We start from the raw sequence: 405,893 nt of genomic DNA on the forward strand, positions 1-405,893 counted from the left end.
TTACTGCGATGTTAATGCGCTTGTGTGCCCTCACTCGCTCGCACCGGGGAGGAGGTTGTGCTTCGCTGTGCTGCTGCAGCTGCTGCACGTGCGTTGCCTCTCCCACACGAGGCGCTGCAAACGTCTTGCGAGCCCGGGGTGAGCTGTCAATCAGCGGGGGCGGTGACGTCAGGGCGAGGGAGTCATAGCTGCACCCGGTCGTTATCAGCGGGGCACAATGAGCGGCGGCCGCCGGCTGAGCCGAGGCTTCTGTGGTTGAGTGCAAGAGGAATGAGGGCGTTGCTTTCGCTGAGCCGCGTCGCTCGCGCGGCGCTGAGGGGGCTGAAGAAGGAGCGAGCGCCGGTAGGCTGCAGACTCGTGGGAGGCACGGCGGAGCCTCAGGTAACGGTTACTGATGGATGGGGATGGGTGGTGGTGGTGGTGATGGAAGAAGAGAGCCAGGGTAAGCAATGCCCCTACAACCAGGCTGCCGTTCTCCATTCGCCGGTCATCCAACACCACTCATTGCCCCAGCTGCAGATTAAAGGTATCTTCGGAGACAGTCGTAGCCATCGAATGGAATGTGAAACGCTGCAGTTTACACGTATAAAGCAATGCAGCACTTAATATCATATTTAACCCAATAGATTTAAATATTTTTCTCTCTAATGTGATAACTTTAAATTAAAACATCACGTTTCGATTTTTTTAAAACTTAAAGTTCCAGCCAATAGTTAAATTCCAGTATTCCACGTACACAGTTAACCTTAAATAACATTGTGTGATCTGTAAAAACTTGCACGGTAAATTCTGAAATTAATATTTGAAGCTTTTTTAAAAAAAAACTCAATCACTGCTACTATTGAGCTCGTTTGTTAAAACGAACTGAGGATCTGTACGTTTTTTTACACAGCTTTCTGTGAATTCTTTGCAGGGTGCATAACACTTCTGCATTTACACTAATGGAATTCCCATCCCGAACCACTTCGCCGCTCTCTCCTTTAAGACGCTACTTAAAACCTACCTCATTGACCAAGCGTTTTATAAGACCTGTCTTATGGTTTGGTGTCAATTTTTGTCTGATTGAAATCCTGTGAAGTGCCTCGAACTGTGTAAATACAAATTGTTGTTATTTTGTTGGAACCACTTTGTTTATGTTGCATTTGATAGTAATCATAAATTTGCTTCAAGTGATTGGCTAAAATAGAAAGGGAAGGAAATTATGACCCTGCACTCTGACAGGAAAGCAAGCAAGGTGTCTCTTTCTAATCTCTGTAGATGCAAGTAATATATAGATGATAAAATCCTTAACACTCTATTTTCAATCCCAGTCAATACTGTGTTTTGATAGCTAGAATAACCCAAAATAGCTGAAATTGGTTATCAATGTCTGATATGACTACTGTGCTTTCTACATTGGCCAATTCCAGAACAAAATCCAGTTTACCTAGGATCTGGTTGCAGTATAACAGTGGTTTTGCTTCAAGATTGTGTGCAGTAGAATGAACTGAGTGGTGCATGTGATTTTGCACGATGTACCCCAAAGTGATCTTTAAGACCTGTCACATTACATTTTGTGGCACTTGTATAATTAGCCGATATATTGAAGAAATTTGCCTCTAGTAAAACAGCACCAGATTTGCTGTGCTCTGTTTTAAAATGAGCTGTTGTTTTTAATAATTAGCCAATCTCCTGTGGCATTCCTCATGGTGAGTTGGAGGATGTGCAGTTTTATAATCGCATGTAAAACACAATGTATTATAATATAGTTGATTTCCTACAGCATTGCTCAAGAACAAAAAAATTATGGGGCTAATTTTAATTTAACCTGCCTGGCGGAAAACTGACAAGATCCGATCAGCTGCCCGTTTTGCACCCCTCCCGATTTTACTTCCATTGAAGTCAGTGGAAAGTAAAATCTTGCAGTGTGTAAAATGGGCAGCTGATCTGATCCCCCATTAGTTTGCCGCTGTGTGGGTTAGATAAAATGACGCCCTATATCTTTTTCTGTAACTGCCTCTCTGTTTCTTTCCCATTAATTATTTTTGCCTCTTGTTTTCTCTTTCTCTTGCCCTCTTTCACTTTTTCATTGTGGTGTCTATCACTAACTCTTTTTCTCATTGTTTCTGTTTCACTCTTTCTGTAAATATTTCCTCACCTGTGTTTCCTTCCACTTTTATATATCTCCAGTGTTTCTATGTGGCTCTCACATTTGTTCTTTTACTGATATATTCTATATAATATGCCTTTTTAAAGCTTAGGGTAGGGTTCTAAAAGAGATGGCTGCAGAGATAGCGGATGCATTGGTTATGATCTTCCAAAATTTTCTAGATTCTGGAATGGTCCCAGTGGACTGGAAGGTAGCAAATGTTACGCTGCTATTCAAGAAGGGAGGGAGAGATAAAACAGGAAACTACAGGCTAGTTAGCCTGACATCGATTGTTGGGAAAATGCTGGAATCCATTATTAAGGAAGTGGTAACAGGGCATTTAGAAAATCATAATATGATTAGGCAGAGTCAACATGGTTTTATGAAAGGGAAATCATATTTGACAGATTTATTAGAGTTTTTTGAGGATGTAACTAGCAGGGTAGATAAAGGGGAACCATTGGATGTAATATATTTGGATTTTCAAAAGGCATTCGATAAGGTGCCACAAAAAGGTTGTTACAGAAGGTAAGGGCTCATGGGGTTGGGGGTAATATATTAGCATGGATAGAGGATTGGTTAAAGGACAGAACACAGAGTAGGGATAATCGGGTCATTCTCAGGTTGGCAGGCTGTAACTAGTGGGGTGCTGCAAAGATCGGTGCTTGGGCCTCAGCTATTTACAATCTACATTAATGACTTAGATGAAGGGACTGAGTGTAATGTATCCAAGTTTGCTGACGATACAAAGCTAGATGGGAAAGTAAGCTGTAAGGAAGACACAGAGTCTGCAGAGGGATATAGACAGATTAAGTGAGTGGGCAAGAAGGTGGCAGGTGGAGTATAATGTGGGAAAATATGAGGTTATTCACTTTGGTAGGAAGAATAGAAAAACAGAATATTGTTTAAATGGTGAGAAACTATTAAATGTTGATGTTTAGAGAGACTTGGGTGTCCTCATACAAGAAACACAAAAAGTTTAGTATGCAGGTACAGCAGGCAATTAGGAAAGCAAATGCCATTTTGGCCTTTGTTGCAAGAGGGTTGGAGTACAAGAGTAAGGAAGTCTTACTACAGTTGTACAGGGCTTTAGTGAGACCTCACCTGGAGTACTGCGTATAGTTTTGGTCTCCTTATCTAAGGAAGGATATACTTCCCTTGGAGGCGGTACAACGAAGGTTCACCAGATTAATTCCTGGGATGAGAGGTTTGTCCTATGAAGAGAGGTTGAGTAGATTGGGTCTATACTCTCTGGAGTTTAGAAGAATGAAAGGTGATCTCATTGAAACATACAAGATTGTGAGGGGGCTTGACAGGGTAGGTGCTGAGAGATTATTTCCCCTGGCTAGAGAGTCTAGAACTAAAGGGCATAGTCGCAGGATAAAGGGTTGGCCATTTAAAACTGAGATGAGGAATTTCTTCACACAGAGGGTTGTGAATCTTTGGAATTCTCTACCCCAGAGGGCTTCGGATGCTGAGTCATTAAATATATTCAAATTGAGATGGGTAGATTTTTGGACTTTAGGGGAATCAAGGGATATGGGGATCGGGTAGGAAAGTGGAGCTGAGATCGAAGATCAGCCATGATCTGATTGACTGGCAGAGCAGGCTCGAGGGGCCGTATGGCCTACTCCTGCTCCTACTTCTTATGTCTAACCTGGCGCCCCCAAGCCCTAGAAAACTAGCTCTCAAAGCTCAAGCAATTCAGGCCTATGTGCATTATATTTTTTTTTATGGAGGGCTGTTTTTAGCACTGTTGCTTCATTGGTGGATAAATCCTCACACAACACCAAGACCTTTTGGTAGCAACAGCTGCAGATTAATGGGAGCATAGAAATAAACTTCAAATGTAGTATCTAAGACACAAGAGTTTGCCACTATGCAGCCCATGAGCTTGGACACTCCTGGCCTAGGGTACATATGAAAATTGGAGGAACATATAACTGGCTGGGATAGGGAGAGGATGTCTGGGAGCTGCTGCAACATGGGTGTTTGAGGGAAGGTCGGGCAGAGGATCAGGCCAGCAAAGATGGGCAGATGTCTGAACAGAATGGGTGGAAAAGCTGCTGGTGTCTGGGAACATTTGGTAGGGAGTGGGAGCATTCAAGGAGGAGTCCGAAGATTAGGAAGATTAAAGTGGGTGGGGATCTGGGAAAATCGGGCGGGGGGATCTGGGAAAATCGGGCGGGGGGCTCTGTGGGTAGACTGGGAAATCATTGGTGCACTGGGGGTTTAGAGTGTTGAGGAACTGAGAGCACTGGGGAGGGAAGAGTGAGATGTCTAGGGTGTGAAAGTGCTGAGGTTACATGCATTGGAAGGGGGATGGCTTTTGGGGATATTGAGGGGGGGAAAGATGAGGACTGAGGGAATGCAGCTCTTCTGTTCCTCAAATGCATTTCTTTGATAATACATGACAGTGGTGCAGCTTTCTTATTTGGTGGCTGGAGTCAAGTGTGTTACACTCACATGATGCATTCAGAGAAGGAAATGTCATTTTAGTGGAGTAGCATTTTTCAGGAAAGTAGGACTGGCTCGGAGTGGATTGGCAGCGTTTTACAAGTGGAAGTGGAGCAGGATTGCAACTTTTCAAGCTGGATTAAAGTGGGACTGGCATCTTTCGAAGCTCAGGGAGTAGCAAGCAAGGGGGTGAATGATACTTGGTGACTTTGCTATGATCAAGGTTAAGAAGATTTTAGCTTAAAAATTATGTCTTGTTGCTGTTGGATTTTGCAGTTGCAGCCTTAATGCTACAATTCATGAAATGTTAATTACTATTTAATTGAATTCTATTTGGGAAGTTGGGAAGTGAAGTGAAACAAACACAATATTTTTCAAGATATGAACTGCTCTCATCCTGTTTCAATACATTTCATCCAAAAGTATGATTTTCTTGGAATAAGAGTTGAGGGAAGATGACGACAAATGGGGTGAAATTGTGCAGGGTTGCTAAATAGATATTTTAGTGGTGGCATCAAACTGAAGTCTCTTCTCGTAGTCTGCAACCCAAGGTGGCTAAGTGAGTGTTTTAAAAATGTTGGTGCTGAACTGTGCTGTCTTCTTTATGAAGTCTAAGTCCAGGGTATGTTACATAATTAAAAATATGTTTTAGATTTAATTGTTAATTTGCTTTGAAATTTTGATAATTGAGAGGAATGTTCATAATGTCTAATTTTTTAAAAGTTGGAAGGTAGAATAATCCTGCTACTCAGTCTGCCGGTTGGAATAGATGGTGCAACATGAGGCTTTTAGGTCTGTTGTGAAAAATGTTATAACCATACAACTGAGTGAACAAGATGGGGGAAGAAAACAACTATAGGAAGAAAACAAAGTATGAGGATAAACATTGCTCAATTTCGCCAGGGTTGGAGCTCACCTATTATTATGGGAAACATATGTGCCATATTTGTAATGACAATTTATTGCAGTTAAAATCTTCATATTTTCAACGTCATTTCTGCACTAACCATGAGCATTTTGATAAGGAGGTTGTAAAAGGTTTTGAATTTTATTCTTTAAAAGTTGAGATCTTGAAAAGCAGAAAGAAGCTTGCAGTAAATTTAGCCAAGTGGAGACTATAATTATAGCTTCATATCAAATTGTGTGAACATTGTCTGTCCTGAAAAACCTTACTCCGAAGGTGATTTCGTGAAAATATGCATCAGTGGTAATGCAGCTGTTCTATGCCCAGATAACAGCAACATTTCAGTTCCGGCACTGGCAAAGCATTTCACTGCAAAATTTTAAGATGCACAGTAGTGTTCAATTCAGCAACTACTGCAGAATTTCATTCCACAGTCCAGTTCATTCCGATTGGATCAGGCCATACAGCTGGTTAGCAAAATACAACAGAATAAAAAGGAATCTTCTATTAAAACACTTCTGCAATACAGTATTACAATTTTAAAATATATAGTGGTGAGATTTTGCTGTGAATGACACTTTTGTTTCATTCTTAAAGATCTATTACTGAATTTTCATATAACTAATTGTGGAAGCATAAATCAGCATTCCTGTACAGAAATCTTGAATTTTGTGATCTTTGTTACTATAAAGGGATACAAAATGCCCCAATAACAATCAACAGGTTTGGGTACTCCCTTGTAATAAGGCTATAAAAGCAATAGTGAAGGTGCAGTGTAGATTCACTGGCATGTTACCAGAGGTGAAAGGTTACAGTTATGAAGAGACTAGAGAGGTTGAGGTTTTTTTCAATGGCGCTGTGAAGATTGAGGGGTGACCAGATAGAGGTCTTGAAGATTATGCAGGGTTATGATATGATAAATAGTGTTAGATTATTTGCGTTGTTTGGTAAGACAGTAATATGAGGCCATAAATTTAAGAATACAAAGTATTAGAGAAGGCTAGAAAAATATTCTTACACAGAGGATGGTTAGATTCTTAGATTTTTCTGCCACAAACTGTTGTCAACGTAGAATCCACAAACACTTTTTTAAAAAGGGAATTATATAGTTGCTTGAAAAAGAGGAACGTTAAAAGGTGCAGGAATGTGAGTGGCTTATGCAAAGAAAAGCACTTGATGGGCTGAATTGCCTGTTTCTGTGTAACACTCCATGGTTTTATGATTCTATAACTATGAAAACCAATTTTGGATCTGCAACCATTGTTTCTAAGTAGTGACCATTAATCACAATTGCCTTCAGACATCCAGAGATGTGCATTGTTAAGTCTTGCATTGTATGCATCTTTTTATGCGTAGGACAAGGCTCAGCTCAAAGTTTGTGCATATTGTGTCTGACTGCACAATAAAGGAAGAGCTGCTTGACATTGTGTTACTAAAAGATGAACCTTGGGTGGGGATATTGAGGAAGTTCTTTCATTAATAGAGCTACGGTACCTTTATGGAAGGTTACTGCCATTACTACAAATAGGGCACCAGCATATTGGGGTTTGTAAGTGGGGTAGTGGGACTTCGTAAACAGTTTTCCCAAATTTATCTGGTGTCAAGCAACTGAGTTTGAAGCATATCATGAAGATTGTTTTAGAAATTGTGAACTAAATTGAAACATATGCATTGCATCACAACCAATTCGGAGGTCTGAAGAGCTCACTGAAGAAAATCTCCCCTCAGACATGGTGCTACACTGTGCACTATGCTAACTTTCTGGAGGAAAGTGATTTGCTTGTTTTTTGATTTACTCAATCCTGTGACAGTATTCCTTGAAGAAAATTCCCTGTATGGACAGGCAGTCAGTGGGTTTTGGATTTGGCCTTTTCAGCAGACACGTTGCTGAATTATAAATCTAGAATTGTGAGGAAGATTAAGTCAATATCTAAACTTAAACAAAGTATGTTTGCCTTTACAAATAAACTTGATGGCTGAGTTTTTCTGCTTTTGTGCTTGCCAGCATGCAATTTTCTGCCCATTTAAAATGAATGGATGGGAAATCTTTGGCTGACTGCATCTTCCGCAGTGCAGTTGTATTATTTTTGTAGTTACAGTTAGAATATTGAGCATACTAGCATCACTACTGTTTCATTATTTATCACAAATTATTCATTTTTGTTGCTGAAATTCTTGAAACTTATTTGGTTCCAAAAATTTAAATAAAAATTGATTAGATTTTTGCTTTTGCAACTTTACTGAATAAAAGTGTGCTGTAAATTACACTGAAAATAATGACATAGTATGTTTTAATTCAAGGCACTTTTATCCTAGGGGAGTGCCATGGACTGTGCTGGTAGTTGCTGTAGAGTTGATGGCAGCAGACACTTATTCCTGGGGAGATGGGAACTGGAAGTATTCAGAGGAAAAGTTGAGGATGGAGACTACTGAGTGGTAGTTGTTGGCTTGGAAGTGCTGAGTGTAGGGGGTTAAACAGTCTAAGGCACATCAGTGGGCTTCCAATATAGACCCACCTCTTAAGAGTAGCTAGATCTGGAAATGGAGCACTGGCACATGCCAGGAACACAATAGAGGTACCTCATCAGAGTGTGACACAGTTCACAGCACCTCTCTTGCAAACTTTATCCTCCCCCGCCCCACCTCGCGTTCATGCTCCCTCACTTTTTTTAACCCCTCTCTCTTCAGAATTGTCCTTCTTCTCCTCGAATTTTTGCTTTTCTCTCATGTCTATGGCAAAATGAATGAGTTAGAAGATGTGCAGAGAAGCATTCTGTGTGAGTGAGAGACCTCTGCAGCTAGTCTTCACCCTTGCCTACCTGTGGTCTTTCAGTCTAGCTGACCCTGAGTTACCCCTGCTTGAGTCCTTCTAGTTGTTGCTGGTATTGGCTCTTACTGTATTTGCTGACTGCAGTTGCAAGTAAGAGTACCAAAAGCAGCAATCACTGACCAAAAGACCTTAAGTGGAATTGACTCAGGTGTGGGCGGGACGGTGGATCGCTGAAGCGGGCCACTGAAGAGAATGGAGTGTGTTGCTGGAACTTCAGCAGAGATGGTGAGAGGAGCCAAAATTAAGGTGCTGAGAGGGGCTTGCAGCTGCAAAAAAAGAACCAGGGCATTTGTAGAAAAGAAGTGGCAACCAAGCCCAAGCTGCAGCCAAGTAATCCAAATGAAGCTCCAGGCTCCTGACAAAAGAGTAGACATCTGAGAAAACATTTTCCAGGGGCTTACAGCCTTGTAAGAATTAGTATTTTATTCTCAATTGTTTAATTTTTCATAGGCTTGTTGCATTATAATATTACCAGTAAATTTGGTCAGTTTCTGCTACATGCTAGTTACGACAATAACTTGAATTTTTCCCTCTATAAATTGTTTTGAGATGCTTTTCAATGTTTACGGTGTTATATAAATGCTAGTAGCTGTTGGTGGTTTACAAAAAAAATTGCAGTGCAGATATTTTGTTATTCTTTTCTCAATGTTCTTAATAAATGTAACTGTTTTGATTTGATTTGTTTGACTGATATTTGGTAATTTAACATTTAAATGCTCATTTCAGTTGATCACTAATTTTTGCCCTATGGACGTGTGATGTCCTGAGCCGCGATGCCTTTGAAAGGCGTGATGCTACAGATACGTGTTAGCTGTAAGACTTTTAAATTTATAGATAAATGGTTTCTGGTAAATACATTATGCTTGCTATGTTTTAATGTATTTAAAATGTTATTTCAAAAGCCTTAGAGTAGGTTTATGTGTGTTTAAAGCATTCTTATTGATATAAATATTTGCTAGGGCTAAAAGCTGAACCAGTTCCTCATGGATAGTCATGTAATGACTAATATGAGTGACTCATTCGTAAAGTCTATGTGGATAACGGCATCTGTGTTGTAATTATTTTTAGTTGCACAGTTGTTTTTGCTAAACTCCCAAATACATCTCTGATGGCTGAGTAACTTTTTTTTTTCTGTTAAATTTTTAGCCCAGCTTTGGCCTCCTAGTTGACATTGATGGAGTGTTGGTACGAGGAAAAACACCCATACCAGCTGCCAGAAATGCTTTCAAGAAGCTAGTAAATTTTGAGGGGGAATTTTTAGTGCCTGTGGTGTTCGTCACAAATTCAGGAAACTGTGTTCGACAAGCAAAAGCTGACCAGCTTACTCGAGTTTTGGGAGTATCAGTAAGTATCTAAATTTGTATATTTCAAAGATGTTATAACTGGTGGAATCTTGTGGATTTAATCATTTAATTCAGGACTTGCAGCCCTTTGTAGTGGTGATCAAATTGCCTATAACCAAAAAGTTGCACTGTACTAACGACATTACACAAATTTGTCCTGTTGGCACACTCAATTTTTGCTTGAAGGAGAAAGTAACTGCTACCTGTATATTGGTCCAATTGCTCCAGCCTTTCCTCTGACACCAGGGACCCTGTTCATAGCATTTCTGTATCCAGAACTTGAATGTCTTGGTTACAAGGACTGGACACAGTACTAAGGGTGTGGTCTGATACATGATCTGCATGGATATGTGATATCCATTGTTCATCTGTACAAATATGTACAATTCCAGTTTGAAAGTGCAGAAGTGATGTACATGCCAATTGGACAAAAAACAATTTTTTTTGGAGGAGGGAGAGGTTAGGGGCAAATGCCTTCATTTGATCAGTCTTGTTTATGTGTAGCAGCTGTGGGCAACCTATTTGCTGGTAAGTCCTGTGAATTGGCAGCATGATTTCATCACAAAGTCTATTCACCAATTTTGCTATTACATCTGAACGCCGAAGATGTGGAAGGGCTATGTTGCAGCAAACTGGTAACCATGGAAGGGAAGGAGGGCGTAATGCACCTGACACAAGACATCTAGTAGCGTGCAGTTGAGTATCCACCAGCTTAGGGTGTGGTGAGTGAGCCCAAACGGGACCACAATATTCCGCAACTGAGTAGCAAAGTGCGGGAGCAGATGAGCGAAAGTGGAAGCATTTGCTCCCCAGATAGAGACGGCAAGTTTGGCAATAGGGTTATTTCACGTTTTGACTTTCTCAGCAGTTTTCTGTAGGTTTTTTTTTAAGTTAGTGACCGTTCCAGGGTGACGTTCATTGAGTGCACTCCATAAAGCAGCAGTACAATAATTAAAATGTGTGCCTATGGATCTGCTATTAGGTTATGGCTGTTGGTTTAACTGAAATAGATATGGGTAGCTTCATTAACAGCAGAGCCCAGCAACACAACAGGGACTGGCTTCCCAACATGAATTGTAAAAACAAGAGAACAGCACATGGACGCTGGTCTCACAAAGCACTCAAACATCAAGCAAAATATAACGGCAGATTGAAATACTGTTTTTGATTTGCAACAGCAATGTCTGCACTTCTTCTGATTTCCACAGTCACAGAGCTATTTTCTAATAGGTTGTAACAGCTGATAGGATGGAGACTTGAAGGAGGTGAATTTCATAGCATGTAAGTAGTCAGGAAAAAAAGCACACAGAAAATCAAACCAGCTCTTGAGGATGGAGTCCTCTAATTTGGTTCAAATCTGACAGTGGTAGCAACTGTGCATGAACTGAATAAAGGCTTTTCTTTGACCAGCAAGAACTAGGGACTGCACCCTTAGTTCCACACTCTAATGTGAAGCCGAAGATACGGATAATTTTAGAATCTTTGCATAGGAATATCTCCCAACACTTCCTCGTCTCCCTCATCATCCATATCTCCTTGCCCAACTTCAACCTCACTACCTTCATCCTCCACCCCGGGAGGAAAAACTCTCTCTGCCCCCTCACTAATGTACTCCTACTCCAAACTCCTTTTCCGCTAATACTTCACCTTCATGATCCTGCATCTGTCATCCTACTAAGCAGTTCCTTGTTTTTGCATTGAAGGCCCTTATGCCCACCAACTCAATCAAATTCTTTCCTTCTCACCCACTTACGTTTCACCCTGCTGCAGTTCCTGGTGATATTTCTAGATGCCTAATATTCCACAGGTTGAAAGGGTCTGCAAAGAGAGGATTGTGGAGTGCAGTAACTAAGGAGTTAAAAATCATCAGAGCACATGGGAGAAAAATAGGTTATCTTGTCTAAAGTTTAGTTTCCAATTATGCTTGTGTTGTAAATAGAGCATATAATAATTGCCTAACCAGCATAAGCATAATGCATGCACAACCTCACTCATGTCATATTCTATTGAATCTACTCATTGGGTGAATAATGGATCTATTTTGTGCAGAACTGTAGTAGTAATAAAGGCATGAGAATAACTTAAAGTTCAGTTTCAGTACATTATTTAGACTGTTCAAAGATAAGTAGTAAAGGATGTAGCTGATTTAGTTGTCATGATTTTAAAGAATTTTAAGCAGAATTGCTGCTTTACATGTGGTTATTAAACAGTGGCATTATATAGTTCATTTTTATATGAACAGGAGGCCAGCACACAACTTGTTAGTTGCATGCGCCTCTTCTGCTCGAGGGCAGTTCTTTGACCTTTTACTATGTGGTGGTAGTGTTGCTCTCTGATTGGACAGCCACAGGAATCATACGTGCCACATCTGGAGTGGGACGTGTCGTTTTCTGTACAGCATTTTCAAGGGAGTGGGACTTAGTGGGAATAGAATTAATACATTACAAAAATGGGGCAGGAGTGGGAATGGAGCATTAACAAAAGCAAGATTAGTATTTTCTGAAAAATGGGGAACAGCATGAAGTGTGGTGAGTAGGCAGTATCGGGAGAGGAGCAGCAAGCAAACTGGTGTACTAGTGCCAAGCATTAAGTATGATTTCAGTCTGAAAAGTATGATTTGATGCTGATAATGGGGTTAATCAAATTCTGTTTTTTTTTATTCGTTCATGGGATGTGGGCGTCGCTAGCGAGGCCAGCATTTATTGCCCATCCCTAATTGCCCTTGAGAAGGTGGTGGTGAGCCGCCTTCTTGAACCGCTGCAGTCCATGTGGTGAAGGTTCTCCCACAGTGCTGTTAGGAAGGGAGTTCCAGGATTTTGACCCAGCGACGATGAAGGAACGACGATATATTTCCAAGTTGGGATGGTGTGTTATCTTGAAGGGGAACGTGCATGTGGTGTTGTTCCCATGTGCCTGCTGCCCTTGTCCTTCTAGGTGGTAGAGGTCGCGGGTTTGGGAGGTGCTGTCGAACAAGCCTTGGCGAGTTGCTGCAGTGCATCCTGTAGATGGTACACGCTGCAGCCACAGTGCACCAGTGGTGAAGGGAGTGAATGTTTAGGCAGGTGGATGGGGTGCTAATCAAGCAGGTTGCTTTGTCCTGGATGGTGTCGAGCTTCTTGAGTGTTGTTGGAGCTGTACTCATCCAGGCAAGTGGAGAGTATTCCATCACACTCCTGACTTGTGCCTTGTAGATGGTGGAAAGGCTTTGGGGAGTCAGGAGGTGAGTCACTCGCCGCAGAATACCCAGCCTCTGTCCTGCTCTTGTAGCCACAGTATTTATGTGGCTGGTCCCGTTAAGTTTCTGGTCAATGGTGACCCCCAGGATGTTGATTGTGGGGGATTCAGCGATGGTAATGCCGTTGAATGTCAAGGGGAGGTGGTTAGACACTCTCTTGTTGGAGATGGTCATTGCCTGGCACTTGTCTGGCGCGAATGTTACTTGCCACTTATCAGCCCAAGCCTGGATGTTGTCCAGGTCTTGCTGCATGTGGGCACGGACTGCTTCATTATCTGAGGGGTTGCAAATGGAACTGAACACTGCAATCATCAGCGAATATCCCCATTTCTGACCTTTATGATGGAGGGAAGGTCATTGATGAAGCAGCTGAAGATGGTTGGGCCAAGGACACTGCCCTGAGGAACTCCTGCAGCACTGTCCTGGGGCTGAGATGATTGGCCTCCAACAATCACTACCATCTTCCTTTGTGCTAGGTATGACTCGAGCCACTGGAGAGTTTTCCCCCTGATTCGCATTGACTTCAATTTTACTAGGGCTCCTTGGTGCCACACTGGGTCAAATGCTGCCTTGATTAATTCTGTTTGGAGAATGGATACGTTAAGTGAAACTTTCTATTTTTTTTAAATAAATAACATTTTTGAAGACATGAACTGCTGTCCTCCTATCCCAAGTATGATGCTCTTGGGGCAAAACTGCTCAGGGTGTGCCATAAAATTATTACAAAATGGTTGGTGCTGAGCAAGTGTCTCCTCAAGGTCCAGCATGTGCCTAGTGAGTTTTTTTGTACTGAGCTAAAGTCTCTCCTTGGTGTCTGAAAAAAATTTTAAAAATTAATGTTAGATTTAGTTGTCATTTTACAAGGCCATTAATTTTCTTTTATAATATGAGGGAGCAAAGGTAGGATAAGTGTTCAGAATGTATATTTTACTTTTTATAAAGGTAATAACCCAGCTTTGGATCTGAAGTAAATATTCATTTTGCTGGTGGGACGAGAAAGTGCAACAGGTGATTTAGCTCGACTGTGAACACAACTTTATGACCATACAACTGAGTGAACACAACATAATTCAAGATGATGGAAAAATATAAAGAAAAGAAAGTATATGAACATTTGCCTGTGCAATAAAGCCTAATTCTGAGAATTTTTTGAAAATCTGTGCCAGTGATGTTGCAACTGTTCCATGCCCAGTTAGCAACCAACTGCAAAAGCAATTTTCAGATCTACAAATATCACGTCTCACAGTAAGCAATTTGCATTCAGACATCCAGAGGTGTCCATTTTTAAGTCTCACATTGGATGAGTCTTGTAATGTTCAGGAGAAGTCTAGTCTATTGTCTAGCCAATTGTTTGCACATACGGGGGATAATTTTAACTTTTAGGACTTTGATTAAAAACAGGGGATAGCAAATTGCCTATTACACCTTGCCCGATTTTTCTTTTGTATTGACTTCAATGGAAAAGAAACGTGAATGAGGTGTCCCAAATGATCTATCGATTCGCTATTGCCCGTTTTTTGCCTGGCGATGAAAGTTAAAATTCCCCCCACTGTGTGGTGAATGTACTGTGAAGACCGAACTGCTTGACGTTGTACCACTAAGAAGTGAAACTTGGGCACAGATATCAAGGGAGCCCTAGCCCTCATTATTCAGATAGCTAAGGTACCATTTCAGAAACTTGCTGCCAGAGACACTTGAGCACCAGCAATGTTAGGATCAGTAAGCATGTTAGTGGGACTTTGTAAAGCAGCTGATGGCTTTCCAAAATTCTGGACATTTCATATATCAGTGCCGGGATAGATTGCTTGAAGTCCCCATTGAGTATCAATGAAGTGGCTTTTCAGTTGGAAATGAAGAAGTTGCATGAAAATGAGGGAACACTTGAATTTTTGGAGGGTTGCATTATAGGAGAAGTTTTCAAACATCAAGACTATAGACCACCACCTTGATTTCTATGTTCACTTCCAACTATGTGTGCAAATCTGTTTGTCTACTTATTTTAGCATTCAAAATGAAAATAGTTTATCCATTCTGACTGCTGTTCACATTTCTGAGCTATAAGTTTACGCATAATCAAGTAGAAGTCAGATTTCAAGAAATAGCGAAGCATTGAATTGTGTGCCTGGCTGTATTTTGTGTGATGCAGGTATATTTTCTTTTATGGTTACGGTGAGAATTTCATTGAACATATTAGTGTTCCATTACTTATCAAAAACTCTTGAATTTTGTTTCTTGCCATTAGTTGTTGTGATTATGGAAGCTAATAACTTTTAATTACAAAATTGATTGGGTTTTTGTCACATCTCAGTTCAACAAAAAAGCACCAGGTTGCACTAAAAATATGCATAGTAATATAAGTAACAGATTTCAATTTAAGGCACTTTTACTGTAATGGAGCACAATAAACTGTAGATGCATTCTTGCGCTGACCTTCATACCACTTTTGGCATTGCTGCCCCAGAACCCCACCTATAATGGAAAAGGACTCAATACAGGTCAGATACATTTTTCTTTTACCTGTTCTTCAACTTTGAAAAGTTGACCACCCATGATTTACAAACATACAAAATTGGGTAGGAAACGACCAACTGGTTCATCAAACCTGCCCCACACCATGATTGCTGAAGCATCATGATTAAACACTTCCCTCCACCCCGCAGCCGTGTATACTTCCGGGAGAGGCGAAAAACCCAGGGCCAACCCAGCGTTGTTCTGTGGTTATGGTGCATTGTTGGGACAGTAGAGTGAATAAGCAGTATAAGGAACTCATTTGCTATAATGAATAAATATGAGAGGTCCTTGGTGCCTTACACGTGTTTGAAACCAGGAAAGATTTTTATAAGTCATTCTTCTGTGTGAAAGGCTGTCCTGAAAGTTATCCACAAAATTAATGCTTCCTTTTTTAAAAATTACTGTTTGCTATAAATATGCTGCTTGTGCTCATGTATTTTTTTTAATGTCTAACAGATTTCTCAGGATCAAGTTATGATGTCTCACAGTCCACTGCAGATGTTTAAACGGTTCCATGACAAATGTGTGCTGGTGTCCGGGCAAGGGCCTGTCATGGACATTGCCAAAAGGTATCCTTTTGGGGCATTTATACACGATCATCGCTATAAGCAAAAAGTGTGCGTGCGCGTGCGTGCGTGGGGAACGGGTCCCCAACCCGCTGCGTACACGCCCATTTCTATTTTTATGGTGGCAGATAGTGTGCCGTGCGAGTGTCTCAACCTCGAGAGGCAGCACACTTCATTAACATATTTAAATCAGCTTCCACAGTGCAATTGAAAGCCTGATTTAAATTTAACATTGCCAGCCAGGCTTCCCAGGGCTTGGGAAACTTGGCAGTGAAATGGAGGCAGGACTTACTGGCTCCAGAAGGTAAGTGCTTTTTATAGCACTTCTTGTGGGCCAGGAGAAGCAGGAGTGCTTCCCCCCCCCCCCCCCCCCCCACCAAGGAAGCCTTCGGCCTCCCCCCACCGATCACGGTCTCCCTCTTTCTTCCCCCCACCAAGCCCTGATTTCTTGCTATCTCCCTCCTGATTGCCAGGGACCATCCACAAAAGTCCCCTTTTTTTTATATATACATGATTTGGACATAGGTACAAGAGAAGTAATATTGAAATTTGCTGATCTCAAAATAGGGGCACGGCAACCTTTTAAGCAAGAATGCAGCAGGCCATAGACTAGCAGAGTGGGCAAATATCTACAGATGCAGTTCGATGCAGAGAGATGTGAAGTAATAACATTTGGTTTAAAGAAAACAAGTGAACAGAACTATACCTTTTCATGGTAAGAGTCTTAAAAGTGGACGAACAGAGTAGTGCTGCAGATACATCAATCTTTAAAGGTGGGAGTGCTTGTAGAAAAGGCCATTTAAAAAAAAAGTAAATGGGATTCTGGTCTTTTTATATAAAAGGACATTGAACACAAAAGCAAGGGAGTGGTGAATTTGTACAAGACATTGATTAGGCCCAGTTGGTGTGTGTCACGTGTCATCTCAGATACCCCATTATAGAAAGGTGTTACAAATTCGGGTCTGCGCTAAGGATCTTCTCTGGTTCAGTGGTGTTGATTGCTCTCATAAGTGGTCTGAGTGTCAACCTTTAGTTAACTCACACTACACCAACACCTAAAAACAGATTATCTGATCATTATCTCATTGTGATAATGTATTTTGTGGGACCTTGTGTGCAAATTGGCTGCAATTCCTACATTACAATAGTGACTACACTTCAAAAGTAAGGATTTAAACCAAGATCGGGGGGAGGGATCTATAGCAATAACAAAGGCTTAAAGATAAAAGAAACAGGAGATGAGTGTAAAGGTCAGAACAGGGTGAGGAATAAAGATAACACAAACGATCAAGGAACGAATGCACTTATAAAACAGAAGTATAAAAGGCCTGTTAAAAAGCAAGTAAAAGGAACAACTATTAAAGTTGAATTAAATTGCCTGTACAGCAATGTACACAGCGTTCAAAATAAAACACGGGAACTGGAGGCAATAATCCGTAGTGTGCAACCAGGTGTAGTAGGAAAAACTGAAACATGGCTACATAAAGAACATGACTGGCAACTAAATATTGCAGGCTGTAACATAATTAGAAAGGAGAGGGAAGGAAGAAGGGGGTGGAGTAGCTGTATTAATTAGAGATAACAACGTAATGGCAGTAGGAAAAGGGACATAACTAACAATGATTGATAGAAACAGAATCCATATGGATTGAAATAAAAGATAAGTGATCAGTCACGCTAATTAGGGTATAAATACTACAGACCACCTAATAGTGGAAAGGAGGTGGAGGAAGAAATATGTGAGTAAATATGTGAAATGAGCAAAGGACATAGAATAATAATCATGGGAGATTTTAACTATCCCCAAATAAACCGGCAAGAAGAGGGTTTAGATAAAGTAAATAAAGAGAAACTGACGGAAGGGTCGAGAACCAGTGGACACAGATTTAAGGTGATTGGCAAAAGAACCGAAGGCGACATGAGCAAAAACTTCTTTACATTGTGAGTAGTTATGACCTGGAATGCGCTGCCTGAAAATGTGGTGGAAGCAGATTCAATTGTGGCTTTCAAAAAGGAATTGGATAAATACTTGAAGGTGAAGAAAAAAAAATTGCAGGGCTACGGGGAAAGAACGGGGAAATGGGACTAACTGGATTGCTCTTACAAAGAGCCGGCACGGGCTCGATAGGCCGAATGGCCTCCTTCTGTGCTGTACCCATTCTATGAAGAGGTAGATAAAGGGATACAGGGAATGGAGTTTTTATAATGTGTGCAGGACTCCTTTCTTACCCAGTATGTAAAAAGCCCAACACGAGAGGAAGCACTGCTATGCTGGATCTAGTAATGGGAAATGAACCAGAACGGATGAGAAGTAAGCATAGGGGAACATTTAAGCAATAGTGATCACAACATAAGGTCTAAGATAAAGATTAAGAAGGACAGAAGTAAGACAAAGACCAAAGTAACAAATTGGAAAAAAGCTGATTTTCAAGGGATGAGAATAGAACTAAGGAAAATAAACTGGAAAAATTTACTGATAAACAAAGAAATAGAACTGCAGTGGGAAACATTTAAAATGGTGACCAATAGAGTCCAGGAGAAAAATAGCCCACTAAAAAGCAAGAACAAACTAGCCAGTAATGATACACCATGGACGAATAAAGAAATATGGGCAAAATTGAAACTAAAGAAAAAGGCATTCACTAAGTACACAGACAACAAAGGAGAGGATGACAAAAGGGAATATGAAAAGGTTAGGGAAGAAGATTTAAAAAAGAAATTAGGAAGGCAAAGAGAAACTACAAAATTAAATTATCAAGGAATATAAAAAGAAATAGTAAAGTATTCTACAGATGCAAAAATAACAAGAAAAATCAGGATGGGGATTGGGCCACTAAGGGATACACACGATAAACTCAGGTAATGGCAGAAATATTAAGTAATTACTTTGCCTTAGTATTTACCAGGGAGACTTAACATGGTGGGCATGACATTAGAAGAAGAGATCAAAAAAGATATGAAGACATTTAAGTCAGAAAGGGGGGGGGGGGAAGATAATTGATAAACTAACCAAACTCAGAGGATAAAGCCCCTGGTCCGGATGGATTGCATTCGTGCATATTAAAAGAAGTCAGGGAAGAGATAGCAGAGGCATTATTATATTGTATTTTTTTATATATATATATATACACACATACACATATACTTATATTTATTTAAAAAAGGGAATAGTGCCAGAGGACTGGCGGACAGCTAAGGTGATTCCTATATTTAAAAAGGGAGATAGAACATGTCCAGGGAACTATAGACCAATTGGCTTAACATCAGTGGTAGGAAAGATAATGGAATCCTTATTCAAAGATGTAATAGAAAAACATCTAGAAACTAAAAATATAATAAATAGGTCATGCTTGACCAGCCAAGGATCAACAAGGTCATCTATGTGCAGAGCCACAAGAGATGGGTGAGATCCTGAATGAATATTTCACATCGGTATTTACGGTTGAGAAAGGCATGGATGTTAGGGAACTTGGGGAAATAAATAGTGATGTCTTGAGGAGTGTACATATTACAGAGAGGGAGGTGCTGGAAGTCTTAATGCGCATCAAGGTAGATAAATCTCCGGGACCTGATGAAATGTATCCCAGGACGTTATGGGAGGTTAGGGAGGAAATTGCGGGTCCCCTAGCAGAGATATTTGAATCATCGACAGCTACAGGTGAGGTGCCTGAAGATTGGAGGGTATCAAATGTTGTGCCTTTGTTTAAGAAGGGTGGCAGGGAAAAGCCTGGGAACTACAGACCGTTGAGCCTGACATCTGTAGTGGGTAAGTTGTTAGAGGGTATTCTGAGGGACAGGATCTACAGGCATTTGGAGAGGCAGGGACTAATTAGGAACAGTCAGCATGGTTTTGTGAGAGGAAAATCATGTCTCATGAATTTGATTGAGTTTTTTGAAGGGGTAACCAAGAAGATAGATGAGGGCTGTGCAGTAGACGTGGTCTACATGGACTTCAGCAAAGCCTTTGACAAGGTACCGCATGGTAGGTTGTTACATAAGGTTAAATCTCATGGGATCCAAGGTGAGGTAGCCAATTGGATACAAAATTGGCTTGACGACAGAAGACAGAGGGTTGTTTTTCAAACTGGATGCCTGTGTCCAGCGGTGTGCCTCAGGGATCGGTGCTGGGTCCGCTGTTATTTGTTATTTATATTAATGATTTGGATGAGAATTTAGGAGGCATGGTTAGTAAGTTTGCAGATGGCACCAAGATTGGTGGCATTGTGGACAGTGAAGAAGGTTATCTAGGATTGCAACGGGATCTTGATAAATTGGGCCAGTGGGCCGATGAATGGCAGATGGAGTTTAATTTAGATAAATGTGAGGTGATGCATTTTGGTAGATCAAATCGGGCCAGGACCTACTCCGTTAATGGTAGGGCGTTGGGGAGAGTTATAGAACAAAGAGATCTAGGAGTACAGGTTCATAGCTCCTTGAAAGTGGAGTCACAGGTGGATAGGGTGGTGAAGAAGGCATTCGGCATGCTTGGTTTCATTGGTCAGAACATTGAATGCAGGAGTTGGGATGTCTTGTTGAAGTTGTACAGGGCATTGGTGAGGCCACACTTGGAATACTGTGTACAGTTCTGGTCACCCTATTATAGAAAGGATATTATTAAACTAGAAAGAGTGCATAAAAGATTTACTAGGATGCTACCGGGACTTGATGGTTTGACTTATAGGGAGAGGTTAGACAGACTGGGACTTTTTTCCCTGGAGAGTAGGAGGTTAAGGGGTGATCTTATAGAAGTCTATAAAATAAAGAGGGGCATAGATAAGGTAGATAGTCAAAATCTTTTCCCAAAGGTAGGGGAGTCTATAACGAGGGGGCATAGATTTAAGGTGAGAGGGGAGAGATACAAAAGGGTCCAGAGGGGCAATTTTTTCACTCAAAGGGTGGTGAGTGTCTGGAACGAGCTGCCAGAGGCAGTAGTAGAGGCGGGTACAATTTTGTCTTTTAAAAAGCATTTGGACAGTTACATGGGTAAGATGGGTATAGAGGGATATGGGCCAAGTGCAGGAAATTGGGACTAGCTTAGTGGTATAAACTGGGCGACATGGACATGTTGGGCCGAAGGGCCTGTTTCCATGTTGTAACTTCTATGATTCTAACCTTATTGAAATCTTTGAAGAAGTAACAGAAAGGGTAGACAAGGTTAATGCAGTAGATGTAATATATTTGGATTTTTAAAAGGCCTTCGATAAGGTACCGCATAGTAGACTCATGACGGGACAAGTAGCAGAATGGATAGCAAGCTGGCTACAAAATAGAAAAGAGAGAGTAGGGGTTAAAGGTAGCTACTCAGACTGGCAAAAGATGGGAAGTTGTGTTCCACGAGGATCGGTGCTGGGACCACTGTTGTTCACCATTTACATAATTGATTTGGACTCGGGAATTGAAAGTACAATTTCCAAATTTGTGGACAACACCAAATTGGGGGGTATAGTCAATACCAAGGAGGACTACGACAAAATACAGGAAGACATTAATAAACTTGCAGAATGGCTGTGTAATTGGCAAATGAATTTCAATATAGATAGTGTGAGGTATGACATTTTGGTAAGATGAATAAGGGGGCCATGTACTTCTTGTATAATAGTCTAAATGGGGTAGAGGAGCAGAGGGATCTCTGGCTACAGATACACAAATCACTAAAAGTAGTGACGCAGGTTAATAATGACATTTTAAAAAAAGCAAACCAAGCTTCATTTCTAGAGGGATAGAATTGAAACGCAGAGAAGTCATGTTAAACTTGTATGGAACCTTGGTTAGACCACACTTGGTGTAGTATGAACAGTTCTGGTCTCCATATTATAAAAAGGATATAGAGGCACTAGAGAAGCTGCAAAAAAGATTTACTAGGATGATACCAGAACTGAGAGGTTATACCTAATCAGGAAAGTTTGAGCAGACTGGGGCTCTTTTCTCTAGAAAAGAGAAGAATGAGGAGTGACCTGATGGAGGTCTATAAGATTACAAAACTGTTTGATAGGATAGACGTGGAGATGATGTTTCCACTTGTGGGGGAGTCCAAAACTAGAAGTCATAAATATAAGATAGTTGCACATAAATCCAATATGGAATTCAGGAGAAACTTCTTTAGAGAGTGGTTAGAATGTAGAACTTGCTACCACAAAGAATAGTTGAGGTGACTAGCATAGATGTATTTAAGGGGAAGCTCGATAAACACATGAGGAAAAAGGAATAGAAGGATATGCTGATAGGGTTTGTTGAAGTAGGGAGGGAGGGGGCTCATGTGGAACATAAACATGGACCTGTTGGGCTGAATGGCCTGTTTCTGTGCTTTACATTCTATGTAATTCTACTACTGAATTGGCTGTAAAGCGCTTTGGGACATCCTGAGGTCATGACAGGTGCTATATACATGCAAGCTCTTTCTGTCTTTCTGTCTATCTATCTATCTATCTATCCTTGTGTGATGGCATAATCTGGATGTGTAACAATAGTACCCCCTTCTGATATGAATTGGTTATTCATGTGCTTACATATACTTCTTCAATCTCTCCGAAGATGTACTGAGCAAACGTTTGCTGGAATGTGGCTTGATACAAATTGTTAAGCTGCTTTATTTTACAACCAGTGAACATACAAAGCAACAGTTCAGGTCCACTTAATTCAATTGGTACAAAGTGCCTTTGCTTATAATACAATAATAATGAACATACTACACTTCCCCAAATTACTAGGTCATCTTGCTTGACTAAAACAAACTAATTTCTAACTCTCCCTGCATTATACCATCACAGTTTTTTTTTCCACTTGCTGCATCACAGCTTTCTGTTTCAAACAACTTCACTGCCTGCATTTGTTTCTGTGATTTATCACATGCAACTCATAGGCAGGAAACTATAGGCCAGTTATTGTAGGGAAAATGCTAAAATCTATTATTAAGGATGTAGTGACGGGGCACTTAGAAAATCATAATATGATTAGGCAGAGTCAATATGGGTTTATGAAAGGGAAATCGTTTTTTGACAAATCTATTAGTTATTTGAGGCTGTAACTAGCAGGGTAGTTAAGGGGGAACCAGTGGATGTAGTATATTTGGATTTTCAAAAGGCATTCGATAAGGTGCCACACAAGAGGTTGTTACACAAGATTAGGGCTCATGGGATTGGAGGTGATATATTAGCATGGATTTGAGGATTGGTTAATAGAGAGAAAACAAAGAGTAGGAACAAACGAGTCATTTTTGGGTTGGTAGGTTGTAACTAGTGGGGTGCCGCAAGGATCAGTGCTTGGGCCTCAGCTGTTTACAATTTATATCAATGACTTAGATGAAGGGATCGAGTGTAATGTATCCAAGTTTGCTGACGATACAAAGCTAGGTGGGAAAGTAAGCTGTGAGGAGGACGCAAAGAGGCTGTAAAGGGATATGGACAGGTTAAGCGAGTGAGCGGCAAGCTGGCAGTTGGAGTATAATGTGGGGAAATGTGAAATTATCTACTTGGTAGAAAGAATAGAAAAGCAGAATATTTTTTAAAAGGTGAGACCATGAAATGTTAGTAGTCAGAGGGGTTTGGGTGTCCTTGTACACGAATCGCAGAAAGTTAACATACAGGTACAGCAAGCAATTAGGAAGGCAAATGGTATGTTAGCCTTTATTGCAAGGGAGTTGGAGTATAAGAGCAAGGAGGTCTTGCTGCAATTATATAGGGCTTTGGTGAGACCACACCTGGAGTACTGTGTACAGTTTTGGTCTGCTTACCTAAGGAGACGGTACAACGAAGGTTCACTAGATTGATTCCTGGGATGAGAGGGTTGTCCTATGAGGAAAGATTGAGTAGAATGAGCCTATATTCTCTGGAGTTTAGAAGAATGAGAGGTGGTCTCTTTGAAACATATAAAATTCTTAGAGAGCTTGACAGGGTAGATGCTGAGAGGCTGTTTCCCCTGTCTGAAGAGTCTAGAACTAGGGGGCATAGTCTCAAGATAAGGGGTCGACCATTTAGGACTGAGATGAAGAAAAATGTCTTCACTCAGGGCTGTGAATCTTCGGAATGTCTACCCCAGAGGGCTGTGGATGCTCAGTTGTTGAGTATATTCAAGATGGAGATCGATGGATATTTGGACACTTAGGGAATCGAGGGATGTGGGGATAGGACGGGAAAGTGAAGTTGAGGTAGATCAGCCATGATATTGAATAGCGGAGCAGACCGGAGGGGCCATATGGCCTACTCCTGCTCCTATTTCTCATGTTCTTATGAAAGAATGGCCTGCAAAACTTCATGCCGAACACCAGGACCAGCAATTCCCCAACACAGTGGTTATGATTTACTGAGACAAGCTAACAGATTACTTGTTATTTACAGTCTGTGAGGAAACAACATCAAAGTTAGCTCGGTAACATCTTAACTACCTATCATCTCAGACTCCTTTGTTAACCATGATTTTGTTGGGATAATAAGTGAAAGGTTATTTCCGCTGGTTGGTGAATCGGTAACAGGGGGGCATAAACTCTAGATTATCACTATTATCAATGTAGGTGGAAGTTAGTAGAATTTTTTTCACATAGTGAGTTATTAGAACATGAAATGGTTTATTTGAAGTGGCCAATGAGGCAGAGACTATGACGTAATTTAAAAGGGAATTGGGTAAGTGTTTGAAAAGGAAGGATATTGAAGAATATGGAGAATGGATATAGAATTTGAATAGATAGCTACAGTTAAAGTGCTAACACAGGTGCTGTGGACACAATAACCGCATTGTATGCTGTAATTTCTATGTTTCTATAAAGTCAAATTACATTGCAAAATAAATGTGACCGTTGAGTTAGATAACTTTGTTTTGTTTATGGCTTTGATATTGTCTTTGTGTGCAGCCTTTGTAACTCTGGTACTGTACTTTAAAACCTGTTATCAATACCTGAAACTGTCATGGGCCCAATAGTGGAATTAAGTATAGTCTTTCAAAGATTATACATCAAAATCTAGTTATAAACTTTAATTAATGCCAACATCAAAAGAATTAAAATTATTGCAGTTTTCTGTAAGTTGACCTTGATGATCCCACAGTTCATGTCACACCTGTCTGGAAAATCAGATTTGTTCCCTAGCTGTTGCACATGTGACAATCACCCTATCCTTAAATTTATTTTACTTACTGAGTTTAAAAAATATATCTTTTTATATAGATGTGTTTCAGAAGTTATGCATGTGTGGTAGGACATACATTAATACCTGCAGTTTCCTCACATTGAGTTCCAGATTTTGCCGAGTCCAAGCTGGAAGTTTGGCAAGCAGATCACCATAGACTTTCCTTGCATGGGCTTGTAGTAGCATTCTTAAGAGCTGGGAGGGAGGGCAACAAAATACCATTACTCTGCATCCTTGTATGGAGGGGAGTAAAATGATATTTTCATGTGAATTTTCTACCCTCCACCCACCAACCCCCCCCCCCCCCCCAAAAAAAAAAAATTAGAGGGACAAAAGGATTTTTCTAATGGAAATTTTCTGTTTGTAAACCCATTTTTTTTTGATCAGTTATACTCCGTGAACTCAGTGACATGGATGGTTTTACAACTTTTATTGCTTTGGGTTAGGTTTTCTTTTAGAACTTATGTCCACATAACTACTTTCATCTCATCCACGTGTGCAGTTCTTGCTGATTCACCTTGATTAATGCAGGATTCTAGGGCCCCGTTATTAACGGCCCCGTTATTAACTGCCCCTGCCTGGCAGAAACCGGGAGTGGTGGGGGCAGGTAAAATAACGAGTCACTTATCCCCTCCGATCCCTCTTTCTTCCTGCCGTGTCCCCACATTAATCTGCTCTTTTGAGTAGGCAAACAGGACACAAGCAGGTTCCTACTTTAAATAGGTCTGATGTCATCAGGACCCGATATGCAATATCAACCTGAGGCATAGGTGGGGGGAGGGGGTGGGGGGCAGGCAGTGTCTGTTTCCCCTGCCAGGCAAACCTCCAGGCCTCTCAAGGAAGCCTTGGGCCTCCCTTGCGCTGGGCTACACCCCTCCCGATCATGATCACAGGCTTCTTCTCGCCCTCCCAATCCCTTCCACACATTAAGATCGAGGCCTAGCTGAATGCATGAGACAGGCTGACAGATGATGGCTTTTGATGATCCATTCTTAAAGCTTTTTTTTGTTTCTTCAATTTCCCCCACCGAAGGTGCTTACTCTTTTCTTGGGGTGTAATTCCAAGGACACGAACAGTCCTTCTATATGTCACTCAGATGGCCATTTTATGTGAGAACATTGTCTTGATAATGAGTTCTGACAGGCAATTTGACCATAGAGGACATCATCTGCAGTCCAATCCTGTTCGTGCCCAAAGTCCAGATGTGCTCTTGTCAAGCAACAGTTCCGCTTCCTGAACTGGTATTTAGAATATGCGCCTGGAATTTCCATGGGGACCTTCGGTGGAAACCACAGACAAATGGCATGAACAGCTCTTTTTATACCATTTCTCCAGGGTTTCCATTGATCCTTCACCAAAGTTGCAGCAGGAGCTCAAGGAACCCCTGTGGAAATGTACTGTGTTGTCGGCAACAAACTTATGTACACTAAGTTCTGCGCTGGTAACAATGCGTTATGGTAAACAAGGAAATATTTTTTTCTGTCCAAGCCTGTAAAACTGGTAACATTGCCCAAGTTATACTTACAAAATAAACAAATTCTGACTGATATTTAATAAGTTGCCTTGTATTTGTGTTCATGCTTCATTTAGGTAAAACATGCTTCCTCTCTTTCCTCTTCTTTTCCAGTTAAATTGGGGCATGTTAGAGTTCTGAATATATGACATCTTTGAGGGAAAGAACACTCTTAGCTATTTGTGTTATCGCTTGAGAAAACTAATGATTCTTAACTCCCGTATCAGTGTTGGTTTTACTTGTGTTATCACCATTGAAATGTTGCGTGAGGCATTTCCCTTACTGGACATGATGAATCACAGTAACAGGCCTGAATCGACGGTGAGTGTTGGCTTTACTTTAAATCTCTTAGTTTCAGCTTATTAACGGCTGCTACATTCAGGCACCTTAAGTCTCTTTGCTTTGAAGGTGGAAAAAGAGATTTTGTTGCTAGATCCTCTGAATTTCCTTTCTAGTCCTGTTTGGGGAATTTAGTGCACATTACTCTTCCTACTGAATGAATTTACTCAGATGTACCAATATTGGTAGTGAACCACTGTTTTAGAGCGCTGCTATAAATCTGTTGGTACTATTTCCTTTTGTGGCATGTTTTTGAGGCAGTAAAACTCCTTGCTGAGAGGTATCGGTCTGACTGTAAAAGTTTAGCATCCTTTAATGTATTACTGTAATATGTTGTGTAACGTTTTATTCATTTAATCCCCTATGTGTCTATCTTAAGTTTTTTTAAAAAAGGAAAAGGAGTTTAGTTAATTCTAGATAGTGCTGTAGTATAGTGACACTCCGTTCTGAAGTTACTATATAATTGCCTAGGTAGCTCATAATAAAGCTCTGATGACATTGTAATGTGCTGAACAATACTTTGTTGTAAAAGGTTCTTTCACAAAACAATTTAGAGCTCAAATACAGAGGTTGGTAAAGACAGTGAACCTCTAATGGAGTGAATTGCTAACAGTGAGGACTTTCAATCGGGAATTTGATGAGTGTGGGAATTAGGTGCAGACAGAGAGACTGTCCAGGATTGCCACATCTGCAGTAAATGTCTCTGGCCTGAGACACTCCAGCTCAGAGTCTTTGAGCTGGAGTGTGAGTTAGGGACACTCTGACACATAAAGGAGGGGGAGGTAGAGAAGGAGGTCCCACAGACACTGGTCCTATCCAACACATACAAGGTACTTGATACTTGTGAGGAAAAGGATGAAGGCTGCAGTGAGGATGCATTAGAATGCTAACCATGGCACCATGGAGCATGAGGCAGTCCAAGGCAGGATCAGAATAGGAATGTTGTAGTCATAGGGGATTCTGTAATCGGGGAGATAGATAACGTCCTCTGCATTTGCGACCGAGATTCCAGAAGGTTGTGTTGCTACCTGGTGCAAGGGTAAAGGACATCTCGAAGCAACTGAAGAGGAACTTGGAAAGGGAGGGGGAGGATCCAGTTGTCGTGGTCCATGTCAGCACCAATGGCATAAGGAAGAATAAGGAGGAAGTCCTGCTAAGGGAATATCAGAAACTAGGAACTAAATAAAAAAAATCAGGATCTCACGGGTGGTAATCTCAGGTTTACTACCTGAGCCACATGCTAATTGGCCTAGGGATAGGCAAAATGCATGCGGAAGGGAGAGGTTCCATTTCATGGGACACTGGCATATAAACGTCGGCATGGACCTGTTGGGCCGAATGGCCTGTTTCTGTGCTGCACATTCTATGTAGAGCCTTTTCAGAGGAATGTCTATATTTTAATTACAATAGTTTTGTAACACCTACAAATGATAATGGAACAACAAAGTGGTCAAAGAATTCAGTACTTGTATAAATTGGAATTTTAAACTGTGAACCCTAATGTAATAATTAGGTTTCTTCAAAAAAAGAGTTCAGCCAGTGGTTCAATCGCAGACTGAAACAAAACTCGTGCTACTTTCTATACGTGAAATATTGTAAGAACCAGTGTACATGAGCCAGTGAACATCTTGAACGGCTGGGGAGAAGATCGGGGGGGTGGGTGCTAGGGACCGGGGAGAAGATTGGAGGTCAGGTGAAGAGTTGGAGGTAGGTGGGGGTCCACCATCTGGGACGGGCGGCCGATCAGGGGGGTTCCTGTCTGTCAGATGAGCTGGTTGGGCCTGGATGAAGCAGTCCTGCTCCTCTGGCCCACAAGCAGTGCAATAAAGGCACTCCCCTCATGGATCCGGCCCTTCCCACCTGCTTTCACCTGACGTGAATGGGAAGCGATGAGAAACTCTCACAGGTAAGGTTAAATTTATTTTATTCCAATACACAAAATATTAAGTACCTCAAGTGTATCAATGAGGTACATTGACCTTGCAAGTATCGGCTCACCAGATTTAAATGGGGGCGGGACTTCCTGGTGTCTGCTCTCCACACGCAGACATACTTGCGTGGGTTAAACTCAGAAGCAGGTGTGTTGGAGTTGGGATGCTGTCGTAACCAAAGCCAGAGCTCCCTGGATGACGAAAGAGATAGAGTGAGATGAAGCAGAAAAAGGTGGCGTATGACAGATGTCAGCTTGATAACACAAGTGAGAACCGGGCAGGATGTAGAAAGTTCAGAGGGGAAGTGAAAAAGGAAATAAGAGGGGCAAAGATAGAATATGAGAGTAGACTGTCAACTAACATAAAAGGGAATTCACAAGTCTTCTATAGGCATATAAATAGTAAACGGGTAGTAAGAGGAGGGGTGGGGCCGATTAGGGACCAAAAAGGATACCTACGCATGGAGGCAAAGGGCATGGCTAAGGTACTAAATTAGTACTTTGCATCTGTCTTTATCAAGGATGAAGATGCTGCCAAAGTCACAGTAAAAGAGGAGGTAGTTGAGATACTGGATGAGCTAAAAATTGATAGAGGAGGTACTAGAAAGGCTAGCTGTACTTAAAGTAGATAAGTCACTTGGTCCGGATGGGATGCATCCTAGGTTGCTGAGGAAAGTAAGGGTGGAAATTGCGGAGGTACTAGCCATAATCTTCCAATCCTCCTTAGATTCAGGGGTGGTGCCAGAGGACTGGAGAATTGCAAATGTTACACGATTGTTCAAAAAAGAATGTAAGGATAAACCTGGCAACTACAGTTGGTGGGGAAACTTTTAGAAACGATAATCTGGGACAAAATTGCCAGTCACTTGGACAAATGTGGATTAAGAAAAGCCAGAACAGATTTGTTAAAGGCAAATCGTATTTAACTAATGTGATAGAGTTTTTTGATGAGGTAACAGAGAGGGTTAATAAGGGTGATATGGTGTATATGAACTTCCAAAAGGCGTTTGATAAAGTACCACATAATAGGCTTGTCAGCAAAATTGAAACCCATGGAATGAAAGGGGCTGTGGCAGCATGGATACAAAGTTGGTTAAGTGAGAGGAAACAGTAGTGGTGAACGGTCGTTTTTCGGACTGGAGGGATGTATACAGTGGTGTTCCCTAGGGGTCGCTACTAGGACCACTGCTTTTTTTGATATATATATTGATGACTTGGACTTTGGTATGCAAAGCACAATTTCAAAATTTGCGGATGACACAAAACTTGGAAGTGTAGCGTACAGTGAGGAGGATAGTGATGGACTTCAAGAGGACATAGACAGGCTGGTGGAATCAGTGGACACATGGCAGATGAAATTTATGAGAAGTGCGAAATGATACCCTTTGGTAGGAAGAACAAGGAGAGGCAATATAAATTAAAGGGTACAATTCTAAAGGGGGTGCAGGAACAGAGAGACCGGGCGTGTGTCTGCACAAATCGCTGAAGGTGGCAGGGCATGTTGAGAAAGCGGTTTAAAAAAGCATATTGGATCCTGGGCTTTATAAATAGAGGCATAGACTACAAAAGTAAGGAAGTTATGATGAACCTTTGTAAAACACTGGTTCGGCCACAACTGGAGTATTCTGTCCAATCCTGGGGACTGCACTTTAGGATGGATGTGAAGGCCTTAGAGAGGGTGCAGAAAAGATTTACTAGAATGGTTCCAGGGATGAGGGACTTCAGTTACGTGGATAGACTGGAGAAGCTGGGGTTGTTTTCCTTAGAGCAGAGAAGGTATAGAGGAGATTTGATAGGTGCTCAAAATCATGAGGGGTCTAGACAGAGTAGATAGAGAAAAGCTGTTCCCATTGGCAGAAGGACCAGAGGACACAGAATTAAGGTAATTGGCAAAAGAACCAAAAGTGACATGAGGAAAAACTTTTTTACGCAGCGAGTGGTTATGATCTGGAATGCACTGCTGAGGAGGTGGTGGAGGCAGATTCAGTCGTGGCTTTGAAATGGGAATTGGATAAGTACTTGAAGGAAAAAGTTTGCAGGGCTACGGGGAAAGGGCGGGGTAGTGGGACTACCTGGATTGCTCTTGCAGAGAGCCAGCACGGGCTTGACGGGCCAAATGGCGGCCTCCTGTGCTGTAGCCATTCTATAATCTGCACCTACCTTTTTTATAGGAGATATTCTGGCTCACCTCATTGATGTTCTTCCCTACTCACCTGCACCCGCCCCCTCCCCACCCCAGAAAAAAAAAGGTGGAACGGCTGAAATTTAGATTACTTAGATGGTACTGACTTTCTGGCTTTGGTGCCCCAGGTTGGCACCAATCCCAGATGTACACAAAAAACCTGCACCACCAGATACCTGAAAGAAAATCGATGTTGTAAACCAGCTTTCTGCCTACTAGGTAGGGGATTTTGACACTTTTTGTACTCAATAGATGGAGGGGGAGAGAAGCACTTCATACTGCAAGAGCCCCTCCAACTACTAGCCAGTGATATGAATTAAGTAATTTTAATAAAAGGATGCTTTTTTTTGCATCATTTCAATTTGAATTAACGTCACTTTGAATTAACAGTAGACTGTACCTGCTGTTTGAAGCTGCAATGCTTTGAGCATTGTGATTGACCGTTGAAAATGTATTTTCTTATGGTAAACTTGATGCAATGTTATCATTATCTTCAAGTAGCATGGAATTAACCTACTGACATTAGAATTCTTTATTTTCCAGTCATCTGCACTTGTGAAGTTTCCTAACATTGAAGGTAATGCAAAAGTGTGTGTTTTTTGTGCATGTAAATGGTTTGTGTTAAATGTCAGATGTCTTAGTCAATTCACGCTCTGACTGAAGCTTTGGTGTGAAGCAGTTTGGCTTTACACTGATACTGCAATTGGTAAGTGCAGTCTAAATCTGGCATCAGGACCCAATCTGCCACCAGAATGAGGTTGTGTTCAACTCCCTGGAGCAGGGAGTCCACACTCCTTTCACTCTTGCATCAATTCGGGCCTTGGCACCTAATTTACAATCCAAATTAGGAATCGGTGCAAAGTGGTTTCCACTTCGTGCACCCTTAAAGTAACATATCTGTTGTGTTTGTATTGAAGAAATGCTTTAAAAAGAGGTGGTTTTGTGATACCTTAGGTTCTTGGCTCTATTGAATTCACCCTGTTTATATTGTGGAGCAAATTCCACAGCACCATAGCAGCAGACAAACAACTGTTGCATGTCTACCTTAATTACCACTACATGTATTGGCATACTGTGTTTGAATGGCATTGTGTAAAAGCTGGTGGACAATACTGGTTTGTAATTTACAAAGCTGGGGTTTTCAATTTTCTTTGAGTGTTGGACAGAATGTCATTGGCCATCTGGAATTTTGTGCCAGAATTATGGAAGTGTTATGGGAGAAGGAACAAACACAAATCTTTCGTGTTAATTAAGTTTAGTATAAATGCCAGCTACTGATTTTGCTCCATCACCCTTGCTTTGCCTGTGCTCTGAAGCTGACTCGGGGCAGAATTAGTGGGAGTGATGACAATACAGTAAAATTCTTAGTTAATATTGAAGTCTTGGACTCTTTTCTAGCTCCCATGAGATCTCTGTAATTCTGTTACCAAATTCAAAAATTCCCTAGTTGGCCAGTTGCTCAGCTGACTGGCAAGTCTCTTTATTTTACTGTTGTCTGCTCCAGTTTCTGTTCTCAGTTCCTTTGCTGGTTGTTTCAGGTCTCTAACAGCTGGTTAATGTTACTGTTTAGCCAGGAAGCATACTTTTTAAAATACATTGTGTTGATTTGGCAGTGTTGTAAGGATGTTACAATGCCAAACAAAACTTGCCAAGAGTATGGAGACAAAGAACAAATTAAAAATTGTAATTGAACAGTGGGCGGCCTTTAAGGAGGAGATGGTTCAGGTACAGTCTAGGCACATTCCCTAGAGGCAGAAGGTAGAGCAACTAAAGCCAGAGCTCCCTGGATGACAAAAGAGATAGTGAGTAAGATGAAATGGCAAAAACGGGCGTATGACAGATAATCAGGTTGATAACACAAGTGAGAGCCAGGTAGAATATAGAAAGTTCAGAGGGGAAGTGAAAAAGGAAATAAGAGGGGCAAAGAGAGAGTATGAGAATAGACTGGCGGCCAACATAAAAGGGAATCCTTTTGGCATGTAAACGGATAGTAAGAGGAGGGGTGGGGCCGATTAGCGACCATAAAGGAGATCTACTCATGGAGGCAGAGGGAATGGCTGAGGTACTAAATGAGTACTTTGCATCTGTCTTTACCAAGGAAGATGATGCTGCCACAGTCTTAGTAAAGGAAGATATAGTTGAGATACTGGATGGGCTAAAAATTGATAGAGGTCCTTGAAAGGCTAGCTGTACTTAAAGTAGATAAGTCACCCGGTCCGGATGGGATGCATCCTGGGTTGCTGAGGGAAGTAAGGGTGGAAATTGCAGAGGTACTGGCCATAATCTTCCAAACATCCTTAGATAGGGGGGTGGTGACAGAGGGGTGGTGACAGAGGACTGGAGAATTGCAAATGTTACACCCTTGTTCAAAAAAGGGTGTAAGGATAAACCCAGCAACTACAGGCCAGTCAGTTTAACCTAAGTGGTGGGGAAACTTTTAGAAATGATAATCCGGGTCAGAATTAACCCTCACTTGCTTGAGGGTGGATTAATTAGGGAAAGGCAGTACGGATTTGTTAAAGGCAAATCATGTTTAGCTAACCTGATAGAGTTTTTTGATGAGGTAACAGAGAGGGTAGATGAGGGCAATGTAGTTGATGTGGTGTATATATGGACTTTCAAAAAGCAGTTGATAAAGGGCCGCACGGTAGGCTTATCAAGATTGCAGTCCATGCAGTAGCAACATGGATACAGAATTGTCTAAGGGTCAAGAAACAGAGAGTAGTGGTGAATGGTTGTTTGTCAGACTGGAGGGAGGTATACAGTGTATTCCCCAGGGGTCAGTGCTGGGCTCACTGCTTTTCTTAATATATATTAATGACTTGGGTAATCAGGGCACAATTAAAAAATTTGCAGATGACACAAAACTTGGAAGGGTAGTAAACAGTGAGGAGGATAATGATAGACTTCAAGAGGGTATAAACAGGCTGGTGGCATGGGCGGACACGTGACAGATGAAATTTAACGCAGAAAAATGCGAAGTGATACATTTCGGTGGAAGAACGAGGAGAGACAATATAAGTTAGAGGGCACAACTCTAAAAGCGGTACAAGAACAGAGATCTGGGGGTATATGTGCACAAATCATTGAAGGTGGCAGGGCATGTTGAGAAAGTGGTTAAAAAAGCATGGGATCCTGGGCTTTATAGATAGAGACATAGAGTACAAAAGTACGGAAGTCATGATGAACCTTTATAAAACACTGGTTTGGCCACAACTGGAGTATTGTGTCTGGTTCGGGGCACCGCACTTCAGGAAAAATATGAAGGCCTTAGAAGGGGTATAGAAGAGATTTACTAGAATGATTCCAGGGTGAGGGACTTTAGTTATGTGGATAGACTGGAGAAACTGGGGTTGTTCTCCTTGGAACAGAGACAGCTGCGAGGAGATTTGATAGATATATTCAAAATCATGAAGGGTCTAGACAGAGTAGATAAAGAGAAACTGTCGCCATTGGCGGAAGGGTCAAGAACCAGAGGACATAGATTTAAGGTGATTGGCAAAAGAACCAAAGGTAACATGAGGAAAAACTTTTTTACACAGCGAGTGGTTAGGATCTGGAATGCACTGCCTGAGGGGGTGGTGGAGGCAGATTAAATCATGAGCTTTAAAAGGGAATTGGATAAGTACTTGAAAAGAAAAAAATTGCAGGTCTACGGGGAAAGGGTGGAGGAGCGGGATAAGCTGGCTTGCTCTTGCGTAGAGCCAGTGTGGACTCTGGGCCGAATGGCTTCCTTCCGTGCTGTAACCTTTCTATAATTCTATGAAAAATGCTGTTCTCAGTCAACATTCCCCTTGTAGCATTTGTTTTGGAGTGTTCTTTGGGCATAATATGATTAGGCAGAGTCCACACTGTTTTATGAAAGGGAAATCATGTTTGACAAATCTTAGTTTTTTGAGACTGTAACTCACGGGGTAGATGAGGGAACCAGTGGATGTAGTATATTTGGATTTTTAAAAGGCATTCGATAAGGTGCCACACAAGAGGTTGTTACACAACATTAGGGCTCATGGGATTGGGGGTTATATATTAGCGTGGATTGAGGATTGGTTAATAGACAGAAAACAGTAGGAATAAACAGGTCATTTTCAGGTTGGCGGGTTGTAACTAGTGGGGTGCCGCAAGGATCAGTGCTTGGGCCTCAGCTGTTTACAATCTATATTAATGACTTACATGAGGGGAATGAGTGTGTAATGTATCCAAGTTTGATGACTATACAAAGCTAGGTGGGAAAGTAAGTTGTGACGAGGATGCAAAGGGATATAGACAGGTTAAGTGAGTGGATGAGAAGGTGGCAGATGTAGGAAAATGTGAAATTAACCACTTTGGTAGGAAGAATAGAAAAGTAGATTATTTTTAAAAGGTGAGAGACCATGAAATGTTGATATTCAGAGGGGATTTGGGTGTCCTTGTACACTAATCCCATAAAGTTAACATGCAGTTAGAGCAAGCAATTAGGAAGGCAAGTAGTATGTTAGCCTTTATTGCAAGGGGGTTGGAGTATAAAAGAAAGGATGTCTTCCTGCAATTATATAGGGCTCTGGTGATACCATACCTGGAGTATTGTGTACAGTTTTGGTCTCCTTATCCAAGGAAGGATATACTTGCCTTGGAGGGGGTGCAACGAAGGTTCACTAGATTGATTCCTGGGATGAGAGGGTTGTCCTATAAGGAGAGATTGAGTAGAATGGGCCCATATTCTCTGGAGTTTAGACGAATGAAAGGTGATCTCATTGAAACGTATGACATTCTTAGAGGTCTTGACAGGATAGATGCTGAGAGGCTGTTTCCCCTGGCTGGAAGTCTAGAACTAGAGCTCATAGTCTCAAGATAAGGGGTCGACCATTTAGGACTGAGATAAGGAAAAATTTCTTCACTCGGAGAGTTGTGAATCTTTGGAATTCTCTACCCCAGAGGGCTGTGGATGCTCAGTCATTGATTATATTCAAGACTGAAATCAATGGATATTTGGACACCAAGGGAATCAAGGGATATGGGGATAGGGTGGGAAAGTGGAGTTGCGGTAGATGATCAGCCATTATCTTATTGAATGGTGGAGCAGGCTCGAGGGGCTGTGTGGCCTACTCCTGCTCCTATTTCTTATGTTCCTTTTCTTCTTGCACTTTTTTTTCCCTCCGCTGTTTTGACTTACCTTGGCCATTATAGAGTTTAAAGGTATTAAAATTCCGAACTAAGAATTACAGTAACTAGCAACTACAGAAAAGCTGTGTAATAAAATATTAAACTCTAATTGTGCAACAGTATTGTTGAACCCAGAATGTAACCCCCAGAATTTCATGTAATAAAAATGGAATTTGATTTATTCAGTCAGTGTACACCATTAGGTTTTCAAATTGAGGTCTGTGAGGGCATTACAGGGAGTCCACAGATTCAGACTTTTGTCTGTCTAGGACTAGGTATATTGCACAGTATCTCAAATTTTGTATTCTATTTTTTTTCTGTATTTGTTGACTTACACATTATTCCTGTTGCTGTATGCTAATGTTTTCTTTTGGAAGTTTTAACATGGGGACCCTGGGAGCAGGTCATTCGGCTTATGCCATTATTTGCAGGGGTTCCCATAAACAAAGTATGAAAACCACTACCATAAAGCTGTGACTCTGATGGAGGTTCCAAATAACTCACTCAAAGTTGTGTTGGTCTCTTAAGATGGATAGTCACTGCTTCAAATTTTGGGGGTTGAGGTGGGAGAGAAGGTATCCATCTAACCTCACTGTGCATTTATTAACTCTGTTCTTATTTGTCTGTCTCCTGTCAATCTGAAATTTTATGAATGTCTTTGTCTTTGTGTTTGAATTGACATTTACTCTCTAACTACAAAGGCTATCAGTTTTTTCTTTGTAAAGGGAAATGTGGAGGAGAGCAAACCCATGATACTCTGGGGCTTCAGTTACGTGGAGAGACTGGAGAAGCTGGGGTTGTTCTCCTTAGAACAGAGAAGGTTAAGAGAAGATTTGATCGAGGCGTTCAAGATCATGAACAGTTTTGAAAGTGTAAACAAGGAGAAATTGTTTCCAGTAGCAGAAGGGCCACATTTCCCTTTACAAAGAAAAAGTTGATGGCCTTTGCAGTCAGAGTAAATGTCAATTCAAACATGGACATTTATAAAATTTCAGACTGACAGAAGACAGAAAAATAAGAACAGAGTTAATAAAAGCGCAGTGAGGTCAGATAGATGCCCCTAGTGGCTAATTAATAGAAGAGCATGGGCAAAAGTCATAATTGCATATCTGTGTATTCTTAATGATATCATAGTAGGTACAGCACTGGAGGAGGCCATTCGGCTCATTGTGCCTGAGTCGGCTCTTTGAAAGAGCTATCCAATTAGTTCCATTCCACTGCTCTTTCCTCATAGCCCTGTAATTTTTTTCCCTTCAAGTGTTTATCTAATTCCCTTTTGAAAGTTACTACTTAATCTGCTTCCATCACCCTCTCAGGCAGCACATTCCAGATCATTACAACTCGCTGCGTTTTGTATTAAAAAAAAGTTTCTTCATGTCGTCTCTGGCTCTTTAGCAGATCACCTTAAATCTGTATCCTCTGGGTACCGACCCTTCTGCCACTAGAAAAAGTTTCTCCATATCTACTCTATCAAAACCGTTTAAGATCTTGAACACTTCTATCAAATCTTCTCTTAACCTTCTCTGTTCTAAGGAGAACAACCCCAGCTTCTCCAGTCTCTCCACATACATGAAGTCCCTCATCCCTGGCACCATTCTAGTAAATCTTTTCTGCACCCTCTCCAAGGCCTTGACATCCTTCCTAAAGTGTGGTGCCTAGAATTGAACACACTACTCCATCTGAGGCCTAACCAGTGTTTTATGAAGATTTCGCATAACTTCCTATGCCTCTATTAATAAAGCCCAGGATCCCATGTGCTTTTTAACAACCTTCTCAACTTGCCCTGCTGCCTTCAAAGATTTGTGTATGTGCACCCCCAGGTGTCTCTGTTCCTGTACCATTTAGTTTATATTCCCTCTTCTCATTCTTCCTACCAAAATGCAGCACTTCACACTTCTGTGTTAAATTTCATCTGCCATGTGTCTGCCCATTTCACCAGTCTGCCTATGTCCTCCTGAAGTCTGTTACTATCCTCCATATTGTTTACTACATTTCCAAGTTTTGTGTCATCCGCAAACTTTGAAATTATACCTCTATACCTGAGTCCAGGTCATTAATATACATCAAAAAGAGCAGTGGTCCTAATACTGACTCTGGGGAACATCACTGTATACTTCCCTCTAGTCTGAAAAACAACTGTTCACCACTATTCTCTGCTTTCTGTCCTCTAGCCAATTTTGCATCCACGCTGCCACTGTCCCTTTAATTCCATGGGCTTTAATTTTGCTAACCATTCTATTATGTGGTACTTTATCAAATGCCTTTTGAAAGTCCATATACACCAACCACACGACCCTCATCAACCCTTCCTGTTACTTCATCAAAGAACTCAATCAAGTTAGTCAAGCACGATTTTCCTTCAACAAATCCGTGCTGACTTTCATTTATTAGCCCATACATTTCCAAGTGCCAATTAAATTTGTCTCAAAGTTTCCCTACCGCCGACGTTAGGCTTGTTATAAATTGGATAGCCAGATGGTGAAGCATAGAATACTAGAGCCTGGTCTTCATTTGCTTCCAAGCCTTTATTCAGAGATCAACATCACACACACCGCACCCTAGATAAGGTCTCATAAATGGATACAAGAGAGTCCCCAATTGATACGCACCACCTGAATAGAATTAACACTAATTGATACAAATCACATGGATACAATTAACAAGGCTGACTGACTTGTAATTGCCAGGTTTATACCTCGCCCCTTTTTTGAATAGGTGTGTAACATTTGCAACCCTCCAGTCGTCCGCCACAGTCCCCATATCTAAGGAGGATTGGAAGATTATGGTCAGAGCCTCCTCAATTTCCACCCGTACTTCCCTCAGTAACCTAGGATGCATCCCATCTGGACCGGGTGACTTTTCTACTTTGGTTACTGCCAATCTTTTAAGTACCTCCTCTTTATCTATTTTTATCCTATCCAATATCGCTTCTACCTCCTCCTTTACTGCTACAATGTCAGCATCCTCTTTAGTGAAGACGGATGCAAAGTATTCATTTAGTACCTCAGCCATGCACTCTGCCTCCACAAGAAGATCTCCTTATTTTGTTCCTAATCGGTCCCACACTTCCTTTGACTACCCTTTTATTGTTTATAATAGACTTTTGGGTTCCCTTTTATGTTAGCCGCTAATCTATTCTCATACTCTTTGTCCCTCTTATTCCCTTTTTTAAATCTCTCTGTACTTTCTGTATTTAGCCTCGTTCTCTACTGTATTATGAATCTTACATTCATCATAAGTCTCCTTTTTCTATTTCATTTTAATCTCTACATCTTTAGTCATCCAGGGAGCTCTAGCTTTGGAATCCCTTCCTTTCCCCTTCGTAGGGATGTGTCTACTCTGTACCTGAACTCACTTCTCCTTGAAGGCCTCCCATTGTTCAATTACTGTCATGCCTACCAATTTTTGATTGCAATCCACCTTTTAACTCACTGAAATTTGCCTTCCCCAGTTAAACATTTTCATATTTTCACTTTTTTTGACTTGCTACAGCCTTCATGTTCAACATGTGTCTTTTCTTTTTCTAGTGTGAGATTATAGCCCATGCAGAAACATTTACCCCTGGTTTTCGTTCTTTTCCATCTATATTACTAGCCTGTTTACATATGCGGACATTTATTTCAATAGACGACACTAGCTTATTTCAGATGAGGAAAGCCACTTGCCTCATTTTAGCTTATCCATTCAGAAAAAACATAGTTCCCCCCGACACACAAAAAACACAGCCTCCAACACTCCTGCAGACAAATAGGTTTGCTCCATATGGACAGTTACACATGCTGCCTCTAGAAAAATATGCTTGTTCTCTCTGGACAATGTGAATGTTACCACTAGACAAATAGACCTGTTCTCTGCGGACAGAAAGATATGTTCTTTACAGATAAACTGGTTTGCTCCTCATGTTTAACAATGCATAAAAAGGTTCTGTTCTTTATTGAGTGTTCTCGCATAACTGCAAAGAAATTACATTTTATTGTTCTCCATGAAGTAAATGTATCTTGTTCTTGTAAAATTACAATACTGGACCCCTCAAAGTATTAGTCTGAAGGAATGCTATATTGGCTTATAAATAAAGTAGATTCTCTTTTTGCTTTTAATCGGTTTGCATCTGGTCTGAGGTAGATTGTGAATCCAAGTTGCTGACATGTGATGGTGCACAGCAGTGTTATCAAAGAGTCGAATTGCATAGTACTGTCTCCATTTGAAAGCCTCTTTATAAGCAGGGCTCATGATGTTTTGTTGTACTTCCAATATGCCTTAATTAATTATACTTTTTCTTCCCTTCTACATTTTTTAGCTATTATCCTACTTTGTGAGCCTATCCAATGGGAAACACATCTTCAGCTGATTATTGATGTCCTCTTGACTGCTGGAAACCCAGACTGTACTCCCCGGCAGTTGCTTTACCCTCATATTCCTGTTGTAGCTTGTAATACCGACTTGCTGTGGATGGCAGAGGGCTTGTTACCAAGGTATGATAAAGCATCCACATAGTATTAAACAACTAGACTGAGAGCTAATTCAGGAAGTGATAACCAAAGCAGGACCCAATGCAGATGAATGCCAAAAATGAGGGTTAATTTTATGAGGTGAGATTCCAACCTGGAGCCTCGTTGTACGAGAGTGCAGATCACAGAATTGGTCCTAATAATATTATAGCCCTTTCTCTAACCCCTGCTCCCATTTGGCGAGGCTCCAAGCTAGGAGCCTCACCGTGAAAAGTATCCCTTTGATGTGACTTCCAACTCTGCAACTTGCAATCTTGACCGGAATATTGGTTGTGATAATTGATGTCAATACTTATTGCACAAATTTTGCTGACTGGTGTTTGAGTGTTACCTGTCACTGGGTTCAGTTTTTATATGGTAAGCTTTGACCGTTGTATGTGAACAAAAAGTTTAGGGAAGTCAATATGTTTAAAGTATTGTGCAGTGGATATCAAGGGGAAAAAAAATCTGAGGGGCAAATAGCATGACGAAGTACTTAATTACTTTGTGGCAGTTTTGACTATGGGCATTCTATCAATGTTTTTAAATAGAAGGATTGAAATAAACTGAAGGTCATTAGGAAAATAGGATTAAGTCATGGCTTTTTCTCCTCTTTCTGTTTCCCCCCCCCCCACCCCCCCCCCCCCCCCAAAATGGCAGGTGCAAGAATATTTTATGTAGAACCTGGAGAGTTACAAAGGGGGTGAGGAGGGATGGGGGTCACAAGCTAAATGCAACATCTCTATATTCTGGGGTAATTAACTTCTGGAATAGATTGCTATCTAGCACAGTGAATGCTGATACAGCTGAAGCATTTAATTAAAAAAAAATCTTTTCACGGAATATTGGGATAGCAACATGACACCTGGGGTATCCAGGCATGGAAAAAGAATTGGATGCAGGGTGGACCATTCACAAAGGAAATGGATGGGGGTTTCAGCAGCAGATGGGCTGAAGTGGGTGGTGTTATGGAGATGGAAAGCTCAGTCTTTGTGATGGAGACGAGATGGGCTCAGAAGTTTAGCTTGGGGTTGAATAGGTGGTAAACAGTCTGATTCAACCTGAGACAGTGGCAGGGGAGGGGGGGTGGAGTTTTTGGCAAGAGCACGGAGTTTGAGGTGGGGACAAAAGACGATGGTTTCGGTTTTCCCAATGTTTAACTGGACAAAATTGCGGCTCATCCAAGACTGGATGTTGGACAAGTCTGATAACGTAGAGGCAGGTGGTGGAGAGATAGAGAACACCAGCGTATGTACAGAAGGATGTCGTTGGATGATTTTAGCAAGGGGCAGCATGTAGATTAGGAAGGGGAGGGGTTCAGGAACAGATCCTTGAGGAACTCCAGAGGTAATGGTGCTGGGTCTGGAAGAGAAGCCATTGCTGGGGATGCTCTGGCTACAATTGGATAGGTAAGAGTGGAACCAGGCAAAGGCATTTCCACTGAGCCCCACTGGAGAAGAGGGGTTTGAGGAAGATGACATGGTTGACCTTGTCAAAATGCTGGAGAGGTTGAGGGGGAATAATTTACCATCGTCAGTGTCACGAAGGATGTAATTTATGACTTTGATTAGGGCTGTTTCAGTGCTGTGACAGGGGCAGAAACATGATTGGAGAGATTCAAATGTGGGGTTGTGGGAAAGATGGACATGGATTTGGGAGGTGACAACATCTTCAAGACTTTGGAGAGGAAAGGAAGGTTTGAGATGGGGCTGTAGTTTGCAAGTACAGAGGGGTCGATCGTGGATTTTTTAAGGAGGGGGACAATACCTGAGGAGAGGGAACCACTTACATTGTCAGAAAGCATGGGACCCAGGAAGGTCAGTAGGGTGGTTAGTGGTTTAGTGGGAATGGGGTCAAGAGAGTAGGCGGTAGATCTCGTGGACAAAATGAGCTTCGAGAGTTACAAGGAAAGGCTAGAACAACTAGGGCTATATTCTCTCAAACGGAAACGATTGAGGGAGGCAGATTTGATAGAGGCATTCAAAATGGTAAAAGCAATAGACAAAGTACACGTAGATAATTTCCATTGGTAGGTACTGAAAACAAGAGGCCATAATCTCAAGATAAGCACTAGCTATGTAAAGTGCGAGATGAGAAGAAACTCTTTTTTGTGCAGAGAATTATCGTAAAGCGATGATTGATGATAAATTGATTGCAACATTCCAAAAAGTACTGAATAATTGGGAGGAGAAAGCAATTTTCTATAGTGTGAATTTGACTTTGGTCCAACAGGTTTGGTCATGGAATATTTGTGCTGTGCCTTGAAGACGTTTACAAGAAAATCACAGGCAAAGATCTTAAATATGAGATCTTGCTAGGAAAACCAAGTGAAATAACCTATCATTATGCAGAGTGTCTCATAAGGGCACAAGCCACAAGAAGAGGATGGCAGAAGCCTATTCACACACTTTACGCCATTGGGTAAGTGGTTACTGTTCTGGGGAAAACGTGCATTTGACCCCCAAATTTATGGAGACCAAAAAGCCTTTTATTTTGTGCAATTTTCCGTTAAAATATCCTGTACTCTGGTAGCATCAGCTGTCTAGCATCTCAATGTATAAAGACCTATTATAAACTACAAAAATTGTCAGTGATTACTTCCTTATTTAAAATTTCTGATTTGACTGCCTAGTCCACCATCCGCCCGACGAAGGAGGAAGCCTCCGAAAGCTTGTGGAATTTAATTTAAAATAAATTTGTTGGACTATAACTTGGTGTTGTAAAATTGTTTACAATTGTCAACCCCAGTCCATCACCGGCATCTCCACATCTTGGCCTGTAGAGACTGTGAACCAAATCACAACTGCTGCAATCATTTTGGTTTTAAAATTTCCCATTTTCTGTCAGGTGGCACAACCCCGATCTGATTTCTGGCTTTTAGCTGTCTTTCTGCCCTCCTCACACTGTCCATTTCTACTCATGCCCGATGAGTATGATGTGCTTTGGAAGGCAGGGTAAATAACCATTTTTCAGTCATGACGAGCCTGCCGTCCAAGGTTATAGATTGGTTATTCCCAGGTTAAGGAACCCGCATGCACTCTCTGCTTCGACAACTCCTCATTTGGAAATAGGGAGAGAAGCAAGAAAATCTGAAATGGTGTTGAGATAGGCAAACATACTGGATTACACATTTTATAAAGACAGGTTAGAGATCAATAAGAACAGGCTTGACTTTGTTGGTGAAAAATATACATGCTTAGTTTTCTGCATTTGATCCTTTTTAGGAGAAATAGGAAGTAGCATTTGGACTAGTCTTGAGAAGAGAGCTAAATTTTCGCAAACAAATTGCAAAAGAGAAACGATTTCAGCATTCCAAGGAAAATGGTACACACTGGGGGTCAGAGTGAATTCAAAACTCTAGTTTACCCCAGTGGTCTCCAGCCTGTCTCCTGTTTATGGACTGCACTGATTGCTAAAAGTGAAATTCTTTTTTTAGGGATAATCTAATGACTGACATCTATGGTGCTAATCTATACAACCGCTACCTTGAAGAGGAATCTTCTAGAAAAGGCTCACGGGTGCAAACTAAAGTTGCTGCAGGAAAACAAACAGCTACAATTTCCCAGGATGAAAATCCTGATGTAATAACAAGTGAACTGACACCAGGTTCAGCCACTTGCTGTAAGTCTGTGCTGGTTTGCACAGGTGTGTACAGTCCTTGTAAAGATGATACAGTAGCCCATGAGGAATTGATCACAGGGACTGTATTTCATGGACACAGGGACTTTAGGTTTGATGCTGATTTAACTGATCCAGACTATATAGTACCAGATATTGATGCTGCTGTGGAACTGATCTATAAGCTGGAAAAATATTTGCCTAAGTAACAATATTTTTTTAAAAGCCTCTACGTGTATGCTGAACTTGCATCTGGACCTAGAAAAAAAGCAGATTTTTAAAAATTGTATGTAAACAAGTTCAGTTTAAACAAATATTTAATTGTCTTCTATACTGTGTGCTACTGTATTTATCAGTGACTCTCCAACAGAAGCCTTAGTTTGGAAGTATTGTAGCTAAAATGTTAATTTTGAAATGGTCATTTAGTGTGACCAGATTCTTGATCCTGCTACCTTTCTGAAAATGTAGGAAAGGAGTAACTTCACCTCTGTGGTGAATCTCCTCTACAAGAAATGTTACATATTTTTTTAAAAATACGTTCCAGCTAAATACAAACATCAGTTTGGTTTCTTTCCTCCTTGCTCTTGTCTTGTCCAAACTACAAATTTGTGCTTTTTGACTATTGCTAAAAGATCTGTGGACACAGATTCCTACATAGTATGAAATATGTAAGTGCTTTTAATTTATTTTGAGCTGCAAAATCATTAGTTGTGAGGTAGGGGTAAAAAATTTGCTGAAACTTTGATTAAACCAGAACTTACCCTTGGAGGTAGGATTAAGAAGAACATTAACTGAGTTTGCAAACTAATATATGAAAATGTTATTGTTTTGGCATTTTTTGCTTGGGTACTGTTGGAGTTTAATGTATAAACACTCCAATCATTAGTCATAATGTTTCCCCTCTCCTCCCCCAAATCCGAATCATAGACCAGGTACATGTGACTATTTTTAGAAATGTAGATTGACGTATATTCATGGTGACCAGCAAAACAAACCCAGTTTGGTATCTGTGCAGTTTTCTACTTTCTCTTCGTACGGTTAGGTAGTGCAATAATAGTATAGTTGCCACCTGCTTCAATGTTGCAGCAGCATAAAAGCCACTCTTATAAGTGTGGCCAACTTTGTGTTAATAACTTTTATATACAGTTGATCTTTTATAAAGTATTTTGTTATGAAGAAAGAAGTGGGAAGATAGACCTCTTTTAAGAAAGCGATTTAAGTTAAATGTCCTGTTAATTTATGTTATCCTCCTTACTCTTTCCCCTCCCCCTCCCCCCCCGCCCCACCCCAGTACAGTCTCCTAAACATGAGTAAACATTTTCAGCATTATCTTTTCCGGCTGCCTGTGAACATCCACTTATCACTTCAATAAGCTGAATTTGAAAATATGGTGATACGACATTTTAAGCAAACTTTTGCTATCAAACACTAGGGGCCCGATATTAGGAGGGAGGCGGTTAGCAGTGGGGGGTCGACTGGGCGCGTGGGTAACCTGCCCAGTGAAGTCGGTGGGTTTGGCACGCGATCGTAAAATAAATTGAAGCCACTTACCTTGGCTTCTGGGTTTCGCGCTGGAAAGCGCGCAGCGGGCAGACTGCGCACCCGCATCATAGGCCGTCAGCTGGAGGAGCCCTATTTAAAGGTGCAGTCCTCCACTGACTGATATGGCAGAAAATAGGAAAATTACAGCATGGAGCAGCCCAGGCGGCAGACTGCTCCCAGGTTTAATGATGCCTCACTCCAGGTCTTACTGGATGGGGTGAGGAGGAGGGAGATCTTCCACCCGGCGGACAGGAGGAAGTGGCCTGCCTCTGCCACCATGAAGGCCTGGCTCAAGGTGGTAGAGGAGGTCACCAGCACCACCAACATACCACACACCTGCATACAGTGTAGCGAGCAGTTAGGAAGGCGAATGGTATGTTGGCCTTTATTGCAAGAGGATTTGAGTACAGGAGCAGGGATGTCTTACTGCAGTTATACAGGGCCTTGGTGAGACCACATCTGGAGTGTTGTGTGCAGTTTTGGTCTCCTTATCTGAGGAAGGATGTCCTTGCCATCGAGGGAGTGCAACGAAGGTTTACCAGACTGATTCCTGGGATGACAGGACTGATGTATGAGGAGAGTTTGGGTCGACTAGGCCTAGAGTTTAGAAGAATGAGAGGTGATCTCATCGAAACATATAAAATTCTAACAGGACTGGACGAACTAGATGCAGGGAGGATGTTCCCGATGGCTGGGGAGTCCAGAACCAGGGGCCACAGTCTCAGGACGGGGTATGCCATTTAGAACCAAGATGAGGAGAAATTTCTTCACTCAGGGTGGTGAACCTGTGGAATTCTCTACCACAGAAGGCAATGGAGGCCAAGTCATTAGATGTATTCAAGAAGGAGATAGATATATTTCATAATGCTAAAGGGATCAAGGGATATGGGGAAAAAGTGGGAACAGGGTACCGAGTTAGACCATCAGCCATGATCATTTTGAATGGCGGAGCAGGCCCGAAGGGCCGAATGGCCTACTCTTGCTCCTATTTTCTATGTTTCTGTGAGGCGCTTCAAAGACCTAACCAGGTCAGCAGAAGTGAGTACTCTTACTCATTCCCCTACACTCCGTCTGCCACATCATCACTCCCACTCCACATCTCCTTCTGCACTGCCAACACTACTCCTATCACATCACTCCTCGCACCCACTGAACCCTCATCCTCATCTTACCTGCACTTCCTCACCTCCCCAGTACTCATCCTATTGCTACCACTCAACCCAATCCTCATACAATCTGATGGCTCTATCTCATACTCACCCTCTCATGCACCTCTTTCATGGTCAGCCTCTTCCCACCTGCCACTACCTGTGCTGCAGCCACAGGGCAAGCATCATGTATGTGTAGTGGGAAGCGTAAGGCAAACAAATCGCGAGCATGAAGGGGATGCACAAGGGTGTTTGAGGGTTTGTCGTGGTTTTTACTTATTTGATTTCTGATCAATTCACATTACATATTATATTGTCACCACTACTGCCGCGTCTTGGCCATTCTTGACTGGCTTGTGCAATAATGCCCTTTCATGAGGTTCTCCATGAACACCCTTGATGCCACTCATTGGGTCACCCTACAGTGGGTGTATGTGTAGTTGCACGACTACTTTGTGCAGGTTCCTGTTGTGCAGCACTGTGTTGTGTCGCTCCACGTGGCGGAGATCGACGGCGTGCCTGGCGAGGCTGGTGATGTTGCTCGTCCTCCAATGGAGTGATGAATGCAGCTATGGAAACCCCCCCCCCCCCCCCCTGATCCTGACGGTGTGAGTGTGAGGGGGTCCGCAAAGTAGGTAGATGTGTTTGGACAGCAGAGTTTAGGGTATGATGTAATAATTTTGAGTATGGAGACAACGGTGTGGCAGGCAAAACTTTGTCTGTGGTGACAGAGTGCCCTGCTGCAATGAATGAGGTATTCCCCCCCCCCCCGCAACTGTCAAGGAATCCTCTGCATCTCCCAATGGCTGCTGACTGAAACACGTCTGCAACAACACGGAGTGTTTCCCACAGCATGGGAAACACGCTGAGGAGAGTTCAAAATCACATCCCTGCTAAAATCTCTTCCCAATGAGGTCTGTCATCCCACCGGCTTTAATTGCCGGTGGGAGTCACGCATGCGGGGGCTGGGCGCGCACCAATTCGTGTCATTGGGGAACCTGGAAGTGGATGGGTTGGAGCCGGGATTCCCCAATTTTGGGACCCCCGCCACAAACGCACTCGCTCGGCCATCCTAAAATTGACCCCTAGATTTTCAAAAAAAGGTGCATATGGAGTAATTTGGTAATCCTGTCAGAAGGGGTCTGTCCCTTTCAATATGACTTAAGTGTTTTGTATTTTAAATGTCATAATTTTTTCAACTCATTTTAAACAGTTCCTTTGCAGAAATTCCACGGTTAACAACTTAAAAAAAGCCACTGAACTTTATTCTGTTTACAATAATGCTGCCTTTATTTCATCTTTTAAACTGCAAAGGGGTGGTTTAAATATTTTGAGTTGGAAAAATTCTCAAGAAAGTTTCCCCCTGCAAGTTCTTTTTAATGCAGCATTGCAGTTTAAACTCTTCTGCCTCTTTGTTTGCCATGGGAAAGAATTGATTCTGTGCACTTAGTTTATAAATGAAAGATGGGTTTTGTGACTGCTCAGAATTGTCTGCTGCCCCTTGTTGTCAAGTGCATAAAACAATGAAGGGGCTGAGACTCTTGCTACTTTTTCTTGTTTTATTTAGTGAAACCAGTTTGTCCTTTGAATAAACCATATAAACTGGATTTCTGTTCATGTCTAGCTTTTAAAGCACAATTGCCGTCTCTATCCCACTCCCCCAGCAGGCCGGTGATTGCTTGACATCCTAAACATACCATGAAGAAGTCTGCTTGACTGGCATGAAGTGCAAATCAAGCACGACACGCCCGGGGATTTTTCCAGCTCCGTTTCTTTCCTTTCCACTGGTTGAACAAGTATCTTGCTTCCATATATTCGCTTCTATCGGACAAATATTTTAGGCTGGGATTGGGTTAACATCATCAGAATCAAATGTTTATTTTTTTGACCATTTAAAATTTTGCAATTTGTAGGATCTGGGTGGTGGAGTGGGTTGGACATTTTTTTAACTCAGGGACATGAGTTCAAATCCAGCCTGACTGATGGGATGAAATTCTCCTTAGTAAGGCTGCTATGCAAAATGAGTTTGGGCAGTCACAATCCAATTCTTGGCGGACATGGACCTGCATCACATAACTGCCTTTTAATTTGGCACTGGTAAGGTCACTCAGCAGGCATGAGGCTGGTTGGTGTAGGAAATGGAAAATGTCACTGATGCAATAAAGAATGCTGTTCTGAGGTTGGGCCTGAGGCACATCGTTGAGGCAGAGTGCAAGGAGCTTGCACTGTGGCTGGCTGTACTATACTTGACACTGGGTGCCTGAAATGTAAAGTATTCCAATTCATCGGAAAACCCTCATTTTGAGCACACAAAATTGGGGGAAAAAAAGTTGCAATATTAATGCTTGCAGATGAATCCATTTTGAATATATTTACAACAAAAAATTCAATAAATACAAAACAAAAACAGCTGTGGAGCAAACTGCAGTGGAATATGTTCTTGATTTGCATAGTATGTTAAAACATGAGCAAAAATGTGCTGCTACTGTGCAGTTTGACTTTATATAATTTAAATATGAATGGATAGTTACTTATGTTTCCTACATGATTCTCTTGTGTTTTTTTTGAGTTGAAAGAACAGTTTTAGGTGGGGGGGGGGGGGGGGAGAGGATATCTTTCTCTTCTGGGTGGCCCCCATCTACTGGTTTGTCTTTTCCCTCCCACCCCCTGTAGGAACGAGACCACAGAACCATAGAATGATACAGCGCAGAAGGAGGCCATTTGGCCCATTGTGCCTGTGCCGTTTTTTTGAAAGAGCTATCCAATATGACACCATGATTTTAAATGACAACACTAATTCTGCTATAGTATTTGGATTTTGGTAATTTATTTGCTGATTATAACTATTAACCATGAGAAATTTCTGATAAGAGCACAGTTACGCAGGGAGAAAAATCATAACCAGGCTACATACCTGTTGCATTTTTTTTATTTGTTGATGGGATGTGGGTGTCACTGGCAAGGCCAGTGATGGGCAATAAATGCCCATATACTGATGTGGTGTAAAATGACAATCTGTGGCAGTCTCCTAGTTTTCTATTTTGAGGCAGATTTTTAGTGTAAATATTATGCAACTCTTGGATCCACAAAGTAGAGAAAGTAACAAAAAATGTATGTAACTAGGTAGTACAATATATTAGAATAATTTTGGGAACTGAACCATATCCATCCCAGATTAAATGGATGAAATTCTCTCTCTTTTCTCCCCCAATCTGTTGGCGGTAAGATTGTTAAGTGAAATTAATTTGAGAAGTCGAGGCCCATCTCCACAGAGCCAAAAGCAGACAGCATAAATCTTCCCATAGTTCTGCACTACAGTATTGAGGCTACAAGGAGAGCTGGTGTGGAAAATGGGCAAATTCGCACTGGTTCAATAGAGATTACTATTCGGAAATTGGGGTTGAGGGCTAATGAGCAGAGTAGATCTCTATGCTATTCCTGTCGGAATGCTTGATGAATGACCCATCTCCTAATTGACATCTGGATGAGCACAAAAAGTCACTGAGAAAGTGACTCTTTTATAAGGGGAGTAAGTGGGGAAAATTGTATGTTGCTTCACCTCCTTTTACTTCTGTGGCTAAGTTGTGACATGACACAAGTATCCATAAACAAACAACTTGACCACCTACAAGAATTTGCTGTATTAGCAGTCAAATGACCTTTTAAGTTTGCACACTGACTAATACATTTCGGTGGGTTGAATCAAGAAAGCAGTAACTTACCATTTCAGGGCATTGGATTTCATAGTTTGTCTTGACACCATGATTTTAAATAACAACACTAATTCTGCTATAGTATTCAGATTTTGGTAATTTAATTGCTGATTTATAACTACTAACCTCGAGAAATTTCTGATAAGAGCATGGTTTAAGAAATGTGTAGATACTTACAAAATCTTTTTATGTCAAATTCTTTTCCTGTTAACTTTTTTTTAAAAAGCCCTGGTTTGACATCTTGACTAATTTTCCAAACACTTCCTATAAAACCAAAATGTTTTTTTTAAATTCTGTAGTAGAAGATAATCTGTGTGAAACGAGACCAAGGATGCTTGTTAATGTATTTAAAATATCCTAGTATAATATGTTCAAGGCTGTAATACACAGCATTTTTGAGCTTATAAACAGATTGGCTTTTATTCTTATGATCTATTATATAAATAATGTAGAGAAACCAATGTTCCTAAATCATGCAGATGTATAAAGATGACCTTAAAAACTTTAACAATATAATAAAATTTGAATTTTTGCTGTCGGTTGATTCTTCGAGTATGGGGATAGAGGGTATCTATACCATGTAATAGTCTAGTTTCAAAGATTATGATGCCAGGTTAGTTTATTAAAGGACACAGTGGATTTTATTTTTTTAATATATATCCAGATTGCTCCTGGCATGGTCCTATGCAGGAAAAGAGAATGATATTATAGATGCGGCCTCATCATTTGGCTGAACTAAAAGCAAATTACCATTCTACGTACAACCAGTACTTTGTTTATCTATTAAAACCATACCAGTCGTTACAGGACATATGACTGCAATCTACCCCGCAATGGAGATTCAGTGGTTTTAGTTGCAGTGCATAATTTGAAGGTACAGTAGATGATTGATTTTCCAGCTGAATCTTCATCAATTTGCTATCTTAAGGGTCCTTTCACATGCAACACAGTAAAACCATATTTTCCAGCAGGATGGGTCCCTACAGCTGTGCCCAAAGACAGCAGGGTGTGAGGACAGTGGCTCAACTTAACAGTCATACATGCAAGAGTGAAGGCCAGAGGAGAGGTAAGAGTAACTGCCCTAGACATCAATGTAGCACCTGACAGAGTATGACCAAGGAGCCCTAGAAAAATAGAGGTCAGTAGGGGCAATGGGAAAACCCTCCAGTGGCTGGAGTTGCATTTGACATGCAGGTTGTGGTATCAAGAGGTAATGATCATCTCAAGAAGAAAAAGCCCAACCATCTCCATTGCTCTCTACTATCAACATCTTGGGGGGGTTACTACTCACCAGAAGCTTAACTGGACCAGTACAAAAGTATAAGAGGAGTGGAATACTCTGATCAATGTCTCACCTCCTGACCCCTCTAAGCCTCTCTACCATCATCAAGGCAAGAGTGTGATGGAATACTTGATACTCACCTGGATGTGTACAACTGCAACAACACTCAAGAAGTTTAATACCATCCAGGACAGAACAGTCCACTTGATTAGCACCCCGCAACTGCACTCAATATCCACTGCCTCAACCATTGGCAGACTGTGGCTGCATGATGTACAATCTTCAGCAACTCACCAAGCTCACCTCAACAGCTCTAGGACCAAGAAAGATGAGGGTAGTGACACTAAAGGAATGTCATCACCTGCCAGTTTCCCTCCAAGCCACAGCAGCCTGACTTGGACATGTATCACTGATCCTTCATTGCTGCTGGGGCGGAAGCCTAACACCATTGTGGGAGCACCATCATTATATGAATTGCAATGGTTCAAGAAAGGGATAAGCAATAAATGCAGCCTTGCCAATGTTCTGAGAAATTTTGAAAATTTGCTAGGTGCCAGGGTTGAAATGATGCAGCCTTTCCAGCATACCTGTGCCATACACTAGGTAGAAAGGCCAGAAATTAAGCCAGGACTCAAATTTGCTGGCTTCCGGCCTTCTGCAGGGCTGAGCTTGGGGTAGATGGAAGTTCGATCTCAGTTCGATCTCAAATCAGGTCACCCACATCAGAAGGAGTGTGGCTGAGTGAGAGGACTCCTAGGTCAGGAGTTTCCTTGGCCTGGAACTGAGAACAGTGGTAGCCAATACACCCAGTGAAAAGAGGTATACTGGCTGCTGCAAGGGGATTGGTGGGGTCTACCTGGGAGTCTAGGCCCAGCACTTGATCTGGACCTCTGAAAATGTGCAAGATTTTTTTTCAGCTCCTTGTCCCTGGCATTCCTACCTCCTGCCCTTCCCGCGCAGGTAACCTTCAGCACATTTAGCGGCCTCCCTGGACTGGTGGGTACCCAAGATGTGATGCTAGTGACCTGGGCACCTGCCAGTAATAGTTAAATAAAGGAACCTCCTCCACTCTCAGAAAATCTGGCAGGGTCAGTGCCAGAAGTACCTAAGTGGCTATTATTCATGTGTGAGCCATGACAGTGCTGGCAGGAGATTTGAACTTACTGTGGGGGTGGGGAACACACAGCCAAGTCTGAGCTTATTCTTGATCTACACACATATACACGAACAGCAGCAGGGTTACCAGCTGGCTATCGGGAACACAATCCTGGCTAAGATTTTTTCCCCCTCCCTACAGTGGTGCTGAGGCCAAAGGTCGTGCACCTACCATTGCCCCAGTTGAGACCAGCTAACTCAATACAGACTAGGATATCAAGCCCGGGCTCTTCCTAGTCTTTATGATACAAGTGCTCTATGGATAAGCTTAATAAGCCATCAGGGTAACCTTAGGGGCTGAATGGCCTACTCCTGTTCCTATGTTAACAAAATGTTGAGGTTTAATTGGCTAAGAATGGTACAGAAAATAGCACACAGATACTAAATGCCCAAGATTTATTTTTGCTTCCAAGGTATTTTACATGAACAGATCTCAATACGTAATCTCAACACTTTTTCAGAAATCACCCAAGTCATTCATTCTACTTCTTTTACATATATAAACAATACACAACAAGGAACAGTAAAATAAAGTGGATACTAAGTGGAGGGAAAGAAAAATATGGAAACTACTTCAACAAGTGATCTGACTTGGGCAGCAGTGTCTTGTACCTAATTGTTTGATCTCCCTCCAGTCATATACCACACTCCACCATAATGTGTTCAAGTTCAAGATTAAGAACATTTATATATTCCTACAGTTAGCTATGAGGCAGTGCAAGCTGTTTACAGCGAGCTCATTGTTAAAGCATTCAATTTCACATTTTTAAGCCTGTTATTTTGATTACCTCTAGTCCAGGACCAGTCAGCTGTTGATGTTTTTGCTATTCAGATATCTTGTGGCGAGTCCGTATACCCAAAATCAGCTAGTCACCATGTGAATTGGTGGCGGGAAGAGTGAACAGCTCAGTTTATTGTTAAAAATAAATTTTAGCTCTGTGCTAAAAGTAGATCAGTGATATGTAAAATGCAACATATCCCACTATGGTGATAAATCACAAAAACATTGATGAAATTCACCTTATAGCTGCTTTCCTGATTGTGTGTTTTGCAATGAATTTTTTTAAAAAACAAATAACATTAAATTTAACATTCAGAAATGCCCAATTAAGGCTGCTAGCTCCCTTTCTAACGCATTGTTTTGACATCAGAGAAATTAATTATGTTGTCCTGAAGAAAATATTATTTCACACTACACATACATAGAATTTTTTTTAAAAATCTTTGCTCACCAATTTTCTTTCCTCCCTCCTCTTCTGACGGCGTTGACTCCGTCTGGAGTACAGTTCCACTAGCACTGGTATCTTGCCCAGCTCGCTGTTATTTATGTGTTGGTGAATATTGGCAGACTTTGATTGTGAGCATATCACAACTAAGTGCAATCCTGCATACACATAAGCACTTCCAGTAAGGGTTGCAGGATGGCAATCAGCTGCTTTCCCACCCCTCTCTGATCCAGGGCTGGTGCAACCAATTGTAGCATTTCTACCCCCTACCCAGGCTGAGTTCAGCTAACACAGCACAAACTGCCTCTTGAACCTGGGCCTTCCGAGTCAGTATGCCTCAGCTACTTGCTGTGTGATCCAGCAGAGGAATCCCATGGAATGACTTAAGTTCAAGTACAGGTATGGTATAAATCTGTCTTTTCAAAATATCACACTGTATCAGTCACAAATTAAGCAGATTAAAATCTAATTCAATTTAAAACTTTTCACAAAACCTTTATCCTACTAAAAAATAAACTATAAAGAATTGTAAAATGTAAATACAGAAGATTAATTGACCTCTAAATTGATGCCCATCATTTGATTGACTATGTTGTGTTTAGACCTTGTGTACATGTTCTTGTTAATTGGTAATAAAGTGCAGTATTAGTTTTGGAATATTTGGTGTGTGAATTTTGAATGCAATAAGTCATATTGGAACCAGATTCTAGATCCAACTTTATTAAGTTATATGCTAGTAGAACAGACTGCTCTGATGTTTGCTTGGTGCCACATTCATATTTTATAAAGTGCACATTTCTCATACAGCTTGCAAAACTAAAACCTGTTTTAAGAAACATTGACACATTTGGGAATGTTATAACAGGATGGATTCTGAAAAAGCTACAAACTGAAGTTACTGAATGCTAACTTATATCTGATCCATGCCACTGAATTAAAAACAATGAATATGTATATTCAACAATGGATAAACCCCATTTTTGAAAAACAAACATTAATCTGTAGACAGTCAATACAGTAGAGTGAAACAGCCCAGGTTGAAGAGATTTATCAAGACTTCTGTAGATATAAACTAGATAGGCTATATATGCACTGCTGAAGATTACAGTGACATTAATATCATCTAGAATACATTCTGACAACTTGGTCACAAAAACATTACATAATTTAGTAACCTTTACTTTGCCCCAACTTAAAAAATTTGAAACCACACTTTCTGTTCACTGAGAAAACCACATTGTTTATGATGGTGACAGATGTGCAGAGCACTACTGTATGGGATGAGGGGAGTGATAGCTTAAAATAGTCAAACATCCAAAACACATTGTTTGAGATGGCACATTATTCTATTGTCCTGACTGACAATCAGCCCAATTTGGCAACTAAGCACATTTTTTACATGATAGATCAAAGGATCAGTGACCACTTTATGTATGTGTGCATCATGTTGCAACTGACTGAATAAATTATAGCTATTATTGTGTATTAACTTGCATTGAAAAATCTTATTGTAACTTACTCTGTGATTCCCTGCATTTAAATTTTTTAAAAGTAACAAAAATACATCCATCTAAAGGCAGTCACTACCAGTCTACAGCAAAATACATAAGTCACTCCTAATGACATGAATTAATGAAGCTTGAGTGCAACGTGACCGCATTCTTGGGTCTTATTTTCTTACTCTATCAGTCCTATTGAAATGGTATAGAAATTAAATATACATTAAATGTAGTACAAGCTTGTTCAGATAATTTAATTTTTATGGGTATATTTGGGCTCATTGAGCTGGAGGAAGTCAGTGTTGAGGAATTAAATGCTTCTTTCTACTTGCAATATTAAAGGGGGAATTTTAACTCTCTCCAATTGGCGGGGAAAGAGCGGGGCAGCAGTTAAAATGGAGCAGCTCCATGTCCCGCTCCATTCCCATTGAATGCCCATTTTAGCACCACTTATTTTGGCAGCGGATGAGGCTCCTGTTGGACTCTGGAGTACATGGGACCCTGATGGAATTGTAACCCTCTCTTGAATGGAGCACCTATCACGGCAGCTCTGTCAGATAAAACTACCAGGAAGCCAGCGCGGCAACTAAAGGTAAGTGGAAAAACTTTCCTTAATGAGGCCAGGGCAAACAGGAGTGCACCTCCGGGCCCTATAAGGAAAGTCTGGGCCTCTTATGCCCTGGCCTCCTCCGTGGGACCTTTGGAGCAGCCCCCTCTCCCCCCGACTTACCTTGCTGTCGGCAGCCTTTTCTTGGTGCTGGCGAACAACCTCTGGGCCACTCGCTCCTCCTCGTCCGCCTGCTGCCCGTCTGCCCAAAACGAGCGAGCAGCTGACCAGCAGCATTCAAATGGGTACAGTGGTTAAAATCTGCTGTTGCTTCCAACTCAAACTCCCAGGCGGGAATGCTGTCCGCTCCCGACAGGAGTTAAAATCGGCCCTTGAATGGTAGCAACATCAGGTCAGGCCAGATGTAGTAATACTCTGCCCAAGTATAGCTTAACCTCAACTTTAGAGGAGTAACCCCGATTGCATTAATTTTGCCATTTCCCACAGCAACCATTTTGTCTGTCGATTTCCCCCCTAACAAGGAGCTGGCTTGAAAATGGCCAGATTTATTTTGCAGAGGATCCTCCTTACAGGTGGCAGAGACATTATGCCATTGGTTTAGGCTGCAGTTGAAAGCAGATTTCTGAGATAAAAGGACATTGTTAACTCACTGCACTATCGCATTACCCTTTGATACTTGTATTTCAGTAAAATAGGAGCAACACCAGTGACCATTTACATCAATATATAATATCTATAAAAGGCAGTAATTAATAACTAGATTTTAGTAATGTGTGAAAAACTCTTCCATTTATAGTTAAATATTATAGGTACTTATCCCATTACCTGTTATTAAAATAATATATGTCCTCTGAATGTTCATTATTTCATCCTAAGCACAAAACTTTTCTTTCAACCCCTTCCAAAAAATATTATTGTACCAAGCCACATCCGACCCTCTTTCTAAATCAGAATGCACAAAGTTCTCTGGCTTATTCCATTTTTAAGTTTGGATATTGAATGTTAATGTTGATCTGAAATAAGCATCATTAGAAGTAGTGCTGTTGCTTTCAATATAATCAACGCTGGTTCTGGGAGAGAATTGGGTAATACAGTCTATTCAATGTGATTAGAGACCCATCTCCCCAAAATCACTATTGCTGAAAAACAATTTCATAACCAATTTTTGCTGTGATTTTGGAACCTGCTTTTTTTTTTAAAAAAGTGCATGATGCATTTTCTAGGAGAGATTATCCCTGCCAGCATTTTGCAAATGCAAGGCAAAGAACACATCAGTACTGTCTGCTGCTGGAACTTTGTTCTCACCAATACAGACCATGTACTTTGAATCAATAGTAAGGCTGGCATCGATCCCAGTTGCAAGTTACATGCAGGACAACACAATACAAAGCACAGCATCCAGGCAGGGAGTTGCAATTCTCCATTGCTGGGCTATCCAATGCCTTCTCTAAGCTGTTCTCTGATTTTGTCCACTCAGCAGTGAGAATTACATCATTGTCTTAGGAGCAACAAAACATTTGGGCTAATTGTGGGCCACAACACTCTGAGTAAAAATAGCAGAATCACCCTCAAAAATGTAATTACTATGTATATGCATTTGATTCAAGTTTCAAATTAAATAACCACCTATTAAAATAGGTCAGACAAGTATACAACAGCCCACAGTAAAGTATGAAATCAGATTTTAAAGAGCAATACGTAGGACTGCCAGGATTCCTCATACATACTGAACTGGGACAAAAAGTAGCTGGAATGCATGTATTTTTATTTGTAAGGCAACAATGAATATGCAAAAGAAAACTAGCTAATTGTACACACCTCCCCCCTCCCCCCCCCCGCCCACTCCTGACTGCGCTTACAAGCAGTTATTTTTTATCAAAAAAGAGCAGTCCTACGTACCATCTCCAATTTAATCTCAATTACACTTTCATATTTGAAATGTTCCATGTCTTCTCTGTAAAATGTTCTGTTCAGATTTATAAATTTAATTATAAAAAGGGCTGGTAGAGAAAATGAGTGCTTCAGTATCAGTAGTTAAGGCGATGGGACTACGGTTCTTATTGGAATGTCAAGGAACCTGGAATGTGAAAATTTCATGACCAGCGAGAACAGCTTCGACTGTCATCGGCTTCAAATGGGAGGAATAGATACATTTCACAATGGGTTGCACAGAAACTGTGCAAAAACACACCACTAAAACATAACTGGCTCCAAGCCAGGTGATTTAAACAGCATTTGTGATTGATCCGTATATCTTAAAACGAGATGATGCAAAACCCAATAAAATTAACCTGCAATGTTAGCAGCTACATCCCCATCCTTCAGTCACATCTTTGCTGTTTAATTTGATGCCCTCGGTTGCTTTTTCAGTGAACATAGGCCCAGCATGCCTTAGCATTAGCTCTGTGGCCATTTTTATAAAAGCTTCTTCCACGTTGCTAGAATCTTTGGCTGAAGTTTCTAATACAGACACCATATCATAGTGATTTGCAAGAGTTTGGGCTTCTTGGCACTGAACCTCTCGGAACTCATTCTTATCGGACTTGTTACCTGCAACAGTAAACAGAAACTTAACATTTTGCTAAATCAATGTACAATAGTTTGTCCTATTGATGCAGCATATTCAGCCTCAAACTTATCAAAAACATAGACGCTACACAAAAACAGACCAACCAGTCTGTGTGAGCAAAAAGTCCTAATCACATTTATCTGCCCAGTTCCATATCCTTTTATCCTTCATCCACCTAACCAATCTAATCTCAACATAGTTTCTGCCTTAACCACTAACCCTGGCAGTGAATTCCACAACCGCATAAATCTGTTAAGTAGTTTCTCCTGCTGTCCGTTCTAAATCTCTTACATTTAATCTTGTATTTGTGGCTCCTTCTTCTAAAGAAAGAACTTGCATTTATATAGCACCTTTCATGACCTCAGGATGTCCCAAAGCGCTTTACAACCAATTAAGTACTTTTGAAGTGTAGTCACTGTTGTAATGTAGGAAACACGGAAGCCAATTTACACACAGTAAGGTCCCACAAACAGAAATGTGATAATGACCAGATAATCTGTTTTAGCAATGTTGTTTGAGGGATAAATATTGGTCAGGACATCAGGGATAATGCCCCTGTTATTCTTCAAAATAGTGCCACGGGATCTTTTACGTCCACCTGAGAGGCTAGACGGGGCCTCAGTTTAATGTCTCATCCGAAGGATGGCACCTCCGACAGTGCAGCACTCCCTCACTACTGCACTGAAATGTCAGCCTAGGTCTTTGTGCTCAAGTCGCTGGAGTGCGACTTGAACCCACAGCCTTCTGACTCAGAGGCAACTATTGGAAACAGTCTGCTTCTATCTACCCTGTCCCATCTTTCATAATTTTAAACAGTTGCCCCATAATCTGAGTTGTTCTAATGAAAAAAAAGCCTATATTTTCAAAGTCTTTCTTCGTATTTGTATTTCCTCATAGTAAGCAGCAAACAAAAGCCGGTTAAAACAGTAGATATTTCAGAATACAAAATATTTAATTTATAAAAAATTATTTACATAAAAATACAAATGTAGAATGTCATTGAAACATTTGACTATTATCATCTAATCATGACTGACAATGTTTCAGAGAATGGAGCTTCTGGTGAATCCCTACAAGTGCCTTGAACACCACACTATCCTCAATATGGAGTTACAATTACTGGGTGCTTTATAGTCCTTTTACTTTAAACAGATAAGCTGGCATTGAAAGTTGGAAAATAGAAGGATAATCAAGTGAAGGAATCCCTGGGAAGAGATATTGAGTTTGGGGGGAGGCAAGGCCTTGGAGGAATTTTCATCTTGAGGGCCAATGTAGGTCAATGAGGACAGGAGTGATGGACAAGCAGGACATGTTGCAGATTAGGATACGACAAGAGTTTTGGATGAGCTGAAGTTTATGGAAGGTGGAGGATGAAACCAGCCAGGACTATAATCAAGCCTGAAAGTGACATGAGCATAATGAAGAATTCAGTGCAGCGGGGCTGCAGTAGAGGCAGAGGGTGGGTGATATTATGGAGGTAGAAGCTGGTAGTCTTTGTGATGGGGAGGATAAGGGATTGAAAACTCAACTCAGGGTTGAACAGGATAGAGGTTGCAAACAGTCTGGCTCAGCCTGAGGCACTGGCCAGAGAGAGAGATGGTAAGGATACGGAGCTTGTGGCAGGGACTGAAGACGATGGCTTTGTTCTTGCCAATGTTTAACTGGAGGAAATTACGGCTCATCCAAGACTGGAAGTTTGAAATGCAGGCTGATAGCAGAGGCAGTGGAGGGATTGAGGCAGGTGCAGCTAAGTGTTAACAGCCTACACGAGGAAGCTGACCTCATGTTTGCAGACAATGTCGCTACAGAGCAGCATGTAGATGAGGAAGAGGACAGGGCTGAGGATGGATCTTTGGGGGTCTCTAGAGGTGACAGTGTGGTGTGGAAAGATGAGCCTTGGCTAGTGATGCTCTGGTTATAATCAAATAGGTAACCACAAAGTTGCTTTAAAATTTTTAACCAAAGTGCTGTGTGATTGGTGAGCACTTTCCCTTTCTCATCCCAGATACAGGAAGTCAATTACTGGAATCAGAACAGAAATTTCCAAGCTTTCTGAGGGCACCATTGGCAAAAATACCAAAACAGTATTACAAATGTGCTGCTTGTAGTTTGGCAATTATCATCACTGCAACTGTAAAGGGCCACGTTCCCCTCTGAAAGTCACTCTTGATGCTAGTGCTGTGTATCACATCTCAATGTAATAATGTGGAAATAATCATTAGTGAAGATCAGTGTACTGTAATTATAATGGAGGCAATTTAAAATGTACTGAGTAAGCTACAGTAGAATGAGAACATGGAATTACATGGTGTACAAACATGCTGTCAATCTGACTATATTAATATAAAACATACATTGGCACAACACTGAGCAACAATTTCACGTGTGCCTACAAACCGTATAACTATGAACATTAAACATGTATTCCAAAGGCTTCATTCAGGAGTGGTTTTCATTTGGATTTATGTAGTCTGCATGCAGGTACAAGCAAGGAAAGATTTCTAATTTAGTACTGACTCTTTATACTTGTACACAGAAAATTTTCATTTAAAACACAACGCTCATCTGTTAAATAAAAAAAGTAAATTTCAAGTTTACCAAGGAAACAAAATCCTTCTCCAAATGGTTGGATGAGTGATGGGAGAAGTGGGGTATTAGAGGGGTGAGCTTTGATGGGTTAAGTGACCTTTTCTCATCCTTTACTTTTCTTATGCTCTTACTACTCTGCCCGAGAGACACTCAGCTGTGAACTATTTCACCACTAGGAGATGCTATTTCTTTTACTCATGCAATGCTTTCTGGAAAGTATGGCCATGGTAATTTTTGTGACATTCCTTTGGATGTTTTACTATGTTAAAGACACTATGTGAGTATAAATTGTTGTTGGCTCAAGATCAGTAACTATATTATAAAACCTTTCAAGGTAACTTTTTGGCTGATTGATATAATTTAAAAATCTATTTCAGTTAATGAGCCAAAGTTCTGCATAAAAGTTTACATTTATTCTGGTATATTTAGCTTGATGAATCTGGTTGGTCCTATTCCTGGAGGTTTCATCACATGACATCCCACCTCCAACCACCCTGCTCCCATGCTCCCGCTATTGGTCAATCGACACATCCATCCTTGCGGTGCACTACCTTCCCGCATCAATCGGAAAGTGAACAGACTCTTCATTACCCAACTGGATGATTCTTGACTGTCAAACAGACTTTCATCCCCCATCTCCAATATTTTTATAATTAAGAAACAAAAGAAGTGTTCAAAGAAATTTTTTAAAACATTTTTTTAATGCCCCCATGATTTTTCTCCCAGGTTGCTCGCAGCAGTGTCCAGAAGATCTAGCTGTAATTTTTGGATACTCCAGGACAATCCTATGGTGTATACAGTCTACTTACTCCTTTTAATTCAAAGTTGCTTATTTTGAATTTTTGAATAATTCACTTTCTTTTTCAGCACTAAATTCCCACATTGCTGTTATTTACATTGCTTAGTTTGAATTACTGGATAATTCCAGTTTTTAGTACAAAAAATGGCTTTGAATTATCAGGAATAGACTGTAATACTATATCAACTGTCTTAGGATGCATTCCACAAAGGAAAAGCCACAGCCTACTCAGGATGATGTAATCATAAAGCAATATTACAAGCTAGATTCCTCCACAACATAACAGCATAAGCTTACCTCAGAATCCTCTTATAATTAAGCAGAGGATTTTGTTTGTATGTAAACAATTGAAATTTGGCTGTAAAACTTTCACACCAATTAGACCGTGGCAGAGGTCTGAACATTCTGTTTCATTTACAAACTGAATAGCTCTTTTGAGCAGTTCTTAATGCGCACTCACATCTTAAAGACATTGGGTGAACTTCTAAAGAGAGTTAGAATAGTCTGAAGAGTACATTTTATTGGACTATAATAAATTGCACCTTTCTTCCTATGAACATAAATATGGTCATCTAGGTAGTGATTTTAAGCTCACACTCAATCTACTACACTGAGTTTTACATTGAGCACACCTGCATAGTGAATCTATTCAATGAATTCAAACTTTCATAATTTGTGTCGCAATATTTTATTGTTACAAATTTATGGCAGAATCATAGCAACTGGTGACTGAACTAAGGATTGGGAGTGAAATTTTCATGTCATCAATTTGACACTTATGTGTGTTTTTTTCATTAAACCAATATTAGGAGTCATGTGGAATGTTAAAAGACTGGACTCAAACCAAAGAAGTTAAATGCATTCATTCATTCTGTGCTACAACTATACTAAATTTCAGGATCAATATTTTTAAAGATGATTTTTAGCAAGTCTTTTTCAGTAGAGGCACTCCATACAAACGGAGTGGTGAGGAATAGATTAAAATGAATAGCAAATTAAGCTAGGTCATGGTCACACATTTCTTATCGGCTGACTCAAGTGTAGCACGGCACAGGGCTGAGAGCAGGTCGCCTGCCTGCCCTCTGTCTCATATTGGTAATATTGAATGGGGCCTAAAGAGGGAAGATATAAGTTAAACATGGGAATCAAAGTGAATTCTGAATCCAAAGTGACAGCAAGTTTGCCTAGTTCACGTGATATTGGGTGCAACTTTGCTTATCCCTTTTTAAAAAAAGGTACTATACATACTCAAAAGTGCAAAATATACCTGTGTACACAATCATTAACTGAAAGCAGGGCAAAGTACTGGCATGTAAGCCCACTTTGAGCCCAATAATTCTGTCAAGACAGCCTTTTCAGCAGCACCTTCTGTAGACACAAGCTACATGTGGTCTACATTACAAAGTGATTATTTTGCAATAAAAAACAGCATTAAACACATATGGAAGGCAGGAACATAAGCATACTCAGGGCCAGAAAATGACCATTTCAGTCCATCTGTCCAGCCCCTGATTTCTGTGATATTAGTGAATCCTATTTATTCAAATCTGAAAGTACATCTCAGACTAGGCCTAAAGTGTTTAAATTATCATTCTATTTACATTTTGAAATGTTTTCATAATTCTTGAATTATGCAAAAACAGTAATATTAGTGCCAAATAATTCAATCAATAAACAAAAGCCTGTTAGCTAATTTTGTTCCACCTGTATTTCCCTTTCTTAATTTGGAGGACCAAATGACTCTACTCTTCAGAGTGGTTCCTTGTTGGTCTAGTACTTTTAGATTGGAGAAGTGGTTTATCAGCACACTATCAGATTTAAACCTCATTTCAGTTACCACTCTCCAAAGTTCTGCTTAACAATTTATATTTAGTTGCAATTTATACAAACCATCCACCACTAGTCTGTACAACAGTTTTGTGTATCCAGTGCTGGTGTGAACTGACAAAGCCTTGCAATATATCAAACTGAATTTCCTCTTTAAGTGAATTGGAATTGGAATGATTAGAAAAATCCTATCTTTCAATAAAGGGATACAGGGAATGGGCTGGATATTGTATATATGGACTTTCGGTGCCACACAAAAGATTTGTTGAGAAAATTATGGTATAAAAGGGAATGCAGTCAGAGACAAAGGGATTGCTAAGCAGATAGTTTTCAAAATTTTAAAAAAAGGTTTTGAGAGGGTAAATAGTGAAACATTGGAGTTGATTTTATCTTCCGGGCGGGAATGCGGCCTAGCGAGTGGCTGTCCCGTCAGGGAGCAGCAGTAGGGAGGCTCGGCCAATTTTAACAGCCGGGCCTCATTAGCATGCCGCTTGCCAACTACCTGACCAAAAGTGCCGGGAAGTGGCTGTCCAGCCGTTAAATTCACAAGGCTCACAGGCTGCCACTAGGGTCCTGCAGGATCACAAGGTAAGTGGCTGCGAGGGCTCGGGGAGGGGAATCCCAAGGCAGGGGAGGCCCAAGGTTTCCTTATGAGGCTTGGAGAACACTCCTGTTCCACGAGGAACTTCACAAAAATCTTTTTTAAAACATTCCTTATTGGGCCTCTTCTGGCCCTGGGTCCTGTTCCCGGCAGGTTTGGTCTGGCAGGGAAACCATCACTGCTCCCCTACTCAGCCCTCAGGTTAAAATAGCAGTCGGGCCCCAAAGACGCCCAATCGGCATATTTATAAAAGGACCCTGACGGCTTCAAAGGAGGATTCTCAAATGTCTATGCAATAAAGCAATAAATTATATTGCATTTAGCTCAAGCCACTAACCTCTTGCAATATAGTAAAAGAATGAAAAGTCTTAAATGGCCCTGCAATGTCCACAATAATTCAGCTGTATTGCATGTTTGATGTCATGCAAAATGATTTCAGCTTCACTGTGATACGAAGGTGAAGTATAACTGAAGTTAAACTACCAACAGTTTGGGGTTTGGCAGCAGATACGAGATCACCTCAAGAAGACAGTCTCACCTTGCTGCAGCTTCATTTCTGCACTTGGTGCAAACCAGACAGTTTAATTTTAAGGTTAAAAAAAATCCCAGGCAATCTGCTGGAAAACCGTTTTATGTTTTTAATGTTAGTTCTTTTGGTTCTTCAATAACATTAAAAAAAAATTCACTGCCTTCTGGGTGCCAATGAACAGAGTTCTATGTAACTTCCACCTGAAGTCCCCCCCCCCCCCCAAACCCTTGGCAGATCAGAGCAAGAACAGGGTAGAGTGGGGGTTGCACCAAGTGTTAGTGTTCAAATTCTCAGTGTCATTGACCACCTCAAGTAGCTCACAGTACAATTAAAGTGTGGTAATGACTGAACACCTGCTTTAAAAACAATTTCCAGAAACTTGCCAAGATCACAGGTAGACATCACTATCTCAAAGTTCGGTTTTCTAGCCTTCCAATTGTTTTGGAGCTATGATTCTAAATTAAGCTAGATATTTACCAGCACCGGATGCTATGATAATGATTTAATAGCTGAACTCCACAAAGAGTCCCTGGGCAAGTCCATGCCATTGAATCCCCCGTAAAGTTGTTAGTTATATTCAAGGTATGTTTTGTTCAGATGTGTAGCGAAGCAGGTGGAAATATTTTTACCAGGAAGACTATGCATGTCCAATTACAATTCTTTGGTGATCACGAGGTTATGAAATGGTCCACGTGAGAGTCTGCTTTTGGACCACAATGTCAATCCAGCCTTTATATAGAGTCCCTTAAACACATTTTAAAGTCTAACAATCGGAATACATTTTAAGGCACATTTCAATATACTTACCGCAAGGTTGTGTAACTACAACTAGTAAGTGAATGCAAAGTTAAGTTCAAAAGTTCACATTAAAACTATTGAAAGTCCAGATTTAGAGGCAAGAGTGTATCTAAGAGCAGTGTATGAGAGACATGGCCTGGGGATCCTCCTGGAGAGCAGCAGCTAGAAGGCTCAGAGACCCAAAAATCATGCTGAGAGGTGAAAATAATTTTCTATCACTGCCACACCTTATTCCAATCGATCTTTAGGGTGCTGCTGGGATCCCTGGAGACTTTCCTGTCTGCAGAGGGGCCTGGTGCAAACGTCACTGCCAGCTTTCTTCGGATGCCCCTTTGTTTGGTTGCCCCATGATCACAGCAAGAGGAAAGTGAAGTGCGAGGTTAGAAATGCCCTTTTCCTGCCTCATATACAATGGGCGGAGCCTATTCTAGGTGCACACCCAGTTATGTCAATTTTAGGATGTCCCAAAAATTCTAGGGCAGCACTTTGGGTATGGAGACCTGACACAACAGGTGTCCTTCCTCATTACCTCTTTGCAGCACCTGGGAACCGAGCATTTCCCAGGCGCCACTAGGAGGAAAATCTACCCCAAGAACTTCTAGAAACAGGAGAGTTCATTATGCTGAACAAGCCTGTCCCTTTTACATAGATTAATCTCTATCTAACTATCTGCCTTCTCACTACAGGGCCGATTCCATACTGCTAGTGGAGTGCACGCTCGCAGGGAGCATATTGCGGGAAATCTCAGGTGCACATCACTCAACTTTCTGCCCATTAAAATTAACCTGGGGACGGGATTGCTTGCACAACCAGGGCAGGCCATTGGCACTTGTAAGTGCCCATGAGTAGCAAGCCCTAGACCCAAGGCGATCCAGCCTTGTAAGGCACAGTGGAGTCCTCCTGAGGCCTAACTGGGCTGAGGACTTTCGTTCCCAATGCAGCCAATCTGACTAGTAGAGGCAATTAATCTCCTCTGAGGTTAATAAAGATTTAGAGCTTTCAGAAAGCCTGAAAGGGACTCAACTGGTATGAGTTCTGCTAAGGCCTTTCAAGAGCATAAAGGGAGGAATTTCCTGGGGAATCCCAGGAACTCCCTCCGCCATGCCCCCTTGACATGGGGGTGCAAGCCGAAGATCTGACCATTGGCTCCCTTAACTGGAATTTAAAAGTTAAGATCTAAACGGGACAGAATCCCAGTATAGCTGGATTCTGATCCATTTTCCAGGCCCACCCAGGCGGTTTACATTTCTGATGCTTTTTCGCACCCCTTTGTCTCTCACACACACACACTTTATACTGTTGGTTATGTACACATGTAATGCTGCAGATACACTGCTAAAGTTTCTACACTTCTCCCTACGTATCTTTGAAGAAGGAGGTTTTTCAAAATTAATTTGAATCGTTAACAAGAGTGGAGATTAAAGGATACCTGGAAGTGATTACAAGACAACCATCTAATCAAGAAACAAAGGGATTGTGATGGTGCTAAAACCACAGGCTGAACAGCTCCATTTAACGAAGCAGCTTTCAAGATGCTGCTGCAGGAGATCCTGCAAAGAAGGTTCGTTCCTTTTGGAGCCAAGTGAGGCTCAGTGTCGGGGCTGCATGGTTGGAAACGACTGAAAGGGTGAATGCATACGTCAGGTGCTCACAGAACCTGGGCAGGTCAGGAAGAAATTTGCTGGTCTCAGGCAGGTCACTAAGGTAAGTGTTGCTGACATTTTGCTTCCTTTCAAAATGTTGCCTTATAATGTATCTTAATAGCACTTCATTGTAAACTTGTTACTGCGACTCAGAGGGACATTTAACAGCATTCTGCCAACTGCTTGTGCACTTTCCAACTACACAGGACAATGCGCATCTTTCTGGAGGGCACTCAGCATTGCTGGTAAGATAAGGTATTTGACCTGTGGCTCTTTAAATGAGGCAAACAAACACCACACATGCTGTCCACACCAGATACCTGCTTCATGTTCACACATTCACATAGTGGGGATTGGGTCATCTTCTTTCACATCTTTTATAACAATATCTTTATGTGTTTCAGAAGGTTGCACATAATCAGCGTTGGCTGCTTCTAATTACAGAAAGTCATGAGTTCACTGGAGTTGTGACCTTTGACTTCTTATGAGAAACATAGAAAATAGGAGCAAGAGTAAGCCATTCGGCCTTTCGGGCCTGCTCCGCCATTCAAAATGATCATGGCTGATAGTCTAACTCAGTACCCTGTTCCTGCTTTTTCCCCATATCCCTTGATCCCTTTAGCATTAAGAAATATATCTGTCTCCTTCTTGAATACATCTAATGACTTGGCTTCCACTGCCTTCTGTGGTAGAGAATTCCACAGGTTCACCACCCTCTGAGTGAAGAAATTTCTCCTCATGTCGGTTCTAAATGGCATACCCCGTATCCTGAGACTGTGACCCCTGGTTCTGGACTCCCCAGAGGAGCTCACCTTGAAGATTTTGGGCATGGAGGAAATAGAGGAAGTAGGGGAAGGAGAGCTTGATGGCCTCCCCAAGCTCATGGTTAGTACAATCCTTTGCTTTTAATTCCTTATGTCATTTGCTCATTCGTTTCCACCCAGAAATTGGCAAAGTAAGGATGGACTATCCCAACCCACATATACAAAATAGCGTATAGGCCTACACCGCCACTGCAGCAACACCCATAGTGCCTGCATTTGCAGAGCCATGTAAATGACCCAGCACAAAGAGGCACAGGACCACCTCTATCCCTAAACGCATTGACATCCAGCAGATAGCCTCCTCATTTACTCCTCTCACCAAGCAACACTTAGAAGGAGAAAACAGTTAGAAAGTAAAAGACACACACTCATGCACTTTCAGAAAAAGGCAACATCTGAACGTACCTGCTTCACACATTGTAAGGGCAAAGAAAATGTATCACTGCTGCTACTCTGATGGCCTGACACTTAATTTAAAATGGGGCATAACAAGTCGGTTGTGGAGAAATGCTGCTGTATTCATGGGTAAGGCTGTGGGTATTGATGGCAATGTTTTTTTTCTGGCCAACGTAGTGAGTATTCACATACATGATTCTGTACCTATGTACTTTCATTTTAAACTTTGTGAGAAAACCTACCAATTAATAATTGCACAATGTTTGAACCTGCATATTTCTTCACATCTTCTATCCACTTTGGCACAGATTCAAAAGATCCCCTTTTGCTAATGTCATAAGCAATAATCGCACCATTAGCACTTCGATAATAACTCTGTGTAATTGTCCTAAATCGTTCTTGTCCAGCCGTGTCCCATATCTGCAACTGGAAGGCAACAGGAAAACACATGAACAATAATGAAAAGCAAAAAACATCACTGATTAACATGGGCTCTGTGGTTAGCTTGGTCTCAGGGTGGCACTGAGTCCCCTTTAAATTCTTCACATCTTGACAAAGGATGATGAAACACAGTTGTAACTGTTGATTCTAGACTCTGAACTAATTGGTTTGCTGTTACTACAGCATTTGTTTGGGTTATTTCACTTTTAGTACCTGTTCTTCCCTCAAAACTGATGTTTCCAAATAATTATGGCTACTGATGTGTAGTATTGACATTTGTTATCAGAGCAAGTTTTTTTTAATTACATATATACACAATAACAGATACTTAAAAGTGTGTTACATGGGGGATTCAGATGATTTGAAACCATGAGCAAAACTCAAGTTTTTAATGAATATCATCCAAATTGTGAGACGCACCACAATTTGTTAACACGTGGTAATCTTTTTTTATTTGGTACAAATCTCACTGCATTGCATTCTTGTAAATGAAACCCTCATCCATGCTTTAATTACCCCCAGGCTTGACTATTCCAATGCTCTCTTGACCAACCTCCCATCTTCCACCTCCCATAAACTTGAGCTTATTCAAAACTCTGCTGCCCGTTTCCTTACCCGCACCAAGTCTAGCTTACCAATCACCCCTACGTTCGCCAACCCACATTGGCTCCCGGTCAACCAACACCTTGATTTTCAAATTCTCCTCCTTGTGTTTTTCTATGTTAAAAGGTGCTATATAAATGCACGTTTTGTATAACACAAATGCTGGTCATTAGGTGGGGAACTTGAAGACATCAATAATTGAAAGAGTATGGCCAAGTCAGAGGTGGCTCAAGTATCATAGCATGGGAGTCGACTGACTGTCATTGTATCATGGCACATTAACTGAAATGATTGAGGCAATGTGGTTCACACTAGAGTGTTACACTCTTGTTTTGAAGCTTGAGATGAACATTATACGGCATCTACATTTCAATTCACACTAGAAAAGCACAATTGAATAGATTTTAAAATCTGATTTTAAAAAAATATATATCAAAAGATAAAAGAAGAGGTCTGGCAACAGATTACCTGTCCCCCTCTCAGACAGTGTATTTTTGGGTGTAAAGAACTTACAAACACAAATATTCAGAACTGACAGGTGTAAAACAAAATGCAATAAAAATGTCAGAACAGCCAATCTGAAGATATTTTTGGAACATATAAGTCTATTTTGAAAACATCACAATGGACCGTTTACATTACCTAATCTGGATTATTCATTGAATAACCTGTGTGTATTAACTAGGAGTATGGAATTGACTGAATTTTACTTGTTTGTTTTCTTTCTGCCTCACACCATGTTGCCAAATTTCTGCAAGTCTTTGAGGGAGGACAGGTGAATCCTTGCCAAGGGTCATCTCAAAAAAATTAAAAATATATAGTTGATTGATTCCACACTAACTTTAATATAAACCTTATTTAATAAAAACAACTATATTATGTAATATGATAAATTGCCAAATGTTGAGATGAGGCTTTAAAAATGTATCTTTTCTTGAGGGCTGGCACTTTGGGTGTTTTACAGCATAATGTAAAACACATTTATTTCCTCTCTAGAGACAGTTTAAAGTGGCACAAAGAAGTGAGAGAAGTTTATTTTGGCAACACTTCCGTCAAAGTCCAAATGACTCATCCTTGACGGTCCGGTGTGCAACACATAGCGGCTTTTGTTACAATGATGCTGGATTTTTTTTTAATTTAAAAAAAAGAGCCCATTTAACAAGCCAAGTTGTGTGTTCGTGCAAAAAGAAAAGTGCAACTGGATTCCTCCTGCCAGCTCGGGGCAGCATTAAAAAAAAATTAGAAGAATACAAAAAACGGATCAACTTAGGACAGAAATAAGGTTCATGAATGACACTGTAATCCTGCAACTGTAAATAAACAGTCGGCTCTGGAAAACTATCATCCGGTGAAGCAAAAAAGAGGTTTCAGAATAAAATCCAAGTTGATGGGTTGGTGGGAGGGGGGGGGGGATGCTGCGCACTTACCTTCACCCGTTTGCCTTGAATCTCTAAGGTTTTCATTGTAAAGTCCACCCCGATCGTGCTGCCTTGTCTCTCCACGAAAATTCCCGATTTGAAACGCTGGACAACGCAAGTTTTCCCAACGCCGGCATCTCCAATCAGAACTATTTTAAACAGAAAATCGTAAGACTCGTCCGAGTCGACAGGCCCCGACATCTTGGACGCTCGGCGCTTTTTTCTAACTTGCGGACAATTTCAATCGAAGACTTTTCGATTCATGAAAGGCCGGCCGGCCGGCCTGCCGGCGCCAACTGATTCCGACCCAAAATAAAATACCACACAAAAAAAAAAGGGGCAAAGTTGTGGACATGACGTGGATGTGAAACTCCGGAACTGACAACTCGGAGACTGGAGAGCGGCTTAAAGACCCCGCTCGCCGCCTGCCGCAGCGCCTGAGCGGAATAACATGCAACCGATAGGGCGCTTTCATGTAGCTGGCCCCAGCGCGCCTTTAGGACCCACGCTGAGCGCCCACGCACGCCTGGCTGCCCATCTTACATTTTCAGCTTTCGGAATATGCGTACCGTTTCTTCTCTATAACAAATGCAAAAAAAAATAAGACTGATTTTAAAGATGGCTAGATTATAGTGCAAAAATGCACAGGGACCTTAAGATGGAATTGATTTTTTTTCCCCCGATTTTAGAAGTTGCCCTCAATAACTTTAGCAGGAGGCGCAAGACTGTTAGTGGTACAGGACGCATTGCTTACAGTGCTCATGCTGGGTGAGTCATACTAGTCCTTGTTAGATTGTCTGATCATCGACCTGAAACGTTAACTTGCCTGTTGTCTCCACAGATGCTGCCTGACTTGGCGAATGTTTCCAGCATTTTCTGTTTTTTTTTAGATATCCGGCATCCGCAGGATTTTGCTTTTATTTGTCAGACTGTATTTGTTGCAATTTCAGGCACAGATGCACAAAGGTGGAATTGCAGGATCGCAACTCATCCAGTTTTTAAACAGATCCCGTTTTGTGGGTGACCACCTGGTAATTTTGATGATCGAAATCCGGAAAAGGCAATGTATGTTTTTCAGTTGCGACATTTAATTTTTAAAAATGCTCTGCACAGCCCATTCAAAAACAATCGTCCAGTCCAAAACTATGGATGATAAACCACAGAGGGGAAGTTAATACTCTCGTGAGTTTCACGCTATTGAGTGTTGAGACACTTGGGGAAGGATTTTAACGGGTGGGTTGGGTGGGGGGGGGAACATTGAAAATTGCAACAATTTCAGACCCGCCTTCAACCCGCCCATTTCTGGTTTTCACTGGGGCAGGAGACCAACTCCCTCCTAGGAGGCGGGTTGGTCACTAAAACCTTTCAAGGAGGTTGTGGGCCTCCATTTTTTTCAGGTTTTGCAATTGCAACCTCTGGGGGCTGGGATTCCCGGGCCTTCTCCTTCACGCCGCGTGAGAGGTAAGTACCTTTATAGCACAGCTTGAGGGCCCGGAGGAGCAGGAGTGCTTCCACCAGGACCAAAAAGCCTATCTGCAGCAATCCCCTCAACGATCACGGACCACTGCAATGACCCCCAATCCTGACCCACCCCCTCGGTGACTGACCCTGGTCACTGACCCCCGATGGACCCCCACCACCCATGATTAACTGCCCTGGTGACTGACCTCCGATGACTGACTCCCCTCCCCCACCATGACCCTCATGCCCAAAGGTGCCCCCATGCCCATCAATGCCCCCAGGTGCCCCATGCCCACCGGTGCCCCTGCGCCCACCTAAGCCCCCCATAACCCCCTCCATCCATACAATCTAAGACTTACCTGAAGACTTAGCTTTTCACGTCCTCTTCCTTGCTCTGCTCCCGTCCGACTGAGGCCAGCCTGTCAATCAGGCCGGCCTGTCGGATGGCAAACTGACAAAAACAATAAAAGACGTTCTTGTGTCGAAATCATGAGGACGTGCGGGAAACCCATACTTCCGGGTTTCCCGTCCGTGATTCGACCCCGCCCCCCATTCCCGCTCCGAGTCAAAATCCTGGTCTTGGACTCTCCCAACAATGGTTGCAAAGAGTTGTAATTTTTGAGGTTTTTTTGCACAGGTGATGTTTATGATCTGCTCTGGTTTATGATGTCATCTGCATCCTATGATTAGATTACACCCTCTTAATTCACTCACAAATATCCACTATTCTGTCTACAATTTTGGCAGTTCTACAACCTCTTAAGCTGTAACAATATATAATGAATAGTTTAGATAAGAAGAAGAAACTGCAAATAATGGAACTAAAAACCACAAAGGATCAGATAATTAGATAATGAATGTTTGGCATATTAATAAATAAAACTGAAAACTATAGGCCAGGATACCGTGGTGTAATACTGCCACGGGGTCTTTTATTTCCATCTGGGAGGGCAGATAGGAACTCAGTTTAATGTCTTATCCTCCAAAAGTGCAGCACTCCCTCAGTACTGCACTGAAATGTCAGCCTAGATTTTGTGCTCAAGTCTCTGGAGTGGGATTTGAACCCACAACCATCTGACTCTGAGGCAAGAGTGCTACCACTGAGTCAAGGCGGACACTGTTGTTGTACAACAGTGGCTATAGTATGGACAGAGAATTTGGTCTTAAGATTAATTTTCAACGAAGTAGATGTCAATGTTTTGATAAGAATGGTACTTACAGAATGGACCATGAAATTCAAGAGGGTAAGGAAGAAAGTATTTTAATTTTTATAAAATGAGGGAAAGAGGTGTAAGTAGATTCTATTGGTGTGAAATAAAGTAAATATAAAATAATAAAAATAAACCAAAAGGAATGAGGAAGAGAATGGAAGAAAAGGGAAATGAGAGTAGAAGTATAGTGTTTAAGATAATTTAAGTGTTTATTTTAATAATGTAGGGCTCATATAAAGTAATAAAATGACTCATATTTAAACTTATATTTGTTTTGGTGTTGTAGTGTTACAGGATTGTCCTTTGTACAGAGCAGATTATTCGCTGATAGACTGTGGCTGACTGTGTATTTTCAGGATTTTCTGTTTGTAGGACCTCGCTGTGCACAAATTGGCTGCTGCGTTTCCCACAGTGACTATACTTCAAAAGTACTTAATTGACTGTAAAGCCCTTTGGGACGTCCTGAGGTAAAAAGAAACAGAACAAGGGGAAAGGGAAAGGAAAGGAAAACACACACACACAAAAAAGAAATAGAGTGATTTGTAAAGAAAACAGGAGATGGTTAAATGGTGGAAGGGATATCGCCATGAGACTATAGGTGGCATAAGAGAAATTAAAGAAATAATGTCATATACGAGACACAGAGAATGTGTGAATAGCTATTATTGACTCATGCTAATACCACTTCTGCCATTTAACTATCTCCTATTCTCAACATAAGTGTGTGTTTTCCCTCCCCTTCCCCTTGTTCTATTCCTTTATAAATGATGTTCATCAGTAATATCTTCCAGTTATGACAAAAAGTCTGCCCAATTGAAACGTTAACTTGTCTGATCTCTCCACAGATGCTGTCTTACCTGCTCAGTGTTTCCAACGTTTTCTGTTTTTGTTTCAAATTTCCAGCACCTGTAGTATTTTATTTTTGATTTAGAGAGATCCGGGTGATAGAGTAACTCCAGGTGTTAATTCCTTGCTCAGCGTGACACCCACAGTGTGGAACAATGCAGTGCACACTTGATCTTCTTCTATGGTTCTAATTAGTCTTAACATATTTCTGCCATGATACCCACCTTTGTCAGATCATTGAACCTTTCTGACATTGTATGGATGTCCTGTTAAAAATGTTCCACATACTCCAATGTCACTTTCTTCCAAATAGCTCTTGCAGAATAGTTTGTAATCATTTTGTCACTAACCCCTAAAAAGTGCATTCCTCTTCTGTCTTATCTCACTTAAGCAAAGCTCCAACTCATTTTGACTAGAATTAGCTGCTTTTCTTTTGTTCTCACTTGCTGCCACTAGCAACAATAACCTTTAATAGCACCTTTAATGTAGAAAAATGTCTCAAGGTGCTTCACAGAGATGTATTCAGACAAAAATGGTACCAAGTCAAATAAGGAGATATTAGGTAGGTTGGAAAAGAGATGGGTTTTAAGGAGGGTCTTAAAGGAGGAGAGGGAGGTGGGGAGGCGGGGAGGCGGAGAGGTTTAGGGAGGGAATCCCAGACTGTAGAGCCTAGATGGCTGAAGGCATGGCCACCAATAGTGGCATGATGTGAGGGGAGAATGTACAAGCCCTCTATTCCTTTCAAAGAATAGAATTGAAAATCAGAGAAGTTATGTTAAACTTATACAGAACCTTGGTTAGACCACACTTAAAATACTGTGCACAGTTCTAGTCTCCTTATTACAAAAAGGATGTAGAGGCACTGGAGAAGGTGCAAAAAAGATTTATAAGGATGAAACCAGAATGAGAGGTTATAACTATCAGGAAAGACTGAACAGTCTGGTGCTCTTTTCTCTAGAAAAGAAAAGGCTGATGGGTGACCTGATAGAGGTCTTTAAAATTATGAAGGGGTTTGATAGGGTAGATGTAGAGAAGATGTTTCTGCTTGTGGGGTAACAAATAAAGGATAGTCAATGATCTAAGAGTGGGAGCATACAGCAAGTCCTGCTCACAGGGTGACTGGATATCATTGGAAATCTAGCATTAGATACACCTTCGCAGAATTTAAAGCAGGAGTTCTTTTTTTGGGAGTGGGGGGAGTCTTTAAATTCAGGAGATTAAAACAAAAAAAAAGTATTTTTTTAAAGGAAAAGGAATTTGATGGAAGTTGGAAATAAATCCAATAAGGAAGTCAGGAGAAACTTCTTTACCCAGAGAGTGGTTAGAATGTGGAACTTGCTACCACATGGAGTAGTTGAGGCCAATAGAATAGTCGTGTTTAAGGGGAAGCTAGATATTAAATGAGGGAGACAGGAATAGAAAGATATGCTGATAGGATGAGATGAAGTAGAGTGGGAGGAAGCTTGTGTGGAGCATAAACACCGGCATAGACCAGTTGGGCTGCATAGCCTGTTTCTGTGCTGTAAATTCTATGGAAAAAGACGCCAGATTCGGAGGTATGCAGAGTTCTGGGAGGGGTTGTAGGTTTGGAAGAAATTACAGTGATAGAGAGGGACATGGTCATGAAGAGATTTAAACATGTGAATGAGAATTTTAAATTGGAGCCATTGTGGGACCAGGAGCCAATGTAGGTCACCAAGGACAGGGGTGATAGATGAGAGGGACGATGCAGGATAGGGTACTGACAGTTAGAATTTTGCTGCAGTTTACTGAGGGTGGAGAATGGGAGGCCAGCCAAGAGGGCATTAGAATAGTTGAGTCTGGAGGTGACAAAAGCATGGATGAGGGTTTCAGCAGAAGATGGGCTGAGGCACGGGCGGAGGCGGGTAATGTTACAAAGGTGGAAATAGGCGGTCTGTCAGGTGGAGAGGATATGGGGTCGGCCTGGAGTCGAATAGGATGTCGAGGTTGCAAACAGTGTGGTTGACCCTGAGACAGTGGCTGGGAGGTGAATGGAATTGATGGCAAGGGTCTTCCTGATATTTAACTGGAGAAATCCAAGACTGGATGTTGGACAAACAGTCTGAGAATACTTCTTGGTTACTGACATTTATCTTTAAGTGCAGGTTACCTGTAAATGATGACACACTCTACTTTTCTCTGCTCCACCCATGGTTTTCCAGGGCCTGCAAAGAGGTTTCAGGTCTATTGCTGGTGGGACTCATGTCTATATCCTGCCCAGCATTAGGCAAATCAGCTGACAGGATCAACATCTGTGCAAAAGGGTGAATGTAAGTCCCATCCTGCTGCACTTCTGGTGGCGGATTGTGGGAATCGGAATTTCAGGGCCTTAGATTCCTTGGTAATGGTTCCTTTTAGCAGAGGGACAATTTAAATGTTGTAGAATTCAGTCTTCTGGAGTGTTCCAGACCACTTGCTCTGCTCTATAGTACTTGACACCAGTATTTTTTTGGCACCCAGTATGATCAGCACTTAGGAGGGAAGAGCAGGGGGAAATGCAGTGGACGATGCCATCCCACTGGCTTTCCCTCCTTTTTGATCCAGTCTCCAAGGGCCAGATGGAAATTCTGCTCAAACCTGCCCCCAGGAAACTTGCAGTGTCAGACCTAAGGGATGGAGACATGTATCTGCCCCACCAGACCGAAGGGATGGAGACATGTACCTGCCTGGTACCTGCCCCATTTTCTGCCTCTCCTCCATGCTTGGAGCACCAGACCTCTGCCAAGGGAAATTTGGGACCAGTGAATTTATTACAAGTTGATCTTGAACACACATTCTATTGGTATCACTTTAAACAATATTTGTATCTTCCATGCTACAGTTTGAAGTTTTTTTTAAAAGGCGAACAGTATTGTGCAGCTGATATACTGTCTTCAGATCTTAATCCACAAGCACACCAGCGTGAGATATTGGTTTGCATATTACTAATCCGATGGATTTGACGCAGTCGTGACAAAAATGAAGCGTTTTTTCAATGATGTATCATGGTATTGGTATCATTCTTTCTGTCACTGTATGCAGGGAGTTAAAAACCAGGTTGATTCACAGAAATGTCTCCGCTTGTTTTGAAACAATAACCCCAAAATATAAATGATTTTTGTGTGATTACTGTTTTGTTGGTGGTTCAGGGTTGAGTTGCATATGGCAGTAACATTAAAGACCATAGTAAGAAGATTAATTCAATAGTTTTAAGGCTTTTTCTTTTTTTGTGTGTTTTTTTTTCTGTTGGCATTTAGGTTCTCATGAGCCTTTGTGCCATTTAGTGTTGTTTTTTTTGCCCACACCACCAGCTGGCACCAATTGGGGAACATCCCATCTGATATGATCTGAAAAAGAGGACTAATGGAGGGATGTCAGAGAAGGTCAGGCTGCACGAGAGGTGTTCCGTGCCCACCCACCAGTAGCCACACACCCGCATCTCACTTTGACAGGTGATTAGCACGAGCAGAAGTTCATAATCCCAAAAAAAGGCTGGGATAGAAGACTCAATGGCACCACTAAGGCATGTGAATGCTTGACCAACTGTAATGTTGGGTTTTCTTCAGAAGCACCCCAATCATAGTGTGCCATGTTTTCTGTGGTACTGTATGAAAGAAGATATGCCAGATGAATCAGTCCTCCTCCATGTTGAGCACCACTTGGAGGAAGCACTGAGGATAGCAAGGGCACAAAATGTACTCTGGGTGGGAGACTTCAATGTCCATCACCAAGAGTGGCTCGGTAGCACCACTACTGACCGAGCTGGTCACGTCCTGAAGGACATAGCTGCCAGACTGGGCCTGTGGCAGGTGGTGAGCGAACCAACACGAGGGAAAAACTTACTTGACCTCGTCCTCACCAATCTACCTGTCGCAAATGCATCTGTCCATGACAGTATTGGTAGGAGTGACCACCGCACAGTCCTCGTGGAGACGCGTCTTCGCACTGAGGGCACCATCCAACGTGTTGTGTGGCACTACCACCGTGCTAAATGGGATAGATTCAGAACAGATCTAGCAGCTCAAAACTGGGCATCCATGAGGCACTGTGGGCCATCAGCAGCAGCAGAATTGTATTCCAGCACAATCTGTAACCTCATGGCCCGGCATATTCCTCACTCTACCATTACCAATAAGCCAGGCGATCATCCCTGGTTCAATGAGGAGTGTAGAAGAGCATGCCAGGAGCAGCACCAGGCGTACCTAAAAATGAGGTGCCAAACTGGTGAAGCTACAACTCAGGACTACATGCATGCTAAACAGCGGAAGCTACATGCTATAGAGAGAGCTAAGCGATTCCACAACCAACGGATCAGATCAAAGCTCTGCAGTCCTGCCACATCCAGTCGTGAATGTTGGTGGACAATTGAACAACTAACGGGAGGAGGAGGCTCTGCAAACATCCCCATCCTCAATGATGGCGGAGTCCAACACGTGAGTGCAAAAGACAAGGCTGAAGAGTTTGCAACCATCTTCAGCCAGAAGTGCCGAGTGGATGATCCATCTCGGCCTCCTCCCGATATCCCCACCATCACAGAAGCCAGTCTTCAGCCAATTCAATTCACGTGATATCAAGAAACGGCTGAGTGTCCTAGGCCCAACCATCTTCAGCTGCTTCATCAATGACCTTCCCTCCATTATAAAGTCAGAAATGGGGATGTTCGCTGATGATTGCACAGTGTTCAGTTCCATTCGCAACTCCTCAAATAATGAAGCAGTCCGAGCCCGCATGCAGCAAGATCTGGACAACCTCCAGGCTTGGGCTCATAAGTGGCAAGTAACATTCGCGCCAGACAAGTGCCAGGCAATGACCATCTCCAACAAGAGAGAGTCTAACCACCTCCCCTTGACATTCAACGGCATTACCATCGCCGAATCCCCCACCATCAACATCCTGGGGGTCACCATTGACCAGAAACTTAACTGGACCAGCCATATAAATACTGTGGCTACGAGAGCAGGTCAGAGGCTGGGTATTCTGCGGCGAGTGACTCACCTCCTGACTCCCCAAAGCCTTTCCACCATCTACAAGGCACAAGTCAGGAGTGTGATGGAATACTCTCCACTTGCCTGGATGAGTGCAGCTCCAACAACACTCAAGAAGCTCGACACCATCCAGGACAAAGCAGCCCGCTTGATCGGCACCCCATCCACCACCCTAAACATTCACTCCCTTCACAGTGGAGTCACAGGTGGATAGGGTGGTGAAGAAGGCATTCAGCATGCTTGGTTTCATTGGTCAGAACATTGAATACAGGAGTTGGGATGTCTTGTTGAAGTTGTACAAGACATTAGTAAGGCCACACTTGGAATACTGTGTACAGTTCTGGTCACCCTATTATAGAAAGGATATTATTAAACTAGAAAGAGTGCAGAAAAGATTTACTAGGATGCTACCGGGAGTTGATGGTTTGACTTATAGGGAGAGGTTGGATAGACTGAGACTTTTTTCCCTGGAGAGTAGGAGGTTTAGGGGTGATCTTATAGAAGTCTATAAAATAATGAGGGGCATAGATAAGGTAGATAGTCAAAATCTTTTCCCAAAGGTAGGGGAGTCTATAACGAGGGGGCATAGATTTAAGGTGAGAGGGGAGAGATACAAAAGGGTCCAGAGGGGCAATTTTTTCACTCAAAGGGTGGTGAGTGTCTGGAACGAGCTGCCAGAGCAGTAGTAGAGGCGGGTACAATTTTGTCTTTTAAAAAGCATTTGGACAGTTACATGGGTAAGATGGGTATAGAGGGATATGGGCCAAGTGCAGGCAATTGGGACTAGCTTAGCGGTATAAACTGGGCGACATGGACATGTTGGGCCGAAGGGCCTGTTTCCATGTTGTAAACTTCTATGATTCTATGATTCACCACCGGCGCACAGTGGCTGCAGTGTGTACCATCCACAGGATGCACTGCAGCAACTCGCCAAGGCTTCTTCGACAGCACCTCCCAAACCCGCGACCTCTACCACCTAGAAGGACAAGAGCAGCAGGCACATGGGAACAACACCACCTGCACGTTCCCCTCCAAGTCACACACCATCCCGACTTGGAAATATATCGCCGTTCCTTCATTGTCGCTGGGTCAAAATCCTGGAACTCCCTTCCTAACAGCACTGTGGGAGAACCATCACCACACGGACTGCAGCGGTTCAAGAAGGGGGCTCGCCACCACCTTCTCAAGGGCAATTAGGGATGGGCAATAAATGCCGGCCTCGCCAGCGACGCCCACATCCAATGAACGAATAAAAAAAAAGATGATCTGTCAGCATACCCTGATGGAAGGGACCCATCGAACATATTTTAAGGGATTTTTCTATCTACCTGTAACGACTTTGGGAAACTGTCTTCATAGAGTCTGCGTCAGTAGACAGTCATATACAGAGCTGTGCCATCTGCTGCTGTGACACCTGTTGCTAATATGCAGCATAGGGCTGTAAGGCTAGTGACAGTAAGCAGTTAGCTGCATACTCAAGTTTGCCTCCACCTCCTTTCAGGCATTTTGTAATGCAGACTCATTGGGATGTGCAGTGGAGTGACATAGGAGGCAACCCTCCGCATAACTACCTCATGCAGCATCATCTCAATTTCAATAGTCATCACTTGCCTGCAGCCTTATGCCTGCAACTTGGGTTTCTTTATCTTTCATTTTTGTCAGTCACTCATTAATCCCCTTCCCGTTCAGCCTCAGCAAAGGCTGCTAAAGCATTGAGATGCCATTTGATCTTTTCCAAAGAATTTTTGTTCCCCAATTCTAACACTCCCCTTTACTTGTCCCTGTGCCTTTAAATTTCTCTTGCATGCAATTTTTGCTCCCACTATTAGTACCCACCAAAATTTGCACCTGAAGTTGTGAATAATTATACAACTAGGCTGTCACACTAAACGTGAGTGCTATTAGCACATGATAATTCTGGCAAAATTTACATCAGCTCTTAACCATTTAGAACTAACTTAAACCAGTACATGAAAATCTGCCTCATTGGGGGTAATTTTATCCCAAAGAACAGGTAGGTTGGGGGTGGATGGGAGGTTAAAATAACAGCTTTTTGGAGCAGGAGCACAACCAGGCTCCAACGCACCCAATTCCGGGATTGACCCAGGCAGTCTTGTATATGTGCGCACAACAGACACCAGGAAGTTCCGCCCCCAATTAAAGCCAGAGGGCCGATACTTAAAAGGGCACGCTACCTCATTGAAATAGATGAGGTACTTAACTCTTTGTGTATTGGATAACTTAAATGAATTTAACCTTACCTGTTCGGGTTTCCCATTGCTTCCGATTCATGTCAGGTGAAAGCAGGCGGGAAGGGCCGGATCCATGAGGTCAGTGCCTTTACTGCACTGCTTGTGGCCCGGAGGATTAGGAGTGCTTCATCCAGGCCCAACAAGCTCGCCTGGCCAACAGGCCGCCCCCCCAACCCCACCCCCACCGATGCTGGACCCCCCCCCCAATCCCCGATGCTGTCTAGAGCCCCCCCCGACACTGGCTGGCCCTCCCCCCCCACACCAATCCTGATGCTGGCTGGAACTCCCCCCCCCACCCCCACAATCCCGGATGCTGGCTGGACCCCTCCCTGATCCCAAAACTGGCTGACTCCCCCCCCCTCCCCGATCCCGATGCTGGCTGGACCCCCTCCAATCCTGATGCTGGCTGGACCCCCTCCAATCCTGATGCTGGACCCCCTCCTGATCCCCGTGCTGGCTGGATCCCCCATCCAGATCCCTATGCTGGCTGGATTCCCCCTCACCCCGATCCTCGATGCTGGCTGGACCCCCCCTCCAATCCCTATGCTGGCTGGATCCCCCACCCCGATCCCTTTGCTGGCTGGATCCCCCACCCTGATCCCTATGCTGGCTGGATCCCCCACCCCGATCCCTATGCTGGCTGGATTCCCCCTCACCCCGATCCTCAATGCTGGCTGGAGCCCCCCCTCCAATCCTTTTGCTGGCTGGAGTCCCCCCTCCAATCCCTGTGCTGGCTGGATCCCCCACCCCGATCCCTATGCTGGCTGGATTCCCCCTCACCCCGATCCTCAATGCTGGCTGGACCCCCCCCCTCCAATTCCTATGCTGGCTGGACCCCCCCCCTCCAATCCCTATGCTGGCTGGATCCCCCACCCTGATCCCTATGCTGGCTGGATTCCCCCTCACCCCGATCCTCAATGCTGGCTGGAACCCCCCTCCTCAATCCCGATGCTGGCTGGAGCCCCCCAGTGACGATGCTGGCTGGACTCCCGTCTTCCACATCCCCCCATGCTCCCCCGCACCCACCAATTTTTTCTCTCTCGCTCCCTCCCCCCTCTCTGATTCGTGACTCCTTTTTCTTCCGACAGGCAGTCAGTTTGTCAATCTGGCTGACTGGTGTGTGGGAAACCCGAAAGCTCAAATACTCACCTTCAATTGAGTTGCGATCGCAGATTAAGATGCACTCAATTGGCTTCTGGGTTCCCTACGTGAATATCTATGGTCGCGCTGGGTACCCGGCTCCGAATTAAAATCATGCCCATTGTGTCTGGCCATGTGTCTAAGGGAGGAACCAAGCCAGTCAATTGAACTACTAGCATCATATATGTTAAATTTGCATGAATGTTTGATTGGCAGTTCTTTTTGGGTTAAGAGACATATATCTAAATTTCACTTTTCTTGTTTTTTTTAAAAGAATTTCTTAACCTATTTTGTTCAAATTGAATAGTCTGAGAGAGAGTTAGATAATCTAGATGGACCTTGTGGATTATCAACAATGAGGTGTCATGTCAGGTTAATATCAGATACTTTATCTGTTCCAATTTACATTGCAGTTTAGTGCAGCAGACACAACTATTATTTTTCTTTCTTTGAGGTAGGATAGTTAAGCCTTTAACCACTATAAATCTACAGTGCGTCCTTGCTTCTGTTCATTTATCTATTAACTAGTTAGCAAATCTTTTTGGCAGCGTAAAGCCTGGCTATGGTCTAGTGAAATGTTTATTTTACCATTTCTGATGCTGAGGAAGATCACATAAGTCACGTGATAAGACCAGTCGCCAAAATACAGTAATAACAGTTTTCTGTTCAATACTTGGGCTCAATCACCTAGATATTGGGTAGGTAAAAGCACAATCCATGTTATTGGAGCAAGGACCTGCCTATGGGAATGGTCTGAGGTGCCGAGCTTGAAAAAAATATCTATAATAAAAACCCCAAAGCAAAGCAGTAGCTTGTAACGTTTCACCATATTATAATCAAGCTACCAGGGGAAGAAGGAAAGGGTGAGCCTTGTAGCACTCGCCTTTATTAAACTTGTCTTTGATTTGATTCATTGTTTCTGTTTTCTCTGAAAATACAATTTAAAGGCTCAGGCACAAAGTGACAGTGCTATGCATCAAGCATAATATCAGAGCTGGAGTAGGAAAATGCTGCCACTTAGTTTCAGAAGACCAATGGTATGCTACATGGTAAATGGTGTGACCTAATTACTCTGCTGGCATTCTAGTTAAAAACCCCTCCTCCAGATCTTAGTGTAGATCTCTACTGTTAAGTCAGGCTGGTACAAAACAGTCTGATGCAAATCTCTAATTGTATTCAATTAGTTCAATTAGTAAGTAGTTGCACTGGGCTGGCCGTCTGTACCCTTCAGTGCTTGAACTGATTTGCGTCTCATTCAGATTAGGTCACCTTGAACGAATCTGAATGTGAGCATCTGTAGCTAAAGTGTACAGAGTGTAAATTACATCACATACTGTGATAAGGAAGGGAGGGTTGCACTTTATTTGCAGTGGAATAAGGACCTGAATTGCCAGATATCTATTGGCACCTTTATTTCAAAAACTTTATGACATTTTTGGCTAAAGTATCTGGGTGCCCAGAGCTTGCAGGTATCTGTCAGTGTGAGCCGGCCCTTTGGTATCTCTGACATCACTGAAAAGAATAATATGAGACAAATAACCTGACTCTTCCATAATCTTTTAACTGAAACTCTCAGTAACAAAGTCATTTGCTCAAGTTATGTTGAGGAATTCCCCTCAGTGTCAGCACTTTAAAAGTTGTAACGAGCTCCTTGACTAACTCCAGAATAACTCATATTTGGCACTGTAACAGCCTAAGGGCTGATTTATATTCACAATTATCAACTGTGCCATCTCATTTTCCTCTCCATTACTATCTATGAACTGTGGTTATTTTTTGTGGATTTAAAGCAGAGTGATTTCAAAATAATCAGCTCCAGCTATTTTAATTATGGCAGATCAAAGTTTAAAGACCAGTGAGTTGGTTGGACTCTGATACCTCACTTAAGAATTTGACTGTGTACTCAGTGACCTGACAATCATTTGCCAATCATGGTGGGTCAGTGGCACAGGATACTTTATTCCCACTTTGTTTTCATATTAAAATGGGCCGGATCTTGCTACAGCAGGGCATCTTGTGGCCTATTCCGTTAGACTTTTTCCTGCATCCTTCAGCTCAAAAATATTTTGCACCGTAGCTTGCTGGAAGTGCGAGCTGATAACGACATCTGGGACCTTAGTTAACTGCGAGACAACCAGTGTATCTCCTTAACCAATGAGTTTTAAGGATTGAGAAAGAAACAGAGGAACGATGGAGAAGGAGGGTGAATTAGAGTGGGCAAATGAGAGTCAAATCAGGTGCAGAAAGAGAAATAAAGAGGGGAAAAAAGAAGATTGGATTAAGAGAGAGTAAAAAAGTGACAGAAAGGAAAAGTAAGAAAAAAATGTAAAAATGTAATATTTGACATTTTTAAAATCTCTAAGAACAATTGATTACATGTAGCAATGAGATTGAACACTTTAAATTGTTCTCTTTCTGGGCCAGAGAGGTTGATTGGCATTGCATTAGCATTATCTTGTCATTAAAAAGGTACTTACACCATTAAGTTCCAGCTCTAACTTTCTGCAGTGAGTTTAATGGACAAGTAATGTGCAAATCCAGCAAGTTCTTTAATATGACGGCGAGTCTAAGGGCGAGATGCATTTTTTTGCAAAGCAAATGGCGGACCGGTGTAAATCAACCAGCAGGTTCTGGAGATTCGCAACTCGTACCTCTTAAGCCCCTGAACTTGCTGGCCGATTTGCGCATTAATCACGTGTGTGCCGTTAACACGCTGTTAATTTTCCAGCAAGATCCGCCCATTGTCCAAGTGCTGGGTAACCAGCACAGGGAATGACCTGTGAGACACCGGGGGGTAAAAATTAGTCTGGACCCGTTTTCGGCGCTGTGTGACCAGCGCATGCCTGAAGCTAGAGGCCCAAGGATCGATAAAAATTGATCCAAGGGTCTCATCAACATACTCGGCACGAGCTGCTGCCGCTGGTTGTGCCCCCGCAGGCAGCTTGCCTGAGGAAAGACTTCAATTTCGGGCTGCCTGCCTCGCCAGAAGTGGGGTTGGAGTGGGTTACGGGGTCGGGGGTGGGGGGGCGGAGGTGGGGCGATTGCATCTCCTGTGGAGTCAGGGGAGCATTCCTGCTCCTCCAATTCCACAGGAATGTTTTTTTAAATAAAGAAATTTTAACAACCTATCTTTGGTTGGCAGCCGGGACTGCTGATGATTCCTGAGCAGGGCTGGCCCGACATCTGCCCTGCTCATTGGAGACAAATTACTAAAAGTGGTCCTCAACATGTGTTAGGCCTCTCATTTACATAATCAAAGGGCCTAATGCCCATTTTAGGCGTCCATCCAGAATGCCTAAAACACAGGCCCCACGAATTTAGCAGCAGGACCAACACCAATGCAGATCGGGCACAGGCCGTGGCACTACTAACTGGTATGCTTCGTGCCCGTTTTAAGCCCGAAAAACAGGCATAATGCATACCAATTTCTATACCTGGGTGTAGACATCTTCAAAATGCTAATTAATGCCCAGTCATGTTCAGAAAACAGAAACATATGTGGAAATTATCCTGCCAATGTTCAACTGGGGTCATCTGCTTTCTCAGGTAATCAACTAAATATATATGTAACAGGTAGGAAGTAAACCAATCTAGTAATCGTAGAAAGTCCGGAGTTCAATAGTTATTTGAATGCTGTCAGCTCAAATATAAATTCTTTACAGTAGGCAAGTACTGTACAGGATGCTGAGAATCAGTACATTTACTTTCATCCATTTGGTTTTTTGAATAAAGTAGATACTGCAAGAGTTATTGTGCAACACTAATTAAGAATGAAATTTGTCATACTCATGAGAGGAGTTTACACAAATCATTCATGTCTGTATTGCTCAAGAATTAGATTCTGACCCTATTGCTCATCAGAAGTGTCTCGTGTTCCTAGCTTGTGATTGAGCAATCACAATTAATCCTGTTGTTGTTGAAGACACACAAGTGCAGAATATTACAGAATACACAGAACAAAAAAATCCTCTAATCAGAGTACATTCAAAATACATCGAAAAACCTTGCTCTCTTATTGCTTCAAAACATGAGGGGAGATGAGGAGAAATTGTTTTACGCAGCAAGTTGTTATGATCTGGAATGTACTGCCTGAAAGGGTGGTGGAAGCAGATTCAATAGTAACTTTCAAAAGGGAATTGGATATGTACTTGAAAAGGAAAAATTTGCAGGGCTACAGGGAAAGAACAGGGGAGAGGGACAAACTGGACAGCTCTTTCAAAGAGTCGGCACAGGCACAATGGGCTAAATTGCCTCCTTCCGTGCTGTAAGATTCTATGATTCTATGTTGCAAAATGTTACTACAATCTTCAGAATTATGTGTAAAAAGAAATTTTTCTCATCATTTAAATACTTCTGATATTTATTTTACAAATATGTATGTTCTTCTGTATTTATGAAAGATATTATACACTAAAGGGCATTTTTCAGATTGTGTAAATATTTCAAAGCACAATTTAGATCTAAGAACCTATGACAGCAGATGCAAAATCAAACTATGGTGTAGAGTATCCCCTTGAGGATTGAGGTAGCAATGTGTACAATTAAAAAACATGTTAATAATTCTTAATTCCCATCTACTAAATACTATTGATAAAGTAGCGTTTGACTCTATTATGTAATATTCTTAATTCCACCGACTGAGCATTACCTTTGTAAACAAACTCCTAAATGCCCTAGCTCTAATTTTAAGATTATGCCCTTTTGTTCTGGATACCTCCACCAGAGGAAATAGTTTCTCTGTATCTACCTTATCGAATCCTGTAATCGTTTTAAATAATTCGATTAGATCACCACTTAACCTTCTAAGCTCAAGAGAATACAAACTAGGTTTATGCAACCTGTCCTCATAATTTAACCCATTAAGCCCAGGTGTCATTCTTGTGAATCTGCACTGTATCCCTTCCAAGGCTAATATATCTTTCCTGAGGTTCAGTGCCCAAAACTGAACGCAGTACTCCAGATGGGATTTGACCATTGCTCTGTACAATTGCAGCATTACTTGCTCACTTTTGAATTCCAAACCTCATATTTGTGTGCTGTAAAGGGCAAATAAAACTCAGTGTTTAAAGGGCGAGAGTCATTTTCACTTAATACATATTTGTGTTGGTTTCTTTATTTTCTTTAGTTGTATAAACACATCGCCACAACCTAGACTGCCGGTAAATTGGCTCAAGAGAAACACTTTAAGGAGGAATGACTCAGACAAGCCAATAAATTCTCTACCTGAAAAGCAGATGGGAGCCAAATGTTTATCCTACTGACTTATTTATGCAGCTTTATACATCACTTGTCATTATGGTATAGCTTGTTTTATGTGGAGTTTTAACTTCCACAATTGCTCTTCATGTTCATATCCTACAAAATGCACATTTTCACTAAAATAATTAATATAGAATCATTACTGATCTAGTAATTTGTTTATTACCTAATTTTTTGGTTCCAGCATTGAAATCATCTTTTACAATTGTATAGACCAGATTATGGGCGTGACAGATGAAATTTAACCTAGAAAAATGCGAAGTGATACATTTCGGTAGGAAGAACGAGGATAGGCAATATAAGATAGAGGGCACAACTCTAAAAGGGGTACAGGAACAGAGAGATCTGGGGATACATGTGCACAAATCGTTGAAGGTGACAGGGCAGATTGAGAAAGCGGTTAAAAAAGCATACGAGATCCTGGGCTTTATAAATAGAGGCATAGAGTACAAAAGTATGGAAGTCATGATGAACCTTTATAAAACACTGGTTCGGCCACAACTGGAGTATTGTGTCCAGTTCTGGGCTATGCACTTTAGGAAAGATGTGAAGGCCTTAGAGAGGGTGCAGAAGAGATTTACTAGAATGATTCCAGGGATGAGGGACTTAAATTACGTGAATAGACTGGAGAAGCTCGGGTTGTTCTCCTTGGAACAGAGACACTTGCGAGGAGATTTGATAGAGGTATTCAAAATCATGAAGGGTCCAGACAGAGTAGAGAGAAACTGTTCCCATTGCAGAAGGCTCAAGAACCAGAGGGCATAGATTTAAGGTGATTGGCAAAAGAACCAAAGGTGACATGAGGAAAAACATTTTTACACAGCGAGTGGTTAGGATCTGCCTGGGGTGGGGTGGGGGGTGGTGGAGGCAGATTCAATCATGACCTTCAAACGGGAACTGGATAAGTACTTGAAGGGAAAAAATTTGCAGGGCTACTGGGAAAGGGCGGGGGAGTGGGACTACCTGGATTGCTCTTGCATAGAGCCGGCGCAGACTCAATGGGCCGAATGGCCTCCTTCCATGCTGTAACCTTTCTATGATTCTATGATTCTACTCACTAATGTGGCACCAAATTTGAAAAATATGACATTGTGCTGAAGTTACTTAATGAATTGGGCTTCAAAATTCCTCAGAGGGATGTGTTTGGGTTAGATTGGAATATGCGGCTTTGTCTGTTGTTTAGCATTAATAAGCTCAGAAATCATTTGACTCTAAGTTGTATTGAAACAAATTCGGTGACAATATCCTTAGCTTCGTTTATGCACTCAATGTCAAAAAAATGTTTAAAAATGGCCTTTCTGAATCAAACTAGCTGACAAACAAGATGATTTGTAATCAGTTTAATTTTATGGATGAATAATATTAGATCACAAAATATTTTCAAGTCTATTAATTAGACAACACCAGTATTATCTAAATGGCACTTCAGCACTGCACTAAACTTAAGGCAATGGATGTACCATTGCCATTTAGAAAACATTCTGTTATCATGTTCTTAGTCCATCTTGGCCACTGCTGGCAGGCTAGGATTGATGCCAACAATAATATGATGTGGAGATGCCGGTGATGGACTGGGGTGGACAAATGTAAGGAATCTTACAACACCAGGTTATAGTCCAACAGTGAGTATATTTGATCAGCAAATGGGACACATTTCTTCAGAATATTGCACATCTTTGATTCTAGTGTTATTCTGGTTTTTCTTATCTTTTATATCTCCTTTTGTTGTCCCAGTCCTTCTAAAATAATTTTATTGATTCATCAGTGCAATGGATGAGTACATCAACATTCTGCCCCACTGGACCATTTATGTTGTTGTGTTCTTTAATAACAAACCTCTTTTTTGGATTTTTTTTAGCTTTTTTGTTGTATTCATGTTTTTCTTTAAATATTTAAATATTTTTACCTTTGTAAATATTTAAAGGAACATCATTGTGAATTAAAATCTGTACACAAAATGGCTGCAGCCTGGCAAATCAAATGGAGTGATGGAAATGCAAATCCACTGCACTGTTACAATAATGTAAAAATGTGACCAAATGTCCAAATGAACCAAAGTTTATATACAGCATTTATTGGCTTGTAACCTAATAACCAATGGTTATATTGCCCCTTTTATTCATTTGGATTAGATTCAGACACAATGAAAACCAAATACTCAACCTTCTTAACATCATTGTTGATTTATTGTTTCGTATTTTGCCACTTTCTTTATCTAATTTTTCACCTCCCAACCTTTCACCTGTGAAATAGAAGTGAAAAAGGAAGATGTGGAGCCCTCAAAGATCCTGTTGCTAATTCTGCTGTGTAGGTCAACAGCAGGACATACGCACGTCAGTGGGTGGGGGGAAATAAAATATTATGACTAGTGGATTTTCTGATTAAAGCAATATTCATATTTGTAGACGAGTCCACGTGCCATCTTGCCTATTTTTTTACCCGTAACCAAATACCTTCATCTCAATGTTATACAGCCGTTGTTATAGCTTTCCCTGACTAATTACAACTTGTTCTTTTATCTGTCAATCATTCAATTGGCCTACTTGACCCAGATTTTTAGTCACTCTAATTGGAGAGTGCAAGTCATAAATACGGATTTTAGATTGTCCTTAATATGTTAATCCATGTGTCATTTAAAAATGCACAGCTGGCTCAGTGTAACTTGATTTTAATATTATACTTTGCGTGCAATGTACTTAATATCTGTGGCAAAATCTCCATACTTTCACGTAGAAGGGGTTTCTCTATCAAGTTGTCACATTCATTACTTGACTCAAGTTCTGGCAGCACCAAAATCCTCTTATCTTGTATGAACCTGATTGTTCTTCTTTGTTTATTTAAAGGGTTGAGTTCAATTTCTTCAAAACCAATATTTGGGGTAAATATGTAAGCTACTGATTTGACACTGGTGAGAGAATACATGATCAGAATGAGGAGAAGCAGAAAAAGAAGACAGAGAGCAATGCTTCCAAAGTATAAGTCATGACATCGGTATTGGTTATGGGACCGACAACTCGAATATTCAATTCCTCTTAGTTCTGCCACAGGCTTCATTCTAATAGAAGTAGGAGTGAAACAGGTGACATTAGGATGAAGCATAGTCGGTAGGTTCTGCAGCCACTGTTTGAGGTATGCAATATGGCAATCACAGTTCCAGACATTGTTGTGGAGGCTAATAGTCCGCAGGTTCTGCAATTTGTCAAAAGTACCTGGAGCAACTGTAGTCAGTAAGTTGTTGTGCAGATAAAGCTCTGTTGTAGTCTCTGGAATAAACGGTATTTCCTGTAGGCCTCTGAAGCTGCAGTTAATTGCCATATCCTGAGAAATAGACTTACATTTGCAGGATTCTGGGCATAGTTCAGCATTGGAAGACCTCAAGAGAAAGAGCATGGCTAAACCTGGAGAAACCAGCATCCTGAAAATAAGTGAATAAAAGAGACAGAATATGACTAATAAATAATATATAATATGCATAAAACATTCTCTATGTGTTTGTGTATGTGTTTGTAGAACAACTTTGTTACATGAAAAATATGTGAACTCTTTGAACTCACTTTGTTCCAATCTTCCGCAGAACAGACTAAAGGTCAGTTTCTGTGCTTTGTAATCTGTTGTCTATTTGAAGATAAAGTTAATAGAAGTTAATGTTAATCTCATAGTAGAGCTCTATGGTAAGTAAGTATATATTTTTTTAATTGAATGATGTTCTTTCACTCAGAGATTTTCTAGTTTGGAGGTGACAATTATAGGCAGCTAGAATTAGTTCAGATATTCAGTGGACTACTGCATGCCAACCTTAGTCATCAGCTAGCTATCTCCTATGATATTTTGGGCATAAGACAGAAGGGCCAAGAAACTAGATCATGTAGCACCCATTCTTCAGGTGAGAAACAGGCACTGAAGGGTTGAATGTGGTGCGTGGTGTGCACACGTTCATCCCATACCAGGTACGCACTGCAAGCCATATAGGTTAGGGTGCCCTGTAGTCGCTCAGGGCACCTGCCTGAAACAGGAGCTAGATCTATTGCCTATTTCAGGCCCCTTCCTGATATTGGATCGCATGCATGCTGCAATCAATTTTTTCAGGCGAACAGTAGCCAAACGAGAGGTCTTTACTGGGAACGCAGGAGGCTGCCGCCAAACAGGTATGTAAAAGATTTTTCTTAATTTTGCTCTGCTGGTTTTCTTAAAGGATGACGGCAGCCACAATAGGAGAAAATGCCATTTTGCTAGCCTCTTACTGGTTTTGCAGAATTAGGCCGTCTGTTTTATGGTAGTTCTTATATCGGCTTGTGGTTCTAGGGGTATGATTCTTGCTTTGGGTGTGAGAGTTCCTGGGTTCAAATCCTTGATGAGCCTATTTTTCCGGTACAGACACAATGGGTCAAATGGCCTCCTTCTGTACCGTAAATTTCTCTGATTCTATCAGCTTATATGGATGTGCAGGTCACTTCAGTATTTGGAAAAGGTAGTGTGGCTGCAATTAATTTTAACCCTAACTATCTTGTAATCTTGTGGATCGTTCTGGGCGCATGAACTGAGATGGCATGAACAATCATCTTCATCTGTAACTATTTTGTGAAGTGGACCCGTCTAACCCTTAATTGTTGTTCATGCAATATTTTGGGGAAACCATTCTAGCTGTTCTAAACATACCGAACACTGGGAATCACTGTCCACACCAAACAATAATATGTGGCATTGGTTTGTCCAAATGGTAAGCTGCCAGAAAATTCTGATATCTGGAAGGTTGGAACTGCTCTTCTCAAACCATAAGCCAGTCTTTAACAATGTCCTTTGTTCCTTGGTACCCTGCCCTATTTCCCCCTTCTTAACTCAAGGGAGACTAATTGTTGTTCCATCACACCACCCCCACAGAGATCAACTAATTCAGTACAAACTGTGGATTAAATGTGGGACCTTCCAGCTCTGTATGGGCTAGCTTGCTTGATAAGTTTGCTGAGTCACTGAGAGAAGAGTCAGCATTTTCTGAATGCGCATGGGTAAAGATAGGCAAATATTCAATTCAGAGAGACTAGTAAAATATTAACTTTTCTAATATCTGATGTCTACAATTCTGAAAAAGAATACCGTCAATACTTGACAGAAGACCACTGCTTCCTTGCCTTCATCTGTCTCCAAACTATTTGGTGTCAACCATCAAAATTTGTTCCCAATTCATAGCAATGTTTTAAATTTCCTAGTGAATCTCCTATGGCATTGGAGGTTGTGCTGTTGCAAGGGGGTTGCTAGGATGAGAAATTAGCAGAGGGATGTACATCTCTACTGAAAGGATTTGGAAAGAGATTTGTAAATGCTCTGCTCAGAGACATAGCAGAGTCCACGCTTTTTGATTGGTTACCTGAAAATTTTGCTTCCTGCTCTAGTTAGATAAATAAAGACATTTGTTCTCCTCAAATACCACACTTACATAAACAAATAAAACAGAATGTCTCATAGGATGGGGAGCAGCTCTTTACCTAGCATATAAAATGGATACTCTGTTCCATCTGTTTGGAGTATGAGTTTTTATAGTGAGTCAAGAAACACACGAAACTTCAGAAAGTTTAAACTAATTTGCATCTTTCCTTCTCTGTAACAGTTTTTAGTATCTCTAAAAACTCCTGCTTAAATTAACATATTTAAATTCAGGATTTTTATTCATAACCTCCCTGCAAAGTTGAACTTGTTGCCTATATTAATTAATTTTTTTTCTGATTGTTTCGAGTTCTTCCTCAAACACACATAAATAAAAGCTGTGCAGTTACTAGAACCCTTTAGAATAAAAATTACACCATACCAAATTTCAAAACAGAAGGTTTGATTGGACACACATGTAACATGATGGCCCCAAAATTCCAGACCACTTTTGGCATTTCTGGAGCAGTTTATTTTTCTGGACAGCCAATTGGGGTGGAATCTGTGTCCGTGTTTCTTTTGTCCTAAGAATGATGCAATCAAATTTGCAATTACGATTTAACCCTTCCCACGATCCTCCTACTGAGTCCTCACGCTGCTGCTTTTGATATATGTAAACGAGGGTCAATGGCATTGGAGCCCTGAATTTCTGGAACTTATGCTCACAATACACTAGGGATAAATTAGAACAGGAAATATAAGGCAGGATAGCTGAGACTGGCAGAAGTAAGAAACTTTGGGGTCTATTTTAACTTGGCTGAGTCTGTGATAAACAAGTAGCCTTAAAATGTGGCCAGAAGACTTACCGCCCTGTTAAGGCTGAAGCTCCGGCTGCTGCCATTTTTACATGGCTTACTGCTTGGGATCTAAAGTGCCCGCCTGTTTCAGGCATTCGGCCCTTTTAATATGCAAATCAGGATCCTATCACACACATTGCCATTTTGTGAGACAACTGGACACAGTGTGCACCGTACACACTCTGATCAGTTTTACTGACCGTACAGCCGAAGAGAACCTAAAAAAGGTAAGTTTGAAATGATCTTTTGTGGGGCCAGGAGGAACAGGTGTACTCCTTTAGGTCTCACAAAATAATCTGGCACGCTGTCGGTCCAGGACTCCTGCCCCTCTGCAATCATGAAACACCCACCACCATCCCCCACCCCCCCCCCCCCCAACAATCCCAGGACGTACCTTGCTGCCAACAGGTCCCAATATTGCGCAGTCCTGAATCCGACGAGCTGCATCAAGACATGTTAGGGGTGGGCAGCTCTATTCTAAATTATTCTATTTAAATGAGGCCCAGGCCTTCAAATGGCTCCGCCCTCTTCACTCTACTCCCAATGTTCTGCACGGTCAGCCGCCCGCAAGTTAAAATCTACTGCTTTGATCCTAAAGACTCCTAAAAGTCTGGGTACTAATTATTACAGCTTGGAACGAGTTCTTCCACTAATTTTTTTTGCTTTGAGCCTGTGCAATGTGGGGGTAGGTTGAGGAGGGGGTGCTAAATAGCCTGACGGTTTCTCAATCCCACAGGCTTCTGACTGCCTGTCGGACTGTGAGACCACCAGGATATTTAGCCCCCATCCCCTCAGGAGCTGGTATAGGATTCCCAATACCTTTGTATGTCATATCAAATAAAGGACTAATCCTTCAATCCATTACCAATCCTAGAATATCACAGCACATTAGACTTCTCAACCCTACATGGCCATGCCAATAATAATCACCTGCTTGAATATGTCAGTATAGAATTAGTGCATCTTTTCCTGTGTGACTCCATGAATAACAAAGCACGACATGTGTACAACTGACTCCAAAGTGAACAGAAGCCAACTTCCTCCTTCCTCACACTAAGTTTCCCCTGGATGATTTAATATGCCCTTCTTCCTCCTATTCCCATGCTTCTCCCAGGGCATCATCACTGGAGGATTTTCCTTGACAGCTTGGTAATGCCTCCTATGTGCCACTGGCATGGAACTCAGGGAGAAGGCTAGATGCCTGGCACGTGCAGTAGTCCTGAGAAATGACACCTTTAAGCAGGTCTTTTCCAGCTGCTGCAATTCCACTGGGCATTGGATTTGTATTTCCAATGATGAGCAGGATGGCTGGACTAATGGCAGCTATTAGAATCTGAAAGCCCTGAGAAATAGAAGCAGCATTTCAGCCCACCTGGTCTGGGAACCAATATTCAGGGTGCTGTTTATTCTGCTCCTATTGCCACCAGAGGTACACTCTGTGCTTTGGTGGAGGAGGAGGTACTAATTGTTCCCTGGCCACTTCTTAGGTGGAGATCTGTTGCAGATTCCAATGAAGTTGTAACATGCTGCATTGATGTTTTTGGAAGAAAGAAATAGCTTTCCTGATGTGGGTTGTGGACACCAGAGACACACTTGTCAGTTGCTGCACATCCTTGCCAACTGACCTCAGAGCCTGTACATAGATGTGATGTTCCTCAAACATCCTTCTTTTCAAGTGAGTGCCCATGAGGCCTGGATCCCACAACTCCACAGTCATGGGCAGCCTTCTCCTCGGCCCCTGTTGGGAAGGTGGCATATCCTCATCCACTCTTGTGGGCCCCTCTTGCTCTGTAAATCACCTTGTGCCACATCCTCATTAACACTATCTAATTCCCCCAAGTGACAATATCTGAGGTAGTGAGTGGGAGTGACATAGCAAGTGACGCAGGGGATGAGATGGAGGAGATTGTGACAGAGGCCCATGCCAACAAGATGCTTGTTGCTCTTCACAGCTCTCCGGCACTGTGGAAATGAGGCCCAAGGCCCAAAATTGAGGCCGCCTCTAGCCGCACCATTCAGGCACAGTGATCAATCCTTGTGCCCCCCACCCTAACCCCACCAACGCGCGTACGCCCAGAAATGGGCGCTCCTGAATTTCTAGGCCACAATTTTCTATCAGTTCAATTTGCTCATTCTTATTTTTGCTCAGTAAATAAATACATTGTATCTCATAGCTTGGATGGACTATAATAACCATCTAATGTCAATTCAACATCAAATGAAAGATTCCCACTGGACAATACTAGTCCATAAATGACAATCCCAAAGGTGCCATTTATAGGTGAGATTTTCTTCATAGTACAAATGTTAGACAGATAATACACCTACCTTTATATCTTATACAATCTTGCAAAGTTGTCAAACGATTTTACTGCATGCTTCACAAAGATAGTTATATGTCTCCCCAGCAGTTGAGACCTGTTTCTCAGTAGTATGTTCAGATCAGCACAAAACAGTAGTTTTAATTAGTTGATGTCAGTCATACATCGACGTGACCAGCTTCAAGTGTGACAAACATTTTAATCACCAATATGATCTGGCAGTTGCATTAATCTGACATATGGTTAGGTTAAAGCTATACCATGTGATGGAGGGGAAGCCTAATGTTTTTGGAAGATAAGAGTTCTTGACGAATGATTTTTAACCAACGTCTATCTTTAAGAAATGTCTTGACTCCCTAATACGTTGTATTATTAGGGTTGAACTATTAAGACGGGTACAGTAGCATAGTGGTTATGTTACTGGGCTAGTAATCCAGAGGCCTGGACTAAAATCCGGAGTCATGAGTTCAAATCCCGCCACGGCAGCTGGCGAATTTAAATTCAATTAATTAATTAAAATTCAATTAATTAAATAAAAATCTGGAATTAAAATACTAGTATCAGTAATGATGGCCATGAAACTACCGGATTGTCGTAAAAACCCATCTGGTTCACTAATGTCCTTTAGGGAAGGAAACCTGCCGGTCTGGCCTATATGTGACTCCAGACCCACAGCAATGTGGTTAATTCTTAATTGCCCTCTGAAATGGCCTAGCAAGCCACTCAGTTGTAAAATCTTGCTACGAAAAGTCATAATAAGAATAAAACCGGATGGACCACTAGGCACCGGACACGACAACGGCAAAACACCAAGCCCAGTCGACCCTGCAAGGTCCTCCTTACTAACATCTGGGGACTTGTGCCAAAATTGGGAGAGCTGTCCCACAGACTAGTCAAGCGACAGCCTGACATAGCCATACGTACGGAATCATATCTTTCAGCCAACGTCCCAGACTCTTCCATCACCATCCCTGGGTATGTCCTGTCCCACCAGCAGGACAGACCCACCAGAGGTGGCGGTACAGTGATATACAGTCAGGAGGGAGTGGCCCTGGGAGTCCTCAACATTGACTCTGGAACACATGAGATCTCATGGCATCAGGTCAAACATGGGCAAGGAAACCTACCGTCCTCCCTCAGCTGATGAATCAGTCCTCCTCCATGTTGGGAAGCACTGATGGTAGCAAGGGCACAAAATGTACTCGGGGTGGGGGACTTCAATGTCCATCACCAAGAGTGGCTCGGCAGCACCACTACTGACCGAGCTGGCCGAGTTCTGAAGGACATAGCTGCTAGACTGGGCCTGCGGCAGTTGGTGAGGGAAAAACTTACTTGACCTCGTCCTCACCAATCTACCTGTCGCAAATGCATCTGTCCATGACAGTATTGGTAGGAGTGACCACTGCACAGTCCTCGTGGAGATGAAGTCCCGTCTTCGCACTGAGGACACCATCCAACGTGTTGTGTGGCACTACCACCGTGCTAAATGGGATAGATTCAGAATGGATCCAGCAGCTCAAAATTGGGCATCCATGAGGCGCTGTGGGCCATCAGCAGCAGCAGAATTGTATTCCAGCACAATCTGTAACCTCATGGCCTGGCATATTCCTCACTCTACCATTACCAACAAGCCAGGCGATCAACCCTGGTTCAATGAGGAGTGTAGAAGAGCATGCCAGGAGCAGCACCAGGCGTACCTAAAAATGAGGTGCCAACCTGGTGAAGCTACAACTCAGGACTACATGCATGCTAAACAGCGGAAGCAACATGCTATAGACAGAGCTAAGCGATTCCACAACCAACGGATCAGATCAAAGCTCTGCAGTCCTGCCACATCCAGTCGTGAATGGTGGTGGACAATTAAACAACTAACGGGAGGAGGAGGCTCTGCAAACATCCCCATTCTCAATGATGGCGGAGTCCAACACATGAGTGCAAAAGACAAGGCTGAAGCGTTTGCAACAATCTTCAGCCAGAAGTGCCGAGTGGATGATCCATCTCAGCCTCCTCCCGATATCCCCACCATCACGGAAGCCAGTCTTCAGCCAATTCGATTCACTCCACGTGATATCAAGAAACGGCTGAGTGCACTGGATACAGCAAAGGCTATGGGCCCCGACAACATCCCAGCTGTAGTGCTGAAGACTTGTGCTCCAGAACTAGCTGCGCCTCTAGCCAAGCTGTTCCAGTACAGCTACAATACTGGCATCTACCCGACAATGTGGAAAATTGCCCAGGTATGTCCTGTCCACAAAAAGCAGGACAAATCCAATCCGGCCAATTACCGCCCCATCAGTCTACTCTCAATCATCAGCAAAGTGATGGAAGGTGTCGTCGACAGTGCTATCAAGCGGCACTTACTCACCAATAACCTGCTCACCGATGCTCAGTTTGGGTTCCGCCAGGACCACTCGGCTCCAGACCTCATTACAGCCTTGGTCCAAACATGGACAAAAGAGCTGAATTCCAGAGGTGAGGTGAGAGTGACTGCCCTTGACATCAAGGCAGCATTTGACCGAGTGTGGCACCAAGGAGCCCTAGTAAAATTGAAGTCAATGGGAATCAGGGGGAAAACTCTCCAGTGGCTGGAGTCATACCTAGCACAAAGGAAGATGGTAGTGGTTGTTGGAGGCCAATCATCTCAGCCCCAGGGCATTGCTGCAGGAGTTCCTCAGGGCAGTGTCCTAGGCCCAACCATCTTCAGCTGCTTCATCAATGACCTTCCCTCCATCATAAGGTCAGAAATGGGGATGTTCGCTGATGACTGCACAGTGTTCAGTTCCATTCGCAACCCCTCAGATATTGAAGCGGTCCGAGCCTGCATGCAGCAAGACCTGGACAACATCCAGGCTTGGGCTGATAAGTGGCAAGTAACATTCGCGCCAGATAAGTGCCAGGCAATGACCATCTCCAACAAGAGAGAGTCTAACCACCTCCCCTTGACATTCAACGGCATTACCATCGCTGAATCCCCCACCATCAACATCCCGGGGGTCACCATTGACCAGAAACTTAACTGGACCAGCCATATAAATACTGTGGCTACGAGAGCAGGTCAGAGGCTGGGTATTCTGCGGCGAGTGACTCACCTCCTGACTCCCCAAAGCCTTTCCACCATCTACAAGGCACAAGTCAGGAGTGTGATGGAATACTCTCCACTTGCCTGGATGAGTGCAGCTCCAACAACACTCAAGAAGCTCGACACCATCCAAGATAAAGCAGCCCGCTTGATTTGCACCCCATCCATCACCCTAAACATTCACTCCCTTCACCACCGGCGCACTGTGGCTGCAGTGTGCACCATCCACAGGATGCACTGCAGCAACCCGCCAAGGCTTCTTCGACAGCACCTCCCAAACCCGCGACCTCTACCACCTAGAAGGACAAGCGCAGCAGGCGCATGGGAACAACACCACCTGCACGTTCCCCTCCAAGTCACACACCATCCCGACTTGGAAATATATCGCCGTTCCTTCATTGTCGCTGGGTCAAAATCCTGGAACTCCCTTCCTAACAGCACTGTGGGAGAACCGTCACCACACTGACTGCAGCGGTTCAAGAAGGCGGCTCACCACCACCTTCTCGAGGGCAATTAGGGATGGGCAATAAATGCTGGCCTTGCCAGCGACGCCCACATCCCGTGAACGAATAAAAAAAAAAAAATCGTTTCATATTTCTGATATTATTGTTGAAAGAAAACAAAAAAGAAGAGAAATTTTAGAAATATTTTGTGTGTACACTTCAAAGTAGAGGTGGCCAAGTGTACGGCTTATATGGTATCATTAAGTACCACACAAAATGTTGTTGCATGGAAATTTTTAAAAAATTACAGCAAGATGCAAAAAACTACGATGACTTTGATTCAGGAACAGATGGGCCAAGTATTCGTAGGAGAAAAGATGTACTGCAGCTAACTAATGAACCACTTCACAAAGAAACATGCTTCTAAATCAATGTATAGTTACTTATCCCAAACACTTTTTACAAATCTTTCTCTTTTTTTCTCCCTCTCAGGTTAATCCCCGCACATACATTATCCTGTGCAGTTAGAAGGGCTGCATTCGCAGTTAATCACATTTAGTTTTGAAGAAACTTGGCTGATTGTCAGTGGGAGTACTTAAACTTTGTGGTCGAGAATCCTTTCGCAGGACAGTTATAGCTCCTCCATTGAGGCCACTTCTGGCAAAAATCGCCCTCTACAGGAAGCACAAGTACAATGTGAGTCAAAATTTAGATTGCAGTTTTGCAATTCCATTCAAGAGTGTTTACATTTTTGGGATTGCCAGCCTACTCCAAATGTTTTTTTATATGGATATGATAACCAGATTATCCAGGATGATTCAGACAAAACTGGAACGCAATAATATACTGTCTGCAAAAAATCCAGATGCCATAAGAGGGGATTTTGACTTCCTCTGCCCGGCAGAGTTAAATTCGAGTTGGTAGGCTTACCGCTCCTTTGCCACTCCGACACCATTTTTCTGGGGGTCTTCCACAGGTGCCTGTCTGAGTCAGCTGGGTGTCTCATGAATCCATGCAAATTGGCGTGCTAGGATGCACGTAGGACCCTGATGCAATTTTAAAGGCCTACTGGGCTGATAGTGCGTCGTGGATGCTCCACTCAGTAAAACGTTGTGGGCAAGAGGAAGAGGCCCGAAAAGGTAACTGTTGAAATTATTTTGGTGGGGCCTGGAGGAGCAGGAGTGCTCCTCTGGGTTACAGAAGAATAACATGGGCTGCTGCCGCCCCCGGACCCCCACTTCTGCGATTGCACTCCCCTCCCCGGACCTACATTTCTGCCAGCTGGGTCGGACTCTAGGCCACCCAATATTGCACCATCCCAAAGCCAGTGAGCTGCAGCGGGATTCCCATTCGAGATGAGGAGCTCTCTGGTGCATGGTAATGAGACCCAGCCCTCAAAATGGATCAGGCCTCTTGCTGGCCAGTCTCACTGTATGCCAATCCCAAGTATGTCATTCACACAAGTGGCTAGGACGTGGTGAAGCTCACTGGAGACTTAATAAAACTGGAGAAAAGATTCCGCTGCATCGCTTCATGGTGTGCAGACACTCTCAGACAGCAATTTTACACCCATTAAAGTTATTGGAGAGAAAATCACGGACTGGGAGTGCACAATTTTGCGATATACGTTCCTAGCCCAAACCAAGGAAAATCAAAGTGAAATTTTTGCCCCTTACTTGGCCACATAAAGGACCAATGTTGGGCACAACGTCCTGCGCCAATCTGCGCCGGATGAACAGGTGCCACCATATAGGCATAGGCGGCTGCTGAGGCACCTGTGGTGCCCATCTGAAACAGGCGTTCAGCCCCTTGTATGTATAAATGAGCAGCCTTATGCCTGTTACAGGAATCCTGCAGGAAATTGGGCAGCTTCGCTCAGGTTTCCCCAGCGATTGCAGTGGCCTATACAGCAGCTGCCACCACAAAGGTAAGTTTTTTTTTAAACATTCCTGTGGAGCCGGGAAGTGCAGGGGTGCTCCTCCAGGCTTCACTGCACTCCTGAGGGCCGCTGCCAGCCCACGATTGCCCCCCTTCTGTTCGCCTTCCCCCTACCCGGGACCTACTGCTTTTGGCGAGGCAGACGGCCCAAATTGGATACTGCAGTTGGGCGAACTGCCTCTGTACACACGACAAGTGCCAGCAGCTCACCCCTTTTATCACAATGAAGCCTGAGGCCCAATTTTTGATGAGGCTTGGACCATTTGGTTCGGGCGCATGCTGGAAGCTAATCGCCTGTTATGCACGTGAAAACTGGCCATAACAAACTTCTATCTCTCCGACTGCAGTAAATTTAATGAAGACATTTACAGTATCGTTACAGGGCAATCCTTTCCCAAGTGACAGCATGAACCATCACTATTTTATTGTACAATTAAAAATGAGAATTAAGAGTTAACAGGGCAAGAAACATTTCTTTGCAGTTTTTGCTTCCTTTATTCACAAGTAACATCAGGAAATACTGGTGTTATAAAACTTATTTCTTCATACAGCGGTAATATTATTGCATTTTTGTATCAACATGAAAAGCACAGCAAGGTTATAGTTCAATATTAAAAAAAACTGCAGATGAAATGTATTACATATTTTTCAAATTCTGATATTTGACAGTAGAAAATTACAATCATTTTTGTAGATACTGTATAGGTAGATACTGGATAGGTGCACAGTTTTAAAGATGAAAAGGAATTAAAATAAAAAAGCTGAATATTTCTTTGACCCTCATTATTTTCCTTCTATGAAGCCCTCCTCTGCCACATACCATTCTCTGAATGAGAGGATGCAAAGGCAACCAATTCCAAGCTGTATGGAAGATCATGAGTATGAATGTATGTTGCACCACTGCAATTTGTACCACATTTTTATATAACATTTTGTGTGTTGATACAGAGGAAAAAAGAAGACTGAGAAAGAATATGATTTGGGTCTTTGAAATGATGAGAGGCTTGATTTTGTAGATATTAGCAAATTATTTAATGTAGACTGTGATCACAGAATTGGAGGATCTGAGTATGAGATCACAGAGTAATAGATATGTGGAATAGACTCCCAGCAAAAGCAATTAATATTGTGTTAATTGACTATTTGTTAGTCATGCTGTCAGGCAGAGGCCCAAAAAATGGGGAGAAGATCTAAAAATATATTGTACCCCCATTTTGACTTTGTGTGATAGTGTAAAATGGGCAATAGGGAACCAGCAGCCCGTTTTACATCTCTTCCAAATTTTATTTCCATTGACTTCAAAATTACCCCCCATTATTACAACCCAACCATTTCATTGTCAAAGGACCAGTACGGAGACTCTTTGATGTGGGGGAGCCTTTCTGTAGTAGTGCTGCTTTACAGAGAATATTAGGGTGAACACTGATGGGAATGCACTGTTCGTCAAATCTGTTCTCTCAAAAGGTATTCCTATTGGCTTTTTAATCTTCTTCTGGGGCTTTCCAGCAGAAAATAAGGTTCTGTCATAAAAACCCAGTAGCTCAAATGTTTTGCAATGTAAACTGTGCACACCAACAAAGTGAGAACAAGCGAAGAAGCAGCAAACAGCAAAATATCTCTCTGAATAAATGGTTTACATTGGATTGATTCATGGCTCTTACAGGCAGGATACTCATTCCCTGTTAAATTCAATATCTGTTTGCCATTAATTAAAACAGGAGTTGAACAAAGAACTGATGGATTAGAATTGAGTTGTTGGTCTTCTAGCCAATGTTTGAGATATCCAATATGACAATCGCAGTTCCATGGGTTGCTGGAGAGGTCTATCTTCTTCAGGTTCTGAAGTTTATCAAACATGCCTGGAGCAACTGTGGTTAAATGGTTGTTCTGTAGATAAAGTTCAGTTGTGTCTTCAGGGAGAACAGGAACTTCCTTTAGGTGCTTTGAGCTGCAGTCAACTTTGAAGCCCTGGTCACTGAGTTCTGTGCATTGGCAGGATACTGGGCACAACTTGACACTTGGCAGATTTAGCAAGAAAAGTAATGCTAACCCACCAGAGGCCAACATTTTGTGCTGTGGTAACATGAATGGTTGTAAAATAATATATTAAAATACAGCAAAAATACTAATTGACAATAATTTTTTCTCCAATTTTCTCCCCTCCACTCTTTTCCTGAAAATGTTGACTCCCTTACTGGGATATAATTCCATGAGGACCAGTGGCCATTACTCATATGTAAACCTTGATATTGAGTATCTGTAGGTTATTTGACTGCAGGAGGCAAATCAGTCTCCACATGCGCACAAACTTATGCAGCTGTATAGCGATCTGGAGCAAGAACCCTTTCTGACTTTTCCCTTCCATAAGTCAGATTGCTGAAGTCAGTCGTACCACCACCATTGCTGCTGCAGTTGAGGTCAGCTAGTCCGATATAGACCAAAGATCAAAGCTGGGATCATCTCAGTCTGCATAACTCAGAGATAGTGACATTATCACTGAGTCATGAGGGCAGCGTTCCCTCGTTTCAATAACAAGAACATTTTCTACAGACATCTCTTATACCATACATTGCAGCACTAAATACAGTAAATCAAAATCAAGAACATTACTCATTACTCTGAAACGGCTCAGCTTTTTAGATTTGCTGTATATTAATTCTTACTTACACAGATCAATGTAAAATACATTTTAAGCCTATTAAGCACTTACTGAACAACTTCTGAAATGAAACCCCAAGTATTAGTCAATGTTGAAATACTTACGATTTATCATGTTTATTCTCAGTAAAGGACAGGCTGCCCACATTAGCAGAGAGCAACAAACATTGGGCTACTGTTATTATTTAGGGATCTTGAAGTGATTACTTACCAACATGGAGCAGAAGTATTAGCCCGCAAGTTACTATATGAATGCTATTTGGGGATTAACTACGGGTTGTATCTCCTGCACAGCAAGCTGGGCAGTGCTCCAGAACTAGCCGTGCCTCTAGCCAAACTGTTCCAGTATAGCTACAACACTGGCATCTACCCGACAATGTGGAAAATTGCCCAGGTATGTCCTGTCCACAAAAAGCAGGACAAATCCAATTCGGCCAATTACCGCCCCATCAGTCTACTCTCAATCATCAGCAAAGTGATAGAAGGTGTCGTTGACAGTGCTATCAAGCGGCACTTACTCAACAATAACCTGCTCACCTTTGCTCAGTTTGGGTTCCGTCAGGACCACTCGGCTCCAGACCTCATTACAGCCTTGGTCCAAACATGGACAAAAGAGCTGAATTCCAGAGGTGAGGTGAGAGTGACTGCCCTTACATCAAGGCAGCATTTGACTGGATGTGGCACCAAGGAGCCCTAGTAAAATTGAAGTCAATGGGAATCAGGGGGAAATCTCTCCAGTGGCTGGAGTCATACCTAGCACAAAGGAAGATGGTAGTGGTTGTTGGAGGCCAATCATCTCAGCCCCAGGACGTTGCTGCAGGAATTCCTCAGGGCAGTGTCCTAGGCCCAACCATCTTCAGCTGCTTCATCAATGACCTTCCCTCCATCATAAGGTCAGAAATGGGGATGTTCACTGATGATTGACGATTCGCAACCCCTCAGATAATGAAGCAGTCCGTGCCCGCATGCAGCAAGACCTGGACAACATCCAGGCTTGGGCTGATAAGTGGCAAGTAACATATACGCCAGACAAGTGCCAGGCAATGACCATCTCCAACAAGAGAGAGTCTAACCACCTCCCCTTGACATTCAATGGCATTACCATCGCCGAATCCCCCACCATCAACATCCTGGAGGTCAACATTGACCAGAAACTTAACTGGACCAGCCATATAAATACTGTGGCTACAAGAGCAGGTCAGAGGCTGGGTATTCTGCAGCGAGTGACTCACCTCCTGACTCCCCAAAGCCTTTCCACCATCTACAAGGCACAAGCCAGGAATGTGATGGAATACTCTCCACTTGCTTGGATGAGTGCAGCTCCAACAACACTCAAGAAGCTCAACACTATCCAGGACAAAGCAGCCCGCTTGATTGGCACTCCGTCCACCACCCTAAACATTCACTCCCTTCACCACCTGCGCACTGTAGCTGCAGTGTGTACCATCCACAGGATGCACTGCAGCAACTCGCCAAACCCATGACCTCTACCACCTGGAAGGACAAGGGCAGCAGGCATATGGGAACAACACCACCTGCACGTTCCCCTCCAAGTCACACACCATCCCGACTTGGAAATATATCGTCGTTCCTTCATCGTCGCTGGGTCAAAATCCTGGAACTCCCTTCCTAACAGCACTGTGGGAGAACCTTCACCACACGGACTGCAGCGGTTCAAGAAGGCGGCTCACCATCACCTTCTCAAGGGCAATTAGGGATGGGCAATAAAAGCTGGCCTCGTCAGCGACGCCCACATCCCATGAACGAATAAAAAAAAAGGCAGAATCACTAATCCATTGATCAACTATGAACTTTAATTAAGAAGCAGCTAAGCACCTGAAATAATACTGGACTATTGATGTTTACTAAAAAGAATTGATGTAGAACTGGACACTCCAGATTCACCAAAAACAATCTTACAGAGCAGAGGCTGAAAGCCCTACTGCAAGAACTCAGAGTAAGGGAACATACAACTTAGGGGACTATTCCCCTCCCCACCCCATCAAGAAGCACCTGGTACAATTTGCATGTGAGGAATTGGCTGAAAGCAGGCAGCACCTGTTAGCCACCAAGATCTCAGATGTGCTTGACTCACAATCAGGAACGAAATGGCAACGTGGGTGCAGTTCCTCTGGACTCTGGGAAGGTCAGTAGTTTTGTGGAATTGGATTGTCCTCTCACATTGGTATTTTTGGTCAGTGGCAAAAATGAAGACGTTGTTTACCCTGCTGAATATTTCATCTACGATCTCCTTGATACATCTGTGGACAAACACTGCCAGTACAATACAGATGTTACCATGTTGTGTGGAGTTCTTCGTGAAGGAGATGACACAAATCTGTCAATTCCTGAACTTCAACCTCCTTACACACTTCTCTACTGACATTGACAAGTAACTGTGTCTAGAGTGGAATTCCTGCTGTCTAGTGAAATGCAGGATTGGATAAGAACACAAGAACATAAGAAATAGGAGCAGGAATAGGCCAATCGGCCCCTCGAGCCTGCTCCGCCATTCAATAAGATCATGGCTGATCTGAACAGAACCTCAAATCTAAAGAACACAAGAAGTAGGAGCAGGACCCGGCCGCTCAGCCCCTGGGCCCGCTCCGCCACCCACAGGGCCTTGACCGATCCGAACTCAGCTTCATGTCCAATTTCCTGCCTGCTCCCCGTAACCCCTAATTCCCTTTACTTCTAGGAAACTGTCTATTTCTGCTTTGAATTTATTTAATGATGTAGCTTCCACAGCTTCCTGGGGCAGCAAATTCCACAGACCTACTACCCTCTGAGTGAAGAAGTTTCTCCTCATCTCAGTTTTGAAAGAGCAGCCCCTTATTCTAAGATTATGCCCCCTAGTTCTAGTTTCACCCATCCTTGGGAACATCCTTACCGCATCCACCCGATCAAGCCCCTTCACAATCTTATATGTTTCAATCAGATCGCCTCTTATTCTTCTGAACTCCAATGAGTAGAGTCCCAATCTCTCCTCATATGTCCGCCCCCTCATCCCCGGGATTAACCGAGTGAACCTTCTTTGTACTGCCTCAAGAGCAAGTATGTCTTTTTTTAAGTATGGAGACCAAAGCTGTATGCAGTATTCCAGGTGCGATCTCACCAATACCTCCCTGTTTTTATATTCTATCCCCCTAGCAATAAATGCCAACATTCCGTTGGCCTTCTTGATCACCTGCTGCACCTGCATACTAACTTTTTGATTTTCTTGCACTAGGACCCCCAGATCCCTTTGTACTGCAGTACTTTCCAGTTTCTCGCCATTAAGATAATAACTTGCTCTCTGATTTACGCCACATGTGCTACATCACGGGCAGATCTTACCTGCTCTTGTTACTTCTCCTCTACCAAGTCCAGTGCTAGAGGAGCATTGAACACTGTTCCCATAGTGCACAAAATCCTAGAACATTGAAAGAAAATTTGAAACAACTTACCTTTAAATGAAGCCCCCAGCTTTCTCATTGCAGCCTCTAGTAACAAATAACAGCTATATCACACTCCCGATATTACTGGCAACTATCAAACAAATCTTTACACTGACAGCAATTTCCAGGCTCAGATTATTTGAATTGCTTGCTAGGAGATTGTAGAGGGGTAAAAGTCATTGTAACGGAAGGGGCAGAAATATAACAAGACTTGAAATTCCTCAGGCAGAGCAACTTGTGGTGGCTTCAATGTACCTTTAAAGAATGAGCATAATACTGGCACCACTTACCTTCCAGAGGTCCCATTTTCTACCGTAAGTTGGTGAAAGGGAAGAACTACTGTGTGTATTTACTTAAATTTTAAAGGATTTTGATCCAAGTTTTTAATGGAGAAAAAATATTAGAAGTAAAGATGACTTGGTGGTCCCCATAATTGGTTAGCCCAGTATCACTATCCGAGCTTACACATAGCTACATGAGCATGGTGCTGGTGGGCTCCTGCTTCCTATGGTGGTACACCCAGCAAGAGTAATCACTTTTAGGAGAGGAGGGGAGAGAAGATGAGTAATTTTAGGGGTAAAAACATCTTCCTGAAAGCATAAGAAGTTCTGATTCTCAATTCGCTCTGAAGAGTCAGTAAATAAAGCTAACTTTCTGATTACAAATCTCCTCTCCAAATGTTTTTTTAATTACACAAATCTCACTTTGCCAACATTCTATGCATAAACCATTTAAGGAATTTAAATAAGTTCACATACACCATCTGTGTTAAGTTTCATCTCTTACCTTGCTGCGCAGTTTCTTTCTTATTTGGCTTGATGGTCAAATAAAGTCTCAAGACAAGTAAAAAAACACAAAAGGACTGGATGTCAGAATGACAAAGCAGGACATTTATCATCCTTCTAGAAACTAGAACGGAAGTGAGTTTGTAAACTTTCACTTATCGTCTCAGGTCATATTTCCTGTTTCATGCCAAAATATATATTTATTTTATTTAAAGTTCTACTATATCTATTAAAAGATTGTTCTGAGCAGTTTTATTTGAATATACCCTAACTATGAATGGCTTACCATGCTGTCTGATAAAGGAGGTATTTGATATGCATTGTGATCTTGGGACCATTTTATATGAGCTAAGATAAATAAAATGCTTGACATATACTAAAGATTCTAGGGTGGGGCCAGTCTCCTACTAGTCATTGTCCTAGTCTCATATGTTATATGTGGCTGTGATAAAATGTATTTATTTGCCTGTGTAGAAGTTTTAATTCGTATTTTGTATTTTTTTTATTATTCATGCTCATGTGGGCGTCGCTGGCAAGGCCGGCATTTATTGTCTTTCCCTAGTTGCCCTTGAGAAGGTGGTGATGGGTGGGTCTTCTTCTTGTACCACTGCAGTTCGTGTGATGAAGGTGTTCCCACAAAGCTGTTAAATAGGGAGTTCCAGGATTTGAATCCAGCAACAATGAAGTAGAATGTAAGAAACAGTGGTAGAAACAGAATGTAAGAGGTTAATACCCTAGGTCATAAAAGGTATTTTTAACAGGAAAGCCATTAACTCAGACCAGACAAGTTATTTGGAAAGGACTCCACAAGGTGGAGGTTTCTGGGGGCAAGGCTGTCTAAAGTGTTAATTGTTTAACTCACCACGGGTCATCACATTCAGCACATACATCTTTGCCATTGTCAAAAGTTGGCTATCTATTCGATATCCTGCTGATTATCTTTCCATTTATTTTACTTCTCTTTTTCTGTTGTTTTGCTGCTTTGATGTTTAGCCAGTTTACTACAAGGATAAATTACAATCAGCTTTCTTAAAACTGGACTTCATCTGCTAGTTCTGCCTATTTCTCCAGGTACTCTGTTTCCCATATGAGTATCCCTCTGGGCTTCCCTGGTATTTGCAGGTTCTGCCGGATGCTCAGTTAGACATGCCCTTATGTGCCACTTTTGTGTGTTGGTCCAGACAATCATGCCTGGACATACCTGGAGTTGTGAGGCCATGGAATTCACTTCCAGCATCAGTCAACACTCAAGATTATAATGGATAGGTAGATGAAGGAAAAGGGGTGAAGGAAAAGGCGTTAAAGGAAAAGGGGTTGAAGGGATATAGGAACAGGGTGGGTAAATGTGATTAGAGCTAATTGTTCGCATGGAAGGTAAATGCTGAAATGGAATTTGGGCTGAACGCTCTGTTTCCATGCTGTAACTTCTATGTATTTCTATGTATTACATGTCCAGGACATGTGCAGACTGCAATCCCAAAGGACATCACAGAATAGTACATACCCATGTATCCAGACTTAAAAAAGCAATTCCCAGAAAGAATGGCTCTACCTTGACTGTCAAGGTAATAACTGCTTTGATCTTTTACACCACTGGGTCAACAGCAGGAGATATCTGATAAATTTTCCAAATCACAGTGCACAATTGCATCCTGGAGGTCAAAAATGCCTTGTTTGCCCAGACCACTCAATTTATCTATTTTCCTTTGAAAAACACCCAGAAACATGAAAGAGCCCTACATTTTAGTGGGTTCTGCATTTGCACCTGCACTTGCATCTCATTCAGGCTCGATTCTTCACCAAATGCTTCCTTCTGCAACTCATTAATTGACTCCCCCCCCAACCATGTATCCTCCCCCCTGGAAAGTTGGTGGCACTTGATGCACATCTAGCAGCCCTTTACTGGCTGCTGGTGCCTGACATTAAGAGTCCTGCCCTCAGGTACTCCCAGTGTTTCATGTGCTGGGAACACCATAAATTTATATAAATAAGCTGATCTTACATTATAGAGCGAGACCAGCACCACTTGAGCAGGAAGGGTGATTGAAGTGCAGCCAGTGATCATGACGTTGTATAGCCAGGAATGCATAATCATTCCCATATTCATCCATTCCGCCATTTCCATCCATGAAGCTCTGTCACTGACCTTCATTGGAGATCGCCCCACTGCTCCAAAACAGATATCCTCGTTGAAGCACCTCCTGCAGCAACTCATCTAAAGCTCCTTCTTTAAATGGAACTGTTTGTTCTGGTTGTCTCCTTGCAGCCATTTCTCCATCTTTTCAGTGGAAGAAAAGCTTTAAAGACCTTGAAGAGTTGCTACTCATGATATCACGCCCCCTTGGCCCCCTTCTGTACTCCTAATGTGTATTGCACTATGTGCCAAGGGTCCCTCATTAAAATATAAATGAGTTGGCCTCACATTCTAGCATAAGGTCAGTTCGTTCTGTGGAGCGCACAGGTATACACATGGCCTGAGGAGCACAGTCCTGACCCCATTGTGCCAGGACTATATTATCAACTCCTACAACTAGTGAGATAAGACAGCTCATGGAATTAGGGAAGGAAAGTTACTGATTGGGTACAAATTGAGAAATAGTAAGTAAATAGTTATGTATGGGTAATGTATTGCAGATCAATGACCTGGAATCAGTGCCCCTCTCAATCTTCATAAATGGCACTACTGAGGGAATAATGAACAATTTATCTAAATCTAAAGATTATAAAATATTGAAAGGGAAGGCAAATTGTATCACGAGAATTTAGGTAGACTTAATAATTGAGCAGATGAATGAAAAATGATATTCTTTATATATGTAAAATGATACATACTGAGCCTTAAAATATTAATCAGAACTAAAGAAAGAGGATCATAACCTTACAGTTAAGTTAGTTTAGGAGCATAAAGCAAGGTGACACAATCATAGACTATTAAACTCAGAATTACATTGGACATTTCATGAACCTCTGACCACGTATGCGGACTGATTTTAACTACCAGTGGAGAATGGCAGGATGGCGGGTGGAACGTGCCCATTCTTGCCGGCGGGAGTCCCAGATCTCATTTGTATCCCGCTGGCTAGCTGCAATCACCAGTTGCCTCACTGCAGCTCGCTGGTTTTGGGAAAGTGGGAAATTGACTATCTCCCACGCTGAGCTGGCCGACTGTTGGAGCCTGGGATAAGGCAGGGGGAGTGGCAATCCCCAAGGAGGCCTCGGACGGGCCAGCAGCGGTCGGCATTTTTATTTTGTGAGCACTCCTACTCCTCCTAGCCCCACCAAAAAAAAAATTAGACCTTTCTTGGACCATTTTGTGAGTGGCCTCCAGCCATCCCTTTAAGACCACTGGTTAGGTCGCTCACTGCCCTGTACAAATGCAATTAGGGTCCTATGTAGGTCATAGGACCCCGAATCGCATAATTCAATGAGACTCCCGCCTGTTTAAGGCAGGAGCCTGGGCTTCCCATGAAAATGCCCCTGAGCAAAATGGCAGCAGGTGGGATTAGGAGTGGAACTGTGGCAGTAAGAGCAGTATTCCGATATTAGGTCTTCTATTTCTCCATTCCCACCTGGCAAACCAAGTTAAAATCAGCCCTATGGGTTATACTGCTATTTAGTGCAGTAAAAGTCCAAACTGCAGACTAGTTGAAAAAAAAGAGTTTAATTCATTTCTGACTCTGAAGCTAGTAGAGTTAGCCTTTATTGCAAGGGAGTTGGAGTATAAGAGTAAGGAGGTCTTGCTGCAATTATATTGGGTTCTGGTGAGACCACACCTGGAGTACTGTATACAGTTTTGGTCTCCTTACCTAGACTTTCCTTAGAGGGGGTGCAACGAAGGTTCACTAGATTGATTCCTGGGATGAGAGGGATGTCCTTTGAGAAGAGATTGAATAGAATGGGCCTATATTCTCCAGAGTTTAGAAGAATGAGATGTGATCTCATTGAAACGTATAAAATTCTAAGAGGGCTTGACAGGTTAGATGCTGAGAGGCTGTTTCCCCTAGCTGGAGAGTCTAGAACTAGGGGTCATCGTCTCAAGATAAGGAGTCGGCCATTTAGGACCGAGATGAGGAAGAATTTCTTCACTCAGAGGTTGTGAATCTTTGGAATTCTCTACCCCAGAGGGCTGTGGATGTTCAGTCGTTGAATAAATTCAAGACTGAGATCGCTAGATTTTTGGACACTAAGGGAATCAAGGAATGTGGGGATAGGGCGGGGAAGTGGAGTTGAGGTAGAAGACCAGCCATGATCTTATTGAATGGCGGAACAGGCTCAAGGAGCCATATGGCCTACTCCTGCTCCTATTTCTTATGTTCTCATGTTTAGAGGGATATAAATATAGATCTCCAATCATAATAGGTTAGCTGGGTTTAGTTAGTCTCAACATTAGCTTGAATTAAGCAGTGAGAAATATTTAAATTTGATTGGAAGAATGGAATAGAAATGACAAAATCTATGGCCTATAAATTTGGCCGAACGGCACCCATTTTTCAGACGCTAAACGGCCTTCGAGGCCCCCAGTATTGCAGGCAACTTGCATGCACACATTTCTGGCTGGAAGTGCCCCGCCTGCCATATTGGTACAGGAAAAGAAATAGGCGTCCAGGGCCCAAGCCTGAAACAAACGTTAGGTCCTTTGCATATGCAAATAAGGGGCCTAATCCCTGTTTGAGGGCCCCACTTCAAAATCGGTTTACCCTGAGGCAGCCATCACCAGCGCCAGCTGCACTCAGTATAGCCAAACCATGGGACTACCTGCTACCTACAAGGTAAATTTTTGAAATTTACTTCAAATCTGCTTTTGTACATGGAGAAAGAGAGGCGCTGCATAATATGATACAGGAAAGTGTAATGTTGCATTGTGACCCTTAGGGGTCACTGTGGATTCGTCACTGCACTGTAATATTCTCTGCAAAGTAAAAGCTGTTTAATGTTATAGCCGATAAATGAAAGATTTTGGTCTCTGAAGCAAACATAAAAATTGCACCTTATACTAGCCAGTAATCTGATTCATAGGCATAAACATAAACTAAACTATTGAGCAAAATCAAACTTGTTTTGATATAAGAAACAAAAAGCACTTTTAATGGGACTCTGATTTAATGAAGAAGAGTATTGGGTAAATCCTTTTCAGTGTGGGGAGGAAAACTACTCAGCAAGACTGTGTATTATTTTTGTTATTGCAAGCACAGGTGACATGGTGAAGCATTTTGACATGATTTAGGTCACTGCTTAGGTCATGTGCTTGTAAACACAAATGTTAGCGAAATATTTTTCCATGAATACTAACAGACTCCAATGGTGTTGGTCGTGATGAGCCAGACATTTTATGCCTAGGGTGTTAAGCCAAATAATTAGCAGGGATATTGACATATGGGCTCAATTTTCCTGGAAAATTGTGGGTTCATTGGGAGCGGGGGCTCTGAAAATTGGGGAAATCCCGTTCGGGTTCGGAACCCGGCTCCAAACCGCATGCTTCCGGGTTCCCCACTGGCGTGTCTGGGTGTGCGTGCGCCTCTCGAATGCGGAAGTCCCACCGGCAATTAAAGCCAGCGGGATGATTCTTTACACAGTTGTTGAGATAGTTTAAGTAGTTGAACTACTTAATTTTCTCCACTTTGAGGCAGGGGTGCAATTTTGAAGCATCCTCAGCCTGTTTCCCATGCTGAGGGAAACACTCCCTGTTGCGACAGACGTGTTTCAGCCAGCAGCCAGTGAGACATTCAAATGCTTATTTGACAGATGGGGAGAAAAGGTCACTTATTGCAGCAGGGCACTCAGTTCTTTCAGACAAAGTTTTGGCTGCAAGATCTTTATGTTTTCACTGAAAATTCTTAATTTCCACTAAAAATTCTTCTGTTCAAACATATTTAACTACTTTGCGGACCCCCTCACACCGTCAGGATAGGGGGCGCCGTGGCTGCATTCACCGCTACATCCGAGGACGAGCAACATCACCAGCCTCGCCAGGCACGGCGTCCACCTCCGTCACATGGAGCTCCACAACACAGTGCTGCGCCACAGGCACCTGCTCAAGAGCACGGAGGGCGACATTGCAAGAGGCACAACCTCTCCACAGGATCTACAGACCGAGGCTCAGCTTCCTGGACCTCTCTGAGGAGCAGTGCATACGGAGGCTCAGAGTCAGTCGCCAGGTAGTTGCAGACATCTGCAGCCTCCTTCATGTCGAGCTGCTCCCGGCTGGGCCTAGCAGCATCTCCTTACCTGTCGCTGTCAAAGTCACCACTGCCCTCAACTTCTTCATCTCCGGATCATTCCAGGCTGTCACCGGGGACATCACCGGGGTCTCTCAGTCGTCTGCACACAACTGCATAAGACAGGTCACCGACGGCTTGTTCCGCAGGGCCTCGCAGAACGTCAACTTCCCCTTGGACGACCTCAGCCATACGGAGAGGGCAGTGGGATTCCGCTCTGTGGCTGCCTTCCCACGGGTGCGGGGTGCAATCGATTGCACCCATATAGCAATACAAGCACCTCCACACGAGCCAGGACAGTTCATCAACAGGAAGGGCTATCACTCCATCAACACTCAGCTCATTTGTGACCACCGCAAACGATTCCTTCACATGTGCGTCAGATACCCTGGCAGCTGCCACGATTCCTTCATCCTGAGGGAATCCAACATCCCGCCCCTCTTCCACACACCAAACAGCCTTAACGGCAGGCATCTCGGGGACAAGGGATACCCCCTTGCACACATGGCTCATGACACCTCTGAGGAACCCCATCACTGAGCAACAGTGTCGATATAACGACTGCCACATTGCCACCAGGTCTACAATTGAGCATGCTATAGGGCTGCTCAAGATGCAATTTAGGTGCTTTGATCACTCTGGGGGAGCGCTTCAATACACACCAGACAGAGTGGGAAGCATTATAGTAGTGTGTTGTGCCAACATGGCACAACAGAGAGGGGTGCTGCTTGAGGAGGCCCCATCCACATCTGCCACCCACATTGAGGAGGAGGAGGCAGAGGAGGAGGAGGAGCAGGAGCAGAGCAGCGGCTCACCTGACTGCTCGTGAGGCCAGGGAGTCACTGATATATGAACGGTTCTCCTAACATCAGAAAGCATGAAGAGTCCAGTCCTCAGACCACCTGGATGGAGCAGTGCCCATACCAGCACCCCCCCCCCCCATTCCTCCCTGCACAAAACAGTCCTGCAACTCCACATGCACCTACTGTAAAGTGACCCAATGGGCGGCATCAAGTGTCGCCGTTTATGGTGAACCTCATGAAAGGGCCCTATTACAGAAGCCAGTCGAGAATGGCCAAGACGTGGCAGTAGTGGTGACAATCATAATATTTAATGTGAGTTTAACAAAAAGCTCATATAAATAAATAACATGACCAACCGTCAAACACCCTTGTGCATTCCCTTCGTGCTTACAAAACCTTAGCCTTTCTCTTCCAACTACTTCTACGTGGTGCATCCCCTGTGGCTGCAGCAGAGGTAGTGTCAGGTTGCTCTTGTTCATGCCCTGACCGTTTAGATGCTTTGGGCCTACGTCCTCTGGGTTTTGGTGCCCATGAGGGCCTCTCCAAAGACTGCTCCACCTGTGCAGAGGCAGACTCGGCCACCTGGAGAGGACGCAACATTGCAGGTACTGGTTGAAAGGGGTGCAACGGGTGAGACGTGGGAGCGCTTTGAGTGATGTCCCCACTGCCATGTCCCCTTTCGCCATCATCCCTCCCCTGGGCCAGGCCCACATCACTCCCACCACTCTGCTGGACAACAGTTTGGAGGACATGTATGAAGCCTTGTAAGGCCTGTGCTAGTGTATCTACCTGTCTGTTTAAGGCGGCAGAATGTTGTTCACTGTGAGTCCGAACGGTCATTGTCAGGGCCTGAACAGACTCATTTGTGAGCCATGCTTGAAGCTCAATGGAGGCTAGCCTTCTCTCCTTCGCAGACTTTCCCCCACTTACCCGTGACAGTATTTCAGAGAGTTGCTCACGTCCCTGTGACACTATCTCAGAGATTCCCTCCCGTTCCTGTGCCACCATTTTACTCATGCAGGTGTTGGACTCCTCCACCCTCTGCGCTATTGTGGAGAGTGTGCGAGGCACCTGTTCCAGCACCTCGCAAATGTGCTGCTGTCCCTCGATCATTCTTCCTTTAAATGATGGCCCCCAGGGTTCAGCATCTGCGTCCAGCTGAACAGAGCCTGGAGAGGAGTGCTCCCACCGAGGCGGACTCTCTGCAGCTGCCCCTGCCACCAGTGTCTGCTCGTGCTCATGTGTGTGGCAACTCACCAGGTGCCAACCCAACTAACTGAGGACTAGGACTCACTGAGTTGTGAGTGTCTGCGCTGGTGGATGGCTCGCTAAGATGTGACGGTGCACCCTCAAAGACCGACAGGTCCTCTGAGGAATCGCCCTCTGCCATCACAGCGGTTGCTGAAGGCCCTGTAAGAGAACAGAAGACAATATTAAGCATCGTCACAGATGTGTCATGTTGCAATGAGCATACCAAGGTGCTGAAGATGGCGAGGCTTGTTAACATCAATTCATATTGTGTGTGCTGAATGTTAAAGTTATGTCACCAGACGTTTGTTGGGTGCCAGTCTCGACGTCCCCAACAGACAGGCACCAGGGGGTGCGGCTCAGCTCCAGCGCCTCCGCGTCTGTGAGGATGACGATTTGTTGCTGCCCCCCTCTGGTCCTCACCCCTCTCCCATGCATTCTAGGCCCTCTTCTCCTATAAGGGGAGAAAATACAATATTAAGCATCGTCACAGATGTGTGTGGCTGACCATGAAAGAGATGCATCAGAGGGTGAGTATGAGACAGAGCCATGACATTGTATGAGGATTGGGTTGAGTGGTAGTGGTGGGGTGAGTAATGGGGAGGTAAGGAAGTGTTGAGGAATTGCAGGTAAGTTGAGGATGAGCCTTAAGTGGGTCTGAGGAATGATGCGATAGAGTAGTGTTGGCAGTGCAGAATGAATTGGGAGGTGGAGGCGGTGATGTGGAAGATGGAATGTAGGGGAATGAGTAAGTGTACTCACTTTGGCTGACCTAGTTAGGTCATTGAAGCGCTTTCTGTACTGGATCCAGTACGGGATATGTTGCTGCTGCTGGTGACCTCCTCTGCCACCTCGAGCCAGGCCTTCTTGGTGGCAGAGGGAGGCCACTTCCTCCCGTCCACCGGGTAAAAAACATCCCTCCTCCTCCTCACCCCATCCAGTAGCACCTGGAGCGAGGCATCATTGAATCTTGCAGCAGCCTTGCCCCTGTGCTGCTCCATTGTTGTGTGTCGGTGTTTGCTCCAGGAGAAGCCATTGGAGGACTGCCCCTTTATATAGAGCTCCTCCACCTGACAGCCTGTGATGCGGGTGCGCAGTCCGCCCGCTGCGCAGCTTTCGGACGGCAAACCTGGAAGCCACATTAAGTGGCTCCAATTGACTCGCGATCGCATGCAAAATGGAAATTTTTTATTGGGCGGGTTACCCATGCACCCAATCACCCCCCCGCTGCCATCCCACCTCCACTCTAATATCAGCGTCATTGACATTGGGGACAGTCCTGGGATTTCGGAGCACTGGGAAGGAGGCCAGGGATCTGAATTACTGGGATGTAGTCAGAATCTAACAGTACTTTCAGGTCTGGGAGCACTGGAGAGAGTGGATCTGGGGACACTTTGCCCCTAGTGCTCCAAATCCCCTGCTCCTCCAGGGCTCCACATTCAAGTAAAAATATTTTACTCACCTTTTTACTAACAGCTTCCAGCCGTCTCTTTAAAGACCGCTGGTTTGGCTGCTATTTGCCTGAAAAAACTGACCGTATACTGTGGTCAGTTGGCAACCAATTTCACAAATGTGTCTGAAATAGGCATTAGTCCCCCAGTTTGCATAGGCAATGAGCTTATTGCCAGTTTCAGGTGGGCACCCTGGGTGACAAGGGGTGCAATAAACAATATGGTGTGCACTGTATACTCGGTGTGGCATGAGCGTGCCATATTGGATCCTTCAGCACCCTTTTTTTGTCTGAAAAAGGGGCACTGTGCAATCCAATTTCTAGGCCATACAGATTTTAATAAACATTAATTTTCATAAACAAACAAAAAAAATCACCTCATAAGGTGCTTAAAATCTTATCTTTTACACTGTTTACAAGTTTTTAGAATCATAGAATCTTACAGCACAGATGAAAGCCATTCGGCCCATCATGCCCGTGCCAGCTCTTCGCAAGAGCTATCCAATCAGTCCCACTCTTCCATTCTTTCCCCATAGCCCTGCAAATTTTATATAAAATCATTTCATTTGGCCTCAAAAATAGTTCAGAAGAGACAGATTTTTAACTGATTATACAACCAAAATAAAGAAGTGAAACTAGAAATTCATTCCATAACCAATATCTTGGTTTGGTTTTTGAATTACCAACAAAGAAACCACGATCACAGGTGCTGCTAATCACAGACGTTGTCTGTCTGAGCAGTTTTGAAATTGGAAACAACATTGGTTGAATCACTTAACCTGAATAAAGCTCTGAGAATTCAATGTCCAGTTTCTTTCAAAGTTGTTTGGAAAAAGCAATGACGTGCTCAAATCCTCATTGTATGCACATGCTCAGAATGCACAGATGCAGCTGAACCCACTTCTCCAACTGTTGTGAGAGAGAAATATCCAGTTGAAGCAAAGGCTTTTTGAGATGCCCTGAGGTCTTGAAGTAAAAGCTTTAATGTAGGTATTAAACACACAAAAGCCAATTCAATTGGTAAATTTAATAATGTTATTCTGAAATATGTATTTTTTCACTTTCTAATTTTATAAAAAATCTTCTATTAAACATTAAAAATTTCAGTTACTGAGAAAGAAATGGCAGCTTAATCTTTTTCAATAAGTAATTTGAATGGTTTGATTGGTCCATCAACAAACTGTAACAGTCAACTGTTTGCATACAGTTATCCTATTGTAACATATTTACATATGGTTTTCCCATTATAAATGTTCATATGAAAAGTGTCTATGGAAATGAAGAGTGTGGCTCATATAGGCTTTTTGATAATATATCAATAATACCTCTAATTTTTTAATAATTTAAAAACAGGTCAATAAAAGGACTAGAGCAATGGATTTTGTGATGTGACTGTTTTTGTTAAAATTGGCAGCCTCTAAGAAGGTAAAAAGAGAAACAAATGCAGTTTCAAACTGACAGATAGATGATGGAGTTTGTTAACATTTTGCTATCCTCTGCCAGGAAACTATGGAAATTGTTGCATTGTTTGGACATCAGTTAGGAAATGTCTGTTAAAGCTGAGCATTGCACATTCCAGTTTCAACAGAGAGCCACAATGAGCTGCTGCTTTTTGAAAGTTCTTGACTTTGCATCAATTGTAAATGGTAAAAGCAGTGCCTCACAATTCAGTTACAAAAATATTAATACTGGTATTGTAATTGATGACGTTTAAAAGTGAGGCAAGTGCTGAAAATTCAAAGAAATCCCTTGTTTGGCTCATTAACTTACTCATATTCACAGACTAGTTTATATTTGATTTTAAAGTCTAAATATGCAATATTAATACTTTCTGTACTAAATCTCTTTTTCCTGGAATGAGATTTCGATTTGAGGCAGAATGAACACTTGTTATTGCAGTTTAGAATATATTGAAGTAGGATCCCATGAGATAGCAGGCATCAGTTACTGTGTTGCCATGGATGCAGTAAGTGGGATGTGAATGAGGTTCCTATAAGGGTTCTGCTTCGCTCCTTTCTGTATACCAGAGAGTTTATCATTGATGGATTAACCCTTCAGGTACCAAATGCTCTTCAGCACTTTTAAAACATATATATATATATATATATATATATTTTGTAAAAATATTAAATGTTATAAAATAAATTAAGGAAATGCATAAACCATAGATCCCTTAATAAATAGTATATATTGAATGAAAGCAATATTTGTAATTTTATAATTTTAAACAAATGTATTTTAGTGTTGACACTGAAGCCCAAAGAATCAAGTTACTACTCTGGATAGAGGTTAGATAAATAGAGAGTAGATGTCATATCTGGTGTGATGATATTTACATCAGCAGAACAGAGAAAGTGATGAGAGAATGACATCTAGTAAAGTTCACTGGTTGAACAAATGTCACATCACAACTGTTCCGTTGTGGTGCACAAATTTTTTTCTTTTCCTTTCTATTTCTGCCAGTTTTTTTCCTCCACTCATTTCTTCCTTTGATCAACCCGTGATTTTTACTGCCTGGTCCTTTTCTACAGGCACCAGTCGCTCTCCAGCAACTTGCCTAAGTGACTGTACTTTATGTGTTAGCATTCATGTGGACTTCCTGGAGGGATCGCTGGATAGCGATCAGAGGAGGAACACTGGCTCAGTTTCCCCTCCTTAACCGAGGGGCACTGAGGTCAAATGTAGTGCCACTACTGTCACCTGGGTTAAGGTCAACTAGCTCAGCACAGACTGAAGATAAAACCTAGGCTACACTTGGTGCATGGCACAGCTACTCATTGCCTGATGCAGCTGAGTCATTGATGGAGCTACATGGTATGCTATTTATGCAATGGCTTATTTTCTTGTGAGGCTTATTTGTTAAAAATATTTTACAAAAATTTTATTTTTTCTGATTAGTGCTATTTGCAGTGGCAGGTGACAGGTGAATGTAATATGATCATTGTGAATGAAAAGATACAAAGAGGATTTAGGCTCAGGGAAAGAACATAAAAAAGATCAAGGTTGAGAAAAGGTCATTTGGCCCATCAAACTGACCCCTCTAATATTCAAACTCTGCCATTTTAGTTTCCAACTGTAGAAAGAAATAGAGAGCAGAGCAAGAAAGCAGGTCAGTAAATGGGATAATATGGAAGTAATCAAGCAGAGAGACAGGTTTGGAATAAAAGGAGGAAATGTGTGGAGTACAATAAATAACAAGTGAAAGAATGAATGACCTCAGAGATGGAAAAGCAGATTTGAAGTTGAAGGCAAAGAGAGTAAGTTGGGAAAAAGCAACATTGGACAGAAATATAAAATTGAAGATATTTTGGGATTTTACTTTGTTTGCCAGTGCCAGTATTTATTTTTGCATTCACAGCTTATTCTGTAATGTTTTGAGTGGTATGTGGTCCACGGGAACCCGTCGCTAGTCCCATACTGTCTCTGTTTTATGGCAATGCTCTGGAGATCACAACCATTGTTCAAGTGCTAATCCACAGCATTTGCTGATCATCAAGGCCAAATTGTCACTGTCAAATTTATGGGAAACCTCTTGGACAGCACCAACATCCCACACAAGCAGCTGTTCTCGATCAAGGGCTGGCTGTGTATTCAATTGAATGTGATGGTTGCAATAAATATATCAGAAATCAACACAAAAAAAGGCAAGCAGAATAGAAGTTTGCAATGTCTTCCAGATTCTGTGGGCTTTTGAAAGAGATCCCTGCAGAACATTTGTTGGTTTAATTGTTTAATTATTGATTGTTTGTAAAGTAGGTTTCTGCTAAGCAGTTGAGGTTTGGATCCCAGTTTATTTCTTATATGTTCTACAATAATCATGGATGTGTTGTAAGCATCTTATGGGGGAGAATTTCTTTGTTGTTTTCAGTTTAATTTCAGCACAGAATTGGGGCAAGTAACTTTAGTTGGCAGCAAAATGGGGCAGAAACCATCCGCCTCCTCCCCCAACCCCTGAATTCCCTTGCAATTTTGGCTATTCCCACAATCCACCTGCTGAATCTTGAATGAACTAATTTAAATATATGATAATGAGGGCCAGTGTCGCTGCAGCTCTGCGTTTGCTGCTTTTACACTCGCAAAGCACACGGGGTAACTTAGACTGAGAATGGGAAGATGTAGCTAATGCCAGGATCAGGTGAGAAGTTTGTGAGCTTGAAGACTGTGGAGAGTTTCACTCATAATTTCTGCAGCAATTTGTTGCCATTCTGCCTAACAGACCTGGACTTGCTTCTCAGTGCTTCTGATAGGGTCGGACAAACGGCAAATTTTCAGCCCCCAACTCCCACCCTAAATGAGGGCTTCTCAGGATAAAGTGTGCCATTCCCTATGGAAATACCCGTGTATGCCATTATCATGGCAGAGAGGGGCAACAGCACAATTTGGAGCAAAGCAGAGTCAAGCAGCATTTAAGGAGGATGAACCTCACCAGGTATTAACCCCTTCCTCATAGAATATACCAGCATCACAGGTCATATGAGGACCTTAGTGGGGATTTGTTAGTGGCACTTTACCAAAGAGGCAATAGGGCAGCTCTACAATTTATTGTATGAGGACCTCAGGCAAGCTCATCTGACCACACTGCTCTTTCTGTGGCTATGATGCTGACCACTGTACTTAACTTTTATGGCACTGGCTCATTTCAGGGAGCCACAGGGGATCTAAATAATATCAGCTAGGCTGCAATAGGAGCATACATTCATCAGGTAATTCCCTTTATAGTAAAGGGAATTAGGGGTTATGGGGAGCGGGCAGGAAATTGGACATGAAGCTGAGTTCGGATCGGTCAATGCCCTGTGGGTGGCGGAGAGGGCCCAGGGGCTATGTGGCCGGGTCCTGCTCCGACTTCTTGTGTTCTTTAGATTTGTGGTTGGGATCAGATCAGCCATGATCTTATTGAATGGCGGAGCAGGCTCGAGGGGCCGATTGGCCTACTCCTGCTCCAATTTCTTATGTTCTTATGTTCTTGGGTGAGTACATTACAGGAGAACTGGGGAATTCATCACATTTGGCATCACATCAAGGCACCAGAGAGATAGTTTAACGGGGTTCAGGGTCCAGGGTGAAATCGATGGCACCCATGTTGCTATGCGAGCTCCTTTGAAATTCTGCCCTTCCTCGTCTCTACAGGGAAGAAAATCATGTCAACTGTTAGCTTATGGGTGACAAAGCCTACTCCTTTAAAGGGACCGCTGGAGTATGCCACCCAAAAAGGTAAGAATTTTTTACTTACATGAATGTAGAACCAGGAGAAGCACGAATGCTCCTCCTGGCTGTTGCCAGCCTGCGCTCGCCCCCCTCCCGATTGCCTCCCCCCCACCCCCCATTCCTGGACTTACCTTCGGCCCTTCGCCTGCGTGAACGGCGAGCTGCCTCCAGAGCCGCGACTGTTGCCCGCAGCTCGCTGGTAACATGCAAACGAGGCAGGTGGCCAAATTTGCTGTGGTCCTGCCACCAACATCTTTAGGCACATGCAGATGTGCTACAGCCAGATTGTGCCCTACTTTGGGCACGACCAATTTCTAGGCCTTCCCTTCTCCTTAATATTTCTATAACACATGCTCATCCTACTCCTCAAGCTAAGATTATGTTGACGTGCTTCCCTTTATGAGGAGCAACAATGGTAGCAGGCTGTCGACGGGTGCTGCAGCATGCTGTTGGTATGTTTGCGGACTTTAACCTCTAAATGCAGGGTCATGCGATGTCCCTGCAATAGCTGGAGCCATGTCCAATGATGTAGTGATTGCCAGTCCCTGCCCACTCTCTTGCACTTTCTCAATCCTTTGTGAAGGTTGGGTGGAGTGAAATGATGTCCAGACAAGAAAGTGTGTGAAGGAGACTAATAAATGGAGGATGCTTGCTAGATGATGGTACCATGCCTCTAACCTCAACTTCTCCAATCCTTTCCACAAACTTTTGGCTGAAAAGGACAGCGGCAATCTCTTCTTGTTGTGTGAGCTGGTTCCTTGTCTGTCCTGGTCATTTTTCTTTGGTTGTGTGCTACCTTTGCCTGTAAATAGAATATATTTAGGAAGATGATAGTAGCTACCTGACACCCCACACAGACCTCTTGGTCTAGGGCTAGCATGGTGTTTCTGGTGGCAGTACTCTTTATGAACTGAACTTTGAACTGCTTTGTGCAAGGTTTTACTATGTCCCTTTGCTATTATGCCTTTCCATTCTGTTGTATGAAAGAATGTTGCACAAGGTGTAAATTGGTTCGGCAAGCTATCGTCTTGAGGGTCCACGGCAGAAACATTGCCATTGGAGCTTTGCATTCTATAAAGGAACACAATGCAGATCTACTAAGATGGGTACATTTACTTCGGCCTTTTCTTGTTACAGAAAAATTCTTACTCATTTGCTCCCCGGAGAAATAGCCCCGCGAAACTATATTGACTTGCAACATCCACCCAGACAGCCTGGGTCTCTCTTTAAGATGTGGATCACCTTCAGCTCCAAATAGGACCATCCTTCTTCACTTCACCCCCTGCAGCAGGACCTCAATGTAGCAGGGCTAAATGCTGGCGCCTGCCTTTCAGCCATCATTGTACACATTTCCAACACATAGCTTATACTCTACCCTGCTACTGTGCTCATGAACTCCCTGTTAACAGCAAACAAGAGCCCATTAATGGCTGCTGGCTTGTCTGATTTTTCCAAAAAACACAGCATGCGGGCTTTTGATGTACAGGGAGCTTATTCAGATTTATGTGTGGACAACCCTTCCCCCTTCTGGTGCAGGCACAACTTCTCCACAGGCGAGAGTAGCCTTGATTCTGCAAGACTTGAAAAATCAGGGCAATGATGTCTGATGGAGGGCACATTTCACTCTGAGGTTTATAGAAGTTGTTTGTATCCAATCTGTATATAACACCAAGCAATGCCAAGATCAAAAATATTACGGTACAATGAGGCATTGGTAAGCTAAACACGTTGAAAAATTTATTGCAAAAATTCACTCAAAATGCAGAGTTTTGTTAATATTGAATGATGCATTGCTTAATTTTGATATTACTTTAAGAAAACTCCCAGCCAACACTGACTAATATTTTCTGAAGAAGTATGTCCACATTCACTTTGCTCCTACAGTTGCATTTTGTTTTATTTGGTACATTACTTTGTATAACTGACATAGTAATAAAGAGTTCTTTATTTGCTTCCCAATGGTTCACTGGGTAGATGTTCCTTATGGTGTGCACTGAGCCATACAAATGTGAAAGGTTCCACTTCAATCCCTATAGTGATAGATACTGCACTGGCACAAAGAACATGCAGTGGGGGAATGATAAATTGTTGCTGAATTTGTTTTGTTTCCTTTTAAAACCTTTTTTTTGAGGAACTTAGGATAAGCAATGCACAAATTCTGATCAGTGATCTTTAAAGGTTAACATGATCTGATATACCTTGGTATGTTTTGGTGTCATCTTAAATACTTCCACTCAAATTTCACAGATTTGTAAGGGAGGTCAAACATATTATTTTAACTTTTTAAAGACAATTTTATAAAGAGACAATTTTAAAAAGCAAAATAGGAATTCTGATTTCATTTGTTTATTATTCACAGCAAAATCACAAGCATGTGTATAAAGAACATGTTTACAATTTTGTGCAAAAAGCAAATGGAGCAAATCTTCCCCTTTAACGATGTTAAAACCACCTTTCAATCAAAGATGTTTATTAGCTGTTCAAAGCTTCAGTGCTAGCTTCATGATAATGAGCAAGACCTCTGACAAAATTGGCACCCAGTCACCCACCCCATCATTTACCCTTTCCTTACACTCATTTTGAGGAGGTACAGATAGTGTAGATGAGGAATTGACATGTAATGAGATACAGAGTATGAAGAAGATGTAGGATATAGATGTGGAAATGGAATTTGATATATGAACAGAGGCTTAAGATCAGCCCCTAGCTACAGATGATGATCTCTGGGATCCTGCTGTGAAATGAAGGATGGTAGCAGAGCATCAAACAAGTACGGAGGTTCTGTGCAGCCTGTCCAAAGATGTGTGGCAGATGGCCGGGATAGTGGTGGAATTCACTGCCCTGCTGTGCGCTAATATCTTAGAGGGTTTCACCTCATTGCAGTACATCCTGGAGAAAGAGGCAGCTGCAGGAAGATCTTCAAACCTTCCCCCACTTCATGAGAGGTCAAGGCAAGTCAGTCAATTCAATGTGAAGGCACTGAATGAAGGACTGTAGATCTTGGAGAACCATTTGGAGAGATCCATGTCAATCAGATTGCGAAGTATACATGACAGTGCCTCAGAGGGACTAGAGGATAGATGGTGGGCTCTCTCAGTGATTTGAGGGTTTTTAATTCTTTGAGGTCTGTTCTCCTGCTAACTAATGGTAACCAGAGTCCTGTTCCCAGTACTAGTGGAAAACTCATGTGTATACTAAAGAGGCATGGTAGCAGTAAAGAGGAGGAGTCCTGTGAGAAGAGCCACCTCCATCCCAAGAGACGCATAATATTTGCAGCAGTCATCTGCATCTCAGACTCCAGGTCCTCAGGTGGCACGCAGGAGTGTTAGAATAGGGCAGAGAAATGCTTGTGTGGTCACAAGACGTGTGAATGGTGAGAAAACCAAGTAATGTTTTTGTAAACAATTGCAATAAATTACTGGACTGATTGGCGTTTGATTCTCTTGTAGGACAATGGGGAACAGGAAATGCACTAATCTTGAGGCTCAGTATTATGATGTGATGGCTAGCTGTGAGGGACGAGGATTTTACTTAGACCATAGAGTGGTTAGTGAGAGGAGGCTACTGTTTGATAGGCTGAGACCTCTAAACAAACATTGCTCTAGGCATCTGTGAAACTGTCCGGATGAGTGCTGTCGAGCAGCACTATCCACCCCACCTGTTTCCTGTTATCCATGGGCCTGGTTTGCAGCATCAGTCAATATCAGCCTCTCTGGCAACCTCTGTGATATCTACCAGCATTGTAACACTCCTCTGCAGCACTGGCGGTCTTATGAAGTGGCCTTGTCACCCAGCAACCATCACTGCCCCTTTGAAGCTGCTGCTGAAATAGAGCTGGGACACTGGACAGGTGAAGTATAAAAGCATCATGGCAGCTCCCAGCACATGCAAGAAACAATGCCTATTGTCGCCAATGACCTGCATATGTAGGGAATGGAAGCCTTTGCAGTTCATATAAAAATGAGGGTTTACATTTGGGGCATGCAATGCCGCATGGGTGAAATCAATAGTCCCCACAACCCTGGGGAATTAGTCAATTCTGAAAAAAAATTTATGGGCCGCTCAGACGTAAAGGGCCATAAATTTTTGTTTGAACTGAGCAGCCTGACAAAGAGGGCACTGGTGTACAGAAAGTACAGTAAATTGGCTGATATGGCAAAAGTTCCTTGTGGCTCTCTGGAATAAGCCTATAGCACAAAAGTTTAGAGCTGTGGTCATTTTCTCTGCCATAGTCGCAACTGTCCATGCTGTGAACCTTGGCTGCAGGTTTGGCTGCAGCTACAAATGGAGCTCCACCAAAGCTTTATGACTGATGTGCAGCCTACTGAAACACAGTTTGGGAACGGTCTCAGAAAGTGCACCTCGATCAATCTTCACTCAGAGGGTGGTGAACATGTGGAATTCTTTACCACAGAAGGCTGTGGAGGCCAAGTCACTGAATATATTTAAGAAGGAGCTAGATAGATTTCTAGACACAAAAGGCATCAAGAGGTATGGGGAGAGAGCAGGAATATGGTATTGAGATAAAGGATCAGCCATGATCATATTGAATGGCGGAGCAGGCTCGAAGGGCTGAATGGCCTACTCCTGCTCCTATTTTCTATGTTTCTATGTCTATGTTTCTATACATCCTGCTGGATGCATATTGCTGGGATGGTCTGGCTCTTTTCTGGTACTGCTTTATTGATTTGGCTTCCCATATAGCCTCCTTCTGCTCCTCTTCCTCCAACATGTATATAATGTACTTCTGAAAATGACAGACAAGAAAAGACCCACTGACCCATCCAGCCTGTTCCCATGCAGTTGTGATGCCTCATTCATCATAATACATACATTCCACATCCACCCAGAGCCAATTAGGGGAATAAATGGAAAAATCCTCTTTGACCCCCTTAAGTGATTAAAACTAGTCTGGGAGATCACATTGGCCCTGATTTACATCACAGGATACCTACCTCTTGTACGAGGGTGATCTCCGCCTCAGCCAGAAACAGGTCCAGTTCTCTCTTGAAGGAATGCAGTGAATCAGCGTTTACCGCAAGACCCAGCAACCTGTTCCACAGGTCCACTATGCTCTGGGAAAAGAAGAACCCTAACATCCAACTTAGTTCTGCCTTTAAATAACTTGTAAGCATGACCCCTGGTCCTCTCTAACCTAGCCAGTTGAAATAATTGGTCGACATAAACACATTCTAGCCCCTTCATTATTTCATAAACCTCTATCAAATCACCCCAAAGTTTACGCTTCTCGAAAGTATAGATACTCAGTTTGTTGAGCCTATCTGGGTAACTAAGGTGTTTTAAACTGGGTATTAATCTTGTGGCATCCTCTGCACCCTTTCCAAAACCTCAATATTTCCCACCATGTGAGGAGACCAAAACTGGACAAGTATTCCAACTAAGGTTTTGTACAAGGACAAAATTTTATGCTTTGTTTTATAGTGAATTGTCCTGTGAATACATCCTAGAACCCTGTTTGCTTTAGCTATAGCTTCATGGCATTGGTCATGAACCTTAAGCGACTGATGCATTAAAACACCCAGATCTCTGTCTTTCACCACTGGCTTTAATTCTTTTCCCTGTAGGCTGTATGTATGATAAGCATGTGAACTATCCACATGCATAACAGTACACTTTTCTAAGTTAAACATCATTTTCCAAACATTGGCCCAATCCCCCAGCACATCTAGAGTTGCTTGTAATTGTTGAGCATCCTCTACAGTCTCCTACGTATGTGGGATTGCCACTGGAAAGCCATTTTGCAGACTTCAAATACCAGTTCTCTAATTATCTTTAAATACAATGCTCTCCAAGGATAATGTGCAATCTAGGTGAAGATTTCCTGAGTACAACAGTGAAAAATTTTTCAATAGTTATATGACCGAAGGTCTCTGTGCAATCTCACTTGAGCAGTTTCCCTATAAACAAATACTTCCGAGAAGGTCCTGGCAAACTGCGCCTTTTAAATAATAGCACTCATTCACAAGGGTGCATGGAAAATCATGGAATTTAGGATGGGTGATGTCATCTCGTCCTAACTCCATGATTTAAATATGGCTCCCACTGAGAGGGTGGGCACTTCCTTGATGCAGCCTAAAACTTGCTGGAATTTATGCTAGGACATTGTTGAATTGAAAACCCAGCACATCCAGCCCAAACTCCTCCCTCCGCAAAGGCACAAATTGCATCTTATGTCCTCCCCCAACCCAGGAATTTTGGGGCCACAGTTTATAATTTTTCATTTTCAAAATGGCAGCATGGTTTGAGCTAATTGCAGGATGTATTACTTCCATGTTAATCATTTATTTTTTCACTATTTTTTCATTTTTCTTGTTACACACAGCTGACTGCCCATCCCCTATAAGGAAGGACTCAGTTTCTGTGTTCACAACACAGGAAGCAACAAAATAAATTGTTTTGAAATTGAAACCAATGTATTGCTTGGGCAGGTAGACTTCCTGATGTCTCCACTCTGTCAGTGGTGGGCACAGCAAATGGCCACTACACCATCAGAAGCCCACTAAATGGAAACCAAAATATTCAGACACCGTGGTTCTTGACATAAGAAGAAAGAAAGAAATTTAAACTTCAAAATCCAAGCCACACTCACATTAATGGGCGTCAATTAGGAGCGAAATGCTAGGGATATCATGATGAAACACTGGGGTGGACATTCCTTTGGCCTATTTGCGGGCCTGAAATGGACAATGCACACAGAGCACGCCCGCGTCCCAACCAGGAGGCCCTAGGCCAGCCTGAAATTGGGCCTCGGACTTGTTAACATTATTATTGGAAGCTGCTGGTGCCTGTTGCACCTCAGAGACAGCTCGCCCATTACCAATTTTGAGCCACTTGCCTTGCTGGCAGTCGCCCTCAGGTAAGTCATGGAGCGAGGGGATGGACAACGGGAAGGGGGCTGATTGTGGGCTTGCAGCAGCCCTCGGGAGTGATGTGGGGCTGGGAGGAGCGCTCCTCCTGGATCCACATTATACTTAAAAAAAAATTGTACTGCTGCCCTCAGGGCAGCTCACTTTCCCATCCCCTAAACCAGCATTAGGCCCTTCATTAGCATATGCAAGGAGCTTAATGCCTATTTTAGGCAGCCACCCCAGACACCTGAAAAATGGCCCAAACCAATATCGGGCCGGATGTCTCAGGTGTCTTTGGGGCACAGGATGTTGGTCTCCGAAATTGGTCCTCACTGCACCCATTTTACACCTGAAAAATGGGTGCCACAAGGTCCAATTTCTACCCTACTATATGAGCTGTAGCAATTTTCTACCTGCAGAGTGCAAAGAAAAGAAAAATACAGGGTGGATGTCAAAAAAAACATTTAAAGGAAGGAAAGCATAGGTGAGGGAGTTAGAAAACAAAAAACATGAAGATAAAACACAAAACATGAGAGACAAAAGAATAGTAACTACTCCCGTGTTTGGAAAAGTTGCTATTTATTTTAATGTTTTTTTATTTTTGTTCTATGTAATGCCATTGACAGCATGCTGAATTTTGACAGTCAATTTATTGGATGCAGTCACAATGACAGACTGTAGTGTCTTTCATGAAATTGCCTGAATTGAATCTATACAAAATAAATCCATTTATTCTGCCCTTGTGACAGTGACATCAGTGAGAACTGACATATCTAACATGTGTGCTGCTATCAATTCTATGCTTTCTGTGGAGGGTAGATATTGTCATTATCCTGCCATAGTAGCCAATAACCGCTATAAACAATAATCTAACATGACAGAAAAAAAGTTTTGCTTTTATTTGTAAAAAGTGAGTCACACATATACAAAATAATGAATATTATACGTTTGCCTCACTCTTGAAGTACAAGGCAGATTACACATCTGGCAATGTATTAGCCTCTGCCCTCTCCAATGTAAAAATATGTAACAGACTTCATTTTGGAAGTGTATCTTGAGGTTTGGTTGGTAATGCACACAAAACATCTGCCACTTTGCACATACAGACTACCCACTTCAACATTCTCAGGCCTTGTCTATGCTTTCAATCAGGAACCTTCTGTTTTAGAGAGAGCACTTCCATTTTGTTTGTACAATCTTTTATTATACGGCCTTCCACAACACTTCTGAAAGAATACAGTGAAACACACTGGCCCATGTTCAGGAGAAGCCAAATTATTGTTAGTTAATTTCCTATATAAATGGTGCAGTTTATGGATGTCTGAGCACATCTTCTTAAGCAGTCTAATGAAGCATTCACTGGTTAGTATGGGGATTTAAACCACAACTGGAGCCAAGCACCCACAAGCTTTAGCTTTAGATGGAACTGTGCAGCCACTCTGGAGCCAGTCACAGTCACTGTTTGTTGCCAAAATAATACTGTGTGGGCAGCCTGCTCATTAACTGCACTGTTTGGAACGAGAAGTTGTGACTGTGCCTTGATGCTGGGTTATTCACACCATCAGTCACAAAGCTCCCTTCATTTTTTTGATGAATTCCTAGGGAGCAGGAAAAGTGTCAGGAGCATCAGTACAAGCATGCTGAATGACTTCAGCTCCAGAGATTACGTTTTATTGATGTGATGCCAATTAATGTAACCTTTGTTTGCTCCCAGGCCAATGCTGAAATCAAAATTGGCTCCATGGTTCTGAGTTTGCTTAATTCAAGTTATAAACTGCAAATGAACTATTAACGAACCTCTGAATAAGTTGTAGTACTACTATATTAGAGCTGTGCCATCCTCTAAATTCATCAGATATGTTTCCTTGTATAATATAACATAGGAATAAATACATATATACAATGCTGTAATAATATCCATTGTAGTATCAGCATTTACACTGATATTTTTTTTAAAAATTCCTCCCGTCAGTTTTGACTGATACATGCCATAATGTGTCTGGATCATGGCTGCAGCATTTCATTTCATGAAGTATGAACTGCTCTGCTATCTATAGTTCTTTCGATGTTTCTTCTACACTTATTTATGTCACATGGCCTGACCCAATAAATATTTTAGTATCAAAAGCAAAATACTGCGGATGCTGGAAATCTGCAATAAAAACAGAAAATGCTGGAAATACTCAATAAGTCAGGCAGCATCTGTGGAGAAAGAAACAGAGTTAATGTTTCAGGTCGATGGCCTTTCGTTAGAAATATTTTAGTATACTTAGTAGTACTGAGCAGGAGGTAAATCTATCAATTTTTAGTCATTCTGGCCAATTTGATTGCGTCTCCATTCATGAATAAAATATATATTTCATTTCATATTTGTTGTTCTCAAACAATATACAGTTTGAGCCCATGTGGTATGTTTTCTTATTAAATCTTACACACATTTTGAGGACTTCCTAACATTAATACTTCTATTGTTCACTTAATACTATTGAAGGACACAACTATTTCTGTTCAGCAAACTGCATTTGTTAACCACCATTTACTGGATAAATCTCAATCTTTGCTATTTGAGGAAGCAAATACTAAACGATGAGGAACTAGAACTATATAGTTAAAGTCTCTGACCACTAAAGCAAATTGCTCTGGCTGACAGGTTTAACATTGTGTTAAGTAAGGTGCATATGACATTTTTACAAACTCCCTCAGAATACAGGAGTTGTAGATATACAGGAAATTTTTGAAGTGCTTGACGAACAAATAGGCAAAACCAGTCTGCAGGTCCTCAACACGAAATAAGTAGTGGATTCACCAGGGACTGGTGACTCTGAGCCTTTTCCAAAGGCTTGCCAGATAGAAGCTCACAGGCAGCAAGTTCGTGATACAAGGCATTCAATACTTCCAGGATGTGAGCCTTTCCTGTAAGAGAGAACGAATTATTAAAATCTTTTTTGTTAAAACAGTTTTTCCTTTTTGTTACCTCTTCTACTGAGCTTGAATAAAGGAGACTATGATGGTATGAGGGCGGAATTGATTAAAGTGGACTGGGAAAATAGATTAAAGGGTAAGACGGTACTTGAGCAGTGGTGTTCATTTAAGGAGTTATTTTACAACTTTCAAAAAAAATATATTCCACTGAGGAAAAAAGGGTGTAAAAGAAATGACAGCCATCCGTGGCTAAGTAAAGAAATTAAGGATAGTATCCGACTAAAAACAAGGACATATATGGTAGCCAAACTTAGTGGGAGGATAGAAGATTGGGAAGTCTTCAAAAGACAGCAAAATGTAACTAAATGATTGATTAAGAAAGGGAAGATAGATTATGAAAATAAATTAGCAAAAAATATAAAAACAGATAGCAAGAGTTTCTATCGTTACATAAAAAGAAAAAGTGTGGCTAAGGCAAACGTAGGTCCCTTAGAGGATGAGACCGGGAAATTAATGGTGGGAAACATGGAGATGGCAAAAATGCTGAACAAATATTTTGTTTCAGTCTTTACGGTAGAGGACACTAAGAATATCCCAACACTGGACAAACAGGGGGCTCGAGGGAGGGAGGAGCTAAATACGATTAAAATCACTAAGGAATTGGTACTCAGTAAATTAATGGGACTCAAGGCGGATAAATCCCCTGGACCTGATGGCTTACATCCTAGGGTCTTGAGGGAAGTGGCAGTAGGGATTGTGGATGCTTTGGTAATAATTTTCCAAAATTCTCTGGACTCGGCAAAGGTCCTGGCAGATTGGAAAACTGCTAATGTAACACCCTTATTTAAAAAGGGTAGTAGGCAGAAGGCTGGAAATTATAGACCAGTTAGCCTAACATCTGTGGTGGGTAAAATTTTGGAGTCTATTATTAAGGAGACAGTAGCGGAACATTTGGATAAACATAATTTAATAGGACAAAGTCAGCATGGCTTTACGAAGGGGAAGTCATGTCTGACAAATTTGCTTGAGTTCTTTGAGGACATAACGTACAGGGTGGATAAAGGGGAATCGTTGGACGTAGTATATTTAGACTTCCAGAAGGCATTCGACAAGGTGCCACATGAAAGATTATTGCTCAAGATAAAGAATCACTGGATTGGGGGTAATATTCTGGCATGGGTGGAGGATTGGTTATCTAACAGGAAGCAGAGAGTTGGGATAAATGGTTCATTCTCGGACTGGCAACCAGTAGCCAGTGGTGTTCCGCAGGGGTCGGTGCAGGGTCCCCAACTCTTTACAATCTATATTAACGATTTGGAGGAGGGGACCGAGTGTAACATATCAAAGTTTGCAGATGATACAAAGATGGGAGGGAAAGTAGAGAGTGAGGAGGACATAAAAAACCTGCAGGGGGATATAGACAGGCTGGGTGAGTGGGCGGAGATTTGGCAGATGCAATACAATATTGGAAAATGTGAGGTTATGCACTTTGGCAGGAAAAACCAGAGAGCAAGTTATTATCTTGATGGCAAGAGACTGGAAAGTACTGCAGTACAAAGGGATCTGGGGGTCCTAGTGCAAGAAAATCAAAAAGTTAGTATGCAGGTGCAGTAGGTGATCAAGAAGGCCAACGGAATGTTGGCGTTTATTGCTAGGGGGATAGAATATAAAAACAGGGAGGTATTGCTGCAGTTATATAAGGTATTGGTGAGACCGCACCTGGAATACTGCATACAGTTTTGGTCTCCATACTTAAGAAAAGACATACTTGCTCTCGAGGCAGTACAAAGAAGGTTCACTCGGTTAATCCCGGGGATGAGGGGGTGGACACATGAGGAGAGGTTGAGTAGATTGGGACTCTACTCATTGGAGTTCAGAAGAATGAGAGGCGATCTGATTGAAACATATAAGATTGTGAAGGGGCTTGATCGGGTGGATGCGGTGAGGACGTTCCCAAGGATGGGTGAAACTAGAACTAGGGGGCATAATCTTAGAATAAGGGGCTGCTCCTTCAAAACTGAGATGAGGGGAAACTTCTTCACTCAGAGGGTAGTAGGTCTGTGGAATTTGCTGCCCCAGGAAGCTGTGGAAGCTACATCATTGAATAAATTCAAAGCAGAAATAGACAGTTTCCTAGAAGTAAAGGGAATTAGGGGTTACGGGGAGCGGGCAGGAAATTGGACATGAATTTAGATTTGAGGTTAGGATCAGATCAGCCATGATCTTATTAAATGGCTCGAAGGGCCGATTGGCCTACTCCTGCTCCTATTTCTTATATTCTTATGTTCTTAGGTTTGCTCAACACTAGTTCTATTTTCTTTGGATGAGGAGGGTGAGAAGGTCATTCCTGTACACATCTTCATAGACACAATCAAAGTGCTAAGGTGATGTGTTTAAGTGGTGGAGAAAGATGCTGTCAGCTATGATGGCATAACCAAAACCAAAAAAAAATCCCTCACTGGGGAAGAAGCCCGAGAGCCAATTTTACTCAAAACTAGGATTAAATCTCAAAGTTCTGGAGTTGTTTTATGCTCTTCTATATGAATTTTGAATCCAATTACATGAATTACTTTGAGGTGTAGTGAGCAATTATGTAGGTAACTGCAGCAGCCATTTTGTGTACAGTAAGATCCTATAAATAACCAATAATTTGAATGACCAATTAATCATCGGTGATTTCAATCTCCATGTCTGCTCCCCTTGCTCCCTCTCCTCAGAATTCACTGCCCACCTGTGCTTCCTAAGGCCCCTCTCTACTCATATTCATGGCGATCCTCTTTATCTCTGTAACCTCCTTCAGTCCTACAGCACCCCCAAAACTCTGACTCTGACCTCTTGTGCATCCCCCCTCTCTTTGCCCCATCATTGGTGGCCATACCATTAGCTGCTTAATCTCCATGCTCTGGAATATCCTCCCCATCTCCTCCCCTTCTTCACCTCCCTCTACTCTTTTAAGACCCTCCTCAAAACTAATTTCTTTCACCAAGCTTTTTATTATCTCTCTTAATTACATAGAATGTACAGCACAGAAACAGGCCATTTGACCTGACTGATCAATGCCGGTGTTAATGCTCCACATGAGCCTCCTCCTATCCCTCTTCAACTCACCCTATCAACATATCCTTCTATGTCCTTCTTTGGCACGGCATTCAATTTTTGATTCTGTGAAGCACGTGGGATATTTTTCTACATTAAAGGTGCTACATAAATGCAAATTGTTCTTGTTGTAATCTTGTTTTTGTAATTTGTTTTTTGACCAGAACATTGGAGAAATTCCTTGTTCATCTTTAAAGAATGCTGTGGGATCTTTAAAGCCCAGCTGAACCATCAGGTCAGATAGGATCTTGGTTTAACATCTCATTCGAAATATGGCCCCCTCCAGTAATTTAGCATTCCTTCCGTACTGCTCAGGCATGTTAGTCTAGATTATAAACAAGATCTTTTCAGTGGGATTTAAAATTACAATCTTCTGACTCAGAGGCAAGAGTGCTACTGAGTGAAGTTGATACCATTGCAAGTATAGTCTGAAGCAATGGAGCTATTAGGGAAGGTCAATATTAGACTTCTGTCTATCAATGATGCTTTTACTTTGTTCATAAACAGACTTCATTTTGTAATCTGTTTCCTGCTTATTTAGTCACTGGCTCAGGGCTCTTCTTTGTTTTGGTCTTTCTAACAATTTCTCTTCCCCATACTCTGTTCCTTTGTTGCAAATTTTCTCTCTTTCCCCCTTCCATAGTTCAGGAGATAGTCTCTATTAGGTTTTAAATGCTGGCTACAGCATCTGGAACTGGTGATACTTCTTTACAATTAGCACAGATTGGCAGTAAATTATGTAAAAATACAAGACTCAGTAAGGAAAATAGAGGATGAGAGTAAAATGACCAAACAAAAGGAAAAAGTCATGAAAAGGAAACTAAAGATTAATGTGTTGAGTTTGTATCTGGAATTCCCCACATGATAAGTTTCCAAACTCAGCTGTCCTGCGATGTCAATCTTATGCACTTCTTAGTGGCTGTTTCAAAAACAATATTGGCAGCAGGCAAGAAGCAGACTCAAGGGTCGGGGATGGTGCATGGCCTGCAGTGATCTAAATAGGGTGCAGATGGGGAAAGTACAGTGCCAAAAAAAAAAACAAATAATGAAAAAAGACAGTGAAAGGAATCAGAAGGAAACTTAAAGAAGATAACAACATACCAGAGTTGATTTCAATACTTTACTGCTTTCCAAATAAATGCGATAAACCAGGAATGGTGGACAAGGAATTGAAATGCTGATGACATACTAGCCAAGATCAATGATAACAATATCAGCAAAATCTGTTTTATGTTAACCTGAATACTTTAAAAAAATGTCATTACATAACATCCTGTCTGGCTGGATAGTTCTATGGCTGTTTATAAACTTGAAATAATCCTGGAATGCAAGGCATAACATCCATTAATCTTCCATAGACGTTATACTGCAGAAAAGTACTCCCCTTTTACTGTTGTACTGGCATATTAACTACATCATATCCCATGAAAATGGCCTCTTTATGCACATTGGATCATATCACTCAACTTTGTTAGATAATATTCTTTCAAGGTATGGATCAAATAATAAGGTCAAGAATTTAGAGCAGGAGGTAAAGGGTTGGCATTACAAATTTTGGATCTACACTCCATATACTCTTAGATTCAGCATCACCAGTCTCTCCTGTAAGCAGACGTCACATCTCCTACAATCAGGAGTTTACCTTTACCCCCTATTATTCAGCCATACGCTAGGGAGTCGTAACAATGAAACCCCTCATTGTTCTCATATTTTAACTGTAATATATGAATGAACAGAATGCAGTTTTCAGTGAAATTCAACCTAATTCCTTTTGCTGCATGATAACAGCAAAAAATAATAAAGCATGCCCCTTCCACCCGTTAACAAATTAAATTCACTTTACAAATTAGCAAATCCCTGAAACTAGTCAGCCCTAACTTTAGGAAAAGAGTTCTTTCCCTCTGATTGTTTATGCTCCATACACCTGCAGACTCAGCTCAAGTTCCAGCTATACTTCTGATCCCCTCCAGCTCTTTGTGTGGCAGATTGGTCATTTGAGCTGGCAATCAAATTGGCTACTGCCCTCCTAGGTCTGTCTCTTTTGGTATCTACTCCCTCCTGCTGGGCTGAAGTGAATGTAGTCATTCAACATATTATACATGAATGTCACTAGAATGTATTGATGAACCCCATTGTCTCAAAGCAAGAAACACCTTTCTGACAGACACTTTGGACCCAAATATACTTTTCCAGACAGCTTGTATATCGTGTGGATTTAGCCCCTTATGTGCTGAAATTAACTTAATAGCAACATTTTAATAGAAATGTACTTAAAATTCTTCCTAGTTCCTGCTAAAGACCATGGACACATAATCACCACAGAACCATAACTTGCCAGCCAACTGTCGTGTCAATAGAGAATTTTTAGCAGAATACACAAAATGGCTCAGTACAGATGACATTTATTCCTCTGAATATATGCATGGCACCATCTTGTTTTGAAGGGATCATCATGTTGAAAAACTTATGTGGTCTGTATCCAACAAAATTAGTATATTTGTAAATAGACTTGAAATGGCCAATCATGACTTTGGATTTACAATTTATTCAGCAAGTACTTAAATGAAAACCTAAATATATTTATCTAAATTGTTTATACCATGGAAGTGTTAGACATTTTTCTGCATTTATATACTAGTAAATTTTGCATGTTATTGCTTAGTAGTCCAGGACCTGGACTGCAATTTCTAATGTTTACCATAGTCCTGCTGAAGCCCAAGCATGGCAACAGTTTTCCCATTGGTGTAGTGCAGGAAATTTACGGAAGCAATATATCACATGACTGACATAAATACTGTAAAATTATTACAAAGCTTACTAACTCTGAAAGATATAGAGCATCACAGATATAATATTTATAATACCTTTCACCTACCACTTTGGAAAATATGCTTAAAATGCAAATAACATTGTTTGTTCTTCCCTTCCCAGAATCTCCTACTGTCAATTATTTATGTTATAATTTTTTTCTCTACCGCCTATGGTGGATTTGCAGTAGTTTCATCAGATGCAAACATTTAATTTATTATTTCCACCTCCCTCCTTACAACCTTCCTTCATTTCTTGATTATTACTTAATTATAAAAGATATAGGGGTACATTTTCACAATTATCACCCAGGAGTTAAGTATCACCTGAGCAGAGCATAGAAAGGAAAATCTGGCAGAGAGGATCACAAATTGGTAACAGAACCCATCTAATTTTCCTTCCATTCATTTCTGGATTGCCTGTTCGTGATTGTTAGCTTTTCCCGCCTGTCTATATTTGAGCATATCAGCATGGCTAACAACATATAGTGGTCATATGAGCTTCTCAGATGAAACTTCGACAGGCACTTTGCATGTATGACATTTTAAAGTGTGGCAAAAATTTTTCCCTTGCATTATAGACGTGGCCTGATATAGGACTTTTAATTATATAGATTATTGTTAAGTTCTCTTGGGTCTGGCCTGACATTTTTTTCACCACCATTGAACTGTGTAGACAGGACACCCTTAGGACTTTGACAACCATGTGGTGTTCACTCATTCCATTATTTGCCAGAAATATTCTTGTCCTATCTGTCTTGACTAAGTCCTCTATTTAATCACATGCGCTATATGCCTCTTCTCTCCTCCTCCACCACATAGAAACATACACTAACTTTATGCCTTATTGTCTAATAAATCAATTGAGTATTCATGTACTTGCTGTATGTATGTGTTGTTCAGGGAAAAGGAGTACAGAACTGGATCTGAAAACATTCACACTTTCTAATTTGCTTACTCACCATGCTGAGGGTTATTGCAAGTCTCCAAAGTGCTGAGCAAGATTTTTCCTAGAGATCTCCTAGACACATTCTAGATAAAATAAACAAACTTCTTATTGATTACATTGTAAAATGAAAATGTGTTTACTTTAATTAACATTTTGGCATTCAAATACCTTGCAAGTCACTCTTAATAACCTTGTAGTGCATTTATTTCTACATAGGCTGAAACTCCTATCTCTTTTGTGGTGTAACAAATATTAAAAAGCATCAATCGCTGCTAATGTACAATTGGAATTGAGCTTTCCTTATCATGAGAGCCCATTGTATTAAATTACTGAAAGCTGTCAGAGCATCATTCTCTTACAAGGTCACGTAGTTGCTGCAGGAGCTGTAGTACATCCATCAGTTTTTCTTCAATCAGTGACAGTCGTACTCTCTCTGTCTCTAACATCTGCAGCTCCATCTGAAGCAGTTCTGTCTCATCCACTTTGCGCTGCAGTTCAGACAGTAAGGACCCCTTCAGCTGAAAAGCACAAATGGGAAAATACTGGCATTTCTAAATTAAAATAAAAATTACACTGTAGATCTCCCATGGCATTGCTCATGGCAACTTAGAGGATTCAGGATCACTGAGTTACAGGATAGAATAAGAGACATTCCATATTTATTAAATGGTATTCTGGGATTTTTACTTTGTGCTTTGGGGATTGAATTTTACAACTCTGTCTACTATTCCCTGTAAACTGTAAATGAGTGAATATATTTTTTTTATCGCTTAAAATTTTAAAGCTGAAATTACACAATAAAATGTTTTGCAAAATGCACCAGGGGTCGATATCTGTATTTAGCAGTACTGGGGAATGGGGTTTAGCTGACTGGGGATGGTCCTGTGCTTTGGTAGCAATGGGGGATGGTCCTGTTCTTTGCCAGCAATGGGGTAGAATCAAAGGGCTTGGCAGAACTGGGATGGAAGATCTGAATTTTGACAGTAATGCAGTGGGGATGTTGGAGCTTGGTAGCTTTGCTGTGGTGGAAGGGGGGGGGGGGTGATTTGATCTGGCGTCACTGTGAAGGGGAACTTGGGGTTTGGTAGAACTGGGAGTTTAATGTGAGGTTTGTCTTGGTGGATTCCTGGGGGTAAATTTCAATTTACAGCCCAGAAGGGGGTGGAGTGGGAAGATTTCCGGGTGCGAAACCCGGAAGGTAAGTGGCTGGGTGGTGATCTGTGATTGCAACTTTAATGAGGCCCATCAATTGCACTTCCGGGTTTCACGCCCATAGGCTGGCTGGCTGTCGGGCAGGAAGGCCTGTCGCAGCAGGCCACAGCCGGGGATCGGAGGGAGGGAGGGAGGAATCATAGGCCAGGGAGAAGACTGGGGGGGGGGGGTTGCTGAGAAGATTGGGAGAGCTGAGAAGAAGATTGGGAGGGCTGAGGAGATTGGAGATCGCTAGAGGTCGGGTGAAGAGTTAGAGGTAGGTGGGGGTCCACCATGGAGGGGGGGGGGGGGTCGGACGAACGCAGAGGTCCTGTTGGCCAGGGATTGTTGGGCCTGGATGAAGCACACCTGCTCCTCCGGGCTCACAAGCAGTGCTATAAAGGCACTCACCTCATGGATCTGGCCCTTCCCACCTGCTTTCACTTGACTTGAATCGGAAGCGATGGGAAACCTGAACAGGTAAGGTTACATTTATTTTATTATTCCAATACACACAATATTAAGTACCTCAAGTATCTCGATGAAGTGAGGTATCTCGATGAGGTACATTGCCCTTTTAAGTAACGGCTCGCCGGCTTTAAGTGGGGCGGGACTTCCTGGTGTCTGCTGTCCACACGCAGACAAACCTGCCTGGGTAAATCCCAAAAGCAGGCATGTTGGAGCCGGGATGCAGTCCCACTCTGAAAAGAGAGCATTTTTACTTCCCACACGCCCCAACCCACCCGTTCCTGGGGGTTAAAATTTAACCCTGGTGTCTGACATCAGTAAGAGATGCGGGAGGTGAAAGAAATTTCAGAAAGCATTTTGAATGATTTGTAGGAATAATCACAGAATAATATACTCTCATTATAGAATAGCAGTTATTATGTATTACACAGGCTATAAAAAGTGTTTATAAATGTATTAAGAGAAAAAGAGTGGAAAAGGGGAATGTGGGCTCATTAAAGACAGATGCAGGTTAGACAGTAATGGTCAATAAGGAAATGGCACAGTGGAGGAGTGGGACAAAATACCAGTGGTATGAGGGAACCTAAAAATAAGTCAAGGGGAGGAACTTAGTGGGTTTAATATAAGTTAAAACATTGTAATGTAGAAAATAATGGGACTTAAGATAGACAAATCTCCAGGATTTGATATTTCTTTTAATACTCTGGGGTAAAAACTAAGTGATGAAATCGCAGATGCATTAGTCATAATTTTCCAAAGTTTCTAGATTCAGGAATTTTGCCTTTGGATTGAAAAATTGCAAATGTCACTCCGTTTTTTAAGAAGGGAGAAATGAGATAACTACAGTCAGTTTTACATCAGTTTTAAGGAAGTTACTGAAATCTATCATCAGAGACAGGGTAGCTGAGTACTTGGACAAGTATGAGCAGATCAAAGAAAGCATGGGTTTGTGAATGATTAATTTGGTTGAATTTTTTGAGGCGGTCACTAGCATTGTGAACAGGGAAGTGTCTAGAGATGTTGTCTGTGTGGGCTTCCAGAAAACACTTGATAAGGTCCCGCACAAGAGATTACTGGCAAAAAAATGCGCACGGAGTTAGAGGTAACCTTGTGGTATGGGTTGGTAATTAGTTGGGAGGTAGGAGACAGAGAGTAGGGATAAAAGGAACGTTCTGTATTTGGTGGGCTGTGATAAGTAGTGTTCCCCAGGGATTTGTACTGGAGCCTCAGCTTTTCACCATATACATTAATTGTTTGGATAGAGAGATAGAGAGTTATATATCCAAGTTTGCAGATGACATTAAGTTAGGAGGCACAGTAACTTGTGTAGATGGGAGCAGGAAATGCTGCTAACTTCTCTCTCTCTCCCTCCAGTGCTGCTTGTTTCTCTCCCTCCCCTGCCAAGTGCTGCTGGCTTCTCTTTCCCTCCCAAGTGTTGCTTGGTTCTCTCTGGCTCCTCCCAAGTCCTGCTGTCTTCTCTCTTCCCAGCTCAAGTGCTGCTAGTTTCTCTGTTGCCCTCTCTCCCTTTCCTAGTGTTGTTGGTTTCTCTCTCTCCCTCCAGTGCTGCTAGTTTGTCTCTTCCCGTCTCCTCAAGTAATTTTCTCTCCTCCCCAAAAGCATTGCTCTTGCCTTCCTCCTTCCTCTGCTCCCCAAGTAACGCTGCTTCCCCATCCCTCAAATGCTGCTCCCCAGCTGCTACCTGCTTGCACTGCTGCTGTGATTGATGGTGCTATATACTATGAGCATAAATTCTCACACATGAGAACTCCCACCCCCAATTTATAGCACTATCAATCACATCAGGAATGCAAGTAGGTAGGAGTTTGGCTGTGGTACCTGGAGGAGAGCAGGGTCAAAATGGGACCGTCAGTGTCAAACTGATAATTGGCATGCATGAAAGCACACTTTGTAACATTAAATATGAACAAAACTTGAAATTACTATGTGGGCTTTTTAGCAAATGTGCTAATCCGTTTAAAATAATGGCCAAAGGAATTTCATACAAATATGCTAATGTGTTTGTTACACAGTTGCTGGTTCAAGGCATTTAAATTCAGACGTAGAGACAGCTTTTTAAAATAAATAAAATAATTATTACAGGTGGCTCTATCTTTCACCACAACCATGACCGTTGTTGGCAAGCTGTTTCAGTCTGCAGTCAGAACCACAGCAAATGAGGTATGTCTATTTTTAAACTGGTCAAGTGTTCAGTCAAAGGAGTCTAAGGTGGAGGGAGGTTCACTCTCTCATGGTGATGATAGATCTGTCTGATCTCTAGAAGTAGGCTTTGTGGTGGTGATAATATCCTAACATTACCTAATGCTGAATATGTCTTTTGGCATGAAATCTGATTTTGAAAAAAATTTAAGCTAACCAGAATGAGAATCTATTAAAATAACCGCTCGAAACAGTTACTGTTCCATGCCTTAGGGAAAGTTTGAGTTTTCTGTATTATTAATTTTTAACTAGAACAGGATGATGTGGTGTTCAGAGAGATTTCGTAGCTCAGTACATCTCAATCTTCTGAAGTGTTATGCAGAGAATCGTGTCCTGGACTCCCTAGAATTCAGTACACTGTTGTAGTAATCTCATGCAGAATTCTGCAGTTACTTTTATTAACTTAGCGGTTATCCATATTTCTAATCTCTTTCATAAGACTGTACAGAATTCCATTTTACTCATCAAAAGTGTACTAAAATCATTAAAATTGGTCCTGTTTATTAGAAGTATCAAGGAGCTTTAATCATGCTTCAAGTTATATTCTTTCTATGACAATGACAAACACGGATGCCTCCTCATCACATGCAAATGATGCATTTGACATGATTTACATCATTGCATCATGAGTTGGTACAAACACAGAAAGGTTTGCCAAAGACTTTTTAATGAAGACAGCACCCCTTTAAATTTTTGTCATTAATGTGATATTTGTGAACATTAAAGAAATGCATCATGCTGTTCAGACTTGTCACCTGATCCATGTCAGTCTCCATTTGCTGGGTTTCATATTCCTTTAGCTCCAGTTGCTCCTTTAATTTTGCCACTTTCTCCACCAGTTCCAGAATAGCGCTGTTGCTCTCATCACTCCTTATGTTCCCGAATTCTGACAGTAACTTTCTAACAGTTTTATCATCACAACTGTGAAAATATAACATGTGACAACAGACTATCATGAGGCAAAAAGTGCTGTGCATGTGCACAATTTTTTTTAAAAACTGTTCATTTAAGAATGAAGTTATACAATGTTGCATATGGGGAGTAAGTGACACAATCAGCTAGTCTAACTGAAGCACTACTCCAATCTCTAAGAGAAAGGTTCAAATTGTCTGAAAAGAGCAGATTAAAGTTTCCTCTCTCTCTCTCTCACTGAAAGATAAATAGTTGATCCTTTCCCAGCTGTGACCTGAGGGGGCACAGTAGTCTTGTGGTTATGATACCGGACTAGCAACCAAGAGGTTGTGGGGATGATTTTAAACCCCAAGAACGGGTGGGTTGGGGGCGGGCGGGAGTTGAAAAGAGTTGTTTTTTTGGGTCCCAACTGCAAAATTTTCGGACTTTGCATTCCCAGTGAGAAGCCTGTACTTTTACATGCCGATGTTAAAACCAGAAATAAAGCCAGATTGTGGTCGCGGCCCAAAAAACAACTATTTTCAACTCCTACCCGCCCCCAACCCACCCGTTCTTGGGGTTTAAAATCACCCCGTGAGTTTAAATCCCACCATTGGCAAGTTGTGAAATTGAAATTAGTACTTTGTGGGGTAGTATCAGAAAAGTAACCATAAAAATTGTCAGGTTGTTGTTAAAACCTAACTGGTTCATTAATGTTTTTCAGGGAAGAGAACATACCACCACTCCCTTGTCTTTCAAGTAAGTCTTAAAAGTGTGACTGCTTACAGGACTGAAAGATGGCATTGAAGCTGAGAAGGTATCAACAACAGGGGCAAATTTGTAAAACTTAAATTTTTTATTAGGTAAGTTATTTTGAAAGAAAGAATCTATTGTTTTTAATCATATTAATCTCCACCTTCAGGTTAAATGTTATACTCTTTACATTCTTCTGATGCATCCATTGTGAAAAATATTCCATTAGATCTCCCAGTGGTATTGGGATCACACAGTGTGGATTTTGCACTACTCAGACAGTTTTACTCGTTGCTTTGTGTATATTACCTCAAACAATGAAACTGTCCTCATCTTAAATAGCTAGGTATATTCCAATATAGGCGTGTGCACAATTTTTGATTCAACTTAGATTTTTTTTGACAGATATAGAAAATGCTTATTCTGCCTGTAGTCAGTAAGTAGGCAATGGGCTGTTTCAGAAACCCAAGCTATATTGTGTAGGTATGAGTGCCTTACCTGTAACGCATCTGAGAAAAGTAGGAAGATTTGGAATTCACTAATCTATGGGATTGGTGGTTATAAGAGATAGTTAATAACTCAGAAACTGAGAGGTTAGCCTCTTTAGTTAGATTTTGAATCTGGGTTAGCAATGTGGTTTCTAATGAGCCTAAGTTACTCAAAGTTCAACTATTTGAAATCTCTGCTCACCCATTCCCACAGCAACAAAGCCTGGTCAGTAGTTTCTTCACTTCTTTCACCTGACTCTTCTGATCCTCAGTCCATTTCTCATCCTCCTCATCTGAGGCCGCCTGTCCTTCTACTGAACGGAACAGTTGTTCTTCAACTAGTTGAAGCAGAGAAGCAAAAATATATGCCATTTAACCTTTAAAACAGCAGTGACATTTCAGTACTGTGGAGTGATTGTTTATTTTGCCCCAAAGTTTCAATTCTTCTCTTCTCCACTTGACATTTGAGGTTTGAAAACTCTCTGGTACTAATCAAACCAGTGGAGATAAGACCCCAAAATCAGGCATACCAAAGCTCCCACTTTTGGCTGGAGTATCACTCATGAGACCATAGTATCAGGTGCTCCTGTCTATTTTGTAAATGCAAGATACTGTCAGCAGGGAGTGCACATGCAGAGGAAATACACAAAGTGGTACTCAGGCTATTAGGTGCCAGGTATGGTATTATGGTATGATGTTCTAATGGTGAGAGCAGCAGCACATCAACAGCAACACAAATAACTGGCCAATAACCTATTGAATCTGCTGCAATGGGACTTTGTGGTGGGACTTCCTGGCCGGCTTCCCATCTTCCACCTGCCATAAACTTGAGCTCATCCAAAACTCTGCTGCCCTTATCCTAACTCACACCAAGTCCCGTTCACCCATCACCCCTGTGCTCGCTGATCTACGTTGGCTCCCAGTCTGGAAACGCCTCGATTTTAAAATTCTTATCCTTGTTTTCAAATCCCTCCATGGCCTTGCCTCTGTAACCTCCTCCAGCCCTACAACCCTCCATGATCTCTGCACCCTTCCAAATCTTGCCTCTTAAGCATCCTCGATTTTGATCGCTCCACCACTGGCGGCTGTGCCTTCAGCTGCCTAAACCCTAAGCTCTGGAATTCCCTCCATAAACCTCTCCGCCTCTCTACCTCTTTTTCCTCCTTTAAGATGCTCCTTAAAACCTACCACTTTGACCAAGCTTTTCGTCACCTGTCCTAATATCTCCTTATGTGGCTCGGTGTTAAATTTTGTTTGCAACGCTCCTGTGAAGCACCTCTAAAGAACCACTACTTTAAAGGTGCTATATAAATGCAAGTTTTTGTTTTGTTGATGCTGTTGCTATGGTAACTGGGGTTGTAGATTGTGCAGGTTAGACTTAGGTGCATGAGTGCAGCGAGAAAATGGACAGACAACGCAAATAACACCAGACTGTAGACTGCTGCACTGAGCCCAGCTCATTTTTAGCTCCTCACATATTGGACTGACAACCTGTTCTTGCATTTAAATGAGGAAGGCAGAACTTGGTGGGCCTATCAACAAAGCTTTGTCAAATGGCCAGGCAGCATCACTGCTCCGTTGCCATTCAGGGTTCCCTCTCAAAGTATGAATGCAGGCTATCACCCTAATTTGGGAAGGCCAACAATAGAACAAACCAGGAGAAAAACCATATCCTCGGAGGTATTCCACTTGGAGCAATATTTAAAAAAAACAACCGTGGACAAAGTACCTTCTGTACCAAATGACTCTTGAAACTTGCCCAACCTGTCTTGTACTTGCTTTACAATCCTTTTCAGGTGGTGCAATTGGTTAGACAATAATATTTCATCTCTCAGGCCTGGGTTTGATTTTAGTCCAAGCTGGTAAGATGAAAGTCTTCTCCATCCATATGTGAATGAGGAACATCTTTTTAAATGATCACAAAGAATAGAAAGTAAAAGAACTAAAATAAAACTGAAATAGTAAAATAAAAGGGAATCAGACATATAAATGTGTAAAACAGATTGGAAGAAATAAAGTGAAGCTGTAGAATATAATGTATATTAGAGTTTCCAATCTAAATATCACATTCACCAAATGTTCTTACTATTGTAAGCTGATGTTTCTGTATCTCCAGTTGGGGATCTACGTTCCTGGTGCACAGGTAAACAACCCTTCCACTCATACAATGCATGAGGAGGCCTCCGCTCTGGAGTGTTTGGCTGTAGGAATTGAAGTTTCATGACCTCTGACCTATAAGAAAAAGAGGTAAATGGAAATGGAAAAGAAGCAAACCCCTTTAAAATCACTTTGATCATTTTTTGAGCTTTTCTGACCATGTCTGCCATTTTATAGCTTTGAAAATATGCACATTTATCTAAACATCTAACACCAGTAACTTAAATTCTAAATATGTGAAAGAGAAATTGGAAAACAGCAATGAACCAAAAACATTGCTTAATCCACAATATTGTCATTTTTATTGTCATGCAATAAAGTGCAACCAAAAGATTAAACTGCCTTTTTTGATATTTTTATAGATTTTAACATTTGTTCAAACGTCCAATTTCTAGCATTGCTACCTGGCTGTTTTTGTCACTAGTTACGATCCCAGGTACCATAGCAATAGCAGCACACTGCAAAGTCCCACTTTAGCCGGTTCAACAGGTACAGCTTTAACTTCTCTTTGGAACTTGTTTGCCACAATGCTCCAAACAGCCTGAGTGCCACCTTGTGAATTGTAACCAGCAAAACACTGGCTGTGAAATTAAACAAATAAAAGCCAATGAGAATGCAATAATGGTGGTGAGAAACTCTTATTGGACAATATAAATATTTGAAATCGTTACTTCATAGCTGTCTGCACAACATTTCCGCTAAAATCCAAGTCGATAGATGCTGCTCTTATCACACCTACAGGCTTTACTAATTGTGGGTGCTGTAGTTTTTTGACAAATGTCATAAGTAAAAAGAACCATACACTTTCTGGTGCTCCCTGGTGATTGACCCAGAATTGTTTGCTTATTATTGATTGATTTAATTATAGGGCAATGAGTTCTTACCAATCTAAAGACATAATCATTGAAGCTTGGTGAGACAAGAACTTCACACCCATGATTTAGTAAAAAATAAATTGTCAGCTGAGCATCAGCATTCGTTGGTGAGACATTGCTTGTTAAAACTCTCACTGCATCATATGAAAAGGCAATCATTTTCACACCATGGTACAAAAAACAACTCTTTTATCTTGCCAAGTGCAACATATAAATGGACAAATTGACTTCTACTAAATCAACATAAGCAGCTGCTAGAGTTGTATAGAAGGTGCGTACTATATAATGGCCCAGATTTTGTTGTCAAAATAACAGTGAGGCTAATGGTACAGCAACTTCAGGCGAGGGGCAGATGCATGGTTAAATGTCAATACCCAATAGTTGCTATCCAAGTTGCACCACTCCGCCATTAACTTTGTGAAAATGACATTTCATTGTCTGCCTCACTATTGAAATGCATTGAATGGCGTGAAGTTGCTGTATTTGCGCGGTAGACCCGAACTAAACTTGCCACAGAAAGTTAAGTCATGTTATTACAAGCGCACGTACCTTTTCAAAGATGTGATAACTGTTAATTACTGCCATTCAACCTCTCTGGTACTGAAAATTAACTATTAAAAATGTGGAGTCTCATTCCTTCAGGAATTAATTGTTGTTGGAGATTTAAAAAAAGTAACATTTAAAATTAAAATTTTTTTTTTTTACTTTTCGCAATTTTTTTTCTCGCTCTCTTAATTCAATTTTTCTTTCCTTCTCTATTTCTCTTTCTGTACCTGTTCTGACATCGAATTCACCCACTCTAATTTACACTTCCTTCTCCGTGGTGCCTCTGTTTATCTCAATCCTTAAATCTCATTGGTTAAGGAGATACACAGTTCCTTGCCCTGTTCACTCAGGTCCCAGATGCCTGTTTCCCTCGCACTTTCAGCAATTTGCCACGCAAAAAATTTAAAAACCTAAACGTGCAAGGACAAGTCTAACTAACAGCAGATGATTTAGATGCCATCCCTGCTACTGCAAAATCTGGGCCAATGTTTTGGGGGATCTTAATTATTTACATCAATGCTGATATCCTTATAATATAACATGCAGCACCAAATAAACACATGAGCCGTTCAATAGGACACTGGGTGGTGTATTGGGTCAGCAATTAATCCTTTCATCTTTGTGACCTGGATTCCAAAACAGAGGGTAAATGTGTCCTCTTGTTGACAGTTGTTAAAACCAAAGTGTTGATAGGAATTTCTTCCTTGCTAATGGGCCACCATCTGTATTTCAAAACAAAGTGTTTGCAAACCCTTTTTATTTGTTTATGGACTCATGATGTGATGAATTAAATTGTCAAATGCTTCTCTGTGGCAAAATGACATGTTTTCTCCTCCATATACAAAAGGCTTGCTAAAGACTTTTTCATGAAGATAATGCCCCTTTGAAAGAAATTCTATTAACAAGTATTTAGTGTGTGATATTACAGCCAGCAAATTTTGATAATCTTAATTCAGAGCAACTGTCAAACTGATGTAATCCTTTAAATACCATCTATTCCAAACCCCCAATTCAACAAAACATTTATTATTTGTTTTGTATTATAACGATAATAACATAGAATTGAAAAAAGTACAATTGTTTTTAGTGGGGAGTATGCAGAGGACCGTTGCCACAAGGTCATGTCATTCTGCTGTATGACGTTGACATGTCAAGGCTAACAGTCTGCATGGGCACATGGTGAAAGTCCAGGTTATTTATCAAAGTCATTGGGTTGATCCCACCAATTGTACATGAACACTCAAACTGGTCACGTGTCTATACTATTTTGTTTGTTAATTAAACCCAATATTGACCATTTAATTTTTTGTTTGTTACTGCTTTATGTGGTAACATATCAGCATACATCAATAAAAAATAATGTCTCGTGCAATCTTTCCGTTGTTGGATTTTACACCAAACTGATTTTTAATATATAACATAGTATTTTGTAATACAAGTCAACCTTTCAATCCAATGTTCTAATGTGCAGAAAACAGGAAAAGCAGTTGCTAAATCCTTCCTGCAGTGAAAATCACTCTAGGGAATTATCTGAAGAGATAATCCTTTAGTGCTAAGACAAAGGTAGTGGAATGTGTGGTGTGAAACAAAACAAAAATTTAAAAAGAGTATCATGGAGTGCTTTCACTGATCATCCATTACTGCGGATGTCAGTCCATTAAAGATTGTCAGAGGGGATTCACCAGTACAGCCAAACAAGTGAGCTCCAAAAATAGTAGCATCAATCAACTAGTGTTAGAAACTATCCAGTGGAAAATTATGAAGATTTCACACTTATTTGGAACTAATTGGAAGTTGCAATGGTGTAGATTAGAAGCTTACATTTTAATGACTGCAGCAGCACTGTGATCTAAAATAAGTTTACAATGTTCCAGCTCCTTCAGATTGAACTTTAAATGGAAGACCATTCCATTTGTTTCATATTTGTCTTTTGAGGCTCAATGCTGAATTTTTCTTAAAGCACAAAATAAAACAAGAAAACGGTGCATCAATATGCAAAGATAAAGAATGGTGCAGGCATTTTAGTTCATGCAGAGAAACATGATAAATATTGAGGAGAAGTATTACTGCTTGTTAGTTAAAAGTAAAATGAGAGGAAAGTATAATGAAATCATACAAACTGATCATTAATATATAGAACGTTTATTTGCTGTTCCTCAGTGTGCCCTTTGTATCCCTGAGGGCCTGGGACTTGACATGCCCGGGCTTGTTGGGTGCAGTGTGGATTGTTGCCTGAAACCAGACGAGAGGAGACAGAATACGCATTTTTCCCTTTAAAACAATCAACCCAGAGAAAGACTTCATCTTACACAAAACTAAAGCCCATCAAAACCTCGCATAAATAATCACTACTAGCTACTAAGGCAGGAAGGCAACAGTGGAGCAATTATGCAAGCCCATCAAGACTTCACATATACAATGGCTTTCAGTTCAAGACTAGTTACGGGGGCAGGAAGGCAATGATAAACATTATGCAAGCCCATTAAAAACGAGGCAACCGCCCCAAAACCAGTTAAGGCGAAAAACTATAATCACCTGAAGAAGCCCACCTAAATCAGACAAAGAACGAATCTTGATATGGCGCTCAGATAAGAAATTCGAAAAACAGTATAACTGGGCCACCAGTTACGAAGGGGGCAGGTTTTAAGCAGAGTTTAAGCAGGGAGAGGTAGCTAAGCTAAGCAGAGGAAGGAGATCCGGAGGTTCGCAGGCCCGCAGGCAACATCACGGCAAGGGGCACAGCGTGGCAGGCTCAACCGAAGACAACAAGGCCGCAACCGCAGCCCTCCACGAAGATCGACCACCCACAACCGCGCCTTACCGCATCAGTGGACTCCACCCAACTGAAGAACCTTCGCAGATTCCACAAACCAGGACCATGTGGGGACGGCAGGCCCCAAAGGACACAAAGAGCGTACCCCAAAACTGCAACCAGCTTACCTGGCTGGATTTCGAACTGTTAAGGAACCCTTGTTGGTGAGCATGATCCCTGACCTCTCCTTGTTCAATTTAGTTAGGTTTGGGGGTGGGACAAGGGTAAGGCGATTAGTAGCGTGATTTTCCCTCGTTATGCCGTGTGTTCCCCATTCTTAACTCAGTGTATTTCTGTAGGTCTGTATAATCTCAGTGTAATCCTAATGTTATAATTTCATTTGTGACTACAAAAACCCAGTTTTTCTTGCACCAAAACCAGTTGTCTGCTGCATTTTTGTCACAACCCCCAAATAAGTCCAAGGTCTAGAACCAAGGGAGTGGGAGCGATTCAAACCGCTCAGAAGTCAGAGGTGAAGCTGACACACACCACCACCCCCTACAGAAAGTGATGGCAATTATAATGCTCCAATATCAATATTACTGCTTATATTTTACTGAGCTGGACATAAGAAGAACCTAAAAACTGCCAAATCAGAATTGATTTCAAAGTCAGTTATATGTCACTAAAAGTATAACACAAATATTTAGGATATTGGAACACACTCAATGGATTCAACTTCTTTACTGTTTAGCAAAAGGTCATAGCAATTTTATTGCACCCATACTTTCTTGATGTATTTTCACTTATTTGTGGATACTTGAGAACAGGGAAATGACCAAGGACTTTGATGGGGAGAAAAAAGGGAGAAAAAAAATGAGTATCATGATCTGAGAACATTGAAATCATACATGGCTCCAAAATTCACCTATGTTTCAAAGTAATTTTGCATTTTCATTAAGTCATTAAACATTTTAAGAATGTCAAACATTTAAATTGTCCAAGCTTCCCCATTTTGACAAATCCCATTGTTGAGTTCCTGGCAGAGCACAGCTAGTGTTAATTGCACATTTCTACTGTTTGCTTAGATGAGCCACAGAACAAACTTAAACTTGTCAAAAGCGGCAGATAATATTTTCTCGAAAGGCCTTTCACAAGCAATCCAGTTCAACTGTTAACGAACCCAGTGGCAGTACTAAGTATAAAATCCGTGTGGCAATATCCAGAGCTCATTTTGATGTCTTTCAGATCCATTAGAGATGCTGATAATGTATCAGTACTCAAGCAGAGTGGAGCGAGGTCGCCATAGTGAGAGACAAACATCTCTCTTGTTCTTTTGTGCAGTAGAAATAAGCTGCTTTGGGCCTTGAAAAAAATGTCATAGAGAGAGTGAAAGAGTGTAAAGTGATAGGTCCTGAAATATTACCCATAACTAATTGCATTTTAATTAATGCTCTTCTGACTGTATGAGGGTTTGAAGCAGCAAAGTAGCAGCCAAAAGGTGTTAAGAGTTAACCAATATTCTTCACTGTAGTTATAGTAATTCCTTCTGTTATAAGAAACTCTCTTTTTGGTTATTGAAAACTAGAAACTAGTTCCAGTAATTAATAAGATAAATTGCTCAGACAGAAGTTTTTAACAGTGATACTATTCTTTACTGAAAACTATAAAACTCTAGTGCACAAATGTGTTCTTGGTCTTAGGAAGCATGAAGATACAATTTTGGCATGGTGATAAAAAGTAAATCTATGGCAACTGGGTGGCATAATGAATTAGCATGCTGTCCTCTCACCTCTAGGGACCTTGGTTTGAATTCATGATAGTTTACCTTACACTGGATGAAATGGGTCTAAAACAAAGCTGCTCCTTGAATAAATTCAAAGATTCAAATGCTTCAAAAGTCAGCTGAGGTCTGTGTGAAGGGATATAGAAATTCATGTTGGTCAAGACTGCTTTCTAAAAAAAACGACTTTATCCATTTCATGGGCTCGCTTAGAATATTACAACTAAAGCAGTTATTATACATGCCCCATCACAAAGCTGGTACTGGTTTTCAAGGTTTGGAAATATCAATCCAATTTCTATTGGGTGTAGAACTCAAGTAAGTCACAAGGATAGCTTGTGTGGAAAACATAAGAATTCATCCAGTTATAGTAGTAAGTGTCCTCCCAATTTGGGACTAAGTTATATTGCCAAAACAGAGTAGAGGGACCTTGCTCTGCACCTGATATCAGAATGGCTAACTTGCGTTCTTGTTTTTTTAACCAACATTCTGCTCTGGAGCTTTAGGGTTTTTGACTTTTGCCCCTAAAACTGTAAACAATTCTTATCTCCACATTAGATCTAGACAGGGTGAATTTGGAAAAAATCTTTAAAAAATGTTACTAAATCAGAACCATTTGGATTCAGAGCTCCTCTCTTGAGATGCAGTACTCATTGAATGAGGTAGTTTGCCTCATTTTACGCGATTTACAAGGAGGTGATATTTTACATAGTTTGCTCTTTTTGCAATGAGATTGCAAGGTACACAAAAACTTGCAGGACTGAAGAAAGCAAGCAGGTCTTAATCATTCAAACATACAACAAAGGCAAAGAAAAAGCTTGGCTGATTGTCGATCACTCTCTCACCTCCAACGTACAGCCTCTTTTTCCTTGAAACCTATTGGGCCAAATTTTGGTGTCAAAATAATGGTGAGGCTAATGGCGCTCGCCGTTATTTATGCGTAAATGGTACAGCAACTTCAGGAGAAGGGCAGGTGCGCGGATAAATGCCAATATTGAAAAGTTGCTGTCCGAATTGTGCAGCTCCACTGGTAGCTTCGTGGAAACGGCATTTCGCTGTCTGCCTCTACATGCATTGAATGTAGTGAAGTTTCTGTATTTGTGTGGTAGATACGAACTAAACCCACTGCAGATATTTAGGGCTAGTAATCATGAGTGTAAGTAGCCTTTTAATGACATGATAAGTGTTAATTACTGCCAATCAACCTCTCTGACACCGAAAAGTAACTATTATAAGTGTGGAATCTCATTCCTTCAGATTGTGAATTGTTTTAGGAGATTATAAAATGTAAAATTTTTTTTTTTTCTTTCTTTTCCTTTCTGACTCTCTTTTCTCTCTCTCTTAATCGAATCTTTTTTTCCTTCTCTTTATTTCTCTTTCTATACCTGATTTGACATTGAATTCACCCCCTTTAATTCACCCTCTTAGTCCTGTGCTGGTTATTTCCCAGTCCTTAAATCTCATTGGTTAAGGAGGTACACTGTTGGTTGCCCTGTTCACTCAGGTCCCAGATGCCCTGTTTCCCCTCACTGCCATTATCAGCTCGCACTTTCAGCAACTTAATGGGCAAAACATTTTTGAGCTGAAGGATGGAGGGGCAAGTCTAACTAACGGCAGATGCCGTTAGATGCCCCGCTACAGCAAAATTTGGCCCAATGTCTTCCTATTTTAGCGATACTATTATAATTAAAATAATAGTATTTTATCAATACTATTATACACTCTGAATTTTCCTCTTTAGTTCCTTTAAAGCTGCAAGCATGCCATCCTACACACTCTTCTACCTTGTTACATACCCACTATATTGCAATCAACATTCATCTCACAGGCTTCTATTCCAACTCATTATTTCCTGATTGCATCAGTCAATGTAACTTCTATCTTGCAGGGGTACTTCATCTGGCACTTGCGTAGATTGGAAATTCATAATTTTCCAATATCCGCTAGCAATGGACAAGATATCTGGCTATAGGCCTTTCCTCCAGTCACCCTCTTCATCCAATACTGTCAAATACCTAAGTCCCATTCATTTCCTAACAATCTACCTGTGTTAAAAATAACGGAATCATGTTTACAAATTCTCTGTAACAAGGACATTGACTATTGAGGATTAATCCAGCCGCTGAGAGCAACCTCCAGCTTGAAAATTTATAGCTTTTGCCACAGGGGATAAAGGTAATCTTAACTAGATGGAAATAGTCAGACATTCCAGGAGAGACAGCTATTCCTTTTTCAGAAGATTTAATGTGGGAGAGAATTCTAATGTAGTGGCAGTAAATGCTGAAGCATCAGAGCAATTGCTTGGAGGTACATAAGTTAACAGATCCTGGCAGCATCATAAGGACAAGAACAGTCAATGAGGAAAGCAGATGGCAGAAATTGTTTCATCAGGTTTACTTTAAAAAAGATTTTTTTAAAACAACACTCAAAATAACTTCTATGTTTATTCAAAAAATTCTATTAAACTATTTAGTAATTGTTTGCTTTTAACCATAATGTAACAAAATTTAACATACATCAACAAAATAAAAATAATGGAATAAGATTTTCTAAAGTATGTATTATGTTGTACCTCTACCAGAAAAGAGCACAAATCACAGTAATACCTACATATGTGGCAAAGGCATCAGTTCTCCAGTGCAGCTTAAATAAATTAGGTCTGTTATAAATAAGCTCATATTAAAAAATTGTCTTTTTCCCATCATTTCTTTCCAACTGTAACATGGGAAACTGTAAAGTCGTCATTTTAAAAAATTAATTGGATGAATAAGATTTGAATTTATAGGTTGCATAATTTCTCTAGTAAGTAGATCATGGTATTTTTTTAACCACAAGTGACTATTGAGGTAGGAAAAAAAACATCATTCAAAAGGGAATTGGATGAGTATAAAAAGGAACATTATAAAAGGAGACAGGAAAAGGATAGAGAGATGAGATTAGAATAGGTAGCTCCATTGAAGAGCTAATTATGGCATAGCCACAATAGGCCAAATGCCCTTTTTCTGGGATGTAATTTCTATGATTCTATGAACTTGAGAGTTAACAGCGGCAGCTTCCATAACTTTAATAAGTACCAATAGTACCAATGGTCGTGGTTGTTGGAGGCCAATCATCTCAGCCCCAGGACATTGCTGCAGGAGTTCCTCAGGGCAGTGTCCTAGGCCCAACCATCTTCAGCTGCTTCATCAATGACCTTCCCGCCATCATAAGGTCAGAAATAGGGATGTTCGCTGATGATTGCACAGTGTTCAGTTCCATTCGCAACCCCTCAGATAATGAAGCAGTCCGAGCCCGCATGCAGCACGACCTGGACAACATCCAGGCTTGGGGTGTTATGTGGCAAGTAACATTCGCGCCAGACAAGTGCCAGGCAATGACCATCGCCAACAAGAGAGAGTCTAACTACCTCCCCTTGACATTCAACGGCATTACCATTACCGAATCCCCCACCATCAACATCCTGGAGGTCGCCATTGACCAGAAACTTAACTGGGCCAGCCATATAAATACTGTGGCTACAAGAGCAGGTCAGAGGCTGGGTATTCTGCGGCGAGTGACTCACCCCCTGACTCCCCAAAGCTTTTCCACCATCTACAAGGCACAAGTCAGGAGTGTGATGGAATACTCTCCACTTCCTGGATGAGTGCAGCTCCAACAACACTCAAGAAGCTCGACACCATTCAGGACAAAGCAGCCCACTTGATTGGCACCCCATCCACCACCCTAAACATTCACTCCCTTCACCACCGGCGCACTGTGGCTGCAGTGTGTACCATCCACAGGATGCACTGTAGCAACTCGCCAAGGCTTCTTCGACAGCACCTCCCAAACCCATGACCTCTACCACCTAGAAGGACAAGAGCAGCAGGCACATGGGAACAACACCACCTGCACGTTCCCCTCCAAGTCACACACCATCTCGACTTGGAAATATATCGCCGTTCCTTCATCGACGCTGGGTCAAAATCCTGGAACTCCCTTCCTAACATCACTGTGGGAGAACCTTCACCACACGGACTGCAGCAGTTCAAGAAGGCGGCTCACCACCACCTTCTCAAGGGCAATTAGGGATGGGCAATAAATGCCGGCCTCGCCAGCAACGCCCACATCCCATGAACGAATAAAAAAAAATATAAAGGCACTAGAGTGATCGCTAACACCGTTAGACAGATTACCTTTCTTCACGATAGGATGAACATAAGCAAATTTTCAAGCAGAAAGAATGGAAGACTGGGAGTAAGAGAGAGTGACAAGAAAAAAAATACTTTGGAACAGAAGAACCGATGCTATTGCTTGTTAACACAATGAACGAGCCATACAGATCAGGGAGGACCTAGATTAAATCCCTGGTCAGGTTTGGGCTCAGCTGTAATGCCCTGCTGTAAAGCCTCATTCTCTAGGTTCACACATTAATAATGGCTGCTAAACTGAAGAACCAGAGGCCCCTACAGCATCTGATGAACTGTACCCAGAAAGTGTCACTGCCTACCGGTGAGGAGGGGGAAGGATAAATTTGCTGAAAGCAAAACAAAAAACGCAAACAAAAAGTATTGAAATAAAAAACTTGAATGGTGAAATATGAACCACTCTGGACAAATATCAGGCTCCATCAATTTACTTTTTCAATCATGTAACAAACAAGATTTCTGAATAAGCTTCTTAAAAATTCTAAGGTTAACTGAATTGAGTGAGGAAAAACTGATGGACCACAAAGTATTTCTTAATGTGATATTTTCCTATTGCTAAACATGTTTTTTTTAAAAGTGACGTTTAGTTTTGTGTTATCCGCAGATCTCTTTTTGTCTTGGGAAAGTGCATGGGATTCCACTTGGGAACACTTTTCCAAGTGCACTGTTCTTGTGGAAAGAGATACAGGGCCGGGGGAGAGTGCAGGAACACTCTGACTCCAGTGCCAGAACTTAAATGGAAAGGTAAAACTGGAGAGAATTGTGTTTCTCCAACCATAATAACAGTGACTTCATGAAACTTGAGGTAGATCAACACAGTCCATGCTGCAAAAGCAATAATGGGCCACATTTTAATTGGATGAAGAAGTTGTTAAGTTTATAGGGAGAATGACACTACCATTAAATTCAGTAATGCAATGGCGTGTCTGCAGCACAACAAAAACATCTTGAGACCTGTGATTTACAAACTCAAACATTAAGCTTTTTACTCATAAAAAGCATTATTTTGATTTCCTATCTAATAAATGACAAGCTGCTAAATGCCAATGTGAGGTTTTAGTCGGGTTTTGAATTCAATAAAAGGCCATTGTTTTAAGTATTCACAAAAAGATTCATTTCTAAACTCTTAAATTAGTATAATTTTAAGTCAGGACTGGACAGGAAACTCAGTCTGTGCCGCGAAAATGTTATAATGTAAATCAAACTTTCATTTATAACTAAAATCATTTCCTTTGGTGGGACTAAGGTTTTTGAGAAAGTTTCATACAAAACACTATTAGTTAAACTCAAAACTGTGGGGATTCAGTGTAAAGCATGGGAATGGATAAGAAGTTGGCAGGAGGGTAGAAAACAAATACTCTTTAGAGGATTTATATCAGAGTAAGGGGAAAGTACTGAGTGGAGTGCCCCAGGGATCGGTATTAGGACCACTACTGTTTCTAATGTACATCGTTATACCTGGATTCAGAAACCCAATGCAAAGTGGTCACTTTGGAGTAGGGATGCCAATTAATCATGGTTAATTTCTGCGATTAACATGTTAATTTTTTTGGAGCTTAATTTTTTAATGTGTATTAATCAAAGCAGTTAACTGCAATTAATTGATAGCTCTAATTTATATAAATATATAATTAAATGTTAATGAACTGGAAGAGAACCTATATTTTAATTTACATTAGAGACAGTTCCACTGGCCCGGTCTAATGGTACAGAACAGCCTCATTCCTTGCTGCCAACAGACTGACGCTATTTTCTTTTGAGGCTTATTGCAAAAGTTGGAGGTGAAGAGGTCTCTGTAACATCGGTCACTGTACATCATAATGAGAAAGGGGCAAGGGTTTTGGAGCTTGCTTTGAGTATCCCAACATAAAATCTGTTATTTTCTTCTTGACGTATTTTTTTATTTTTCAGCCCCAACTGTTTAACTGTAAGACCTATCAAATATGCAATTAAAGAGGGACTGAGATTAAAATTTTTAATCGTGAGATTAATCGCAATTAATTTTTTTAATTGCTTGACAGCTCTAGTTTTTAGACAGAATTGTGTTCCTGTCATGTTCAAAAATAGCGATTTTTTTTTTGGTATAAGTTTACATGATATGGGGAGATATCTCATTGCAAATGTGAAAAATGACTAAAAACAATTAAAAAGCAACCTGGGTAAGATTTAGGAAAAGAAGAGCAGGCATCATAGATATCTATTTACTGACAGCAAAAATGAATAGTTTTTTTAAATACTGGAAGAGATTTAGAAATCAGCACAAACAACCACCACTCGACACTACACACATTTTGTAATCCAGTTTCTAAGTCGAGACTACACCAATGTAATTTCAATGAAAATGTTTCCAAGATTATAAAGGGAAGTTCAATGCACCCTTTAAGAAAAAATGTTGCCTTTCCCATCACTTCATGTATGTTCTCAATTTATCTTAATTTGTTTTCATTATATAATGTCCTACATAGACCAGCAGCAGATATAATTGGCTGCAGCCAAGGGCAGTAATCTATGAAAAATGTTCTGTAGGCACATTACAGGAACTGATTTTTTTTTTTAATTGCTGATTTATTGTTTGTCAAAGATGATGGGATATTTAGATCTTGGATCCTTATGAATCTATTCTATTAATACATTTAGATCGTGAGTCTGCCTTGTGGAATGACAAAAACATCAGCAGGGACTTTTTAATGGTGTTGCATTAGCTCCTGCTGTCTCACCCCCTTGGCTATAGGTGTGATAAGTATTCATATGCTTCACCAACTGCGTCACCAACACAGATTTCATTTCATCAGGTCAGGATACATTACTCCCTCTACCAGGCATTGTCTCCCACCATGGCTGTGGCTACAGGTTCTTTTGTAGATCCTTGACTACTTCATCAGACTTGATCCCTCCCCTCCACATCCACCGCCCCCCTCCACATCCCCCGCCGCCCTCGAGTTTAGTATCATCTGTCAAATTTGGCCATTTTGCATTGCATTTTGAATCAAGCCATTTATATAGATTAGAAACAGTATGGACTCCTTCATTGATCCCTGGGGTACTTCATCCAATTATTTTCTTGATTTTATTTCTATGGTGATAAACTATTGTTTAATTCCCAGCCAGTAAACTCTGCTTAATTGCATTTTCCCTTGAGGCTACCATCTCTTTTTCAGGCTAAAAATGTGGGTATTAAAAGTCACTGAACACAGTTTTATGTAAAGCTCAATCCTATCACAATTTCATGACTTAAATGGAAATCATGTTGCTGAGGCTAACATCTTTACTCCTCTCTCCATAATTTTTGCCAAGAAAAAGCACAAAAGAAGTCCTTGCAATCCATGTTGACCTAAATCAGTGAGCACTGAGTGTTCTGAATTGAGGAATAGCTCAAAGCCTGAGACAAATTCATAGCAATTAGATCCAAATCACAAGTTCTGTACTTAAAGGAATGATTCCACTATTGGTGCTTAATTCAGCTTTAAATTTTTACCCTGAGCTTAATTTCATGATGTCATTCTGCAGCTGACAGTAGTCAGGGGAATCAGTTTGTTCAGCTGTTTCCTGTGTTGACTGGAAACTGAAAACTGGGATAGTGCGTGAAACTATACAGAGCAAAAATCTCCAGCCACATCAGAGAGAAAAATATACATTTTATTTCAAAGTATTGTTTAACCCTGCAACCCTCCATGAACTGCAGCAGAAACAATAATACTTCTTTGGGGTCTGCAGTAGCATTTCTGCATCAAGAGCAAGATTGAAAATCAGATGACAATGATTCAGTTTATTTCAGCATGAACCTGAACACAAATCTGGGGTTGCCTTTACTTTGGGGGAAGAGTTTTGAATGAACCAAGCTAACGCCAGTTCTGCTTGGGGGGCTTTCACACCCAAGAAAACATGTAGCTAGGGACGTGTGAGCTCTTATGCATGCACCACCGCACTTGTGAAATTAACTCAAACTTGAAAAATAGTAGAGGTAGACACAGGCAAAGTTTGTTCTGAAAAGTGCAGTGGAGCATGTATAGGTAATTTTGGACTGTAGTTTGTTTTTAAAAAGCAGGATGTGGCTGGCTCAGTTCAAGTTCAACTGAATTGAGGAAGCTCAAATCGAGTAACAAGAGTCTAAGAGTAATGGTAATATTGTCTGAATTATTCTAATCTCCTTTTCATGTTCTACCTCTCAAACTGAGCCAGTCCTGTGAACCTCCACTGGCTCACTAATCCCTGTTTGGACACAACTGAGTATAACTCTCTAATTCCACTTTATAATATTTAGCATTCAAACTTTGTGCAACATTATTATTTTTTGCAGCTGGTTCGGCAGGTGTATTTTGGAATTGGGGAAAAAATTCAGTAACAAAACTGTTAAAATGTAAAAGTCTAACAAGTTTGTAATCTGTGACTTGTTCTTGCAATGTGCCATTTCAAATAGCAACATTACCCTTCCCACATGGAAACCTCTAATAGATAGACCCCCCCTATAAGCACTATTTCATCTCACTTCTAAATCAATTCAGACAAGCTGGTATCCTATTGTCGTTTAGTTCTAAATAAATAACATTGATCTGCTATTGAGAAGTAGAACATGAAAAGGGGATTAGTATAATTTCGGACACCATTATCATTACTCTTAGACTCTTGTTACTAGTTCAAACAAAATAAGGGCTGATTTTGAAGTTTTTGATGCTGTGATCCCTTTCCTTACGATTGTTAACTGTTTGACACAACAGTTTTTAAAGTGGTTAACACTCCTTTTGAGCAATAGTCATCTCGCGTTTAGTTACTGAATCTTGCACACCTCGGGTGAATAAGTGGACTTCAAATTAATTGAATTTTTAGTAGTTTTACTGGCTGAGTGGATTGACTGCAATGTAATGAATTGGAGGTTCTGTCTTTGGATTAATAGATGGACTAAATTAGTATTTGCCTATGGAGATAACAATACTGCACCTTTAATCAACAACAACAAAAATAACAACCTGTATAGTGCCTTTAATGTCCCAAGGCGCTACATAGGAGTATAATTAGACAAAAATCGACACAGAGCCAAAGAACATAAGAAATAGGAGCAAGAGTAGGCCATACGGCCCCTCAAGCTTGCTCTGCAATTCAGTAAGATCATGGCTGATCTTCGGCCTCAACTCTATTTTCCCGCTCGATCCCCATATCCCTTGATTCCCCTAGAGTCCAAAAATCTATCTATCTCAGCCTTGTATATACTCAACGACTCAACATCCACAGCTCACTGGGGTAGAGAATTCCAAAGATTCACAACCCTCTGAGTGAAGAAATTCCTCCTCATCTCAGTCCTAAATGGCCAACCCCTTATCCTGAAACTATGCCCCCTAGTTCCAGACTCTCCAGCCGTGGGAAACAACTTCAAAATGAAATCATTCATTGCAAAACAGCCATGTTAGTAAGAAGGAGATATTAGGATAGGTGACTAAAAGCTTGGTTAAAGAGGTAGGTTTAAAGGAGGGTCTTAAAGGAGAAGAGGTGGCGAGATTTAGAGAGGGAATTCTAGAGCTTCGGGCCTATGTGGCTGAAGGCATGACCGCCAATCATTTGTTTGTGATTCTGATATTTTGAATTTACCATATTTTATATATGTTAAACAATGACCTGGCAAAGTTCCCACCATGCCAAATATCATGATTTTATTTAGATTTATTTTAACTGCCAAGTTAAGCTTACCTGATGCTGCATGTACAAAAGGATTGTTGCAAACAGAAATCATTCATTGCAAAGTTTGGAGCCATGTTAGTAATCTAACATTAATGTTTCTCATTATAAAATCTTTTAGGCCAATCAATATCCTTTTGAGCATTTGCTTAACGTTTAATGGTTGTATAATCTTTAGATAACCTGGTTACAGCAGTATATTTTGTAATGGCTCTAATGCAAACCAGTGTAGGGACAGTTAATGAAGATTAACCAGAGGGCTGTCTGTTTATGTGTCCAGGAAAAGTCAGTTCTTCTGGTTTTTATGCAATTAAGAATGCCTGTCACATAATCAGCTTCAGTGCCGTTGCTATGTTTGCCCCCTAGTTCTTATCCACTATCCAAAAGCAATCAAATATGCCACTGGCACCCAACAATGGGCCTCCTGTCATAAGCACTCCCAATTTCCATAATTATTTACAATAATGAAGGTACTGATTTAATACAGTGGAAAGGCATTGTTACATTTAGTCCATAGCATGAGCAATGATGAAAAGCAATTGAATATTTGAGAGAATTTTGATAAGGTATGTTACATTATTAGATATTGACTGTTTAAATCTACGTATTTATATTCAAAACCTATGAAACCATAAACTAGTTAATTAGCCATCAAATTTATTAATATTAATTTTAAAATTCTGCAAAAGCACAGTTCAAGGATATTTAAGTGTGGTATTTATTATACTAATTAGAAATAAAATATTCTGATACAGGAACTAGGCTTAATGGCCTAGAAATTAGATAGCACCTGAAGCCGGATTTCAGAAAGATCGTGCTTGACAAATGTGATAGATTTCTTTGAGGAGATGACAGATATAGTGGATGGGGGAAATATAGTGGATGTGGTGTACATGGACTTTCAGAAAACCTTTGGTTTGGTGGAGTGGATCGCCCATCCTTTAAAGAACCGGCCTGATTTTCACTCCATTGATTTCAATGGAATGGAAATCAGGCAGGTTTTTCAATGGGTGTGAGATCTGATCCACCAGATCACCACCTAGGTGGTGAAGAATCTACCCCACGTGTTTGAATGTCACTTTTCAATGAAATTGGAATCAGTATTGTGTGCTCCAAGATTGTGTGCATGAAACTGTAACAAGCCTAATATTCTAAAATGTTACAGTATGTGGAGTGTTCAATTTAGCCTTTACCCTGCCAAATGTAAATTCAGCCTGCTAATCATAGATTCCAAATTGTGTACCCCTCAATATTTCTGCAACATCTGGAAAAGGTAGGGTTAAGTCTCAGGCAGACTAATCACTCATCTCTGAGACAGGCTAGCAAATATAATATCTGGAATATGTGTAGTTAAGAACAAAGGAAAGCTGCTTGGGCAAGAAGGAAGACAATGAAGTAGCATCTTATTGTTTTCTCAAGTGAAAGCCTAATTACATTTGACCAAGTTGCTTGGCTATTCCTTGAAATGGTTCCACTGCTGAAGTGGTAACCATAGTGAAGTACTTTGGAAATGCAAACAGTGGAGAAAGTGCAAAGCATCAGAATAGCTTCTCTGTAAATGTATGATTGTCAGACTAACCAAAAGGATGGTGCCCTCTATCTTCAGGCACAGCCTCTGGTAGAAAAGCCAATGAGAGTACAATTGCAATCTATAGACTAGATTTTCTGACCGTGTTCACTTGATAAACAAGTATAAATTGGGCCAATGTAATTGGAAAAGAGTGTGGCAATCCATAATGCTGGATGTCAGCGTATTTATCACATTACACACATTTCCACTTCCAAAGTACAGGGACTCACAAAGCTCCTGTCTGATACAAACAGGAACTTAATTTGAATATATTAATGAAGTGCTGATAATGTCATTTGGATGGGAACACAGTGTTCCTGCCCCTATAGTGTTGATTCATGCTCCTGCCCACTCAAATTGGGAGTCCAGGATAGCCAGACATTTCTCAATGCTTATTCTTGCTTTTTTTCCTTTCTTGCTTTTCTCATTTAGCTGGTCAGGATCCACTGTGGCAATTGTAACACAGCTATTTCTTCCAATGACAGCAATGACATTCTTCATGGGACTCTCCCTATATTTGTGTTTTCTGGAGGAAAATGAAGATGACCCACAGAGGGATGCCAGGTAGATGATGCTGTAACAGAGCACAGCACATCTACAGACAGAGGAGCACAACCTCGTTTTGCCAAAGGATTAGTGCATGTGCTGGCTCAGTTTCTCAAGGGAGGTTGACCTGGTGGCACGAATGTGATATGTAAGGGCCTGAGTAGACTTAATTCGGCATGGTTGTTTAGAGCACCCCACTCACATTCGTTAACTGATGCTGGATGAAAGGTGGCTTGCCAGGAAGATAACAGCCATGTTATGGCCGTACCTTCCATGATGTGACCAACCATATCTGCAGACCCTGAACACCCACCTAGCAATGACTATGGGGAACTTGCTTTAAAGCCTCTGGGTCAGCAGAGCACCAAAATGCAGAGTTGTGTCATGTGCTGCATGGATACCTGCAGTTAAAGTGCTGAATCGGCTGGCACTGACAGCGGCAGCAACAGTCAGCTGCACTGTCAATATTAGCTCCATAACTTCCACTTCCTAGGTTACTATTCTGGCTTATAATTGCAGTGGCAATTAGAACCACCCACCTCACAACCATGTCATGCAGTATCATCTCCACTTCACCAGCTATTAAACGAGGAAGGGGGGATGGCTTCCATCTGGCTATTCCATCATTTGCCCGCAGTCTCCATTTTATGCCTTCACATTGGATCCAATGTAAGTCCAGGGGAGGGTGTCATGATCGCGGAGAGGGATGGAGGGAACCGGGGGTGGCAGCAACCCAGGTAATTTTTGTGGCCTTCCCCAGGCCCCATAAAAATAATTTAAAACTTACCGCTCTAGGGCGATGAGCCAGTGAAACGCTCCAACCAATTCTATCCTAAAATGCCAATTGGGCTCCTATGTATGTAATAGGACCCCAATTTGCAGATTAAAAGGGGCCTACTGCCTGAAACAGGCAAGCACTTTGGCCGCCCGACGGTAGGCCTCTCTGAAAGTGGCAGCAAGCTGATCGTTGGTGTTAATGGGGCAGTGAAACTACCAACTCCAATTTGAGGCTGTTACCACCCTGTTAACGCCAATTTCGGCAAGTTAAAATCAGCCCCTATACTTAAAATCAACTTGTTCCTAGCCATTCTAGGCAGAATGCTACCACGATCAAAATATCTAAGATATTTATTCCCCTGCACGTGCAGAACAATTCGCTTTTGCTCCAACTTTTAGAAGTTCTGGGTCTCGTAGCATGGGTTGTGGACCCAAGAAAATGGGAGATTATAATCTCAGGCTTCTGTAATGTATATAAATGGGAACATATAGTATGGTGAAGGAATAGCAGTGTGGTGATCTACTGGTTTAGGATATAATCCTTTCTTAAAAAAATCCACTGGTAAACATAAAGAAAGGAGATGGTTAACTAAAGTGGCATGTTATAGTTCAATGCCGTTGCTCTGAGCTGTGATGCCATACATTTGTCCTGTGTAGCTGCAGCTAGAGTAGAGTGTATTTGAGGAGGGAAAATCAGTACATAATTGCACTGTCTCCTAAGATTCCAAAAAGGCCCAGACCTCAGAAAGCAGAATTATTGCAATTCTTTTTGCTTAAAGTATTATTAAGAGACTTTTTTTTCAAAAAGCTTTAGCAGTCCTGGAACTTGCACAAAGCTTGCAGAGATATATTTATTTATATAAGAAACATGTGTTTACATTCTCCTTCCAATGAGAATGAAATGTTTTAGAGAGATCTTAAACTTTTGAAGCATCTGAAATGGAGAACATTTTTATTGAAACTTTTGAATCACAGACTTCTTTAACTGCAGCCCTGTCAAACTTGACAAAACAAAGTACAATAAACAACATGTTATAATGTGGAACATGGCCATGAAAAAGCTCAGCAGGATGCTGAGCAAAGTGTCAGCTTTAATAATTGATACATGCAGTGCATTATTTAATTTACTACAATCTTTTATTCAACCAGGCCCAGTTTGTGTTTTACTTGTGTGGGTGGTTGAAATGTAACGTTGGCTTATTTAGCTTTCATGTACTTTGATTTAAATTCCACAAGCAGATGGATATGTTGGATAACAGAAGCATAGATCATGTGACTGGCAAATAAACTTTACAAATGTTTAAAATCCTCTTCCTGAACCCTCGGAAGGCATTCTTTAGAATAAATTCACGTCAAAGACAGCAGACAATAAACAGCTAGATATTGTAACCTTCATTTTGGGTGGCATCAAATCTTCAGACAGTGCAACAAAATTAAAAGAATCCCTGCTATCTACCATTTTTCACTCTAGCATGAGAAACTCATTATACTTTTGTAAGCCAAGAGAACAAAATTTAAAAGAAGTATTCAATCGATTACGTAGCGTCTTTCAGAGTCTGGCATGATTGCCAGGCCCTTTATTCACATTTACTTCTTTACCACAGGCTCAGGATCCCTGCTAGAGAGCAGTAGGAGCTTTGTATAAACTTTCCCCCATTATCAGGAATAGAAAGGCTCTGCCCTCCTCTGCGGCCCTTCAAACACGAGGCTCTGGCTAATAAAAACTAGAAACAAACGGCCAAGTGTTTTCAGCACCCTCCAGATGGCATTCCCCTTTTACCTCTCCAAACGGCCTCTATTGTTTTGGAAAGAGACCAAGTTTTTCATCAGTCACTTTGACTGTTTGATTTAAACACTGCTTCCCTAGGTCAAGAAAGGCTGCAGGAATGAAAGGATGAAAGAAGGTGACAGTTCGATGGCCTCTGTTCTTTCACGGTAATGAACCAAACAGTTTTTTCTTGCTAGCATCCCTCCCCCAACCTCCTCCACTTCAGCAGGACTAGTCCCTTAATCTTCTTATTTCTATAAGTATTAACTCACAAACTCTGGGAGAAAATCAGCTGTCAGTTGATGGGAGGATTTCCCAAATTCCAGAGGCTTTTTTGGTGAGCTCTTGCTCAAAGAGCTCAGCACATATCATCAAACTAATGAATTATTAGTACATCTCCTCTTCTCTTTGAACCTTAAAATACACTGTTGTTCCAGTAATTATAAAGCTATCAGAAAGTATAAGTTAACAAAGGCATGCTTTTTCTGGGTGACCCAGGGTATAGTCTATATTGTAAAATAAATGCTGTATTAACTTTTTTAGAGAACCACTTACCTGTACTATTCTGATAATTACCACTTTATCTTTCTCACACATGCACATTCCTTTGAGCTTAAAGGACAGGTGCTCCATATTTGTCCATGTCAATGCTATTTTTTTTATAACCAACAGGAGTTCCACCTTGCTATGGATTGAAGTGAATCAAGTCACCTTTCTCCAAAAAGTGCCCCACCCAGTAACCAAGATGAAGAAATTGATCATGTGCATTTGTTACATTTGAGTGTCTCTCAACCCTAGTACTCAAACCACAAGGCGATGTAAAGTGAGCATCTAAACTGATAGTTATAGACCTGGAAAGTGCTATAATTTAAATACCTTGCGGATTGGCCACCTATTTTACACCCTGCCCGACTTTACTCTCTATTGAAGACGTCTGAGCCCAACCCGCCCATTTCTCGCCTGGGGAGTTAGGTTAAAATTACCCCTTAGACATACAAAATCAATAGGTCTACCATCATCCCTTATTTTGGCCACTTCTTAAAAAAAAACTCAATCAGCTTAGTGAGGTATGACCTCCACTTTCTGAAGACATGCTAGAAATCCCTAATAACCACTGAACTCCATTAGTGATCTTAAATCACATGCTGTATAATGCCCTTCAGCAACATCCCAACAACTGATGTCAAACTAACAGACCTATAATTCCCAAGGTCTGATTTCCTTCCCTTCTTAAATAATGGGACCACATGAATCTTTCTGCAATCCATTGGAACCAACCCAGACCTCAATGAGGTATTGAATGTATGAGCCAATGGCGCCCCCACTTCCTTATTGTGGAGTAAATCGAATCACATTTAGCAGCATAATCAGCTTCAAGTGTCTTAATCCTAGGTAAGGCCATTTCTGCTGTTACTTGTAATTCTAGCTCCATACCTTTCTAGTATCACTAGACTGTAGCATCATCTTCAAAAGTGAAAACCAATGCAAAGTATCTATTTCGCTCATTCACCATATATTTATTTTCATTTCTCACTGCACTGATAAATCCCTTAAGGGATCAATGCAATCCTTAATTGTTTTTTGACTTCCAACATAACTGAAACAAAGTTTTGTGATTGCTGCTACATTTGTCAACTATTCTTTATTTCCAATGCTTTTTTAGCATCCTGAATACTAGCTTTAGTTATCCTAGGCTGTGTTTTTATGCTGATTCGTGGTGTGATTTCTTATTGTGTGATATCAAAGAAATTATTTTGATAACATGATTATTAGCCCCTACATATGTGAGCTTACATATGTTTTTTTTATAAGAGTACACAATTGTAAATTGGAATCGGAATGAAGTTAACGCAGTTACATTTGGTTTAGTGTCAGTATGAGGAGAGGATAATGTAAGGACTGTGAGGCCTCTGCCAAGTGTTTATTTATAAGAGTACCCTTGCCGTTCACCCTAAAAACTTAAATTAAGGGAGCGCAGTTCAAGCACTGAAATGCAATTCAAGCACTGAAACATACAGAATCATAAATTCTTTATTTCTCCAAAAATAAGGTCATTTAGGTATAATTAAAATTTGCTTTATATTTTTTGTTGAATTGAAATATTTGTTACTCTCTGGCTGTGCTTCCTCATTCTGAAGTTGAGGTTATTGGAAGGTGAGTGATCTTTCTGAAATTTTGAGGCTCACTGTAATATTTCCTTTCCCACCATCAACAGAGACTTCTTGATTAGCTAAAATGGCATCCTAATTTATGATGTTTAATTAATATATCTGGATGGATTTTCCTCCACAATCTTGCCCGAAAAAGAGGCACCATTAGATGGTAGCCTGAATTTCTCTCCCACTGTTCTTGCCAGGACCACAGGCTGTTTTTTCCTCACCCCGTGCATGCAAATGCCAGCGGAGTGAGGGGCAAGACCGAAGTTCTAAAATCCATTTCCCTCCAATCCACCACTGTTCCTGCCGCTCCTGGGACCGCCATGTGGCAGTAAGCTGCGGAAATGGTTCCAAAGGCACCAAATAGAGGGCGAGAGTCTTGTAACGACTTCCTATCTCTTTAACACTCCGCCACGCCTTATGTGCTAAAGGCCTTGGGTCAGGCTCAACCGAGGCCTTCAATGGATGATTCGAAACAGTCTTTGGGGCTCTTGGCCCCTTTAAGGTGTCTTCATCCCTTCTCTGTTACTGCAGCAGAGCACCCAGTGCAGCATCGCCTTCATTTTCCTGAGAGACATTGCCATAAATCCGTAATGACTCCCCAACCCAGGAAATTGTGCTGCGGTCACGGCAGTGGACGGAAGTCCCATCCCAACCCTGTAGGGGTGGGCTCAGGAAAATCCAGCTCAATAGTGTTTCTCTAGCCCAGTGAACTGCTCAGGACTCAATATAAAAATATAGGGGGAAAAATTGGATAAGGGTCGGTTCTGGGCGATGGTAGTGCCCGCACCCGACAGATTCTGGACAGGCAAGACGCAAGTTTGGACCCGAGGGAGCACTTACCTGCGATCGGCATTCCTTTCCAGGCCTTGCATGTGGAATCAATGCAATTCACACTTTCCACCACCAGGGGGAAATAAATCTCTTAAAGGGAGGATGTTTCGTAGAAATCTCTTAAAGGTAGCTGGTACCTGTTATTTGCTGAAAATAACAGTCTACTATCTGCATGGAGTCTGAACAGAGATCAGACATCGCACACATGAAACACAGATGCAGATCCCATCCCTATGTTTACACACTGATGAGTTATGTTAAAACATTGAATAACAATTGCGCACTATTAAATCCCACATCCTCCAATCTGCACGCCAGACCTCACCGATCTGCCAATACGAGTTGGTACCAGGCCTGCAAGAGTGCGTGCACCAAGGTTCTCTGCTGATGCACTAGAGACCTTGGGTGCAAGAGGTGGACAGAAGGAGGGACATCCTATATCTGCGGCGGGGGTGGGGGGGGTGCAAGAGGCCCTCCAGACATTTACTCAAAAGGCAGTGGGAGGCAGCGGGGGACGAAGTCAATGCCAGGCGCACAGCATCATGAACATGGATGCAGTGCAGGAAGAAGTTCAATGCTTTGACCTGAGTGGTCAAGGTGAGTGAGGTCAACTGTCAAGTGGCGTCTCCTACCAACTGCACCATGCACTACACTCCCCATCCCCCACATACCAATAAACTCTTTCCATCTGTATTTAACTCTTCCAATCAGATGCTTCCTCTCACCCTTACACATTACCACTGTTTCAAGCCACCCAACCACAACTCACAGGCCACACACACTGGCAGCTATTCAACCGTGACAGGCACATCACCCAGACGCACGTCCCTCTTTCTTGTAGGAGAAGGTGGAGCATATCAAGAGGCACCAAGTGACAGTGGCATTTAGCCCTTCGAGCCTGTTCCACCATTCAATGAGATCATGGTGGACCTGTGACCTAACTCCATAGTTAGCTCCTTATGTCTTAATACCCTTGGTTCTCAGAAATCTATCAATCTCAGATTTAACATTCACAATTGAATGAGCATCAACTGCCATCTGCAGAAGAGCATTCCAAACGTCTCCCACCCTTTGCATGTAGAAGCATTTCCTAACTTCACTCCTGCACGTTCTGGCTCTAAATGTTAGGCTTTGTCCCCGCGTCCTAGTATTGAAGTCTAGGAGACCTCCAAAAGCAGTTACAAATGTCTCGGCAGCCAGAAGCAATAATCCAGCCACTAACCTGTAAATCCTGCATGGTCCCTTTAAATAGCGCCGGTGGGGGGGTCCTCCAGGCACTCTAAGACACGTTCAGAAGGTCGGGGTTAAGACTGTGTGTTGAGTTGAGCGTTAAGTCCCAAAATGGTGTCTATCACTTTAAATCATCATTGCACACTGATTGAAGCCATTTTCTCCCTATTTTACATGATTCCAGCGTTCACTATCTGCGCCTGCGCAAACTCCTATACGCGTCAGGCGCACGTCACGCAGGAAATGAGCATGCACATCCAAGATGCCATCTTGGATGTCGGAGAGGCCGTGTAGCACCGAAACAACGGGCACTACATGGCCCAATTTAGCGCCCATAGAACCTAGATTCAAGTGTCTATTATTTTTAGATTTACATTCTGCCAATTTTGTCCTGTTACTTCCCTATTGCTACTGTATCTGAAAGCCTGATGCAAAACTAGCAAAAATCCCAGCCACTGAAAGAAGTCAAGCATTTGCAACCATCTTCAACCAGAAGTGCCGAGTGGATGATCCATCTCAGCCTCCTCCCGATATCCCCACCATCACGGAAGCCAGTCTTCGGCCAATTCGATTCACTCCACGTGATATCAAGAAACGGCTGAGTGCACTGGATACAGCAAAGGCTGTGGGCCCTGACAACATCCCAGCTGTAGTGCTGAAGACTTGTGCTCCAGAACTAGCTGCGCCTCTAGCCAAGCTGTTCCAGTACAGCTACAACACTGGCATCCACCCGACAATGTGGAAAATTGCCCAGGTATGTCCTGTCCACAAAAAGCAGGACAAATCCAATCCGGCCAATTACCGCCCCATCAGTCTACTCTCAATCATCAGCAAAGTGATGGAAGGTGTCGTCGACAGTGCTATCAAGCGGCACTTACTCACCAATAACCTGCTCACCGATGCTCAGTTTGGGTTCCGCCAGGACCACTCGGCTCCAGACCTCATTACAGCCTTGGTCCAAACATGGACAAAAGAGCTGAATTCCAGAGGTGAGGTGAGAGTGACTGCCCTTGACATCAAGGCAGCATTTGACCGAGTGTGGCACCAAGGAGCCCTAGTAAAATTGAAGTCAATGGGAATCAGGGGGAAAACTCTCCAGTGGCTGGAGTCATACCTAGCACAAAGGAAGATGGTAGTGGTTGTTGGAGGCCAATCATCTCAGCCCCAGGGCATTGCTGCAGGAGTTCCTCAGGGCAGTGTCCTAGGCCCAACCATCTTCAGCTGCTTCATCAATGACCTTCCCTCCATCATAAGGTCAGAAATGGGGATGTTCGCTGATGACTGCACAGTGTTCAGTTCCATTCGCAACCCCTCAGATAATGAAGCAGTCCGAGCCTGCATGCAGCAAGACCTGGACAACATCCAGGCTTGGGCAGATAAGTGGCAAGTAACATTCGCGCCAGATAAGTGCCAGGCAATGACCATCTCCAACAAGAGAGAGTCTAACCACCTCCCCTTGACATTCAACGGCATTACCATCGCCGAATCCCCCACCATCAACATCCTGGGGGTCACCATTGACCAGAAACTTAACTGGACCAGCCATATAAATACTGTGGCTACGAGAGCAGGTCAGAGGCTGGGTATTCTGCGGCGAGTGACTCACCTCCTGACTCCCCAAAGCCTTTCCACCATCTACAAGGCACAAGTCAGGAGTGTGATGGAATACTCTCCACTTGCCTGGATGAGTGCAGCTCCAACAACACTCAAGAAGCTCGACACCATCCAAGATAAAGCAGCCCGCTTGATTGGCACCCCATCCACCACCCTAAACATTCACTCCCTTCACCACCGGCGCACTGTGGCTGCAGTGTGCACCATCCACAGGATGCACTGCAGCAACTCGCCAAGGCTTCTTCGACAGCACCTCCCAAACCCGCGACCTCTACCACCTAGAAGGACAAGGGCAGCAGGCGCATGGGAACAACACCACCTGCACGTTCCCCTCCAAGTCACACACCATCCCGACTTGGAAATATATCGCCGTTCCTTCATTGTCGCTGGGTCAAAATCCTGGAACTCCCTTCCTAACAGCACTGTGGGAGAACCGTCACCACACGGACTGCAGCGGTTCAAGAAGGCGGCTCACCACCACCTTCTCGAGGGCAATTAGGGATGGGCAATAAATGCCGGCCTTGCCAGCGACGCCCACATCCCGTGAACGAATTAAAAAAACATTTTTTTTTAAATGAATCTCAATTAAGGTTAAGAGTTGCTGCAGAGGCCACTGAAAGTACATATGATGATCACTGAACATTTACAGCATTACAATCACAGAAAGTACCTCACTGTCATCTGAGCACACTTTCAAAGGTTGAAAAGGTTTATTTTAAAGATTCACCTTTAACAATGTGCCACATATTAATGTTTGGCAAGCTTTCAGTCCTGGGTTTCCTGCGAAAGTTTGTATTTCCATCTGTGCTCCAGACACATACTGAAATGGGCAAGTATTATATGCTCCCTGGTAGAAAGCAGAGCTTACAACACTGAGATCAAATACACTAAAGTGTTAAATAGGAGCCTTTAGATGCCCAGATCAGTCGTGTGGGGGGTTTATATATTGACTTCACATGTTTGTAGTCACAATTTTGAGTCCTATTCTGGCTAACAGTCAAATCCACTATCCCTTGTGTTTTGATAGTTCTCAGCCTGTCCTCTGGATGGGATGCTCTAGCACAAAGGTGCAAAAGCTCACAGCAGACAAAATCTTCATTCTGTGCCTCTGCACATCTCTCAAGTCTCACACGTTAGGCATAAGACTTGTGAATTTCAAGCCGCTGTCACATATTTTAAAATGTCAGGTTACTTATAAAGCCACTCAACAATGTAGGATGTGGATTCAAAACATCCATTTTCCCTCTTCTCCTAATCAGCAAGTTTTCCATGACTGAACCTCTCCCCTGGTCCACAGTTATTGGAATTGTCCTTTAATGTCTTTGTTTCTGTTACCTACGGGCAACAAAAGTTACAGAGGGGCTTGCAATCCTTTTGCCAATCTTCCCGGATGAAGTAACCATACAGAGAGCTACTGATGACCTTTGAAAGTTATTTTAACTTTATCATAGCAGTTTGTTCATATGCTGTATTCAGTACATGGAGTTACAGGTTAACTGATTATGAAAAAGCCCATATTTTCAAATTTTAACAGCTAAAACCCAACGGAGTGCTCTGTGAAGATGACTGAAAAACTTTGATAATATTGGAAACTCTTTTCCACAAATATCTTTTTAAAATGGATAAAGCTATACATTAATCAATTACAGCCCCAGTTACTTAATAGTTTTTTGTATTTGAGCACCAGAATCAAGATCCAGGACTGGGAAGAATGCCAATCCCCACTCAGCCTGATGGCAGCCCTCCAAAGACAGATTTTGCTAGATACAACATCATTTGCTTTTCCAGTTTAAAAAAAAATCTAATTCTAGCAGCTTTTACTTTATTTTCACATCTTTACAACCACCTTCCTTCCCTCATTCCTTAAACCCTTTAAAACATTATTTTTCATTTATGCCATTTAACTTGTTTTTTAAACAGTCTAAGGTTCGTTATTAACCTTCATCCATTTATCCATTCGTCTATCTTATTAAAAACATTTGAATTCAAGTCTTCTTCTGGCCATCTGAATGACCCATTCAGTCTGTGTTACTTTTTAATGATCTGATTGTTTTGTGGGAATCATGTGACCCATTCCCCTATTATCCTATCAACAATGTGATTGGGCCATGGAAACCACATGACTGTTAGTATTGTCAGTCATGTGATTACTACCACATGGACACTCTTCAGCTCCGTAGAAAGCTTCCATGCTCCCTAAAGGCCAAACACAGCCCAACCATGAACTTGCTTCTGCCTGAATCCAGGTCCTGTTCTTTAGCCCCTTCATGTGGTACCAGCCACTACATACACCTAGTCCTACATTCACCAGGCCTACCATTTTACAGCCTTATCATTGAGCCCCTGCTTTCCTTGCTCACTGTCTCCAAGTGGGTGTTTCTCATCTAGGAGTTGCTCTTAGCTTTGGGACTACCTTCAGTGTCAAAGCTGAGACTTAGGCTCCCACTCAAGTTCAGGCCTGCTGAAATGACTCACTCTCCACTTGAGTCGAATTGTACCAAAGTGTTCTACTTTCCAACCAATTCCAGGCTCACTCTCTTCCAGCTGAAGGCCCTATCATCCCAGTCCATCTCTTCCTTCCCCATCCCAGGCACATCTCTGGGTCCTTCCATCCCAGCTTCATCTGCCTAGCTCCCTTTGTCCCAGATCTGGTCTCCTGCTCATTCCCAGGCCTCTTCTCACAGGTGACCCTCTCATTCCTGGGACTCAGTGAAAATCAAATCTTACCACAATGTCAAGTTAAACAGTCTTAATCGGTGTGGTTACAGAAAACCACAACTTTTACAAACAGGTTTAAGATGATTGCATTCACAGACTTTGTGTTACTTAGAGGCTGAATTTCTCTTCCCCAAATCTTAAAAACAAATAATAAAAAAGTATTCTTCCTTTCTCCCAGGGTGGAGCTTTGGTAGGCAAGTTGATATGGGCTTCTCAGTTCTGTCCCTGACAGTTGGTTACAGAGCAGCACAGGGAACAACCTGAGAAAAATCACCTGCTCTCAGCCAGGGAGTTGTCTATGAAATGTGATGGTGGTGATGGTGGGGGGTAGGTGGAAAGGAACTAGAAAATAACTTTTAAAATGGGGGGCAGCTCTTTAAAAATTGTTGGCAAGTAATATGGGATGGTCTGGCAGCTGTTGCATTAATGTTTCCCAAACCAAAATGCTGTGAGTTCAGATCCCAGCCTTGAAGGCTTGTTCTCATCAGGCAAGTTTTCCCAATTCACAGTGGGGTTATTGATGGAGCCCTATGTGGTATTAGCTCTATACTAAGGAGGGAACTACGTCTTGAGATCACATTAATGCTGGCCATGAAGACATCTGTGTTCCAGATTGCCTCACTATCCAGCTGAAAATGGAATTGCAGGATGAAGCAGTGGGGAACCTAAAAAAGGAGGCAGGATAATTGAACAAGAACTGTAAGAAAAGCAGCTTCAAACATACATAGGAGGTATAGGAAACAATGATACTGTTCTCATGTAAGAGTAAATTCACCAATCCCTCATTCCTAGTAAGGAGTTGTGCTTGAAGGGAATGCAGGTTGGAGATAGGGCTACAACATGGTATTGCAGATTCTCTAATCCATGATCCAACGCAGCTCCCCACTGGAAGCGCAGGACTGATGCATTTACCCTATTGTGTTATTTAATTCTCCCCCACTCACTTTGTTTCGAGATTCATGTGTGACACGCTATTTCAGAGGATATGTTGAGTAGACAACCTGGTCCCAGACCTATGCCTATGTCAATGACACCACTGGTTTTCTGGTGTAAAAGCACTACCTAAGGTGACTTGTTCACCAATTCCCTGGTTCCTCCCCTCACCAGGAGAAATTCCTAGCCTCCACTTAATAAGAACATTGAAATTCCACATTATTTCTAATAAGCAACAGATCATTAATTCTGAAGCTTTAAACATTTGGATTAGTGCAAAAAGAAGCAGGGCCTTTTTCATGAAGTTTTGTTAGAGTCTGGCCTGAAAATCGACCACCAAGAAATTTGTATTATAATGAGGTTGTTTTCTTTGGCAGACCCACAAGATTAGCCCAGATACAAAGAATTTGACTGAGAGCCAGATACTGAGATGTGAAAGGTGATGCAAGGACAATTGCAAAATCTAGGTTTATTTGCTTGTTGATCCTTGTTTTGTTGTTCCTCAGTAATTTATTTTGCTTCCTCTGGATTGTCAGGCAAGAAATGAACAAAAGTGAGCCATTTCGTGCCCAATTCTATGGTCATTCTTTGGTTGCACAGGATTGATAAAATATTTTTTATTATATAAGATTTTTAACTCACTGTTTTTCTACATAGAAAATAAAGAGGCAATTTTCACCACTGCTGCTTGGTTGGTGATCTGACAGAGTGGATCTGCCACCCATTATAGAACCCCCCTGATTTTGATCCCATTGAAATCAATAAGATAAAATCGGGCAAGTTTGACAATGAATAAGTGTTCCGCACTGTCAGATTACCACCAGGAGGTGAAGGTGAAAATTGCCCCCACCAGTTCTAAAAGTTCAGATCTGATTTTCAAGAATTTGTCGATATTTTCTCCAAAATTTTATTAATGCTTTTAAATAAATGTTGCTGTCTCAGAAGGTTTTTACAGATAGCAGCAGATCTCCTGTGGCTTTGAATCAAACGTTATGCTGTTTGAAGCATGTCTATCTATCTTCGTATCACAAAAGTTAAAACAACTACTTTTCTTCAATCATAATTGTGGTTTAATGGAAGCCAATCCATCGCTGCCAGGTACCATAACAAATTGGCAACAAAAAAAATCACTGGTATGATCTAAAAATCTTCATTTATCTGACCTGTATTACATAAACCAAATGCATAAACCAAGTTCTGGCATCCTGTTTAACCAGCAGTCTTTCTAAACACAATTTGACACTCATATTTTGTCTTGCAATCCTTTCTATGTTTCTTTCATGGTTAGAATAAGGATGATTTTGGTTTCCTTACTGCCCTGTTAACATTTGAAAACAGGATGGTAGCAGTTGGGAAATAGAGTGGAATTTAGTCCCGCCCAATTTACGCTGCTTTCAGGGATCGTCCAATTTTCCGGGGGTTTTTTTGTGGTCCACAGAAACAAGTGGGAGCTTCTTTTGCATATTAAAAAGGGGTTGGTGAAGTGAACTGCACCATTTTCTAGCCTGTTGGCTTGCTGGTCGTCAGCACAACCAGTGAAACCTGGCAGGAAGGAAACAGGAGAGCCTTTAAAAGACCTGCAGATTTTTACGGTGCACATTTCAGGTCTTTTAATGGCCCTTCTAGTACTTTTATTTTTTTTCAGCTGGCACTTAAGCTTTCAAGAGCCTTTGTGCCAGTTGAGATTTTTTTTTGCCATGAGCTCCTTTTATTGGAACCAGAGGGTTTGCCAATAAGGATACTATGAGCTGATAAGCTCAAAGGAAGAGAAGCACCTGCAGAAGGATGTCAGGCTGCCCTCCTACTGCCACCCACACCCCTACACCCCGCAGAGAAAAGTAGCATACTTTGCTTTGGCAGCTGTCTGTGTAGAGGCCCCTCTTCCTCTGCTAGCAGATCTCAATGGCATCACAATAAGATATGAATACCTGACTAACCATTATGCTGGAGGTTGCTTCAGAAGCTCCCCAATCACAGCATGTCATGCTCTATGTGGTGCTGCATGAAAGAAGACATGGTAGGGCGAAAATCTCTAGTGTTGAAAATGAGTGAAACTACTCTGACCCATGGCTTGGTCACTGCTTATCTTATATCCCACAGACCCAGCAGCTTGCTCAGTGACATTCAAAGTACTCACTCACAAGTAGCAATGCAAGGTAACCTGCCCAAATCAATAGGGGAATGGTGGATGACACATAAGTTAACCTGGAGCGTGCGCTGGAAGAGCAGTGAGAAAAAATGTACCAATAATGGAAAAAAACTAGAAATGATCGAATCCATCTGTCACTAGCTTGAAAAACTGCTGCAGCCAAGGCATGATGTAATAAATAGAACGGGTTCTCAAATGTAAGCACTGAAAGACTGATAGGTTAAAGTTCCAGTTTTAGTTTACATTTTCTTCAAACAATTACTTCATGCTTAAATAGATACTTTTTTCTTGGTGCCCTGAGGATACATTGAGCACTACATTTATCACCAAACAGCTGTGAGATAATCTCTGTTAGGCTGAAGCTGCTGTAGCACTATCTCAACATTATTTCAGGCTATTTTGCTGCTCTTAGGACATTCTCATGATAATTCTTTCTCCAAAGTGCAATAAATCTCAGAAGTTATTAGGTTTGGTCATTTTCTAACAGACAATGCACATTAGCATTTCTTAGCGTTCGCAGATGGTATTCTGGCAAACTCTTGTGAGGTACCATGGGTTTACAATGACACACAGCATTGGTCTGTGAGAGAATTCCAAATTAGGAAAATGAGTGGAATTTGTTTGGAACTCTGATGCTTTCACATTCATTCCTGGCAACCCAGCTCATCAAGGTTTTTCACACAGTGGTTATTAAACCTTCCAAATACTAAAGGAGCATTTTTTTTCTGAGCTGGGTAGTATCAATGCTTTCATTAAAATCCAGCTGTCAGTCTGTTCATTTTTTTTAATTCACCGACAGCTACTTTTAAGATAATTGTACCATCAGCATTTTCTTTTGTTTTAATAGGTGGTATAAGAGTGCAGCCAGGATACAACTGTAACAAGGACTGATGTCTATCAAATTTGGTGATTATGGGGAGCACTGAAAAACTTGTACAAGAGAAATTATACAAGAATAGTAACTGGAAAATCACAGATATGCATGCAGACTTGCAAGCTGAATGCATGTTTCACCAATTCTGGTTCAGCAAGTGATAGCGAAGTCTGCACTCGAACCTCTGCATATAAGGGACTGAGGCTCTGAAATTCCATGGGGTTCTCCCAGTCACCTGCTGCAATGTTTTTCTGGAAGTTCCACCAGGTCTCACACTGAAATTACGATGGAAGCACTATTGATTAATGATATTGTAAAACAATATTACATTTTTTAATGCAATGATGAATTCCTTGCATTTAAAAATGTAACATTGGTTTATTTGCTGTTTATTTTGCAGTTGCCAGTATCTCTTGATGTGAAGATTATGAAGGCAGCGTGATACTTTGTTAACTTCACATCTCCACCAACAGCAACATCTGCATCAGAAGCTCATGTTCTAATCACCGGCTCAGAGACAATTTAATCTTCACACAAAAACTAACTGGATCTCCTGCACATGAGCCCACAGCCAACACACAGAAATTAGCATTACCAATTGAGGAAGGTGAATTTGAGACAGGTGGTGTCTGAGAGGGAGTATGGATACATGTGTCACTGTGTCATCTATTTGGTCATTGTCTGTGTTTCAAGTAGGAATTTAACCACTTTATGTTTGCTTATGTGACAACAATGATTACACTTCAAAAGTAATTTGTTGGATGTGAAGCATTTTAGGACACCTTGAGGACGTGATAAGGTCCTGTACAAGTGAACATTGTTTTTGGTCCCTGCTATTAACTCTATTCCATTGCCACTGATTCCAACCCTCTCCCCAGCCATTTGTTCAGCTGAACCAGCCCATGCAAAACTTTGGTGTCCTGTTCAACCCAGAGCTGAACTTCAAATCCCACGCCCTATCCATTCCAAAGATTACTTACTTCAACCTCCATAATATTGTTTTGCTCCTACTTTAGCCTCATTGCAACTATAACCCTTATCCATGCTTTCAGAACCTTTAGACTTGGTTACTTCAACTCTCTGGTTGCTGACCTCCCATCTTCCATAATCTCCAACTTTCCCAAAACGCAACCACAAGTGTCCTGTCACGCTTGCCCACCATCTCTGTCCTCGCTGACCTACATTGGCTTCCTAAACCCTAACATATTCCATTTAAAATCCTTATCCTCACCTTCAGATCCCTTCAGACTCATGCTATCCCTACTTCTTCAATCTCTTTCAGCCTTACATCTCCCCCTTTACACTTCAGGCCTCAGACTCTGATCATCACCACCTCTCTTTGGACTACCTTTGGTGTCAAAGTCTTCAGTCACCTGGGCCCTGCTCTCTGGAACTCTCTCCCAAGATTCCTCTGCCTTTCCATGTCTCTCTCCTCCCCTAAAACCTTTTTCAAAATTCATCTTTGTGACCAAACTTTCGATCACCCCTTCTAATTTCTCTTGGCATTGTGTTGGCTTCCTTTCTATTTCAATTTGTGAAGGGAATTAGAACTTTTTAAACGTAAAAGGCATTATATAAATGTAAGTTGTTGAAATATAAATGTAAGAAATGTGTGCCATCAGTAAAGAGAAAAATATCCCTTTGGATGACACGAGAAACACATAATGCAAGTAATTATATAGGTACAATAACATCTGTTACAAATTGGGTAATAGATATCTTGACAATTCTATGGGACAAAATATTCCCCATTACTGCAGTTGAGACTGTAGAGTTTATCTGCAATTAAATCATCTGCAATGGAATTTTAACCTCCCTTCGTCCTCTTGGACAGGCGGGTGAGGGGCAGGTTAAATTGTTAAAAATGGGAAACCCGACCCCAACCTGCCTACTTCCGGTTTAACCGGGGTGGGTTGGGGTAGGGAAAGTGCCTAACAGCCTGTCTCCTGAAGGTTTCACGTTGCCTGCTTGTGTCAAAGCCAATAAGAAACTGCTCAATCAGCTTTTCTGCTATTTTCTGTGAAGTGGTCTTTGCAGTGAGAGATTTCCAGCAAATATTAATACATAAGCGTAATCAGTGGTACAAAGCTATCATTGTCCTCTTTTAATGTTGCTGAGTAAGACAACAATGTTCCTTTATCCCAGGTTGAAAAAAAAATTGTCTAAATTAGTTACTCAAGTGTAAAGATGTTGAGGAAACTCTTAACAGCATTGCTGACAGGAAATGATCGAAGTCTCACACCAGTACATAAAGCAGCCCGTAGAGGGCCACAAGTAATCAAGCACCACAAAAACATGAAATAAACAAACAACCAAAATGATTGGTGAACAAAGTAAAACTTGGGTCTAAAAGGTTTCCCACTGGGTGTCATTGGATACCATCCAACTTGGAGAGAAAATTTACCAAAAGACTGGAAATAGTGTGGAGAAAAATAACTTCAAAAAGGAATCATTAGAGCAATTAAAATATGTGAAGCCACAGAATTTCCTAGTATTCAACTGTAAATTATTTCTGTAAGTAATAATGTTATTCACTGCTATATTTAGTGTAAAGGACATCATGCCTCAAAAGCATGGAGGGTGCTTGATTCATCATCTCCACTCGAGGCTCCTGTCAGCAAAAAACACACCTAAATGTGGCTAAAGCCCCCACATAAAATAAAATAGTATATTATAAAATATAATAGTAAGGGATAATCTTTAAATTTGTAATCTAACCTTGGGCTCAGATGATGATTATAGTTCTCATAGTTTATGAAGACACCCACACCCTATTATTCCCAGTACCAATTATTCTCCACATAAGTACAAAGGGACTTGTTGGAATCCAGAGTGCAGTTCCTTCAAATAAACTAACTGGATTGCTCTTGCAGCGGGCCGGCACAGGCTCGAAGGGCCGAATGGTCTCCTTCTGTGCTATAACCATTCTATGATTCTAAGTCACAGTTCTCAAACATCCCATTTGATAATTACATTATATTTATTTTATATCTATATTGATTTCTGGCATCTGGCCATAATGCATCTCCACATCAGGATCCCGGGTCAATGTCGAGCTGCCTGGATTTTGGACATCCCCCACCATAAGCACTGTTCTTTCTACTCTGCAATTGGTCTGCAGAAGTTGTGGTTGAAGAAGTCCAGTTTTTCTAGTTGTCCAATTCTTCTACTACTTAACTAGTTTGCTTTCTCTTTTGGCTGACTTAGGTTTGAAGGAACTGCACTCTGGATTCCAACAAGTCCCTTTGTACTGTTAACATTGCTTTGGATTTTACACAATAACACTTTGATTACTTTCTGTGAATCCAGCTGATATAAAGCAGATGTAACCTGAGACATGTTTTAGCAAAATTGTGAAGTGTTATCAGGAAGTAACAGTATTAAAAGCAATGTTCAAAGATAACTTTAATGCCAGTTAAAATCAGCATGGGAAATCTCATATTTGGAAGCACATTGAGCAATATATAAAATGTCTTTATTAATGTTAGGTTGAGAATTGTTCAACTAGCGTAGCTTTTAGTGATGTAAAGTAAATGGAAATATACAATGACTTTATTTTGGACGCAGGTTGCCATGAGACAGCAGAGGAGTTCTTATCTAGTGGACACACCATATAATTACAGATAAAGAAAGTGTCTGGTGATTGATGGTATTTCTCATTCTGTAAAGAACCTGGTCCTCTGCACTGAATGGAAAGATCCTGCAATGTGTCACAGCTATTGTGTTCCTGTGAATTACCCTGAACACAGTGAATGGATCCAGGCAGGAGAAAGACAGTCATTTAATAAGATATTATATTACGCCTTCCAAACACCACAAATACTGGACTTGAAGAAAAATTAGCCTGGATGTAAATATACTGTACAAAGAAGGAATGATTAAGCTTTGTCAGAATAATTCTTTTTCATCTGCTATGTATCCTCTGTTTTTGTAATATTGTACACAGGGCACAGTGGAATGCCAATTTACAACATGTATGAGGAATGAGTTATAAAGTTATTTGTCATAATGTGAATATACTGGGCATTTTTCTGTTCCTTGTTGGCATTTTCTATCTATAAAACGTAAGTTTTTTTTAAGTTAATGATATTACTTTATCCCTCTTTCCAAATGCACCATAATACTTCCTGTGGTGTTGAATGATGCTGTCCTTTCTCCCAACCCTCGGTGGCCAAACTGAGTCACTGAAGACCTCATGGTTTTCCTGACTACCATCATGGAAAGATGACATGGGATGGATACATGGGAGCAGCATAATTTTAATAGGTCAGTTAATACAATTGTACATAGAATTACATAGAATGTACTGCCCAGAAACAGGCCATCCGGCCTAACGGGTCCATGCCGGTATCTATGCTCCACACGAGCCTCCTCCCACCCATCTTCATCTAACCCCATCTAACCCCATCAACATATCCTTCTATTCCTTTCTCCCTCATGTGTTTATCTAGCTGCCCCTTAAATGAATCTATGCTAGTTGCCTCAACTACTCCTTGTGGTAGCGAGTTCCACATTCCACTCTCTGGGTAAAGAAATTTCTCCTGAATTCTCTATTGGATTTATTAGTGACTATCTTATATTTATGGCCCCTAGTTCTGGTCACCCCAGCAAATGGAAACATCTGTGTAAGTCTGCATAGGGATGTTTTTCCTCATATTTCACTAGTACTGATGATCTATTTTATTTATAACACTTATATTGTACGGGAAAAATATTTAAATGAGTAATGTTGTAATTTTTCTTGCACAGAAGAGGACATTGCTTAGTGATGTCACTTTGTTGTGATATTAACAGTGGAAATATGTTTGTTGTATCCACTGGTGTTTCTTCACAAGAGTGAAGCAGGTGAAAGAGTCAACTAAATTGAAACTTCATGTTTCAACTCTCAACTAAGACAACTTAGAAAAACAGATGCAAAGTATAGCTTGACACATCTGTTTGGGGTTATTAACACTGGATGTGCTCAGAAACAGTAGCAGTCGAAGTAGGAAGAGAAAGGAGCAAGAAACGAATGGACACTGGTTTAAAAATAAGCAGATTTCTCTTCGGCTTAAGGGATTCTCAAATCATTTTATGGTGGGTTTTATAGACCATTAGGGAAAGAAATTCATTAGTGCTGCTAGTTTGGCATGAATTGGGCACAGGGGGGACAATTTTAACTTTTATTGCTGGGCACAAAACGGATGATAGCGAATCGCCATCCCGACTCGACTGCTTTTCTTTTCTGTTGAACCATAACCCCTTATTAGCATATCCAAGGGGCTTAATACCTGTTTAAGTCGGACACCCTAGATACCCAAAAGGCCACCTTTAACAATATGGTGGCGCCTGTAACAGAGGTGCAGATTGGGCGCGGAATGTTGTGCCCTGAAATTAGTCCTTTTTTCCCTGTTTTCCACCTGGAAAATGGGTGCAAGAAGGACCAATTTCTACCCCTTGTTGTTTTTGTATATGCTAATTTCATTTATTTTTAATTTCAACAGCTAACATACAAAATTGATGACTTTAGTAGGTCACAAATGAATTTTCTTGACATGCATCTGCTATGTACAACTATGTGTGCTTTATAATGAAATACCAAGTATCTAGTGCATTGAGATTCCAGTTGTTATATTTGTTTAGTAGTGTGTTGTGCAGAAATAACTACATCAATTCTGAAATGCACAAACTAGATAATCAACTGCCTTTCTTAAGTAATGTGACTGTTACCCCTTTTTGTTCTTAATGTCTTTCCTGTAACTGATTTAGCTTTCCTGAATGTTGGCCAACTGGCAAGCCTTATTTGTCTGCATTTCACCTGATGGTGGTGTGGATACATCGATGGTAATTCTGGGGACTGCAGAATACTTGATACTGATGCTATGGAGTAACTCCCACATTTCATCTTCCTTACTATTCTGCTGCATTCTCACTCTTTGTAGTGCAAAGTTATGCAGAATGGAGAAGAATGTGATTATTTTGGACTTCTTTACTGGACTATAGAGAAGACTGAGTGGACCAAAACGGGATATTTTCTTTAGCATTCCAATGGTGTGCGCTACAGAAATTCTGGATGAGGCAATTGTGTTTATGCTGAGCTGCTGTTTGGGAGTTTCTCAGTGGCTTCATCAGCCTTGGATGCAGCGGACACCCTGGTTTCTCAGCAACTATTCATTCAGTCTATTTCAGCCTTCAAATCGTGCAGGCAGCAAAGATTATCTCACAATTAGGCATAATGGGTGCTTCTTGGAAAATGGGCAATTACTTGACCATTAATTGAATGGAAGCTGTTTCTGTTCATGTAGGCAATGGGGCTGATATGAGGAGCCCCAATGATGACATATGTGCATTCTACTATGCCCTGAACTCCTGGAAACCCTGCCACCCAGTGAATGTTCTGTCTCAGTTCAGCTGATACCTCCTTTCCACAAAGAAAGTGATTAAGGTGTTGCGCCTTGTAAATATCCCACCTATCAGCTGCTTGGTGCATCTATGGACTACGGAATGGCTAATTTGGTAGATGTCCCCTGCAGTGGCTTCCAGGGATCCAGTAGTATAAAAGGTTAATGCTTTAGTAACCTTCATACCTAGGGGAAGAATTATCATTGTGGTAGAAGTTGTCTGTAGGTCTGCTGGAGAGGATGACAGCCACTCCATACTGAAGACAGGTGTCCTCTAACATGCCAGGGTCTATAAATGACTGACAGATGTCGACATAATGCATTAGGGGTTGGTGCATTTGCATTTGATTTCCTCTCATGAACTTGCCTTCCATTTCTAAATCATGGCTTGCTACAGGAACCCCAAATCCTCAGTATTTTGTTTGCTGCAACTTCTATTGCATGAACAATTAACATACTGGGACAAAATGGTCATATGTAGAACTGGTACCCTCACAGAACAGAAACAAATGGAGGGAACAAAATCCAATAAAACATCAATGCTTGTTGACAAAACCCCACTGTATAGAATTTCTACAGATGTTCTCCTGATCTCGCACTGTAATTTTGGTGAAGGATTGGTGGAGATCACGGTGAAATAGTATAAACGGCTATTTACAGCATTTCTCCTAGGATTCCACTGGTCTTCAACTGAAGATAAAGCAGGAGATCAGAGGAATCCTCACAGAAATTCTATCTATAGCATATAGATGAGAAATAGGAGGGGGCCAAGGATAGATCATTGGGGGAATCCAGAAGTAACACTGTGGGGTGGGAAGAGAAGCCATCGCAGGAGATTATCTGGCTATGACTGGATAGGTAAAAGTGGAACAAGGCAAGGGCAGTCCCATTTAGATGTACAGTAGAAGAGAGGCATTGGAGGAGGATGGTGTGGTCAACTATGTCAAAGACTGTAGAGAGCTCAAGAAGGATGAGGAGGGATAGTGTATCACGATCGCAGTCATAGAGGATGTCATTTGTGACTTTCATTGCGGCCATTTCAGAGCTGCAAGAGGGGCAGAAACCTGATTGCAGAAGTTCAAACATGGAGTTGTGGGAAAGATGGGTATGGATTTGGGAGGCTCGGATTTGCAAAAACACGTTCAAAACTTTGAAGAGGAAAGGGAGGCTAGAGATGGGACTGTAGTTTGCAAGGACAGAAGGATCAAGGGTAGGTTTGTTTGAGGAGTGGTGGGGTGAAGACAGCAGGTTTGAAAGGGAGAGGAACAGTACCTGTAGAGAGGGGACCATTTATAATATCAGCTAGCTTGGGGGCCAGGAACAGAAGTTGGGTGATCAGCAGTTTAGTGGAAATAAGGTGGAGAGAGCAGGAGGTGTGTCATGAACAAGATGAGCTCAGGGGGCATGAGGAGAGATAGGAGAGAAACTAGAGAAAGATGCGACTTCAGGGCTAGGGCAGGGGGGATCCTTGGAGAAGTTTGGCTTGGTGGGCAAGAAGAAGGGAGGAATGTGGCAGAGGCAGCTTAATGGAGGGTCTCAATCTTAGTGACAAAGAAGTTAATAAGCTTGTTGTTGGAAGTGAGGATGGAGGGAGCAGGGGAGAGGGGTTTAAAGAGATGGCTGGTAGTGGAGAAAAGATGATAGGACTTACAGGATGTTTATGTTAAAGTTAAAAGCTTGCAAACAATACACCCTGTAATATTACTTTCATGCATACGATCTTTTAAAAAGTAGGAAGTGAATTTGCCTGAGGGAGATTGCATAATGGGTTCAATAGTTTTTTTTCCCTGTGTCTACAAAAGTTTCAACGTGTTTCAACTTAAAACACAAATCAGAACATTTCAGAACCAATTTTAATTATTTTTAAACTAAAACATTTAACATATGTATAATTCGTTGTCGGGAGCTTGCCCTTTAATTACAGATTGGATCAAATTGGGTGCTTACTTTGTGGAAACAAGCTTTACAGGATAAATTAAAATGGGCATTGTATGTTGTGTACTGGGTGTCCTACCTGTAATATTGTAGCTCTGATTCCAGTTGTACTACGTTCCTCTGTAAGAATGGAACTTGTTTAGCTCTAGTTTCCAGTTCTTTTACTTTTTCTAAGCTTCCCAACAATGCTTGGCGCGCATCTTCTACTCTTTTCCTCATCTCCAACTGCTCCTTCTTCAGGTTCCTGTTGCACTCTTCCAGCTTCAGCAGAGCATCCTGCGATCTGCTCAATTCCATCTCCATCTCCTGGTTGAACCTGATAGCCTCTTCGATCTGTCCATCCCTGGAGCTGCGGATCAGCTCAATTTCCTTCAACACACTCAGCAGGCCGTTGTTGTGATTGGCGGGGCTTTGGAGATTTCGATAAGTGGCCGATCTTGTCCAGGCGAGGAAGCAGTTCTGGGACTCATGGTTGGCGTGACTCTTCCACAACCCTACTTGGAGGGCTAGCGATCGGGCATCGCTGCTCTGCAAGGCGGCCCTCATGTCCTCTACCAGTTCTCTAAGGCTTTCGTTCTCCAGTTCCAGCTTTGCAATCTTGTCTTCCGCTTCTTCCAGGGCAACGATGTCCTCGTAGCATTCCTTGCTGCAGGAATCGTACTGTTTCCACGACAGCTCTTTTCGCTGCCTGTCAAGTGAAGATGCTCTGCTGCTTTTCTCATCCGAAGGAGATAACGATGAAGCGGACTGACTGAGGCAAATCGTTTTCTTCCTTCGTCTCAGCGGGCTCCTCAATCGGATTTGAGTCTCGATGTGCTCGCTCTCCTTCCCGACTAGTAATCGCCCTGTCTCGTACCGGCAACCGGCTTTGGTGCTGAAATGACCGCAGAGTTTGGCGTGGAACTGCCTGAAACTGAGCTCTTTCGGGACCTTCTCCAGGATTCCCGCGCACTCTTCCGCGTCTGGGTTGCGATCCAGCCCCAGGATCTCGCACAAAGTTTGGAAATCCTCTCCCGGGATCCTGCCTTCTCCTTCGCAATCCAAGTGGTGGAAGATTTCCTGCAGGTACTGATCCAGACCAGTGGCTAGGACGATGATCTCGTTTTCAACTCCACGGTCCAGCCCGTAGTGATAAGCCAAGGCGCTGACGATCCATTGGGTCCGGCGAGCAGGACACCTATAGGGATCGCAAGTATCTGATCTATCCATCTCTTTCAGCCCCCCAAAAAATCACAGCCCCTGATCATTTCTTGAAATTGGGACCGAGCTGTACTTTAAAGGCGCAGAGCTGGCTCTTCCATCGTGCATAGTGTTTGCAGTGAGTCTGGGGGCTGAGACCGTAACTCTCTCGAGTTTGTCACTTTGCTCGGCTTTGTACGCCTTGGCTGATTCTGGGAATTTCAACAGTCACTGCTGGAATTGGAAGCGATTATCAAAATAAAAGTACACGCGTGTGTGACGCCATCGGAGGAGGGAGGGGTGGGATGGCTCAGAACTTCACAAAACGGTTCAAGATGTCAGTTTCACGATCACAAAAAGAGGACTTTGCATTTATTTTTTTGCCAGAACCCCACATATCATTTGAAGTTGCGGCGTCATTCCCCTTAATCTTAATTGTATATAAATGTTCGAATCTCCGAGGCAATACCGTAGGGGCACAGAATCTATCTGGTTTACCTGCAGTCGTTTTATCCAAATTGCTTTTTAAATCTCAATGTAGTTGCATGGGTTGCAGAGGGGCTGCGCCCAACCCGTCTCTTATTTTCTGACTGACTTTAAGACATCCGCCTGATCATAGTTGAAGGAATATTACAGTTTGAATGAAGTATTATTGTTTTTTGGGGGAAAGATAGACGATCATTTACAGTTATCAGAAACAGACCCGCTACAAGATACAGCTTAGACTTAGTCTAACGCTTCAGTGTAACTACCTGCAAATTATGCTGTACTTTGGATACAAACGGCGGAAATTATCTTTTTACATAAAAAATGAACCCATCACAAGTTATAGCTTGCCACTTGTAGCGTTCATTTTGAATAAAACTACTCTGACGGATACGACGTGTCTAATCGATTTTTGACGAATTTCACTATTCATGGGCTGTTCTTGCAATCTAATAAAATATCGCAAATATCACACTTTATTAAATGTACACATTGTGCCATATGTAGGGTTCGGATCTGTAGCCTTATGTCCATGCTAATTATAAAGGGGTATGGAATTCTGCTACAATTATCCCATACAAAAATATGACCGATTTTAACTCCTAACATAGGAGCGAAGTTGCGGAGTATGGATGAGCCTGTCTGGTAATCTCACTCAAACTCAGTTCCAAAACTAAACAGCTTTGGAAAATGTAACAGTGGGTTTGTGTTACTTCCCAGCTTATTATTATTCCTCTATTGAATTATTCTAACAGTGAGGGTTAGAAGCATGAGAGTGTCTTTACTGTGGACTTGTTTGTGCAGGGGAAGGGGTTCCAGCACCTGTGTGGTGGAAAAAACTACTGTAGATGACAAAAGGCACATCAGCTAAAGTAACGTGTTTCATACATATGAATTATAATAACCAGGGCTGAGACTGTAATGTGATTTTTACGACGTTTACTTTAAATAATGTTAGTTTATTCTAGTTGTTAGATTTCGATCTTATTCTTCCATAAACGTCACAATTTGTAGCAACATTTTTTGTAATGTAGTCTTGTCCTTTTTTTCAACTTTATCACAGGTCTTCATTTTCATGTTTTTAAATTTATTCTCGGGATCCGGGCTTCGTTGGCATGGCCGGCATTTATTGCCCATGCCTAGTTGCCCTTGAGAAGGTGGTGGTGAGCAGCTTTCGTGAACAGCTGTAGCCATGTGGTGATGATACTCCCACAATGCTGTTAGGTAGGGAGTTCCAGGATTTTGACCCAGCAACAATGAAAGAATGGCCATATATTTCCAAGTCAGGATGGTGTGTGACTTGGAGGGGAACTTGGAGGTGATGGTGTTCCCATAGACTTGCTGCCCTTGTCCTTCTATGAGGTGGAGGACGTGGGTTTGGAAGATGCTGCCGAAAAAGCCTTGGCGGGTTGCTGCAGTGCATCCTGTAGATAGTACATGCTACAGCCACAGTACATAGTGGAGAGAGTGGATGTTTAAGCCAGTGGAAGGGCGGACTGCTTTGTCCTGGATAGTGCTGAGTTTCTTGAGTGTTGCTGGGAATTGCATCCAACCAGACAAGTGGACAGTATTCCAGCACACTCCTGATTTATGCCTTGTGGGTGGTGGAGAGGCTTTGGGGAGTGAGGAGGTGAGTCATTGGTGCAGAATACCCAGCGTCTGACCTGCTCTAGTAGAAACAAAGCATGGAAGATAATGTCATTTTTTAGAATTAAATTAATATGAAAAAACTAACAGTTTAATCTGATTAAAGTCCCTAACGTACCGCATGTGAATAGCAATAACACAAATAAATACAACATCTGTTCGTCCCTCAGTCACTGCAGATTTGTCAATTCTTCGATTAAAATGAAAATCATCTGAAAGAAAGTGCTGCACCTGCCGCTCCTCCACATTGTGAATAGCAGACTAGTCTCCCGCAGGTCGGTCGCTACGTTCAGCTTGATAGATTTATTTCTGTAATTAATTTGCGAATGCATTTTTTGAAGCCAGACAATATACAAAACAGTAAATAAATAAGGTCTAAAAGCCACAAGGAAAGATCAAACACGGGCAATTATTGCACGAGCAATATGAACTATAGCTTTCAAACTTTGTACTTCATGATTTTTCTAGCATTAATTGAAAGTTGTGCACTTGTGGATATGCCTCGTGACTAAACGTAGCCTGCAGTCTAAGCCCCTTTCACGGTTGGCAAACATTGCAGCTTTCATTCATAAGCTAGTTTTAAACTATTCCCATGAAACCTTTGGACCCACAGACAATGTTCGGCAGACCTAGCAGCGTTTGAACTTTTAAAAATATATATATATCTTACAATGTATAGAAATTTGTAAGAATACAATTTTTCAAAGGGATTCTAGTAGAGATTTCTTTTTTAAATTCATCCCATTCACCAAAGAGAATATTTTAACGCAGGTTTGTCAATTTGACGAAATTTTAAAAATCGTTAGCCGACAGAGCAGCTGGAACAATGAGCTCCAACATTGGGACAGCCTCCCCCCGCCCCCCAACGCCCCAAACAAAGTAGGATGAAGTAGGATGAGGCTCAGGACCGTCCTTACTCCGCCGTAAACACGTCAGCATAAATTTCTCAGTAGCACCTGCAATTTCCACTTTCAATAAAGCAGCAAGACATTTTAGAGAACATTTGGCCCTTTGTAGAGCTGCTTCACTAGCCATCTGTTTTTTTTAAAAAATTGTTAAGTTAAATAAATGGTGCAATATATCCATCAGCGGGAACTACAATAAGACCCAAAGCCAATTTTGTGCATGTACTTTGCTAAAGAGAGACTTGAGGGGAGAAATTGGTTGAGGCCTCAAGGGGTCGATTTTAACATGCCGAAATTGGCATTAACAGGGCAGCAAGGGCCTCAAATTGGGTTCAGTAGACTTACCATCCTGTTAACATGGACGCTTTGCCCGTTGCCACTTTTACAAGGGCCCTATTGCTGGGCGGTGGAAGCGCCTTCTTGTTTCAGGCAGTAGGCCCCTTTTACGATGCACATATGACTCCATTGCCATTTTAGTACAGAACTGGTCCAAGCGTGCGCCCTGCACTCCGAACAGTTTTACTAGCAATTGAGCCAAAGAGGCCCCCAAAAGTCCTGGCCCCACAAAAATAGTCTGGGCTAACGCCGCCTGGGCTCCCCCATTCCACTATCACAAACCCACTTTCAACTTACCTTGCTGCCAGTGGGCGACCTCTGGGCCACCTGATATCACACTGGCCTAAATGGAACAAGCTGTATCGGTACGTCCATTTGGCGCCCATTCAATTTAATTGAGTCTAGGGCCTCAAAATGGCCCTGGCCTTTTACCCCTGGAATGGGCGGGCTACCAGCTTGCTCCGCGGGTCAGGTGCCTAAAAGTTAAAATTGACTCCTTTAGTTTGTCAGGAAATGGTCAGAGCTATCGCTCTGCACCCAGATCATGTGGGCAAGGGGCACAAGCCAAAAAGACAAGCTGCCAGCACTACTTGTGCTGTTCATTGGCAGCTCACCTAATGGGGAAGCGGGAAATCGAGAATCCCTGACGCCATTTAAAGGCTTTGTCTGAATGCAACTTAAATCGATTTTCAATACTGAAAATGGCAGGAATAACTGGTGCTGGAAGGGCCCCCAGATTTTCAGACACTGCTATGGGGGTCCTTGTTGAAGAGATCATCAGGAAGAGGGAGGTGCTCTTCCCAATGGGGTAAGAGGGATCTCCAGACAAGTAGCCTGACACCAGTGGGAAGAGGTGACCAAACAGGTCAATGCCAGGAGCATTGCACCAAGGACCTGGCTGCAATGCAAAAACAAGTCTAATGATCTGACCAGGGCTGCTAAGGTGAGACTCTTAACTCTGACCTCTGTTACTCTCTGCTGAGCCCTGCACCATCTGTAAACCCAGTACTCACACGTCTTCCCTTCTCCCCTTTCCCTCGACTCTCCTCCTATCACAGCAGCACAGGTCACTGAATCTCCTGCGGCTTACTGGCACACTCCGCACATCCTACAGTCCTCACTTCAATCACAGCAGTGCCAGCTTTCACACAACATCCACGTTATTCAATCCTGACGTGGCGTGTCTTCAGTCCTAATTTTTTTTCAAATGTTGTCCAGCTACCACTCAGTTCACACCGAAAATCGGGGGAATGCAAGATGGAAAGCACCCCCATTGAAAATTTCAATAAATTTAAATACAAATGCCTCCGCATCGTAAGGCACTGGCATAAATGAGAGGACATTGATTTATATATTTGTAAAATAAGACTTTATACGTCCAGCTTGCATTTTAGAAATCTTCAGACAGCCAACCCAAAAGCCAAATACATGGAAGCTCATCGTCCAAATGGAAACATCGAAAAAGTAGTTCCCAGGCAATTTTAAAAACAGAAAATACTGGAAACACTTCGCTGGTCAGGCAGCATCTGTGGAGGAAGGAAGGTCGAGCTAACGTTTCAGGTCGACGACCTTTCCTTTGGTCAGAGCTGGGGTGTGTCACAGGTGAACCGTTTATAAGGAGGGAGAGAGGAGGAAAAGTGATGTGAAAAAAAATGGTCTGTGATTAGGCGGAGGACGCTACGTTGTAACGACGCAGTGTATCTTCCCATTCATCTGCACGGATGCATAAACACAAATCAGAGAAAGGTGTTTGATCAACACGAAAGTGTTCATTAAGTGAAACACATCACAAAGTGCGAGCTTGTTTTACTCCGGTGTGTTCTGTTACTTCCCTTTAGGTTTTAGAACCGTGTAAGGTTGCGGAGTGATACCCAGCTCGGCGGCGCGGCGTGCTGCAGTCTGTTGCTATGCGACGGAAAGTTGCAATAAAACTTTGGAAAGAACGAACCGAGAGGAATTGGCTGCAGAGCCGGAGCCCGGGACCGGCAGGGAACGACACACCGCCACCGGCAGCCGCCTACAAACGGCCAAAGCATGGGCTGCACGTCTCCACTGTCATTTGTGTTGTATTGATTTTTGTTGTTGTTATTGTTGCAGTGTTCATTTTATCCCCATTTGAACTGTTAACAACTCTCTGCGACATTAATTTCTAAAAAATAAAGGTCACGGTTCAAATTCTCATACATTCAGGATGGAAAGGCTGCGTCTGGCTGCGATGCATAACGTAAGCGCTGTAAAGAAAGCCTGTATGAACAGAGTTTACAGTGAAATATTTTGCCTTTGGTATTAGTAATATTATTCAATTATTATTCTACAGGATGATCCGGCACAATTCAATTTCGCCGATCTGAATAATTCTCTCGATCCGGTTTCTGCCGAAGGTGTTAAAAAAAATGCCCACATGGAGTATGACAATGGCACCTCAACGTATGATGGCGACAAAGATACAACGATCCCCAACACTGAGACAGAAGAAGGGATACCAGACCCTGATCAAACCGAGTCTGGTAGCGCAGAGCCGGGTCCGGTTTCCGAGCCTGGAAACTCAGAGCCGGGTACGGTCGTGCTGGAGAGGTCAGCTGGTTCCCAAGACGAGAACAACACTGCTCCCTCCTCTAACTTTGTTAAATTCACCGTGACTGTAACACTGGCCATTCCGCATGGTACGTGATTTAACACAGTAAATTACACAGTTACGGGAAAAAAAATCTTAAAATGTTACCAAATGTGAATGTCAGTCTCTGCTTAAAAAATGTACACACATATATTTTCGTTTTTTTTATGCATCAGCGTAAAATATCTTAAGCCGTGGATCACTTGTTAAATATAAATTATAAAATGTTTAATACACGATTTCAGCAGTTCAGAACAACTTCTGAAATTAATTGAAAAAGTTGAGTTTTCTGACCAGAAAGTCAAGTACTTCAATTTACAACAGCAGAGTGTGACTGCTTTTCATTTGTTTTCAGTTATCAAATTTTCTGCTTTATGTCTGAAAGCAAATTTAAAAAATATTTTACTGTTAAATTGTTTGGAAAGCCTTTTGATCCTATTAATAAACACATGACATAATCACTTAATTCACATATCATTTGTATTCTGAAAATGTCACTGCAAAAACATCGTGGCTTGAATGTGACTTTACTGTGATACACAACTTTCTCACAATGTCAAAATCGTCTTCAAAATGTCAGCCCCTCCCCCCCCCCCTTATCCAGTTGAATCTTTTTATCTTTAACAGGGGGCCTTATAGACAATGTTACAGAAAGAATTAACGGCCAGAAATTACCATTGTTGATATTAGCAGACAAATATTTAACTTATTTGTTTAATAATCCTCTTTCTGCTATTTTAATGTGGGCATTGACCCCCAAATGGTTTAATGCCTCATTACAATAGCAGGCAGAGGAATCTGCTAATATTGCCAACAATATTTTCTTCCCTTAAATGATTTGAAAAATGGAAGGGCCCAAGTGGGCATTCACTTGGGATGGCCACTAAACTAATATTTTATATTTTGAGTGTGTAGAATTGTAGGGGAAAGGGGAGAACATTAATCTTGGTATGGGGATGTTTCTCCATGCATCCTCCAATTCCATTACTGATGATATTGACATTATAGATTCTGTTCAGACACTGACATTTGTGCCCATTGAAAGTGTCTAGAACAAATCTTCCAACAGTGAACACTTATTAATGGATTTGTCCTATGTTCATGGCCAGTGCATCTAGAATTTCATTAATTAGCTGCTATATACATATCACAGCTGGTAGCAACCACACTGTTCATGTATCTAATGCTAAGCTGTATAGAGGTTTACGTTTTCTGATTTTAGGTATTTGCGGTGCTATGTGTTTTGTGGTAGTATTTGCTTTTGGTAGACTAAACACTTTATTTTACTAATTATGAAACATATATTTCCTAGTGAAAGAGGGTGACAGAAAGAAAGAGCGCAGATGGTCTAAATCAATGAAGACAATGGAAGCATCAAAACCCCATAAGTATTATCATATTGAATGGTCTCTTCTCCCAAATGCTGAACCAACCAAAATCGATTTAGTGACCTTTGGATTGGCAGCTAAGGTCTATGCGGAACATTACAGCCAGGTAGGAGGTTTTTAAGAAGTCGCACAACTATTATCAATTCAGGGTTAAAATAGGATACAAATGACTGAAAGATGGGATTCCTTGTTCATATTATCTTCCTTAAGAAGATTTAAATCCATAGCAATGAACAAAGGCTTTTCCGTTTGTAGTTGCCGGCTGCGTGCCCATTGTCACCACCCTCCGTTGTCTGCCTCCGACTGGTCAGCTCATTCTCAGCCGCTCTACTGACCAGTCAGCCCATTCTCCCCTGCTGGCTGCTCCCCTATTCTAGGCCTTGCCAATCTGCAACTCCAACTACTCAGCCCATTCTTTCCCACTTTGTTGCCCTTGCTGGCTGGTCAGCCCATTCCCAATCGCCAGCTGTCTTCTTATTGTCCACCCCTCTTATGTCTGACACCAGGCACTCAGCCCCTTATCAGGTTATATTTATAGCTTTATCACCCCTGGCTAACAGCAGCCCAATTCCCACCAGTGGAGGAAAGCTTCAAATTAGTCATTTGAATCCCAAGCTATCGATTCCATAATTAAAGATTTCCAGCTAGGCCCCCGCCCCTCATATCGAACATTACTATTATAAGCCCCCATAGAGTGGCATGTCCAGAATACCTATTCCACATAGAGCAGTTTGTCCAGGGCCTCCCAGCCACCGAGAAGCATGTCCACCCTCCCCACCTCACCAACTAAGCAGCCTGTCATCCTTCCCCCCCTCCCCCAACTCTGAGCATCATGTCCACCACAGAGCAGGTCTCAAAGAGCAGGTGCTTGTAATGGTTCTGCTGTTGCCATTTACAGCACCTCTAGGTTTATCTTTTGTTTCTTTACTTGTCCCATTACCACCTTTCTTGCCTTGCACCATGATCCCTTTTGTCATTTAATCACTCCTGCCCTGCATCCTATCAGAGACCTTCCCTTTTGTTCTTTCCTCCCCTCCCCTGCCCCCCTGCAACTCCCCCACCATGCCTGGCTCTGTACTTGCTTAAAAACTATTAAATCTTCAACTTCTTCCAGTTCTGACGAAAGATCATCGACCTGAAACGTTAACTCTGTTTCTTTCTCCACAGATGCTGCCTGACTTGCTGAGTATTTTCAGCAGTTTCTGTTTTTATTTCAGAGAGGAGGACATGGCAGCATGAGAACAAGGGGGGTGGGGGGGTGGGGAGATAGTGTTTAGTGCTTCGTTGTTCCAATCATGATCTTGCTTGCTACCAGCCCAGTTTCACCCTCTTCATGTTCCTGACACTCCTGCTGGTTTCTAATAAAGTAGCAGCTAATGTGCTTTGAGGAATAAACTGTAAATCCCTTAGAATATGCCACTCCTTACATTAATATAAGCAAAATATACATTTCAAATATGGGTCTTGCATTTAAAAAGTGTGCATTTATTTTCTAACCTATTGATGCCCTTTAAAGACTTCCATAATAAATTTGCTATCCTATAACTGAGACACACTGTGCATCAGTAGTATATCGGTTTAATTACAATGGAAGTTTCCAAACCGTATTAATAAGTTTATCACTAATTTTGTGCTGCTTTGTAGGGCAATCAGTTTTGCCGACTGAAGGAATGATGATGGAGATGAGAGATGGACATTGATTGTGAGCAGGTTCAAGACAATGTTTTACTATCACCTTCATGGGAGGATGGGACAATATGGCAGCTGGGCTATGCCATCTTTATCAGAAATATAACCTTCTGCTCCAGAAATTGTATATTCTGCTTCTACAAGGAATTCTTAGCAGCCCAGCTAAGAACCTGCAACCTCCCCCCAACCTCCCATAAAAAGCAGTAGAATCTGAATGTCAGTAAAGATTGGGATTAAAACACAAGGCCCCACAATGGGAGTCTATAGACCTAGCAGTGGAAATACCAGGCTGTCAACATTTAATACATTTCTAATATGATAAGAATAATGATAATGAGATACAGTGCAACTGTATTTGAAATTTCTAATACATTTACACTGTATTTCATTATCTGCAACCATCAGAACTGAAAGAGAAAATCTGGTGAACGGTTCACACTCATAACATCATAACCTATCTTCTCTTTACAGATGCTGACTTGATCTGCTGTGTATTTCCAGCATTTTCTGGTTTTATTTCAGACTTTCTCTTTAACACTTTAAAAGTTGGATTTTGGTTAGATTAATGGTTTTTTGAAGATAGTTGCTGGTAACCGTCGCTGGGTCAAAATCCTGGAACTCCCTTCCTAACAGCACTGTGGGAGAACCGTCACCACACGGACTGCAGCGGTTCAAGAAGGCGGCTCACCACCACCTTCTCGAGGGCAATTAGGGATGGGCAATAAATGCCGGCCTTGCCAGCGACGCCCACATCCCGTGAACGAATAAAAAAAAACTGTAATCTGACCTGCATGCCACATGATCTGACTCCCTAGGGTTAAGAAATCACATTGCTACAGTTTTTATCTCCTATATTATGTACACTAACAACAACAACATGCATTTATATAATACCTTTAATATAGAACTTGCATTTATATAATGGGACGGATTTTGCTGTGAGCGGCAAACGAACTACGCCAACCGTTAGTTAGACTTACACTTGCCCATAGACTTTCTATGAGTTTTTGCACAGCAAGTTTCTGGAAATTAGAAATCCAAAAAGCACAGTGCCCTCTCCCAGGCTTCTGTGAACAGGGCAAGCAGCTGTGTATCTGCTTACCCAATCAGATTGAAGTATTGTTACTAACAGCGCAGAGTCAGAATCAGGAAGTGTAAGTTAGAATAGTGAATTCAATGTCAAATCAGGCACAAAAAGAAATAAAGAGAGGGTAAGAAAGATTGAATTAAGAGACAGAGATAAAAGAGACAGAAACAAAAAGTAAACAAAAAATGTTATTTAAATTTTATTTTTATGTCCAACAATTATTAAAATCTGAAGCAATGAGACTCCACACTTGTAAAAGTTAATTTTCAGTGCCAGAGAGGTTGTTTGGCAGTAATTAAGACTTACTACGATGTTAAAAGGGTACATAGACTTACGAACATATGAACAATGAAAAGACCCTCTGGTCCATCCTGCCTGTCCCACACAATCGTGATACCTTGTGCACCACAATATATACACTCCCCACCCCACATCACGTGACCTCCTGGGAGAGGCAAAAACTAGACAAAAACCCCAGCCAATATGGGGGGACAAAATCTGGGGAATTACTTTCCGATCCCTTTGACAATCGAAACAAGTTCAGGGGATCACTCTGGTCCTGAATTCTATGCATTACACTACCTACCTTTTGTAAGAGGTGATCTCCGCCCTAGCCAGAAACAGGTCCAGCTCTTGCTTGATGGAATTTAGCAAATCGGCATCCACCGCACAAGCCGGCAGCCTGTTCCAGAAGTCCACTATTCTCTGGGAAAAGAACAACAACCTAGCATCTAACCTAGATCTGGCTTTGCACTACTTAAAATTATGACCCCTGGTCCTCCCTAACGTATTTAATTGGAACAAATTGTCAATTTGATCACAATCTATTTCTTTCATCATCTTATAAACCTCAATCAGATCATCCCTAAGTCTATACTTCTCTAAAGCGTGGAGTCCCAGCTCTTTCAAACTATTTTGATAACTAAGATGCTTTAAGCTGGGAATTAATCTAGTGGCCCTCCTCTGCACCCTTTCCAAAGCCTCAATATCACCCACCATATCAGGAGCCCAAAACTGGACACAGTATTCAAACTGAGGCCTGACCACGGTCTTGTACAAGGACAAAATAGTACGCTTTGTCTTACAGTCAATTGTCGCATAAATGCACCCCAACACCCTATTTGCTCCAGCTATCGCTTCATGGCATTGCTCATGAACCTTTAGAGACCTGTGCACTAAAACACCCAGATCTCTTTCTTTCTCCACCTGCTTTAATGCATTTCCATGAAGGGTGTATGTATGTTGAGCATTTATCCTGCCCACATGCATAACACTGCACTTCTCCAAATTAAACATCATTTGCCAGTCATGAGCCAAGTCCCCCAACACATCAACATAAGAACATAAGAAATAGGAGCAGGAGTAGGCCATACGGCTATTTGAGCCTGCTCCGCCATTCAATCAGATTGTGGCTGAACTTTGACCTCAACTCCACTTTCCCGCCCAATCCCCATATCCCTTGATTCCCCTAGGGTCCAAAAATCTATCCACCTCGCATTGAATATATTCAATGACTCAGCATCCACAGCCCTCTGGGGTAGAGAATTCCAAAGATTCACAACCCTCTGCGTGAAGAAACTCCTCCTCATCTCAGTCTTGCATGGCCGACCCCTTATCCTGCGACTATGCCCCCTAGTTCTAGACTGTCTAGCCAGGGGAAACAATCAAGATCCGCCTGAAGCAGTCGAGCATCGTCCACAGTCCTGACATTCGCACAGATCTTGGTATCATCTGCAAATTTGCAGATTATTCCTCCAATGCCTACATCTAGATCATTAGTAAAAATAGTAAAGAGCAACGGTCTCAACACCGATCCCTGCAGGACACCACTGGTGACCGGTCCCCGAACAGATCCAAATCCATCCATACCTACTTTCTGCCGACGTCCTTCCAGCCAGTTCTCAATCCAGCTCAACATATCACCACTAATACTGGAGGCTTCGATCTTGTAGAGAAGCCTTTTGTGCAGTACCTTGTTGAAAGCTTTTTGGAAGTCTAAGTAGACAGTGTCTACTGGGCTTCCCTCATCCACCACTTGATGACTTCTTCAAAAAATATAATCAAATTTAATGACATGACTTTTTTTGAAGCCATGTTGGATGTCCCCAGTGTGTCCCTCTCTATCCAAGTAATCATATATTACACCCCTAATGATTCCTTCAAGCATCTTTCCTATTACTGGTGTCAAAATAATGGGCCTACAGTTATTTTTTTTATTCGTTCATGGGATGTGGGCGTCGCTGGCGAGGCCAGCATTTATTGCCCATTCCTAATTGCCCTTGAGAAGGTGGTGGTGAGCCGCCTTCTTGAACCGCTGCAGTCCTGTGGTGAAGGTTCTCCCACAGTGCTGTTAGGTAGGGAGTTCCAGGATTTTGACCTAGCGACGATGAAGGAACGGCGATATATTTCCAAGTCGGGATGATGTGAGACTTGGAGAGTAACGTGCAGGTGGTGTTGTTCCCATGTGCCTGCTGCTCTTGTCCTTCTAGGTGATAGAGGTCGCGGGTTTGGGAGGTGCTGTCGAAGAAGCCTTGGCGAGTTGCTGCAGTGCATCCTGTGGATGGTGCACACGTCAGCCACAGTGTGCTAGTGGTGAAAGGAGTGAATGCTTAGGGTGGTGGATGGGGTGCCAATCAAGCGGGCTGCTTTGTCTTGGATGATGTCGAGCTTCTTGAGTGTTGTTGGAGCTGCACTCATCCAGGCAAGTGGAGAGTATTCCATCACACTTCTGAGTTGTGCCTTGTAGATGGTGGAAAGGCTTTGGGGAGTCAGGAGGTGAGTCACTCGCCGCAGAATACTCAGCCTCTGACCTACTCTTGTAGCCACAGTATTTATATGGCTGGTCCAGTTAAGCTTCTGGTCAGTGGTGACCCCCAAGATGTTGATGGTGGGGGATTCGGTGATGGTAATGCCGTTGAATGTCAAGGGGAGGTGTTAGACTCTCTCTTGTTGGAGATGGTGATTGGCACTTGTCAGGTGCGAATGTTACTTGCCACTTATCAGCCCAAGCCTGGATGTTGTCCAGGTCTTGCTGCATGTGGGCACGTACTGCTTCATTATCTGAGGGGTTGTGAATGGAACTGAACACTGTGCAATCATCAGCGAACATCCCCATTTCTGACCTTATGATGGAGGGAAGGTCATTGATGAAGCAGCTGAAGATGGTTGGGCCCAGGACTCTGCCCTGAGGAACTCCTGCAGCAATGTCCTGGGGCTGAGATGATTGGCCTCCAACAACCACTACCATCTTCCTTTGTGCTAGGTATGACTCCAGCCACTGGAGAGTTTTCCCCCTGATTCCCGTTGACTTCAACTTTACTAGGGCTCCTTGGTGCCACACTCGGTAAAATGCTGCCTTGATGTCAAGGGCAGTCACTCTCACCTCACCTCTGGAATTCAGCTCTTTTGTCCATGTTTGGATCAAGGCTGTAATGAGGTCTTGAGCCGAGTGATCCTGGCGGAACCCAAACTGAGCATCGGTGAGCAGGTTCTTGGTGAGTAAGTTCCGCTTGATAGCACTGTCGACGACACCTTCCATCAGTTTGCTGATGATTGAGAGTAGACTGACGGGGCGGTAATTGGCCGGATTGGATTTGTCCTGCTTTTTGTGGACAGGACATACCTGGGCAATTTTCCACATTGTCGGGTAGATGCCAGTGTTGTAGCTGTACTGGAACAGCTTGGCTAGAGGCGCAGCTAGTTCTGGAGCACAAGTCTTCTGCACTATAGCCGAGATGTTGTCGGGGCCCATAGCCTTTGCTGTATCCAGTGCACTCAGCCGTTTCTTGATATCACGTGGAGTGAATCGAACTGGCTGAAGGCTGGCTTCGGTGATGGTGGGGATATTGGGAGGAGGCCGAGATGGATCATCCACTCGGCACTTCTGGCTGAAGATGGTTGCAAACGCTTCAGCCTTGTCTTTTGCACTCGTGCTGGATTCCGCCATCATTGAGGATGGGGATGTTCACAGAGCCTCCTCCTTCCGTTAGTTGTTTAATTGTCTACTGCCATTCACGACTGGATGTGGCGAGACTGCAGAGCTTTGATCTGATCCGTTTATCTGGATCAGTCTTGACTCCTTTTTAACATTAGTCTCCTTTCAGTCTATGGGAACCATCCGAGAATGCAGTGAGCTATTAAAAATATAGGCAAGGGGCTCGCACAGCACATGTCCCATCTCCCTGAGGATCCTTGGGTGAATATCATCCGGCCTGGCTGCTCTATATATTTTCAGGTTCTTAATTCTATCTAAAGCAATATGTTCATCTATGTTAAAATTACTAGTTTTATTATTAACATTGTTGAATTGTGACAGTCGAGCATCGTCTTCAAGAGTGAAGACCAATGCAAAGTACTCATTTAATATTTCTGTCATACCCAGTGAGTTCTTTGTAACCTGTCCTTGAGCGTCCTTCAGTGGCCCAGTACAGTCTTTGACAGTCCTCTGACTTTTCACATAACTGAGAAAGCTTTTCCCATCACTTCCACAATTGTCTACAATCCTCTTTTTCATCATCCTTTTAGCTGATCTAATAGCAGACTTCCTTTTCTTTAGCTGTTCTTTGTACTTAACTCTGTTTAGTTGAGTATTAGATGCCTTAAGATTGTGAAAACATTTTTGTTTACATCTTATTTGTCTTTGTACATGATCGGTCAGCCACCTTGGCTTTTTCTTATCACATTCCCTTCTTTTGACTTTGGGTACATATTTGTCTTCCACATTTTTTATCTTGTTCTTAAAAACTTTCCATTTGTATTCTACATTGGCCTCATCACCACCCAGTAGGGTTAGCCAATTAACCCGTTCTAAATCATCTGCCATTTTAGCAAAGTTTGCCTTTCTGAAATCTGGTACGAGTTGTAGATTTTCTGTACCTTTGGTTCTAGCAGCCAATTGAAACCAAATAATGTTGTAGTCACTGTTGCCCAGCTGCTCCCCCACATGGAGGCCCAATACGATGTCAGGCTCATTACTAAATACTAGATCTAATATATTATCATCCCTGGTTACTTCATTGACACGTTGAGTCAGGAAACAGTCGTGCATATTTTCAACAAATTTTTCGGCTGCACCTCCCACCACAACAGAGGGTAAACTATCGTGCCACTGAATTCCAGGAAAATTAAAGTCACCCATCTAACAAAGATTCCGACTTTTGAGGCTTTAGAAATCTGTTTCTATAGTAACTCATCATGTTCAGGTGTCTGACCTGGGGGTCTATAACAATTACCAATAATTAGTCCCTGCCATAAGCTTGGTCCATTTGAACCAGATAGCCTCAGCTGTACCTAATGCGGCAAGATCAAGTCTCTCTCGAGCGGTTAGTTTCTCACTGATAAAAATAGCAACCCCACCTCCTCTTTGACCTACTCTATCCTTTCTGAGTCCCTTGTAGCCTTTTAGGTGAATTTCTGTTCCATCACTTTCACCTAACCATGCCTCAGAAATGCAGTTCTAACAATTTGTTTCTAATGCTCCTCGCGGTTACATAGAAACAATGTAAAGATCTCTCATCTGCCTTCTTAGAGTTATTTATTCCTATATGCCCCTACCTGGTTTAACAGTATGTTTAGAATCTATGCAGTGATCAAGGTCGATAAAAGTATCTTTAAACATATCTGCACTATCCCCATGCTGATCTAGTTTAAATGCTTGCTTAAAATAAGCTCAACACCCTCTGCGAGCCTTTGTGCTCCCTGGAAGTTTAGATGGAGGCTGTCCCTCCTAAACAACTTACCCTGTCCAGCGAATACGTCCCTGTTGTCAACATAGTGGAGCTTCTTTTTACAAAGATCCCGAAGCCAGATGTTGAATCCTATGATTCGGCTGTTCTCCTCCAATGATCTGGACATGACTGGTAATGGCCCCGAGACGACTACCTTAGCATTTTTACTCTGGAGGTCAGCAACGAGGTCCTTGTAGGAATTCTGCAAAACAAATGGATTTCTATCCATTATATCATTCGTACAGATATGTAGACTACCAAAGTACCTTGGTACTCACCTTTCGTAAGATCATCCACACGATCCCGGAGATCAGCCACCTTGGCCCCTGGAAGACAAAGGACTGCTCTTGATAGAGCCTTACCTGTACATAGGGTGCTGTCAGTGTGCCTGATGATGGAGTCCCCTATAAGGATTGCACGCTGCTTCTCTCTATTTCTTGGCTGTACCCCCGACGTTGTCCTCTTGATCTTTGTAATGTTTCCCTTACCTTTTCCAAATGGCTTATAGGAGCATTGAGGTTGATCGGCGTCATTGCCTGTTGTATCCCCCAAGTTAAGAAGCAGGGCAAACCTATCTGGAGCAACATAAGAATCCAGAGTAATAAAGGATTCAGTAATATCTATGTCAGACAGTGATGACTTACCTTTCATGCCCGGCAAAAATCATCGAAATCCACTAAGTAGGATCGCTGTTCATTCTCTTGTTTCAAGCAGACAAGCTCCTGGTACAGAGTCAAAACCTGAACACATTTTAAATAAGTGAAAGTTCCACAATGCTTAACCCCAACACTATACCTCTCCAAGATTACCTTAAAGGTGTACATGGAGCACACCTCACATTGTAGCTGCTCTCCCTTTCTTTGGGATCCAGGGTTTGCCATCCTTATGTAGCGTAAATCTGCTGGGGAAAAAAAAGGGACAAGCAGAACAAGTAACAGTACAATTATCTCTCACTGGTCCGAACTCCCTCAGTCAAAATTCCCAGATAGAGATCAAGTCTAGAGGTGAAAAAGGCATGAATGAGCATTTCAACAGTAGGTAGACTAAGGTAGGGCAGAGGTGGGCAACGTTACGGAACTGGAAGTAGGCGGCCTTTGTGATGGAGAGGATATGGGGGTCAGAAACTCAGTTTGGAATTGAATATGATGCTGAGGTTGCGAACAGTGTGGTTCAGCCTAAGAAAGTGGTTGGGGAGGGAGTATAGAGTCAGTCGTGAGAATACAGAATTTACGCCGAGGACTAAAGATGATGGCCACAATCTTCTAATGTTTGGATGGAAGAAATTACCAAAATTATCCAAGACAGGTTATGGGACAAGTAGTCTGATGGGAGGTGGTATAGAGTTGAATAGCATCAGTGTACATCTGGAAGCTGACCCCAGGTCTGCAGATGATGTTGTCAATGTGCAGATGAGGGGGCCATGGATGGATCCTTGGGGGATTCTTAAGGTGACAGAGCTGGAGTAGGAAGAGAAGCCATTGCTGGAGATGCTCTAGCCATGATTGGATAGGTAAGAGTGGAACTAAACGAGGGCAGTCCCACAAAGCTGGATAGTGGAGAAGAGCATTGGAGGAGGATAGCATGATCGACCACGTCAAAGGCTGCAGAAAGAACGAGGAGCGATATCGCACCACGGTCATAGTCACAGAGAATGTCGTTAGTGACTTTAGTTAGTATAATTTCAGTGTTGTGGGGGTTGAAGAATAAATGATGCCAATTCACCTATGGGTGCACATGTTTTGAGGATTAAATTGTAATACAAAGGGAAAGTAACTTTACACCAAAACTAAACAATAAAAGAAAGTAAACTAATATTTGCTAACTAATATCAGCAACAAAACTTTTGAAAGCTCCTCTTGTATTTTTAAACGTCTCAGAGGAGAAGACAAAGGCATTTCAAATAATTTGAAAACTTTCAGCAATAGCATTAGATTTCTCAACCTGAGTCCTTCTGGAGTTATAGAAACACTTATTTAAAACTGTCCACACGAGGTCTATTCCTGTTACAGACTTTTCCTGTAAATTACACATTTTTCTGTACGTTGCACATACATTATTCCCCTAATCAGTCCCCTGCATATTTTCTCATATCCTAATGAGCAAGAACTCACAAAGAACATTATGGATGTAATGAAACTGCAAAAGATATTTTAAGATAAGGTTATGTGGTACTAATTAGCTGAGCATGAGATAGAGACTGGTATTGATTTAAAAACAAAATTTTAAGTATGTCAAGTTTTGTATCATTCTACTCAGCTCGTCATTGTGCTATCTAAATCATTGATCACTTGGTTTTAATTAGGCTTGTAAGGAAATTCTTAATTTCCATATTTGAACAGGAGTGTGATGGAATACTCTCCACTTGCCTGGATGAGTGCAGCTCCAACAACACTCAAGAAGCTCGACACCATCCAAGACAAAGCAGCCCGCTTGATTGGCACCCCATCCACCACCCTAAACATTCACTCCCTTCACCACCGGCGCACAGTGGCTGCAGTGTGTACCATCTACAGGATGCATTGCAGAAACTTGCCAAGGCTTCTTCGACAGCACCTCCCAAACCCTCGACCTCTACCACCTAGAAGGACAAGAGCAGCAGGTATATGGGAACAACACCACCTGCACTTTCCCCTCCAAGTCACACACCATCCCGACTTGGAAATATATCGCCGTTCCTTCATCGTCGCTGGGTCAAAATCCTGGAACTCCCTTCCTAACAGCACTGTGAGAGAACCTTCACCACACGGACTGCAGCGGTTCAAGAAGGCGGCTCACCACCACCTTCTCAAGGGCAATTAGGGATGGGCAATAAATGCCGGCCTCGCCAGCGATGCCCACATCCCATGAACGAATAAAGAAAAAATTGTTCAAATAGCTAGTAATCAATTGTGGAGGAGATCAAGCTGAAGAGAAGAATACACTGCAGGCCATACTATTTTTTGATACCTCTGACATTTTTTCAGTTTATTTTTACTCTTTACATCGCTTTGTTTCTCTTCTCCCTTCTCTACCCCTCTGATTCTTCTGTAGTTTTGTTTCTCTCTATATTTGCTTTGTTTTCTCTTTGCTTATTCTTTCAGTGATTCTTTCTGTTTCTCCTTAGCTCACTATTTATAATTTTGATCATTAATTTTCTTATTCAGCTTGAAGAACCTGTAAAATTTAATAACCCCTGTAAGTCTGGGACCACTGCATGCATGGGCACACTGTCCTAAATAATTGTTTTGTTGCATTCACAGAATTACTTTTTATCAATGGCTACTGCATTTACATGTGAATGCTATGTCTATTTAAAGTAGGGTTAACATAATTTTATATCAGTTGAGTGTTTGCATACATCAGCTTTACGCAACCAAATAATTGACTAAGACACATTTTCTTCTGTTGTTTATGGTGGAGAAATAGATATGAGTTAAAAGCAGTGTTCCCCACTTTATACTACTCCTATATCTACTTTTTTGCTAAAGTTAACAAACAGAATACCCCAAAATTTGTCAGGATTTTTCTTTAAGTTAAATTAAGCCCCGATGACCCACAGAGAAATACACCACAAAGTTCCACATAAAAATACAAACCAGGAAGATCCCAGATTTGATCTCTTTTTTTGTTGGATTACATAGTGAGTTGTTATGACCTGAAATGCACTGCCTGAAAAGATGGCGGAAGTAGATTCAGTAGTAACTTTCAAAAGGGATTTGGATATCTACTTGAAAAGGAGAAATTTGCAGGGCTATGGGGAAAGAGCAGGGGTGTGGGACTAATCAGATTACTCTTCAAAGATCCGGCACAGACATGATGGACCAAATGGTTTCCTTCTATGCTGTAAGATTCTATGATGCTATGAACTGATCTGAGTCAGAACAGGATGAGGTAGTAAAGTTGATCTCAGTGTCCCAAGAGTATGTGAAAAAAAAAATCAGTCAAGGTCCAACTCCTGTTTGCTATCTAGAGAAACTTTAAGTATCAGTTTAACTCAGTGGTACCACATTGAGTCAAAAGATTGTGAAGTCAACCCCTGCTCCAGGACGTAAACACTTGGGGGGTAAATTTATGTGGGGGTTCTCCTGCTCATCTGCTTCAGTGGAAGAGCTGAACAATGTTTACGCTGCATTTCCGGAATTTCCATGGCTCTTCCGCTGAAGTTATGGCAGACGTGCGTGAAAACCTCTGTGGAAATTCACTTCTAATATATAGCCTGTCACTTCAGTGCAGTACTGAGGGAGTACTGCATTATCAGAAGTGCCATCTATCAGATGAGATGTTAAACCAAGGCCCCATCTTCCTGTTAAAGAGCAGGAAGGTTTTCCTGCTGTCCTGGCCAACATGCATCCCTCAAACAACACTACCAAAACAGATTATCTAGTCATTCATCTGATTGCTGTTTGTGGGAACTTGGTGTGTTTGCCTAGAAAATAACAGCACCACACTTGAAAAGTCTTTGGCGGTGAAGCACTTTGGGATGTTCAGATGATGTGAAAAGCACAATATCAATTCAAATTCTTTTTTCTAAAAGGTAAACATATATGGATGTTGGGTAAGGGTAGGATTGAGCTTGGCCAAATGCACCTCAATGCTGAACAGCCTGTGAAGAACTTGTGACGAATAGGCACTTGGCAAATTTAACCAATATGCATTGAATTTTAGAATCCGAGTCATTGATGTAAATTCTAAACTATAGTATACTGAGTCCTGGGGCACCTCACTCAGTACTCCCCCACCCCATCTCCCCTCCCACATCCCAATCCTGACATTCGCGCTCTAACCAGTACCCATTATTATTTATAGTTATTTCTCCTTTCTTTCAGGTGCTTCCACATCAACCTATGTCCTATCATATGTAATATAAGCTGGGCTATTTACTGGTGGTCACCTGCTGTAAAATATTATGCAAAATATCTTGCACTGTTTATAACAATTGTTACACTAGTGAAGACATCACTGTGCACCAACTGTGGAGAATGTCCTATGCATGTATATGCACTCCGAATCCAAATCCTACTGAAAATAGAAACAATTAGTAAATCTGCCGCATTATGTATATATATATCTTTGGGGGGGTGGAGGTTGACAGATTTCTGGGAATGCTTGAGAGGTTGGTTATAGGAACACTGGGGCAGATCCTGGGATCCAGCATAGTTGGGAGAAGGATTCTGGGGATTTTGGGAAGGGCGTCTTGTGGTCTGAAAGCATTGGAGTGCTTCTGAGATCAGGGAGCACTGTGATTTCAGTCTAGGGATTCATGAGCACTGACAGGGACCCTGGTGTCCCAAAGATTGAACAAGGAAATTCTGAGCATAGGGCATCTGGCAGTATTTGGGATTTCTGGCATCTGAAAGTATTGAGGAGAGCAGGGTTTAACAGCTTTGTGGTGTACAGGGTGGGGAGGGGGAATCAGGAGAATGGGACCAAAAGTGCCTTTGGTCTCTTTCAAATTAACAAGCTGTATCCCTTCCTATGTTTCTACAAACCAGTTCCCTCCCTTGATCCATCCTGAACTCATTTTACCCCCACTGCCATTTTTCCCAGTGACCATTAATTCCTCTCTTTGGGGGTGATTTTAAACCCTAAGAATGGGTGGGTTGGGAGTGGGTGGGAGTTGAAAATAGTTGTTTTTTTGGGTCACAACCCCAAAATTTTCAGACTTTGCATTCCCAGTGGGAAGCCTGTAGTTTCACACGCCGACATTAAACCCGGAAATAAAGCCGGGTTTCGGACGCGACCCAAAAAACAATTATTTTCAACTCCCTTCCGCCCCCAACCCACCTGTTCTTGGGGTTTAAAATCACCCCCTTTATGTTTCTCCCTTAAGGCATTTAGGCATAAATTTTCTGCTTCTTAAAATGAATGGTTGGAGAATCATGGGCTTGGGGTGCATAATTTCCTGATAGGCACTTCTGGCAGTTTGGTATATTATTAATGAGTTTGTCAACTTATGTGGTCTTTAATAAACATAAATTTTGATAAATAAACAAAAATTAAGCCATAAAATTACCTCATAAAATGCTCAAATGTTTATGCAGTTTCTAAGTTTTATATATAATAGTATTTCTTAAGCCTCAAAAATAGTTCACACATTTTTTAAAATTTGAATTTTCAACAGTAGTCCATTCTCTATAAATAATTTCTTTGTCTTCTTTTCTAATTTGTCAAAAGAAACCACAATCGCAGGTGCCTCTGTTCACAGGCGTTTGTATCTGTGAAGAGTTCATAACAGAAAAACACAATTGTTATGTCATTCACTTGTCTGAAATAAAAGCTTTGAGAATTCAAATTCCAGTTTCTTTAAAAAACTTTTGGAAAAACAAAGAAACTCTCAAATCCTCGCAGGGTTGTGTGGGGACACATCTTTCAACTCCTGTTAATGCACTGGGAATACCTGCAAACTGCACGTCCTCAGAATGCAGATTGTATGCTGAGAAATTCTGAAAATTCCACATGCTTGGAATGCATAGATGTGATTGAAAGCCCTTTCCTAACTGTTGCAAGGTAAAAATATCATAAAATATACTTCTTTAGATAAATGGAGATATTAAAACTAAACAAACTGGAAGGCAAATGATGAAATTAACAATACTAAAGATAATCATGACAAGTAAAGAAAGTGTAGTGAGGAGGTGAAAAGGAAGATTAGAAGAGCTATAAGTGAATAGGAAAAAGGCTAGCAGATAATATAACCAGATAATAAGTAAATGAATAGTCAAAGGCCCCCAGGAATGAAGAAGGAATCCTAATTTTAGAGGAGGAAGGTATGATGGAGATGTTAAATAACTATTTTGCATTTTTTTTACAAATGATGGTGAATGTGAAAACATACTGGGGGAAACACTCCCAGTTGAAATGGACGTGTTGCAGCTGTCAGCCTGTGGCAGCTGCAAAGGTCCATTTGATAGGTGGGTGGGAGGAGACCCTCACTCATTGCAGGAGGCCACTCTGTCACCTGGGACAAAGTTTGGCCTCCACCACCCTCCTCCTGACAAGAAAATTCACCAACTTGCACACTTATCCCAGGGTCCAGAGACATGTACCTACCTTGCGGACCCCCTCAGATGTACATCTTCCGGATGGGGGCCGCCGTAGCTGCAGTCATGACCTCCTCGGAGGGCGAACAGCACCACCAGCCTCACCAGCCTCGCCGGCCACGCCGTCCACCTCTGACTTGTGGAGCTCCACAACAGAGTGCTGTGACACATCCACCTGCACAGCAGGAGGGAGTGCAACCACAGAGAGAGATGCGTCGGAGAGGGCACTACCCTCGCCAAAGGGTCCACAGACCGAGGCTCAGCTTCCTGGAACTCTCTGAGCAGCAGTGCACACGGAGGCTCAGAGTCAGTCGACATGTAGTCGTGGACATCTGCAGCCTCCTTCATGCCGAGCTGCTCCCGGTTGGCCCGAGCACCATCTTCTTACCTGTCCCTGTCAAAGTCACCACTGCCCTCAACAACTTCTCCTCCGCATCCTTCCAGGGTGCCACCGGGGACATCGCCGACGTCTCTCAGTCGTCTGCACAAAAGAGCCCAGCAAATACACCTACACCCACTCTGCAGTGACACAATGGGTGTCATCAGTTGTGGGTCTTCATTGTGATCCTCAGGAAAGGGCATTATTGCACAAACCAGACAAGATTCGCAAAGACGTGGCAGTAGTGGTACCAATATAATATGTAATGTGAGTTGGTCAGAAATTCAATATAAGTAAAAACCATGACAAACCCTCAAACACCCTTGTGCATCCCCTTCATGCTCACAACACGTTTGCCTTACGCTTCCTACTGCACATATATGATGCATGCCCTGTGGCTGCAGCACAGGTAGTGGCAGGTTGAGTGAGGCTGACTGTGAAAGAGATGCATGAGAGGGTGAGTATGAGATAGAGCCATGAGATTGTATGAGGATTGGGTTGAGTGGTAGTGGCGGGATGAGTACTGGCGAGGTGAGTAAGTGCAGGTAGGATGAGGATGAGCTTTGAGTGGGTATGAGGGGTGATGTAACAGAGTGGTGTTGGCAGTGCAGAAGGAGATGTGGGGTGGGGGCGGTGATGTGCAGATGGAGTGTAGGGGAATGAGTAAGTGTACTCACTTTGGATGACCTACTTAGGTCATTGGAGCAACTCCTGCACTGTATGCAGGTGGGCGATATGTTGGTGGTGCAGGTGACCTCCTCTGTCACCTCGAGCCAGGCCTTCCTGGTGGCAGAGGCAGGCCGCTTCCTCCCGCCCGCCGGGGGGAAGATCTCTGTCCTCCCCCTCCTCCTCACCCCATCTAATGATACCTGGAGTGAGGCATCATTAACCTGGGAGCAGCCTTCCCCCTGGGCTGCTCCATGCTGTAATTTTTTCTATTTGTTGCAGCATCTGTCAGTGGAGGACTGCCCCTTTAAATAGAGCTCCTCCAGCTGACAGAGCTTACTGCGCATGCGCAGTCCGCCCGATGCGCAGATCAGCAGTGGGGAACCCGGAACAAGAGGTAAGTGGATCCAATTAGGCTGCGATCGCGCGGGGGGCACACTGTTTTCACCGGGCGCGTTACCCACACGCCCAATAGCCCCCCCGCCGCGAACCCACAGTTCTGGTAACATCGAGCCCTCAAATGTATGGTACAAGAGGAAATGTAACAATATGGAGAGAAAGCTGGGTGGAAAGGAAACAAAGGGCTCGATTTTGCGATCGCGTTTCCGGCGGGTTTCCAGCGGGTTGGCCCCGAAAATCCCGATATCCGGTCACGTGACCGGATCGCGACGAAATCCCGGCCACTTCCGGGTACCGCGCTGACGTGCGGGGCTGCGCGCGCAAGCCCCGCTGGTGGGAATCCCGCAGGCAATTAAAGCCAGCGGGGTTCCACTTGAGAGTACTTAACTTGCTCGTTGTGGTCAGTTAATGAGCTGAAGCAGCTGTCAAAAGAGGAAGTGTGGGATTTTAGGTTCAACGCAGTCAGTTTCCCACACTGGGGGAAACAGTACCTTTCAAACCAGGCGTGTTGCAGCCAGCAGCCTTTGGCAGGTGCCAAGGTGCACTCCACGGGGGAGAGCCCTCACCCACGCAGGAGGCCACCGCGTCACATAGGGCAACCCCTGCCCTCCACCACCCCCCGCCAAGCCAGAGGACAGACCGACACGAAACCGCAGCCCCAGTCCGAGGACCCACCCACCTACCCTGCACAACCCCTCAGACCAACACCTGCCAGATGAGTGGTGCGTTGACATCGTCGGAGGACGAACAGGATGACCAGCCCCAGCAGCCTCGCAGTCCACGCCGTCCGCCTCGGAGAGGTGGGGCCCCCCAACACGGTGCTGCGGCACACCCACCTGCACAGCAGGAGGGAGGGCAACCGCAGAGAGAGATGCGTCGCAGGAGGCACTACCCTCCGCACAGGGTGTACAGAGCGAGGCTCAGCTTCATGGACCTCTCCGAGGAGCAGTGCATACGTCGGCTCAGAGTCAATTGCCAGGTAGTCGCCGACATCTGCAGCCTCCTTAACGACGAGCTGCTCCCTGATGGACCAAGCAGAATCTTCTTACCTGTCGCCGTCAAAGTCACCACTGCCCTCAACTTCTTCGCATCCGGTTCCTTCCAGGGTGCCACCGGGGACATCACCGGGGTTTGTCAGTCCTCTGCACACAAGTGCATAAGGCAGGTCACCGATGGGTTGTTCCGCAGGGCCTCCCACTACATCAACTTCGCCATGGACGAGCGCAGCCAGATGGAGAGGGCGGTTGGATTCCATGCCATGGCCGGCTTCCCACGGGTGCAGGGTGTAATGGACTGCACCCACATCGCAATACGGGCACCTCCGCATGAGCCAGGGCTGTTCATCAACAGGAAGGGGTATCACTCCATGAACGCCCAGCTCATCTGTGACCACCGCCAGAGATTCCTACACGTGTGCGCCAGATACCCCGGCAGCTGCCACGATGCCTTCGTCCTCAGGGAGTCCGCCGTCCCGCCCATCCTGCAGGCACCCAACGCCGGCAACGGCTGGCTCCTCGGCGACAAGGGGTATCCCCTCCACACGTGGCTCATGACACCTCTGAGGAACCCCATCACCGAGCCGGAGCGTCGGTACAATGACAGCCACACTGCTACCAGGTCTACAATTGAGCAGACCATAGGGCTTCTCAAGATGCGCTTCAGGTGCCTTGATCGTTCTGGGGGAGCGCTGCAATACACACCATTCAGAGTGGGACGAATCATAGTTGTCTGCTGTGCCCTGCACAACATGGCCCAACAGAGAGGGGTGCCGCTGGAGGAGGCCCCATCCACACCCGCCACCCACATTGAGGAAGGCGAGGGCGAGGAGGAGGAGGTGGAGGAGGAGGACGCGCCAGAGGATGTTGGACGACCCATGCGCCGAGCCGCGACTCACCGGGATGGTCGCCAGGCCAGGGAGGCACTCATACGTCAACGGTTCTCCTAGAGTCAGACACTGCGAGGCGCTCGCATCTCCTCACCTGCACATGCGAGCGGCCATACCAGCCCCCTCCACTGAAGAGTGCTGCCAGTAATCCTGCACCCACAGCAGTGTGCCCAATGGGTGGCAGCAGGTGTTCGCCGTCATGATGGCCTCCACGGAACGCAACTATTGCACAAGCCGCGGAAGAATGGACGAGAGGTGGCAGGAGTGGTGAGAATAGACTATTTAATATCTCGAATGTGACATTATATAAGAAAAAAAGTACAAAATAATAAACACCCTGGTGTATTCCCTTTGTGATTATAAGGCCTTTGCAATTCTTTTCCGGGAACCCCTACGTGGTGCTACCCCTGTGGCTCCAGCAGAGGTAGTGGCAGGTTGCTCGTCTTCTTGCCTTGACCGGGTAGATGCTTTTGGCGGACGGCCCCTGGGTTTCGGTGCCCGTGACGGGACCTCCACAGACTGCTCCTCCTGCACCGGGGCAGGGGCAGACTCGGCCACCTGGAGAGGAGGCACCATTGCGGGTACTGGTTGAGAGGTGGGCGACGGGTGGGACGTGGGGACGCCTTGAGAGGCGTCCCCGCTTCCATGTCCCCGGTCACCATCATCCCTCTCTTGGCCTCGGCCCACATCACCCCTTCCACCCTGCTGGACGGCAGTTTGGATGGCATGTGTGAGGCCTTGCAAGGCCACCCCTAGTGTATCCCTCAGCCTGTTGGTGGCGTCGGAATGTTGCTCACCCTGAATCCGTACAGACGTTGTCAGGGCCTGCATGGACTCGATCTGGAGCTGTGCGTGACGCTCGAGGGAGGCCAGCCTGTCCTCCACCGCAGACAGTCCCGCACCTACCTGCGACACTGTGTCGCCGGTACCCTCCTGTGCCTGCGCCACCAATGCCCACATGCAGGAGGTGGACTCCTCCATCGCCTGCTCTATTGTGGACAATGCGCGCGGCACTTCTGCCAGTACCTCAGCAATTAGCTGGTGGCCCTCGACGACTCTCCTTTTCACTGGTGGCCCCCTGGGTTCAGCATCTGGGTCCGGCTGAGCAGAGCCTGGAGATGAGTGCTCCCTCCGTCGCGGACCCTCCGCGGCTGCCCCTGCCACCAGGGCCTGCTCATGCTCACTCATGCGCGGTGACTCACCAAGTGCTACCCCAACTAGTTGGCGAGGGGGACCCACCGAGGTGCGTGTCTCTGCGCTGGTGGATGGTTGGCTCTGATGTGACGATGCACCCTCAGAGACCGCCATGTCCTCTGAGGAATCGCCCTCCACGATCGCTTCACCCAAAGACGGACCTGCAAGAGAACAGAGGGCACTTTGAGGCATGTGGACCAACTTGACAGTGCGCCTGATGGCAGGTGATGAGACGGTAACTCGCGATCATGGGTGTTGAGTATCAGCTTTCCCTTACCGGCCGTTTCGGCAGCGACACACTCGCCATCGGCCACCGACAGGCAATGTCGCGTGCGGGCGAGGTCTAGCGCCTCCACCTCTGCGTCGGTGAGCTCCACCACTTGCGGCGGCCCACCTCCGGTGCGTGCCCTTTCCCTATTGTTCTTGCTTCTCTTCTCCTGTGAAGGCAAAACACAGATGTGTGAGTGGGTGCGTCTTGCATCGTGAGACGCATCGAGCATCGGTGTGGTTGGGTTGAGCGTGGCGCGGAACGGATGGGAGGAAGCGTCGGCCACGTGCCCATCCCATTGCATGGGGATTGGGGTGTGTGGTAGTGTTCGGGTGGGGTCAGGGACGGTGGGTACTTGCGTGCACGGCGAGGATGGTGAATGAGTGGCTGTGAGGATTGCTGATGGAGCGCAGTGGTGGCTGTGCAGGAGGGGGTTGTGATCTGCTTGGCGTGATGGTGGGGACGGGATGTGGGAGGGTGCGTTGGTGTACTCACCTTGCCAGACCTAGTCAGGTCATTGAAGCGCTTGCGGCACTGCTCCCAAGTCCTTGGGGTGTTGCCCCTGCTGCTCACCTCCGCCGCCACCTCTGCCCATGCCTTCCAGGTTGCGGCGGCAGGGAACTTGCGTCCATCTGCTGGGAAGAGTGTTTCCCTCCTCCTCCTCACGCCCTCCAACATCAGCTGCAGTGCCAGATCTGAAAAACAGGGCGCAGCCTTTCCCCTTTGCTGAGCCATCGTCTCAAACCGCTTGCTTGTAGCAGGAGGGGCTTTGGGAGACTGCCCCTTTAACTGGAGCTCCTACATCGCGTCGACGGTACTGCGCATGCGCAGCCGGCCGGCACGCAGCTGGGGAGCGCAGAACCCGGAAGCAGGGCTTAATCGGTCCAATTATCCCGCGATCGCGTGGGGGACGCACACGATTAGCCGTCCGCGTTTTCCACGCTCCCGGAGGACCACCCGCTGGGAACCCGCAGGCCTGCTAAATTCGAGCCCAAAGAGTTAGGAGAAGAGTTGGAAGTACTAGAGATCAGTGCTAGTTCACTTTTGTTTTCGGTATATAGAAAGATGATTTGGATTTGAGTGTTAGGAACACAATTTTGAAATTTGCTGATGACAATAGTAGGGGCTTGGCAATCAATGAGGAGGACTGTAAAATATTTCAGGAAGACATAAACATGTCAGTAGCTGTGAATGAGCAGAGACATCTCAAATACACAATTCCTTGAAAGTGTGAGTAAAGTCATAAAAAAAAGGCTAATAGCATTTTGGGTTTCATAAATAGGCAATAGAGTATAAGAGTAAAGAAATGATGATGAATTTGTACAAAACATTGGTTCGGCCACAGTTAGAGTACTGCATGCAATTTTGGGCACCGCATTATACAAAGAACATTAAGGCTATAGAAAGCATATAATGTAGATTCACAAGGATAATGCTATGCTGGCTGTCCTTGATTAACTATAGTAATGAGGAGAAACTTGAGATACCAGGACCAAGTTCACTGGAACAGAGAAGACGAAGAGAGGGTTTAATACCGTTTTTATTTTAAAAAATAATTTGCAAATAGAGAAATGAAGAGGTGTCAGTGATAAGTGGCCATTAAATAAAATTGTCACTAAGAGAATGAGAAGAGAGGTTAGGAGAAATGTCTTTATGCAGAGGATTGTTGGAGCATGGACTGCTTTGCCACAGGGAATGGTTGAGTCAGAGACCATTGTATCTTTAAGGTAAAATTGGATAAATATTTGAAGCAGAGCAAAATAAGGGGCTTGGGGAAAATGTGGGGTGGTGGGGTTAGTTTCGCATTGCTCTAACAAAGAGCTGGCATTGACATACAATGGGCCAAATGATGTCCTTCTGTGCTGTAAACATTTATGGTTCTATGTAGTTAAAACACAATTTTTTTTAGACAGGCTGAGACCTTGAAGGAAAAGCTTTAATTAAGGTATTAAAATATACAGAAGACAATTCAATGGGTAAATGTAATCACGCTATTGTGAAATGTGTAATTTTTTGAATTTTAAGATTTATTTCTTAAAACCTTATTATTGACGTCAGAAATTTCAGTTACTGAGAAAAAATGGCAGCCACATTTTTTTTTAAAATGGAGCTTGAGTGTTTTAACTGGTTCATCAACAAATCATGAAGTTTACATAGGCAAGTTAATGTGAAATGTGGACATTGGAATTTACAATGGGAAAAGCTGACACAAAAGTGTGACAACAGGAAGGAGGGTTTATAGACAGAGAATGTGCGCAGACCTAAGATTTTTCAATAAGACATATGTGGAAGACTATAGTCTCATGTTGTTGCTCAGATGCAAAGTATAAATCGTTTGAGCTTCACTCATGACAGCATTTGAGCCAATAATCAGTGGGATTATTTTCTGATATTATTCCCAGATATGCATTGTTCTCCATTATAATAAAAAATTATGAAAATGCACAGTTTCAATATGAAATATATTTCAGGTATGTTTGAAATTATGTATTTTATTACAATAAATTGCAGATTCTAAAGCCATGGCATGATGGTGAACAGATGTGGTTTGTCTTCAGTTACAACGTGGAGCTGCCAATCACTAAAGAATTACTGTTAACACTAGTCCCTCATCTAATGACACTTCAAATATGGGACAGTAAGGATAAAGTGTGCACAAAGGCCAAGTTTGATCGGCCCAAGGGTTTACGTATTCTCATGGAGAAGGAAGGATATGCAGGTGAGTAAGTAGATATGAAATGCTGTGCTGTCTCAATCAATCCAATAAATAATTAGGCAGTTTTTACGGAGGAGCACATTTGACAAAAAGAAATTCATATCATTAAACAAAAAAACCAAAGTCATTTATCATCATAAGATATAACTAATGTTATAATTACTATATGTAGGTACCATTTTGAAATCTAAATACCAGAAGCCAAATGATACTGATTAGATGGTTGGGTATAGAAAGAAGGAACAGACTGGATCTTAAAACTATCAAAGATAAAATATATTATTTATTAAGCATCCTTCTATTGCTATTAATAAAATGCTTTAAAAATGGCAGCATGGTGGGTCAGTAGATTGGTTCATCAACATTCTTTGCCTTAGCGTGAAATTCCTTTCTTAGCTGTGCCATCAAAGGAGACACAAAGTAGAGTGTAAAGAATTCACTGGGAAATATATTGGTTGGATTTTGTTTTACTAATTTATTTATCCTCCTATAAAAAAATATTCCTGCATTACCTATATTTTAATCGAAAAATCTTAAGAGCACCAATAGTCTCTTTAGCAACATTCTGTGAAACAAACAGGGCATATGTTATTGTCATATTCTGATGCATTGCATAAAGATTTCATCTGACTGACTGACCTTCGTTTTGGCAGGTGGAGTAAAAAATTTGGTTCAGGCGCAGTTGAAACTATTGGAAAACAGTCCCCTCTTGATAACCCATAAAGCAATTGATGATGAGTACTCTGCGGAGCAGATAAACATCCCTTGGCAAGGTAAGAGTCAGGGGACACAAAATCCAGTTGGCATGATAGGCACTGTGGATGGTGTACCCACATTTTTTAAAAATTAGTGAGTTATGAAGAACTTCCTGAAAAAATATGAAAGTAATAGGAAAGCCCAGCATCTAGCGTGATACTCGTTTATTCCATGAACATTGTAGGGCTTTTTAAAAATGTGATTAGAGGACATTTTGTACCCAATGAAATGTTTGGTAGCATTTTATTTAATATTTCTGCATAGATTTTCTCCTATGAAGAAGAAAGAAAGAAGTTCAATTTATATAGCATCTGTCATGACCTCAGGACATCCCAAAATGCTTCACAGCAAATGAAATACTTCTGAAGTGTAGTCACTGTTCTAATGTAGGCAAATGCAGCAGCCAAAACACACATAACAAGATCCCTCAAACAGCAATGAGATTGATGACCAGATAATCTTTTTTAATGATACTGGTTGAGTAGTAAATGTTGGCTAGGGCACCAGGAGAACTCCCCTGCTCATTGAATAGTGCCATGGGATCTTTTATATCCACCTGAGAGGGCAGACAGGGACGAGGTTTAACATCTCATCTGAAAGATGGCAACTCTGACAGTACAACACTCCCTTAGTACTGCACTGTATTATCCCAGATTAGGTGCTCATTGTTTGAATGGGCTTGAACCCACAACCTTCTGATTCAGAGATTAGAGTACTGCCACTCAGCCAAGGCTGACACCTTGAACACAAATGCTGCAAATAGCAAAGTTTCAACTGTGTTGAGCTCTAGTATTGTGCTTTAGGGACAGATTTGCCCTCACACAAGAATTACACAACACTGAAAATATGTCAGTTTAATCAAAACTCAAAGCTCAAGCATTCAAGAGGAGTAGTTTCAAGACTTCAAATTGGCCTCTGCTGGCTATACTCTAGAGCCTGCATTTAAAGCCTCTTGATGATTAATGAAAATCTAACTATTGATATTTGGAAGCTAACATTTTGCAAAAACAAATTATAGACAAGCTTTTTTCAGGGATTCCGGAAGGTAGATTTTGACAATGATGAGCTATAATGACATATACAAAATTTGGGAATAATTGAAAATGAACAACCAGGAGTTACTATCGAATTTAAAATATATGTATTTCATTGTCTATACATTTACAATTCCACAGTCATTATCTCTGGATAAGGTAATTCAATTTGTAGTATCTTATATTCAGTGACAGCTCCATGTGCTGTTGCTCACAAACAAACTTATTTTTAAAAAATTTCCTGTCCATTACACTAAAAAATGTTTGGAATGCACAGATGTATGGTCCCAGGAACAGAAAATACTGGAGTCAGAATACATGCAGCCTCTTAGTTGACTTTACCAATCATATTTTTAAAAAAATGAAAAACAAAACAAGGCTACTGACCTAGGGTTGCCAACCCTCCAGGATTGTCCTGGAGTCTCCAGGAATTTGAAGATTAGCCTCAGGGATGATACTGCAAGCAACTCCGGAGAAAAATCATGGGGGTATTAAAAAAAATTGTGTGTTTTTCATTTTCTTTGAATACTCTCGTTTGTCAGTTATAAAAATATTGTGGGAAAAACCTATTTGACTAGGCGGGGCCATTGGAAGCAGAAGGTCATGTGATGAAACCTCCAGGAATACGTCCAACCAAAGTTGGTGACCCTATTTGACCTGCAGCCTGAATAGCAATTAAAATCTGAACGAACTCACCCTGTGTTTACTTAACAGAAACTGGCCTTAGTGGGGTAGAATTTCTACAGGGTGTCTCCTGATCGCCTGCTGCAATTTCGGCAGATCTGCAGAATCTCTGGAGAAGTAGGGTTTCCGCAGATCTTCCACCAAAATTATGGCGGACAATTGGGTGAACTTCTGCGGAAATTAATGGCATGTGTCCTTAAGGGAATACAGCTCCACCTTAGCAGCAGAATAATACATTGTGCATTACATGGTATAATACTCCTGTTGCTAAAAAGTATCAACCGGTTGAGTGTGAGCAATGGGAGATCCGTTAGAGTAGACATCAAGGGCTAGAAATTCAAGCATGCCTACTTTTGGGCACGTAGGAGGAAACAGGGTTTATACCCTGCACCTGAATGGTGAGGCCCAAGGCGCCCTCGATATTGTGCCTGGGGCCTCATTAAAATGGAGCCCAGTGTAATGTGAACAGCCGGAAGGTGAATAGGAGATCAAAGTTGGGTTGCTGCTAGTGGAGGCCAGAGGGGAAGGATAGTAGGTCAGGATCGGAGGGCGAGGTGGGAGAGGATAAGAGAGGCTGGGAGTGGAGGGGGCGTGGAGGGAAGGATCGGAGGCTGGGGAAAGGATTGGAGGCTGACAGGCTGGTTCGAGGGTCGCAAGAGGAGGCTGGGGAAAGGATCGGGGGTTGGGAGACGATGCCAGCGGAAGGATCGGGGGTTGGGAGTGGTAGCGATCAGTGGGGTGGGGCGAGAGCGGCAGTGAGCTTTCATTAAATGTGGAGTCGGGAGGAGCACACCTGAAAGTAAATGTGAAAAACTTAACCTTGTAGGCCGCAGGGGGTCCCAAGATCTGGTTTTACTGACTATAGCCGGTGCTCAGGGCAAAACAGTCTTGAAGTGGGGACCTCCAACAGGCGTTAGGCTCTTTATTTGCATATACAAAGGGCCTAACACCTGTTTCAGCATTGGCCCTGGAAATATTTTTCTTTTCCCAATAAGGTAGGCAGCACACTTTCGGCCGGAATAGTGCACGTGCTTCCTGCCCACCATATTGGGGGCTTAGTCGGCCAGTTAGCGACTGTCAAGTTTCAATGTATCTATGTTTTATAGTTACTTCCCGTTGAATCCTCCCAGCTGTGACTCAAAGGTAGGTGATGCTAGATTTAGTTTTTAAAAGTGTTCAAATAGCTGAAAGAACTTAAAGCTGGTTCCCAATCACAGCATGTACCCTTGCCTTTTCTCACCGTGAGATTGCAATTCATATATGGCTTTCCCACACCAAGAATGAGAAGTGAATGAAATCTACCAATGAGAGAAAAGAAATGAACCAATAAAATCACTTAAAATATTTTATCTGGTTTGAGGTTCCATCTTGTATTTTCCTCCATCTGAAAAATTGCTGGGGAAAACATTTATAATATTAGAACCTATAAAAAATAATTCTCAATAAGAGACTTATTCTTACTTATAGATTTGCCTGCGTGGTGTTATAAATCCCTGGAAAAAGTTTTCTTGCCAATCGCTTTCCTGGTTCAGGAGCCTGAGGTTCAGTTTGGAGTACTTAGCTTGAGATGATATTCTGAATTTGGAGTTTGCTTTGGTGAAAATGGTTTCTCAAGGTGTTTGAATGACCTAGGTCTGATGGTGCACCTCATGTACCATATTGCTGCTGCTGTTATTTCCTCCATATTTGCTTTTATTGTCACTGTGCAGGCATTGTGCTCCGTGTGGCTAATTTTATCCCTGCCATTATTCTGCCAATATTATCTGCACTGCACTGCTGGTGTACAGACCATGGCTGCTTTTATTTCACTGTGTCTACAGTTAGTCTACTGTGCCCTTGCTGAACTTCTACCCTATCCAGTGCTGCCACACCCTGGGAACCCCCACCAACCCTAGTGCTGCCAAGCCCAAAAATGCTCACAATGCTGCTAAACCCTATGATCTGCCCTCACAGTGACACCAAACTGCAGGACTCCCTACGTTGCTTCCAATTTCCAGCCCTCCCCCTCCCAGCCATTGCTGCTAAATCTCAGGACTCCTCCAATTCTTTTGCATCCCCCTTGAATGTTCCCAGATCCTAGGCTACGCCACTGTGCTTCTAAATCTCAGTAATTCCCAGTACAGCAGACCTATGTCCCTCACTGAGTAGTGACAAACCCACATTCCAGCCTCCTCCAACCCCACTCATTAAGTGGTGCCAGAAATCTAAGATCCAGCCTGACTGAATGCTTCTCAACCCCAGACTTTCCCTTCCAGACTCCACCTCTAAGAGTATTCCCAGATGGCAACCCTCTCTGATAATTCCTTTGCAGACCCTGGTGTTCCGTGAATATTGCCTCCCTTTTGCCTACAACACCATTCCCTGACTCACCACTCAGTTTGAGTCCTCAGACGTACACTTTCTCCATCACTTCCTTGACAGCCAATACCTGGCTAGTACATCATGGTACCTGTTGCTTACCATCTTGTTTTGTGACCTGGCCTTTAAAAAAAAGTAAGAGTTAAATATTGAGTCCATAGATAAAGAATATATATTAACAATCAAGATCATGGCTTTCATAGGAAATTGAAAAAGATCATGCAATTTGATCCCTTAAACACCAGTAAAAATCCCAGAACATAATGTAATAAAAACTGAATTGACTAATTCAGTCACTGTAAATCAGTGTCTCTGATAATACAGTATGCATTACATGGCATAATACCCATGTTGTTATGACGCGAGAAAAACCATGGGAAATTGCTAGTGTATTTTGTAATAGCTATTACTGCTGGCCTCTCTTCACTACATTTCTGTACCCTTCCATCCTTTTTATATTTACAACATTTTAAGTGTTTTGAGTAGGGGTTACCACAGACAGTGATCAGTAAGGTTTTCAGGCACACTGTTCCCACAGACCAATCACAGCATTCAAACCAATGGGCAGCAGTTACATGGCTACCAGGGGCCAATGAACCATTACTGTATAAACAGAAACCTACAAAATCCCTGCCCCCATCTGTTGTGTTTTTATCAACATTAGTCCAGAGCCCTGTCAAATGCAGAACCATTAAATCAGTCTTGCAACCAATGAGATTGCTAGAAAGCGACATGAATATAATGGTCACATGGGATTGCTTAAAATAGTCATTCAATTGGAAAAATCATATGATCATTATTAGTTAGTGAGATTGCTGGGGAACAAAAACATACAAATGTTTTAATATTAAAATGGACATAGCTTTATTTCCCATGAATGCATCAAGACCACGTAGCCCTCATAACCCTGCTCATGAGGTGCTGGAAGATTGTGGCTGGTATTAAAATATGTATATTTATCATAAGGATTTGGTTCCAATTTCTTTTTTTTAAAGTTGCATTGTCTCTTTTCCTCAAATTCTTTCTATGATGCCGCACAGAAACCACTGACTCATCAGACTCATCAGTTATCGGAATATCAGGACCCATCGTTGATAGCATGGAACCAGAGAGGTAAAATAGTCATCCACTTGCTTCAAAGACCATTGTTGAATATGCATTGGACAATACAATAAAGACACCAATAATAGATTTCCTTTATCACTACAAAAAATTAATTAAATGTTGAAATCTACTTTATGATTGTCTTATGGTCAGTGTTGCATTACAAGGTTACACTGCTGTAATACATAGAGAGAACTAGCTTTAAGTGTGTTTACACCCATAGTTGATCAGTAATTTACACTCAAAATGATTAGCTGAAGACTTTAATTTGTGATCAAAGAGTTTTTACTATTGCTTGTGAATTGATGTTGGTGACCATTCTGTTCAGTGAGTAACATGAGGAAATATTAAAATAGAGACCATCGACCAATCACCTCACAAAACAAAACACTAACTACTCAAAGTGTGACGTGTGAGTCTGTTATGATATATGTGTCTCTGTCCTGTGTCTGGCACCTGAGCACAGCTAATGCTTGCAGAAAATAAATAGAAATGTTTCAAGATTGCCAGTGTATTGATTAGTATGGCTATAATGACCTAATGTGCCAAGTGTGCTGTTTGATAATACAATAAAAGAACTTTACATCATAGTTATTTATATGATGCTAAGATGCTTATGCAGACAAATATTTCTAAGCCTCAATGAATTAGAGAATGAGCTTTGAAAAGCCTATTAAACTGAATATCCCTCAGCACTCAAATGCAACCGATCCCAAGGATGCCTAGGAAGCAAACAACATTCACTTAAATGTTTGAGTGAAATATTTTGTTTAGCTAGGTGAGGATTGTTACTACTGATGAAAGGAATACTTCTTTGCTTGACATCCAAGGGCTAATTTTACAAATGTGCACTGATGGTGAGGAGCCTCACCTGCTGGTTGCACATATTAGAAAATCATGGGCTTGCTGCCAAGAGTTTGCAGCCGTTCCTCTGAACTCTTGCTGGAGTTATGACACGAGTTTTCTGGAATAGCCAAGCAATTTCAGGATCAATGTGTTTATGTATTTGTTAAAACTAACCCACAGAGTAAAATAGCAAGGTATATCTCACATTGTCTGCACGTTAAAATCCAGAACTCAACTTCCATACAACAATAACTTCAGGATTCTTTCCTAAGGTTTATATACAGAACTTAGTAGAATGTGATTAGTGAAGAAAGCAATCTGAAAAATGTGACCCTTTAATAAAATTTTTATTGGTGTTACATGATACAGGATGATATCACTCCACCACAGAAGACTCAACTGGTGGCTGATATTGTGTGTGCAGTTTGTCATTTTGACATGTTTTATTTTATAGTAGAACTCAGCACCATAGGTTACAGCTGTCTTTGAGAGAAGAGGGCATGGAGAGGTCAGGTGTTAGCTGTATTTTCCACAGATAATGTAAAACAGGTGTTTCCAATTCCTTCATACAGAATACTGGCATAGTCCTTGAAATTTGGATTGATTATCTGTCAGTGATAAGTTTAAGTAATTAAAAGTTAGAACATTGACATTTTAAATCTGTGAAAAATTAATAAATCCTTGCTAATGCTATGTTGGATCTTTAATAAGCTCATGGTGTTGCTGTATTTTTAACAGGTCTTTTTCATGTGATACTAAGATTCATTCTGTATTATTGTCCAGATATTTCACAAGGATAGGTTAGGTCAGTTTTCCAGGATAATATTTCACAACAGACATACAATTGGCTTTCATTATGTAGCAGTCACTTGAGTAAATGCACCATATGCTTATCGCAAATGCTAGGAATTGCAAAAGTGTTTCATTTTAAGGTGGTTTGCCATGGTTCCCTTTCAGCATTCATTCTGAGCAGGTATTCGTATCTTACTATAAGCAATAGTTTTGTAGCATAATTTAGTCCTGGTAAAGCACATTCCCTTTTAAGCATGAGTAGAACATTTCAGTGTGATTTCCCATTGAGTCCCATAGAGGAATCCTGATCTCAGTATAATCCTAATTCACAACTAATTTTTCTTTGGCAAACTAGTTACGTGCTTATCAGTATTATACTCTACTAATTGATCTCAAGTGGAGTTGCTCACAAAAAAAAGTCACTCTCTTCCAGTAACTGCTCATTTTCCACTCTCTACTGTCTTGAAGACTGTCTCCCTCTTTTTTTGGTTTCTCTTTCACACCCTATGCATCTCATACACTTGCTTTGTTGTCTTTGTATGTGACTCTTCTTTGACACTCAGTCTCTTCTTTTTATAAGTCTTTCTTCTGTCTAATTTCTTTTCCACTCACTTGTATGTCTCACATACTTTTTTTTATTTCTGTACATCTCTTTCATTTTGTTGGGGAGGGTGGGATGGGGAAGGAACAAATTACTTTGGTTGCTATGTGCAGCAATGTTGCTATAATATTGCAATCAACCAGAGCAGTTGTTCCCCCTGTTTCTGTGAGCAGCACAGGCCTGCTGCACTGTCTGCATTTATGTAGCACCTTTCATGACCTCAGGACATCTCAAAGCACTTCGCAGCCAATGAAGTACTTTTGAAATATATTCAAGTGTAGTGAATTCCTTAAACTTGGTGATTTGTGAGCTGGCACCATGAAAGTTGCCGTATTGTTGTAGAAACCTGCCGCCCCTACCTGATCTGGCCTACATGTGACTTCAATCCCACACTACATGGTTGACTGTTAATGCCCTCAGGACAACTAGGGGTAGGCAATAAATGTGGCCTTGTCAGTGTCGCTCACAAGAGAACAAATATTTTTAAAAAGCCAATCTGTGCATAGCAAGGTCCCATTAACAGCAATGAGATAAATGACCAGATAAGCTGGTCTTTGTGGTGTTGGCTGAGGGATAAATGTTGGCCAGGACTCCCAGAAAAGTCCTTGATCTTCTTTGAATCGTGCAATGTGACCTTTTACATCCACCCGAGAGGGCAGATGGGGTCTGGTATACAGTATGATCACAATTGAGCCCTGGGGAATCCCAATCAGTGCCTTGTCTCATCCTGACATTACCCCTATAACCGATACCAATTGTTTTCTCCCCTTCACAATTTCTTACCCTTATCCATACACAGCCTTTCAGCTCAATTAATAATCTTTTGTGTGGATTTTTATCAAATGCATTTTGAAAGTCTAAGTACACAATGTCAGACGGAGCCAAATTCGGGCCTCATTTAAACGTCATCAACGAGTTGAGGGCACCAGACGATCGCTTCACTGCAGCTCGCTAGTTGGGAAATGCAGGAAATCGGCTGGCTCTCACGCAAAGCCAGCTGGTGGGGGGGAGGGGGTGCTTTGAGTGAGCCAGCGTTTTTTGTGGGCCCACAAAGAGCACTCCTGCTTCTCCTGAGCCCACAACAATAAACCTCAAATTTTCCTTATCCATTTTTTGAGCGACCTCCATCATCCTCTTTAATTTGCATATTTAAGGAGCCTAACGCCTGTTTAAGGCAGGCGCCCAGCACGATTAAAAGCCACATGAACCAATATGGCATCTGGCGCACTTCTGGTAGATCACAACAAAAAATTCGGGGCTCTATAGCTGACTTTATGCCAGTAAAACGGCAGCCGTGAGTTAAATTCTCTCCCATAATTCTCAAGTTTACTCCTGATAATCAATTACACTATTTTACATGGAATTGAAGTGAGACTGATGGGTCTGTATTTACATGTGCCTGTTTTGTCACCTTATTTGCATAGGGGTACCCCATTAGCCTGTTTCCAATCTACTGGTACGTCCCTACTGTCCATTGACTCCCTCATAATAATCATGCCATCAGAAATCTCCTTGCTGGTCTCTATATTATATTGACGTTCCAAATTTTCCCTCGGTAATCTTATTTTGGGGGTGGGCATATTGTTCATGTCCTTGTGAATACTTGGAGGAAGTAATTGTTCAGAATATTTGCAGGAAATGTGCCGGGATTTTTATGTAGACACTTTGAGATGACTTTTGGTAAGCTTTTAGTTTAATTTATGTGGTGCTTGGAGCTATGATTTATGTGTTTGTGGTCTTCACATTAATTTAATGGTCCTTCCCCTGAGTTTGTACTGCTGTGTCATAGCTTGGATGGCAGCAGCAGCTCAAGCAGCAGTCCAGTTGCCCTGTAGTCCACCTTACACAAAACTGTTAAGAGGGCAGCATTGTTATGCCAAGCAGTAGGTGGAGGAACAGAGGAAACAAGTGTGGGTATGAAGAATGATGGTATGAGGATGGTTTGGCTGTGAGGCTTCTCCTTTTATTCGTAGTGGCATGGAACAGGTGTCCAGTTAGGGTAGGAGGGGATTCCTACTCTTTGGTAAGGAAACAGTTATTAATAGTTCAGGAGAGGTTTAGGCAAATGATTTCAGCAGCTGTCAAGGGGTTTTGTGGTTGTTTCCCCTCATCTGATTCTAAGTAAGCTATTTCACAAAAGGGGAGAAAGGGGGGAGTGGCACTGTACTGAACACCATCTCCAACACTAGATGTAAAATACTAACAGCATTCTGCAACTTAACATATTTCTTAATGCTAAAGGGATCAAGGGATATGGGAAAAAGAGGGAACAGGGTACTGAGTTAGACGATCAGCCATGATCATTTTGAATTGCGCAGCAGGCCCGAAGGGCCTAATGGCCTACTCTTGCTCCTATTTTCTATGTTTCTATGCAACAAGTCTTGAAGCAGCAAAACTACATTTTATTCAAAAAGTCAAAAACAAATACCTATTTTGACAATATCAGCTTGTCCCTTAAGACCAATGTAAACTAAACAGCAGCTCAGGATCCAGCACCGTTGGGTTTTTATGGGTACAGTTTTTCCTGAACTGCACCCAATACTAATAGAGGAAATCTATGTACAAAACATTCTGACATTCATTTGCACAAAATTTACATTGCTGCACCCTCTTTAGTTGCAATCAGGTACAGACACCAGAAAAGCCAAAGAAGTTCATGTGCAGTACTATTCAGGAGCAAAATGGGAGCAAAGGAATTAAGTCTATTTTTTCCCCTGCGTTGCATCCATTTTTCGGTTGCTGTGAGAGCAGGACAGAAGAAAGTCCATTCTATAACTGGCACTGTTCTTTGCATTAGAAGCAGCCTTTAAATGAAAGTATCAGCATTATTATAGTATGTGGACGTGGTGAGTTTTCATAGATTCCACAATTTTGGAGTACAGTGAAACCTGGTCTTACGGACACTATGGACACTTCATGACAGTCCCAAATACTTTACATTATAAAAGATACAAAAGGCACTCTGAAACAGTGGACGCTCGCAAATTACGGACATCCTTCAATGTACCAAGCCAATTTACCTAGTGTATTTTACACCCTAAAACACGGGGCAGTGTATCTGTCCTAAGATCATGAGCTCAAAACTGAACATAGTGCTCAAAATGAAGTCTGACCAGCGGTCAGTGTGACTACAGTAATACTTTGCTGCTTTTATATTTCAAACTACTTGTGGCAAAACGCAATATCCCGACAGCCTATTAATCACATTCTGAACAAGTAAACAAGATTTTATAAGCGGCAGCAAAGAGGCTGGATAAGAGTGCAAACTGCTCTCAGCCCCCCGAAGCCGATTCCAGAAATGGAGTGGTTGCTCAGATCTTCACTGGCGTCCTTTGGGGGAGGGGAGTGCTGGGCTTCTGCTTGGAGCATAGTTTCAGCAGCGGAGCTGAGATTGGGAAATCCACCTGTGCGGCGATCCAGGATGGAGTCTCGTTGCTCTATGACTTTACAAAGTTTCCCCCTTCCCCTCTGGCACACAGTGTGGTTTGACGACCTTCACGTTTCCAGTTTAGTGCCTGTCATGCGAACCCATTCTCAAAGCTTGTTAGCCAAATGTTGGAAACAAATGAACTGGGATTGTAAACCGTGTGGCTGTTTCCTTTGGAGCCGTCTTAATTATTAGCATGTCAACCTGCAAACTGGGTTCTGTTGATGGTTGTTAGATTAAAAGGAAGGCTAGGTTGATGCAGGGGCATTGGTGAATCAGTGGATAGATTGGCATTAGATAATTGCATGATGGCATCATGGACCTTCTTAAACTACGGACACTTGCAAAAAACAGACTGCAGTTACCAGTCCCCTAAGTGTCCGTAATTCACAGTTTCATTGTATATGCCCTTTTGCTTAGGTTTTTTGAATTGAGTTCAGTCCATAGCACAAGACTGCCAAACTGACCCTTTATTCCACCAACCCTATGCCATGATAGTTCTTGAAACCATTACTGGATTCAAAGAATAAAAAAAAAATCCATTCCACAGCACTACCATCCCTCACTGAGGGTTTGATTCTAATCAGTGTACTATTGATTTAAGTTAGTGTGAGCCTATTAGTATAGAGTGATAAATACCAATGGACAAAAGCTGCATGCTGAAAAATGAATAATCAACAATTGAGCTAAAATGTAAATAGCTTGTTCAGCACTAAGATTTAAGGGAGCAAAATATGCATGTCCAAGATGCAGTATCTATGACATCAGTACAGGAACTTCACGCCGTTCAATACATTTGAATGGAAAGCCAGAGGGGGAGATGCCGTTTTCATTCAGCTTATGGAGGAGCGGCGCATCTTAGACAGCAACTTCGGGATTTTCGAGTTTAACTACGCATCTCTGCTCATCTGAAGCTGCTGACCGATTTGCGCATAAATAACGGTGAGCGCTGTTAGTCTCACCAATATTTTGACAGTAAAACCTGGCCCTATATCTTTTAAAAATTGTGATGTTATTTTTGTAACTAGTATTCTTTCTAAATTCAAAGTTACATTAACATTCCAATAAAATTCAACACAAAACTGAATTGGAACTTTGTATGCAATTTAATTGTGCATAAGCATGTGGTTGTCATGTAGTCTTTCAATTTTTAGTGGATGTATTGACAAATCTAACATTTATAGATGAAAGTTTCAAATGTGTAACTAATAAACATTATCGTTGTTAGCGTGGATTTTGGACTGTTGAATTAAAGGCAACGATGAAGTGACTGATGGGTACATGACATTTAATTCAACAGTCCAAAATCCACGCTAACAATCGTGTACTGTTACAGATTTTTAATATATAACTATTAAGTCCATTCCAAGAGGTTTTTATGGTTAAATCTTGTAAATGTCTTCCAGCTGTTTACATATATTTGCAATTATTGTAGGAGGCAAGGTCTTTCACTAATTGGATTCTTATGATGTGGTATAATGTGTATGCCTTTTGGTGTGGTATAGTTAGTGGAAAAGTTGCTTAATTTTTATTTTTAGATATCTGTTAATATTCAAAGTTTTGTGTATACTGTGCACTTCCTGTAAGAGTCACATTTACTTCCAGTAACAGCTTCCCTATTATACTTTGTTGACAACAACCATATTGTTCTAAAAATGTATCCGCTGACTCACTGTGTGCAACATTATGGGAGATCTGCTATTGCATGTACATAAAAAGTATTTGCTGTAAGTGTAACCTTATTTTCTATAACTTTTCTGTCACATTTTTCAGTTACTTATAATCATAGTCAAATTTACTGTAGAGCCCCAATTTACTCTAATCTAACCAAATTTCTTCTACCTACACAAAAGCAAAATACTACTTTCTTCTACTTACATCTGATTTGCTGATTCAAACACCTGACCAGATGGTATTTCTAGTCCAGACTTCTGCTTTCATTTTCTGAAGAAGACCACCAGTCAGTACATTCTCAGTGATTTTTAGTACATCTTCAATAGCTACTATGCTGATAATAGTTTATTTTTCACCAACTATGCTATTACAGTCAAACTGAAAAATAAATTATTAAATGGTGTGCTCTAGGCAAGTAAATAAATAAAATGATCCCCTGCTGGAATTTGCTCTCCCATCATTACCAGCAATTTTTCATACTTCTTCAACAGCTCTATCCTGCATTTTATTAGTTCTATTGATCTCAAACTCTTGTTATTATTGTCCAAATGAAAAATAAATTATTAAATGGTGTAATCGTCCGAAAATAAATTAAATGCCCTCCCAACTGCTTGTGATCCACTACTGTTATTTGGCCTCCCATCACTTAGGTATTTTTAATTCTTCTTCAATAGATACATTGCTTTTTGATTTATTTACTAAATTCACTTACCACTTTTCCAGTCTGATTCTTCTCATTTTTAATGGCATCCAAAGCTCTGTCAAGCACCCAGTTATAGTTTCTCTACACGATCACATATATATTAAGCACATACGTTGCTATAATGGCAAAATTTTCAAATTATTTGCTTTGCCTTTTGCAGAATTTTTATGATTTCTAAATCCTATCAACAAATCCAAAATGAGTAAAATATTTCCATGTTTCAAAATTCTTTTTTCTTTAAGTTCTTATATACATAGTAGTTTCTTCATATTTTTCAAGTTAAATGTGAAATATAGTTATTTATTTTCATTTCACAAGCTTCCAATTTCTACTACATAATTATAGGCTGCCAATAATAGGTAAGTTAAATATTATCTTTTTCTTTTATAAAAAAAATGTTCCCGTGGAGCCAAGAGGAGCAGGAGAGATCTCTTCGGTCGGGCAAACTGCCTGTGGAGGTGTGACCAGTGGCAACAGCTCGCACCGAGTGTGCTGATGAGGCCTGAGTACCAATTTCCATCGTTCCTCAGGCCTCTGGGCGCCAAGTTTGGGCTCGAAAACGGGCCCACACCAAAACCTACCCCATAGCATTTTAAGATTGTTTTACATCTGTAACAAAATGTGATGTTTGCATATGCATTAGTACTTTTTAATAAATAAATATTAAATTATTAGCAGATGCTCACAGCATATTTTAGATCTAGAGTTTGTTTGAACTAACCTGACCTCTGTCTTTATGACCACTGCACTAAATAGGCAATCCAAAATAGGCAAAATTGGCTCCAGATCCAAAATGCCCATTCTCTATCCTTGTTTCCCGACCAGCACGATCCCAGAGCTCCAGTCAACTTCCCTTTCATTGGTCTCATTGCAAGTCCTCTACTTCCCTGTTTCCTTCCTTCCCCTACTGCCTTAGGACATTTGCCCATCTGGGCTTAGGCCTTGCACCCTTCCCCCCATTCCAAATGCCTGTCCATATTCCCCATTGTATTTCCTGTGATCCGCCAATAACAATGTTCTTGTTTGCCAGTTTGCAACTACTGGTAAACCAGCAATTAGCTTATTTAAAGCTCTTACATTGCTATAACTAGAGTATAATGTTATACTTGCAAACCAGAGGACAAGAAGGACGTTATTCAAGGGATTGTTGGGGGTACAACAGCGACCGGGGTCAGATGGCTTGGATGGGAGGGAGATAGGGTTGCCAACTCTGGTTGGCTGTATTGAACTTGATCACATGACATTCGATCACATGACATTTGCCCACTGTTTGCAAACGTTATTGAATTTACCTTATAAAGGTTGAGACCCCTGTAGTTGAGTGTCTTTGCTTACGGTTTCTTTCATCTGAAACCTGTATTTAAGTTGGCTGGCTTCTTGATGCCTTCAGTGACTCTGGAGACCTTTTGACCTATTCATAAAAGTCAGCACAAGACACAATGTAGTTCAGCTGCACCTGTAACTCTGCAACTCCCCGGTTGTGGAATGGCGGGAAATCAGCCGTTACCCCACTGGGGGTAGCGCATGGGCCAGTAGCAGACCACAGTTTTTTTGCGGAGCCTGGAGGAGCACTCCTGCTCCTTCTGGTCCCACAAAAAATCTCCCTAAACAATTACTGGGCCTTTTCTTGAGCTGCCACCAGCAGTATCTAAGGATAGTTGGTAAGGCCGCTCAATGCCTGGTGCAAATAAGCGGAGTGTGCATGCTTCATCCATCTATACCCAAAAATTGCAAATGTAGTCCTAAATTTGGCGTAAGACTCCTATTTTCATCTTTAAGCAGCCTCGCCTTCGGGAGCGGAGGGGAAAAAATTGGAGAAAAGAACAAATCAAAATGCTCTTGGGCAGGGAAATTATATTAGGGAAGAGGAATTTCCTTTTAAATTGTGGGCGAATTACATGTACACTGTCCTTTTAAGAGGCGCTGTGTTGCTGACCTTACTGACGCGTGGGCCAAGCATTCATATTGTTTGCCAGTTACTGAAACTCTCTGGTCCAGATCCTTTCTTTTGTCTTTGCGTGGATTGAGTAGGTCCATTTGAATTTTGGATGGAAGGCCTGCCCCAGGAATCCCCTCTCGTTCTTGAACCACAGGAAGGCCAGCACTGCTTTGGTAAGGTTCAGGAATGGACTGTTGATGAGTAAGCCGTTGGGCAAGTAGACCCAAATTAGCCCCACCTGCTCGGCAATGAAGTAGCAGTGCAGCATGTCCATTGGCGACTTCCTGCAGGCAAAGCTGGAGGCAGCCCTCAGAGTCCTTGAGCTCAAAAAGCGAAAGTGTGCAGGCATGAACACAAGGTAGTTTTCTCCCAGGTTCCTAGTAGTAGTGCCCAGGTGATCAGTTTTTATTCCAGTAAACTCCCGGACCATTTGGGAAGGTTGGCAACTCGAGAGGGAGGCCATAAGGCTTAAGGCTGGACAGGCCCTAACAGAATATTACTGGAGGAGCACCAAGATGGTACAGTGAGGACTGGGGTTGGTTGGCTGGGATGGGAGGAAGGGTGTAAGGCATGAGGGCAGGCAGGTCAGTTTAATAAAAATTGGCAAACAACAAGCAAGAATTACGATGTAAATGAACTGCAGGGGTGGAATGCAAATGTGGCAGGAAGGCCCACGCCTGATGAGCGAACAGCTTGAGAGCTTTGGAGTTACACGAAGGAAAGTGCAGAAAGTAAAATTAAAATAAAGTTTAATTAAACATCAAAATAAATAAAAAATTAATTTAAAATACAAAATTAACTTACCTGTAATATCAACCACAGATTTAGAGAAAAGTAGCAGCAGCACCAACTCATGCTGGGAGGCCTGAAAGGCAAGTATAATGGTAAATATGGACAGCTCCACTTACTTCTAGTTATGAGCTGGTGTTACTCAGACATGACAAATATGCATGACACAGAAAGTAAGGATAACAACAGGAAGTGTGTGCAGATGACAGACTTTTAATATATGATATATTGGGCCAAAATTTGCTGTCAAAATAATGGTGAGGCTAATGGCGCTCGCCATTATTTATGCGCAAATGTTACAGCAATTTCAGGCGAGGGGCAGATGCGCGGTTAAATGCAGATATCCAAAAGTTGCTGTCTGAGATGCACCACTACGCCATTAGCTTCGTGAAAACAGCATCATGTTGTCTGCCTCACCATTGAAATGCATTGAACGGTGTGAAGTTGCTGTATTTACACGGTAGATATGAACTAAACTCGCCACAGTTCATTTCAGTCTAAGTACCCTTTTAACGAAGGAATAATTGTTAGTTACTGCCAGTCAATCTCCGTGGAACTGAAAGTTAATCATTAAAAGTGTGGAGTCTCATTCCTTCAGGTTTTAATTGTTATTGGAGATTTTAAAAATGTAAAATTTAAATTTAAATTTCTTTTTCCTTTTCCTTTCTGTTGCTTTCTTCACTCTCAATCCAATCTTTCTTTCCCTCTCTATTTCTCTTTCTGTATCTGATTTGATATTGAACTCACTCACTAAAATTTACACTTCCTTCTCCAATCCATGCGCTGTTAATTTCACAATCCTTCAATCTGATTGATTAAGGACACAGTTCTGTTCACTCAGGTCCCAAATGCCCTGTTTCTCTTGCCGCGATGTTATCAGCTCCCATTTTCAGCAACTTGCAACGCAAAAAATTTAAAGACCTAAATGTGCAAGGGCAAGTCTAACTAACAGCAGATGCCATTAGATGCTCCACCACAGCAGATTATGGCCCAAAATTGGACAGTGCAGTGCTGAGGGAGTGCTGCACTATCGGAGGTGCCGTCTTTCGGATGAGACATTAAACCGAGGCTCGTCTGCCCTCTCAGGTGAATGTAAAAGAATCCATGGCACTATTTCAAAGAAGAACAGGGGAATTCTCCCCAGTGTCCTGACCAACGGTTATCCCTCAACCAACATCGCTAAAACAGATTACCTGGTCAATATCACATTGCTGTTTGTGGGACCTTGCTGTGCACAAATTGACTGCTGCATTTCCTACATTATAATAGTGACTACACTTCAAAAGTACTTCATTGGCTGTAAAGTGTTTTGGGATGTCCTGAGGTTGTGAAAGCACAATATAAATGCAAGTCTTTATTTGTCATAATGCTGTCACGAGTTGTATGTTATGGGGTGGAATATTACTGTAGTTGGCTGAAACACTAATAAGCTGTTCTGGTTAAAACAAGATTAGTTGATTCTTTTTAAATCAGTAAGTGTTCCATTTAATTCTAGCCCTAACTTCTGACAATCTGAGATCAAGGATGTTACTTTTTGTATTTAACATAAATGTTTGTTTCTAATGCCCATTACAGTAGGTAATAATTAATTGTAGCATTATGAAAACTGCTTAAAATATTCAACCAAAATAACACACCTACAAATAAACTTACATTACTGTAATGTGCAGGATTCTAGTAATTTTACCCAGTTGTCATGTGTTTGCTTGTTCAGTGAAAAAGATTTGTGTGCAGAACTAAAGCAAAGTAAAATAATGAAGACACAGAGTATAAAGAAAAAAATGGGTATGTCATTACGGAAGAAGACTGCATTGAGAGGTTCTCACAAAAAAACCAAGGAAGGTAAGTAAATATAATTTCTTGTTATTTTGGTTACTTAAATGAAAGACCATGGGGGTGATTTTCATCTCCCAGCAGGAAATGAGCAGGAGAGCAATTGCTGCTTGGAGGAGTCAGCAAGGGACCAATCTCAGTTTCCGGATCCCCCCACATTTTCATGGCTGAGGCGAGCTGCCGGTGTAAAACATGTTCCCCAATGTAGCTTACCAATTAAGAAGTGCGAAATTGGGCGCTGCTGCAGTTTCTTAAGGGCCTGCAGCTGCTTAAAGAGGAAGTGTTTTTTGGTGGCTAAAACAGGGAAGGAATACCATTGGAGCTGCAGAAAGATGTCTGTGGCCAACATAAGTTCCATGAGGGCCCCGAAGTATTCAGATACAGCTGTGAAGATGCTGGTGGAGCAAGTTCACAATAGAAAGGTAGTCCCCTTCCCAGCGGATGATTGGCAGGCAGCATGGCAAATTGGTGACTGGGCATGGAGACAGGTGGCACAACATATAAATATGATCAGCATTTTCTCCACGACCTGGCTGCAGTGCTGAAAAAAATTTAATGATCTTACCAGGAATGACAAGGTATGACTCCCTTTCACATCTCTTATACTTTCTGCACAGCCTTGCAGGACCCTACCTTTGCCTCAACACCATCAATTCTTCCCTTCCACACTTGCCTTGGCTCTCCATTAGTCAGCAAGGAAGACCTTACTGCACCTGCTTTCAGCTTGGACTCATACCCTCAAAAGCTACTACTGCCCTCACAACTACTTCTCTGTCTTGGCCACGCTTGCTGCTTCTTCCTGCTTTCATTCACACTACTGTAATCTGGCGTATATATATTAAAAACCCTTGCCCAGGGCACATATTAACCCACTTGCACTCTTCTTGCACAAGAAGCTGACACATAACAGGGGGAGACAAGCAGCATGGGAGGAGGTTTTGCCACATTGATACAGAAGAGGCCACCTCAACATCATTGGAAGACTCACAGCATTCAACATCAAAGATGTTGAGGCTGAAGGCCTGGCACAGCAGGGTGTGTTGGCATCTTCCCTTCCTATTTTCTTTCTACTTAACTCAGTCACACACTGACCATGACAACCTAGTGGTGCATTGATCTGCTGATCTGCTTTTCCTTGCAACTACATCCTAACCCTTATCCCTCTCCCTTTTTTCTAGGTCAATTAGATGACCCAGTCACTAGTGCCAGACAGACTGTCAATGAAAAACCTAGAGGTCACTGACCATGAGCATCTCATGGGCGCTTGAATGAGCCACAGCAACCTCCCTCCTCCCATGTTGCGCCACTGGGTGGGGGGGGGGCAAGAACCTCATAGAAGCACTAGAGTAGGTCAGAGAACACTTCAAACAGGCACTAGGGCCTCACATCGAAGTGAGGAATAGTTAGTAGGCCATTCTGTAAGTCAGTAGAAGCACAACAGTGTTTGAAATCTTTGTGTGCAAAGAGACTTCCTGTCGTAGTTGATGATCTTGCAATGTTAGGTGATGTGAGTATCAATATTGTTCTTTGGGTGGAAGCAGTTCAATTTGAAGGTGGAAGGACTGAGAGAGATGTTGGACACGACTGTTAAAGGGGAGCACGGATTGTTCTGCTGAACAGCTTTGGCTGCAGGCAGCTGTTGGAGCCTATCCGCTTCCTTGCTATCTTCTGTGTCATCAGTGTCTTCTCCCTCATCATGAAGGTCTTCCTCTAATATTGGCTCCATGTGTTGTCCCCATCACAGAGCAAAATTATGCAATATACAGCAAGCCACAATCACACTGAACACTCTTTCTGGGCAGTATTGTAGGAAGCCACCAGACTTGTTCCCGTCCAGGCATCTGAATCGTTATTTGAAGACTCAAAAAGTGTCTGCTCGATGAGGGCTCTACTTGACCCACAGATATAATTTTAACAGAATTCTGCAGATGAATGTGGTTTCCTTAGAAGAATCATAAACCGAGTGTGCAGGGGATAACCGTTGTTTCCAAGCAGCCAGTCTTTAATTTGTTGTTCGGGGCAAACAGTTGGGGGGGGGGGGGTGGACAATTGACGCAATATAAAAGCTTCATGGCAGCTGCCAGAAATGCAGTCACCTGCATGATGTGCTACTGGTCATCAGACACAAATTTCATATTAATAGAGTGGAAGCCCTTGAAGGTAGTTGCATTGTGTGAAGGACCCCACAGAGTGACACTGGTGCAGTCATTGACACTGTGGACTCGGAGGAATCCTGTAATCTGTACAAGCCCTATCCTGCTGCTTCTGGATATCCATGGGGAAAGTGATGAATGTGTTTAGTAAATAAGACATTAGTCAATTGTTTAATACTGATGTTGCTGATATCCCCTGTGGTAACCTGAAGGCAAAGAAGTTGATGGCAGCAGTGACCTTGACTGCAATAGGCATTGCTGTGCTAGCTGCAGCAGTTGGCTGCAGGATTTCATCCTGGATGTGACACAACTCTGTCAGTGCCTGCCTAGAGAATTGAAGCCTTCTTATGCATTGCTCCTCAAAACACTGTAGGTATGTTGTCTGGACCATAAACACTGTTGGAAGGGTAAGGATTCTGATGGGCATGCCTCCTTCTATTTGCTCTCCCTCCAGCCCTGTTTGCTCCTTCTTCCTGCTTCTCCTCCCAGAGTGGTATTCCTAGAAGGACTCCCCCATCAAGAAACAACTGCAATGCCAGAAAGGGTTCAAAATCTACAATAGCAACAAGCACTTTCAAATCCTTTAAGGTCAAAAAATACACAAGCAACTGCAAAATAAATGTTCCAAATGCTCTTTATAGCTTTACCTGAGAGCAACTGAAGATGCCTGTAAATAGCGCTTGAGATGGCACCTCAGGACTTGTATCACTCATGATTGATGGACGGGATCAGGCATTAAGTCAGGCGGTAAGTTTGGAAAATGGTGTAAGCATCATAATTATGTCATCTGACCCCAATTTGAATTTATTCACAAGACTCCTATCTATTTAATACAGGAACTCTAGCCACCAGGATTAATGTCCCCTGAAACAATCAGGCCATTTGTAAAAGCAGCAGTAAATGGGTGGGAGGAACCAATGTTTTATTATAAACCTGCAACCGCCCTGTTTTTGAGTGCAAACAGCGCGGTAAAACATGAAAATCACCTCCCACCCACCCCCCCCCCCCCAAATTCAATTCCAAATCATTCCATTATTGACCACATCTCAATAAAAAGGGGATACAAAAGAATTGGTATTAATGTATTTAACATATTTTCCATTTACATTTGAACATCTTTGGATTTCATTATTTTTCAAGAATTAATAATGTTTGGATTACATATAAGGGCAATAAATAAGAGATTAAAAAAAATCCCAATTTTTTGCCTTTTAATCAACATTTAATTATGTCTGCTCCATTTTCATAAAAGTAGCTGGAGAGCTTGCCATTGTGAAGGTATTATTTAAGATTTATGGCTTCTCTGTGATGAGGTTAGTAGTGACTGCACAGAGCCAAATTGCTGTGCCTTTGGAGTGAATGTGTGGGCAGCCATTGCAAGTCATTGGAAAGTCACACAATTACTTGAAGCTTGTTCTTAAAAAAAAGTGTAATATTTATTCATAAAATTAGGAAACGTAAATGTATGTGAAATACCAATACCAATTCATTCCATCTCAGAATTTAGATGGGCCAGGATTGCACGGTTTGTAAATGTGATTTAAAACCTAGCACTCAACGTGTATAATATCTTTACTTTGCCCAAGTTTTTCTATCTTTCTCCCTTGTTCTTTCTCCCCACCTTATTATTGTAAAATGGCATGAGAAAAATGTACGTTTATAAAACAAATTTTTATTTGATAAAAATGGCCTATTAGTTGGAATGAAATCCATCTTAAAACACTTTGAGGCCTGACATTCCTCAATTTGCACAAACATAAAAGCCTGTTTTTCTACTTTTTAATGGGTCCAGCAATGAAATTCCCATAGCACATGGCATTGCCTTGGTGCCTGTGAGAAATGCAGGTACAACCAAAAAGTTACAGTCAATCTCAATGCAACTGTAGTAATGATCTTTTCACACTTCCAGAACAACTATCAAGTCATTTGACCCATATAAATTTTAAAAGGTCCAAGAATATAGCTCTGGAGTACAGAATACTAGTGGAAAGTGGCTCAATGACAGCAGCACAAAGCTTTTTTCAGCAAAGAGGCTCTGCAAGCGCTGGTGTACATTGTTATGAAAAGACAATTTTGGTGGAGGGAGGACAGCCCCCTATCTTGCAAAGAAGGAATCAAAGGTATGTCACTGGCAATGCCTCCTCCATTCAGAGGACCTAGTAGGGGATGTGGAAGAAGGCACACAAATTAAAGAGAAGTATGTAGGTAAGGCACAAATATATTGCAAAAATTTGTTCATACATATTGATTGTGCACAAATGTATATTGGTGAATGTAATGGCAATGCAGTCCCCAAATGGATTAATATGCTTATGTGTTCTTATCGTATTATCTGTTCATTTCATAGATCAAGGAGAATCCAATCAACCATCAGCTACACCCAAACAGCACAATAGAGCTGACTACCAATCACCACCATCCCACCTTAACTAGGCACCAGCATAGAATACGCACACTGTGGGAAGTATTGATATTAATGAGGATGAGGATGCACAGGATGAGGTAGGGTAGCTGTGGTGGTGGTGGTTGATGAGGCAGTCAGTTCATGGTGGAGGCAGAGCATGCTGCAATCTTCTTCTGAGTTATAGGTAGATACAGACCTAAACAGGCCTGCTTTCAAATGGAAATGGTGACGGAGTCACTTCCTCCTTGTACATGAGATCAAAAGGTGGTCTGGAAAGTTTAAAAGAGTCAGATATACACTGTCAACTCTCACACAAATTGTGTCATGGAGCAATGGTTGTCTGCACTGCAGACTATCACTGAGCATGTGACAGCAATAGCATTTGCAGTGCAGACCTCAGTTACACAAGCCATAGGCATGGTAGAAGCATCTCTCATGAATATTTGCATTGCTGCAATGGTGACTCTGGGGATCAATGCTTCAATTTGTTTGAAGAATGGTTCCAGGCTATCATGATGGAGGGATTCACATAGATCAGTTGACATCATGAGGGAATGCTCTTCAACAGTGGCATTGCTGAGTAGCACAAGTAAACTGATTGTCACTCAGGTCAGTGGCAGTTCTGTGCCAGTTCTGTGCCATCACATAACCCTGGACAAGTGACAGTTGGTTCCATTTGAGAAAGCACTTAATGACTACAACAGAATACAGTGGCACAGATGGTGGTCCTTCATGGCTAATGGCAAGTAAAAGTAACAAGCCATCTGTATTCCCTGTAGCTGTGAAGTTGGCAATGCAGCCATACAGCAATGGTATTCCTTCAACTAGGGGAGCGCTAGTGAAACACATTCACATTCAGCAAGAAGAAGTTGATAACACACATGGGGCAAACATGGCAGCAAATGCGTACACCACTGGCATTGCACAATTGAATAAAATTAATTTACTGTTACTATATCTTACAGTTCTTCATTCTTTTAATTTTAAGAAAATAAAGCTACAGTTTACAAAAGTAAAACAAATAAACTTTTTCAAGATACATACAGGGATAGCAAATAGCTAAATAAATTTGTAAATACATTCAAATAAAATAATAGTGTCAAATTGCAGAACTCACTGGAAAAATTGATGAATGAAATCACAGTCACTAGTGCCTAGTAGGCTGCTAGTTCCTGCTGAGGTGTACCTAGTGGCATGAAACAAGAATTCAGTTATCTCCTTAATGGAGCATCACATGGAAAAGTAGCCCACCCGATTTTTCTCTGGCAGTCGCCCATTTTAAAAGCAAGAAACCAATGGCCGGCAGTTGAAAATCACCCCATAGTCATTCATGAAAGTCTTATAAAGTCACTACCACATGAAATGTATAAAAACTGTAATAATGATATAATGATTTCCAAAGAATGACAGTTTGGTAACTCTTGAGTTCAAGGAGATTTTAATTGGTCATCAATATGCATAGTAGAATGCAAGCTTCTTCTAAATGAATATATTAGACAAGATTAAAAAAAGTTGAGCACAAAGGGGAAAATATCTTTCATTACTTTGTTGAAGTTGGGATATGAAACGCTGTGCATTTTGAATTAGTTGGATAAAGAAATCCCCATGGAGTTTGGAAATTGGCCAGTAGTAATAAATGAACTGTGCTGTTTAACAGTGCACACATCCTCACTTTTATGTTAAACATGCCACGAGACAATTAAAACATCCTGTACAAAAGAGAAAAGCAGTTGTTGTTGAAGCTAGGCTAATCCCCACAAGGCAAGATTCCATTAGAAAGCAGCATGATCTCAACAAATGCAAAAACACTGACTGGAACCCAATGAGAGATGATGCTGATCACAGCTTTTCCGATTCTCAACAAGAAACCATTCCAAATTATTGTTACATTTGTGTGTGCAGTGGCTTTAGCTAAGACACTGGTTTCACTAAGTTCTTCAAAAAAAAGTAAACAACTTTGACTGACAAATTAAACTGCAATGTGACAAACTACAGTTTATCAAATACTGCATTTCAAATACTGCAGCGTTTAACTGAAATCGAACAGATGTTAGAATAATTACCTTTATGAGTTTAGGTAACAGAAATTTCATGGATTCTGCCTCCAGGCATTCATACCTGCTTCCAGTCTGTGCACCCTTATCAATCTCCAGCTATCATTCGCAACCTCCATCCAATAATATTCTCACAAGTTGGTGGAAGGCATTGAGTAGAATTGAAAAAAGGACAGATGGTGCTACAGAGCTAATGAGAATACCAGATGATTTTTTTTATTTCCAGCAGATAAACTGGAGAATATTGAATTTGCTCTGACTCTGTGAAGTGTGCTTAGAATCATAGAATCTTACAGCACTGAAGGAGGCCATTTGGCCCATCCTGCCTGTGCCGGCTCTCTGAAGGAAACATAGAAACTAGGAGCAGGAGTAGGCTATTCGGCCCTTCAAGCCTGCTTCGCCATTCAATATGATCATGGCTGATCCTCTATCTCAATACCATATTCCCGCTCTCTCCCCATACCCCTTGAGGCCTTTTGTGTCCAGAAATCTATCTAGCTCCTTCTTAAATATATTCAGTGACTTGGCCTCCACAGCCTTCTGTGGTAGAGAATTCCATAGGTTCACCACCCTCTCAGTGAAGAAATTTCTCCTCATCTCAGTCCTAAATGTCCTACCCCGTATCTTGAGACTGTGACCCCACGTTCTGGACCCTCCAGCCAGGGGAAACATCTTCCCTGCATCCAATCTGTCTAGCCCTGTCAGAATTTTATATATTTCAATGAGATCTCCTCTCATTCTTCTAAACTTGAGTGAATACAGGCCGAGTCGACCCAATCTCTCCTCATATGACAGTGCTGCTATCCCAGGGATCAGTCTGGTGAACATTTGCTGCACTCCCTCTATGGCAAGTATATCCTTTCTTGGGTAAGGAGACCAAAACTGCACACAATACTCCAGGTGTGGTCTCACCAAGGCCCTGTGTCACTGCAGTAAGATATCCTTGCTCCTATACTCAAATCCTCTTGCAATGAAGGCCAACATACCATTTGCCTTTCTAACTGCTTGCTGCACCTGCACGCTTACTTTCAGTGACTGGTGTACAAGGACACCCAGGTCCCTTTGTACATCAACATTTCCCAATCTATCACCATTTAAATAATACACTGCCTTTCTATTTTTCCTTCCGAAGTGGATAACTTCACATTTATCCTCGTTATACTGCATCTGCCATGTATTTGCCCACTCACTCAACTTGTCTAAATCACCTTGAAGCCTCTTTGCATCCTCCTCACGACTCACGATCCCACCTACTTTTGTGTCGCAGCAAACTTGGAAATATTACATTTGGTTCCCTCATCCAAATCGTTGATATATATTGTGAATAGCTGGGGCCCAAGCACTGATCCCTGCGGTACCCCACTAGTCACTGCTTGCCACCCTGATAAAGACCCATTTATTCCTACTCTCTGTTTCCTGTCTGTTAACCAATTTTCAAACCTTGCCAGTATATTACCACCAATCCCATGTGCTTTAATTTTGCACACTAACCTCTTAAGTGGGACTTTATCAAAGGCCTTCTGAAAATCCAAATATACCACATCCACTGGTTCTCCTTTATCTATTCTACCAGTTACATCCTCAAAAAACTCCAGTAGGTTTGTCAAACATGATTTCCCTTTCATAAATCCATGTTGACTTTGTCTAATCCTGTTGATATTTTCCAAGTGTACTGTTATCACATCCTTTATAATAGACTCTAGCATTTTCCCTCCTACTGATGTTAGGCTAACCGGTCTGTAGTTCCCTGTTTTCTCGCTCCCTCCTTTTTTAAATAGTGGGGTTACATTTGCCACCCTCTAATTTGCAGGAACTGTTCCATAATCTATAGAATTTTGGAAGATGACAACTAATGCATCCACTATTTCCTTTGCTTCCTCTTTTAGTACTCTGGGATGCAGATTATCAGGTCCTGGGGATTTATCGGCTTTCAGTCCCATTAATTTCTCCAGCACTGTTTTTTTTTTACTAATACTAATTTCCTTTAATTCCTCCTTCTCACTCGTCCCTTGGTTCCCTAGCATTTCTGGGAAGTTATTTGTGACCTCTTCCATGAAGACAGAACCAAAGTATTTGCTTAATTGCTCTGCCATTTCCTTGTTCCCCATTATAAATTCTCCCGTTTCTGACTGTAAGGGACCTACATTTGTCTTCACAAATCTTTTTCTTTTTACATACTTACAGAAAGTACTATCCAATTAGTCCCACTCCCCTGCTCTTTCCCCATAGCCCTGCAATTTTTTCCTTTTCATAGAATCATAGAACATTTACGACACAGAAGTAGGCCATTCGACCCATCGTTTCCACGCGATTGAAAATGAGCCAAGTATATGTCCAATTCCCTTTTGAAAGTTACTATTTAATCTGCATCCACCACCCTTTCAGGCAGTGTGTTCCAATTATAACAACTCGCTGCGTAAAAAAATTCTCCTCGTCTCCCCCTTGGTGCTTTGTGGAGTCAGTCTCCTCTTTTGCTTACATCAGTACCTGATAGTAAAGAAGGTCAGAGGTACACATTCAGTTTGGAATTTACACCCATGTGAAACCTAAACCTTAACCCTAAAATTAGGGAAAATACATATCTGTTTGATGTTCAAAGTTAGAATGTAGTATCTATTCAGAATGGTCCACAACTCATGACTAATTAAATGCAAAACCTTGTAATAAGTTCTCTCTTTAGTGGTTGTATGGATCAATAATAGATAACTAGACAGGTAAGAGAACTAGGGAACTGGAATAAAAGTACTGAAGGAGAGTAGAGGATTATAAAATAGGCTGTACCCTAAATCAGTATAACAAAGGAATATAGGGGTATTAATAATGACCATATAACACAACCAGTTTATACAACCATCAGAACACTAAGCTTATGTCACAGCCTGTACCATACTCTCAGCAATCTTTGATATTATAGAATCATAGAAGTTTACAACATGGAAACAGGCCCTTCGGCCCAACATGTCCATGTCGCCCAGTTTATACCACTAAGCTAGTCCCAATTGCCTGCACTTGGCCCATATCCCTCTATACCCATCTTACCCATGTAACTGTCCAAATGCTTTTTAAAAGACAAAATTGTACCCGCCTCTACTACTGCCTCTGGCAGCTCGTTCCAGACACTCACCAATGAAAAGAAATTGAATGTATTTTTAAAAAATACATTCAATTTCTTTTCATTGGACGAACATTGCCATCCAAGTCCATGTCTTTGGTTACCACCACATAGTTTGGCTGTGTTTCATTCTGTAGCCGCCACAATTTTTGTACCACTTGAATTTTGTACCTTCTATACCTTTCAAACATGTTTATCCTTTCAAATTTGTACTTTCTGCTCTTCCCAAGGTAAGTGAGGACTAGGAAATTTAGCACTTTGGTTTCACAACAATTGGCAGGAAGAGAGCGTTTTACAAAAAAAAAGGGCCCTTGTCAATGTGTAGGCACTCAACCTATTCCTTTGTCCACAAGCCTGATATAAATCTTTTCTTTTCTGCACTAGACCAACATAGGAATAATTATAAATGAAGCACAAATGTGTTTTATTATCTCAAGGTGATAGTAGATTTCAAATAGAAATGGATTTAAAACATTGGCCCTAATTTTAACCCAAGCCACCCGGCGAGAACGGGTGGGTGAGCAGTTAAAATCGTGACTATCAACTTACCGCCCCATTCTGGCGACTGCCATTTTTACTATGGAACTGATTCAGGTCGAAAATGCACGCACTAGAAAAAGATGGGTGCCTCATGAATAAATTCAAATAGGGGCCCGAAGACATCATTTGGACCCTGACGTGATTTTAACTGGGTGGGCCAAGTCTCAAAAGTTCACAAACTGACTGAAATGACTGGAAGCTGCATTTAAAGGGGCACTCACCTGCAGGCACATAGGTCATTAGGATCTGTGTGTCTTTGTGAGCAGTGCATTTCCAAGGCAGTTCTGAGCTTCCAGTTTGCTTCTTTCTGAGTTTTTCCTCCATACCTACTCTCACTAAGCACTCACTGCTTATCATGGATTCTATTTTTGCTTCACTCCTTTGGATGGATGAACAGTTGGAGGAAAAGGAGCAGCAGCAGCATGTTGGGATGTTTGTAAAAGGCTTACCCAGTCCATAGGGTACATAGGCCAAAAGCCACTTTCTTGGATATTTCTGAGGAGCAGTGCAGGAGGAGGCTGTGTTTCAGCAGGCAGGCTGTCACTGACCTATGCAGCCAGCGGGTCATGCTTTGCCAGTGGCTGTCAAAGTCATCACCGCCCATAACTTTTTCTCCTTTCAGGTACTATTGGAGACATCACCCGTATCACCCAGTCTGCTGTTTACAGTTGCATCAAATAGATCACCAATGCCCTCCTTGCGAGAGCAAACCATTACATTACCATTGCGATGGATGCCAACAGTCAGAATGAGCAAGCATTGCGATTTGCAGCAGTGGCTAGCTTCCCTTGTGTCCAGGACATAATGGACTGCACTCATGCAGTTATCAGGGCAACAGAAGATGATCCAGCAGCTTATGTGAACAGGAACCTCTTCCGTTCCATCATTGTTCAACTGGTGTGTGATCATCGTAGAAGGATAATGCAAGTCTGTACCAGTGTCACTGAAAATTGCCATGACACCTTCATTCTGCAACACTCATCCATCCACCCACTTTTCCACCCATCCAGGAATGTCAGAGGATGACAAGGGATACCCCCTCCAAATCTAGCTGATGACACCTCTCCTCCACTTTACCATGCATAAGCAACACAAGTACAATGAGAGGCACCAGGAACATAATGGAGCATACCATAGGCATTTTGAAGCAAAGATTCAGCTGTCATGATCATTCTGGGGGCTCCCCAATATGTGGTCCAGACCAAGTGGGCCGCATCATTGTAGTTTGCTGCATTCTGCACAACCTGGCAATTCAAACAGGATTGGAGTTTGAGGAGGCACAGCAACAATCAGAGGTATCATCAGATGAGGAAAAATTGTACGAAAGTGAGGGAGAAAATGAAGGAGGGCCAGCAGAACGCATTGCAGCTAGACAGGCCAGGAAGCAGTTGATAACGCAATGCTTTCAGTGACCGCTTCAATCCCCTTGCCTGAAAAGTCAGTAAAAGCTCCTCAGCATTAACTGTCCTTTGTTTCCCCTTCATCACTACATTGATTCTGCACTTAAGAACATTCAGCCAACCTCTATGTCAATGATTTTCTAACAGTGCAGACTAAGAAGCTAATGAGAAAAAACTATAAACCAAGTTGTAAATGTAATAAAGGTGTTGATTTTAATTCCGTACACAAAATTATAGTGAATTCTTTTGTCACCCAAGTGATCAACCCATTGCGCTTTTCTTAAAAGAAGCATAATTAACTCTCCTGCAAGGTACTCCCTCAGAGCCTTCAGCAGAGTTGCTGGGAGAGAGGCTGCTGTTGTTCATGTGGGGACCCTTGAGATGCTTGTGGCTGGTGACTTCTCGGAGCTCAAGCCTCTGAGGGCCCGGCTGCAGACTGCAGCACTTCGGCTGCTGCCAGGGCAGTCTGGCCCGCCTGGCTTCCTAGCACCATGGTTGATATTGGTTGAGGGGGTTGCGAGGAAGCAGACATGCTGACATCCTGAGAGAGGAAAACACGTGCTGCTCACACTGCATCACTGCCACTCCTATAGGGTTGGGGCTCAACACTTTCAGAGAATCATTCTCTCCCTCCACATGGGGAAATACTTGATAGCTTCCTCAAAGCTCAACTTCGGAACTTCTTATATTGGGAATGCTGGGAGTAACCTTACATTCCTACTACTTTGTGGTACTGCAACTTATTGCCACCACACCATTTTTTGTCAATAATGATTAAAGGGCTATGTACTATAGGTCATGCACTTTCAAGGTAAAATACTCCCCATTTAGTTAGGGGAAAAGTTGTTAAAAAAAAACCTTTCCTAGTGTTAAGGAGAGAGGTTCCTTTTCTGCCATTCCTTGCAATTTGCTGATGATCTGCCAGGTTGAGTCCAAAAGTCAAGCAGCCTATCAGCTGACATAAGGAAGAGGACTCTTATTGTGGTAACGAGTATGGTGTCCTCAACCGTTTTAGTATCAGACGAGTTCGGTGACAATTAAATTGTACATTGCTGACTGACATTGGGACCAAGAAGGATCCTGACATTCAGTACTCTAATGAAAGTTGCTCATTATTGGTCCTACCACATACCTCAGCTGAGCAGCTCTTTTCTATTTTTGAGAAGCACTGTGGTAGTTCACCAGCCAGCTGCTGGTGCGAAGATAAGACAGAAGCTTTCTGCTAAGGGGAAACAATTTTTCTCCCCTAACCTATAATGTATGGAGAATATTTGATATTGAAAGGACTGTTCCCTACAGTAATGTTCCCTTTAATACAATATGTGAGTAAGTTTTGAGTTTTGATTGTTCTGAAGTAGTCAGGTAAACCAAGGAAAAGGATACTGTGGGCCAGATTTTCCTGAAATGATGCATCCGGAAAATGAAATCTTCGATCAAATCACCTCTTAAACTTCTAAATTCCAGGGAATACAACCCTAGTTTGTGTAATCTTTCCTTGCAATTTAACCCTTGGAGTCCAGGTATCATTCTAGTAAATCTACGCTGCACTCCCTCCAAGGCCAATATATCGTTCCTAAGGTGCAGTGCCCAGAACTGAACACAGAACTCCAGGTGTGGTCTAACCAGGGCTTTGTATAGCTGTAGCAGAGCTTCTACCCCCCCTTGTATTCTAGTCCACTAGATATAAAGGCCAGCATTCCATTAGCCTTTTTGATTATTTTCTGTACTTGTCCATGATATTTTAATGATCTAATCACATGGACCCCTATGTCTCTTTGGACCTCCACTATTTTGAGCTATTCACCATTTAGAAAGTACTCTGATCTATTCTTTTTAGGTCCAAAGTGGATGACCTCACACTTGCCTACATTGAAATCAATTTGCCACAGTTTTGCCCATTTACTTAATCTATTAATATCTCTCTGTAATTTTATGCTTCCATCTACACTGCTTACAATGCTGCCTGTCTTTGTGTCATTGGCAAACTTGGATATGTGACTCTCTATCCCGTCAGAGTGGCAAAGAGAGAGTATAAGAATAGACTGGCGGCTAACATGAAAGGGAATCCTAAAGTCTTCTATAGGCATATAAATAGTAAATGGGTAGTAAGAGGAGGAGTGGGGCCGATTGGGGACCAAAAAGGAGATCTACTCATGGAGGCAGAGGACATGGCTGAGGTACTAAATGAGTACTTTGCATCTATCTTTACCAAGGAATAAGATGCTGCCAAAGTCACAGTAAAAGAGGAGATAGTTGAGGTACTGGATGGGCTAAAAATTGATAAAGAGGAGGTACTAGAAAGGCTGGCTGTACTTAAAGTAGAAAAGTCACCCGGTCTGGATGGGATGCATCCTAGGTTGCTGAGGGAAGTAAGAATGGAAATTGCAGAGGTGCTGGCCATAATCTCCCAATCCTCCTTAGATATGGGGGTGGTGCCAGAGGATTGGAGAATTACAAATGTTACACCCTTGTTCAAAAAAGGGAGTAAGGATAAACCCGACAATACAGGCTAATCAGTTTAACCTCAGTGGTGGGGAAGCTTTTAGAAATGATAATCTGGGACAAAATTAATAGTCACTTGGACAAGTGTGGATTAATAAAGGAAAGCCAGCATGGATTTGTTAAAGGCAAATCGTGTTTAACTAACTTGATTGAGTTTTTTGATGAGGTAACAGAGAGAGTTGATGAGGGCAATGCGGTTGATGTGTATACCGACTTTGAAAAGGCGTTTGCTAAAGTGCCACATAATAGGCTTGTCAGCTAAATTGAAGCCCATGGAATAAGAGGGACAGTGGCAGTATGGACATGAAATTGGCTAAGTGACAGGAAACAGAGAGTACTAGTGAAGGGTTGTTTTTCAGACTGGAGGAAGGTATACAGTGGTGTTCCCAGGGGTCAGTACTAGGACCACTACTTTTTTTGATAAATATTAATGACTTGGACTTGGGTGTACACGGCACAATTTCAAAATTTGCAGATGGCACAAAATTTGGAAGTGTAATAAATGGTGAGGAGGATTGTAATAGACTTCAAGAGGACATTAGTAAGGATTTTAGTAAGACATTTGATAAGGTCCCACATGGCAGACTGGTCAGAAAGGTAAAAGCCCATGGGATACAGGGAAATGTGGCGAATTGGATCCAAAATTGGCTCAGTAACAGGAAACAAAGGGTAAAAGTCGATGGATGTCTTTGCGAATGGAAATCCGTTTCCAGTGGTGTGCCACAGGGCTCAGTGTTGGGTCCCTTGCTGTTTGTGGTAATATATATTAATGATTTGGACTTGAATGTAGGGGGCATGATTGGCAAATTTGCAGACGACACAAAAATTGGCCGTGTAGTTGATAGTGAAGAGGATAGCTGTAGACTCCAAGAAGATATCAATGGTTTGGTGGAGTGGGCGGAAAAGTGGCAAATGGAGCTCAACCCGGAGAAGTATGAGGTAATGCACTTAGGGAGGGCAAACAGTAAAAGGGAATATGCAGTAAACGGGAATATATTGAGAGGGGTAGAGGAAGTGAGAGACCTTGGAGTGCATGTGCACAGGTCCCTGAAGGTGGCAGTGCAGGTAGATAAGGTTGCGAAGAAGGCATATGGAATGCTATCCGTTACTAGCCGAGGTATTAAATACAAAAGCAAGGATGTAATGATGGAACTGTATAAAATGCTGGTAAGGCCACAGCTAGAGTATTGTGCACAGTTCTGGTCACCATGTTACAGGAAGGACGTAATTGCTCTGGAGAGAGTGCAGAGAAGATTTACAAGAATGTTGCCAGGGCATGAAAATTGCAGCTACGAGGAGAGATTGGATAGGCTGGGGTTGTTTTCCTTGGAGCAGAGGAGGCTGAGGGGAGACTTGATTGAGGTGTACAAAATTATGAGGGGCCTAGATAGAGTAGACAGGAAGTATCTGTTTCTCCTAGTGGAGAGTTCAAGAACTAGAGGACATAGATTTAAGCTGATTGGCGGAAGGATTAGAGGGGACATGAGAAAAAACTTTTTTACCCAGAGAGTGGTGGATGTATGGAATTCGCTGCCCGAATTGGTGGTAGAGGCAAGGACCCTCAACTCTTTTAAAAAGTACCTGGACCTACACCTAAAGTGCTGTAAGCTGAAGGGCTACAGACCGGGTGCTGGAAAGTGGGATTAGAATGGGCACCTGGTTGTTCTTCGAGCCGGCGTGGACACGATGGGCCGAATGGCCCCCTTCTGTGCTGTATCTTTTCTATGGTTCTATGGTTCTATGACATAGATAGGCTGGTGGAATGGGCGGACACATGGCAGATAAAATTTAATGCAGAGAAGTGCGAAGTGATACATTTTGGCAGGAAGAATGAGGAGAGGCAATATAAACTAAATGGTACATTTCTAAAGGGGGTGCAGGGACAGGGAGGCCTGGGGGCATATGTACATAAGTCTTTGAAGATGGCAGGACAGGTTGAGAAAGCAGTTAAAAAAGCATACAGGATCCTGGGCTTTATAAATAGAGGCATAGAGTACAAAAGCAAGTAAGTTATGTTGAACCTTCATAAAACACTGGTTCGGCCACAACTGGAGTATCGTGTTTAATTCTGGGCACCACACTTTAGGAAGGATGTGAAGGCCTTAGAGAGGGTCCAGAAAAGATTTACTAGAATGGTTCCAAGGATGAGGGACTTCAGTTATGTGGATAGACTGGAGAAGCTGGGGTTGTTCTTCTTAGAGCAGAGAAGGTTGAGAGGAGATTTTTGATAGAAGTGTTCAAAATCATGAAGGGTTTAGATAAAGTAAATAAAGAGAAATGTTCCCATTGATGGAAGGTTCGAGAACCAGAGGACACAGATTTAAGGTGATTGGCAGAAGAACCAAAGGCGACATGAGGTAAAACTTTTTTATGCAGCAAGTAGTTATGATCTGGAATGCGTTGCCTGAAAGGGTGGTGGAAGCAAATTCAATCATGGCTTTCAAAAAGAAATTGGATAAATAGTTTAAGGGGAAAAATTTGCAGGGCTACGAGGAAAGAGCAGGGTAATGGGACTAAATGGATTGCTCTTAGAAGAGTCGGCATGGGCTTGATGGGCCAAATGGCCTCTTTCTGTGCTGTAACCATTCTATGATTCCAAGTAGTTCATAAATAAAATGAATAGTTGAGGCCCCAACACAGATCCCTGTGGGACACCACTAGTCACATGCTGCCAATTTGAGTGCCTGCCCATTATCCCACTTCTCTGTCTCCTGCCGCTCAGCCAATTTCCTAACCAGGTCAATAATTTGTCCCTAATTCCATGAGCTTCAACTTTAGCTAGAAGTCTCTTATGAGGTACTCTATCGAATTCCTTCTGGAAGTCCATATAAACAACATTCAAAGACATTCTCCTGGCCACTACTTTAGTCACCTATTCAAAAATTTCAATCAGGTTCGTCAGGCATGACCTACCCTTTGCAAATCCATGCCGGCTGTCTCTGATCAGCTGAAAATTTTCGAGGTGCTCAGTCACTCTATCCTTGATTATAGACTCTAGTAATTTCCCGACAACTGATGTTAGGCTCACTGTTCTATAATTCCCTAGTTTTCCCCTCTCACCTTTCTTAAATAGCAGATTGACATGTGCAATTTCCAATCATAGAATCATAGAAGTTTACAACATGGAAACAGGCCCTTCGGCCCAACATGTCCATGTCGCCCAGTTTATACCACTAAGCTAGTCCCAATTGCCTGCACTTGGCCCATATCCCTCTATACCCCTCTTACCCATGTAACTGTCCAAATGCTTTTTAAAAGACAAAATTGTACCCGCCTCTAATACTGCCTCTGGCAGCTCGTTCCAGACACTCACCACCCTTTGAGTGAAAAAATTGCCCCTCTGGACCCTTTTGTATCTCTCCCCTCTCACCTTAAATCTATGCCCCCTCGTTATAGACTCCCCTACCTTTGGGAAAAGATTTTGACTAATCTGAAGGAACAGTTCCTGAATCGAGAGAACTTTAAAGGATTATAGTTAGGGCATCTGCAATGTTCTCACCTACTTCCTTTAAAACCCTGGGTTGGATCAAGCCATCATTATGCACACTAGGCTCAACATGTTTCAGAAAATGTAATTGTGGAAGCTTATCAATTTTTAATGTAACAAATTGCAGAAAATACAGTGCGGGTCTCAGTGAGGAAGAATTTTTAAAAATGCCATAGAACACTAGAAATATGATTGGGTCCTGCTATGCCTAAACTTTTAGGCGTAAATTCACAGCCCATTCAAAACTGGCATAAATGCAGGAAATTTATGTGAGCTGCTCTTTTGCATAGCTTTATGGAGCTTTGTTAATGTATGGCAGAGGGCTTCAGTGGATGTTTTGCGGAATTGGCACAAAAGATTGAGGAAACTCACTTGGACCTTAGAAAAGGCATTAGCAACTTACTTAGGTCTGAATTTCCTCCTTTTGCACTGAAAATCGGCATTACGGCATAATTAAGCCATTGTTTCGGCGCAGGTTTCCAGGAAAATCCGGCCCTGCGTCTCTAACTGAACCCAACTAAGCACGTCCAGATTTCTTTGCAGCTGAATCAATGAAAAAGAAAGGAAACAAACCTACATTGTTGAAAACACAGCAGCTAAGTCGTAAAAAGAAAACGACAGAGAAAATTGTCTCAGCCGTGATAAACCTGGACATTAAGCTTCTTCTAGCTGGTGAGTGGACACAAATAATAGTACTGTAATCCTAAATAGTAAGGAATAAGGAAAATGTGCAACAGACATATTACAATTCTGGCATATCCTTTAGGTTTAAACTTTTATGCAGCTGACAATCTACTCCACATTCATCCTTCTCTGATTTCTGTAATTGCCCTCTATTTGAAGAAAAACATTTTCTTTTAACTAAAAGAAATTACTATCGTAACAATATTTTTTTGTGTGTTTATTTTTCTCTGTGGGATTTGTGCACTAACTTGAATGATTCTTGTGTTTCTTCGTGGAAGATATGCTAGTTATGTTTTTAAGCTGAATGAGAGACTATTCAACTTATTTATAAATTTTCCTTTTTTTTAGTTTTGCCATAATGCAATTCAGAACTGTGTGGCCTGTATTAAAATAACAGTAGGGTGTTGCCCCATATTTAATTAACCTTTTGACTGCTAGAATCTCCAAGCTCCCTGGGCTAGCCATTTTTTAAGACACATGCTGTGACGCCAGAAAAAAATCTTAATATTACAATAATATGCTACTCAATAATAGGAGTAACTTTATTACTGTAATAAACACCTAAAAAAAATTAAAACTTGACCTCTGCTCCTTTTTTTCAGTATTCTCTCTCTCTGGTCTCCTTTTTCTATTTTCACCATTTTATGATTTTTTTTAATTTACCCTAGCTATCTTAATATTTATTTTTTAACTCACTTCTTATTTGTTTTAGTTTAGTTTTAATACCTTAATTTAGCTTTACTTCAGTTCTTGAACTGGGACTCACATTTGCCTGAATACCCTCTGCAAAGGCTGTTTCATGTGCTAAAGTTCATCCTTAATGAAGCAACCGGTCATTCATCTCATGCATTTTTGAGTGCAGTTCTGCTGTTCCATCCAGCTGACAAATTAATGCAGCAGTGGTTCATGCAGCAGATGCCGCTGAAATGAGCTATTTTTTCATTGGATTAATCAGGATCTGCAATGCTTCCATTAGCTTGTTTCAAGTCTCCACAACTATTTTCATATTCAAAATAATGGTTTCTTTAGCTTACATTGTTTTAATGATTCACTTTTTATATGCTTCCAATATATAATGCAGATGGCACAATTGGATGTATTCCTTTTATTGTTTTACGATGGATTTAGCTAAAATCAAAATCATTACATTAAAATGAAGAAATGTGCAAATAGCTGTCATCTCATGATTCACATATTTCAGTACCTCATCTAACAGATGCTGAACTAATCTATAAACAGCAAATATTTGCAAACTAGCTTTCCTGTTAAAATGACCAAGCCACCAATTGCCGCCATCACTGCACTTTTTTCAGCAGTTCTGCATCCATCTAAAATTGAACAACTTTACAGTTAGATCACAATTATTCAACTAAGTTTTGATGCATTTTATTTATTTTTGTACTGGTTTAGAAATCCTAACACAAATTGGTAATGCTATTTTAAATTATGCACGTAGGAGGAAGGGACGCATTCTTTTTGTTCACCAGCACTAATTTCAGATGTATTGATGTCAAAATCCTGCCTTTATAATCTTCTGGAGTTCTTTTCATTGAACTGGAATAAAAATACATACAATATCAAAGAAAATGCACAAGCATTATCCCACATCCTGTGACAAATTAGCAACACATGCTGCACTTCCTAAATTCTTCAGCATTTCTTTAAAGATTTAATGATGCTTATTTTGAGGCTGTGTTTACTGCATGACTTTGAAGTCTTCTCCAGGAGGTAGGGCTGGAAAGTTTTAATAACTGCCTGCAGACTGGTACCAGACCTGGCCTGTCTGCTTGACAGCTTTCTTTTGATGTGAACATTTAGTTGTTGCTAAAGTGGATAACCTAAAAGGAACCAGACTAATCTAAATATGGTAACTATTTAACTGGCATACAATAACTAGAAAGTAGGTATAAGCAGGTTCATATACACACTGTGGGCTCGATTTTAACTCCTGGGTGGGAACGCAGCAAAGCAAGCGAAGTGTCTGTCCAGGAGCAGCAGCCAGGCCTCATTAGCATATCGCTTGCTGACTTTGCGGCCTAAACATAGGAACAGGGGTAAGTCATTCCGCCCCTCGAGCCTGATCCGCCATTCAATGAGATCATGGCTGATCTGTATCCTAACTCCATACACCCACCATGGCTCCATATCCCTTAATACCCTTGGCTAGCAAAAATCTATCTATCTAGCTCAGATTTAAAATTATTAAATGAGCTAGCATCTACTGCTTTTTGTGAGAGAGAGTTCCACACATCTACCACCCTTTGTGTGAAGAAGTCTTTCCTAAATTCTCTCCTGGCTCTGATTTTAAGGTTATGTCCCCTTATCCTAGACTCCCCCACCAGCGGAAAAAGTTTCTCTCTATCTACTCAATCAATTCCTTCCAAAATCCAAAAAACCTCAATCAAATCACTCCTTAACCTATATTCCAGGGAATACAGCCTAGTTTATGTACTCTCTCCTTATAATTTAACCCTTGGAGCCCTGGTAACATTCTGGTGAATCTGTGTTGCACTCCTTCCAAAGCCAATACATCCCTTCTAAGGTGCAATGCCCAGAACTGTACATAGTACTCCAGATGTGGTCCAACCAGGGCTATGTATAGCTGTAGCAAAACTTCCTCCTTTATATTCTAGCCCTCTAGTTATAAGGGCTGACATTCCATTAGCCTTTCTGATTATTTTTGTACCTGACTATATTTTAGTGATCTGTCTATATGGACCCCTAAATCTCTGGACCTCCACTGTTACTAGCTTTTAAAAAATACTCAGATCTATCCTTTCTTGGTCCAAAATGGATGACCTCACACTTACCTGCGTTGAAACCCATCTGCCACAGTTTTGCCCACTCACTTAATCTATCAATGTCTCTTTGTAATTTTATGCTCCTGTCCACACTACTTACTATGCCACCAATCTTTGTGTCATCGACAAACTTGGATATATGGCTCTCTGAATGGCTGCGATGTCAGAGGAGCCTAGATAGAGTGGATAGGAAGGACCTATTTCTCTTAGCAGAGGGGTCAGTGACCAGGGGGCATAGATTTAAGGTAATTGGTGGAAGGAGTAGAGGGGAGCTGAGGAGAAATTTTTTCACCCAGAGGCTTGTAGGGGTCTGGAACTCACTGCCTGAAAGGGTGGTAGAGGCAGAAACCCTCAACTCATTTAAAAAGTTCTTGGTTGTGTACTTGAAGTGCCGTAAACTACAGGGCTACGGACCAACTGCCGGAAAGTGGGATTAAGCTGGATAGCTCTTTTTCAGCTGGCACGGACACGATGGGCCGAATGGCCTCCTTCAGTGCCATAACTTTCAATGATTCTGTGACATGATCATGCAGCAGGAGGCTGACGTCGGGGACCCAGGGTACAAGATAAGTTCTCTGGGAGGCGAACCCCAGTCAGAGGAGGGAGGAGGAAGTTTGGAGCAGGGGAGCCCCAAGGTTTCCTAGTGGGGCCGAGAGGAGCACGCCTGCTCCTTCTGGCCCACAACAAAACTTACTTTGCTGGACCTGTTCTGGTCCTGACTGCTGTTCCCGTCAGGTTTTGCCACCACTGCTCCTCCACTTAAGCCTCAGGTTAAAACCGCAGATCTGGCTCTGATGAAGTCATCAGAGCTTGATCTGCATATTTAAAGAGGACCCCGACGGCTTGGGGTAGGTGCCCTTTTGACCTGCAATTTAAAATTGCACTCAGCCAGATCGGGGCAGGAAAGGAGTGGGTAAGTCCCCAGCTCCATTTTAACTGCCCCTCTGCCTGGGCACAATAATAAAGTTATAACTGCAAGAGGAACTGAAAAATCCATCCCTTTAAACTTATTACAATCTTCAGGCTAGCACCTATCAACCCCAGATGCCAGTTTTATACTAGTGTGATTAATACTCAGGGTAAAAGAGGTGGAGATGATAACCATATTATTACTGCCTCATTTACATACATCTGCCCAAAAATGGACACGTGTTTCTTATTCCTCTGCTGCTACCTCCACTTGCTCCTCCTCACTTGTGCTCAATGCTTCACTTGGTGGTACTTCCTCAATTTGACCAGATGAATTCCCCCAGAGTGGATGTGGCTGTTCTGGTTCTTATGACAGGTAAAATGACTGATGCATGGTTCTGTCCATTGAAGGCTTCTTTGTCTTCCCTCGTTCTGGTTCTTGCTTTGAAGGGATGCTTGGAGATATACTGAAAGAACATGTTAGAATAGTGACAGCAAGATACATTTTCTAACAGAGTTGACATGCCACTTTATAGTGTGCCACGGTGCTGTGATGCAGTGAATGCCTGTGTGTTACAGAATGAGTCAGTAGGGAGAGGAAGAAAAGTAAGAAAAGGATGATAGTAGTTTTGACTGTGGTAGCTTCCCCCAATCCGTGACCACTATTTCAGGGATTTATTGTTCTGTACATTTAAGGACCTGACATTGGGAGGGTCATCCTCTGGTATCACACCATTCTCTCCTGTCAGGTGCAGTCTTGTTCTGCAAGCAGATGCACATTGTTGAGATAGTGCAAGCTTGAAGAGCACAAACCTTACCATTCAAGTGCCCTGCATCCCAATCTGTATGTGAACCAATGACCAAGCAGCATGCAGCTAGCTTTCCTTGTTCCTCTGCTGCGACCTCCACTTGCTCTTCTTCCCTTGTGTTTAGTGCTTAACTTGGGCATAACTTCCAAAGTTTTCTGTGCTTTAGTACCAGCTAGAAAGTGTGTGCTGCATCAGTATGGATGTACATGTCAATATTTGAAAGAGGTGAAAGATTGCCTGTGCTTAATATGCTGCCTCAGTCAAGGTGCAGCATGTTAACATTAAACACTTTGTGGAATGCATACTATGCCCATATACTTAATGTAGGGAAATGCTGGCTTTTCTCACCTTAGCAATTATCCCTATACTTAAAAATTTCTGTGTTTCCGCAATCGTCCTGTGCACATACAAGATGGCATTTACTCTTTCTGCCACAGCCTTCCAGGCAGTGCAGAAAACGACATGTAGAGTAGGATAACTCTGCCACAAAGAGGGCAGCCCTCTCTTGCTGCACCTCTTGTAGCAGCAACTCCATGGCAGATTCAGAACATTCCTTTTTCCATTCGCATTTTAACTTTCCTCAGCCATCTTACTAAGCCTGAACAAATGCTTTCTGCAAAAATGTTAGTATGTGGAAAATTCAGGCAGTTCACCTTAAAAGCCTAGCAGCAGGTCTTTACAAACTACTGTTGCCCCTGAAATTCTACCCCCGCCGTCACCAAGCGACCTAAATATGACATAATTTGTCCAGCAATTTTGAATAATTATTCAAATGGGCTGACATTGGAAAATAGTATCATAGTATGGTACAGCACAGAAGGAGGCCATTTGGCCTACCGTGCCTGTGCCAGCTCTTTGAAAGAGCTATCCAATTAGTCCCACTCCTTATCTCTTTCCCCATAGCCCTGTAAATGTTTTCCCTTCAAATATTTAGCCAATTCCCTTTTGAAAGTTACTACTGAATCTGCTTCCACCACCCTTTCAGGCAGTACATTCTAGATCATAACAACGCGCTGCGTAAAAAAATGTTTCCTCGTGTCGCCTCTGGTTCTTTTGCCAATCACCTTAAATCTGTGTCCTCTGGTCACTGACCCTTCTGCCACTGGAAAGTTTCTCCTTATTTACTCTATCACAACCCTTCATGATTTCGGACACCTCCATCAAATCTCCCCTTAACCTTCTCGGCTCTAAGGAGAAAAACCCCAGATTCTCTAGTCCCTTCACGCAACTGAAGTCTTTCATCCCTGGTACCATTCTGGTAAATCTCTTCTGAACCGTCTCTAAAGCCTTGACATCCTTCCTAAAATATGGTGCCCAGAATTGAGCACAATACTCCAGCTGAGGCCTAACTAGTGTTTTATAAATGTTTAGCATAACTTCCTTGCTTTTGTACTCTATGCCTTTATTAATAAAGCCAGGAATCCCATATGCTTTTTAACAGCCTTCTCAACTTCTCCAGCCACCTTCAAAGATTTGTGTACATACACCCCCAAGTTCCTGCACTCCCATTAAAATTGTACCATTTAATTTATATTGCTTCTCCTCATTCTTCCTACCAAAATGTATCACTTCACACTTCTCTGTGTTAAATTTCATCTGCCATGTGTCTGCCTATTTCACCAGTCTGTCTATGTCCTCCAGAAGTCTGATACTATCCTCCACATTGTTTACTACATTTCTGAGCTTTATGTCATCTGCAAACTTTGAAATTATGCCTTGTATATCCAAGTCCAGGTTATTAATATATATCAAAAAGAGCAGTAGTCCTAATACCGAGCCCTAGGGAACAGCACTGTATACTTCCCTCGAGTCCGAAAAGAAAAAGTTCACCACTGCTCTCTGCTATCTGTCCTGTAGCCAATTTTGTATCCACGCTGCCACTGTCCTTTTAATCCCATGGGCATTAATTTTGCTAACAAATCTATTATGTGGTACTTTATCAAATGCCTTTTGAAAGTCCATATACACATCAACCGCACTACCCTCATCAACCCTCTCTGTTAGTTCATCAAAGAACTCAATCAAGTTAGTCAAACATGATTTTCCTTTAACGAATCTGTACTGACTTTCATTTATTAACCCATACTGTTCCAAGTGCCAATTAATTTTGTCCCGGATTATTATCTCTAAAAGTTTCCCCACCACTGACTGGCCTGTAATTGCCGGGTTTATCCTCTGCCATTTTTTGAACAGGGGTATAACATTTGCAATCCTCCAGTCCTCTAGCACTGCCCCCATATCTAAGGAGGATTGGAAGATTGTGGCCAGAGCCTTCGCAATTTCCACCCTTACTTCCCTCAGTAATCTAGAATACATCCCATCTGGACCAAATGACTTTTCTGCTTTGAGTACTGCCAACCTTTCAAGTACCTCCTCTTTATCTATTTTTATCCTATCCAATATCGCTACTACCTCCTTCTTTACTGCCACACTGACAGCATCCTCTTCTCTAGTGAAGACCGATGCAAAGTATTCATTTAGTACCTCAGCCATATCCTCTGCCTCCACAAGAAGATCTCCTTTTTTGCCCCTAATCAGTGCCACCTGTCCACTATTTATATGTTTATAAAAAGACTTTTGGGTTCCCTTTTATATTAGCCACTAATCTATTCTCATACTCTCTCTTTGCCCCTCTTATTTTCCTTTTTCTGTACTTTCTGTATTTAGCCTGGCTCTCTACTGTATTATGAACCTTATATTTTTCATAAGCCTCCTTTTTCTGTTTCAATTTAATCTCTATATCTTTAGTCATCCAGGGAGCTCTAGCTTTGGCTGCCCTGTCTTTCCCCCTTGTAGGAATGTATCTACTCTGTACCCAAACCATCTCCTCCTTGAAGGCTTCCCATTGTTCAATTACTATTTTGTCTACCAATTTTTGATTCCAATCCAACTGTGCAAGATCCCTATTTAGCTCACTGAAATTAGCCCTCCTCCAGTTAAGTATTTTTATGCTTGATTGTTCCTTGTCCTTTTCCATAACTATTCTAACCTGATGATATTATGATCACTGTTCCCCAAATGCTCCCCCACTGAAACATGCTCCACTTGCCCCACTTTATTCCCCAGAACTAGATACACCACTGCTTCCTTCCTTGTTGGGTTGGAAACACATTGATCGAGAAAGTTCTCTTATAGACATTTCAGGAATTCCTCCCCCTCCTTGCGCTTTACACTGTTACTATCCCAGTACAGTTCTTGCACCTTCCTATAACTTGCTCCTCTATCTCCTTCCCACTATTTTGTGGCCTACAATATACACCCAGTAGCATAATGGCTCTTCTATTGTTCCTTAATTCTAACCAACTAGATTCTGTTTTTGACCCTTCAACTATATCATCCCTTTCCAGTACAATAATAGTTTTGTTGATCAATACTGCCACCACCTCCCTCTCCTTTCTTTCCTTCCCTATCTTCCTGAATACCCTGTAGCCAGGAATATTAAGTTCCCAATCCTCCGCTTCCTTGAGCCAGGTCTCTGTTAGTGCCACTATATCATAATCCCATGTGGTGACTTGTACCTGCAGCTCACCAACCTTATTTACCACACTTCGTGCATTTACGCACATGCACTCCAAACTCATCTTAGACTGTCTCGCATTTGCCCCCTGTCTGATCCCTCCTATCTCTGAACTATTCTTTAGTGTTATTTGTCTCTCCCAGTCCTCTGTGAACCTTTTTTCTCCTCTCTAATGTTTCATCCAGGTGCCCAACCCCCTGCCAAATTAGTTTAAACCCTCCCCCACAGAACTCGTCACGAGTTCAACTGTATGTGTCTTCTGCAAGCCTTGCATTCGCTGTTCTCTGGTCATAGCTTCACTTTGCTGGAAAATCAGCCCTTATAAATCATTGTATTATCCAGACAAAACATGGCTCAGCCAGACCTATGAATGTGCTGTGGGTGAAAAGCCATTGTTTGATTGTAAATACACAGAATATTGGTGCAGATGCCAGATCACAACTTATAGCCAAGCAGTCATCTAAACCAGTGACAGTTAATTTAAATCATTTTTCCATGACTGTTTTGTTAATAACATTCCCTTGAAAGTGCACAGAAGCCAATATGCATATTCAACTATCGAAAATGTTGCATAGTGTACAGTAAATAACTACATGTATGTTAGACTTTGAAGAATGAATTTTGCTTCTGTTGTATTGTCTATGGCCCATGCAGCTGGTTGTATTTGCGCTGTTCCAGGATCAGCTTCAATCGTGTGGAAGGTTCACTCTCTGGAGATTTGGTAACACATCGTTTGTGGTAAACCACAGAGCTTCAAAAGACCCAATTGATTTTACTATAATTACTTAAGTTGTTGGTTAACTATTATTGCCTCCAAATCCAAAAGGAAATTGCTGATTATGCTGAATGGTGATTTCATTTTTAATCTTTCATCTGTCTTTTACATCAGTTGATACTCAAGCAGAAGATTTTTTTGTTTTTGACTTTTGTCTAATCTTTCTTCTTCCCTCTTTGGAATTCCACAGGCTTTTTATTGAGAGGAGTGGATAACTGTGGACACTTCCACATCCCCTACAGTACTGCACTCTGGCCAGATGCTGGAGTGCTGAAGTATGACAGCAGATAAATGTTCCTTTCCTTCATTGACAAGGCATCGCACCTTCACTAAGTGCTGTACTTGTCCCAATAGAAATTAGCAGCTCAGCATCTAGGGAGGTCTGAGTACACATGCGAGTTTGTTCTTAATTTTAGAATATGGTTTCATACTGCTCCACAGAGGTTCACTTGCAGAGTTACAAAACTGAACATGTTTTCTCTGGAAATCTTTTAAATGATAAGACAAATGGACAATTTAATTCTGGTTGTGAGCACAGAACCAGAGGGCCTGAGTGCAAAATTAACAAACTTCAAGCAAGGTAAGAGATTAGAAGTAATTGTTTTACCCATAAGAGTTTTGGATATCTGGAATACACTCCCAGCACAAGTAAAAGCAGTTATTGCTCTATTAATTAACCAATTTAAAAGTTGGTTAAGTATCTGGTTAGGAATGACCTTGAGAATAATAATATAGTGAGAGATAATCAAAAAATCTATAGGAACATAACCGTTTCTGAGGCGGAGATTTTAACTCCCAGGCAGAAAGCAGGGGAGAGGTGCCGAATTCCCGCCTGGCAATTCCTGTGGGAGGTCTGGTCAATTTTAACAGCTGGGTCTCATTAACATTTCGACGGCCAGCTGCCCGCCTGAAATGAGCGAATGTTGAGAAGAAACTGAGCAGGGGATCGAACAGTACATGAAGGCTCCACACTTCCTCAGTGGTAGCACTCTCACCTCTGACTTAGAAGGTTGTGGGTTCAAGCCTTATTCCAGTGACTTGAGCACATAATCTAAGCTGGCACTTCTGTGCATGTACTGAGAGAGTGCTGCATTGTCAGAGGTGCCGTTTTTCGGATGAGATGTTTAACCGAGGCCCCATCTGCCCTCTCAGGTGGACGTGAAAGATCCTACGGCACCATTCGAAGATGATCAGGGGAGTTCTCCCAGTGTCCTGGCCAACATTTATCCCTCATCCTAAAACAAAGGACCTGGTCATTTATTTCATTGCTGTTTGTGGGAGCTTGCTGTGTGCAAATTAGTTGCCATGTTTCCTACATTACATCAGTGACTACACTTCAAAAGTACTTCATTAGTGGTAAAGTCCTTTGGGATGTCCTGAGGTATGAAAGGCGCTATATAAATGTAAGTCTTTTTTTTTTCCTGACTCAGCCTGAGGTGGCAGCTGGGAGATTGATTGAGTTATGGACACAGACACGCAAGTGTTGGAAGCAACCAAAAAGGTTGGCTTTGATTTTAGTAACATTGCACTGGAGCATATTTTGGTTCATCCAGGTTTTAATGTCAGTCATGTTGGAAATGTAGCAACAGCCTTTGGATTAATGGAGGAAGCGAAGTGGTAGAGCAGGGATCATGAGCATACAAATGGATGATGACCCTATGCTTCCTGATGTTGTTGCTAAATCAAATAAATGGTGAAGAGGAGGGTGACTGTGCATGTAGAGGTGTCTATGGAGAGATATCAACAGAAGCCAGACTTCTGTACCTGACCAGGGAATGGTTATTGCTGACGCCAGGTGCCAAGAGAAAAAAATTATGCTTAAAAGCACTTTTAATTACCTTAATGAGCATGAAATTAATGTACGAAAAAGAATTTTTAAAAATAGTCTGTTTAAAATTGGTGGCTGTGTACTACGAAAGGAAAGAGAAAGGTTAGGAGAAATTTCTTTACACATAGTTATTGGAGTATGGAATGCTTTGCCATGCAGAGTAGTTGAGACAGAGATTATGCACCTTTTAAGGAAAAAGTGGATAAATATTTGAAGCAGAGGAGGATACAGGGTTGTGAGAAGAAACAAGGGCAACGTCACTAGTTTTGGATTGCTATAACAAAGAGCCAGCCTAGATATGATGGGCGGATTGGTCTCCTTTTATGCTGTAAACCTCTATGGTTTTACTCAACTAAAAGTATTTCTCAGTATTCAGCAGTTCCATTGAAAAACATCAAGTTCTAAGTGGCAGTGATTCACTGTTTATCCTTTCCTTTTACTTAATTTAAGTGCTTTTGCTAATGATTTTCTCCATTCTACCTCCAGGAGATAAATCAGTCACAAATAAAATGGGCACATCAATGCCTGGAATACTGGATGCCCTCTTCACTGTATCAGTGAATAAATCACTCATGTCTGCGGAAATGGAGAAGGAATTGAATCCAATGGTCATTCGTATTATTTCAGCCAAGTCAATGCCATCAACTCCTGTACCAATCCATGTACTAAAGGTAAGCTTGGCATAAACCAGCTTATTGTAAAAGGGGTAAAATTACAAAAAACACCAAAAACTACCTCAAACATTCAACATTGTGGTTAGGAACTGGGTAGTTCAAATTGTATTAGACATGGGATGGGCTGGATTTTCCTCCAGGAACCCATCCATTTTCAGACAGTCTCAGAGTGTTAATGGGAGGAAATGGGGCAGGGAGGCCTAACTGATTACCCACCTCAAAAAAATGCCAGATGGATTTTCCTCCACCATCTCCCCACTTCACTGGGGATGGACTTATTTGGCCACTACATGCTTTTTCTGTCACATGCAAATGATGACAGGTGGATGGAGTTTGCTGCAGGGTCCCATTTCTCTCCCCTCCTGCTCAGTGGCCATTGCTGGTGCACAATGCCCTTGCAAAACAAGCTGTCACATTTTTGGATTTCTGACCATGTCACCATGGGGAGACCTATGGTAAAAATGCTACTGTTGAGTTAAACTGAGTTCTCAACGTGTTAAATTCATAGGTTAAGTAGAACTGGGCAATGTAATTAGTCTTAGCATGTCTGAGGTAGAAGAGCAAAAAAAACAGCCTGCTCCTCATTATTATCCAGTGACCACTGCCCAAAAATGCACTTAGTTATCTGGTGAGGAACGGATACTCAGATTTGATGCCCATATAGTCAAATAGCCTGCTGATACTCACTATCAAGGCTGACATATGAAGGATGACAAGGAACTGGGGGACTGCTGCTATCTGTGGAACTGTATTAGTTTGGACATTTCAGTGATCATTCGAGCATATTCTGGTTGAAATGACTTGATCCATTAGAGCTCAGGCGGGTAGTTTCCAGGGTAGGCTGACGAGATTCCACTTCCTGGGGTCAGAATTAACAGGAGAGAAAAATTCATATTCAAAAACAGTCCGGTTTTGAAAAACGGAAGCTGCTAGGGCAGGCTTTGGTTAGTCTATCCAACAAAAGCTACAAGGCTATGATGCGGGAGAGTAGTTCATAGTTATTTTTTTAAAGTAGGGCTAGAAAACCCACTGATGTGGGAAAGCGTAGAGTGTCAATTATTTTGGATTATTATGCGAAGACAAGTTGAGCTGATTGAATTAAGTGAGCCTGATCATAATTATTGCTCTGTATATTCACTTGCTGTTTGAAATAAAGCAGCTTAACGATTCGTGTGTCTGCCATTGAAAAAATTGGAGAAACACATTTGAGGGCATATGCAAAAGACAAAATATTCTGTCTGTGTGTCAAGATGAATGCATTGTTACATCTTCTGGGATACACTATCACATAAGTAGATAATGGGTAGTGTGAGGCAACTCTGGCATGTAAGGGCCGTGGGACCCACTTATGGGAGCAACTTAATGCTGCTGAACCTGAGAATGTATCTATGGCAGACCTGAATTTGTAACACAGGCATTAGGGTTTGTTTGTGTGGGGCCAGTTTTACGATTTCCAACTGAGCCTGGGAAACCAATTAGTTACAGCTTTTTGAGGAAAATGCAGCTTTTGAAAATATTACTGAGGGAACACAGTGAAGTAGTCCTGTCTGGATCTGCAAACATGTAGGCATGGATACCAATGAGTAGCAGCCACAGGCCACCCACAATTCTTCAAATTGTGGCATCTCTGCAGTGGTCCTCCTGATCCTCCTCCTCTTCCTCTTCAAAGTGGAGTAACAGGGAGATGCATAAGGAAGGCTAACTGATCCGCTTTTACTGCCTGCAGCTTTTTCCATTTGCAGTGATACTCACTTGTTTTGATTTTTAAAATGTATACTTATTTTGATGTATGTTCTTGAAGGCTACGCCTCCCTCATAAAGCAGTGGCTGAGTTGTGCCAGACTGCCAGACTGCTGCAGGAACAGCTCATAAGGGAGATCTTCAGCTGACTACGATCAGGGCACACTGCCAAATGAGCTTTGCCATCCTGGTTCCCCATTGGCAATAAAGTCAACTCAGTCACTGGCTGAAATGTAGCCTTGCTCCGCAGATACTAAGGCTTCATTTGGAGATCATTCTGCCTTTCTTTTGCATAGGCATTCTGCTACCTTGCTGCAAATTGTTAAGCACATCAGCAACTAAAAAATTCACTGAAAACAAATATGACAAACTTCCTACTGTTTATTACCACGTTGCCTTCCCATTGGTGCCCGCCACTGAGTGCCCTTTTAATCCTAGCCTCCAGCTTCTCTTACTGCAGTAGGGGATTCTGAGGTGGTTGGCTGATAATTTGCTGCAGGAGCCTTGGAGAATTGAGGTGTTACTTTCTTGTCTTTGGTTGTGGTCCATTTCCTCTTTAAGAAGAAAGTAAAGAGAGTGAAGGCACTCAGTGTGCCATCATATGGAATGCAACCCACATTTCAGAAAATATTCTTTCATAGGAGTGAGAACAAGTGCTGGCAAAGAAATACCTATCTTGAGTCTTCCACTGCTTCCCCATATGTTCAATTCTGAGTAAAGGAACACTTGCAGGGGAAGGAAGGGGTGTGAAAAGCACTGGGGTACCTCCTGCATACAAGTGGTAAGTTGCAGATTGTGCCCATTGTAATAAGAGCAAGGTGCTGCAAGTGGAAAACATGCTTATTACAGTGCACTATTGCAAGGTATGACTGTCTTCTGTTGTTTTTACTATTCTGGAGACATCAGTGAATTTCTTCTGGAATTGGATAGATGTGCAGTGGTTGCTGGAGGTGACAAACATTGCCAATACGACCTCCTTCCACTGACCTGGATTACACCCTTTGTGGGCCTCCTTTTCTCAGGGCCAAAAAGCTGGGTCCTCATTTTCTGAATTACTTTCGGGAACAGCTCAACTGGCAATTATATCACTGTGTTTGAACTCGTTTACTCAGGGACGAACATTGTAATTACACTCAAATGGCACAGTTTACCTGGAAGGCTATCGAAACCATGTATAATTGATCCATTTTCACGATGTACATAGGGATCATCTATCTACACTGACCAGTAACTAAACAAAATTGGTATTCTGTGAGTAGTTGAATATGAGGCCTCCTAGTATATTTTAGTGAAACTAGTATCTTCACTGACTACGTAGCTTAAGGATTACTTTATCAAAACAGTGCTAACAGTCTGTATAGAATGAAAGCTAAAAGCTAGTTCATTGATGGAACACAGTTCTAATCGCCTGAAGCCAGGTTTTAAGCACTAGTACATTCAGATCATTTTAAAGGAAAATACATTTGCATATTTTTAGCAAGCTTTTTTATTGCATGAGCAACGTGTTGTAATTTACAAAAACTCATTACTACTTACAGGGTAAAAATATTTTCAGGGAGTACATTAATGCATTGATTTCTCAGATAATAAAACCATTCATGAAAAGCATAAATGATAAGTGAAATCATTTATGCAAATTGAAAGGATTAATGTCTGTTTGCCGCTATGTAATGAATGATCTCTTGGTGCCAGAAATTTCTGTAGTCCTATTGTGGGTTTACGGAATATTGAAGATTTTAGCAAACTCATTATTTTTTTAAATAAGATTTCAGAAAGGCTTCTGTTCCAGATGATTCTGAGGAAAATCCTCTTTACTGTGAAACGGCCTGTTTTACATACTGAAACTAGAAGTTAGATAATCAAAGTACAAAAGATTTGGGTAATTGCTTTGATTTGGCTTTAGCTATAGGAAATATGTTCTGATATTAAACACCATTTTGTCTACTGCCATTAGCACCTAAACATTTTAGGAAAATGAAAAGATCATTAGACCCAGCAAGACTGACTTTTTCAACCCCACCTATTCTATTGTAAGAAAAATTAAAGATAAATGTAAGAACTGGTATGATTGTATCTTTAAATTACAATGGCTGCATCAGTATTATTCCCCTCTTTGCCCTCTACCCCCTCCCCACTGCTGTACTGGGAAAGGTTGAGGAGGTGAATAAAGTTTTTTTTTAAAGAAGTGATTTTTTTTTAAGCAGATAAAATGTTATTTTGTTATGAACCACAAACTAAATAAGAAACATGAAATACTAGAAACACAAGCTGACATCCAGCTCAGCATGTAAAACATCAAAAAATGTTGTACAGATATTGCAATAAACCCCTATTGTTCCCCTGAATTCCCCTTTCTAATAAATACTCCAAAGAGAAACAAGAAAGAAACAGTGAATGAAAGAAAAAAGAGAAGACAGGTGTTCTGCTCCATCCCAAGGTGGGTCCAGCATCTCTCACCAAAGCTCCAAATCTAGAAGTTGGATTCTGGACAACTACACAAAAGGATGTGCTGCCCCTTACATTATAACAACTCTGCATCTTAACACTCTACTTCAAGGGCCTCCTCATCCTATCCCAAATCTGGTGGTACTGTTCCCCCCCCATTACAAAATGCCAGTCTCTCCAGTCTCATTCTTGGGAACCTCATTCACTCAGTAGGAATATGTAGATGGTTCCTTTGAGTGCAAACAATGGGGATAGAAATATTCGTATAAGCGTGGTGGAGGTTTCAGTTCCAACTTAAATTCCAACAAACATATTGTATGATTGTTATCAATAGCAGTGCCCTCCAGGCCTGCCATGGCACCCACTACAGCCCCCTCCAACTCCCCCCCCCACCCCCCGCCCAGAAGAGGAAGTTTTTAGGGCAATGCCACAATATGTAAAGAAAAATACCCTCTTTCATGTCACAACTTCAACACCTACCCTGTGATGAGCAGCCAAATTTAGTCACTTTATGTGGGTACAGTAGATTCTGTGGAGGATCTTCACATGGACTGCAGCGGTTCAAGAAGGCGGCTCACCACCACCTTCTCGAGGGCAATTAGGGATGGGCAATAAATGCTGGCCTCGCCAGCGATGCCCACATCCCGTGAACAAATAAAAAAAAACTGAGTCAACCTCATCCACACAGGGCTAGATGCCAAACCAGCATTAGACCAGATTGTTGACTACTTGAAATGTGTGAATTCATTCCCTATGAGCAAAGTATAACCCTGAACCTGTTATGCCCTAGTTATACCATAGATTTTTCAGGAGGTCCAGCATCACTTATCCTAGTTTCATCCTGCTTCCTGGCCCAGAAGGTAGATCCTGAACAACTACACAGAAGGAAATCTTTTTCTTACAATGTAAATAATTTTGAAAACCACTCTGTTATTCTCTGATGTTTTTGCTAAACTTAAGTTTTCAGCATTAGTATGGTGCCATTAAGAACATTGTTACCAAAAATATTTAGCTTTTGTTTGACTACAGGTTTTACCTTCAAACTGACCTCCAGTACAGTCTTGCAGGCTAAGATATAGATCTATTAAACTGATATTAATGATGTAGATAATATTTTATTGGTTGGCTTGTAGCTAAAGCATGATTTTAAATAATTCCTAAATGTGTTCTGATTTTGTACCACTATATCCTGCCCCTTTCAGGTTGCCTCATGGCCCCATATTTCGGTCAGTTGGAAAGACAAGGTAGTCATAACTGTAAAGTTCTCAGTGTCCATGGTCACTGCTAAGCGGCAATGGGCCAAATAGTCCTGCCAGTCTTTTTTGCCCTTTCTCTTCTCCTCTCCATCTCCACCCCCTTCCCCTCCCTGAGGTGGTGCACTGCATCTAGTGACTTGTCCAAGAATTGAGAAAACTCACTCTATGAGATGCAGCAAATTTGGAATGTTGGTCAAAGCTAAGGGTGAACTTAAAACTTACAGCTATGTTTATTTTTCTTAAACTATTAGAATTGTTATTGATGTATATATTGCTAGTAATTTACAGTAATATGATCTTCTTCCCTCTTTTCCTCTCCATACCTTCCTCCCTCTCAGTGCTTAACAAACACATGTAAAGCCAAAGTAAATATGCACTTTGAAATCAGAGATGGACATTGTAAGCAACAATCCAGCTGAGAGATTAAAGGAAAATGTTTCATGGCATTTCCCATGTGATTTATGTTAAGTGCCGGATGAAAGCATCCAAATCAAAAACCTCCCCAGTCTAGTCCGATAGATCACCGACGCAACCTGGTAAAAGATGATGTCATTCACAGTGCCAAGATAAAAACACTTTTACGGAGGGCTTGGAGAGGTCAAATCTGACCCACCTGGCGATTTCTTGTACATGTCTGCATTTGTACTAGGAACATAGAAATGTACAGGACGGTAAAAGACTATTGAGATCCATCTGGTCTGTTCCAGTGTCTAGTAAATATCATCCCACTTCTCAAACCTCTCTATTAAATTTTTCTCCAGGTACTTATCCAATGATCTCTTGAATCTGCTGATACAATCAGCCCCCACAGCCCTTCTTGGAATTCCATTCCAAACATTAACCACACTCTGCATGAAATAGTTAGATCAAAACTGTCCTTTCTATGTTTGAGGCCATGTCCTCTTGTTGTAGAATCTATAACTATGTTAAACATATTGATGTTTATCTTGCCTATGCCCTTTAGGATCTTGAATACTTTAGTAAAATCACCCCAGGCCTTCTCTTCTCCAGTGTAAACATGTCCAGCTTCTGCAGCCGTCCTCATAACTCAGGTTCCTAATTCCAGCTATCAGTTTAGTTGCCCTACGCTTCACCCTTGCCAATGCCAGGATGTTTTTCTCATAATTCAGTAACTAGAATTGCATACAGCATTCCAGGTGGAGCTGGCCTCCACCCCTGTATAAACTCAATCATTTCCTGAGATTGTGCACTATTCCTCTGGCTATACAGCTCAAGATCTTATTTCACTTTTTTCTACTGCTGCCACACTCTGTGCTGATGGTTTTAGTGATCTATCTACCAGTACCACCAAATCACTTTCCTGTGTCATGTCCTATACAATAATACCATTTAGCTTATATTGCCACTGCTAATTATCCTTCCCCAATCTCATGATTTTGCATTTGTCCACATTAAATGACATCTGCCACTCATCAACACTGTTCCCCAACCTATCCAGGTCCTTCAGTATTTGATCAACCTCTTCCCTGTTATATGCAGTACATCTCAGTTTATCATCCACACATCTGGGACAGTTTTATTTTTGTCCCAATTCAAAGTAATTAATGTACATTGCAAACTGAAATTGGAGAAATACTTATAGCAAAGGTGGTAACTGTAATTTTATTCAGCAGCCTCGACTCTATTCTGGAACTCTCTCACTAAACCCCTCTGCCTTGCAACTTCTCTCTCCACCTTCAAAAGTCACTTCAAAATGCTTTCAGTCACCTTCTCCAGTTCTCCTACTATTGCTTATTGTCCATTCCATCGCTATGAAGTACCTTGGGATGATACTACATTAACGATGCTGTATAAATGCAAATTAATGTTACTGCTATCATCTTTTAAACATTTCAAAAAAAGACAACAGGCAAAACAATATTTTCAACAAAATATTTAACTTCAAGTTATGGCAATATAAATTAAATGGTACAATTTTAAAGTGGGTGTAGAGACAGAGAGACCTGGGGGTTCACATACACAAATCTTTGAAGGTGGCAGGACAAGTTGATAATGCTGTTAAAAAAGCATATGGGAACCTGGGCTTTATAAATAGAGGCATAGAATATAAGAGCAAGGAAGTTATGCTAAACCTTTATAAATCACCAGTTAGGCCTCAGCTGGAGTACTGTGTCCAATTCTGGGCACCACGCTTTAGGAAGAATGTCAAGGCCTTGCAGAGGAGATTTACTAGAATGGTACCAGGGATGAGGGACTTCAGTTATGTCATTCAGTTAACTGACCTATATACTTAAAAAGGAAAAAATTGCAGGGTTATGGGGAAAGAGCAGAGGAGTGAGAATAATTAGATAGCTCTTTCAAAGAGTCGGTACAGGCACAATGGGCCGAATGGCCTCCTTCTATGCTGTACGATTCCTTCAACATTAAAACATACTAAAATTATATTTTCTTGAAGGTAATAGTAACTGAATAGTTAGGTCAAGGCAGAACAATTCTAACTGAATTGCTTATCTCTCCCACCATCAACCATCTCGATCTTTTGGTGCCATTGTAATCCATTTGATGGTTCTGCCCAGAGTCTTCACCTTCCCCACAGGAAGCCAGTGCTTCAAACCAGTTAAAGATGGTGATTTGCTAAGGGTGTTCTGCTCTAGCCTGTCACCCCCATTCCCCCCCTCCCCGCTCACTTTTCCTAACTTGTGGATAGTCATGATACCTTCCTCTCCCACTGCCAGCTCTCTATCTCTCAGTGGATGACTACCCTCTTAAACTCTTGCTCCAGAAACCTTTATCCCTCCATGATGTGTTGGATTACAGTATCTCCAACTCCACTTCAAGTTCAGGGATCTTGAGCAAGTAATCGGAATTGGTGTCGCTTCCTGCAGATGTGTTTATCTGAGTTAACTTCTGGTACTCGAATCTCCTACATCCTACAGGAACTACACATCACTGTCCCTTCCTGTTCTGCCATTTTTATTATAAATTGTTATAGTTAGTTTATATTCTTATCTGCTAAAATTTCAATTAAACTACTCTGCATTTGGCTCTGCTCTAAATTCCCACTCTAGCCAAATTTCCATTTTGGAAGTTCTGTTCTCACTGTCTTCCCAGTTCACTCCTTTGTGTGCTGCTGCTACACTTACCGTTTTATACTCCTACCAAATTAGGTCACAGTAGATTAATTAACACCTAGCTAGTGACTAATGATTACCTGCTATCTGTTAATTGCCAATTCACAGATTTAAATTTAAAGTTCCGTCAAGGAGTGAAAAAAAACACACAAAAAAAAAGTGCGGTGATTTTAACCCTACCCACCTGGTGTAAATAGGGCAGGTGGGCAGTTAGAATGGCCCAGGTTAGCCATCTGCCCTGGAGCCGCTGGGAGCTGACTCTACTGAGCAGGTGGCAAGAACACCTGTCCAAAGCCGGCAGAGTCCTTTTTTACATATGCATGTCAAGTCCTGGTGATGTCATTGGGACTGACTGCAATTTTAACTCAATGGCCAGAGCAGGGAGCAGCAGTGGCTTTCCTGCCAGGTGAAGACAGCGTGGTAGAGGTTCGGGGCCAGAAGAGGCCCAAAAAGGTCATTTTTTTTTACTTTCCTTATGGGGCCAAAAGAAGCAGGAGTTCTCCGTCTGGCCGCATGAGGAAAGCTTAGGCCTCCCCTGCCACGGACTTGTTCCACCTTCCCCTGCGAGATGGCCCCAGCAGCCAATTCCACTACCTACCCGACATTGTCGGGCAGTTTCCTTGCCTTGCAATTTTCCACCACTGCCCGCCCAGAATGGTTGTGAAGTCGGCTGACTAAGATTTAAATGAGGTCCAAGAGTTAAAATATCCCGGGCCTCACTTCTGGTACAGTAGGTGAATTTCTTACTCACATTGCTACCCACCCGCGCGAATCTCGCCAGGAGTTAAAATCAGGTCTAGGTTGTTCTGAACTATTTATCCACTACTTACCCCTACTCACCACTGAATTCCCACTCTAGCCGAATTTCCATCTTGGAAGTATTGTGCAAACTATGTTCCCACTTTACTTCATTACCAGCTCACTCCATGGTGTGGTCTCTGCTCGATACCTATAGATTTCAGGCTGTCAGCAGAAATGTGCACAAGATTGGTTGAAATACTTGATCTTAGTGGGTTAGATTAACTTTTTTGTCAACAAGACTCAAGATAAATTAAGCCACCAGCAACATCCACGCATGGAAGTAATTTCCATCCAGTCTTCAGATTCTTCGTATAGCATTATACTCTTTAAAAAAATGAACATTCATATCACATTTAGAAATAACTGACAGTGAATCCTACTAATTAAAAATTACAGTTGTAAGGGAATATATGGTTTACAAATAGTTCAGAAACAAATGGAAATGAAAATGTACATTTCTGTTATGTGAGGAAAAACATATGTACAATTGTAAATTCGGATAACATATTTTGAAATGGTAAACTCCTGTTTCTGACGATAAACTAACAATAATTACATCCAAATTTACTCTGGAAGATGAGATTAATTTTGTTGTGCTAAAAGGAGAAGTACAACTCTTGTTGGATGTATGCAGAACATATGAAGCACAATATTTGTTCCTCAAACCTTGTTCATAAGTGGTTAAAATAGGTTAGACCTCTGCTCCCAACATACACTAAGTACAAAAAAGGAGGAAACCTTGTACACTGTGTTTCTTCTGTAATTTAGAGATTAAGCAGATTTCTTAGCATATAAAACATAGAAATCATATTTATTAATGTGATGGAGGAATTTTAAGTTCTGATTTACTTACTTTATCAAATAGCGTGAATTACCTTTTTGCTTATCATTCAGGAACATATTCTCTAATTAAATTAATAAAAATGTAATTCATTTTGCTTTCTGCACTGTGTGTCAAAAGAACATATAAACTAATTGACATCTGTTGTTACCTTCTGCACAGACTATATGTTAGGCTATGTTTTCTGCTCCAGGAAATAAAGCAGTGGGACCAGAGTGTGGTGAGCCTAACACTCGCTAACCTTCACTCAGCCAAATTCCCAGGATTTTCCAAAGAGGCCTCAATTACGTATTCCTGCCAAACTCCTGGCCCATACGGGGTCTGGTGCTGGGAACTTACCAAAGGGAAATGGGTGCAATTGGAAATTGTGCCGGTCAGCAGCCTTTGAAGAGCAGCAGCTGTGTATAGAATCTTACAGCACAGAAGGAGGCCATTCGGTCCGACATGCCTGTGCAGACTCTTTGAAAATGCTGTCCAATTTAGTCCCACACCCCAGCTTTTTCTCCATAACCCTGCAAATTAGTCCTCTTCAAATACATGTCCAAATGCTTTTTGAAAGTTCCTATGGAATCTGATTCCACCGCCCTTTCAGGTAGCACGTTCTAGACCTTAACAATCATCTGTGTGAAAAAAAATTCTCCTCATTTCCCCCCTAGTTCTTTTGCCAGTTATTTTAAATCTATGACCTGTGGTTACCAATGCACCTGCCAGAGGAAAGAGTTTCTCCCTACTTGCTCTATCAAAACCTCTAAATTTTGAATACCTCTGTTAGGTCTCCCCTTAACCGTCTCTGCTCTAAGGAGAACAATCCCAACTTCTCCAGTCTCTCCACATAACTGAAGCCCCTCATCCCTGGTATCATCCTGGTAAATCTCCTCTTCAAAGCTTTGACATCCTTCCTAGTGTGTGGTGCCCAGAATTGTACATAATACTCCAGTTGAGGCCTAATCAGTGATTTGTAAAGGTTTAGCATGACTTCCTTGTTTTTGTATTCAATGCCACCTATTTACAAAACCAAGTATCCCATACGTTTTCTGAACCGCCTTATCAACTTGCCTTGCCAACTTCAAAGATTTGTGAATATGCACCCCCAGGTTCCTCTGCTCTTGCATCCCCCTCAAAATAGTACCATTTAGATTATATTGCCTCTCCATGTTGTTCCTCTCAAAGTGCATCATCTCGCACTTATCTGCATTAAATTTCATCTGCCATGAGTCTGCCAATTTCACCAGTCTGTCCATGTCCTGCTGAAGTCTGCTACTATCCTGCTCACAATTTACTACGTCACCAAGTTTTGTGTTAACTTTGAAATTGTACTCTCTATTCCCAAGTCCAGATCATTTATATGTAACAAGAAAAGCAATGGTCCTAATACCGACCCCTGGGGGACGCCACTGCATACTTCTCTCCAGTCAGAACAACATCCGTTCACCACTACTCTCTGCCTCCTATCCCTTAGCCAATTATGTACCCAAGTAACTACTGTCCCTTTAATACCATGTGGTTCTGTTTTCCGAATAAGTCTATTATATGGTACTTTACTAAATGCCTTTAGAAAGTCCATATATACAATATCTACTGCACTAACTTCATCAACCCTCTCTGTTACTTCATCAAAGAACTCAATTAGGTTAGTCAGATGCGATTTGCCTTCAACAATTCCTGGTGGCTGTCCCTTATTAACCGACACTTCTCCATATGAGAATTAATTTTGTTCTTCACAGTGGTCGCTAGTAGTTTTCCCACCACTGATGTTAGATTGATTGGCCTGGAGGTACCAGGTTTATCCCTCTCCACTTTTTTGAACAGAGATGCATCATTTGCAAACCTCTAGTCCTCTGGCACGACTCCCATATCCAAGGAGGATTGAAAGATTGTGGTCAGGGCTGCTGCTATCTCCACCCTAGCTTCTGAAATCACTGAAATTGGCTCTGTCCCAGTTGGGTATTTTCACCATTGATTTTTCTTTGTCCCTTTCCATAACTACTTTAAATCTAATTATATTATGATCACTATATTCTCAGGTCTCTGCCCTCACCACTTTATACCCTCGGGTCTCCGCTCTCACCGCTTTATACTCTCGGGTCTCCGCTCTCACCACTTTATACCCTCGGGTCTCCGCTCTCACCACTTTATACCCTCGGGTCTCCGCTCTCACCGCTTTATACTCTCGGGTCTCCGCTCTCACCGTTTTATACTCTCGGGTCTCCGCTCTCACCGTTTTATACTCTCGGGTCTCCGCTCTCGCCGTTTTATACTCCCGGGTCTCCGCTCTCACCGTTTTATACTCTCGGGTCTCCGCTCTCACCGTTTTATACTCTCGGGTCTCTGCCCTCACCACTTTATACCCTCGGGTCTCCGCTCTCACCGTTTTATACTCTCGGGTCTCCGCTCTCACCGTTTTATACTCCCGGGTCTCCGCTCTCACCGTTTTATACTCTCGGGTCTCTGCCCTCACCACTTTATACCCTCGGGTCTCCGCTCACACCGTTTTATACTCTCGGGTCTCCGCTCTCACCGTTTTATACTCTCGGGTCTCCGCTCTCACCGTTTTATACTCTCGGGTCTCCGCTCTCTGCACTTTATACACTCGGGTCTCCACTCTCACCGTTTTATACTCCCGGGTCTCCGCTCTCGCCGTTTTATACTCTCGGGTCTCCGCTCTCACCGCTTTATACCCTCGGGTCTCCGCTCTCACCGCTTTATACTCTCGGGTCTCCGCTCTCACCGTTTTATACTCCCGGGTCTCCGCTCTCACCGTTTTATACTCCCGGGTCTCCGCTCTCACCGTTTTATACTCCCGGGTCTCCGCTCTCACCGTTTTATACACTCGGGTCTCCGCTCTCCCCGTTTTATACTCTCGGGTCTCCGCTCTCACCGTTTTATACTCCCAGGTCTCCACTCTCACCGTTTTATACTCCCGGGTCTCCGCTCTCACCGTTTTATACTCTCGGGTCTCCACTCTCACCGTTTTATACTCCCGGGTCTCCGCTCTCACCGTTTTATACTCTCGGGTCTCCACTCTCACCGTTTTATACTCTCGGGTCTCCGCTCTCACCGTTTTATACACTCGGGTCTCCACTCTCACCGTTTTATACTCCCGGGTCTCCGCTCTCACCGCTTTATACTCTCGGGTCTCCACTCTCACCGTTTTACACTCTCGGGTCTCCGCTCTCGCCGTTTTATACACTCGGGTCTCCACTCTCACCGTTTTATACTCTCGGGTCTCCGCTCTCGCCGTCTTATACTCTCGGGTCTCCGCTCTCGCCGTTTTATACTCCCGGGTCTCCGCTCTCACCGTTTTATACTCTCGGGTCTCCGCTCTCACCGCTTTATACTCTCGGGTCTCCACTCTCACCGTTTTACACTCTCGGGTCTCCGCTCTCGCCGTTTTATACACTCGGGTCTCCACTCTCACCGTTTTATACTCTCGGGTCTCCGCTCTCGCCGTCTTATACTCTCGGGTCTCCGCTCTCGCCGTTTTATACTCCCGGGTCTCCGCTCTCACCGTTTTATACTCTCGGGTCTCCGCTCTCACCGTTTTATACTCTCGGGTCTCCGCTCTCGCCGTTTTATACTCTCGGGTCTCCACTCTCACCGTTTTACACTCTCGGGTCTCCGCTCTCGCCGTTTTATACTCTCGGGTCTCCACTCTCACCGTTTTATACTCTCGGGTCTCTGCCCTCACCACTTTATACCCTCGGGTCTCCGCTCACACCGTTTTATACTCTCGGGTCTCCGCTCTCACCGTTTTATACTCTCGGGTCTCCGCTCTCTGCACTTTATACCCTCGGGTCTCCGCTCACACCGTTTTATACTCTCGGGTCTCCGCTCTCACCGTTTTATACTCTCAGGTCTCCGCTCTCACCACTTTATACCCTCGGGTCTCCGCTCACACCGTTTTATACTCTCGGGTCTCCACTCTCACCGTTTTATACTCCCGGGTCTCCGCTCTCGCCGTTTTATACTCTCGGGTCTCCGCTCTCACCGCTTTATACTCTCGGGTCTCCGCTCTCACCGTTTTATACTCCCGGGTCTCCGCTCTCACCGTTTTATACTCCCGGGTCTCCGCTCTCACCGTTTTATACTCCCGGGTCTCCGCTCTCACCGTTTTATACACTCGGGTCTCCGCTCTCCCCGTTTTATACTCTCGGGTCTCCGCTCTCACCGTTTTATACTCCCGGGTCTCCACTCTCACCGTTTTATACTCCCGGGTCTCCACTCTCACCGTTTTATACTCCCGGGTCTCCGCTCTCACCGTTTTATACACTCGGGTCTCCACTCTCACCGTTTTATACTCCCGGGTCTCCGCTCTCACCGTTTTATACACTCGGGTCTCCACTCTCACCGTTTTATACACTCGGGTCTCCGCTCTCACCGTTTTATACTCTCGGGTCTCCGCTCTCGCCGTTTTATACTCTCGGGTCTCCGCTCTCACCGTTTTATACTCTCGGGTCTCCGCTCTCGCCGTTTTATACTCTCGGGTCTCCGCTCTCACCGTTTTATACTCTCGGGTCTCCGCTCTCACCGTTTTATACTCTCGGGTCTCCGCTCTCGCCGTTTTATACTCTCGGGTCTCCGCTCTCACCGTTTTATACTCTCGGGTCTCCGCTCTCGCCGTTTTATACTCTCGGGTCTCCGCTCTCACCGTTTTATACTCTCGGGTCTCCGCTCTCACCGTTTTATACACTCGGGTCTCCACTCTCACCGTTTTATACTCTCGGGTCTCCGCTCTCGCCGTTTTATACACTCGGGTCTCCGCTCTCACCGTTTTATACTCCCGGGTCTCCGCTCTCACCGCTTTATACTCTCGGGTCTCCGCTCTCGCCGTTTTATACTCTCGGGTCTCCGCTCTCTGCACTTTATACTCTCGGGTCTCCGCTCTCACCGCTTTATACTCTCGGGTCTCCGCTCTCGCCGTTTTATACTCTCGGGTCTCCGCTCTCTGCACTTTATACTCTCGGGTCTCCGCTCTCACCGTTTTATACTCTCGGGTCTCCGCTCTCGCCGTTTTATACACTCGGGTCTCCACTCTCACCGTTTTATACACTCGGGTCTCCACTCTCACCGTTTTATACACTCGGGTCTCCGCTCTCACCGTTTTATACTCCCGGGTCTCCGCTCTCGCCGTTTTATACTCTCGGGTCTCCGCTCTCACCGTTTTATACTCTCGGGTCTCCGCTCTCACCGTTTTATACACTCGGGTCTCCGCTCACACCGTTTTATACTCCCGGGTCTCCGCTCTCGCCGTTTTATACTCCCGGGTCTCCACTCTCACCGTTTTATACTCTCGGGTCTCCACTCTCACCGTTTTATACACTCGGGTCTCCACTCTCACCGTTTTATACTCTCGGGTCTCCGCTCTCGCCGTTTTATACACTCGGGTCTCCGCTCTCACCGTTTTATACTCCCGGGTCTCCGCTCTCACCGCTTTATACCCTCGGGTCTCCGCTCTCGCCGTTTTATACTCTCGGGTCTCCGCTCTCTGCACTTTATACTCTCGGGTCTCCGCTCTCGCCGTTTTATACTCTCGGGTCTCCGCTCTCTGCACTTTATACTCTCGGGTCTCTGCCCTCACCACTTTATACTCTCGGGTCTCCACTCTCACCGTTTTATACTCTCGGGTCTCCGCTCTCACCGCTTTATACCCTCGGGTCTCCGCTCTCTGCACTTTATACTCTCGGATCTCCGCTCTCTGCACTTTATACTCTCGGGTCTCTGCCCTCACCGTTTTATACTCTCGGGTCTCCGCTCTCTCCGTTTTATACTCTCGGGTCTCCGCTCTCTCCGTTTTATACTCTCGGGTCTCCGCTCTCACCGTTTTATACTCTCGGGTCTCCGCTCTCTCCGTTTTATACCCTCGGGTCTCCGCTCTCGCCACTTTATACTCTCGGATCTCCGCTCTCTGCACTTTATACTCTCGGGTCTCCGCTCTCTCCGTTTTATACTCTCGGGTCTCCGCTCTCTCCGTTTTATACTCTTGGGTCTCCGCTCTCGCCACTTTATACTCTCGGGTCTCTGCCCTCACCACTTTATACTCTCGGGTCTCCGCTCTCACCGTTTTATACTCTCGGGTCTCCGCTCTCACCGCTTTATACCCTCGGGTCTCCGCTCTCTGCACTTTATACTCTCGGATCTCCGCTCTCTGCACTTTATACTCTCGGGTCTCTGCCCTCACCGTTTTATACTCTCGGGTCTCCGCTCTCTCCGTTTTATACTCTCGGGTCTCCGCTCTCACCGTTTTATACTCTCGGGTCTCCGCTCTCTCCGTTTTATACTCTCGGGTCTCCGCTCTCACCGTTTTATACCCTCGGGTCTCCGCTCTCGCCACTTTATACTCTCGGATCTCCGCTCTCTGCACTTTATACTCTCGGGTCTCCGCTCTCTCCGTTTTATACTCTCGGGTCTCCGCTCTCTCCGTTTTATACTCTCGGGTCTCCGCTCTCTCCGTTTTATACTCTCGGGTCTCCGCTCTCACCGTTTTATACTCTCGGGTCTCCGCTCTCACCGTTTTATACTCTCGGGTCTCCGCTCTCACCGTTTTATACTCTCGGGTCTCCGCTCTCTGCACTTTATACTCTCGGGTCTCCACTCTCACCGTTTTATACCCTCGGGTCTCCGCTCTCTGCACTTTATACTCTCGGGTCTCCGCTCTCTGTACTTTATACTCTCGGGTCTCCGCTCTCTGCACTTTATACTCTCGGGTCTCCGCTCTCTGCACTTTATACTCTCGGATCTCCGCTCTCTGCACTTTATACTCTCGGGTCTCCGCTCTCGCCACTTTATACCCTCGGGTCTCCGCTCTCGCCACTTTATACCCTCGGGTCTCCGCTCTCTGCACTTTATACTCTCGGGTCTCCGCTCTCACCGTTTTATACTCTCGGGTCTCCGCTCTCACCGTTTTATACTCTTGGGTCTCCGCTCTCGCCACTTTATACTCTCGGGTCTCCGCTCTCACCGTTTTATACTCTCGGGTCTCCGCTCTCACCGCTTTATACCCTCGGGTCTCCGCTCTCTGCACTTTATACTCTCGGATCTCCGCTCTCTGCACTTTATACTCTCGGGTCTCTGCCCTCACCGTTTTATACTCTCGGGTCTCCGCTCTCACCGCTTTATACTCCCGGGTCTCCGCTCTCACCGTTTTATACTCCCGGGTCTCCGCTCTCACCGCTTTATACTCTCGGGTCTCCGCTCTCGCCGTTTTATACTCTCGGGTCTCCGCTCTCTGCACTTTATACTCTCGGGTCTCCGCTCTCACCGCTTTATACTCTCGGGTCTCCGCTCTCGCCGTTTTATACTCTCGGGTCTCCGCTCTCTGCACTTTATACTCTCGGGTCTCCGCTCTCACCGTTTTATACTCTCGGGTCTCCGCTCTCTGCACTTTATACTCTCGGGTCTCCGCTCTCACCGTTTTATACTCTCGGGTCTCCGCTCTCGCCGTCTTATACTCCCGGGTCTCCGCTCTCACCGTTTTATACACTCGGGTCTCCGCTCTCACCGTTTTATACTCTCGGGTCTCCGCTCTCACCGTTTTATACTCCCGGGTCTCCACTCTCACCGTTTTATACTCCCGGGTCTCCGCTCTCACCGTTTTATACTCTCGGGTCTCCGCTCTCACCGTTTTATACTCTCGGGTCTCCGCTCTCGCCGTTTTATACACTCGGGTCTCCACTCTCACCGTTTTATACTCCCGGGTCTCCGCTCTCACCGTTTTATACACGCGGGTCTCCGCTCTCACCGTTTTATACTCTCGGGTCTCCACTCTCACCGTTTTATACTCTCGGGTCTCCACTCTCACCGTTTTATACTCCCGGGTCTCCGCTCTCACCGTTTTATACTCCCGGGTCTCCGCTCTCACCGTTTTATACTCTCGGGTCTCCACTCTCACCGTTTTATACTCTCGGGTCTCCACTCTCACCGTTTTATACTCCCGGGTCTCCGCTCTCACCGTTTTATACTCTCGGGTCTCCACTCTCACCGTTTTATACTCTCGGGTCTCCACTCTCGCCGTTTTATACTCTCGGGTCTCCACTCTCACCGTTTTATACTCCCGGGTCTCCGCTCTCACCGTTTTATACTCTCGGGTCTCCGCTCTCGCCGTTTTATACTCTCGGGTCTCCGCTCTCGCCGTTTTATACTCTTGGGTCTCCGCTCTCGCCGTTTTATACTCTTGGGTCTCCGCTCTCGCCACTTTATACTCTCGGGTCTCTGCCCTCACCACTTTATACTCTCGGGTCTCCACTCTCACCGTTTTATACTCTCGGGTCTCCGCTCTCACCGCTTTATACCCTCGGGTCTCCGCTCTCTGCACTTTATACTCTCGGATCTCCGCTCTCTGCACTTTATACTCTCGGGTCTCTGCCCTCACCGTTTTATACTCTCGGGTCTCCGCTCTCTCCGTTTTATACTCTCGGGTCTCCGCTCTCACCGTTTTATACTCTCGGGTCTCCGCTCTCTCCGTTTTATACCCTCGGGTCTCCGCTCTCGCCACTTTATACTCTCGGATCTCCGCTCTCTGCACTTTATACTCTCGGGTCTCCGCTCTCTCCGTTTTATACTCTCGGGTCTCCGCTCTCTCCGTTTTATACTCTTGGGTCTCCGCTCTCGCCACTTTATACTCTCGGGTCTCTGCCCTCACCACTTTATACTCTCGGGTCTCCGCTCTCACCGTTTTATACTCTCGGGTCTCCGCTCTCACCGCTTTATACCCTCGGGTCTCCGCTCTCTGCACTTTATACTCTCGGATCTCCGCTCTCTGCACTTTATACTCTCGGGTCTCTGCCCTCACCGTTTTATACTCTCGGGTCTCCGCTCTCTCCGTTTTATACTCTCGGGTCTCCGCTCTCACCGTTTTATACTCTCGGGTCTCCGCTCTCTCCGTTTTATACTCTCGGGTCTCCGCTCTCACCGTTTTATACCCTCGGGTCTCCGCTCTCGCCACTTTATACTCTCGGATCTCCGCTCTCTGCACTTTATACTCTCGGGTCTCCGCTCTCTCCGTTTTATACTCTCGGGTCTCCGCTCTCTCCGTTTTATACTCTCGGGTCTCCGCTCTCTCCGTTTTATACTCTCGGGTCTCCGCTCTCACCGTTTTATACTCTCGGGTCTCCGCTCTCACCGTTTTATACTCTCGGGTCTCCGCTCTCACCGTTTTATACTCTCGGGTCTCCGCTCTCTGCACTTTATACTCTCGGGTCTCCACTCTCACCGTTTTATACCCTCGGGTCTCCGCTCTCTGCACTTTATACTCTCGGGTCTCCGCTCTCTGTACTTTATACTCTCGGGTCTCCGCTCTCTGTACTTTATACTCTCGGGTCTCCGCTCTCTGCACTTTATACTCTCGGGTCTCCGCTCTCTGCACTTTATACTCTCGGATCTCCGCTCTCTGCACTTTATACTCTCGGGTCTCCGCTCTCGCCACTTTATACCCTCGGGTCTCCGCTCTCGCCACTTTATACCCTCGGGTCTCCGCTCTCTGCACTTTATACTCTCGGGTCTCCGCTCTCACCGTTTTATACTCTCGGGTCTCCGCTCTCACCGTTTTATACCCTCGGGTCTCCGCTCTCACCGTTTTATACTCTCGGGTCTCCGCTCTCTGCACTTTATACTCTCGGGTCTCCGCTCTCTGCACTTTATACTCTCGGGTCTCCGCTCTCTGCACTTTATACTCTCGGGTCTTCGCTCTCTCCGTTTTATACTCTCGGGTCTCCGCTCTCTCCGTTTTATACTCTCGGGTCTCCGCTCTCTCCGTTTTATACTCTCGGGTCTCCGCTCTCTCCGTTTTATACTCTCGGGTCTCCGCTCTCGCCGTTTTATACTCTCGGGTCTCCGCTCTCTCCGTTTTATACTCTCGGGTCTCCGCTCTCTGCACTTTATACTCTCGGGTCTCCGCTCTCTGCACTTTATACTCTCGGGTCTCCGCTCTCTGCACTTTATACTCTCGGATCTCCGCTCTCTGCACTTTATACTCTCGGGTCTCCGCTCTCTGCACTTTATACTCTCGGGTCTCCGCTCTCTGCACTTTATACTCTCGGGTCTCCGCTCTCTGCACTTTATACTCTCGGGTCTCCGCTCTCTGCACTTTATACTCTCGGATCTCCGCTCTCACCGCTTTATACCCTCGGGTCTCCGCTCTCACCGTTTTATACTCTCGGGTCTCCGCTCTCTGCACTTTATACCCTCGGGTCTCTGCTCTCACCGCTTTATACCCTCGGGTCTCCGCTCTCTGCACTTTATACTCTCGGGTCTCCGCTCTCTGCACTTTATACTCTCGGATCTCCGCTCTCACCGCTTTATACCCTCGGGTCTCCGCTCTCACCGTTTTATACTCTCGGGTCTCCGCTCTCTGCACTTTATACCCTCGGGTCTCTGCTCTCACCGCTTTATACCCTCGGGTCTCCGCTCTCTGCACTTTATACTCTCGGGTCTCCGCTCTCTGCACTTTATACTCTCGGGTCTCCGCTCTCACCGTTTTATACCCTCGGGTCTCCGCTCTCACCGCTTTATCCCCTCGGGTCTCCGCTCTCACCGCTTTATACCCTCGGGTCTCCGCTCTCACCGCTTTGTACCCTCGGGTCTCCGCTCTCGCCGCTTTATACCCTCGGGTCTCCGCTCTCACCGCTTTATACCCTCGGGTCTCCGCTCTCACCGCTTTGTACCCTCGGGTCTCCGCTCTCACCGCTTTGTACCCTCGGGTCTCCGCTGTCACTGCTTTATACTCTCGGGGCCTGCTCTGCTGCTTTATGAAAGAATAAAAATGTTACAAAGGCTATAAATATTTCAGAAGTATATTTCAGCTTTTCTAAAGGCTGTATCAGGCAAGAAAAGTAACTGGTAAAAGCCAATGGCTACTAAAATAAATGTGGAGTCATGGGCAAGTAATAGAGCAGCACAAACCTCCGTTTGACAGCTGGTGAAGTGCAAGGTTTGCTGCATGAGGTAGGCATGATGAGGTTTGCTTTGTTTAGCATTCCAGGGAACCTTCCCCAGAGGACAGCAACGCAGCATCCTTGATAGAAAGCAGCAGCTAGAATATACAATACCTGCAGCCGAGGTGGCTCATCAGACCTAATCAGCTGAATGGCATGTTTCGTACTGTAATATTCAACAACTAGAAGGAATTGCATTTATATAGTGCCTTTCATGCCCTCAGGATGTCCCAAAGTGCTTCACATTCAATGAAGTATATATAGTCACTGTTGTAATGTAGCAAACGCGGCAGCCAATTTGCCCACAGCAAGATCCCGCAAACAGCAATGTGATAATGACCAGATCATCTGTTTTTAGATATTGGTTGAGGTATAATTATCAGCCAGGACACCAGGGAGAACTCCCCTGCTCTTCTTTGAAATAGTGCCGTGGGATCTTTTACATCTACCTGAGAGGTTAGGTTTAACGTCTCACCTGAAAGACAGCACCTCCAACAGTGCAGCTCTCCCTCGGTATTGCACTGGACTGTCAGCCTAGATTATGTGCTGAAATCTCTGGAGTGGGACCCACAACCTTCTAGCTCAGAGGCGAGAGTGCTACCAACTGAGCCAAAGCTGGCACTTTAATCTACATATAGACTGGCCAAACCAAATTAGCAATAATACTGTGGAGGATGAATTCCTGGAGTTTGTACGAGATGGTTTTTTAGACCAGTACATTGAGGAGCCAACTAGGGAACAGGCTATCCTGGATTGGGTATTGTGCAATGAGAAGAGGTTAATTAATAATGTTGTTGTGCAGGATCCTTTAGGGAAGAGTAACCATAACATGATAGAATTCTTCATTAAGGCGGAAAGTGAAGTAGTCCAATCTGAAACTCGGGTCCTAAATCTAAACAAAGGAAACTACAAAGGTATGAGGAGTGAGTTGGCTATGATGGATTGGGGAGCGTCATTAAAAGGCTTGATGGCGGAAAGGCAATGGCTAACATTTAAGGAACGAATGCATGAATTGCAACATTCATTTCTGGCGCAAAAACACAAAAGGAAAACGGCCCAAACATGGCTAACAAAAGAAATAAAGGATAGTAATAGATCTAAAGAGGAGCCATATAAAGTTGCCAGAAAAAGTAATAAGCCTGAGGATTAGGAACAGTTTAGAATTCAGCAAAAAAGGACAAAGAGATTGGTTAAGAGGTGAAAAATAGAATATAAGAGTAAACTTGTAAGGAACATAAAAGTGGTTAAAGCTTCTACAAGTATGTAAAAAGAAAAAGATTAGTGAATACAAATGTAGGTCCCTTACAGTCAGAAACGGGAGAATTTACAATGGTGAACAAGGAAATGGCAGAGCAATTAAACAATTACTTTGGTTCAGTCTTCATGGAAGAGGACATAAATGCCAGGGAACCAAGGATCTAGTGAGAAGGAGGAATTAAAGGAAATTAGTATTAGTAAAAAAATAATGCTGGAGAAATTAATGGGACTGAAAGCCAATAAATCCCCAGGGCCTGATAAACTGTATCCCAGAGTACTAAAAGAGGTAGCCATGGAAATAGTGGATGCATTGGTTTTCATCTTCCAAAATTCTATAGATTATGGAAAAGTTCCTGCAGATTGGAGGGTGGCAAATGTAACCCCACTATTTAAAAAAGGAGGGAGAGAGAAAACAGGGAACTACAGACCGATTAGCCTAACATCATTTGTAGGGAAAATGCTAGAGTCTATTATAAAGGATGTGACAACAGAACACTTAGAAAATATCAACAGGATTAGACAAAGTCAACATGGATTTATGAAAGGGAAATCATGATTGACAAATCTAATGGAGTTTTTTGAGAATGTAACTGGTAGAATAGATAAGGGAGAACCAGTGGATGTGGTTTATTTGGATTTTCAGAAGGCGTTTGATAAAGTCCCACTTAAGAGGTTAGTGTGCAAAATTAAAGCACATGGGATTGGGGGTAATATACTGGCATGGATTGAAAATTGGTTAACAGACAGGAAACAGAGAGTAGGAATAAATGGACCTTTTTCGGGGTGTCAGGCGGTGACTAGTGGGGTACCGCAGGGATCAGTGCTTGGGCCCCAGCTATTCACAATACATATCAATGATTTGGATGAGGGAACCAAATGTAATATTTCCAAGTTTGCTGACGACACAAAACTAGGTGGGATTGTGAGTTGTGAGGAGGATGCAAAGAGGCTTCAAGGTGATTTAGACAAGTTGAGTGAGTGGACAAATACATGGCAGATGCAGGATAAATGTGAAGTTATCCACTTCGGAAGGAAAAATAGAAAGGCAGAGTATTATTTAAATGGTGAGAGATTAGGAAATGTTGATGTTCAAAGGGACCTGGGTGTCCTTGTACACCAGTCACTTAAAGCAAACATGCAGGTGCTGCAAGCAGTTAGGAAGGCAAATGGTATGTTGGCCTTCATTGCAAGAGGATTTGAGTATAGGAGCAAGGATGTCTTACTGCAGTTATACAGGGCCTTGGTGAGACCACACCTGGAGTATTGTGTGCAGTTTTGGTCTCCTTACCCAAGAAAGGATATACTTGCCATAGAGGGAGTGCAGCAAATGTTCACCAGACTGATTCCTGGGATGGCAGGACTGTCATGAATATGAGGAGAGATAGAGTCGACTACACCTGTATTCACTCGAGTTTAGAAGAATGACAGGGGATCTCATTGAAACGTATAAAATTCTGACAGGGCTAGACAGACTGAATGCAGGGAGGATGTTTCCCCTGGCTGGGGGGTCTAGAACGAGGGGTCACAGTCTCAGGATACAGGGTAGGACATTTAGGACTGAGATGAGGAGAAATTTCTTCACTCAGAGGGTGGTGAACCTGAGGAATTCTCTACCACAGAAGACCGAGGTGGCCAAGTCACTGAATATATTTAAGAAGGAGATAGATAGATTTCTAGACACAGAAGGCATCAAGGGGTATGGGGAGAGAGCGAGAGTATGGTCTTGAGATAGAGGATCAGCCATGATCATATTGAATGGTGGAGCAGGCTTGAAGGGCCAAATGGCGTACTGCTGCTCTTATTTTCTGTGTTTCTATGTTTCTACTAGAGAACACATGTAGAAGGTAATGGCACACCTTAAGGAAACTGCCAGAATAAGAGTACCATTTACCAGACTGAATATGTATGACACATTGTGTTGTCTATTAAGCTGTTACACATTTACTGTTGGCCTATGACACGCTTTCAAACAGCCTTACAGCTTTTTCATTGCTGATCATGCATAGCTGCACTCTAGAAAGGCTAAATTCAATCTGCAGTTGACAGCATTGATCCACTTCAAAATTCTTCAAAAGCATTGTAACAAGACCTACCTACATTGCATATGGTGCATTTATTGATGCAGAGGATAGGCCCTCTATTGTGGGAAATACAGTAGTGTGGTGACATTGGGCAGCCGTGCCATACTGTTGTTGCTATATAGTGAGAAAAGAGATGAAATTTTTGACCTATACATGTCACCTGGTCAATACACATGTGGACAGCACATTGGCTAATACTGCAGATAATCCATATGCTGGCCTGAAAGGAGGCAGAGGCAAAAGCATTGAGGAAAGAGGTGACCTTAAATGTCATTGGCAGTGCCATTCTATAATGCAGGTTGGCTGCAATGGTCTTTACAGAATCATAGAATCATAGAATCATAGAAGTTACAACATGGAAACAGGCCCTTCGGCCCAACATGTCCATGTCGCCCAGTTTATACCACTAAGCTAGTCCCAATTGCCTGCACTTGGCCCATATCCCTCTATACCCATCTTACCCATGTAACTGTCCAAATCATAGAATCATAGAAGTTACAACATGGAAACAGGCCCTTCGGCCCAACATGTCCATGTCGCCCAGTTTATACCACTAAGCTAGTCCCAATTGCCTGCACTTGGCCCATATCCCTCGATACCCATCTTCCCCATGTAACTGTCCAAATGCTTTTTAAAAGACAAAATTGTACCCGCCTCTACTACTGCCTCTGGCAGCTCGTTCCAGACACTCACCACCCTTTGAGTGAAAAAATTGCCCCTCTGGATCCTTTTGTATCTCTCCCCTCTCACCTTAAATCTGTGCCCCCTCGTTATAGACTCCCCTACCTTTGGGAAAAGATTTTGACTATCGACCTTATCTATGCCCCTCATTATTTTATAGACTTCTATAAGATCACCCCTTAACCTCCTACTCTCCAGGGAATAAAGTCCCAGTCTGTCTAACCTCTCCCTGTAAGTCAAACCATCAAGTCCCGGTAGCATCCTAGTAAATCTTTTCTGCACTCTTTCTAGTTTAATAATATCCTTTCTATAATAGGGTGACCAGAACTGTACACAGTACTCCAAGTGTGGCCTCACCAATGCCCTGTACAACTTCAACAAGACATCCCAACTCCTGCATTCAATGTTCTGACCAATGAAACCAAGCATGCTGAATGCCTTCTTCACCACCCTATCCACCTGTGACTCCACTTTCAAGGAGCTATGAATCTGTACTCCTAGATCTCTTTGTTCTATAACTCTCCCCAACGCCCTACCATTAACGGAGTAGGTCCTGGCCCGATTCGATCTACCAAAATGCATCACCTCACATTTATCTAAATTAAACTCCATCTGCCATTCATCGGCCCACTGGCCCAATTTATCAAGATCCCGTTGCAATCCTAGATAACCTTCTTCACTGTCCACAATGCCACCAATCTTGGTGTCATCTGCAAACTTACTAACCATGCCTCCTAAATTCTCATCCAAATCATTAATATAAATAACAAATAACAGCGGACCCAGCACCGATCCCTGAGGCACACCGCTGGACACAGGCATCCAGTTTGAAAAACAACCCTCGACAACCACCCTCTGTCTTCTGTCGTCAAGCCAATTTTGTATCCAATTGGCTACCTCACCTTGGATCCCATGAGATTTAACCTTATGTAACAACCTACCATGCGGTACCTTGTCAAATGCTTTGCTGAAGTCCATGTAGACCACGTCTACTGCACAGCCCTCATCTATCTTCTTGGTTACCCCTTCAAAAAACTCAATCAAATTCGTGAGACATGATTTTCCTCTCACAAAACCATGCTGACTGTTCCTAATTAGTCCCTGCCTCTCCAAATGCCTGTAGATCCTGTCCCTCAGAATACCCTCTAACAACTTACCCACTACAGATGTCAGGCTCACTGGTCTGTAGTTCCCAGGCTTTTCCCTGCCGCCCTTCTTAAACAAAGGCACAACATTTGCTACCCTCCAATCTTCAGGCACCTCACCTGTAGCGGTGGATGATTCAAATATCTCTGCTAGGGGACCCGCAATTTCCTCCCCAACCTCCCATAACGTCCTGGGATACATTTCATCAGGTCCCGGAGATTTATCTACCTTGATGCGCGTTAAAGATGGCACTGACTTGCAACCTGTTGACCTGAAGCTCACAAAGCCAGTTACCCAGTGTCATTGCCATGTATGTGTATCAGGGCAGGCAGATATGGTGGCAGTCCAACTATAGTGCCTGCTTATCTCCCTGGCATGTCTGCATTCATCTTCTACCACTGCAACCATGAAATACTTCATTTCTGGTGCTTCAAAACCAACCTCCATCATTAATTTTATTTTGACTTGCCATGGGATTCTTTACTTGGATACCTCGTTGCTACCTAAGTTCCCATTTGTATTGAAGAGGATACCAAACTGGGGGGCGCAACAAGGTTATCGGCGGGGGGGGGGGGGACGAGGAGGATGGGCTGGCCTAAATTAACAAGTATGAGAATCAATGATGCAGCCTCATATAGCCAGAGGATGTGCATTATGTGACTGTCACTGCACAGCACGGGACAGGACAGAAAACATAGATTAGGGATAAACGGGTCATTCTCAGGTTGGCAGGCTGTAACTAGTGGGGTGCCGCAAGAATCGGTGCTTGGGTCTCAGCTATTTACGATCTATATTAATGACTTAGATGAAGGGACTGAGTGTAATGTATCCAAATTTGCTGACGATACAAAGCTAGGTGGGAAAGCAAGCTGTGAGGAGGACACAAAGAGTCTGCAAAGGGATGTAGACAGGTTATGTGAGTGGGCAAGAAGGTGGCAGATGGAGTATAATGTGGGGAAATGTGAGGTTATTCACATTGGTAGGAAGAATAGAAAAACAGAACATTTTTTAAATGGAGAGAAACTATTAAATGTTGGTGTTCAGAGAGACTTGGGTGTCCTCTGGGTGTACAAGAAACACAAAAAGTTAGTATGCAGGTACAGCAGGCAATTAGGAAAGTAAATGGCATGTTGGCCTTTATTGCAAGGGGGTTGGAGTACAATAGTAAGGAAGTCTTGCTACAGTTGTACAGGGCTTTAGTGAGACCTCACCTGGAGTATTGCGTACGGTTTTGGTATCCTTATCTAAGGAAGGATATACTTGCCTTGGAGGTGGTGCAACAAAGGTTCACTAGATTGATTCCTGGGACGAGAGGGTTGTCCTATGAAGAGAGATTGAGTAGAATGGGTCTATACTCTCTGGAATTCAGAAGAATGAGCGGTGATCTCATTGAAACATATAAGATTATGAGGGGGCTTGACAGCGTAGATGCTGAGAGATTGTTTCCCCTGGCTAGAGAGTCTAGAACTAGAGGGCATAGTCGCAGGATAAGGGGTTGGCCATTCGGGACTGAGATGAGGAGGAATTTCTTCATGCAGAGGGTTGTGAATCTTTGGAATTCTCTACCCCAGAGAACTGTGAATGCTGAGTCACTGAATATATTCAAAGCTGAGATAGATAGATTTTTGGACTCTCGGGGAATCAAGGGATATGGGGATCAGGCGGGAAAGTAGAGTTGAGTCGAAGATCATCCATGATCTTATTGAATGACAGAGCAGGCTTGAGGGGCCATATAGCCTACTCCTGCTCCTGTTTTTTATGTCCTTATGTTTGAATTCATGCTGATTTCTGGAAGCGAATGTTGGACCTATCATAGCTGCATGGAGACTCTGTTGGGTAAGGAAGAAAAAAAGTTTGTTTTTGAAGAGTACTTGTATGAGTAAAAAGTCTTTGTATAAGGTTGATTTTTTTTTTGTTTATTTTCCCCATTTTGATAAGATTGTATGGTGGAAACAAAATGCAATTTTACTTGATAGGACCACAGCTGACTGCAGACGTGGAATTCAACTCACTGTCAGCTGCACTCATAAGTATAAAATGGCACGACCTGCAGGGAGCCGATGGCAGCAGAGACCTAGGAAAATGCAGGTCTATAAATCTGCTGTTGGGTCAAAGGCTGCTGTTTCACTAAAATAAATGTAGGGAATGCAATCCTGCACATCAGAAGCCTGCATCCAACAGTGAAAGCATGATAGAGGGGGAGAGCAGTGTAGGGCATTCGCTACACTCAAACAAGAAGACTGACCAGTCATGTAAAAGCACCGATGGTCTGGCTTGATTCCAGGATCATTGAATTATCACATGCTGAAACTGGGCACTCCGCAACCCATGATGTTGCACATTCTCCCTGGGATGGCAAAGTCCTATTTCCCATGTTTCATGTTACCATGTGCACATTGTGAGCTTGCAATATTTTAGTTACAGTTTTGACTTAATGGACTCTATTTTCAAAGTAAAAAATGCATGGGTTGGGGGCAGGGTTCATTGAAAATTGCCACCATTTCAGAACCCCACCTCCAACCTGTCTTTTCTGGTTTTCATGGGCAAGGGGCGGGCAGCCAACCTGCTCCCAAGGAGACGGGTCGGGCCTTAAAACCATTCAAGAATGCTTCAGACCTCCATTTTTAACTAATTCCCCAATTCCCGGGCCTTCCGTTTTACACCTCATGAAAGGAGGCAAGAAGGCCCGAGACTTCAGGTAAGTGCCTAGAAAGGCACAAGCTTGTGGGCCCAGAGGAGTGCTTCCCCCAGGCCCAACAAGCCCACCTGCACCGACCCCCCCCACCCCCCGATTGCGGACCCCCCCCAACCCCTCGACCCTGATCCTCCCCCTCCGACCCCAATCCTCCAACCCCGATCTCCCGACCCCAACCCTGATCCTCCGACCCCAACCCTCTGACCCCCGACCCCCCCTCAACAATCGCGGACCCCCACGATGACCCCCCAATCCCGCCCCCCCCCGTGACTGACCCCCGATCCTATCCCCCATGACTCGCGACCCCTGTGCCCATCTATGTTCACCGTGCCCACTTGTGCCCCTTGCCCACCCGTGTCCCTCGCCCACCCATGCCCCCCCCGTCCCCTCCCCCATCTAGGCAAACAAAGACTTACCTGCAGATGTCCTCTCCCTGGCTGATTTCCCGTCCGACTGAGTCAAGCCTGTCAATCAGCCAGTCAGTCGGACGGGAAACAGACAAAAAAAAGACGTTCTTACCTCAAAATCGTAAGGACATCCAGGAAACCCGTACTAATGGGTTTCCCACCTCAATTTGACCTCCCTGCCCATTCCCGGCTCTGTTTGAAAATTGAGCCCCATTATCTCCTCCCCACTCGTGGAGAGGCAGAGTGCAATGCCTCTGCTGAGAATAGTCAAAGATTGTCTACCCTCTGAACTGCTTCTCTGGTCAGAAAGATTGACTAGCAGTATTTTCCAATGCATTATAAGGGCTTTGCGACTTGTGCTGGAGCTGTGTGATTGGAGGATGAGTGCTGATGCAGGGGGTTTGAGTAGTTGTGTAACTGTTGTTCCTTTTACTGAAAGTTCCAGCTTAGTCAGCTCAAAACATACCTGTTTACTGTGTACATACACCACTTTTGGTCAGAGATGCTCTAACAGTCACTTGCAGTGAGCTTTTAAGAGAAAATCTCCGAGGGAAACTCAGCAAAAAAAAAGTTTGAGAAAATCTGTGCTTTTAAAAGTTGTTTTAAAGAAATTCCATAAAATGCCAGCAAAGGTTAATAACAGCAGATAGTACTAAAAATTTACTGTAAATTTGGGAAATAAAAATAATAGGCTTTGGCCCCTTTAAGAGCTTCACCTCTCATGGGGCTTCCCTTAGGCCCACTCCAGAGAGATGAAGGGAGTGGCCAGCACAATCCTGTCCTAAGCAGATGGAAAATTGTGCTAGGCTTTATTGTTATAACATTTCAACTGATCTATGGCTCTTCTTCAGCAAGATCACTTTTGACCTGTTTAAAAGGCCTGCCAGAAAATTGAACTTTGTGCTAAAGTAGTGCAAAACGAGCTATATAGATCTGAGCCAGATTTTCTGGTCCTCTACTGCCTGTTTTACTCCTGCTGCACTGGCCAGAATACCGGAAAATAAACCCTGTTAGGCATTTTAGAATCTGCTTACAACAATTAGTGAACAATAGGAAGGCAGATTATAATTGTTCTGTTTACTGTGTTGCTTATTACATGTGTTTATGTGATCATCACAACTTTATTTAGGGACCAATGCACTGACCTGCATACAGAGCTGGTTAATTCTACACTTATGGTTACAACACAGGCTGGGAAGTTCCTTGGAGCTGCTCCCGCTCCGTTGGCATTACCTCGCTGGAGGTGTGGCAGAAACCCCGTTTAACACCGGTGGAGCGGGTGCAGCCCCGAGGAATTTCCCGCCCAAAGTTTTAAGAGATTCTAGTTTTTGAAGTCACTAGGTCAGATCTTAGTACCAAATTTCTGGTCTGTTACTTGTTATTTTGTTTAACTTGGTCTATGTTCTAGTTTAGCCTTTATCTGAAAGCGGGAGTGAGGACAGTCAATGACTCAGCTTCTGCTCAGGTGCACAGGGCCTTCAACTACAAGCAATTTAAAAGACCTTGATTGGCAATTGGGTGGCATGCTGAGTTACAGTATTGTAAATATTTTTTTTAAAACATACCTTTTCGGTGGCGGCCTTTAAAGACTGCTGGTTAGGCCGCATGTTGGTAAGCTTCAGTTTGGTAAAAGAAGTATTCAACAAGCGTTAGTCCCTCATTTGCATACGCAAAGTGCCTAAGGCCTGTTTCAGGCGTGCGGTGTACTTCCAGCGCAGAATGTGCGTGTGCACGCCACCCACCATATTGGACGCTTTGGCAGTGTCAGAGGTCTGAATTATAAGGGAAGATGGAGAAACTTATCAGCCATAAAAGGAAACTGAGAGGTGATCTTTAGACATACGTAAGAAAAGAAATGATATGGAAAACGTTCATTTGGAATATTACTTCAAACTAAATTTTGAGAGTGGGACAAGGGGACACAAGTTTAAGCTAATTAAAGACAAATGAAAGATTGATGTCAGGAAGCCCTTTTGCACAGATCAATCAATATGTGGAATGAACTTTCAGGTAGAGCAATGAAGGCAAAAACCCAGGAATAGTTTAAGAAAAAAATTAGATGCTCCAATGAAATGTCTTTAGGGTCTTTCCGATGGACAGAATAACCTTCCTCATCCATATTTATCTTGTGATCTTGGAGTGGTTCATTCTGACTTTCATTCTTAAGTAATGCCCTCTCTCATCTTGTCGTGTACAAATAGATAACAAGAATGGGAAAGACCAAATTCTTGTAGGTTGTGTATGTTTTTTTTTGTATTGAGAACAAGTCAGGTGGCTAGCTTGTGGCAAGAAGCTATCCTTTAGTGAAGGGATGTAGCTCAAGAAACATTTGCATAGAGACAAGGGTGTAAAATTATAATCCGACAAAATGGGAGCTCTCCTCAGAAGGGGAGGAGGGGGATGGGGGAATGAGATCAAACATTTCTGTATAAAATCGGGTTACAAAGTCCTTGTATAAAAGGGGCAAAGAAGTCTTAATGTGAAGGGGAGAGAGAAAGGTCAATTACTTACAATTTCTATTCATGCCAGTGAAATAGTCATGGGTTAATTTTTAATCTAAAATCAGGCATGGAATAAATTAATTTTAAAAGGTCAAGGTTGCTAAGAATTTGAAATGACTGAATTTGGTATTTTTGATTTTTGTGAATAGGCAAGATACTAATTAGTTAAAACCCTTACAGACTTGCAACCCATTGCATCAAAATAGTATATTGTACATTAAAAAGAAATTGCACCTTATCACCCAAGATTGTAATTGTCAGCTAAAGTTATGTATTGTTTATAAAGCAAATTCTCCAAGATTATCAAAGGCAAGGAAACTAATAAGTAGTTCAGTACAAAATACTTAATAATTATACATTAAGCATATGCAACATTTGAAGGAATTCTTTATTTTAACATTGCAGTTAATGGTATTTTCTTAAACCAGTATACATATATGAGATTGTTCTACATTTACCTTTGATTTTAGACCAGCATATATAAGTATATTTTCTGAAGTTTTTAAACTAACAATACTATGAGATATACAATGACTAATATTACATCGTAATATTGTTTTTTTTCCAAGGAAAGATGTGGCCCTGTGTACTGTCAGTATCAATTCTATGATCTGCCATGTCATCAGACTAAAGGCAGAGAGCATGGGACAGAAATTACCTTCAAGGATGTGAATGTGATTCTAACTGGGACCATCAATCCAGATAAACTCAAAGAGTATCTCCGTGGGCCTGCACTAGAGATAGAGATCCATGACCGTGACAGAAAGTTGGAGCTCCAATCCCAACCACCAGCGTTGTTTGGTAGTGAGCCTGAAGACACTAAACTGAGCAATGTGGGCCTTGTCAGTAGTAAACGAACTGTTCATGATCCTTTCACAGATACAAAAAAATCTTGGGATCCTTACGGCATTGCTAAGTTGACCTTATCTGACCTTGTGTATGGTGAAAAGTGCTTGAATATTGCTATAGCTATACAGAACAGTAGCTCACCAGATCCAATAGGTTACCGAACTGATGGATTGGATCGACGTATTCTAGGTGTTGCTGGAGCTGTTGATGGTCCAGATGACTGTCCATTACCTAAAGGACATTATTTGGAATCAAACTCACTGCTTAATGTGAGAGTTGAATTAGCTCATCCTTTATCGGGGAGCACTGATGTTGTGTCAGATGAAATAGAGGAGTGCCCATTTGGCCGAATGATTTACGTTTTTGACTACAAAAACACAACCTTTCTTCATGATCTGCTGGAGGAAATTAGTTCAATTAATTCTGCAGCTCTTTGCCTGGATTCTAAGTCAAATGATGAAAATGAAGAAGTTGATACAGCACTTACGACTGACATTGAGCAAAAAGAAACCTCCAACCTGGATATTTTGACAGGTTTTCATGTAATGGATGGAACAGTCCATCTCTTCGTTTTGGAGGGACTGAAAAACAATGGAATCAAGAGATTGTGGGAGAAGGTGCCAGTCAGGTAAGAGGATCCAGTGCAACATACATGCAAAATTATATCTTAAACGACAAAGTTACTAAAAATGTATGCTTAAAATATATATCCAGATAACAAAAACTGAAGGACTACTAACAAAGAGCATAAGAAATAGGAGTAGGCCATATGGCCCCTCAAGCCTGCTGCACCATTCAATAAGATGATGGCTGATCTTCTACCTCAACTCCACTTTCCCGCCCTATCCCCAGATCCCTTGATTCCCTTAGTGTCCAAATATCCATCGATCTCGGTCTTGAATATACTCAACAAATGAGCAGCCAGAGCCCTTGGCGTAGAGAATTCCAAAGATTCACAACCCTCTGAGTGAAGAAATTTTTCCTCATCTCAATCCTAAATGACCATCCCCTTATCTTGAGAACCCTAGTTCTAGACTCTCCAGCCAGGGGAAACAGTCTCTCAGCATCTACCCCGTCAAGCCCTCTAAGAATTTCATACGTTTCAAAGAGATTCCCTCTCATTCTTCTAAACTACAGAGAATATAGGCCCATTTTACTCACTGTTTCCTCACAGGACAACCCTCTCATCCCAGGAATCAATCTAGTGAACCTTTGTTGCACCCCCTCTAAGGCAAGTATATCCTTCCTTAGGTAAGGAGACCAAAACTGTAGAGAGTACTCCAGGTGTGGTCTCACCAGAGCCCTATATAATTTCAGAAAGCAAAGTGGTGACTAAGCCAAGAAAGACAGAAAGGGTGAAAAACAATGCTTTTAAAACTAGCTTTTCACTAAGTGGTGAAGTGTCTGAGTCAGTGGTATCCAGCAGGATGTACTGTAGCAATAAACAAACTGGCATGAGCTTAGGCATGATTCTGTCCAACAAGCAATTCCCAACCCTCCATGCTCATTGTCATTGGATGACTAATAGCTAGTAGGATATTCCACTCTGAAAGGACAGTGTGTGATTTTCTGTAAGAGGTCAAGCCACCATTCTCAATAACACATATGCCATCTCCAAAAAAGGAGGGAGGAAATGCTGGCAACCTGCTTAGCATTTGGCTTATGGCATGAGGAGATTGGCTGCTGGGGCAAAGAGGCCATGTACCATAGGGGAAAGAGGAAGAAGGTACCTTGCCACATCCTCTGTACTACGTCGCATGGAGAGAATTCCATGTGCAGAGCTGTGCAGTCTTCAATTTTAATAAAAATACATTGGCCCAGAAATTGCCTAGAAAAGAATGGTGAGCTCAACAGCGTTCACCGATGTTAGTGGCGAAGTCAAGGATCAAGTTCCGGCGTTCGCACATGTACAGTGAAACGTGGAAATCTGGAACTTGCTCCTCTTGGTTTGCTGGCGATATGACTGCTTCAAATTAAAGGTATATCGTCGGCTACAATCAGTGAAATAATTGAACCAGCGCAGACTTGCTCATCTGCCCAGCTGGAAAGTAACTAATATTGCCACAAAACTAGCTTAGCAGGGGGATGGGAAACTTAGTGTAGATTCAGAAGGGAGAGAGCAGAGCTGGAAATGGAAGGTAGAAAATTCATAAGTGAGTTTGGAAGGCAGAGGAAACAAAGGCTAGAAAATAGACAACAAAGGAGTTTGGCAGTGCTAAATGGTATATACTTCAATGCAAAGAGTCTAGTGAATAAGGCAGATGAGCTGAGGGCACAGATAGATACATGGAGGTATGATATCACAGCTATTACTGAAACATGGCTTAAAGAGGGGCAGGAATGGCAGCTCAACATTCCTGGTTACAGGGTTTTCAGACGAGATAGACAAGGGCATAAAAAAGGAAGGTGGGGGGTCGCAATATTGCTAAAGAAACAATTATAGCTGCGAGGAGGGATGATATGTTAGAAGAATCATCAAATGAGGCCATATGGGTGGAATTGAAGAACAAAAAAGGAGCAATCACAATGCTGGGAGTGTACAATATACACCCCCAAGCAGTTAGAGGGAGACAGAAGAGCAAATATGTAGGCAAATTTCTGAGAAGTGCAAAAACAATAGTAATAGTAGGGGATTTCAACTACCCTAATATTAACTGGGATAGAATCAGTGTAAAAAGTATAGAGGGCGCAGAATTCTTAAAATGCGTTCAGGAGAACTTTTTTAGCCAGTACATAGCAAACCCAACAAGAGAGGGGGCAGTTCTGGACTTAGTTTTAGGAAATGAAGCTGGGCAGGTGGAAGGGGTATCAGTGGGAGAGCATTTGGTGGTAGTGATAATAATTCAGTTAGATTTAGCATAGTTATGGAAAAGAACAAAGTTAGACCAGGAGTAAAAGTTCTCTATTGGGGAAAGGCCAATTTTACTAAGCTGAGAGGTGATTTAGCAAAAATGGACTGAAAACAGCTACTTGAAGGTAAATCAGTGTCAGAGCAGTGGGAGGCATTCAAGGGGGAGATTCAAGAGGTGCAGAGTAAACATGTTCCCACAAAGAAAAAGGATGGGACTCCCAAATCTAGACCCTCCTGGATGTCAAGGAGCATACTGGGTAAGATAAGGCAAAAACGGGAAGCTAATGTCAGAGACCGAGAGTTCAGTACTGCAGAAAGCCTAGAGGAGTATAGAAAGTTCAGGGGTGAAATTAAAAAGAAAATTAGGAAAGCAAAGAGAGGGCATGAAAAAAATTGGCAAGTAAAATCAAGGAAAACCCAAAGATGTTTTATAAATACATAAAGAGCAAGAGGATAACTAAAGAAAGAGTACGGCCAATTAGAGACCAAAAAGATAATCTGTGTGTGGAGGCGGAAGATGTGGGTATGGTTCTTAATGAATACTTTGGGCCCAATATTACTATGGCGGCGGGTTCGTGGCGGGGGGCCGATTGGGCACGTGGGTAACGCGCCCGGTGAAATCAGTCTGCCTCGCGCGCAATCGCAGGTTGATTGGATCCACTTACCTCTTGTTCCGGGGTCCCCGCTGCTGAGCTGCGCGGCAGGCGGACTGCGCATGCGCAGTAAGGTCTGTCAGCTGGAGGAGCTCTATTTAAAGGGGCAGTCCTCCACTGACTGATGCTGCAAGAAATTGGAAAAATTACTGCATGGAGCAGCCCAGGGGTAAGGCTGCTCCCAGGTTAATGATGCCTCACTCCAGCTCTTATTGGATGGGGTGAGGAGGAGGGGGAGGACAGAGATCTTCCACTCGGCGGGCGGGAGGAAGCGGCCTGCCTCTGCCACCAAGAAGGCCTGGCTCGAGATGGCAGAGGAGGTCACCTGCACCACCAACATATCGCCCACCTGCATACAGTGCAGGAGTCGCTCCAATGACCTAAGTAGGTCAGCCAAAGTGAGTACACTTACTCATTCCCCTACACTCCGTCTGCCACATCACCGCCCCCACCCCACATCTCCTTCGGCACAGCCAACACCACTCTGTCACATCACTCCTCACACCCACTCAAAGCTCATCCTCATCTTACCTGCACTTACTCACCTCGCCGGTACTCATCCTGCCACTACCACTCAACCCAAACCTCATACAATCTCATGGCTCTATCTCATACTCACCCTCTCATGCATCTCTTTCACAGTCAGCCTCACTCAACCTGCCACTACCTGTGCTGCAGCCACAGTGCATGCATCACATATGTGCAGTAGGAAGCGTAAGGCAAACGTGTTGAGCATGAAGGGGATGCACAAGGGTGTTTGAGGGTTTGTCATGGTTTTTACTTATATTTAATTTCTGATCAACTCACATTACATAGGCACCACTACTGTCACGTCTTTGCAAATCTTGTCTGGTTTGTGCAATAATGCCCTTTCCTGAGGATCACTATGAAGACCCACAACTGATGCCACCCATTGTGTCACTGCAGAGTGGGTGTAGGTGTATTTGCAGGGCTCTTTTGTGCAGACGACTGAGAGACGTCGGCGATGTCCCCGGTGGCACACTGGAAGGATGCGGAGGAGAAGTTGTTGAGGGCAGTGGTGACTTTGACAGCGACAGGTAAGAAGATGGTACTCGGGCCAGCCGGGAGCAGCTCGGCATGAAGGAGGCTGTTCACGACTACATGTCGAGTGACTCTGAGCCTCCGTGTGCACTGCTACTCAGAGATGTCCAGGAAGCTGAGCCTCGGTCTGTGGACCCTGTGGCAAGGGTAGTGCCCTCTGCAACGCATCTCTCCCTGTGGTTGCCCTCCCTCCTGCTGTGCAGGTAGATGTGTCACAGCACTGTGTTGTGGAGCTCCACGTGTCAGAGGTGGACGGCGTGGCCGGCGAGGCTGGTGATGCTGTTCGCCCTCCGAGGAGGTCATGACTGCTGCTACGGTGGTCCCCATCTGGAAGATGCACATCTGAGGGGGTCCGCAAGGTAGGTACATGTGTCTGGACACCGGGGTAAGTGTGCAAGTTTGTGAATTTTATTGTTAGGAGGAGGGTGGTGGAGGCCAAACTTTCTCCCAAGTGACAGAGTGGCCTCCTGCAATGAGTGAGGGTCTCCCCCACAACCTGTCAAATGGACCTTTGCAGCTGCCACAGGCTGATGGCTGCAACACGTCCATTTGAACTAGGAGTGTTTCCCCCAGTATGGGAAACAGTCCCAGTTGTTTGCAAAATCCCAACCCTCCTAAAATATCGTGTTAATCAGGTCTCTAAACGACCTGAAATACCTAAATAAATACCTTAAGTGGCACCCCGCTGGCTTTAATTGCCGGCGGGAGTCCCACATGCGGGGGCTGCGCGCGCATGTCAGCGTGTCAGTGGGGAGCCCGGAAATGGGGTGGGTTGGAGCCGGGCTCCCGCCCCGCCCCTGGAATCCCTGATTTTCGTAGCCCCCAGCCCCCCCGCCAGGAACGCACCCGATCGCGGGTGCTAAAATCGAGCCCTTTGTGTCTGTCTTCACAAAAAAGGGGGACGATGCAGACATTGTAGTTAAGAAGGAGGAGTGTGAAATATTGGATAGAATAAACACAGTAAGAGAGGAAATATTAGGGTGATTGCATCTTTGAAAGTAGATAAATTGCCAGGCCCAGATGAAATATATGAAATATATCCCAAGTTGTTAAGAGAAGCAAAGCAGTAAATATCGGAGGCTCTGACCATCATTTTCCAATCCTCTCGGAGGACTGGAGGACTGTTAATGTTGTACCGTTGTTTAAAGAGAGAGAAAGGGATAGATCGAGTAATTACAGGCCAGTCAGCCCAACCTAGGTGGTGGGCAAATTATTGGAAAAAAATTCTGAGTGACAGTATAAATCATCATTTGGAAAGACATGGATTAATCAAGGACAGTGAGCATGGATTTGTGAAGGTAAGTTCGTGTTTGACTAACTTGATTGAATTTTTTGAGGAGGCAACAAGGAGGGTCGATGAGGGTAGCGTGTTTGATGTAGTCAACGTGGATTTTAGCAAGGCTTTTGACAAGGTCCCACATGGCAGACTGGTCAGAAAAGTAAAAGCCCATGGGATCCAAGGGAAAGTGGCAAGTTGGATCCAAAATTGGCTCAGTGGCAGGAAGTAAAGGGTCATGGTCGATGGGTATTTTTGTGACTGGAAGGCTGTTTCCAGTGGGTTTCCGCAGGGCTCCGTACTAGGTCCCTTGCTTTTCGTGATATGTATCAATGATTTAGACTTAAATGCAGAGGGCATAATTAAGAAGTTTGCAGATGATACAAAAATTGGCCCTGTGGTTGATCGTGAGAAAGAAAGCCATAGACTGCAGGAAGATATCATTGGACTGATCATTTAGGCAGAAAAGTGGTAAAGGGAATTCTATCCAGAAAAGTGTGAGGTAATGCATTTGGGGAGGGCAAACAGGCAAGGGAATACACAATAAATAGTAGGATACTGAGAAGTGTAGAGGAACAAAGGGACCTGGGACTGCATGTCCACAGATTCCTGAAGATAGGACAGGTGGTTAAGAGGCATACAGGATACTTTCCTTTATCAGCTGAGGCTTGATATATAAGAGCAGGGAGGTTATGCTAGAACTGTATAAAACATCGGTTAGACCACAGCTTGAGTGCTGCATACAGTTCTGGTCACCACATTACAGGAAAGATGTGATTGCACTAGAGAGGGTACAAAGGAGATTTATGAGGATGTTGCCAGGACTGGAGAATTTTAGTTATGAGGAAAGATTGGATAGGCTGGGGTTGTTTTCTTTGGAACAGAGGAGGCTGAGGGGAGATTTAATTGAGGTGTATAAAATTATGTGGGGCCTAGATAGAGTGGATAGGAAGGACCTATTTCGCTTAGCAGTGAGGTCAATAACCAGGGGGCATAGATTTAAAGTAATTGGTAGAAAAATTGGAGGGGCATTGAGGAGAAATCTTTTCACCCAGAGGGTGGTGGGGGACTGGAATTCACAGCCTGAAGGTGTGGTAGAGCCAGAAATTTCATTGCATTTAAAAAGTACTTGAATGTGCTCTTGAAGTGCCGTAGCTACAAGGCGACGGACCAAGAGCTGGAAAGTGGGATTAGGCTGGATAGCTCTTTTTCGGCTGGCACAGACATGAGGAGCCGAATGGCCTCCTTCCGCTTCTGTGCCGTAAATTTCTATGATTCTATGAAAACAAGTATGCTAAAAACACCAGGTCTATCTAAACTAAGTTCTAATAGCGCAGTAAGTCTTAATTTTTAGTTGTTTGGCAGTCATTAACTTTTAAAAATGTGGAGTCTCATTGTTCCTTATTTTAAAAGTTTTTGGTCATTACAAAACATTTTTTTAAAATTAAAACTTTTTTTTCACTTTTCTCTACTGTCTTTTTTTTGCTGTCTATAACTGTTTTAACAATGTTGTACGTTTCACTTCCTGGATTTAACAATTCAGCTTGAAGAAACTGATTCGTAGCTTGTCAAAAATGTTGCAATCTGATTTTTTGAGGGGAGAGAGTGATCCTCTCGCTTCTCCCATAGGTCCGAGCTTCGCCGGTGCTAACGCTGGGCTCTTCTCCGCTTCCATAGGAATATAGGAACATAGGAACAGGAGTAGGCCATTCAGCCCCTCGAGCCCGCTCCGCCATTTGATAAGATCATGGCTGATCTGTGATCTAACTCCATATACCTGCCTTTGGCCCATATCCCTTAATACCTTTGGTTGCCAAAAAGCTATCTATCTCAGATTTAAATTTAACAATTGAGCTCGTATCAATTGCTGTTTGCAGAAAAGAGTTTCAAACTTCGACCAACCTTTGTGTGTAGAAGAGTTTTCTAATCTCACTCCTGAAAGGTCTGGCTCTAATTTTTAGACTGTGCTCCCTAATCCTAGAATCCCCAACCAGCGGAAATAGTTTCTCTCTATCTACCCTATCTGTTCCCCTTAATATCTTATAAACTTCGATCAGATCACTCCTTATCCTTCTAAACTCTAGAGAATACAACCCCAATTTGTGTAATCTGTCCTCATAACTTAACCCTTGAAATCCAGGTTTCATTCTAGTAAACCTACGCTGCACTCCCTCCAAGGCCAGTATGTCCTTCCGAAGGTGCGGTGCCCAGAACTGCTCACAGTACTCCAGGTGCGGTCTAACCAGGGTTTTGTACAGCTGCAGCATAACTTCTGCCCCTTGTACTCTAGTCCTCCAGATATAAAGGCCAGCATTCCATTAGCCGAATTGATTATTTTCTGCACCTGTTCATGACACTTCAATGACCTATGTACCAGAACTCCTAAGTCCCTGTGGACATCCACTGTTTTTAACTTTTTACCATTTAGAAAGTACCCTGTTCTATCCTTTTTTGATCCAAAGTGGATGACCTCACATTTGCTTACATTGAATTCCATTTGCCACCGTTTTGCCCATTCGCCTAATCTATCAATGTCGCTTTGTAATTTTATGTTTTCATCTACACTGCTTACAATTCCACCAATCTTTGTATCATCAGCAAACTTAGATATGAGACTTTCTATGCCTTCATCCAAGTCGTTAATAAATATTGTGAATAATTGAGGCCCCAAGACAGATCCCTGCGGGACTCCACGAGTAACATCCTGCCAATGTGAGTGCCTACCCATTATCCCTGTTCTCTGTCGTCTTTCGCTCAGCCAACTTCCCTCGATTCCATGGGCTTCTATCTTAGCTAACAGTCGCTTATGTGGAACTTTATCAATTGCCTTCTGGAAGTCCATATAAATAACTTCCATTGACATTCCCCTGTCCACTACTTTAGTCACCTCTTCTAAAAATTCAATCAGGTTTGTCAGGCACGACCTATCTTTCACAAATCCATGCTGGCTCTCTCTGATTAACTGAAAAATTTTGAGGTGCTCAGTCACCCTATCCTTAATTATAGACTCCAGCATTTTCCCCACAACAGATGTTAGGCTAACTGGTCTATAATTCCCTGGTTTCCCTCTCTCTCCTTTTTTAAAAAGCGGAGTGAAGTGCAATTTTCCAATCCAGAGGGACGGTTCCTGAATTTAGAGAACTTTGAAAGATTATAGTTAGGGCATCTGCAATGTGCTCACCTACTTCCTTTAAAACCCTGGGATGGAAATCATCTGGTCCTGGGGATTTGTCACCCTTTAGCGTTATTATTTTCTTCATTACTGTTGTTTTACTTATGTTAATTTCATTGAGTCCCTTTCCCCAATTCAATATTAGTTTTCTTGGGATTTCCAGCATGCCATCTTCTATTTCTACTGTAAATACTGACACAAAGTAATTATTCAACATGTCCGCCATTTCCCCATTGTCAATGACAATATCCCCACTTTCAGTTTTTAAGGGGCCAAAACTGCTCCTGACCCCCCTCTTTTTCCTAATGTAACTGTAAAAGTTCTTCGTATTGGTTTTGATATCACTTGCAAGTTTCTTTTCACACTCTCTTTTTGTAGCTCTTACTGCCTGTTTTATGACCCTTTGTTGATCTTTGTATCTTTCCCATTCGCCAGGATGTGTGCCATATTTTGCCTTTTTGTATGCCCTTTCCTTATGTCTTATACTGTCCCTTACCTCTTTAGTTGTCCATGGCTGTTTTTTTTGGCAAGTAGAGTTCTTGCCCCTCGGGTATAAACCGGTTCTGTATCACGTTAAATGTTTCTTTAAACATTTCCCGCTGATCATCAGTCGTTTTACCCATTAACAGATTTGTCCAGTTTACTGTGGACAGTCTCTATCTCATCCCATTGAAGTCGGCCTTACCCAAGTCTAGAATCTTAGCAGCTGATTCACTTTTTTCCCTTTCAAACACAACCTTGAACTCAATCATGTTATGTTCGCTATTGGATAGATGTTCACGCAGTTAAGCCGTTAACTAAATTTGGTTCATTACTCATTACTAAATCTAGTATGGCTTGCCCCCTTGTTGCCTCTAGGACATACTGCTGTAGAAAACTATCCCGGACATACTCAAGAAATTCACTACCTTTCTGACAGTTGCTAGTCTGCTTTTCCCAATCTATGTGAAGGTTAAAGTCCCCCATTAAGACCACTATGCCTTTGTTACACGCTTGTCTAATCTCTGCATTTATACAATCTAGCACTTCAGAGCTGCTGCCAGGGGTCCTATACACAACTCCCACTATAGTCTTAGATCCTTTCCTATTTCTCAATTCAACCCATAAGGTCTCTGTTGGCTGCTTACCTCTCGTTATATCCTCCTTTATCACTGAAGTGATTTCATCTCTAATCGCTAAGGCTACTCCTCCCCCTCTTCCATTTTCCCTGTCTCTCCTGTAGACCTAATAACCTGGTATATTTAGTTCCCAATCATCCTGCAGCCATGTCTCAGTAATTGCTATCATGTCATACCCTCCAATTTGAATTTGTGCATGTAGTTCATTTAATTTATTCCTTATACTCCGTGCATTTGTATATAGAATTCTTGGTTGGGCCACACACCCTAGCCTGTCCTTCAGCTTTGATGCTGGGTTAATCGCTTTACACCTTCTAGTTTTCACTTTATCTGTAGTGCCTAAAGTACATTTTCTTTCTGCTGCTTTACGCTTTTCCCCTTCCTATTAGAGGAAGTGTGTGCAGTAAAGACCATGGTACGTTAGTGGGTTAGTATAAATCTATGGAGCGCCGAGCACTGTTGGTTCGCTGCTCCAAGCAACTTTTGGGCCATTGAGTTAACTGTTATTCCAGAGTGGGAAAAAATCTGATACATATCAAAGCAATTGCAGCAAGGAATTTAATTAAACAAATCAATCAGTCAAAGTGAGCAAATAGCACTGAATATAAGAGCCTTCACAGAAAAAGTTGCAATTTTACAAAGCCCTTTGTATGTTAATTCTTTGGATAAATTGGAGGTGAAATTGGTCTTCGTCAGTAGCGTGAAACACGCTGTTAGTGAATCAACAGCCCGTTTTACACCACACTTGGCAGAAAAGAAAATCAGACGCTGTGTAAAACGATGCCGATTTGCTATGAGCACGTTTTTATAACATACATTAAACCTCTTTGGGTCATAAATGATGAAAGATTTATGATGTGGACAGATCATATAAAATAATCCTGACAGTGCAAAATCTTTGGTGGTGAATTCCACATGAATAAGATCATTCACTGCAGAGATGTACTTGTTTATGTGTAGTATATATTATTAAAAATCTTACATTTGTGCACATTTCCTAGCTGCAAACCTTACTTCCTGTTCTCACATTGTTGTGTCAACTTTTTTCCATTATAAATTTCTATGACCAAATTTATCATTGAATTTTGCCATGTTAACTTCCACCATCATGGTTTTGTGATGAACCAATCACATCACTCAAAATGCATTTTCAAAAAACATAATTTTTTATTTTTCTCAGAAACTTAAATTTATACCAGTAGAAATTGGTTTGCACCAGCCTCCCAACATGGGGAATCCACTTGTAAAAAATAATTTTTCTCTTTTTATTTATATTTTTCAGAGCTGCGACTTGTGAGAAAGGAAAGATTAATGTTCTGTATAATTCTGACTTCAGTTTCCATCAGCGGCTATATGCAGACTTGGATGATCATCTTCATCATGTCTACCTCCATGAGCCCCTGCATGATATTACAAAGCAACCTTTGCTGTACATCAGGGACATGGCTCCTCATGAGTGCTTTCAGGCATTGTATAGGTGAGATCTTCCTCTACAGATGCAATTAATTGAAAAAAAGCTGCATTTAATGGCATAATCTGAACTACATCATCTACGTTTTATTTTCTCTCTTTTTTGTCCACTCTTAAAAATATCTGTATGCCATGTAACAGTTGCCAATCAAGAGGACAGGGAAGCAGACAGTTCTTAAAATTTTGGAAATACTACTTGATCCGAATTGGGAGGTGTGCAAGTGTGGCCTTGTTTGCTAATTTTTAGTCTCTTTGGGGACATGACTGGCATAGCTAACACATGGAAGTTGCCATGTGGTTAAATCACAGGCACAAATATGTACCAACTCCTACAACTCAGGAGAACTATATCAGCACACCATATAACCAGCTATATATTCATTCTAATTAGGGGTTGAGATTGATACACTAATTAGGCATAGAAGAAAAAATAATGTTGAACTGCTGAAATGTCAAAGATCAAAACTTTTAACAATCAAATTGTTTTAAAAAAGATCCAATCATCTGATTCACAGGATATACACAGTCGGCAACTCTTCGTCATCACCATATCACATCAGCTGTCAGACAAGTTTCAGATACATGATAGAGAGTAAAGATCCATTGAGTGTTAGCCTTGACTCAATGGTAGCACTCTTGCCTCTGAGTGAGAAGGTCGTGGGTTCAAGCCCACTGCAGAGACTTGAGCACATAATCCAGCCTGACACTTCAGTGCAGTACTGAGGGAGTGCTGCACTGTCAGAGGTGTCATCTTTCAGATGCGACGTTAAACTCAGGCCCCATCTGCCCTCTCAGATGGATATAAAAGATTTCATGGCCCTATTCAAACAAGAGCAGTGAAGTTCTCCCAGTGTCCTGCCCAATATTTATCCCTCAACCAACATCACCAAAAGAGATTATCTGGTAATTTGTTTCATTGCATTTTGTGGGATCTTGCTGTTTGCAAATTGGCTGCCATGTTTCCTACAGCAACCACACTTCAAAAGTACTTAATTGGCTGTTAAGCGCTTTAGGATATCCTGAGGTTGTGAAAGGTGCTATATAAATGCAAGTTCTTTCATTCTATTGCATCAAACCTTTTAGTTCCACACCATCCAATTAAGAAGGAGCAAAAATTAAAGTCGTCCCAGTTTTTGAATAATTTCCAAAGATAATAAATTTTTCATATCAAAATCTCTATTTAAAAGTGCACTTAGGAAATCAAATTTTTTTTTAAATGTTTTAAAACTTTTAAGTTCTTTTTTGAAAGATCAACAAGGATTGCTTGGCTGAGAAGGCATACAGAAATCCTGCCTCCATGATTTGTTTCTACCGAACAGGCCATCACGACATGCTTGAAGATGATCTACAATGTGTTGTGCACTTCTCCTTGATGGCACAGCTGAGATCAGGAATTTGTCATATGGAGAATCACAGACTCACCAATGATAGGTGTTGTGACATCAAGTTGTCTCACCATTGAAACTATTCAAAAGAAATACTTGCATTTAAATAGTGTTTTATGATGTTATTGAAATACTTCAGTGCTTCACACAGTGAATTTTAGAAATAATTCTTTTGTGAAAAATTTGGTGAACTCACGTTTGTTAATCCTAAAAAACCAGCAGTGTACAGGAATTTGCGGCCTCCTGCCCCACAGATTAACAGCACTCATTTACTAACCATAACCCTAACCAAAAGCATTCATTTACTTTCCTAAGTTTCGTGTCTTCTTATGAAATGGATGTTAGCCAAAAGGCAGAATGATGTACCTGTCAACACAAATTGAGATTACACTAAAATAAGAACAGCAAATTTCTGTTGTATTCTTCTGTCATCCAGTTGCCTGTTCAAATGTGTCAGAAATTCTAGGATGAGCTATTTAGGTGCTTTTCAAACTATGTACAACAGCATTATACATTTAAAAGCTGTTTGTAGAATGGTACCCTGCATTCAAGAAAGTGGCAGAGCATATTGATGTTCCCATGTAGGATGCAGGTTCACACTCATGGGTCTCCATACAGTTATTTTTAACCCTTCTGATAGGTTCCCTTTTACAAAGCACCATCATACAAGGAAACCTAACAAAAGGGTTAAAAACAATTGGAGCAGGAAAATATAGTAAAAAATCTCTGCATGCAAGATCCAGTTTTTGCCAAAATTAGGCATCCTTTAAACTCCCTCATGCTTTATATCATTTCAGCATTTAGTGACTGACAGACGTCTATTTTATAGCCTGGTTGTGGTCTTTAAATTGACTTCTGGGATGTTGGATTCCTGACTCTTTAAGGCATATGTACCAACTGTACCAGTTAAATTATAATTTAGACTTCCTTTATTTCTCAGAATTTATTACCTTTGCTCTGCCAAGAAGTTGAGAGAAGTAGTACAGAGTGACCTCTTCCCATCAGCAGCAATGGTAATGGTCCTGAGTCGCGAGTTTGGAATTCCAGCCTCTGGAACAGATCCACTTACTATCAAGGGCTTACCAACGATCACAAATCTAACTGTTTCCAAAGCTGAACCACCAAAAGTGATGTTATATCCTCCACTGAACAATTACTATGAAAAGTATGTGCAGAGAAAACAGGCGCAAAGAATCCTCAAAGATCACATTCAGGTATTAGATAAGCAAAATCAAGGTTTGTATAGTGCAGTAGGAAGGATTATTCTAGAGATAAAAAGAAAAAAAACTGCAAATGTTGAAATCAGAATTTTTCTGTTATTTTAATTGAAAAGAATAACCCAAGTATGTATGAAAAAGATCAAACATAAAAAAATCCCCCCTGCCGTTCCATCACTGTCCATTATTATTCCTGGGGTTCAATCTAGGTGACTTTATGCAACATTCTAAATATGTATCGTCACAATCTAGTTGCCAAGGCACAAGTTTCTACCGTTAACTTTGCCAGCAAACTTTATGTCACAAATTTAGTAAAAATATGATAAGTAGAAGCTGTGCATTACTGATGAGAAGTGGATATGAAAGACTGTTTCATTCACTCATGATTATGTCAACAAAAATTTAACAGCTAAAAAATTAAAATTCGCTACGACCTAAAGAGGAAATACTTTGGGTGGCCCAGGAAGTTAACTTCGAACACAGACCTACATTTGGAGTGTAATACTTTTCTAGAGGGGTCTTTCATGAACCCCAACTAACTAGTATTTGGTGAAAGCAGATGCACTCTTATGATTTCAGGCTGAAAAAGCCTCAGAGCTCAGTCACCGGAAGGCATTTAGTCCCCGATGGCCATAGGGTTACAATAAGAAGGTAAAATATTTTCAAATGTAAATACTTCGCCCTGGTGTATGCCCCCTTTTAAAATGCAAATACATTGGTTGAGCACAAAATGTTTTCATGTTTCAGACTAACATTGATGCAGTTTTTCAAGCCAGCAAAAAGCTGAAGAAAACCAAGGGAAGAACAATAGAAGCTGTGCCCCCTGAAGGCATACCAGTGCACATCTACTCCATTCAGGCCTTGAACACGACTGAGCAGGCAAAGGAATTGCTGCGGCAGGAAATGGCTACGGTAGGGATCAACTTAAAAGGTCCTAAAAGCATATGACATGCGTAACTCATTATGGTAATTTTCTCATTTGTAAATCAACATTGTTTGTTAATTTCAGACAAGATAAATCAGATCATTTGTGAAAGTGAAAGAATTATCAAAGATTAAAAATAAACAGTAATAAAAATTCTCAACATCCTTAAACATGGAAACAATGATCTAAAGAGACAGTCAGGACGTACATCTCAAAACCATTTTTAGAACTCTAATGGCTCCATCGATAAATTCAACATATGATGTGTACTCGAAATATTCAAAAACTAAGTTTCTATTTCCAACTTATATTGTAAAACATTTTCTTCAAAGTCTTCATATAACTTTCCCAACTCCTTTTGCTCTGAAGAATTTTAAAAAAAAATAGTACTTATCTAATTCCCAGGACAGAGGAATCTGATGGACTCCAAAGGCTTTTGTTATCACATGTCAGGGTCCATCAGAAGTGATCCAATGAGTCAACTTAACTGAACAAATCAGAAGAAGTTTTATTAAGTGTTAGATAAATATTACACATAATAGAACCAAATGTGTGCTGTGTTTATACTGTAATGACAGGTTTTTCTTTCTCTTCCTTCCCAAAAAAGATAAATTCACGGTTAAAGGTATTGTGGGACAATGTGTGACAGACAGTGGAAAATTCTGCAAAACATACATTTTTCCTGTGTGTACATTTTTTCATGATTATGCCACAGGTCATTTACATTAAGCCGGAATTGCATATAGCAGAATTTAAAATAATGTTGACAAAAGTAAACCAGTGGGGTGAGAAGTTAGTGATGTTATAGAATATACTGGGGGTGATTTTCATCTCACTACCACCCTGTTTTTCAGTGTGAAAGTAGGAGATTAAATTATTTTTGAAAACCTATCACTTAGTTGCCGCTGAAGTACTGCCTGATGCAATTTTCGAGCAGGCCTTAATTTAGGTGATGATGTGGAGATGCCGGTGATGGACTGGGGTTGACAATTGTAAACAATTTTACAACACCAAGTTATAGTCCAGCAATTTTATTTTAAATTCACAAGCTTTCGGAGGCTTCCCCCTTCGTCAGGTGAACGATGTGAAATGAAATCCTCGAAATGAAATCGCATTTATAATTCACAGAACAATGCTTGGTGAGTACAGACAGTTTTTTCAACTGCCCATTGCCAAGGCAATCAGTGTGCAGACAGACAGGTGTTACCTGCCAGGTCTCACAGAATATACAAATCACCAAAAAAAAAAAAAAACAACAAACAAAAAAAAAACAGAGATAGAGAGGTAGAAACATAGAAAAGACAGCAACTGACCCGTTATATTAAAAACAGATAACATTTGTTCGCTGGTGGGATAACTTGTAGTGTGACATGAACCCAAGATCCCGGTTGAGGCCGTCCTCATGGGTGCGGAACTTGGCTATCAATTTCTGCTCGACGATTTTGCGTTGTCGTGTGTCTCGAAGGCCGCCTTGGAGAACGCTTACCCGAAGGTCGGTGGATGAATGTCCATGACTGCTGAAGTGTTCCCCGACTGGGAGGGAACCCTCCTGTTTGGCGATTGTTGCGCGGTGTCCGTTCATCCGTTGTCGCAGCGTCTGCATGGTCTCGCCAATGTACCATGCTCTGGGGCATCCTTTCCTGCAACGTATGAGGTAGACAACGTTGGCCGAGTCACAGGAGTATGAACCATGCACCTGGTGGGTGGTGTCCTCTCGTGTGATGGTGGTATCTGTGTCGATGATCTGGCATGTCTTGCAGAGGTTACCGTGGCAGGGTTGTGTGGTGTCGTGGACGCTGTTCTCTTGAAAGCTAGGTAATTTGCTGCGAACGATGGTCTGTTTGAGGTTGGGTGGCTGTTTAAAGGCGAGTAGTGGAGGTGTGGGGATGGCCATAGCGAGGTGTTTATCCTCATTGATGACATGTTGAAGGCTGCGGAGAACATGGCGTAGTTTCTCCGCTCCGGGGAAGTACTGGACGACAAAGGGTACTCTGTTGGTTGCATCCCGTGTTAGTCTCCTGAGGAGGTCTATGCGATTTTTTGCTGTGGCCCGTCGGAACTGTCGATCGATGAGTCGAGCGTCATATCCCGTTCTTACTAGGGCGTCTTTCAGCGTCTGTAGGTGTCCATCGCGTTCCTCCTCGTCTGAGCAGACCCTGTGTATTCGCAGGGCCTGTCCATAGGGGATGGCCTCTTTGACGTGGTTAGGGTGGAAGCTGGAAAAGTGGAGCATCGTGAGGTTGTCTGTGGGCTTGCGGTAGAGTGAGGTGCTGAGGTGCCCGTCTTTGATGGAGATTCGTGTGTCCAAGAAAGAAACTGATTCTGAGGAGTAGTCCATGGTGAGCTTGATGGTGGGATGGAACTTGTTGATGTTATCGTGCAGTCTCTTTAGTGATTCCTTGCCGTGGGTCCATAGAAAGAAAATGTCGTCGATGTATCTGGTGTATAGTGTTGGTTGGAGGTCTTGTGCAGTGAAGAAGTCCTGCTCGAACTTGTGCATGAAAATGTTGGCGTATTGGGGTGCGAATTTGGTCCCCATGGCTGTTCCGTGTGTTTGGGTAAAGAACTGGTTATCGAAGGTGAAGACATTGTGATCCAGGATGAAACGGATGAGTTGTAGGATGGCGTCTGGAGATTGGCTGTTGTTGGTGTTGAGTATTGATGCTGTCGCAGCGATGCCGTCATCGTGGGGGATACTGGTGTAGAGTGCCGAGACGTCCATCGTGGTGAGAAGTGTTCCTGGTTCAACTGGTCCGTGGGTACTGAGTTTTTGTAGGAAGTCTGTAGTGTCGCGACAGAAGCTGGGGGTTCCCTGTACGATGGGTTTCAGGATGCCCTCGATGTATCCAGAGAGGTTCTCACACAGGATTCCATTGCCTGACACCCGGACGTCCTATCGTATCAGGCAACGGAACCCTGTGTGAGAACCTCTCTCTACCGCAAGCCCACGGACAACCTCACGATGCTCCACTTTTCCAGCTTCCACCCTAACCACGTCAAAGAGGCCATCCCCTATGGACAGGCCCTGCGAATACACAGGGTCTGCTCAGACGAGGAGGAACGCGATGGACACCTACAGACGCTGAAAGACGCCCTAGTAAGAACGGGATATGACGCTCGACTCATCGATCGACAGTTCCGACGGGCCACAGCAAAAAATCGCATAGACCTCCTCAGGAGACTAACACAGGATGCAACCAACAGAGTACCCTTTGTCGTCCAGTACTTCCCCGGAGCGGAGAAACTACGCCATGTTCTCCGCAGCCTTCAACATGTCATCAATGAGGACAAACACCTCGCTATGGCCATCCCCACACCTCCACTACTCGCCTTTAAACAGCCACCCAACCTCAAACAGACCATCGTTCGCAGCAAATTACCTAGCTTTCAAGAGAACAGCGTCCACGACACCACACAACCCTGCCACGGTAACCTCTGCAAGACATGCCAGATCATCGACACAGATACCACCATCACACGAGAGGACACCACCCACCAGGTGCATGGTTCATACTCCTGTGACTCGGCCAATGTTGTCTACCTCATACGTTTCAGGAAAGGATGCCCCAGAGCATGGTACATTGGCGAGACCATGCAGACGCTGCGACAACGGATGAACGGACACCGCGCAACAATCGCCAAACAGGAGGGTTCCCTCCCAGTCGGGGAACACTTCAGCAGTCATGGACATTCATCCACCGACCTTCGGGTAAGCGTTCTCCAAGGCGGCCTTCGAGACACACGACAACGCAAAATCGTCGAGCAGAAATTGATAGCCAAGTTCCGCACCCATGAGGACGGCCTCAACCGGGATCTTGGGTTCATGTCACGCTACACGTTACCCCACCAGCGAACAAATGTTATCTGTTTTTAATATAACGGGTCAGTTGCTGTCTTTTCTATGTTTCTACCTCTCTATCTCTTTTTTTTTTGTTTGTTGTTTTTTTTTTTTTGGTGATTTGTATATTCTGAGAGACCTGGCAGGTAACACCTGTCTGTCTGCACACTGATTGCCTTGGCAACGGGCAGTTGAAAAAACTGTCTGTACTCACCAAGCATTGTTCTGTGAATTATAAATGCGATTTCATTTCTAGGATTTCATTTCACATCGTTCACCTGACGAAGGGGGAAGCCTCCGAAAGCTTGTGAATTTAAAATAAAATTGCTGGACTATAACTTGGTGTTGTAAAATTGTTTACAATTAATTTAGGTGACCAGCGCTCACGTCCAAAACAGAAGGGATCCTCATTAAAATATTTAAATCAGGGTCCAAAGACGTGTTTAGGACCCCTATGCAATTTTAGACTTCTGCCGGGCCGGTGTGTGTTGCACGCACTCACCCAGTAGAACTGAACGTTAAGCTGCCTAACCGGCGGTCATTAAAGGGACCACTGAAGACCACTCCCGAAACAGTGAAAGTAAGTTTTTGTAAATGATTTTTGTGGCATCAGAAGGAGTACAAATGCTGCTCCTGGCCCCACAAAAATCATTTTACCCCGCAACCAGTCCTCCATTGCCTCCTCCTAGAGGTGTCCCTGCCGGATCGGCTCCATAGAGCAGCCACTGGATTTACCGCCCACCCCCAACATTGGCGAACTGCCTGCCAATGCTTGTATAGCTTGCTGATTTTATTTTAATGAGGCCCGATCACCGGCAACATGGGGTGGGTGGTGTGATCGTCCTGACCACCAGCTGCCCGATGTTCACTCAAGATAAAAATCATACCCATTGTCTGTAACCCTTCTGTAAATTCAAATTGAATAGGACAGGCACACACCAAAGCTTTATACGTTTATACAGACACAATCTGCATGAGAGTCAAACATGTCTATTTCCTGAACACGTGCAAGCACATATGGTGAAGAGTGGTTTTAGACATCTTTACATTGTAACAGATGACAAAGCTTAAGGTTCATTTGTAAATGGCTTTTCTCCCTCATAGAAGCTAAACCAGGGCTTCACATACAATCAAGATTTCTTGACAGCAACAATGGATCCTGTGGACATTGACAATGAGCGAAAGAGAGAAAAGGAAAGATCAAAGGCAGCTTGGCTAACCTTTGATGGATTCAGATATCCAGGGTTCAAGAGCAGCATGGAGTCCAATGAGCATCCAAAAAGGCCTGATCAGGCACGGATAAACGAACTTAAAAAGGTACCATCGATGCTTGAATCTTTCAATGAATGGGTTTTCCACTTCAATGCCAGAACTAAAGTAATTTGCTAATGACATCAACACATTTAAAAAGTATGGATTATCAATAATGTCAATTCCTCTAACATTTCTGAAAAGGTAAAACTAGTAAATTCTACAGTTAATGTTTGTATGCTATCTACATCTTTAGTACACGCAAGAACAAAATCATCCATCAATCAATTTAGTATTCTAAATATGAAGAGCATTTACGTTCAGTGAATTAGGAAGCAACCATTGAGATCTATGAGGGATGCAGTGTATGTGAACAAAGCAATGCATTTTCCCCTCGGATTTACATTACCAGTCTTAAGAGGAATTAATGTAATCTATGTGGGAATTAATGTTATCTATGTGGGCCTGAACAGCATTTTATACATAACTGTCATTTCACATATATGGAATATGCAATTTATTACATATTAATATTATAAATTAATATTACTCAGATTGGCAAAATGTAGCTAGTGATGTGTTTCAGTCATCCGTGTTGGAACTCACCCTCTATATATAAACAATTGAGACATGGGCATGGAAGGAATATCCTTAAAATCCAGCACCAATTTCAAATTAAGGGGCAAAAAGAAACTGAGGAAAATGTAGGAGGATGCATTAGGACATTGACAGGTATGGAGAGCAGGTAGACATTAGTCAAATGCATTTAAATGCAGATACAGTCTACTCGCTTAATTCAAAGATGCTTAATTCAATTTACCAGATAGTTCAACTTTTTTGCACTAATTCTCACTTTGCTGTGTGATTTACATTGCTTAATTCAAATTATTGGATTGTTCAACTTTTTTTAACTGAAAAAGACAACTTTGAATTATCAGAAGTAAACTGTAAATATGAAGTAGTGCAATTTGGGGAAGAGACCAGAGAATGAAATATATCCTACAGGCATAATTCTCATTGGCGTGGAGGAACAGTCATTTAGAGGTGCGGATATACAGGTTTCTAAATGCAAGATTCCAGATTGAATAGTAACTTTCAAAAGGGAATTGGATATATACTTGAAAAGAAGAGGTTTGCAGGGCTATGGGGAAAGAGCGGTGGAGTAGGATTAATTGGATAGCTCTTTCAAAGAGCTGGCATACTCACAATGGGCCGAATGGCCTCCTCCTGTGCTGTAAGATTATCATAGCTTTCAAAGAGCTGGCACGGCAGGAGGCCATTCGGCCCATGGTGCCTGTGCTGGCTCTTTGAAAGAGCTATCCAATTAATCCCACTCCCCTGCTCTTTCCCCATAGCCCTGTAAATTTTTGCTCTTCAAGTATTTTTCTAATTCCCTTTTGAAGGTTACTATTGAACCTGCTCCCATCACCCTTTTAGGCAGTGCATTCCAGATCATAACAACTTGCTGCGTAAAAAAATGTTTCCTCATGTCGCCCCTGGTTCTTTTGCCAATTACCTTAAATCTGTGTCCTCTTGTTATTGACCCATTCTGCCATTGGAAACAGTTTCTCCTTATTCACTCTATCAAAACCCTTCATGATTTTGAACACCTTGATCAAATGTCCTCTTGCCTTTCTGTGCTCTAAGGAGAACAACCCCAGCTTCTCCAGTCTCTCCACATAACTGAAGTCCCTCATCCCTGTTACCATTCTAGTAAATCTCTTCTGCACCCTCCCTAAGGCCTTGACATCCTTCCTAAAGTGTGGTGTCCAGATTTGAACACAATACTCCAGCTGAGGCCTAACCAGTGTTTTATAAAACTTTGGCATAACTTCTTTTTTTGTACTCTATGTCTCTATTAATAAAGCCCAGTATCCCATATGCTTTTTTAACAGCCTTCTCAACTTGTCCTGCCACCTTCAAAGATTTGTGTATGTGCACCCTCAGGTCTCTCTGTTCCTGCACCCCCTTTAAAATTGTACCATTTAGTTTATATTGCATCTCCTCATTCTTCCTACCAAAATGTATCACTTCACACTTCTCTACGTTAAATTTCATTTGCCTTGTGTCTGCCTATTTCACCAGTCTATGTCCTCCTGAAGTCTATTACTATCCTTCACATTGTTAACTACATTTCCGAGTTTCGTGTCATCTGCAAATTTTGATATTATACCCTGTATACCCAAGTCCAGGTCATTAATATATATCAAAAAGAGCAGTGGTCCTAATACTGACCCCTGGGGAACACCACCATATACTTCCTTCCAGTCTGAAAAACAACTGTTCACCACTACTCTCTGCTTTCTGCCCCTTAGCCAATTTTATATCCATGCTGCCACTGACCCTTTAATCCCATAGGCTTTAATTTTGCTAAGTCTATTATGTGGTACTTAATCAAAAGTCTTTTGAAAGTCCATACACATAATATCAACCGCACTACCCTCATCAACCCTCTTCATTACTTCATCAAAGAACTCAATCAAGTTAGTCAAACACGATTTTCCTTTGCTGACTTTCATTAATTAGTCCATACTTTTTCAAGTGCCAATTAATTTTGTCCCGGAATATTGTCTCTAAAAGTTTCCCCGCCACTGATGTTAGGCTGACTGGCCTGTAATTGCTGGGTTTCTCTCTCTCTCTCCCTTTTTTTGAACAGTGGTGTAACATTGACAATCCTCCAGTCCTCTGGCACCGCCCCCATATCTGAGGAGGATTGGAAGATTGTGGCCAGAGCCTCCACAATTTCAATCCTACTTCCCTCAGTAACCTAGGATGCATCCCATCTGGACCGGGTGACTTTTCTATTTTGAGTACCGCCAATCTTTTAAGTACCTCCCCTTTATGTATTTTTATTCTATCCAATATCGCTACTGCCTCCTCCTTTACTGCTACCTCGGCAGCATCCTCTTCTCTAGTGAAGACCGATGTGAAGTATTCATTTAATACCTCAGCCATACTCTCTGCCTCCACAGGAAGATCTCCTTTTTTGTCCCTAATCGGCCTCACCCTTCCTTTGACTACCCTTTTACTATTTATATGTTTATAAAAGACTTCTGGATTCCATTTTATGTTAGCTGCTGATCTATTCTCATCCTCTCTCTTTGCCCCTCTTACTTCCTTTTATGGATCTCCTCTGTACTTTCTGTATTCAGCTTGGTTCTACATTGTTTTATGAAGCGTGCATTTGTCATATGCCTCCTTTTTCTGTTTCATTTTAATCTCTATATCTTTAGTCATCCAGGGGAGCTGTAGCTTTGGATGCCCCTCCTTTACCCCTCGTGGGAATGTGTCTACTCTGTACCCAAACCATCTCCTCCCTAATGGCCTCCCATTGTTCATTTGCTGTTTTGCCTACCAGTTTTTGATTCTAATCCATCTAGGCAAAATCCCTTTTTTACTCACTGAAATTAGCCTTTCTCCAGTTAAGTATTCTATGATTCTAGGTGAAAAAAGCCATAAAAAGTGCAACTGGCATTCTGAGTATCCTATATAAGAGTAATGGAGGTGACTATGTATGAAATACTGGTTAAACCACAATTAAGACCTTTGTATGCTGTTTTGGTTCCCCATTATAGAAAGGATATTAAAACCATGGAAAAGATTCAACATAATTTCACTAGATTAATATTAATAATGGGAAGACGTTGTTATGATGGGACCTAAAATACAAAGATTGTATTCATTGGAAAAAAGAAGCCTAAGAGAGATCCAATAAAGAATTCAAAATCATGAGAGAGTTTGAGAGGGTTAATATTGAAAGATTATTTCCATTGGTTGGTGAATTGTTAATAAGTCATAAAGTCAGGATTAGTACTAAAAGTACAAAGGGAGGAAGTTAGAAGGCCATTTCTCAATCGGGGGTTATTTTAATATGGAATACACGATGACAAGTGACTGTTATAGCCAAGTTAATCACGACATCTTGAGAGGAAATTAGATAAACACTTGAAGAAGATAGACATTAAAGATAGCTTTGGTGGGGAGCTAGCACAGGTACAGGCATGAGAGGCCACGTAGCCTCCATCTGAACCAAAATTTATTTTATTCTGCAACACAGATTTAACAATGGTACTCCATCATCACAAGTGCCCGAAAGCATACCGGAGTGCTAGTAATGATAATAACAAAAAATAAAGTTAATCGTAATACACAGCAGACTGACAAAAACATTTATATGACCCACAACAAATGTATACAACCACCATTTAAACGCAGTAGAACAAATCACATCAAGGACAAGTCCAAATAACCAAGACCTGCACGTGCATTCCTTCACTGCGTGCTCTTCAATTACCAGACATCGATTAATGCTATAGATACAATGTGCTCCTATATACTACACCACATCAAAGATGATTAAAATTGCAACTAACACACACACGGGTGTAAACTCAACAACGTTGCAGCCATTTTATAGACGTAAAATGGGCGCAATGGTGACAAATTTAGGACAGCAACAGCCTGTGCCCAATTTGCCGTTAGGTCCGCCGCTAAATTCATCAGGGCCTTTTTTTTTAGGCGGCCTTGGCACCTGCCTGAAATGAGCACGGGCCTCATTTCAATATCGCACTGTACTTGCACTGCGTAAGCTTCAACTAGTTTTTCAGGCTCTACAACGGCCTAAGCAGTGGTCCTTGAAAGTGTGCAGGCCGGCACATGAGTCCAAGCCAGCAGAACTTCAAAGGGCTTGGACCAATGAGCTGCATCGGAGTGCCCAATTGTTGCCCATAGCTCGCTGGATTTATTCCAATGAGGCCTGAGGACAAACTTAGGGCAGTCTTCGGGCCTCTCTTCCAATATGCGAATCCAGTGTGCCACGCATTTCGCGCCCAACACAGTCCTAAATTATATGTCATATGAGCTGAACTTGCAGATTTCTATTGAGCATGATTGTTCCATTCATGGAGGAGATTTGCATAACTCACTTCCACACAGACTCCTTCACACAGAGTAGTTTTCTTGTTACTGTTGTATGCATGAATACTAGTCTATTTCTTCTAGGCTTGGAAGGAAAATATTCTCCATGCCAACATACATGTGCCAATCCTACAACGTAACAGATGGAAATGGAATGCAAGGCATGAAGATTTTGAATTATACAAGAAAGTACATTATGAATCAGCCCCAGTCAGTATTCACTTAGCAGGTATGTGCTTTAGTGATTAGTAATAAACAATACTGAACTTCACTGAAGAGCTGGCAGGGTCTGGTACAGAATATTTATAAAACTCTCAATAAAAACAAAAGAAGTACAGAAAAGAATACTTCACGTTTACAAATGAGATAGCTAATTTTTGAAATAGAATTTTTAATGGCCTTGAAATTAGTCTGTAGTCTCGAAGGTTATAGTACAATTGCATTATCTGAAATTCCTCTATTTTGGTAGAGATGTTAATCCACTTATTTTAAATGTGTTAATGCCTCTGCTAACTTAATAGACAGAGGGATTTTCAGACAAATGGGTTAAGTGTTTAAACACAATTATCCCACAGCATCATTTCAAAGTCAATGGCATAGATTTACAGTTTGCTGCCTAGTCATAAAACTGGCACTGCGGATCGGCCACGTGATACAGGAACTGGCCTATTTTTATTTCCATTGACCATATTTCTGGTCCCAGAGTCATTAATAAATGGGAGGTGGGCTACCTGGCCTCCACTCACAAGTTGTGCCAGCCTTGGAGTGGAGACTTGCCGAAAGCAGAGGCAGCCAGTAAGCTGTCTGTAAATAAAAAAGCTAAAAATTGTACCTTGCTGTGATGGGGCCTATGCATGGGCATACTCTGAGACTGCTTTCCCCCCTCCTCCTTTGGACCGGGGCCTCCTCCATCGACATCTGAATGTTGGCCCCAGTGTGGGAAACATGGTGGAGATTGTGTTTCCTTCATTTGCATGGTTCGGCCCAGAAAGCAGCACTAAGGTGGCTGAGCACATCACTGAGCAGTTTTTTGCCTCCACCTGCCTCAGTGTGAGGGAGTGGGGGTGGGGGTGGGGGAGGGGGGGTGGTGGTGCTGTGTGGAGATGTGGAATCCTAAGCCTCAGTGTTTAAACTCACATTTGAAAAATGGCTATTTAGGCAAGGTATGAGAAGTTACCTGGTGCCCATGGAAACATACATCAGCAAAGAGTCAATATCCTTGAAATGGGAGGGGTGAAAATGGGCAGGAAAAGGAGAAAAAAAAACCTTGTAAAATCCACCTCACTCGCTCTCATTGGATTACATTTTATAAACCAGCTATTTCCCAAGTTATTGGTCAGATTTGAATAAAAGGAAGTCTCCATGTTACAGTAGTAAAAGCTATGGTGGTGGGATTTGAAAATCATTAAAAGAACTTTTACTTGGCATTTATCAAGACATAAAATTTTTGATATGAATACTAGATACAGTTATAAAATATAGCATTTGACATAATAAAAATTGCAGTTATTTACAGAAAAATCATTGGCTCTATTTTAAGTTTACTTGAACCTTAAATAATCTAACATTGATGGCCTTCAAAATTAGGCTTTTTATATTATATAGCTTTGTGACCATGCCAATGTAAATCATTTAATGATTTTTTTCTATGAAAATTATAACTGAAGAATGCCTAAAAAGAATTTAAGTATTTCTGTAAGGTTTTTGAGTGCATTGAAATCCTAAGCAGTTCTCCATATGGAGTGTTCTTATGCCAAATGCTACTGTAGCTCTCTGAAGAGTAATCCATTAAATTGAATCAGACTTGAGCAGTTGAATATCTACACACAGTTTGCCTCTGGTTCTTTATTTTACTACACCATATATAATAACAGTGATTTTTTTTTGAAACCTAGTTGTTTTTTTGAAATATAAAACACTGCACAAAATTTTGCATTTCAGGTGATTCTTTAAGAGCAGAACAACTTGAAACTGTTCACAGAAATTATGAGGATTGGCGCTCGAAGGTTATAGTAGACAATACCAGGATTAAATGTTGCAGACGTGCTATAGGGACTGAGTTACAGACAACTGGGCCAAAAGTTAGCACACAGCTGGACCAAGTGAAAGGATTACTAAATGACAAGCCCAAGAGAGCCTCTCTCAAGCAGCCCATTACTTTTCTAAAGGTACTGAGCTTACAGTTTATTATAGAGAACACAAATTTTTGAAGAAGGATCTGCACCCAAAATGGTAATTTGTCTGTTCTCTCTACAGATGTAGACTGATCTGCCGTGTGTTACCAGCACTTTGTTTTTGTTACATAATTTTTTGATTTCCTTTCAAGTCATTACCTAGTCCATGCGCTACAAAATCCTGACATTTACAACTTAGAGATGGTCAACTTTGAAAAACAGCTAACAGTTGTTTCCAAAGCAGTACTAAACATGGTGCAATGCATTCCAAGCCAAAAATTATTTTGTTCAAGCTCTTTCCACAAAATGAATAACCCCCCACCCCTTTAAAGTAATAACTTGAGTCATTAGCTAGAAATAAGCATAGAAGATGATTTATCTGTGAAATGAAAAATGCTAAAAAGGCAGTTCATAAGTATTTGTGTGGATTTAGCATAGAATCATAATAGTTTACAACACAGAGGGAGGCCATTCAGACCATTGTGTCTGTTTGCTAGATCAATCCAAAACTAATCACTTTGCCCTGCTCTCTCCCTGTAGCCCTGTGTCATCCTCTGCTTTGAATATTTATCCAGTTTTTCCCTAAAAGGATGTAATGATCTTTGCCTCAACCACTAAGTAATTGTGCATGTTCTCACACTAAAGCATTTAATTGAGGAAAGATCATTTGTCTTTTTTAACAAAAAAAACAGCTTGTTTTTTTCTCAAACTCAGATCATTTTATTTTATATCACAATGAGCAAGGCAGCTAGATAAATTTAATTTGGTTAGAGTGGCTCCTAGTGGAAAGACAAACCTATTTATCAGCAGATTGTAGAAATACCTGACAACTGTTACCAGGGGTGCTACTATAGGAATTATACAGACACAGGTATAAAAACCAGGGTAAGATAGCACCCATGATCGATTCAGTCCACATCCAAGGTGTCAGCCTTGGTGTGTTCAAGCTCCACTCCAAAACATGAATACATAATCTAGGCTGACATTGCAATGCAGTACTGAGGGAGAGCTGCACTGTTGGAGATGGCGTCTTTAAACTGAAGCTCCACCTTTTGTAGAAGAGCTGGGGAGATTTCCCGATGTCCTGGCCAACATTTATCTCTCAATCAGCACCATTAAAACAAATTAACTGGTCACTGTGAAAATGTGTTGTTTGCAAATTTGCTGCATTTCACTACATCACAACAGTGTATATAAATGTAGGATCGATCTTTCTTTTCACTTCTATCCAGACATCCTCAGAGATTGTTCATATAGATGAAGACAGCCACTTGGCTTATCTTAACTCATCCATCTAGAAAGTCTCCATGGTACCTCTTCACTAATCAAGACATCCGATTTTTTAAAAAAAGATTCCAGGGTTTTCCTTCATTGCTGTACCTGGGAATTTATTCCATATATTGTTTGCTTTTTGTGTGAACAATGTCCTGACATCGGTCCTAAATTTGTATTTTACTAGTTTGAACCTGTGCCTTTGTACTACTCTCATAGTTTTATTTTAAGTAATCTTCTGAACCTGCCTTGTTCATACTGCTTAGTACTTTATTTATCTTTCAATATGGTCAATTCCCTAAACCTAGCATGCCTCATCTCTCAGCTGTCTCCTTTCAAGGATGAAAAGCAAAAGTTTCTCCAATTTTTTGATACTGGGGTTCTGCCTCAAGACTGTTCTCCGAATCAAGGTCATCCTTGTGTCTCAGACACAGTGCTTAAGGTGTGGTCTACCAGAGCATGATACAATTTGAATATGATTTCCTTCACCCTACAGTTTTGTCTACATATTTCAGCATTCTATTTACTTTGCCCATTTTTTATTCCTGTGTGGACTACTTTACATTTGTCTGTATTAAATTTCATTAGCCATTGTTCCACTTACCTGTTTTGTCCAACTCCTTTTATAGTTTGCATGCTGCCTCCTCAGAATCAATTGCCTCACCTAGTTTGGTACAATCTGAAAATTTGACCAGATGGCAATGAGTTTCTGAATCCAATGTGTTAATGTAAATTAGAAACAATAAGTGTTCAAAAAGCAATTCCTGAGATGCCCCATTCAACCCCAGCATAACTCTTCTAACAAAAGTAGCTGCTGCTTTCTGCCCGTAAGCCAATTTCTTATCCATTCTCAAATTTTACCCCGAATTTTGCTTTGAGCTTAGTTAGTAGCCTTTCATGCATATTGCCAAATGTTTTTTGGAAGTCTTGGTATCCTATTTTGGTGGGTGTTCCATAGTCCATTGGAGATGTTACTTTCTCAAAAAAGTCAAGGAGGTTGGTCAAGTATGATGTTCTCCTTCTGAATCTATGATGGTTGCCATACACTAAACCATACAGATAATCCTCAAGTTTACTCTTCATAGTATCATAATAGGTACAGCACAGGAGGAGGCCATTCGTCCCATCGTGCCTGTGCCAGTTCTTTGAAAGAGCGATCCAATTAGTCCCATTGCCCTGCTCTTTCCCCATAGCCCTGTAAATTTTTCCCTTCAAGTATTTATCCAATTCCCTTTTGAAAGTTAAGTCAATTCCATTACTTTACCTAGCATTGATGCAAGATTAATGAATCTTTGGTTGCCTGTGTCTGCTTTGTCATCCTTTTCGAAAATGACCATCGCATTAGTCAGTTTCCAGTCTACCCCAGCATCATCAGTGTTCTTTCAACTCCCTCATAATGATTACCAATGTCTCATAAATCCCTTCTCGTGTCTTAGTATTCTAGGATAAATACCATCCATCTCTAGGGATAGATTAATATTGATCCCTTTTAGCTTGTCTTGAACTTACAAATAATTTATATTGAAGCCATTAATTCTGGTTGGGTTAATAGTTTAGAATGGGCATGTTGCTCATGTCTTCTCTAGAAATATCTGGAGCAAGTAATCATTTAGTTTATTAACTATCTTATGCTCTTCTTTGGTTTCAACTCCAAGAACATCTTTGAAGGTTCTCATCTCTTCTCTAACTGCTGTTATAGTATTGGAAATGTTGATTTACATATGCAGCTAAACTTTTTCTCCCCCAGATATCTAACTACCTGTTTCACATATTTTTGCATGTACTGATATTCATCTCAGCAAACTCTTCACTTTTCTGCTTTCAGATTTATATTATTCATCCTAATTATGCTTCTGAATAATTTGATAATCCATTGAGGACTGAATCCTTGGTTTAGTCTATGTTTGTTGATCCTATCTATATATTTGTCTTGCATGCTCAGCATTATGCCTTTAAAGGTATTCCGCTTGTCCTGCACTGAAGTGTTTAACAAGTCGTTTTCCCATCAGTTTATATATGCAGTTCTTTCTTTAATGTCAGCATGTTAAATTTATATATACCTGTCTTCTGATCTTCAGTATTTCTGAATCTCAGACCATATTGAACTTGATCTTTTTATGATCGCTGTCCCTGAAGGGGGCAATGATTTCCATTTGCCGTGTGTTAAAAGGGTCACTTACTATTACCAAGCCAAGATACGCATTACCTCTCATAGCTTCTCAAACATACTGGCTTGTGAAGCAGTAATGCATAGTATTTACCAGCTCAGGCTCATCCATTTGGGTATTCCCAATTAATATTTAATTGATTGAAGTCTCTCATTAAAATGACTGTTCTGTTTTCACATTTAATTTTTATCTTTCTTCTTAGAGAGACCTGGGGGGCTGTAGCATATTTCCAATGAAGCTTTGCCCATTATAGTCTAACCAGAGAAGTTCATTGTGTAAATTTCCACCTCCTACAGGATCAACTTCTTTAATGTTCCAGATTTTAAAAAAATTATTCATTCATGGGATCTGTATGTCACTGGCAAAGCCAGCATTTATTGCCCATCCCTAATTGCCCTTGAGAAGGTGGTGGTGAGCTATCTTCTTGAACCGCTGCAGTCCGTGTGGTGAAGGTTCTCCCACAGTGCTGTTAGATAGGGAGTTCCAGGATTTTGACCCAGCGACGATGAAGGAACGGCGATATATTTCCAAGTCAGAATGGTGTGTGACTTGGAAGGGAACGTGCAGGTAGTGGTGTTCTCATGTACCTGCTGCCCTTGTCCTTCTCCTTCTAGGTGGTAGAGGTCACGGGTTTGGGAGGTGCTGTCGAAGAAGCCTTGGCGAGTTGCTGCAGTGCATCTTGTAGATGGTACACACTGCAGCCACAGTGCACCGGTGGTGGAGGGAGTGAATGTTTAAGGTGGTGGATGGGGTGCCAATCAAGGAGGCTGCTTTGTCCTGGATGGTCTAAAGCTTCGTGAGTGTTGTTGGACCTGCACCCATCCAGACAAGTGGAGAGTATTCCATCACACTTCTGACTTGTGCCTTGGAGATAGTGGAAAGGCTTTGGGGAATCAGGAGGTGAGTCACTTGACACAGAATACCCAGCCTCTGACCTGCTTTTGTAGCAACAGTATTTATGTGGCTGGTCCAGTTAGGTTTCTGGTCAATGGTGACCCCCAGGATGTTGATGGTGGGGGATTCGGCAATGGTAATGCAGTTGAATATCAAGGGGAGGTGGTTAGACTCTCTCTTGTTGGAGATAGTCATTGCCTGGCATTTGTCTGGCACAAATGTTACTTGCCACTTATCAGCCCAAGCCTGGATGTTGTCCAGGTCTTGCTGCATGCGGGCAAGGACTGCTTTATTATCTGAGAGGTTGCAAATGGCCAGTGTGCAGTCATCAGCGAACATCCCTACTTCTGACCTTATGATGGAGGGAAGGTCATTGATGAAGCAGCTGAAGATGGTTTGGCCAAGGACACTGCCCTGAGGAACTCCTGCAGCGATGTCCTGGGGCTAAGATGATTGGCCTCCAACAACCACTACCATCTTTCTTTGTGTTAGGTATGACTCTAGTCACTGGAGAGTTTTCACCCTGATTCCCATTGACTTCAATTTTCTAGGGCTCCTTGATGCCACACTTGGTCAAATGCTGCCTTGCTGTCAGGGGCAGTCACTCTCACCTCACCTCTGGAATTCAGCTCTTTTGTCCATGTTTGGACCAAGATTGTAATGAGATCTTGGAGCAGAGTGGTCCTGACGAAACCCAAACTGAGCATCGGTGAGCAGGTTATTGGTAAGGGCTGTTTACCTATCGACAACATCTTCCATCACTTTGCTGATGATTGAGAGTAGACTGATGGTACAGTAATTGGCCAGATTGGATTTGTCCTGCTTTTTGTGGACAGGGCAATTTTCCACTTTGTCGTGTAGATGCCAGTACTATAAATGCACTGGAACAGCTTGGCTAGAGGTGCGGCTAGTTCTGGAGCACAGGTCTTCAGCACTACAGCCGGGATGTTGTCGGGGCCCATAGCCTTTCCTGTATCCAGTGCACTCAGCCGTTTCTTGATATCATGTGAAGTGAATTGGCTGAAGACTGGCTTCTGTGACGGTGGGGATCGCGGGAGGAGGCCGCGATGGATCATTCACTCGGCATTTCTGGCCGAAGACGGTTGCAAATGCTTCAGCCTTGTCTTTTGCACTCACGTGCTGGACTCTGCCATCATTGAGGATGGGGATGTTCATGGAGCCTGCTCCTCCTGTTAGTTGTTTAATTGTCCACCACCATTCACGACTGGATGTGGCAGGACTGCAGAGCTTTGATCTGATCTGTTGGTTGCGAGATCGCTTAACTCTGTCTATAGCATGCATGTAGTCCTGTGATTTAGCTTCACCAGGTTGGCACCTCATTTTTAGGTACACCTGGTGCTGCTCCTGGCATGCTCTTCTACACTCCTCATTGAACCAGGGTTGATCCCCTGGCTTGTTGGTAATGGTAGAGTGAGGTTACAGATTGTGATGGAATTCTGCTGCTGATGATGACCCACAGAGCCTCATGGATGCTCAGTTTTGAGCTGCTAGATCTGTTCTGAATCTATCCCATTTAGCACGGTGGTAGTGCCAAACACCCTCAGTGTGAAGACGGGACTTCGTCTCCATGAGGACTGTGTGGTGGTCACTCCTACCAATACTGTCATGGACAGATGCATCTGCGACAGGTAGATTGATGAAGATGAGGTCAAGTAGGTTTTTCCCTCGTGTTGGTTCTCTCACCACCTGCCGTAGGCCCAGTCTGGCAGTTATGTCCTTCAGGACTCAGCCAGCTCGGTCAATGGTGGTACTACCGAGCCACTCTTGGTGATGGACATTGAAGTCCCCCACCCAGAGTACATTCTGTGCCCTTGCTACCCTCAGTGCTTCCTCCAAGTGGTGCTCAACATGGAGGAGGACTGATTCATCAGCTGAGGGAGGGCGGTAGGTGGTAATCAGCAGGAGGTGGTTTGATATCCCTAATTGTATTGGGCTACACTACCTCTTTTCCTGTCTCCACTATGCTGAGGAATGTATAGGCCAGAATGTTCTATTCATTACCATTCTTCGGTATCAGCCATATTCTTTAGTTCCCTGATGCCACAACAGCCTCCAGTCCAGCCATCTTATTCCTCATACTTGGTTCTCAATTGAAAACACCAAATGGGCATATTATAGTGACAAAGGTATACTTTATGCCATTTTTCAATGCTTTTCAAAGCTTTGTCTAATTAGAATAGGGTATATAGTAATTAAACCCATTTAATGATAATAAGCTGTGGTCATAAGCATAAACCCACACACATTTAATTTGAATAACCTGAGTCAGTTTGGATACTGTCAAACAATCAATCCTATGCTGCTGTATAGATGATAAACTACACTGTCTAAATCCACAGTAATCTTACAGCATGAACAATTTACATTTACTGATTTTTCTCAGCCACTCATCTGGAAAAATGAGCATGACATTAAAATGTTGATTTATTATAGGTTAATTATAAAAATGATTAATAAAACAATTGTGTAACCTTAAGCTGCATGTGTGAAAACAGGTGGGAAATGTATTTTCAATGAAAAATGAAACATGGTCACATTTCTCAATCACACTAAGCTGAAATCTTTTCTAATCAAAATAATTGATTTTTATACGTTATTTTATATTTTCTTCTGCATCCCGCACAAACCCTGCCAAAAGACACATGTAAGCAACCTAATACTGACCAGTTAGCAGGATATGTGCACAAAAGTGTAATAGGTGACATTCTCGCTGATGCTCTCTCTGGTAGAGCATTGGCTTCTTGCTTAGTTTCAGAAATTGCTAGCACTGCATCTCCTTATATTTAACTATTTGTAGGTTATTCCAATCCACTTATGATTACAATACAGAACAGCAGCAGGCATTTTTTTTCATGCTTTTTATTTGTATAGAGGTCTGAAGAGCAGCTACTAAATTCAGCTCAATCTCCGGTGTCCTCTTTTTCAAATTCACATAAAAAATGACATCATGGACTTTTTTGTCATTAAGATCGAGACTATTGTTCAGCTGCTTCCCCCCCCCCCCCCCCCCCACCACCTTTCCTTTTTCCTCCCCCAGCCTTAGCCATGAACTTGTGTTGTCTCCCTCCACGCTCTCTCCGAGCTTATCTCATCCATGAGAGCCACCTCTTGCTCCCTTGACCCCATTCCCACTTAAAAGCTTTTCAAATAAAATTGTTGGGACTATAACCTGGTGTTGTAAGATTCTTTACATTTGTCAACCCCAGTCCATCACCGGCATCTCCACATCACACTTAAAAGCTGACCATCCAACTTACCTTCCTAGCCTCCAATGCCAGCTGAAATTGTAAATGATTTCCCCCTCTTTCAAAACCACCAGTCACCCTCCTCAAAAACACTCCTGACCCGTTTCTGTGCAAACTACAGCCTCATCTCCAATCTCTTATCTCTCCAAAATCCTTCAACGTGTTGTCCCCTCCCAAATGCATGCCAATCTTTCCCACAACTCTCTGAATCTCTCCAATCAGGTTTCTGCCACTGCCACAAAATGGCCCTAACCGAAGTCAATGATATCTTCTGTAACTGTGATGTGTTATCCTTCTACATTCTCTCTATAACCCTTGACAGTCGACCATACCATCTTCCTCCAATGCCCCCTCTCTACTTTCCATCTCAGTGGGAGTGCACTCATTTACCTATTCAATTGTAGCTACAGCATCTCCAGCAATGCCGTATCTTCCTGCTCACACACTTACCTCTGGAGCACCCCCCCCCCACACCAAGGATCTTCCCCTTCTTTATCTACAAGCTGCCTCTTGATGAGATCATCTGCAGACATGAGGTCAGCTTCCAGATGTACACACTCAACATCCAACTCTACCTCTCCACTGCCTCTGTGTTGTCAGACTGCTAGTCTGACCGAGTCTTGGATGAGCCACAATTTCCTCCAGCTAATCATTCACAAGACCGAAGCTATTGTCTTCAGCTCCCCACCACAAACTCCATACCCTTGTCACCAATTCCAAGTTCCTCTCCGGATACTGTCTCAATCAGACTGTAACCTTTTCAACTCCAAGCTGAGCTTCTGGCCCAATATCCTCTCCATCACAATGACTACCTACTTCCACCTCCATAACATTGCTCACTTTACGATTGCTTCAGCCCATCTGCTGCTTAAACCCTCATCCATTTTTTTGTCATCTCCCGATTCAATAATTTCAATGATCTCCTGGCTGGCCTCCCATCCTCCACCCTCCATAAACTTCAGTTCGTCCGATCCAGCAGCAAGTCCCACTCACCCATCATCCTCCATCCTTGTTGACCTACAGTGGCTCCCTAGTTCCCAAACACCAAATTTAAAATTCTCATCCTCATTCAAATCTTTGTGGCCCTGCGTCTCCCTATCTCTGTAACCTCATCCTGCCCTACAACACTCCACCGTACTCTCCATTCCTGACTCTGGCCTTTTCTACTGTTGCCCTGCCCCGCCCCCCCCCCCCCCCTCCTTTCACCCCACTACTGTGTTGGACGTGCTTTCAGCTGCTTAAGCCCCACTCTCTAGAATTCCCTCCCTAAAACCCTCCACCTCTTCTCCTTTTAAGTCCCTCCTTAAAACCCACCTCTTTAACCAAGCTTTTGGTTACCTTGCCTTTGCCTTGGTCTCCATTTTTTTTTGATTACGCTTCTGAAACGCTTGGGACATTTTTGTTAAAGGTGCTACATAAATGAAAGTTGATGATATTGGGAGGTCTGCATTATTAATGTAGATTGTCTTGATTCAGCTCTTTAATCATTACTAATAATCATAAAACATCACTGGATATAGGATATTGAAATATGGAACACATGCTTCCAAAAAAAATGTCTCCAAATTTGCTCACGGTTACCCTGATCTTAGAACTGCTGATGCACACAGTAATTTTTTTTAAAAAGAAAGTCTTCAGTTTTGTGATTAATCAGTTCAAAGCCAATTGTGTATCATTTTTGCCCTAGCATACAACTTACTCAAATGCTGAAGATTTAGTAACATGCAAGTTCCCGGATCAGCGAGAAATCACCAAAGGATTCGCCCCAGGTTTAAGTGATAAGCATAGCTGGAAAATGAATTCTAACATAATTCCTCGTTACGACATGGAGCACAAGAAGTTTGCTGATCTCAGAGGAAATGATTTCAAGTAAGAGAACCATGACTACCTCCATAACACTGGTGCTTTGGTACAATTGAGTTGAAACAAAAATATAAAAGTATTACTAAAATTAATTGGTTCATCCTTTGAAAGTTAATGTACTTGTTTCTAAATGTACATGTAACTAATACAACTTCTTTAATGGTTACCCATTCTTTGAAGGCAAATTTGTAAACTAAATCAGCGTAACTGTAGCTGTAACACTGCACTCCTAATTGGGACAGTTTCTGACCAAGCATCTGCACACAGGCTTCTTCGACAGAAGAATGTCCATCCTTCTGAGCTGGTATTGAAGGAACTCTGGTGGCAGTCCCTTGGATAGCAATCACGTGTATCACTTAGTTGAGTGATCAAAGGATGGCACTGATTGATCTTTACAGATACCAGCAGAGGCCAACAGTTTAAAACCAGTGAAAAAATATAGGATCCATACAACCAGAGAGAAGATCTTTATTCTCCATAAATGTGTGACAGACTCAAACCCTGGACCCAAATGCAGAGATTCCATATTAATGTACCTACTAGTCTTTCTCTCACTAACAGAATGTTCTGTACATTTTTGTACCCTGATTGCTTCAGAACGCCATGTTATGACCTCATTATGTAGTTACTATAGTCCAGATACCTACCACTAACCACCCCCCCCACCACCCAACACCCCCATTCCCCCGAATCAGTGAAAAGTCTTAGTCCTTATGTGAAACTGGTAATGATTTCACTCTTAACTTGTACCAATAACATAGCTTTATTAATTTTCATGAGATCCAAATTAACCTATTTTTACACCTTTTTCTTCAGCATATACTGCAATAAGCACTCACATATCTACAAACAAAAGCTCAATCCACTAAATGAGGAAATGAAGACGACGCACTTCCTTCAAAATCCTCCAACAGAAGTACTCTAAACCACTGTGAAAACAGAAATGGACACACAGCTTACCTGATTGTTTATGACATTGTGCTTTGGCAGATTTCATTGATTTAACGGATGTCTGATGCACTTCAATACTGGGCCATGTGATGAGGTGCTGTCATTTCTACCATTGAAGTACATTAACTGTAGAATTGCTTCAGACTTGTTAATTCTGAACAGAATTGCTGAATGATATTGCATCTTCAAATACAAAACCAGACTATGTAGAAAATATTTTATTTTTTTTTACAGTTAAATTCAGTAAATCAGCTTTTCATCATCACTCTAACTTTACTTTTCAGTTTTATTGCCTGGTGTTAATATCCAATCTATATGCACACACTTCAAAAACTATAGCCAGCTTATGGTCGAACATATCCTAGAAGGTTCGGTCAAGTGGGTGTGAGCAAATATATGCTCTCTTATCCAGCACCTGCTTTGCTATTTTCTTAATGCTGTCATCAAGGTTTTCAGAAGAATCTAATGAGAGAAAAACAAAAAATGCCAAATGCACGAGAGAAAAAAAAAGTTGATCCTGGTCTGAAAAGGCTAGTCTTTTCTGACATTTACAGTCTCTATTGTTTATATTCACATACAAGGTGACCCACGTCTGAGATGAGGGTCAACATTACAACAGTACCATAGGCTCTGCCTCTCAAAGCCCTACCTTCAAACGGTTGACCAACTTTATAGCAGCCATACAAAAAATTGCTCTTGTTGGGCCAAGTGACCTTTTTGTGATCCAAACTCAAAATTCTAATTCCTTAGGCTGTTATTGTTCTCTCCAGCTCCTGGTTTCCCCACTGCCATCTATGAGGGCTTCTGGTCTACCACTCCCCCCTCTCTTCTGGTCTACCACTCCCCCCTCTCAAGTTCCTGGTCTGTTGCTCCCTTCTCTCTAAGATATGGGCATATTTAAAATGTCAACTTGCTTAGCAACACTACTTTTTACAAATCGCTTCACGAGAAGAAATGGTTTGGTTTTAATTTTAAAAGTTAATTAATTTAATTCCCTGTCTACTGTCCCATGACTGTGCTTATACCGATTGGAGGTAGCACATAAAACAGTCAGTGTACATTAAAATCAAATTTCCCATTCTCTAGGGAGCCACTGGGGTGACAAACCAGTGGGACAGAGCGAGGAGTAGATGATCGTGCTCCTGTAGACGGTGCTACTGTACTACTACCCACTACCCAGTGTGATATGTATAAGATCTAGCTACTTTCAAACCCCAGTGAACTAAATTACAGGCGTGTACAGTCGATTCCTGAGTAGTTTAGTATTCTTGACTGTACTTGTCTAATACTGGGGGCCTGGGGAGGAGCAAACAGACGCTAAATAAGATAGTTTCTAAAATACATAAATTTCTCAGAAGTAAGGAGAGTTGATTTGGATAATTATGGGGTGAAGCAGTGCAATTATTTCAGTGCACAGAAAAAAGGTTGCTTGTCACACATTACGAGTCAAAGGATAATGCAGAAAAATATTCCACTACAGTTACGAAATAGGAACTCTCTCAAAACCCAATTGTTCACATTACACTCCATTCATTATAATTCCCTTTCTAGGTTATATTTTTGCAGCTTTAAGATAGATTAGTAGATATCATTTTGCAATTTTCTACTTGCAATGCTTATTCATAACATTTAGGATTAGTCTTGCTAATTTATCAACCTGATAAAACGTACAATATCACAGATCACAAGATAAATAAAGATGAAGACGGCCATCCGTCCAGAGAGTCTACACACCCCTCATCACAGCAACTGTTTAAATGATTCCAGGGTTTTTGTCTTCACTAACACATCCAGAAATCTATTCTACATGTTTATCACTGTGTGTGTAGAACTTCTTGACATGAGTCCTAAATTTGACGATTTCTGGTTTGAACTTGTGCTCCTTTGTCCTCCTGTCAAGGTTTACCTAAGTGTCTGGATTTAGCATTTACTATCTCAGTTGCTTCCTTTTGAGGCTGACTAGCTCAGGTTTTTCCAGTCTTTTGCAATAACTGTCTTCTGACACTGTGGAGTAGTCTCATAGCTCTTCACTGCAGTGCATCGAGGGCTCGAATGTCTCCCTTGTATCTGTGAGACAAAAACTGGGCACAACCTTCAAAGTGTGGTCTGAGTTAAGTATATTGCTCAAGGGTGTATGGAAGAAAAAGCCATGGTGGCTGACTGGTCATTGTACAAAGACAAATAAGATGTAAACAAAAATATTTCTACAGTCTGAAGGCATTTAATATTCAACTTATTGAGTATTAGATGCCTTAAGATTGTAGAAGAGTTAAGTACAAAGAACAGCTAAAGAAAACAAAAGCTGCTATTAGATCAGCTAAAAGGATAATGGAAAAGAGGATTGTAGACAATTGTGGAAGTAATGGGAAGAGTCAGAGAACTGTCAAAGACTGTACTGGGCCACCGAAGGACGCTCAAGGACAGGTTATGAAGGACTCGCTGGCTATGGCAGAAATATTAAATGAGTACTTTGCATCGATCTTCACTCTTGAAGACGATGCTTGACTGTTACAATTTAATGATGTTAATAAAACAAGTAATATTAACATAGATGAACATATTATTTTAGATAGAATCAAGAACCTGAAAATAGAGAGAGCAGCCACTCGAGGGTCTTCAGGGAGATGGGACACATGCTGTGCGAGCCCCTTGTCTGTATTTCTAATAGTTCATTGCACTCTCGGACGGTTCCCATAGACTGGAAGGAGGCTAATGTAGTCCCCATCTTTAAAAAAGACAGAATGGACCTGGGTAACTATAGGCCCATTAGTTTAACATCAGTAATAGGAACAATGTTTGAGGGTACCATTAGGGATGTAATATGATTCCTTGGATAGAGAGGGACCTATTAGGGACACTCAACATGGCTTCAAAAACGGTCATGTCTTCACCAAGATGGTGGATGAGGGAAGCCCAGTAGACACTGTCCACTTAGACTTCCAAAAAGCTTTTGACAGGGTACTGCACAAGAGGAGTTTCTATAAGATCGAAGCCTCTGGTATAAGTGGTAATATATTGAGCTGGATTGTGAACTGGCTGGAAGGCCATAGGCAGAAAGTAGTCATAGATGGATCTGGATCTGTTTGGAGACCAGACGCCAGTGGTGTCCCGCAGGGATCAGTGTTGGGACTATTGTTCTTCACTATTTTTATTAATGATCTAGATGTAGTTGTTGGGGGTACGATCTGCAAATTTGCAGATGATACCAAGGTCCGTGCAAGCGTAGGGACTGTAGACAATGCTTGACTATTTCACGCGGATCTTGATGAGTTGGGGGATTGGGCTCGTGACTGGCAAATGATGTTTAATTTGGAGAAGTGCAGTGTTATGCATGTGGGCGGGATAAATGCTCAATATACATTCACCCTTTCAGGGAAAAGAATTAAAGCAGGTGGAGAAAGATAGAGATCTGGGTGTTCTAGTGCACAGGTCTCTAAAGGTTCATAAGCAATGCCATGAAGCGATGGCTGGAGCAAACAGAGTATTGGGGTGCATTTATAGGACAACTAACTATAAGATTTTGTCCTTGTACAAGACCTTGGTCAGGCCTCATTTGGAATACTGTGTCCAGTTTTGGTCGTCTCACGGTGGGTGACATTGAGGCTTTGGAAAGGGTGCAGATGAGAGCCACTAGACTAATTCCAAGCCTAAAGCATCTTAGTTATTAAGATAGGCTAAAAGAGCTGGAAGAGCTAAAAGCACTTTAGAGAAGCATCGACTGAGGGGTGATCTGATCGAGGTTTATAAGATGATGAAAGGAATAGACTGTGTTCAAGTTGACAGTTTGTTCCAATTAAATAGGTTAGGGAGGACCAGGAGTGACAATTTTAAGTTGTCTAAGGCCAGATCTAGGTTAGATGTCAGGAGTTGGTTCATTTCCCAGAGAATAGTGGACCTCTGGAACAGGCTGCCGTCTCGTGCAGTGGACGCCGATTCGCTGAATTCCTTTAAGCGAGAGCTGGACCTGTTTCTAGCTGGGGCAGAGATCACCTCTTACAAAAAGTAATGCATAGAATTATCAGGGCTAGTAATGACCTGGACTAGTTTTGATTGTCATTGTTCGTATGTTCGGAAACCAGATAAACATTTAAACCGTGTGCAACAGAATACTAAATTTCTCAGAAATATAGTCATGTTAACTTATACCAGTAACTTTTCATTACTTTTTTCACATAGTCTGTGAAAGTAACCCATAAATTGCTCTAACCAAAATCAGCTCCTCCCATAATTTCTGTATCTGTTTGAAGCAATTTAAAAAAAAAATACTGGTTTCTGCTTAGCAGTATCATCGCTTTTGGAGAATGTTGGTTGCCATAAAATTTCTTTCAATAGGTCTTTCTCTGACATTCATTTGAAATTAAACAATACCACTGAAAATATTACCACATTAATAAATAGAGGACTTTAGTGACAAAAAACATCTGCAACAATTGCTCTCTCTCCATAGAAGTATTTCCTGACAAGGTCATAGAGTCATAGAGTTATACAGCACGGATAGAGGCCCTTCGGCCCATCGTGTCTGCGCCGGCCATCAAGCCCAGTCTAATCTAATCCCATATTCCAGCATTTGGTCCGTAGCCTTGTATGCTATGGCATTTCAAGTGCTCATCCAAATGCTTCTTGAATGTTGTGAGGGTTCCTGCCTCCACAACCCTCTCAGGCAGTGAGTTCCAGACTCCAACCACCCTCTGGGTGAAAAAGTTCTTTCTCAAATCCCCTCTAAACCTCCCGCCTTTTACCTTGAATCTATGCCCCCTTGTTATAGAACCCTCAACGAAGGGAAAAAGCTCCTTAGTATCCATCCTATCTATGCCCCTCAGGTAATGCATTTCCTACATTACAATAGCGACCACACTTAAAAGTACTTAATTCGCTGTAAAGCACTTTGCGATGTCCTGAGGTCGTAGAAGGGCAATATAAATGCAAGTTCTTCCTTTCCCAGAAAAAGTAGTGGAAGTAAAATAAATAAGAAAGTGGACAAATATTTGTAAAATATTGAAAAGGGTATGCGGAAACGGCAGGAGCACAGGACCAGGGAGATAACTCTTTCAGAGAGCTGGCATAGGCATGATGAGTTGAATGGTCTCCTTCTGTGTTATAAAATTCTATGATTCTATACACTTGGTGTCATCTACTCTGCTGGAAATTGGCTGGATCCAAATAAACCCAAATCCTAACATGTTCAACAAAGCAACTTCTAGGGAATATTTTTTTCCAAAAATACATTCCTATGCTTGCTTAACTTTGCCCAGTATTTAGCTGGAAGGGCAAAAGTGGAGCAAAATGCAAAAATCGCCACCTCTGCTAATTCATAATTAACTAAAAGGATGACAGTGTTCGGTTAGTAATCCAAGAGCATTTATTTATTGAAGCAGCACAGGCGAGAATCAAAAACCCTCATAATTCAGCAGATGGATATAATTCTAACTGAAAGTACTGTCAAAAAATAATTCCTACCTTTGTTGAAATGGCTCATTTTAGTTCACCATTTTGGGCTTACACCTGACAACTCTCTAATGGCATATGTTACAGGATGTATGTGTCCTAGAGCAGCATACATACATACAGGCATTTTGGCATGTATTTCAATCGAATGGTGCCCAAGTCAAGAAACCTCAGTGCGGACTGGATGCACAAGGGTGCCCAGCTGTGTTTTCACACTGCTGGTGCGACTGGATCGTTATTCAGGCCAGCCCGAGGCACCAAGTCCTGCGATATTGAATGAAGCTTGCACTCAGTACTAGAATCATGGAAAGGTTACAGCATGGAAGGAGGCCATTCGGCCCATCGAGTCCATGCCAGCTCTATGCAAGAGCAATCCAGTTAGTCCCACTTCCCCGCCCTTTCCCTGTAGCCCTGCAATTTTTTTCCTTTCAAGTACTTATCCAGTTCCCTTTTGAAGGCCATGATTGAATCTGCCTCCACCACCCACTCGGGCAGTGCATTCCAGATCTTCACCGCTCGCTGTGTAAAAAGGTTTTTCCTGGTCACCTTTGGTTCTTTTGCCAATCACCTTAAATCTACGTCCTCTGGTCCTTGACCCTTCTGCCAATGGGAACAGTTTCTCTCTACTCTGTCTAGACCCTTTATGATTTTGAACACCTCTATCAAATCTCCTCTCAACCTTCTCTGTTCTAAGGAGAACAACCCCAGCTTCTCCAGTCTATCCATGTAATTAAAGTCCTTCATCTGTGGAATCATTCTAGTAAATCTCTTCTGCACCCTTTCTAAGGCCTTCACATCTTTCGTGAAGTGCGGTGCCCAGAACTGGACACAATACTCCAGTTGTGGCCGAACCAGTGTTTTATAAAGGTTCATCATGACTTGCATACTTTTGTACTCTATGCCTCTATTTATAAAGGCCCAGGATCCCATATGCTTTTTTAACCACTTTCTCAACCTGCCCTGCCACTTTCAACAATTTGTGCACATACAGCCCCAGATCTCTCTGTTCCTGTACCCCTTTTAGAGTAGTGTCATCTAGTTTATATTGCCTCTCCTCGTTCTTCCAACCGAAATGTATCACTTAGCATTTTTCTGCATTAAATTTCATCTGCCACGTGACTGCCCGTGCCACCAGCCTGTCTATATCCTCTTGAAGTCTATCACTATCCTCCTCACTGTTTACCACCCTCCCAAGTTTAGTGACATCTACAAATTTTGAAATTGTGCCCTGTACACCCAAGTCCAAATCATTAATATATCAAGAAAAGCAGTGGTCCCAGGACTGAACCCTGGGGAACTCCACTGTATACCTCCCTCCAGTCCGAAAAACAACCGTTCACCACTACTCTGTTTCCTGTCCCTTATTCTGTATCCATGTTGCTATTGCCCCCTTTATTCCATGGGCTGCAATCTTGATGATAAGCCTACCATGCGGCACTTTATCAAATGCCTTTTGAAAATCCACATATACCACATCAAGTGCATTGCCCTCATCTACCCTCTCTGTTACTTCATCAAAAAACTATCAAGTTAGTTAAACACAATTTGCCTTTAACAAATCTATGCTGGCATTCCCTAATCAATCTACCCTCGTCCAAGTGACTTAATTCTGTCTCGGATTATCGTTTCTAAAAGTTTCCCCACCACTGAGGTTAAACTGACTGGCCTATAGTTGCTGGGTTTATCCTTACACCCTTTGGCACCATCCCTGTATCTACGGATGTTTGGAAGATTATGGCCAGTACCACCACAATTTCCACCCTCACTTTCCTCAGCAACCTAGGATGCATCCCATCCGGATCGGGTGACTTATCTACTTTCAAGTACCTCCATCAATTTTTAGCCCATCCAGTATATCAACTACATCAACTACATCTTCCTCTACAGAGACTGTGGCAGCAGTACCTCAGCCATCCCTTCTGCCTCGATGAGTAGATCTCCTTTATGGTCCTTAATCGGCCCCTCCTCTTACTACCCGTTTACATGCCTGTAGAAGACTTTTGGATTCCCTTTTATGTTGGCCGCTGTCTATTCTCATGCTCTCTCTTTGCCCCTCTTATTTCCTTTCTCACTTCCCCTCTGAACTTTCTATATTCTGCCTGGTTCTCACTTGTGTTATCAACCTGATTATCTGTCATATACCCTTTTTGCCATTTCATCTTACTCACGATCTCTTTTGTCATCCAGGGAGCTCCGGCTTTAGTTGCCCTACCTTTCTGTCTTGTGGGAACGTGCCAAGACTGTACCCGAACCACCTCCTCCTTAAAGGCCACCCACTGTTCAATTACAGTTTTGCCTGCCCATCTTTGATTCCAATTTACCCGGGCCAGATCTGTTCTCATCCCATTGAAATTGGCCCTCCTCCAATTGAGTATTTTTACTTTAGAGTGGTCAGTGTCCTTTTTCATAGCTATTCTCAACCTTATGATATTGTGATCGCTGCTCCCTAAATGCTCTCCCACTGATACTTGCTCCACTTGGCCCGCCTCATTCCCTAGAACCAAGTCCAGCAATGCCTCCTTCCTCGTTGGGCCGGAAACATACTGGTTAAGAAAGTTATCCTGGACACATTTCAAAAATTCCTCCCCCTCTGTGCCCCTTATATTATTATTGTTATCCCAGTCTCTATTAGGATAGTTGAAGTCCCCAGTTATCACTACTCTATAGCTTTTGCACCTCTCTGTAATTTCCCTGCAAATTTGCTCCTCTATATCCTTCCCACTAGTTGGTGGCCTATAGAATACATTCAGTAGTGTAATGGCACCTCTTTTATTTCTTACACTAACCAAATAGATTCTGTCCATGATCCCTCCAGGACATCCTCTCTCTCCAGTACTGCAATATTCTCCTTGATCAATACTGCCACCGCCACCCGCCCCCCACTCCTTTCTTTCCTTCCTTCCCTATCTTTCCTGAACACCTTGTATCTAGTAATATTTAGTACTATCCTGCCCTTTTTTGAGCCAGGTCTCCGTCATCGCCATAACATCGTATTCCTATGTGGCTACCTGCGCCTGGAGCTCACCAACCTTGTTTACCATGCTTTGTGCGTTTACACACAGGCACTGCAAACCAGGCTTAGACTTTCTTTTACTCTCTCTTAGTCTGATCCCATCTAATTACTTGCTTTAGGAATTAAAGCAAGTATTTCTTGCTTTAGTGCTATTTTTCTCCTCCGATCATTTGTGCCCCTTGTTTCGCCTTTCCACTGCTACATCCTGGTGCCCACCTCCCTGCTTGATGTCAGCAGAGATCTAAAATACTGAGTCTCTATGAGAAGAGGAATGAGCCACTTAAAGGTCTCTCTCTGCCAGGTAGGTTTTTTTTTAAATTAGGCAGACTGCACTACAAGTATTGCTCCCAGACTTTTCATCTTTAAGTGGTGTATAACAAAATAATTAGTTTTACTACTGCATTATCACCTCATTTCAGCTCTTACCATTCTCCAGTTGATCGAAGGGCTAAGCATCAGGTAACTTACGCTCGCTGATTCTCTCCCTCTCTCCATTTCCTCCCCCCCTCATTGGGAATGTCTAGTCCATTCCTCTAGTAGCAGATTAACACTGGATATTTCATTGCACAGAGAAACTGGTCACAAATCAACACATCACAATATGGGACATGGTCTTTTTTTGTTAAAAAGGGATAGAATTATTGGCATCCTGTTTAGAATTTACTATTGAAAACTACCCCTCTCAAAGCATATGTCCACAGATCAGAGCGCACACATGCAGTTTCACAATAACATTTCATGGTCTGCTTTATGCACACAGAATAGATAGCCACTTCTTAGCAGCAGTTACCATTACTGAATTCATGAAAGAACTCACTTTTCTGTAATTGAGCCAGTAGGTAATTATTCCGGAAATAGGCCTCAGAGCAAAAGGTGTTGGCAAGTAAAACCTGGTGATAGAAACAGAGAACATCTGGAAAAGCCTTCAGAAAATCATGTCAAACCAAAGAGGAAACAGACGCTGGCTGTCTGTCTCCTCTTTTACTCCTGCAGAATGCATTAAAATCATGCTTTTATAAATGGGGAAAGTACACAATTGAACAGAAATACTGAATTTAACTCCTGCAGCCACTGCAAACCAAATGGCAAACAATCTAGAAACAATGTATAATCTTATGATGTTTGAATGTGATACTGAAAAGGTTTGTATCAATTTTGGAAAGAAAGCCAAAACACTTACTAGTCAGTAAATTAAACTTAAACCAGTACCGTAATAGTCTGGCATTCTCATTTTAATTCAAGAAAAATCCTGTTACGAAGATTATGTCATTTTTCTAAGTCTGTTTATGTAAACTCAATTGTTTTGGAACATAAACAATGTTTATGACTGGTTAATTTCGAAGTATTGAAAGTAATTTTTCCTTCAATTGATGCTTTGCAATTTTAGACCCAATTTCAATCTCCTGAATGTTAGGATCTGATTTACTCTGGGGCTTATGTCTTAAAACATACTGGTTTATTTAATAAAATGAAAAGAATTCTGCAAAAAAAAGAATTTTAGAAATGAGTCCAGGTAGTGATATATTTTGTGAATTTAATTAGACAAAAATACTGCGTGTTTGTAAGCACTGGAAAAATAGATCAACGGTTATTTGGAACACCCTTATGAATTCTAACACACACAGCCCTTCAAGAAGTAGAGGAAAGGAACCAAATATGATACTGTTGATTCCTTTAGTTATCTACTCTATAGGTAGCTCTAGTGCTTAAACTGTGGAAAAAAAAAACATTTACCCTTCATTTGTTTGACAGAAAACCAAGCAGGAGTTTAAAGCAATCTGCCAATTTACTTCATTTAAAAATTACAAAAATTAAATAAGACAGAAGGACATTATAGGTTTAACATTTTTCTCCTTTCCAGTAGAAATCATATCATACTGCCAGCTCAATTATTTTGTTTTAGGTAATTCTACATATATGAAATCCATACTATGATTTATTTGTACCACTGTTCTGAAAGCAGACTTCTTAACTAAATGAGACTTCTGAGTCCAATGGTATGTGGCTGTTATGCAAATTTGCATTCGTAATGTGCGTAAAAGTCCATATTCTGTTCATGAGCTGAATTTGTAAAAGCAGCCCGCTGAGCAACTAACAGCCTGGAGCTATCAGGGGATTGTTCCATCTCCGGCAAATCAATCAGGAGACCCATGATAATCAGCCTTCTATATCAATCACAGATGAGGTGATGTAGAGGAATCGAGTGGAAAGTATTAGTTGGAAAGCTGCAGTAGCTGCCAAGGGGGGGGGAAAGAGACTATGGTATAATAAACATTCATTCCATAAAGGAAGAATTGTTGAATTACTCCTGTCTATTATCTGGATAAGAGTCAGAGTGGGCAAAAGTAATAGTTTCCAAAAATGTGGAATATGTTGGAATCATATTTCATATGTGGCACTTGCAGGAAAAATGATGAACCAATGTTGTCAACTGGAATATCATCATCGCTGTTAAACCAAGCTGATGATTTTCTGGACTACTGGTCTTACACAAACACATTGATGCAATTGTGTTGAGGGGCAGGGGACTCATGCTGTACTATGGAGTGTCAGGAAATTGTTTTGCATCTGCAAATGCCCCCACATTGAGTTGTAATCTCTGTCATCCCCTTGGGGGAATCAATGAGCAGAGGCCAAGAGCTGCTGTACACCAAGGTGAAGGAAACAAAAAGGGAAAAAGTGCACGACTTATCCTAGGCTAGCTTCCTGCATACTTCCTAGCGGCCAGTTATAGAGCTAGAGAGACTTAACTGCAGGACAGCTCCTTGACACGGAATAACACACAATCCAGTCAAACTAAGAATGGGTGAAAAGAAAATCAAAGGGAGGTACACAGAAGTGTATACAAAAACAGACACACAAATCTCAGTTTCAAAATCAATATTTGCAAGGAAAAGAGCGATGAATTTTTCTCTGGCCAGGGTTCACAGGGTTCCTTATTCTCCTCCTCAACCCCAGCCCCCACTTAACTTTATTTTTTTCTTCCCCTTTTTCAATTTACTTTCACTACCCATTCAGTCTCTTGCAGTTCATAATCCTGGCCACACAAATTAAAAAGATTTGCTCATCAGAACTATGGAAATTTACAAATTTTGAGTTAAGAAGCTTCCCAATGAAGTCACACAGCAAAAACCCATCTGTAATAGTCACATTTGCTATAGGCTTCACATGAACTTTATAGACAAGGTGTTTAATTTCAAGAGATTTGAACTGGTTTCATTCATCAACTATAGGAACAGAGAAAAGGTAGTTTTTAGGACGCAATTCTCGTACCAGCACTAAAAATGTATTATTTTAGAGGCCATGTTCCTTTTGTTCTTTAAGACACCTTGCTAAGATAAAGTTCTACATAATTAGCTTTTATTGTAATTTTAAATATATAACCCAATTATTGAAGACAAGGCGTTATCCCAAAATTTCAGCAGATCATTGTAATTCAGATGGTCTCACTGTAGACTTAAAAGGACTGATACTCGTTGTTTAGATAGTATGCACCTACCTCATGGTCATGATTGCGAAGGCCAATGCTGATAGAGCGACTAGCTCTCGAGATAACTGCAGTCATGGCATAAAGATTAATAAGAACATCAGCCACTCTCTTCACTACCAGCTGCTCTTCTACAATAGTCTGAAGAGGGAGAGACACGTAATTTTATGATAAATTTATCTTGTAAAAAAGTGAAACTCACTAGAAATTTAGTAAGTTTGACCATTTCAACATCTGACTCGGTGTGGTTAAATATGAAAAGGTTTCAAAAATATGGGGGTGAAATTCCTCCTTGAGAAGCGAGAATATGTCTTGTTTTCACCATAATAAACTACTTGTTAACAAAATTGTGCTCAGACAATACTTGAATCCATCTTACACTAGGATTCAGTCCACTGACGGAGTCGTGAACTAATGAAGAAAGCTTTTCAAACTGCTGCATCAGGAGCTTATTTAGAGGGTCACCACGCCACAACACAAGCAGAGGTGAGGGAAGCCATTTGGCCTGTCCAGCTGATAATTTCATAGAAACTTACAGACCTCCTGCACGTCATCTCCTGAAGTTATTCCAGAGTTTTTGCCTTCATCAGCCTACCCAGAATGCTATTCTAGGTATTGATCACTCTTTACAACAACTTGCATTTATATAGCGCCTTTAACATAGTAAAACATTCCAAGGCGCTTCACAGGAGTGTTATAAAACAAAATTTCACACTGAACCACATAAGGAGGTATTAGGACAAATGACCAATAGCTTGGTCAAAGAGGTAGGTTTTAAGGAGTGGCTTAAAGGAGGGGAGAGGGGTAGAGGGGCAGAGATGTTTAGGGAGGGAATTCTAGAGCTTAGGGCCTAGGCAGCTGAAGACACGGCCACCAATGGTGGAGCGATTAAAATCGAGGATGCGCAAGATGCAAGAATTGGAGGAGCGCAGAGATCACGGAGGGTTTTAGAGCTGGAGGAGGTTACAGAAATAGGGAGGGGCGAGGCCATGCAGGGATTTGAAAACAAGGATGAGAATTTTAAAATCAAGATGCTCCCAGACTGGGAATCAATGTAGGTCAGTGAGCACAGGGGTGATGAGAGAATGGGACTTGGTTTGAGTTAGGGCAACAGAGTTTTGGATGAGTTCAAGTTTATGGATGGTGGAAGATGGGAGGCCAGCCAGAAGACCATTGGAATATTCCAGTCTGGAAGTAACAAAGGCATGGATGAGGGTTTCAGCAGCAAATGAGCTGAGGTAGGGGTGGAGACGGGCGATGTTACGGAGGTGGAAGTAGGTGGTCTTGGTGATGGAGTGGATGTGGTCAGAAGCTCATCTCAGGGTCAAATAGGATGCTAACATTGCGAACGGTCGGGTTCAGCCTCAGACAGTGCCCAGGGAGAGGGATGGAGTTGGTGGCCAGTGAATGGAGTTCAAAGTCCTTCCTGACCAATCCTGAATTTGACTTTCACCTGTTCGTACCTACGTCCCCTTGTTTTGCAGTAATGCTCTAACTTGAATCGGTGCTCTGGTTTATCCTTTCTATAACACTTAGGTACCTGTATAATTATATGTTTTCCTCAAAGCAGCTGTTTGTCTTGGGAAAATTCTCTTTCCTGATCTCATATATGGGTGCACAAATTGCCCTAGGGAGGAGATTTTTTTTTAACCTGCATCTACTATTTAAACTTAAATTTATAAGTCAGTTAGACGCTTGCATAGAAGTGAACCCTTTCAAAAGGCTTTTCAGCTGGGGCCACCCTGTTATGCTCTGATTGCAGCTGTAAGACGCACCATTATGTGTTGGCATCAGTTGTAAATATATGTATACATGAAAAGATAACCATGATGCTTTCTTTTGCTTTGTTTCAATTATTTGCAACTATTTCTGCTTTATTAATTGGACCAAGAGTCTCAAGTCTGCATTTCTTGATTCCTTTCTGAAATGTTTGGCGGAATTTGTAAATCACTAAATCATTGTTTAGTGGAAGATGCCAGAGGACTTCAGTGTTCCAAACATTAACTGGGAAGAAAAAGTCTTCTGGAACTTTTGCAGAATTTAAAAGAAACTAGCACAAAACTGATCAAGAAGTTCTCCTTAAAAAAAGGGTTACGTTTGTAATTGCATTTACAACCAACCTATGTCAATACATGAAGCTGCAACAATCATGGGGCAGTATGTTGGCCCCAGTCAAGGGTCTCTCAAAAGAGAATGGACTTTAATGCAGGGGTATAATTAGTCTATAATTTGAAATTTAAATTTCACTATTTCCAACTTGCTGAATTTGTTTCTGTGATTGCCTTTGAGATCAGTGTGAATAAAAGATGCCAGTTAGGAAGACAGGCTGGGGAAGTTGCCGGAAAAAGGACAGTTGGTTTGATGTCATCTTCCCATACTGAGTCTTTTGATGCGAGACACCTTAGGCAACCTGCATTAAATATTTACAAGTACGTTGGAAGTAAAGTCTTATAAACGTAAACAGTTACAAGGAGGAAGTGTCCTAAGTTAACCAAAGTTGTTGCAGGTGGACCTAACGAACATACGAAAACGACGGACAGGAAAAGACCAGCTGGTCCATCGAGCCTGTCCCACAGTCATGATCATGCTTATCCCCAACGCTCCACACCCACCAGAACACATGTAATCTTCTGGGAGAGACAAAACTGCGCTTCCAAGAGGCACTGTGGACCATCAGCAGCAGAATTGTATTCCACCACAATCTGTAACCTCATGGCCCTACATATCTCTTACTCCTCCATTATCATAAAGCCAGATGACCAAGCCTAGTTCAATAGAGTATGCAGGGAGCAGCAACTGGTGTACCTGAAAATGAGGTGTCAACCTGGTGAAGTTACAACACAAAACTACATACAGTGGAAGCAGCATCGAGCTACATCGAAACTACAGCACAGAAACAGGCCATTCGGTCCAACTGATCTAGCCGGCGTTTATGCTCCACACGAGCCTCCTCCCTCCCTACTTCACCTTACCCTATCAGGATACCCTTCTATTCCTTTCCTCATGTGCTTATCTAGCTTCCCCTTAAATGCATCTATACTATTTGCCTCAACTATTCCTTGTGGTAGCACGTTCCACATTCTCACCACTCCTTGGGTAAAGAAGTTTCTCCTGAATTTCCTACTGGATTTATTAGGGACTATTTATATTTGTGACCTCTAGTTTTGGACTTCCCCACAAGTACAAACATTTTCTCTACGTCTACCCGATCAAACCCTATTATTGTCTTAAAGACCTCAGGTCACCCCTCACCCTTCTCTTTTCTAGAGAAAAAAGCCCCAGCCTGTTCAGCCTTTCCTGATAAGGACATCCTCTCTGTTCTGGTATGATCCTTGTGAATCTTTTTTGCACCCTTTCCAATGCCTCTATATCCTATGCTGTCATGCTATAGACAGAGCTAAGCAATCCCACAACCAATGGATCAGGTCAAAGCAACTAACAGGAGGAGGAGGCTCCATGAACATCTCCATCATCAATGATGGCGGAGCCCAGCACAAGTGCAAAAAACAAGGCTGAAGCGTTTACAACCATCTTCAACCAAAGATGCCAAGTGCATGATCTTTCACCGTCTCCTCCTGAGGTTTCCCATCATCACAGATGCCAGTCTTCAGCCAATTTGATTCACTTCACATGACATCAACAAATGAATGCACTGGATAGTTTAACTAACTTGACAGTTTTCTGATGAGGTAACAGAGAGGGTCGATGAGGGCAATGCAGTTGATGTGGCGTTTGATAAAGTGTCGCATAATAGGCTTGTCATGAAGATTGAATCCCATGGAATAAAAGGGACAGTAGCAGCATGGATACAGAATTGGCGAAGTAACAGGAAACAGACAGTGGTGGTGAACAGCTGTTTTTCAGACTGGAGAGAGGTGTACAGTGGTGTTCCCCAGGGGTCAGTACTAGGACCACTGCTTTTCTTGATATATATTAATGACTTGAATCCAAATTTGCAGATGACACAAAACTTGGAATTGTAGTGAACAGTGAGAAGGATAGTGATAGACTGCAAGAGAATTTGGACAGGCTGGTGGCATGGGCAGTCACGTGGAAGATGAAATTTAACGCAGAAAAATGCAAAGTGATACATTTCGGTAGGAAAATGAGGAGAGGCAATATAAACTAAAGGGCATAATTCTAAAAGGGATACAGGAAAAGAGAGATCTGGGGGTATATGTACACAAATCGTTGAAGGTGGTGGGGCAGGTTGAGAAAGCGGTTAAAAAAGTATATGGGAAGCTTTATGAATAGAGGGATAGAATACAAAAGCAAGGAAGTCATGATGAACCTTCATAAAACACTGGTTCGGCCACAACTGGAGCATTGCGTCCAGTTCTGGGCACCGCACTTTAGGAAAGAGAGAGGGTGCAGAAGAGATTTACTAGAATGATTCCAGGGATGAGTGGCTTCAGTTACGTGGATAGACCGGAGAAGCTGGGTCTGTTCTCCTTGGAACAGAGAAGGTTGAGAGGAGATTTGATAGAGGTATTCAAAATCATGAAGCGTCTTGGCAGAGTAGAGAGAAACTGTTCCCACTGGCGGAAGGCCAGTGGACATAGATTTAAGGTGATTGGCAGGAGAACCAAAGGTGATATGAGGGAAACCTTTTTTTTAAACACAGCGAGTGGTTAGGATCTGCAATGCACTGCAGGGGGTGGTGGAGGTAGATTCAATCATGGCTTTCAAAAGGGAACTGGATAAGTACTTGAAAGGAAAAAAATTGCAGGGCTACTGGGATAGGATGGGAGAGTGGGACAAGCAGGATTGCTCTTGCATAGATCTGGCATGGAATCGATGGGCCAAATGGCCTCCTTCCATGTTGTAACCTTTCTATGATTCTATGAATATAGCAACGGCTACGGGCCCCAACAACATCCTGGCTGTGCTCCAGAACTATCTGCACCCCAAGCCAAGATGTTCCAGTACAGCTACAACACTGGCATCAACATGACAATGTGGAAAATTGCCCAGGTAAGTCCTGTCCACAAAAAGCAGGACAAATGCAACCTGGCCAATGACTGCCCAATCTACCTTCTCCCAAAGCGATGGAAGGAGGCATCAACAGTTCTATCAAGCGGGACTCACTCACCAATAACCTGCTCACTGATGCTCAACTTGGGTTCTGCCAGGACAATTCAGCTCCAATTAGAGCCTTGGTCGAAACACAGACTCAAATGTTGAATTCCAGAGGTGAGGAGACAGTCTCTGCCCTTTGTAGGATAGTTTATAACGATAGGTTAAATGGCTTGGCATGGGCATAAGCATGATGAGATAGTCAGCATATATTGTGAAGGCTCAAAAGGTAAACGTGCAGTGTGGCACAAAGAATTAGTTGATTAGTTGACCTCAGTGACAGGAAGATTGAGATAAAACAGAGGAAGACGGAGATAAAACAGAACAAGGATAGTTAATGTAAAGTGTAGTATAGATAATAATTGGGGAATGATTCAGCAGTCTTGAGGTCTGGGATAGATAAGAATTGGGGCCCATATCTCTCACTTCTACGCTGAAACCAATCATGTGATATCTGCTGAGACAGGATGAGTGACAGTTGTTAGCAAAGAAACTGCACAGTAGGTGTGTTTCAAGTAAAGGTATAAGTATGGTATGAAACCCTTAGTTAGGTGAACTCAGTATTAGGAACAGCCTGGAGTGGTGATGCTTCTAGCCCCTAGCGTCTCCTGCTGGTGAGTGCATATACGTATTGCTTGCTTGTATTACTAATGTGCACTGTTCAATAAAATCTGTCAAATTGATCTGACTCTTGGATTTTGAAATGTATTTATGGAATGTGGATCACTTTGCAACACCCTTGACATTCGACCAAGTGTGGCACCAAAGAGCCTTAGCAAAACTGATGTCAGTGGGGATCGGGGGAAAACTCTCCAGTGGCTGGAGTCATACCTGGCTGAAAGAAAGATTGTTGTGGTTGTTAGAAGCTGATCATCTCAGCCCCAGGACATCGTCACAGGACTATTGCAGGGTATCAATCTAGGCTCAACTATCTTCAGCTGCTTCATCAATGACCTTCCCTCCATCGCAAGGTCAGAAGTGGTGCTGTTCACTCATGATGGCACAGTGTTTGGCTCCATTTGCAATTCCTCTGATAATGAAGCAGTCCATACCCACATGCAGGAAGACCTGGTCAGAATCCAGGTTTGGGATGACAAGTGGCAAGTAATATTCATACCACACAGTGTCAGGCAATGACCATCTTCAACAAGAGAAAGCCTAAGCACCGCCCCTTCACATTCAATGGTTTTACCATCACTGAGTCCCTCACCATCAACATCCTGGGGTGAGGGGTCACGATTGACCAGAAACCCAACTGGAACAGCCACATAAATGCCATGGCTACTACAGCAGGTCAAAGGCTGAGTATTCTGCAGCAAGTGGCTCACCTCCTGACTCCACAAAGCCTCTCCACCACCTAAAAGGAAAAAGTCAGGAGTGCGATGGAACACTCTCCAAGTGTCTGGTTGGGTGCAGCTGCAACAATACTCAAGATGCTCAACACCATCCAGGTCAAAACAGTTCACTAATCGAAACATCCATTCCCTCCACCACTGGAGTAATGTGGCTGCAGTATGTACTATCTATAGGAGGCACTGCAGCAACTCACCAAGGTTTCTTCGATAGCAGCTCCCAAACCCACGATGTCAACCACCTAGGTGAACAAGGGTAGCAGGTGCATGGGAACACTGTCACCCCCAAGACACATACCATCCTGACATGGACATATACTGCCGTTCCATCGTCGCTGGGTCAAAATCCTGGAACTCCCTATACAACAGTATTACGGGAACTACCTTCACCACACAGACTACAGCAGTCCACCACCACCACCTCAGGGCAAATAGGGATGGGCAAATACCAGCCTTGCCAGTGATCCTCACATCTCAAGAATGACAATTATTAAAAAGAAATGCTAAACCAATTCAGAGTGAAAAAAATCTGGGAAGATTCCTCTCCAACTTCATAAGGCATTCTAAACAAGTTCCAAGTCAGTGAGGCACATCATCCAACATCCCACATCCCACTTATCTTTTCTACAAAGTATTATCAAACTCAGGCGTAACATTACCATTACTGACAGTAAACATCATCTGCCAAAAGTGGGCCCATTCCTTTATCGCACCTAGATCTGATTGTAGTGATTTTTTTCTCACCCAAGGTTTCCAACACCAGTGCAATCCTCGAACTAGCAGACAGTCCCTCCAACACAGATATCCAGATTAATATAGATTGTGAAGATTGTTACCAGTGCTTTATTTTTCCATGACATAGTGCTTTTTTTTTGGAGAGTCTGTTTACATAACCTAACTTCACTGTCAAATGCAGAAATACTGCATTAAAATACGAGCGTTTTATAATACCATTTGCTGCACAGCGGGTGCTTGGTAGTTTAATATGCTGGTCCATTGCAAATGAGTCCCTGATTTATTTCCATCATTAAGTCCAACTTCTGCTCATTCTCTTTATGGTTTGTGGCACTCCTGCCATATTTATGCCAGTCACTTGGCTGTGCTCTGTTTGGTTTCTCTCCTTATCATTTACTCCTTACAAATAGCCTGGTCTGAATTGGTCAGTCTCCCATTTATTTTTTCTACTCTTGCTGTCCTCTTTTCAGGATCTATTCTCTTAACAGCTCCGCATGAAGAAAGATAGAGGTCGCAATGTTCCACTCAACTGAAATGGGCCATATCACTAATGTATTAAACCCTGTCACCTGACTTCCGTGCGGTCACTAAACACCACTATTAAAAACACCATTTTGATATTAAATATTGACGCTAGATATGCTGCAAGTAGAATTCACTTCAAAATAACAATGCTGTATGTCAAAGTAAATCATTGAGCAATGAGGCCTATATCTCACTTGCATTTCATGATTTAATTTCTAGGAGGCATGTTCCCCACAGGTATCCACTCTCTAATTGCATTTTCTCTTCTGTAAAAATTGGCTTTTGTGACCATTCCCAAAGCAAAAAAAATTAATTCACTTTATAAACATATCACATGCATGTATCTATATATCTTAAGATTTTACATCCGTGTACACTTCCTGTACAGAACCTAATTTCCTGTGGTCACAAGCAAAATACTGCGGATGCCGGAAATCTGAAATAAAAACAGAAAATGCTGGAGAAGCTCAGCAAGTCAGGCAGCATCTGTGGAGAAAAACAGAGTTAACGTTTCAGGTTGAAGACCTTTCATCCAAACTGGAAGATGTTAAAAGAGTTAAAGTTTTTGAGCAAGTACAGAGCCTGGGAAAGTTGGGGGGAGGGAGGGAATGGGAGGAAAGAACAAAAGGGAAGATCTGTGATAGGGTAGAGGACACGAGTGATTAAATGACAAAAGGGATGATGGTGCAAGGCAAGGAAGGTGGTAATGGGACAGGTTAAGAAACAAAAGATTGATCAGGAGTAGCTGTAAATGGCAGCAACAGAACCATTACCAGCACTAGCTGACCAAAAAAAAATGGGAGCAGTGGTTACGATCCAAAGTTATTGAAATCAATGTTGAGTCCGGAAGGTTGTAAAGCGCCTAAACAAAAGATGAGGCGCTGTTCCTTGAGCTTACGATGAACTTCATCGGAACAGTGTAAGAGGTCGAGGACAGAGAGGTCAGAGTAGGAGTGGGAAGGGGAACTAAAATGGCAAGCGACGGGCAGGTCAGGGTCATACTTGCGGACAGAGTGGAGGCATTCAGCAAAGCGATCACCCAGTCTGCATTTGGTCTCTCCAATGTAGAGGAGACCACATTGTGTGCAGCAGATACAGTATACTAAATTGAAAGAAGTACAAGCAAACCATTGAACACCTTCACTCTGTCTGTAAGCGTGACCCTGACCTACTGGTTGCTTGCCATTTTAATTCTTTCAATGTCTTTATTAAAGTTTTATTTGAAGGCCTTAGCCTGCCCCAAAAGCCTGGGCTTGGATTTAATATTTTTAAAGCTGTTAGTGGTATTCAGATTGTGGAGTCTGATCATGTGCAGTGTACCTAATTTCCCAGAAAGCACAAGTACCAATGATCTGTACTGATGAAGTATTCTTCGTTAGCTTCTAGCAGTTTACACTTTATTTTTTCAAATTTGAAAAGTTTTGTTCAGGTAAAGTTTATATTGAGTGTTTTTATGTGTGCATGAAGCAGGTGAGTAAGTCCTTCTTCAGGGTAATTTAGTTAATTTTTCAACAAAATACCAATTGAATTTTGAATCAACAGAGAACCTCTCTAATTATCTCACCTTTGCGAAGACAGAAAATGAAACGTTCTAATTGCTAACACCTGTGAGACAGAGAGAAACAGCGTGACTTTCCTTATTCTAATTTGATTCCTTTTTAAAAAAGAAAACAAGTTGTACATTGCAGGCAAACAAAATCTCTGAGGGAGATGGACAGGGGGGCAGTATATGAGGGATAAGGGAGTGCTTAGGGGGAGCAAGTAGGAATGTAGGGGTGGAATTTTCCCCACGATACCATACCCCCACCACATCCCTGAAAGGAAAACACAGAAGCAGAAGGAAACAAGAGTTAAGGAGAGAGAAGCAGGAGAGAGAGAGCTAAACATCAAGACATCAGGATACAGGTGAGACAGAAAACATGTTCTTCAACTTACTGTTTCCAATGCCATGGGAGATCCACCAGTTATGTAATAAAGATGTCTTCAAAAAAACAAACTTACAGCTTAAAATGTTTGTACTTTTACAGCATAGTTAAATATTTTCTTGCCACAAACACATTATATTAGAATAGCGAAGTTCTAATTACCTTGCCATATCTGTACAATAAGTTTTCCACTGTGGATCCCAAAAAATATACATTCTCCTCCATTTTTTTGGCACTCTCCTGTGGGAAACAATTTCAAATATTCCCTTTAATCAATGTTAGCAAGCATTGCAGATTGGCTCGAATATATAATGCACTTGATACAACTTGTATTTCTCCATCATCCCTCTATTCCATCATCCTTCTTAGAGGGCTTGTCAGGGTACATGCTGAAAGGCTGCTTTCCCTGGCTGGAGAGTCTAGAACTAGGGGTCATAGTCTCAAGATAAGGGGTCGGCCATTTAGGACCGAGATGAGGAAAAATTTCTTCACGCGGAGGGTTGTGAATCTTTGGGCTTCTCTACCCCAGAGGGCTGTGGGTGCTCAGTCGTTGAATATATTCAAGACTGAGATCGATAGATTTTTGGACACTAAGGGAATCAAGGGATATGGGGATAAAGCAGGAAAGTGGAGTTGAGGTAGAAGATCAGCCACGATCTTATTGAATGGTGGAGCAGGCTCGAGGGGCTGTATGGCCTAATTCTGCTACTACTTCTTATGTTCATTGTCACTTTCAATTTCAATCTGTACAAGTTGCTATATTCTCACCAGATTTTTACCTCTTTGCCAAGACACACAGTGCTTTGGTATCATAAGGTTACTCCATCAAAGAGGCGGCAACATATACCAAAATAAGATAGCCAGGTTCAAACGTTTTTCAAACCTTGACTTCTAGCTCTGCCCTCTAAATGGGCATTCCAACACTATGGCAATTGGGCCACCTTTGAATTAAATTTTTAAATGACTAACTTTCTCTGATTGCAGACTACAATAAATTCTTTAATAAATCAATATACATAATAATTTCTTTGATTTTAAAGGGAAAGGAAAGTGCTTTTCTATTTGAAGCACCCAAACCTTAATGGTTTCTTGCCACTAAGCTGTTTTGTGACATCACCAACAAATGTAAGCACCAGGGAGCAGTTCGTTGAAAGCAATGGGACCATAGCTTCGGACTGGCCTGGCCTGACAGTTGAGAGTTGCATGACCCCAAAAACCTTCAGTACCAGCTGCTGTGAGACACACTGGCTTACTTTTGTTGGTGACATCAGAAACTGACCTTGCAGAAGACCTGACCCTCATTGATCTCAGTTGAAAGTCAAGAATTGATATTCTCAAGTCACTAAATATTTTGATAACTTTTTTCCAAACTGCACATGGAAAGCACTTTGAATAAGACACTCCTCTAAACTTTTGTTCCACATTTTCAAATAGGGAATCAGAAACCATATGGAGGAAATTTTTTTAGTAGGTAGCAAGCCCAACAAGAGTGGGGGGGGGGGCTGTTCTGGATTTAGTTTTAGGGAATGAAGCTGGGCAGGTGAAAGGAGAGCATTTTGGTGGTAGTGATCATTATTCAGTTAGATTTAGCATAGTAACGGAAAAGGACAGAGATAGAACAGGAGTAAAAGTTCTCAATTAGGAAAGGCCAATTTTACTAAGCTGAGAAGTGATATAGCAAAAATAACCTGGAAACAGCTACTTGAAGGTAAATCAGTGTCAGAGCAGTGGGAGGCATTCAAGGGGGAGATTCAAGGGGTCCAGAGTAAACATGTTCCCACAAAGAAAAAGGGTGGGACTGCCAAATCTAGAGCCCCCTAGATGATAAGGAGCATACTGGGCAAGATAAGGCAAAAAAGGGAAGCTTGTGTCAGATACGGAGAGCTCAGTACTGCAGAAAGCCTAGAGGAGTTTAGAAAGTGCAGGGGTGAAATAAAAAAGGAAATTAGGAAAGCAAAAACAGGGCATGAAAAAATACTGACAAGTAAAATTAAGGAAAACCCAAAAATGTTTTATAAATACATAAAGAGCAAGAGGATAACTAAGGAAAGAGTAGGGCCTATTAGAGACCAAAAAGGTAACCTATGTGTGGAGGCGGACGATGTGGGTACGGTTCTTAATGAATACTAGCGTCTGTCTTCACAAAAGAGGGGGACGATGCAGAGATTGTAGGTAAGGAGGAGGAAGAGTGTCAAATATTGGATGGAATAAACATTGCGAGAGAGGAAGTACTAAAGGGTTTAGCATCTTTGAGAGTAGATAAATCGCCAGACACAGATAAAATGTATCCCAGGCTATTGAGAAGCAAGGGATGAAATAGTGGAGGCTCTGACCATCATTTTCTGATCCTCTCTGGCTACAGGCATGGTGCCGGAGGATTGGAGGACTGCTAACATTATACCATTATTTAAAAAAGGAGAAAGAGATAGTCCAAGTAATTATAGGCCAGTCAGTCTAACCTAGGTGGTGGGCAAATTATTGGAATCAATTCTGAGGGACAGCATAAATTGTCATTTAGAAAGGCACGGGTTAATCAAGGACAGTCAGCATGGATTTGTTAAGGGAAGGTTGTGCCTGACTAACTTGATTGAATTTTCTGAGAAGGTAACAAGGAGGGGCGATGAGGGTAACGTGTTTGATTAGTGTACATGGATTTTAGCAAGGCTTTTGACAAGGTCCCACATGGCAAGTTGGATCCAAAATTGGCTCAGTGGCAGGAAGCAAAGGGTAATCGTTGATGCGTGTTTTTGCGACTGGAAGGCTGTTTCCAGTGGGGTCCCGCAGGGATCAGTACGAGGTCCCTTGCTTTTTGTGGAATATATTAATGATTTGGACTTGAATGTGGGGGGTTTGATCAAGAAGTTTGCAGATGGTACAAAAATTGACCATGTGGTTGAAAGTGAGGAGGAAAACTGTAGACTGCAGGAAGATATCAATAGACTGTTCAGGTGGGCAGAAAAGTGGCAAATGGAATTCAATCCAGAGAAGCGTGAGGTAATGCATTTGACCAGGGTGGGGGAGGGCAAGTGAGTACACAATAAATGGGAGGATACTGAGAGGTATAGAGGAACAAAGGGACCTTGGAGTGCATGTCCAAAGATCCCTGAAGGTAGCTGGACAGGTAGATAAGGTGGTTAAAAAGGCATACGGGATATCTTCCTTTATTAGCCGAGGCATTGAATATAAGAGCAGGGAGGTTATGCTAGAATTGTATAAAACATTGGTTAAGCCACAGCTTGAGTACTGCGTACAGTTCTGATCATCACATTACATTACAGGAAAGATGTGACTGCACTAGAGGGGGTACAGAGGAGATTTACCAGCACGTTGCCAGGGCTGGAGAATTTTAGCTATGAGAAAAGATTGGATAGGCTGGGGTTGTTTTCTTTGGAACAAAGGATGCTGAGGGGAGATTTAATTGAGGCACATAAAATTATGATGGGACTAGGTAGATTGGATGGGAGTACCTATTTCCCTTAGCAGAGGGGTCAGTGACCAGGGGGCATAGATTTAAAGTAATTGACAGAAGGATTAGAGGGGCGCTGAGGAGAATTTTTTCACCCAGAGGGTGGTGGGGGTCTGAAAGGGTGGTAAAGGCAGAAACCCTCAACTCATTCAAAAAGTACTTGGATGTGCACTTGAAGTGCTGCAACCTACAGGGCTACGGACCGAGTGCTGGAAAGTGGGATGAAGCTGGATAGCTTTTTTTCAGCCGGCACGGACACGATGGGCCAAATGGCCTCCTTCTGTGCCTGTAACTTTCTATGATTCTATGTTTGCTAAGTAAATATACACATGAAGTGCATTTACCTGTATTGTGTGAGTGTACATAAGACGTTTTCTACTAAGATTTGTGCATGTGGCTCAAACGGGTGTCGTCGTAGCTACACCTGTGATTAGTCAGCAGTTTCTACTGGACAACACTGGCCTAGACACTGAGCCCGATTCTGTCTTCACCTGGCATCCAGTTGCAGTAAACTCATTATGGTCCTCGCTGAGGTTGGTTATCACAGACCAGGGAAACCCGAGACCTTCATGGTCTGACTCACTCATTGCTACATCCAAGTAAGTTATTTAAATAGTTCATCATTTCTTTTAACAAAAACAAACCAGGCTTTTCCATTTCTGGCGAATGCATTGATACATTGATTTCTGTAAACATGATGGAACAGCCCGTCAAGTACCTGCATGCCAATCTATTGGTCACAGGCTTTAATTTCACTGCTGAGGAAATTAGACATTTGAACAAAAGGGAATTGGAAAAATACTTGACGAGAAACAATTTACAGGACCATGGGGAAAGAACAGGGGAGTGGGACTAATTAGATAGCTCTTTCAAAGAGCCAGTACAGGCATGATGGGCCAAATGACCTGCTTCTGTGCTGTAACATGCCGTAATTTACATTTTTAAATAGAAAATGCATAGAATTGTACACTTAAATCACCAAAACATAGATAACAATCCTAGAATATCATTTAATAGAAAACAATTTGACTTATTCAATACTGTAAATTAGTGGACCAAATAATACTTTATGTTATATGAAAACAAAATTACTGAAGTCTTAGGAACATAGGAACAGGAGTAGGCCATTCAGCCCCTCGTGCCTGCTCCGCCATTTGATAAAATCACGGCTGATCTGTGATCTAACTCCATATACCCGCCTTTGGCCCATATCCCTTAATACCTTTGATTGCCAAAAAGCTATCTATCTCAGATTTAAATTTAGCAATTGAGCTAGTATCAATTGCCACTTGCGGAAGAGAGTTCCAAACTTCTACCACCCTTTGTGTGTAGAAATGTTTTCTAATCTCACTCCTGAAAGGTCTGGCTCTAATTTTTAGACTGTGCCCCCTACTCCTAGAATCCCCAACCAGCGGAAATAGTTTCTCTCTATCCACCCTATCCGTTCCCCTTAATATCTTATAAACTTTGATCAGATCACCTCTTAACCTTCGAAACTCCAGAGAATACAACCCCAATTTGTGTAATCTCTCCTCGTAACTTAACCCTTGAAGTCTGGGTATTATTCGAGTAAACCTACGCTGCACTCCCTCCAAGGCCAATGTCCTTCCGAAGGTGCGGTGCCCAGAATTGCTCCCAGTACTCCAGCTGCGGTCTAACCAGGGTTTTGTATTGCTGCAGCATAACTTCTGCCCCTTGTACTCTAGTCCTCGAGATATAAAGGCCAGCATTCCATTAGCCGAATTGATTATTTTCTGCACCTGTTCATGGCACTTCAATGATCTATGTATCTGAACCCTTAAGTCCTTTTGGACATCCACTGTTTTTAACTTTTTACCATTTAGAAAGTACCCTGTTCTATCCTTTTTTGATCCAAAGTGGATGACCTCACATTTGTCTACATTGAATTCTATTTGCCACAGTTTTGCCCATTCGCCTAATCTATCAATATCGCTTTGTAATTTTATGTTTTCATCTACACTGCTTACAATGCCACCAATCTTTGTCATCGGCAAACTTAGATATGAGACTTTCTATGCCTTCATCTAAGTCGTTAATAAATATTGTGAATAATTGAGGCCCCAAGACAGATCCCTGCGGGACTCCACGAGTCACATCCTGCCAATGTGAGTACCTTCCCATTATCCTTACTCTCTGTCGCCTTTCGCTCAGCCAACTTCCTAACTAAGTCCGTACTTTTCCCTCGATTCCATGGGCTTCTATCTTAGCTAACAGTCTCTTATGTGGGACCTTATCAAATGCCTTCTGGAAGTCCATATAAATAACATCCATTGACATTCCCCTGTCCACTACTTTAGTCACCTCTTCAAAAAATTCAATTAGGTTTGTCAGGTACGACCTACCTTTCACAAATCCATGCTGGCTCTCTCTGATTAACTGAAAATTCTCGAGGTGTTCAGTCACCCTATCCTTAATTATAGACTCCAGCATTTTCCCCACAACAGATGTTAGGCTAACTGGTCTATAATTCCCTGGTTTCCCTCTCTCTCCTTTCTTAAAAAGTGAAATGACATGTGCAATTTTCCAATCCAGAGGGACAGTTCCTGAATCTGGAGAACTTTGAAAGATTATAGTTACGGCATCTGCAATGTGCTCACCTACTTCCTTTAAAACCCTGGGATGGAAACCATCTGGTCGTGGGGATTTGTCACTCTTTAGTGCTATTATTTTCTTCATTACTGTTGCTTTATTTATATTATTTTTATCGAGTCCCTGTCCCCGATTCAATATTAGTTTTCTTGGGATTTCCGGCATGCTATCCTCTTTTTCTACTGTAAATACTGACACAAAGTAATCGTTCAATATGTCCGCCATTTCCCCATTGTCAATGACAATATCCCCACTTTCAGTTTTTAAGGGGCCAACACTGCTCCTGACCACCCTCTTTTTCCTAATGTAACTGTAAAAGTTCTTCGTATTGGTTTTGATATCCCTTGCAAATTTCTTTTCATACTCTCTTTTTGTAGCTCTTACTATCTGTTTTGTGACCTTTTGTTGATCTTTGTATCTTTCCCATTTGCCAGGATCTGTGCCATTTTTTGCCTTTTTGTATGCCCTTTCCTTATGTCTTATACTGTCCCTTACCTCTTCAGTTGTCCATGGCTGTTTTTTTTGGCAAGTAGAGTTCTTGCCCCTCAGGGATATAAACCGATTCTGTATCACGTTAAATGTTTCTTTAAACATTTCCCACTGATCATCAGTCGTTTTACCCATTAACAGATTTGCCCAGTTTACTGTGGACAGTCTCTATCTCATCCCATTGAAGTCGGCCTTACCCAAGTCTAGAATCTTAGCAGCTGACTCACCTTTTCCCCTTTCAAACACTACATTGAACTCAATCATGTTATGATCGCTATCGGATAGATGTTCGCGTAATAGATGTTCGCGTACAGTTAAGCCGTTAACTAAATCTGGTTCATTACTCATTACTAAATCTAGTAATGGCTTGCCCCCTTGTTGCCTCTAGGACATACTGCTGTAGAAAACTATCCTGAACACACAAGAAATTCACTACCTTTCTGACAGTTGCTAGTCTGCTTTTCCCAATCTATGTGAAGGTTAAAGTCCCCCATTAAGACCACGCTGCCTTTCTTACACGCTTGTCTAATCTCTGCATTTATACAATCTAACACTTCAGAGCTGCTGCCAGGGGTCCTATACACAACTCCCACTATAGTCTTAGATCCTTTCCTATTTCTCAATTCAACCCATAAGGTCTCTGTTGGCTGCTTACCTCTCGTTATATCCTCCTTTATCACTGAAGTGATTTCATCTCTAATCGCTAAGGCTACTCCTCCCCCTCTTCCATTTTCCCTGTCTCTCTTGTAGACCTTATAACCCGGTATATTTAGTTCCCAATCCTGACCATCCTGCTGCCATGTCTCAGTAATAGCTATCATGTCATACCCTCCAATTTGAATTTGAACCTGCAGTTCATTTAATTTATTCCTTATACTCTGTGCATTTGTACATAGAACTCTTAGTTGGGCCACACGCCCTAGCCTGACCTTCAGCTTTGATGCTGGGTTAATCACCTTACGCCTTCTAGTTTTCACTTTATCTGTAGTGTCTAAAGTACTTTCTTTCTGCTGCTCTACGCTTTTCCCTTTCACTTGTTCTTGAACAACTGTTTGTACTATTTGTATTGTAAATTTCCCCTGGGTCTTCCCCTCTTGCTGCTCTCAACTTTACTCCCTTCTGACTCCCTGCTCAGGTTCCCATCCCCCTGCCACTCTAGTTTAAACCTTCTCCAACAGCACTAGCGAACACCCTCGCGAGGACATCTGTCCCGGTCTTGCTCGGGTGTAACCCGTCCCGCTTGTACAGGTCCCACCTTCCCCAGAACTGGTCCCAATGTCCCAGGAATCTAAATCTCTCCCTCCTACACCATCCCTGCAGCCACGCATTCATCCGGTCTATTTTCCTGTTCCTGTACTCACTAGCACGTGGCACTGGTAGTAATCCTGAGATCACTACCTTTGAAGTCCTGCTTTTTAATTTATCTCCTAACTCCTTAAATTCACCTTGCAGGACCTCATCCCTTTTTTTTTAACCTATGTCGTTGGTACCGTTATGGACCACGACTACTGGCTGTTCACCCTCCCCCTCCAGAATGTCCTGCAGTCGCTCCGCAACATCCCTGACCCGAGCACCAGGGAGGCAACATACCATCCTGGAGTCACGTTTGCGGCCACAGAAACGCCTATCTGTTCCCCTTACAATTGAATCCCCTATCACTATAGCCCTGCCACTCTTCTTCCTCCCCTCCTGTGCAGCTGAGTCACCTGCGGTGCCATAAACTTGGCTCTTGCTGCTTTCCCCTGATAAGCCATCTCCCCCAAAAGTATCCAAAGCGGTATATCTGTTTGAGAGGGAGATGGCCCCAGGGGACTCCTGCTCTACCTGCCTAGTCCTTTTACTCTGTCTGGCGGTCACCCATTTCCTTTCTGTGGTGTAATCTTTACCTGCGGTGTGACCACCTCACTGAACGTGCTATCCACGATAGTCTCAGCATCACGGATGCTCCACAGCGAATCCACCCGCAGCTCCAGCTCCGAAATGTGGTTAGCCAGTAGCTGCAGCTGGACACACTTCCTGCACACATGGACACTACCAGTGTCCCTGGCGACTATGACTTCCCACGTAGTGCAGGAGGAGCATATCATGGGTGCAAGCTGTGCTGCCATGACTTGCCTTAGATTTACCTTGCGTTCACTTCTCACTCTCTCCTTTTATACTGTGCTCACCTTGATTATATAGTATGCTTGATGATCTATTCTGCCTGCTAAATATTGGTTGAAGATAATGAGTGAAACCACAAATTAAAAAATACTTCCCAAAATATATCTGTATTAAATAAAGACGAGAAATGGAGATTTATATGAATAAGTACCTCCAAACTGGGGTGCACTACACCATTTTTGCCTGTTAGGCCGTAATCCACCTTTTTGATCAAAGAATTTCCCAATCTTTTTCCTAAAAGCTCCAACACAACTCCGATGTTTCCTTTCTTCATTTCTCTGGAAGCAAACACAAAACCTGTGTATTAAAAATGAAGGTCAGAAAGAAAGCACTTGCACTTCACAGCCAACAAATTACTTTTGAAGTGCAGTCACTATTGCTATGTATACAACTGAAATTGCCAACAGTGCACAAGGTCCCAACAAACTAGAAGTGAGATGAATGACCAGTTAATCCATTTTTTCTGGTGGTGCTGGTTGAGGAATAATGTTCGCTAGGACACTAGAAGAACTCTTCTCTGAGAGCTTTTATGGTCACCTGAACAGCCACCAGAAAGACAGCACCTTCAACACTGCAGAACTCATTCAGTATTGCAGTATCATACTAGATATGCTCTCAAGTCCTGGAGTAAGGCCTGACCCACAGCCTTCTGACTCATAGGCAAGGGTGCTTCCAACTGAGTTATTGTTAATACCATCTCAAAAGATGGCAACTTTTATTAAAAACCACTCAAATGCACTGTAGCAATTACTAAAATCTCAAGTCATTAACAGAGCCGGAAAGGGTATTAATTTCTGGGAAACAGATGTGTGTATTACTTTGTTAAATTTTAGGTTTATGGTTTGCTTCTCATTTTAAGCACACAATCCGTAGCATCATTATTTAATTTTATGAGGCGGCATGATATAGCAGTTAGCCACAACGAATGTTCATTTTTTAATAATTTCTGATCTTTTGCATTAATAATAATGCAACAGGACACCAGTGAAGAAAGGCATCAAAAACCACACAGACTTTAAAGGACTATTCTTCCCTTACCAATAACTTTTAATATATGATATCAATGCTTTCCACAATGGTCCCACATGTCATCCGAAAACTCAGAGAAGCTAGTAAGATTGTTCTGATCAATCAAGTCTACTGCCAAGTCAATGGCAAAAAGTACATACCTGGCAAACCCTATACAGGAGAAAAGATCTGAGATCAAGAACATATTCACCCTTCCTCGAAAAATCTAATTACTCTAATATGAATGAACATACCCCTCTTTGTAGCTAGCATCTTTCTCCTATGGGTGAGGATTCAGTTTCAGTGAAATTCAAGTTGTTGGAAGAAGAAAGGGAATTTCAAAATTTGCTCAAATCTGTGAAACTCTTAAAATTAACATCTGAACTGTAACTAAAAGCTTCACGCATTTAACCCTCACTTCCTTACTCTACGCACAGACATTTTCATTTGATTCATCATTTATTTCTACAAATTCTCAACAGAAATACTGCATCATTGTCAAAAGAATGCCTAAGGCCATTTCCCTTTTAACTCTTGTCTTTTTTACCTGATTATATGTTGTAACAGTACTGCAAAATTTTCAGTTTTATCACCTGTCAAAGTTTCAAAATTTGACCCAATCTCAACACCATTCAACAACACTTTTTTTTAGTGTAAATCCCAAGTTAGAATCCAACCTGATCCTTTTCCAGGGTCTCACTTTACTTTGCTCCACATCAAGGTTGGGCCCTCTGGATTTCGACTAGTTTTAGCTTTGCATTGATGCTGCAGTTGTGGTGTAAATACAGCCTTGAATCAACCTCCAACTCTTTAATTTTTTTAAAATTTGTTCACGGGATGTGGGCGTCGCTGGCAAGGCCAGCATTTATTGCCCATCCCTAATTGCCCTCGAGAAGGTGGTGGTGAGCCGCCTTCTTGAACCGCTGCAGTCCGTGCGGTGACGGTTCTCCCACAGTGCTGTTAGAGAATGTCATTGGTAAAATTGATAAAACATTTAAGTTTAAAATGGTCAGCCAACCATATGAGCATAATTAAGGCCACTGACTCTAGGATCAGAGTTCAGTAATCCCATTACAATAAAACTAGAGCCCAAAGTCCAGGTCAGAATACTCATGGTTGATACTCAGTGAAAAAAAACAAACTCAACACAGCTACGTCTCAGTAACTGGACAGCAGTGGGGAGCGTGGCGTTTTTTTCCAAGTATGGATTATTTTTTGGGATGTGGTTTAGAAGGAGGATCTTTAGAATAAAGTGAAAAAAAATGTTGGGCCCTGCATACTTTATTTTTCCAGTAAGGATTTTTCCTGCATGCTGCAGTCCAGTCAAGGCCACATACATCCGTAGAATTTCATTAGTCCCCTGCAATACATGAAAAGAATTAAAATACATCCAAGGAATATGGAAGCTACCAATTGCAACTTAAAAATTCAATTAAATTTGCAATTATTATGAAATACATTTGATAATCCAACTAGTGCAAAAACATTTGATTCACTATTTTGTTTGTAGAACACACCAAATTTCACAACATATTAGAATTGTTGTTATTGTGTATAATCACACCCCATCATACCGAGTATACTACAATTTGATAATGTTGCCAAACACTACAGCAATACTATTGAGCAAATTGAGTGATACTTATCTTCATTTATGTCATTATTCAACATGCCATTCCAGTGACCATTCCACAGAGATTTATATCTTCATAAGAAATAGGAACAGGAGTTGACCATAGGGGCCCTCGAGCCTGCTCTGCTATTCAATAAGATCATGGCTGATCTTTGACCTCAACTCCACTTTCCCACCCTATCCCCATATCCCTGGATACCCTTGCCCAAAAATCTATATCTCATACTTGAATATACTCAACGACTGAGCGTCCACAGCCCTCTGGGGTAGGGAATTCCAAAGATTCACAACCCTCTGAGTGAAGAAGTTTCTCCTCATCTCAGTCCTAAATGGCCGACCCCCTTATCTTGAGACTATGACCACTAGTTCTAGACTTCCAGCCAGGGGAAACAGCCTCTCAGCATCTACCCTGTCAAGCCCACTAATAATTTTATATGTTTCAATGAGATCACTTCTCATTCTTCTAAATTCCAGAGAATGTAGGCCCATTCTACTCAACCTCTCTTCATAGGACACCCACCTCATCCCAGGAATCAATCGAGTGAATCTTCACTGCACCCCCTCTAAGGCAAGTATATCTGTCCTTAGGTAGGGAGACCAAAACCGTACACAGTACTCCAAATGTTGTCTCACCAGAGCTCTATATAATTGCAGCAAGACCTTACTCTTATACTCCAACCCCCTTGCAATAAAGACTAACATACCATTTGCCTTCCTAATGGCTTGCTGTACCTGCATGTTAACTTTTTGTGATTCGTGTACAAGGACACCCAAAATCCCTCTGACTACTAACATTTCACGGTCTCTCGCCTTTTAAAAAATATTCTGCTTTTCTATTCTTCCTACCAAAGTGGATAATTTCATATTTCCCACATTATACTCCATCTGCCACTTTCTCACCCACTCACTTAACCTGTCGATATCCCTTTGCATCCTCCTCACAGCTTACTTTCCCACCTAGCTTTGTATCGTCAGCAAACTTGGATACATTACACTCGGTCGCCTCATCTAAGTCATTGATATATATTGCGAACAGCTGAGGCCCAAGACCTGATCCCTGCAGCACCCCACTATTTACAACCTACCAACCCAAAAATGACCCATTTATTCCTGCTCTCTGTTTTCTGTCTGTTAACCAATCCTCAAACCATGCTAATATATTACCCCAATCCCATGAGCCCTAATCTTGTTTAACACCTTATTGAATGCCTTTTGAAAATCCAAATACACTACATCCACAGATTCCCCCTTATCTACCCTGCTAGTTACACCATCAAAAAATTCTAACGATTTGTCAAACACGATTTCCATTTTATAAAACCACGTTGACTCTGCCTAATCATATTATGATTTTCTAAGTGCCCTGTTACTACGTCCTTAATAATAGATTCTAGCATTTTCCCTATTACTGATGTCAGGCTAATCGGCCTATAGTTGTCTATTTACTTTCTCCCTCCTTTCTTGAATAGCAGGGTTACATTTGCGACCTTCCAATCCATGACGGCCCTTCTAGAATCTAGGGAATTCTGGAAGATCAAAACCAATGCATCTGCCATCTTCGCAGCAACCTCTTAAAACCCTATACAATTCACTTCTTGAAATTGAGATTTTGTAATCTGCATTTAAAACATTAACCTCCACCGACTTAACAGAAACACAAAGTTTATACGCCTCTTGAAACCTGCTTATTACATTAATACCAGACCTGTTTCATCAGCGAGGTCAAAACTGTACAGCATTACAACACCCAAGTTTCTACCACTAGACTACAAGCTTGTTGAATGATTGATTGATTGAGAGTATTATGTTTCTCTGCAAGAGGTATTTATTAATGAAATAAAGAGACTGCAGACTACCAGTTCTTTTCATAAAGTATAATTATGCTTGTTCTTTGAGGTGGAAGAAATTAAGAGAGGCCTATATGACAAAACACCAAGGAGAAGATAAAATTGAGTTTCTTCACCCAATCACAACACTGACTTCTAAATTCTTTAGGTGTGTCACAAGAGTTGTTTGGAAACATACCTTTAAATCCATAAGCATATTCACTACTACAGACTGCAACAAAGCAAACTGAAGCTAGTTTATATTAACATCTGAAATACATATGAAAAGCCAATCTTTCCTATCCAATTTAAAAATCCAAGACCTACTCAATTCAGTTAGCATCAACAGGACAACTGTTGGTAAAATCCACTAAATTTACAACTTGATACCTTATATTAGATGCAAAGTTTTTTTCATTAGCTACACCTATGAACTGGTTAAGTACTACCTCTCCATTTTGCAATATGTTGAACTGTCAATTATCATTACCATTAAACTTAATATCCTAACCACTGAATTTTTTTTAGATTACCTCAAAAATCAGGAGAATTCTGCTGTCCCTGAGGAATCGTTCATAAGGATAATCTTTCGTATAGCCAAGGCCTCCGAGAATCTGCAGTGCTTCACTTATGCATACCCATGCTCCCTCAGAACTGAAAACCTGATCCAAAGACTGACTCAGTTAGAAATCGTTAGGATTAGACATGCTGCTTACGTAATAAGAAAATTTACCACACAACAATGGCAAGGAAATTCGGGGTACAGAAATTATTTCTTTTAATAAAGTGACTGGAATTTACTGTCATTTTGGAGAAATTGTAACTATAATAAATAAACGTGGTTACAGTTATAGTTCTTTGTGACATTTGATTTTTTTTTATATAAAAAAGAGCACTGATGGCAAGACACCTTTAGTGACTATACCACATACAGAAAGCAATGCAGATTCAATTATGTAGGTACAAGTTTGTGATGGTGAACATTATAAAATAGCAATACTCCAGTTCAGTATTTCATTATTAATCAAGAATAGCTGAAAAATGTCACCTCATGTGATCGGCTGCCTGAAAGGAAAATGGTAGGGAAGCAATATTTTTCCCAACTCCAAACAGATGCTTGGGGCCTGGGGAGAACTGTTATAATTAAATCCACAGTTTAATCCAGCTCGGTAGCACCACTACTGACCGAGCTGGCCGAGTCCTGAAGGACACAGCTGCTAGACTGGGCCTGCGGCAGGTGGTGAGCGAACCAACACGAGGGAAAAACTTACTTGACCTCGTCCTCACCAATCTACCTGTCGCAAATGCATCTGTCCATGACAGTATTGGTAGGAGTGACCACCGCACAGTCCTCGTGGAGATGAAGTCCCGTCTTCGCACTGAGGACACCATCCAACGTGTTGTGTGGCACTACCACCGTGCTAAATGGGATAGATTCAGAATGGATCTAGCAGCTCAAAACTGGGCATCCATGAGGCACTGTGGGCCATCAGCAGCAGCAGAATTGTATTCCAGCACAATCTGTAACCTCATGGCCCGGCATATTCCTCACACTACCATTACCAACAAGCCAGGGGATCAACCCTGGTTCAATGAGGAGTGTAGAAGAGCATGCCAGGAGCAGCACCAGGCGTACTTAAAAATGAGGTGCCAACCTGGTGAAGCTACAACTCAGGACTACATGCATGCTTAACAGCGGAAGCAACATGCTATAGACAGAGCTAAGTGATTCCACAACCAACGGATCAGATCAAAGCTCTGCAGTCCTGCCACATCCAGTCGTGAATGGTGGTGGACAATTAAACAACTAACGGGAGGAGGAGGCTCTGCAAACATCCCCATCCTCAATGATGGCGGAGTCCAGCACGTGAGTGCAAAAGACTAGGCTGAAGCGTTTGCAACCATCTTCAGCCAGAAGTGCCGAGTGGATGATCCATCTCAGCCTCCTCCCGATATCCTCACCACCACGGAAGCCAGTCTTCGGCCAATTCGATTCACTCCACGTGATATCAAGAAATGGCTGAGTGCACTGGATACAGCAAAGGCTATGGGCCCCGACAACATCCCAGCTGTAGTGCTGAAGACTTGTGCTCCAGAACTAGCTGCGCCTCTAGCCAAGCTGTTCTAGTACAGCTACAACACTGGCATCTACCCGACAATGTGGAAAATTGCCCAGGTATGTCCTGTCCACAAAAAGCAGGACAAATCCAATCCGGCCAATTACCACCCCATCAGTCTACTCTCAATCATCAGCAAAGTGATGGAAGGTGTCGTCGACAGTGCTATCAAGCGGCACTTACTCACCAATAACCTGCTCACCGATGCTCAGTTTGGGTTCCGCCAGGACCACTCGACTCCAGACCTCATTACAGCCTTGGTCCAAACATGGACAAAAGAGCTGAATTCCAGAGGTGAGGTGAGAGTGACTGCCCTTGACATCAAGGCAGCATTTGACCGAGTGTGGCATCAAGGAGCCCGAGTAAAATTGAAGTCAATGGGAATCGGGAAAAACTCTCCAGTGGCTGGAGTCATACCTAGCACAAAGGAAGATGGTAGTGGTTGTTGGAGGCCAATCATCTCAGCCCCAGGACATTGCTGCAGGAGTTCCTCAGGGCAGTGTCCTAGGCCCAACCATCTTCAGCTGCTTCATCAATGACCTTCCCTCCATCATAAGGTCAGAAATGGGGATGTTCGCTGATGACTGCACAGTGTTCAGTTCCATTCGCAACCCCTCAAATAATGAAGCAAGACCTGGACAACATCCAGGCTTGGGCTCACAAGTGGCAAGTAACATTCGCGCCAGATAAGTGCCAGGCAATGACCATCTCCAACAAGAGAGAGTCTAACCACCTCCCCCTGACATTCAACGGCATTACCATCGCCAAATCCCCCACCATCAACATCCTGGGGGTCACCATTGACCAGAAACTTAACTGGGCCAGCCATATAAATACTGTGGCTACGAGAGCAGGTCAGAGGCTGGGTATTCTTCGGCGAGTGACTCACCTCCTGACTCCCCAAAGCCTTTCCACCATCTACAAGGCACAAGTCAGGAGTGTGATGGAATACTCTCCACTTGCCTGGATGAGTGCAGCTCCAACAACACTCAAGAAGCTCGACACCATCCAGGACAAAGCAGCCCGCTTGATTGGCACCCCATCCACCACCCTGAACATTCACTCCCTTCACCACCGGCGCACCGTGGCTGCAGTGTGCACTATCCACAGGATGCACTGCAGCAACTCGCCAAGGCTTCTTCGACAGCACCTCCCAAACCCGCGACCTCTACCACCTAGAAGGACAAGAGCAGCAGGCACATGGGAACAACACCACCTGCACGTTCGCCTCCAAGTCACACACCATCCCGACTTGGAAATATATCGCCGTTCCTTCATTGTCGCTGGGTCAAAATCCTGGAACTCCCTTCCTAACAGCACTGTGGGAGAACCTTCACCACACGGACTGCAGCGGTTCAAGAAGGCGGCTCACCACCACCTTCTCAAGGGCAATTAGGGATGGGCAATAAATGCTGGCCTCGCCAGCGACGCCCACATCCCGTGAACGAATAAAAAAAAACAAAAAACATTTTGTCATTATATACAGTTGACATTTTACAGGACTACACATAATTTCTGAATATTGACATGTGGTAAATTTAATTCCTCATGTTCTCATCTCTAATCCAATCCCCAAGTAAAATGACACACTTTTATATAAAACAGTTCCTCCTCCTTCTCAAATATCACATATCACAAGTGAAATCATCTAAACTAGTTTCATAAAAATAATTTTAAATTTCAGTTCCTACCTTCACCATGGCTGCTTCTACAGAACAATCTGGCTCTCCTGGCCGGTCCATCATTCCTGCAGTCAAGTAAGCCATGCTCTCCATTACATACGCTTGCATAGCCATCAGCGTAAATTTCTCCTAAAAGAAGCCTCAACTGTATGATACATGAAAACTGACCAGTAAATGTGCTACTTAGATATCATCTTCAGGTACACCAAAACACAGCTCCCACTGCTCTTAGTAATTGGCAAAAAAATGTGATACAGTACTAATTTTAAAATCAAAGATTTAGAAACCAGTTTAAAAAATTTAAATGATTGATTTAACAAACTACAGATACTTTAATGTAACAAATGTTTCAGTGCCAAGATATTTAAACAAATCTCAGAGGTCTAAGAATTTTGATAGAAATTCCATCACAATTCATGATATATTTGTGAATGCAAATTAAATCTCCTTAAACACCAATTGGTTACAGGTCTCTGGTTTGCCGACACAACAGTGGCTATACTTCAAAAAATAATTAATTAGTTGTAAAACACTTTGGGACGTCCTGGGGCTGTGAAAGGTACTGCACAAATGCAAGTTCTTTCGTTTTCCCTCTCCCAGGAGGTAGATGGAAGGTAGGTTCAGTATATAGGGATAGTATCAGCTGAGGGATGGGATGAGCCTGTGTGGGTCTGATAGGCTTTTCAGGATACATACCAAAAACACAATACATTGTCTAGTGGATCTCTGACAAGTCAAATATTTTGATTCCCCTCGAGTTTTATTGCAGTTTATCACTTAATCTCACTTCCTTTGCAGAGGCACCTGGAATAAAATTTCTCTCATTCCTAGCTAGTGCACATTGTAAATTACCCAGTTAGCACCTTACAAAAGAGTCCAATCTAGAAAGCAGGCTGCCCTCATGTTCCATTTCCAAATGCATTAACAGTCTGTAATAATTTTAACAATGGATATTGTAGCTATCTCAGAACAGACAGAAGACACGCAATCTCTACAGAGATATAACCTGGCACTCCCAATCTTTATCTAATCAGTTCTTTCTTGGGAAGGGGGAAGGAGGGAAAATGTATTTTGATACTCAGAATGCTTGGCTCACCCTCCACACTAGTTTTCCTTTAATTACGGTCATACCACTCGTTCATTTTCACTCCTGGGAATTTATGGTGTGAAAAATGCAGGATGAAAGTGTAATCTACAGGACCCTGGGCATATTGTCACTATGGTCAGTTGTTTATATTATAAAACTGCAGGACACATGCACCAATGTATCTTTATACAGACAAGCCTTTGTTAAATAGGAAAAAAATGACAGAACAACTTTCCACAAAACCAAGAAGTTATAGCTGTAAATGACAATGAACATATTCAATTAACTCTAATCTGGGTACTAGGTATAAAGGCCACTTTGTTCTGTCAAAGTTTTGGCGTATTAGGCAGCTAGTCATAAGCAGCAATGATTTGCAGAAATAGCTTAAAAAAGGATGTACCTGAATCAACCCAAACTCACTCAGCTTCCTGTCAAATTGTTTGCGGGTACAAGCGTACTCTGCTGTCATTTCTACAGAAAGACAAAACATAAAATCAAGAATTGCATTTATATAGTGCCTTATTGTGCCTCTCAGAAATGTTGCAGTGTTATGCACATAAATTATGAAGAGTAGTGGCCATTACAAATTGACAAATACAGTAGCCATTTTGTGCACAGCAAGATCCCACTAACTTCAGAGAGAGAATGACTAGTTAATCAGTTTTTGTTGGTGTTGGTTGAGGGAAGAATGCAGGCCAGGAAACTGGGAAAACTCCCTGCTCTTCTTTGAATATTAACATGGGATCTTCAACATCCACCTGAACCAACAGAATGGGGCTTTAGTTTAATTAGAAAGGCTGCCTAGTTTTAATGAAAGGTTCTGTTCATGGTATGGGACTAGCAACCTCGAGACTAAGTTAAATTCCCACCGTGTCAAGTTATGAAATTGAATTAAATAAACTTGGTCATTGTGGGCTGGCACCAAAAAAAAAATCAGCAAAACTTCGTCACCAACGTCCATCAGGAAAGGGAACCTGGCTCTATGTGACTCCAGTCTAAACTATGTGAATGATTCAGTGCCATCAACATCAAAAAGGCAGCCCACTATTACTTTTTCAGGACAACTAGGGATGGGCAATAAATGTGGTCTTGCCAGCATTAAACACAAAAAATCATGCTCAAATCCCAGAGTAGGACACGGAGGCTAGAGTGCTACCAACTGCATCAAGCTGATGCTTATTCAGTATTTAGTTTGCACGCAAGTTTCGTTTTTTGTAATTTTCAAAAGATATCTCACCAATAAGCTTTTTAATCATTCCTGCAGATGCACTACCCATGCTAAATCGTCCACTATTCAAGATCTTCATGGCCACCTGGAGGAGATCAGGAGTAAGAATCAATTTCCTTTCTATCAAAATTTCTAATACTGGTCAATTTACTTTCAACTACAATTATGCTGCCCAAAATTTAGCATTAACAAGCAATTTATTTGGATAGCTGTAATACACAAGAAGCAAGTGGCCATGTTCCATCTTATACACAGTTTGATGGTCCCTCTAAATAGTCTCATTATATTGCAATATATATAAGCTATATTTCCCTGTGTCCGTACAATAATTCCTGACACCACCACTTATTAAACCATATATGATTCGATCTCAAGAGCCAGCCATCTGTCATGATTGTATCTCTCGAACCAGCAAAAGAAAAATGGAGTAAGAAAAGGAGATTTACCAGAATGATACCAGGGCTGAGGGACTTCAGTTACATAGAGAGACTTGAGAAGCTGGGATTGTTCTCCTTAGAGCAGAGAAGATTAAGAGGCGATTTAACAGAAGCATTCAAAATTATATGGGGCTTTGATAGAATAAATAAGGAGAAACTGTTTCCACTGGCAGAAGGGTCGGTAACCAGAGGACACAGATTTAAGATAATTGGCAAAAGAATCAGAGGGGAGATGAGGAGAAATTTTTTTTAAGCAACAAGTTGTTATGATCTGAAATGCACTGCCTGAAAGGGTGGTGGAAGCAGATTCAACAGTAACTTTCAACAGGGAATTGCATATATGCTTGAAAAGGAAAACATTGCAGGGCTATGATGAAAAAGCAGGGGAATGGGACTAATTGGACAGCTCTTTCAAAGAGCCAGTACAGGCACAATGGACCAAATGGCCTCCATCTGTGCTGTATGATTCTATGAAATGAATATTTCTACATACAGTACCAGCCCCTGATAACAGATTCATTCATCCATAAGTAATTTGTCTGGTATAAGCAGCAAGTACCTCTGGATAAATGTGAGGTGATGCATTTTGGTAGATCGAATAGGACCAGGACCTACTCCGTTAATGGTAGGGCGTTGGGGAGAGTTATAGAACAAAGAGATCTTGGAGTACAGGTTCATAGCTCCTTGAAAGTGGAGTCACAGGTGGATAGAGTGGTGAAGGCGGCATTCGGCATGCTTGGTTTCATTGGTCAGAACATTGAATACAGGAGTTGGGATGTCTTGTTGAAGTTGAACAAGACATTAGTAAGGCCACACTTGGAATACTGTGTACAGTTCTGGTCACCCTATTATAGAAAGGATATTATTAAACTAGAAAGAGTGCAGAAAAGATTTACTAGGATGCTACCAGGACTTGATGGTTTGACTTATAGGGAGAGGTTAGATAGACTGGGACTTTTCCCCCTGGAGAGTAGGAGGTTAAGGGGTGATCTTATAGAAGTCTATAAAATAATGAGGGGCATAGATAAGGTAGATAGTCAAAATCTTTTCCCAAAGGTAGGGGAGTCTATAACGAGGGGACATAGATTTAAGGTGAGAGGGGAGAGATACAAAAGGGTCCAGAGGGGCAATTTTTTCACTCAAAGGGTGGTGAGTGTCTGGAACGAGCTGCCAGAGGCAGTAGTAGAGGCGGGTACAATTTTGTCTTTTAAAAAGCATTTGGACAGTTACATGGGAAAGATGGGTATAGAGGGATATGGGTCAAGTGCAGGCAATTGGGACTAGCTTAGTGGTATAAACTGGGCGACATGGACATGTTGTAAACTTCTGTGATTCTAGATGACTTGTGGAGTTTCCAGTTCTCCAAATTAATACCAATGCAGGTCCATGTATTTAATTCTATATATTTGCGTGCTGGGATCAGCTATAGTGTGCTGTGAGGATTAGCTGTACCTGTAGTGTGGTGTATAGTCACACTACAACTAATCTGGTCAGAGTACTGCAATTGATACTGCAGCTGATCCCAAACACAAGTGTGTTCATAAATTCCAAACCAAATGGGGTCCATTAGAAACCAATTGCTTATAGTGGTTGCTAATTGTCATCCAATTAAAGGAATAGTTTTAAGCAAACAATTCACTATTGAACTCTATTGTTTTGGTTTGGGATTAACAATGTGTCCAGAGTGACTAACGGTTTCTAATATCCATGTCTGACATAAATAGAACCGACTGCATCAGGCTAAACACCACACTCGAGAACATTCTAAAACAGCAACATATCACAGAGTTTGAAATAACATTAACTATGAGACCAAAGCTCAAGCAGTTAAATGTCATTTTAAGCTTGAAGTATTTTTACTGCTTTGTAATAATCCATATTCATTCAGAGCAACTAGTGCCTTCACTGCTCACAAGATGTCTATTTCACAACATGCAAGGTGATCATTTGGATAATAGATCCACAATGTGCATTAAGTAAGAACTGTATGCTCATACTGAGCGACTGATATTTCTAAACTTGGAAAAATCCCAAGTTCAACTGTCTGTCCTTGCTGGGATCCAAATTCTAGCACTACAGGTACCAAGTCACTTCTCCTATAATGATCAGGCTGGTATAACTTACAGTAGGTTAGTACTATCACCTGTGGCATTGCTCACGGTAAACCAGAGATTTCCCTGTTGCCGTTATTGGCAGACTCAGCAGGTTACACAGCATACAGAATGCTACCACACAGCCTTCCAACCATGGGCTTTCTCCCCAACTGCTCTCTGCCGGGTTCCTGCTGGTGCCGAAAGTCCACAATAGCGGCATTGTGGGTTTAGGAGGATTTATTTTAAAAAATTATTACAGTAGAAAGCAAGAGGGATGGACCTCTTAATCAAAGACAGGCACTGGATTGAGAGATCAACAATCTATAACATGGCAATTGAATCAAAGTGTAGTTTTGCCATTTTCTTTTAAAAACAAAGACAAAATGAATGCAGGACAAAGATCATGAAAGAATTAAAAAGTGACAGACAACCAAGCAGACACAAGGCAGAGACTTTAAAAAAAGCATTTTGTCTTCTGATCAATGCCATAGAAGATTAACATTACATTTTTAAAATTAACCAAATTCACTAAATTGAACATTGCTCATTTCATAAATGGGCAATTGTTTATTTCCCTGAGTAGTAAAAATGTAACTGTTATATTTGATGACAATGAACACTAGTTTAAAATTAATATTTCAAATGACAATTGTAAGGTGAACGCTTATTATTGACCTTAAATCCACCTCCTATTTCTCCCAGGGCATTTTCTACTGGTACTCTGGTATCCTCAAAGTGAACTTCACATGCTGAAAAAGACAAAACCTGCAATTAGCATTTTGCAGTGTACAAAATGTATAAAACATAATGTAACACTTGCAGTCTAATACTCATTATGAAGATCACATCAAAATAGCCTAGTGAAATTGCCAAGAAGTTTACAGTGGGTAAGAGTATATACACATTTTTCCACCATTTAAACTACAGACCAATTGGATAAGAAATAAAATGGCAACCTGATCCCAAGCCTTTGCCAAGAATGCTCATCCGCTTGCACTGATTTGTATGAGCTGGATGAGGAATGGTGGTATGGCAGTGGCACAAACGACATGTGTTTGCATACACAGAAATAAGGTTCATTCCACATTCTATCCTGGTTATACCTTGTGAATTACTCAACATTTGTACATTACTTGAATTTTCAATCAAACTAACATCTTCATTTTTAAAAGAAGCCCACCCAGCTCATCGGTGCTGCAAATACAATGGCAAACCCTATGGCTATGATAGTTTGAAGTTTTGAAAAGCTGTAAAGGATGCTTAGGCCACAGCTGGAGTACTGTGTGCAGTTCTGGTCGCCACACTACAGGAAGGATGTGATCGCTTTGGAGAGGGTGCAGAGGAGATTCACCAGGATGTTACCAGGGCTGGAGCGCTTCAGCTATGATGTGAGACTGGGAAGATTGGGTTTGTTTTCCTTGGAGCAGAGGAGGCTGAGGGGGGACATGATTGAGGTGTACAAAATTATGAGGGGCACAGATAGGATGGATACTAAGGAGCTTTTTCCCTTCGTTGAGGGTTCTATAACAAGGGGGCATGGATTCAAGGTAAAAGGCGGGAGGTTTAGAGGGGATTTGAGAAAGAACTTTTTCACCCAGAGGGTGGTTGGAGTCTGGAACTCACTGCCTGAAAGGGTTGTGGAGGCAGGAACCCTCACAACATTCAAGAAGCATTTGGATGAGCACTTGAAATGCCATAGCATACAAGGCTACGGACCAAATGCTGGAATATGGGATTAGATTAGACAGGGCTTGAAGGCTGGCGCGGACACGATGGGCCGAAGGGCCTCTATCCGTGCTGTATAACTCTATGACTCTCTATGACTCTATGCACAATTAAACAATGCAAATACTGAACTTTTTCCGCAGTTGGTTAAAATGCACACACATATCTAAAGTGGATTCTCCTTCACAGTTAGAAGTACAGAACCAGGTTATGTTTTCTAACCCTGGGAATTTTTAAAATTAAAACACAAAACTTATTTCAATTCTACACACACTACTTTTGCAGAAAAATGGAGAGTGAATTGGGTAGCAATGCAAATAATTCAATTCACCATCTAGGGCTGAAAGTGGGAAGCTGAGAGAAAAACTTATTACTAAATACATAATCTTTGCCAAAGGACCCCTTGTACTCTTGCTAAACTTCTCTAGCATGCTTGAAACATGATTTCACCTTTACACTTAAAATTTCCCTCAGCATAATGGGCAGCTGTTCAGGAGAAAAAGCTTCTCAACGCTGCTCATCATTCTGAACTAACCCTGTGAAAAGAAGAGTTTTCAAAATATACTGAGAAAAATCTGGTTAGAACAATGTCATTTATAAAGATTAGTTGACAATGATCATAGTTAGAATTTACCAGCTACTATAAACTTTCAACAATAAATGGAAAAATTATTCTATTACCAATTTAACCAAAGTTAGCAGCACATTAAGTTTACTCAACATATAGTGAGTCAAAACTCAAATTTGCAAATTTTTTATACGACTTCTAGAAAATTAAATTTTTTCATGTCAGCATTATGAGTCTCTTACTATTAGATCCACGGATTCCCAGTTTGTCTTCTGGTTTCCCACTGGTAATGCCACCAAATTCTCTCTCCACCACAAAAGCCGTGATCTTGTCCTTGGTTGTACCATCTTTGTCAACCACTTCTGTTCGTGCAAACACTGTAAAAATATCTGCAATTCCACCATTTGATATCCAGATCTGCAGCAGAAGCCATTGGATAGCCATCAGGAACAAGAATAATGGCTGATATTTTTCCCCATTCCTAGCTTAATTGATTTGATTACCAGCACAATTTATACTGTTAGCACTCTTGACCTGGGGTTAGGAGGTAATGCGTTAAGCCTTTCTCCAGAAATTAAGTGCATAATTTAGGTTGACACTCCAGCACAGCAAAAGAAAATTTCAGACTCTCTGGGTGAGGCATTTTATATATACTGACCACTGAAATATTTCAGCGATACAACTACACAGTTATCTATCTCCTGTGGCATTGCTTAAGGTAAGTCAGAAGATACTCTGCTTATTTATACCGATGTAAGGAGTCGCACAACACCAGGTTATAGTCCAACAGCTTTATTTGAAATAAAGCTGTTGTAATTTCAAATAAAGCTGTTGGACTATAACCTGGTGTTGTGCGACTCCTTACATTTGTCCACCCCAGTCCATCACCGGCATCTCCACATCATATTTATACCGAGGTAGCATATCTTCTGCAACAGTTTCTCCTCCAGCCCTGCACATTAATTTCCAGAATACTCCAGGGTTCCACCCTTAGTTCCCCCCCTTCTGTGTTTGGTTCTTGGAAGTGTATCTGTGTCTGAATCATTATTCGTGCCCCTCTCTATCTCGCAGGCATCAGTAATTAGAATTTTACATTTTGTATGAACATTTTTTTAAAGGAAAGAATTCAAATTAGGATGAAAAAAGAAATTCTGTCTCATTCTCTGTCTCAAAGGTGTCAGTAATTAGAAAGTCCAAAACTAGAGTCTTAAACTTAAACAAAGCTAATTACATGAAGGGCGAGTTGGCCAAGGTAGATTGGGAAATTATATTAAAAGATATGATGGCAGATAAGCAATGGCAAACATTTAAAGAAATATTTCAAGATTCTCAATGAATATACAGTCCGTTGAGAAATAAAAACACCATGGGAAAAGTGATCCATCTGTGGCAAACTAAAGAAATTTAGGATAGTATTTGATAAAAGAGGCTTATAATGTTGCCAAGAGTAGTAAGCCTGAGGATTGGGAGAGTTTTGGAAACCAGCAAAGGATGACCAAAAAATTGATAAAGAGGAAGAAAATAGAATGAGAGTAAATGAGCAAGAAATATAGAAACAGATTATAAGAGCTTCTACAAGTATGTAAAAAGAGAGCAGCGAAAGTAAACGTGGGACCCTTAGAGGCTGAGACAGGAGAAATTATAATGGGGAATAAGGAAATGGCAGAGACGTTAAACAAATATTTTGTATCTGTCTTCACAGTAGAAGACAAAGAACATACCAGAAATGTTAGGAACCAAGGGTCTAATGAGTGAGGAACTTAAAGTAATTAATATTAGTAAAGAAAAAGTACTAGAGAAATTAATGGGACCAAAAGCTGACAAATCCCCTGGACCTGATGGCCTACATCCTAGGGTTCAAAAAGAGGTGGTTGCAGAGATAGTGGATGCATTGGTTGTGATCTTCCAAATTTCCCTAGATTCTAGAATGATCCCAGTGGATTGGAATATAGCAAATGTAACACTGCTATTAAAGAAAGGAGGGAGAGAGAAAATAGGGAACTACAGGCCAGTTAGCCTGACAGCAGTTGTTGGGAAAATGCTGGAATCTATTAATAAGGACATGGTAACAGGGCACTTGGAAAATCATAATATGATTAAGCAGAGTCAACATGGTTTTAAGAAAGGGAAATCGTGTTTGACAAATCTATTAAGAGTTTTTTGGGGATGTAACTAGCAGGGTAGATAAAGGGGAACCAGTGGATGTAGTATATTTGGATTTTCAAAAGGCATTCAGTAAGGCACCACACAAAAGGTTGTTACACAAGATAAAGGCTCATGAGATTGGGGGTAATATATTAGCATAGATAAAGGATTGGTTAACGGACAGAAAACAGAGAGTAGGAATAAACGGGTCATTTTCAGGTTGGCAGGCTGTAACTCATGGGGTGCTGCAAGGATCAGTGCAGGGGCCTCAGCTATTTACAATCTATATTAATGACTTAAATGAATGGACCAAGTGTAATGTATCCAAGTTTGCTGACAATACAAAGCTAGGTGGGAAAGTAAGCTGAGAGGAGGACACAGAGTCTGCAAAGGGATAGAGACAGGTTAAGTGAGTGGGCAAGACAGTGGCAGATGGAGTATAATGTGGGGAAATGTGAGGTTATTCACTTTGGTAGGAAAAATAGAAAAACAGAATATTTTTTAAATGGTGAGAAACTATTAAATGTTGGTGTTCAGAGGGATTTGGGTCTCCTTGTACATGAAACACAAAGTTCACATGCAGGTACAGCAAGCAATAAGGAAGGCAAATGGTAAGTTGGCCTTTACTGCAAGGGGGTTGAAGTACAAGAGTAAGGATATCTTGCTGCAATTGTACAGGGCTTTGGTGATATCACACCTGGAGTACTGTGTACACTTTTGGTCTCCTTACCTAAGGAAGGATATACTTGCCTTAGAGGCAGTGCAACGAAGGTTCACTAGATTGATTCCTGGGATGAGGGGGTTGTCTTATTAGGAGAGATTGAGTAGAATGGGCCTATACTCGCTGGAGGTTAAAAGAATGAGAGGTGATCTCATTGAAACATATAAGATTCTGAGAGGGCTTGACAGGATAGATGCCGAGAGGCTGTCTCCCCTGGCTGGAGAGTCCAGAACTGAGGGGCATAGTCTAAGGATAAGGGGTCGGCCATTTAGGACTGAGATGAGGAGAAATTTCTTCACTCAGAGGGTTGTGAATCTTTGGAATTCTCTACCCCAGAGGGCTGTGGATGCTCAGTCGTTGAGTATATTCAAGACTGAGATCGATGGATATTTGGACACTAAGGGAATCAAGGGATCTGGTTATAGGGCGGGAAAGTGGAGTTGAGGTAAATCATCAGCCATGACCTTACTGAATGGCGGAGTAGGCTCGAGGGGCCATATGGCCTACTCCTGCTCTTTGTTCTTATTTCACATTTTGTATCACCAAAATACAAGTAATTATTAGAAGCTTTCTCTTTGCTCTCATAGTGCAACTGATGATTTTTTAAGATGGTTTCTCTCTCAGCTTAATATACTTTCCGAAGTTCCAGTATAAATTCAAACACCAATAAAAGCTACAACTATGAAAACCCTGTTCTCACTCTACTTTCACAGATGTACTCCCATTGGATAGCCATCAGGAACAAGAATCAGGTGATTTTTTTCCACATCCCTAGCTCAATTATAGCAGCCTAGTGAGATCAGCTAATTCTGCACAGAGCAGTCTGTATGGCTTGGCTACTCACTTTTTTTAATTACTGGGCCATCAGGGGCTTTTACCATTTACTTTTAGTGAAAATAAGTGCAATGAAAATTATGGTCAGTGAGATAGAATGAAGAAACAGCGTTCCATGTTGTGCAATTTTATTATGAGTACACAAAATATAATGGATTAGCTATTATGGTACAAAGGGCTAAGCAGCAATTTGTGGTGCAGACATTGTAAATTAATTCCAAGTATAAGGCTGTAGAACATAGTTCTGTATTTTATTAACATGTTCATTCTTTAGTAATATATAGGACCAGAAAAGAACACTATAGGCCATCTGGCCTACTGTACACTTATTATGCAGTTATTCTTGAATCTAACAATAAATCATTTAAAAAACAAAATTGTTTGGAATTGTTAAAATTATTTGTGCATTGAATTCACCTTTGAGCCGCTGAGAAAGTAGTGCTGCCCATCATCACTGAGGGTTGCCCTGGTCTGTATTGATGCTGCATCACTCCCACTGAAAACACATTAATGAACACTTTTGACGGGTGTTAAAAATTGGTCATTTCCCAACATTCTTAATTCATGGTCATCACAAAAGGCAAGTTTCAACCAACAGGCACATGCCTTTTCCAAACTGGAACGGAAATTTATGCATTAAGTGAGCAGGCCTCAGGTTAACAACCCACCCTTGTATAAGTTGGGGTATACACAGGTTGTCCCAATGTATACTCCTGATCTCACCGTTGACAAACACCACAGAACTAAGCTGACAAACATTATGGTTCAAGGTAAAATTATTTACACTTATTGCATGATGGAAATTTTTACAAAATCGAATAAGTTAATAATCTGTTTTCATGGTGTTGGATAACAGGTAAATGTTAGCCAGAACTCTGGGCAAAATCCCTGTTCTTCTTTGCATAGTAGCATTGGATCTTTTTGTCTAAAAGATGACACAGCCAACAATGTAGCATTCCTTCAGTACTGCACTGCAGTCTCAGCCTTGACTATGTGCTCAAATCCTGCAGCGGGGTTACTACTAAACCAAACTGTCACTAAGGAACTCAAGAATCTGCCACAAAAGCAGAGCAACAAAATTGCATCTGAAAAAACAAATATGTGGAAGGAAGTTGTTTACAGCTGCTGTGAACTACAGGTATGGTACAGTACAGTACAAACAGTACAATGGTATAGTGGTTATGTTACTGTATCAGCAATCCAGAGTCCTGGACTAATAATCCAGAGTGAGTTCAAATGCCAGTTTGGGAATTTGAATTCAGTTTTAAAAAAACATGGAAATAAAAAGCTAAACATGACCATGATGGAGTACGATTACCATAATGTGTTTTAGGGAAGGAAACCTGTGACCAATGTGCGACTCCAGTCCCACACCAACATGGTTGACTCTTAACTGCCCTCTGACGTGATCTTGTGAGCTACTCAGTTGTATCAAACTGCTACAAGGATTACTGCGCAACTGCAGCGATTCAAGAAAGCAGCCCATCATCAACTTCTCTGGGCAACTAGGGATGCGCAATAATTGTCAGCCTTGCCAGTGATGCCTACATTAAAAGAATGTAAAAAAAAATGAAATAATTCAGATGTACAATAAACTTGAGCCATCTCTCATTACAGCTATTTTAATATCCAACAAACACATTATTTTGAAACAAATGCAGTATGCTTTTTAGCTGCAAAATTCAAGGCAAAATAACAGAACAATACGTGGAATTTTGAAATTAAAGATGGGCATTTGACATAGTGTGGCACTAAGCCATGCAAACCAGGAAAGTTAGCGATCAACTTCGACAAGCTCAAGCAAGTCTTTGCAGTAGGGTCATGACAACTAGAGTCAACATTTCGGGTCAGAAGCAAAAAAGTCATGAGGTCCTGCTTCTGATTGGTATTCAGTAAATACTGCTAGAAGTGCATTTTCAACACTGGTTGAGGACTTAATGAGCTTCACTGTGAGGACCCCGTAGTAAACAGCTCACTAGGATAAAGAACAGGCTCCTGCAACTATTGAAACTGCATTATTACAAGTTGCTATTTCAGAGAAGGAGAACAAAAAAAAGAGGGCAACAAGAGCAAAAAGAGAGTGACGTCAAAACACATAAGCAAAAGCAGGAGAGAAAGACTAGAACTTACAATATGTAGTATTATTTTCTGCATTGGGGGATAAAGAATTGTACATATCCAAAAAAAATATAGACTGTGATGTTATATTATACTGGAAGTGGTGGATGAGTTTATATTTCTGAAGTTGTACACCTGATAAACAGGAAATAAAGGAGGATGTTTCTGACACAAACTACTTTGGAGGAAAGATATTTTGCTAAATGTGAAAAGAACAATACGGGCTAATGTCCAGTCAATACTTCAGTGTTTTGCTGAAAGCTGGAATCTAATGACACAGATGCTGATGCTTTTAGAAAGTTCTGTTCAAGGAGGTTTTTAGGTATCAGCTAGGTGATCAATAGAATGGTATTGGAGAAGTGGTCTACTTGCTGGAAATTAGCATTTTATAGCAAGACGATGACCACCGGTAGGGCGCATGAACCATATGACTAAATATGGGCAGTTCAGTAAGTAAAAGAATAGGTCAGAGCTGGGAAAACATCATGTAGAAGGCCAAAGCAGAAGTGCGGGGTCTAAGCATGGGAAGAGCTGATTGGAAGAGGAACAATAAGCTGTGAAAGCTGACAGCATGATGGCAAACCCCTGTGGTGTCTATCCGCAGCCTGGCTATGACAATTGAGATGTGATCTAAAATTCCTCAATAATCCTAGTAATATCTTCCCCCTGCCCCCAACTACCATTACTGTCAGGCCCTGAAATTTGTAAGGAAGAAGATCTAAAAAATTCTTTACAACGTCCATTTTTACAACAGGGCAAACCATCACCCAGTGCACGTAGACAGCTGTGTTGGACATTGTAACAACACAGCACTTTGTATGTCGTTTAGAGAGAACTGGCATTACATTGTTCTGGCAGCCACTCTCCAGATTTAACACTAACTGAAATATCTTGAATGACTGCAATTCCTGTACAATACTCTGGTGACCAGCTTATTCTAAGATAATGCTTTTTAATAGTCTTTTTGTCTTGTGGTAAACGATTAGCTTTTAAGACAGATTTGTCCAAATGCTGTTTGAATAAAGGGTAGGTGATTGGATGACAACACCAGATTCTGCGACTGCTTTTAAACAAATACAAAAAATGCCTAAGTTTGAGTTTTTCTGAAGTAGATGACATTGAAGAAGAAGAGGACCAGCCTGAGCTGTAGGCTATCAGAAGAACACAAAGCTGCTTACTATACGATTTATCCTTCACAACATAGGTTTTCAAACTGGGGTCCCTCTACCCTAGGGGGTCCACATGAGGATCTCAGGGGCTTGCTGAGGTCATCAGATTTCACAATTTTTCTGCATTTCTTGATTTACAAGCTCACTGTTTCTGTCACTGCATATGAATTAAAAAACATCTGTTTCCTTTGCGCAGCTGACACTGTTTCAGAAGTTAAGAATGCTAACTCTTTTGACTTACAAACTTGGAAAGGTTTGAAAAGCACTGCTTTACAAAACTTGAAACAAAATTGTGACTATTAAAAAGGTCATCTTAATTTCCCCATGAGCAAAAACAAATATAATACTGGTTATCGATTTAAACAGTTGGCTGAAGAGAATGGAGGCCTACCACAATAGCAGTAAGAACTTCATGCTTCGATGTGTTTCCGGACAAACTTGTAATATACCTTATTTTGTTGTAACTGCAGTGAAATAAAGTCTTATAAATATAACTGCTGGTCATATCACATGGCACATATATGTTTTAAATCCAAACACTAATGGCCAGAGCTAGAAAGTCATTTAAATTTCATATTTATAAAAAGCATGTTTGTTACAAGACAGAAGCACATCTTGGTGTTGAGACATTAATAAACTAAGTTTAATTTTTCACAGTTCTTCATATCAGAATTCTTCAAAATGTTACTACCTTGTAACATACTCCAGATTGCATGTCTTATATAAAACATGAAAAAATTGCTCTTTCCTTAGGGAAAATTAGTGCAACTGATTTAATATTTAACAGATCCAGCTGGACTCCTATCTTACCTTCCTGGTTCTGTGAGACAAAAAGCTGCAATATGTTCTCCTGTTGCCAGTTTAGGCAGGTACTTGGCTTTCTGCTCATCAGTGCCAACAATGAGGATTCCCTAAATACATGCACAATAAATGAGGATAAGTTTCTGCTACATTTATGCCAATAATTCACCTGTAATCATATATACTCAAAGAGGATGGCCAAATCATTTATACTGTGGTATGATACACATAGCTGTAGTCTCTTGACAGAGTGACACCACTTTTACAACCACAAATATACTTCCAAAATGGACCATAGCAGAAACAAAGACACTTAAAGCCTACCCAACAAACATTAACCAAAACAAAAAAAGTTTTAGTTCCTGGTCTTCTAGTCTCTTTACAGTCCAGCCCCTGGAGCTTCTCATCTCAAAGACACAAGAAACTCCTGACCATTCACAAAGAAAATAGTCTATTTAACAAGGCTCACTTCACTTTAATTTGTCCCTCTAATTTTAATTTCAGCTATGTAATAGAATTGTTTATTTCCAATAAGCAGCCTTTGCCCCCATGATCCAGAATGTTACAGCACAGAAAAAAGCCATTCGGCCCAAAAAGTCTGCACCAGTATTTTTCTCCATATGATTGTAAACAATTTTACAACACCAAGTTATAGTCCAGCAATTTTATTTTAAATTCACAAGCTTTCGGAGGCTTCCTCCTTCCTCAGGTGAACGATGTCGATTTCGACATCGTTCACCTGAGGAAGGAGGAAGCCTCCGAAAGCTTGTGAATTTAAAATAAAATTGCTGGACTATAACTTGGTGTTGTAAAATTGTTTACAATTGTCAACCCCAGTCCATCACCGGCATCTCCACATCATTTCTCCATATGAGCCACCGAGTCTAAACCCACTGCCCTGCTCACTTCCCACACCTTTACTATTCCGCTTTTCCTGAACAAAGATTCTTCCATCTTTTCTCTGGACTCCTCCAAAATGGATTTCTCCTTTCCTGCGTATTGTACAGCTAAGGGCATGCAGTAAGATGCCGGCGATATATACTGAATGCCACACCAGGTTGGTCCTGCTAACTACATAAATTGATTAATATAGGGACCAATCACTAGGGAGATTTACTAGTCTTGTTTCACATGAACAGATGATTTAATCTAAAACAACTTTTTTTCTATCTCCCCCCACAAGGGGAAATATTTTTGATTAAATAGTGGGTGCTAGTTTTTATTACTATTATTGAGAAAGCCTCGCTGAAAGGCCAAGGCCCATAATACAGGACATCAAGACTTAAAAGAGTAGGAGGGGATAAAGCAGGGTAAATCAAGTTATAGTTGTTAGGTGACACCAAATTGGGGTTACAAGTACTGGCTGAAAAGAGCTACTGAACCTAACCGTGAAAACAGCCTGAATTAACACTAGTGGAAACTATAACGAACCTACACTTCTTTCAATTTCAACTTTGTACATTAATTCAACTCCCATAGTCAGTCTCAGCAAGTCTAAACCAATATCCACAATGTTACAGACATTTAATTTTTGAAGTTTTTTTCCAAAAAGCATACAGATGGAGACAGTGATTAACTTTTTCTTCGATTCAAAGACAGTTTACAATCTATTTGGACAAAAGTTTCATAAACATCTCAAGTACCTTCAGTCCAATAGCTTGATGAGCTGCCAGGGTAACAGCAATGGACCCATCCAAGGAAGTGATCTCACCAAGTCGTGCATACATGGTGTTTGAAAGGCCAAGGCCACCTGCAGAGAATATGTATCAACAGAATAAGTCTCTGCATTTTGATGCCAAAACTCAAATAAGTCAAGGTGGTAAAAAGAACTACAGTACTAATTGTGAATTAAGTATAGTTATTTGGATGTAAAATACTCGACATGCAAGGTTAGACATCAGCAGTAATTCTGCCCTTCAATTTTTACAAACTCACCATACTCTTCAGGAATCTGTTGTCCAAAAAGACCCAGCTCTTTGAGTCCTTTCATAGTTTCTGGTGAAATTTTTGCATCCAAATCAATGTTCTTTGAATCAACTGGTGAAAAAGAAAAAAAGCTAATTTAGACATTCATCTGAATAACTGTCAACATAGATGATAACATGCATGTGCCATTATTAATCGGCAGCTCACCACCACCTTGTCAAGGGCAATTAGGGATGGGCAATAAATGCTGGCCTTGCCAGCGATGCCCACATCCCATGAACGAATAAAAAAATCTTACCTCTAAATAAAGAGATAACAGATCATATATCAAATCAGACCTGTACATCAATAATGCCATTTCCTTGACAGTATACAGATTAATCCATAATAGTGTGAGGAACAAAAATATTCAATGGATAACAAAAATTCTCAGCTAGCTGAACAAAGAAGCCTGAGTAACAGATGTTATAAATCGATCGGAATTAGCCCCATTTTCTCTTTTATTTTACTATTTTTGTTGGCACGTGGGAGATAGGACTGCAAGACCTTACTGCTGACTGTAGCTAATCAGTATGTTCCAGCAGTCCTAATCTTCAATTCGTTGTTGAACTTATTAGTTTTTAAGCAATGCCATTTTAACTAGTAATAAAATTTAGTCTTTACAAAGCTCATACCATCGGCATCCTAACGAGATTCATTTCAGGAAAATGAGCAGTATCTGGCAATGCAGATCTCTATTACTATGCAGGCTAAATGGCTTTACCTCTACAGGATAGACCTGAAGGTCACTTGGAAAGAAAACTGTACTTATATTAGAGGATGTGATTTTACTACTGGAGGAGACACCAAAAATTATTCCTGAAGTGTAACAAAATAAAACATACGGACATTTTTACAAACCAGTAAACAATAAAAAAAGGTACCAAAAAGATACTTAACTCCTTAAAATGAACTAGTTTCCAATGTTTGAATCGTTATTTTCATTGCAATACTAATTTTTCTCTCTTTATAATCACAAATATTTTAGTCATTCTTATTTTTCTTGTCTCACTACTTTATGCTCACCTAGGTTGCTAGAACATCTCGCGCTCATGAGGAAAAACAGATAAATGATGTGTCTGCTTCCATTTTTTCTGGTTTAAAGTGTCATTCCCCCTCTGTTCACATACATACAATAATGTATTATTCTCATTTAAGTAAATGAAACTATTATAATTGGGGGTGATTTAAACAGGACAGATCTGGCGACATCATTTACGCATATTCCTAGTTAAAACATCACACTGGTTGTCAAATAATTATATTCTTTTGGCTAACCCCACATGAAATCCACTCGTTTTACATTCTAAATCCCAAAATGTAAGTATCAGGCAAAGGAATCCTAACAGTGCCACTCTGATTAAGGCAGAAGGTTACAGGATGGAAGTTGTAACACAATTCCTTTCAGGACAACGAGCGCTATCTCACCATGCTATGTACATTAAATGGTTTTATCTCTATGGATGGGCTTGAAGGGCACCTATCCTTAGAACAAATTACAAAGCTTAACCTCTAGGTAGATTTACATAATCCATATTAGGCAAAAAGAAAACACACCATCCTCGTTGAAAAACTTTTCCACAGGTGCAACAAGTTGACTGATCTCCTCCAACTCTTCCTTGCTGATCTCTGGGTAGGGAAAAACTTCTTCCTAGAAAACATATTAACATATTTAAACTCTAATATTTGTTAAATTTGAAATTGCTTACAACATATAATTATTTTATAACACAAACTTAAACAAGCTATTTTTCCCTCCTCGGTGTCAGCCTTGGCTCAGTGGTAGCACTCTCACCTTTGAATCAGATGGTCGTGGATTCAAAGCTGATACTTTATAGAATCATAGAAAATTTCCGGCACAGAAGGAGGCCATTCGGCCCATCGTGTCTGTGTCGGCTGAGAAATGAGCCACCCAGCCTAATCCCACTTTCCCGCATTTGGCCCATAGCCCTGCAGGTCACGGCTCTTCAGGTGCACATCCAGGTACTTTTTAAATGAGTTGAGGGTTTCTGCCTCTACCACCCTTTCAGGCAGTGAGTTCCAGACCCCCACCATCCTCTGGGTGAAAAAAATCTTTCCTCATTTCCGCTCTAATCTTTCTACCAATCACTTTAAATCTATGCCCCCTGGTTATTGATCCCCCCGCTAAAGGACATAGGTCCTTACTATCCATTCTATCTAGGCCCCTCATCATTTTGTACACCTCAATCAAATCATCCCTCAGCCTCCTCTGTTCCAAGGAAAAAAGCCCAGCCTATCCAATCTTCCATCATAGCTAAAATTCTCCGGTCCTGGCAACATCCTCGTAAATCTCCTCTGCACCCTCTCTAGTGCAATTACATCCTTCCTGTAATGTGGTGACCAGAACTGGACTCAGTACTCAAGCTGTGGCCTAACTAGTGTTTTAAACAATTCCAGCATAACATCCCTGCTTTTATATTCTATGCCTTGGCTAATAAAGGAAAGCATTCCATATGCCTTCTTAACCACTTTATCTACCTGTCCTGCTACCTTCAGGGATCTGTGGACATGCACTCCAAGGTCCCTCACTTCCTCTACACCTCTCAGTTTCCTCCCATTTATCATGTATTCCCTTGCCTTGTTTGCTCTCCCCAAATGCATTACCTCACACTTCTCTGGATTGAACTCCATTTGCCACTTTTCTGCCCATCTGACCAGTCCATTGATATCTTCCTGCAGTCTACAGCTTTCCTCCTCACTATCAAACATACGGCCTATCTTTGTGTCATCCGCAAATTTCTCAATCATGCCCCCATGTTTAAGTTCAAATCATTAATGTATACCACAAAAAGCAAAGGACCGAGCACCGAGCCCAGCAGCACCCCACTGGAAACAGCCTTTCAGTCGCAAAAACACCCGTCAACCATTATCCTTTGCTTCCTGCCACGGAGACAATTTTGGATCCAATTTGCCACATTCCCTTGGATCCCATGGGCCTTTACTTTAATTGGCCAGGACACCAAGATAGCCCCTGGTCTTGTTCAAAATAGGATCTTTTACATCCACCTGAGAGGCCTTGACTGCCCTCTCAGGTGGATGTAAAAGATCCTATTTTGAACAAGACCAGGGGCTATCTTGGTGTCCTGGCCAATATTTATCCCTCAACCAACATTACTGTAACAGATTATCTGGTCCTTATCTCATTGCTCTTTGAGGGACCTTGTTGAGCGCAAATTGGCAGCTATATTTTCCTACATTACAACATTGACTGCACTTTGAAAGTACTTAATTGGCTGCAAGAGATTTGGGATATCCTGAGGTCGTTAGACACTATATAACTAAGTCCTTTCCTTGATAAACACATTTCACGAGCTTATCTTTGCAGCTTATATCTGGAAGAAGAGGAGACAGTCAGGCTGCATGCAGTCTCTGCAATTTCTGATGCCTGTAGGGACAGGAGTGGGCCATTTAATTGATCTATCTTAACAGATTTTTTTTTGGGGGGGGGGGGGGGGGGGGGGGGGGGAGGGGGGAAAAAAGAGAGAAAGTTCCAGATTTTGTTATGCCCCCTTGTTGTGGACTCCCCATCAGAGGAAATTGTTTCTATCTACCCTACAAATCCTTCAATCATCTTAAACACCTCAATTAGATCACCCTTTAGTCTTTTATACGCAAGGGAATACAAGCCTAGTCTATGCAACCTGTCCTCATAATTTAACCTCTTTAGTTCAGGTATTATTCAGTGAACCTGCACTGCACCCCCTCCAAAGCCAATATATGCTTCCTGAGGTGCGGTGCCCAGAACTGAATGCAGGACTCCAGATGCAGCCTAACCAGAGCTTTATACAACTGTAGTACAACTTCCACCCCTTGTATTCCAGCCCCGAGATAAAGGCTAACATTCCATTAGCCTTTTAAATTATTTTTTGTACCTGTCCAGTAGGTTTTAGTGATTTCTGTACTTGGACCCCTAAATCTCTCTGCTCCCTCAGTTCCTAGCTTCTCACCATTTAGAAAGTACTGTTCTGCCTTTCTTAGATTTAAAGTGAATGACCTCACATTTTCCCATATTGAACTCTGTCACAATTTTGCCCACTCACTTAATCAATGTCCCTTTGCAACTTTCTGCTCCCATTTATATTACTTATAGAGCTACCTAACTTAGTGTCGTCAGCAAACTTGGATATATGGCTCTCTATTCCTTCATCTAAGTCATTGATAAATATAGTGAAAAGTTGAGGCCCCGGTACAGATCCCTAGGGGACACCACCAGTTATATTCTGCCAATCGGAGTACATACCCATTATCCCTACTCTCTGTCTCCTACCTCGTAACCAGTTCATAACCCATGTCAATAGATTGTTTCCAATTCCATGCGCTTTCATTTTTGCTAACAGTCTCCTGTGTGGAACCTTATTGAATGCCTTCTGGAACTCCATATAAATAACATCCATCGGTGCTCCCTTATCTACCATGTTAGTAACCTACTCAAAAAATTCAACTAGGTTAGTTAGACACGACTTACCCTTTCCAAATCCATGTTGGCTCTCTGATCAGTTCATATTTGTCCAAGTGCTCAGTCACTATGTTCTTAATAAAAAATACGCGTAACTTCCCCACAACAGTTGTTAGACTAATAGGTCAATTATTTCCTGGTTTCTCTCACCCTTGTTCAATAATGGAGTGACACTGACAATTTTCCCAATCTAAGGGGACAATTCCTGAATTAAGAGTGTTTTGGAAGATCATGACTAAAGCAGCTCCAATTTCCTCACCTACTTCTTTTAATACCCTGGGGTGAAAACCATCAGGTCCTGGAGATTTGTCAATCTTCAGTCTCATTATGTTCTCCATTCCCATTTTTAAAATTTATATTAAATCTAGTGAGTTCCTTCCTTTGATTTATTTTTAGTATTCCTCGTATCTCTCTACTTTAGCCTCTTCCTCTACTGTGAAGAATGATACGAAGTGATTATTTAGCAAGTCCACCATTTCCTTATTTTCAATTACGTTATCATCTGCGTCCGTCATTAAGAGACCCACATTACCCTTAGCCACCCTCTTTCTCTTAATATACTTGTAAAAACTTTTTACAGTTGACAGGTGTTCTTATCACTTTGTAATTCAGATCATTTCTTGTTAAAGCTGGACATTTTTGATCAACTGGAATTTTAACCTTTCATAACAGGATGGTGATATGTAACATAACTCATGGTGGCATGGGCGGACACGTGGCAGATGAAATTTAACACAGAAAAATGTGAAGTGATACATTTCGGTAGGAAGAACGACGAGAGGCAATATAAACTAAAGAGCACAACTCTAAAAGGGGTACATGAACAGAGAGATCTGGGGTATACGTGCACAAATCATTGAAGGTGACTCGGCAGGTTGAGAAAGTGGTTAAAAAAGCATACAGGTTCCTGGGCTTTATAAATAGAGGCATAGAGTACAAAAGTATGGAAGTCATGATGAACCTTTATAAAACAGTGGTTCGGCCACAACTGGAGTATTGTGTCCAGTTCTGGGCACTGCAATTCAGGAAAGATGTGACGGCCTTAGAGCGGGTGCAGAAGAGATTTACTAGCATGATTCCAGGGATGAGGGACTTTAGTTACGTGGATGGACTGGAGAAACTGAGATTGTTCTCCTTGGAACAGAGAAGGTTGCAAGGAGATTTGATAGAGGTATTCAAAATCATGAAGGGTCTAGACAGAGAGAAACTGTTCCCATTGGCAGAAGGGTCAAGAACCAGAGGACATAGATTTAAGGTGATTTGCAAAAGAACCAAAGGTGACATGAGGAAAAACTTTTTTTTTTAACACAGCGAGTGGTTAGGAGCTGGAATGCACTGCCCGAGGGGGTGATGGAGACAGATTCAATTATGGCCTTCAAAAGGGAACTGGATAAGTACTTGAAAGGAAAAAAATTTGCAGGGCTACGGCGATAGGGCAGGGGAGTGGGACTAGTTGGATTGCTCTTGCATAGAGCTGGCGCAGAATCAATGGGCCGAATGGCCTCTTTCCCTGCTGTAACCTTTCTATGATTCTATACAAGAAGATGCTCAACAGTTGACTATGTGGCAAAGCATCTTTTGTAATCTCAGTGACCACGAGTATTTACCTCTTAATAAACTGCAAGTGTCTGATTCCACGTCCAAGAACTCATTCTTGGCATACAGACAATATAGTATTACAAAAATACATATCAAACAATAATGCCTCCTTATGCTTCTCCCCTACCCCATTATCCTCCCTTCTCTCTACTCCTCTCGTGAAGATGGTAACTCATGTTTTAACAGAGTAAGGAGAACTGCCACTGCCTATGTATTTTTAATCGTAAACAATTTTACAACACCAAGTTATAGTCCAACAATTTTATTTGAAAATCACAAGCTTTCGGAGGCTTCCTCCTTCCTCAGGTGAATGTGGAAATGAAATCCTCGAACCTTTCACATTTATAAATCACAGAACAATACCTGGTGATTACAGATAGTCTTTCCAACTGCCCGTTGTCAAGGCAATCAAAGTGTTCAGACAGAGAGGTGTTACCTACAGGGCCACCGAATATACAAACACCCAAAAAAAAGAGGCAGAAACATAGAACTATCCGGAAGGAAGAGAAAGACAGCAAATGACCCGTTATATTAAAAACAGATAACTTTTGTTCGCTGGTGGGGTTACATGTAGCATGACTTTTTTTTTTGGTTGTTTGTATATTCGGTGGCCCTGTAGGTAACACCTCTCTGTCTGAACACTTTGATTTCCTTGGCAACGGGCAGTTGGAAAGACTATCTGTAATCACCAGGTATTGTTCTGTGATTTATAAATGCGAAAGGTTCGAGGATTTCATTTCCACATTCACCTGAGGAAGGAGGAAACCTCCGAAAGCTTGTGATTTTCAAATAAAATTGTTGGACTATAACTTGGTGTTGTAAAATTGTTTACAATTGTCAACCCCAGTCCATCACCGGCATCTCCACATCATATGTATTTTTAAGAATTGAAAATGTATATCTAAGAGGTTCTTAAAGAATAAAGCCACGTTGATAATGGTTTGATAGAAATTCCCCAGCAGACATTGTCATGCACTAAGGTTATCCCCATACATGCTGGACTGGGCAATATGGTTTTTCAGTGGACTGCCTAAAAGTTTCTAAAATGTAAATTTGACATCAAATGTCTGACAGCCAATTAGCACATATGAGATCCCACAAACTGAGATCAATGAGGAGTTAATCTGTTTTTGATTGAATAAATATTGGCTAGGACACCAGGACAACTCTCCTGCTCTTCGAATAGTGCCATGTGATCTTGTATGTCCATCTGAGCAATCAGCATCAGTTTAACGTCTCCTCTGAAAGACGTCAATGCAGCACCTCTCTTTATAAACCTAATTACGTGATCGTGCCTTGTAGTAGAGCCTGAACCCACAACCTTTTGACTTAGAGACCAGTGCTACTAAATGAGCCAAGTGACACTCTAAAAATGTAACCACTGTATCAAAGGTTTGCTGTCAAACACAATTCCACACAAAAAGTGTATAAGCATCCACATTGTGTCTGACCAGGCAGCGATGTGGAGTCAGCACAATAACAGAGTTGCCATTTCATACCACACTACAGCAGGCACCTAACAGGGTCATGAGGGTGAAATCCTCCTCTTAAATTCAACAAATAAAGCAGTAGAATTCAGTCCGTGCCCAACCCCTCTCAAGGTTTTCACATCCTGCAGCCCAAGACACTTTTTAAAAACAAAACAGCAGTTTGATGGACCCCACCGCCCACCGTGCAAACCCGACTCCCCGGCCCCACGGTACCTGGTTGATTTTGCCCAGAAACAAGTCCTTGGCGTAAGCCAGAGTTCGGCAATGGGTCCTGAAGCCGCGGCGGTGACCGCAGGCGGGGTGAAGCCGTCCGGCGCCGGGAAGCTTGCGTAAACGCATCCCCGAGGCCGACAGCAACCTATTGACGGACACACGGAATGAAGCCGACAGACTCATCCCGCCGAGGCGACAGCAAACTGCCGTCATTGACCTTTAGCACAACGCTCGCTGAGCTCACACTCAGCACCAGCGATCGCATTTTTCTGACGTCACACAGGCTGCGGAGATACCGCCTGCTACCGACAGGTGGCGCGCCTTTCCTTTAATAAAACCAATTTACAGAGCCACTGAGTTGCCCCACTGTCATCAAACAAAAAAAAAACAAACAAAAGTGTCCCCTTTTCAAAAAGAGGGGCACAACTAATAAAGAACTGAAGCACAAGGCAAAGGAAACTTATAAAATTAAGCAACATCACCCACGTCGCGTGGGCCACCAGTCACGGAAGGCTTCAAGCGTACTGGCAGACACCGTGTGCTCCTTCTCCAGGGCACAGATAAGACCGCGGAAGAGAAGCAGGCAGCCAGAGCGACCACCCCCATGGCCGCGTCAAAACCTGGTGAGTTGCTGCAGTTTACTCCTCATGCCTTTGGATAACGTAGCCAGAGCCTCGCTCATGAGACCTGTTTTGCTGAGTATATAATTCCTAAAAATTAACAGTACCACCTGTTCCAACTCTAATGATAAATGTTACTCCTAACTTTTCTTCAAGATTGAGAGCTCAGTGTACCTTTTACAATTGGGTTAAGCAACACTAATTTCTACAGTATTCAACAAAAAATCTTGCTGTTCCTTCAATATTTAAAATTTCATTGATTTTTAAAAGCTTAAAGGGTTACTTTGTGAATAAAAGTACAACTTTAACTTTACAAAACCAAATTAAAATTAAGTCAGTTAGTAGTGCACACATTTACAGAAATCTAATCTATCTGCCAAGCTTTTATATGGTATTGTAGATACCCAACATGTTTAAAAACATTGGCTCCTGGTCCACCAATGCCTCAATTTTAAAATTCCTATCATCGTGTTCAAATCCCTCCATGGCCTCTCCCCTCCCTAACTCTAACCTCCTCCAGCCGTACAACTCTCCGAGAACTCTGCATTCCTCCAACTTGTACATCTGCCACTTCCTTCGTCCTACCATTGTTCGGCTGTGCCTTCAGCCGTCTAAGCCCGAAGCTCTGGAATTCCCTCCCCAAAGCACTTCGCCTCTCTCTCCCCCCTTTAAGTTGCTGCTTAAAACCTACCTCTTTGACTGAGCATTTGGTCATCTGTCCTAACGTCTCCTTCTTTGGCTTGGTATCAATTTTTGTCTGATTATGCTCCAGTGAAGCGCCTTGGGATGTTTTACTATGTTAAAAGCACTATGTAAATACAAGTAGTTGCTGTAAATTCCAAACAAGCCAGCAGCAACATATACACATTAGCACTCCCAGACCATGCAGAAAGCAAAATCTGTAAATCTTGTGTAGCTTCAACTATATGAGCTTACTGGCAGGTGGATGGGAAGTAGGGCAACATTGGATAGACACAGAAAAAGAGGCGGAGAGGAAAAAAAGACTGCAAAAACAGAAGGCAAGTCCAAAAAGACATTTAAAAACAGGGAATTGAGGCTTAGAGGACAAAAAAGAAATAGAGAGCACGCAAAGCACTAACAAGTTAAGTGTTTGAGTAGAAATTATTTCAGTGCTTCAAATTTTTTTTGGTACATTGTTACTCATATATGCAGAAAATTTCAGAGGAACAGTCATCAAGAAAATACAATAGAAATACTGCAAGAAGCAAGTAATCTGCAAAAACAGACAGATGACGATATGGGACAGATGGGTAAGATTGGGATGGTCAACACGATTGATCAATATACCCAA

General features: G+C 42.1%; 6 protein-coding genes across 18 annotated transcripts; 2 read left to right on the forward strand and 4 right to left on the reverse strand.

Moving 5' to 3' along the window:
- The first annotated feature begins 256 nt into the window (after positions 1-256).
- On the forward strand, positions 257-44,837 carry zgc:77375 (uncharacterized protein LOC402927 homolog). The gene is made up of 8 exons (XM_067999115.1): positions 257-381; positions 9,466-9,663; positions 15,865-15,977; positions 26,831-26,924; positions 31,598-31,631; positions 40,494-40,668; positions 42,916-43,104; positions 44,120-44,837. Exons 1-8 carry the CDS (start codon positions 271-273, stop codon positions 44,508-44,510), a joined length of 1,305 nt encoding a protein of 434 aa, XP_067855216.1. The 5' UTR covers positions 257-270; the 3' UTR covers positions 44,511-44,837.
- An 8,686-nt stretch (positions 44,838-53,523) lies between these two features.
- Positions 53,524-71,872, reverse strand: rab43 (RAB43, member RAS oncogene family). The gene is made up of 3 exons (XM_067998678.1): positions 71,481-71,872; positions 69,252-69,435; positions 53,524-58,984 (listed from the first exon to the last, which is right to left on the reverse strand). Exons 1-3 carry the CDS (start codon positions 71,670-71,672, stop codon positions 58,734-58,736), a joined length of 627 nt encoding a protein of 208 aa, XP_067854779.1. The 5' UTR covers positions 71,673-71,872; the 3' UTR covers positions 53,524-58,733.
- A 19,975-nt stretch (positions 71,873-91,847) lies between these two features.
- gp9 (glycoprotein IX platelet) lies at positions 91,848-109,571 on the reverse strand. 6 transcript variants are annotated; one of them, XR_010966079.1, is made up of 3 exons: positions 97,169-97,351; positions 92,180-92,240; positions 91,848-92,040 (listed from the first exon to the last, which is right to left on the reverse strand). XR_010966079.1 is itself a non-coding variant. In XM_067998688.1 (3 exons), the coding sequence occupies exon 3, from the start codon at positions 104,686-104,688 to the stop codon at positions 104,092-104,094; it is 597 nt and encodes a 198-aa protein (XP_067854789.1). In that variant the 5' UTR covers positions 104,689-104,694; positions 108,616-108,691; positions 109,503-109,532; the 3' UTR covers positions 103,018-104,091. The 6 variants fall into 6 exon arrangements, 3 of the variants coding, with proteins under 3 accessions (XP_067854789.1, XP_067854790.1, XP_067854788.1); XM_067998688.1 differs by lacking the exons at positions 91,848-92,040; positions 92,180-92,240; positions 97,169-97,351 and adding exons at positions 103,018-104,694; positions 108,616-108,691; positions 109,503-109,532; XR_010966080.1 differs by lacking the exons at positions 92,180-92,240; positions 97,169-97,351 and adding an exon at positions 109,503-109,569.
- Positions 92,336-341,000, forward strand: cfap92 (cilia and flagella associated protein 92 (putative)). Of its 8 annotated transcripts, XM_067998681.1 has the most exons (22): positions 92,336-92,770; positions 101,176-101,379; positions 124,345-124,428; positions 144,825-144,902; positions 146,557-146,695; positions 197,395-197,740; positions 199,004-199,185; positions 221,903-222,110; positions 222,761-222,880; positions 227,980-228,052; positions 240,529-240,656; positions 258,843-258,971; positions 270,109-270,293; positions 302,737-303,644; positions 314,431-314,625; positions 316,944-317,217; positions 317,968-318,132; positions 323,088-323,300; positions 328,236-328,380; positions 330,093-330,319; positions 339,613-339,794; positions 340,605-341,000. In XM_067998681.1, the coding sequence occupies exons 6-22, from the start codon at positions 197,479-197,481 to the stop codon at positions 340,711-340,713; spliced, it is 3,705 nt and encodes a 1,234-aa protein (XP_067854782.1). In that variant the 5' UTR covers positions 92,336-92,770; positions 101,176-101,379; positions 124,345-124,428; positions 144,825-144,902; positions 146,557-146,695; positions 197,395-197,478; the 3' UTR covers positions 340,714-341,000. The 8 variants fall into 8 exon arrangements, 5 of the variants coding, with proteins under 5 accessions (XP_067854782.1, XP_067854781.1, XP_067854784.1 ...); XM_067998680.1 differs by lacking the exon at positions 124,345-124,428; XM_067998683.1 differs by lacking the exons at positions 124,345-124,428; positions 144,825-144,902.
- efcc1 (EF-hand and coiled-coil domain containing 1) lies at positions 132,162-191,972 on the reverse strand. Its single transcript, XM_067998685.1, has 7 exons — positions 190,604-191,972; positions 149,160-149,305; positions 147,276-147,411; positions 145,697-145,862; positions 141,425-141,583; positions 141,079-141,148; positions 132,162-134,204 (listed from the first exon to the last, which is right to left on the reverse strand). Exons 1-7 carry the CDS (start codon positions 191,731-191,733, stop codon positions 134,071-134,073), a joined length of 1,941 nt encoding a protein of 646 aa, XP_067854786.1. The 5' UTR covers positions 191,734-191,972; the 3' UTR covers positions 132,162-134,070.
- acad9 (acyl-CoA dehydrogenase family, member 9) lies at positions 340,943-404,207 on the reverse strand. The gene is made up of 18 exons (XM_067998686.1): positions 403,962-404,207; positions 397,740-397,833; positions 396,153-396,254; positions 395,861-395,967; positions 394,227-394,327; positions 390,547-390,625; positions 386,672-386,846; positions 384,812-384,885; positions 381,616-381,691; positions 380,779-380,849; positions 379,301-379,420; positions 376,026-376,154; positions 373,314-373,393; positions 371,177-371,303; positions 362,460-362,537; positions 352,697-352,825; positions 350,015-350,087; positions 340,943-341,201 (listed from the first exon to the last, which is right to left on the reverse strand). The coding sequence occupies exons 1-18, from the start codon at positions 404,172-404,174 to the stop codon at positions 341,101-341,103; spliced, it is 1,929 nt and encodes a 642-aa protein (XP_067854787.1). The 5' UTR covers positions 404,175-404,207; the 3' UTR covers positions 340,943-341,100.
- Between the last annotated feature and the right edge of the window lie 1,686 nt (positions 404,208-405,893).

The sequence above is a fragment of the Heptranchias perlo genome, chromosome 17 (genome assembly GCF_035084215.1).
Source record: "Heptranchias perlo isolate sHepPer1 chromosome 17, sHepPer1.hap1, whole genome shotgun sequence".
NCBI lineage: Eukaryota > Metazoa > Chordata > Chondrichthyes > Hexanchiformes > Hexanchidae > Heptranchias > Heptranchias perlo.

What these genes read in the sequence shown, in the direction of transcription:
- rab43 (XM_067998678.1), bottom strand. Translation starts at nt 71,672, where the DNA reads ATGTCGGGGCCTGTCGACTCGGACGAGTCTTACGATTTTCTGTTTAAA. An exon ending in TTCAAGGCAAACGGGTGAAG is followed by an intron (nt 69,436 to 71,480) that starts GTAAGTGCGCAG and finishes GTTGCCTTCCAG; the next exon opens with TTGCAGATATGGGACACGGC. An exon ending in CATTGTGCAATTATTAATTG is followed by an intron (nt 58,985 to 69,251) that starts GTAGGTTTTCTC and finishes TTACTGTTGCAG; the next exon opens with GTAACAAGTCCGATAAGAAT.
- acad9 (XM_067998686.1), bottom strand. Translation starts at nt 404,174, where the DNA reads ATGACGGCAGTTTGCTGTCGCCTCGGCGGGATGAGTCTGTCGGCTTCA. An exon ending in ACTTTCTCAGCGGCTCAAAG is followed by an intron (nt 386,847 to 390,546) that starts GTGAATTCAATG and finishes CTTCTGCTGCAG; the next exon opens with ATCTGGATATCAAATGGTGG. An exon ending in AAATAGGAGGTGGATTTAAG is followed by an intron (nt 381,692 to 384,811) that starts GTCAATAATAAG and finishes GATCTCCTCCAG; the next exon opens with GTGGCCATGAAGATCTTGAA.
- cfap92 (XM_067998679.1), top strand. Translation starts at nt 197,269, where the DNA reads ATGGAAAGGCTGCGTCTGGCTGCGATGCATAAC. An exon ending in GGAGAAGGAAGGATATGCAG is followed by an intron (nt 222,111 to 222,760) that starts GTGAGTAAGTAG and finishes TCGTTTTGGCAG; the next exon opens with GTGGAGTAAAAAATTTGGTT. An exon ending in AGTCAGTATTCACTTAGCAG is followed by an intron (nt 328,381 to 330,092) that starts GTATGTGCTTTA and finishes TTTGCATTTCAG; the next exon opens with GTGATTCTTTAAGAGCAGAA.
- zgc:77375 (XM_067999115.1), top strand. Translation starts at nt 271, where the DNA reads ATGAGGGCGTTGCTTTCGCTGAGCCGCGTCGCTCGCGCGGCGCTGAGG. An exon ending in GTAACAGGCCTGAATCGACG is followed by an intron (nt 26,925 to 31,597) that starts GTGAGTGTTGGC and finishes TTTATTTTCCAG; the next exon opens with TCATCTGCACTTGTGAAGTT. An exon ending in CACACACTTTACGCCATTGG is followed by an intron (nt 43,105 to 44,119) that starts GTAAGTGGTTAC and finishes TTCTTTTTTTAG; the next exon opens with GGATAATCTAATGACTGACA.
- efcc1 (XM_067998685.1), bottom strand. Translation starts at nt 191,733, where the DNA reads ATGGATAGATCAGATACTTGCGATCCCTATAGGTGTCCTGCTCGCCGG. An exon ending in AGAAACATCAGCTTACAATA is followed by an intron (nt 147,412 to 149,159) that starts GTAAGAACATTT and finishes TGCTTCAACTAG; the next exon opens with TTGAAGAACAACTGTTCCGT. An exon ending in TGCAGCAACTACGTGACCTT is followed by an intron (nt 141,149 to 141,424) that starts GTAAGAGAATGA and finishes TATTTTATCTAG; the next exon opens with AATGTGTCTAGGAGATCTCT.
- gp9 (XM_067998688.1), bottom strand. Translation starts at nt 104,688, where the DNA reads ATGTTGGCCTCTGGTGGGTTAGCATTACTTTTCTTGCTAAATCTGCCA.